The 463,334-nt window shown below is 40.8% G+C and overlaps 3 protein-coding genes, 1 long non-coding RNA gene and 1 pseudogene across 14 annotated transcripts; 2 read left to right on the forward strand and 3 right to left on the reverse strand.

Annotated features, from left to right (window-relative positions):
* Positions 1-19,394: 19,394 nt before the first annotated feature.
* ASXL2 (ASXL transcriptional regulator 2) lies at positions 19,395-150,573 on the forward strand. 4 transcript variants are annotated; one of them, XM_047068681.1, is made up of 13 exons: positions 19,395-19,708; positions 69,278-69,360; positions 79,569-79,571; positions 97,179-97,287; positions 101,028-101,178; positions 117,981-118,096; positions 123,315-123,444; positions 124,232-124,375; positions 131,918-132,081; positions 136,862-136,958; positions 139,515-139,620; positions 141,516-142,233; positions 144,900-150,573. In XM_047068681.1, exons 1-13 carry the CDS (start codon positions 19,652-19,654, stop codon positions 147,369-147,371), a joined length of 4,350 nt encoding a protein of 1,449 aa, XP_046924637.1. In that variant the 5' UTR covers positions 19,395-19,651; the 3' UTR covers positions 147,372-150,573. The 4 variants fall into 4 exon arrangements, with proteins under 4 accessions (XP_046924637.1, XP_046924638.1, XP_046924639.1 ...); XM_047068682.1 differs by lacking the exon at positions 79,569-79,571; XM_047068683.1 differs by lacking the exons at positions 19,395-19,708; positions 69,278-69,360; positions 79,569-79,571 and adding an exon at positions 87,520-87,797.
* Positions 150,574-192,150: 41,577 nt separating this feature from the next.
* Positions 192,151-192,625, reverse strand: LOC124503978 (40S ribosomal protein S11-like; annotated as a pseudogene).
* A 13,214-nt stretch (positions 192,626-205,839) lies between these two features.
* LOC124503979 (basic proline-rich protein-like) lies at positions 205,840-207,705 on the reverse strand. The gene is made up of 2 exons (XM_047069227.1): positions 207,694-207,705; positions 205,840-206,778 (listed from the first exon to the last, which is right to left on the reverse strand). The coding sequence occupies exons 1-2, from the start codon at positions 207,703-207,705 to the stop codon at positions 205,840-205,842; spliced, it is 951 nt and encodes a 316-aa protein (XP_046925183.1).
* DTNB (dystrobrevin beta) lies at positions 206,188-446,951 on the forward strand. Of its 8 annotated transcripts, XR_006960167.1 has the most exons (21): positions 206,188-206,339; positions 231,898-231,965; positions 241,392-241,472; positions 247,256-247,469; positions 262,632-262,717; positions 274,245-274,399; positions 285,414-285,519; positions 289,560-289,726; positions 329,229-329,353; positions 369,005-369,082; positions 385,493-385,582; positions 388,761-388,848; positions 402,847-402,932; positions 403,783-403,896; positions 408,559-408,655; positions 436,219-436,378; positions 437,210-437,299; positions 441,167-441,220; positions 444,691-444,725; positions 446,384-446,515; positions 446,632-446,951. XR_006960167.1 is itself a non-coding variant. In XM_047068473.1 (20 exons), exons 2-19 carry the CDS (start codon positions 231,899-231,901, stop codon positions 444,693-444,695), a joined length of 1,863 nt encoding a protein of 620 aa, XP_046924429.1. In that variant the 5' UTR covers positions 206,188-206,339; position 231,898; the 3' UTR covers positions 444,696-444,725; positions 446,632-446,951. The 8 variants fall into 8 exon arrangements, 6 of the variants coding, with proteins under 6 accessions (XP_046924429.1, XP_046924432.1, XP_046924431.1 ...); XM_047068473.1 differs by lacking the exon at positions 446,384-446,515; XR_006960169.1 differs by lacking the exon at positions 441,167-441,220 and having other exon boundaries at positions 206,189-206,339.
* On the reverse strand, positions 444,517-445,809 carry LOC124503433 (uncharacterized). The gene is made up of 2 exons (XR_006960170.1): positions 445,331-445,809; positions 444,517-444,682 (listed from the first exon to the last, which is right to left on the reverse strand). It is a non-coding gene; the product is annotated as an uncharacterized LOC124503433 (long non-coding RNA).
* Positions 446,952-463,334: the final 16,383 nt, after the last annotated feature.

Raw genomic sequence — 463,334 nt, forward strand, 5'->3', positions numbered from 1 at the left:
CTTGCTTGAGAACCAAGTGCTCTAATCCAGTACTTTCCCCAATTGGGAACCACACTGATGTTTTGAGTTACCTGGTGTCAGTGTCAACTCAGAGCTCTTGAATCGTCTGGATATTCTCTTTCTCCATTGTTCAGTTATTCTAGTAAGTGGCCATAAATCCACTTGTGGAAGGATTAATGGCATCACTACCATCTATACTTGTTGCAGCATTGTAGGGTCCTTCTTCAAGGGGACTTGGCATTCCCTTCAGTTCATGGCCTCTAGATCGAGAAACTGGGTGAGGGATTATGCTTTTCCACCATAGTGGCTGACCTCAACTTTCTACCCACTTGTATTAGTTTTATATTGCTGAATAACAAATTACCACAAACTTAGAAGCTTAGACCATACTCTATTTTATTCGCAGTTTCCATGGGTCAGCAATCTAGGCGTGGTTTAGCTAGGTCCACCACCTGAGGTCTCACAAGGCTGTAATCAAAATGTCAGATGGACTACGTTCCTTTCTGGACAGAGCTCCCTTCTGGAGTTTCTAGCATTCTTCCAAGATGAAATCGTTGTTGGAATTCAGGTTTTTGCAATTGTAACATAAAGGGGGTACTCTTAATACATGGCCCTCTCTCTTCCAGGCAAGTTCACCTTTTACAACTTCCTTCTTCAAGGCCAGCAGGAAGATTTCTCAGTGCAGTTGGCCAAGATGGTGCCTTTCATAACATAACCTAATTAAGGAAGTGACTGTCCCAATCACCTTTACCATACTCTCTTGGCTAGAAGTGAGGTATAGGTTCTTGAGAAGAAGGAATTATATGAGAATGTGACTAAGGGGGATAAGGGACTCACCCTAGGCAAAATGTGTCTCTTTCACATTCGTGCATGATCTTTTTTCTGTTATACAAGTTAAGCAATACCCTTATTGTCTGCCCATCTTTCTTATTTCTAGGTGCACCATAGTCTATTAGCCACTGTCCCTTAAATCCAGGATGATTTGTGACTTGCTTTGACCAATAAAAATGGCAAAAGTGATAGAGTACCCGTGACAGAGCCTAGACCTTGAGGTGCCTGGCAGCTTTTGCCTCTGCCCTCTTGAATGCTGAGACCTCCATGTAAGGAAGCTGGGCCAGTAAAGAAGAAGGGCCATGTGGAGGAATACCAAAGTGTTCCAAGCAAACGGCCAATGCCAATTGTGAGACATGTACCTGATGCCAGCTTGGATCTTTCAATTACAGTTGAACACAGCTATGTGAGTGAGCCCAGGCAGAAGCAGAAGAGGAATCGCTTGGCCCACCCACAGAATCATGAGAAATAACAAATTGTTGTGTTAAGCCACTGGTTTTGGAGTGCTTTGTTAAACAGCAATAGGTAAGTGAAATATGTATTTCTTTAAAAAAAATTTTTTTTAATGTTCATTTATTTTTGAGACAGAGACAGAGCGTGAGCAGGGGAGGGGCAGAGAGAGAGGGAGACACAGAATCCAAAGCAGCCTCCAGGCTCCGAGCTGTCAGCACAGAGCACAACGTGGGGCTGGAACCCACGAACTGTGAGATCATGACCTGAGCCGGAGTCGGACACTTAGCTGACTGAGCCACCCAGGTGCCCCTGAAATATGTATTTCTATATCAGCTCCATCAATAATTGTTTGATGGTTGCTCTGGGGACATTAAAACCCTGGCTTTTCTGGTCAAGCATGCTCCAGTGATTAGGGAAAACTCTCAGGCAGGAAGTCCTAGATGTTTGCCGGAAGGATCTGTCAGCATACACAGGAACTGACTGTTGGGCGGTTATGACAGAGACCAGTGCATTTGCTATGACATCAGAACATTTTGGCTCCAACTTGTAAATATTATGTGGAGTAGGGGTGGGAGGTGGAGGGGAGGAGGTTTCTTGGAGGAACCTTGGACATTGGAGTGGATGATGCCCCCTAGGGGAAAAGTTTCCAGAACATAGAGGTAGGGGCTGTGAAAAACTAAGATCGAGGACCTGACTTGTTCTTTTCAACTTCTCTGACTATGAGCCAGAGTTCTCACAGACTGAATGCCTAGAATCTCAGATTTTGCTAGCTCTCAGATTCCTCTCCATCGCACTTTTCCTCCTATTGGGAAGCCCACTTTCTATCCCTGGCTGGACTCATCACTAGCCTCCTACCAACCTGTGGTCATTCTCACCTCTCAGCCACCCCCCAGTCTCCCAGCCTCTGTCCTTGAAGTCCCCACCAATTCCATGTCCTGTCCTGTTCAAATCAAGTTCATTCAGGGGTGCCTGGCTGACTCCATTGGTAGAGCATACGACTCTCTGTCTTGGGGATATGAGTTCAAGCCCCACGTTGGGCATGGAGCCTCCGTTTTTTTAAAAGGGATTTGTCAGAAAAGATCTCATTGGTGAGATGAAATTATAGAAAATCTCAGGTGTGATGTTCTCCATTTCTGCCATTGCAGAAGAGATTATATTTAAAGTTGCAATAGATATGGCATGCTACACTACAGAGTTATTCCCAGGCATCAAATGTTGTGAATTAATATTTCAAAACATCTTGGAAAGTCACCAGAAGAAATCTTTCTTTTGTCTGAACATGCAGAAAGAGAAAGAGAAGCAAGTTTTGTGTATATACTAAAATTTTGTGCATATACTGTGTTCCTGTATTTGGAATATGAGGAAGTGATCCCACAAGAGACTGACAGGAGAAATTTACTTCCAGTTTATTAAGACCACAAGAGCAAAAAATCGCGGCATTTTGCACTGGGTGTGCAAAAACGTTCAGGTTTAAAACATCCAGATGCTAAAAAACTCCCTTTTGGTGGAAAACAGTCTTAAACCAAAGCCCAGAATACATAGCGTATCGTTTACCTCTCTGATAAATTACAGATGGTGGCAAAAATAGATGAGTTGGTTTAGTTTTCTTCATCTTAAGATTTTTCTCCCTTATAATAGCTAGTGAACATTTCTGAGCATCTACCATGTGTCAAAAACTTCCATTCACTTCATCTAATTCTCAGCGCAACATCCACTATGCCAACTAGTTCTAGTTGAAATTCATGACCACGCATCTCAAAAGGAGTCTCAATGCTGCCAAGCAACCCTACTACACTTCTCCAGTATGTTCTCTCCCCCATTCTCCCAAACAAGTATTCACACATTCCCCGGCTCTTCTCAAAGCTCTTACATCCTCCTCCACTTCCTCAGTCCTGCCTACCTCTCCCACCTCTCCCCAGCCCCTCTCCACCTCACTCCATTGTATATCTTCTTTATATTCCAAGGACACACCAAGCTTTCTTCCGCCTCAGGGCCTTTGAAATTCTCTTTCCCTCTCATTGGAATGCTCCACACCCGAATCTTCACGGGGCGCGTTTCTTCTTGTCTTTTTGTCCTCAGTCTCGGGCTCCAATGTCAAATTCTTCCTCTTCCAAAGATGCTGCAACTCCATCACTTCTTGCACATCAACTTGGTGGATTGTCTTCCGAGCATTTATCAACATCCAATACTGTCTTGTCTATTTATTTCTCTTCCGTCTTCACTTGAATGAAGCTACCCTGTGTGGTTTTCTTCTGTATTCTCAACATCCAAATCTGAGCGTGTCACGTAATAGGGACTCAAACGTGAATATTTATTGAGTAAATTATCTCGATTTTGGGGCAGATGAGGAAGCTGAAGATTAGAGAATCCTAGTCAATTGCTTAAGTTCACTTAGGTAGTAAATTACAATGATGAGACTTGAACCTAAATCTATTTAGGTCCAGGCTGTATCCCCATCTATGTAAAAAAAAAAAATCTCTTGCTAGGATGAACATTTAAAAATGAATTTGGCCTCTGAGGAGTATTTGTGAATGTGGACAGCATTTAAGATAACTTCAGAATGAATAGTCAGATTCCTCAGGCAGAAAACCAAGGAGATGCTAGGACATCTGGCTGGACAAAGCCCATGGTAACTAAGGAGCAGTGCAGTCTGGCTATTCCCAGCTTGTTCCTGGCTGGCCTCCAGTTCCTCTGCCTTCCTTCCTGCTTCCTGCGTCTCTTTGCCTCTGACCACCTGCAGTACAGCACAGTTTAAGTCAGGCTCTGGTTTTCCCTTCAAATGCTTGAAGTGAGCTAGTTCATGCCTGTCAATGGCATTGAGATCGGTGCTTTAGAGAACCTGGAATAAGATATCTTCCTCGGGGACCTGTCAACTCTAAATCTATGTTTGTATATCAGCCTTAATTCTTAGGAAGTTGCCTTTTTAGTTCTTTGCAGAAAACAGGAACCTTGTGTTGACACTGCATTGATCCTCAAAATGACTAATAAAAAGTGAAGGAGAGAAAATGAGGACTCTTTTGGTTGTTATTTTAACTAGCGTTCAGGGAAATCTTCATAAGCAGTTTACAGTCTCAAGGAATGCTGGATTTAAGGGATCATTCATTGGATTTTCTTCAGAAATCAAGATGATTTGATATTATGATATTTATTGAATATTTATCATACACCTGGCATTATTTTAAATTTTCTATGTGTACTTCTTTTATTTCTACAACACCTTATATTTTTAAAAAATTGTTTTTAATGTTTATTTATTTTTGAGAGAGAGAGAGAGAGAGAGAGAGAGCGCAAGCAGGGGAGGGGCAGAGGGAGGGAGACACAGAATCCGAAGCAGGCTCCAGGCTCTGAGTCTGGCTCTGAGGTATCAGCACAGAGCCAAGTGTGGGCCTCGAACTCACGAGCTGTGAGATCATGACCTGAGTGGAAGTCAGATGCTTAGCCGACCGAGCCACCTAGATACCCCCCACTTTATAAAATAGAAAACTATCAGTATTATGCACATTTTTCACATGAGGAAACTGAGGCCCAAAAAGATTTTGAAAATTTGCCCAAAGTCACACACTGTTATGGAGCGCCTGCATGGCTCAGTCTGTTAAGCCTCCGACTCTTGCTTTTTGGTTCAGGTTATGATCTCATGGTTTGTGAGTTTGAGCCCTGCATCAGGCTCTGCCCTGACAGTGCAGAGACTGCTTGGGATTCTCTCTTTCTCTGCCCCTTCCCTGCTTGTGCGCGCTCTCTCTCTCTCTCTCTCTCAAAATAAATAAACTTTAAAAAAATGTAAAAAACTAAAACTAAAAAATAAAGTCACACAGTATTGTGTGACAGAATCCCAATTCCTATTTTTGTGTTCATTTGTTTTTACTATGGATTTCTTTGGCAGTTTGTGGAAGCCTATAGACCCCTTCTCAGAATCTCTTTATTTATATTAAATTTTTTCCCATGCTTCTTTATTCATTTTTGAGACACAGAGACACGCACAAAGCACGAGTAGGGGAAGGGCAGAGAGAGAGGGAGACACAGAATCTGAAGCAGGCTGCAGGCACCGAGCTGTCAGCACAGAGCCGGCCATGGGACTCAAACTCATGGACAGTCAGATCATGACCTGAGCCAAAGTCAGACGCTTAACCCACTGAACCACCCAGGCACCCCTCAGAATCTCTTTGAATGTGTGAACAAAATCCATGGGATCACAGAGAAAAACATTTCTATTGAAATATAGTGATTAGCTTATTAGAAAAACAAACTTGTGTTATAGCGATACATGTGCTTCATTATTAATGCACCAAATAACAAGATCCGGTGCCAGGTCTAATAATATTGAAGTTGTGAAATTGTGATAAATGTAAAAATATTTCTAGATGTCTTAAGTGTAATGTAACCTGAAAATATCTGTGATTTCCGTTGGCGACCAAGTCATAACTTTAAGGTTAGTGAAAATAAACATAATTTTGTCTAAGCTAATGGACTCCTCCCCTGGACTGCAGGTTAGGAAATAATGTCCTGGAAGTGCTGCAAAACCCTCCCAACTGGTCTCCTTGCTTCTCATCTCATTTACTCTGCCCTGTCCACTCTTCACTGGTTGCCATTCCTTCTTGGAGCCTTGCTGGATACCCTCCCTTGTGCTAATATCCATAGGGTTCCTATTCCTCTATGCCATTTTAGGATCTTGTATATATGTTTATGATTGCATGTATAACAATGTATGGTATTTGTTCATAGGTCTTTCTTATTTTCAGATGAGCTATTTTGGAGTAAGGATTATGTCTTCTTTATTTATTCATTCATCTACTTATTTAAAAAAAAATTTTTTTTTTTTTAGTGTTTTGTTTATTTTTGAGACTGAGAGAGACAGAGCATGAGCAGGGGAGGGGCAGAGAGAGAGCAAAACATAGAATCTGAAGCAGGCTCCAGGCTCCGAGCTGTCAGCACGGAGCCCAACGCGGAGCTCGAACTCACAAACTGTGAGATCATGACCTGAGCCGAAGTCCGACGCCTAACTGACTGAGCCACCCAGGCGCCCCCATTCATCTACTTATTGATTCAACAAAAATGTATGGAGAACTTCCTATCACAAGGTGCTATTCTGGGCACTGCAAATATAATAAACATGACAGGCTCAGTTCCTGTTCTCACTGTTTTGCAGTCTTACACTCGTTTCTGGCCCTCAGTATTTGGCTCATGGCTGAAATACACTAAATTGACCTGTTTAATGGAATTGGATTGAGTATTTGAAGATCATATTACTAATTGGCAGAAATTGTCCCTGAAAGAAAAAAGGAAGGGGTGCCTGGGCTCAGTTGGTTAAGCTTCTGGCTCTTGATTTCAGCTAAGGTAATGATCTCATGGTTAGTGAGTTTGAGCCCTGCGTCAGGCTCCATGCTGACAGTGTGGAGCCTGCTTGGGATTCTCTCTCCCTCCTTCTGTCTCTTTTCCCCCTCCCCTGGTCTCTCTTTCTCTTTCTCTCAAAATAAATAAACTTGAAGAAGAAGAAGAAGAAGAAGAAGAAGAAGAAAGAAAGAAAAGAAAAAGAAATTGTCCCTAAAAAAATGTTTCTTGACAAGAAACATTTGTATCCTCATATATATTGCCAGGCATTTAGCAGACATTCAGTAGATTCCTTTCATCTAGGCTCTTGCTGGCCCTGTCACCAAGTAAGCTAAATCTTGCTGCATAATAGAGAAATGGGAACAGCTAGTTATTTTTTAAGTTTTGCAGGGGGGAAGAAGAGTTGAGAAGGTCACTTTTGCCCTTGTGAGAAGTAGGCTCACTGACCCAATCAAAGGAGGGATGCAGAGACTCGGAGCACAGGGAAGAGAGGCTTTAATCAACGTTCTTGCAAGAGTGGGTGATGGACAGGCACACTCGGGGCAGTTAACAGCAGACAATTTATCTTCTAGCATGCAAGTCCCTCCCCTGGTTCCTCATTGGCTGAGTGCTACAGAGGTTACAGCCTTACCCAGACACTACCTATGCCCTTGTAAGGCAAAAATAGTCTGATTGGAACAAATGCAAATTCCCTGAGGTATGGCAGAGATTTTTCAGTCCCTCCTCCCTTTGTTCTTTGGTGCATGCTCATTGCAAAGCCCTTGAAAATAAGCCCATGAAAATAAGTCCTTGAATTGGACAGGGGAAGAAGAACCAGGAAGTGAAGTGTCTAAAGGTTTGGGACTCCATTTTGTGGGGCGGGGATGGGGGGGCGGGGGGGGGGTGGAGGTCGTTCATATATATTTCCAATAAATTGTAAACCTGCTGTTAACTAGACAACACATACTTTATTTGGTAGTTTTGAGAATTAATCATCTCCCTTACTTCTCACAGCCCTCTTTTCTGTCCATGTAATATAGTATATATACTATATGCTACTATATATGTATATGTATATACTATATACTACTCTATACATATACTATATACATATAGTATACACACAGAAGTATGTAAAGTATATATACAGAGTATATATATACAGAAGTATATATCTATATCTATACTATACATATACTATACTATATATATATACACGCATATATATGTATATATACTTGTGGTATAATATAGAAGATACAATAGTTAGCATTTATGGATAGCGTCTAATGTACCAGGTACTATTCTAGGTTCTTTACACAGTATCTCCTCATTCAAACCTCACAATAATCCCTGTAGAGGGAACTGAGACTTAAAGAGTTCAAGAGGCTTGCCCAGCTCCTGATAGGTAGAATGTCCTCACGTGGGGAATTCCAGACCAGGGAGTGTGAGCCCAGCACCTCTTCCCCTGTGCAGCCACTGACCGATGTAGGGTCAGACGTGAGGACTTCCAATGGGCTCCACCTACAGCCTCCCTGCTGCTCATGACCTAACTTAAGGCAAGCATGCTTGAGATGGCAAACTGGTTAAGGCTGAAGTCTGAAGCAAAGGCAGAGCTAACGAGAGCTGAGCTAACAGCACGTGCATTCTTTGGCACATTCATACTATGCTGTTTATTTAATACTGCATTTTTATTACAATTGCTCAATCTTTTCCCCCCTGAAACTAATGTTGGTTCTACTATCTGCGAAGTTACAGGAAGAAGTCTCTTAAAAAGGAAATCCTCTTTGGACTGCCATTAGACAGAATTGGTTAAATTCTACCAAACTGGGGTACTTAAGTTAATTGTAATGCATTGTGATATAATGATAGAAATAATGTATGTGCATTATTTACCCAATTTACCAAACTGAAACACAAAGCAGAAATACAATGAGTACCTGAGTATCTTTTTAACATATGGATAGAAGTAACTTTAAAAAGATTTTTTCCTTCTCCAGTCAAAAGATAGCAGAGTGGCGAAATGGATAAAAAAGCAAAACCCATTATATGCTGCCTAGGAAAGACTCATTTTGGCTTTAGGGCACAAACAGATGGAAAGTGAAGGGATGGAAAGAGACATTGTGTGCAAATGGAAACCAAAAGAAAGCAGAGGTAAGCTATACTTATATTATCCAAAATAGACTTTAAACCAAAGTCGGTAACAAGAGACAAAGAGGGTCATTATATAATGGTAAAGTGATCAATTCATCAAGAGGCTGTAACGTTTGTAAATATTTGCGTACTCAACATAGAAGGACCTAAATATATAAAGCAAATATTAACAGATCTGAATGGAGAAATAGACAGCAATACAATAGTAGGAATTTCAATATCCCACTTTCAACAATGGATAGATCATCCAGGCAGAAAATCAATTAAGAAACATTGGACTTAAATGACCTGGTAGACCAGATGGACTTAACAGGCATTTACAGAACATTTCATCCAACAGCAGCAGAACACACACATTCTTCTCAAGAGCACATGGAACATTCTCCAGGATAGATCATATGTTAGGTCACAAAATGAGCTTCTTAATAAATTTAAGAAGCTTGAAATCTTATCATCTTTTCTGACCACAATGGTATGAAACTAGACATCAATTACAAGAAGAAAATTATAAACTTCACAAGTATGCAGAAATTAAACAGCATGCTCCTGAACAATCAATGGGTTAAAGAAATTAAAAGAGAAACAAACAAAAAAATCTGTGAAACAAATGAAAATGGAAATAAAATATATCAAGATTTATAGAATGCAGCAAGAACAGTTCTAGGAGGGAAGTTTATTTTTTTTATTAAAAATTTTTAATGTTTATTTTTGGGGGGGGAGGTACAGAGAGAGGGGGACAGAAGATATAAGCAGGCTCTGCACTGACCGCGGAGACCCCGATGGGGAGCTCAAACTCAGGAACTGTGAGATCATGACTTGAGCCAAAGGTCAGGATTAACCAACTGAGCCACCCGGGCACCCCAAGAGGGAAGTTTATAGCAATAAACTCCTGTATTAAGAACAAAGGAAAGCTCTCAAACAGAGAACCTAACTTTATACCCTAATTAACTAGGAAAAAAAGAACAAATGAAGCCCAAAGCTAGTAGAAAGAAGGAAATAACAAAGATCAGAGAAGGAATAAATGAAACAAAGACCAAAAAGACAATAGAAAAGATTAATGAAACCAAGAGATGGTTTTTAAGATAAAATAGTGGGTGGGACAGAAAAAAAAAGGATAAACAAATTAGACAAACCTTTAGTAGACTAACCAAGAAAAAGAGACAGGACTCAAATAAATTAAATTACAAATGAAAGAGGAGGCATTACCAAAGAAATTCAATACCAGAGAAATTCAAAGGTTCACAGGAGATTATTATGGACAAGTGTATGCCAACAAGTTGGAAAAACTAGAAGAAATGGATAAATTTATAAAAACATACAAACTTCCAAGATTGAATCATGAGGAAATAAAAATCTGAACAGACTGATTACTATCAAGGAGATTGAACCATTAAAAAAAACACCCAACAAAGGAAAGTCCAGGACTAGGTGGTTTCACTGGTGAAGTCTACCAAACATTTAAGAAAGAATTATTATTAATATTCTCAAGCTTTCAAATGGAAAGGGAGGAAACACTTCCAAACTTATTTTATGAGGCCAATATGACCCTGCTACTAAAGCAGACAAAGACACTACAAGAAAAGAAAATTATAGCCAATGTCCCTGGATGAAAAAATCCTCAACAAAAAATGAGCTAACCATAGAACAGATCAATGAAACCAGGAACTGCTTCTTTGAAAAGATCAACAAAATTGATAACCCTCTAGCCAGACTGATTAAGAGAGAGAGAGGCAGAGAGACAGGGACAGAGAGAGATAGAGAGAGAGAAAAACAGAGGGAGAGAGAGAGAGGACTCAAAAAATGATCAAACAGGGGTGCCTATGTGGCTCAGTTGGTTGAGTGTCCGACTTCAGCTCAGGTCATGATCTCATGGTTCCTAAACATTAAATTTTTTTTTCTAAAAATTAACAAACCAAATTCCACAGTACATTAAAAGGGTCATACACCATGGTTAATTGAGATTTATTCCAGGGGTGTTCAATATCTGCAAATTAATGTGATATGCCATATTAAAATGAAAAATAAAAATCATAAGATCATCTCAATAGATGCAGAAAAAGCACTGACAAAATTCAACATTTTTTCATGATAAAAATTGTCAACAAACTGTGTACAGAGAACATACCTCAACATAATAAAGACTGTATTTGACAAGCCCACAGCTAACATCATAGTCAATGGTGACAAGCCGAAATATTTTCCTCTAAGATCAGGAACAAGTCAAGGCTGCCCAGTATTTAAAAAAAAAACAACAAAACTTAGGGTGCCTGGGTCTCTCAATTGGTTAAGCATCCAACTTCAGCTCAGGTCATGATCTTGTGGATGAACCATTCGAGCCCCATGTCCTGACAGCTCAGAGCCTGGAGCCTGCCTCAGATTCTCTGTCTCCCTCTCTCTCTGCCGCTTCCCACCTTGTGCTCTGTCTCTCTCTTCCTTAAAAATGAGTAACATTATAACAATTTTAATTTAATTTAATTAATTAATTAATTTTTTTTTTTAGAGAGAGGAAGGGCTCAAGTGAGGGGCAGAGAAAGAGAGGGAGAGAGAGAAAGAAACCCAGAAGGGGCAGAGAGGGCAAGAGAGGGAGGGATAGAGAGAGAGAAAGAGAGAGAATCGGCACTCATCTGGGGCTGGTGTTTTTACCTGAAGCAGGGCTGGAGCTTACCCAAAGTGGGGCTTGTGCTCACCAACTGTGAGGTCATCACCCAAACCGAAGTCAGATGCTTAACAACTGAGCCACCCGGGTACCCCAATTTAATTTACTTTTTAAAAGTAATCTTTACACCCAACATGGGGCTCAAACTCAAGACCCTGAGGTTAAGAATTACATGCTCTACCATCTGAGCCAGCCAGGTACCCCAAGGATGCCCATGCTTCCCGCTTTTATTCAACATAGTACTGGAAGCTCTAGTCAGAGCAATTAGGAAGAAAAAGAAATAACAGGTAACCAAACTGGAAAGGAAGAGGTAAAATTGTCTCTATTTGCAGATGGTATGATATTATATGTGGAAAACCCTAAAGATCCCACCCCAAAACTGTTAGAACTAATAAACAAGTCAGTAAAGTTGTAGGATACGATAGAAAATCAATATGCAAAAATCAGTTGTATTTCTATACACTAATAATGATCTATCAGAAAGAGAAATTAAGAAAACAATACGATTTATAATAGCATCAAAAAGAATCAAATACTTAGGAATAAATCTAACCAAGGAGGTGAAAGATCTGAACACTGAAAATTACAAGACATTGATGAATGAAATTGAAGAAGACACAAATAAATGAAGATATTCTGTGCGCATGGATTGGAAAGATTAATATTGTTAAAACCTCCAGACTACCCAAAGCTATATACAGACTGAATACAATCTCTATAAAAATTCCAATGGCATTTTTCACAGAAATATGAAAAACAATTCTAAAATTTGTATGAAACCACAAAAGGCCCTAAATGGCCAAAGCAATCTTGACAAAGAAGAATAAAACTGGAGGCATCACACTTCCTGATTTCAATCTATATTACAAAGCCATAGTAATCAAAACAGTATGGCATTGGCATGAGAAACATAGATCAATGGAACCTCATAGAGAGCCCAGAAAAATACCCACATGTATATGGTCAACTAATTTATGACAAAGGAGCTCAGAATATATGCTGGGGAAAGGATAATTTCTTCAATAAATGGTGCTGGAATAACTGGATAGAAAGTGATCCTGGCATCAGACAGACTTAGCTCTACAATGAACCTGCTACCTGATGAGGAAGTTAAAGATTATGTAAACTATACTGCGTTCAGTGTCTAGGATTCTGCCCAATATATAATAGCATCATTGTCTACCTTGAAGTGACAATCAGATATCCAAGTCCTGTGAGTAAAGAGGTTGGGATAGTAGGATCCATAGGTACAATTGTGAAAATCTGAGCAACTGGTCATGGGAATTGCCAGTCTGGACTTTTTGCTTTATTTATTTATTTATTTATTTATTTATTTAAACGTTTTATTTATTTTTGAGACAGGGAGAGATAGAGCATGAACAGGGGAGGGTCAGAGAGAGGGAGACACAGAATCTGAAACTGGCTCCAGGCTCTGAGCTGTCAGCACAGAGCCCGACGCGGGGCTTGAACTCACGGACCGCGAGATCATGACCTGAGCCGAAGTCGGCCTCTTAACCGACTGAACCACCCAGGTGCCTCTTGACTTTTTGCTTTAATGGACAATCCTGTAAGCAAGGAGGTGAAAACAGAAAGACTCCTCCCTCATCCCATCCTGCTGAATGCCAAAAACTCTAATTTCTTGGCCAATAATGATTTCCTACAGATGTACAGAAACTAGTGGCATCAGGATGCCTGGGTGGTTCAGTTGGTTAAGATTCTGACTTTGGCTCAGGTCATGATCTTGTGGCTCATAGGTATGAGTCCTGTGTTGGGCTCTGTGCTGACAGCTCAGAGCCTGGAGCCTGCTCTGGATTCTGTCTCCCTCTCTCTCTCTGCCCCTCCCCCGCTCACACTCTGTCTCTCTCAAAAATAAATAAACATTAAAAAATATTAAAAACAACAACAACAACAAACAACTAGTGCCATCTTTCTTAATAATAAGATGTCCAGGGCACCTGGGTGGCTCACTTGGTTAAGCGTCCGACTCTTGGTTTCGCCTCAGGTCATGATCATGGGTTCATTAGTTCAAGCCTCAAGTCAGACTCCATGCTGTCAGCCCTCTCTCTCTGCCTTGCTCATATGCATCCTCTCTCTCTCAAAATAAATAAATAAACTTAGAAAAAAAGATTTCCAATAACAACTTCATGAAAAATAATTCTTTACAAAACTGCTTTAGTGATATTTTTGCCAATGCCTGCCTCATAAAAGATGTTGAAGATATCATCGCTACCCGAAAAGCCTGGCATGTGGCTCATGGCCATCATGATAGAAGCTGTGTTCCAACATGGGTGTCTTGGCAGATACTGCACATTTAGACTCTAGCATGATCAACAAGGAAATGTACCTACCTATTTTATCTATGTGTCTATTATCTATATCTACTATTTCTTTTTTCTTTCTTTTTTTAGAGAGAGAGAAAGAGCATGAGCAAGGGAGAGAGGTAGAAGGAGAGAGAGAGAATATTTTTTTTGAGAGAGTGAGCGCAATTAGGGGATGGGCAGAGAGAGAGAGAGAGAGAGAGAGAGAGAGAGAATCCCAAGCAGACTCTGCCATCAGAGGGGCTTGAGCCCACAAACCATGAGATCATGACCTGAAGTGAAATCAAGAGCCAGACACTCAGCCAACTGAGCCACCCAGGTGCCCTTAGAGATAGAGAATCTTAAGCAGGTCCCATGCTCAGCACAGAGCCTGATGTGGGGCTCGATCCCAGTCACTTCCTCACTGATGATGTCACTTTTATCATATACTAAGTTCTGTTTATTCTAAGGGCTGTTTCTAAATTAACTAATATGTCAGTTTTGGAATCAGTTTCCAAAGTTTTGGTTATTCTTTTTATTCATTCTAAAAGTTTTAATACCTGGTGGGGTAAATCTCCCTCATATTATTCTTTAAAAAAACAAACAAACTGTATTGGGGCATCTGGGTGGCTCAGTCAGTTGAGCGTGGACTCTTGATTTCCTCTTAGGTCATGATCCCAGGGTCATGGAGTCGAGCCCCATGTCCAACTCCATGCTCAATGTGGAGCCGGCTTCTCTCTCTCTCTCCGTCTGCTCTTCCCCCTTTTCCCCCCACCAAAAAAACCCTGTTTGTTTTTTTTTTTTTATAAAGAAGATATCCAATTTATTTTTTTAATGTTTATTTTTGAGAGAGAGAGAGAGTGTGCACGTGAATGAGGAAGGGCCAGAGAGAGAGAGGGAGACCTGGGATTAAAAGCACTTAGAAACCAATTTGACAATAAATTTCATATATTGAAAAAATAAAAAAATAAAAAATAAAAACACTTAGAATAGTAAGACTTTTTAAGAACGTGGTTTGCATATTTATTTGTTTAGAGTCTTAGTTTTCTCAGAAATTAGCTGTTTACATTATATAGATTATGAACATTGCAGACATTTCCACTGGACTTTAGTTCTAATTTAGGCTTGAGCGTATCAATATATGTGTCTATGTACACACACATATATGTATACACTTTTGTGTAGCTAATGAGAATAGAACTTTTAAAACTTTCTTATCAGTTTTTTACTGGTATATAAAACACTGGTTAATTTTTTTAAAGGATTTTATTTTTAAGTAATCTCCATATCCAATGTAGGGCTTGAATTTACAATCCTAAAATTAAGAGTTGAATTCTCTACTAACTGAGCCAGCTAGGTGCCCCAACACTGGTTAATTTTTTAAAATAATTGTTTAATTGTGGTAAAATATACATGAAATTTATCATTAAACATTTTTTTAAGTTTATTTATTTATTTTTTTTTATTTTTAAATTTTTTTTTTTTTCAACGTTTATTTAGTTTTGGGACAGAGAGAGACAGAGCATGAACGGGGGAGGGGCAGAGAGAGAGGGAGACACAGAATCGGAAACAGGCTCCAGGCTCTGAGCCATCAGCCCAGAGCCCGACGCGGGGCTCGAACTCACAGACCGCGAGATCGTGACCTGGCTGAAGTCGGACGCTTAACCGACTGCGCCACCCAGGCGCCCCTAAGTTTATTTATTTTTGACAGAGAGAGAGACACACACACATAGAACATGAGTGGGGGAGGGGCAGAGAGAGAGGGAGACACAGAATCCGAAGCAGGCTCCAAGCTCCAAGCTGTCAGCATAGAGCCCGATGCAGGGCTCAAACCCATGAACTGCGATATCATGACCTGAGCCAAAGTCGGACACTTAACTGACTGAGCCACCCAGGAGTCCCTGAAATTTATCATTTTAATCGTTTTTTTTTCATTTTAACCATTTTAAGAGTACAATTCAGTGACATTAAGTACATTAATATTGTTATACAACCATCACCACCAACCATCTCCAGAATTTATTCATTATCCCAAACTGAAACTCTGTAACCCATTAAGCCTGTTAATTTTTATAGAAGTATGTTTAATCAGGATTCCTGGGGCACCTGGGTGGTTCAGTCGGTTTGGTGTCTGACTTCAGCTCAGGTCATGATCTCACAGCTTGTGAGTTTGAGCCCCACATCAGGAGGCTCTGTGCTGACAGCTCAGAGCCTGCAGCCTGCTTCAGATTTTGTGTCTGCCTCCCACCCCCATTCTCTCTCTCTCTCTCAAGAATAAATAAACATTTAAAAAATCAGGATTCTTTTAAAGTTTTTTTTTTTTTAACATTTATTTATTTTTGAGACAGAGAGAGACAGAGCATGAACGGGGGAGGGTCAGAGAGAGAGGGAGACACAGAATCCTAAACAGGCTCCAGGCTCTGAGCTGTCAGCACAGAGCCCGACGCGGGGCTCGAACCCACGGACCGCGAGATCATGACCTGAGCCAAAGCCGGACGCTCAACCGACTGAGCCACCCAGGCGCCCCAAAAAATCAGGATTCTTAAATGAACTTTTTTATTGTAATCATAATTTGGATTTCACTGATACTCATGAAGTACATATTGGTTTTTTTTTTAATTTTTAACTTTTTTTAAAATTCATTTTTGAGAGACAGAGAGAGACACAGCATGAGTGGAGTAGGGGCAGAGAGAGGGAGACACAGAATCTGAAGTAGGCTCCAGGCTCTGAACTGTCAGCACAGAGCCAGATGTGGGGCCTGAACTCACGAACTGAGTGATCATGACCTGAGCCGAAGTCAGACACTCAACGGACTGAGCCACCCAGGTGCCCCTGCATATTGTTTTTATACATATATTGCTTAACTGAATTTCCTCTTTTGTGAATTGTCTGCTTATATGTATCTGCTTAACTGTACTTGTCTCCTGCTTCTATCTGAACACAGATTCTTCTCATCCTCAGTTGGTGCCTCTGCTGGTCCAGGTGGTTTACCTGGTGATATGACCCAGAGCCTTATGCCTGAAGGGTCATTAGCCCCCGATACCAATGCCCTTTATAGGCCATGGCTGATGTACTTTTCCATTTACAAAATTGGGTAAGAAAGCACCAAGGGATACTCAAGTGAATTACCTGGGTGCCCAACATCGTCCTTCCATCTTCCATTGTGTAACAGAATTCCAACTTCCTCTCGATGATTGGGATCAATCACCCCTGCCAACATGGTGACTTGTCTGGAGTGCCTGGCTGGCTCAGTTGGTGGAGCACGGGTCTCTTGATCTTGGCGTTATATGTTCTAGCAGCACGTTGGGTGCAGAGATTACTTAAAAATAAAATAAAATTAGGGGCGCCTGGGTGGCACAGTCGGTTAAGCGTCCGACTTCAGCCAGGTCATGATCTCACAGTCCGTGGGTTCGAGCCCCGCATCGGGCTCTGGGCTGATGGCCCAGAGCCTGGAGCCTGTTTCCGATTCTGTGTCTCCCTCTCTCTCTGCCCCTCCCCTGTTCATGCTCTGTCTCGCTCTGTCCCAAAAAAATAAAAAAAAAATAAAAAAAAAACGTTGAAAAAAATAAAATTAAATAAAAAAAAAAGATGGTGCCTTCTTGTCATGTCTGCTGGTCCCTTGTTACAAGGCATCTGAAATGCTCAGGCAGCAATTATAGCTTGAAGTTCAATGGGACTCCTGCTGTATCTATTGTTGGAAGCAGTCCCCTTTGGAAACCATGATTTCTGATTGAGTTGATAGGATGCACCAAGCAGGGTCATTCCTACCTTCACCCCTTCATTTCCAGACCCATATATTCTACCTACTGGGGACAAAGCACCATATATTGCTAACTGATTTAGAGTATATGAATGTGGTCTTCAGGATGGTGCCTAATCCTCACAAGATATTGTTTCAGAGCTGGTGTTTCAGTGTTCCTTCAATGAGCTGTTGCATTGCTTAACATCTAGGGATGGAGACTTCTTGAATGGACTACAAACCTAGGCTTTTTTTTTTTTTTTTTTTTTTTTAAGACTAAGTAATCTCTACATTCAACATGGGGCTGGAACACACAACCCGGAGATCAAGAATCACACACTCTATTGACTGAGCCAGCCAGGTGCCCCTAGACCTAGACTTTAGAGGAAGATGGTACATACCTTGAGTGCTATGGAGAGTGCTGAGTTACTAAACGGATTTGTGAAAATATGCCCAAATCAATTATGCTATTATGGAGCTGTTTGATCAATGTCTGAAGTTGAAATATAAGGAAGTATCTAGATGGCCTCTCAAACTCCCTATTAAGACTTTTTTTGGGGTGGCATTTGGGTTTCTCAGTCGGTTAAGCGTTTGACTTTGGTTCAGGTCATGATCTTACCGGTTCGTTGGTTTGGGCCCTGCATCAGGCTCTGTGCTGACAGCTCAGAGCCTGGACCCTTTTTCAGATTCTGTGTCTTCCTCTCTCTCTCTGCCCCCTCCCCACTCACACTGTCTTTCAAAGATAAAATAAACACTGAAAAAAAAACCCAAACATTTTTTTTTTTTTTGGTATAACAGCCCCTTTTGAAAAATTGAGAAAGTCATGAGTTCTTTTCTCAAACATGCACAATTACATTAAAATGCTGTTCACAATTTTAGGGGGTCCGTGGGGTTTTGAAACCTAACCATGGACTCCAAGTAAAGTATTGCTCTCACCTGTCTTTCCTCGCAAGAGGCAGCCCAACTCTCAGTCCTATTTTAGAATATAGTATAGGGCTAAGTTTACTAAACTAGATACAACTTCTGAAAGCAGATGGATTTGGGAGAACAGTAGGCGTTCCTGCATATTCTTTTTACCTTGCAAAGTATAAAAACATGCGATGGAAGATGCCACATTCTGGATTTTCCAGGAGGCTGTTTGGACCCTACAGATAATAATTTTTGACTACAGACAGCTGACTCATTCAGCAAATATTTACTGGGTGCCTGATATTTATAGGCACTGTGCAAGTGACTAAGGTCCCCAAGAAAGAAAAGACACCATTTGGGTCTTTGATGAGACTATTCACTTGAAAAAGTGTGAACGCAGTTACTGGTGGCCTTTAAGAAAGGGCTGAGGGGATCATCTTAAGTTTTAAAGGAATTCCTGGAGATGGAAAACCGGCTCTTGAGCTGGCACCTTGATTCTTGGTTTCCCCACAGCCTAGAATGGTGAGCTTGGCAGGTCGAACTCAACTTGCCTCATCTATCCAAACGGGTTAAATGAGCAGACAAAAATTGTTGCAAATCGTCACAAAGATAACCTTTGTAAACCTGTACATGCACTAATGAAAAAACACAAGCACGAGGCTTATTGAAAGCAATAGCTAGGAAAGTGGCCGCTTGGGGGAAAAGCACAGCTCTCCCAAGCCTCTACAGCCACCTAGGCGCCCGGCACGCGGTCAGAATCCGTTCAATAAGCCTTCCGGGACGGATCAAGTTCCGCTTCCGCAGGCAGATTTTCGCTGTAGGCGTGAGCACTGGACGCTCGACGCACTTTAGGGTCGGACCTCCCTCCCGCGCATGCTCCAAAGGATAGGCAGAGAGCGGAAGGGCGGGGGAGTGACGAGACGCAGCGGACCGTCGGCTCGTTTGTCCTGCAGCTCCGCGCGGGAGGCGGGGGCGCGCGCGCACGTTCGCGCGTCCGGCTGCGTACAGTAGTGACGGCCGCGCGGGAGCGGTCACGTGACCGCAGCGGCTGCCTGTACAGTAAGGACCCAATATGGCAGCGGCGGTAGCAGTGGCAACGGCAGCAGGAGGACCGGCCGCCCCATAGACCCCCGCCCCCCCCTCCGCGCACCACCCCCGCCGCTTCCTCTGCTTGGGTGCTCCTCGGACCTGACTTCCCCTTTCTCCCACTTTTCCCGGCACCGCGGGAAAAGCATCGCAGGGCAGAGCAGGCAGGGAGGGCGGCCGGAGCCCGGACACGGGAGCCTCCCAGTCAGTTCAAGACCCGACATGAGGGAAAAGGGCCGTAGGAAGAAGGGCAGGACCTGGGCGGAGGCCGCCAAGACGGTAAGGGGGAGGGAGTGAAGGGGAAGCCCGGGAGAATTTTGTTCCCTCGCCGCCTGCCGGTCGCAGGGGAAGGGAGGTCATTGGCCCAGCGACCCGGCTGAAGGGGGCACAAAACCGCGCGGAGAGGGCGGCGGTTAGTGTCGGGGTTGTGATCCCTGTGGGAATGGAGGCGCCCAGCGGAAGAGGGTCGCCGCGGGGCTGTGGCTTCTCCCTGCGTCTGCGACGAGTCCCCTTGGTGTTTTGAAGCTGCCTCTCGGGGTCACGTCGCTCTCACCTCCACACTGAGGTAGCCCCCGCCCCGGCATGGGGAAGTCTGTTGTGCTTGCACAGTAACCGGTTCTTCTCCCTTGTGCGGCTGAAGAGCCCCCATTGGATGCAGATAGGAGAAGGCTTGTGCGTGCACCCAGCCCCGGAAAGAAGAGAGGAGCGCTGGATCTTGGTAGAATTTACCCGCTATAGCAGACATGCCGCCTGACCCCGGGTCCCCTGCTCGTCTGGGCTCCCGGGTCCAACGTGAGGTCACGAGGCTCTTGTTTTTGTTTGCTGTTGAAGCTGAAAGTGCAGGAGGTGTTTAGAAACGAAGTAACAGGTGGGACTTGTAGAATTTTTTTTTTTTTTTCTGTTTCCGTAGAGACCTACTCTGAACAAGGCAGCAATGCATGGTGGGACGTGTAGTTTACCCGGCCTTGACTTTTCCGTAGCTAAAGTGATGGTGGCCTCACGAAGTTGTGATTAGTGGGTAAAATTGTCATTTCCCCCCACTTCTCCCCCCCCCCCCATTTTGTTATAACGAAATTTAGAGGTTTTAAAAAATGGGCAGTTTAGGAATGGTGAGACTTTTATTACGTTGTATGAAAAAAACGAAAAGCGTGCATGTATGTAGAAATAAAACGTTGGGAGATGGAGCAGAAAAGTTAGAGACGTAAAGCAGCATTTTAGTGTTGGAAAGTGAGAAAGTGGAGGCATTATCTTTAATGGTGAATCATGTCAATAATACTTGTATAATATGAAGACCCCTTCTAAATGAACCTTTATGTGATGTATGGTTTATTTTTTAAATGATTTTTTTTTCTGATTACGAAAGTAATAAATGTTCACTGTGGGAAAATTTGGAAAATTATAGAAACGTATAAAGAAGAAAATAAATCACATATCTCACCCCTCAGTTATATGTTAATGTTTTGTTACATTACCACCCATTCTTTTTTATTTCCCCAAATTTGGATTCTGTTGTTTATTCAATCTTGTGCATTGTTGTAAACCGTGTGTATTTGTTTTGTAAATTTTATGTGATAGGGGATTGATGAGTCTTAAGCTTGTATTTCTGTTTTAGTTGGAAATGTGAAAAAGTTAGTGAATAAATAAAGGCACATTTTATTTATTGAGTGTTTTCACTTAACAGTCTATCTTCATAATTGTGACTGTGCTGATAGTTTCCTTTAAAAGAGATAAAACTCTAGAAATAATTTTTTTGGTGGTGGGGAAATTGCTTCTTCACAGAAGACTGTTAGACTTTCTTCTACTTGATGAATACCTCAAGGCTTTTTCGTTTTATTGAAAGAAGGATGGCAAATTGTAATTATAGGTAAGCAGACCACAACCCTAATATATTAATTTATTTCAAGTCGTTAGAATCTTAAGAGTATTTTTTGCATTATGATCTCTTTGGATAAAATAGTCTAATCGTTGGGAGATTGTGACAAGTAGGAAAAGTTTGCATCTGCTGTTTAGATTTTCCTATAATAGGTTAATATATTTGCTCATTTATTTTTATTTATTTTTATTTTTTCAATTTTTAATTTAAATTCTAGTTAGTTATATTTGCTCATTTATAATAAACATTTCATGCCGTAGTTAGCTATGTTTAAAAGATGGAAAGCTAGTTTATAAGTAGAGTACTGAGTGAGTTCTTGAAGGGATCAGAATATTAGTGGTTTGGTATTTTTATTTGATTCTGACAAATGTAAAGCCTCAATCTAAGTTAAAATTAGAATGAGAGTGGTGACACTAAAACTTTTTTTTTACTAGCAGGCAAAATCTAAAAAGCACCCTGCTCTTTGGTTCATTTTATCATCTGTAAAATGAGGAATTAAACTAAACCTCTACATTCAGAAGATTTCCATTTGTAAGAAGGACTAGGTAGAAGTAAATGTAGGGGGAATAGACAAAAGTCAATCTTTAATATTTCAGAATAATGAGATCAGAAAATTAGTGTTTTGACAAACGGAAGTAACTTTGACCTAAATTAAGAAATGTTGCATATATTTGTAAGATCAAAACGACTAGGAGAAGTAAGTCTTAAGAAACTTATTTCAAAAAAAAGAAACATTTCATAGGCATTAGGGTCAAATGTTCTAGGAACAGTTTCAGCAAGGAAAGAATAAAATTACTTACGAAAACGAGCGCTATCTGCTTCTTTTTTCATTGTGTTCTTGGTACCTGCATTGTAGGGCTGTCCTGTTTTAGGGAGCACTATTGAAATGAGGTTGTATTTCTGACCAATAGTATAGCAACAAATAAATAAAATTAATTATATGTATATGTACATGTTTGATGTGAGGGTATGCATGGAGGTGAGAGCTACATGGATTGATGTAAGGTTGTTACAAACAGCCTGAAAAAGCAAGATAATATTCATAATTACTGTATAATAGTAAAATTATATCAAAAGGCTGATTAAATGTAGAACATACAGGGGCGCCTGGGTGGCGCAGTCGGTTAAGCGTCCGACTTCAGCCAGGTCACGATCTCGCGGTCCGTGAGTTCGAGCCCCGCGTCGGGCTCTGGGCTGATGGCTCAGAGCCTGGAGCCTGTTTCCGATTCTGTGTCTCCCTCTCTCTCTGCCCCTCCCCCGTTCATGCTCTGTCTCTCTCTGTCTCAAAAAAAAAAAAAAAATACATTAAAATGTAGAACATACAGACTAGTTCCAATAACTAGGGATAGCGGAGAGAGGGATGATGGAGTTGAGATTCTGTAGAACTTGAATGCTCATTCACTGTACTGGACTGTCTCCCTACTGATTTTCTATTTGCCCTATATAAATACACTAGTTATTAAAAAGCTTTACTTGAGTATTTAAAAAATTTTTTTTTAAGTTTATTTATTTTGAGAGAGAGAGAGTGCATGTGCAGAAGGGGAGAGAGAGAGAGAAAGAACTCCAAGCAGGCTCTGTACTGTCAGTGAAAGGAGCTGGATGTGGGGCTCGAACCCATGAATCCATGAGATCATGACCTGAACCAAAATCAAGACTTGGACATTTAACCCACTGAGCCACTTAGGCCCCCCCATTGTTACTCAAGTATTTTGTTAACAGTCTTGGATGTTTTTAATTTTAAGGGTAGCAGTGATGGTGATGAAATGATTGGGAATTAGATCTATAGTGTTTGGTTCGACTTGAATACAAAGATTTGTAGTAAGCAGAGATCTTGAGAACCATTGCACTGACTTTAGAACTGTGCTCAAAGTTAAGCTCATGCTTTAAAACACACACACACACACACACACACACACCAAAATGAACATTGTATCATCTAAATATTTAATGACATCCCTGAAGAATTTAGCTGTTTTTGCAACAGCAGAGCTTTGGAAATACTACAGTCTTGTTGATCCTGTTTTCTCTTTTGACTTTTCCCTTGTTACTCACCACAACCAGGGAAGCGTTAAAAGGGAAAAAATGTCCTAAAAGGACAAGTTAGTTGTGATTGTAGGTGGGAAGGACAGGGAGGCAACCTTAAGAGATTCTATACTAGAGGTACCTTTGGATATCTTGGGAGCAAAGTGGTCAGGGTACGTGAAGTGAAGTATGGGTGTTAGAGGTGAGCACAGACTGTCTTATATAGGTCTTTAGCATGTGATTTGTGGGCAGAAGATTTCCCTTAGTGATTAATGTTATTTTGAATGTACATAGGTTTTTATTTTTGACATTTGCTTGAAGTCATTTAACTTTAGGGAATAAGATGGAAGGTAGAAAAAAAATCTTTTCTTAAGTTAATTTATTTATTTTTTTGAGAGAGAGGGAGAGAGTGAGAATCCCAGGCAGGCTCTGTACTATCAGTGTGGAGCCTGATTTGGGGCTCGAATTCATGAATCGCGAGATCATGACCTGAGCAGAAACCTAGAGTTGGACACTTAACTGACTGAGCCACCCAGGCGTCCCTAGGACATTTGTAAAAAAGAAGTAATACTCAGAGGCTAAAAACTTTTGTGGAGGAAGTATAGAAAATGGAAAATAATTTAAAATATGATAAAAGTATATAATGAATAGAAAGATGTTTTCTAGAAAGATGTTTAGGAAAACTTCTTAACAAAATGTACTTTAGTAAAAATAGAAGTCTTAGAAATTTTCTGTACCCTTAATCTTTACCATGAGTAGTTTTTTTTTTTTTAAATTATGAATACAAGTACAGACTTAAAAGCCAAGCCTGGTTATATCCTTTTGGATATATATTGACCAGGCCAGAGTCCTTTTTAGTCTGTATTTGTATTGTATTGTAGTAGTATTAAAATCTCCAGGAAAGAGTGTGCATCTTGGAAAAAGATATTACATGTATTGTTTATAGACTGTTGGAGGTAAAACTGGGCAAAATCTTGGAATACATAGAAAATAGAATGAGAAAGCGTTGTAAGGGGCATGGATTAAAAATTGACAAACTGCTGTGATCCATAATTTTCAAAATACCAAGTGCACATTTATATTTATTATTTCAGCTTTATTGAGGTACAGTTGACATAAAATTGTAAGATATTTGATACATGTATGAAATTGCTATCTGCAAGTGTTTGTGCTGGGTGATTTGATGTAACACTCTTGACTGATGTTCCTTCTTGCCATAATATTAAAGTTCCCCTGTGTTTTGCTTCTTGAATTCTGTGTTATTTTCAGTTTGTCTTTCCTTCTGTCTTGTTTTTATGTGCCTGTCTTAAAAGCCCACAAACCTCCTAACAACTGAAAAAAAAAAAAAAAACAGACCTCTTTTGAGCACATAAGTTAAACATTTCTATGAAAGGTGCTGCTGCTACTGCATCTCCTAGAATTCTGACAGGAGCTGAGAAAATAGCATCACATTTGTAGAATTCCTTGCTATTTCCTCATCTGCAGACTCTTTTTTTCTTAAAAGGCTGTGCAGTTTCGCTGTCGGTGAAAGGGCATTTATGTTTTTACTATAAAAGCTGTTTGGAAGGAGGCCAGTGTGTGGAAGATACAACTGCAGGGAACTCATCAGTAGGGTTCAATACCTGCTATCTTTGTCCTTTTTACCAAAGACCTCTGAATGCCTCTCTAGTACTGTAGTCTTTCTTTCTATATTGCATAGAGACCAGCCTCATAGTTTATAGTAGTGTGCAATTTAGTAATTTTATTTTCATTTATTTTATTTATTTATTTTTCTTTTTAAAGATTTTGTTTTTCAGTAACTTTTACACCACCGTGGGGCTTGAACTCACAACCCTGACATCAAGAATTCCATGTTACATCCACTGAGCCAGCCAGGCGCCCCTTTAGTATTTTTAATACAGTTTGATTTATCCATCATGTTTTTAATGTTGTTTTAAAAGGTTATTGAATATACTAAATTTTATTATTTTTATTTAAAAAAAATTTTTTTAAAGGTTATTTATTTTGAGAGAGAAAAAACATGAGTTGGGGAGGGGCAGAGAGAGGGAGAGACAGAATCCCAAGCAGGCTCCAAGCCATCAGTTGAGAGCTCGATGTGGGACTGGAACTCATGAACAATGAGATCGTGAACAATGAGATCGTGACCTGAGCCTGAGCTGAGATCAAGAGTCAGACGCTTAACTGACTGATGACTGAGCCACCCAGGCACCCCTTTAGTATTTTTAGTACAGTTTGATTTCTCATGTTTTTAATGTTGTTTTAAAAGGTTATTGAATACACTAAATTTTAGAATTTATATATGACTTAAAAACACTGGTTTGGTTACTTTGAGTTTCTATTAAAGTTATATAGGCTCATTTATTTTTTTAAAATGTTTATTTTTGAGAGAGAGGGGGGGAGGAGCAGAGAGAGAGGGGGACAGAGGATTTGAAGCAGGCTCTGCTGACAGCAGACAGCCTGATGTGGGGCTCAGGGCTCATGAACCATGAGATCGTGACCTAAACCGAAGTCTGATGTTTACTGACTGAGCTACTGCCTAGGTGCCCCTAGGCTCATTCTTTAAAAAAAAAAAAAAAAAAAAAAGAGGAACAGAAAAGTGTAAAGAGTTAATCTTGGATGAGTCATTCTAATAAAAAGATTAAATGAAAGTCTGCATCCTGAAATATTGACGATATTTAGTTACCATACTGAAATTAACTACAGTTGATAGTTCAAATATAGCTTTCTGGACTTCTAACTCTGTATGTAGAGATAATACATAAATATGTATACCTATTTATATTTTATATACAGTTTTGCAACTTGTGAATATCATGGGTACCTTTTAATGTCTTATGTATCTGCCTCATTCCCTTAAATGTTTTAATATTCCACTGTTTTTATTTATTTATTAAACATTTTTTAATTTTTATTTTTTAGTATTTATTTTTGAGAGAGAGAGAGCAGGGGAGGGCAGAGAGGGGGGACGGAGTATCTGAAGTGGGCTCCATACTGACAGCACAGAGCCTGATGTGAGGCTCGAATTATGAACCGTGAGATCATGACCTGAGCTGAAGTCAGCCCCTTAACTGAGCCACCCAGGCACCTCGATATTCCATTGTTTTTAAATGTACCATCACTAAAAAAAAAAAAAAAAAATCAGTTATTTATTTTTTGACTTATAGGCCATTTATTTATTTTATTTTGTTTTTTAAGTAGGTTCCATACCCAATGTAGGACTTAAATTCATGATCCTGAGATCAAGGGTCACATGCCCCACCGACTGAGCCAGCCAGGCGCCCCGATGTATAGGCCATTTATAGGGTTTTTTTGTTTTTGGTTTTTTTTTTTGCTGTAACAACTAGTTCAATATGTACATGTGGGCATATGCACGTACATTGTTTGTGTGTCTGTGGATGCATGTGCATTTGTGTGAATAGAATGGTTAAGAGTTTGTAAACTTGAGTTTGTGCCAATTTATATTCCTCTCGAAAATGTTGAAGGTTACTGCCTTTTTCCTACTTTTTTCTAATCCAAGGAATATATCAATCTTTATTCTTTGCCACTTTGATATATTAAAAAAGCATTTCTTTTGTTCAGTGGAACTTGATGGAAATGTTCTCTATCTGTACTGTCCCAACACAGTAGCCACTTGTCATATGTGGCCATTTAGCACCTGAAATGTGGCTAGTGTGACTAAGGAACTGAATTTTGAATTTTATTTAATTTTAAGTTTAAATAGCCTTATTTGTGGGGGTGTCTGGTTGGCCCAGTCAGTAGAGCCTGTGACTCTTGATCTCAGGGTCCTGAGTTGGAGTCTCATGTTAGGTGTGGAGCCTATGTAGAAAACAAAACAAAACAAACCTCAGCAAATAGTCTCATTTGTTTAATGGCTACCATTATTGGACAGTGCAGGTATAAAGTAACTTCCTATACTTATTGACTATCTGTATGTTTTTCAGTAAACTTGGCTCTTTAGATCTTTTGCCTTTTTTTTTTTCCTGGTCCCTTTTTATACTAATTTTTTTTTTAAGTTTTATTTATTTAAGTAATCTGTACACCCAACATGGGGCTCGACCTCATGACCCCGAGAGGAAGAGCCAGCCAGGTGCCCCTGTACTAATTTCTAAGGTTGTTTTGTAGATTAAGGAAATAGTTTTTTGTCATTCATGTTGCAGATCTCTTTCTCATTTTTGTCTTTTGATTTGACTGATTTATCCTTTTTTTTTTTTTTTTTTTTTTTGCTGCCTGGACATTTTTTATTTTAATGTAAACAGTTTTATCAATCTCTACCTTTTATGCCTTTCTAGGTTTTGAGTCCTGTTAAAGAAGATTATTAAAGATTGTAAATAGAGTATAAATTTTAAAAAATGTTCAGCTTTGGGGCACCTGGGTGGCTCAGTTGATTAAGCACCTAATGTCGGCTGAGGTCATGATCTCATGACTCATGAGATTGACCCCTGCATCGGGCTCTGTGCTGACTGTTCAGTCTGGAGCCTGCTTCGGATTCTGTGTCTCCCTCTCTGTCTCTGCCCCTTCCCTGCTCACACTCTGTCTCTATCTCCTTCAAAAGGATATAAAAACTTAAAAAAAAAATGTTCAGCTTCAAAGACATATTTTTCCTAAATATATGTTTCATTGTGGACAAATAAGGGGAAATTCAGTTTTATATATCAGTAAGATTGTGTCCCTTGAAGGCAGAAACTTTTGTTTTTAAAGTTTTTCTTTTTTAAGTTTTTTTATTTTGAGAGAGAGAGAAAGAGAGGCAGACGGAGAGAGAGAATCCCAAGCAGGCTCTGCGCTGTCAGTACAGAGCTTGATGTGGGGCTTGAATCCACAAACCATGAGATCATGACCTGAGTCGAAATCAAGAGTAAGCCACTACTGAGCCACCCAGGTGCCTTGAAGGGCAGAGACTTTTAAATGTTTCTGTCTGCAGAGCTTAACTCACTTTTTTGCACATGAGTGCTGAATCTTTTTTTTCTTTACCTTTTTTTAAATTGGAGATAAAAATGAAGACACTGTTCTCTTGAGTGAGTGCAATTTATTTTTTTAATTTTTTATTAATGTTTATTTTGAGAGAGAGAGAGAGCAGGGGAAGGGCAGAGAGAGAGAGAGAGGAAGAGAGAGAATCCCAAGCAGGCTCTGTGAACTCAGCTTGGATCCCAATACGAGTCTTGAACTCACAAGCTCTGAGATCATGATCTGAGCAGAGATCAAGACTGACGTTTAACCGACCGAGCCACCCCATTTTGCTTTATGTTTTTGAATGAGAAAACTATTGTGAACATGTTCTTTCTTAGCAAATAAGCACAGAGATTTGAGACTATTCTAATGAAAAGCCCTTTAACCTCAGGGACCCCATTTGCCAGTTGTTTCCCAAGGTGAATGTGGAATCACACAGAGACTTCAACTAGCTGTGAACAGCTTTAAGAACTCACTGAAAATCCTTTTCCTGCTCCAGGAGATTCTGCACAAAATTCCACTCTTGACTTAGACATTAGGAACTGCCTATAGAGAGGGCCATGAGGCAAAGAGTGGCAGAGAGAGAGCCTCTAGGAGCTGAGTGACTCCTGGCCAAAAGTCAGCAAGGGAACTGAAAGGGACTTGAAACCTGCCAACAAATAAGCTTGGTAGTAGGCTTGGAAAAGAATCCCAAGCCTCAAATGAGTTCAGTGTCAGTCCCAGCTGACACTTTGATTTCAGCCTAATGAGACCCTGAGCAGAAGGCTCCATTAATCCATGCTCAGATTCCTGACAACGTAGAAGCTGAGATAAAATTATGTTGTTTTAACCTGTTTCATAATTAAACATAATCACAAAATAAATTTGTATTGTAGAGGCTGTTTAATAGCAAACAAGACTAATACTAAAATTTGGTGGAGAGGGAACATGGCAGGGTTGGTCTCAGAATATTTGGCCTGGGTATTGAGGGATGATTGATAAAACGTTAGGTGAATTCACATAGGTGAATATGGGTAAGGGCATTTTAAGCAGACGGAAGAGCTGAAAAGATGGAACACTGAAAAATGCAGGGGATGTTTGATGCATGGCTAATTCACCTTTGAGTACTGAATGGTGAAAGATCAGGCCAGAAGAGGTAGGTTGGGGCCAAAATGTGGATAGTTTAGAAGTTGGGCTGACAACTATTTTGATTTTAGGAACCGTATGGAGTTTTTATGCAGGAGATAGCATCACACCTGTGTTTGAGCAGTTTTGCTCATTTGAGGGATTTATTGTAAAGAGGTTATGAGGGTTACAGTATGGCTGTCTTGCATTAAAAGGGTGGGAGGGGGTATAAATTTTTTTCCATATCATTCAAATTTTTCTCATTTTATATCTATTCTACCTACACCGATCCCACTTACAGCTCTCCAGCAGAAGCCTTTAGACCTGCTGGTCTTCTGAAGTTTTCACACATACAGGAGGTTATTGAATGCTGTTTAACACAACAAAACCTTACCATTCTTGAAATGGAAAAAGAAAGCAAAACTCTTTCCCCAGTTATACTAGCTCATGTTGATTTTTCTTCTCTCTCTGAGTTCCTGTATGACTGTTCTTTCCATACCATTGTCCTCTGCACCACTGGTCTTCAGGTTTGTGCCAGTGGTAGAATCAATCAGGGCCATGTGTTGCACAACTCCAGAAGGAGCCAGTCATACTGTATTAAATGTGACTACTGCTCCTGGGAGTTGAACATCACAGTAGCTCTGGGTTGCATGTTGCTTCTTGTGAAAACACATTTAGTTATTTCTCATTAAAAATTAGACACATTTTTGGGACATCTGGGTGGCTCAGTCAGTTAGGCGTCCGACTTCAGCTCAGATCATGATCTCACGGTTCATTGCTTTGAGTCCCCTGTCAGGTTCTGTGCTGTCAGCTTAGAGCCTGGAGCCTGCTTTGGATTCTGTGTCTCCCTCTCTCTCTGTTCCTCTGCCACTCATGCTCTGTCTTCCTCTGACTCTCAAATAAATGTTAAAAAAGTAAAAAAAAATTAGAGACATTTTTGCCAGGGGAAAACCTATTACAAGTTTGTGATACAAAAGTCACACTTTGAGGGCAGATGTTGGAGGGGATAGAAGGACAACTTGCCTATTTTTTTTCATTTAGTCCTGGATTTGCTTCATATTTATTTCCCAAGTTTGTTTTCTAGCTGACAAGAGGTAGCAAATGGTAGAGATTTAATGGAAATGATTGTTAAACTAACTTTCTGTAGACCTCCCACCAGGAATTTGTATATTAATTCAAGGGGTTATAAAAGTCTGTGAAGATATTTATGTTTTATGCTTTTAATCTTAAAAGTTGTGTGAGCATGTTTGTGATTTAAATTGTGCCTTAAAACGCTATAATTTTTAAATGGCTTTAGTCTACTTTGTATCATTTTTAGATATTTTCTCAATCTGTATTTGGTCAACATTTTTGTCTTTTTTCTCATTAATGGTCTAGATGAGGGTTGACATTTTATAAATTTACTTCGATTTATTGTTTGTGAATCTTGGTTCTGAGTTAGGATTACTGTCTTACTTTTCACTTTATTGGGCTTAATTTATTATTGAAGAGTAATTGACATATAATATTGTATTACTTTCAGTTATACAACACAGTGATTCAGTGTTTACATACATTATGAAATATATATAATTTGTCACCATACAAAGTTTCTATAATATCATTGACTATATCCCCTATAATGTACATTATGTACCTGTGTCTTCTTTACCACTGGAAGGTTGTACCTCTTAATCCCCTTCACCTATTTGGTCCATCACCCAGTTCCCTCTCCTCTGGCAACCATCAGTTTGTTGTCTGTATCTATGGGTTTGTTTCTGTTTTGTTGGTTCATTTGTTTTGTTTTTTAGGTTCTACATATCAGGGAAATCATATGGTAATTGTCTTTGTCTATCTGACTTATCTCACTTAGCATAATATTGTCTAGGTCCATCCATGTTGAAATTTAAAATAGATATATTTTAGTTATAGTAATATGTAACATAGGTTTCTTTCGTTTTGCAAAAGTTTCATGAATTATTAGAAAAAAAGAAAGATCACTTATTCTGTCTGACACAATATAAACATTTTGGGATGTTTCCTTCTAGTCTTTGATACATTTTTTTCTTTTTGGTTGTAATTAGTCTCTCAGTTTCTAATCTGCTTTTTCTTTTTTCTTCACATTTATTTATTTTGAGAGAGCATGAACGGAGTGGGGGGGGTGCAGCGAGAGGTGGGGGGGACAGAGAATCCGAAGCAGGCTCCAGGTTCTGAGCTCTCAGCACAGAGCCTGTCACGGGGCTCGAACTCATGGACCTGAGCTGAAGTCGGATGCTTAACTGACTGAGCCAGCCAGGCACCCCTCTAATCTGCTTTTTCATGTTCAAAAATACTTTCATTTGTCATTTTCTGGGTTTGCTAATAATAACCCTTTTTTTTTTTTAATGGCTGAAGGGTATTTCATGAAGTGGTTATGTCTTAAATGCTCAATAGTATTACGAAAATTAGAAACCTAAAATGACCACTTTAATGCTGTAGTGACTGTCTTTTTATTTTCTACTTACACATACACTTGTTAGCTCATCTCAGTATTTTGATTTAGAAGTTATTATTTAAAAAATTACCATGCAGTAAAAATTGACCTTTTTGTTACACAAAACTACCACCACTGTAGTCAGGTGGAAGCCTGAATATCTTATATAGTGACCCTCTACTTGTCCCTGACCCTTGGCAACCACTGACATGTTCTTCATCACTAGTTTTGTCTTTCTGAGAATGTCATATAAATGGTGTCATATGGTGTATAACCTTTTGAGACTGGTTTCTTAAATTCACTTTAATGCCTTTGAGATTCATCTGTGTTGTGTATTAATAGTTAATTCCTTTTTATTGCTGAGTGGTATTTCATTGTACTAATGTATAATGGTTTATCCATTCACTGTTGAGGGATGTGTAGGTTGTTTTTATTTTTTTGGCAAATAAGAACGGAGCTGCAGTAAAAATTTGTGGGCAGAATGTTAAGTTTTCATTTCCCCAGGGCAAATACCCAGAAGTGGGATTGCTGTGTAATGAATAAGTGTGTGTTTACCTTTACAAGAAACTGGGAAACTTTTTCAGAGTGGCTGTATCCTTTTGTATTCCCACCAGCAATGTATTTGAAATAGAGTTGCTCTTCATCCTTGCTTGCTTTTAGTACTGTCAGCACTTTTTATTTTAGCCATTCTAATATGTGTGCAGTGGTAGATCATTGTGATTTTGATTTTCCTAATGGCTTATGTTGTTGAGCATCTTTTTTTTTTTTTTTAAATGCTCATTCATTTTTGAGAGCAAGAGAGTATGTTCGTGCACAAGCAGGGGAGGGGCAGAGAGGGGGGGACAGAGGATCTGAAGGGGACTTTGCGCTGACAGCAGAGAGCTGGATGTGGGGCTCGAACTCACCAGTCGTGTAAACAACTGAGCCACTCAAGTGCCCCTGAATTGTGTCTTTATTGGGGAAAGCCAGTATTACAATGGACTTCAGAGTTGGCACTGGAGCCTTTTTCTTGCCAAAGGTGGGCACAACATTGACAAAGCACTGGTTATATTGCATCTGCTGCTTGGCTTGGCCTGTCGTGGTCTTCTTTTTCTCCTGTTTGGCCACCTTGGGAGTCTGCTGTCTTATTTTTCCAGCACAGGCCGGGGAACCGTGGACTTTACCTTTAAGCATGGGGTGGGCTACTTCCAGGGTGGTCAGAGCCTTTACTGCACTGACCTAGGGTAGCTTCATTCTCTAAGGGTGTGCCTGCCAGGAGCACTACTTGATCTTCGGGAGCGATGCCCTCCAGCGAGGCTACATGAGTCTTGATCCGCGTCTGCAGTCTCCTGACTGGTCACCTGGAGGGTGTGTAGCTCCTGCGCACCGACAGAGCTGCATGTCAGTGACTGAACTGTGGCCACTGCAGCTGCTACTGAGATGATGGAGTCAAAAAAGAGGAAGGAGTAAGGTCATGGGTGTCCTCACCGCCTGTTGTGTGCCATGTCACCGTGTTGAGCATCTTTTTATGTGCTTCCTTTCCAAGCGTATATCCTCTTTGGTGAAGTGTCTGTTCAGGTCTTTTGCCCACTGTGTAACTGGGTTGTTTGTTGTTCTGCTGTTGAGAGTTGAGAATTCTCTATCCATCCTGGGTGTAAGCCCTTTGCTGGATATGTGATTTGCAGGTACTTTTTTTCTGATTACAGGAGAAAGTATTTAGTCTTTCATCGTTAAGTGTGTTAGCTGTAGTTTTTTTATAAGTACTTGTCAGGTTGACCAAGCTCCCTTTTATTTATAGTTTACTGAGAGTTTTTGTCACGAATGTATGTTGAATTTAGTTCGATGCTTTTTCTGAGTGAATTCCTAGGGTCATTTGCTTTTAAGTTTTAGACTGTTAATATGGTGGATGACATTGATTTTCAAATATTGAATTGACTTTGCATTCCTATGGGGAAAAAAATCTCACTTGGTTGTGGTGTATTATGCTTTTTAAACTTTTTTAGGGGGAGCCGCCTGGGGGTGGCTCTGTTGGTTGAGCATCCGACTTGGGCTTGGGTCGTGGTCACGGTTTGTGGGTTTGAGCCCCACATCAGGCTTGCTGCAGGTGGCACGGAGCCCGCTTTGGATCCTCCGTCCTCTTCCTCTGTGCCCCTCCCTGCTTGTGCTCTGTCTCTCTCAAAAATAAATAAAACGTTAAAAAAAATAAAAAAAAACTTTTTAAGCAGGCTCCACCCTCAATGTGAGGCTTGAGCTCATGACCTTGAAATCAAGAATCAGATGTCCCACTTACTGAGCCACCCAGGTGCCCCTGTGGGTTGTGTGTGTGTGTGTGTGTGTGTGTGTGTGTGTGTGTGTGTGTATTTTTTTTTTTTTTTTTAAGTTTATTTACCGAGGCGCCTGGGTGGCTCAGTCACTTAAGCATCCGACTCTTGATTTAAGCTTAGGTCATGATCTCATGGTTTGTGAGATCCTGCCCCACTGTGGGGCTCTGTGCTGATGGCATGGAGCCTGCTTAGGATTCTCTTTCTCTCTCTTTTTCCCTTCCCAGCTTGCTCTCTCTCAAAATAAATAAATAAACATTAAAAATATTTTAAAGTTTATTAATTTATTTTGAGAGAGAGGGTGAGCATGCACACATGCATGTGGAGGAGGGGCAGAGAGAGAGAGAGAAAATCCCAAGCAGGCTCAATTGCTGAAGTGTGGAGTCCAATGTGGGGCTCAATCTCACAAACTGAGATCATGATCTGAGCTGAAATCAAGAGTTGCTTGCTTAACCAACTGAGCCACCCAGGCACCCTATGCTTTTTATATATAGCTGGATTTGCTATTATTTTGTTGAGGACATTTACAGTTATGTTCATGAGAGACATTAATCTTTAGTTTTTAGTTGTCTTGTATCATCTGTCTCTGGGTTTTGGTATCAGGATAATGCTGGCCTTATAAAAATCAGTTGGAAAGTCTTCCTTATAGGTTCTGTTGTTGTTGTGGTTCTTCTTCTTCTCCTTCCTCCTCTTCCTCCCTCCCTCTTCCTCCTCCTTCTTCTTCCTTGTGTATTTGAGAGAGAGAGAGAGAGAGAGAGAGAGAGAGAGAGAATCCCTAGCAGGCTCAGCACTGTCAGCACAGAGCCTGACGTGGGGCTTGATCTCTTGAACCATGAGATCACAGCCTGAGCTGAAATCAAGATTTGGATGCTTAATTGACTCAGCCACCCAGGCACATCCCCCCCGCCCCATTCTGTTTCTTAAAGTTTAAAAAAAAAATTTATTTATTATTTTGAGAGAAAATGCGTGTATGTGCAAGCTGGGGAGGGGTAGAGAGAGAGAGAGGGAGAGAGAGAATCCTGAGCATGCTCTGTGCTCAGTCCCACAAGCAAAACTGTTATCATGACCTGAGCTGAACAAGAGTCCAGTGCTTAACTGAGCCCCCACAGGTGCCCCTAAAGATTTTATTTTTTTTTTTAATTTTTTTTTCAACGTTTTTTATTTATTTTTGGGACAGAGAGAGACAGAGCATGAATGGGTGAGGGGCAGAGAGAGAGGGAGACACAGAATCGGAAACAGGCTCCAGGCTCCGAGCCATCAGCCCAGAGCCTGACGCGGGGCTCGAACTCCCGGACCGCGAGATCGTGACCTGGCTGAAGTCGGACGCTTAACCGACTGCGCCACCCAGGCGCCCCAAGATTTTATTTTTAAGTGATCTCTACACCAAATGTGGGGCTCAAACTCACAACCGGGAGTTCAAGAGTTGCATGGTCCACCAACTGAGCCAGCCAGATGCCCCTCCCTGTTCTTTCATTTTCTTGATTTGTCCTTTGGCATACAAAAATTTAGAGTAAAGGGTTTTTATTCGATCACTAGATTATTTGTTTTTCTGTTTTCATGTTTACTTCCTCTTATTGATTTATTTGATGAGGTGGATAAGGTGGGATTTTTTTTTTGTTTGGTTTATTTTTCAGTTCTAAAATTTCCATTTAGTTCTTTTTGTATTAAAATTTTTTTTAATGTTTAGTTTTGAGAGAGACAGAGACAGAGACAGAGTGCGATTGGGAGAGGGGCAGAGAGAGAGCGAGAGAGGGAGACACAGAATCCAAAGCAGCTCCAGGCTCTGAGTCAGCACAGAGCCCAACGCGGGGCTCTAACTCACAGACTACGAGATCGTGACCTGAGCCGAAATCTGAGCAGATGTTGGGATGTTGGACGCTTAACCAACTGAGCCACCCAGGCGCCCTTCCATTTGGTTCTTTATATTCTACTTTATATCTTTCTCTTCCTTCAAGACTGTTTACCTTTACGGGCGCCTGGGTGTCTGACTTCAGCTCAGGTCATGATCTTGCAGTCCATGAGTTTGAGCCCCTCATTGGGCCCTGTGCTGCCTACTCAGAGCCTGGAGCCTGCTTCAGATTCTGTGTCTCCCTCTCTCTCTGCCCCTCCCCCACTGGCGCTCTGTCTCTCTCTCTCTCTCAAAAATGAATAAATGTTAAAAAAAAAAGTGTTTACCTTTACTTGGAGCATTTTTATAATAGTTGTTTTTAAGTCTTTACGAAGTATTTCCCATACCAGTGTTATCTTGTTGTTTCTGTGTTTTGATTTTCTTTTCCAAGCAAACTGAGGTTTTCCTGGGTTTTGGTATACCATGTAAATTTAAATTGTAATTGACACTCTGTATCTTGTTTAAATTACATGGAGAATGTTAATAGTTTTATTTTAGCAAACAGTTAGCTGAATTGTGTTTAGGCTTCAGGTTTTGACCAGCCTTCTGTGGGTTGTTGTTTCAATGTCAGTTAGGACTTCAAAGCCTTTTTAGTGCTATTTGGACTTTTCCTTTGTGTGAACCATCATACTATGTGGGATTTGGGTGGTGGTCTTCCCTTTGGGTTATGAAACTCTGGCCTGTGGGCCAGATCTAGTTCACTGCCTATTTTTATAAGTAAGATTTTATTGGAATACAGCCATGCCCATTTGTGTATATTTTTTGTGGCTGCTTTCATACTTTGGTGGTCACAGTTGAGCAGTTGCAACAGAGACTGGCCCACAAAACGTAAAATATTTACTGTTTGGTTCTTTATAGATAAGTTTGGCTGACCCCGATTTATCCCACAGTTCAATTCTCAAAGTCTGTCTATACTGTTTTAGTGTCCAGTCCATGTATGCATAGCTCAGGTGTTAGCTGAGGAGTTCATACACAATTTTAAGGGTCGCTTCCCTGAGTTCTTTTGTTGGCAGTCTTCCCAGTACTTTCTGATTTGGGGGGATTCCCATTTTTCATCTTTGGCCAGAAATGTCTTTATTTTACTCTGCATTTCCTACGACTGTATCTCCCTTGGGCTGAGCAGCCGGAGACGAGAGGGGAAAGAGCAATGGGGTTTTGCTTCATTCTTTTGGGATAGAATGATATGGAGGGGAAGGTTTTCGTCCTTTCAAAGTTTTAAGAAATAAAATGGAGAAATTCCTTCTTTGTTGCTGAGTATTAGGAGACTCCTACTCTAATGGAACTCTATGTACACTAATGCCCATATCCAGGTTTTGGGCTCTGTTGAATTCAGATTGAGAGGTACTGGAGGGGGAAATTTGCTAAACTCTGCCATTTGGTGGTATTTTGAATTCTGGTCTTCCCCAATCTGTGTGCTACCATTCACTTTGTTGGATTTGATTTGCTAATGTTTCGTTGAGGATTTTTGCACTTATGTTAATGAAAGATATTGATCTGTACTGTTTTGTTTTCTGTTTTTGTTTTTTTTTTTCTTCTGGTGTCTTTGTCTGGTTTTGATATTAGGGTATTGCAAGCCTCAGAATGAGGAAGTATTTCTTCTGCTCCTATCTTCTGGAAAAGATTGTACAGAATTGGTATAGTTTCTGCATTCAGTGTTTAGTAGAATTTGCCAGTGAACCTACGTTGGTCTGGTGCTTCCTGCTTTGGAAGGTTATTAGTTATTTATTCTATTTCTTTAAAAGATATAGGCCTAAGGGCACCTGGTGGCTCAGTCAGTTGAGCGTCAGACTCTTGGTGTGGGCTCAGGTCATAATCTCACTATTCATGGAATTGAGCACAGCATCGGGCTCTGTGCTGACAGCATGGAGCCTGCTTGGAATTTCTCTCTCTCTCTCTCTCTCTCTCTCTCTCTGCCTGCCTCCTGCTTGTGTGCTCACTCTCTCAAAAATAAATAAGTAAACATTAAAAAAAAATATACAGTCCTATTCAGATTGTCTGTTTCTTCTTGTTGAGTTTTGACAGATTGTATCTTTCAAGGAATTGATACGTTTCATCTAGGTTATCAAATTTATGGACATAGAGTTATTCATAATGTTTGTTTATTTTTAAGATTTTATTTTATTTATTTTTTAAATTTGAGGTTTTTTTTTTTTTTAAGTTTATTTTGAGAGAGACAGAGAGTGAGTGGGGGAGGGGCAGAGACAGAGACAGAATCCCAAGCAGGCTCTGTGCCTTCAGCACAGAGCCGGATGTGGGACTCTAACTCACAAACTGAGATCATGACCTGAGCAGAGAACAAGAGTCAGACTCTTAACCATCTGAGCCACCCAGGTACCCCAAGGGTTTATTTTATTTTATTTTTAATTTTTTAATGTTTGTTTATTTTTGAGAGAGAGAGAGAGAGAGCGAGAGAGAGAGAAAGAGAGAAAGAGAGAGTACAATGGGGGAGGGGCACAGAGAGAGGGAGACAACAGAATCTGAAGCAGGCCCCAGGCTCTGAGCTGCCAGTACAGAGCCTGACGCAGGGCTTGAACCCACGAACCACGAGATCGTGGCCTGAGCTGAAGTCAGATGCTCAACTGACTGAGCCACCCAGGCGCCCCTCCCAAGATTTTATTTTTAAGTAATCTCCACCCATCATGGAGCTCGAACAACCCCAAGAGCAAGAGTTGCAGGCCCTTACCAACAGAGCCAGCCAGGTGCCCCCATAATACTCTTTTATTCTTTTATTGTCCATGGGATGTGTAGTGATGCTCTCTCTTTCGCTTATGATACTAGTAATTTGTGTCTTTTTTCTTAGTCTTAGGTTTATTCATTTGTTGATTTTTCAGAGAACCACCTTTTAGTTGTATTGATTTTTCTCTGATTTCCAGTTTTCAGTTTCACAGATTATTGCTCTCATTTTTATTATCTCTTCTGTTTAGTTTGAATTTAATTTGCTCTTTTTCTAGTTTCCTAAGATAGAATCTTGGATTATTAATTTTATATTTTTTTCCTAATGTATGCATGTATGTGTTCAGTGCTATGAATTTCTAAGCACTGCTTTTCCTACGTCTTGAAATTTTGTTAACTTGTATTTTCATTTTCATTTTCATTTAGTTCATAGTATATTAAAATTTCTTTTGAGATTTTTTTTTTTCTTTAGCCAATGTATTAGTTATTTCATTTTAAAATGTTTATTTATTTGGTAGGGGTGAAGGGCAGGGAGAGTGGGAGAATACCGAACAGGCTCTGTGCTGTCAGCACAGAGCCTGATGTTGGGCTGGAACTCATGAACCATGAGATCATGAACTGAGGTCAATAGCTGGATGCTTAACTGACTGAGCCACCCGGGTGCCCCATAGTCTGTGTATTTAAAAGTGTGTTGTTTAATGTCCATGTACTTTGAGACTTTCTAGCCGTTTGTCTGTCTTTCTTTCTTTCTTTCTTTCTTTCTTTCTTTCTTTTTCTTTCTTTCTTCCCATAGTAAACAAAATACAATGAAAATTATGAAGTATTTAGAAATAAGTTGGATAAGAAATGTGCAGGATCTAGGTGAAGAAAACTATAAAATCCCTGAAAAGGATGAGAGAAACACTTGAAAAATGGAAGAGAGCCAGTTTTATGTGGATGGGAAGAATCAATATGATAAAATTTCAGTTCTTGTCAAGTACAGTTCTACTTTGGGAAACAAATCAAAAGTTCAACTGGGTTAGACTAACAATATTTTAAAAAATGTTTTATTTATTTTGAGAGAGAGACAGAGAGAGAGAATCCCAAGCAGGCTCCATGCTGTTAGTTCAGAGCCAGATGGAAGGCTTGATCTCATGAAGCATGAGATCATGACCTGAGCTAAATCAGGAGTTGGACACTTAACCAACTGAGCCACCCAGGCATCCCTAAGAATATTTTTAAAAAGAGAAGTGTAACCTTAAAAAAGAGGCATAACAACTTTTTTTTAATTTTTAAAAATTTATTTGTTGTTTAAAAAAAATTTTTTTTTGGTTTAGTTTTGAGAGAGAGAGACAGAGACAGAGAGACAGAGTGCCATCAGGGAAAGGGCAGAGAGAGAGGGAGACACAGAATCCAAAGCAGGCTCCAGGCTCTGAGCTGTCATCATAGAGCCTCACACAGGGCTCGAACTCCTGAACTGTGAGATCATGACCTGAGACAAAATCAGATGCTTAACCCTCTGAGCCATCCAGGTGCCCATAGGCATAGCATATTTCTAGATGTTAAAATGTATTGCAAAGATACAGTGATTAATGCAACATGGCACTGATTTGGGACTAGACAAGATTGGTAAATAGTACAGATGTGAAAATCCAGAGACAGTGACATATATTGAAGAATTCCGTATACAGGTAGTGTTGAGAAACCTAATAATCCTGGGAAAAAAATATATGTATCTCTGCTTCATATCACATACGGAAACAAATTATAGAAGGGTTGACATTTTTAATGTAAAAAGCGAAGCCATGAAACTAGATGTTAGAGAATTAATATTTGCTTTATAATGGGGAGGATGATGGGTATAGGCCTGGATAAATGTATATGTTTACAATACAAATAATAGATGTTCATGACAAAAATCCCAAATCTTTAAGGGTATAATAGACTTTTACATCTCCAACTCTTTTTCCAGAGGTAAACAGTGATAATGGCTTCTAAGATGTAAGGCCAGAAAATTTCTTTCCATATATGTAATCCTGCCCATTCCCACCCCTTTAAAGGGTAAGAAGTTAAACTATACTATATACAGTTCTGCAAGTGTCTGTACATCTGCTCATAGAGTGCTACATTGTTCTTTCCCCCCATAATATTTTATTATGAATAATTATAAATACAGCAAAGTTGAAAGTTTTACAGAAAATAACCACATATCTACCACCTAGAATCTGTCATTAACATTTCCTATCTTTCCATCTATCCACATTGCTCTTTTTAAAAAGTGGTGGTAAAATAATGTATAACATAAGGTTTGCTTAGAATATGCAGTTCAATAGTGTTAAATATATGCACATTGTTATGTGACGTATTTCTAAAACTTTCTCATCTTAGAAAACTGATATTCTGTACTCAGTAAACAATTCCCCATTTTTCCTCCCCACACAGTACCTGGCAGCTACCATTCTGTTTTACATTTCTATGAGTTTGACTATTCTAGATACCTTGTATAAGTGAAATCATACAATGTTTGTCATTTCATGATTTGCTTTTTTTAACTTGGTATATTGTACTCAAGCTTCCATCATCTTGTAGCATGTGCCAGAGTTTCCTTTTTAAGGCCAAATGGTATTCCATTGTATGTGTACATCATATTTTGTTTACTCATCTGTCAGTGGGCACTTCTGCCTTTTGGCTATTTGATAATACTGCTATGAACATGGTGTACACGTATCTCTTTGAGAGACCTTGGTTTTGATTCTTTTGGATATGTAACCAGGAGTGATACTGCTGCATTCGTATTATGATTCTATTTGTAATTTTTTTTAACGTTTTTATTTATTTATTTATTTATTTATTTATTTATTTATTTATTTATTTTTGGGACAGAGAGAGACAGAGCATGAACGGGGGAGGGGCAGAGAGAGAGGGAGACACAGAATCGGAAACAGGCTCCAGGCTCCGAGCCATCAGCCCAGAGCCTGATGTGGGGCTCGAACTCACGAACCGCGAGATCGTGACCTGGCTGAAGTCGGACGCTTAACCGACTGCGCCACCCAGGCGCCCCTCTATTTGTAATTTTTTGAGGAACCGCTATACTATTTTTTGTCAACAGTGTACAGGTTCCATTTTTTTCTACGTCCTTATCAACACTTGTCATTTTCTGTTTGTCTTGTTTGTTTTGTTTTGAAAGCAGCCATCCTAGTGGATATGATTGATATTGCATTGTAGTTTTGGTTTGCATTTTCCTAATGATTAGTGCCTTTCCCATATGTTCATCTTTTTTTCTTAAATTCCACCTGAGTGAAATCATACAGTGATTGTCTTTCTCTGACTGACTTATTTCCCTTAGCATGGCTTAGCATGATACACTGTAGCTCCATCCATCTTGTTGCAAATGGCAAGATTTCATTCTTTTTTATGGCTGAGTAATATTCCATTGTATGTATATACCAAAGCTTCTTTATGCATTCATCAGTCGATGGACACTTAAGGCTATTTCCATAATTTGTCTATTGTTGATAATTGTTGATAATGCTGCTATAAACATGTATCCCTTCAAATTAGTATTTTCGTATCCTTTATATAAATACCTAAATAGTGCAGTTGCTGGATCCTAGAGTAGTTCTATATTTAGCTTTTTGAGGAACCTCCATACTGTTTTCCAGAGTGGGTGTACCAGTTTACATTCCCATCAACAGTGTAAGAGGGTTCCCCTTTCTCCATCCTTGCCAACATCTATTGTTTCTTGTGTTGTTAATTTTAGCCATTCTGACAGATGTGAGGTGGTATCTCATTGTGATTTTGATTTGTATTTACCTGATGATGAGTGATGTTGAATATATTTTCATGTGTCTGTTAGCCATCTGGATGTCTTTGATTAAAAAAAAAATGCTTCACAAATATGTATGTCATAGGGGACATGCTAATTTTCACTGTATTCCAATTTTATTTTTTTAATTTTACTTTATTTTTTTTTACATTAAAAAATGTTCATTTTTTTTTTTTTTTTGAGAGAGAGAGAGCATGAGTGGGGGAAGGAGAGAGAAAAAGGGAGAAGGAGAATCCCAAGCAGGCTCTGTGTCATCAGTGCAGAGCCCGATGTGGAGGTAGAACTCCTGAACCATGAGATCGTGATCTGAGCCGAACTCAGTTAAGATGCTTAACTGACTGAGCCACCCAGATGCCCCTTGCTTGTATCATTCCAATTTTAGTACAGGTGCTGCTGAAGCAAACACTATTCTGAATATTAACTCTTTAACATATATGATTTATAAATATTTTCTCCAGTTCTGTAGGTCAGCTTTGCACTGTTGTGACTGTGTCCCTTGATGCATAGATTTTAAATTTTAATGTAGTTCATTTTGTCTCTTTTTACTTTTGTTGTCTATTATTTTAGTGTCCACATTGCTCTCTTTGATGGCATATTCTTCTGTTATTTGGTTAATTAGAAATCTATTTTCCTAATAACTTACTGGAATTTAGGCCATTCCAGTTTTACCATGTTATAAACATAGTTTAAGTAAATGTTGTATGTATTATTTGTGTTCTTGTAAGAATATAGCCATATAATTAATTTTTAAATTATAATTGGTGGGTCAGAGATGTACCCAATCAGGGCTGGAGAGTACCAAATTGTGCTTCAAAAGGGTTGTGCCATTTTACAGTAATGGATGACAATACCTGTTTCTCATATGCTGACAAATAATGGGCTTTTCATACCTTTTCATTTGCAAACTCAGTAGATGAAAAAAATCTGGTTTGATTTCAATTTCTGTATTTACGGTTGCATGACTGTGGTTGAACATCTTCTGATGTTTACTGACCACTTGTATTTGTTTCTCTAAACTACCTTTTTATATCCTTTGCCAGTTTTCTCTTTCTTCCTTTCTTTCTTTCTTTCTTTCTTTCTTTCTTTCTTTCTTTCTTTCGATTGCTGGTTTTTTTTCTCATTTATTTAAAAAAATTTAAGTTTATTTTGAGAGAGAGAGAGAGTGTGCACAAGCTGGGTAGGGGCAGAGAGAAGGAGAGACAGAATCCCAAGCAGGCTCCGCACCATCAGCGCAGAGCCCAATATGGGGCTTGAACTCACGAACCATTAGACCGTGACCTGAGCTGGAGGCTTAACCTACTGCACCACCCAGGCACCCCTTTCTCATTTATTTATAACAACTTTTTCTGTGTGTGATATATTTTCCTGGTTTTTATTTAGACTTTGTTTATGGGTTTGTGTGTGTACATGTGCATACATACGGTACCAAGTTTTTCATTTTTATGTAGTCACATTTGGTAATATTTCTCCTCCTGTTTCTCTGGTTTTGTGTCATTCTATGGAAAGCATACTTAACAAAAGCAGAATCCATAAAGGCAAAGATTTGACTGCATAATAATGAAAAAAAACCCAAACCCTTTTGTGGGTAAAAATAATACTTGCACATGATAGAAAATGTGGGGAGGGTTAAAAGGAAAAAAATCACCCACTGTCCTCACTACCCAGTGGCAACCACCATTAGTATTTCAGTCTAATTGATTTGCACTTTTCCCCCCCTCCTGACTTAGTCTTCTTTTGATTTGTGGAGAATCATTGGTATGTAACATGGTCACTGACCTTGAGGTAACACTGGACTTACTGTGGAGGAATGATGACTCTTATTTCTTTCATGAACTCTAGTGGTTCACTAGCCCTCCTGTCAGCTCCTAAGGGGTTAGAAGGGTGGAAGCAAGAGCAGGGAGTATTGGTATTAGAAGGTCATCATGGTGAGATTCAGAAATCTGCTCATATGAAAGTGACTGCAAATTGTGTTGTCTTTTCCTTCCTTATGTTGTGCAACTTTCCCCTTAATATTTAATAAAGCTCTCTTTTTACAGTGCCTCCAGTTGCTTTTTTTTTTCTTTTTGAAACTTTGCAAAGGCAGAAAAAGTATTTTGACTCACTTTTTTCATGGAGCTTTAAATAGAAATTGTACCTCTGGGGGTGCCTGGGGTGGCTTAATTGTTAGGCTTCGAGCTCTTGATTTATGCTTAGGTCATGATTTCACGGTTCATGGGAATGAGCTCCACGAGCTCCGTGTGCTGACAGCACAGAGCCCACCCACTTTGAATTCTCTCTCTCCCTCTTTGCCCCTCCCCCATGCTTGTACATCTCTCAAAATAAATAATAAAATAAAACAAACAAAAAAAAGGAAATTGTACTTCTGTGGGGCTGTTGTGGTGGTGGTGATATTAATCACAGAGGAAAACTCTTGAGTTTTCTTCTGAAAGAAAGGTGAAATTCAGTAAATCTAAATTGGAATTTCTTGCTCATCTGTCCTCTTCAGATTTTTTTCTAGTTCTCTTTTGATTAAAACCTTGACTATTTTGTCTCAGTGAATAAGTGCATTTCACTATGTGGAGACAAGAGTTAGAGACTAAAATAAGCAGGAATGATAAAAATATGTATACAATTAAATGCCAAAATTGCCCATTTTGAGTACCTAAAGTTGAGAAGGAAGGGTGTCATTGAGGATGTGAGTGACTTCATGAGTGAGGTGAGACTTTAACTTGGTTCTTTTGAACAAGGATATGGAAGTCCAGGTTGTGTTTGACATCTATAAAATTCTTCAGTCTTAAGACAATTGCCTTGTCTTAAGGCATTTGCTTTCACTGACTTTGGGAATATTTCATCATATAGTTCAGTAATTTACAAAGCTTAAAAAATATATAATTTTTTTTTCCTCCTCTACTAGGTTAAAAGCTTTTTGTGACTAGTAGGCTCTAATTATTGCCAGTGTATTTGCCATAATTAGCTTTACTGTTATGAACCCATGTGTATGGATTCAGAATAGATTTACCTATTTTAGGAGTTCTTAATCTTGATCTAGGGATGGGCTCTATGTCAGGATTGTTTTTGAAAATGGTAGAGGGCATTAAGGAAGACACTTGTTGGGATGAGCACTGGGTGTTGTATGTGAGCAATGAACCACAGGAATCTACCCCCAAAACCAAGAGCACACTTTACACACTATATGTTAGCCAATTTGACAATAAATTATATTTAAAAAAAAGGGGGGGCATTGTGAAGATATTCTTTCTCTCTCTCTCTCTCTCTCTTTCCCTCCCTTCCTTCCTCCCTCCCTTCCTCACTACCTCCCTATCTCTTTTGTTGGTCTTTTGGATGTTTGAAAGCTGTTAGCTTCAGTGTCCCATCATTCAAGTTTAAGTCAGTAGTTCCTGTGATTCTGCTCCTGCAGCCTTAGTTTGAGTCTTCTGTCCGTTTCTAAGTGAATTACTATGGCCAAGAGGTTGGAAAGTGCTTTTTTTCTTGCTTTATTGCTAGTGTTGGTTCCCACCATATGGATTGAGAATGGAGGAAGGAGGTGGGTCTCCAAAGGTGAATCAGGGCCTTTTAACCAGAGAAATGTTGAATGGTACATAAATGGTTAAAATCACAAATGTACCTTAAACTTCATGGGATCTAGTGACCCACAGAAACTAACCATAAACTTTTTTTTTTCCTCCTTAGAAGAGTTTTCATAGCTATCATCAGACTTTCAAAGGGATATGAGCCCCTAAAAAAGGTTAAATTTTCATATGGGTCTGGGAAGAAAAAGGCATTTTAAATGAGGAAAGATTCATTACCAAAGGTGTACGTGAGAATGATTTTTGAGACAGTGGAATTGGATTAACTTAAATCCAGTGAAGATAATATATTGAGGATGGTAGAGTATAAATTTGGATATTTTAGATGCCTTGTTATGTGATCGAACTATAGTTGACCCTTGAATAACATGGGTTAGGGGTGCTGATTCCCCGTGCAGTTGAAAATCTGAGTATTACTTTGGACTCCCCCAAAACTTAACTACGTATAGCCTACTACTGATGGAAGCCTTACCAATAAACCAACAGTTGATTAACACATATTTTGTATGTTACATGTATTACATACTGTGTTCTTATAATAATGTAAGCCAGAGAAAAGAAAACGTTAAGAAGATCATGAGAGAAAATACATCTACAGTACTCTGCTGTATGTATCCAAAAAAAGTCTGCATGTAAGTGGAGTTGTGTAGTTCGAACCCATGTTGTTCAAGCGTCTGCTGTATAGAAGGTGCTTAGATATTGTTGAAATCAATATGGTAAAAAAAAAAAAAAATTCAAGTAGTTTAAGAGAATAAGAGAAGTACTTTTATTTTTTTTTATTTTTTATTTAAAAAAAAATTTTTTTTTTTAACGTTTATTTATTTTTGAGACAGAGAGAGACAGAGCATGAATGGGGGAGGGTCAGAGAGAGAGTGAGACACAGAATCCGAAACAGGCTTCAGGCTCTGAACTGTCAGCACAGAGCCTGACGTGGGGCTCGAACTCCTGGACCGCGAGATCATGACCTGAGCCAAAGTCGGCCGCTTAACCGACTGAGCCACCCAGGCGCCCCAGAGAAGTACTTTTTAAAAATTTTTTTTTTTTCAACGTTTATTTATTTTTTGGGACAGAGAGAGACAGAGCATGAATGGGGGAGGGGCAGAGAGAGAGAGAGACACAGAATCGGAAACAGGCTCCAGGCTCTGAGCCATCAGCCCAGAGCCTGACGCGGGGCTCGAACTCACGGACCGCAAGATCGTGACCTGGCTGAAGTCGGACGCTTAACCGACTGAGCCACCCAGGCGCCCCTAGAGAAGTACTTTTAAAAATAATAAATTGCTTCCTTCTTTTCCATAATTATACCTTTCACTTACTTCTTTTCTCTGGATATTATAGTTGTGATTTCCCTGTTGGTCCAAGACTTTTTTTGGGGTTGAGATAAAAAACAGTTTTAAGGACTTATTTTATTTTTCATAATTTATGATTTTATTGCATTATAATCACAACAAAAAGAACATTTTATGGTTTTTGTAATTATTGAAGCTTCCTAATAGGCAATTTTTCTAACCATTTTACTAGTGATTGGGAGATAAAGTAGAAGTTTTTGGAGTTTGAAATTTGGTATATCTTTGAAATCAACCTTACTCATTTTATTATTCATATACTCTTATCTCTGTCTTGCAGTCATACATGAGAATTGTAGAGGAAAGATTGAGAGAGAGGGGCACCTTAACTCTAATTAGGATAGTGGTTGCTATACTAGCTTCATTTTTTTTTTAGTGTATGGCTTAGCTCACTTCATTTTTTTTTTTTTTCAACGCTTTTTTTTTTTTTTTTATTTATTTTTGGGACAGAGAGAGACAGAGCATGAACGGGGGAGGGGCAGAGAGAGAGGGAGACACAGAATCGGAAACAGGCTCCAGGCTCTGAGCCATCAGCCCAGAGCCTGACGCGGGGCTCGAACTCACGGACCGCGAGATCGTGACCTGGCTGAAGTCGGACGCTTTACCGACTGCGCCACCCAGGCGCCCCTCACTTCATTTTTTTTTAACTTATTTTTTCTCCCTTTTTTATTTGAGAGAGAGAGAGAGAGAGAGAACAATCGGGGGAGAGGAGCAGAGGGAGAGAGAGAGAAAGTCCTAAGCAGGCTCCACCCTCAGTGCGGAGCCTGATGTGGGGCTTGATCCCATAACCCTGGGATCACAATCAGAGCTGAAATCAAGAGTTGGACATTCAACTGACTGAGCCACCCAGGAACACCTAGCTTACTTCATTTTGTTGGAAATTTTTATCAGGGATGGTGACAACCCTGATAGAATTTAGAACCTACTTTTTATCTTAGACATAGAATCCTTTTACATAAATTCTTTTTTGATAGTAACACATTTGTACAGTGGTACTACCAGCATTGGTTTCCTATTCTGTTCCTTTTCCTTTGTTAGCTGGCTCATCTCTTTGAGGGACTCAGAGTAGGCCTTTGTTGATGACAAGTTTTGGACACTTAGCAGGAACAGTAGTTAAGGCTTATCAGTTTTCATGAGAGGAAGCCTCTATGCTGTTGGGCTTATAAATAACCTTCATCCCTGCCTCTATGACTTCCTCATTTGTGGGTTTGTTGCATATGTACAGAGTGGTTTAAGACAGTCTGGAGCATTTGTTCACCCTGGCAGTTGGTTTAGGATTTCTGGTAAGGTTGCTAACTTCCCTGGACTCGTGAGCTGCCTTGCTGCTATTTGGGCTTTCGTGGCTTTGGAGAAAGCCCTGAGGCAGAAAAGTGGAGAGACTCATGGACCCTTGGGATAGGCTACTCTCAGCATGAGGTGGGACACTGTCATTGTAAGTGGGAACTGTCCACAGCATATGTGGCTGAATTCCCCTTGGGCTGAGGGGATGTGATACAGGGCACCACCTGTTTCTGCTGTATACTATGCAAAAGATGGGAAACAGTTCCCAACTCTATCATTAGGAGATGGTTAAGTAAATAGTAGTATAATTATACAATGGAATATTATGCAACTATAAAAAGGAATAGTTGCTTTCTATATACACATAGGGTCCTTCAAGATACACTAACTAAAAAAGGTCATGTATTGAGTATTGTGTGTGACTTACTGCCTTTTGTGTGTAAAAGTGAAAGAAGATAAATATATTTGTGTTTGTTCATGATTGCTTTAATGTTAGGAGGCTACATAAGAAACTGAGTGTCTGAGTAAGAGATGGGGGGGTACATGAAGGGGTTGAAGGTGAGGCGGGGAAAGGAATGAAACTTTTTGCTGTATATTTTTTGTTTTCTTTAAATGTGGTATCTGTTCTTTTTTTTTCTTTTTTAAGTAAAACCACCCTGATGAAATAGTGAGTTTGAATATTCTTTTTTTTTTTTTTAAGTTTATGTTTTTATTTTGAGAGACAGAGAGATCACGCATGGGAGGGGCAGAGAGAGAGAGAGCATCCCAAGCAGGCTCTGCACCATCAGTACAGAGCCTAACATGGGGCTCAAACCCATGAAACTCGAGATCATGACCTGAGCTGAAATCAAGAGTCAGACGCTTAACCGACTGAGCCACCCACGCACTCCTGAATTTTATTTTCCATGTGGCTAAATAAACTAAAACTTATCATGGCTTTTCATGGCTCTTGTTTTGCCCTCAAATATTCCCATGCCTGGCAACTTGTCACTCAGTTCTCAGCTTAACTGTTGGGTAGTCACTGAGGCCTGATTACTCAGTGGATTTATCTCTTTTCCCATTCACTGTCAACCTTATTCTCCTGTTTTATTTTGTGTATTGCACTTACCACTATGTGAAGAAAAAAATTTTTTTCTTACACATTTGTTGTCTGTTTCTACCATTAGAATGCTAACTTGCCTAACAGCCGGGGCCTATTGTGTATTGCCTACCATCTCTTGGCATTCTTTTTTTATTTTTGTTTGATGGCTACAATTGATGCAGTATCTTTTTTCCTCCTAAGGATTTAATCCCCCCCCCCCCCCCCAGCTAAACAGAGAACTTGATCCTTTCTGTTTCTCACCCCTCTTTTCCTAACTTTTTCTGTTGGATATCCTTTCACTGCTTCTGTTATTTTGGTCATTTCAGGTATTAAGAAGACAGTATCTCAGATGTGAATAAGTGGAGTTTTATACAAACCGTAATTTCCACCCTAACCCATTTTCAAATTTGTTTTTTTCCTTAATTTGTGCTTACTCTTGAATTTCAGGGAGTGTGGCGTATTTTTCCAGTATTCCTTCATTTTGGTTTAATTCCTTTAAAAATCAATTTATTGAGGTATATGCCAGCTTTTTTGAGGTGTAATATTTATAACAATGCATACATCTTGAAAGTATAGCTGAATTCATTTTGACAAATGTATGCATCCATGTGACCACCACCCTAGTCAAAGTATAGAACATATCTATCTTTTCAAAAAGCTCCTTCGGGGTGCCTGGGTGGCTCAATCAGTGGAGTGTCTGACTCTTGATTTTGGCTCAAGTCATGAACCTAGGGTCGTGGGATTGAGCCCCGTGTTGGGCTCCTCGCTGAGCCTGGAGCCTGCTTGAGATTCTCTTTCTGCTCCTCCCCCACTCTTGTGCACATACATGCTCTCGCTTTAAAAAAAGAAAAAGTTCCTTCATTTTCCTTTGCAGATTTGACAAAGTTTCCTAGTCAGTGCATAAGTGTTCTTTTATTTTGTAGTTTCCTCTGTATTTGAAATACTGCATAATTTTTATAGGAATAATGAAATGTTCTTTACTTTTGCTTCCATATATATTTTTTTATGATGTTTATTTATTTTTGAGAGCGAGAAAGAGAGAGAGAGAGGGAGTGCAAGTGGGGTAGGAACAGAGAGAGAGGGAGACACAGAATCTGGAGCAGGCTCCAGGCTCTGAGCTGTCAGCACAGAGCCCGACACTGGCCTTGAACTCACAGACTGTGAGATCATGACCTGAGCCAAAGTTGGAAACTTAATCAACTGAGCCACCCAGGCGCCCCTCTGTAGTCCTTTACATCCTTTTAGTGTTTCTTCTCTCATAGTTGTCTGTCTCTCCTTTCTGCCATTCTTTCTCTACTCTAGTTGTGAACTGGGCTTGCTTTTTTTTTTTTTTTTTTTTTTTGAGAGAGAGAGCAAGAGAGCGAGTGTGATCTGGGGAGGGGGCAGAGGGAGAGAGAAAGAATTTTAAGCAGGCTCCATGCTCATTACAGAGCTGGACTCTGGGCTCAGTCCCACAGCCCTGGGATCATGACCTGAGCTGCAATCAAGAGTCAGATGCTCAACCCACTGAGCCATTCAGGGGTCCCAGGGCTTGTTTCTTATTCATCTTTGCAGTCCCAGGTTTTGGCACTTAGATAGTTAGTGATTGTGTGTTTACAGTGAGAATTAAATTTAGAAGTGGTATGGATGTGTAACTGATTGAGGGAGGCAGTATAGCATAATGCTTAGGAGCAAAGAGTCTTGTCCTCCATCACTTGCTGGCTGATGTGACCTTGGGCAAATTACTTATTTTTCCTGTGCCAAAGTTTTCACATCTGAAAAAAATGCCATATTAGCATCTACCTCGTAGGTTTATTGTAAAGATTAAATGAGCTAATTTATGTAAAGCACTTAAAACGGTACCTGGCACTTAAATTCTAGATAAGTATTAAATCTTCAGAATTTTGAGAGAATGAGCTTTTGGGAACTTTATTTTTTCTTTTTCTTTTTCTTTTTTCTTTTTTTTTGCTGAACTAGGGAGTGTACATAACATACAGACTTCTTGGATAATCAGATAAAAATAACCTAATGTAGAGCAGAATAACTTGATAGAGCTGTTCAGAACTGAGGGACTTTTAGGTAAAACTGTACTTGTGAGCTTGAGAAGCCAGCCCATATAGCTATCTGTAGCTATATGGGCCCATATATGTAGCTATATGTAGCCCATATAGCTATCTGGCTATCTGTAGCTGCCTCTTTGTATTAAAAAAATCTTTTTTATTAATGTTTATTTATTTTTGAGAGAGAGAGAGAGAGACAGAGCACAAGCAGGAGAGGGGAAGACAGAGAGGGAAGGGAGACAGAGAATCCAAAGCAGGCTCCAGGCTCCGAGCTGTCAGCACAGAGCCTGACGTGGGGCTCAGACCCACGAACTGTGAGATCATGACCTGAGGCGAAGTCAGATGCCCAACAGACTGAGCCACCCAGGCACCCCTGCCTCTTTGTGTTTAAATATTCTCATCTGCTTCTTACATTTAAGTTTCTGTCCCTGAATCTACAAACTTATTTGCATTTGCATTCACCTTTCATCCTTTCTTGTTTAAAAAAAAATTAATTTTTATGGAGCCAGTCTTACCGTCTGTGTTCCTGAATCCGCCAGTCAGCCCTCACGTTTTACACTTAGTATATGATAGGCACTAAGGATACTATATGAACAAAACAGAAGGCCTCAGCCCTTATGGAGCTTATGTACCAGTGGTTAAGACAGATGATTTAAAATGCAGTTATAATAAATACAGTATGATAAGAACTATGGGGGGTGTATATAGAATGCTGCTGTAGGAGCATATTGATTTTTGAAACCGTGAGAGGATGGAAATGTGCAAAGAGGTTAGAAATTAAGAGAATTCTGAAAGAGATCATTATTAAAATACTGTGGAGAATAAAAAGTCACTGGTGGAGAGGGTAGGAGGGAAACCAAGAGAGTCTGGTGTAACAGAGCTGAGCTGAGTGCATCTTAGGACAGAGTTAGTGATCAACAAATACTGCTAAGCAGCCAGGTAAGGTCCTTTTCTGTCTTTCCTTTTCAGATATTTGGCTCTATTAGTTATTCCTTCTAAATTGCATGTATTGTTACTTTCTGTTTAGCTTCTAAACTCACGTAATGTTTGCATAGTTAGTTAGGTGGGGATACTGCATCCTCTTGATTCATCTTGTTTCAAGTGTCAAATTATAAGTAGCACAAGTTTGGGTAATGAAGGATTTGTCAAACTTAATCTGAATAATCTATCTGTCTATTTGAGGTGGGGAGAATTGGATAGCTAGGGATGCTTCTCTTTCCTTTTATCCTGGTTCCGTGAAACTTGTTCAAGTCCATTTGACTACACAATTTTTCCTTGACTCCACATTTCCTTCACTGTTTTAGGAAGAGTTGTTTCAATTCCCTGTCACCACTTCTGGACCTCCCATTCAGTGCTAGGCCCTGTCAAGTTTGATTTCTTCTCTCTTGGTTAAGTGGAATCTGAACTTGTAAAACTAATTAAAGAGCTCTTTGTTGGGGCACCTGTGTGGCTCAGTCAGTTAACTGTCTGACTTCGGCTCAGGTCATGACCTCATGTTTCATGAGTTCGAGGCCTGTGTTGGGGTTTGTGCTGATAGCTCGGAGCCTGGAGACTGCTCTGGATTCTGTGTCTCCCTCTTTCTCCGCCCCTCCCCTGCTTGTGCACGCACGTGCTCTCTCTCTCTCTCTCTCTCTCTTTTTGTCTCTCTCAAAAATAAACATTAAAAAAAGGGTTCCTTGTTGCTAAATACAGGGGATTTTGAAGTTGTCTCAGTTTGTAGGCAGTTTTTGACATGATTGACCACTTCATCGTTCTTAGAATGTTTTGTCTTTTCTGAGGCACCATGTTCTTCTGATTTTCTTCTTAGTCCTCTAGCCACTCCTTACTTAATGGCTGGTTTTTCTTCTCTGACTCTTACACATTGGTATATTGGTTTTGTAGTATAGGCTTACGTCATTCTGCATATTTCCTGGGTGACCTTATTCATTACTATGACTTTAGTTACACTAATTGAAACTAATTAGTTAACACTAATTGAAGCTTAGTAAGTAAGCCATATAACACTGATTTAAATCTATAAAGATTATCATATTTTTATCTGCACATTTAAAAATTTTTTTTTTTTCAACGTTTTTTTTTTATTTATTTTGGGACAGAGAGAGACAGAGCATGAACGGGGGAGGGGCAGAGAGAGAGGGAGACACAGAATCGGAAACAGGCTCCAGGCTCCGAGCCATCAGCCCAGAGCCTGACGCGGGGCTCAAACTCACGGACCGCGAGATCGTGACCTGGCTGAAGTCGGACGCTTAACCGACTGCGCCACCCAGGCGCCCCTATCTGCACATTTTAAATGCAAGATAAAATCACCTAGATTATACAAAATTCAGGCTCTGCATATATGCATATCTGGAAGGAACTCATGAGTGCATCAATAATTGAAATGCTGTTGTTTATGCTAGAGTTAAACTTGAATCTTAGGGGCTGTCTAGATTTTTCTTGGTACTTAGAAAGTATAATTTTAATATCTTATTAGCTGGATGTGAGAATCTGCAAATAAAGAAATAGATGCTTTTTTATAAAATAGATGTTTTAATTTTTTAAAGTAGGCTCCATGCCCAGCATGGAGCCCAACATGGGGTTTGAACTCACGACCCTGAGGTTAAACATGATCTGAGACTTAAGAGTTGGGCACTTAACCGACTGAGCCACCCAGGCACCCAAGAAATAGATGTTTCAGGCACACTTTAAAATTTTTATTTTATCATGCTTTAATTCAGTGTGATGTTAATTTTAATTCTTCTGAGCAGAGGTGCCTGGCTGACTCAGTTGTAGAGCATGCAACTCTTGATCTTGGGGTCATGAGTTCAAGCCCCACATTAGGTGTAGAGCTTACAGTAAAATAAAAAATTCTCCTGAGAAGCTATTCTGATTGTCATAAAGTAGTTTCTACAAATTGTGTTTGTAGTTCCATGAACAATGCCAAAGGAATGCTATTTTGTTTGATAAACACTGCCCTCCTGTGGTTAAAGTAAGCTAAATGTTTTGTAAAACTACTATGGTCTTTCTGGTAAAATAATGTAATAGTAATACAATGTAGTAATAGTATTGTAATAGTAATGTATCTAGTGTATCTGCACATTTTTCTCTGTCTATGCATAATGCATATTTTCTTATTAAAAATTAAGTGAATTAAAAGTTAAATGTAAATGAAAAGTTGGAAAAATATTAAGCTATCTAAGGGAGGGAAGATATAAAATGTAGAAGTGCTAAAGAAAATCAAAAGAGGGGTGCTTAGGTGGTTCAGTTGGTTGAGTGTCCAACTCTTGATTTCGACTCAGGTCATGATCTCACAGTTCGTGTGTTTGAGCCCTGCATAAGGCTCCATGCTGATAGTGCACAGCATGCTTGGGATTGTTCCCCCCCCCCCCCCCCCCGTGCCCCTCCTGATGCATGTGGTCTCTGTCTCTCTAAACAAATGAATAAACATTGAAAACAAAAAGCTACCAGGAAAAAAAAAAAAGAAATAAAAAGAGAAGACCAGTTATAGTACATGAAGTTAATAAAAACCTCCATGTAAAAATAGCAGTAATGAAAAGATAAAGGATAAACTGGAAAAAATATTTGCAATAAATGTGACAGCAAAAGTTTTAGTATTCATTTTAAAGTTTTAATATATTGAATGTGAAAATAGAACTCATACAAATGGTATGTATACTAAGTAGACAGTGGTCATGAATAACCAGTTTACAAGTGAGGAAACAGTTATTAAATCACAGAAATATATTAATTTGTAATGATATTTCATAAAATGATATTCATAATATTCCTAATGATGCTTCAAACAAACAACCCAACTTCACTGGTTCCCTTTGGAGCATACTAGGAAAGTTGGGTAATTACTCTGAAAATTATTTTTTTTTAAAAGATTTTTTTTAACGTTTTTTATTTATTTTTGAGACAGAGAGAGACAGAGCATGAACGGGGGAGGGTCAGAGAGAGGGAGACACAGAATCTGAAACAGGCTCCAGGCTCTGAGCTGTCAGCACAGAGCCGGACGTGGGGCTCGAACTCACGGACCGCGAGATCATGACCTGAGCCAAAGTCGGCCGCTCAACCGACTGAGCCACCCAGGCGCCCCACTCTGAAAATTATTAAATAGGACACAATCAAACACTTACCCTTGTCTGTATGAATTCTCTGTCTTTCAGGTAACCAAAAAGTAGATGGAGGAAAACATTTCTTTTTGGAAGGATTTTAGCTAATGAATGAAGAAGGAATGATAGACTTATCACCATTTTTGGACACCTAAATAAAATAATGAGTCTAGGTAGTGATCATTATGGGTACTAAAACAATTAGGTAGGAATGCTTATGGGAAACTTTTTAATACTTTATAGTATAAAATAGCTTGTAGTTTAAAATATGAAACTCTATAGAAGTCATTTCAAAAAAAGAGACCACAGGTATTTTGTGTTCTGATGTGGTGTGATAGGAAGTCTCCAACACTGCCTATGAAGTGTTTTTGCTAAAATAAAATACAAATCTGAGCCAGTCTCTAGGTGTTAATTCTAATATTCAGGAAATATGAGGGACAGAGTACAATTAACAAAATACAGAAATGTGGGAAACTATAGCACAATCTACCCGGTGTCTTCAGTAAATAAATTGGAAGAAAAATGGAAGAAATCTATAGATTAGAAGAGAGTTTAAGACATGTGTTAACCAAATGTGATATGTTTGGGTCTTTGAATACTGATTTGAGCAATCTAACTGTTTAAAAAAGTTTGTTTTTTTCATGAAAAATGGGGATATCTAAATAATTTGGTATTACAGAATTGTAGTTATTTGTTGAGGCTTAAAATTTGTTTTTAATGTTTATTTTTGAGAGAGAGAGACAGGAGTGCAAGTGGGGGAGGGGCAGAAAGAAAGAAAGACACAGAATCTGAAGCAGGCTCCAGGCTCTGAGCTTGTCAGCACAGAGTCCAACGTGGGGCTCGAACCCATGAACCATGAGGTCATGACCTGAGCCGAAGTTGGATGATTAATGACTGAGCCTCCCAGGCGCCCCTAGGGTCAGAGAATCTTTCACAGGTTCTATGCTCAGTGCAAAGCTCTATGCCGGGCTTGGTCCTGAGACCCTGGGAGCAGGACCTAAGCTGAAGAGACAGACGCTCTACCAACTGAGCCACCCACGCACCTCAAGAAAAACATTTGTTTCTCCTCCAAACTAAGTGGTTTATGGCTCTAAGTATTGAGAAATCTAGCACAAATAATTTTCTAAATTTAAAATTAATTTTGAGTTCCTAATATTTAAAGGAACTAGTGATAAACTTTTTTTTTTTTAAAGGAAAGTAAACATCCCTTATGCAGTTGTAACTAACTGGTTTCTTCTATTTTATTTCATTAAAGACTAGTATATCTAGAAAATCTGGGAAGTCCTCACTAGAAAGGCGTATAAAAATTTTTAGGTCTTTTTTTTTTTTTAATAATTTAAAAAAATTTATTTTAGAGAGAGCGAAAGAGAGACAGAGCACAGACAGGGGAGGGACAGAGAGAGAAGGAGGCACAGAATCTGAAGAAGGCTCCAGGCTCTAAGCTGTCAGTACAGCGCTCCAGGTCTTTGATTTAAAAAAAAAAAAAAAAAAAAATTAATTAATTAATTTTGAGAGAAAGAGAGTGAGTTGGGGAGGGGCAGAGGGGGAGGGACAGAGAGGGAGGGGGAGAGAGAGAATCCCAAGCAGGCTCCATGCTCTCAGTGCAGAGCTAGATGTGGGGCCCGAACCCACAAACTGGGGAAATCATGACCTGAGCCGAAACCAAGGGTTGGACGCTTAATGGACGAACCACCCAGGCACCCCAACAGAATGAAATTTAATTGCCAGGGGGATGATTGTATCAGTTTCCTTAGAAATTCCTTCTAGTTTTTTTTAATTTTTTTTTTAACGTTTATTTATTTTTGAGACAGAGAGAGACAGAGCATGAGTGGGGATGGGGCAGAGAGAGAGGGAGACACAGAATCTGAAACAGGCTCCAGGCTCTGAGCGGTCAGCACAGAGCCCGACGCGGGGCTCGAACTCACGGACCGTGAGATCATGACCTGAGCCGAAGTCGGACGCTTAACCGACCAAGCCACCCAGGCGCCCCGAAATTCCTTCTAGTTTTTGATGAGAGCAAGCAATTGTACAGACTGTTTTTCTTTTATCAACTCCAGTGCTTTTCAGAATGGTTTACAAAAACCTCTACATTTTCCCACTTTTCCCAAGCAGAACTTGTAGCAACAGAGTTCCTCAGAGATTTCAGTGGCAGTATGTTTTCTTCTGGCAACCAAATGGATTGTTTGAGGCGAAGTTCTGTGTTGGAACTGAATCTGCCTGGAATAACAACTAAATATGGAATATCATTTATACCCTTAACAATGCTTTTAATGTAGTTTTCTGCTTTGGGTTAATCAGTTGTGTATTTTTACTCTTTTAACTTGTTGATGGAAATACATTTTGTTTAGGTAGACTTGGCAAAATCATTTAATGTTCTCCTTTCTTTTATGGAATAAAAGCAGTGTATTTGTAGTGTTCAACCAGGTCTCTTTTTGTGATGTAGTTGTTAAGTTGTGTGTGTGTGTGTGTGTGTGTGTGTGTGTGTGTGTGTGTGTGTAAGTAGGCTCTATGCTTAACGTGGGACTCGAACTCACAACTCTGAGACCCAAGACTGGGCCAGCTGAGTGCCTCTGTAGTTGTTAAATTTTGTAATTTATTTTTTATTTTTATATTTTTAAGTTTATTTATATTTGAGAGAGAGCATGAGCTGGGGAAAGGGGCAGAAAGGGAGAAAGAGAATCCCAAGCAAATTCTGTGCTGTCAGTGCAAAGCCTGACATGGGGCTCGATCCCACATGAGATCACAACCTGAGCCAAAGTCAAGAGTTGGATGCTTAACTGATTGAACCACCCAGTCACCCCTATAATTTTAGTTTTTAATTTGATTTTTATTATTTAAATCAAGTACCTTGTTGCCTTATGTCAGGGTCACCCAACAAAGGAAATATAAATGTTTAATGACGTGAAAAATCCAACCTCATTAGTAACTAAAATTTTAAAATTGTAGCATATGTATATTTAAAATAGTTACCAAAGAGTTTTATTTATTTTTTATTTTTTTATTTTTTTAATTTTTTTTTTTTCAACATTTATTTATTTTTGGGACAGAGAGAGACAGAGCATGAACGGGGGAGGGGCAGAGAGAGAGGGAGACACAGAATCAGAAACAGGCTCCAGGCTCTGAGCCATCAGCCCAGAGCCCGACGCGGGGCTCGAACTCACGGACTGCGAGATCGTGACCTGGCTGAAGTCGGACGCTTAACCGACTGCGCCACCCAGGCGCCCCCCAAAGAGTTTTAAAATGATATAAATGCCAGTTAATGGTGTAGTGAAACTCCCGTACATCTGGCGGATAGCAATTTGACTATATTAAAATAATTTTATTCAGCAGTTCCACTTGTTAGATTTTAAAAATAATCAGAAACACTTGGCATTTGTTATAGTAAAAAATAAACACAATAACACATTATTGAGAATTGCTATATCCCCAAGTTCTATTTTTTTTTTTCATGTTTGTTTATTTTTGAGATAGAGAGAGGGAGACAGGATCTGAAGCAGGCCCCACACTGTAAGTACAGAGCCTGGTGCACGGCTCAAACTCATGAAATGTGAGATCATGACCTGAGGGAAAGTCAAATGCTTAACCGACTGAGTCACCCCACTATCCCCAAGTTCTAAATGAAACTGCTCAAAATAAAATATTCTCTTTGATGCACATGGTCTTTCATAAGTTATAGATATTGTTCTTATTTTCATTTTACTGATGAATTTGAGGCTCAGAGATTGACTTTCCAAAGTCACAGAGCTCTAAATGATAGAATCAGAGATAAAATTAGGGTCTGTCTCATTCTTGGCATTTGTTGGTCCAGTGTGTAAGGATAATAATAATAGTGCTTCTTTAAGTGATTTAAAAATTTTTTTAATTTGTTTATTTTGAGAGAGACCGTGTGTGTACTGGCAGGGGAGGGGCAGAGACAGGGAGAGAGAATTCAAAGTTGACTTTGCAGAGCCCATTGTGGGGCTCCATCCCACAACCTGTGAGATCATGACCTGAGTTGAAACCAAGAGTCAGATGCTCTGAACCATCTGGGCACCCCTTTAAGTGATTCTAATATGCAACAATAGGAAATGGATTAAGTGATTTAGTGTTTATGTGTGTATAATATTCACTGGAGTATTATGCTGCTATGAAATATATCAATAAATGTCTCAAGATTTACAAAAAAGGGCTTCTAATAATATTAAAATAGTACAAACTGATATGTGCAGAGGAGATCTCAACTATGTAAAATGTTACTGAAAAACTCCTGGAAGGGGATATGCCAACATGTTAAGTCCTGTTCTGTCATGGCAGAAAGCCCTCTGTACATACAGTGAAATAAAACCTGTGTTTTTTGTTGTTGTTGTTATTCTGGATTTTCTAGAATGGAGATACCTGGCTGGCTCAGTCAGAAGAGCATGTGACTCTTGATCTTGGGGTTGTAATTTTGAGCCCCACATTGGGTGTAGAGATTACTAAAATAAATAAATGAATAAGTATTCTAGAATGAATATGCATTATCATTGGGGAAACCCTGTTACTTTACATATGGTATATCTGACTGTGTATAGATTTAACTCAGCACCTGGAATTAATTTCTTTGTGGAGTACCATGAATTTCACTGGAAGTTGGTAAAACACTCTTATTTAGCCTGATTAATACTAGAATTTGGGAAACACAGTTTTTAAAATATTAGGATCTCCCCAGGCCCCACCAGGATCTTGTTTTTCAGTTTTATGTACTTGCTCATTGCTAAAAACAAAGCCAGGGACCGACTTCTTAAGATATCAACTTACTTATAGACATATGTAGAGGCTGACATTTTCATTAAGCTAATTTTGTCATGTTTCAAAACACACATGTGAGAAAAAGGTCTCTATTGGATCTTTACAGTTGAACATCCTATTCCTGTCTTAATCAAAAGAGTAAGTGACATTTCTGTAATCCTGTTAGTTTTTTTGTTTTTGCCTCAAGAGGTAAGAACCTACCCACTATTCAGCAGAGGCAGTTTGTATCATTCCAAAGCATATTTTAGTTAACAAAATAAGTATTTCTTTTATCATTGAACTCTTTGTTTTGTTTTGTTTTGTTTTGTTTTTGAGAGAGCGAGAGAGAGAATGTGCACGAGCCGTAGAAGGGCAGAGGGAGAGAGAATCTTACGCAGGCTCTATGCCCAGCTTGGAACCCTGTGTGGGTCTCAATCCCACGACCTTGGGATCGTGATCTGAGCTGAAATCAAGAGCCAGACGCTCAACCGACTGAGCCACCTAGGCACCTCTGAACTCTTCACTTTGTATAAAGTGTTAATATTATCCTCTAGTTTGGGGAATTAAGAGTTTTGCCATCTAAGTTCAGGCTGTGCTTTGTAACTTCTCTGAGTCTTAACTTCCTGGTAAAATAGACATAACTAAACCTGTTTTCCTTCTTGGATTATTGTGAGGATCAAATGAAATAGAATGGCTATGTGATGTTTATAAACCATAAGGCAGTTATAAATATGTGTGAATTAAGGGAGAAATGTAAAAAAATTTTATGTATTATCTTGGCAGCACCATCTGAAGATAATCTTCATAGGAAGTTTTTTTGTGTGTGAATTCAGGTTTTATTGTTTTAATAGGTATATCAGTCTTTTGTGTTTTTATTTGACCATATTTTATGTGTATATCTCTATATAAAAACTCTTTTTGTGCCACATCAGTTGGTACAGACACTATGGTAAACAGTATGGATGTTCCTTAAAAAATAGAACTACCAGGGGCACCTGGATGGCTCAGTCGGTTGAGCGTCCGACTTCAGCTCAGGTCATGATCTCGCAGTTTGTGAGTTCGAGCCCCGCGTCGGGTTCTGTGCTGCTAGCTCAGAGCCTGGAACCTGTTTCAGATTCTGTGTCCCCATCTCTCTCTGCCCCTCCCCTGCTCATGCTCTGTCTCTCTCTGTCAAAAATAAATAAACATTAAAAAAAAAAATAGAACTACCAGCAATCCCACTTCTGGATATATATCCAAAGGAAATGAAATACTGTCTTAGAGAGGTATTTGCACCCCTGTGTTCATTGCAGCATTATTCACAGTAGCTGAGACATGGAAACAACTTAGGTGTCATACAGATGATCTGAAAAAAAAAAAAAATTACTGTGTGCAATGGAATACTATCCAGCCATAAAAAGAAGGAAGTCTGCCGTATATGACAAGGATGAACCTTGTGAGCTTTATGCTAAGTGAAGCAGATAGAGAAAGACAAATACTGCATGGTCCCATATGTGGAATCTAAAAAAAAGTTGATATCAGAGCACCTGGGTGGCTCAGTCAGTTAAGAATCTGACTCTTGGTTTTGGCTCAGATCATGAGTTTGAGCCCTGTGTCAGTCTCTATGCTGACCGTTTGGAGGCTGCTTGGGATTCTCTGCCTCCCTCTCTCTGTCCCAACCCTGCTTGTTCTCTCTTTCTGTCTGTCTCTCAAAAATGGACGGATAGGGGCGCCTGGGTGGCGCAGTCGGTTGAGCGTCCGACTTCAGCCAGGTCACGATCTCGCGGTCCGGGAGTTCGAGCCCCGCGTCAGGCTCTGGGCTGATGGCTCAGAGCCCGGAGCCTGTTTCTGATTCTGTGTCTCCCTCTCTCTGCCCCTCCCCCGTTCATGCTCTGTCTCTCTCTGTCCCCAAAATAAATAAACGTTGAAAAAAAAAATTAAAAAAAAAATGGACGGATAGATGGATAGATAGATTAAAAAAATTGATCTCAGAAACAGAGTAAGTTGTTGGTTTCTAGGCTTTGGGGGTGGGTAGGGGAAATGGAGAGATGTTGGTCAAAGGATACAAACTAGCAATTAGAAGAATAAATTCTGGTGATCTAATTAATGTACAGCATGGTGATTGTAGTAAACAATATTGTGTATTTTTTTGCCAAGGATATGGGACTCCTGCGTGGCTTAGTTGGTTGGACATCCAACTCTTTGGCTCAGGTCATGATCTCACGGTTGTGAGACTGAACCCTGCCATGGGCCCGGCACTGGGTATGGAGTTTCCTTAAGATTCTGTCTCTCTTTTATCCTCTGCCCATCCCTGGTGCTTGTCCATGCACGCATTTTCTCTTTAAAAAAGAAAAAACAAACAAAAGAAAAAGAAAAACTGAAATTTGCTACAAGTAGATCTTTTAATTGTTACCATGTGCACAAATAACTATGTGTTAGTTAACAAAGCTTAATGTAATCATTTAACTATATATAAGAATATCACATGACCATATTGTATACTTTAAACGTATACAAGGTTATTTGTCAATTATGTCTCACTAAAGCTGGGGAAAAATCAGACTAAGGGAATAAAGTGTGTCTGCATGTGCGTGTGTGTGTGTGTATTTGTGTGTGTGTGTGTGTGTGTGTGTGTGTGTGTGTGTGTGTAGGTGGTGGCGTTGCTTGTGAGTGTCTGAGTGTGTTTTAGAGTGGTCAGGATCTCTTTGAAGAAGTGAAGGGAGAGAGTTAAAGGGGAAAGCATTGCAGGAGGTGGGACAGATGCAAATGGCCCTGAGTTAGGAATGAATTTGTTATATTTGAAGAAGGGCAAGAAGGTAATGTAAGAAGAGTAAGATACAGGATTTCATGTAGAATTTTTTGAGCTCTATCAAGGAATTCAGATTTCAATTTTAGCTAATTAAAAGAAGTGTTAAAATCAGGAATAATGTAATTTAAGTTTTAAGGTCACTTGCTGTCCCGTGTCCCGTGGATAGATTGGTCAGTCATATTAGTTAGGCACAGACTTGGCTGTGTGTAACACTTCCTTAAATGGATTGGATGTGTATTTCTCTTTCATGCAGTGGTCTGGAGGCGTAGTCAGTAGTCTGCCATTCTTAGGGAATGGCCTTACCTGTATGGGTCAGGATGCCTTGTCACCTCCATTGTCAAAGCCTCCAGTAGAGAAAGGGCCAAAGTGGGACGTGCCCTGGCTTTTTGAAAATCTGGTTGTTGCTGTTATCACGTTCTGGTGTCTAGAACTTGAGTTCCATATCTAGTTTTGAGGGAGGCTTAGAGAGGAGGCCTCCATACCCAAGTCATGTTCCCTTTTCATTTATGGCTGTATAATATTCAGTGGTATAGATATGCCAGTTTCCTTGGTGTCCTGTTATTGGATTAGTAGCCTTTAAATTTTTTAGTGAGTAACATAATGAATATTTTCTTCTATCTCAGTAGTACTGGATTATGTGTACATATTCGTTTCATGGTGTTTACTTATTGCCATGTTTTTGCTGTCTAAATTAGCAAGGGAAAAACGTTAGAGAATATGAGTTTTATATTTGATTGTTAGTAAAGTCAAACGTTCTGGTTCTTTTATTTTTCATAAATTTTATTATGGGATATTGAATGTGTACACAAAAGTTGACAATAATATAATGAATATCTTTGTACCCATTGTGTAGCTCTTATAATTACCAACTTATAGCCAATCTTGCTATATTTAAGCCTCTGTCCTAATTTCCTCCTGTATAATTTTGAATCAAATTCCAGACATCATATAATTTCATCTGTAAATATTTCAATATGTAAATGCTTTTTCATATGATTGTTATCCTATTGTATTAGCTCTTTTATGAATTATTTGTCCATGTACATGGTGTATTTCTTTTTTCATTTTCAGTAATTGTATGTATTTTAATATATAGACAATAAATAAAGGCTCAGTTTTCTATATGGGCCTTAATTTGGACAAGGATAATAAGTGAAATTTTGGACATGCTAAGTTTGAGATGTTTCTGAAGCATCTAAGGTTGATGTTTAAAAGGTAGTTATGGGGGCGCCTGGGTGGCTCAGTCAGTTGAGTGACCGACTTCGGCTCAGGTCATGATCTCACGGTTTGTGAGTTCGAGCCCCCCATTGGGCTCTGTGCTGACAGCCCAGAGCCTGGAGCCTGCTTCTGATTCTGTGTCTCCCTCTCTCTCTGCCCCTCCCCCACTCATGCTCTGTCTTTCTCTGTCTCAGAAATAAATAAACATTAAAAAAAGATTAAAAAAATAAAAGGTAGTTATGTACAGACTGTGCTGCTTTTTCTTTTATCAAAATACGGGTGCTTGGTGAAGACTTGGGGATGGATGATGTTACTCAGGGAGAGTTGGTGGAATGAGCAGCAAAAGCTGCAGATTGATGCTTATAAATTATTTAAGGATGGGCATAGAAAAAGACATCTGTGAAGAAGACTAAGAAGAAGGGTTTTAGAAAAAAAGTCTAGAGAGAGCAATGTCTAAGAAAAGAACGGTTATTAACACTGTCAGATGTAGCAGAGAGATCAAGGAAGATGATAAATGGAGGTGTGTCTGTTGGATTTTATGCTTAAGCAAATGAGAAAATGGATGTAGACACAGGACACAGTGTGCTGTAGTGATGCAAGATAGACCTGAGTTTGAATTCTGGCTACCACTTACCCTTGCTGTCTTGTGTTTGGAAATCTACTTATTGAACCTTAGTTATCCCACTTTTTGAATGGGGATATTAATGTTTTCCTTTTAAAGTTGCTGTGAAATATAACAGAGAATGTATAGCACTTATTTGTATTTTCTTCATAGGTGGTAGTAGGTGATACCACATTGTGATACCTTAATGGCTGATCTCGGGTATCTGACTTTAATGATTTCTATTATACAAGTCCTGTATCTGTTATTATTGACTTGCTGTACTAAATAATATTCTTTTGGTAGTATAGTATAGAGAACTGGTTCAATTTTAGCTTTCATTGGCATCTTTTAATTGCCAAGAGTTCTTTATTTTTTTTTAATTTTATTAAAAAAATTTTTAAACATTCATTTTTAAGAGACAGAGTGTCAGCAGGGGAGGGGTGGAGAGAGAGGGAGACATAGAATCTGAAGTAGGCTCCAGGCTCTGAGCTGTCAGCACAGAACCTGATGCAGGGCTCAAACCCACGAACTGTGAGATCATGACCTGAGTTGAAGTCAGATACTTAACCTACTGAGCCACCCACGTGCCCCTAGTTCTTTATTTCTTTAACAGTGAGAATGGAAAATGATTTAGGTATAAGAGTTCTGCTTAAACTTTGGATCTAAAAAAAGAGGAAACCAGAATTGACTTCAAGGGAGTCATTTTATTTATTTATTTAAAAAATTTTAATTTATGTTTAATTTATTTATTTTTTTATTTATTTTTGAGACAGAGACAGAGCATGAACGGGGGAGGGTCAGAGAGAAGGAGACACAGAATCTGAAACAGGCTCCAGGCTCTGAGCTGTCAGCACAGAGCCCAATGCGGGGCTCGAACTCACGGACCATGAGATCATGACCTGAGCCGAAGTCGGCCGCTTAACCCACTGAGCCACCCAGGCGCCCCTAATTTATTTTTTAAAATAAATCATTTTAAACCTAGTGAGCTAGTGGCAGACACTTAGTTTTCCTTCATCTGGGAATGTTTAGATTTCCCCTTCATTCTTTTTTTTTTCCATTTTCAGCATTTATATGCATTTTTGAGAGACCGAGTGTGAGTGGGGAAGGGTCAGAGAGAGAGAGAGAGAGAGGCATGGAATCCAAAGTCGGCTCCAGGCTCTGAGCTGTTAGCAATATGGGACTTGAACCCAATATGGGACTTGAACTCACAGACTATGAGATCATGACCTGAGGTGAAGTCAGATGCTTAACTGACTGAGCCACCCAGGTACCCCCCTTGTTCCCATTTTTTAAAAAAGTCATGTCTATACTAATATGGGGCTTGAACTCATGACCCTGAGATCAAAAGTCAGATGCTCTACTGACTGAGCCAACCAGGTGCCCCCTTTCCCTTTTATTCTTAAGGGGCATTTTTGCTAGATAGGAATTTTGAATTGAGAGCCGTTTTCTTACAGTACTTTACAATGTTTTTTTCACTATTTCTACTTTCCATGGTTTCTGATGAGAAATGTACAGTCACTGGAATTGTTCTCCTAAATAAATGGTTGTTTTACCTGGGTTGCTTTCAAATTTATTTTGTTGTTTTAGCGTTCAGTATGGGTTTCTTTGAATTTATGTTGTTTGAGATTCATTGACCTTGCTGAAATTGTAAGTGTATATCTTTAACCAAATTTGGGGAGTTTTCTGCTACTGTTTCTTCAGATACGGTTTTTGCACTGTTTCTCATCTCGTTTTGGGATTCTGATAACATGAATGTTACATTTTGTGATTCTTTCCCATTAGCCCTGTTCATTTATTTTTTTCTACCATTTTTCTGTCTATTCATCAGATTGGATAATTTCTGTTGCTTTAGCTGCAAGTTCACTGACTCTTTTCTTCATTATCTCCATTCTGCAGTTGAGTGCCTCCAGGGAATTTTGGGTTTTATTTTGGTTATTGTATTTTTTAGTCCTAAAATTTTATTTTGTTTCACACAGTCATACACGCACGCACACACACACACACACACACACACACACACACACATCTTATTTCTCTGCTGACACTCTGTTTCTTTCAAGAATATTCTTGTCTGTTTCTTTCAAGAATATTCTTGTTGACTTTTTTTTTTTTTTTTAAGATTTTATTTTTGAGTAGTCTCTACACGCTGTGGATGGAGCTCCAGCTCACAACCCTGAGATCAAGAGTTGCATGCTCCACCGACTAAGCCAGCTAGGTGGCGCGCTTCCTGACTTTTTTTTTTTCTTTTAATGTTTATTTGTTTTTGAGAAAGAAAGTGTGTGAGCAGGGTAGGGGCAGAGAGAGAGGGAGACACAGAATCCAAAGCAGGCTCCAGACTCCAGGCTCCGAACTGTCAGCACAGGGCTGATGTGGGGCTCGAACCCAAGAACTGCAAGATCATGACCTGAGCCAAAGTTGGATGCTTAACCAACTGAGCCACCCAGACACCCCCCTCTTCCTGACTTGAAGCATGGTTGTAATAATTGCTTTAAAGTCTTTGATAATTCCAATGTCTTTGTCATCTTGGATTTATTGTGTGTAGGTTGTCTTTTCCCTCGTGAGTTCTTGAGAGTTTCCTAGTTGTTCAGTTGTCAAGTGATGTTGGATTGTATATAGACATTTTAATGTTATGTTATCATATTGTATGTCTTATTTAAATCCAATGGAGAGTAATTTTGCAGGTATTTAAAGCAGGTATTTATTTGACTTTGTTAGGTTCAGATCACAAGTTTCCACCCACCTTTTGTGCACTAAAATTCCAATATTTAGTTTTCAAAGCCTTTGCAGAGTTGTTCTGATCTGTTCTGCATGTGTACCACTTACTGGCTAATTTGGGAACCTGATAGTATGATTAGGGTCAGACACACACATGCATAGCTCTGGAGTGACCCCAGGAGTGTTTATGGAACTTTGTGGTATCATTTTCTTGGCTCCTTTGTCTTTGCAATAACTTTCTCCCTGATAACTTTCTGGCTCCTACAGACCCTTCTTCCTTGTCCTATGGCTGGACAGCTGAGGCTTTCTTTTCTCTGTTTTGCTGTATATTCCACAACTGCATCTGCCTTTGATGGCGAACAATAGGATGACAGAGAAAGAATATAAACCATGTGGATTCCGTTCACACCTAGGGGATTAGAAGGGTCCTGTTTTGTTGGAGTTTTCAGTCCCTGTTCAACCATTGCTGATATCACCACTGCCAAGGATGCTGTCTTGGCTTGTCTGGGGGCATAGGTCAAGAGAAAGGGGGGAAACCTTAGAAAACCTCCTCTCCCTAGGGGACCCCTTTACTGGTCCTCAGATCAAAAAAGAGAAGAATTCTCTTGAGAGCCATTTCTGCCTGCTGTTAGTGGACAGTTCTGAATTTGTACTGCCTTTGAGTTTAGACTGAGTGGTCCCAGAGCAAATAAAATCAGGAAACTCACTTAGGGGTTAGTAAAACTTCTAGTTGTGGTTTTGTACTCCAACCCGATTGCTACCTCAGATAGCTGCTTCATGCATTCCGTCCAGGTTTTTAGTCATATTCAGCAGGAGATAAACTATGCTTACTCCTTTTTTACCAGAACCAGGAAATTTTGTTACAACTGTATTGTTCATTTGTTTTGGTTAAGAATTTATTGAGCATTCATGCCATACTCAGCTTTGCTGGGAATGTAAAGATGATAATCTCAAACTACCTATAGTAGATCCACAGTTAGGCATGTGACATGGGGGTGGAGGCAGAAAGTACATAATTTTATACTAAACACTACTAATAAATAATTTAGTTATTAATCTGAATGTTTTTTGATCCATTTCTGTTTCAGGACTTGACATATTGTTTGTGACTAAGAGAGAAGAACCTGTTTATATTCCATTAATTTTCCATTTTTCTTATTGTCCCAAAATTAAAGGGATGAAAAGTCCCTGGATATGTATGTGCTGGATGAAATTAATACATAGTTATAAGAATAAGAACTATAATTATACACATAATTATAATAAGAACTTAAAATAAGAAATAATTTATTATTATATACTTGTTTCTCAGGTCTTAGAAAAATACCCCAATACACCCATGAGTCATAAAGAAATTCTTCAAGTTATCCAGAGAGAAGGACTAAAAGAAATCAGGTGAGTTACTTAAATATTATTAGTAATAATTATAATATTTGATTAGAGTATTTTGTAGTATATAGCAGTGTACTTTAGCCCTGAAGATTGATGATTTAGTAATAACTGCTTTGCTAATTTCTGATTTATTCAGTTGTCAGATCTCTGGAATTTTCAGTCATAGCACAGTTTTAAAACCACACGTATGTTTAAAAAAAATTCTTAGAATGTATCTGTTTCCATCCCATGCACTTTAATTCTTAGGAAGGCCTGGAGCCATCTTCAAACCTTCATCTATGAGTTCAGGCTTTTAATTTAATAAGCTTGGTCAGTAGCATGTAACAAGTATTCTCTAGTACAGGGAGAGTGCTAGAAATAGACAATCTAGGAAGAAATAACCTTGGCCAAAAAGAATAAAATGGAAAAGGTACATATAGAGCAGTATGTATTTCAAGTAATAGTTATATGTACAAATAAAACAGCTTGGGGTCAATTAATACAGGACCAAAGATAAAACACACTTTAATTTCTAAGAGCCTTCTATAACAATAGCACGTAATAGTCACTTCATCAACAAGACCTTCTGTCATCAAGAAATGTTAAAATTGGGGCAACTGGGTGGCTCAGTCAGTTAAGTGTCCGACGTTTGCTCAAGTCATGATCTTGCTGTTCACAAGCTCGAGCCCCACGTAGGGCTCTGTGCTGACAGCTCAGAGCCTGGAGCCTGCTTCTGATTCTGTGTCTCCCCTTCTCTGCCCCTCCCCCACTTGTTCTCTCTCTCTCTCTCTCTCTCTCTCTCAAAAATAAGTTAAAACATTAAAAAAATAAAGAAATGTTAAAGTTTTGTTCAACATACTTTGTATTGTTAACGTTGAAATCTGGGAGTCTACATGAGAGATATTTTCATTAAGATGGGAAAGGTTGGAGTGCTTTAAAACTGCTACTAGTTTTCTCAAGTGGGGGTGGTATTGTGTAAACACCCTTAGGCAAAGTGTTCAGAATTTATGGAGCTGTGTTTGATTGTCAAAGTGACTAGAAAGTACAGGAGCACGGTGGCATTTAACAGGTAACAAGATGCTAAATGTCTCACATTGTGCTGGATGGTCCTTCACACTGGAGAATTGTTCAGCTCAGATGCCAGAGTAATAATGAGCTATGGTAAAATATTTGTAAACGGACAGTAATACATGTTTTGATAAATAGCTGTTGTGTGTTCTAGATTGTAATTCTCATCTTCTTGAATATAAAATTCAGTTTTTTGCCCTTGTTTGCTAACAGAGCTCAAAAAATTTTGTTTGATTTGTGGCCAAACGTCAACAGGCTGGGATTAAAATAGGTTTGTGTTATGACTTTGAAGGAATGAAGTAAAATTAGTGTATTTCACTTTATGTAACATAAGTCCCTCAGAAATTGTGTGAACATTTAAACATTTTTGTAAATTAAAAAATTAGTCACTTAATTTATCAGTGATATAATTCTAAATTTTTATTTGAATTAGATAAGACTTATTAGATTAAAGCATAATGTCCATGTAATAACAGATCAATTTGTACAAAGCTACAGGAGCAAAAGGTAGTGATTTTTGTGGTTCTGCGGAACAAATTCTGCTAAGGTGTTCTAATATTTTTTTATAACACTACGGGGTTTTTATAGAATATGAATGGGCAAGAGATTTCATTTTTTTCCCCCTTAAAATTAGACTTTTGATGCACACCGGGGACATAGGCCAGGATATCTGGTGTGTAGAGAGTAAACTACCCTCAGTCCCTTAGGTCTCAGTGACAGGTGTAGGGTCATCTGGCTCCAATATACTAAAGCTCTGTGACTTTACACTTACTGTTATCATTTTTAGGAAGCAGGCAAGAATAGTAAATATGTGAAGAATAGTAAATAAATAAAAGAAGGGGAAAAAAAGAGATTTAGAAAAAAATAGCAAAATGGTAGAGTCAGCAAAAATAGCTTCTGGCTTCACTTCGTGATAACAATTTATAAGTAGCTGCTCTTGGTTAAACTACATTGTTGTGATGCAATTGTGTAACGACAAAGCAGTTCTTTCTAAGTCACCATTTTGTTCCATTTTGTTAACTCCATGGGACTTCTAGTTACTCTTACTACTTAGCATTATTTAACACAGTTGACTACGCCTTCCTTTTTGAAACTCTGTTACCTGAAGCGATTACAAACATTTCTCCTCTCCTCCTCCTTCCTTCTGTTTTTTTTCCTTTGCTCATTACCTTCTAACTTAAGTGCAATTTTGTCCAATCCCATAGCTTTATTTATTTATTTTTTAAAAAAAAAATTTTTTTTTTCCACGTTTATTTATTTTTGTGACAGAGAGAGACAGAGCATGAACGGGTGAGGGGCAGAGAGAGAGGGAGACACAGAATCGGAAACAGGCTCCAGGCTCTGAGCCATCAGCCCAGAGCCCGACGCGGGGCTCGAACTCACGGACCGTGAGATCGTGACCTGGCTGAAGTCGGACGCTTAACCGACTGCGCCACCCAGGCGCCCCTAATCCCATAGCTTTAAATATTATATGTTATCAATTCTCAAATATGTAGGGAAGCTCTTTCTTACTTCAGCCTTTGTATATGCTGACTTTTAAAAAAAATTTTTTTTTAACGTTTATTTATTTTTGGGACAGAAGGAGACAGAGCATGAACGGGGGAGGGGCAGAGAGAGAGGGAGACACAGAATGGGAAGCAGGCTCCAGGCTCTGAGCCATCAGCCCAGAGCCCGACGCGGGGCTCGAACTCACGGGCCACGAGATCGTGACCTGAGCTGAAGTCGGACGCTTAACCGACTGAGCCACCCAGGCGCCCCATATGCTGACTTTTTAACAAGGAATGTGCTTTTACCTCAGTTACCTCTTATTTTTTACGTGCCAGTTTGAATATATCTTTTTCAGAGCACTTTGGCTGACTTTACGAGTTAGAGCATATTTCCTTTTTTAGTGTATTATAGTGTTCTGTTTATTTCTTCATACCACCTAAAGTTTGAAGGCACATATTTTTGTGATCTTAAAAAAGTCATCAAGCTTCTCTATTGCTTACATTAAGGTAGCTCCATGAGGAGTGAAATTTGCTCTTTGTCCCCCTTCTCTTTTGTGTTTGGCATATGTCAGACATTGAAAACCTACTTGTTATATATGTGAAGTATTAGTAGTTGAGAGATCACATTCAGATGCAGTTATAGCTGATTCTCTTGCTGCAGTGATGTGTTAAATGATAGTCTTATAATCATTAAAGTTTTTAGATTACTGAATGAAATAGATAATATCTTTATTAAAGATGTGCTGCTTTTTACAGTTTAATTTTCATTCCTCAATCCATGGCTTTCAGTTCTTTTTTCCCTTTGTAGTTTTCCCCATCTTCCCCATTTTGAAGAAGCTCACTTAAGTTTGATTATTCCACATTCTATTGTTTTATTTTAAAATACATTAAAGTGGACACAGCCTAAATGTCCATTAAAAGATGAGTGGATAAATAAAACGTAGTATATAATTTCAGTGGAACATTATCAGCCTTAAGAAAGAATGGAATTCGGATACATACTACATGGATAAACCTTAAAAACATGCTAAGTGAAATAAGACACAGAAGGACAAATAGTGATGTGACGACAGGAAAAAAAAGGACAGATATTGTACAGTTCCATTTGTATGAGATACTTAGAACAGGCAGACTGATACAGAGACAGAAAGTAGAATAGAGGTTACCGGGGACTGAGAGTAGGGAAGAATAAAGAGTTATTGTTTAATTAGTATAAAATTTCTTTCTGGGATGATGAAAAAGTTATGGAAATGGACAGTGGTAATGGTTGCCCAGCATTGTGAATGTACTCCATGCCACTGGAATCTACACTTAAAAATCGTTCAGATGGGGGCACCTGGGTGGTTCAGTTGGTATAGTGTCCGACTTTTGATTTTGGCTCAGTTGTGATCTCACGGTTTGTGAGATTGAACCCCGCGTCGGGCTCCACTCTGGCAGTGTGGAGCCTGCTTAGGATTCTCTCTCTCCCTCTTTCTCTGCCCCCCTCCCCCCCAAAATAAATAAATAAACTTTAAAAAAAGGCTCAAATGGTAACTTGTATGTTACATATATTTTGTCACAAAAATAGTATTAAAAGGTAAGTGATTGGCTCCTGGCTGAGAAGGACAGAGGTACTGGTTCCTTTAAGAGCTTATGAGTTTTTTTTTTTTTTTTAAATTTTTTTTTTTTTTCAACGTTTATTTATTTTTGGGACAGAGACAGACAGAGCATGAACGGGGGAGGGTCAGAGAGAGAGGGAGACACAGAATCGGAAACAGGCTCCAGGCTCTGAGCCATCAGCCCAGAGCCCGACGCGGGGCTCGAACTCACGGACCGCGAGATCGTGACCTGGCTGAAGTCGGACGCCCAACCGACTGCGCCACCCAGGCGCCCCTAAGAGCTTATGAGTTTTTAAGAGGTTTTCTGCAGTCTTTGAGCTGTACAGTTTTATAAGTCTCAGGGTCTGGTCAACAGACAGAAGCTACATGGTAATTTGAACAGGGAAATTACTAAGTTAACTAGTTATTAATTTGTTAACCAGAAATTAACTATTAAAAGGGAGCAGCCAGTACCTGCAGGGCTGAGGCAGTGTGACCTAAGGAGACCCCTCCATGTCCCTAGGCTGTTATTCAGATCTTAATGGACAAGGTAGGGCTCTGGTCCCGTGGATGACAAAGTTCACTAGTGCTGTAGCCTGGGCTAGCACTTAGGAAACTCCCTACTGAGTATTAGAAGAACTTGTTGGAAAACCTCCTGCTGGGCACCTGTCCCACATTCACTGGGAGCCAGCTGAGGCTCCAGCAGAATTTTCTGGGAAGCCACCCACAGGCATTCTGCTGAACCTTGCTGAAGGTGGAGGGCCGTCAAGTGTCCTTCATGTTGCTGGGTGCTGCGTGTCGTAAGAGCAGGCAGGCAACAGTACAGTAAAACCAGAAAGAAAAGCGCCCTTTCATGCTGTAGTGTTCCTCCAGTGCACTATTGACAAACTTAACGTTGAGCCAACTGGCAGAGGAGAAGTGTTTATAGGGTCCAGCTCCACTACTACAGAGAGGACAAAGGAAGCTGGATTTGGAGCTAAAAGTCAATAAATTGATAACTAGCACAACAGCCTTCAGTAGTTTTTCAGTAGAATAACTGAAATCATTGTCTGGCCCCATATACCATTTTGTTTTACTTGATTTGTTTCCATCTTCACTCCAGCTAAACTGTATAGACAGCACATAGTATTTTTTAAAGAAATATTCTATCTGATAATCATTGACATGATTAGATTTACTCTACCATTTCACTATTTTCTGTTTTTCCTTATATTTTATTTTACTGTCCCCTCTCTGCTGCCTTCTTTTGCCAGTGTTATCTGGCTGGCTCAAGTCTCTCAAAAGGCCTAGTGAATATTTCTTAATCCAGGGGCAAAGACCAGACCTCTCTTTGGGTAAAGGTAAATTCTTTACTACATACTCCCATACAAATCAAATTAGACTTCCCAAATGTGCCAGCTTTCTTAATTTTTAATGTTTAAGGTAGTTGCTTTTTAAAAACTGACATATAATGAACATACCATAAAAGCATTTTAAAGCATATGGTTCAGTGGTTTATTACTTAATGTATTTGTACAGAACATTTCCATTATCCCCAAAAGAAACCCTTCAGTATTAGTTGTCATTCCTTTTCCTTGCCCCACCCTCAGTGCCCCAGCCTTAGGCAACCTCTAATATGCTTTCTCTGACCATGGATTTGCCAATTTTGGATATTTCATAAAATGGAATCACACAATATGTGGTCTTTTTTGACTGGCTCCTTTCATATAGTATAAAGATTTGAAGGTTCATTCATATTGTATTATTTATCAGTACTTTATTCCTTTATTGCTGAATAATATTCCATTGCATGCATATGCCACATTTTATTTACCCATTCATCAGTTGATGGGCATTGGGGTTATTTTCACTTTTTGGCTATTATGAATAGTACTACTGTGAACATCCATGTACAAATTTTTGTGTGGGAAGTTGCTTTCTGTATTTTTACAAGTTTTAGTTGCAACCAGCCAGAAAGAGAGAGAGGCTATTGTGGGTCTGCTCTCACCAAGTGTCACTCAATTTTAAATTTTTTTTTTTTTCAACGTTTATTTATTTTTGGGACAGAGAGAGACAGAGCATGAACAGGGGAGGGGCAGAGAGAGAGGAAGACACAGAATCGGAAACAGGCTCTAGGCTCCAAGCCATCAGCCCAGAGCCTGACACGGGGCTCGAACTCACGGACCGCGAGATCGTGACCTGGCTGAAGTCGGACGCTTAACCGACTGCGCCACCCAGGCGCCCCGTGTCTCACTCAATTTTTTTTTTTTAATTTTTTTTTTCAACGTTTATTTATTTTTGGGACAGAGAGAGACAGAGCATGAACGGGGGAGGGGCAGAGAGAGAGGGAGACACAGAATCGGAAACAGGCTCCAGGCTCTGAGCCATCAGCCCAGAGCCCGACGCGGGGCTCAAACTCACGGACCGCGAGATCGTGACCTGGCTGAAGTCGGACGCTTAACCGACTGCGCCACCCAGGCGCCCCGTGTCTCACTCAATTTTAAATCATGAAATTGGATTGAGCTTTAAATTTGTGGAGTTCATGGAAACATGAATTAATCCACAAATTTCAGTTCAAAATCATTGTGTTTTTCTTTGGCTTAGAATAGAATTCCAGATTTTGATGTAGCCTTTGTTTTTCAGTCATTTTAAAACTATAGGAAGGGGGTTTATCACAGATAGTCTAATATAGGCTACTTAACACAAATATTTTATGACTAGTGTTTGAAACCTCCATGTTGAGTAGTTCTGTAATGGGAGCCAGTTTTTTGTACCAAATGAGTAAGTGGATGTGAATAGAACACAGTAAACCAGTATGAATTTAACCAGTGGTTAAATGTTTAAGCATCACTCTGTCCAAACGTGTAGTCAGTTCTCAAAAGGAAATAATACACCTGCCTCAAACATTTGCATCTGATAATTACAAGATGATATGTAGTCTGAATTATGATTTAGATAAATATATATATTTAGATGAATGTAATTTATGAAGAATGGCCTGCAGCAGTAGGAGTTGAAAGGGTTAAGGAGACTAATAAAGGGGCTGCTTTAGTAGAGCAGGCAAACTATGGTGGTGTTTTGTTTGGATTTGGTAAGTAGTGCTGGGGAGAATAGATGGATTTAAGATACATATTTCAGGACTTGCTGACGGATTGGATGTGGAAGGTAAAAGGAAAGAGGAAATAAAAAATGATTTCTAGGCTTCCTGATTATATAGCTGCTATTTACTATAGAAAAAAACTGAAGAATGAACTGGACAAGTGAGGAGTTGTTAAAGGATTCACTGCGCATGTATTTGTGGATTCAAAAAAAAGTTGTGAACCTTACAAGGGGTGAGGATGTATTCAGGTGTAGGGCGTGGTTATAGTATAAATTTCAAGGTCGCAGCTAAAAGGTAACAGTGATCTGGAGCTATAGAGTAGGTGTCTATTTTCAGAGATTAATACCTAATACCTGTTTGGCACCTCATTGAGTAAAGAGTTCTGGTGTGTTATAGAATCCAAAAATGCATCCTTTCCTTTCATGATAATGTACTTTCACTTATGTTACAAGTCTCGGTTAATAAGATACTGAAGACAGTTACCTAAATATAAATTTTTACTTTTAGAAAATTGCAAATGGAAAGAAAAGCCTACATTCTCCAGCTAAATTATAAATTGTCCTCTCACCCTGGACTGTTTTGAACTCAATCTTAGGCATTTTATTACTTCAGCAATGCAGTATATATCCAACAGAGACGAACTCAAGAGACTGTGCAAATTGAGTATTTTGGCTTATCAGAAAAGCACACAACTAAACATAGACATTAAGTATGCAATACTGTTGGTGAAACATACACAGAATACTCCATAAGTCAAATGTTTGTGTGTGTTTTATACAATTCCCATGAATCCTTTACTGTTAATCACTCTTCACTACTACTTTCCTTAGTCTTGTACAACAGGTTTCTCCCCTTCATCAGTTGTGGCAGCCATTAATGTTTAAGTATAGGACTTCAAGCCTTCCTTCTAAATTAGCCATTGCTTTTAGTGCCTGCGCCCCCTCCCCCCCCCCCAGGTTTTCTTAACCTGCTTTGTTCATCCTTTAGCTGTATTACCTTGACTCTTCTTATATCTGCTATTAGAGAAAGAGAGCTTTTAGCAAAGAAGAGAAAAATAACTATTTTCTGAAACCCTTTTCTCTTACTACTATTTCTTTCCATTCATAAGTAGAAGAGGAAAGAGAAATTAGGAAGATTCTTGGTATTATGAATTTATCATCCACAGATTATTTTCTGAATTAGACCATTTATGAGTGGTCCCAAGGGTTCATGATATACAATAATTAATAATTTTGGTGAGTCATGAATTTGAATCTTGTACACCATAAAATTGATGTGGGAGAATAAGTTATGTAGCTAGTAAAAGAGTGTAGCCAACTACCTAGCTTTTAAATTATAATTTAAAAAATTGGATTTTTTTGCAAATGAAGTTTCTCTAGCTGTTTACAGCATGATGGCCCTGATTAACAGTACCCCCAGAAAGGTAATCCCTGTTGTATTCCTCACCCTTGCCTCCCTTTCCCAACCCCCTTTCCAAATCAGTCACATTATTTCAGTCACAAAATGTTATAGCTGGAATAGTTAATTGGGATATTACCGTTACATGTCAATTTATTATTGAAGAATTTAGGCCCATGGAGATTGGTCAGGGTCAGACAACTGGTTCTGTGAAGCTAGAAACCCAGGCTTACTGTTTCTGGTTTTGTTCTTATTAATATATCATACTGTCTGTATATCCCTAGTTCTTCCTACTCTTTTGATTAGTATATTTGCTCGATTTTTCAAATCAGTCTTGTATTATGTGCTGGTACATAATAACATTAGGATAGTTGCTATCTAACTGTAAATTTCTTTCTGGAAGAATTTGGAACAAAAACCTCAGCCATTATAATAACTTGACTTCTGAAAGGGCCACTACATTTTTAAAGATTTTACAGTAATGGAACATTTAAATCTTTATATTGTTGTTTTGTAGAACTCCCATTTGTTCCCTAACAAGGAGTTGATTTTTTGTTTTTTTAATGTCTCAGTCTTGTATCCCAAGCAAGCTCCTTTAGAGTTGGAATTGTAAAGAACCTGGGAACCATCTAACAAAGATCATGCTCAATAAACAATTGCTAGATTGAAATTTTACCTCTTTGGAGGAGTCCCAATTGCATCTAATTAGTATTAATACATTTACTTATGAACAAGATAATCTCTTTCACATGGTATTAAAATAATGTTTTAGCTTACCTCATACCAAAAACTAATCTGAGCACCTAATTTTTTCCCCATCTCTTCTTTTGTAAAATATGTAGCAAGGGTAATAAAGGCAACATTCTCTACTAGTTTTCAGCAGAAATCATTATCTCTGCAGAATAGATCATTGGACTGTTTGCCAAGCTGAATTGCCTTAAGGTGATATACTGGAAAGAACTCAGTTTAAGAATGAAGAATATTATTGATTAAATTGATACCATATTTATCTGAAGTTAGCTGATACCTTTGAATTCAGCCTGTGTTTTCTTTATCTGCCTGTTGCAGTCTGCTTTCAAGCACACAAACCTTGTAGGGATGTCAGAAAGCCTTAATAATGAAGAAACAAAAATCCCCAAATGCTTGCATATTAACAGAAAAGAGTATTCTTACCCATTGTTACTCAGCTTCACAGTAGTGGATTCATTATGGAAACTAATAAACCTTAGGGTCCATAGCTGATGGCTTTATGATGGCTCCTTGAAATTGAAATGCATGGGAAGAATATTAAAGAATACTCATTGTATCCACATTTGACTCAAAACTGCTTTAATAGTTTTAGTTTGTCACATAATTAAGGTATGCAGTTGTTATCTGAAATGGTTTAGACTATTTATCTGAGTTTAACTGTGCATGTCTAGACAATGTGATATTTTGGGCTAACTTGTAAATTCTAAAGAAGAAATGAATGTTCTATATAGCAAAGTGGGGGGAGGGTGCTAATTTGAAGAATTGTGGATATTGCTGGGAGGGGAAGGGAGAGTTTACTTTTTGGTTTTATTGTTAAAATTAAAAGCTTTTTTTTTCTTTCTTTCATTTTCTTGGGGTGCATTCCAACTCCAGAAGGTAAGAAGTATTACTTTATTCTAAGGAAGTATATATAATGATAAAGTACACTTTTACAAGTTTAATTGAACTCATCTTTGGATGTGTGATTTTTACTTATAAAACTAAACAATTAGTCCAGAAACTAAATAAGAGTAGAAGTACTATGTAAATATTTATTATATGTGACTTTTTTTTGTCCTTTTAGTCTGTAATCATTATTTGGTCATAATTTTAGAAACCAGTCTACATTTGGCTTTATTAAAATTATCATTTGACATATTAGCATTGGAATACCTAGTGTTCATGCTGACTAATAATAAAAATATTTCAGATTGGAATTGTGTGAGCTAACATTTGCTTTATGACCATAATATTGAAAATACATGTTTATGCTCTGACTGATATAGAGGGAATATTGGTAAGTCTTCTAAGAGAATGATACTTATTTAAAACCAGGCTAGAACAGGTTAAAATTCATAGTTTGGATCCTTTATTGAATTGGCTTTTTTTCTGTGTTGACATAGCATTAAACACACCTCTTCTAAAACAGTTTTTATGTTATAATTACTTATAATTATCTGTCTTAGCTATGAGACTCTAGAATAGGAACCACATCATTGTATTTTCATGTTACTTGGACTTCGTATGGCTTTTAGTTACAGCCAGATCTTTTTAACTGCAGCCAAATTTGCATTCTATTAAGTTCGTTTATAAGAATCTTCATTTTTTTAGTACCAGTTTATGGAGAAAACCTTAATTCGGTTCGTGCGAACAGTTAAAATTATTTAAAAAATTTAAAACTAGGTAAGGTGTTTTTGTTTTTTGTGGTGTGTGTGTGTGTGTGTGTGTGTGTGTGTGTGTGTGTTTTGAGGGGGCCTTATATTGATTAGGTTCTTTAGGTGCAAATAACAGGAACCAAATGTGAAGAACTGAAGCAAAATGGGATATATTTGAAGAATGTGGGGTAGCTCATAACCTCAAAGGAAAGAAACAAACCCTGAAATTAAGAGAACTAAGTTAACTTCAGAGATCAGGTAGCTAGAACTAATGGATGGGCTCATTAGGACTCTGTAGCTGGGATGAATTAGTCTGTGTCTCTTCTGTTCAGGGTTAACATACAAGGAAGAGTGAACCTGGCTGGTTCAGTGTCCAGGCATGGTGAGATCTTGATGGCCAGTCCTACAAGAGTGTTTCCAGTAGGGTAGGTCATACATAGTTCCCCAAAGCAAAGTGTACATTCTTTCCAGAAGAAGAGAGAATGTATTTAGCCAGGCAGAACCAACAGATGTCTACACATTGCTCACTGTAGAAAATTAGAGTAACAACAGGAAAATATAAGGTACAAGCAGTTGTAAGAAATCATCCTTTATACAGATTCTCCCAATGGTAACAGTGTGCAGCACCGTAGTACAGTATCAGCAACCAGAATATTGCTTTTGATACAGTCTACTTGATTTACTTGTACTCTTGTGTGTGTGTGTGTGTGTGTGTGCACATGTGGATGTGTATTTGACCCTGTGCGGTCTTACCACATGTATAGATACATGTATCTACCACCACAGTCAAAATACAAAACAGGTTTATCAACAAGAGGATCCCTTGTGTTGCCGATTTCATAGCCACACCTACCTCCCTAGTACCACCTCCATCCACGCCCCTCAGGCCAGCCACCACTAATGTGTTCTCCATTTCTGTAATTTTGTCATTTCAATAATTTGTATTAATGGAATTGTATGAAATATATAATATTTGGGATTGACTTTCTCAGTGTAATGCCCTGTAGATTCATCCAGGTTGTTGTCTGTGTCAGTATTTCGTTTTTTTTTATTGCTGAGTAGTATTCAGTGACATGGCTGTACAGTTTATTTAACTAGTCACTCATTGAAGGACATCTAAATTGTCTCCAGTGTTTCACCGTTACAAATAAAGCTTCTATGAAAAGTATACAAGTTTTTGTGTGAACATAAATTTTCCTTTCTCTGGTGTGAATGCCCACAAGTGCAGTTGCTGATGTTGTATGGTAAGTGCATATTTAGTTTTTTGTTGTTGCTGTTTAAAAAATTTTTTTTAATTCATTTTTGAGAGACAGAGTGAGTGGGGGAGGGGCAGAGAGAGAGGGAGACACAGAATCTGAAGCAGGCTCCAGGCTCTGAGCTGTCAGCACAGAGCCTGATGTTCCAACTCACAGGCTGCAAGATCATGACCTGAGCTGAAGTTGACACTTAACCAACGGAGCCACCCAGGTGCCCCTAGTTTTGTTTTTGTTTTTGTTTTTTTTAATGTTTATTTTTGAGAGAGAGCGAGCGCGAGAGTGTGCTAGCGGGGGAGGGGGGGCAGAGAGAGAGGAAGACAGAGGATCTGAAGCAGGCTCTGTGCTGACAGCAGACAGTACGATGTGAGGCTCAAACTCACAAACCGTGAGATCGTGACCTGAGCTGAAGTCAAGACACTTAACCGACTGAGTCACCCAGGTGTCCCATGCACGTTTAGTTTAAAGACACTTTCACATTGTTTCCCACAGTGATTGTACCATTTTACATTCCCACCAGCAACATTTGAGAGATCCAGTGTCTTTGAATTTGAAATGAATTTCTTATAAATAGCATATAGTTGGATTGTGGGGTTTTTAAGCCTTCTCTGCTAATCTTTGCCTTTTAATTTGTATATATACGTTATTTATGTTTAGGTTAATTATTAATAGAGTTTATGCCTGCCATTTTATTATTTGTTTTCTGTTTGTTTCTTCTGTTTCTTGTTCTTCTATTTTTCTTTTCTTACCTTCCCATGGATTATTTTAGGGTTCCATATTGGCTTATTTATAGTGCATTTCTTTGTATATCTGCCTAATTTTCTTAGTGTTTGCTCTGGGTATTAGAGTGTACAGTATGTGATTTATCATTCTGATGGTATGAACATTTTACCACTTTGAAGTGTGGAAGCTATTCCATTTAGGTTCTTATCACATGATGTTTTAATTTTTGTTTCAATCATCAAATATTAGATAAAACCTCATGAGAAGGTTAGTCTATTGTATGTATGCTTGCTTCTATTCTTCCTTCTTTCCTGGTGCTCTAGTATCCTTTCTTTTATCTTTCTGTTTAAAGAACTTCCTTTAGCCATTCTTGGAGAGTGGGTCTGCTAGCAATACATTTCTTTAGTTTTATTGTTTCTAGGACTGTCTTTATTTCTCCTTTGTTTATGAAGGACACTTCTTTAGATCTAGAATTCTTAAGGAATTTTTATAAAATCAACAGTTCATTTTGTTCAGCATTTGTAAGATGTGGTACTACGTCTTTCTGGTCTCTATGGTGTCAGATGAGAACTCTACTGTTGATTGAATTAGTATTTCCTACGGGTAATGTGTTGTTCCTCTCCGACAGCTTTCAGGACTTCTTTTTTGGATTTAGTATTCAGAAATTTAATTATGTGTCTTCATGTGCAGACTTCTTCAAGTTTATTTTATTTAGATTCATTGAGTTTCTTGAGTATTTATGTTTATTTTTCACCAAATAAGAGAAGTTTTTAGCCAGTAGTCCTTTGAATATTCTTTGTCTTTCTTTTCTTTCTGGGCTCATGGTATGAACTTTTTTATAACTTTAGTTTCTTTGCTATTTGTTATATTTTCATTTGTTTCAGTAAAGTTTCTTTTATAATTTTTTTTAAAGTTTATCTACTTTTGAGACAGAGAGAGAGAGAGACAGACAGACAGACAGAGTGGGGGGTTGGGGGGGAGGGCAGGGGCACAGAGAGAGGGAGATGCAGAATCCGAAGCAGGCTCCAGCCTCTGACTTGTCAGCACAGAGCCCGATGTGGGGCTCAAACTCACAGACTGTGAGATCATGACCCGAGCCAGAGTCAATGCTCAACTGACTGAGCCACCCAGCTACCCCTGTTTCAAGAAAAATTTTAAGTGCATATAGAAGCATCCTTGTCTTATAATTTCAACATCTGTCTTAGTGTTGGTGTCAGTTGATTGTCTTTTCTCATTTAGGTTGTGATTTTCTTGGTTTTTGGTATGATAAGTGATTATTGTATTTCGATCCTGGATATTTTTTTATTTTTATTTTTATTTTTATTTTTATTTTTATTTTTATTTTTTGGATCCTGGATGTTTTAGTTTTTATGTTAGGAGATGTTGGGTCCTATTAAATTCAAATCTTTTATTTAAGCGGGGATTCACACTGCTTGGGTTTACCATGTGAGTTCTAGACTCCCTTGGTGGACTGTGATTCAATAACAATTTAATTTTCACAGCCTTTGCTTTGCTGTTTGGGTCTTGTTGTTTTATTTGATGACAGAGGCTCCCAGTGATCTCTGCTGTTTTCTTCTGAGGGGGTAGAAGGAGTTTCCATAGGCCAGGCTGCCTGATGCCTCTAAATGTGGGATAAAGGAAGTCTCCAGCCTGTGGAGGCAGAGAGGCTTTCCAGGCCATGTGCTTATGATGGTTCTTTCTCTTGCTTGTGCCACTGGTCTGCTGAGCCTATCAGGGGAGAGAGCTAGTAGCCTTTGGCTGACCAGGACAAAGAGGCTTCCTGAACTGGGCTGCTGCTTCTGGTCTGATCACATTTGCAGATGCCGCCTTGCCTTGCCTTGCCTTGCCTTGCCTTGCCTTACCTTGCCTTGCCTTGCCTTTTTTAGTCTTTATTTTTGAAGTTTGAGGGAAGCTCATTTGCAGTCAAAACCATTTAATTGTATAAGGTTTACTATAACTCTTAAGTTACTTCTGTGAGTTGGAAAATGCTAGAAACTAGTAAGATTAATGAATCAACTGACTACTTCAAAATTCTGAATCTTGGGGTGCCTGCCTGGTTTAGTCAATAGATCATGTGATTCTGGGTCTTGGGGTCATGAGTTCAAGCCCCATGTTGAGGCTACTTAAAAAAAAAAAAGAATTCTGAATCTTGACGTAAGTGGCTATGCCAAGACTGAGAGTTCCTGTTCAAAAGCAGAAAATAATTGTAATAAATAGCTTTGGCTGTTTAGATGTATAAACTATATTGCTAAATGAACAAAAAATACCAAATATTGCAAAGATGCAAAATCACAACAGATTGTTTTTTGATACTTAAATCTGTTGAATTTTAATCTCTCTCCAGCTTATTCTTTCAGAACTATGTCCATAGCTTATAATGACAAGTATTCTATTCTTAGTTTCTGTTTTCTTCGCTAATACTTGTTTTACTCCAAATAGTATGTCCTTATACGCAGCCCTTCACACCTCTTTAGTTCAGAGACATGCTCTTTAGGAACTTGGCCTGGCCAGTTAAGACATGTCAGCATCCTGATCAGCTGAAATAAAAGCATTTGGTATTTTTTTATATGCAATAGTTACAGAGTGACCTTTCTTAGGAAGATTGTGTTTCTCTTAAAGTCTATGTTTTCTTTTTATTATGTTGTTTCTCGTAAGATTGAAAAGCAAGATGCTTTAGTTAATCAGTAGTGGAAATGGCCACCGGCTAAGATAGGAGTCAGGTACTTTATGCATATGATCTTTTAAATCTTTTTTTCTTTTTAAGTTTATTTATTTTCAGAGAGAGAGAACGAATGAGCGATGGTGAGCCGGGGGAGGGGCAGAGAGAAAGAGAGACTCCCAAGTAGGCTCTACACCATCAGTGCGGAGCCTGATGCGGGCTCACGAACTGTGAGATCATGACCTGAGCCAAAAATCAAGAGTTGGACGCTTAATTGACTGAGCCATCCAGGTGCCCCTGATCTATTTAATTTTAAACCCTCTGAAGTCTTTATTTCATAGATAAAGACATTGAAGCAGTAAGAAATTACATAGCTAGTTAGTGATAAAACTTGAATCCACATGTGTCTGACTCCAAAATGTAAGTGCTGCTTCTGCTGCCTCATTTTTTCTTTTGAGTAGGATCAGGAGATGGAGTAAGGCTCTTAAAGGAGTCTTTTTTTTTTTTTTTTAATGTTTATTTATTTTGAGAGAGAGCGAGTATGAGAGGGGGTGAGGCAGAGAGAGCGAATCCCACACAGGCTTCTCACTGTCAGCACAGAGCCAGATGTGGGGCTCAAACTCACATACGGTGAGTTCATGACCTAAGCCAAAGTCGGACGCTCAACCAACTGAGCTCAACCAGCTGAGCCACACAGGAGCCCCTACTTTAAATTTTGCTTTAACATTTATTCATTTTTTGAGAGACAGAGTGTGAGCACGGGAGGGGCATAGAGCGAGGGAGACACAGAATCCGAAGCAGACTCCAGGCTCTGAGCTGTCAGCACAGAGCCCGACACGGGGCTCGAACTCACGGGCTGCGAGATCATGACCTGAGCTGAAGCTTAACTGACTGAGCCACCCACATGCCCCTTTATTTACTTTAAAATAAAACAGAATCATTGGCTCTTTTTTTTGTTTGTTTGTTTTTTCCTCTGGTGAAATGGTTTTGCTTATATCTTACTGGTACTGGACAAACCATGCTTTTGAGAAAACAGTAGTAGGGGAAAAAGTCAAAAATGGAAAGATAAAGATGAGAGTGTAAACAGTATACAAAACACATTTTTCAGAGTCTGTGTTTATTTCTGTGACCTCCACCTCCATGCTAGTCCTAGATTACCCTCTTACTTGTTTTATGCCCTTTGGCTACTCTGCTAATCCAGACCTTTCATTTTGGGATCCCAAAAGGGCTTCTCCAAAAATGCCTGTTTAAAAATTTCCCTCTATACCCTTTCAGCTCTCCAGTGATCCTTTCCCATTTGTTTCATGGTGTGTTTGGGGAGGAAAATAGTTTGAAGAAACTAATTCATTAAAGTATGGATGAGTCACATGCTACTTTAAAAAACTTTAGTTTCCTTTTTATTTATATTTTATTTTATTAAAAATATTTTTTAATGTTTATTTATTTTTGAGACATAGCATGAACGGGGGAGGGGCAGAGAGAGAGGGAGACACAGAATCCGAAGCAGGCTCCAGGCTCTGAGCTTTCAGCACAGAGCCCGATGCGGGGCTTGAACTCACAGACTGTGAGATCATGACCTGAGGTTAAGTTGGAAGCTCAACTGACTGAGCCACCCGGGCGCCCCAATATTATTTCCTTTTTAAAAGTTAGATTCGTTGTTACCCAAATGAATTTCTCGTTGGAAGAATTGCTGGTAACATGACCAAGGGAGAGCAAACAAAAGACTTTAATGAAGGGTTTCTAAGAATACAAAAATTTCCAGTGACTTAAAAACCTACCAAGGTAATTTATTAATTTAGTGATTTCTAAACTCCCTGTTTTTCAACATAAGGGTTCTGCTGAGTTCCGTTTTGTTCTATGTGCTCTGTCAGGTAAGCATGCCATAAAAATAAGTTCATCCTTAGTTTTCAAGTTACTTAGGCTAAATTTTCAGTTCGTATGTGGATAATGATTACTGTGCATGTGCATCTGTGTCTGTATAGATATGTGCATAAGTGTATCAGTTGAGTGAAAGATTCTTATGTTTATTTTCTTTTTATATTTAAAATTAAGCTGAAATAGGGCCTTCAAGTATCTGGGGAACTAGATGACTCTACATATCTTTTAACCTTGAAAGTCTGAGTCTGTTATTTAATCCTATTGAAATTCAAGGGATTGAGCTTTGAAGGATAAATATAGAGTGTGTAATAGTTCCGTCAGAGATAAGGAAGCTGATTAATTGAGGCCTAGTTTTGACAAGCCTATTCTGTAGGAGGGAGTACAGAAAAATGAACAAGAGATTGAGATTAGAAATTAGGCTGGGTAAATTATTACAAGGGGAAATATCAGTAGGAATAAATAAATTAGACTGTTGAAGTCTGTGTTTTCTTTCTTTTTTTTTTTAAATGTTTATATATTTTTGAGAGAGAGCCAGCGAGTGAGCAAGCGCAAGTAGGGGAAGGGCAGAGAGAGAGAGGGACAGAGGATCCAAAGCTGGCCCTTGTTGACAGCAGAGAGCCTGATGCAAGGCTCCAACTCAGGAACTGCCAGATCATGACCTGAGCGAAAATCAAGACTCGATGCTTAACCGACTGAGCCACCTAGGCGCCCCTGCACTGGTGAAGTCTCTTAAAGCTCTTTATCAAAGGCTTGAAATGAGCATAATAAATACTGGAGGATATTGGAGAATTTTGAGGATGAATAGTAAAAGTTTATTCAATTTCTTTAAATTGGTTGCAGGAGGGGATGCCAGTGAGGAGAGAACCACAAATATGGGAAGGTATAGACTTTAGGATTTTATGAAGAGTCTTAAAGTACTGGAAGGACTGTCCTATGGAATAATGAAGAAATAATGGTAAACTTCTTCCCCCCACTACAACGATAAATTATTTCAAGGTCATTTTGGAAAATTCCCAGTACAGAAAATCACAAAGAGGAAAGAAAAGATTGTCCCAGATTTTTCCACTGTGATAGCCACTGATTTCCAGCATAAAATCAAGACTAAAAATGAAGTTATGGGAAGACACACTTGGCTAAGCTTGAGGAAGAATATAAATGATTGGAAATGCTTGAGGACATAGTTAGCCTCCACCACCTCAAATGCTTGTGCAAAAGATTGGACAATTACCTATTGATGTTTTCAGAGGAGCTCTAAGCATCTGTAGTAAATGGGCTAGATGACCTGTGAAGCTCCTTGTCAATCTGTGGATTTACCTGATTCTTTTTTTTTTTTTTAAATGTTTTATTTATACTTGAGAGAGAGAGAGAGACAGAGCATGAGCGGGGGAGGGGCAGAGTGAGAGAGGGACACAAAATCCAAAGCAGGCTTTAGGCTCTGAGCTGTCAGCACAGAGCCTGACATGGGGCTTAAACTCACAAGCTGTGAAATCATGACCTGAGCTGAAGTCGGACACTTTACTGAATGAGCCACTCAGGCCCCCCATTTTTAAAAAAATATTCATTTATTTTTAAGGGAGAGAGACAGAATGTGAGTGGTGGAGGGGCATAGAGAGAGGAAGACACAGAATCCAAAGCAGGCTCCAGGCTCTAAGCTATCAGCACAGAGCCTGATGTAGGTCTCAAACTCACGAACCACGAGACCATGACCTGAGCCAAAGTTGCATGCTTAACTGACTGAGCCACACAGGTGCCCCTGGATTTACCTGATTCTTATCTGTGGGTATTACATAAACTGAAAATAAGGTAAAGAATGAGTAAGAGTTGAGGATTTTATTTGACCTAGCAAGTCCACTTCTGGGTATACACATAAAAGAATTGAGGCAGAGACTTGAATACATATTTTTGTAGCAATACTCATAATAGCAATAGTCACAATAGGCAAAAGATAGAAACAGCCCAGATGTCCATTAATGAATGAATGGATGAACAAAATGTGGCATATACATTCAGTGGACTGGTATTCAGCCTTAAAAAAGAAGGAAATTCTGGAGCACCTGGGTGACTCAGGTAAGCATCCCACTCTTGATTTCGGCTCTGGTTATGATCTAATAGTTCGTGGGATCAAGCCTGAGTCAGGCTCTGTGCTGACAGCATGGAGCCTGCTTGGGATTCTCTCACTATCTCTCTCTCTGCCCCTCTTCCACTCTGCTGCGCATGCTCTCTTGCTCTCTCTCAAAATAAACAAGTAAATAAATAAATAAATAAACATTAAAAAAAAGGACATTCTGACATATGCTACAATATGGATGAAATTTGAAGACACTGTACGAAGTGAAATAAACTAGACCTAGGAGGAGAAATTCTGTGTGATTCCACTTACTGTTTATAGAGGCAAAAGATAGAAGGGTGGTTGCCAGGGGTTGGATATAGGGGAGAAATGGAGAGGTGTTTAATGGGCATAGGGTTTGAGTTTTGCAAGATAAGAGTTCTAGAAGTTGGTTGTGTAAGTGGTATGAATTTATTTAAGTGTAAGTGAAGTGCACACACACAGAAATGGTTGAGTTGGTAAATTTTATATATAGCTGTTTCTGATTGTGTTCAGTTCTTTTTTTTTTTAATGTAAATTTACTTATTTTGGGAGAGAGTATGCATGCATGCCAGCGGGGGAGGTGCAGAGAGAATCCCAAGCAGGCACAAAGCCTGTCAGCACAGAGCCTGACACAGGGCTCCATCTCCGTGAGACCATGACCTGGGCCAAAATTAGGAGTCAGACGCTTACCTGACTGAGTCACCCAGGTGCCCCTGATTGTGTTCAGTTCTTGTGCTGATAGCAAAATTGCAAATATGGTACATTATTTTACATTACTAAACATTTAAAATTTGCCAGCTTGCCTCGTCTCTCTGGTGGGAGGGAAATATCAGTTAATCATAAATTAAATGATCCTATAGTGTGTGTGCACGCACTAGGAAATGAAGACCTCATATTATCTGGCTCTGCTCAGTGCCAGTTCTGTTATTTATTTATTTACTTACTTATTTCATTAAAATGTAAGAATGTGTACTTATGGAAACTTCTGCTTCCTTTTTTATGTCACCAGCACTTACTACCTTGTGGTTACAGAATAGCTGCTTTGTAAATGTTGAATGAATGAGAAACCAGATTAAAACAACTTTACTGAAGGCACCTAGGTGGCTCAGTTGGTTAAGCATCCGACTCTTGTCATGAGTTCAAGCCCTGCACTGGGCACGTGCTGGGTGGGAAGCCTACTTAAAAGCAAAAACAAAACAACTTTATTGAGGTATGGTGTATGTAACATAAACTTCATCCATTTTAAGTGTACAGCTCAATGATTTTTAGTAAATTTACTGGGTTCGGCAACCATCAGCATAATGCAGTTTTAGAACGTTTCCATCTCACTGGCAAGATCCCTCATACACGTATACAGTTAATAGAAGTTCTCATTGCCAGGCATTAATCTACTTTTTGTCTGTAGATCATGTCTAGATATTTCATATAAATGGAATCGTGTGTGGTTTTTGAGATTAATCATATTGTAGCTTTTATAAGTACTTGATACTTTTGTATTGGTCCATATTGTTTTCATAGCTTTTCCCATACACAGTGCATGTTTTTAGCTTTTTATTTTATTTGACACATTAATTTCAGACTTTAAGAAAATTTGCAAAAGTGGTAGGAAGAATTTTAACTTTTACCAAAATTTCCCAGATGCTAGCATTTTATACTTTATCATTCTATCTATCTAATTTGTATTTCTGAAATGTCAGATTAAATTGTAGACTTAATGCTCTATTCACAATTAAACACTTCAGGGTGTGTTTTCTAAAGGAAAGTACATTCCTTTACATAACCACAATGTAACTCTCAAAATCAGGACACTAACTTTGATGTAATATTACAAGCTAACAAACGCAATGTATTCAGATTTGGTAATTCTTCCACTGATACCCTAATTCAGGATATCACACATTTGCATCTTTTTCATGTATCTTTATAGTCTCCTTTAACTGTGGAGCTGTTCTTTAATTTTTGTCTTTCACGATGTTGGCATTTTTATTTTTATTTATTTATTTATTTATTTGTTTATTTATTTATTTAAAAAAAAATTTTTTTTTTCAGCGTTTATTTATTTTTGGGACAGAGAGAGACAGAGCATGAACGGGGGAGGGGCAGAGAGAGAGGGAGACACAGAATCGGAAACAGGCTCCAGGCTCCGAGCCATCAGCCCAGGGCCCGACGCGGGGCACGAACCCACGGACCGCGAGATCGCGACCTGGCTGAAGTCGGACGCTTAACCGACTGCGCCACCCAGGCGCCCCGATGTTGGCATTTTTAAAGATCTCAGGCCAGCTGTTTTGTAGTCTGTCCCTCAATTTGGTTATGTCTAATGTTTTCTCACAATTAGATTTGTGTTGTGCTTGAGTAGGCTGGAGCAGAGGGTATGGGAAAATGATCATGGTCAGATTGTATTAATAATTCTGGACTTGGGAGACACCTGGGTGGCTCAGTCTGTTGCGCATCTGACTTTGGCTCAGGTCATGATCTCGCAGTTTGTGAGTTCAGGTCCCACATTGGGCCTGCTGCGGTCAGCCTGTCAGTGCAGTGCCTGTTTGGGATCCTCTGTCTCCCTCTTTCTGCCCCTCTCCCACTTGCATTCTTTCAAAAAAGATATATTAACAAAAATAATTCTGGACTTGACTCTAGGACATTGTGATATCGTGGATGAATTTTAAAGCCTAGGCGAGGTGGCATGATCATATTTGTTTTTAAAACTTTTACCCTGGCTTCAGAGTGGAGAATTGATGGGGGTGAAGATAAATTTACTGTCTCTTGAGATAGGGAACACTGGAATACTATGAGACTGGAGTGCAGGAGCAAGCCGTTAGGGTCATTACCACAGTTAGTGAATCTCTTCTCTGACATACACTTTATATATATTACCTATAATCTGTGCAGTCAAATTACAAAGTAGGTGGTATTACCCCCATTTTACAGAGGAGACAATGAAGATTAAGGGCATTTAAAGTGACTTGCCTGTGGTCATTCTCAGATCTGTATTCAGATGAGTGTGAATATATGTCTGGCTCTTTTTTGCCACATGGTGATGCCTCCTTTCATTAGTTTCTATATGTAATGTTTCACCTGAGCGGTGTAATTACAAACCTCAGGTCTTTCAGCCCTACTCAATACTGCTGAGTTACAACTCTTCCTGCAAAGAGAACTAAATAAGGCCATTGGCAGTATAACTGAAGTTACTTCTATTTTGGGGACTTGTGTATGAAACATCTTACTGTATTCCTTTACATGAGGTAGATTCAGCACAAAATTATAGCATGTGTTCCTTTCCCTCCTCCCCAACTCTACTTTCTTGAGCATGGGTAAGAAAAATTAGAAGCTGCATTGTCTCATGAATTATGTAATCTCTTGAGGCGTTCTTGCTTCAGGTGTCAGGACTTACCTCATACTGTACTTAAACTTGACTTTACGTTGGTATTGATCTTCTGAGTACCAGGGTTTTATCGCCCATTCACATGGAACCTATTTCTTTGAATTATTCAGTTCTTTTATTTAATTATATAATTCTGGAGTTATTTTCCTTGAAGATCTATTACTACCATCATGGGAAGTGTAGCCTTTTATACTTCTCTGCCATTGCTTCATTATCCATAAAAATAAACTCTGCCAGGATTTTCTGACTTTTTGTATTTTCCTGAAACCAAATCTAAGTTTTTGTTTTAATTAGTATAGTATTCTGTATATCTTGTGGGTTATTCAGAACTTCCCTATTTCCTTTAAAGGAAAATTATATCCAGATTTGCAAGGAAAATATTATGATGGTGTTTTTAAGACTTTTACCACATCTTTTCACCAGATGTGTATCATTTACTTTCATTTCTTGGGTTTTCCTTTAAGGAGTTTTTTTGGTTTGGGTTGTTTTGTTTCTGTTTTTGTGTTTTGGATTCTAGGTACTAGATCCTAGGTCACATTATTTGTTTCTTTCTCTGACTTAAAGTACTTTATTTTTTTTTTAAGATTTTATTTTTTTAAAGTGATCTCTACACCCAACGTGGGACTCAAACTCACAGTCCAGGGGTCAAGAATGCAAGTTCTACTGACTGAGCCAACCAGATGCCCTATTAATGTAGTTGTTACTGATTGATGTCTTGTTGGTTACTGTACTAATACATGGCCAACCATTTGCTTATTAATGAACTTTAAGCTATTTTCAGTGCTTTGACACTTTTAACAATGCTGGATATAATCCTCCTATATATGGCCGTAAGTCCTTGTGGCCTTATTTTCATAGGATGGATACAAGTGGGATTATTGGATCAGTGGGCCCTAATTTTTTTTTCATTTCAATGGAAATTTCCATGTTACTTCCCTAAGATAGAACTGAGAAGGGATGGGAAAGGTGGTAATTTTTAGCTCTGCCAACAATCTTGTAAGAGTACTCATTTGCCCATAACCTTATCAGCAATGGATTTTATCAGTTCATTTGATTTTTTGTTTTTTATTTTAAAGTAATTATAGACTCCCAGGAAACTGGGAAAGTAATCCCATGTATACCTCACCCAGCTTCCTCCAGTGGTAACATAGTGCAACATCAAAACCAGGAAATTGATGTTAGCACAGTACTGTTAACTAAGATGTGGATTCATTTGATTTCCAGTCTAATCAGCGGTATCTTGATTTAATTTTTTCCCCTTTGATCACTAAGAAGTTTGGGCTTCCTTTTAAGTGTTCTATAGGCCACTTACATACATGTTTTATGATCACTTATTCATATCCTTTATCCACTTAAAATTTTTTTTTTATTTATTTATTTTGAGAGAGAAAGAGAGAGCACAAGCTGGGGAGGGGCAGAGAAGAAGAGAGAATCCCAAGCAGGCTCCGCACCATCAGTGCAGAGCCCAATGTGGGGCTCGAACCTACAAACTGTACCTGAGCCGAGATCAAGAGTTGGATGCTTAACCGATGGCACCACTCAGGCTCCCTCTTTATCCACTTTTTTAAATTGGTTGTTTGTGTTTTCCTAAAAGCAGCTCTTGTAGGACTGTTCATTATTTTGTCTGCCATTTGTTTCACAGTTCTCCTTTCAGCTTCATATACTGTCTACAGTTTGGTTGATCTTATTTTTTTCCTTCATAGAGATGTTTATTTTTATTTAATCATTGTTTCTCTTTTGTGGTTTTTAGGTTTTTCTCTCTTATTTAGAAAGGTTTATCTATCTTGCAGTGATACACTATTTTCCTTTTAATAATCTCCTATTTTTTTACAGTTTGGCCTTTAATCCATTTGGAATGTTGTGCATATACTGTGAAAATTATTTTCCCCAGATGAATAACATGCTATGCCAGCACTACTTAACATAAACTATTTTATTTACAATTCTTTTGGTTGCTTTTGACTTAAAATCTCTGCAGTTCCAAAGGTAGGATCGGCTTAAGGCAAGGCTTGATAGAACTGCAAAAGTAACATTGCTAAAATTATTGCTGTTTTCCTTTTTTTTCTTTCGTCAATTCAGTGCCTTTTTGGGTGTTGTATTTTTCCCTATAATCCTTATCCAACCCTTCCTTTGTCTGTCCTATGTGTTGTTTACCCCAAATCCAGATACTTTCCTCATGGTCACATGATTGAAAGGTTTAGGCATTACTTCATCTTACTGCTAAGGGGAAGAGAAGGAGTTTCTTTTCTTAAATGCCCAAGTAAATAGCTCGTAGGATTGTTGTCCCTGATTAAGTCATGTGTCTGTTCCTGAATCTGTTACTATGGGGGTGGGGAATGGGGGTGCTTTTTCAACTGATTGGCTTTTTCAACCAGGAATCATGGTTTAACAGTTTGAATTTACACCTGTGATGCACAGGGGGTTGAATCTGTCTCAACCACATGTGTGAGAGTGGGAGAGGAATAATGTTTCATGGGAAATTTTAGGTATTGTCTTCAGAAGAGGGAATAGATAGATGCTAGGTAGTCAAACCACAGGTGACCATGTCATGAGCCTGTCTCCTTCCTACTACACAGATCATAAAGATAGGTACAGAATTGTACAGTTAACAAAAATCTCACTTTTTACATTTATTAGCTGTTTCTGTATTTTGTTTTAACAACAGTCTAGAGTGTTCATTTGCCTATTTATTTTGTCTTAGAAACATATTACTTCAATAATAATAGCATACAGTACATTTTAATATCTTTTTAAGTCTCCCATCATTTTTTGCCCAGAGATTTTTTTTTAAGTTTATTTATTTTTTTGAGAGAGAGAGTGAGAGAGAGCACGAGCACAAGTAGGGGAGGGTTAGAAAGAGAGGGAGAGAGAGAATTCCAAGCAGATTCTAGGCTGTCAATATAGAGCTCGACTTGGGGCCTAAGATCATGATATCACGACCTGAGCCAAAATCATGGTCGCTTAACTGACTGAGCCACCCGCCCAGGTACCCCCCCCCCCAGAAATTTCTTATATATTTATGTGATATAAACTTTGGAATTCTGACTAGAATTGAATTGTGTGTGTGTGTATGTGTGTGTGTGTGTGTGTGTGTGTGTGTGTTTTAAGTAGGCTCCAACGTGGAACTTTGTACTCACGACTCTGAGATAAGAGTTGTATATTTAACCAACTGAGTCACCCAGTTGCCCTGCAGTATGTGTGTTTTTAAGATGGAAGTTCCAAATTATGTAAATATAACTATGAAAATCAACCTGGAGAGTCTCAACACTTTCTTCAGGAAAAAAAAAAAAAATTTTTTTTTTTTTAATTTTCTTGGTTGCCCTCCATCTTCTTAACAGTTTTTGACCCTCAACACTTTCATAACTACCAGAAGACAGTGGGCCCATGGTCCTGCTCTCCCCCACAGACAACTCTTTAGGTATATCCAAGATACCTAGCAGCCTCTTCTATTGGGCTTATTTGGGTTTTTGAGTGGTACCAACAGAGAATTAAGAGAGAGAACAGCTGGAAATATACAAATAAGCTCAGGTATTAGGAGGAAAAAAACCTTTTTAAATTAAGGATGTCACACATCTATTATATTGCTATTTGTTAGATAAGTACAAAAAGATAGGAAAATGAAATGTGGTAACAGAAAGGAAAGTATTATATTTATATATTTTTTACAGATAATCTATTATATACCTAAAGCTCTAGAGGTTTGGTGAATGTATATTGAAATTAGTAAACATTTAACCAAGGTGCTACAAAGAAGATAAATGTTCTGAAAAAAAAAAAAATTTAAAAAAAAGAAGATAAATGTTCTAAAGCCTACTTTACCTCTTTAAGTGATCTTGTAATAGATCTAAGTACAAGAGACTATTGTATTTTATATATATACATATATATAGATATATATGGCATCACTGTGTCATACACTTGAAACTAATATGAGTAATATATGTCAATTATATCAATAAAAATGTAAAAAATAAATATGAGACCATATAAATGTGTTCTTTCACACCTCAGATTCAGTCTGTTGCATCAGTGTGCATGGAGATAGATATATATGTTTTTTATTAATATTGTTTGTTTGAATCTGTATTTGTGTCCCTCCCCCCCCCCCCCCCCCCCGTTTTACTTCTGGACATGTAAAGCTTGTGAAAACTTCTGCTAAATGAAGGAGAATCTTTTTTTTTTCCTTTTTTAATTTTTATTTATTTTTTTAATGTTTTATTTATTCTTGAGAGAGAGAGAGACAGACAGACAGACAGAGTGTGAGCAGGGAGGGGGCAGAGAGAGAAGGAGACACAGAATCCGAAGCAGGCTCCAGGCACCGAATTGTCAGCACAGAGCCTGACGCAGGGCTCGAACTCACGAACCGTGAGATCATGATCTGAGCCAAAGTTGGACCTTAACTGAGCCACCCAGGTGCTCCCTTTTTTCTTTCTTTCTTTCTTTCTTTCTTTCTTTCTTTCTTTCTTTCTTTCTTTCTTTCTCTCTCTCTCTCTCTCTCTCTCTCTTTCTTTCTTTTTAATTTTAGCTTTATGGAGGTATAAATTGACAAAATTGTAAGTGAATTACAATATTTGTAAAATATATTTGTAATAACTCCTGTGAGGTACATGTTCTCTTGCATGTTAGCTACTGCATCAGGATGAAGAAAATTAAAGAATTAATTTTTCTTTAGATACATGGGGATAAATTTTACATCCATTTCTCCGTGGCATCCTTTCTGTAGGTTGATATTATAGTTTATAAAATGTGTTTATGTGAAATGATGTTGATCAGTTAGTTTTATCTTAAGTCAGTGTCATGTAGGATACTCAGAGACAGAAACTAATCATTGTGTTCCTCTTGTTCTTTTTTTTATTTTTCCTTTGCAGTGGGACTTCCCCTCTTGCATGCCTGAATGCAATGTTGCACACAAACTCCCGAGGTGAAGAGGGCATCTTCTATAAGGTTCCAGGTAGAATGGGCGTATATACTTTGAAGGTAAATATTTTTGTTAGGACGTCACTTAAAAACTAAAATCGGGACGAGGTAATATGTTCAACTCTGTATCCTGCACAGTTTTTTTACTAATCTGTAACCATCTGTAGGTAGAGCAGAAAAGTGATTTTATTTTTTATTCTTTATTATAATGCTATCTTGAAAGGATGAACTGAAAATGACTTCCAGTGACTTTTTAAGGGACCTCACAACATTTGAATAATGAGTGTTATCTTGGAGCTACCGCCTTGATGCTTTATATTACTTTGTGATTTTATTCTTGTAGCCTGGATGCTTTATATTACTTTGTGACTTTACTCTCCATTAAATTCAGAGCTGCAGTTCTCCTTTTCTAATGGAGAAAAAGCCAAAGTTCTTGCTTAGTGTTGGCCAGGTAGGATAAGAACCGGAATATGGACCCAGATCTGACTGGATTCCTGACTGAGTCTTTGTTCTTTTTTATCCTAATAGTCTTGCTGATTTCTGATTCTGGCACTGAGGTCCCTTCAGTGACAAACAGGAAAACCAATTTAAAGGAGTTTGATTAAAACAGAGAGTTTACTATAGAACTATAAATTCTGAGGAAACTCAGCCTGGATCCAGGAGCTCAAATGATGTCATCGGGGATTGGTCTCTGTCCTTCTTTTGGCTTCATTCTCAGGCATGCTCTCTCCTATTGTACATGACTTCACTGTCCACCCCAAATCTGCAGGCTGTAAGTCTGGAGAGAAAAGAGCCTTGAGTCTGAAGTGGGAGCCCTCCAGTTAGTTTTGATTTGGTTTAATTGGTTTGGTTTGGCCCATGTGTCTATACTTGAATAATGAATGCACTGAGGCTTCTGATTGGCTGTACACAAGTTCATGATCACTCTCTCTCTTTTTTTTTTTTAATGTTTACTTATTTTTGAGAAAGTATGAACAAAGGAGGAGCAGAGAGAGAGGGGGACAGAGGATTTGAAGTAGACTCCGGGCTGATGCCCCAGACCACTTTTGATGTGAGGTTGAGGGTAAGCCCTCTGCCAGACGAATTCAGGAAAGGGGTTGTATGACAGAGGAAATTATCAGCAGGAGGAGAATTAATGCTTGGCATGCACTGACTGTTATCCATGTGTACGTGGGACTCTGTCCCCTCTTTTTAGCTTTGAGCTGTCGTCATCACTATGTTCAGTGGTTTTGTGTAGCCCACTAACATTAGAAAGTTCTAATTTACCTATAAAACCTCTTTTTTATACACTTTGTTAAACTTCTGTGATTAGGGACTCTACTCCCACAGGGAGCTTTTTGTGTTTCTTTTAAGTGTTAGTTGTTCTAGACCTTCCATATTGTTAATAACATTAATTAAATGCCTACTCTATGCTGAACACTGTGGAGGTCATAAAGAAGAAACTGGACGCTGATCTCTCGACTCTCACATAGTTATTAAAGCAATTGCATACTGACAAAATGTACTGTGATATAAAGTACTATACTATAAGGCCTCATGATCATGTAGAGAAATAAAGATTAATTTTGAATAAAAGGATCTAGAAAGCTTTTTTTGTTTTAACTTGTAAGATTTGAGGTAAACTTTTACAAATAAGTAATGGGAGGGGGGCCTTCCAAGGATAAGGAAATAGCTTAAGTAAAGGCACAGATAAAAAGATTCAGAATGGATTTGAAAATAGAGTAAATTAGACTGGTTACCATAATCTGTGTGTGGGTTAGTGTGGTAACGGGTTGGGGGTGGGGTTAACATGAGGTAAAGATCCAACGTTGGAGGCTTTTGAAGACCTGACTTAGCAGTTTGAGAGAGGAAAAAAAGAGAGATAGCTGAGGAGATGGCAGAGGTTTTTCAGGAAAATAGCATGATCAAATCTGTTAGGAAGATAATTCAAGTAGGATAGATTTAAGGGTAAAGCAGGGATTGTTTGCAAGAGATAATTGGCCTGAACCATGAGAGTGGTAAAAGAGATAGAGGCAAGGGACATTACAGAAATAAAATGTATACTATATGGAGTTGGTAATGATGAGGTGAAATGATTCTGAGATTTGGGGCGTGCACAGTTGACCAGCTGATCCTGAAAGGGTCACAAGTTTAAGTTTAAGAAGCATTATGTTTGTACTTAAAATACTTGTTGAACCTATGGGTCAGGAGGTCTGGCTGGCAACTAACTGTAAAAGTCCTGCATTCTGAAGGAAAGAATTCAAAAATATAGGGTGTGTATTTTAAGAAAGTATATAACATAAGAAATGACTTAGAAATGGCACTAGGATATAAACATAAGTGGGAAGTATCAGTTCCTTACTAGATCAGAGGTTATTATCTTGGCTGTAATGTTCTGAGTGCCAGTTGTAGGTAGGAGGGTTACATGTCAGAATTATTTTTTATCTGATTATAAAAATTAATTATGTGGGAAAATAAAAAAAATACATTGAGAGGAAAAAAGAACCATCCATAGTTTCATACCTTAGAAATAACATTAATATGTATGTTTATGTGTGTATATTTTTATATACTATATACATATATAGTAGTTAATATTTATTAAGCTCTTATTATATGCCAGGCACTATTCTAAGCATTTTACATTTAACTCATTTAATTTCTGAATAATCTTTTAAGGTAGGTACTATTATCCCCATGGTATAGACAGGTAAACTGAAGCATATGAGGTTAAGACTTTGGCCAAAGCTGCATAATTAGAAGATAAAGCCAGAATTCAAACCCAGAAAGTTTTTATTTCCAAGTTCTTGATCTTGCAGCATATACTGTTATATTTCTCATATACTGTGCTGACACAGGTTATCCTTTCTGATTAGCAATCTCACTATCCAACGTAGAAACCAAAGATTCTTATGAGTTTTTTTTTTTAATGTTTATTTATTTTTGACAGAGACAGAGACAGAATGTGAGTGGGTTAGGGGCAGAGAGAGAGGGAGACACAGAAGCAGAAGCAGGCTCCAGGCTCTGAGCTGTCAGCACAGAACCCGACGTGGGGCTTGAACTCACGAGCTGTGAGATCATGACATGAGCCGAAGTCAGATGCTCAACCGACTGAGCCACCCAGGCGCCCAAGTGTTTAAAAAAAATTATTCCTTTTGCGGTGCCTGGCTGGCTCAGTTGGTAGGGCATTCTGGTAGAGCACGTGATTCTTGATCTTGGGGTTGTAAGTTCGAGCCCCATGTTTTAAGATTACTTAAAAATACAAAAAAAAAATTTTAATTTCTTTTATATTTGACTCTTGCTACTTATTAACCAATATGTAGGAATCAGATTCAAATAATACAGTATCTGTTCCTAACCAGACTCAACTGAATTCATAATACATAATGGTACATACATGCAAATAATGTGTGTGTGTGTATATATATATATATATATGTATATATATATATATATATAGATGATGAATATATCTACCTTTTACAAAATTTTTATTATATACTTGTTTTATTCTGAACATTTCCTCATTTACTTGGACTTAATATATTTCCAGTTTTTGTCTAATTTGAGCCTCTGTATTATGCTTGCATATGATTGTCATGTATAATTTTTATCTTTGGATGTAGATGGAAACATTAGCTAAATTGACCCAAAGAAGAGAGATGACAGGAATTCAGAAAATATTGCTGGTTCTGCTACTGAATCCTATAATACTAAAAATTAATCAGCACAGTTAAGTTGCAAACAATGCATATCAGAAATTTAATTCCTATTTGCTGAAATGGTAATGATTAATCCTAATTGGATGCCTACATTTTCAGAAAGATGTGCCGGATGGGGTGAAAGAGCTATCAGAAGGTTCAGAAGAAAGCAGTGATGGTCAGTCAGATTCCCAGAGTTCTGAGAACAGCAGCAGCAGCAGTGATGGTGGCAGCAACAAGGAGGGAAAAAAGAGCAGGTGGAAAAGGAAAGGTAAATCCACCTGATCTCTCAATAAAGTACTGAATGCTATAGGACAAATGCCCTTGTTAGCTCCTCTTTTTTCAGACCCTAGGACAGTCCGTCTCTTTCCCTTTCCCTTTAGATCAGTACCGTCCAGTTGAATTTCTTGAAGTGATGGAAATGCCCTGTGTCTATGGAGGTCCAACCCAACATAGCCAGTAGCTACACGTGTCTATTGAGCCCTTCAAATATGGCAGTTTGGGAACTGAATTTTTATTCTTTTTTAACTTAAATAGCCACATGTGGCTAGTGGCTATCGGTTGGACAACATAGCTCTAGGTTTATTTATTTATTTATTTTTTATTTTTATTGTTTTCAATATATGAAATTTATTGTCAAATTGGTTTCCATATATAGCTCTAGGTTTTATCTGGATTTATTTTCAGTTCTTGGTCAGCCATAGCCTTTTTTTTTTTTTTTTTTTTTAAAGACTGTTCTAATTTTTTTTCTTGTCTTTTTAATCTTCTCTTCTAAAATTTGAGCATTTTTTGCTCTAACAGCTATATGCTTACTAGGAAAAGAATGCTTTTCATTTCTGCTAGCAAAGCCTAAATTTAGTCTGATGGTCTTTGCTCTTTCCTGCTTGGTGTCTGCTTCATAGCTTATCCAAAAAGCTTTTTTTAGGGAATCGTGTCTTTGTTGCTACAACTTACCTGAGATGGATTTTCCACTTAAGGATGCATTTTATTATCTATTCTTGCCGATTATCTGTAGCTTCTTGTCAGAGTCTTCTTAAAGAGGGCAAATTGTTTTCACCTCAGTATTCATAAATTCAGCTGTACATGCAGGGCAGATTTTAAGCCAAATCATGGTGGTTTCTTTACAAGGACTGATATAGGGATATTCCAGAACAAAATAGACATCCGAGAGTGTCCCTAGCTTGGATATCCTCTTAGGTTTGTGTTATAGGTCAGCTCTCTTTGGATCTAGAAACGAGAGTTATATATGTAGGAATCCTGGATTCATTAATTTTAGGTGCCTTTGGAACTATTGATGTGGAACTGTATGAGAAAAGCAGTCTGATTCATTACCATCACTGCATTCATGCATGTGCTACTCCTGGAGAGAACTGAGATGATTGGTGGCATCATTTGTGTCCTCTGGTAAAGCTACCACACATGCAATTTGGGCACATTTTGTAATCAGGATTTTAGCTTTAAGATCATAACCACTTAAGAGAGCAACCTAGACCTCAGATATTAGGAACAAATGGTATAAAGTCAAATAAAGCTAGTACCTGTGGTAATTATTCTTGTGTGTGTGTTTGTGTGTGTGTGTATACACACCCTGTCAGTAGTGAAAGGAGGTGTGGTCCATGGCTTTACATTCCTTAGATTCCACTAAGGATCTTTTTTTGGGAGGGTGTAGCCAAAAGTGGTAAGGGGTCTATATCTCCTGCTTGTCCCCGGTTTAAACTTTTAAGTTTGGAAATTGTTGTTCTAAGATTAGGAACCAAGCCAAGTCATTAAGCAAGAGAAACAGTTAGCAAGATTCATAATTTCTAGATATGGCTGGAAACAGAAATCAATTAACAACATTGGTCAGACTAGTGAATTTGGGAACAAAATCATGGTCTTGGAGGTCTCTCCTTTTCAATAGCCACATATGCAGCAGTAGCTGTTGTGAGTAGGGGCTGTTACATGTTTGGTAAAGCCTATCTCTAAGAAATTAAGAGGAGGGGTGCCTGGGTGGCTCAGTCGGTTGAGCGAACGACTTCGGCTCAGGTCACGATTTCACGGTCTGAGTTCGAGCCCCGCGTCGGGCTCTGTGCTGACAGCTAAGAGCCTGGAGCCTGTTTCAGATTCTGTGTCTCCCTCTCTCTGACCCTCCCCCGTTCATGCTCTGTCTCTCTCTGTCTCAACAATAAATAAACGTTAAAGAAATAGCAATAGAATCCCGTTGTTAATGGGTTAATAGATCTAAAATAGCATAACCTTGTGCTATACTTGGCATAGTAATAGAAGATATTTAACAGGGAAGTAGTAGCAAATTCAGAATTGTGATCTAAATAAATTGTTATTGAACTGCCTTTGTATTCATTGCTTTTCTAGAAATTATCACATTATTGAGTATTTATCCTCAGTTTACGTTAAGATGAGATGTTCTGTAAAGCTCTTTTCTCATTATAGGAAGTTCAGTAAACTAAGAGTAGAATGGGCTAAATGGTGTTTGGAAGATAAAGATAAGAGGGGCGCATGATGTCATGTGGAATTCATGTTTACTCTTTGCTGAGCTACCAGTAACGAAGAATGATTTCATTTCTCATAGAAAGTGCTTCTCTCATTCATGGGTTGTACATATGGCATATGGCTTAGATAGGTAAATTTTTAGGTGTATATTATATAATCCGGGAATGTTTTTGTGGTCCAGTGCAAATGAAAGTGGAAAACTTGTAGTTAGCAGTGCTAGTAGCAACATGCAGCCGAGCAGTTTTAAATCAGTTACAGTTATTAATAAAGGGAAAGCAAAGTAATTGTGCCTATTCCGTTTTCTTATTTAGGGCTGTTACTCTCAATCTGACATCATTTTATTTCAAATGCATTGTAAGACAGGAAGAACATTGAGATAGTATCAAAACCCACTTCCTTTTATGTACAAAAATAAAGAGCTCTGACAGCAGAACTGGTACTTCTAGTTGAAAATCGATAGAACCTTTCTTGATAATAGGTATACCTTTCAGCCAAATAGGCACAGAGAACAGAACTTTGAAATTCAGTCCAATATTAAAACTAGTTTATTGATTTCCATGTAAAGTGGAAGAACTTAGAAGTTCATAGCTTTGGTTCCTAATTGTCAGACAGGAAACCATGTTCAGAGAAGAGCTTTATGGGATTCCATGCCAAGGTAAGGCGGAGTAAATCTAGAAAAAAATGATTAGAGTCAACTTTTTTTGTTGCTTTTTTTTTTTATAGGATCATAGCTAAGTGAAGTTTCTGTCTTTTCCCCCAAATAAAATACAAATATTGCAGCATGAAGCAAATATAGAAGTATTATTTTTATCTTCTGATAGAAAAAAGTTTTGTTAAATTTTGGCCTGCTTTTAAAATGTCTTAAAAGAAAAATTAATTATGTAAGATATACCTTTTGACTTACAAGGAATTACAAATTCTTTCCAGGGGCATGATCTAATGTTAATTTTATCGCTTATGCAGAGGTATTTTAAATCAGAAATTTGACAAATACTATGTTTGGAGTTATTTAAAATACCAAAGACCTGCCTGCCCTATAACATCATTTATACATGTAAGTTTACTAAATGAGGATGATTATTTATAGAAATGTCTTCTTTAAAAATTAGTACACTGTGGAGAAAAACTCCTTTGGGCAAAGTTAACTTATGTGGAGAGAGAGAGCTTTGAGAGAGATGTTCTCTTTCTTCTCTGGTGTGGTTGGTGGCTGAGTCAGAGGTTTTAGCTCTGTCATATATTAAGGATGGCTCCACTGTTAGGACTTGGTAGGTAGGGTACCCAGGTATCCTCTCCATCTTTGATTAGGGGATTGTTCGAATATTAATTGTAGCCACACCCTGCCAAGTTTGAAGGAGACTGCACTTGGAGTAGGAAGAGGGTACGTAAAAAACTAAAAGTCTGTTAGCTTCTAGAAATGAAACTACTCAAAAGAAAACTATTGTGAAAAAAGAACTCTCACTTAAGAGAAGGATTACTGTTGATGAAAATTAAAACAGTTTGGATACTTCAGTTGTTATCAGTCTTTCAGCTGTTAATCCTTCAATTGTAGGAAGCTAAGCTTCACTTGTAATGTTACTGCTTCATTATTTCTGATAGTATTTCTTAAAAAAAAATTTTTTTTTTGTCATGTATTTATTTTTGACAGACAGAGACAGAGCATGAGTGGGGGAGGGGCAGAGAGAGAAGGAAACACAGAATCCAAAGCAGGCTCCAGGCTCTGAGCTGTCAGCACGGAGCCTGACACGGGGCTCGAACCCATGAACCATGAGATCATGACCTGAACTGAAGTCGGATGATTAATGACTGAGCCACCCAGGCACCTCTCTGATAGTATTTCTGATAACTTCAGAGGGACCCATCAAATATCTTCAGGAAAAAAGAAAATAGGGTCTATTTGCTAAGGCCTCTCATTCAGAGGCATCTAGCATGGATAGTCTGTATCCTTTTGATCTTGTTCAGTGTAATCATCCATTGAAATGGAAAATTCTCAATGGTGTAATATATCTGAAAAGTAGTACTTTGTGAACACGTACTCAGTGGGTAGTACCAGTTATCCAACAATCTGAAACTACTTGAGTAAACTATGTAAAACTGGCTTTAATGAGCCTCAAGTTCTGAAATTTATTTTAAATAGTTTTCTGAAAACAATCTTAAGCTTAAAAACTCATTTCTCTACTAGTTTGCTGGGTTTTAAAAATCAAATAGTAAGTAACTGCTGATCTTTTTATCAGAATTTGTTAATATTGTATCTATGTGTTTATATGAAAGCAAACATTTTTGTTTCTAATCAGATACTGAATATGTTCTCTAAATACGAGTGCTTTTAAGCTGTTCAGCAGTCCACATTGGAGTACCAATAGGTCAGGATATACTTGGGAAGTATTCTTTAGGCCATTAGTTGATTTATAAAACGAAAGAATTATCTCTATTTAAAATGCTTGCCACACTCATTCATTCTCCAGTACATATGTATTATTTGCCAGGTATTTGGGAAACCAATTTGAATAAGGTGTGGGCCCTATCCATAGCTAGAAGGATAGAAAAAGAAGCAATTAGCAAATTAGTTTAATAAGTAACAAGTGTTTATATGTGTCATGTTATGGCAGCATTAGAGAAGGGAATAGTTAACTTTACCTGGGTTACTACGGCTTGTGTAAGCTATAGGATAATTTTTTTAATGTCTATTTTGAGACAGAGAGAGAGAGAGAGCATGAGCAGGAGAGGGTCAGAGAGAGAGAGAGAGGAAGAGAGAGAATCCCAAGCAGGCTCTGCAGCTGTAAGTGCAGAGCCCAACCAGGGGCTCAGAGTCACAAACCATGAGATCATGACTTAAGCTGAAACCAAGAGTCAGATGCTTAACCTGCTGAGCCACCCAGGCACCCCGAGAATAATATACTTCCTTCCATTGGGGGTATAACCTCTGAGGAATACAGGATATATTATGAAAAAAGAAACATATATAAAGGCAAGAAAGTAGCAGCATGTGTACAGTGTTTTCAGGAAGCCATATGATGAAGTAAAGTTTGGGTGGAAAAGGGGATTTGTGGAAAGAAAGTACGGGAAAGAAGTAGGGATCAGACTTAATATTTAGTGCTAGTCTCCATTATTTATAGGGTATTGGTGTGCATAAAGTAATGTTTTTTTTTAATTTTTTTTAACGTTTTTATTTATTTTTGAGACAGGCAGAGACAGAGTGTGAACAGGGAGGGTCAGAGAGAGGGAGACACAGAATCTGCAACAGGCTCCAGGCTCTGAGCTGTCAGCACAGAGCTCGACGCGGGGCTCGAACTCCCGGACCGCGAGATCATGACCTGAGCTGAAGTCGGCCGCCTAACCGACTGAGCCACCCAGGTGCCCCTAAAGTAATGTTTTTTAGTGTTACTTTTGAGAGAGAGTACAAGCAGGGAGGGGCAGAGAGAGGGGGACAGAGGATCAGAAGAAGGTTCTGTGCTGACAACAGAGAGCCTGATGCAGTGTTCCAACCTGCGAAACAAGATCATGACCTGAGCTGTAGCCCGACGCTTAACTGATTGAGCAACCAGCGAGCCCCATAAAGTAATTTACTAGGAGGATTAAGAAATGTGGTATTCTGGATCAGAGAATAACAACCCTGCTGACTCTTTCAAATGTTTGTAGCCACATACCAAGAGGAACGAAATTTTTGTTTATAGTCCATTTGCTGTTGGTCTCATCCTTTTGTCCATTTAAGATCTGAGTTAATATACTAGCTTTTTAAAAAATTTTTTTATTTCTGTTTTTAATAAAGTTTGTTTTTGAACGAGAGAAGGAGAGTGCGTGCACATGCATGAACATGCATGTGAGTGAGAGAGAGGGGCAGAGAGCGAGAGGGGAGAGAGAATCCCAAGCTCCTTGCTGACAGTGCCAGAGCCCAGTTGCGGGTCAATCCCACGAACCGTGCGACTTGATCTGAAGACAAGAAAGAGTTGGACACTTAACCAACTGAGCCACCCAGGTGCCACTTAGTTTTTCTGTTTTATTATTTTTTTCTTTCAAGTTTTTATTTAAATCGCAGTTAGTTAAATATACTAGCTTTGATTTGTTTTTTCTACTTACTAGTGTTTATTGTGATGTCTCTTCCTATTGGATGGGGTCCTCCAAATGTGGGGCAATAGGCATTGAAACAATTCACCTGAGGCAGAACCTAGGCGATAGGCGTTTATTGAACACACTGCAAGGGAGCAGCAGACAGGACCCTAGAGGAGAGGCTGTCTGACTTGAGGCAGTGGTTGGGGGCTGTTTTTAAAGGGGGGAAGGTGAGGAGGTATGGGGATGTATGGAATTTTCCCTTTTTTGGTAACTGCCTGGTTGTAAGTACCCCTTGGTCAGTTAGTGCCTGTGGATGTTTGGAGATGGGTTGCCTGATGTCTGTATTCAGCCAAGGGGTTGCCTTGCTCTGCATTCATTGCTCAAGTCTGTTTCCTAAAAGCGGCCTTTACATTTACATTAGTTCAATTCATTTCTGTTCACTGGTATATAGGTTAAAAGAATTTATTTCCATTTTACTGTTGAAAATCATTTGTTTTGAGTAGATTTCCTTAATTCAGGATGAGATTAATTGGTGACATTAGTTGGTTTTATTTGAAGTTAAAAGTATAACTGGTAGTACAGAAGTGTGAGGGATTATTTTTCTCTAAGTGCCACTTTGTAAGATTAGGATTATAAACATGTCTCGGGCCTTGTGGGACCTTTGGGCCAACACACTGGTGTCCCAGCACTTAATCAGTAGGGATCTATGAAACCCGGAAAACGTTGGAAAAAACATAACAGAGGTTTGCTTTCCCACTGCTTGGTTTGTGAACTGAAAAATCGTATGCGCAAGCACACATACTATCTACCAAGAAATAAATGTAATTCGTTTTTTTAAAAAGATTATAAGCAGGGGCTTGATGAAGTTAAAATGCAGCCTTAATGTTTATTTTTCAAACAGTGTCTTATTCTTAATATGTTCATCTTGTAGGATATAGCCCTAGGAAATCTTGGTTCCTTATTTTGTGACTGTGGGCACTATTCCCAAGCCCTTCCTGTACACCCCCTACCCTGCATCCTCCCCTCCTCAGCTAGCTGGTTTATTCTCAAACTTTTCATCACAAAGGACCATTCTCTCCCCCCTCCTCTGTCCTTTGTGTACTGATACCTATGTAAAATACATAAAAAATGGCCCAGCAGTGTCAGATTTCTATGAAAGTGTCTAAATGCGTATTCTCACTGTTGTTATTTCTCTTGTAGCAGACCTGTATTTGAACGGCAATGGTTTAGCTGGACCACATTTAAACAGCAGTGGTTTAAATGATTTGTCAACCTTAGAAACTGTTGGGGATGCTGTATTTCTTTAACAAGCCCTTGTTTTGAAATGAGAGTGGAAAATAACTGCACCTCCATAAGTAAATAATTAACTATAATGATCCTTCACTAGCACTGCAGAGGCATTATGCCATCTCTAGCCACTGCGCACAAACTTCTGCCCCTTGTGTCAGTATAGATTAGTTTTACCTGTTTTAAAATTTTTGATTATATATATCCAAAAAAGTGCAGATATTGTAAGTATACAGCTTGTTGAATTTTCACAAATGGGACAGCACCATGAACCAGTATTCAGATCAAAGAACAAAATAGCGTCAGCACCCCAGTGGCCCTCTCTGTGCTCTTGTAAGATTTCATCCAAATTCTTGTGTATCTTATTTATATTCCTTAAAAAAATTTTTTTTATTTTTAAATATTTTCATTAAAATTTTTTTCTCTTTCATGTTTACTTATTTTGCGGGGGGAGTAGGGACAGAGAGAGAGAGAGAGAGAGAGAGAGAGGGAGAGAGAGAATCCCAAGCAAGCTCCTTGCTGTCAGCACAGAGCCCAACATGGAGCTCGATCTCATGAACTGTGAGATGATCTGAGCTGATACTGAGTCAGACGCTTAACCGACTTAGCCACCCAGGTGCCCCTATTCATCAGATGCTTAAAACTGAAGAGTATTCTATTTTATAAATATTTCCCAGTACCTCAATTTATTTATCGATTCTACCATTGATGAACATCAGGTTATTTCTAGTTTTTGCTTATTTTATTAACTTTATTGTGAATGCTTTTGTGTATGTCTCCCCACCCCCCCCCACCCCCATTTCTTTTGGTATATACTTGGGAGCAGAGTTAAGTGTAGTGTGTATTACCAGACAGTTTTCCAAAGTGCTTGTACCAATTTATAGTCATACCAGTAATGTATGAGAGTTCAACTAATATTTCACATGCTCACCAACCGTCAGTCTTTTACATTTTAGACTTTGGTTACTGTGTAATAGTGTCCCTTATGGTTTTAAATTCTATTTTCATCATGGCCAACAGAATTGGACTCCTTTTCATTAGTAATCATTTGGATGGCCTCCTTTGTGCAATGCCTTTTCCAGTGTTTTCAATTTTTCATGGGTCATCTTTTCCTTAGTTCTTCATATATTACCTAATTGAATGTATATCTTATAAGTAACTTCTCCTTTGTGGCCTTTTTTATTTTCTGAAAACTTTATTTTGATGAATACAGTTTCTTAATTTTAATATCATCCAGTACATCCCTAAGAAGATTGACTCTCCCACTGACACGAAGATAGTTTCTTCTGGTCCATAAAACATGTCTTAACAGATGTAAAGGAATGGGAATGATATAATGTCTGCTCTCAGACCGCAGTGAAATTAAACTAAGAGTCAGTAATAGAGGGACACCTGGCTGGCCCAGTTGGAGGAGCATGCAACTCTTGATCCTCAGGGTTGTGAGTTTGAACCCCAGTGGGATATAGAGATTACTTAAATAAATACAAAAACTTTTAAGAAAAAAGAAAAGAAACAGAAACAACACATTTTTGAATAACACATGGGTCAAAGAAGAAAAGAGAAATTTTTTAATGTTTTGAACTGAATGAGAATGAAAACACAATGTATCAAAAGTCATGGTATGCAGTGAAGAAAGCGGGGGTTAGAGGGAAATTTAGTTTAGAAAAGAAGAAAGATCTCAAATTAGTAATCTGTGCCTCTACTTTAAGAGTGCAGAAAAAGAAGAGCAAATAAAATCTAAATTAAATCTAAGCAGAAGAAAAGAAATACTAAGAATTAGAGCAGAAATCAATGAAATTGAAAGCAGAATATTAGTAGAAAAGAATCAATGAAACCAAGAGCTGATTCTTTGAAAAGATCAATAAAGCTAAGAAAGCTAATTATGAATATCAGACATGAGAGGCCATCATTAAAGATCCCATGGACTTAAAAGGATAATAAAGGAATACTATGAACAGTTTTTCTTATTTTTACTCTGAACAGTTTTATGCCCACAGATTTGATAACCTAGATGAAATCGATCAGTTCCTTGAAAGACACAATCTGTCAAAACTCCCACAAGAAGAAATAGACTGTCTGAACAGGCCTGTGCCTGTTGAAGAAATTGAGTCAGTAATTACTTACCTTCCAGAACAAAAAAGACCAGGCTCACTTTGATTCCCTAATGAATTCTACCAAACATTTAAGGAAGAAATTATACCAATTCTGTATGATCTCTTGCAGAGGATAGAGGCAGGGGGAATACTTCCTAACTCATTCTGTGAGTCCAGCATTACACTAATACCAAAACTAGACATGAGAAGAAAACTACAGACCAATGTCTCTAATGAACATGGATGCAAAAATCGTCAACAGAATATTTAGCAAATTGAATCCAATGATTTATAAAAGGAATTATACATCACTACCAGATAGAATTTATCCTAAGTGTACAAGGCTGGTTTAACATTCAGAAATCAGTTAATGTAGGGCCATCTGGGTGAGTTACAGCCAAAGTAGTTACCAGGAAACAAATCAGGGCATTGAATACCTCTTATCAATAAATAAAAATAATATACATACAACCAAGAAAGCTAGAAAAAAGAAGAACAAAGTAAAGCAATAAAAAGCTCAACAAAATTAAAATGGAATTTACTGAATTTGAGAGGGGGGACAATGATAGAAACAGTTTCAAAATAAATGAATAAAAGAGACCAGCTTCACTGACCTTTAAAAAGAGAAAAGATATACATATACAAATTCAGATTGAAGTAAATACCAAAACAAAAGTTTTAAACCACAAGACTTTTTCACAAGCTTTAAGAACTCAGATGAAGTGAGATGATTTTGTAGGAAAACAGGATGCATAAAAATTGAACCCAGTAGAGATAGAAAATCTAAACAATAAAGTTTCATGCAAAAAGGGATATAGAAGAGCTCCCCTTCAAAAGAACACATACTTGAACAGAAATTCATTGTTCACAGACTATGTTTAAAGATCAAACAATCCCAATGTTTTTAAAACTATTCCAGTACAGGAAAAAAGGTCGTCCAGATTCTTTTTCGAAGTAAAATTTTAAAACTTTCCACAAAGTACAAAGCTGTCTTGTGAACGTTGAGGGAAGATCTTAAAGGTTAACCTACAGAATCCAGCCATATGTTAAAAAAAATTATATATCCTGGGGCGCCAGCGTGGCTCAGTCAGTTAAGCGTTGACTCTTGGTTTTGGCTCGGGTTGTGGTCTCATGATCTGTGGGTTCAAATCCTGCACACACACGCTGGCTGTGTGTGCATGCTCTCTCTCTCAAAGTAAATAAATAAACTTAAAAAAATTATATATCCTTAAAAAATGGGGTTTTAGGTTGTAAGTATGATTCATTACTGGGAAATCCATTATACTTTATCATATTAATACAGCTAATATGGAAAATCTTATCTCTGTACTTGCTGAAAAGGCCTTTGTGTAAATTCAGTACTCAATAAAATTGAGAATTGGTGGATACTATTTTAACATAATAACTTAGTCAAAAAAAACAGCATCTTAATGGGGAAACACCAGTGGCTTGCCCTTAGGTTAGAACAAGTCAAGAACAAGGTGCCCAGTATCTCAGTTCTTATATTCCAACACAAGTAAGCAAGAGAAAGCCGTTGGAACAGTGAGCAACAAAAAAAGGGGAAAGCTGCTTCTGTGTGTAGATGACACATACAATTATGAATCTGACAAAAGAATCCGTGGAGATAAAGTCTGATAGAGAAGGGAATTTAGATTTTTTTTTTTTTCAACGTTTTTTATTTATTTTTGGGACAGAGAGAGACAGAGCATGAACGGGGGAGGGGCAGAGAGAGAGGGAGACACAGAATCGGAAACAAGCTCCAGGCTCTGAGCCATCAGCCCAGAGCCCGACGCGGGGCTCGAACTCACGGACCGCGAGATCGTGACCTGGCTGAAGTCGGACGCTTAACCGACTGCACCACCCAGGCGCCCCAAAGAGAAGGGAATTTAGAGCTGTATTTTCCAAAACGACGAAAATGGATTCATTTTTCACACCATACTCCATGAGAAGTTTCAAACAAACGAGAGATACAATGTAAAACATGAAACCAAGTACTAAAAGGAGAAAAACATGGGTGAGCTCCTTTTAAAACCTGAGAATAATAAAACTTTTTAAAGTGTTTCTGGAAGCATATATTTTTATCCGTTGACTTAGCAAACTCACCTCTAAGAATCAATCCTCAGACACTGTCGACAATACAAAATAGCATAGCTTAAGACTAATGCTTCTCAATCACATAGATTTTATTATGACACAGATTCCTGGGCCCCACCTTCCAAGTTTCTGATTCAGTAGATCTAGACTGGGATCTAGTAATTTGCATTTCCAACAGATGTTTTGCTACTGATGGTGTTTTTCTTGGTACAATACCTTAAAGAACCACTGATTAAGACATTGTAGTAATAAGAGCAAAAGACAAGAAAGAATGGACATACTCACCAAAGTCTGGTTGAAGGAATTATGGTACATCTGTACAGTGGAATTCGGTGTAGCTATTAAAAAAGGAATGTGGCAGATCTCTGTATTCTCTTCTAGAATGTTCCACAGGATATATTAGTTAAGTTAAAAAAAATCAAGATTTTGAACAGCTTACAGTGCAGATTTTTTTTTTGCTTAAAAAAAAGAGTAAAAGTATTAAAATATATACACTATGTTTTTGCCAAAACAAAAATACAAGCAAACAAAAATGGAAGGATAGTTAATACAAACCATTTCCTAAAAGGGAAGAGAAGTAATAAAGTAGTGTAGATAGGGGAGGGAGCTAGGCTTATATGGAAGTAACTTGTTTTATTGCTTTACATAATTAAAACAAGTTTTTAAAGTGTACTTTCTAGAAATATGAAACAAAGCAAACTGAAGTATATGTCAAATTTCTGGCATAATGACATACGTAAGTTGTTTGGGATCTATCTTAGGTGTAGGAGTCCAGACACAAAGACATCTTAAACCATATTTGAGTAGTCTTGTTTTCAGTAATTATATTGGTACAGTTTCTTTGCAACTAGATGTATATTAGAAAAACATTAATAATTACAGTACTGTTATTAGGAACCAGGGTTATCAGGGAAGAAGGGAAGTGATAGAAGTATAAAATCAGAAAAGTTAAGTGACAGTCCTGTAATATAAAATTAAAATTTGTTATCTGTGCATGAATTTTTCTCCTTCTAAAAAAAAAAGACTTTCGGGGCGCTTGGGTGGCTCGATTGGTTAAGTGCCCAACTTCGGCTCAGGTCATGATCTCATGGCTCCTGAGTTTAAGCCCTGTGGGCTTTGTGCTGCCAGCTCAGAGCCTGGAGCCTGCTTCAGATTCTCTGTCTCCCTCTCTCTCTGCCCCTCCTCCACTTGTACTCTGTCTCTCTCTATCAAAACTAAACAAACATTAAAAAAATTAAAAAAAAAAAAAAAGACCTTTCTTGTTCTCACCATTAAAGTCCTAGAACCAGTGGTAACCCTGTAGCAAGTGAGTACCCCCTTCGGTGCAGCACATGGTCTTTTTATACTATTTCCTATTTGAAAGATATCAGTGGTCCTTGGAGAAGTGGCTGATCCAAGTTGGGGGAAAAAAAATGCAAGGTTGCCTCGGACTCTTTCTTGTTAGATAGCAAGGAGAAGCAGTTGGTTACTGCTGAGGCCATGTCCTAAAGATGGTTTACAACTTACAGGCTCTCACACTAACTCAAAAGGGGACAATCTGAGTGCCAAATTTGCAATGATTGTTTTTGATTTAAACATCTCAAATGTATAAACATCTATGGATTGACAATGACACTTTAAAATCATTTTACATACTGTTACTTTTCTGAGATTGCTATAACAAATTAGCACAAACTAGGTGCCTTGAAACATTTATTTTCTCACAGTTCTGGAGAATGGAAGTCTGAAATCAGGTATCAGCAGGGCCACATTCCCCACAGAGGCTCTAGGGGAGAACTCTGTTTTTTGTATTTTTTTAGCTTCTACTGGTTGCTGACTTACTTGCCTTGTGGCCACATCACTCCAATCTCTGCCTGTCTTCACATCGCCTTCTTTTCTGTCTGTCCTCTGTGTCATTGGATTTAGGACACTGAGATAATCCAGGATGATCTCATCTCAAGATCCTTAACTTAATTCCATCTGCCAAGACTCTTTTTCCAAATAATGTGACATTCACAGATTCTGGGGATTATGACATAGCTTTTTTGGTGGCCACCATTCAGCTCACAACAAATACCCACTCATTCTGAAAACAATACTAGTTTGCAGGGCGCCTAGGTGGCTCAGTCTGTGAAGCGTCCCTTGGTTTCAGCTCATGTCATGGTCTCACAGTTTGTGGGTTCGAGCCCCACACTGGACTCTGTGCTGACACACTGGGATTCTCTCTCTCTGCCCCTCCCCGGCTTGTGCACACACACACTTTCTTGTCTCTCTCAAAATAAAAATAAAAATAAAAAAATGAAACTATGCTCAGTTTGGATCTTAGCTATGCCCCTTACTGTCTGAGTCCTTTGGCAAACTAATTACATTTCCTGATATGTAAAATTTAGCTAACCTCACAATATACAGAAGAATGTGTATATTTACATTTTTGCATAAATATATGTCCTTAAAAATCTTTTCATATTTTTTCTTTGTGTGGAAAAAGGTCAGCAAGGATGCCAACCCAAATACACTACTTAGTTATCTCTGAGGGGAGAATTGGAGGAGTTTGGGTGGGAATAGAAAGCGGACTTGGACCCACCTTAAAGGGTAGTTCAGTGAAATCCTGTTCACATGAACCCAGCACACTATTAGATACACACAAGATACTTACTTTTGGTTCTTATTAATAAACTTGTGTGTGAAAACAGTGTAGCCACTAAAATGCAATCTGAGAGGGAAGTTTCTCAGCATGTGTTTAAATCTTGTTTGTTGTTTGTAGTTCTGAGCCTTAAATATATGAAAGGACAGTTTCATAGACGTTATGAGACCGGTACTTGGCATAAGTCAAATCTGGGAGATACTCCTTACTTGGTGGGTCCTGAAGTTTTCGTGATTTATTTTGGCTGGCTTTGAGACGTGTTTATGGTTTCATTTGTTAGAAAGGGCTTTTGCCTTAAGGGGGAACAGTCCAAACAGTTTGCCGTGGTAATACGGATAGCTTTTATTGTTCCTTTTTTCAGGCTGCAAAGTGGAATTCTTATGTTCTCTAAGGGAATTATTTTGTTTTCTGTTTATTTTTAGGCAGTATTTGAGGTAGGTAAGGAAATGCGTATTTTCAGATTTCTGCAAACCATTGACGAGAAAGTGAGCATAGTCAAATATTAATAGTGTTTAACTTTATTTTCATTATGTCCCTTTAAAAACATCAGTTTAAATGAAAAAGATAGGCAATAACAAGTGTTGACAAACATTAGAACCCTCATACATTCCTGTGGAATTATAAAAATGGTATAGCCGTTTTGGAAAACATTTTGACAGTTCCTCAAAAGTTAACCATAGACTTGCTGTAAGACCCAGCAACGCCACTTTAAGATATGAACCCAGGAGAATTGAAAACATCTGTCCAACATGAAATTGTGCTGATGAGTGTTCTTCACATCATCGTTCAGAATGGCCAAAGACGTAAATGACCCAAGTGATCATCAGCTAATGAATAAACAAAATGCAGTGTGTGCGTACAATGGCATATTATTTGGTGATAAAAAGGAAGTATTGATCCATGCTCTGACATGGATGAAACTTCAAAACATGCTAAGTGAAAAAAACAGTCATGAAAGAGCACATATTGTTTGATTCCATTTATATGGAATGTCTAGAATAGGCAAGTGCATAGGGACAGAAAGTAGATTACTGACCTCCTGGGATTAGAGGCATAGTTAGGGGAAACAGGGGTGACAGCTAACCAGTATGGGGCTTTATCTCAGTAAAGCTGTTATTTTTTAAAATTGGTCCGCATAAGTAGACTGAGGATGTGGTTTCTTTTTGCTGCTCAGTTATCTCAAGAACTACCCAATTTTATTCTTGTATGATAGATTACAGTGAGCTTTTTTAAGCATCACACTTACTGTATGTCAGTTCTTTCCCATATATAAACCCTGTCATAAGGGTGGAATGCAAAGCCAATACCAAGTCTGACAAGTCAACCTTCTTAGTATTATCTGCTCTTGTCCTCTTGAAGTGTTACCTATTGTGTATTCCTTTGTTAGGACATCTAAGAATCCATGGAAATGCTATTTTCCAAACCTTGTGTATTCCAATGAGTCATGCTTCTGCACTTTTATATCAGGTAGCTACCTACCAACATACTTTATATGGTATCTTAAAGCTCTTTAGCCATAGCTAAATGAGATGCCATTTTGCTATCCAGGCCTTTATAGTCCAGCTGCCATGGAAAGGAGAAGGTGTCAGTAAGCACACACTCTGTCAACACTATTCCAGAGTCATTACCAGCAGCAGCAATTATTATTTTATTATTAAAGGGTCTGAATCAGCAATTTCGTCATCTCTCGCCGTGAGCTGCATGCACTGCTGAACTTTACGGAACCTAAAACTGTAATTGCTATTTATTAGAAGAGGACAGGCTCTTGAAGGGGAAACCCTCATTCACATAAGACTGATGTTTGGCTCAGCTCTGATGGGGTATAAAACAAGTAGTGATGAGTAGAGAGGGGTTATACCCTGTGCAAACGTCCATTGCTACCATTAGAGGTATCCTACAACCCTCTCACACTGACTGGTGGGCCTGAAACTATTGATTTAAGAGATGAAGGAATATAAGAATTAAAGCTGTTCTAGAGTTTTTGAGGTGGAATGGCCTTATTGCCTTCATTTTAAAATAGGGAAAACTGGACCCTTTCTGTCAGCCCAGGGCCCTTCCACCGTATCATGTTGTCATCAGATTTACCTTAAGACACACATACTGTACAACAGGCTCTAGAATCTTTTCTCAGTTTTATCTAATTTGATGACTCATGGTTTATATTCTTCCTGCTTCAATCAATCTATTGAAAAATAAAAAAATGAAAAGTAGTGAATACTAACACCCATCCCTTCCCCGTCCTATCATCCTTCACTAGAGCTTTCTGAGGAAATAAACTGAAAAGGGAGGCTGTTGCAGTAGAACTCCAAAAAGAAGATCCTTCCCAAAAGTGTTTGGTCACAGTTCTTAATACAGGTAGCAGCATATGATTGGGGAAGGAATGGTGCTTGATAGCAACTCTGATAACCACCTTTTTTATTGTCATTTCCCCCCAACTAGTATCGTCTAGACTGTCACAACCATCCTCTCCCCAGTCAGGCTGCCCATCACCTACCATTCCAGCAGGTAAAGTCATTTCTCCATCACAGAAGCACAGCAAGAAGGCACTAAAACAGGTAATCATGCTAGTCTGTGTTTAACAGAAGTATTATGTTCTTGATTAAAAATGCATGATTCTGGAAGTCATTGACAATTTCTTGAAAGGACATTAGGTCCTTTTAAGGAAAAATTTCATGTAGTTTCCCAATCTGGATTTAGTAATATATGTACCTCTGTGTTGTAGGTTTGTGGTAGATAGTCTTTTTATCACGTTTAAAAAGCTCTTCATTTGTGGGGCACTGGCAGGCTCAGTGGTTGAGTGTCTGACTCTTGATTTTGGCTCAGGTCATGATCTCACAGTTTGTGAGATTGAGTCCCTCATTGGGCTCTGTGCTGACGGTGCAGAGCCTACTTGGGATTCTCTCCCTCTCCTTCTCTCTTCCTGCCCCTCCCTGGATCTCTCTCAAATAAATAAATAAACATTTAAATAAAAAAAAAAAAGCTCTTCATATGTTCCTAACTTCCTGAGAAGCTTTTGTTTGTGTGCATGTTTGTTTGTTTTAATGTTAATTTTTGAGAGAGACAGTGTGAGTGGGGAAGAGGCAGAGAGAGAAGGAGACACAGAATCTGAGCAGGCTCTAGGCTCTGAGCTGTCAGCACAGAGCCCAACGAAGGTGAGATCATGACCTGAGACACTCAACTGACTGAGTCACCCAGGAGCCCCTGTTTGTTTTAAATTATGAATAGGTGTTGAATTTTTTAGGTTTGTTTTCTTCATCATTTATTGAGATGATCAGGTAGCTTTTCTCTTTAAATCTATTGAAACACAGAATTCCATGGCTAGATTTTCTAATGTTAACATATACTTAGCTTTCTGGAGTAAACTCTACATGTTGTTACCTGTTTTTGAATACGTTATAGAATTTTCTTTTTTAAGATTTTTGTTGTTTTCTTGTACAGTTTTGGACTCAGGATGGTTCTAATATAATAAAGTAAGTTGGGTAGCTCTCTATATTTTTCTAGATTTTTGGAAAACAATTGTAGAAATTATCTTTTTCTTGGAAATTTTTTAAATCTCACCTTTTAAAATTGTTCTAGCATTTCAGTTTCATCTATTTTTAGTGGTCTCATTTGATTCCTGCTTTTTGAACTAATTTTAGAAAAAGGGTTTTTTTGGAAATTTCTCTTAAAAATGGTCCATTTTACTTGATATTATTTTTATTTTTCATTATTTTTTAAGTTTGCTTAATTTGAGAGCAAGAAAGAGCATGTGGGTGCCTGCGCTTGAGCAGGGGAAGGGGCGGAGAGAGAGAATCCCTGTGAGATCATGACCTGAGCCAAAATCGAAAGTCAGAGGCTCAAGCAGTCCACTGAGCTAGCCAGGGTCCCCTCACTTGATTTTTAAAAATACGTATTTATCTGTGGGGCAGTTGGCTGGCTCAGTCAGTAGAGCATGCGACTCTTGATCTTGGGATTGTAAATTTGAGCCCCATGTTGGGTATAGATAAAATCTTTAAAGAAAATTGTTTAAAGTTGTGTGTAGCGTTCTTTTATGTGTCCTTTTTGTTCCTCAGTGTTGTTCGTTAATCATGTATCTTTTTTCCCAGTGCTCCTTAGCCATCCGTCTATTTTGTTGGGCTGTTCAAAGACCTAGCTTTCAATTTTTTAAATGCAAAATGATCTATAAATACAAACTCACTAGTAATTAATGGAACCTTAACAGACTACTTTTATCCTCAGATTGGTATACACAAGAACTTAATTTGTAATATCAGGCATTGGCAGGTATGTAGAAAAATGTCTAATGGCAGTTTGACGGTGGAATATAAATTATTGTAGAAAGAAATTTTGTGATGTCTGTTAAAATTTTATTTTATTTTTAAAGTTTATTTCTTTATTTTGAGAAAGAGAAACATAGAGCATGAGCAGGGGAGTGGCAGAGAGAGAAGGAGAGAGAGAATCCCAAGCAGGCTCCTCACTGACAGTGCAGCCATGAGGTCATGACCTGAGCCACAGTAGAGTTGGATGCTTAACTGACTGAGCCATCCAGGCGCCCCTGTCTATTAAAATTTTAAGAGCACATATCCCATGACTAAGCATTTGAACATTTTGGAACTTAGGTTAGGAAAATACAAATAAATACACATATCAATTACACACACACACAAATATTTGTGTTAAAGTTTGTAATAGCAAAAACTTGCAAGTAGCCTAATATATATCAGTTAGGGAATTCCTTATGTAAATGATGGCATATCTATATGCTGGACAATTATGCAAGATTAAATGTTGGTAATATGGTTGTTTTATATATATAGACATGGAAGCATCACAACACTATAATGTTGAATCACTGAAGTTATATTACAACATGTAGAGCATGATGCCATTGATAAAAAAAAATACATATCTGCAAAACAATATTATATTTTTAGTAGAAATACACTCATAATGTCAATGTTAAAAAAAAGGTCAATATGGAAAAATAAATTGATGTTTGTAGTTATCTCTGAAGATTAGGGACAAGACTGAGTGATGGTCAAGGGAGTTTAGCTTTATGTGTGAATTAAATGGTAAAGATCGTAATCATGTATTATCTATATAATTGAAATTTTAAAAATTATGTAGATCTTAAAGTATTTAAAGCAAAAGTGCTTTTTTATTAAGAGTTTCAGAAATTCAATAACATTAATTGCTGTCTGCCTGGATAATAAATACACTATTTTATTTTGTATAAAAATACAAAATAGCACTTGTATTTTCATAAATACTTTGGAGGATTTTAAGAAGTATAAGATGGGGCGCCTGGGTGGCTCAGTCAGTTGAGCGTCTGACTTCCGGCTCAGGTCATGATCTCGCGGTGTGTGGGTTCGAGCCCCACGTCGGGCTCTGTGCTGATAGCTCGGAGCCTGGAGCCTGCTTCAGATTCTGTGTCTCCCTCTCTCTGCTCTTACCCTGCTCGCGCTCTCTCTCTCTCTCTCAAAAATAAATAAACATTTCAAAAAAAAAAAAGAAGTATAAGATGCTTTTTTCCACAGGAAAAGGCAAGTATTTTCCTTAACCTTGTTAGATAATCCACAACATGTTTACTACTCCTGTATTATTACACTCCTATAATCCCAAGGGTCAAATGTATTGGAAGAATTCCAGTATGGGAAATTATGTAAATAAGGTTGGTGGGATGTAAAGTAAGGCCTTGCCTTCAGTGTATGTTTTGTATGGTATTAGATGAGGAAAAAATTAGTTCAACATAAGTTATCCTTTATGACAATGAAGGGTTGTTTTTGCTGTTTGGTTTTTAATTTTTTTTATGTTTATTTATTTTTGAGAGAGAGACAGACAGACAGAACATGAGTGGGGACAAAGGCAGAGAGAGAGGGAGACATAAAATCTGAAGCAGGCTCCAGGCTGTGAGCTGTTGGCACACAGCCTGACTCGGGGCTCAAACCGTGAGATCATGACCTGAGCCAAAGTCGGACAGTTAACCGACTGAGCCACTCAGGCAACCCCCGTTTTTTAATTTTAAAATAGAATTAGGAACACTGTTTGTAAACTACTGAGGGAGAAAAAGAACTGAGTACACTTCCTAAATAGAGAGGCTATAAGTTACTCTGTTTCCATCATGTGTCTGAATTTATATGATGACAGTAGGAATAGATGAGATCAAATGGTTGTATTAAATTTTGCACTAGCCTAGAATGATCTAGATATTGTGAATGACCAGAACAGACTCTAGTGGCTGCCACCCAGGAAGTATATAAACATTTTCTGTTCTGATTGCAGAGAATGAGAGATAAGCTAATCAGAAAATGCCAACTTTTTTTTTTAAGTTTATTTATTTGTTTTGAGAGAGACAGAAACAGCATGAGTGGGGGGAGGGGCAGAGAGAGAGGGACACAGAGAATCCAAAGCAGGCTCTGGGCTGCCAGCCTGGATGGAGCTCATGTGGGGCTTGAACCCCCAAAACCATGAGATCATGACCTGAGCCAATGTTTTTTGCACATTATGCGCCTGCTTGCCTGCTGTAATGTTGTAGGTGAATGTAAGCCAGATACCTGACTCACTCAGTTACTGTTTGCCCTTGACAGCTTAGTCAAGATCAGTTGTTGTATAGCAGGGATGAGTGTAAATGTTGAACCGGAAGGAGAAAACCATATTGTGGAGGGAATGGGAACCAACCGGCCAGTTATTCCACACTTTTCTGCATGATGCTCTGAAGGTTGAAGCTTAAACTGGCAGTTTAGTAAGGTCATAGATTTCCAGCCTTTTCTTGAAATGTATCTTTACTTTCTTAGTTTCTCTTTTTTTTAACCTTGAGTTAAAAAGTTGCCTTCATATATTTTCATGACTAAAATCTGAGAAGTTAACTGTCTTTTTATTCATTATTTAACTAGTTGAGTGTAGTGTATTCTAGAAACAAGCTAGAAACGTTATAGAAATAAAAATAATTCTGAAATAGCCAGGAGGAACCACACTGTTCTTAGAACCAGTATTTTCTGGGGTCGCCTGGGTGGCTCAGTGGGTTAAGCCTCTGACTTCGCCTCAGGTTGTGATCTCGCAGTTTGTGGGTTTGAGCCCCGTGTCCAGCTCTGTGCTGACAGCTCGGAGCCTGGAGCCTGCTTCGGATTCTGTGTCTCCGTTTCTCTGTCCCTACCTTGCTCACACTCTTTCTCTCTCTCAAAAATAAACCAACATTAAAAAAAATTAAACAAAACTTTTCTAACCTTTATTCCCTTCTGTATATTGCATTGCTGTAAATTGCAGAGGATTTGGTCATTGGGCCAAATCTTACTGCTCTTACAGTCGATCAGAATAAGTAGTTATTTACAACCTTTTGTCCAAATGTATCACCTCTGAAATATACATAAGCTAAATGTTTACGTTTGTACGTAGAATTAATGCAAGTGGGATTGTACATAGAATTAATGCAAGTGGGAATCTTTTTGGTGGAGGGTTTAGAATTTGTTTCCAGAAATGATTGAAAACCTCTAATTTGCTGCTGCAAATATGGAAAGTCCATGGCTTACTGGTGATTTTTAGGTTCTAAAAATGTTCATGACTAATTCTCACATTTATCTAAAGGAGTTAATACTGCCAAAAAAATACTCAGACTCTTAAAGTATCATTCAGGCCTTGTGTTTAACTGGTTTAATTTAGGTTTTGTTTACTTTGATAGCTTTCAAAGAAATTGAATGATCAGCATGCTCCTCACCACTTAAAAAGCAGTCGTTTACTTTTTGCTATTACTAAAAACTGATTTGTTTTTGTTGCTCATAGCCAGTTTTCTTTTTATAGGCTCTAAAACAGCAACAGCAGAAGAAGCAGCAGCAACAGCAATGCAGGCCAAGCATGTCCATCTCCTGCAACCAGGCTCTCTCCCTGAAGACTGTCAAAGCAACCAGTGACTCTGTATCTGCCAGGCCTGGTAGGCAGATTTGGGCATCTTTTCAGTGGAAGTTCTTTTTCCCGTATTTTTGTGTTGTTTTTCCACGTTTGGATACCATATCATTTATTTTTAAATTGCTGTATTTATGTACATAGTCTGTTACTGCCAAATCACCAATATAAATCCTTTCAGGGTAAATGGGAAAATTTATACAAAATCATTGTGCAGTTACGAAAAAATACATCAATGAGATTTGCATGTTAGAATGAGATCAATGACTGACTTCCAAGATGTCTAACCTAATAATATTTGGAAGCTTCTAATCTGTGATCTTAAAAAGCTGATATTGCCAAGACACTCAGACCAAACTTCACCCATTTTCTCCTTTAATGATAAAATGTCTTCCTAAGAATATAGGCTACCTTTGAATTTCCATTGGATATAAAAACAGGCCTTTGGATTTTTGTTGTTGTTTGGTTTTGTTTTTCCTCTAAACTGGGTTAGATACAGACTTTGTATTTTATTACACAATTCATTTTGATGCTAGCTGATTATATGGGCCTGCCAAATTTAAACTGTGTCTTGCAGAGCTTTGTATTTTAGTTAGAAAGGAAATTTACCACCAGAAGCAAATAATGTGCTTCCTTCCAGAAGGGAGTTTATTTTATTTTTTTAACTCTGAATTTGCAGACTCAAAACGCATGTGCAAGGTCACACTGCCTCATGTTTGAGGCAGTTTTAGTTAGTGTTGAATGATTTAATTGTTTGATTGATTTCTGTCTGTAACCTCAGTGTCACCAGTCTTTGATATATTTTTTTCTCTTAGCAATGTGGGAAGGAAAGCCATCTGATGGCCAGTCAAGCAGCCCTCAGAACTCAAATTCTAGCTTTTCTTGTTCAGTTCAAGTGGAAAATCCCTTGCTAGGCTTGGGGAAGAAGTCATTCCAGAGGTCTGACAGGCTCCACACAAGTAAGTTGATTTACAAAGACGGTTCTGCATCTTAATTTGTCAACTGTGTGTTTGAAATTCAGCAGCTGTTTTGTGGTTTAGCTCTTTTTCTGACAATAGGTTGCTTTGTCCAGCATTATTAAGTGTCTTACTTCTGTGTACAGAAAGATAGAAGGACTTATAATTAAACACAGAAAACTGACCCTTTTTTCCTGCTCCCTTTGAAATCCCACTAAGATGAGAATATGGAAATGCAAAAGATTAAATCCATAAGGGTGATGAAAACAAGGAGACAACAGATGGGCAGGCAGTGTCAACAAATTTTGAAAGATGAAAACTGGATGGAGTTTTTCACAGAGCTGAGCAACAGATGCCAATAATAAGCAAGCCAGTTAAGTCTGCAGAACACCAGACAGGTTCCAGAATAGGAGATAACCATGTGTCATAATGGAGAAGGGTGAATGAAGCCTAGGGTTGAAAAGAAGACCTTTTGTGAAAGTTAGTAAGAAGCAGATTGATGCTTCACCCAAGCAGGAGACAGGAGATTTGTTTTGAGGTGAAATGAAACCATACAGACTTCAAATTCAAAGATACCACTCATGGCTAAGGGCAGATAATGAGGCAGTGTACTGAAATCAGGGGAATAAAGAAAAATACAAATACCAATAGTGATCCTTCTGCTTGGCTCCCAGAATGCTAGTAGGAAAGCATATTTCTGCCACCACTATTTCCTTCCTTCCAGCCCCACCTGTGTTCCAGCAGGAGATGGATGGGTTGATACCTAAAGAAATTGAATAGCCTTAGAAGAAAATCTGCAGCCAAATTTATAGATTGCAGTCTAAAAAGAAGCCATCTTGATCACAGTTCTGTGGAGCTCATCAGTCTATAAGACCTACCTACCTATGTACCCAAAATTTCCGGTTGACCTTTTTTCAAATTAAAAAAAAAAAAAATGTTTTAATGTTTATTTATTTGTGTGTGTGTGCGTGAGAGAGTGAGAGAGAGAGAGAGAGACAGAGAGACAGAGAGCGAGAGAGCACAAGCAGGGGAGGGACAGAGGGAGAGGGAGACACAGAATCTGAAGCAGGCTCCAGGCTCCGAGCTGTCAGCACAGAGCCTGATGCAGGACCTGAGCCAAAGTAAGATCCTCAACTAGTTGAGCCACCCATGTGCCCCAGGCCTTTTAAAAAAAAAAAAAAAAAAAAAAGTTTATTTGTTTACTTGTGAGAGAGAGACAGAGAGAGAATGTGTGCACCCAAGTTGGGGAGGAACAAAGAGAGAGAAAGACAGAATGGAAGCAGGCTATAGGCTCCAAGCTATCATTGCAGAATCCAACCTGGGGCTCGAACTCATGAACCCATGAGATCATGGCTTGAGCCAAAGTCAGATATTTAACTAACTGATTGAGCCACCCAGGAGCCCCTCCAGTCAGGCTTTTTTTTTTTTTTTTTTTTCCAATTGTGATTGTTCACAATCACCTTTGAAGACATCTATCATGAGACACAGAATCTGAAATACAGATACAGAAGAAACAGACAATTCAGGAAAATTTAAAACAAGCAACTTTAAAAACTATAATATCCACAGAAAGAAATAAAAAATGATATTGCATCCATGAAAGAATAGACTACTATTTTAAAAACCAGAAAATAAAGAGTTCTCGGTTTTAAGTAATAATGTAGCTTAAATAAAAAATTATGATGGAAATACTAAAAGGTAAAGAAATTTCTCAAACATAGGGCAAAAGAGAGATTCAAAAGGAGAGAGAATGTAAGAAAATTGGAATACCAATCTAGAATGTCTAATGTCTAAAATAGTATGACCATCAGAGGAGCACTTGGGTGGTTCAGTCTGTTAAACGTTGGATTCTTGATTTCGTCTTAGGTCATGATCTCACAGTCATGAGATCAAACCCTGCATCAGCTCTGCACTGGGTGTGGAGCCTGCTTAAGATTCTCTCTTTCCCTCTGCCCCTCTCCCTTCCTCTTTGTCTCTCTCTCAAAAAGAAAAAAATAAAACATTTTTAGGTTTGCCTGGGTGGCTCATTCAGTTAAACATCTAGGTCTTCAGCTGGGTCATGATCTCATGGTTTGTGAGTTCAGAGCTTGGAGCCTACTTCAGATTCTGTGTGTGTGTTTGTCTCTCTCTCTTTCTTCTGCTCGCATGCTCATGCTCTGTCTCTCTCTCCTTCAAAAATAAACATTAAAAAAAATTTAATAAAATAGTAGGACCATCAGAAAGAACAAAAATTGAACGGGGAGTAAGATAAAAGAAAAATAATATAAGAAAATTCCAGAAACAAAAAAAAAAGGAAAAAATTCCAGAGAATTGAAAGTCAGAGATTCCAGAGTAAAAGTACACAATTGGTGTCAAGAAACATGAATAAAAAGAAACCCATTCCAAGGCACATTCTTTTGAAATTTCAAAGCATCCAGGATAATGAGAAGATTCCAAAAAAGCCTCCAGAGAGAAAGAAAACACTTCGTGTACAAAGATGTAGGAATTGGGATGGTGAACATCTCAGAAGCATAATAGAAGCTAAAAGATAGTGTGGCAATGGTGATAAAATTGGAAGAAGTCATTGTATACCTACTTCTATGTTCCAGACCCACACACTTCCCTTAAGTGTGAGAACAGAATTAATAATATTTCAGACAGCTTCTTTGGGTTTTTGTTGTTGTTTGATTTTACAGATTATTTATCAAAATAAGTAAGAATTCCTGAATTCCAGAGGTACCTGGCTGGCTCAGTCGGTAGAGTACTCGACTCTTAATCTCGGGTTTGTGAGTTCAAGCCCCACATTGGGTGTAGAGATTATTTAAAAATAATAAAATCTTTAAAAAGAGAAAAGGGAGAAGAAAGAATTCTTGAAATCCAACACTTGCCTTTCTGGGATTGGTTTAAATTTTAATTATGGTGTTTTTGGAAAATTGTGCTACAATATGGATACCTAGAGACATTTCCAGTCCCATAGGAGCTGTGGCTCAGGTGTCCAGGCACCTGCAGAGAGCAGAACCAATCTAATTTGTTTTTGCTCCCCAAGAAGATGCTTAGAAGTGAGGTGTAAGGCAGGCAGGGGAAATAATTTGAAGATTACCAGGCACAGTATAAGCGATGAAATTAAGAGCCGAGTCAGTAAGTTGCTTGAGGTGCCCGCTTCTTTGCCGTCCAGCAACCAGACAACTTCTTTGTAAAAATCAGGTTTGATTCTGGGTGGATTGTAAAATCGTGCATTTTTCTTTAGAAGCAGTATCTGCCGTGAACTGAGCATACCCTTTGATCATCAATTCCACTGCCAAGGATTCAAAACATTCATTAATTAAATAACTACTTATAGAAGGTATACTAATATGCCAAACACAAGTTCCTAGTGATGTGGTGATGAACAAAGTTCCTTCCTTATGGAGACTATATTCTACTTAAATGCAGTCAAAGTCACAATTTTAGTATCTTCATTCAACTGCAGTAGAAATGTAAATGTAAAAAATTGAGAAATTATGGACTGCAAATTTCTGGCTTGCATACTAACAAACTAGGAAAAATTAACCATAAAAAAAAGAAAGCATGGTGTATCTAACTTTCACCTCATGGCCAAGGAGTAAATGCAGGTTCATCTCCTCTCATGCAAATAAGCATTAATGGAAATAATATGGGAATTTTTACAATACATGCCACAATGAGTATTTTTTAAATCTATGGAAGAAGTACATTTTGTGTAAAATATAAATGATAAAACTAAATTAGATAATTTACACAAAACTTTTTTAGTTAATATTGGTATAGTTTGTTGTAACTTCATTAAAATTAATGGTATATATTTTTATATCCCAGATTCAATCAGAAAAATAAAGATAGCTGAGATATCAAGTATAATACGATAGAATGTGGCAACCTAAACTGAAGGAAAAAACAAACAAACCAAGGTCAACTTTTGACTTTTAAGAGGACATGAAGTTTAAATTCTAAAAATGAGCCAGTTTGGGGCGCCTGGGTGGCGCAGTCGGTTGGGCGTCCGACTTCAGCCAGGTCACGATCTCGCACTCCGTGAGTTCGAGCCCCGCGTCGGGCTCTGGGCTGATGGCTCAGAGCCTGGAGCCTGTTTCCGGTTCTGTGTCTCCCTCTCTCTCTGCCCCTCCCCCGTTCATGCTCTGTCTCTCTCTGTCCCAAAAAAATAAATAAACGTTGAAAAAAAAAAAAAAATTTATAAAAATGAGCCAGTTTGTCTGAGGCACATAAAAATATCCATGGGCACTATTTGATCAATAACAGAACAGACTAATTTGTAACTCCTAAGTCTTAAGGAGTTAGGTTAAAATCAATGGGGTGCCTGGCTGGCTCTGCCGGTAATACATGCAACTCTTGATCTTGCGGTCATGAGTTCAAGTCCCATATTCGGCGTAGAGCTTACTTAAAAAAAAAAAATTCAAGTTTTAACTCCAGTTTGACTCAGATGTGAAGGTACAAAATGAATGCAAAAATAATGAAAACTGTTCAAGGAATGCTGGCACTCTCATTTCATCGGTCACACGGGGAAGCAATAGTAGGATGTTGCTCTCAGTCCCTGGGGCCATTGCAACATTGTTTATGCAAACCAAATAATGATCACCTCTGTGATCCTCAGTGGGTGCCTAATTAAGTTAGTCATAGTATGTATGTTGGAATATGGTGCAGCTTTTTAAAAAGAGTTTTGTAGGTGATAGTTTGGAAAGATGTTTAAGATATTCTGTGAAAGAAAAGACTAAATATAATTTGTATGTATATTGTGATTTCATTTCAAATTAAAAATGTCATTTTTGGGGTGCCTGGTGGCTCAGTCCGTTAAGCATCCTACTCCTGATTTCGGCGCAAGTCATGGTCTAACGGTTCATGGAATTGAGCCCCTCGTTGGACTCTGCACTGACAGCACAGAGCCTAATTGGGATTCTCTCTCTCCTTCCTTCTCTGCCTCTCCCCTATATGTGTGCTTGTGTGCACACTCGCTCGCTTGCTCTCTCTCTCGCTCTCAAAATAAATAAACTTAAAAAAATATAAAAATATAAATAAAATGTCCCTTTTGGTAGAAAGCTGGGAATGTAGAAGCCTTTACTTTTCATTTATATATTTTGGTACTATTTTAATTTGGGGGATATTTACCTTTATCTCTCAAATTCTGTTTTTAATATCATCCAATTTGAAGTTTTAAAATTTTTTACTGTGATTTCTTCTCTGTCCCAGGAATTATCTTGAAGTTTTAAAATTTTTCTTAAGGGTGCCTGGGTGACTCACTTGGCTAAGTCTCAGCTCGGATCATGATCTCACAGTGCGTGAGATCAAACCCCACTTCAGGCTCTGTGCTGACAGCATGGAATCTGCTTGGGATTCTCCCTCTCTCTCCTTCTGCACCTCTCCCCTGCTCATGCGCGCGCTCTCTCTCTCTCTCTCTCTCTCTCTCTCTCTCTCTCAAAGTAAATAAACAAACTTAAAAATTTTTTATTTTCTTAAAATACATAGGGATTTGCGGGCACCTGGCTGACGCAGCGAGTAGAGCATGTGAATCTTGATCTCAGGGTCATGGGTTTAAGCCCCACACTGGGCATAGAGATTACTTAAAAATGAAGTCTTTAAAATACAAATATATAGGGATTTTTATGTTCCTGTTATGAACTTTTAACTTAAATACCTAGTAATCAGAGATCATGCACTGTATGATACCTGTGCCTCTACACTATACTGATAAATAACAGACTCTGGAGCCATGATGCCTAGGTTCAAATTCCTTCACTCTAATCAGTGGTACAATTTTGGGCAACTTACTTGCCATTTTGGACCTCACTTTCTTCTTCTGTGAAATGTATAATAATAGTTTCCTACTTCATAGGGTTACATGAAAAATAAATGAGCTAACACATGTCTATGTTTAGAGTAGTGCCTGGCACTTACGAAGCCTTACAGAAGTGTTTACAGCTGCTATTATTGGTCATTGTAGTTATGATTACTACTAATATTATTTGAAATTCACTGATACCTGATTGTGCTCATTCCTGATGATTTTATCCCCATCTTTACAATCACATTCTTTATTTTTTAAATCCTTTTATATAGCGCTATTTTGTATTCTATCTGTGACAGTCGCATTAATAGCAGTACTTTTAGGTCTAAACCTTTTATTTTTGGTTTCTGTTGATTCTCTGTCATAGTGGAGTGTCTGTTGGTTTGTCAGGGTAGTCTGTGTGAGATAACGCTGGATCTTAATTTGTAGGAATCCTATGGGCCTAACTCCGCTTAAGAGAGATTACTTCTGGGGGCACCTGGGTCACTCAGTCGATTGAGCGTCTGACTTTGACTCTGGTCATGATCTCGTGACTTGTGTGTTCGAGCCCCGCATTGGACTCTGTGCTGGCAGCACACAGCCTGGAGCCTGCTTCGAGATTCTGTGTCTCCCTCTCTCTCTGCCCCTCCCCTGCTCTCTCTCTTTCTCGCTCTCTCTCTCTCTCTCTCTCTCAAAAATAAAAACATTAAAAAAACATTAAAAAAAATAGATTACTTTTGTTTCTGCTTCATCCAGGAGCAGACGTTATGCACATTCAGGGTTGTGTAGCTTTGTGCATATGTTTCTAAATGTAGAATTTCTGAGTCTTATATTCCTGTGCACATTAAAATTTTGCTATATATTATCAAATTTTCTTCTAATAAAATTGTACTCATTTGGGCCCCATCAGCAGTATTTGAAGGTGGTCTTAGCTTTTTCTTTGTGTAATCTCATCACTGTATTGCAGTATTTGCCATTTTGATAGACAAAAACTGTTCATTGGTTTTACTGGAATTTTTAAAATATTAATATCGTAGCGTCTGTTTATGGTTAGTCACCTGTGAATTGCCTGTAATCCCCTGTGCTCATTTTTCTCAAGGTGATTATCTTTTTCATTTTGATTTATAGATGCATTAAAATTTTTTTTTAATACCTAGCAACCTATTTATTTATTTAAAGTAAGTTCTAGGCTCAGTGTGGGGCTTGAACTCATGACCCTCAGATCAAAAGTTGCACGCTGTGCAGACCAAGTCAGCCAGGTACCCCATATCAATTCACTTTTAATATGGAGAATCACAAAAGTTTTGTCATGGCTTGCAAATATTTTTGTCAAGTTAGTCTTTTGTTTATGATATTTTTTGCCATTTACATTTGAAACTTTTTTTGTACTGAAATCTGTCAGTCTTTTGAAAGAATATGACCTTCTGATTGTGACCAAGTTTCTTGAAACCACTAATCTATTCAGTCATAACATTTTTAGGTAATGAAAATTGATGAAAGAATTCCCATGGAAAGGGAAGAAGGATCCCAATATGATTTATTATATAGATTTGAATTTTTCTGGATTTTTTTTGATCATTTTGCATATGTGCCACACCTTGCTTTTTGTTAGTCTTGGAAGAAAATTTCTAAATACCGTAAGTGTTCCCTTCTTCACAGCGTGATATTTAAAGTAGTTACAACTGTCATTTTTTTGCACTACAGAGCAAACTGTACTCTAGATAGAAACAGGAACGTAAAGGAGGCCTAAATGATTCTTTCCCCTATTTTTATAGGGCAAATGAAAAGGACTAAATGTGCTGAAATTGATGTTGAGACACCAGACTCCATTCTGGTTAACACAAATCTACGAGCACTGATCAACAAACACACCTTTTCAGTCCTTCCTGGAGATTGCCAGCAGCGACTGCTTTTACTCCTTCCAGAGGTGGATCGTCAGGTGCGTTATTTTCAAGCATAAGCAGTTTTCAAAAACCCTTCTGAGGCTTTCTTCACTCATCCCCTTTAGAACTCCTTAAGACTTTTTAAATAGCTTTTTATGTATGCTCGTAAAGAAGTGGTGTCAAAGCTACTGAACAAGAAATAAGAATATTTTTATGGAAGTGTTCTTAAGAATTTTGCCCTGTAAGTCTTACAAAGGAAAAAATCTCATCAGAATGTCAAAATTGTGGAATAAAATTTGTGTAGCTATCATACTCGGTAGGCATTCATTGAACACAGTTCAGGAAGAAGAGTTGTCTTATTTCGGACATTAAATAGGGGTTCTTGAATGGATTTTTTGAAAGGGGTAAGAGTGTTAATTATTTTCATTATTTTGTTAGATTTTTAAGAAACAAACATTTATTGTTTTCATAATAAAGAACTTTAAGGGGCACCTGGATGGCTCCGTGAGTTAAGTGTCCGACTTGGTTTCAGCTCAGGTCACGATCTCACGGTTTGTGGGTTCGAGCCCCTCGTTGGGCTCCGTGCTGGCAGTGCAGAGCCTGCTTTGGATTCTCTCTCTCTCTCCCTCTCTGTCTCTGACTCTCCCGCACTGTTTCTCTCTGAAAAAATAAGTAAACTTAAAATATTATATATATATGAAGAATTTTAAAAGCCCAGTAATTATGTTATAGTCTTAAAAGAGATGACTAGAAGAAATATCAAATTTGAGAAGAGTCTAGGAAGAGACCAGGGAGATTTAGGTCAGGAATTAGGTAACGATCAGAGACTTAGGCTTTCATCAGAGAAAGAGTTACTTGCAAGTAACCCCCCCCCCCCATGTCTAATTATGTTTCCTCCTCTATAATAGGACCGTTTTGATTTTCTAAGATTTATTCAATTCTGAGGGTTTTTAAATTCTGAGTTTTTGTTTTTTTAATTCATTATTTCCAAGCACATACTGTGTTCTAAGTAATCTGATAGGCCCTCTCCCATTTTTCCTAATCATTATAAAAACAAGATGAGAAAGAAGGGTTTTCCCTAGTTCACAATAAAAAAACTAAATATATCCCTCTAGTTTATAGTAAGAGATTAAAGGAGAGTAAGTAAGCTACACACATTATCCTAGCTAATTGACTATAATGTCAAAACAAAATATTTCTATTTTTGAAAATTCTGAAAATCATCTTTCTATTCAACTGCATTGATACCACTTTCAGTCACCTTGTGCTATGAGTCAGCACATGTGCAAGCAGGTCAGATTCTATTTTCAAGGAGACCAAGTAATTCAGGTGCTGGTAGTAACCAGCAATAGGGACAAAGAAGTAAGTAAGCTGATCGTCCCCAGCTCCTGCCTTCCCCACCTTAACACTTCTTGGAGAAAGTACAGTGTTTGGGATGCCTAGTTTTTGGTTCGAACAAGTTAGGAGGCCTACATTTCTGCAAAGTTTTTAGAGAATTTCTCAATAAGGATTGTTCTCATCTTTATTTTACAGACTTAAGTTATTAGGTTGGGAATAATAAGATGGGACCTAACTGAGGGCCCATCTCTAGAACTCTAGTGCAGGTTCCTTAGAATGGTCTTTTGACTAATGGTCCTTATCCTGTCTCAGAAGGAGGACTGCCACATACAGTTTTAGAATTAAAAGGTATCTTGAACGTTATCTATTCATCTTCCTATAGAGTGCAATCCTGTGGGGAATTCTTTTTTCTTTTTTAATGTTTTTTTTTTGTTTTGTTTTGTTTTGTTTTTTTTTTGAGAGAGAGACAGCATAAGCAGGGAAGGGACAGAGGACCTGAGGCAGGCTCCATGATGACAATAGCAAGCCCGATGTGGGGCTTGACCTCACAAACTGTGAGATCATGACCTCAGCCAAAGTTAAATGCTCAACCAACTGAGCCACCCAGGTGCCCTTGTGGGGAATTCTTATTGGGGCATTAGTTGGACTTATTTGATTACAGTGGGAACACACAGTAATTTGAGAAATAATGTCCTTATCTATAGAAGTATGGAACTCAAATTAACTTCACTGTCAGATGCAGTTTGGAGTGTTTATAGAATTCTGGGTATTAGTAGGATGAAACATTGAAAACAACATTTCTGTATATGGAATGCCCAGCCACAAAGTAGAAAAACATTATTTAAACCAGAGGAAAGAATATAGGAGGGGACTGGAGCACTCTTTAGGTATATTTGAAGGTCTGTCAAATGAAAGAGGTAAACTTTTTTGTGTTTCCAGAAAGCAAATGTGGAGTTAAAATAACATTTTTCTTTTAACAGTTGGAGCTGTTAAAATGGAGTGACCTGTGATGGAGTAACTTGCTCATCACTGAGCTATTCAAGCAGAGGTTGGCTGACCTCTTAGAGTTCTTATAAGAGTTCTTATAGGGGAGACTATTAGTTCTTATAGGGAAGACTGTTAACCCCCTGCCAGCTCCCTAGAGTACAGATCAGCAGTCAGCAAACTGTAGCCCATTGGCCAATTTCAGCCCACAACCTGCTTTTGTAAATAAAGTTTTATCGGCACATAGCCACTTAACATTAGTTTACGTATTGTTTGTAGCTGCGATCATGCGGCAAGGCAGAGTTACGTACTTGCAACAGAGGCCCTATGGCGTTGCAAAGCCTAAAATATTTGCGGTCTCTCCTTTAACAGAAAAAAGTTCACCAATTTCTGCTCTAGAGCTAGGGGAACTTAATATGGGCCCAGGTAGGTGTAGAAAGTGAGTTTCTCAATCTGTAGGGTGTCCAAATAGTTATAAATTTTCTTCAAAAAATTGTTTTTGACCACATTTAAAGTTTTAATCTATCTAGAATTTTTTTTGTATTGCTCAGAAATTGGGATTCACCTTTATTTTCCACTGAATAACAGATAGCCATTTGTTCCTCCACCACGTATTTAATGTAACGATTTTTTTGTCACGGATTGAGATACCATCTTTGTTATATATTTTATTCAGTTGTATGCAATATGTGTTTACATGCACACCTTCCTCTTCCACTCATTTCTTTATTCCTTTTAACGCTAGTAATAATAGTTTTGATTATAGTGGCTTTGTGTGTGGTATGTTTAATAATTGGAAAGGCGATTTTTCTCTTATTTTTTTCCATATGTACTTCAAAATCATTTTGTTAATGCAAAATCTACAAGGAATTCTTATTGAAATATAGATATTAACTTTGGGGAGAATGGCAATTTTATTAAGTTTTTCTGTCCAGATTTTTCATATCTTGTGTTTTATGTCCTTAAATAAGATTTTATGGTTCTAAACCAAGATAGGAAATCCAAAATCTCTAATATAAAGAACCTTAAAACCTTTTGGGAAGACATCACAAATCAAGCCAGTAGATTGATTGAGGGAAATATTTTTAATATATGTTCTAGTTTTACTAAGAGTACTATGTAAAAGATTCTCACAAGTTAATAATAAAAATAAGCAGCCTCATAGAAAAATGAGCAAATGGTAAGAATTTCACAAGATGGCAAATCTAAATATTTTTTTTAATTTTCTTTAAAAAATTTTTTTTAATGTTTATTTTTGAAGGGGAGACAGAGAGAGAGAGAGAGAGAGAGAGTGAGAGTGGGGAAGGGGCAGGGAGAGAGGGACATACAGAATCCAAAGCAGGCTCTAGGCTCCAAGCTGTCAGCAGACACCGATGTGGGGCATGAAATCATGAACTGCAAGATCATGACCTGAGCCGAAGTTGGACACTTAACCGACTGAGCCACCCAGGCGCCCCGCAAATCTAAATATTAATAAACATGCAAAAAGGTGAATAAAATTCCAGTAGTCAAGGTAAAGGAAATTACCATTTCAAACCCATTAGAGTGGCCAAAAAGAAAATAGTCTGGTTAACATCTGTTGTTCATAGGATAAGCATATATTTCTGATAGAAATATGAATTGTAGCCTTTTTGGAAAATAGTCTAACAATACCTGCTTACACACACAATATTGCTTTGCTTTTAGAACTTACTCCACAGAAATAGAAGCACTGGTATGTTCATCTTTACCAGAATGCTAATTGCAGCTTGGTTCATTATGGGAAAACATTGGAAACAAGGTGTATGTTTATGATTAAGAAACTGGTAAATGGGGGCACCTGGGTGGCTCAGTTGGTTAAGCATCCAGCTCCTTGATTTCAACTCAGGTCATGATCTCTCAGTTCATAAGTTCAAGCCTTGTATAGGGCTCTGCGCTGACAGTGCAGAACCTGCTCGGAATTCTCTGTCTCCCTCTCTCTCTGCCCCTCCCAGGCGCTCACTCTCTCTCTGTCTCTCTCTTAAAAGCAAAGCTAAAAACAAGAAACTGGGTAAATGAAATGAGGTGCATACATACAATGAAAAAATATGCAGCTATTATAAAGGCTAACATTGTGCCTGTTGACTTGGAGAGACTTCCATAGTGTATTACGTGAGAAAAATTAGATTCAGAGGAGTGTGTGTAGATTGGTCACAGTTTTACAAAACAAATAATAAACCTCTCAAGAAAAGAACTTCTTAGATGTATATGTATTTGTTTGCAGATGATTCTTTGAGTAGAATAAATGGGAAATGGAATTGAGAGTAGAGGAAGAAGGGAGGAGAGGTAATCAGGAAAGAAATTTATTAGAAAAAAGTGATACATGATAAAACAGGAGTATCCGTAATAGGCAGTATGGTATGATCTAGTCATGTTTCTATAAAATTAAATATATATGTATAAATGTGTATACATTCTTCTCTAAAATAAAGTCAAATTCCACAAGATACATTTGGCTTTCACTGTTAGCTTTTCTTGGCTTGTTCTTTGACCCAGGTTGGTCCAGATGGTCTGATGAAGTTAAATGGCTCAGCCCTTAACAATGAGTTCTTCACTTCAGCAGCCCAAGGCTGGAAGGAACGACTCTCAGAAGGTAAGTGTTCTACCCTGCATGCTTCCTAGGTTGTATATGCACTTGGAGCCACTGTGAGGGCATATTGGCACCTCTCCGCCTCGATGAGTTTTTGAGCAATTTTGGTAGGCAAAGGACAGGATGTTTCCATGGGCTAGAGGTAGCTATCCTGTGTGAAACACTACACTGACCTTTATCCGGAGCCTGTGTAACCAGGTTTTAGCTCCAGATGGAGTCTAGCAATGTTTCTTCAAGAGTTCACAGTCACCTGGGAAACTAAAAAAAAAAAAAAAAAACAACAAAAAAACAAAAAAAAAAAAACAGATTTTTAGGCCCTAGTCCTAAAGATTCTGACTTAGTGATTCTAGGTTAAAATGAGATTTTACTAAGCTCCTTAATAAGTGGAGTGTAAAATTAGAGTTACAGTGCTGTATTATGTTTGTTTTTCAGTTACACATGGAATACAAACCAGCACTTGAAAAGTCATAATGAATTTATGCCAAGGCATAGCTTAAAACAAGTGTGAGAAACTTTAAAATAAATAAATTTATGGGGCACCTGGGTGGCTCAGTCAGTTAAGCCTCCAACTTTGGCTCAGGTCACGATCTCACAGTTCATGGGTTTGAGCCCCGCGTCAGGCTCCGGGCTGATGGCTCAGAGCCTGGAGCCTGTTTCAGATTCTGTGTCTCCCTCTCTCTCTCTCTGTTCCTCCCCTGCTCTCACTCTGTCTCTCTCTCTCAAAAATAAAATAAACGTAAAAAAAAAAAGATTAAAAGTAAATACATTTGTAAGGAGAGCAATTAGGAATGCTATTCATCTGACTTTTTGTCAGATCTCTAGCATTTAGGGTTAACTGACAAGCTAATATCTACATTCACTGCAGTTGTTGACATTTTCCCTCCTCTTGTTTTTGTTCTTTTTGGAGGCAAATTCTGTCCTTTTTTTTTTTTAAATGGTTAATTTTTTGTGTGTGTTTATTTATTTCTGAGAGAGAGAAGGGGTTAGGGGGCCAGGGGACTGAAGTGGGTTCTGTGCTGACAGCAGACAGTCCAATGAGGGGCTCAGGCTCCCGAAGCGTGATATAAATTATGACCTGAGCCAAAGTTGGACGCTCAACCAACTGAGCCACCCCATTTTCCCTAGGGGGCAAATTCTGTGTAGAAAGGCTCTCTCACTGATTACTTTTTTTTCTGAAAGAGCTAAAATGATAAAAGCACTATAAAACATATATATTATCATTACCTTTAAGAATAATGTGGTAGGGGCACCTGGGTGGTTCAATGGGTTAAGCATCCAACTCTTGAACTCAGTTCAGGCCTTGATCTCAGGGTCGTGAGTTCAAGCCCCAGTTGTGAGTTCATGCCGGGCATGAAGCCTACTTAAAAAAAAAAAAAAAAAAAAAAGAATTTGGTAAAGGGCTTATACCCTGCCCAACCGCTAGTTTTTTGAAGTAGATGTTAACGATAGTGATACCTTGATTAGTATTGGTGTTAACTATTATTAGCAGTGTTAACTGCATAGGAGCAGTCACTGCTATACCTAGAGTCATGTGAGCAGCAAAAACTTTGTACACGTGTGAACAGAATGCAGTACTTTCTGTTCCTCATTCTGTCATGCACAGTGGACTCAACAAAAAAGTAGTTCTCCATTGGATTCCGGCAGACAGATTCCTCTTTTCCTACTTATATGACCAGGACTGTGTCCTCAGACACTTTCCCTTTCCGTTTTCTTACCCCCAAGAGACCTTCAACTTCACGTCTACCATTGCTACCTCTTACTCCTTGGTGTCCTGGGTGGTAGAATATAACAGAGAGCAATGTTTCCAAGCCGCAGCTTGAAGGTGGCCTACCCAGCACATCGGACGGTTCTCTGCTGATGGAGTGGGAGGACTGAAGGCGGCTGGTAGTATGTGCACGTAACTGTCATGTTCCGAGCAGCTGGGTGTTTGACATGTTGAATGCCTCCTCGCCAAGGCGCTAGAGTGGCACAATTTCTGGGACAGCTAGAAAACTGGCAACTCCTAAATAGCTCCCTCTCTTTTTACTGGAGCCTCAAATGCCTCTGAGCGGGGCCATAGCTGTTCATTATGCAGTAGGAGATAAAGGGCATAAAATACAAGTCGCCTCAGAGAAACAGAGCTTTAAAATAATAAAATACTCAGTGGCATTATTTACTGAAAACATATGATGAGAGTCATATCAAATTTCCAGTGGAAATTAAACATTCAAGGTTAGTGATAAAGGAAATCTGTAGAGAAATGATGTTTGGTGTTGGAGGGAGGTGCTACAAGGAAAGCCCAGAGAAAAGGCACAAGTGGCCCAGCTGAGACCGAAAACTGCATGGAGTGGTGCACAAGTATTTTTATTTCACCTGATGGCATTTAGCTGCTCCCTTCCAGTGAGGAATTTTGAGAAATTTCTGTTAGAATTCTGGGAAATTTCTATTATTTTCACATGATGGTATTTTGACTCCTGCACGAGTCTTTTGTAATCTGCAAAGTTAAAAAATGGAAACACCATATTTCTATTGAGTATCCTTTTTAAAAATTTTATCTTATTTTATTTTGGTACATTATAGGTGAGTTTACACCTGAGATGCAGGTGAGAATTCGACAAGAGATTGAGAAGGAGAAAAAAGTAGAGCCATGGAAAGAACAATTCTTTGAAAGCTACTATGGTCAGAGGTAATATCAAGACAGGTTCCATAAACAAAATGTTCATTCCTACATATATGTCACACAGTGTTTCATCTTACTACCTTTCTAGAAAATCTGGTCCTCAATTTCCTTCTATTTTTTTCACCAATTCTATTTTAGGAAGAATTATTTTCTTTTTATGAGTCATGGGTGCCCAGAATTGGATTACTTGACTCTTAACACATTACTATTGTGGGTGGGATGGTTTTATTTAAAAAAAAAAAAAAAAAAAAAGTGTTATCTTGAATTAGAGTCCCTTTCTTTGAATAGGGTGAATAGTTCTTCCAGTGACTTTATAAGTTAAGAGAATACTGAAATCCTGTACATCTTTTCTAGTAGTTAATTATCATCCCACAAGATGATAATTTATCCAGAATCACTGAGGAATCCCATAATATGGATCATTATGCCCAGTGCATCATTAAACAGTTTCTTCTCTGTATAAGGCCCTCTGGGAGATATTCATAGCTGAATCAAGATACAAACCCTGTTCTCAAGGATATGTTGTCTAAAAAAAATTTTTTTTTTCCTAACAAAAAGTCCAAATAAAATTTTAAAGGGGACATTTAAATAGATGGCAGTGGAGCTGTATTGTTCGAAGTAGAATTGAACATCCAGATTCTATTGCTTTGGCTCCCTTCTTTCCTTCTGCATACCTAATGGCAGTCCTTAAGAACACTCATACCCACAGTTTGAGAACTAATGGCTCTTTTCCTTATCTCCAAGTAGTTCATTGATCCCCTTTATGGTCACTTAGGAAGTAATTCCTCCTGAGATTCAGAGTCTCACTTATTGGGGCGCCTGGCTGGTTCAGGTATTAGGGCATGCAACTCGTGATCTTGGGGTTGTGAGTTCAAGCCCCACGTTGGGTATAGAGATTACTTAAAATCTTTAAAAAAAAAAAAAAGAAAAGAAAAAGAGTTTCACGTATTGATATTTCTCCACTCTTGGTATGAGCTCTGAGCCCTCCCTCCTTAGGCAGATAGAGCATTGTAGCAATTCTTGGGTTTTTCTGTTTTTAGCTCTTATTTTTTGCCAGCTTTTATAGAACTGTTTTTTGGTATTGTATAGTTTTGTTGTTAGCCATTGTGCAGTCCTGATTGAAGTCACCAAAGAGGGTGCCTTGCTTTTGCCTGTTTAAACAATATTCTAAAACATTAGGAGGAGTCTCTAGTGACTCCTACTGAGTAGCTTAGCTCTAGGCCACACTATGGAAGTCCCATCAGTTCACTCCTGGGATAGCTCAGAGGCATTGGTCTCGGAATTATAGAACTATACTAAATGAAGTTTAAACAGGCTTTCCAGAAACTCCCAAGTTCTAATTTTCAATGCTTGGCGAGCGTTGACAGCCAACTCCTGTCTCCTCAGGGGCCCTTAGATTTCTTGGGCCAGCCTTTCTCAGGTGCTGCAGAGCAGAGTTGATCAGGGTGCATGGGTCTTGGCCTTTTTTCACTTCCCTTGTGAGTAGTCTGTGATGCTTTCTTCTAGACAAGGTAGCCCCTCTTACATGCAAAAGTAATGATAATAATTAACATTATTGAGCTTTAATATGTGCTAGGTACTGTTCTAAGTACTTTACATGCATTAACTTAATAACACCAATAGTATCAAGTGATGAATCTCAGTATATAACTGAAGAAAGTGAGGTACAGAAGACTAGTGACTTACTCAATGTCACATGGATCTTATCAGAGCCAGGATTTGCATCGAGGCACTCGAACTCCAGAGCTTCACTAATGATGATAATAGTGAAGATAACATGTGAGGAATACCTCCTGTGTGTCAGGGTTCCTTCTAGGCATTGCCATATACTATTATCTCATAATGCTTTCAATAACACGAGCCATTTCTCAACTAGAATATTTTTTTCTTCCACCTTTTAGTTCTGGCCTGAGCCTTGAGGATTCAAAGAAATTAACAGCCTCGCCCAGTGATCTCAAAGTAAAGAAAACCCCAGCAGAGCAACCAAAATCCATGCTTCCTTCAGAGGCCTCACCTGCCAGTACAGTCCCAGTGATTCCCCAGTTAGAGTCTAAAGAAGAAGTGGCACAAGCACCATCCCCAGTAAGGAAGGAAGAGCATGAAAGCCAAGATCTGGTGCCGCCGAACTCGAAGCCCACAGAGCCCCTACTGTCCTCAGCAAGCAATACCCAAGAGCTTGGCGGCACTGTTCCCATCAAGTGCCCTAAGGATGATGAGCTCTTGGAGCAGAAGCCAGTTGCCTCTGTTGAACAGGAGTCTGAGAAAGAGAATCATCTCACTACAGTTTCTAATTACAACAAAGATGAAAGCCAAGGAGCTTTAGTTACGTCCCCAAACAAACCTAAGAGTCCTGGGGTGGATAAGCCAGGAATGAAGCCCATAGTGGAAACAGGTCCACAGGAGACCAGTATGAAAGAACCTCCATCAGCTCTGACCGATCACAGCCCAGAGAGCCTTAAGAGGAAATCTTGTCTCCTCCAAGAAGAGGCCCCTGTGAGCTGGGAGAAAAGGCCACGTGTCACTGAGAATCGCCAGCACCAGCAGCCATTTCACGTCTCGCCACAGCCCTTTCTCAGTAGAGCAGACAGGATCCAGGTGCGAAAAGTACCGCCTCTCAAGGTAAGTCAGTGGGAAGAATTGAGTTTCTGGTCATACTTATTAAATTTCAAGTCATTTGTGTTATTTCTTAATGCAGAAGCAGTTGTATATATTTGATAAGCATGTAACTGTGGTCTTACACAAATAAAAGTATTAATAAACAGGCATTTAGAACTCCATTCCTACAGATCTTTTAGTTTTTGAGTAAGTAAGGTACCTGCATATCTAATGTAGACTACGTCCGTCCACCCACCCACCCCTGCTGGCTACTCTTATATCTTAAAATAGTTACCGATAGTATTCTGTCTCATGTGGCAGAATAAGAAATATGATAAGAGAAGGAAGTCATCGATGTGATTAAAAGATCTGTCTTTGGGGCACCTGGGTCGCTCAGTTGGCTAAGCATCTGACTCTTGGTTTTGGCTCAGGTCATGATCTCATTGTTCATGGGTTTGAGCCCCGTGTCTGGCTCTGCACTGATAGCGTGAAGCCTGCTTGACATTCTCTTTCTCTTCCCCCCCCCCTCTCTCTGTGCTCCTCCCTTGCCCTCTCTCCCTCTCTCCCTCTCTCTCTCCAAATAAATAAATACACTTAAAAAAAAAAAAAAAGATCTTTGTAGCGAGAGCGATGATATTTAAGTGTACCTTGGCCCTTTTCTTACTGCCATAACTAATTTGATGTTCTGTGGCTCTAGAACTACCTTTAGTTCCACCTTTTTTTTTTTTTTTAAGTTTATTTACTTATTTTGAGAAAGACAGAGATAGTGTGAGTGGGGGAAAGGCAGATAGAGGGGGAGACAGAATCCCAAGCAGGCTTCACACTGTCAGCACAGAGCCCGACATGGGGCTTGAACTCAAGGAACCTTGAGATTGTGACCTCAGCCAAAGTTGGACGCTCAACAGACTGAGCCACCCAGGTGCCCCATCTTTTTAAAGGAAACGTTTGTGGCTGCCTTGAGTCACTGCTGGTTTCTTGAGAGAAGGTTTCTTCTTAGTAAGGTGGAATAGCCTTGCTAAGCTCTGCTGCTTAGGATATGTCATTAACTTCCATGTTAGTGTTATATTGCTGCGTATCAAATCTTTCACATTCGGAAAGCAGTATCGCTAAGATACTATATAAAGACTGCTTTTAACCAATAGTGAGCCCTTTAAAGCCCAAACACATTTTTTACTTCTGATATAAAGGTTTAGTAATACTTGGCCTTGTGCTTAATATCAGTTTGTAATCCATTTATTCATTTGATAAATAGTATCTACATTTTTATTAATGGTATTTATTAATACTATTGTGTCTACTATGAACCCAGGCACTGGGTATTATTCATTCATATTAGGATATAAAGAGAAAAATAATCCACATAGAAATACTCCCCCCCCACCCTTTTAATTTAACTTAGTTGAACCAAAGTTGTTCCTTCAGGAAATATCCCTTAGAAACTTTCATTTGCTAGTACTTGACCCATTTCATTTACTACGTGATTTCCCTCTCATTTTGCCTACTACTAATTGTATGACATTCTTCATGACTTCTTAAAAAATTTTTTTAACATTTATTTATTTTTGAGAGACAGAGCATGAGCATGGGAGGGGCAGAGAAAGGAGGAGACACTTTAAGATTTATACACTTGCAAATCTCACCCTTTTAAAAAAATTTTTTGAGACTTTTCTACCATGAATGCTTTGCCAGAGAGTGTGATTTTTATGAAAATCACTTTTACTATTCTTACAGTACCGTGGCTTGATTCTTTTTTTTTTTTTTTTTAATTAAATGCCCTAGAACATCTGTAATAGTTATTTGTTCCTTTAAACTCTAGCAGCTACTAGGAGGGGCCAGACTTTGATGCATTCTAATGAACTCTGATAGCTTCTGAAGTATAGTTTCAAATATGAGTCAGATTCCTTTCAGATACAATATTTCATGATATGAAAATCAGTGGTTTCAAACCTGATAAAAGCATTTTTCCCTAGGGTTCTAATTTGTAAATTTTGGGATAAGACTCAGAGCGCATATAGTTTTAAAAAGCTCCCCAAGTAAGTTTAAAAAGCTCCCCAAGTAACTATTAAGCCAGCCAGGGAGGAGAATGACTATAGCAAACATATATATTATGTGCATCCTTCCTCATGGGATGGGCAGAGTGGGGTGTGTCTGTGGATTACACACTGTCTCTGTCTTCCAGTGCTATCTAGAAGCCTCTGTCATTGAGATAATTCAGCCTATATGCTTAAGTGTGCATGGGTGTATGTGTGTAGAGCAGAAGAGAGCAAGAATTTTTCCTTGGACCTTGGAAGGAGAGCTAGGAAGACAAAGACAGTGGTATGCTTCTCACACACACACTTTTGAAAGCGCAAATACCGTAGAAAGGTCTGTATCGTAAATAATAAGCAGTTGTGAGTAGTGATGCCATTAGGAGGGAGTTGTGTTGGGAAAAGCGGTATGGGGATTTGGGGTGGACAGGATGTCGGGGGAGGAGAGACTTTGGCACCACTCTAAGAGGTGGAAGGACCCTGGAGACGAAATCATGTTGCTGTCTCCGCAGTCTGGTCTCTTGGCCATGGACCTGCCACCATTGCCACTGGTGTTGTGCAGTGTTTACCCTACTGGGAAAATTCAAGTGTTGATGAAGTTCTGTTACTCTTGTAAGTGAAAACTAAGTTCTGGCGTTTTCTTTTTCTCCCTCCTTTTTTCAGATACCTGTCTCCAGAATCTCCCCCATGCCTTTTCCTACATCGCAGGTCTCTCCCAGGGCTCGTTTTCCAGTCTCCATCACTAGTCCTAACAGAACAGGAGCCAGAACTCTTGCAGACATCAAAGCAAAAGCCCAGCTGGTCAAAGCACAGAGGGCAGCAGCCGCCGCCGCCGCCGCCGCTGCCGCCGCCGCCTCGGTTGGAGGGACCATTCCAGGACCTGGCCCGGGGGGTGGACAAGGTCCAGGAGAGGGTGGTGAAAGGAAGCCTGCTAGAGGAGGGAGTCCAGACTCAGACAGAGCCCGTGAACCCGGAAAGGGCCCCGCACTGGAATTGGCAGGAACTGGAAGCAGGGGAGGTACGAGAGAGCTTTTACCCTGTGTTCCAGAGACTCAGCCCCAGTCTGAGACCAAGACCCCAGACCAGGCTCAGCCTCATAGTGTCTCTGGAGCACAACTACAGCAAACCCCCTCAGTGCCTCCAACACCTGCCATCAGTGGAGCACGCACAAGTGTCCCATCACCAGCCCACACTCACGCATCCCCACCAGCTGTAGGGAAACTGAGTAATGAAAAACTGAATCCCACCAGGGCAACAGCCACAGTGGCCTCTCTTACCCACCCACAAGGGCCCAACGATTGCAGACAGGAGAAAGCGCCTTCTGCTCCGACAGATTCTGCTCTCCTCTCTGGTGCTTCGCCTGTTCGTTTTGCAGCTGACGGCACAGTTGAGCCCAGAGTAGGTTCTAGTAAGAATATACCAGACCCTTCAGCCTCAGCAGAGACAACTGCTAGTATGTCAGTGGATATGACTCCCTCTCCTTTAACATCTTTATTAACAGCAGCCACTTTAGAAAAGCTTCCTGTACCCCAGGTCAGTGTGACTGTAGCACCTACCGGATCAGCTCCGTCCTCGAGCACTTTGCCAGTAGCTTCTAGCCTTAAAATTCCAGGAACTTCTTCAAATATGAATGGACCCATTTCAAGGCCAAGCTCTAGTATCCCTGCGAATAATCCTTTGGTCACTCAGCTGCTTCAGGGCAAAGATGTTCCCATGGAGCAAATTCTGCCCAAACCTCTCACCAAAGTTGAAATGAAAACTGTTCCACTGACCACAAGAGAGGAGCCGGGGGTAGGAGCCCTCACAGGCACCAACGCAACAGAGATCAGTAGAGAGGAAGTTAGTGAGAGGCAGTCTCGCCCAGCTCTACAGCCGCTGGGTAAAACCTTGCAAAATAAGCAGCTCCCCCAGGTTCCAAGATCCCTCCAACTCTTGACAGGTAAGGATCTGAGGGACTCTAGCATTGACACACACCAATACCAGGAAGGACTAAGTAAAGCCACTCAAGATCAGATCCTTCAGACTCTCATCCAGAGGGTTCGGAGGCAGAATGTTCTCCCGTTTGTGCAGCCCTCCCAGTTCAGCTTCACTCACTCAGGTTTCCAGTTAGAGGATATCTCCACAAGCCAGAGGTTCATGTTGGGTTTTGCTGGCAGAAGGACATCAAAGCCTGCAATGGCAGGTCACTACTTACTTAACATTTCCACCTATGGCCGGGGTTCAGAGAGCTTTAGGAGGACCCATTCTGTAAACCCTGAAGACCGTTTTTGTCTAAGTAGCCCCACTGAGGCCTTGAAAGTGGGATATACAGACTGTAAAAATGCAACAGGAGATAGTAGCAGCGGCAAAGAAGAAGATACTGATGAGGAAAGTACTGGTGATGAGCAAGAACCCATCATGGTGAAGGAGGAGCCCCAGGCTTCCCAGGGTTCTGGCAAGTGTGAAGCAAGTTCAGGACCTCACAGTAGAGAGACCCCATCCACCAATGATTGTTTAGCAAAAAAGAATGTGAAGGCGGAGACACCAGTGCATGAGCAAACCACTTTAAGCAAGGAGAATTACCTGTTCCCTAGAGGCCAAACATTTGATGAAAAAACCCTAGCCCGAGATTTTATTCAGGCAGCACAGAAACAAATAGCTCATGCAGTGAGAGGGAAGACGATGCGTAGCAGCCCTGAGCTTTTCAGTTCTGCTCTCCCTCTGACTGCAGACAGTCCCACCCATCAGCCTCTCCTCCTTCCACCACTGCAAACCCCAAAGCTATATGGAAGCCCCACACAGATTGGGCCAAGCTACAGAGGCATGATCAATGTCTCCACCTCGTCTGACATGGACCCTAACTCTGCTGTACCGGGGATGCCTGACTGTAGCCAAGTATCTAGCAACGTAGGTGATGTCATGTCCTTTTCAGTGACTGTCACTACTATCCCTGCTAGCCAAGCTATGAATCCCAGCAGCCATGGCCAGACCATTCCTGTTCAGGCCTTTCCTGAAGAGAACAGCATAGAGGACACACCTTCGAAATGTTACTGCCGATTGAAAGCCATGATCATGTGCAAGGGGTGTGGAGCGTTCTGCCACGATGATTGCATCGGCCCCTCTAAACTTTGTGTCTCCTGCCTTGTCGTTCGGTAACGAGACTAGAAAGAGAACATGCTGTAAAGGAGGCAGGAAGGGAAGGGTTGACGAGATGTGTTTTTTGCATCCTTTGGGAATCACAGAAATAAATAAGGAGGTTTCAGTTGTCTTGAGAGACAAATGTTACTTAATCAGGAATACAGAGTGCAGATCTTACATTTTAGAGGAAGAGCACCTTGTATAGTAAGTCTAGGTCAAGCAAGACTTTGTGAATTTGTGACAAGTTTGCACTTACAAAATCATGTAAATATGTCACATTTTGTTTTAACGTTTTTCCAGCTGTTTAGGTAATGATGTATTACTTTAAATTCAGATTTATGTTCTGCTTCATGTGACTCTGAGAAAACTTTAATGCCATGCATGGTTACAGGAAGCTGTCTCTTTTCTGTCCTTTCCTAAGTGGCCAGGAAAAGGAAGGAGTTGAAGGGATGGTCTGGAGAAATGACCATTCAAGCTGATTATGTCATGACAGTCTGACTGCAGGCTTTACATGGATTATTCAGCCTTTGCAGAATCTGGAGTCAGGGTTTGCTCAGTCCCTTTATCTTAGACAGGAAGAACCTTCTTAAGTTCAAATTTTTGATAAGATGTTAATTTCACAGGTAGTATTTCAGACTCCAGAAGCTCTTGACCTGGTTCTTGGCTTCCACAAACCCGTGCTGTTGCCAAGCTCTCTGCTTGCAGTTTGTGGATCCCTGCCCTCAAGTCCCACTACCCTGCCCTGAGACTGTGAATGTGGCCCATAAAGGGGATGCCTCTCCGGGCCCCTGCTGTTACTGTCGCCTGTGCAGGGCAGCAGTTCCGGCAATAACATCCAAGTACTTTGTCAGTCATGGAGCTTACAAACAGGTAGGAAATACTAGGACAAAAGTAACAAATAATATTAATGATGGGGTGATTTGAACTATGTGTTTTGTTGGGCAAAGGAGTAAAAGTGCAGAAATTGTTAAACTGAACATACAGAACTTTGGAAAACGGTTTTAACACTAGAAACAAGGTAGTCTTTTCCTCTTCTTGCCCAACCTGTTCCCTGATGTTCTGTAGTCCTGCTGTCGCTGCAGGAAGAAAAGCCCTTGGCTGTCACATTTGCCCGTTCTGTTAAGCCTGTTTGGACCTCCCAGGCATCTGAGGAGTATGGAAGAACCTTGTTCTATATGACTCTGAACACAGTGTGCACGCATACAGTAAAAGTTAGACACTTTTCCTGTTTGAGAAAACCTGTCCTCTATTTTGGATTACTGGTATCTATGCACTAGAGATTTCTAATGTAAAGGGGCCTCAGTAAATGGCTAAGGGAACATCTAGAAAGGAGAAATTAGCTTCACAGTTTTGTTGTTTTTGTTGACTTTTTTTGTTTCCTTTTTTATTCTTTTAAATCTTGTCTCTAATGACTGAAGAGTTTTTGAGTACATATATTTAGGTCGTGGTTAAAGAACATTAGAATAAATCTACAGTTTATCAGAATTTGGTATCGAAGAATTGGGTGTTGTCAATGTGCATCTTTTGCATATTGATTTTAAGTTTCCTAATTTCAAGTGTATAAAGTAAAAATATTATTGCAACCTAGTACACTTGTGGTTGTACTTAGTATTCAGGATGTGATATTTACCATATGCAGAACAGTGTAAACTTATTAAGTCACATTCCAGATTAGGAGAAAGTAGACAGTAACACTCTTCCCCATTCTGTTACCCATTCCCCTCCTTGCCCCATAATATACATGCTTGTAATACTTTTGAACCCCATAAGAAACTTACTGCTACACTATTCTTCAGTTTTTGTTTTTGTTAATTTTTTGCGACCCAAGGCAAATACAAGATTAATATCTGTGTTCCAGTTTCAGCTGAGACAATAGGATGCCCTCCTAACTTCCCGTTTTCTTCGTGGCTTAAAAATATGAAGGCTGCAAGGATACAGGGGTAAGGATTAAGTTCTCCAGCCAAGATCCAGTAGGAAACAGAAACCATGCTTCTGTTCCCCAGACTGTCAGTACCCTGGACAGTCCAAGGGGGGGAGTTCAAAGCACCTATTGCTGGGTTAGACTCCCCATACTTAGCTTCTTCACTCCCCGTGTCCGTGCCAGGACCGAAGGCGGTCTGTGCGCTGGAAGTGCCTGAGTGATTCAGAACGGACCCCATGCTGAACGTTAATTACCAGTTTGGATTGATCAACGTGAGTTTTCTTCTTTGCGCCTTTGCTGTCATAGAAAGTCTCTCTTCCATGGTTCTCCTAATCTGAGGTTGGACAGACTAACCAGGAAAGGAGGAAACGTATCAGGGATTTTCAAGTCCACTTGGAGAGCAGACCGTATTGTGCCTCTTCATCTTGACCAGGCTCTTGCAGATAGGCCCTAAGCATTATGATTCCCCAGATTCTCCTAACAAATAATACTCAGCTAATGAAATATTTGCATTTACAAGTGTCCCTAAAACAGAATTTGTCGTCTAGGTACACTGCCTCAATCTTGACAAAATGAGAGAATAGATTCTCTTGGGTTGGTAGTAAATTAAATACAGTCCATTTGTCAGTTCGTTTCAAAACAGTGGTTTCAGGTAGAAAGTCATTTTAAGAGCTGAACAGAAAAGCAAGAGCAACAATCCAACCGTATTACAATCTGACTCTTTTGAAAATGAAGCAGTAGGAACAAGAAAGATCTTTGTGTTGTTAAGAGCATGGGACTCCAGTACCTTTGAAGCAGTTTTTATCTTAGGTTTTCAGAGTTGCTTTACCTTTCAGTTCAATCTGAAAGGTTGTGGATAAGTGCTAAGCTTATTTTTGTGGTATGTAGTTGCACTATTTCCAGTGACTAGTCAGGCATTGTGCCTGATGCTTATACCTCCAGGGTATGCTTCTCAGCCTTCAGATACCTTCCTTTGTAGGTCACCTTGGGGAGAGAGCATTAACAATAATCATCTCAGTCTTACTTAATGAATGTTCTGAGTTGTCTAGTAGAGAAGGCTCCCTGAATCTTAAAAAAAAATTTCCATGAAAATTCTCCAGCCTGTTAAACAAAATAAAGCCAAATAACCTGGAGTGTTTGCCCTACTATTCCTTAAACCCTGTGCTCAAGATATTGAAACTATATGTGATGTCCCATGTAACATTTCTAAGAATAAGATCTGGCAAATGGGACGTTTTTCTTGGGGTAGGGGAAGCATACTAGCATGGGCTGGGAAGGCACCCAGATGTATGTGTTTTAGGAATTCTCTCAGATTTAAATAAATAGCCAAAGGAAGACCTCGTTGCCTTCTGGGTGAAGGTGTAAATTCACATGTATTAATAACTTGACAGTGACCATCCTAATTGCTTATTAATTGCCTTTCTCTACCTTAGAGTCCTTAAAGAACTGTTCGGTGAAATGATTTGTTATAATGAGGGGGTCTTCTCTGGTCAATACACCACTATTTATTTCTAGAACTCACTGTCCGTGAGCAGCGCCAGGGTTTTCTCTGTGACCTAGAGGTTTCACTTTCACAGCAAGGAGGGAAAAGTTCCCATTGCATTATAACAACGTGCTAAGTAAAAAACTTGGCCAGTGGTAGCTTTCAGCTCAATTTGTAGAATAGTCCAAAGAGACTCTGAGAAACATGATGATAGGCAGGGATCTTTCCTGCCATGTTTCAGTACCTACATACCTATTGAAAGGGAACAATAGGTGAAACATTTCCTAAAGTTGAAGTAAGAGCTTCATAGATTCTTGGTTACTTTATTTTTTTTAATGCTTTACATTTGATACAACTATTAAAGATCAATTTTAAAAATAGCTTTCCAGTAATATATTTTAAGTAATATATATTTTAATATCTATGTAAAAAAGTGACAGTGGAAGACTTTGAATTTCTCATATATGGTATGTTTAATGTAGGACCTCACTGTTAAGGCACAAATTATTACAAAGGAAGTTACTCTAAAGACACTCAGATTATTTCCGAGAAATGCAATAAGGGGAATAGTTTTGAAGTTTATTTTTTATTTTAAAAGAAAATCAACTTATTTACCACAAGCTATTTTTTTTCCTTCTGGCTTATAAGGTTTGTACAGACTGGTTTGGTAAATGCTAAACTTTTGTGTCTTTTGCCTTTTTAAAGGAATTGTTAACATTGGAATTGAGGGTATGTACAGAGAAGTTGGTGTCAACACCATTTAAAAAGTCATATTTTTTCACAAATATAGAAAAATCATTTTACATAAGAATTTTAAGTATTTGCAATAAATATATGTATATAGATTGTATGTATTCATATATTCTTATTTTTCATTTTATTATTAAGTAAAAGATAATTAAAGTGAAAATAAAAACCTTGGAGTTTTTGGTGAATCTTGAGGTCTGACATCCATCTGAGAGCGGTGTGGGTAAGGGCCCTCAGCTGTTGCCTTATATTATCATTGGAAGATTACCACAGATTGTATAGAGGAGTGAAATGAGGAATTTGGTGATAAACATATCAGGGTAGCGTATTTCTTTCAGAATTCTAGTAAAAATGTTAAATTCACCTTATCTGTCTGTCTCTGTTTTCACCCTTGAACTGTTCTGTCTCTTAACCACCTGGTGTTCCTGGGAATGTTCAAAACAGACAAACACAAAAACATGGTGTGCCCACTGTTTGCTTCTGTAACAAAGAACGGTAAGAAAATATCTCAGGGGGAAAATAGGTTTTTCTTTCTCAACAATGGTTAATGATTCATTAGCAAACATTTGCTGCCATCACCTTACAAGCAGTAGGACTATGTGAAGAAATAATCTCGTGAAGGTAATTGAAAACTTTTTTTCTGTTTCCCAGTTCTTCTCTAAGAAGTGAATTTCCTAAGCAGTTCTGTATCCTTCCTGATTTATCTGGAGAGGGAGTTTCCTAACCAGTTTTAGGTCCTTGCTGGTTGATCTTGAGAGCTAGAAGAGCTAGGAGAACTTGGGTTTTGAACTGCCCAGTGTCGGGAAGGGTAACTATGCAAATACGGAATGAGCCAAATATTAGGAGAGCTTAACTGCCCATGGTCCCATACCTACAGATAGTCTGCAATCCTGTTCAAGAGAATTTTGTGGTTGCAAATACTTGGTTTTAGGATACGATTGAAGGAGCAAAATGATACCTAGATAGTCTTTGGAAATAAAGGAATCTAGCCCATTCTTTAAAAATGAATAATTTATAGATTTATATTTTGGAAATTAATAAGGATATGTAGAATGCTTTTTAAAAGACAGCCTTATTATTTTTCAAAAATTGACATTTCAAACATTGGCGTTGCCCAAAGACATTGAATATCGTTTACCCATCCAAGAGAACAGCACTGTAAATCTTTGCTGAAAATGCGCTTTTTTCTAAAGGAAATTTCTGAAGTCTCAGGGAATATCTGCATCCTCATAATTCCCATATAATAAATAGGAGTGAAGGTGAGATATTAAGTGTGTTTACACCAGCCCATTATGGCCTTTTACAAAGCCATCCCCCCATTTCCAGTAGATATAATTACTTAAATGGGCCTCCTACCTCACCGAAAGTAAAATTCATATTCAGGTAATGACATAGGAGCCTAAATGTATAGTTGATCTGCAGTTGAGTGAGAAAGCAATATACCAGAACACAACTTCAGCTTGAATCCCCAACTGTCCTTTATTTACATCACAACCTTAGAAACCTGTGTTCATTGCTTTTGACACTACTTGACCGTAAAGTGGTCTTTAGAAATAAGATTTTGCATACTGTTTCTAGCTGTTTTTGTATACAAATCATGTTACTCATTCACATATTTCTTGGAGCTCCTACTATGTGCTAAGCACTACTGAAGTTCTGGTTATACAAGGGTAAACAAAAGCAGCCATGTAAATTGCAAAAGGTCTTCCTAAAGTAGTAGTAGCCATACAGCGTGTGTCTAGTTAAGGGCTCAAGGAGTAAATATGTGCTACATATTTCCCAAGACATAATGGAAATTTAAGTGTAAATGAATTACAGAGGTGAAGCATTTGAGGCACTGAGCGAAACAGTGGCGAGACCTGAAGAAAGAAAAGAAAGGCATTGCCCCCTAGGTGAAATAACAGTGTGGAAGTGAAGAGCCATGTTAATAAAATTTACATTTCCTGAAAACAATCATTGGAAGATGTAGAATTCTTAATAGAAACGTCAAGAAATTTCTTAGTAACATCTTAGTTGAAGAGAGAATCCCTTTCAATTAATTCTGGTCAGTGCATCAGGAAAGATGCTATCTGTTATTCTCAGCTAACCCTTTCTAATAACAATTAGGTAAATAATGCAGCCTTCCTGTCACTGATGTTAAAACACAAAGGAAGCTAAAGGGAATTAAAACTAAATCTTGATTTTCGTCTTGTAGTCTGGTGAGAAGGAAATGTATCCCTTTATTTTATATTGTTAAAAATGTTGTATCCGTGCTTTTTCTCCAAAATGGATAAAATTAGTGTTTTAAAGTTTTTTATTATAATATTGTAGAACTGGCTTTCCCCTCCCCACCCCCATCTCTAAGTCACAGAACTTGAGTTATAAGAAACTTCAGCAGGATTCTAGACCTAAAATTTTTAGCGGCCCAAATTCCCAATTCTTACTTTGAGACTGTCTGGTGTTTAAAAAAAAAAAAGTTTTTAAAGGATAAATCATTGTGTTTTGTTAGTGCTTATTCTTGAAATTTCCTTACCATTTATCTTTAACCTGAATTGCTGGATTTGCAACTCAAATTCTGTATGCCAAAATAATCCAGATTCACCTTTCGGTCAAGAAGGTATTTGGTGTATTCCACTGTGAAATGTCTCAGCTTTGTCCAAGAAGCAGGAGGGTGGGTATCCTATATTTTCACAGTATTTGGTGACCTTAAACAAAAGATTTGGTTTCTTTTATAGAGACTTTATAAACTAAAGAATTTCTATACCTCCATGGAGCTTTCAGTCTTAACCTATAAAGGGCATCCTTGGAAAGACTTCCTTAAACTGGGAGGAGGGACTGAGCCTTGAATGGAGAGCCAGAGACGATCAGCTGGGCAGATGGGCTGTGACCACACAGTGGACTCCCCTGAAGAATAACTTCAAACTCAATGTCCCTGGTTCTCCAAACTCAAAGAGGCTAAAGGGAAATAAAAAACCTACTGATTTCCATCGTGACCGCAAAACCCAGAGAATGCCTAGGGGAGAAGAAAGATAAACCCAAGATTGGGTTTAAAATAGGTTTAAGTAAACTTGGGGTTATTCTTAACTTTTTTACAAAATGATTTTTTTTTGTTTTTAAGGTTTTGGTTTCACATAATGTTACATTGCCATGATTGGAACATGGCATTTGATTCGAGACATTTTGTAGGCTAAGTAATGGTTTTCTATTGAATCATCTAGTGGCAACTTTTGCTACTGATCAGGATTTAGGTCTATACACCTGTCTGTTAGATGACACAGATGTTGCTCATAAACACTGTTAAGCCAACTGGAGTCAACATTGAATTTTACTAACTTTAATCATGGATCCTCTTTTTAAGTAGTTAAAATTCAGATTAGTCCAATAAGAAAGCAATGCATTAAATGATATCAAAATATTTGAAGATACTTTAGAACTATTTTGCACACAGCCTATTTCCTTTCTATGGAAAGTGTGGTACAAAAAAATGTTACTTTCTTGGGTCAGTTCTTTCTAAGAGTCAGTGTCTGATGTTTTCAGATACCTAGAGCTTGGACATGATGGAGTTGGACTTTGAACCCCAAGTAAGCAATTCTCATTTTAGGATTTCAGGCAATAGCAATTTGAAGACTCTGGTGACCTCAGCTGAACCTATATGTAATCACTTACCGCAAACTTTAAATTAATGAAACTCTTCCAGAGTCTCATATTTTGGTGTCCTCTTTGTTGCATAAGGAGATAGGTACTGGGCTGGGAAAGACCTGACAATTTGCTCTTTGATAATAAACTACTGATTGAAGGCCAAGTTCTTACTGAATTCACAAAATATGTAGAATCCATGAGTACATGACAAATGAAACTCTAGAAATTAAAAACTTTTAGCCGTAAGTGCTATGACCTACTTTTTTAAAAAACCCATCTTAGTTCTGTGATTGCATCACACCTTAAGACTTTCACCAGCACCAAGAGAAATCCGAATGGAAGAAATGACCTTCTGTTGGTCTTGTTCACTTTAAAACTTTGTGCACATAGGCCTTAGCACTTTGACAGATAAAACTCTGTCTTTTAGCTCCCTCTCACTATCGTCTTTATTCCTCTCACTTTTAGACTGTTCCTTTCATTGGTTGTATAAAACTACCTTCTTCAGAATTGAATGTATAATGTTTCTGCACATGGGCAAATTGTATTTTATCTTAACGACTCATTTAAGTTGAATAAAGGCATACAGTTTTACTTTAGTGACTGTGCCTTTTCTTTTCCAAAAAACCCCAATACCATGTTGAATGACTCACCTGTTGCTCCTTTTCCTGCACCTGATTGCGCAATTTTCCCTGGATGCTGGCTAATTTGGGGAACTACAGAAAGTGCCAGTCTCCAGGCAACACTTGAAGGGTGTTAAAGAACTGAACGTGAGCCAGAGAGAATGTGTGGTGCATTTCAAAAATAAAAAGGAAACCTGTACTACAAAGCCACAGTAATCAAATAGTGTGGAAATACCTTGAAGACAGACATACAGACCAATGAAGTAGAATAGAGAGCCCAGAAATAAACCGTTACATATATGATGGAGTGATTTTTGACAAGACCAGTCAATGAAAAAAGGGCAGTCTTTTCTTTTTTTTTTAATTTTTTTTTTCAACGTTTATTTATTTTTGGGACAGAGAGAGACAGAGCATGAATGGGGGAGGGGCAGAGAGAGAGGGAGACACAGAATCGGAAACAGGCTCCAGGCTCCGAGCCATCAGCCCAGAGCCCGACGCGGGGCTCGAACTCACGGAGCGCGAGATCGTGACCTGGCTGAAGTCGGACACTTAACCGACTGCGCCACCCAGGCGCCCCAAGGGCAGTCTTTTCTATAAATGTTTTTGGGAAACTTGATACCTACATGCAAGAGAATAAAATTGGACCCTTACCCTAAGTCTTATACAAAAATTAACTCAACATCAATATAAGACCTAAAAGCTAAAAACATAAAACCCTCAGAAGAAGAGAAAGCTTTATAATCCGATTTGACATTGATTTCTGGGATATGGAAAAAGCATAGGCAACAAAAGATAAATTGGATTTCATTAAAAATGAGGGGCGCCTGGGTGGCGCAGTCGGTTAAGCGTCCGACTTCAGCCAGGTCACGATCTCGCGGTCCGTGAGTTCGAGCCCCGCGTCGGGCTCTGGGCTGATGGCTCGGAGCCTGGAGCCTGTTTCCGATTCTGTGCCTCCCTCTCTCTCTGCCCCTCCCCCGTTCATGCTCTGTCTCTCTCTGTCCCAAAAATAAATAAACGTTGAAAAAAAAAAAATTTAAAAAAAAAAAAAATGAAAAACTTGTGCATCAAAGGACATTATTCACAGTGAAAAGGCAATCCACAGAATGGGAGAAAATATTTGTAAATCATATATCTAATAAAAAACCAATATTCAGAACATGTAAGGAACTACAACTGGCCAATTAAATGAGTAAAGGACTGGAATAGACACATATAGCGAAGATATACACAGATGGCCAATAAGCACATGAAAGATGATCAACATCACTAATCACCAGAAAAATGCAAACCAAACCATGATAAGATTTCATATCCGTTAGGATAACTATTATAAAAAAAAGAGAGTGCTTGGCTGGTTCAGTTGGTAGTGTGTGCAACTCTTGATATCAGGGTCATAAGTTCAAGTCCCACGTTGGGAGTAGAGTTTACTTTGTATAGCAGTGTGTGTGTGTGTGTGTGTGTGTGTGTGTATACCAGCAAGAAAATAACAGTGTTGGCAAGGATGTAGAGAAGCTGGAACCCTTGTGTGTTGCTGGTGGAAATGTGAAATGGCTCTACTGCTGTGGAAAACAGTATGGCAATTCCTCAAAAAATTAAATGGAAGTACCATATGATCCAGCAATTTCACTTCTGGCTATATACCCCAACAAAATGAAAACAGAGACTTAGATAATTGCACACCAATGTTCATAGCAACATTATTTATAATAGCTAAAAAGTGAAACAATCCAAATGTCCATCAATAAATGGATAAACAAAATGTGATATTCTTGGAATATTATTCAGCCTTAAAAAGGCTCTCTCTCTCTCTCTCAAAAAGGAATGAAATTCTGACACCTGCTACAACACGGATGAACCTTGAAGACATTATGCTGAGTGAAATAAGCCAAACACAAAAGGCCAAATATATGATTCCACTTATATAAGGTGTCGAGAGTAGTCAAATTCATAGAGAAATTAGAATGGTGGTTGCCAATGACTTGGAGCAACAGGGATTGGGAGTTTGTGTTTAAAGTTCTGGAGATGGACAGTAGTGTGGTTGCAACATCCTGTACTTAACGCTACAGCACTGCACACTTACAAATGGCTAAATTGGTGAATGTTATGTATATTTTACCACAAATTCTTCAAAAAGAGACTCAGTGGATAAAGAAAATAAAACTTGTGTGACATTTTCTTTTCTGAGCAACCTGAGAAGATTAATTTAAAAATAGCTTTGTTGGGATGCCTGGCTGGCTCAGTCAGTGGAGCCCGCAACTTGATTTCAAGGTTGTGAGTTTGTGCCCTACGTTGGGTGTGGAGCCTACTTAAGGAAAAAAGAAAAGAAAAGAAAGTAAATGTGGTTTTGTTTAAGGAAATGAAGAATCTATGGTCCACCTGTGGAATTAAGAAAAACCCTGTAGCACTAGAGAAACTAGTAATGATGTTAGAAGAATTGATGTGTCCTTGAGAGAAGCAAAGGTCTTGCAGTTCACTCTGTGCATACTCAGAAAAATGTCCTTGACCTAAGAAATGACAGCTGAGAATGGAACCAAATTCAACATTTTAGTACAGCCAAGAACCAAGACTCTAGCATCAAAGCTGAAGATTACCAGAATGTTACAGGAATTGGTGGCAACAAGGGTGAGTCTCTTTTGAAAATAAGCAAACCATTAACCATCCTTCTGCCTGGTATTAAGCAATTCTAGTGAAGAGTAGAATTCTTATAATGGACATCTTTGCTGATCTCAGATAATTCATATGGAAATCAAAGGACAAATAGCCTAACCAAATTTGAAGGTGAAAAACAAAGTTGGAAGACAAATATTACCTGACTTAAAAACATTTATAAAGCTGGTTGGGATTCTTTCTCTCTCTCTCTCTCTCTCTCTGCCCCTCCCCCCATCAAAATAAATAAACATTAAAAAAATAATAAAATATTTAAAAAATGCATATTACTGAGAACAGCCAACCTGAAAAGTTTGCATACTGTGTGATTCCAACTATGTGACATTCTGGAAAAGGCAAAACAATGGAGACAATAAAAAGATCAGTGGTCAAGGGCAGAGAGAGATGAATAGGTGGAGCAGAGAGGATTTTTATAGCAGTGAAGTCATTCTGTAGGATACTATAATGGTAGATACATGTCCTTACACATTTGTTAAAACCCATAGAAGTTACAACATTAATGCAAACTATGGACTTTGGGTGGTAATGATGTGTCAGTGTAGATTTATTGATTTAAAAAAATGTACCACTCTGGTATAGGGTGCTGATAATTGGGGATGTGTGGAAGCAGAGGGTATATGTTAACTCTCTGTCCTTTCCCTTCAGTTTTGCTGTGAACCTAAAGCTGCTCTTAAAAGTCTATTATAAAATACATGAGTCAAAAACTAATAGAACTGAAAGGAGAGAGAAATCTATCATTGTAGTTAAAGATTTCAATATTTCTCTCTCAATAGAGCAAGTATACAGAAAAATAAGTAAACATATGGAAGACATAAACACCTTTATCAACCAATTTGATGTAATTGACATTTATGGTACACTTCCTCAGCAGCAGAATACACATTTTTTTTCAAAAGTACGCAGAATATAGGCTATATTTATGGGCTGTAAAACAAGCCTCAGTATATAGTCAGACTGATTCAAGTCACACAAAGTATGTTCTCTGACTATAATGGAATTAAAATAGAAATCCATTAGGAGAAAGATATCTGAAAAGTCTTCAAATATTTGGAAACCAGATAGCATATCCCACATGGGTCAAAGAAATCAATCAAAATTAGAAAGTAGTTTGAACCGAATAGAAATTAAACAACATATCAGAATTGTTGGGATGCTACTAAAGCAGTACTTAGGGGGAAATTCATAGTACTCAACATTTTAAAAAAGAATAAAGTTATCAAATTATTGACAACAGCCTCCATGTTAAGACATTAGACAAAGAATAACAAATTAAACCTAAAATAAGCAAAAGAAATGAAAATGTTTCTATTAAACAATTTTTTTAACGTTTATTTATTTTGAAAGAGAGAGAGAGAGAGAGAGCGCTCAAGACAGGGAGGGGCAGAGAGAGAGGGAGACAGAATCCCAAGCAGGCTCTGTGCTGCCCATGGGGCTCAACATGGAGCTCAAAGTAGGGTTTGAAGTGAGACTTGAAGTGGGGCTCAAACTCAAGAACCATGAGATCATGACCTGCGCTGAAACCAAGAGTCAGATGCTTAACCTACTGAGCCACCCACACACCCTTAAAGATTTTACTTTTAAGCAATCTCTGCACCCAATATGGGACTCAAACTGACAACCCTGAGATCAAGAGTTGCTTGCTCTTCTGACTGAGCTAGCCAGGCACCCCTCCATAATACGCATTTAAGTTTCCTCATGTCTTTGCATGGCTTGATAGCTCATTTCTTATAGCTCTGAATAATATTCTATTGTCTGGATAGACCACAGTTTATTTTGTCCATTTCCCTACTGAAGGGCATTTTGGTTGCTTCCAAGTTTTGGCAATTATGAAAAAGCTGTTATTAACATCACTGTGCAAGTTTTTATGTGGATATAAGTTTTCAGCTCATTTGGGTAAACAGCAAGAAGCATGACCACTGGATTGTGTGGTAACAGTATGTTTAGTTTTGTAGAAATTGTCAAACTGTCTTCCAAAGTGGCTGTACCATTTTGCATTCCCATCACCAATGAGTGAGAGTCCCTGTTGCCTCTCATCCTTGCCAGCATTCAGTGTTGTTAGTGTTTTTTGATTTTTAATGATTCTAATAAGTGTGTAGCAGTGGGGGGCCTGGGTGGCTCAGTTGGTTGAGTGTCCGACTTTGGCTCAGGTCATGACCTCATGGTTCATTAGTTTGAGCCCTGAGTCAGGCTCTGTGCCAGCAGCTCAGAGCCTGGATCCTGCTTCGGATTCTGTGTCTCCCTCTCTCTCTGTCCCTCCCCTGCTCATGTTCTCTCTCTCTCTCTCTCTCTCTCTCTCTCTCTCTCTCTGTCAAAAATAAATAAACGTTAAAAAAAAAGTATCTCACTTTTTAAAATATAATTTATTGTCAATTTGGCTAACATACAGTATATACAGTGTGCTCTTGGTTTTGGGGGTAGATTCTCATTCATCTCTTATGCCCAACACCCAGTGCTCATCCCAATCTCGTTTTAATTTGCATGTCCTTTATGACATACGACATTGAGCATCGTTTCATATGCTTATTTGCCATTTGTATGTCTCCTTTGGTGAGGTGTCTGTAAAGCCCTTTGCCCATTTCTTAATCAGATTGTTAATTTTCTAATTGTTAAGAGTTCTTTGTATATTTCAGGGTGCTTGGGTGTCTCAGTCGGTTAAGCATCTGACTCTGAATTTCAGCTCAGGTGTTAACCTCACAGTTCCTGAGTTGGAGCCCTGCGTCTCTCTCTGCCCCTCCCCTGCTCATGCTCTCTCTCTCTCTCCCTCTCTCTCTAAATAAATAAACTTAAAAAAAAAAGTTCTTTATATATTTTGGATAACATTCCTTTGTCAAATATGTCTTTTGCAAATATTTTCTCCCAGTTGTGGCTTGTCTCATCATTCTCTTGACAGTGTCTTTTACAGAACAGAAGTTTTTAATTTTAATTAAGTCCAGATAATAATAATTATTATTTCTTTCATGGATTGTGTCTTTGGTGTTTTATCTAAAAAAGTTGTCATCATACACAAAGTCACCTAGACTTTATCCTATGTCATTTTCTAGGAGTTTTATAGTTTTGTGTTTTACATTTAAGCCTATGATTCATTCTATTTTTATTTTTTTAAGTTTGTTTACTTTGAGAGAGAGAGAGGGAGAAAGAATCCCACGCAGGTTCTGTGATGTGAGCACGGAGCCCGATGCAGGGCTCAAGCTCATGAAAGGTGAGGTCATGATCTCAGCTGAAACCAATAGTCGGATGGATGCTAAACTGACTGAGCCACCCAGCAACCCAAGCCTATGATTCATTTTAAATCATGATCCCTGAGTGCCTGTCATTTTAGTATGTGTGACAAAATGGGGAGTTTACACATAAAATACTTCTGCATACTGAAGAACAGTAGTTATTTTGAGAAAAATCATTGGTGTAGTTATTTGAGTGATGAGCTGATCTACCTGCTTTTTTCATGTTTAAGAAATGAGTGAAGGTGGGGCACCTGGGTGGCTCAGTCAGTTAAGTGTCCAACTTTGGCTTGAGTCATGATCTCACAGCTCCTGAGTTTGAGTCCCACATTGGCTCTGTGCTGATAGCTCAGTACTTGGAGCCTGTGGATTGTGTCTCCCTCTCTCTCTGCCCCTTCCCCACTCACCTCTGTCTCTCTGTCTCTCTTTCTCTCTCTCTCATAAATAAATAAAAGTTTTAAAAAAATTACTATTTAAAAAAAGAAATGAATGAAGGTGGTCAAAGGGAAAAAAAGGAAGAAAAATCATTTATGAATATGACAGAAAAACTATGGTTATTCAGATTTGGGAATTTTCTTGAAAATGAACAAATTGAACCTGTCACTTAAGAAAAATAAGTGTATTAGGGTGCCTGACTGGCTCAGTCAGTGGAGAATGCAACTCTTGATTGGGGTCCTGAGTTTAAGCCCCACATTGGGCATAGAGCTTACTTAAAAAAATAATTGAGGGGTGCCTGGGTGGCTCAGTTGGTTAAGTGTCTGAATTCGACTCAGGTCTTGATCTCACAGCTCATGAGTTCAAGTCCTGCATCAGGCTCTGTGCTGACAGCATGGAGCCTGCTTGGGATTTTGTATTGCTCTCTGCCCCTCTCCTGATTTCTCTCTTTCTTTCAAAATAAAAAAAATAAACTTAAAGAAAAATCTAAAAAATTAAAAATATAATTGATGATATTTGTTGACAATGATAAAATTTGAGCTTTTGAGTGAAAGAATTTTGGAAAAAGTATATCTGCCACCATGAGCTTGACAGCTTCCCAAAACTTAAAGACTTCTAAAAAAACCAAAAATACTAAGCTAGCTAGCTAAATATAAATAGACATAGATATATTTGACACTGTATAGTGATATGTGTCAACATTTATAATATCTACATAACCCAGTGAAACAATACTTCACAAATGACAATGATGTCACAAAATTATGAATGGGTAAATGATCCATTCAAAGTGCAAAATAGATCCATAAACTTTAGTGTAATAGAGAATAAAAAGTTTACTGATAATGTAGTTTTATTTATTTATTTTTAAGCAATCTGTATACTCAACGTGGGGCTCAAACTCACAACCCCAAGATTAAGAGTCACATGTTCTACTGACTGAACCAGCCCAGCACCCCAATAATGTGGTTTTAGATTCTCCATTGCAACTAACCATTACAAAACTACCACTTGTTGACTTTTGATGTAGTATCAAAGTAGGATATCCACAGTTATCTAAATTTTATTTAGATACTTCTCTTATCCTTCATGAGGCTGGATTGTTCACGTTCTTCAACCACAACAATTTTTCATGACGAATTTAATGCAGGATCAAATAAAAGAATCCAGCTTTCTATTAACCTTGACATTAAAGACATTGGCAAAAAATATATATATAAAGTAATGCCATTCTTCTCACTACATCTTTTTTCTTTTCTTTTTTTAGAGGGGCAACCAGAAGTTTCTTTTATTTTAATTTTTTTTTTTTAATTTACATCCAAATTAGTTAGCATATAGTGCAACAATGATTTCAGGAGTAGATTCCTTAGTGCCCCTTACCCATTTAGCCTATCACCACCCCCCCCCACAAACCCTCCAGTAACCCTCAGTTCTCCATGTTTATGAGTCTCTTCTGTTTTGTCCCTCTCACTGTTTTTATATTATTTTTGTTTCATCTTCTCACTACATTTAAAAATTTTTTGGAAAATAGTAATTTTGTACAAAAAGTATATTAACATCAATGAATTTATCTTTTAAAAAGTTATTATGTTTTTAGTTTTGTAATGTTTATTTTTGAGAGAGAGAGAGAGGGAGATACAGAGTGTGAGTTGGGGAGGGGCAGAGTGAGAGGGAGATACAGAATCTGAACCAGGCTCCAGGCTGTGAGCTATCAGCACAGAGCCCAATGCAGGGCTCGAACCCACAAACTGCAAGATCATAACCTGAGCTGAAGTCAGATGCTTAACTGGCTGAGCCTCCAAGATGCCCCTAAAACATTAATATGTTAAGCATTTCTTAATTTTATTTTCTAATATAGTAAATCCTTATAGCAATATATATTAAAGCTCTTTGGGGTCCTCAGTAATATGTAAGAATGTCAAGGGATCTTGAAACCAAAGAATTTGAAAACCTCACCCCAGAGAAACAGGCTCAGTAGATACTTGGTCTGCCTTCCAAAGATCAAAGAGTTTGAGAAGTCTGTTCTTTTTTTCTTTTTTAATTTTTTTTTTCAATGTTTATTTATTTTTGGGACAGAGAGAGACAGAGCATGAACGGGGGAGGGGCAGAGAGAGAGGGAGACACAGAATCGGAAACAGACTCCAGGCTCTGAGCCATCAGCCCAGAGCCTGACGTGGGGCTCGAACTCACAGACCGTGAGATCGTGACCTGGCTGAAGTCGGACGCTTAACCGACTGCGCCACCCAGGCGCCCCTGAGAAGTCTGTTCTATAACACTCTCCATTATAGTGGACCCATGAACCACATGGGTTTGAACTGCACGAGTACATTTAGATGCTGATTTTTTACAGTACTGTAACAGAATTTTCTGTTCTTTGTGATTTTCTTAACATTTTTTTCTCTAGCTTACTTTATTATAAGAATACAGTATCTAATACATACAGTATGCAAAATATATGTTAATTGACTATGATGTTGGTAAGGTTTTCGGTCAACAGTAGGCAATTAAGATTTGGGGAATCAAAAGTTAAACGTGAATTTTTGACGGGGAGGGCAGTCAGTGCCCCTAATACTCCCCATTTCCTGCTTCAAGGGTCAGCTGTATATAGTTGGTATCTTAGGAGGCTGATGCCAGGCCCACCTACATTAGGCACCTCCCTCAACCATTGCTAACCAATCCAAAGCCAAAGTTTGTCTGAGAGAGGTAATCCGTATCCTCACACTCAGTGGGGAATCAGGACACCAGTGTTGATATTCTTAACCAACTGAGCCACTCAGGTGCCCCTCCAGTCTTGATATTCTTAACCTCTCCCATACTACCTAGTGTTTCGCTACTGTGCAGTTTTGACACTCAGGTGAGGCAAGATGAGACCCTGCCTTTCTGTTTCTCATTCCCAGTTCGTTCCCACTCTGGTGGAAGGATTTCCTCCTCCACATGTGGCAGGAATCTGTGCTCTCTGTGCCTTATTCTATGGTCACTTCTCTAAAAGGCATTGTTTCTTTTTATGTAGAAAACCTAGTTTAGAATTTCTGAGAAATACCTCTTTATTTTTCAAAAAATTCTGGCTTTCAAGACTATTGTCTCACTGTGAACTTTTAAAAAGTCTAACTTGAAGTGCAAAGCCGAGCCATAATTTCTTTGTTTTAGCCAGAGTTCATCTTTCTCTTCCCTCGGGCAATAAGCTTCAGTCTCATTGTCTGAGGTTGGCAGGATGGGTGGGGGTGGGGGGGTTGGGGGGAGAGGATGAGCTACCTGGAAGGGAAAGTACATTATTACCCAATAATTATGGATTGCAGGTGCTCATTAGGTTGAAGAAAAAGTTCAAAACACTGAGATCCAGGGTATCGAGTACAGCAAATCTGTGTGTGTATTGGAATAGGAGATTTACCACCAGGTGAGTTGGAGAAAAAACTCCATAGATTTCAAATGTCTTTCTCAGCTCTGCATATGTACATGTATGTTGAATCATAGAGAATTCTTTAGATGCAATTTTAAAGTTCTCTTCTTTTACTTTCAAGAACTGAGGAAATAGGACAGATGGAAAAGCAAGGGGAAGGAAGTGTTTTTGAAGCGCCATCAAGAGAAGGAAGAGTTCAGTAAGTGGTCTGACTTCAAATTATATTTCATTTGATGTCAAATTATATTAAATTATCAAATTTAAAACGGTACAGCTGAAGGGATAAACAAAGGCGTACCAGTATTATGTACTGCTTTCAGTGTACTTGGGAATGAAAAAAGTATTCACCTCTCCTCAATTTATTTGCAAAATGTATATTTAGACAACTAAATATACAGTTATCTCTAGTGTTTGTTGAGTCAATACTTCTCTAGTTTAAAATTTTAATTGTAAATAGTATTATTAGCAATCAAATATTTACTGAGCACCAACCATGAGTTGAGGATTGGGATGCTGTGGTCCTGGAGGGGAAGAAGGGTGAGAAGATGATGGCACGCTTACTTCATAAGTAGGACAGAGCCTCCCATGTCAGTGTTCAGTGGGCACTGGCCCTTTGTGAAGGGGGAAATCCAGGCACTTCTACTACTTACGGCGACACACCTACATTTGTATCACACACCTACAGTTTATGAAGTGCTTTACAAAACATAACACATTTCATCCTCACTACTCTCCTGTTAGGTAGAGATTATCATGCTTATGTAACATGTGAAAATCTGAGGCTTTGAGGGGATAAAAGTCCTCAGTCACACAGCTAGTCGGTAGCAGAGTTGGAGCGGAACCCCATTTCCTGAATCCTGGACCCAAGCCCACCGCTGCCTCCCTTCTGAGAAAGGGAGGGCAGGCCCCACCATGACCGTGGCCGCCTGCTTGATTTTGCTCCTTTTCTGGCATTATGATCTCCTGGAGGAATCCCAGGCTCCTCCAGGGGAAAGAAGCTCTACAATTAGACTAAATATAGTCTGGGAGAGGCCGCATCTCATTGGGACTAATTATCCCATCACCCGTCAGAAGAACAAAGAGTGAAGACTTTTCAGGCCTCATCATTTCCATTCCTCTCCCTGGCTTGGGCTTTCATGGGATGGGCCTGGAGACAAATGTGAACAGAAGAGACATGCTGGTGGATTGAGGAATGTCTGGGCTGCCCAGGAAGTACTTCCCTTTCTAGCATAGTGCTGGCATTTAGAACTGGAAGGAAGCTGGCCTGATGAGAGATCTCTTGCTCCTGGAAATGCCTGGATGGGAGACGTGGGACAAGGAATGGCCCTCAGGACAGTGCAACTTGACAGGCAGTCACATCATATATTGATAACCTACCTTGCAAAGTCCTCCTGTTCTTCCATCTAGCAAACGTTTACTGAGCACATGTGTGAGGCATGTGGGGAGTTTGTTAAATATCATGCTGTAAGGAAACCCGAAGAAACCCTCACTGAGTCCCTAAGAGGTGAATTCAAAACCAAAGTTAGAAAAACTCAAGGGGAGAAAGATACTTTGGTCAAGACATGTGCTTGTACCAGTAAGCTTTGGGGTTCAGTGTCATTACTGAAGACTAATATGTCAAGGGCAAGTTTAAGCCATGAAATACAGTCTCAGGAAGCTTTTGCTAAATTCTTGTTTACATCAAGGAGGTACCATAGCACACCTAGCACCAGCCAGTAACACAAATGTTTAAAGTGAGGAATGATGCTTCATAGAACACACAATTCTGTTAGCCACAAGCATTACAAATAATTCTTATCAATTTGTCACTGGCTGTCATGGATGGCTGTGTGATAGAGGCATAACATCTGCAAGTAAGCCCAGATAAATTGTTTTATCAAAGAATCTGTAACAGCACATCTGTGACAAGTTCCAAGTAAAACACTGCATTGGAAAAAATGGTCGGCACGTTTCAGATCACATGTTTGCACGTTATAAAATCAAATCTCATTTCTTAGAAAAGGTACGTAGCTTGTTCAGCGTATGGGACATGAAATACAGAGTTCAAAGGGTTCACATCATAGTTTGAATCATCATCTAACCAGAGGAGTGGGGACATGCGTGGTACTCACTCGTGGCTATTCAGGCTTCATCAATAACAGTACTGATAATCCGCTAGGATAAGGTGAATGGAAATGGCAAGACAGTCTTGCATTTCATGTGTGCATCCTTCTTCCCTTCCCGATGCATATGCTGTTTCAACACAGGATTCTGCTGCAGAGCCCAGCTGTGAACGAGTCAGGAGCTCCCACCTGTACCCGAAAACCGGAGGAGAGGGAAGTAGGCTAGAACCCAACACAGTGCTTCCGGAAAGCACTTCAGAAGGCAAAGGAGCAAGCTGAGGTGAGGATCTAGGGCTTTTTTTTTTTTTTTTCAATATATGAAGTTTATTGTCAAATTGGTTTCCATACAACACCCAGTGCTCATCCCAAAAGGTGCCCTCCTCAATACCCATCACCCACCCTCCCCTCCCTCCCACCCCCCATCAACCCTCAGTTTGTTCTCAGTTTTTAAGTCTCTTATGCTTTGGCTCTCTTCCACTCTAACCTCTTTTTTTTTTTTCCTTCCCCTCCCCCATGGGTTCCTGTTAAGTTTCTCAGGATCCACATAAGAGTGAAACCATATGGTATCTGTCTTTCTCTGTATGGCTTATTTCACTTAGCATCACACTCTCCAGTTCCATCCACGTTGCTACAAAGGGCCACATTTCGTTCTTTCTCATTGCCACGTAGTACTCCATTGTGTATATAAACCACAATTTCTTTATCCATTCATCAGTTGATGGGATCTAGGGCTTTTTGAAGCTGAGAAGGTTAAGATTGGCCATCTCCATTCTTCCTGGGCTTGTTAACCCCTTAGTTCTTTGGTTTTTCTCCTCTCTCTCTCTCTCTCTCTGTCTCTGTGTGTGTGTGTGTGTGTGTGACCCACTCTTGCTCTCGCTCCTTCCTTCATCTCTCCCTCTCCTTCTGGCTTCCTGTTATTTTGCCTCACTCTTCCTTATCCTCTGCTTTGTCCAGAATTGTATTGCTTTGCTGCACAGATATGAGAAAACTACCAGATCAAAAACCAGTCACTCTAGAAGTCTGGGCTGCCTTAAAGACCAAATTGGATTAAGTATGCCCAGACAAGCTTTTAAAACACTTTGAAAAAGAAAGAAAGCCAAATGAACTGAAAAGTTGGGTTCAGTGCCCTTGAGGTAATTTGGATAATTTGCATATCTTGGTGGGGTGTTCTAAGGGTAGAAAAGACAAGGCCTTTTCCAGGAATATTTGTTTGAAAACTTAATTATTTTATTTTTATTTTAGAGAGAGTGTGTGCACAGGATCAGGGGAGAGGGGCAGAGGGAGAGAGAGAGAGAGAGGGAGAGAGAATCCCAAGCTGGCTCCATGCAGACGTGGGCCTCAGTCCCACGATCCTGAGACCATGACCTGAGCTGAAACTAAGAGTCGATGCTCAACCAACTGAGCCACCCGGGTGCCCCAGAAAACTCATTTCTGTAAGAGAATCAGTCAAATATAACACACAGAATATAGTTATAGTGCTGAGTGCCCTGTAAACAGATTCCCGGGTCCATTCTTTCTGTGCCTGAGAGGCTTATGCTTCTGGATTGAAAAACCCTAAGAACCTTCTCTAACACGGGCAAGTGTCATAGAGCCTGGAACAGAAGGGCTAGTTTTTCTAAGACTTGGAAGGATGAAATGTGTTTCTCTCCCTTTATGGCCCAAAATAACTGATCGTGGACTAAGCAGGTCCCCTCTAGACCCTGGTTTCTCAACATTGGCATATTGAAGTTTCGGGTCAGCTAGTCTGTGCTGGGGGGTGTCCTGTGCATTGTAGCTCAGCAACCCTGACCTCCACCCACTACGTGCCAGTAGCACGCCCCTCACCCCCAGGTTATGACAACAAACATCAAAAAATGGCTTCAGACTTTGCCAGATGTCCCCTGGGCACAAAACTGACCCCTGTTGAGAACCACTCCTTTAGGGAGGAGGATGGAATATTCTGTTCCAAAATATACATATAAGATATTAACTTTTAAAAAATGTTTAGGAAAAGAGGATATTTTAGAAGAAATATGATAATACCTTCATAGCTTCCAAGGCATGGCTCCAAGCTGTTATTTCTGCTAAATTATAAGCTTTCAAGGGCAAGAACAATATGCGTTTTTCTTATTTATTGCCATAGTCCTAGGATCCGGTATAGTGCCGGGACATAGTAGGTGTTTAATAAGCATTTGGGGGATGAATGCATGATTTATTGAGCAAATGCCGCATGCCAAGCACTCTGGCATGTTCACAACAACACTAATGGGATAGGCGTTAAAGTAAAACTCTATAATAGAGCAAATTCAGGTGTCGCATAATTGTTTTTCTCCTGGGTCCTGACCTTACCCCAGGCTCTTCTTTCAAACGGATGAGCTACAGTTCTTCCGACCTGCCCCTGTGGGAAGGGCCACAACTCCCTCCGGGGAAATGGGGAGGCAGAGAGTGAGTCTCTGTGTCTTCAGTGTTCTCCCAGCCAAATTTCCCTGGGTCCAAAAGACACTCTGGGCGCCAGCTGATGAGGACATTCCTGAAATTATTGCTCCTGTCCTGGGAACTTTAGCCAGACAGCCGCAGGACCCATCTCTGTCCCCATCAATATTTAAACCAGAGTAAACAGTACTCAGATGGCACCAAACCACGGCTGAGACTGGAAAGGACTTAGCTCATGTCGCCAGGACCCCGGAATCCAAGTATTTCATTACTTTCTCGGAATTGTGCCCTTGCATTTTACAAGCTTGACCTCTTTGTGACCTACTCGTCACCTTCTGGTGGGGTTTTACCGTATCATCCCTATGGTATGTGTGAGGAAACTGAGGCCCTGAGAGATTCAAATCACAAAGCTGCTGTGTGGTGACCCGAGATTCAGACCCGGCAAGGTTGGGCTGCCAGACAAGACGGAGCAGTGAGCACGTACGCTTCCCCAGTGGAGCTGGCGATGGCCGTTTCTGCGTCCCATGTGTTCCCATTCCCTGCATGGTATGGGGTGGTGGGTCCTGTTGTCTATCGTGCGAGCTCAGGAGAGACAGATGGACGAGACCTGGCTGAGAGCCAATGGCCTCTGAGCCATGCCAGGCTGGAGTGCGGCAGACATACCAGGATGAACAGCAGGCAGGACCAGGCTGGCCTGGCAACAACAGGCAGAGACAAAAATGCAGCGGCCACTGAGGGGAGGAGCAAGGTGAGGCAGAGCCCAGCTGAGGAGCTTGCTTGGCACTTCTGCCGCAGGCCGGACCGCGACGTGGACCCCTGCATCCGAAAATGGGGGAGCAGGATGCCTGCTGTTAGATAAACCAGGAGTCTTGGCAGCTGCCCTGCTAGGGAGCGTGACTGTTAATTACACGCACATACAGTTGTTCGCGGGGAGGAAGCTAGTGTTCTTTACACAGATCCTCTTATTTTTTAGGGCTCTTCCATTCTTTTTTTTTTTTTTTAAGTTTATTTATTTATTTTGAGAGAGAGAGAGAGAGCACAAGCAGGGGAAAGGCAGACAGAGAGGGAGAGAGAGAATCCCCAGCAAATTCCTCACTGTCAGTGCAGAGCCTCACGTGGGGCTCGAACTCACGAGAGATCATGATCTGAGCCGAAACCAAGAGTCTGTTGCTTAGCAGACGGAGCTACCCAGGCGCCCCTAGAGCTCTCCGATTCTTTAAAAGGTGTTATGCTTGAGGCAGTTGTGTGGTCATCCGTCAGGCCGTGGATGTGCATCGCTGAGTGGTGCCAGATACTACAGACCAGGAGCCTGGCTGGTTAGAGAAGCAAGCACACCACCGTTTCTAGCACAGATGGCTGAAGCCACGATGCTTTATTTAGGGGGAGCCATGGGACACATGACTCCATCTTCCTTGACTGGGAACCGCACTGCAGGGGGGAAGCCAGGTCTGCTCTGGGAGATGGAGATGGAACAAAACAGGGAAATAGACCTGAAACACTGTCCAAATGAGAAGGTGGTCCCAGCTGTGAGCCAAGCAGGGTAGGTGCTTCCTGGAGAAGAAAGCAGGTCTGCTTGGCATGAAGAGACCAGAGTGGCAGATGGGGTGATGCCATGGGATGGAGCTCACTGTCTCTCCCCTGCCCCCAAAGGTGGGGCTGCTGTGTGACAGCTGCACGGGCCTGACAGGACATCACTCTGGGCTCTCACAACCTTCACATCGTAATGTGCTCTCTTACTTCTGCAGGGGATATGATGTATGAGCAATTGTATGTAGTACATCCCATTCCTTCATGGTGTGAACTCATGTCATGTATTACTGTTAAAATTATTTCCTATTATTTCATTAATCCAATTCTGTTGATGCAGGGGAACTCAAATGCTAGGTCTTTCATTCTCATGTATCCTTTAATGCGTGGAAAGTTAGCAGTACACATATATTTTCAAATGTATTCAGGGGTGCCTGGGTGGCTCAGTCGTTTAACGTCTGACTCTTGATTTCAGCTCAGGTCATGATCCCAGGGTTGTGGGATTGAGCCCCGTGTCCGGCTCTATGCTGGGCGGGGAGCCTGTTTGGGATTCTCTTTCTCCCTCTCCGTCTGCCCCTCTCCTACTCATTCTCTCTCTGTCTCTCTCAAAAAAATAGTGTGAACCCTAAATGTATGCATGCTTGTTTTCAGCAGAGGCACTTAGCTCTGAAGCTGTTATGTTTCCCTTGGGCTGGTTTGAGTCCTACAATTATTTCCCAGCACTGTTAAATTACATATGCCATCAGAGAGTCCACTGTGTCCTTGATTTGCTATAATGGTTAAGGAGGTGAGAAGTGTCAGGTAAGGGCTTTGTGGACAGGCAGGATTTTGTAATGGTGAAGTCTCACCTTCAGCGGGTTGTAACAGGTTGACTAATGGGCCCCTGAGATGTCCACACCCTAATCCATGGAAGTGGTGTTGCTTTACGTGACAGACAAAAGGGCAGTAGGACTCTGCAAGTGTGATTAAGTTCAGGAGCTTGAGCTGGGAAAATGCTTCTGGATTATCTGGGTGGGCCCGATGCAATCCCAAGAGTCCTTGGAAGAGGGAGGTACGGGATCCAATGGGTAGAACACGATAGGATGATGGAAGCAGAGGGAAAAAGACAATGTGATGTGGGCCAAGGACTGAAGGTAGCCTCTAAAAGTTGGAAAGGCAATGAATCCTCTTTGAGAGCCTCCAGAAGAAAACAGCCGTGCAGACCTTGATCTTAGCCCTGTAGAACTCATTTTAGACATCTAACCCCTTGAACTAAATAATGATTATAAAATCATTTTGTGTTGTTTTAAGCCACCAAAGTTTTATACTTTGTTATAGCAGCAATAGGAAACTGATGCATGAATGTTTTCATCTCAACCCCACGACAGGAAAATGTATGAATCCTTCTTCTGGTTCCACCTCTTCCATCTGGTTGTAGAGCAGGACTCGATTTGGAAAGAAGGAGGGAATAATGCAGCTGTGTAGGGAAGGAAGGTCACATAAGAGCAGGCATCTGATCTCCTTTTTCTCTAACTGCTAAGTAACATCACATCCTCTGCATCCTGCCTTGCTTTGAAGTCTCTCCTCAGGAAACATGAAAGGGAGCCCCCCCCACCCCATGCCTCTGTGCCTCCAGCTGAGAGGTGCTGCATCGATCTGGAAAGACCAGATTGATCCGGAAAGACCAATCTAAACTAGTCCTGATATTGATTTCCTCGCAGCCAATTGAGGAATCTATAAGGAATAAATGAGCAAAGGAATATACACAAGGAATTCAATTAGTCACCAAGCACTTACTGAGCACTTTGGATTTGCCAAGAACTGCACTGATACCAGGGAGCCAAAGATAATGAAGCATAGTCCCTGACCTTGAGGAAAGGCAGATGTGTACACAATGAATTATAAAACCATACATAAAATTCTGTAGTAGAAGGATCAAACTTGCCTAGGAAGACGGGGCACAGGGTCTAATCCCGATTAGCGGATTAGAGATAACTCCATTCGGGAAATATCTGATCTGGGCTTTGAAGGCTGTACAGGAATTTCACAGAGAAGAAGAAATCCGTGTTCCAGGCAGAGGAGAAAAGTCATGAAAACACATTATTTAGCAGCCTGCAGTCCTGCATCACCCTTCCCTCTTCTTTACTGTTACAAGCCCCTCATGTGGCTCCGCTAACAAAATAGCAGTTTCATGGAGAAAGAACGTAGGTAGGAGTCGTGTACAAAGGACCACAGAGACCAGAAATTGGCAATGCGGGGGTGGGGGGTGGGGACAGTTTCCTTCCACACAGAATTACTGGCCTCACATTAGTTGCCACGCAGCCTCCTCTTGGTTCTTTTGGCTCCTCCAAATCCGACACCTTGTCTTAGTCCCTATTCACACACAACCCACGGGGGGTGGAACATTTCACTCTTTATACCTCCGTGGAGCCCACTAAATCACTGTTCAGAAATGCATTTTAAAAACTATGAGCACAAGAAATTTTACAGAAAGAACAGAATTTGGTAAAAGTGTATTTTGCATGTAGCATTTCAACTTCTCTGGCTCTTGTCAGAAAAAGTACCAGTGTTAAAAACTAACAAAGTTAGAAAGCTCACTTATCAAAGTGAGATCCCTATCTTCCCACAGACACTAAGAGACAGGAGCTCTGACTTCAGGTGTTGGCTGGAACAAACAGCATATTCCTTGGGCAGCCTTGAGAGTTCTTAGGCAGGCACCTTAGGTGGGGCCTCTGGTCATCCCTAGGATGTGGCCTCGAGATGTTAGTGTGTTTGTTTGAGACTATGTTAGTGTGTTTGTTTGAGAGTTTCTAGGCCAAGGTTGAGGCCTGGTTGAGAACAGGCTCAGAGGAGCCTGGCTGGAGTTTGGTCAAGGAGAGAATGTCACCACTCAGATGCTTGGCCTTGTACCTGATGACCTTCCAGGGCTTGTCCCTGTCTTCGAGACACTTGGGTCTAGTTGTTATTCTTGGGATCCCAAAGATAAACTTCTCAATAAAGCTTCCTAGTCTCCCAATACATTTTCCTTTATTTAAGCTAACTGGCTGGAGCCCACCCTCAACAGGAAGCAATCCTTAACCAACACAGATCACATTACCTACGTCAACACAGCCCCACACTTGTCATTTTTAAAGGTTAAATGGTCATTCCTTTTTGTTAATTTACCTTAGTTTGTTTTACAATGACTTAAGTCAATTCTAGTTTTTTGTTTTTTTTTTATGTTTGTTTTTTATTTATTTTGAGAGAGACAGAGAGCAAGCGAGCAGGGGAGGGGCAGAGAGAGAGAGAGGGAGAGAGAGGCTCCCAAGCAGGCTCTGCACTGCCAGCGCAGAGCCAGATACAGGGATTGATCTCATAAACTGTGAGATCATGACCTGAGCTAAAATCAAGAGTTGGATGCTTAACCAACTGAGCCACCCAAGCACCTCCATTTCTAGTTTATATATGCATATGTATTTTATTATTGTATTATTTTTTAATTTTTTATTTTTTTTTAAATTTACATCCAAATTAGTTAGCATCTAGTGCAACAATGATTTCAGGAGTAGGTTCCTTGATGCCCCTGACCCATTTAGCCCATCCCCCCTCCCACCACCCCTCCAGGAACCCTCAGTTTGTTCTCCATATTTATGAGTCTCTTCTGTGTTGTCCCCCTCCCTGTTTTTATATTATTTTGCTTTCCTTCCCTTGTGTTCATCTGTTTTGTCTCTTAAAGTCCTCATATGAGTTAAGTCCTATGGTTTTTGTCTTTCTCTGACTATCCTGTTTTTTTTTTAATGTTATTGCTAGAGCTACCATGAACCTATGTTAAGAGTTACTTTTTCCTCCTGCCATAAAGTCAACAGGTGTACGGACTTTTGAGCTCCTGTCAGGCTGCCACCAGTTTCCTCTCCAGCTAGATTGCCACCAGCCCCGTTCCAGGGCGTCTGTTCTCCCACAGCCCCATCTAAACAGAGTTTCATTTTTATGGAGTTTGGTTTCTGTAATGGTACCTTGGAATTGTTTCATTAATATTTTAAAAATTCCTGCTGAGGTTCTGTGAGGATTAAATTTGGTAATATGCAGAGACACCCTAGCACAGAGCCTGGCAGGTAGGAAGCTATTAATACTGCTATTCACAGTTATTGAGTACAAAAACGAAGTATTGACTTTATATATTCGTGTTTTTTCTTACGTATTTGGGTTGAGGGTTGTTTCTCTTCTTATCTACACAGGCATACCTTCTCTGTGTGCTGCCTCCTGGCTCAGGCCTCAGGCCACTTCTCTTTTCTCGACTCACTCAATAGTGATTTCATTCCGTCCCATGTCCTTACTACTCTCCAAATGCTGGCAATGGGCATTTGCCTCTCTAGCCCAGACCCCTCTCCTGTTCTCCACACACATCTAACCACCTGCTCAATGTCTCTGCTTAGACGTGGCATCTCACACTTAGTAACTTCCAAAAGCTGAGCCCCTGCTCCCCACCAAAGCTCTTCCTCCCATGGCCCTTTTCCATCTCAGTGAATGGCAACCAAACCATTCGTGTGCTCGAGTTAAAAACTTTTGAGTTTTCCTTGACTCTTTTTTTTTTTCTCTCACTCATTCTCCACATCCCTGGCCTCCAAATCCTTTGGCCATTCTCTTCAAAATATATCCAGAATCCAGCAACTTGTCGCTACCCTGGCCAAGACACCACCGTCTCTCACCTGGAAAAATCAGTCTTCCTACTTGTACACTCATGCACCCCCAGGATCTCAGCTTTGACCTTGGCTCTCCTCCCGCTATGGTCCTGCCTTCATGGTGAATGTACAATGGATGAAGGGGACACTGCTTAGAGTGACGAACCATTTGCAGAAGCTCTCCAGCAGGCTTCCCCTCACTTGGTCATCCCTAAACCAGTCATCAGCAAGAGGATCACTGCACTGACCTGGACTAATCAGGATCACCCCTGAGCAGTGCTGGGGACAGGGTTATCTTTTATGACAAGTAGATCCCTGAATAGCAGTGGGGCTCTGTTTGTTGAGGAAGAAATGGGGAACAGATATTGAGTAAATACCCAAACAGAGTCTGTCACAACGTGGGAGGTCAGAGAGTCGATAAGAGAATCCACTTACTTTTCTGAGCTGCTTAGTGTGGGTGGCCCTGGTTCCCCAGGCCTTGGCCATATATAGAGCATCAGAGGTCTGCTCCTAACCAAAGAGGGGATAGGGATGTGGCAGGGAACTTGGGTGTATTTCTGCCAACAGTAGGTTCCCACCTTTCTTGGGGGGTCCTTTAATTCAGGTCGATGGAAGAAGGTATATAATAGTGTTAGTATCCTCGGACTGTGTGACAAATTGCCACACACTTGGGCTTAAAACAACAGAAATTTATCCTCGCTCAGTTCTAGAGCCTGGGAGTCAGAAATCAGGGTGTTAGCAGGGCCAGGCTCTCCCAAGGCTCTAGGAGAAAAATCGGCACTGTCAGGGCAGAGCCCGATGCAGGGCTCAAACTCACGAACCCGCGAGATCGTGACCTTAGCCGAAGTCAGATGCTTAATGGACCGAGCCCCAGGTACCTCCAAATAAGGTCAACTTTTAAGGTCTAGGGGTTAAGACTTCAACAAATCTTTCTGAGGAACATGGGTGAACCCATAAAACTTATATTTAGAGTATTAATTAGAACCTAATTTTTCTTCACTTCTTCCTTTCTGATCTGAATGCCCTTTCTTTTATTTTGTTGCCTGGTTAGAACCTCCAGGCATTTATAAATTTCCCTCTATGTACTGTACTAGCTGCAGCCCATAAATTTTAGTATGTTGTACTAAAGTTTCTTTAGAAACTATTGTGTGTTAAGCCTTGACTTGAATTTGCTTTATCAGTATTAGTAACTGAAATTTCAAAGATAAGGATGTATAAAATACATTCCTCACATTTATGTATGTGTGTATTTAAAAAATTTTTTAATGTTTATTTATTAATTTATTTGAGAGAGAGAGAGCGAGAGAGAGAGAGAGAGAGAGAGAGAGACCACCAGCAGGGAAGGGGCAGAGAGAGAGGGAGACACAGAATCCAAAGCAGGCTCCAGGCTCTGAGCTGTCAGCACAGAGCCTGACGTAGGGCTCGAACTCATGGGCTGTGAGATCATGACCTGAGCCGAAGTCTACTGCTTAACCTATCGAGCCACCCAGGTGCCCCCTGTATGTATGTATTTATTTATTGAATGTTCCTTACTTTTCAAGAGTAAGAGTTGTTTACTGAAAAGTTTAGTAAACTAGTAGCCATGAACTGAGAGTTATATTGTTTATAGAGAGAGCGTAAAGACGTTGTGTATTAACGTCCTCTCTTTTCTTTTGGTTGTTCATGCCTGGATTATGTCTTTCCCATTGGTGCTAACAGGGCCAAAGCTTGATCCCACTGCATGCGTCCTGTCAGCACCCAGATTATAGATCCTGAGCTTAGGGGGAAGCAGCCACAACAGACCATGTAATCTTAAGACTACATATGAAATTTGCATTTTTCATTTCAGTGACCACTCTTTTAAGTTTTATCTGCAAGTCAGCAACTTTTTGGCTTCTTACTCATCTTCATTTTGCAGAACCATTTTTAAGACTCATGGGTAGAATTAACTCAATGATAGAGGGTTTATATTCTTTTTTTTTTTTTTTGTCAGTTTATTTGTTTATTTTGAGAGAAAGAGGGAGAGAAAGTGCAATTGGGGGAAGGGCAGAGAGAGAAGGAGACAGAGAATCCCAAGCAGGCTCCACACGGTCAGTGCAGAGCCTGATGCTGGGTTTGAACTCACGACCTGGCATCATGACCTGAGCCAAAGTCAGATGCTTAACCCACAGAGCCACCCAGGCACCCCTAGTATTTATATTCTCCAGCTTCCTAGGGATCGGAAGAGCCAAAGGCCGAAAAGGGAAGCTTCACAACGGCATCGTATCTTCCATCGTTTCCCTTGGAAAAAGATGCTTTTCTTCACCTTCCCCCAGCTTTCTTCTCCACAGCACCCAACATCTCTGTGGAGCTAATGCTCTTCCAGGTCACAGGCATTCCCCTGTGTACCCCACGCGGGCTCCCTGCCTCCAGCCAAGTCCTCTGAATCTCTAATTACATCCCGGGAACCAACATTCTCCTCTGCCCTCTCTCCCCAAGGAAAGATGTCTCTGCTGTCTCACTGAGCTCCCTGCGGGGAAACTGACTCTCAGGTGAGTGTTTCTCTGACTGCGTTTCCTGGCATAGCAACACCACTTCATGCGAGTTCACCCGGGAGTGACCAGCCCCTGGCGTTTCCACCAGGAGGACTTATAGAGTGTTATCACAGCTCCCCTCACCTCACAGGCTGTGAAAGGAGGTTCGCATTTTCAGCCCCGCTTCTCCTTTCATCTACGAACAAGCAGAGAGTGGAAATCTGCCACTGGGAGTAGACCTTGGGATGGGGCCTGAATGTACTCATGGGAGAGCTCAACCAGAATTAGTCCAAATAAGAAGTCAGACTGTCAGCGCTTCCCACCACCCTGCCCAGGGTCATCTGCCCCCTGCGGTGGGCAGAGCTTCTCCCAGACTGCTGCTTGAACAGCTGCTAAGGGGCTGGTCTCCCTCACCTACCCCTGCAGGAGACCATTAGCAAGCTGCTGGGAGCTGGGGCTCCGGTTGCTGAGAACAGGCTGGGCTCAGAGCTGCCAGCCAGCCCATCGATCATGGATTTCACCGGGATGCTTTCTGACCTTTCAAGGTTAGTGAAGACTCAGCAGTCACATACCGTTCTGTGATTAAATGTCTCAATCCTGAGCACGGTCTATTATTTTGCAATTCAGAGAAGAAAAGGGACAGTACTTAGTAGCAAGGTGGTTTTTAGTGACAGCAACACGATGACACGGTTTAAAAGGTTTTAAGGAAACAAAGATGGTTACAACTCTCACAAGTTCTATTTTTTGCATATTGTTTCGTTTTTTATATTTGTGTAGCTATGCTGATATTTTCTGCACTTAATAGCACATATTTTTTGTTGAAGTATAGTTGACACGCAACGTTACGTTAGTTTCAGGTATACAACGTGGTGATTTGACATCTCTATACGTTATTCAGGCTCATCACAAGGGTAACTACCATCTGTCACCATGCAACACCATTACTACGTCATTGACTAAATTCCCTATGCTGTACCTTTCACCCACGTGACTTATTCACTCCGTAACTGGAAACTTGTATCTCCCACTCCCCTTCACCCGTTTTGCCCATCCTCCTCACCGCCCCCCCCCCCCCGCCGCCCCTCTGGCAACTACCAGTTTGTTCTATTTATGGGTCTGTTTCTGCTCTTTTTTTTATTCCTGCTTTTCTTCCCATCTGTTTGTTTAGTTGTTTCATTAAGCATTTTTTTAATGTTTATTTATTTTTGAGAAAGAGAGAGAGCACAAATGGGGGAGGAGCAGAGAGAGAGGGAGACACAGAGTCTGAAGCAGGCTCCAGGCTCTAACCTCGAACCCACGAGCCGTGAGATCGTGACCTGAGGTGAAGTCGGATGCTTAACCGACTGAGCCATCCAGGTGCCCCTAGTTGTTTTGTTTCTTAGATTCCACCTTTAAGTGTAATTGTGTGGCATTTGTCTTTCTCTGATGTATTTCACTTAGCATAACACCCATTAGGTCCATCTATGTTGGTAAGATCTCATTCTTTTTTTTTTTTCTCATTCATTTTTTTTTTTTATGAAATTTATTGACATATTGGTTTCCATACAACACCCAGTGCTCATCCCAAAAGGTGCCCTCCTCAATACCCATCACCCACCCGCCCCTCCCTCCCACCCCCCTCTCATTCATTTTTATGGCTAATATTCCATTGTATATATACACTGCCTCTTCTTTTTCCATTCATCTATTGATACGCTTAGGTTGCTTCCATATCTTGGCTGATGTAAGTAATGCTGCAAATGGGGGTGCACATCTTTTCAAATTAATGTTTTTGTTTTCTTTGGGTAAATGTCCAGTAGTGGCATTATTGGATCATATGGTGTTTCTATTTTTAACTTTTTGAGGAACTTCCATATTGTTTTCCACAGTGGCTGCACCAGTTTATATTCCCACCAACAGTGCATGAAGGTTCTTTTTAAAGATTGGATTATTGGGGCGCCTGGGTGGCGCAGTCGGTTAAGCGTCCGACTTCAGCCAGGTCACGATCTCGCGGTCCGTGAGTTCGAGCCCCGCGTCGGGCTCTGGGCTGATGGCTCAGAGCCTGGAGCCTGTTTCTGATTCTGTGTCTCCCTCTCTCTCTGCCCCTCCCCCGTTCATGCTCTGTCTCTCTCTGTCCCAAAAATAAATAAACGTTGAAAAAAAAATTAAAAAAAAAAAAAAAGATTGGATTATTTGTTTTTCTGATGTTGAGTTGTGTAAATTCTTTATATATTTTGGATATTAACCCCTTATTGGACATATCATTGCAAATATCTTCTCCCATTTCATAGGTTGCCTTTTAGTTTTGTTGATTGTTCTCTTTGCTGTGCAAAAGCTTTTTATTTTGGTGTAGTCCCAATAGTTTGTTTTTGCTTTTGTCTCCCTTACCTGAGGAGACATAGCTAGAAAAATGTTGCTAAGGTCAATATCCGAGAGATTAGTGCCTATGGTTTCTTAATAACACATACTATTTAATTAGTATTTCCCTACGTTTCTAAACAATCTTTATAGTAGTTTCAAAGACTGCCTAATCCATTGAATTGATTGCATCACAGATGACGTATCACCTCCTTACTCGTTGCATGTATAGGTTTTTGCAGAGGTCATGTAATTGAAGAAGGTGCCTGAGAATGCAGTACTCATTAGTGGGGTGGGAAGGGGGACCACGGTGAAGGTGCTGGTACCCACTGCCACATGAAGGCAATGGGTACCTTGGGGTGGGCTTGTAACAGTACAGAAACAAACCATTCACCTATATTTTGCGCGAGACTAGCCCTGGTTCTATGTACATCAACTCACGCTTCATCTTAAAAACAAAAAACAAAACACAAAACACAAACCAAATATCTTATGTAAGAAAAAAAATGTTGAGGCATGTGTCGTTTTTAGTATTGCAGGAATCACATGGTATCCCATCAAGGTCCAAAAGCCAGAGCCCACTGGTCAGCACGTGGTAGAACTTCTGTTAGGTTCCAGGACTAGCATGGCTGCTGCTGGGCTTTGTGGAGTGGGTAGTGTACAGACTTCCTGCTCCTCCCATCCTTTATCCCATAGCTATGGCCCCTGGGCCCTGCCCAACTGCCTGGGAACATCCCACTGCTGGTCCAGGGAGAGCTGATTAGCCTTAGGCATAGACATAGGAATCGCCTGGGGGAGGGGTACTGAAAGTAGAGATTTTTAGCACAGCCCCCCCCATCCCCCCTCCCCATGGTCCAGAGATCTGGGACGGGGCCTAGGAGTTAGCATTTTGACAAGTATGCTGATTACCCTGATACAATGAGCAACTGTGAGACACACAACCTCCGGACATAGCTTAGGACTTGTAGTCAAGGCTACTTTCTGGCTGGAAGGTGCTCCTGATGCTATCACTGGGTCCCCACCAATGTACCCTGGCCACTTCTTGGGGAACGGGGCTTCTGTGTGACTGCCCCATGCCTCCCAGATTCTGGCTGGGCCCAAGTACTGGTTCATGGACCACCATGACCCTGGCCACTTTGCATCCTTATACTGCCTGGCTGTCGGAGAACTCACCAGGTGGCTACTTGGAGTGACACCCACCAACCTGCAACCTGCACGCTCTCCTATCTTGTCAACGTCTCCCCACCCTGTACTCTATGGGCCTTCTCTCACCTGCTACCAGGCCCACCCCAGGAGCCATGTCCTCCCCACCCTCCAAACACATCTTATCTCCAGTCGTACTTCTCCTCAGCCAGCCCGTCCGCCTGTGAAAACATTGCTCTCCAGTCAGAACGTAGACAGACATCCCAGGAGCTCTTATGGATGCCTTGTTTGGCAGCTACTCAGTCTCCTTCCAGCTCCCATGTTTTCAGCCTTTCTGAAAAACAACACGTGTGTCTCACAGTCATTTGGGTCCTTCATGAATCATCTCCAAAACAACACCCTTTCCCAACCTCCACTGTGCCCTAGTCCGTACTCTGATCTAGGACGTTATGATATCTCTGGGCTCAAGAAGTCCTCTCAACCATCAGCTCTTTCACATTTACAAACGGATGAACATGAGGCCAAATATGGATAGTTACTGTTGGAGTCAGTCAGTCAAACCAAATAAATGTGATATATGTAATGGGGCCTCCTAATTATCCTGCTTTATAGTATTTAATCATGAATAATAGTAAGCAGTAAACTCTAGTTACAGTGCTGTATTGCTGATGACTCAGATATGCATTTGTAAATTAGACTGGACCTCTGATTCATCAACCAATAAAGTATGAACGTGTACTTCGTTGCATGTGCCTGCAATGGGCTTCTTTCACCACTAGAAGGCAAAGGTGCAGTTGTTTCTGCCTCTTTGTTTTTCTGGTAGCTTAAAGCTCTGTGGGAAGGTGCCAGAGAGGCCGAGGGTTCCTAGGCTCCTGAAGTCCAGAAGAGGGTGGAGGCAGGGGGGCCACTGAGGTGGGAAAAGGAGGAAATCGACATTTACTGAGAGTTCACTGCGCACTAGACTCTGCGTTGGTCATTCATGCATACGTTTATCGTTTAGTCCTTTCAGCCACTCAATTTACAGATGAGGAAACAGAATCAGGGGGACAGAATGACCTGCCCAAGCTAACAGAGCCAACTCTAGTGGGAGCACAGATTCAAACAGAAGCCTGTCTTGGTTCCAAAGCCTGTGTGCTTTGACCCACAAATAATACCAGAAAGGGAAGGCTAGGGTGCCCCTTCACAACTGGGCTTTATTTTTAGGACTGACCTGTTCTTATCACCTGTGCTCAAACCACAGCTGTCTGTGAACTTCCTGCTTCACACAGCTGTGTGTGCATTTGCCTCCAGAAATGGTGCCTTGGAAGCCTGGAATGGCTCCTTTCTTTCCTGAAACTGAAATAATCAAGTATCCTTCTAGGGTCAGGCCTTGAATCCTAAAAGACCGACCGGACATCCTAGCTTAGGGCTCTAGAAATGGGTGTGAGCGGCTGCCATCAGTCCTGCCCAGGCAAGGGTGCTGGCACCCGGGCCTCCTTGTTCTGACCTTCCGCACGTCCAGTGCTACCGATTTTGGTCAAAGTTGTATTGATCTACTTTTGTTCAGTTATGTGTATCGTTTTGAAGAATACACCATGAACAGTTCTACTCCTGGGTACATGCACAGAAGAAATGAAAACAGGGACTACAGATATCTGTACCCCAGAGTTCACAGTGGTGTTATTCACAGGAGCCCAGTGGTGGAGTCAGCCCATGTGTCCACTCACTGATGAATGGGTAGACAAAATGTGTACACATACAATGGAATATTATTCGGCCGTAAAAAGGACAGAAATCGTAGCATAGGCTATAACATGGATGAACCTTGAAGACATTATGCTAAGTGAAAGAAGCCGGTCACAAAAAAGATAAACCTCATATGGTTTCCCCAGTAGGAGGCACATAGAGTAATCAAATTCAGAGAGACAGAAAGTAGAACAGTGGTTATCAGGAGCTGGGATGGAGGGGAAAATGGAAGAGTGGTGTTTAATGGGTACAGATGGTTTCAGTTGGGGATGATGGAAAAGTTCTGGAAGTGGGTGGTGGTGATGATTGCACAAGGATGTAAATTATTTAATACCACAGAACGGTACCTCGTAAAATGGCTAAAATGGAAAATTTAATGTCATGTACAATTTACTATAATTTTTAAAATTGTGCCGAATATTTCACTGAAAATCTCAGTCAAAAGCTGTTGGTGTCCTGTCCCTTAAAGGAGCCTTGTTTCCCACCAATCGCAGCCAAAGGTGTGCATCCCAGGGCATAAAGGAAGGCCCTGTTGTCTGGTTTGGCAAATAGGGGACCCCAGAGAAGGTTGACCCCCTGTACCATGCCCTTGAACGCTCTTGAGATGCCCTCACGTCCCAGCCTCCCGTCAGACTGTGCCAGCGCCCAACCTGGATAATGACCATCCCAGGCTGTTTCTGCTGCAGCCGTGGCCTTGCTGGAGGAAAGCCATGTGCCAGCCAGCTGTACTTGCGATTCAGGCTCTAACTCAGTGGGGACCTCCCTGTTGCTCAGAAATCCCATGTTTTCCAGCTCAAGTGCTATCAGTAGCTCATTCTCCACCATGACTCTTCCAAATTCTTTCTTTCATTAAGCTCTAAGTTTTTCAACATCCCCACAAAGCCTGCAGCAAGATCTCTCACTTTTCTCTGTCACTGACTTTATGTTCTTCTCCATCTTATCTCCTCCCTTTCTGTTTTGCTTGGAGCTGATGCCCCAGGAGGATGAGGGCCTTCCGTGGCCTGCTAGTTCCCTATTATAACTCAGCATCAATGATTTTAGATATTGCGTTTTTTTTTAATTTTTAATGTTTATTTTTGAGAGAGAGAGAGACACACACACACACCAACAGAATGAGCGGGCAAGGGGCAGAGAGAGAGGGAGACACAGAATCCAAAGCAGGTTCCAGGCTCCGAGCTGTCGGCACAGAGCCTGACACGGGGCTGGAACTCACGAACCACGAGATCATGACCTGAGCTGAAGTCGGATGCTTAACTGACTGAGCCACCCAGGCGCCCCTGGATATTGTGGTTCTGAGTAAGGTTTGCCTGAAGGAAGTTTCTGTCATTAAAAAAAACAAACAAAAAACAACTGTCTTTAAACAGCACTGACTTGGAGGACCAAGTACTTGTTTTCTGCTACAGCTGACTTCACCACTGCCCCGTCCCCTCTTCTCCAGGGCAGTGAGGCTCCGTTGCCCTTTTTCACCATCTCTTACCTACAAACATGTTCAAAGGTATACACCCTAAAACCCATTTTCCCTTGACCCTGAACCCCCTTCAGCTTGCCACCCAGCCCTCCTCTCCTTACTGCCAAACGTAATGAAAAAGTTAAGAAAGCCTGTCCCCGTTTTGTGACCGTGCTCTCAGCTTCTCATAGCCTGGCTTCTGCCCGCCCGAAACTCTTCTTCTGAGACCACTGCCCCTGCCTTGCCCTGCACAGGACAGTTGCCACTTTCCATCCAAGCCTCGGGACCGTGCTCTCCTCTGCGCCCTCAGTTCCGCCACTTTTCCTGTCATTTGCTTCCTCTCCTCTGATGTCAACAGATCGTGCAGTGAGTTTCTGCCTTCAGCCCTCTTGTCGGACACTTCTGCCTTTGTAGCTACAGCCTTTGAATGGCTGGCTCTCCCGCGAAGTCCTGCCTGGTCGCTCAAGCCTCTGGCTGGACTGGGCCACTTGCACCGAACTCACTGCTTCCCAAGCTAACCCTTCGCTTTCACCTCCTCATCCAGCCCATTTCCTGTCCCCATTGCCAGCATGCCCAGGGCTCTGTCTCAGGGGGCTTTAGCCCCGGAATCATCTACGACTCCTTCCGCCCACCCGACACCAGTCAATCACCAAACCCTATCAGTTCTGCCCCTGTGACCTTCCTCCCATCTTTTCCTTTCTGCTCACTTGCAGACACCCCCGCTGTATCAAGCTCTCTTGGCTCCTCCCTAGCCAGGCCACTCCTTCCTGTCTTCCCCACTCTGTCTCCAAGGTCCTGTCACTGTGCCTTATTCTTTTTTCTCTCTTTTTATTTTATTTTTTTCCTCAAAGAATTATTTATTTATTTTTAACTTCTTTTTTTTTCAATATATGAAATTTATTGTCAAATTGGTTTCCATACAACACCCAGTGCTCATCCCAAAAGGTGCCCTCCTCAATACCCATCACCCACCCTCCCCTCTCTCCCACCCCCCATCGACCCTCAGTTTGTATTTCTCTCTTTTTAAAAACTATTTATTTTGAGTGAGTGAGAGAGAGAGAGAGAGAGAGAGAGAGAGAATCCCGAGCAGCCTCCACGCTGTCAGCACAGAACCTGACGTGGGGCTTGATCCCATGAATGTGAGATCATGACCTGAGCCGAAATCAAGAGTCTGATGCTTAACTGACTGAGCCACCCAGGCGCCCTGGTGCCTTATTTGAAAGCACAGCCCGGCAGACCACTGGAGCTATGAACCCTTCCTTCCTGGCTCCACTCCCCCTTCCCACCAAATCTCTCCCTGCCCTCGCTCTGCATGCTCTGGACCAGCCTCACCAGACCGCTCACTGCTGCCCAAGTGCACCAGGGGCTTCCCCACCTCTGCCATCTGGCTTCCACCGGCTCCGCAGCCTGAAACACCTCCCCAGGGGTCATCTCCGACAAAACCCGTCCTTTAAGGGCCAGGCAAGTGATCCTTCTGGCCGGACATGGTGTCTTCCTCCTCCTGACTTTGGTAGCACTGGTTCCCCCACTTTTAAGTGTTCTGCCTTGTGGGATAATCCTCTCTGTCTCTCTGTGTCTGTGTCTCTCTCTCTCTTCTCCCCCTCCCCCACCCCGTGCTGGGATGCCAGCTCCTTGCAGCAGAAACCCTGTCTTAGTCATCTTTGTGTCCTCTTCAGCGTCTTATGCAAAGTAGATGCTCAAAACTACTGGTTAGTTTGAATGAAGAAGATGATCTTAACTTCAGATGGGGGTGGGGGGGGTGAGGCGATGTCACTTCTGTCAGTGCCTCTCTCTGGCTTCCACCAACAAAACACTTGGTCAGGTCACCTCTCGGGCAGTGCCGTTTCCTTGTTCTCTGGTCTCCTGCCACAACCATCTTGGCACAACGTGGGGCACCTCAGGGTCTACTCACCGTGGCCTTGTTATACTTTCTTCCTTTGATGGAGTTACAGAGAGTCTAAATTACCCTTTGCTAGCTTGCCCCTCTTCCTGGTCAGCCCCTCTGCGTCCCTGGTGGGTCTCCTGGACGCTATCAGGAGGGGCCTGTGCCTCTGTCAGGGCTCCTGCGGCATGGAAGGCCCCAGGCCACTCCCAGAGCACACGTGGTGGGCTTTCTCTTGTTCCCACAGGAACACCCGGTTACTCACCAGGGTGAAGAGCAGGGACAATGAAGTTTTTTTTTTTTTTTAATTTTTTTTTTTTCAACGTTTATTTATTTTTGGGACAGAGAGAGACAGAGCATGAACGGGGGAGGGGCAGAGAGAGAGGGAGACACAGAATCGGAAACAGGCTCCAGGCTCCGAGCCATCAGCCCAGAGCCTGACGCGGGGCTCGAACTCACGGACCGCGAGATCGTGACCTGGCTGAAGTCGGACGCTCAACCGACTGCGCCACCCAGGCGCCCCGACAATGAAGTTTTAAAAAACTTTACTATAAAGGCAGCATATAAGGAAGAAGAAAAACCTTCACTATGATCTCAGCTCTTTTATACAACGATTTTCATGTTTGCATGTTTCTTTCTGGCAGGGTCCATTTTTATACAGCTCCGGAAATAATATATATATATATATATATATATATATATATATATCATATTCCCCTAATTAGGGAATCCTGAACACTTCCCTGTGATTCTACACCTTTCAGAATATTTCTTGTAATGGCTATATAATATTGCCCAGGCAATAATTTATCTTTTTATTGCATATTCAGATTGGTGCTGAATTTTTTTTTTTTGACATTGGTGGTGATGCATATAGCTTTTATTGTATGTTTAATTATTTCCTTGGGATAAATTCCCAAGGATGGGATGACAAAGTCAAAGAACAAACATTTTTATGACTCTTGATTCTTATTCCCATTTGCATTCCAAAAGTGTTGTACTGACTTACAGAGAATAGTATTTCAGTGCTACCAGAGTCCATTTTGTTGCTAATGCCTACTCAGATTCAACAAATATTTGGCTGCTTACTATGTGGGAGGCACTTACATATTTATTTATGCATTAAAATATCTTCCTAGGACCTTATATAGGCTTTCAGAGTTGGCGGACACCTGCTCATTTTACAAATGAAGACACGAAACCCAGAGAAATTATGTACAGTGTTCAGCATTGCATGGTCTGAAAACAATAGCACATATACAGTAAGCCTTGAGTGTCTGGCCTTTGAGCCCCGGACACTGCCCCCGGCCTTTGAGCCACGTCCAGCTGGTGCAGTGTGGGTGTTTGTTTCTTTCCCATTAATGCAGCCGAGAAGTGACAGCGCGTTGTCCTCTGGCCACCGCCAACCCGGACAATCTCCTGTATGGCATATGTTTGGTCAATAGAAGTGGGAAAGCTCCAGACCTCTAAGACCCCCACAGCTAAGCCAAGACCTCTGATGAGTAATGGAAGACTTATTTTCCAAAAAGGGGGACTTCTTTACCCCTTCTGGGTGTAATTCCCACAGACTGTGGCATATTAAGCATGAAGCGGCCTGTAATTCCCTGTCCTCCCCCTTCCCCCATGCCTACGCTTACCCCCATGCCTCCTACCTTGCGGTGCCAGGGATAACCTTTCTGTGGCCTTCTATGCGCTCACTCTTTCTTCTTTTTTTTTTTTTTAACGTTTATTTTTTTTATTTTTTTTTATTTTTGGGACAGAGAGAGACAGAGCATGAACGGGGGAGGGGCAGAGAGAGAGGGAGACACAGAATCGGAAACAGGCTCCAGGCTCCGAACCATCAGCCCAGAGCCTGACACGGGGCTCGAACTCACGGACCGCGAGATCGTGACCTGACTGAAGTCGGACGCTTAACCGACTGCGCCACCCAGGCGCCCCTATGAGCTCACTCTTTCATCTTTAAGTACCAGCTCTTCCAAGAAGGCTTTTTTAAATCTTCCCGTGAGTCAGTTATCTATTGCCGCCTAACAAAACCATCCTGAAACTTTTTACTCAAACTAGCAATGATGTAGAATTTCCCATGATTCTGTGGATTGACTGAGTAGTTCCTCTGCTGGTTTCACCTGAACATACTCATTCAACATAGGGTAGGAAGGGCTGGAGGGGCTGATGGTCAAGATGTCTGGCAGTTGTTGGCTCACACCTGGGGCACCTCAGTTCCCCTTCATGTGGTCTCTCCTCCTCCAGTAAGCCGATGGTCTTCCTTACATGGCATCTCAGGGCGATGTTCTAACGTGCAAGTGCCCGTCAAGCCTCTGGTGCATCATTGTCCCACTGGCCAAAGCAAATCCCAAGGCCGCACTGAAAGTCTATGGGGGAGGGAGACACACACAGCGGGGATACTGGGAGATACCTAGTGGGTATACTGGGAGGCATGGTTAAGAGGACCACTCCTCTAACAAATGGCTCACATCCCTTGCACGTGGGATACCCTCACTCTTCCCGGTGCCCACACGCCTCATCCAATCAGGGGCCCAGGCTCACCGAGGAGGGCCTCCGGATCCAATCAGATTCCGGTTTGTGCAAGGCTCCTTGCTTGCAGCTCCTCCCTGGGTCCCCTTGGGTCAAGGACGGTGAACTAAAAAGAGAATCATCTCCTCGCCTCACATCTCACAGTGGTGAGAGAGGGCCTGACGACCTTGGTAAACACTCAGGTCCCAGGAGGGAGTGGAGGGAGACACACAGTGACTGGGCAATTCTGAACCGAGCAGGATCCGTGTTGTCGAGGCTCTCTACTTTGGAGGGAAGGTTGCTCGTGCGCCAGGGCCCTGCTAGCTCGCTGGGAGTGATTCCTCAGTCGATTGTTCTCTGTGCCTCTTAGCTCCGGAGATACTCTTCCGGGTCTGTAAGAACTGTGTCTGCAGCTGAGTAGCTCTTTCTGCCCTTAGATCGTGTGGAGCTGAGGGGGGAGGGAGGCTTTTTTCACTTTGAACTCTCCCTGTCCGAGGACTCCCCTAAAACGATGTTGGCTTTTTTTTTTTTTTAATCTGTCAGAGAAGAGTCTACTTTGTTAGACAAAAGCCATTCCCACAATTATTTTAGAGATGGTCCTCCCTCCACTTTGGGCAGCATGTCAGAGAGCCACAGGGCAAATGACCTCAAGATTCTTAGAAGCTCCTTTTCCAGAGAGAGCTACTAGCACCACCTTATATCTTTCTGAGGTCTTAACAAAGAGTCACAGCCTCAAACTTGATTTGATCTTTACCCTGAAGCCATCCATGTCTTCCTTGGAGACTCCTGTGGGTTAGAGAGACTAGAAATATGAAACACTTGACTCTGGTAGCCAGCACACCCCACACCTCCCGTCTTCCTTCTAAATTCTGCTGGGATGCTGAACAGTTCCTCCTTGCTGTCCCTTATGGCAAAAGCTGCTAAAAAAGACAATTTACGCTTTTAACATTCTGCCTGGCAATTCCCCAAGTCCGAATCATAAGCTTATTAGGCCAGTTTTCTACCTTCTAAATTCCTGCTGGGGCCGTTTCGCTGCTAGAAGACACAGGTGCCGCCTTTCCCCTCCTGCAGTAGATTTCCCCCCAAAACCTCCTGCCCCCCCCCAGCCTTCCTTTGCCACACAATCCAAAGCCAATACTACATGTTTCATATTTTTGTTAAGGTGCTAATTCCTTCCAGATACCAGTTTCTGTACACTATCTATTGGTGCGAAACAAATCACTCCAAACTTTGAGTCTTAATTATTATTCCTCTCATCTTCAGGGGTCAACTGGGAGGCTCCTTTGTTGGTGTCACTAGGGCCCCTCACGTGGCTGCACTTAAACTGTAAGATCAACCGGACTGGAATGTCCTAGATGGCCTCACTCCACATCTGGCAGTAGGAGCTAATCAACAGTGAGACTGTCTCCGTTTTCCTCCCTGTGGCCTCTTCGTAGGCTAGACTGGCTTCCTTACATTATGGTCACAGGGCAGTGTTTCAAGAGAGCAAGTCCTACTGTGCAAGTATTTCCCAAGCCTCTGCTTCTGTCATGTGTGCCATTTGTCCCAACACAAAAGGGCACGTGCACCACGAGGCATGACCCATTGGGGACCATCACTGTTACAGTCTACTTTACCATGCCTCTAGACTGAATGGGTCTTCTCCTTTGGGCTCTCCTAGTGCTTTGAACCTCTACTAAAATGCACTTGAGGGGCACCTGGGTGGCTCAGTCGGTTAAGTGTCTGACTCTGGCTCAGGTCACGATCTCGCAGATGGTAGGTTCTAAACCTGTGTTGGGCTCTGTGCTGACAGCTCAGAATCTTGAACATGCTTTGGATTCTGTGTCTCCCTCTCTCTCTGCCCCTTCACTGCTTGCGTGCCTGCTCTCTCTCTCTCTCAAAAATAAAATAAACATTAAAAAAATTTTTTTTAATACACTATGGCACCTGGGTGGCTCAGTCAGTTAAGCAACCAACTCTTGATTTTGGCTCAGGTTTGTGGGTTCAAGCCTCGCATTGGGCTTTGACAACGTGGAGCTTGAATGGAATTCTCTCTCACCTCCTTCTCTGCCCCTCCCCCACTCACGCTCTCACGCTCTCTCTCAAAAATAAATAAATAGGGGCACCTGGGTGGCTCAGTTGGTTAAGCGTCTAACTTTGGCTCAGGTGATGATCTCACAGTTCCTGAGTTTGAGAGCCTGCTCATGGAGCCTGCTTCGGATCCTCTGTGTCCCTCTCTCTGCCCCTCCCCTGCTTGCACTCTCTCTTTTTCTCTCTCAAGAGTAAAATAAACATTTAAATATAAATAAATGAAATATAAAAAAAGAAATGCATTTCTTCAAAAAAATAATAAAAATAAATGCACTTAATTAACATAGTCTCTCTTTAAAGTCAGCATTTCTGTTTAATTCACTGCCATCTGTAAGCTTTTTTTTTTTTTTTTTTTTTTTTTTTGACTGGGAAAATTATTTTCTTTGGTGTGGGCAGGCGTCTAGTCTCACAACTTCCAGAGTTGCTTCTTGATGCCAGTGGCCTTGGTGACCTTGAGCACATTGCAGCACACAGTCTTGCTTGAGAGCTGGCACTCACCCACTGTGATAATGTCGCCAACATGGATGTCTCTGAAGCAAAGGGACGGGTGCATGGATATGTTCTTGTGGTGTTTCTTGAAGCGGTTGTACTTTGGGATGCAGTGGAGGTAGTCTCAGTGGATGAAAATGGTCCTCTGTATCTTCATCGTGGCCACCACACCAGACAGAATCTGCCCTCAGATGGAGACATTACCAGTAAAGGGGCATTTCTTGTCACGATAGGTGTCCTCAGTGGCCTCCGTGGGCATCTCAAAAGCCCAGACTGTTTTTGTAGTATTGTGGAAACTTCTCCTTGCCAATTTCTCTAAGCAGGATCCTCTTCTTATTTTGAAAGATGGTCAGCTGCTTTTGGTAGGCACGCTCAGTCTGAATGTCCACCATCCTCCCAGCCACCTGAGGAAGGGTCTGTAAGCTTCTTTAAGCAGATAATTTCCAGGTCTGTTTTCTATCCCACCTTCTATTTCATAGGCTCATATACAGTATGTGCTCATTAAATATTAGCTGTTAGTGAGAAAGCCCTAGAAACACAGTGCAGGGCATTGTAATTTGTGTAATGTTGGCATGTTTTTCTTCTTTGAGGTTTCTCACCAAACACCAAACATAGGTTCTCAACTTCCTCAGGTACATGACTTTTCCAGATTTCTGAAGAGCCGTGAAAGGATGCTGACTGGTGAGAATGTTTAAGATATGGTAGTCTACATATAGAATACAGTCTCATCCATCATAATCACATGTAACACCGGCATCCCGGCCAGGTACAGACCCTCTGAGGTCCAACCCAAACCCAAGGCCTACATCTCATCTCTCATAGCCACAGCTCTTTTGTGTCTGACCATGAGTCCTGGGTTTTGGGGAACTTGAAATCTAGTTGAGGAAGCATAATGGGTGCATATGAAACAACCGAAACTACTTACTTAATCAACATGTCAACAAATGTAAAAATCAATACACTACAACCGGGCCTGGTGGGGTAGGAGATACAACACAGACATGGTCAGAATGCAGTGAAGTTAGTTGTAAGACAGCCATCTCCTTGGAGAAGGTGAAGTTTGAGTTAGATCTAGAAACAGGGTATGGACAGATATTGATGGAGACAGTAAAGGATGATGTAAGTGGTATTAGCATCTATGAAGGGACGGAGTCCAGTGAATGAGGTAGGAAATTAACAATGTGCGGAAGGGAGTACGTAGATCTGGAGGTGGGGAACAAAAAAAGATTGGGGAAATAAGTGGGGTGATAGACATGCCTTTAAAAGCCTCAGCAAATGACACTGAAGGTCATGTGGGTACCTGAGATTGTGGGTGAAGTTTGTTTCTGGAAGTTTCCTCACTCTACAGTGGTTTTCCATGCAGGGCATTAAAGAGCGAGTACTGCATATCTAAGGGAGAAATGGAGGAGGTGGGAGGCTGTCCTGCCAAGGGGGAGCCCAGAGCCCCGGGTGGCAGTGCCGGGCAGTTGCCAACACGGAGTGTGGGACTTGGCCCTCCTTGCATTCCATGTGGTTTGCTATAGCTGTTGTGGCCCCTCCAGTTCCAAAGGGTGACTTTTTTTTTTTTTTTTCCTTTCTGCAATTTGGGCTCTTTGCTCGGGCATCTTTGCAAACGATGGAGACTTTGTGATGTGAGGAAAAGGAAGAACTTTCCTGGTATACAGTTGTCCTAACCAATCCTGGAAGCACCCTTAATATGACCTGAACTGAAGCCACAGAAGCCCCTGAGTAGGCCCAGAGAAGCACTCAATAGTGGTGATCCAAGCCCTAGAAGGAGTCGCTATGGGGAACAGGAAGAGGTGGAGGCTGCCACGGGCTGAGCGCTGAAATGCTGAGACGAGGAACGTAATTGTGCCGACGTGGAGCAGAAGGGGGCTAACCGCAAGATGAGGAAACTGGTAAATGTGGAGAAGCAAAAAAGAGATGGGACAGCTCAGCACTGGTGACAAGAAAGCACGTTCCTGTTCCTGGGGCTTGCTGGGCTCATGCATCCTTCTCTCTGGTTCTAGAGAGGAGCACAGAGGCAGTGCCTACAAGAGGAAGGGGCACGCATAGCTCTCTTCTCTGTCCTCCCTCACGTGACAGCAGGGACCTGAAAAACTTATCTTCCAATGTCCAAGGCGGTCTGGTGACATTCAGGAAGGTGAAGCAGCTCGGCACGCCTGCCCCTGTCGCCCGTGTGGGGACAACCCGGGGTTGCACGCAGGCACGTGCGGGCACTGGGGAGCCGGCAGAGCCGCCTTGCTTCTTCCGCTGAGCTCATCCCCAAATGCCCTTTGCCCTCTTCGTACAATCAGAACCTCTTCAAATAACTAACTTTAACTTTAATGGAGAAGCGCGGTGGTTCTCCACTTTGGCTGCACACTCGATCACTTGCAGGCACTTTAAAAAAAAATGCAGTTCGTCTAGGATGGGTCCGAGATGTAGGGGCTTTTTCCAAAAGCATACCAGGTGGGTGGTACATTGAGAACAGCTGGATTTGCTAATCTTGAGCCACCTTAGACAGTTCGGTCAACATGGAATTTGTTGATCTTTGGAGGTGTCTGAAAACACCACAAAAAGAATTAGCCTTTGGGAAACCAGGAAAACCTAAGAGATACCCTCCCTTGGAGACTGTGGCCCCTTGGTTGCCTTCCTGGGGAAATTCTCGAGGTTCTCTAGTGTGCCGTGTGAGCTCTGGCATCCTGAGCTTCGGCCTCCTGAGCTTCCCTCTGTAGGGCAGGATGGGAGTTCTTCGCGTGATCATCGGCACACAGAAAATACCCTGGCGGCTCAGTGTAGCTGTCTCTTCATCCCGGCACCATCCTGGACAGTTTTGTTGAAGAACACGATTGCTGTCCGTAATGTAAATCTTACAAAGTCCCTTTTTTATTTTTGTTTTTTAAGTTTACTTATTTTGAGAGAGAGTGAGTGAGCAAGGGAGTGGGGGAGAGGCAGAGAGAGAGAGGAAGAGAGAGAATCCCAAGCAGGCTCTGAGCTGTCAGCACACACAGCTCGCCACGGGGCTCTCATTCATGAACCGTGAAATCATGACCTGGGCCGAAATCAAGAGTCTGACGCTTAACCGCCTGAGCCACCCAGGCACCCCAGAAAGTTTCATTCAGAAAGGTTTTCCATGCAATTTGTCACAGACTCAGACCTCACGTGATACTATGGAGAGTGAGAACACCCCTGTCTTAGCACCGCCCTCTTCCTGGCCATCCCGTCCCCAGCCAGCCTCCCAGTTGGTCTTCTGTGCCGTCTTCATTTCACGTTTGGACAAGACCGAGAACCAATGATTCAGCCTCTGGGGGGAAGGATTTCCACATTGTTACCCACTGTGCAAAACAGCCTTTCCCTTTTATCTCTTCCAAATTTGCCTCTTTCAACCACCATCAGCCAGCCCTACCTGCCGGGATTACAAGATTTGGTGACCACATCTGACCCGACTGTGCACACCTTTGGCATGTCGCATCTAAGTCCTCATCCTCCCCCGAAGGCCAGAGTTTGGTTTTTGCTTGTCATCATGTAAGGAACACTCTTTCTGCTTGTCATTTTAATTACTCTCTATTGAACCCTTTCCAGTCCTTTCACATCGTCCGTGAGTGCCAGAGAACAGAATGACACTCATTATGGCGTGAATTTACTATAATTTGATACAAGGATGGGATTGTGATATTTTGTTTCCAGTATTCTTATCTGCATGTTATTAGGGATTTTTTGGTGGGGATTGAAAGGCAGGGCTGTGGATTCAGAACTTCAAGAAATGGTTTTCAGGTTCATTAAATTATTTTCCTTGAGCTGTGATTATCTTCTTGTTGCCCACACTGACTCAGCTGGCAGGCGTCTGGCCTGCCACGCAGCTCGCTAACATCCTTCTGTAGCTTTACTTCCACTGCTGTCAGCTCACTACCTGGCCAAACTTGGTGTCACAAACGACCTTGGAGATTCCACTGCGTACCTCTCCCTCGGATCATTTATAACCGTGGAAATTAAGACTTGGATGTTCAAGCTGCCGAATGAAAATGAGACAGGTTCTAGGAGAGATTTTGAAAACTATTTTTTCCTGTTCTCAAAAAAGTGCATGCTCATTTAACAGTTTGAAAATATAAACAAATACAGAGAAAATTAAAATCACTCCTAATCCCCCCCACCCCGCCCCGAGATAATCTCTGCTAATATTTTGGTTTCTGTTCTTCCCATCTTTTCTTCAGGAAGGACAACACACACACACACACACACACACACACACACACACCCCTACAAACTTTTTCCCTCTTTTTTTTTTTTTTAAACACAAACACTGAGAAACAAAACATTATGAGTAATTGGCAATAACTGTAATTTACTACTGCAATTAACTACCTGATGCTCTCCCAGCCTTCCTCCCACAGGGTAACTATTTTCTCCTAGTCTGGGTTTATTTATTCCCTTGCTTTATAAAAGTGATTTTATAAATTGTGGATTTAAAAAGTGAATTCATAAATTGTTTGGGTTTGCTTGATTTTAAGCTTTATAAAAATGGTATCATGCTGTAATCATACGTCTCTTGCTTTTTTCACTCAAAAGCACATTGGGTCACTTTATCCAAGCTGTTCTGTGTAGATACAATTCTTTCACTGTGGCTGTTGCTTAATATTTCCATTGTGGAGATACCCACAATTTATGCATTCATTCTTCTCTTGCTGGTCACTTGGATTATTAGTCTTTTGCCATACTGAGCAGCGCTTGTACATGTCTCTTGGAAAATGTGTCAAGAAGTCTTTGGGGTGAAATCATTGGCTACAAAGCATGCAAAAATTTCAGCTTCATGAAGCATTGCCAAACTAGCTGCACCAATTTACATTCCCGGGAATCAGTGCATAAGAGCTTCCAACGGATCAACCTCCTGTCCAACATTTGGAATCATCATCATAATTTTTTTCTTAATGTTTATTTATTTTTGAGAGAGAGAGAGAGAGTGAGAGCGAGAGGAGAGAGCAACCTGGGGAGGGGCAGACAGAGAGGGACAGAGGATCTGAAGTGGGCTCTGTGCAGTGAGCCTGATGCAGGACTTGAACTCAAGAACTGCAAAATCATGACCTGAGCCAAAGTCAGACGCTCAACCGACTGAGCCACCCAGGCACCCCTGGGAACTGTCAGACTTTACAACTTCTGCCTCTCTAGTGGGTTTATAATATTGTAGTATTAATTTGCATTTTCCTGAATACTAAAGAACTTGAGGATCTTTTCATACATACACTTGCCATATGTGTTTGCCCTTCTGTAAAATGTCTGCTCATATTTTTGACCCTTTTCCTCTTGGGTTGTTTGTCTCTCACACATATTGTTAAGCAAAATTTGAATCATACTACATATACCATTTTGTACTTTTCCATGACATGAAACATTCTTTTACACTGTTATTTTAATGACTGTGGCACCTTCTATTTCATGGCTATCTTGTGATTTAATCAAAGTCTTGTACCTGTATATATTTTTTCAATTTTATTTTTTAGAAATAGCTCTGGTAAGATATTCTAATGCATAGATTTAATTATACATCACTAAATATTTTTATTAAAAAAGTTTCAAGGATTTGGATTTCTGGGTCAAAGGATATCAACGTTAAAAAAAATGATATATATTTCCAAATCCCTTTCCAGAAAGGTTGATTAACTTATATTCTCCAAAAAACTCTTTAACACTGGATATTAAATATCAAATATTTTGCTAATTTAATTTGTAAATTTAGCAATAAAGGTAATATTTTTAAATGTTTATTGGCCACTGTGTTTCGTCTTTTCCTGGTATTCTTTCCCCAGCTTATGGTTTGCATTCAACCAGAGGTATATCTAAGTACTATATACAAATTATTTGGTTTACTTCCTTCTCCCTCTTCATGTGGTTACGTCATTCATTTGACACCCAGTTGGGTTTATTTGTTTCTGTTTGCATCTAGTTACAGGTTTAAAATTTTTTCTTATGCTTGCTGATTTAATTTAATTTAGTTTGTTATTATTTTTTAAACTTTATCTAATTAATCTCTATACCCCACATGGGGCTTGAACTCATGACCCTGAGATCAAGAGTCGCATGATCTCCTGACTGAGCCAGCCAGGTGCCCCTTAATTTTATTTTTGAACATATATAAATAACATAAACATGCATCCAGAAGGCAAAACTACCCCAAAAGATACCCTCAAAACTGTCCCTCCCTCTGTTATCCTTTCTACCTGTTTCCTCACCCAATTTTTTACAGGCAAACAATTTCATTGTTTTCTGATTTATTGTTCTTATGATGATCTTTTACTAAAAGAAGCAAATCCATTTTATTTTATTTCTTGTCTTTATTACACAAAATGTAACATACTAGAGATTTGCTTTTGCACCTTGCTTTAAAAAATTTTTTTTAATGTTTATTTATTTTTGAGAGAGAGAGAGAGAGAGAGCATGAGCTGGGGAGGAGCAGAGAGAGAGGGAGACACAGAATCTGAAGCAGGTCCAGGCTCTGAGCTGTCAGCACAGAGCCCGACGCGGGGCTCAAACCCACGAACCACAAGATCATGATCTGTGCTGAAGCTGGACACTTTACTGACTGAGCCACCCAGGCACCCCTTAATAATACACCCTGGAAATTATTATAAATCAGCTCATAAAGATATTCCTCACTCCTTTTTATTGCTTCCTAGGAATCGACTGTAAGTATCATGGTTTCTTCAATCGGTCTTCTCTGTTTGGGCACTTAGGTAGCTTCCAATATTCTACAAATACAAATAATGGTACAGTGAAGAAGGGACATATGTAAGCACGCATATTATTTCTGGAGATATCTTTAGGGTAAGTTCCTAGAAGTTGGAGTGCTAGGTTGAAAGGTAAATGCACAAACCGTTCATTAGATATTGGCAAATGCCCCATTCAGAGGGGTTATACTATTTCCCCTTCTCTGTAGTGGTATTTGTCTTCCCATAACCTCACCAACAGAGCGTGTCTCTATATGGCTGTACGGTCATCCCAACATCATGTTAAAAAGTCCTTCTTTGCCTCAGCCATTTGACTGCTTATCGTATACTAGATTTCCTAGGTGGTTGTACTGACTTCTGTACCTTCTATTCTGCTACATTGGTCTGCCTATTCATTTGCCAGAACCACATTATTTTCGTTCAAGACGCCCCACAGTAAGTTTTGATATTTGTCATCTCTCATATCTCATTTCAGTGTTTTACTAGTGATTTTTGAGTGTTTATTTTTCCATAAAAGCGTTGGCATCAATTTGTCTAGCTACAGAAAACAAGAAAAAAGCTTGCTTCTATTTTGGGGGAATCATATTAACTTTATAAATGAACATAAGGAGAACTGTCATCTTAACGATGTTGAGCTATTTTAACCGAAACCAAGGGATGTCTCTTTCGAGTATACTTTTGTGTCTTTTGGGATTGTTTTTATAGTTTTCTTTTTTCAAAGAGCCTGATTTGTTGAGACATAATTCACATACCTTTCAATTCGTCTATTTAAAGTGTACATACAATTCAGTGGTTTTAGTATAATCACAGGTTTGTGTGCCCATCGCCGCAATCATTTTAGAACATTTTCATCAACTCATAAAGTAACCCCATAGCTGTTAGCAGTCCTTCCCCAATCCCTCCAACCCCTCCAGCCTCCTGGCATCCACCAACCTGCTTTCTGTCTCTGTCAGTTTGTTTCGTCTGGACACTCCATATCAATAGAATCATATACTATACTGTCTTCTGTGACTGGCCTCTTTCACTTGGCATAATGTTTTCAAGGTTCTTCCATGTTATAACATACACTCTGTTCTTTTTTATTGCGAAATACAATTCCACTGAATGGATGGATGTACCACATTTTGTTTACCCATTCATCAGGTGATGGAGTTTGGGGTTGTTTTAACTTTTTGGCCATAATGAGTAAGACTATGAACATTTGTGTATAGGTTGTTGTGTGGGCATTTATTTTCAAGTCTCTTGGGGTATATATGTACCTAGAGGTAGAATTGTTAGGTCATATAACTTCATGTGTAATATTTTCAGGACTGCCAAGCTATTTTCTGAAAGAGCTGCACCATTTTCCTTCCTACCAGTTATGTATCAAGGTTCCAATTTCTTCACATCCTCACCAACTCTTGTTATTATCTGCGATTGTGATGGGAGCCATTACAACTGGGTTATTCAACTGGGTTAACCCTTCAACTGGGTTATTTGTGTTATGATTATGTTCGTTCATGTATTCTGGATATAAGTCCCTCAGCTTGTATGTTATTTGGAAATATTTACTCCTATTCTGTAGACTGTATTTGCATTTTTTTATGGTGTCCTCTGATGCACAAAAGTATTTAATTTTGATAAAGCCAAATTTATCTGCTTTTTCTTTTGTCATTTGTGCTTGTGGGGTGTGTCTAAGGAGGCCAAGGTAATGAAGATTTACACCTATGTTTTCTTCTAAGGGTTTTATAGTTTTAACCTTTACATTTAGGTTGTTGAAGTCTTTTTTTTTCTATTAAAAATATATTTTTTAATGTTTTTTTTTGAGAGACAGAGAGACAGAGCATGAACAGGGGAGGGTCAGAGAGAGGGAGACACAGAATCTGAAGCAGGTTCCAGGCTCCAAGCTGTCAGTCCAGAGCCCAATGCGGGGCTCAAACTTGCAGACTGTGAGATCATGACCTGAGCTGAAGTCGGACGCTTAACCAACTGAGCCACCCAGATGCCCCAAGGTGGTTGAAGTCTTGATCAGTACTGCAGAATGTGACTGTATTTGAAGATAGGGTCTTTAAAGAGATAATTAAATTAAAATGAGGTTGGTGGGCCCTACTTCACGGTGACTGGTATCCTTAGGACAGACACTCATAGTACAGAGCGAAGACCATGTGAAGACACAGGGAGGTGACGGCTATCAACGAGCTGAGGAAAGAGGCCTCAGAAGAAACCAACCCTTGTGGTACTATGATATTGGACTTTAAACCTCCAGAACTGTGAGGAAATAAATTTCTATTCCTTAGGCCAATCTGTGGTATTTTGTTACGGTAGTTCTAGCAGATTAATACAAAATCCTACTTGGTTGTGATATATTATTTTTTTAATTATGAAAACATTTTTAAAATGTGTATTATTTTTGAGAGAGAGAGAGAGCGAGTGAGCACAAGCAGGGGAGGGGCAGAGAGAGGAGGAGACACAGAATCTGAAGCAGGCTCCAGGCTCTGAGCTGTCAGCACAGAGTCTGATGCGGGGCTTGAACTCGTGAACCGCGAGATCATGACCTGAGCTGAAGTTGGACGCTTAACTGAGCCACACAGGGGCTCAATTATTTTTTTAATTTTATTTTCTAAAGTTTATTTTGACAGAGAGAGCATGAGCAGGGGAGGGGCGGAGAGAGAATCCCAAGCAGCCTCTGAACTGTCTGTGTGGAGCCTCATGTGGGGCTCAAACCCACAAACTGTGTGGGCTGAAATCAAGAGTCTTAACTGACAGAGCCACCCAGGTGCCCCTTATTTTCTTAAATCATATGGGTCTTGCACTTTTTCGAGAGAAATAACTTTCTTTTCTTTTCTATTTTTAAAGTAGGCTTCACGCCCAACCCTGAGCCCAACACCAAGCCCAACGTGGGGCTTGAACTCACAACCCTGAGATCAAGACCTGAGCCGAGAGCAAGAGCTGGACGCTTAACCAACTGAGCCACCCGGGTGCCCCAAGAGAAATAACTTTCTCTATTTCTTTTCTTCTGGTACAGGACTGGCAAACTGCAACACATGGGTCAAATCAAGCTGGCTGCCCATTTTTGTAACTCCAATTTATTTGTGGGCATAGCTACACTCACTTATTTGCACATATCTATGGAGGCTTTTGTGCTACAATGGCAGAGTTGAATATTACACCTGCAAACCCCAAATGTTTGCTAATCTGGTGCTTTAAAAAAATTTGCTGACCCTGCTTTAGTAAATACCTAGGATGGGCTTATGTGCATATTATTCCTTGAATTCTTGCATTTTAAAAACAGGTTTTTTTTTTTTCCTATAGAGTTCAGTGCCTGAAAAACAGCGTGGATGGGTGGATACAAAATCCTTAGCTTGCATCTTTTTTCCTTGCGTTTTTAGAAAATACTGAAAATGCTGCATCACTATTGCCTTGCTTTGCCCTTGAAAAGTCTAATGCCAAATATTTTGGTCACCAGGTTCCATAACAGACTATCTACCCTGAAACGTAATGGCTTAAAGTGAGAACTGTTTTGATTATAATCTCACAATCTTTGGGGTCAGGAATTTGGGCGGGGGTTGGCTGGATGATTCTTCTGTTCCACATGGCTTCCCCTGGGGTCACTCAGTGGTATTCAGCTGATGGCTGAACTGATATAGAGCATTCATGATGACTTCACTCATATCAGCTAGGATCAGCTGGCCTCCTTCCGTCTCTGTGCCGTCTCAGAACCTCTCCACGGGGAGTTAGATGGTATATATTGTGGCCCAGGGCTTCAAGAGCAAGGGCTTTCAAAGACCCAGGTGGATTCTTCAAGACAAGACCTAGGCTTGGAATATACATCACATCTCATATACATCACACATTCTATTGGCCAGACAATTCACGTGGGCCAGCCTGGATCAAAAGAAGTGACAAAGAATTTGCAGACATCTTGAATGTACTGCGTCCTAATTTCCTTACCCTTTTAAGTAATTTGAACTTTTTGCATGGAGGCTTTGAAAGTTATTAGAGTTTATTTGAGGAATGTCTACACCCAGCATGGGGCTTGAACTCATGACCCCCGAGATCAAGAGTTGCATGTTCCTCCAACTGAGCCAGCCAGGCACCCCCAAAATTATTATTTTTGTCTAACAGTTTGAAGAGTCTAGCTCTCAGAATTGGTCATTCTGTGATGATTTCCCCAAGTACATGGCAGCCCTTTCATTATGTACGTTTACGTTTTCTGATTTCCAGAAAGTTTCATTCTATGTGGAACTTTAGCTACACATTGAACGGTCTTTGCTTGGACTCAAATGCCATTCCAAATGGAGAGAGAAATAAGCACAGAGGTATGGAGGCAAGGGAAAGTAGGAACATTCCAGGAGTTTGGATGCAGGGTGTGTAGGAAGCGACAAAAGACGCAGTGAGGAGATAGATGAGGGCCAGAGAAATGGAAGGTCTTGTGTGCCATGCTGAGCAGCGACATATATAGGCAGCATACTTTTTTTTCAAGATTTTTATTTATTTTTGGGACAGAGAGAGACAGAGCATGAATGGGGGAGGGGCAGAGAGAGAGGGAGACACAGAATCGGAAACAGGCTCCAGGCTCTGAGCCATCAGCCCAGAGCCCTACGCGGGGCTCGAACTCCCGGACCGCGAGATCGTGACCTGAGCTGAAGTCGGACGCTTAACCGACTGCGCCACCCAAGCGCCCCTATAGGCAGCATACTTTTGAAAGTGTTTTCTGACACGCGGTATGGAATATGGAATGGAAGGAACCAGACTACAAGAGAGGGACAAGAGCAAAGGCTATTGCATTAGTCCAGTGAGAGGCTTAGCTACGAGGGACAGATTCTAGAGTTATTTATGAGGAGAATCAACAGGATTGTTGAGTGTGGTGGGGACGGGAAGGAAGGAATCAAGGATGACTCCCAGGTTTCTGGACTGGGCAGCTGAGCGACAGTAATGCTGAACGGCTTTAGACGTGCAGAACTTGGGATGTCTGTAGGACATCTAAGTGGGGAAGTCCAGTAGGCTTCTGTGTCTCTGGAACTCAGATGAGTGGGCAGAGTCAGATAATGCTCGGGGAGTTGCTGGTAAACATGGCCAATGAAGAGTGAATGGAATGAGTTAAGGAGAATGGGCAGGGTGAACTGAAAGCTGAACACAGAACCCTGGAGACAGAGGAGTGTTCAGAGGAGTTAGGAGGTAGTCATGCCACGAAGTCCAAGGTAGTTTCAAAAAGACTGGAGTGCTCTGTGTTGTCAAATGCCACCAAGAACTCACTACCTGACTCAAAACTGGCCTGTGGCATTTAGGATTAAGCAAGACCTAAATGACTGAGAGCAGCACCGTGATGTGGTGGGGACAGAAGTCACATAGCCATGGGTTGAGAAGGGGGAGGCTGCCGTGTTGGCAGAGTAGAAGTGCAAACTACTTTTAAGGCGTTTGTGAAGGCAAATACAGAAAGGGAGCAAGTGGTAACCAGAAGACAGTCCAGAGTGACAGAGGGGTTTCTTTTTCTTGAGGACAGGAAAAGCTTGAACATGACAGATGGTGAAGGAAAAAGGTAAGAGTCGATAATTTTGGGAGTGAGAGAGGGAGCGTGATCGAAATATGTTTGAAAGGAGTTTTCTGAGGATGTGGGAGGTGATGAGGTACAGAACCGTGATGGAGAGATGCTAATACAAGTGTATTTAAAGAAGTTAATTCCCAGAATGCTTTATTATAGTCTAGCTCACATACTGATATTACCTAGGTTTCGATCAATACGGCAAATATAGCAGACAGTATTGACATATTTATTTTACATCATTTACACGTCTTTTCTCCGAAGGGTAGGATCAATGTTTTACCCTTTCAAAGCCTCCCACGTAGTTGGTGCTCAATAAGTGGTAAATGAATAAATAAGACGTCTCTTGCCTGTATTCTGAGTATCTTAGCATATTCAGAACACAGTCAAGATCCTGAATACAAATGAAAAAGTCTTCTAAGCATGAAAAATAGTCCTAAAATTCATGTGTGAAAGGTGATGTCCTTTTTTTTGAGGAGCCTGTTTACCCTTACTTAACAAAGTTAGTTACCAGCATTTCCTTCACCAGAGGAGTTTAAAAATAGGAAAATGTGAGGAGGAGGAAGAGGATGTTCTAAAGGCAGGCAGGCAGGCATGCAGGCAGACAGCAGCAGGAGGTGGTACGATCTGCCTTACCATAAGGTGCCAAAAAGCAGTGAAAAACCAGACGTTAAAGCATACTGGCTTGGGGGCTCTTGGCTTAGGGACTTACATCATGGGCTCACATATCAGTAGCCCTTGAAGGACACTGCTGTTTTGAGCCTTGAGAAAGGCTCATCATCGAGAAAAATGATCCTTTGAACCATCAAAAAAAAAAAAAAAAGTTTAGCTGTTTCTAATTTCGAATCATCTATGTTTGGAAAGGGTTCTATCAAAAATGGATAATACTAAAACACAAAAGCTGATGCTGAGATGGTAAACTTGGGTAGCCCTCTGTTCCTTTGCCTAAGCTGTTTACCTAGCCTTGGATGCACTCCTTTTTTTCTCTTAGGACGTCTTTCTTTTTCTTCCTTCCAGACTGAACACAAACGCCACCTCTCCCTGGAGCCCCTCCACGCGGTTCCAGCGGAAGTAATCTCTTCCTCCTCTGCCCTCCCACAGCATCTCCCTGTGGCTTTGCTTTGCATGGGTCACCAGACCTGGTTGTTTACACGGCTGCTTTTGCACTAAATTATGCGCACCTCGAGACCGGGGGCCGTGACCGTGACCGTGACCGTGACGGTGCACCTACACAGCACCTGGTACAGCGCTAGGCACGGAGTCGGTGCTCAGTCAACGCTTGCTGAGTTGAATTAATTTGGAAAAACCACTCAGGGCAAGATCTTTGGCTCGAGGCGCGGATGAATGATTCATGGGGTGGTTCTTTGCATTCTTTACCTTATAGTCACGTCGTGCCGAGTATCCAGCTGCCCCGCACATACCTGTGGAATTGAAACGCACCTCGGCCGCCCGCCGCCAGTGTGAGCGACCAGCCCGAAGGGGGCAGGTTTCCCTCGCAGGTCTGCGAGCCGCCTGGCGAGCTGGGGGGGACGGGTCCCGCTCGGCCGCAGGGGGCGGGGTTCGAAGGGAACTCGGCCCGCTCGCCCGCCCCCTCCTCGGCGCGGCGGAAGCCCCGCCCCCGGCCGCGCGCTCGCGCAGGCGGCGCGTGCCCGCCCCCCGCCCTGCGCCCTCGCGCCCTCGCGCCCTCGCGCCGGGGGCGGGCTTGCTGCGCGTGCCGGGCGGGGAAACGGCGCGAGCCGGGCGCCTGAGAACGTTCGCCGCGGGGGCGGCTCCGGGGCCTGAGCGGGCGCAGCCGCCACCTCAGCCGCCGGGGCCGGGCCGGAGGAGGCGGAGGAGGCTGCGGCCGCCCGAGACCCTCTCGACGTCCCCAGCTCCGGCCGGGAAGTGAGTGAGGTGGGGGGGGTTTGCGGCGGCGGCCGCGGGCTGCGGGAGAGGAGCGCGGTGCTGGAGCCTCGCGCCCGCGAGGAGCGGGAAGGAGCCCTCGCAGCGCCCGGACCTCAGGAGCCTGCGGGGGTGCAGGGCCGGGAGCGGCGGGGACGGGGGCTCCGGGAGTCGGGGCCCCTGCACCGCGCGCGCTGCGAGGGGAGACGGTGCCGCGCGCCCGGCCCCGGAGGGGCGAGCGGAGGGGATGGAGCGGAGTCCCGGGCCGGGGAGGGGTCTTCGGGGTCCGGAGCGCACGGTGGCCGCAGGGCGCTGGGGCCGGGGTGCGGGCGCCGGGTTGATGCTCCTGGAGCCCGGCTCGCCGGGAGGGGGGCTCTGCGTTAGGTGCTGTGAGGGGCGAAGGAGGCAGGTCCTGGCAGAGGGCAGGTGAGGCAGTTAGGCCCTGGCAGAGGGAAGGGAATTAATATCAGATCACTCCCAAACACTGTTCGCCGAGGCGCCTAACAGTGAACCTGTGCACCGAGGTCACCTTTGAAAGGAAGGTGTCCTGAGAGGAGGCAGGATGCAGCTAACAAATGCTTGCTGTTAAATTCCTGTGCCAGGCCTTGGGATTAGGAAGACCTTCCAGCGTTCCAAGTAAACGTTTATTGATCAGCTACCTTGGGTAGAGAACCATGGTCAGCACTGAGGCCACAAAATAGCGTAAAACCCAACCGTAATTTGCTATTTAGGTGCTGACAATGTGGTAGTGAAGGTATGCGTATAAAATACAAAGTAGCATGAATTTTGTCTCATACTTCATTCACTTTAGGTCTTTTTTTTTTTTTTTTTTTTTTTGGTCTTTTCCCAGTGTTGGGGAATTGGAGCCGTAAATGGCTTGGTTTGGGGATAAAGCAGAAGAGTCAGAGGAGCTTGTGGGAGAAATTTGGGAGAGTTTGAAGGCAGTCCTGCCTAACATTTAAAGGGGGGAGAAAGGAAGAAGACATTTGGAAATTTCCTACTAAGCTCCGTGACTATCACTGCTATAGCCTCAATGGCAAGAACACTGCCTGGCCCACGCAGTCAGACAAAAAGTATCCATTGCATGAATGAACGAACCAAACAAGGTTTTGCTGTATTTTACACGGAGCACACTATTAATTACGTTGGTGTTAGGGATGGCTGATGGACTTCCTCTCTTCCTGAAATAATTCCTTTTTTTTTTTTTTGGCGGGGAGGGCGAGGGGAGTCATGTAAGGTAACCCAGGTTCCTAGGTCTGGGTATTTAAAGCCATGGCTAAGGTGATGGAGTCGTGATTTCTTGTGGCCACACTGCCACTTTCACATCTTTATTGCATGTTGTCCAGCAGGAGCTTACTCCGTGGGTCATTGCTTCAAATCATCCAATTCTGGCCCTTTTGTTCTATCACTTAAGGAAGAAGAAGAGTACTTTTATCTAGGGAACAGTCCCCCCCCCCCCCCCCTTTTATCCTGGTCTTTGGATTTTCTTTCTGTAGGAAGAGCGTGTATCTCTTGTAAGGACTGCAATTCTACCTGTTCTCTGCTGAGGTTGGATTTCTGGGCTCTCCAGCTCCCGGCTGCTGTTTCAGTGCCCCGGGTTGTAGTGCCTGTTGGGTTACTTTGTGTGCCAAATTAAAACTTGACCTTTTATGAGTTCTGTGAGGATTTTTATCATACGTAAGTGGAATTACCTTTGAAGAGGGTTATATAGTCAAAGTTATGCTGGCAAGGTTTTTGAGCGTCCACTATGCATGAGAGGCAAGTTTTCTACTTAGAAAATTAGACTCAGAACCAATAGAATGCCAAGTTACCATTTATTTTATGTCTCTAATAGAAATCTTTCAGGGCCTTCGTTTCTGTATATAAAAAACGAGTCATATTAATCCACATTTGGTCTTGTGCTGTAAGCTTTGAAGAACTAAGTTAATTTCTCTTCAGTTTTAGGACTGTGTACTTCAGAATGCATCCGACAGGAGTCCATCTGTTCTTGTTCTGGGGTGCCCCCTGCCCCTGTAATTTTTGGTACCTTATTCCAGGTTCTCCCAATGACATTGTATTTTATCTGTATATTTAATTTATATTTCTTTTAAAATTAATTTTATTAATGTATAGTTGACATATAATAAAATGCACAAATGTCTGTGTACAGTTGGATGAGTTTTGAAAAATGTATATACTCTGTAACCACTACCCCAGTCAGGATATAGAAATTTACATCACCCCAGAAAATTCCCTCATGCTGATTTACAGTCCACCCCCTCTCATTTTATTTACCTCTAATTACACAGCCATCAGGGCTCTAGAGTCTAGTTGTGCAGGATGTACATTGCCCAGCTTTAGGGGGTGCTGTTTATATCAGAGTCCCTGCACATGGGACTTCCTGGGGTTGTCTCATGCACAGTCTGTGTGGCTGTGTACTGCAGCTCTGCGAATGGCTTATGAATGCACGTTTTCTTATAAAAAACTCAAATAGTACAGACAGAATAAATGCCCCCTTGGCCCACTCCCTTTTCTGCTGAAATTGCTGTTGCCAGTTGTAGAAGGATCAGTGGTCCTTCTAGGCCTTTTCATTTTCATCTATACACACACACACAGTATAGGTAATACAGAAATAAAGCAGTTTCCTTCTGCCCCTAAGTTATTGACATGATACTGTACACATTGTTCTGCAACTTTTTTTTTTCCCCTAACAAAATGTCTAAGATCTTTCCATGTTGGAACATAGGGATCTACCTGATTTTTCTTGACTACTCTATGATCTCTTATGCAGTATGTGTATTATACTGTAGTTTATTTAATCATCTCCTCATTAAAGGCCATTTAAGCTCTTTGCTATTTCAGACATTGCTGCAGTGAATGAAAGAAGTAGATTTGCTAGGTTGGGGGGGGTACACATTTTAAATTTTAATTGAGGGAGAATTAACTGTAGAACTGGTGGATCTGGTTCATTTTTTAAAAATTTTTTTTAACGTTTATTTATTTTTGAGACAGAGAGAGACAGAGCATGAACGGGGGAGGGTCAGAGAGAGGGAGACACAGAATCTGAAACAGGCTCCAGGCTCTGAGCTGTAAGCACAGAGCCCGACGCGGGGCTCGAACTCACGGACCACGAGATCATGACCTGAACCGAAGTCGGCCGCTTAACCCACTGAGCCACCCAGGCGCCCCTCTGGTTAATTTTTTTTAACTACTAGGTAACGTTCAGTTGTGGACTTAAATCACCTTTTTCATTCTTCCTTCAATGAGGAACAGACAGTTGGGTTACTTTGGATACTAATTATGTGATGGCTATATGTGTTGCAAATGCATCCTGCTAGTCTGAGGCTAGCCTTTTCCCTTTGTTAGTGTCTTTGTATACAAGTTTAAAATGTTAATGTTACATTTGTGAAAAAATTACCCTTAAATTAAAAAACGTTGTGTGTGTCTGGCTTAAGTAAATTTTCTCTACCCTGCGGTATGAATTATAGATTTCTATATTTTCTTCTAAAATTAAAAAAAAGTTTTGCTTTCCATGGGGAATTTCTATGTGGTATAATGAAGAGATGATTTTTTTTTTAATTGGGATAACCAGTTTTTCAGTATCTTTCCTCATTTTTTAAATTGTAAAATATACGTGACATAAAATTTACATTTTAACCATTTGTAAGTGAGCAATTGTGGCTCTAAGTACATTCACATTGTTGTGTAACCACCACCACTGTGCATTCCCAGAACTTTTTCACCTTCCCCACCTGAAAGTCTGTACCCACTAAACACGAACTCCTCATTCTCACCTCCTTCCAGCTCCTGACAACCACCATTCTACTCCCTGTCCCTGTGAATTTGCCTACTGCAGGTACCTCATGTGAGTGAAATCATACAACACTTGTCCTTTTGTGTCTGGCTTATTTCACTTAGCGTAATGTCTTCAGAGTTCATTTATATTATAGCATGTCTCAGGATTTTGTTCCTTTTTATTAAAAAAAATTTTTTTTTTTTTTTAGAGAGAGAGCACAAGCTGGGGAGAAGGGCAGAGGGAGAGAGAGAGAATCTTAAGCAGGCTCCACACTCAGCATGGAGCCCGACTTGGGGCTCCACCCCACCACCTTGGTATCATGACCGGAGTCGAAATCAAGGGCCGGACGCTCAGCCTACTGAGCCACCTAGGTGGCCCCTGGATTTCTTTCCTTTTAAAGGCTAAATACTCTTCCATTGTATGTATGTACCACATTTATTTATTCGTTCATCTAACAGTGGACACTTGGGTTGTTTCTACCTTTTGGCTACTGTGAATAATGCTGTTATAAACAGGGTGTGCAAATAAATATCTGTTCAGGTCCCTGTTTTTGGTTCATTTGTGTGTGTATCTAGAAGTGGGATTGTCCATGATATTTTTAAAAAGTTACATACATAACTGAATATGACCAATGTGGGTAGATAGTGCACAGTATATACCTCTTCATCTTTACAGTTCCCCCTATTATTAACATCTTGTATGAGTGTGGTATATTTGTTACAACTGACGCATCAATGCTGATACATTATTATTAATTTAAGTTCATAGTATATCTATATTGGGCTTCTCTTTGTGTCCTTTGTGTTTTGTGGATTTTGCAAATGCAAAACGTCATGCATCATTAATGTCATTACATGACATTTCATGTAGTGTCATTGCAGTATCATCAGAATAACTTCATTGCCCTAAAATCCCCTGTGTTCCAGCTATTCATTCCTCCCTCCCTCCTCCTGAGCTCCTGATAGCTACTGATTATTTTACCCTGTCCATAGTTTTGCCTTTTCCAGAATGCCATACAGTTGGAAAGCCTACAGTATTGTAGTCTTTCAGATTGCTCTCTTTCACTTCGCAATATGCATTTAAGGTTCCTTCCTGTCTTTTCTTGGCTTGATAGCTCATTTCTTTTTATCACTGTATAATATTCCATTATATGAAAGTACTAGTTTGTTTATCCACTCACCTATTGAAGGACATCTTGGTTACTTCCAGTTTGGGGCAGTTATGAATAAAATGTCTATAAATATCCATGTTTGGGTTTTTGCTTGGACATAGATTTTCAACTCTTTCGAGTAATATGTAGGAGCATTTTTGCTGGATTGTGTGGTAAGAGTATGTTTAGCCATACAAGAAACTGCCTAACTGTTTTCCAAAGTGGCTGTACAATTTTGCATTCCTGGTAATTAAGGAAATTTATATCCTAGCACCCTAAATGTACTTAAAAAATAAGTCTTTGTCAGACTGTTCTCTAAACTTCATCTGGAATGAATTCATATTCTTAAAACATTTTTTTTAACATTTATTTATTTTGAGACAGAGAGAGAGCATGAACAGGGGAGGGTCAGAGGAAGAGGGAGACACAGAATCTAAAACAGGCTCCAGGCTCTGAGCTGTCAGCACAGGGCCCGACATGGGACTCGAACCCACGGACCGCGAGATCATGACCTGAGCTGAAGTCAGACGCTTAACCGACTGAGCCACCCAGGCGCCCCTGGAATGAATTCATATTCTAATTGTTGCTTTTGTTGGCTGTGTTTCTTAGCATTATATTTCTTTATGTCTTTTGAAGTTTTGATTTACAGACTCATTCAAGTGGGAGTGCTTTTGATTGTGTTTTCCTTATTTCTGTGCTCACCCTTCTCTGTGCGGTGATATTTCAGGCGCTTTTATTGCCTTTTTGGACCATAGTCAAGAAATCAGATATGATGATGGTGGGTCAGGGGTCCTACTCTTTGAGATAATTGGGGCTATTTCAGATCTGTTCACAGAGTCTGTGAATGTCTCGGTTCAGTTCCTGGTCGTGAGGCTGTGTTTTTATCTTCCCACTTGTCTAGGCCTAGAGCAGTATACACACTCTAGCTCTAGGCAGAGACTGGCAGCAGTACATTGTAGCTTCTTTTCAGCTCCAGCCTCATCCTTGGCTTGAAGCCGTGAGTCTGGCTCAGCTGTCATGTCTCCTGTTTCTCCACCTCCTTCACTTTGTGTTACTGTTGCCCTGCAGAAGATGTGCACCTGCTTCTGGACTCCGAGTCCAGTGAGCCTGTAGCTTCAGTCCTGCTCACAATTTTGTGTGTCTGTTTTGTTTCTGATCCACATGGGGTTTTACCTTGTTTTTGAGCATGTTCAAGTCATTTAAAAATACATTTAACAAATATTTTATCTATTGCTGTGCGTTTGGAGTGGAGGGGATGCATCAGGGTTGTTTACTTGCTGGGTTACTTTGATTACAAGCCTGAATTGACCAGGCTTCTTTGTAAAGTTCATGCCATTTTGTTGTCTGCGTTATTGCAATGCCCAGACCCTCCAGTATAGAAGTTGAATAATAGTGATGATAATGAGCATTTTTATCTTTTTCCTTGATGAGAATGCTTCCAGTGTTTCACTATTAGATATACTTACTGAAGGTTTCTGGTAGATTTCTTTTGTCAATTTATGGAAGTTTTCATCTGTTCTTGGTTTGTATTTTTATTGGGTGTTGAATTTTATCAAGGGCATTTTTTTTGGTATTTGTTGAAATTATCATTCTTTTCTCTTTAATATGTTAAGAGTAGGAGAGATATTTCTGAGTTGTAGGTAACTGAGAGAAACAGGTATATTGTACATGGTTTATTTGATAATGCATTTTTAACAAAAAGCGTATCTTTATAAAACCCCATTTTGATCTTGAATTTTTGTGTATTAACACTATAAATAAGCTAAAACAAGACTGAAATGTTGTGATGAAAAAGTCTAGGCTAAATATTCTTGTAACTAAGCATTCTATAGTGAAATAGTGCACAGTTAAAGAATTTTTTTTTGGTAACTTAATGGGATTCAACAAAGACTTTTTCAGCTCCTAACAATTCCAACTTCTTCCTGGCTTCTATTTGTAGGCTCTTTATTCCCTCCTTTTAACTTTTCTCTCTGCCTGCTCTGTCTCTTCTTGCCAGAGAGAGACCTTCTGCCAGGAATAATATTATTTATTTTGAGGCTACAGTGTATCAAGTGATTTTCATAGATAAGGACTACTCTTTAATCTTTATAACTTTGGAAGCTAGATATGGTATCTCCAGTATATGGGTGAGGAAATTGAGCTCAGAGAAGTTAAAACTTGTTTAGGGCCACACAGCTAATTAGAAACCCAGGTAGTATTTGAACCCAGGGCAGACTTCAAAGCCCATGTTGTTTCTACAATACTGTCCTTAAATAGCATGTTTGATGTTCTGGTTCAACTTGAGTTTTGTGTTTTGGCTTACCCACATGATTCCTGAGCATGGTGATAGGACCGCTTTGTGTCTCCAATATGATTTCCTTGAGAGACTTTTTCGTTAGTCAGGTACTTCCTTGCTTTTTCCCAGTCTGATGTTTTGTATCTTCTGGAGAGATTTCTTATAATGATTAAATCTTTCTTAACAAACAAATATAGATATAGATATATACTATACTATATACATATATAGTATACTATAGGTACTATAGATATATACGATACTATATATATATAGTATACTATAGTATATATACTATATATATATATACAGTATACTATATATATACTATATATATATAGTATACTGTATATATATAGTATCATGGTTAAGTATGTGGGCTCTGGAGTAACTATTTTGGTTGGACCTTGAGTTTATTTTCCTTTAACTTTGTGAACATTATGAAACATTGACCTTCAGAGGTACAGAAAATAAAAATAGTGAATACCTGGGGCGCCTGGGTGGCTCAGTCAGTTGAGCGTCCAACTTCAGCTCAGGTCATGATCTCACAGTTTGTGGGTTCGAGCCCCGCGCTGGGCTCTGTGCTGACAGCTCAGAGCCTGGAGCCTGCTTCAGATTCTGTATCTCTCTATCTCTCTCTTCCCCATCCCTGCTCGCATTCTGTCTCTTTCTCAAAAATAAACATTAAAAAAAAATTAAAAAAAATAGTGAATACCTGTGTTCATACTAGTGAATACCATACTAACTAAGAAACCAGGCTCCTTTTAAGGTTGAACCCTCACAGAACTCCTTCCCAATTGTGTTTTCCTCCCCTTTTGAAGAAACTACTGTTCTGAATTTGATGCTTTCCATTCCTGTACATATTTTTATACTTTTATTATATATGTAAATAGCCCTGAAATGTATAATATTATTTTGCATTTAAAAAACTTTATATTGGTGGCTACATTTTATACTAATGTAGAAAGATGGTATAATGGACCAAGAGTTGGGGGTTCTGGGCTTTCTTTATTGTGAAGCATAACTGTAACCTGGGACAAGACATTTATTTGGATGCTCAAAGTAGGGGGTCTGGGTTAGGTCAGTCATTTCTAAGCTCTCCCATTCTCATTCGCCATTGCTTTGCTTTGGTTTTTGTAGCTCGTAATGATACTACAGATATATTAACTGATATTAAAGATATGAGAACTCAGAAAAGGAATTGCTAATGTCTAGGATTAACAAAAAAATTTTTTTTAATGTTTATTTACTTTTGAGAGAGAGAGAGAGAGAGAGAGAGAGGGACACAGAGTGTGAGTGGGGGAGGGGCAGAGAGAGACAGAGACACAGAATCTGAAACAGGCTCCAGGCTCTGAGCTGTCAGCACAGAGCCGGACGCAGGGCTCAAACCCATGAACCTCGAGATCATGACCTGAGCCGAAGTTGGACATTCAACCAACTGAGCCACCCAGGTGCTCCATAGGATTTTGATGTGAAGGTTGAAAATTGCTATTTATTTATTTATTTATTTATTATTTTAAAAATATTTTATTTATTTTTAAAGTAATTTTTAAAAGTGTTTTATTTATTTTGAGACAGAGAGATAGCATGAGCAAGGGGAGGGGCAGAGAGAGAGGGAGAGAGAGACTCTCAAGCAGGCTCCACTCTGTCAGTCTAGAGCCTCACATGGGGCTCAGTCTTACCAACCCTGAGATCATGACCTGAGCTGAAACCAGGAGTTGGTTGCTTCACCGACTGAGCCACACAGGTGCCCCTAAGATTTTATTTTTAAGTAATTTCCACACCCAACATGGGGCTTGGGCACACAGCTCCCAAGATCAAGAGTCAACACTCCACCAACCGAGCCAGACAGGTGCCCCTGCACACTGCTATTTAATTGGTTTTATTTTCTTTTCATTAGTTCCAGACTCATTTGAAAAAGTCATTGTTTTTTTTTTTTTTTTTTAAGTTTATTTTGAGAGAGAGAGAGAGAGTGTGTGTGTGCACATGCGTGCATGCGTGGGAGGATCAGAGAGGGAGGGAGGGAGAGAGAATCCCAAGCAGGCTCCGCACTGTCAGCACAGAGCCCTGTGCAGGGCTGGAACTCACCAGCTGTGAGCTCACGACCTGAGCCAAAATTAAGAGTCAGAATCTTAACTGACTGAGCCACCCAGGAGCCCCCAAAAAGTCATTCTTAATATCTTTCTTTTAAAAAAAAGTCTCTGGGGACAAGCTTAACTATAGCAATAACTAACAAGGATATATTTTTTGAAATGTGACTATGAAAACTAGAGCTTTGCATGTCATTTCAAGAGTGTACCTTTTATTTACTGTTCATATGCTTTTATTATTTCCTTATTAGATAAGTAGTTTAGTATCTTTGCTTAGAACTAAAATTTCCTCTTATTAACTAAGCAGCCTTTGGCAGGTTTTAGGTAAAACTAGGAGGTTTGTGTCGAGCACACTAGAGGCACCTGTTTCTCCTTTCTGTGGCTTACTTTCTATTACATTCTTTCTCTGATTCTTTGGGCACATTGCATTTCTACTTCTTTATCTCTTTCACTTTTTTTAAAAACCTTTTCTTTATTCCAAATTTAGTGTTGCAAGTGATTGATAGCAAAGTGTTTACTCTTCTTCCAAGTCTGTGTTTTTATCCTTTATTTTTTTAAGTTTATTTTATTTCATTTTTTCAGTAAACTCTGCACCCAGAATAGGGGCTTGAACTCACAACTCTGCGACTAAGAGTCACATGTTCTTCTGACTGAGCCAGCCAGGCACCCCAATATTTTTATACCTTAATAAATGAGAAAAATTGTTAATTAGGAAGGAGTCTTGCCTGTAGAATTCTAATTTAGACATGACCCAGGAGGGTAGTTACATGATAACATCAATATTAATGATAATAATAATAATAAGTAGGTAACATTTATTAGGCTCTTATTTTGTGCTAGGCATTGGGCTAAATTCTTTACATAATTTATTAATAGTTTCCATAACCCAGTGAGGCTATTATATTAGCTATTCAGAGCTCTTGGTAGTAGTGGAGGGCAGTTTTGAATGTTTTTTATTGGAATCTAGAGAACTTTTTTAGATTTGTAAAAATGCAAATCTTAGGGTTTCACAACATTTACGTCCCCTGACATTTTTTTTTTTTTTAAATCTGAAAGAGAAGAGAAAAGAAGAAGTGTTAGAGGAAAGATAGTTGAGAATTTTCCCGAAATAAATAAGGAAGTTCTCTTTCAGGGAAGTTTGACTAGTATAACTAGTCAGGTACTAATTAGTGATAATCTCCATTATCTTGGACCTCTTAAATAAATGGGCATCCAGAGAAAAACTGACAGGAGTTTTGCTGGGAGACAGTGAATTTGCACAAGAAGTTTTGATACCTGGATGCTTTGGAGTAACTGACAGCTGGAAGGGTTAAGACATTAACAAAAAGATTCAAGGGAAATGAAGAATATTTAACACTTGGGTGTAGTACAGAGACATTCTGGAAATGTTTCTAGAGCCTGCTCTCTTTCCTTTAATCTTTACTGTGGGAATTACTTAACTTCTCCTGCAGACTTTGTCCAACTCTGAAGCATATTGCTGCCTAGATAGGACTAGAACCAGGACAAGAATCCAGACGTTTCGTTACACTAGCCTCCAAACCCCATTTAACTGTGACGTGAGGTCTGATCTAGCACCCCAGTTTGTGGACCTGTTTTCCTCACTCCTGGAATCCTTCTGTCGTCCCTGTAGGGGGCGATGTGGCACAGCCGAAAGAGAATAGGCTTTCGAGTCCGATGGGTTGTCTGCTTCCACCAATGACTAACTTTGTAACCTTAGGCCAAGTTAACTAACTACATAGGCTCTAAATGTCCTTATCTAATTCTGCACCTGTATTACTCACTTGCTTCTCAAATCTAGCGTAGTCCCATTTTCTCATTGTTGGTTTTTGTTTTTGTTTTTGTTTTTCTAAAGAGCAGTGGTTTCCAGAGTGGGAGGCATGCAAAATGATCCCCTAGGTAGGGTATAACAAAATATGGGCTTACTAATATTTCATCCGTAGGTCGACACTTTACTCCATCTGTATGCCTGGTGATATACATCAGGTATGGTAAGCAAAGTAACCTGAGAGGGGGATAGTGGGGACCAGAAAGCCTGGAGGGGCCCATTGTGTGAGCCTCCTTATTTGTTGGCTTACATTCTGTTCGGACATATTACAGTTCATCTCTGCCTGGATTAGTGGTCTTTCAGATTATATCTTATTTCAATGAAATGAACCTTGCTAAATAGACAAAGGGCTTAAAAAGGTTTCTGCAAAGAGTTGTAGATTGAAGTTTCAGACTCAACTGGAGATTGAAGTACTAACGTGAGGACACATGAACAACAAGAAAAAAGCAGAGCTGATACTTGATATTATGAGCTTGTCAGTCTGATGCAGAGTACAAAACAATAATGATCTAAGTGGAATGAAGAGGAATCAGTAAAAGAAATTTGTTAAATACTATTTGATATATGGGTTTATATGCACTGTTGAGTGTAGTGTGTCTTAAGATAGTATGAGGCTAATGTTATCAGGTGAGATATTTTAAAGCTAAGCATTTGGTATATGAAGACAAACTGTGCTTTTTCAGTAATGATTACAGTCATGAGCTAACTAATCTAGTACATTAAAAATTATTAAGTTAGTGATATATTTTTAGGAGATTCTTCAGAGATTTCTTACTTTAGGAGTAAAAGACAAAAAGCCATAAACCTTTGCTCTTCCTGTTTTGGTAAAAGTGGCTTAAATACTATATAGACAAATCAATAACTTTAGTTTGGTGACAAAATAGAATGCATCCTTTGTTGGGATACTCACGGAAGACATTGCTGAAGATTGAAATAATAAATATTATATCAAATTATGGAGTTTGCAGGAGTTCTTGTACATTTGGATAAAAGTACAGAACTATGGTATTTGTTATGCTCCTCTTTTAAAAAAATGTTTATGAATTTATTTTTGAGAGACAGAGCATGAGCGGGGAAGGGGCAGAGAGAGAAGGAGACAGAGAATCCCAAGCAGGCTCTGTGCTCTCAGCACAGAGCCTGACACAGGGCTCGAAGTCACAGACTCTGAGATCATGACCTGAACCAAAACCAAGAGTCGGTCGCTTAACCGAATGAGCCACCCAGGCGCCCCTAGTACATTCCTTTTTAATAATAAGATATATGGAGTCCTGCCTACCCTGTCACCACCCCCCAACCACTAAAGAAAAGATTTACTAGAGAATACATTCAAAGTAAATGACTTAACATTTTATTATAAAATAGGACGTATAAAGTGTAAAGAATGATACAGTGTACCCAGAATCCAGTCTGATAAATAAAACATAGCTACATAGAGTTGGAGTCCTTCTGCACTCACATCGTTTTGCTTCCATCCCCAGAGAATTTGTGATGAATTTGGTGATGCATGCTTCATGTGTACTTGGAAAGAACGTGTATTGTGCCATTATCGGGTAGAACGTTCGATAAGTATCAATTAGACTAGTTGGCTGATGGTGGTGTTTGGTCCTTCTATATTCATCTTGACTTTCTACTTGTATTGATCATAGAGAAATACTGAAGTCTCAAAGTGGAAGTGTGGATTTGTCAATTTCTCCTTTTAGTTCTATCAATTTTTGCTTAGTATATTTTGAGGCACTGTGGTTAGGTACGTAGACATTTAGGATTGTTCTGTCTTTTCAGAGAATTCTTTATGTTACAGGCCCAACAAAACAATGCACAATGTTATAGATATTATTTCCTGCAATAGTTTTTTTTTTTGCAAGATTTTATTTTTAAGTAATCTCTACATCCAACATGGGGCTTTAAACTTAGAACCCCGAGACCAAGAGTTGCATGCTCCACCGACCGAGTCAGCCAGGCATGCCTATGCAATTGCTTTTCAAATCAGTTAAGAGAATAAAGGAAAAGAAACAAGTAATTGTTCTTTTATTTTTTTAATTTTTAATGTTTATTTTTGAGAGAGAGAGACAGAGCACGAGTTGGGGAGGGGCAGAGGGAGAGGGAGACATAGAATCCGAAGCAGGCTCCAGGCCCGAGCTGTCAGCACAGAGCCCGATGCGGGGCCCAAACCCATGAACCGCAAGATCATGACCCAATCCAAAGTCAGACGCCTAACCAACCAAGCCACTCAGGTGCCCCAGTAATTGTTCTGTCTTTAAAAAAATTTTTTTGAACAGTTTTAGATTTACTGAAAAACAGTAATAGGGAGTACCCATACGTACCCCATGCCTGTTCCTTCTCTTATTAACATCTTACATTAGTGCCGTTTGTTTGTTACAATCAATGGACCGATGATGTTCTGTTATTATTAACTAAAATCTGTATTTTATTTAGGTTCCTTACTGTTTCCTCATGGCCTTTTTCTGTTCCAGAATCCCATCCAGGATACCACATGATAATTAGTTGTCGTGTCTCCTTAGACTTCCCTTGGCTTTGTCAGTTTCTCAGACTTCTCTCTTTCCCTCTAAAAAATTTATTTATTTATTTATTTATTTAAAGTAAGCTCTATACCCAGTGTGGGGCTTGAACTCACAATCCCAAGATCAAGAGTCATATGCTCCACCGACTGAGATAGCTGGGTACCCCTGTTTCTCAGACTTTTCTCATCAAATTTTTTATGAAACTTGACAAACTTGAGGAGTACTGGTTAGGTATTTAGTATATTTTCCCTCAATTGAGATTTGCCTGATGCTTTTCCTCATGATTATACTGGGTTTAAAGGTTTTGGGAAGGAAGACCACAGAAGAAAAATGCCATTTTCATCACAGCATATGAAAGGTACATTCTGTCAACATGATTGGTCACTGTTGGCTTCAGTCACCTGATTGACAGTTGTGTCTGTCAGGTGTCTTCACTGCCAAGGTGTCCCTCCCTCCTTCCCTCTGTTCTTCTTTGGAAGGCAGTCACTGTGTGCAGCTTACACTTAAGGAGTGGGGAGTTATGCTCCACTTTCTTTAGGGCAGAGTATCTATGTAAATAATTTGGAATTCTGTGTAGGATATTTGTTGATTCTTTATTAATTCATTCACTCATTTATATCAGTATCAACTTAAGGATATTTAATGCTATTTAATTTTGTTGCTGAAATTTCTAACTTTGGCCATTGGGAGCTTACAGTTGGCTTCTGTGTCTCTTTGATACGCCCCTGTCATGTAGTGTTTTCCCTCCCAGAACTTTCTTTCAAGATGCTCTAGGGCTCATGTTGTGTATTTCCTGCCTCAGCCATTTCTCCAAGGAGCCCTGGTTCCTTTTATTGGAGAGTGGTATTATATACCAAAAATTGAGCACTAGGTGTTGTCATTGCTATTGGGATATTGTTGTTTCTAGGCTTCTCAGTTGACAGAGCAAGGACGTATATCTGTGTATACTAACCCCTGTATGTACACGGATCTACAAATGCTTCTATGTGTAGCTATCTGTATCTATATTAAACTAACATGAACTTGTACTAATGTTTCCAATTGTAATCCATTACCACATGGATCTTGCTAGCTTCTCATCTTGCTTCTCTGTAACCTCACTCTCCACCATCTGCCATCCATTAACTTAGGTGTTCAGTTGCAGTGCCCATGCATACTCGTATCAGAATCGTTAACTTATAACCCGTGAGAAACTAGAGTACGGTACTTACGTGTGTTTTGCTTTGTCTTTAGTCTTACAGACTCCATTTATTTCCAGAGTTACTTAGGTCACTACTTTCCCCCTCACCCTCTTCAGTGAGGTTGTGTCATACATTTGTAACAGTAAGATTTTTTTTGTCACATTCTGCATTTCATCCTGAGATCCTCTGACATTACAAGGATTTAAAAAAATTGACGTACATTAAGGTTCGCTCTGAAATTTCTGTCGGTTTTGACAAATGTTTAGTGTCATTTACACGAGACCTGTATCCTGTGAAAGTTTCTCCACCCTAAAACGTCCCCTGTGCTTCACCTGTTCATCCCTTTTGCCTCCCCGCCCCCCTCCGAAATCTCTGGTAACCACTGATTGTCTTAACATTTGTACAGTTTTGTTTTTCTGGAAGGTCCTGAGATTGGAATCATATGGTGTTTAGCCATTTCAGACTGGCTCTTTTCACTTAACAGTATGTATTTAAGCTTCCTCTGTGTCTTTTCATGGCTTGATAGCTCATTTCTTATTGCTGAACCACATTCCATTTATGAAAGTGCCACAGTGTGTTTATCTGTTCACCCATTTAAGGACATCTTGGTTGCTTTTCATTATTTGGCAATTCTGAATAAGCTGGGTGTAATCATTTGGGTGCAGGTTTTGTGTGGATAGAAGTTTTCAACTCAGTTGGGTAAATACTGAGTTGTACAATTTCTGGAATGCATGGTAAGGCTGTACAGTTGGCTTTGTAGAGACTTCCAGGCCGTCTGCTAGTGTGGCTGTGTGTGTGTTACTGCCAGCAGTGGGCGAGGGTGCGGGTTGCTCTGCGTTCTGGTCAGCATTTGGTGTGGTCATTTTTGTTCAATTTCAGCCATTCAGTAGTATCTCGTTGTGTTTTAATTTGTGATTTCCTAATGATAAATGATATTGAATGTCTTATATGCTTATTTATCATCTGTATGTCTTCTGTGAGGTATCTGCTCAGATCTTTTGATCATTTTTTTTTAATTGGGCTGCTTTCTTAAAAAAAATTTTTTTTTACATTTATTTATTTTTGAGAGACAGAGAGAGGCAGAGCATGAGCAGGGGAGGGGGAGAGAGAGACACACACACAAAATCTGAAGCAGGCTCCAGGCTCCAAGCTGTTTGTCAGCACAGAGCCCAATGCGGGGCTTGAACTCACAAACTGTGAGACCATGACCTGAGCCAAAGTCGGACGCTCAACCGACTGAGCCACCCAGGCGTAATTGGGCTGTTTTCTTACTGTTGAGTTTTAAGAACTCTTTTTTGCACTTGGGATGCAAGTCCTTCATCAGAAGTGCTTTGGAAGCATTTCTTTCACATTAGGGCTTGTCTTTTCATTATCTGAGCAGTATCTCTTGCAGAATGGTTAATTCTGGTAAGATCTAACTGAACAGTTTTTTCTTTCATGGATTGTGTTTTGGGGTTTTGTATCTAAAAACTCATTTGTTTTGTTGGCTTTGGGCTTAGGACATTAAATAGCCTCTTCTATGGGCTTACAGTTTCAACCCTTTTTAGATTGAAGAAACTTTGCATACATTCTCATAGCTAGGACTGTAGTCTTTTTTTTTTTTTTAACATTTTATAGGCTAAGGCTGTGTTTGGTTCTTTTTTTTAATTATTAATTTTGCTTCAAAGACATTTATTGTTGCATTGTTTAAAGTAGTAGATAACTGAAAATAATTGTCAATAATCAAGGCTCAGATAAATTTTTGAGGAGTATTTGACAGCTTGGAAAGATGCTCAGATATATTGTTATATTCCTCCCCCCAGCTTTATTGAAGTGTAATTGACAAATAAAATTTTATATATTTAAAGTGTACAACCTGATAATTTGATATATATGTGTACCTTGTGAGATGATTTCCACACACAATCATGTGTGATAGAAAACACATCTATCATCTCACAGTTACCTTTTTTTGTGGTAGTTTAAGATCTACTCTTTTACCAAATTTCAAATATACAGTACACTACAGTATTATCAACTGCACTTACCATTGTGTACGTTTGGTCCCCAGATTGTTCATCTAATAACTGAAAGTTTGTATCCTTTGATTACTATCTTCCCATTTCCCCTACGTCCTAGCTGCTGGAAACCACCATTCCACTCTGCTTCTGTGGTGAATTTGACTTTTTTTTGTATTACTAGATTCCACATATGAGTGAGATCATGGTATTTGTTTTTCTTTGCCTGGCTTGGTGCACTTTGTGCACTGATTTTTTTAAATTGGGTAGGGTGAAACTCCTGAGTAGGGTGATTAGGGTCCACTGAAGATGAAACATGTTGGCATAAATATACCTAGTGGATTTCTCTGACCACAGGATGAGATACAGGAAGATGTGGGTGCAGAGTCTGAGATCATGGTATCATAGAATTTTATTTGTGCATTCACATGGACAAAGATTTTGGCAGTCGAAATGGGAAAAAGGGGTGGATATGAGATATCATGAGGAAGGAAATGGCAGGGTTTGAAATCAGAGTTAGTATGTGAAGGGAATAATACAGAGGTGTTGGTTATCTCTCGATTATGAGGCTAAGAAAAGGCAAAGTGCCAGGAGTGTGAGTGGAAGGAAGTTAAAGCGATGTGCTTACATTCATGTAAGTGTTGATTTTCAAGGTTATGTCAGGAGCACAAGGACATACAATCAGGTATGGCAGTAGGATTAGATATTTGTTCATTGTGGAACTGTTAAAATCAGAATTAGAGAGCTTCAGTTATTAGTATCCATGGATCAGTGGATGGACTTACCTATCAGTAAGGCTTAGGGAAATCATTTATAATAATCTTAGTTTATATGTACCCGATACATTTGGATTTTATGTAATCTGAATTGTTGTTGGCCTGGTTAAAGTGAAAAGACTTACTGTTTTAAATGGTTTGAGTTCCCCCAGAAGCTGCCTCAGACAAGGATTTGAGTGCAAGTATTTTATTTTGAAGATTATCCCAGGAAATACCAGTAGGGGACCATGAAGCGAGATAGGGAAGGGAAGTTTTGCAAGTAAAGGATTTGTTATCAAGCAAGTTACAGCTGCAAGTAACTATCTGGAGCTTTCCCACTGGAGAACTCTAGGAGCCAGTATAAAACGTCCTCAGAATTATCCCTCTTGAGGGGGCGAGGTAGGTGGAATATCTACAGTCACTGGTTAGGACTGTTTCCAGAAGGTGGTAAGTCTGTAATATTTCAAGGTTGGCATGCAGGGAATAAAATGGACTTCAGAGGTCAGAGGAGGCCATCAATTTGTTGTTTGTGTTGTTTTGTTTTTGAAGCAGATGCTGTCTGCTTCAAAGAGATATGGGGAAGGGTATGGATATGCCTCTTTATACTCTGCCTTGTGGTTCTAGCATCTCCAATTCATTTCCTATAGGTCATCAATCGCTCTCACTCCGAGGCTTAAATGAGCCAATCTAGCAGTACATTAGGACTGGGTCCAGCTGTCCTTTTTGGAGCATTAAATCCAGTGTCATGGGGGAGTGCGCCTATATAACAGTTTCCTCACCAACCTTATACTTGGTCCCCAAGTTCAGCTCTCAAAATCCATTCCCAGGTATGTTCTCCCAGGTTCCACCAGTACATATTATCAGGTCCAGTAGCTGTTTTGGTGAATCACCTCTTCACCTTTGGTGGATCATCCAAAGCAAGGACAGTGCCTCCCTGTTCCCATGATGCCAAGACTTGACCCTAGTTGTTAGCCTAGAATCAGTGAATCAGTGAAGCCTAGAATCAGTGAAGGGACAGATCCTGAGAAGTGTCAGCATCTTTTGAGGCATGTATCTCAGATGAGGCCTTCCATGGTCTTCAGGCAGAGGAGACTGCCATCTTGTAGCAAGGGCAAGGGAGCCACTTCTTCCGGCCCAGAGGGTTCAGGAGAATCTTGACTGGAGTGTCAATTCAATATTTTTAATAATTTACCTCCTTTCATAATCAGAATTTGGGCCTGCTTTTTAGCACAATCTGCCTTCTAGTTGTAGAGGCTGAGGGTTCCTTAAAATGCTGCTGTGGGGTCTTTGGGCTGTCTTACCATACTTTGAGTTGATACCTATATGATTTAGCCCTTGATGTTTTCTTTCTTCTGTGCATCAATGCTACTGAGCAGAAACTCAGCCAATTTCATTGTCTTTAAGATTCTTGATACCCCTATATCTCTCAGATGCTAAAGCTATTGCATAACCTAGTCATCTTTTACCTGTATCTCTTCCCAGCCCCACCACATCAAGAATCTTAGTAATATTGATGCAACAGCTCGCCAGGGGTTCTCAACAAGCCACTTACTACCAGCACTGGGAACCTTGTTGTCTGGTTGGCAAGTGATCCACTTACAGAATACAGAAGGACCTGTTATACCAGGATCAAATTGGTCTTGTTTGAGTTACCCTAGAAGCAAATGCTGATATAAAGACTCAAGTGCAAGTATTTTTTGTTTGTTTTGTTTTTTGTTGTTGTTTTTTGTTTTTTTTTTTTAGGTGATCTTAGAAGATACCAACAGAGTGGAGAAGTCAGAGAAGAGAAAGCAGCTAGTAAAGGGTTTCCTATCAGGCATTGTGAGTCAGCAAACTTAATTCCAAAGAGGAACTTAGGAAGCCAGTGGAAAACATTGTTTTTTGATGCGTAAAGGAGCTGGAGTGTTTATATATTAACTTCCATCAGTGAGAGGGCTCCTCCAGGAATGTTAATTCCCTGGGACTTCTGGACTGCCCTGCAAATGTCAAAGCAGTCTTCAATGGCCAGAAAAACCCTCAGGCAAAGAAATGCAGATGTTGGCAACTGGAAGCTGATCAGTTCTACATGAAAGTAGTAGTATAGGTGAAGGAGTAAAGGCAGGATATCAACAGGGTCTTCTACACTCTTGAGTCAACAAATAATGTCAACGTCATGGTTAATGTTGAGTAACAACCTCTTCTTGCACATTGGCTTGGTTTTGAGAGTTTTTTCATATACTTTTATATATAATCCTGTGTCTGAAATGTGATTAGCTTGTCTTTTCATTTCTTACCAGTTTCTTACATAGAACAAAAGTGTTTAATTTTGGTGATGTTCAATTTGTCTTTTTTTTTTTTTTTTTTCGGCTTGTGCGTTTAGTGTGATGTACTAGACCATGAAGACTTTATCCTCTGTTTTCTTCTAAAAGTTTTATACTTTTATATTTTACATTTATTTTCCATTTAGAATTATTTTTTGTGTATGGTGTGGGGTATAGGTCAAGGTTCATCATTTTGGCATATAGATAAGCAGTGTATTGAACACCAAGTTTGTCCTTCATTGAATTTCTTTTGCACTTAAAAAAAAAAAAATCAAATGGCCTTTCTAGTACTGTGTTGTCTTGATTTCTGTGGCTTTATAGTAATTCTTAAAATTTGGGAGTGTAATCCTGCAACTTTTTTCTTTCTTTTCAAAATTGTCTTGTCCAATCCTTTTGCCTAGTCATATAAAATTTAGAATTGTCTATGTTTATAAAAACTTCTGCTGGGATTTTGATTAGACTGTCTGGTTAGATGGTATGTCTTTCTGTTTGTTTAGGTCTTTAAAAAATTTCTTGCATCACTCTTTTGAGTTCTAGTATACAGATCCTTTACTATACATATTTTGTTAGTGTATACCTAAGCATCTTATTTTTTGTTAGAGATATCGTAAATGCTGTTTTCAAAGTATTCAATATCTAGTTGTGCAGTGCTAGTAATCAGAACTGTGGTTGATTTTTGTGTTTTGATCTTGTGTCCTGCAACAGTGTTAGACTCACTTTTTAGTTCTGGGACCTTTTTTTGTATATTCCTTTGGAATTTCTACAAAGATAATCATGTTGTCTGCAAGTAGGGATAATTTTATTTCTTCCTTTCCAATCTGTTTGCCTTTTATTTCTTATCACTAGCTAAGACATCCTGTATAGTGTTTAATGGAAGTGGTAAGAATGGGCATCCTTGTCTTGGTCCCAATCTTAGGAGGAAAGCATTTAGTTTTCTACCATTAAGTGTGACTTTGGCTATAAGTTTTCTCTAGATGCCCTGTAGGTAGAGAGAGGTTTTATTTCTAGTTTGAGTAGAGTTTATCACCAGGAATGGACATTGTATTTTGTGAAATGCTCTTTCTGCATCTGATATAAACATGTGTTTTTTTTTCCTTTAGATTGTTAATATGTTGGATTATGTTGATTAGTTTTCAAATGTTGAACTGGTCTTGCATTCCTGGGATAAACTCCTGTTGCTTCCAAGGTTTTTATATATTGCTTGATTCAATTTATAATACTTTGTGGAGGATTTTGCTTGTTGATGAGGGTTTTTGTGTCTGTGTTCATGAGAGATATTTATTTTTTGTATTGTCTTTGTCTATTTTGGGTATCAGGATATTGCTGGCTTTTTAAGATGAATCAAAAGATGTTCTTTTGTATTTTCTGGTAGCAATTGTGTGAAATTGGTGTTATTTCTTTTAACATCTTTTCTATTGCTATTCCTTCATTTGCAATATTTTGTAATTATTTTCCCCTCCTTTCTGAAGAACTTTCTTTAGCAGTTATTTTAGAGCATGTCTGCTGGCTACAAATTCTCTTAGCTTTCTTTAATTTCTGAAGGATAATCTTCCCTCAATATAGAATTCTGGGTCGATGGTGTTTTTTTTTCCCCAGCACTTTAAAAGCCTTGGTCTACCATCTGCGGACTTCCATAGTTTCTGATGAGAAATCTGTAGTAATTCATATCATTGTTCCTCTCAAACAGGAGCTGGCAGACTGTGGTCTGTGGGCGGACTATTTTCTAAATAAAATTTTAACAAAGCCACACCCTCTTGTCTACATATTGTCTATGGCTACTTTCACACTGCAGTAGCAATGGTGAGTAGTTGTAACAGAGACCACATGGCCTGCAAACCTAAAATATTTATGGTTTGGCCCTTCAAGAAAAAAGTGGCTGATCCCTGCCCTATGGGTAAAATGTTTTTGTTTTTTTTTTTAAGTTTTAAAAAAAATTTTTTTTTAATGTTTATTGATTTTTGAGAGAGAGAGTTCGAACAGGGGAGGGGCAGAGAGAGAGGCAGACACAGAATCCAAAGCAGGCTCCAGGCTCTGAGCAGTTGGCACAGAGGCCAACACGGGGCTCAAACTCACAGACTGAGATCATGACCTGAGCTGAAGTCAGACGCTTAACCGACTGAGCCACTCGGGCCCCCTTTTTTTTTAAGTTTTTTAAAAAAAGTTTATTCATTTATTTTGAGAGAGAGAGAGATCTGTGGGATCATGACCTGAGCCCAAACCAAGAATTGAACACTTAACTGACTGAGCCACCCAGGGGCCCCAGTAAAATTTTCTTTTACTCTTCTTTCAATAATTTTTCTTTTTAATTTTATTTTTTATTTTTTAAAATTTACATCCAAATTAGTTAGCATATAGTGCAACAATGATTTCAGGAATAGATTCCTTAGTGCCCCTTATCCATTTAGCCCCACCACCCCTCCAGTAACCCTCAGTTTGTTCTCCATATTTATGAGTCTCTTCTGTTTTGTCCCCCTCCCTGTTTTTATATTATTTTTGTTTCCCTTCCTTTATGCTCATCTGTTTTATCTCTTAAAGTCCTCCTATGAGTGAAGTCATATGATTTTTGTCTTTCTCTGACTAATTTCACTTAGCATAACACCCTCCAGTTCCATCCACGTAGTTGCTAATGGCAAGATTTCATTCATTTTGAGTGCTGAGTAATACTCTATTGTATATATATACCACATCATCTTTATCCGTTCATCCATCAATGGACATTTGGGCTGTTTCCATACTTTGGCTATTGTCGATAGTGCTGCCATAAACATGGGGGTGCATGTGTCCCTTTGAAACAGCACACCTGTATCCCATGGATAAATGCCTAGTAGTGCAATTGCTGGGTCGTAGAGTAGTTCTAGTTTTAGTTTTTTGAGGAACCTCCATATTATTTTCCAGAGTGGCTGCACCAGCTTGCATTCCCAAAGAATTTTTCTTTGTCATGACCTCAGTTTGTGGGATCAAGCCCTGTGTTGGGCTGTGTGCTGGCAACTCAGAGCCTGCTTGAGATTCTCTCTCCCCCTCTCTGCTCCTCTCCTGCTCACGTATATATGTGTGCATGCTCTCTCAAAAATAAATAAACTTAAACACTTTTTTAAAAAGAATTTGTCTTTTAGCAATTTGATTATGATGTGATCATTATAATGAGTTTCTTTGACTTTAACTTGTTTGCTTAGTTTCTTGAATTTGTAGGTATGTCTTTCACTGAACTTGCTAAGTTTTCAGCTATTATGTCTTCATGTATTGTTGAGCACCGTATCACCACACTGTTTTTCTCCTTCTGGGATTCTGAGTACATGAGGAATGTTGGATCTTTTGTTTTTGTCCACCAAGTTCCTGAGGCTTTATTCCTTTTTTTTTTTTTTTAAGAAATCTCTCTCTCTCTCTTTCTGATGTTCAGATTGGATAATTTCTGTTTGATGTATCTTAAAGTTTACAGACTCTTTCCTTTGTCTTCATTCTACTGTTGAGTTCATCCAGTGAGCACCTCCTCTCCCCCAGTGAGTTTATATTTCAGTTCTAACATTTCCATTTGGTTCCTTTCCTATCTTTTGTTTCTCTACTGACACGTAAGATTTTAACTGACGTTTCTGGGGCGCCTGGGTGGCTCGGTTGAGCATCTGACTTTGGCTCAGGTCATGATCTCACGGATTGTGAGTTGGAGCCCCACGTCGGGCTTTGTGCTGACAGCTCAGAGCCTGGAGCCTACTTCTGAGTCTGTGTCCCTCTCTTGCTCTGGCCTTCTCCCACTTTCTGTCTCTGTCTCTCTCAAGAATAAATAAAACATTAAAAAAAAAAAGATTTTAACTCATGTTTCAAGAGTGTATGTGATTGCCAATTGGAGCATTTTTATAATCACTGCTTTAAAGTCTGTCAGGTTACTACCAACTGCGTCATTTCGTCAGTGGCATCTGTTGATTGTTTTTCCCCTTGTGAGTTAAGATTGTCTTGGTTGTTTGTTTGCCAAATAGTTTTGTATTGTTTCCCGGACATACTGAACATTATATTGTTAGACTTTGGGTCTTCTTTAAATTTTATAGAGAATGTTGGTATTTTTATGTTAGCATTGTAGTTTGGTGGACATCCAGATGATCCAGATATATTTATATTAATTCTTCCAAGATTAACTTGGAAACAAAGATACAATTTAGAAGATTGTCATGAAGAATTTAGAGATCTCCAGGAATTCTTATACCCAACTTTGAAAAAAAGTGATGTAGAGAAATAGCAAAAGTAGAAAAAGGATTTAATAAATGAGATGTGTTATAAAGGATATTATGATATTCTCTTTTAATCTGTGTTTAGCATTTAAGATTTGTTATTACGTCTTCACAGGCCAAGATTGAGGAAGAGGCAGTAAACTTTTAAGTAACTTTCTTTCTTAGTAATTACAGGCTATGGGTATCAACTTCTGTTTTTTTACTGTAGGACTTAGATTTCATTTAATTTTTGCTGTTTCTAGTTGCTTTTTCTTTTCGTTTAAAATTCTGTTCTCTTGGGGGTAAATTGTTAAGTAACCAACATGTGTGTTGAAGAGTACTTTGTAACATATCAATGATCTAAAATGGTCAGTCTTAATTATCAAAACATTAGTTGTAGGATGTTAAGGATTGCATTTACATTTTAAATTTTCTTTAGGATACTATTTATAATTATACTTTGCTGGGCACCTTGTCTTAATGGATATGTAATTTGTGTAGCCATCATTTAATTTGTGATTCTAACATATTTGAGAGTATGTTATGTAAATAACAGCTTAATTTTGCTTAAGGAAATTGTTAGGCTTACGCTCTTTGTCTAGATATTTTTTCTTCACAGAATAAGGCAAAATGCAGCGGAAATTATCCGAGATTTTGCATCACTAGGGTCTGTGCAATACGCTGTTGGTTTTTTTTAGCTTTTTAGGTGTAGAGATTTGGTAATATGCATCTAAAAGCAACAGTTATGTAAGAAGTTTAGTGAAAGGGTTAGGATTTCATCTACCACTTCTGTTTGTGTGCCCTCAAGCAAGTTAGTGTTCTTTGCAGACTGTTTCCTAATTTATAAAATGGGTATAATAAAAATGATAACCAGTATCTAGGGTTGTTGGAAGGATTAAATGAGGTAATGCATGGAAAGAGTTTTAACAGAGTGACAGCCTATGTCTGTCAACCTAAACTATTATCATGTGATAAAAACTTACCTTTAGGAGCTCTTTGAGTTTGGGGATAAATACCTTTTTGTTTAATATTGTTTAATATAAAATAGAATATTTTATTTATATCTTTTATGTATAAGCTAATAACTTCTTATGTTCTTTATTTTAGTTTTTCATTATAATTATTTGCTAAGTTATACTTAGTAACATGTTTATCTTTGTAAAACAGTAGGGATATGGGAAACTGTCTCAGCTAATCCAGGACTCTGCAGAGAAAATAATCAAGGTTAGAAATAAGACATAGCTCCATATTTTCAGCACAGGAAGCAAATGTATGTGCTCATTTAATTATTAACTTTGTAATTATTTTAGAAGCTGTCAGATAAATAAAAGGACAGTTATTTGTCTTTTTCTGTATCAGGCTTCCACTTTGTTTTTACTGATGCTGTCTTAAATGTGCACATACAACTTGGTTTTTGGGACCTCTTCATAATAGAATGATAAGCTCTTGGTTGAACTGTCAAATTACAGTGGTCTATTGTATCTTTTTTTGTCTCTAGGATGATTGAGGAAAGTGGGAACAAGCGGAAGACCATGGCAGAGAAGAGGCAGCTGTTCATAGAAATGCGTGAGTCTTGAGTGCTTCTGGAGCCCTTGTTTGTATGTGTGGGGATGCCTTTTTTTTTTTTTTTTTTCCTGATCAAGTCACATCTTTAATCCTTAGCACATTCCAAGCTTTAGAAAAGGGAAAAAAGGGAGTTGAAGAATCATGGAGTTGAAGGACCTCAAGTCAGAGCATATATTGTAATTGAGTTGACTTGAATTGCTTTCTTTCTTTCTTTTTTTACATATTTATTTATTTAAATATCTACAGCCAACATGGGGCTTGACCTCATAAACCCGAGATCAGGAGTTGCATGTTCTTCTGACTGAGCTGGCCAGGTGCCCTGACTTGAATTACTTTCTTAAGTAAGATCATGAATGCTAAGGCAGAAATGTTACCTAGCATATCTATGAGTTTAGGGCACACCAGTCAGTTTATTTATTTATTTATTTTTAAGATTTTATTTTTAGGTAATCTCTATACCCAAGCTGGGGCTCAAACTCATGACCCTGAGATAAGAGTCACATGCTCTACTGACTGAGCCAGCCAGGTGTCCCAAGGCACACCAGTCAGTTTAGACCTCTTGTTGTAACTCCATTGTTACCATGAGCTTGCAGGTGGTGATAAATAATTAATACATTATATAAATTAAGTTACACTGGATACAGATTCAGAGGCATAGAGGACTAAGTGTTAAAACTTAGAGCTGTAGGAATAATTAAAAGTACAAACGTATAGTTTGGTATATTACTTTACGGTACGGTTTTAAATCTTGTTAAAAAATTATATTCTTCTATAAAACTCAAAGAGAAAGGTGGCCGAGAGAAGTGGGTCATTTCCCAGTATTTGAATGATTAGTTTGGTCTCCAATTACTTGTCTATGTGACCTTGACTTGTGCATTCATACTTGGTGGACCACAAATTCCTTTGCCATGAAATAGGGTTATTGGTCTGTACCAGTGTTCATGATTGCTTTTAAAAGCATTGTACTCTTTTTAAAAAATGAGATCTTACAAGGACCCTCAACACGAGAGTGTCATAGAATTGGTACTGCTTGGTTGAAGAGGGGAGGCAGGAGCCCTGCCTGAGATAGCCCCTGAGATACTTGTAGAATTCTAGAATTCTGCATATCCCAGAGTAAAAATCAGTAGATAAAGTCTCAGAAGCCTCTTTCAACAAGCAAGATATTTTATTTTTTTTAAATTTTTTTTTCAACATTTTTTATTTATTTTTGGGACAGAGAGAGACAGAGCATGAACGGGGGAGGGGCAGAGAGAGAGGGAGACACAGAATCGGAAACAGGCTCCAGGCTCCGAGCCATCAGCCCAGAGCCTGACGCGGGGCTCGAACTCACGGACCGCGAGATCGTGACCTGGCTGAAGTCGGACGCTTAACCGACTGCGCCACCCAGGCGCCCCGACAAGCAAGATATTTTAAATCTTTAGAGTCTTAGTAACGGGAGGCAGAGTTTGACTTAACTGAGATCTATGTTGTCCTGTCAAGCATAAGCTAGAGAAGTATTGAAGATGTCAGAGAAGAAATTTGTGGCATTGGGTGGGCAGTCAGTCCGGGCGATCTTTAACGAGTTCTGTAGTTCTGAGTCTCTAATTGCTAGTCATCCAAGGCAGACACCCTGCAGTCACTTCCCTCCACCTCACCTTCCACCTCCAAAGAAATCACAAAGTGCTGCTGAGTTTTACCTCTTAAGGGACTCCTGAATTTCTCATGCCTTAGTGGCTTTAAATCCAGGCTCTGCTGTGAGACTATCCGTGTTTGGATCTCGGCTCCCTCATTTTCTGGCTGTATAATCTTAGGTGAGTTACTTAATCTCTGTGCTGCTACACTTGTCTTGTCCATAAAATGGGAGTAGTATCTATTTCATAGAATTATTGTCAAGATTAAATGAGATAACGTCAGGCCTTTAACACGGACACAGAATAGTAGGTATTTAATGTGATTAGCTGTGTTTAATATTTTTATCATTGTTACTTTTCTGAACTAAAAGCAATCTGTTTCGGATCCCTTCTTCCAGTGTCAACCCCTTCCAATCTGTGATCTGTGATGCTGCCAGTTGAACTGCAAAAATCTGTGTTACTTCCTTCATAAATCCCTTCAGTTGCTCCTCATCGCTTTCCCAAGAAAGTCCAAGCTCCTGGGCATGCCCGGCAAGGCTCTCCTGGCCTCTTTTTCCCTCTGTTCATAGGTTCCCGGTTTCCATCATACACCATGGGTGTCACTGCCCGGTCATACTGAATTGGCTTTTCCCACATCGATCATATGTTTGATGTCTCTGTGCTTTTGCTCATGCTGTTCGGCTCACCTTCATCTGACTCGTTGTTCCTGTTTGCTGTTCAAGGCTCAGCATAGGGGTCATCTTTTCTATTTAATTTTTAACACATTTATTGAGGATCTATTATGTTCCAGGAATTGTTCTAAGTGCTAGGGTTAAGGTGAGAACAAAACGTAGTGCCTGACTATCCTCATATTGCTTACACTTTGGCAAGGGGGAAACAGACAAAATAAGGAATCCAAAGAAATAAACGATGATTCCTGATATTAAGAAGTACCTACCTGGGAGTGAGGGGGATGCCTGGGTAGCTCAGTTGGTTAAGCATCTGACTTTGGCTCAGGTTATGAGTTTGAGTTCTGCATTGGGTGAGCTCAAGCCCCACTTCGGGTTAGCTCTGGTTCTCTCTCTTTCCCTCTTTCTCTGCCCCTTGTGGGATTCTCTCTCCTCTCCCTCTCTCTCTCTCTCTCTCTCTCTCTCTCTCTCTGCTCCTCACTCACTTGCGCCCTCTCTCTCTCTCAAAAAAAAAAAAAAAAAAGAAGAAGAAGTGGGGAGGGTGGGGGGTGGTGCCTTGGTGACTTGGTTGAGTGTCTGACTTTGGCTCAGGTCATGATCTCGCAATTTGTGGTGTTGAGCCCCACGTTGGGCTCTCTGCTGTCTTTGCAAGCCTGCTTTGGATCCTCTGTCCTCCCTTTTTCTGCCCTCCCCACTCACATGCACTCTCTCTCAAAAATAAATAAACATTAAAAAAATAAAAAAGAAGTGCCTGGGGTGGCTTCAGGAAACAAACATGGGCATGTGAGAGAGTACAGTGACGGTCGATATTTGGAATAGAAATTGGGTGTTCTGTGAAGAACTGGGTTTACTGCTTAGTGAATATTATTCTGATACATGAGCCCTGGATAAATTACTATTCTCTGTAACAAACTCAAGGATTTGGACAGTTTGGGAGATGTTTGGTATGGCTTCTTGTCTCTCCTGTTTTTTCATGTGAAGAGTTGCATTGGTGGCAGTCATATCTGGCCTACTCTCTCATTTCCTACTCCCCCCAAATCTCCAGCATTATTCCCTTCTATGGATGCAGAAATCATCTTTTGCCAGCCTTATCATACAGTTATACCCTCTAGGTTTTGGGTTGATTTCATGTCAAGTTTGAATCCAGTGATCTTTCTCCACTCTTTTATTACTCTCAATGGGTAATTAATAGATTTTTACTTAAAAGAGACTTAAAAAATTTTTTAATGTTTATTTTTGAGAGACAGAGAAAGCATGAGCAGGGGAGGTCAGAGAGAAAGGGAGACACAGAATCTGAAACAGGCTCCAGGCTCTGAGCTGTCAGCACAGAGCCTGACACAGGGTTCGAACCCAAACAACCACGAGATCATGACCTAAGCTGAAGTCGGACGCTTAACTGACTGAGCCACCCAGGCACCCCGAGACTTCACTTTTTTTGAGCAGTTTTAGGTTCACAGTAAAATTAAGAGGTGGGCACAGAGAGTTCCCATCTATTCCCTGTCTCGACACATGTACAGCCTCCCGCATTATCGACATCCCCCACGAGAGGGTACATTCATTAAAACTGATGGGCCTGTGTTGACAAATTGTAAAACCCAAAGTTCATAGTTTACATGAGGGTCCATTCTGGATGTTGTACATTCTATGGGATTATATTATTTTTAAACGAAGACAGTTTTAATTCTTGTTTTTGAAATTCTTATACCTCTTCTTTATTACCTACCTACTCATTAGGACCTCTGATATAAGAACAGGAAGAACAGGACGGATAGCAGCCACCCTTGTCTTGTTTCATACTTTAATGGGGATACATGTAGTATTTCACTGTTAAAATGATATTTGTTGCAGGTTTTGTACCCTTTATCAGGTTAAGGAACTACTTCTAGGTTCTAATTTACCGAGAGTTATTACTATTATTTTCTTTATTCTATATATTTATTTATTATTTCTTTAAATTATGAACGAGTATCGAATTTTATCAGATGTTTTCTGCTTCTCTTGAGATGAATGTATTTCTCCTTTATTCTGTAAATATAGTGCTAGGGCTAGCTATCTTTTCCTTTCAGGGTCAGAAAGTGAGTATTTTAGGATATGGAGGCCATATAATGAGTTCTCTGTTACAGCGACTGAACTCTGCTGTTATAGCATGAAAGCAGTCATAATAGTTTAATAATTTAGATAGGTTGTATTTTTTTTATGTTGTGTGGCTTTATTATTATACCATTGTTATATTTTTCTATAATCTTCTTAAGCTTTTCTGTTTTTTTTTTAAGCTTTTCTGTTTTTAGACCGTATATTTAAATTCCAAACTATGAAGGGCAGTGAAATTAGTTTATTCTTTCTTGGTTTAATATTTTCTCTTGTAGACTAAGCACTATGAGAATTAGGATCACATCTCTTCATCCCAGTAGGCCCGGTAGCTCAATAAATATTTATTAAAAGAAGACCGGAATAAATTACATAGAAGGAATTTGGTAGTTTACAATTCTTACATGGTATAAAACTACTAAGAAAAAGGTGATAAGTTAAAACTGTAGTTTGCAACTCTGGAGGTAAAGTGAAAGCTCTCTAGGTCAGGTGATAAAATGCTGGCGTCAGGCCTCCCTCCAGTCTCAGAGACTGTGATTTTGTTTTTTTCTTTTCCCGAATTTTGTCAGTTTTATTGGTCTTTTCAAGGAACTTTTTTGGCTTTTGTCGGTCCTCTCCATGTATTTTGTTTCTTCCTCATTATTTTGTTCTCTTGTGTTTATTATTTTCTTCCTTCTACTTTAGGCAATTCTGTTGTTCCTTTTTCCAACTGCTTATTTTAACACTTTTTTCTTTCTTATATAAGCACTTAAGAACTTCTTTCCTGTGATTTTCTATTTTTGTGCTCCATGTGTTCCAATATATGCCATTTTCATGATCACTTCTCTGTGCTTTCTTATTTCTGTTAGGAATTATTTAGAGTACTCTTTTAAAAAAATTTGCAAATAAATGACTTTGAATTAAAAAAAATACTTAGCTGAATTGGGATATGGATCAGGGAATGAGAGACGTTCTAGAATCTTTGAATTTGGCGATCTTTTTTGTTACATGTTTTTGTAAATATTCCATGAGTGCTTGAAAATAATGTGTATGATTTCTGCATTATTTAGATCAAACTTGTTACATGTTTTATTCATATCTCTTTTGTCCTTATGGATTTGACTCCTTAGTTACTAAAAGACGTTAAAAATCTCTGCTTTGATCATAGATTTAAAATTTTTTCCCCTTAGTTCTCTCAGTAGTTTGAAGCTTTTGTTTGTAGATGCGCATGCATTAAAATGTTACGTCTACCTGGGAGATCAAATATTTTGTCATTATGTAGTTACCCTCTTTTTCTAGTAATGTGTTTTGCTGTGAAGTCTATTTTGTTGTTATTAATATGGCTGCACCAGTTTTTTTCTTTGGTTAGAATGCTTTGTATAGTATCTTTTCAAAACTTTCTGTAGCCTTATGTTTTGTGTGTATCTCCTGGAAACAGCATAAGCTAAGCTATTTAACAACTACCCTTGTGACCGACAGTCTTTGCTTTTTCACTGAAGAATTTATTCTGTTTAATTTTTTTTATGAATACAGATAGATTTCATTTTTTCATCCATCTTGCTTTGTGCTTCAAATGTGTCCTTTCTTTTTTCTTTTTTTCTTCCTTTCTTGCCTTCCTTAGATGAATTGAACTTCCTTCCTTCCATTCTACTTTTCCCTCTTCTTGGTTGTGAGTTTCCGTATTCTTTTCCTGTTCTTTTTGTGGCTACCCTAGAAATTCTAATGTCAATTAAAATGAAGTTCAGAGCTTGATATTTATAACTTTGTTCAAAGTAATACTGGAATATAATGTTTTAGAGTATTTCCTTTATGAAAGATACACCACTTTTAGTATTAACTTTTTTTTTTAATTTTTAAAAATTTTTGATTTTCTGTTTTTAGAGAGAGGAAAAGAGCAAGTAGGGGAGAGGGGCAGAGGAAGGGAGAGAGAGAGAGAGAGAGAGAAGAGAGAGAGAGAATCTTAAGCAGGCTTCATGCTCAGCACAGAGCTTGATGCAGGGCTTGATCCCACGATCCTGGGATCATGACCTGAGCTGAAATCAAGAATTGGATGCTCAACCCACTGAGCCACCCATGTGCCTCAGCATTATCTTTTTTAATGCCACAAGTTAGACTTTATAATTCTTTTGTATGATCAGTTTTTCTTTTGTCTCATCTATTTGACTATCACTTTCTTTGCTTGCTTTTAAAATTTCAGTATAGGTGTGCCTGGGTGGCTCACTCAATTGAGCATCTGACTCTTGGTTTCAGCACAGGTCATGATCCTAGGGTTGTGGGATTGTGCCCTACAATGGGCTTCACGCTGGGTGTGGAGTCTGCTTAGGATTCTCTCTCTCCTTTTCTGCCTTTATCCCCCATGCACACATGCTTTCTCTCTCTCTCTCTCTCTCTCTCTCTCTCTCTCTCAAATTAAAAAAATAAATAAATAAAATTTAAATCTAAATCTAGGTGGAGCCAGCCATGTGTCTCTACCATTTCCCTTTGTGGTATCGTTTTTCTTTCTTTCTTTTTTTTTTTTTTTAGTTCACCCCCTGAGAAGTCACCACTCTGTGGTCTGTACCTTCCTCTCTGCTGGGACCTCTGGCTTCATCTCTGGTCCCTAGGGTTTCTAATTGTACTGCCGGAAAAAAAAAAAATAAGGAAGTCATTTATGTTTATATTTGTTACTTATTCAGACTCACTCTCTTGAAAAGTTTTTTTTGTAAGTTTTCGGACAATTCAGAAATGTTGCTATACTTATATTTATTCAGTTTGTAATCTCTTCTCTCCTTTCTCCTTCTCTTCTCATCTCATCAGTTAGAGGCCTTTCTAACAAAATACACTTACCTCCTTGCACCTCCCATGGTCTGCCGAGCACCTCCAGCAAATCCTATGGCTCCCTCGAACATGGTTTGGAATCCTGTGATCTATCTGAAGAAGGCTAAATGTATCAGCATGTTTACCTGGAGAAAGGAGTTGGCTTTCCCACTACTTTTATCATCTCTCTTTATCAGCTTTTCCAAAATTGTATAGTTTGTCTGATACTTTGACTTTACTTGGTATATTTTTGGGAGGAAGCAGATCAGTCTTTTATACCAGTGACATAGAACTTCCTAATTTTCAGTTATTTATCCATTCACCAAATATTTCAGGAACTAGTCTTAGTATGTCCTACTTTTGGGCATATAATAGTGAACAACACAACAATTAAATGGTTTCTGTCTTCATCAAACTTACTTTCCTGGAAATGGACATAAGGAACGATAGGGCAGTAGGAGCCATGACTGGGGCAGCTCGGTGGAGGGTGGGGAGGTGGGTCCAGGAAAAGATCTGGGAGGAAGTGATATCTAGGCTGAGTCGGTTCAGTGATGTGATGAAGAAGGGGCTGGAGCAGTAAGTAGCACTTACAAAGGCTCAGATGAGAGGGTTTGGCATGTTTGGGTAATTATATGTAGCCCATACTGATTGGGCTTGGGTGTGAGGTGGAATTTAAGAGTTGCATGAGCCAGACCTTTTAGTTGAGTTGGATAGTTAGGTTTCCCAAACCTAGCTTGATTGTAGGACTCTCTAGACTGAAGATTCCAGGTTCCCCAGGAGACTCTGATACAAGCAGATACAATGAAACTCACCCATTTGATTTTTTGCTTTCCTTGGGATTTGGTTATACAATAGAGATTGATATCCTGTTCTCATGAATGAAGAGAGCCATAATAAAGAAAGAAGAGTTAATCCTTTCTTATCCTTTCCCTCTACGTTTTGGCTACTCAGTATTTCTAGATTGTCTCCTATCTATCCAGGAGCTTCACCGGGCTCTCCACCTGTGGCTAGAGTTTTGCCTGTGTGTTTAGTTAGGACTTTTTGTACCATTTCTTGATAAGCTTGATATGTACTGTCTGACATATTAGTATTAAAGGGACATTTAGTGTATTTCTTATAATGAAGTATTCTCAAAATGAATGATAATGAAATGAACAGTAATCTCTTCTAGTTCAGAATACTCAAAGGGATAATCATTTTAGCTTCTTCACTGGGGACTTTCTATTCTATTTTTTATGTGCTAAACTACCATATTTTCTGATCAGGAAATCAATATGACGTTTACATAAGGGACATTTTTAAAAAGTGAAGGCTATTCTTAGAGCAGTATATGAGGGTTTTCCTTATAGATATCTGGCAAGAGGACTGCTTCAGAAGAAGGTAAATGTATCAGAAGTTTGAGAACCTGGATGGTTGAATGTTGGTACAATAAGATTTTAATAAAGTTCTAAAGTTACTGATTATATCTTGACTTGTAGAAATTATTTTGGGATTCAGACTGCTGTTAGATTTTAAAAATGATATGGCCAGGGATCCCTAGAATGTCTGAATCCTGTGCCATCCCACTGTTACTTCCTTTTTCCACTGGGTTTAGAGGGATATATTTTCACAGCGTAAAAAAAAATGGCAAAGGAAAACAGTGATAATTAATTCTTGACTAGCACCTTGAACTTAAGAGTAGAGATTTCTGGCAAACTGGGCTGGAGCTTATGGAGTTTCCCATTTCCCTCAACCAGTTCGCTTTGGACTTGTGTGATACTTGCTCTATTGCATTTTGCAGTACCTAAATCTGACTCTAACTGCACTGGAGAGAGAACCTGAAAGAGAGTGAGTTATATACCCCATGTGCTGACTTTTTTGTACGGTTACTTCTCCAGTGGTAAACATGGTGTACAGTCTGATTGATCAGATTAGTAATCTTTCTGTTTGGTTAGTTGGGGATGGAACTTTCCTTTCCCAGCTTCTCACATTAGTTTCCCTAGTGTTTCTCATATAAGTGGTATCGAAGGAAAGATTCACTCTAGTTATGAGTGTTCTCCCTCCGAGTTTTGTTAGGCTGGCAGACAGGATAATATAGGCAGAACTGCTGTCATGGTGCTGGGCATGGAGTGGGCATGAAGAAAGTGTGCCTGACCCTTCCTTACCCCTTTTGTTTTCTCAGAAGAAAAGCCTAGTTGCCATGTTATATATAGCCTGTGCCCATGCTGTGGAATAGAGTCACTTCCCAGTATTTAGAAATTAACTGGTAAGTCCAGTTGAACGTATGTTGTTTGCCCTTTTTTCAGGTGCTCAGAATTTTGATGTCATACGACTATCAACTTACAGAACAGCTTGCAAATTACGATTTGTACAAAAGCGATGCAACCGTAAGTCATTTTCACTAATTTCTGCGATAGCTGGATAGTGCTCTCAATAATATAAATAAAAGGTTTTAGTATCTTTTGGTCCTCCTGTAATGTTAATTGAATTATTTTTGTCTTGAATGTTTATTAAAATGTAAGCTTTCTCATGGAAAGGACTTGTCCCTCAAAATGTTTACTAAATTCAATAATGTAATTGGTTTCGATGCTGGCATAGTATTAATGTTCTTTAAGTGGGAGAATTGCTTTCTCCTTCTCACCTCTTTAATCAGCTTCTGGAAGAAAAGAAAAACAGTATTTTGATAGAGGTGTGATAAATTAATTTTCTTGATTAAAATGAATTCAACATGAATCAGCCTTTTCTATAAGTAATCACCTCACAATTGCTACTTATAAAATAAGTAAATAAAAAATATATATGTGTATGTACGGATACATAGATATACACACATGGATATAGAATCTTTCTTAATTTCCATGAAGATTAACTTATGACAGAATTATTTCACTTTTCTTGTTTGTGTGTATTAATGAAAAACTGTTTTGTGTAATGGAAAGAACGTTGGCTTTGGAACTGGAAAAACCTTAGTTTAGTCCTGGTTTTGGCATTTACTATAAACACATGATGTTGGGTAAGTCACTTTACATCTAAATACTTCTACCCTACTTGAAGCGTTACTTAAAAGTCCTAGTATGAAATTCTCTCTAGGGAGTTTACCATGCCATCTTAAACTGAAGTCTCTGATTTCTCAAAGCATTGTTTTTCAAATTATGGGTTTTGACCCACTAATGGTTCATGAAATCATTCTGATGGGCTGCAGCCAGATTTTAATGCACATAATAGAGAAAAAAAGAGAAAGAAAAGAAATCAGAACACGAATTATATGGTAAGACAAAGTATTTTGTGAAACTTTTGTTTTTTATATATTTAGACGTGTGTGTGTGTGTGTGTTAAATATATTTCTGTGGGTTGTGGTAAAAAAGTTTGAAAATCACTATCAGAGCAACTACCGTTTTAATAATTCTTCCTGTAATTATTTTTGGGAAATGGTAGTGTATGTGTGCAGTGTTGAGAGTCTGAAAACAGACTAGTGGCATTAGTAATGTACAGTAAAAAGATGCATTGTTCTAGAAGCTTTATTTTGTCACATATGATTTTTTTCACATGTGAGCTAGGGAGAGAGAGAGAGAGAGAGGGAGGGAGGGAGGGAGGGAGAGGGAGAGAAACTTAAGCAAGCTCCATGCTCAGTGTGGAGCCTGATGTGGGGCTCAGTCTCACGACCCTGGGAACATGACCTGAGCTGAAATCAAGAGTCAGACACTCAGGGCACCTGGGTGGCTCATATGGGCTCAGGTTGTGACCTCATGGTTAGTGGGATTGAGCCCTGTGTTGGGCTCTGTGCTGACAGCACAGAACCTGCTTGGGATACTCTCTCTCTGCCCCTCCCCTGCTTGTACTCTCTCTCAAAATGAATAAACATTAAAAAAAAAAAAATGAAGAGTCAGACACTTAAGCAACCAAGCCACCCAGGCATCCCTCACATATGATTCTTTAATCAACCTGAAAAATTTTTTTTCTGTGGGTGTATAGTTTAAGTAGGAGTAAAATTTCAGTTTTATCCATATGTATGTTCAATTGTCCCTTACATGGTTTATTGAAAAAACTATCCTTTTTTCTTCACTGCCTTCAAATCTTCTCTTCATACTCATTAGGAGAAATGTATAATTGTTCAGGGGCGCCTGGGTGGCTCAGTCGGTTGAGCATCCGACTTCGGCTCAGGTCGTGATCTCACGGTTTGTGAGTTCAAGCCCCGCGTCAGGCTCTGTGCTGACGGCTCAGAGCCTGGAGCCTGTTCTGGAGATTCTGTGTCTCCCTCTCTCTCTGCCCCTCCCCTACTTGTGCTCCGTTTCTGTCTCTCAAAAATCAATAAACATTAAAAAAAACAAAAAAAAAGAATGTTCATAGCAGTTTCCGCATATGCTTTTAGACTCATGTGTTCCACTGGTCTATTTGTCTATCCTACCAGTAACTGCTATTATAACTTTATAATAAGTCTTAATATCAGAGCAAGTCTTCCTACTTTGTTTTGTTTTTCTTTTTTTTTTTTTTCAAATTTTTTTTTTTAACGTTTATTTATTATTGAGAGACAGAGAGAGAAGAACATGAGCAGGGTAGGGGCAGAGAGAGGAGGAGACACAGAATCTGAAGCAGGCTCCAGGCTCTGAGCTGTCAGCACAGAGCCCGACGTGGCGCTCAAACTCACAAACCATAAGATCGTGACCTGAGCCGAAGTCAGACGCTCAACCGAATGAGCCACCCAGGCTCCCCTGTTCTGTTTTTCTTTTTAATATTGGGACAGTTTTGGTCTTTTTATATTTATTTTCATATAAATTTTAGAATCTAATTAACAATTTCTGCTAAAAAGAAACAATAAAACAACACTGCTGGGATTTTTTTCCATCTTTACTTTTTTTTTTTTTTAGTTTATTTATTTTGAGAGAGAGATAATGTGAGTGGGGAAGGAGTAAAGAGAGGGAGGGAGAGAGAAAGAGAGAGAGAGACAGACAGACAGAGAGAGAATCGCAAGTAGGCTCCATGCTGCCAGCACAGAGCCCGATGTGGGGCTTGAACCTGTGAACCCCATGAGATCATGACCTGAGCTGAAACTGAGTTGGACACTTAACTGACTGAGCCACCCAGGTTCCCCTCTTGATTTTTTTTTAGTTATAATTTACATATAGTAAAATTTATCCTATTTTAATGTATAGCCCTGTGGCATTTTGTTGGGACTGCACTGAATCTATAGATTAAGTTGGGGAGAATCAACATATTTCTAATATTGACATTTCCTCCAATGAACATGGTATGTTCCTCCATTTATTTAGCTCTTTAATTTCTGCCAGTTAAATTATAATTTTTTTTTTTTTTTGTGGAGATGTTTGCACTTCCTCCATTGGATTTATTCCTAAATTTTTGATGATTTATGATACTATTATAAATAGTATATAAAATTTAATTTTCTTTTTCTTTCTTTTTTATTTTATTTTATTAAAAAAGTTTTTTTTGGGGGGCGCCTGGGTGGCTTGGTTGGTTAAGCTCCAGCTTCAGCTCAGGTCATGATCTCACAGTCCATGAGTTCGAGCCCCGCGTTGGGCTCTGTGCTGACAGCTCGGAGCCTGGATCCTGTTTCCGATTCTGTGTCTCCCTCTCTCTCTGCCCCTCCCCTGTTCATGCTCTGTCTCTCTCTGTCTCAAAAATAAATAAATGTTAAAAAAAATTTTTTTTAAATAAAACAGTTTTTTTTTAATGTTTATTCATTTGTGAGAGATGGAGAGAGACAGAGCATGAGCGGGGGAGGGGCAGAGAGAGAGGAAGACACAGAATCTGAAGCAGGCTCCAGGCTCTGAGCGTCAGCACAGAGCCTGATGCGGGGCTCAGACCCATGGACCATGAGATCATGACCCAAGCTGAAGTCAATCGCTCAACTGACTGAGCCACCCAGGCGCCCCTTGTTTTATTTTTTTAAATGAGAGAGAGAAAGAGAGAGAGAGAGAGAGAACTGGAGGAGGGGCAGAGGGAGAAAGAGAATCCTAAGCAGGCTCCATACCCAGCACAGATCCTGGCACTGGGCTCAGTCTCACAACTGTGAGATCATGACCTGAGCCAAAATCAGGAGTTGGATGTTGGATGCTTAACTGACTGAGCCATCCAGGCACCCCTAAAATTTCATTTTCTGTTACTAATAGAAATACAGTGACTTTTATATCTTGACTTGTATCTAGCAATCATTCCAGACTCAAATATCAGTTTTAGTAATTTATCTGGAGAAACTTTGATAGTCTATGTGTAGAATTTTGTCATTTCTGAATAATGACAGTTAAATTTCATCATTTCTGAAACTTACATGGATAATTACTGCTTATTTATTTTGGTTTAGGACCCAAAATACAATAGAGATGATGATAGTTGGCATTTCCTTTTTTTTTAATTGAAGTGTAGTTGCTACACAATGTTACATTTATTTCACATACACAACACAGTGATTCTACAACTCTGTATGTTACAATATGCTCACCGCAAGTGTAGCTGCCATCTGTCACCATACGGTGCTATTACGGTACCATTGACTATATTCCCTATGCTGTGCTTTTTATTCCCATGACTTACTCATTCCATAACTAGAAGCCTGTTATCTCCCACTCCTCTTCACCCATTTTGTCCATCCCCCCACCCTCTTTCCTTTGGCAAGGATTAGTTTGTTCTCTGTATTTATGGGCCTGTTCTGTTTTTTGTTTGTCCATTTGTTTTTTACATTCCACGTATAAGTGAAATCATATGGTATTTGTGTTTTTCTGTCTGACTTATTTCACTTAGCATAATACCCTCTAGGTCCATCCATGTTGCAAGTGGTAAGATCCCATTCTTTTTCATGGCCGAGTAATATTCCACTCTCTATGCCACATCCTTTTTATTTATTCATCTATTGGTGGACACTTAGGTTGCAACCATATATTGGCTAGTGTAAATAATGATACAATGAACATAGAGGTGCATATATATTTTCAAATTAGTGTCTTTGTTTTCTTTGGGCAAATACCCAGTAGTAGAATTACTGGATCATATAGTATTTTAATTTTTAATTTTTTGAGGAACCTCCATACTGTTTTCCACAGTGGCCATACCAATTTACATTTGATGGTGAGCCTTCCTTATCTTATTCACATATCAGAGGAAAAGCTTTCAACATTTTACTTTTAAGTAATATGTTTGCTTCAGTTTTCTGTAAATACCCTTAATCAGAATAAGGACATCCCCTAGTATTGTGTTTCTTCATTTCTGAACATAAAGTTTATTTGAAAAGTGTTTTTTTTTTTTTGATGATTTCTGACAATCTCATTTTGATCAAAGAACATGGTTGATATTACTTGAATCCTTTGAAATTTGCCTAGATTAGCTTTATAACTCAGGATAAGCTCAATTTTCAGACAGGTGGTTTGCGCTCTTGAAAATAAAGCATATTCTCTAATCACTAGGGGCAGTAATTCATATAGTGCCCTTTATGCCTACTCTTAATTGTCTACATCCGCACTTATGCTTTTGTATGTTTCCTCTATCACTTACTAAGGGAAATGTGTTAATTTCTCCCACTAAGCTTGTGAAATTTGTCTCCTTGAGGTTCTGTTAAATTTTACAATATATACTTTTGATGCTATTGTAGGGGAGGCAAAACTTTACCCTCTTAGGGTCTCTGGTTGGGCCTGAGAATTAAATGGACATAGACAGATTGGCAGTTTTGCACGCAGAGTTTTCCTGTACCTGGGAGCTCCCACAGGAAAATGAAGAACTGAAGGGGTGAGGAGGCATCAATGCTGATACACTAGGGAGGAAGGAGTAGCAGTTGTGGAACAGTAACTAAAATATATGGGGAGACTCAAGGAAGATAAGGGTTATTTTAACAAAGTCTATGCAGATTTCTCTTGGATTCAGTTCACTGTCTCTGGGGATAAGAATGTTTCTTTCCCTTTGGAATAAGGAGGGCATCTTTCACTTGGGAGTTTATTTCCTGCTTTCAGGAAAAAAAGAGGAGTTTAACATGACCTTCTTGGCACCTGCTGTTTTTCAAGTGTCTTTAGCTCAAAATAATCCTTATGCCAAAGTGGCATGTTTTGGGGTCCTATTCTGCCTCCTTTCACTATTCTATTAGATATAAATAAATGAAAAGTTCTTAGATCTTTCTGGTGAAATAAAACTTTTAAATTGTTGGCAATTTATTTTCTTTGTGTTTCAGTCCATCTTGTTGATATCTGGAACATGATTGAAGCCTTCCGAGACAATGGCCTTAATACACTGGACCATACCACTGAGATCAGCGTGTCCCGCCTCGAAACTGTCATCTCCTCTGTCTACTACCAGCTGAACAAGCGCCTTCCTTCTACTCACCAAATCAGTGTGGAGCAGTCGATCAGCCTCCTCCTCAACTTTATGATTGCTGCATATGACAGGCTAGTACCTTACATGTTTACTTCATTTTAAGAATGTTTGTCTCTTAGTCATCCTTCTTCCAGAGTGTCTTGATGAGTTGTCAACTTGGAATCACAGTTAAAAGGGAAATTACTCCATATGAGTTCCTTCTAAAGACTGGTTAAATGTCAGAGTGACTTACTATCACATATTAAACTCCATAAAATTATGGAGAATCACAACACTGAGACATAGTGTTTGGTAAAATTGTAAGTACCTTAGTATAGCTGTTCTCTATCCAGAGAAGTATAGCTAAGTTGTGAATTTGATTATGAGGCTTTCTATTTGACCTTGAAGCTAACCTTTCTTTACTCTGGAATAGTAAATGCCCCTTGACTCTAGTCTTGTTTTCTTCTCTTTATGTTTAGGATGCTGTTTTAATTTTTTTCAGTGCAGAACATTATCTTATACACCTTATAACACTAGAAGAAAACTATTTAAATGTACTACAAATTAAAACAAATAATTTGCTATATTTATATTCATAGAGAAGTTGGTATTATAAAAAGCAAAAAAGAAATCATAAATGATGGAAGCATAGAATTTAATGTTTATATTCCGGGAACCAAGACTTCAGATTTTTGATTTCTGCTATACTGACAACCGTCCACTTTGGATGGGTTAATTCTTTCTGCTTCATTTTTTTCTCCCTGTAGACCTACTTTGAGTTGATACATTTGTAAAATGCTTTTATTTATTATACTTCATAATATTGAAGATTCTGTGCCTTGATAAAACTCTGCAGGTGACAAAGTCAAGTCACAACATAGGCACTCACTAAATTTATAACATTTTTATAAGATGTTATCAAATTAAATATTGTGTCCATTTAATAGAAAATTATTTTAGGAAATTTGAATTTTTAAAACAAGAGTACACATGAGACATAAGTCCCAGAATTTGAATGCCATTTTTTTAGTAATTAGATTAGTGAATCCATAAGGTTAATTTTATATTGTCCAAGGAATGACTCTTTGGATACAAAGACCTTAGTAAAAATGTTATTCTGTGGTGAATAAGCAGCACTTCTCATGACACTAACTCAGTGAGTAAATCAGTTCAGGGTTGCACAATACAAATTAATTCAAGAAACAATTTTTTTTTATACAAAATGAGAAATAAAAGTCATCTTACTTTTAAAAAATGACAAAGCAGAAATTATATAAACTTTGATTCTATAACCATATCAAATAAGTTAAGTACTATGGCTAAGGAAGGAAGAAGGCAGAGCAAAGAGACAGCAAAAGAGAGAACAGGAATACCCAACTTAGGAGCAGAAGGTGCAGAGGTTCTGGGACATATTCAGAGATGGCTAGACACATCCAGAGGGAGACAACGGAAAACAGTAAGCAAACAGTAAATCATATGAAGACAATCCATAGAAGGGCATGCTACAGAGAACTAGGAAAAACAAAAAAAGATGAGTAAGTTAAGAAGAGGAAGGACTGTAGTATGTCAGTGGTGAATTTGGTAATTCTCACATCATATCCTATTTAAAACTTTGGCCATAGGCATCAATAAATCCTTATATCACTGCTAACCTTGAAATCTTGAGTGTGTGTGTGCGCGTGCACGCGTGTGCGCCTGTGTATACATATGTATATATATGTACATACATAACGTACATATGTATGTATATGTATATATGATAACATCTTGTTTCACTCTCTGGTAATTTGAGATTGGCTTTCACATACTGGAAAAATGAAAGGATCTGGTTATTGGAATTTTATTTTTGAAAATCGTAGCATTTTGTGAAATATTTCAAATATTAGTCTCTGTATTGATTGGCCTCTTTATTACTTAGGCTGGAGAGTGCCTTTGATATGTAGAGTATGTAGTTTTTTATTTTTTTAAGTACGCTTCACACTCAGCGTGGAGCCCAACGTGAAGCTTGATCTCCCGACCCTGAGATCAAGACCTGAGCTGAGATCAAGAGATGGATGCTTAACCCACTGAGCCCCCCTGGCACTCCTCTAGTTCTTTATTTTAATTAATATTTTCAGGATTTCATATTTTATAATTCCTAAGTTAAAATTTGAAGCACTAATTTGATTATTCTTAAATTCCCTTACCTCTGAATTTACAGTCAAATTTTGGCCAGCGTGTTTTGTTACAATTAAAATACATTGTAAGGCTGTAAAACAATAGTAAGAAACAAATAGGATCCAGACTTTGTTCCTCAAGTGTGTATCTTATTAGGAATTATTTTCTTTTTCTGCTGAGGATTTACAATATCTTATATTTGACAACTAAAACACAGAGAACAATGTTGTAAACATCTGTGTGTAGGACATTAGTAAAAGCTATGAGGAATAGCCAAAACACTTGGGTAGCCTCATTTTTTTCCTTATCAGGTCTTTAGTATAATAATATTGGTGGTAGTCATCTGGTCTGGTCTGAAGGTACAGCAGGCGATGCTGAGGGACAAGAACTCTTCCTTACTCTTCTTCAGTTGAGCCAGTTCCATTATGTAGGGCTTGTGATTTGCAAACTCCCTTTCCATCACCAAAGTCTGTGTTAGGTCGGCATCTTTAGTTGTAAGCAGTAGGAAGCCCACTGACGCGTGTGCTTTTGTAGCAGTGGGCGAATAGGCTCACATCACCAAGGAGCCCAGAGGCCCAGAGGCAGGCCAGCCCTCTGTCTTCTTGCATCAGAGCTCTCGCTTCCATTTTTCTCTTCGTAGTGGTTGTGGTTTTGCCCTCCTCTTGTATCAGCTTCATCCTTTTGCTACATCAAAAAATACCTGCTGTCAGCTACTACATGCTTCCTGTTTCAAGTCTAGGTAGCGGGAGAGAGCTGGTTTCTTTCAACACCAAACAAAAGTATATGAGCCTCCCTCCAGAAATGTGCATTTGGGCCATGCATGTGTAGATGTGATGCTTTTTAGCTCAAACAGATCAGGATTTGTGTCTCTGGAGTAGAGTGGTTAAATTCTTCCCCTCATTACATGATGCCTCACAGTGGTGGGGGGTGTGGTTGGACTAGCTATGAAGGAGATGGCTACGTGTCAACCCGAAACTGCTCACTGAGCATCATAAACTTGTGGCTCCCTTTCTTGTTAAACGGCCCCGTTCTCCACCCAGCTCCTTAAATCTGAAACCTGAGAATCACTTACACCCTTCCTTCTTCTCCACTCCCATTTCCATGCCAGTTACCAAGGCCTGTCATTTCCACATCTGTTTAAAAAAAAATTTTTTTTTTAATTTTACATTTATTGATTTTTGAGAGACAGGGTGAGACAGAGCATGAGCTGGGGAGAGGGAGAGAGAGAACGAGACACAGAATCCGAAGCAGGCTCCAGGCTCTGAGCAAGTGTTCAGACGGAGCCTGATGTGGGGCTCGAACCCACGAACTGTGAGATCATGACCTGAGCTGAAGTCGAATGCTCAACCGACTGAGCCACCCAGGTGCCCCCATTTCTACATCTTGACTCGCTCAGATCTGTGTGCATCTCTCTGGCCCTACTACCACCCAGCCTGTCACCGTCATCTTCTGCCTGGACTGCTTCCGTGGCTTCTAACTGATCTTTTTACACGTGCTTTCTTCCCTCATTCGTTCTTAGAGGTAATAAACATCATGAGCCCTACTATCTAACCCAGGAACTTGAACATTAGCAATAACTTAGGTTTATCTCTCCTGTCCCATCCCACTGACCTGCACATAACTAAAGTGAATCCGATTCTGATTTTGCGTTACTGTGTTCTTCTTAACAGTTTTTTCCCCACGTATATAGGCATAAACACAGTGTTGTTTAATTTTAATTATTTTTACTAATTGTAAAAAAGAAATTCATGCTGTCTGGCTGTCTGTACTATTACCTCATTTACTTTTTTCATTCATTTCATGTTTTTTTTTTTTTTAACTTTTTTTATTTTTGAGACAGAGACAGAGCATGAACGGGGGAGGGTCAGAGAGAGGGAGACACAGAATCGGCAGCAGGTTCCAGGCTCTGAGCCTTCAGCACAGAGACTGACGCGGGGCTTGAACTCACGGACTGCAAGATCATGATGTGAGCCGAAGTTGGCTGCCTAACCGACTGAGCCCCCAGGCGCCCCCAAGTGCCCCCATTCAGTAATATATTGTAACACCTCATTCATGTTGCATGTAGCCATAGTTCAGTTATTCTCGCTGTTGTACAACGTTCTGTTGTAATACTGTACAACAGTATTACAGTAATACTGTCGTTTTCTCCAGGTTCTTGCTGCGGGAAACAGCACTGCCTGGAGCGTCCTGGCTCATGCGTACAAGTGTTCTAGACTGCTCTCTTGGTCCTAAACTGAGGAATGGAATTGCCAATTCGGGGTGGGGGGGAGGTGCGGTACATGAAATTCAGCTTTAGAGGATAGTATCAAATTATTTTAACAAATTATACCAGTGCATAAGAGATCCTTTCAATCCACATTCTTTCTGAAAGTTTTAGAATTGTCAGACTTTAGTTTTTGCTAAGTGATACCTCATTGTCTTGATTTGCATTTTCTTGATTACCAAGCATGTCTTCATGGGTTTCCTAACCAAATATATTACTTCTGTGAAACGCCTCTTCATGTCTTTTGCCTGTTGTTCTAGCGTGTTGTTTTTTCTTTTTGTACTGATTATAGGGGCTCCTCATAGACTCTCGATGACAGTTTTTTCTTGGTTATATGTGTTGCACATATGTTCTCTCCATTTACTTTTCATAGGATATCTTTCTCTTCAAATGTTTTTAATGAAAAATTTCAAATATTTACAAACATAGAAAGAATATTATAATAAATCTCAAGCTATCTATCACTCAGCTTCAGTAATTACCAGCACATCCCCAAACTTACCTCATCTGTATCCTCAGGATCTTCACCTCCACCCTCCCTCTTTTCATGCCTTCTTTGAAGCAGATCTCAAGTATCATTATTTCATATGTAAATATTCCAGTGCCTACATTCTAATGTGTTGCAGTACCATTTCCCCTCAGCTTTGCTCCAAGAAATACTACTGCTTAGAATGGAATGAAATTACACCTTAAATGGAACAAACCTATAAAAAAATCATACATCTAATGAAACTAGGTTTGGATAAAATCTTCAAAATACTACATCAGTATTGAACATATTAATGAAAGGTCAGAGTTATTGTTTACCATCTAAAAGAGCAGTATAGGGGCGCCTGGGTGGCGCAGTTGGTTAAGCGTCCGACTTCAGCCAGGTCACGATCTCGCGGTCCGTGAGTTCGAGCCCCGCGTCAGGCTCTGGGCTGATGGCTCAGAGCCTGGAGCCTGTTTCCGATTCTGTGTCTCCCTCTCTCTCTGCCCCTCCCCCGTTCATGCTCTGTCTCTCTCTGTCCCAAAAATAAATAAACGTTGAAAAAAAAAAATTTAAAAAAATAAATAAATAAAAGAGCAGTATAAAACACTCTTGCTACTTTGAACAATCTAAAGATTTCTTTAGTGTCATGAGTTTTATGTATCTAATTTTGATGGGTAAATATGGAAAAAGTTGCTGTGTAGTTTGGAAATATGGCTAAGAACTGTTTTAAAGTCTTGCTCTGACAATTTGGACATATTTAAAAGTTTCCATGGTTTCCTCTTAATACTGAATGCTAAAAACAAAACAATATAAAGAAACAAAGCAAAAACAAACTCTTTCATTCTAAATAAAGCAGTTGTATTCCTTAAATTTTGAATATGCCCAGCTAGCGTATTATGGAATGGACGTTGCTGAAAAAGATAACATTAGGTTACAGTCTTCCTCATTTGTGATTTTTAAGCAAAACTATCATATCCTGGGAGGCATAAATACTTGATATATTTATGTGCAGTATTTACTGTTATCTCTGCTTGTTGTCAGATGGATTCAGGATGGCAAGAAAAAATACAGCCAAATACAAGTGGAAGAGAACTAGGACTGAGTGGGAAGAGTTTGAGGTTCACAGAAGCAGCACATTTAACTCTTGCAAGGATGTGAGCATAACTCCTTTAGGAAATTTCCGGGGGTTGGTGGAGAATGAGGTAGGGATTTGGGGTGTTTTAAAAAGGTGAAATCCTCAGCGGAAACCTTGTGTGAAATGGAGAGAAACAGCTGCTCTGGTGGACCAGGAGGAGGACAGCCCACCTGCCTGCCCTGCGTCCCCCACGCTGCCTGGTGGGTGTCTTGATGGTGTCACCAGAACTGGTTCACTGAGTCACAGTCTGAGTACTTGGTGCCAGGATTATTCAGGGAGCAGAAATGAGTGAACTTGAAGTTCACTTACTCTTCCCATCACTTACTCATTATTTTGTAGCTTTTCTTTCAAGAGAAGTCATGCATTCATGTTAATTTTCAAAGAATCTTCTTGATTCCAGGATATGCAGATCTGAAAAGGGTTTGACCATTAGCTAATATTTCAGAAAAACAATTTTTTGCTAATTATTTTGGCCTTATCTTACTGTTTCCTTTTTATGTGTTTATTTTTGTATTGTTGTTTTTTTTAATGTTTATTATTAAAAATTTTTTTTAAATATTTGTTTATTTTTGAGAGAGAGAGAGAGAGACAGAGCACGAGCGGGGAAGGGGCAGAGAGAGAGGGCGACACAGAATCTGAAGCAGGCTCCAGGCTCTGAGCTGTCAGCACAGAGCCTGATGTGGGGCTTGAACTCAAGAACCGTGAGATCATGACCTGAGCCGAAATTGGACAATTAACCGGTTAACTGATTGAGCCACCCAGGGGCCCCCTAAATGTTTATTTATTCTTGAGAGAGAGAGAGAGAGAGTGAGAGCATGAGCAGGGGAGGAGCAGAGTGAGAGAGGGGGGCAGAGGATCTGAAGCAGGCTCTGCATGCTGACAGCAGTGAGCCTGATGTGGGGCTAGAACCCACAAACTGTGAGATCATAACCTGAGCCAAAGTTGGATGCTTAACCAACTGAGCCACCCAGGTGCCCCTATTTTTTGTTTTTGTTTTTAAGAAAAGGCAAGAAAGGGCATGCTTCTTCTGAGTGTGTTACTTTTTCCTTGCCTTTGTTTCTCTGAAAGTGAGGAGAGAGGTAGTAACAGAGAGATCTCTAGTCCATTCGGTACCTCCAAATTAATCTGATTAAGACACCTTTTTCACCTCAAGAACCTTCCAAAACTCCCTGTGGTTTTTGAACGAGATTCGTACTCCTCACTTCTAATGGTATCAGTCCTTGATTCCCTGTACATACCAAGCTCTAAGTAAACTACTTGAGGCACTTCTCAATTTTTCCAATATGATATACTCCCATTTCTCTCCAAGCATACTTACCCCAACCCCTACCCCACCCCGCTCAAGTTTTTATATACTCTGTAGCCTTCCTTTTTACCACCAACCCCACTTTTATCCCTTTGATGACCTATGCTATTTGTCTGTGTTATTATTTTGACCTTAAGTTATACAATGCTCTAAACTGCTTCGTAAATGTACAAATAAGGTTGAAAGCCCTTGAGAGCAGAGATTCTACCTTATACTTCTTTGATTACTTGATAAACACAATGCTAAATTCTTAATAAATATTTGTAAGGTTGAAATGAAAATTAGGCATTCTGATTGTGATAAAACTGAATAATATTCTAAGTTGATTTTACTTGATTAAGCCATTTGACATTTGCCAAATGGATTCTTGATTTGCAGGTGATTATTGCATAATCCATTCACTGTGAAGTTTTGTAAATTAAGATTAATTGGAAAAATATGAGTTTTTGAAAATCAACAAGAAATGTTCTTTTACTTTTAGCTGCATGTGGTAATTGGACTAGTAGCAGTGTTTGTAAAGTAGAAGTCTATTTTTATGTGAGAAGTACTAATTTATGGTTGGCAGCAGCCACAATTGTTTGTTAAAGATGTAGAAACAGCTTGTTTCTTAAGTAAAAAATGCCCCCTGTAGTCTTGTTTTCAAAAGTATTAATTTGCATAGCAAGTTCTTCTTAGCGCAAAGCTATAAACACGATCCAGATTAGGTTAGTTTAAATATTTTTTTAAAAATAGGTAGAATTTGAGACTTTGCTGAACTGAAATGAGCAAGCTCTCAACGAAAGGGCACAGGTGAGGACGGCGAGGCTTCTGAAGGTGCCTGCATGTTAAAACATAGCAGTGTTTATTCAGGGTGACTCACTGTCTGCTTAGCTTGGCACGGAGCTCATCGTGGTGTTTTCTCAGTATTGGATAATAAGAACTCTTTTTAGAAGTCATGTGCATGGTTTATTGTCAGACCATAAAATGATAGGTCTGTAGCAGTGAATCATGCAGGGAAGTCTGAGAAAGAGAGGCATGATGTTTCTTACCGAGGGAGGGTGCTCCCTGGAGAGACTCTGGGTGGGGTTAAAATAACAAGTTTCCTTACTCCCATCATCCTCAACAAACACTACCTGTTTGCCCTTTCATTTTAGTATCTTTATGCAGGGGTTAATATTTACTGTTACTTATTTTTTTTAATAATTTTTTCACATTTATTGAGCCACCCAGGCACCCCTACTGTTACTTATTAAGTATTCACCTACTAACTCTGAAGCTGTCATAGGTCAGATTTTCAGTTGAACCACATTTTTTTGTGATAAAGCCGAATCCTATTCGAAGACAACGGATTCTGGGGTGAACTTGGATTTTACCTCGGAAGGACTGAGAACATAGGTGTTGGGGAGGTTGTGTGTGCCACGACCAAGGGCAGCTAACCCTTGAGTTTTAAATGGAACTTGACTTGTATACAGATTAAATTCAGGTGTCTGCTGGGAAGGATTGAGACTGAGTTTTTCCAAGAAGAAAGAATCAATTAGATAAAGGACATAATCACAGGGTGTTAGGCTGCTAAGTGGCTGCAGCTCCTCTCTGCTGCCTCTAATTCTAGGCAAGAATGCAGGGGCGCTAAGGCAACACTAGAGAACACAGTGACAGTGACACTTTCCCTTTGCTTTGTTTGGGGGCAGCTGCAGGAAGTTTTAGTTAGGCTTAAAGTAGACTGAGGAATCCAGTGCCAAGAAAAGCATTCAGAGCAAAGGAGTAAATGCTGACGTTTGGCCTACTAAGCAAACAGTTGAGAGGTGGGGGAACTAAGATTCTTTCTGTTTGAAGAGAAAAATGTAAATAACGTGATTTCAGCAAGAATTCTGAGTATACCCTTTTACTAATTTTATTAAGTGATTATTTCTGTATGCTAAATTATACTTAGATTTTACATCAGTATCTTTAGTAAGTATTTAAAGTATCCTTAAATACACCATTTCTTAATTTGTTTATATCAGTATTTACTTTTGAAAGGTGAATAAACCTTTTGATGGTTGAAACCGTGAGCCTAAAACTGTAAGCATTGTAAGTGGGAAGGTTAGTTCGTAATTCAGACCTGAACCCACTGCCCCATTTTCAGGATACACGATTATATATTTATAAACAGATTCTTAAACATGTTCAGTAAGCGTCATGCCTAAATCTCTCTGTCTGTAGGTCCTCATGATCCTTAATCTCAGATACCGCTCCTTTCTCCTTACTTAAAACACCCCCCACCTTGCTTATACGTTCCCTTTATCCTCTTGAGTTACACATTGACATGTACGTGGATTTCCCCTCACCCTCAATAAAGCATGCGATGTTACGCGCACACATATTAGCATACCCCAAAAGGGCATGCAGGCAGAAAGGGGAGAAGATTCACGGTGCAATGGGTGGGAGATTATGTGTGGATATTGCTGTGTGGCTGTACGAATAGGAAAATGGTTGGAAAGTAGATCTGAGAGATGACGAATTAAGGGACCACACGTTACTGATAATAGTTGTGGGGTGACACACACACACTGTCCTGTTAATACGTCTGATCAGAGGTCAGTCATTGAGATTAGTAACAATCTTTTTTTTTTTTTTTAATTTTTTTTTTCAACGTTTATTTTTGGGACAGAGAGAGACAGAGCATGAACGGGGGAGGGGCAGAGAGAGAGGGAGACACAGAATCAGAAACAGGCTCCAGGCTCTGAGCCATCAGCCCAGAGCCTGACGCAGGGCTCGAACTCACGGACCGCGAGATCGTGACCTGGCTGAAGTCGGACGCTTAACCGACTGCGCCACCCAGGCACCCCGAGATTAGTAATAATCTTTTAATGAGTGGAGGGGTGGCTCAGTCGGGTAAGTGTCCATCTTCAGCTCAGGTCATGATCTTGGGGTTCATGGGTTTGTGCTCCATGTCGGGCTCTGTGCTGACAGCTCAGAGCCTGGAGCCTGCTTTGAGATTCTGTGTCTCCCTCTCTCTCTGCCCCTCCCCTGCTCATGCTGTGTCTCTCCCTCTCTCAAAAATAAACATAAAAAAAAATTATAAAAAATAACGAGTGGAAAAGGATACAAGTGCTGATCTAAGTCAGTTGAGAAGGATGTTGTTATCCTGTATTTGAATATAAGACTTTCTGAATTTGGAACTAATATCTGCATTAAAGCTGAGTAAAGAATATTTGAATAAGGGATATGAAGTATTTTAAATATTAGTATTTTAAATATTAGCTTCTAAAGCATTCTGAAGATTTTTAAGAAAAAAGTGTTAAGTGCTCTTATGATAATTTTTAGAAGTAAAGGTGTCATAGTACCCATTAAGACCTGCCATATGGCATTTATTGCTGGGTACTGTACGTTAAATCTTCCTTGAGTAACAGAGTTGAGTTTGACCTGGCTCTCTTGTCAGCATGCCGGGCTCTGCTGCACTCTTCTGTTTGCATAAATGGCATCAGTTTCTTCTTTGCATCAGGAATAGATATCCTTTTTTCTCTTTGAAGGAAGAACATGAGATTTGGAGCCAGAAAGAGTTATACAATCACAATATGATTAATTCTCTTTAATCTTTCATTATGTCCTTTGATTTTATCATTACCTGCAAAACAAAAGCTGAAGTCTTAGTATTGCCTTCAAAGTTCTGTGTTGGTAGTTTTCAGCTCAGGATGCATATTAAAATAACACGAAAAACTTTTTAAAAATATCAAGAACAGGGTAGGGTTTTGGCATCTGGATTTTTGTGTCCACATTCATGAGGGATACTGATTTGTTTTCTTTTGTTGTAATAGATTATTGTGTTTTTGGTATCAAAATAGTACTGGTCTCATAAAAGAATTGGGAAGCGTTTACTCCTTTTTTGTTCCCTCAAAGAGCGTAGAAATGCAATTATTTCTTCTTTAAATGTTTAGAATTCACCAGTATAGCTCTCTGCATGAGGAGCTTTCTTACTTGGAAAGCTTAAAAATACAGATTTAGTTTCTGTGATAGATACGGGCCTATTGAGGTTATCTGTTTCCTCAGCGTGAGCTTTTATACTTGGTGTTCTTCGAGGAGTGGTTTGTGTCTGTCTGGTTCATTTAAGTTGTTGAATTTATGGACACAATGTCTTTATATTTTCTTATTTCTATCATGTTTATAGAAGCCTTAGTTGATAACCCTTCTTTCATTCTTGATATTGGTATTACCAATATCTTTCTTTTTTTCTTAGACTGGCTAGAGGTTTGTCAATATTACTGATTTATTCAAAGAACCAGCTTTTGGTTTTATTCATTTTTCTCTATTTTTCTGTTTTTTAATTTCACTGATTCCTGCTCTTATGCATATTTTTTTTCTTTTGCTTGTTTTGGGTTTAATTTGCTGTTCTTTTTCTAGTGTCTTAAGATTATTGACTTGAGAACTGTCTTTTCTAATATAAGCATGTTTAATACTTACAAAGTGGAAAGTGCCCATACACTCATGCTTTCCTTTGGCTGCCTTCTTTCCACCCTGGACGCAACCATTGTTATTTTTTCAATATCCTTTCACAGAATGCTACATAGTATTCTAGCAATTATTTTCTTCCATGCTTTGCTTTTTTTTTTTTTTAACTTAGTAATCTATCCTGGATATAACTCTTTATCTTTCACATATTCTTTTTTATTCTTTTTTATGATAGCATAAATAGCCAGTCTTTTATTAATGGGCATTTAAGAATAGGGCCTGGGTGGCTCAGTCGTTTGAGCGACCGACTTTGGCTCAGGTCATGGTCTCGCGGTTTGTAGATTTGAGCCCTGCGTCGGGCTCTGTGCTGACAGCTCAGAGCCTGGAGCCTGCTTTGGACTCTGTGTCTCCCTCTCTCTCTGCCCCTCCCCTGCTCATGCTGTGTCTTTCTCTGTCTCAGAAATAAATAAACTTAAAAATTAAGAATAGGGCCTGGGTCTTGGTATTTTTAACATTTTTATTCTTTTTATGCATTTCATTATGAAAAATTTTATGCATACAGTTTATATGTTTTAAGTGTCTTTTAACTTCTAGGTTTCCCTTCATCATTTTCTGCCTTAAACCATTAGCCTTGTCCAGTAATGGTAACTGTCGCTTTCCCAGGATTCATTTATTTTAAACAGTTTATACTGAGAATTAGAAAATGCCTGCAGAAGGATACCTAAAACAGAGTACAGTGTAATGAATCATTGTAAAGCAGATGTCCCATGTAGGTACTATGGAGGCCAAGGAGTCGAGGACTGTCAGCACCTGGAAAGCCTTTCGTGTGGTCCTCTTGTGTCTCCCCTTCCCTTCTCCCACAGGTAATCAGTATCCTGATTTTTATGGAAATCTCTTCTAAGATTAATTTTTACTTTCCCCTGGATACTCTCACTTCATGAAATCTGTATCTGCCAACAACGGTTTGAGCAAGTTTACCTTAAACAATGTCATTAGCTGTGTAGCGAGGCTCCGTCTACTGTTGATGAGCCCTGCCGCTTCATTCTTGCTCGCTGGCCATCAGGCATGCCTGCTCCCACTCTGGACTTCAGGAATGTTTTCTTTTGTTGCTTCATCTTTCTGGGCCACTTCACTTCAGGATACAAACTGCATCCAGTGGAGTTCTTAGTTGTAAGCAATAGAAACCATCTCTGGGGGCACCTGGGTGGCTCAGTTGGTTGAGCATCCGACTTCAGTTCAGGTCATGATCTCACGGTTCGTCAGTTCAAGCCCTGCATTGTGCTCTCTGCTGTCAGCATGGAGCCCTCTTCGGATCCTCTGTTCCTTTCTCTCTCTGTCTGTCCTCCACTCGCCGTCTGTCTGTCTGTCTGTCTGTCTCTCTCTCAATGAATAAACTTTAAAAAAAAAGAAACTGTCTCTGGCTAATTTATTAAAAGGGTATGTGTGACCCACAGACTTTCCAAGAAGGCTGGGAAAGTGGGCCTGATGACCACACCACCAAGAACAGATCTCAAAATTGTCACAAAAGCGCTCTAATGAAGACACCACTGCCACCTCTCTGGGGCACTGATATCGTTGCTTGAACCCCACATACCACTGACGCTGGGCCGTGGGCCTGCCACAGGTGTCTGTGTCTCTGCCCACTCAGGGAGCTGGAGGTAACTGCTAGTGCAGCCATGCTTGCTGGTGGGGTCTTTGGAGTTCCTCCTTCTACAAGCTAATGCTTTTCTGTTTGGTCTAGAGCGGGTGCGTCTTACTGGCAGAGCTTGTGGCATGTGGCCGTGTCTTAGTTTTGGAGAAAGATGGGAAAGCAAGTGGGTGAGGTTTTCTTTGTTTCTTTCTTCACACTTGGGTCGTAGGACACGTATTTGTCTCATAATATAAGGCATGCTTAAAGGTAGACTTGGCATTTAGGTGGTTGGTGACCAAAAAGAAATGTCCACTGTAGAAGTTCTGTATTGGTTTTAGAAATCCATTCCTCTTAGTAGCTGATGTTCTTTGTAGCTACTCGTGTGGTTTGTACAGTGCAGGGGGTGTTTGACACAGGCATATTCCTTATATTACCAGGTGCCATATAAGATGTGGAGCGGTGCCTGTATTTCTGGAGAACTTTTATTTTAAAAACCCCATCCCAGGGAAGCCTGGGTGGCTCAGTCAGTTAAGTGTCGAACTCTTGGTTTTGGCTCAGGTTGTGATCTCATGGTTAGTGAGATCGAGCCCTGCATTGGGCTCCGTGTGCTGACAGTGTGGAGCCTGCTTAGGATTCTCTCTCTCCCTCTCTCTGCCCCTCCCCTGCTTATTCATTTTCTCTCTCTCTCTCTCTCTCTCTCTCTCTCAATAAGTAAAAAAACTTAAAAAAAATAAAAACCCCATCCTAATTTTAGTTAATTACAAGGATTCTGGCTTTATCTTATGAATAAACTTACAGAGATGTAATAGTCGGAAGTCATACTGTAACAAGCATTAGTATTTCCTGGAGATCTTTTCACTGAGAACTTTCTGGCTTATAAACCATTTGCCTTTTTTTCAAGTGCGATCTTACTGTATAAAAGTTTTGGAAAATGGAAGGCACCCTGTTAGGACCATAAGCACTTGCTTTTCAAAACCAAGGTGATATAGTTCTCATCACTGCAGAGGTATTTAGAGGTATTTTACTGTGAAACTTTGTAAGCGCAAGCTTTATAAAATGAACACAAAAGCCCATTGTTAGTTTACAAGTGATGACTTTAAAAACCTGCTAGTGAGGTTTTCATCTGCTGTGAAACCAGGGAATAGTTGGATGGAGGGAGCAGTGGCCAGGTTGGGTCAGAGGGGCTTGCGGACACTGTCTTGTCTCTGCAGGTGGTGTGTGGCATTATTTTAGATAATTCATGTATGTTTGACATTTCATCTCCAGTTACTAAAAAAGAGTTAATATTACTATCCCTTCCCCTTCAGTTTTCTCACAGCAGTGGTATGGGAAGATCTGAGACAGATACGATCAAGCTTCTTAGAATAAACACATTGTAACGTAAGGTTGTCATAGTAAGAACAAAGATGAATGTACTATAAAACCTTTATAGCAGTGTGCACCCTGTGGGTTTACTACATAACAATAAACTGTTGTTATCGTGCTAGAAGGGACACATTTCTGAATTATTCAAACCAGGTGGTGCCTCAGTTTTGAATACTAAAAACAACTCAATTGTGGATTCAATGGGCTAAATTGATAGGAAATTTATTTCTGGTTCATCCATTTGGCCTCTGTCTACATAGCCAGCAGAAAATTCTTTACAGAATGTTTATAAAGCTCATTTCCAAATAATTCAGGTTAGTTTTAGCACTCTTTACCTAACATGCATGAGGCCTTAGTTCTACAAAGGAAAAACAATCCAAGGTTTCTAAAAATTCAAGGTAATAATTGTAGAATATAATGGTAAGGGTGAATGTACTGGTTGCTTGATATTTAGTGATACATTTGATTAATGCTTTTGTGGTCCAGATAGCAACTGTTCTAATATAATTTATTTTGCAGTGAGGGCCGAGGCAAGTTGACCGTATTTTCAGTTAAAGCTATGTTAGCAACGATGTGTGGTGGAAAAATGCTGGACAAATTGAGATGTAAGTACTTTCATATTATTTGAAAGATTTTATTTTCAAATTAGGACCTTTAAACAGTTTTAAATGAATGTTGTCAGAATTTTGGATGATGCTGTAATGAACTTTTTTGTGTTTTTACTAGATCATTCCCTTTGTAACAACTGGGAACTGGCTCAGAATATGTCAGTTATGCCACCTACTGTTGAGATGGACAAATTGGTTGAATTAATTTGTTTAGTTTTTTGTTTTTTGTTTTTTTTTTGTTTTTTTTTTTTTTTAGAATAAAGTAACAAAACTGAAGAGATTCAGAACAGGAACATGGACCTTAAAAAAGTCTTTTAAAAATGTTTCCTATGTTATTAAAAATTTTGCTTGCAGATGATTATGCTGATTGCTTTTAGTTAGAAAAGAAATTTGATTATTTTTACCAGGTTTGGTTAAGATTAGCCCTTTAAAAAATAAGCTTATTCTTCATCAGAGGGTATTTGCTATGATTAAGCTTTTCCTTAGTACCTTAGACTGCAGCTCAGTTATTTAGAAATTTATAGTCTTTTTTTTTTTTTTTAGTTATTGTTGCTAAGTCTTTTCTTACTGTTGGCCATTTTGTCATTTTACTGTTCCCTAAGTATACTGTAGGATTAAGTGACATCAAAGGAAGTGACATTCACAGTAATTTAATTTTGCTGCTTATGGTTTTCACTTATTCATTCATTAGATAGTTACTAACTGCCTGAGATATGCCAAACATCGTGCTAAGTGCTTTACATATATTTTCTCGCTGAATGTTTAAAATTTCTTTGAGCAGCAGGTGGTATTTTCTCCATTTTACAGACAAGTTAACTAAGGGGGTAAAGCTGGGATTTCAACTCAGGCTGCTGAGCTTCTAGCCCTGCTCTAAGCTACTTTGTTGTCCTCCGTATACTAATGCTGTGATGGGCGATGCACATACGATGCAGTACAAGGAGCAAAGTGCCATACTACACGTAAGGAGCTCTGGCAGGTTTCAGGGAGGTGAGATTGAAGCTGTGGGTTTTGATGAAGTGTTGAGATACCCTGTGAATTGCTTTGTTGAAGAAACTCGGTCATTTGTCCAGTAGCATTTCTCATGGACTGGATTTTGATGATTGCATCCCTATGATATTCCTTTGCGTCCTACATTTTTTGTTTTAATTAAAAGCCATAAATTCTTGGTTGGATTTAAACACAAGCTTTTGGGCAAGGTGACTTGATAGGTACCTTTGTCTTCTGTGCTTTTTCTTACATGTTACCATGGCATTGAAAGTTGGAAAGCTGGATGGCTCACTAGATATAGATATCAATATTCTAAAGAAAGGTCTTACATAGTATGTTTGGTCAGCTGTTAACATGGTTTATCTTCATTTCAAAATCAGCGGCAATGTAAACCAAAATTTCAGTAGTAAAACTTCTAGTTTCATTAAATACTCTTCTATGTATTTTTCACATGGTGTCTCAAAATATTACTATTTGTGGCTGAAATTTCTTCATATTTTTTAATTCTAGCATGGTGTTTTTCTGAGACGGATAATACAATACAGATGAGATTATATTTCATTCAAACATAAAGGAAAAGAAAGTTGGAATTTTATCTTTCTCTTATTTTTTAAAGTTTATTAATATATTTTGAGAGAGAGAGAGAGCATGAGCAAGGGAGGGGCAGAGAGGGAGGGAGAGAGAGGACCCCAAGCAGGCTCCATGCTGTCAGCACGGAGCCCAACTTGGGGCTGGAACTCACAAACTGTGAGATCATGACCTGAGCCAAAATCAGGAGTCAGACGCTCACCTGATTGAGCCACCCAGAAGCCCGAGGAATTTTATGTCTTTTTTAATGACGATGATACCAGGTAAAGAATATACATTGCCGTCTTTATTAGTACTGGAGAAAGTGGCTGAAAATAGAAAATACATGATATAACTGCAGATTGTAGATGACTCTGGAGTCTTTCAGTTTCTGTGGTTAAGTCAGCTATATTTACATAGAACTGGAACGTGGCACATAGTAAATGCCAAAACTTTGCCAAATATCAATTGTTGCTGGAGTACTAAAATAACTGCAATTCCCTGTTGTAACTGCTAGTGAAAAAGTGCAAATTTTAGTATGATGTGAAATGTGGAAGGGATCCAGGTAATGGCAGGTTTTTCATTTGTTTTTAGGTGGCTTTCAGATTTCTTAGAGGAACACAAGTGATCATTATTTACACGGCACAAAAGTACACATGCTCAGGCCAATGTGACTTGTCACTGTATTCAGAATGCCAGATCATTGCACATCAGATATGGATTGATGAGATACCAGCCCACGCTAGGTCACTAATTACCATATTTGTGTTATGCAGATAGGTCTAAAATATGGTTTCCTTATCTTCATGTTCAAAATTATAGTTTCTTTACCATCTGTAGTTCTGTTTCATTATTTTTATTGTACTATAATTATCTTCACTTGAAAATGAGATGTTTAACATAAGTAAAACATTTCAGGTATTAAAGTCTGTCTCCACTTCTTAATTTTAATCATTCAGAGTGGAAACCACATTTATGTGGTCTGTCACTCTTGTTTTAAACAGAGCTCACTGGTTATAATTTACATATTTTTCATAACTCGGAGATGTCATCGTCTGATGCATTTGGGGCTAATTGTGAGGCTCTGGGTTGTTTATCCCTTCTGATGTTTTCAGACAACTTTGCTTTCTCAAGTTCTTGAGCTTTTTGTTGGTGGTGGTGGTGTGTGTGTGTGTGTGTCCCTTTTATCACTGGTAAACATGATAGGATTATCAGAGTACCAGTCTCTAGAAATCTTTCTTTGCTTCCGATTTACTTAAAAAAATTTTTTTTTAATGTTTATTTGTTTTCGGGAGAGACAGAGTGTGAGTGGGGAAGGGGCAGAGAAAGAGGGAGACACAGAATCCCAAGCCAGCTCCAGGCTCTGAGCTGGCAGCACAGAGCCCAATGCCGGGCTCAAACTCACAAACTGTGAGATCATGACCTGAGCTGAAGTTGGAAGCTTAACCAACTGAGCCACCCAGGTGCCCTGCTTCTGATTTACTTTTAATATGGAGAAAACATAAGCAAACTTCTGAGCATTCTGTTTAAGGTATGAATGTAAGTGATGACTCCTGTATTATGAGAGAAGTACTGGAGCTTTTGTAGTGTGATTGGCAGTTTGTCTGCTGTGAGAATCCTTTTCTCCTTGGTTTTCCAAGTCTCAGCTATGTCCTGCTTCATTGAGAAGGCTGAATAACAGCTTAGGTAAAAGTGAGCTGTAACACTATATTGTAATATCCAATGATATTTGACTATTCACTTTCCTTCTGTTTGTTCCATTGACCTTTGTTCTCAGTTTCTCCATCTTCCTCCCATTAACTGCACTTTCTGTTTGTTACCTCTGTTAATGTTCCTTTTATTTATTTATTTTAAATGTTTATTATTTATTTTGAGAGAGAGAGCACATAGGAGTGCACGTAAGAGGTGGGAGGGGCAGAGAGAGAGAATCCCAAGCAGGCTCTGCACTGTCCGCGCGGAGCCCTACGTGTGGCTTGATCTCACAAACCTTGAGATCATTACCTGAGCCAAAATCCCAGAGTTGGACGTTTAACCGACTGAGCCACCCAGGTGCCAAATGTTAATGTTCTTTTTAAATTCAGTTTTCTAGGGGCGCCTGGGTGGCTCAGTCGGTTAGGTACCCGACTTCGGCTCAGGTCATGATCTCACGGTCCGTGAGTTCGAGCCCCGTGTCGGGCTCTGTGCTGACAGCTCGGAGCCTGGAGCCTGCTTCAGAGTCTGTGTCTCCCTCTCTCTCTGACCCTCCCCCACTCATGCTCTGTCTCTCTCTGTCTCAAAAAAATAAATAAACATTAAAAAAAAATTAAAAAAAATAAAAAAATAAATTCAGTTTTCTAATTTATGGAATACACCTTAGTGTTTCTACTTTTCTTCCTTTTATTTTGATCTTTCTGCTTTTTCCCTTTTGTTTTAGATTTTTTTTCCTATAATTTTCTCTCCTCCCTTTTTTGTTTGATATATTTTTTGTTTTTTTTATTTTAGTTTCAAGATAGCATTTAGAACAACTTAAACAATACTTGTACTTTTAGCTTGAAATATTTCTTGATTGGTTTTTTCAAATCTCTCTTAAGAGAGTTTCTGTCTCCAGGTAATGTTCATTTATAGAAATAGTTCACTGTTATGGCCATTAGGGACTGTATCCTAGATTCACAGTTAACTGGGATCACATTCTAAATACCAGTGATTTATAATCAGAATACAGACTTTAATTATAAGCCTGATCAAAACTTAGTAATGTCAGAAACCCTAAAAATAACTCAGAGAACAAAACTTACAGACTGTAAAGCCTATTATTTATGAAATCATACTTGTCATTTAATTTATGGGATTTATTTACTTTGTCTAATTCTGCTGTTTGTTTTCTAGGAAATTTAGTCTCTTATTCAGACCTCATCTGTCTTGCATTAAAAGATAGGAGCAGATAATTTGGGGCTCCTGGGTGGCTCAGTCAGTGGAAGGTCCGACCCAGGATATTAGCTCAGGTCGTGATCTCACGGTTTGTGAGCCTGTGTTGAGCTCTGTGCTGACGGTGCGGAACCCGCTTGGATTGTCTCTTTCCCTCTCTCTCTGCTCCTCCCCCACTCATACTTTCTCTCTCTCTCTCAAAATAAATAAACATTAAAAAAAAGATAGGAGCAGATGATTCATGTAATTTATATTTAAATTCTTTAAAAACCTGCCACTCCCATTTTGAATGACAGCCTAACAGAATGTATCAGGGAGGCTGTGAAAATATCCACATCCGTTGACTCAGTCTGTTTCTTGAGTTTACCCTGAGGAATTAGTCAAGAGTGTGCCCTAAGTTTTATGTATATTTGTTATGACATTTTTTTATAATATGTGAAAACTTGAAACAGTTTTAGTGTCCAAAGCACAGAACCCAGTTACAGTCTGGGATACTTACATGATTGAATATAATGTCCTCAAATATGTGTTTCAGATCAAAATGCATAAATGTAATATAGTTTTAGGCAAAAATTTATTATGCACATAGAAAAAGAAATAATATGCCAAAATGATAACAAGCATTTTTTCTGTGTTACAGCATAAAAATGCTTTTGTAATAAGAATAATTTATATTACTTTTGGTTTTGCGTGTTTCTGATATACCGCACTTTGAGTAGTCAGAGAAAAAATGGCCTGAGTGCTGATTATGCCCAGAACTGACAGTTCTCACCAACATTTCAGTTGCTTGCTTCCTTCATATTTTACTAACAGCCTGTAGAGGGGCCATCCTTTGCAGTTCTAATGAAACAGATTCACTTGTTTAAAATTTAGCTTCCTCTGCAATAGTCTTTTAACTGCCTGTCACTGCATAGTTATCCTGGCTGGTTTCTATTAACCATCCTTTCTCATCATTAGATGGAAATGACAGTTTAATTTGAATGAATGATGCCCACATTTGCATTTCTCATATAACCAAAATGTTCTAGAACTGGAAGCAAGTAAGAGATAAATCCTAAATCAATGTTTTGTCAAAAGGGAGGCCTAGAGGGGTGCCTGGGTGGCTCAGTTGGTTGAGCGTCCAACTTTGGCTCAGGTCATAATCTCGCGGCTCTGTGAGAGTTCAAGCCCCGCGTCGGGCTCTGTGCTGACAGCTCAGAGCCTGGAGCCTGCTTCTGCATCTGTGTCTCCCTCTCTCTCTACCCCTAACCCACTAGCATTCTGTCTCTGTCTCTCTCAAAAATAAATAAACATTAAAAAAAAAATTTTTTTTTTTAAAGGGAGGCCTAGAGACTTGTCTGAGGTAGTTCCTGGCTGAGTCAGCACTAGAGGTCCAAGGCATTCAGACTCCATCCTCTAGCCTCACTCTGACTTAATGAATGCTATAGGACTGTTCATGAGTTTGGGAATAAAATATTCATTTGGATTTGGTTACATACAGGTATTTATAAATATACAGATGTGTATACATGTTTTTGTGGGTTAGATTACTCAATTGGTAGAAAGATGACAGGTGGTGAGAATCATTTGCCAGGGAAAGCTAACATATGAAAGAAAGTGGCATTCTGTTTATAGACTTGACTCTTTATTGTAAACAACCCTATCATCTTGCAGAAGTGTATGATTGGTTATATGGGGAGAAAAAGAGTGGATAGATGCAATGAGTAAAACCAGGGTCGTTATCACCAGAATAAAAGGTTGAAACAGATGTGATGATGGTAGAATAGTAGAATTATTTTGCCATTACACAAAAGACAGAATTTTTTTTTAATTAATTTATGTATTTTTCAGAGAGCGTGCACGTGTGAGAGAGAGCATGGAAGGGGCAAAGAGAGAGGGAGAGTGAGAGAATCCTAAGCAGGTCCTGCGCGATCAGTCCGGAGCCTGATGTGTGGGGTTCAGACTCACCAACTGTGAGATCATGACCTGAGCTGAAATCAGGAGTCAGCTATTTAACTGACTGAGCCACTCAGGCAGCCCCAGAATATTTTTTAAAGTGTGTATACATATACATTTAGGGACTTGATTGTGGGTTTTTCACAAGGGAGAAAGCCTACATTTTAATCTGGAAACATCTAATGGGGAATTAGCATAGCTTTTTTCAGAGGTATATAAATAGAAAAAGAATTACTGGGGAAATTAACCAGTGTTCTGGGAAGTAATTTAGTCCCTTAATGCCAAAGGGTTGAGGGCTTTAATTAGAGGACTAGTTTAATTTTTTATTAAATTTTATTGTCTCTTCTTTTTTTTAATGTTTATTTATTTATTTTGACAGAGAGAGGGAGAGAGAGCATGCCTGAGCATGCAAGTCGGGGAGGGGCAGAGAGAGGGAATCCCAAACAGGCTCTGTGCTTAGAGCACAGAGCCCAGTGTGGGACTTGATGTCACCAATGATGAGATCATGATCTGAGCCAAAATTGAAATCAGACCCTTAACTGACTAAGCCACCCAGGCGCCCCGCTCTTACTTACTACTTTGGTGAGATCTTTGTATTTGTGTATAGTAAATCACAGTAACTTCACTCATTGTTATGCTTCATTTAAGATTAAAAAAAATTTGCAGTACTTTTTTACTGTTTTTCTTACAGATCAAAGAAGCCTAATCTTTAAAAAAAAAAAACTTTGTAAATCAATAACTCAAGCAATAATAAATTAACTTCACTGTGCCTTCAATTTGGGGGTCTGGCAGTATTTCTCTTATTAAATCAAACAAAGAAACATGTTCTGGTTCTCTTATAGTTGTAACACGGCCCTATTAAGTGATAATTTCTTTTTTAGTGAATTTTTAAAAAATTTACTCTGAATATATTATAGGACATAGTAACTAAGTATAATAGAAAATAATACTTTTTTGAGGGTAAGGTTGGTCATTTTATTGTCAGTTATTTCCTTTGTTACTCTGAATGAGTTAGGTATAGATGTGTCAGTGCAAGTATATACACAGATGTTTTTGTAACTGTGAAGCTGTAGATACGTGTATTTATGTGCTGGGCAGCTAAAGTTTCTGGTCTTGGATATTTCCACCATTTAGTTAGCGGGTAGAACTTAATAACTTGCTAATTTATCAGTTATTGAATACCTTGAGTGGCAACAGAAAACTTAACCAACAGCGGCTTCAACACATGGGGATGTATTTTTCTCATGTAAAATTAAGTCCAAAGGCAGGTAGGTCAAAGTTGGTACCATGAGTTAAGGATGTCATCAAAGACTCAGGTCCCATCCTCTCGTCCTGCCCTGCCATATGGCTTTCCTCCTTACGTTCATAACATGACCACTGCATGCCAGGCCGCACGTTCTCATTCGAAGCAGAGAGAAGAAAGAAGTGCCTCTCTCAGGAAAGCAGAAGCCTTCCCAGAAATCCACTTTAGAGTTACCTTGTACAAGAGAGACCGGGAAGTCGTTTTTCAAGTGGAGCACATTGCCATTCTCATCACCGTCAGGGTTCAGTTGGGGAGCAAGCAGGGGAAGGTAGATACTGAGTAGTAGGCACGTTGCCACATCCCATATTGACCCTGTTTTCGTTCAGATTTAATGAATGATTATTTTCCTCATAAGACTAGCACCCAGCTATTTAAAAATGAAGTTAGGGGTGCCTGGGTGGCTCAGTTGGTTGGGCGTCTGACTTCAGCTCAGGTCATGATCTTGCAGTCCATGAGTTTGAGCCCGGCGACGGGCTCTGTGCTGACAGCTCAGGGTCTGGAGCCTGCTTCGGATTCTGTGTCTCCCTCTGTCTCTGCCCCTCCCCTGCTTGTGCTCTGTCTCTCTCTCGCATTCTCTCTCTCTCTCAAAAATAAATAAACATGAAAAAAAAATCTTTAAAAAAATAAAATAAATACATAATAAATAAATAAAAATGAAGTTACTATGGTCTCCCCTCCTTCAAAGGGCATCAGTTTTTCACATAATTGGCAACATCTTCAAAGCTCTGTATCTGCAGTCCTGAGCTGTGGCCCAGTACTCCGGTTCTAACTACCTGCAGGATGGTTCTGCCTGGACATTTGCTGATTGGTTCAAATACACTTATGTGCAAAGATAAATATTTGTATCTTCAGGGTTTTTTTTTGTTGTGTTTTGTTTTTTAGTCAGGATTGTCATTTTCCCAAACTGGAAACTTAGAATAATAACCCTAACTTCTTAAATTCCTTTATTCCCTAATCCAGTTTGCCATCAGCAGGGGTTTCCTGCATTGAAATGTCTTGGAGGTGACCCCCCCCCCCCCCCCCGGCCTTACTGTCACTACTGAAGTTCACACACTCGCTACCTCATTTGTGCCTCCTCCACAAGGTTTTGTAGCTGATTTCCCCAGTCCTGTTCTTCCTTTTTTATCCATTCTGCTGGTCACTAACAGTCTCATTTTACAGAAACTTAGCTTTCTAAATATCTTTTCCCTTCTTAAGAGTTTTTAAACCAAATTCAAAGTGATTTCCTCTTTCAAAGTTTTCTTTCATGCCAGATACGTTTCTTATTCTGTCTTTATTTCCCTTTATGTCTCAATCTAAATTGTCTCTCACTGAAGAATGTAGTACACTGTTTCAGTACACTGTTTCCTGCTTTACCTCCCCCCCCCAAAAAAAAGATAACAAATTCCTGCCATAGACACTTGCCTCCTCTTCTCTGGTTGTGTCCCCCAGCCCCCACCTCCAACCTCTTTTGACCTCATCATTCTATACCTTTCAAGGCCTAGCTTCTAATTCCTTTCTTTTAGAACTTCCCTGACAGTTACTGCCTATGTGTTTTGTAACTATTCTAAACTACATTTTGAAGAAGTGTGGTGTGATGGAGTCAGGGAAGTATAACTTTAAAGTGTAACTTTAAATCTTGACTTAGCTACTTACCAACTTCTTAACCCTAAGCAACTTAACCTTTCTAAGCTAGTTTCCTTATCTATAAAATTTAAATAATTATGTGTACACACATACACCTTTTTGTGAGAGTAAAATGAGGTATTGTTTAGTAATGTATAAGGTACTTAGTATTAGGGATTGTTGCTTGAAAACAAAAACCCAGGATAATAGTGTCTTAAACAAAGCTGAAGTTTATTTTTTTCTTACTTAAAAGAAGTCCAGGGTTAGGTAGTCCAAGGCTGATGTGGTATTTCATCTGGGACCCAGGCTTTCTCTACCTTTGTTTTCTACCATTCGAGTGCATGACTTCTGTAACAAAATCACAATTACCACATAGTCCAAGGTGGCTGTTGGAGCTCCAGCCATCATAACTACATTTCAGATAGCAAAAGGAGGAAGAGGATAAGGAAAGAAGGACCTGATTTCCAGCTTAGTCAGCTTTCTTTAACCAACCTTCCTGGAAGTCCCTCATAACCCTTCTGCTTATAGTCTCATTGGCTACCACTTAGTCACATGACCATGACTTGCTAAAAGGAAGGCTGTAAGTTTTAATCTCCTAGTGGGGTGCATTGCTATACAAAATAAAATTAGTGTTCTATTACTAGTAGAAACGAGGATAATTAATTTTGGGTGGCTACAGGCAGCCTCAGCCATGGTTACAACCTGTTGTGGTGCTTGACAAATAGGCTTAACAGGCATCTTTATGTCTCTGTTCTTTCTGTTCCACTTAGTGTCAATTTAACACTTAATTCTTCTTTGCTTCATATGTATCTTTTTTTTTTTTTCCAGCTACACTGAAAGTTTCTTGGGGGATAAAGACCCCCATCATACTTCTTTGTTTGTTTCATAACACCTAGCAGAATGCTTGGCACTTGGGCCACATAGAAGGAACTTAATATTTGTTTGTTAATTAATTGATTTTATCTTCCACTAGGATTGTAGTTCTTTTAGCCTCTCATTGAATCTCCCCACCCGCCATGAGTATTTAATACTTTTTCTCCAGCTACAAACTAACAGCTATTTAGAGAGCATATATTGTAGATTTTCATTCCTTTGATACTTTTTCTTGTTTTTTAATGTTAATGTTTTTTAAAAGTTACTCTGTGGAGTTGATAATTTAACATTTTATCTTTCTTTAGTTAATATATTTCAAATGTATTTTTTTTTCTACACCTAGTGCTTCAGGATAAATACCTCGAATTAAACCTGAAGAATAATGCATATATAACATATATCAATTACATATATATCTGTTCTATACTTATTAATTATGTATAGAATCTGACTTTTTAAAATGCCACACTTGGCAGGGCCTCAGGAAACGATTTTTCTGTGCATGTTTAACTCACCCATTTGTTTATAAGGAAGCTCAATACTTTGAAAAAAAGCTTAGGTCACATTTCTCTGACACATTGATTTTGAGCTGCTGGTGATTTTTCTTTTTCTCCCCGACTATGGATGAGAAGAGAGGAAGAACTAACTGGAGAGAGAAGACTCTCTCTAAGAAGATAAAGAAATAGTATTACTAGAAATTTCTTTCCCATCTGCTTGAGTCAGACTTTATGGTAAAAATAAGATCTTATAGTATCAAAGTATCTTGGGGTAGAAGAATTTATAGGAGTTCTTTTTATTCTACTTTGGAACTCACTGAATGGAATATTTTAAACATGTTTTATGCTTCCTTCAAATTTATTCCTTCACAGGAATACATTACATTAGTAGCATATGAATATATAAATATAATACAGTTTCATACCCCCAAATCAATATGCCAATATATTCATAAACCCAAGCATGTATATGTCTTATATAAACACATACATAAATGCTAAGAGATAAAGGTATGTTGCTACAAATTCTTCTTGGAACAAAGTTTGTTATAAATAAAATAAAAAGTATATATCATTCAGTTATGTACACTCAAAAAGAGGAGGTAGGTAGACATACATGAATGGTTATTGGGTTTAATATTTAGGTAGATATTAAGTGGGTGGGAGAGAGGGCTGGGCAGTAAAGGAACTATACAATGTTAATAAGAAGGAGAACACATATTAACTAAAAATCATAATAGCTTTATGGTACTTTTTAATGGTACTTTTTGACCAGTATACAAATAACATAGAGTCATTTATAAAAAGTTTATATTTCTTTCTAGTTTGACTTTATTTGGTTTTGTTCTCATAGATGTTTTCTCCCAGATGTCAGATTCCAATGGCTTAATGATATTTAGCAAGTTTGACCAGTTTCTGAAGGAAGTTCTGAAGCTCCCAACAGCTGTCTTTGAAGGGCCATCTTTTGGTTACACAGAGCACTCAGTCCGCACCTGTTTTCCACAGCAGGTAAGGACAGTTTTGTAGAATCTAGGACTAGAAGAGCACTCATCCATCCCTCCGCCCTTTATTAGATTTCACCAGATTGCTTCTAGTCTAGGGACATAAAGCCTTGAGTAGAGGAGGGAAAAGAGCTTTAAGTGGGAGGGGTGTGAAAAAGAGGGCAGACAAAAAATTCACCTACGAATTCTGGTTTGGGGGAGAGGGGAGTCTTTTCTGGAAAATGGTAACATATGTAAAATTTTAAATTACCAACATTTTAAAGAAAAATGTTGAAGATGAAGTGTTTATATTATTGCTACTGGACATATATTACTTGCCTGAATGAGTTCTTTCAACTGTGAAATAGAAGAATTTTGGCGTAAAACTCTATACAATACTGGGCCATTGTTTTCTCAGCACCAAAGACAAGGAATGCTACACAACTCTCAGCTGCCAGCTCAAAATCTCTCGAGGGTACACTCTCGTTTTCATGTGAAGAAACGATAGACTGGGTTTCCTCTTTATTTGTGAGTGTCCTTGTGTGATCCTGCCCTAGAGATTGTATGTGTGAATTCCTGAGATCTTAACTGTGTCTCAGGGGTCTCAGAGCAGAGTGGATGCTGGCAGTGGCTCCATTTGTGCAGATAGACATGAGATAAAAGGAGCTTCATGCTAAGCTTAGAAAGTTCTGGAAAGGGGGGAATTACTGAAAAATCTGTGTTAAAACTAATGAGTAAAAGATTAATGGAAGTAGGATATTGACATAGTCTGAAAGTATCTCCTCATAAGATGTTTACTTTTTATTTAAAAATTTTATTTATTTGAGAGAGAGAGAGAGAGAGTGTGCATGCATGTGTGCTCAAGCAGGAGAGGGGCAGAGAGAAGGATCCCAAGCAGGCTCTGTGCTGTCAGTGCAGAACCCGACGTGGGGCTCAATCCCATGAACTGCAAGATCATGGCCTGAGCCGAAATTAAGGATTGGATGCTCAACTGACTGAGCCCCACCCTAAGATGTTTATTAATTATGAAAGGAAATGTAGTAACATTAGAAAGTTACTGTGTTACAATAGAGAAACCTGTCAGATTGACATTAACCGAGTGATCAAAGTCCCTATCACCGGCGAAGGGACAGACTGATATCCTTGCCTCCTGAGCGGATGCACCAAGATGTACCCAGTATCACTGTTGTGGTACTTGGGCCAGAAAAGCACAGCCTGAGTCTCCTCTTCCTTTTTTTTTTTCCCATTTTTTTATGTTTGGTTTTATTTTTTACAGTTTTATTGAGATGTAATTCACATATAACATTGTAAAAGCTTAAGATGTACAACATAATGATTTGAGATTTGTATATCTTGCAAAACATTTATCACAATAAGTTTATTAACATCTGGCCTGAGTCTCATCTTGAGGAACCATCTGACAAACCCAACTGAAGATAGTTCTACAAAATAACTGGCCTATACACTTTAAGAATGTCCATGTCATGAAAGACAAAAAAAAAAAAAAAAAAAAAAAAAACCCAAAAAAACAAAAACCTGTTCCAGGTTACAGGAATCTAAAGAGATAAGAAAAACCCAATACAGTTTATGATCCAGGGTTTCCTTTTTGTTATAAAGGACATTGTTGGGACAATTGAAAAAATCTGAATACGTTTTGTAGACTAGATAGTAGTATTTTGTTATTAAATGTTAATTTCCTGATTTTGATATTTGTATTAAATTATGTGAGAAAATAACCTTGTTTTTAAGAAATATAGGTATTTAATTTAAGGGTAAAGGGGCATCTCTTCTGCAGTGTTAACATTTGAGAAATCTTGGTAAATGGGGAATTTTTTTGTAATCTTATGATCTTTCTAGAAGTCTGAAATTATTTAAAAATAAAAAGTTAACACATAAAAACAACAAATCTAAAAGTTTGAGAATTGAAAGAACATCGTAAACCAGATCCTCCTGATCTGTGATACTTTGATTCACAAAAGAAGCAAAAACAAACACACACATACCTTTTTTTTTCTTTTACATTTAAAGTTAAGAATTCATATTTATTTGAACTCACATTTTCAAACACTATTTTGTAATTTGTTTAGAGATTACTCATTAGCTTTAGCACCGAAAGTGGCACCCATAATACTGGTGAGTTATTTTTAGTAAGTTCTGAGGAGATGTTCTTCCAAATTTGTACATACTTTGGCTTATTGTTTTTGTGGAAATTTGCCTCTACGCATACTTTATCTCTTTCTCAGTATAAATGACAATATCAGCTTTTAGCATAGTAAAGATAGCTCTATGCTTCATTTTATTCTAGTATAGTTTGCATTTGCCCCATAAATATGCATTTCTAAATGAGATGAGGCTTTCCATACATATGCTGGTACAGGAATGTCCTTCAGGTATTAAAATGCCCTGAAGCGATGTGAGGATGAGTGTGATAAAGAAACTACAAACATTTTCCATTGATTTTAATTTATTTTTTAAGTAGGCTTCACGTCCATTGTGGAGCCCACTGTGGGGCTTGAACTCACAGCTGTGAGAACTGAGTTGAGATCAAGAGCCAGATGTTCAACTGACTGACACAGGGGCCCTGTCCAGACAGTTTTCACTTAGAATTCCTCTCAGTGCTACTGCTTTAGTAGTACCATTACATTAAACGGTTGCCCCCACAGTACTCTGGGGAAATCATATCTGATGTACGTGTGGCTTTTCACACAAGATACTTCCTGGAGGTCAGGCTAAAACTTGATCAAGTCCTGGAATGCTACTGTTAAGTAAAGTGTGTCAGAATGAATAGGGAAGGGAATTTATACAAAGAAGTGTCTGTGAAGAGTAACATCTGACCAGTGGATGGCAGTTAGGTGGGGTTTTAAACCTAAAGTAACCTTTGATCTGATTGTAACGTGAGGACTATAATGAGAATCTAGTACTGGAATGACAGTTTAAAATGTTGAAGAATGTACAGAAATTTCCAGCTGTTAATCCTAGTAGTGCTATCTAGGATTCTCCAGATCACCTATGCCTTTATTGTGAGGCTTTTGAACTTACAGCTTGGCTGTTGCTTCTTATCTGCCTCTGATTCCTATAAAAAAACTCAGTCTGTGCTTTGGTATGTGCCAAATTTGAAAAAGTCAGAGCAGCATCTCAGGCTAGAGGAAACTTGAGCTTTCCTTGGTCTGTAAAGATGGCCCAAAAAAGGACCCTCAAAAGAAAAAGAAACTACTGGTAGAATGACCAAAAATATGAGACTTTGGACAGAGGTTCATGCAGCAAGAGTTAAGTCCAATGAGTTTTGGGTTTCTTTTTGAAAATGGGCTTTTCCCGTATGGTTTATTTTCCTACCTATGTGTTTTTTAACACGAGTTAACTTACCCACCATCAGATAGCGAGAGAACAGGGTCAGAGTAAAGTGGAAATTGCTCTGTTGACTCACGTGCAGTTTTCCCAGCATATTAATGTTCTGAGCTGAGCAAACAAGTGATCACAATGAAAGAGAATGTAGGACTGTTTTAAGAAAGAAGTGGAAAACCTGCAGAAGTACCTTTCTCTGGTGAAAGAAGCGGCTGGTTTGCAGGATTCATGAACTGCTTCACTTTCTGTAGTATTATGGGGTGAAACTGTGGATGCACAAGAAAGACGTGTGAAGACACTGTTTTTAGGACCCCTCACACCTGTGCTACAAAAATTGATTGATGGAGTTAGCTATTCCCTGGAGCCCGTATTTAGTTTTGATAAAATTGATCTGTGTTACAAGTTGTATGCCCTTATTATAAAGAAGGGAAAAAATGTCTCAGGACTTAGGACTGAAAGGTATCATCTGATAGTGACCTTGTTGGCAGTGCCTGTGAGAGATTTAATTGTGCTATTAGTGTTGCTATTGTTTTGTTCTCTGTTTACAAGGTGGCATCTGTTTTTAGGTTTGTGCCAACCCTGTTTTTTCTCACATACCTTATTTTTAAATCCACGGCTTTGCAGTATGCAGCTTTTCAGTGATGTCTGCATTGCATTACAGGAGAAATTCTTGAATTTTTCAAATGATGTGAAGAGAATTACATGTTTCTTTATTTTAATATAGCTTGAATTCTTTTTTAAAAAATAATTTTGCCTGCTTTTCACAAACAGACCCCAAAAAAGATGTTGGACTTAACATAGTTTTAAAAACACAACAAATATTAAAGGCATTTATAAGCTAATTCAGCAGAACACATCCACTGGAATAGCTAAAATTCAGACTGACAACTAATGTTGGTGAAGATTTGGAGCGACTAGAACTCTCATATGAGCCACTTTGGAAGATGCTCTGGTGGTTTCCTATAAACCTCAATATCAAAGATTCTTTTATCAGTTTCATAAGCATCTGAGGTGTCCGTAATAAACCACTGGAGTGAAGTTAATTCAAGAAATAGTATGCCTGGAATTTGCTTCAAAATATTCCAGACTGAAGGAATGGTGAAGGCATAAATTAAAATTAGTCATTATTGAGAATTGTTGAAGCTGGGTAACAAGCATATTATACTATTCTCTCTACTTTGGTATATTTTAAAATTTTTAGAAAAAATCTAGCTGTTTATTTGTGCTAATGATTATTGTCTGTATAAAGCACAGTGTTAACATAGCACCTCAAGGCTAATATTTTGGTGGGTAGGCCAGGTGTATTGATTTTTCATTGTTTGTAAACTAACAAACTGACTTTAGAGACTTAAAAGTTATTAAAAAACAAGCAGTGAATATGTTAAATCTCTCCCCAATTTTTCTAAACTTCAGAGTTTAAGGATGAGTTCTGTTTCTCCTTAAAAAGATGATTGCTATTTGTTGTGCTATTTATTTTTTAGGTTCATATTGACTTTAGTTTGAAGTGTTCAGTCCATCCTGCAGAGGATCTTAAACTTGATGTCCGTCTTTTTTGGAAGACTGAATGATTAGGGGAGAGAGGGAGATGGGAAGGGAGCGGTGCTCTTTCACTGGGTGTTGCGGGACTCTCCGTGATTCACGGGGAGGCGGGCAGTGGGTAGAGATGGGATTACATTATCACCAGTGGATTTTTCAGAACAGCAACAGTATTTCTTGTGCCTGGAGATGTCCTCTGGCTATACTTTGATCCACATATCCTCTTCTGCTACATGCCAAAATGACTTTTCTCCCCACGCCATCTTTGAAGTGAGACATTTTCTGGATGTTCTGACTTTGTTTTCCTGGACGTTGTATAAAGTTTGGTAAGAATTACCTGGTGCGTGTATATGTGTATTTCATAGGAATTCCAATTAAGCAGATTTTACAATCTCCATCAGCAGTCCCTCATTACCAAGATAATCTAATTGGTAATTGGGTAATTACCATGTTTCATTGATTTGAAGACACTCTTTCACACCTTACCATCTCTGATATCCAGGTACCTCATACAGACAATAATATCTTACAATTGCACTTGGCCAGTAGTTATGATGGGTTGTGTTTTCTTGCACATGTGTGAACTTGGTCAGAGCTGTTCCTGTTGTCACTTCAGCTGAATTATGTCCACATTTGGTCCTGCGTGTGCTGTCATTTCAAATGATATTAGCTCTCACTGAAATGCCAATAACCCCTGACCTTCTTTCTCTCCAACAGAAGCCCTCATATTTCATATCCCAGATAAAATAGCCCTTCTTCTTTGATGCTCTGAATCTTTCACTGTAGGATTAATTGTTCCTCTTCTGCATTCCCATGGCATGTTATATCTAGTTCACTTATGCCCTGAAGGGATACACCTTGATCTCCTTCAACTTTATATACCCGTGACTAACAGTGTCTGGAAAATGATTGATGCTTACTAGAGATTTGTTGGATTAAATGATTTAAATCAAATATGGCATGAGAAAGTGTCTTGGTTTGAATTCTAACTGAAAGCTTAAATCTCATGGATGTATCTGAAACCTTGTTGTTGTTTTCATTGATATTTTTATTCTGTGATTTTCTCAAATGAAACAGTCTTTGCAGTGAGGAAAATATAGTATTTCAGAAGTACTGAAGTTTTCCCCATTTTTTAACCATAATAAATAAAATCATCTCTAACAAAGAGCACAGCAGGGGTGCCTGGGTAGCTCAGTCCGTTGAGCGTCCAACTTTGGCTCAGGTCATGATCTCACAGTTTGTGAGTTCAAGCCCCACATTGGGCTAGCTGCTTGTCAGCACAGAGCCTGCTTCAGATCCTCTGTCCACCCCCCCCCCCCCGCCCTTCTCTGTCCCTCCCCTGCTTGTGCTCTTTCTTTGTCTCCCAAAAATAAACATTAAAAAAGGAGCACAGCAGCATGATATTGTTATGTCATTACAAAGTACTTTAATTTTTCAAGTTCAAAATAAATTTGTGATATGGTCAAATTCAGTGTCTAATAATAATCAAAAGGCTGACCCATAGCACTGGTCCTATAACCAGTTAATTTATGTTTGTCCTGGTCAGACAAAATATTTTTAACTCTACACAAAAGTTTGTTTAAAAATATTTTAATCTAGAAGACTTTAAAAACATTTTTAAAAATGTTTCAGGTTTGTTAACCGTATGTCATTCATGGTTTTACTGATTACCAAGTAAGTCAGAGCAATGAATAAGAAATACTTACCTGTTGGGGAACGTGGATGGCTCAGTTGGTAGAGCATGTGACTCCTGATCTCGGGGTTGTAAGTTCAAGCCCCACATTGGGTATAGAGATTAAAAATAAAAGTCTTTAAAAAAAAAAAAAACAAAACTTACCTTTGCCCATAAGGAAATAGGAGGTTTTAATGGAAATGATGAGGCTGGAAATTGTACCTGTGATGACCCAATGCTAAACTAATTTACTTGTTTTCTCATGTTGTTTTAGTGATACTGGATTTCTTATTTTTAAGGGGTGGTCTCTACCCCCTTTTAAAACAGGGAAAATGTAGTCATGGGTAGAGGGAAGGAGGTGAGAATGGCTCTAGGGTAATAATTGTCAGTATTGAGGATTAGAATAACAAAGGGCAGGAAGGTAGGTGACAAAAAGAAATGCTTACTTCCAGGGAAAAATATATATGAGTACACACAAGGATAGAAACAGCCTCAGTGTTTTATAGAGGAAGGCAGAGATAAATCATGGCATCTCAGCTCAGTGGATCAGGCAGCTGTTAAAATGATTAGAAATGAAGACCTTGTAGCAAAACAATTAGTATTTAAAAAAAAGTTAAGTGAAAAAACATTATATATTTTTATCTACCCTATGTACATAATTACATAGAATCATATGTACATTTACAGGGAAATATAGGAAAATGAGAATTGTGGGAAGCAGTTTTTGTAATTTTGTTGTAGTTTTTGTTATAAATACTGTGCTATAAAAATAGAGAAAAATGCGGGGCACCTGGGTGGCTCAGTCGGTTGAGCGTCTGACTTCGGCTCTCACAGCTTGTGGGTTCGAGCCCCACGTCGGGCTCTGTGCTGACAGCTGAGAGCCTGGAGCCTGCTTCGGATTCTGTGTCTCCCTCTCTCTCTGCCCCTAACCCACTCGCATTCTGTCTCTGTCTCTCTCAAAAATAAATAAACATTTAAAAAAAAAAAGTTTTTTTTTTTAATAGGGAAAAATGCAAAGAATGTGTTCAACTCAAGGATGAAAAACAAAACAAAAAAGGAGAAAAAAGTGCTAACTGGTCATTTACACAGTTATTTACTAAGTCATGGAATTTTTGACCTGAGAAGTCTAGCTCAGCAGTTCTCAAACTTTTTGGTCTCAGGACCTCTTTACAATAAAAATTATTGAGGACCCCAAAGAGCTTTTGTTCATGTGAGTTATTTCTATTAATAGTTCTATACTAGAAATTAAAATTGAGAAATTAAAGATATTGTCGTGTAAAAATAACAATGAGAAGTCTGTTAAATCTTAAATGTTTTTATGAAAAAAAGCTATATATTTGAAAACATTTTTATGAAAAAAAAGCTATATATCCCAAAACAAAAAAATTTAACAAGAATGCCATGGTTCTACATTTTTGCAAATCATTTTAATATTTGGCTCAGTTGAAGATAGCTGGATTGTCCTATCTGCTTATCCTTTCAATCTGTTGTGATACGTTGTTTTAGTTAAAGTGTAGAAAGAAATCTGGCCTCGCGTGGTGAGGAGTTGGGAAAGGGAGGAGTGCTTTAGTAGCTTTTTCAGATGGTTGTGAATCTGCCGCCTTGCCTCTGGAATGCCCACTGTTTGCCTATAAGAGAATGAGATTGAAAAGGGCAAATAATGTCTGAGAATTCTATGAAAATAGCCCCAGCCTCAGGGACTCATTGAAAATGTTTTAGGAACCAACAAGGCAGCTTCTGAACACACTTGAGAACTACTGCTCTACCCTTTGATAGGTGACAAAACTGAAACCAGAAGGGTAAGCGATTTTCCCCAAATCACATGGTTTATTGAAGACACTACTGGGACACAGTTCTGGTTTCATTCCTCATGATTTTGGAGGACTTCACATTACAGTATGACCTTGGAACAACTTTTGTAAGCTGACCCTGAGCATTTTTATCAGGGTCTAATGAGATGTCATATATAATTGTTCCTTTTCATCTCGAAGATTAAAAAAGAAGCCTCCATGATAGGTGAGTCAAAACTTTTTAGAGAAAGTAGCATTAGAATTACAGGTAGACTTGTAAAAGTTAATTTTAATATTAGATATAAAATAACAAATTAGATATAAAATATATAGAAATATTAATTAAAACATACATTTAAGTTTTGGTTGCTACCTCTTGCTAGCTAAAAAACACTTCTTAGTATCTTCTTTCTCAGTAATGTTACGGGGACACTTTTCATTTTTTTGTTGCTTTGTTACAGTTATGTGCATATCCATAGGAAGAGGCATTTTCTATATCTGGACCTCCATTCAAATGTTTGGTGACTTTCTGGTTTTCTTTTTCATGTTGTTCTCTCATTCCTCCGAGATTCCACCGAGGTGTCAGAAACGTTAGGGACTTGGATGCCTGAGATGGAAAACACTTTGGAAAACTTTATTTAGCCTAATTGAGTAGATATTTTTCAAATTTCACCCACGCACGGGTATCTATAAAGGGCCTTTGTATGGTAGGTTCTTACTATTATCACCCTCATTCAGCCCTCTTGCTCGCCCCTTCCCTCCCTCAAGTCAGTGTTGGCCTCCAGCCTCTGTCCTGAATCTGAGGCTTTCCTTCCTATTTCTTCATCTTTTTTGAGTTTTATTGCAAAAGCCTTTCTTGCTCTGCATCTACTTTATCCTCCCTTTTCTGTTCCCTACTTACCAGTTTCTTTTTTTTTTTTAAGATTATTCTTAATAAGAATTGTCTCCAATTTACATACAGTGAAATCAAGATTCTCATAGTTGGCAAACAGATACACAGAAGTGAGTCTGTAGTCTCCTGTTTGCATGATGGAACCATCACTGCAAAGGTGTCACGGTGGATCAGATACAAATGCTGGAGGCCGCCATCCTCCTGACTAACCACCCCGGTGCCTTCACTTGTTGCTTCCAGTTTGAGGTGAACGGATTAGTGGTAAAAATCACTTGTTTTATAATGTACTGGCAGAATCTTTGAGTCGGCTCTAACCAATTTTGTCCTTTTTTTTTCCTTCCTGAAATAAAGTATTTTAAAGTTTTATGGGGAAACACTCCATTTCATATACCCTGTTTTTCACCTCAAGAAAAGGTGGTGGGACTGAGAACGTAGTTACTTGGGAGAGTGAGATGAGATTCTGGGTGCCTTTTTGTGTCCACATGCTCCAGTCCTCATTCCCTCCCCCTGCCTTTGAATGGTGGGACCAGGGCTTGTTAGAAAAGCACTACTTGCTGGGCCTGTATCTCCTGCTCTCCTGTGTTCACCCTTTTGTCTCTGCCCTTCTTTAGGAATAAAGTTGGAAGTGGGGGCCTCCATGTCCAGGTTGTAATCATAGAGCTCTCCCATCTAGTTGTAAGACATTCCTCTTTCCTCCTTTTTTCTTTCCTTTTTTGGAGCAGGAAAGGTGCTTTGTGGGTTAGAGGAAATAAGGAAAATTCATTAATTTGAAAATTTTTGATAATCTATTCTATCTATATCTCATGGCTCTATTTTTTCTAAACTGTTTTCTGATTTTTTTGTATCCAGTGGAATGTAATTATACCGGTGTTTCACATACAGTGGAAGCTTTGTATGTATTTGTTTAAAAGAGAGAAATAAAGATGAAACAGAAAAATGCAGTCTAGCTGGGGAGATGATGTAATGGGGGGGTGATGGACATTGGATGTTTAGGCTCTAATTTCGTCCAATTCTTCCCTTTAGTTTTCTTTCTTTCTTTCTGTACAAGAAAGTTGTTAAATGATGTTTAAGAGTGTTTGCCCCTCACTGCAGTATTTATTTAGTGATAACACACCAATGTTATGAAATGCTGGAGATACGGTAAACAATAAATGGAGTAGTTCTGCTTTCACTGATTTTTTTAATGTTTATTTATTGTTTTATTTTGAGAGAGAGAGAGCGAGCGAGAGCAAGCATGGGAGAGGAGCAGAAAGAGAGGTAGAGAGAATCCCGAGCAGGCTCCACACTGTCAGTGGGGAGCCTGACTTGGGGCTTGATTCCATGAACGGTGAGATTATGACCTGAGCCAAAATCAAGAGTCGGGCACTTAACCACCTGAGCCACCCAGGCGTCCCTCACTGATGTTGTTTTATAATAAGGTGTGGGATGTCTGTCTCCCCCACTGGTTAATAATAGTAGTTTGAAGGACAGCTGAGTTCCTGTGCTGGCTTTGTGTCCTATTTGAGTAGGACCTTCACAAGTCATATAAACGCTTCTTTATTTTCTCATCTGTAATATGAAGTTAGTCATAATACCTAACCTATTTACCTGGTACAGTTGTTTTAAGACTCAAAATAATGTGTGTGGAAATGCATGTGACTATTGTAGTGACATACAGTATGTTGCATTGTCTCTCGTAATGTAAAATATTGTATTTTGCTATGGACTTTCACAAGGAATTCATTACAACTTGGTTGGGAGGATTCTAGATCAACGTAATTTTGGAATTCATTAATAATATAAAGTATGTTTGCTCTTCTTCTCTTTACAGAAAAAGATCATGCTAAATATGTTTTTAGACACAATGATGGCCGATCCTCCCCCCCAGTGCCTTGTCTGGCTACCTCTCATGCATAGGCTTGCCCATGTTGAGAATGGTAAGTGGAACTTTTATCATTCAGTTTCTTGTGCTATAGGAAATACACGAGCTGATAGTATTTTGTAATGTCCTTAGCTATTACCATTGAAAATTATAATTGACATTTGTTGTCACTCTGTCATTTGGATTTGTGATTTTAGCTTTCAAAAGAGGGATATTTCTTTCTTTTTTTAAATTACAAGTTCATTTATTTTTTTAATGCTTATTTTACTCTTGAGAGAGAAAGAGAGAGAGACAGACAGAGCATGAATGGGGAGGGGCAGAGCGAGAGGGAGACACAGAATCTGAAGCAGGCTCCAGGCTCTGAGCTGTCAGCACAGAGTCCGATGCGGGGCTCGAACCCACGAACTGTGAGGTCAGACACAGGTGAAGTCAGACACTTACCCTACTGAACCACCCAGGCGCCTCGATGGATATTTATTTCTTAAAGAAAAGTAAGGGAAGGGGACTTACTACTTAGGGAACCAAGAAATAGTAATATCAAACTTTGTGGTTCACACTCTTGGCTTTTCCCCCTGAGATTTCAGGTGATTGTTTTCTACTTGAACCGACCTGATTTACCTATGCCTTCCTTTTTTCCTTTAATTTATAAAATTCATAGTTCTAAAAAATTGCATATATGCAGTATCACCCACTAAAATTATAATGCTTTTAGAGTAGTTTCAAGGAGAATAGCTAAGGTAGGATTTGGTACTTCATACATCTTTACTTCTTCTTTTACTATTTTACCTTGAATTACTCTTGGTATCTTTTCCAGGAATTTGACTAAATCTGTTTTGCTTAAAATGACAGTTATCTCTTAGTAACTTCTTAATTTTTTCTTCTGCTGTTATCCATTTATCTCATTGTTTAGGTTGTCTGAGTTTGTTAAAGGAAAGGCTGAAGTTTTTTGTGTAACCTCCCTCCTTCCTCTCCGGGCCTTTGCCTGTATCTTATTCCGCCAAAGAGAACCAGTAACAAGTGAAAGGAGCTAAAAAGCAGAGCCCTTTTTCCCTTTGTAAGAACGAAATACACTTCCATACTCTTTTTATCTTCTCTCTGTCCCATCCATATCTTCTGTTTTTAAACCTCTCAGCCTTTTGCCCCACTGTGGCTTTAGTTCACAGGTACCTTAGATTCAGGATTATTTTCTTAAAGGTCTAGAATCTCTTGACTAAACTAAAACAGTTAAATAATTTTTTAACAAGATTTTTGGATAGAGATTTATACTGTTAAATTATTACAGTATTATTAGTTCTTTTGGAGGCAATACTTTTAACCTGAAGTGTTTTAGTACTTTTATATTCAATTTGTTTTCATGAAATCATTTTGTATTTGCTATGCCAAGTAGAAAGAATCTCTTTTGTTCTGATTTTTTTGTTATCATTGTGAACATTTTACTGTTACTTTGTGTATAGTGTATTACTTGTTGATTACATTCTTATGAGGTTAGTGATATTTTCCTCAGCGACAGAGAAATAGTATGAACTCATTGCAATATCTTAAAAATAAAACATGTTATCTATCATGGTAACATTTATCTACATATCTTAATTTTTATGGCTGGAAGTAAATTCTAAAATTATGGTATTTCTATATATTTCTATATGGTATTTTTGTTGTTGTTTGGGCTTTTTCTATGGAGTTCATCGCTGGAATCATATTGAAGTTAATAAGGACAGATATCTATTTGCTTAAGCAGAAGTTGCACTTTTTTTATTGAAAAATCCGAGCATATAATATATAAGAAGATACAACATGATGTATTCTTTCAAAAAGAATACTTTTACCAAAACTTGATCTTATTTATAATTGACCCAGTACATAGGTGATCCTTTCCTTATTCTGGCTCTCCTTTCCATCTGGTCAGCCCCTTATACTATCTAATGTAAGTGTTGGCTCTTGACTGGTGTAGAAGAAAAGAAAAATCACATAGACATGCATATTCATCCAAGATTATCAGAATATACTTGATAATTTAATATTAATATACCTATATTTAATATGTATATATTTTTAATTTTTTTGAATGTTTATTTTTGAGAGAGAGAGAGAGAGAGAGACAGAGCATGAGTGGGGGAGAGTCAGAGAGAGGGTGACACAGAATCTGAAGCAGGTTCCAGGCTCTGAGCTGTCAGCACAGAGCCCGATGTAGGGCTCAAACTCATGAGCCATGAGATCATGACCTGAGCTGAAGTCGGACGCTCAACCGACTGAGCCACCCAGGTGCCCCTATATATTATTTAATATTAACTGAAAGTTATATAGAATTATAAATTCTGATATGCTGATGTTGACTGTGTTGATATTAGCTCCAGACTGATTTGAGAGTAGTGTTCTTTGGTGGAACTTTACTAGATTGTATAGTTTTAATTTGGAGCACAGAGTCTTATCAGCACTTTCATTATTCCTTAGAAATATCTTGACGACAAAATGCTTGAATTTCTTAGAGGAATTATGTCCTTTGGAGTTCTTATTCCTGATTTTACTTTTTATAGTCTTTAATGATCTTGTTACATTGTTTTCTTCACCAAGTGCTCCTTTTTTTTCCCCCTGAGTCTTGATGTACATTTTTGGAAACAGAACCCAAAATCCTTATTTTATTTTTTTGAGAGAGAGAGAGAGGGTGCAAGTGAGCGAGGGGTAGAGAGAGAGGGAGAGAGATGTGGGGCTCACTCGAAGTGGGGCTCTAGCTCACCTGATGTGGGGTTCAAGCTTACCTGAAGTAGGGCTTGAACTCACGAACTGTGAGATCACGAACTGTGAGATCGTGTCAGATGCATAACCGACTGAGCCACCCAGGCGCCCCCCAAAACCCTTATTATTGAAATAAGATTGGATTTGTATACATATTGCTAGAAAGAGTTATTTAAATGAAGATTTGAATACTATATGCTCTTTTCCTATTGACTTCCATTTCTTGTGTTCAGAATTGAATTGCCAGAGGGAACAATTATGTTACCAACACTTAAAAGAATAAACAACTGTCTTTAATATACAGTTATGCATTGCCCACTTCCCACTCAGTGAACTGGATGTTCAGGCTGTAAGAGAATCCCAGCAATCTCTATGAATCCTGACTGCTACCTGGCAGGTTTGCATAAGGTGACATGCTGTATGAACGGAGAAAAGGGTGACAGGTCCCTAAGATTCCCTTCCTCCAAATCCCCGCTGCTTTGTTGGTCTAGAGTACTTTATTTTACTGTTTTGCTACTTAGAACTCTTACCTAAAACTAACATGGTAATATGTCTAGCCTTACTTTTTTTACCAGTAACCACAAACTTGTGCCCAGGCATGTTGTAGCATTTAGTTCAGCCAACATTTGAAGGCCTTCAGTTGAAGGTACTGTGTAAAATACCATTTTCAGGTAATAGACACCCATAGTATATCATTCCAGGTGTTATTAGCAAAGAAACAAATGTCTGTACAGCTGACAATGATAAATCTCTTTAAAAAGCAATGGGTTTGAAAAATAAATTTTAGACTGAAAGTTTCTCTTCTTATATATTTATCTGAATTTGAGAAGCATGAGTCTCGTTTTAAAGAAATTGGTTATTTTCTAAGGTGAATTGGAAGGTAATATTCTTCTCTTTAATGTTTATTTATTTATTTTGAGAGAGAGCCAGCAAGCATGCGTGCACATGCAACACATGAGCAGGGGAGGGGCAGAGAGGGAGGGAGACAGTCTCAGCAGGTTCCATGCTCAGAGTGGAGCCCGACAGGGGGCTAAATGTCACCGCCAGGAGGTCACGGACTGAGCCTGTATCAAGAGTTAGAGGCTTAACCTATTAAGCCACCGGGCACCCCTGGAATGTAATATTGTAACTTGAAAAACTTTTCTCATTTATTGTTTTCCCCCCTTATTCTAGTAAATGGCGGCTCAGTTAACTAGGAGACGCTTCAGAGTTTTCAGTGTTAGTGTTGTTTTCACTTTTGCTTTTTTGCATCAGGTGTGGTTTTCCAGTGTATTGACTTGACTCTCCGAGTGAAAGTAAGATAACTTGCTTCTCCTCCTCTCCCGCCCCTTCTCCCCTGCCCTGCTGTCTGCCTGCCACAAGTCTTCCACCCCGTGGAGTGCTCCTATTGCCGGTGTGAGAGTATGATGGGCTTCCGGTACCGATGCCAGCAGTGCCACAACTACCAGCTCTGCCAAAACTGCTTTTGGCGTGGCCACGCCAGCGGCCCTCACAGCAACCAACACCAGATGAAGGAGCACTCCTCCTGGGTAACTGCTTCGTGTGTCAGTCCGGGTCCCCCGCTGTTCATCTTTCATCGCCAACAGCACCAGGAGGGTTTCCCGATAGGTCCCTGGCAAAGAGGGACGTGGTGCAGTCAGATCTAGGTGCCAACACTTGGGATGGGTTGCGAGCGTGTTGCGCTTCATCACCTGATTTTAAAAGCAGAATCTTTAAAGTTTCAGGAGCTGGAGGTATTATTACAGTTGAAATGGAAAAGTAAGCGAGAAGTGTCTTCTTATTTTAAAACTGTGCAAAGGGTATTCTCCCAAAGCTTCCTCTCTGAGCTTTACGTGGGATTGAAAGTTCTTTTTTTTAAAGCATATTTTCTTCACGTCTGTAGGGCTTAAATGGGGTAAAGAAAGCTGCATGAAATAAAGGGGTTAATTTTTGTCTCTCTGAAGTTGGGGAAATATTGTATTTTACAGTTGCCAATTTTTTTTAACGTTTATTAATTTTTGAGACAGAGAGAGACAGAGCATGAAGGGGGGAGGGGCAGAGAGAGAAGGAGACACAGAATCGGAAGCAGGCTCCAGGCTCTGAGCCATCAGCCCAGAGCCCGACGTGGGGCCCGAACTCATGGACCGCGAGATCGTGACCTGAGCTGAAGTCGGACGCTTAACCGACTGCGCCACCCAGGCGCCCCAAAAGTAGTCTTTTAAGTAACAGTATTTGGGTGGAGGTTGATGTGTGATTTTCCTATAGTGTTTACAAATCATGCAACAAGCTTAGCATCAATCATTTTTCTTCCCGTCTCTCGATTTATCTTCAGAGTCTTAAAAATGCCATATATTTTTTTTTTTTAATTTTTTTTTCAACGTTTATTTATTTTTCGGACAGAGAGAGACAGAGCATGAACGGGGGAAGGGCAGAGAGAGAGGGAGACACAGAATCGGAAACAGGCTCCAGGCTCTGAGCCATCAGCCCAGAGCCTGACGCGGGGCTCGAACTCACGGACCGCGAGATCGTGACCTGGCTGAAGTCGGACGCTTAACCGGCTGCGCCACCCAGGCGCCCGCCATATATTTTTTTAATGTTTATTTTCGAGAGAGAGAGAGAGAGAGAGAGAGAGAGAGAGAGAGAGAGAGGGGGGTGGGGAACAGGGAAGGGCAGAGAAAGAGGAGGACTGTTCACTGACTGCAGAGAGCCCGATGTGGGACTTGAACTCACGAACCATGAGATTATGACCTGAGCCGAAGTCAGGTGCTCAACCGACTGAGCCACCCAGGCAACCCCCACAAAATGCCGTACTTTTATTTCCAAAAAGTTGTTTTAAAAACTTTTCCCTCTGGTTTTCATTTGTTGGTTGGTTGGTTTGCTAAAGGGTAGAACATATAGAGGGTCCTAAGTGTAATTCAGGATTTAGGTTCTTACCCTTGGTCATCCTACTGGACTTTAAGTATTTAGAAAGCTTCAATAATCAGGATTTTTTTTTCTTTCCCTTTTTTCTAATTAGTCTTTTTAAAACTCAACCAAGAACAAAAAGAAGGTAAGTTCATATCAGGGATTAGTTAAAAAAAAAAAAAAAGAACAACTTTCAATCCATGTGTGCACTTTACTTCCTACATCTCTGACATGTTAGAGGTAGTTTTTTGTTTTTTGTTTTTTTTTTTTTTTTATCAGATAGGTTTTTAGTTACACTTAACCATAAAATTTGTGTTAAACTGAACATCCTATCTGGGGTTTTGTTGTGTTGTAAATTCTAATCCTGTTTTTGGTTGAGGAGTGATTATTTAAAAATTTTTTAAACAAGCAAAGGAAAAAAATACAACGTAGTAGTCTCTTCCCTTTTTCATTGAATAGAGATAATTTATAGATTTCTAAGTTGTTGCTTTTCCCTTTCTTAAAGTACAAGTGTCCCTTGGTGGTAAATGATTTGTTAATGTTTTTCCCACTGTTTTTTTGTTTAGAGTCTAACTCTCAGCACTGAGATAGCTCTTTGCTCTGTTACCTTTTGTAATGATTGGATTCATTGAGATGTTTCTTTTGACAATTCTCATCTACATGTTGGGCTAGAGAATGAGGAGCTTGGGGTGCCTGGGTAGCTCAGCCAGTTAGGCGTCCAACTTCGGCTCAGGTCATGATCTTGCGGTTTGTGGGTTGAGCCCCACATCGGGCTCTGTGCTGACAGCTCAGAGCCTGGAGCCTGCTTCAGATTCTGTGTCTCCCTCTCTCTCTCTGCCCCTCCCCCGCTCACACTCACTCTGTCTTTCTCCCCTTCAAAATAAATAAACGTTAAAAAAATTAAAAAAACAGAGAGAGAATGAGGAACTTGTTCATCTTAATTTGAACTTGCTCATTTAGCTAATTTATAACCCTTTTAGAAATGGGAATTTTACATTTTTTTAAAATATAAGTGACTGAATATTGCTTTATGATTTACAAAGCAGGTTTTCCTGTGCTTTATTTCATTGAGCAAAAGCATACATAAAGTACAGAAATCACAGTGAATTTTTGTGCTTCTGCTTGATTCTCATAACACTCTTGTGTAGTAAGTCATATCCCCATTTGTTGTTATTTTTATTTCAGCTTTGTTGTTTTTTAAATTTTATTTATTTTTGTTATAGTGACTTAAGATTTCAAGAAAAGTCATGAACAATACGCATGCATCATTTTGAAGTTGCTATCTGTTTTGAATTTTGATGAGTATGTGCATTATGTGTGATTGATGCATCTTGGTAACGTTTTTTAGCAGTGTGTGTGTGTGTGTGTGTGTGTGTGTGTGTGTGTGACTTGTTTTCAGGATTAGAACTCTGTATGTATAATACCCTTGCTCTTTGAGGAAGATCTGAATGAATTTTGAGACTGATGTGGGTAAAGAAGTTTCCACTAACAAAAAGATGTGTAATCTCTTTAATAGTCATTTCTTTGACATTTGCCCACTGTGTTTATACGAGTATTTGAATAACTATTTCTCTGTGTTCACAAGGGATAAATTTAGTGTACGTTTAACAAGTTTGTATATGAATTTGCATTGTAGATTTGATAGGTGTTATATTGGTGCTTGGAAGTTTATTTTGATTTTTCCAAAAGTTTGTTTAATATTTTGTCTAAGTAACTATGCAGTGTAATTCATTATTCTGTCAGGCATCAATCCATTCATTTGACTTTACTTTAGAAAAAAATGCTATATGGTGATTCATTCTGTGCATTCATTATTCATTCAAAAGATATTATTTGAACTCATGCTGTGCGTACCAGGCACTATTACAGGCATATATGAGATACATCTACGAACACAACCGGACAAAGATTCCTGCTCAGTGGGGCTTGAATTTTAAGGGGTGTGAAAGAGACCATGAGGGCTCACTGACATTGCTCTTTTCCCATTTTTGCTTGGCATGCATCTAGACTACATTTCTCAGCTTCCCTGTATCTAAGAAAAACCATGTAAATACCAGTTAGCAGTGGAATGTGAACAGAGTGATATGTGTCTTCCCAGAATAAGACCATTAATAGCCGAGGGCCTTTTCTGTCCTCTCTACCACAGCTTAGGGGAGAGAACTTCATTAGGACCCAGAGGAAGATGAAACCATAAATGAAAGGAAACTGGGTCCTTGAATGATGGGTGGAGAAGAATATCCTGCTACCCTGCTTGACTTTGATCAAGAGAGCTAGGAGCAAGAGAGAAACCTTGTGTTAAGCTACTGAGGTTTTAATGTTGGCTATAGTAGCTGGTTCTGGAAGTAAGTTCTATTACAGCAAAACCTTGAGATTTGTGTTGTTGGCTTAGCAGTCAGGTAGCCCTGATAAGGACACCGATGTTGGAGGTGGGAAGGACAGAAATGTATGTTATGCAGTGGTGACCAGTGGCTAAATTTGTCATCCATAATAACTTAGAAGGTCCACTTCTTGCCACCTGAGCTCTGGGTCAAATGTTGGAAAGGACTGAAGTGCGAGTGTGTGTTGACTGTCTTTTGTTAGGTCTTACACGAAAGAGATGAGCTTAAGAAAGAATTGTCTAGTTTTCAAGCAAAAAATGAAAGGGAATAGAGAAAGTTCTGACAGTTGGAGCAGTGACAGGAAAAACAGATTGCTTGTAGACCCTAGAGAGCAATAGGTAAGAGTTGAGAAAGGCTTTGAGCCACAAAGGCCTAGTGAACCTTCTCAGTCAAAGAAAGATGACAGTCCTATGGCAAAGATCGGATCAGGGCATGAGTTCTCATTCTTGGCTGTTCATCAGAATTACCTTGCTCTCACTTACATAGCTTCTGATTTAATGGGTCAAAGGTACATGAAACCTAGATAAGACAGTTTTTAAAAGTTCCCTCAAGTGATTGCATCGTGCAGCCAACGTTGGAAACTGCTGACCTGTTGTTTCATCTGGACTCCAGGTGGCTTCTGTTAGTTCAAAGCGAGAGGAATGGAGGCAAAGACATAAATCAGCCTTAAGAATTATGTCCAGGAAAGGACTTTGTGTGCGGTTACTGGCACATGGAACTGACTGGAAACAAATAGATCAAAAGCCTACTAAGTTTTTGAGGGAATTATATATTGGCAAAGGAACTAGGAGCCTGCACTTAACAAGCCCGACTGTTCGAACTGTAAGACTACTTTCTAACGACCCAGAACTTGCTCTGGAAAGAGGTGGTCTGTGAAGGCTGTACGGCCTCTAGGAAGGGCATGCCATAGCCCACTTTGCCAAGGAGGATATTAGATAAGGAAGAACCTTGTGCTTGTGCTCCTCCATTGTGTGTTGGGCCTGGGGAGGGTGGGTGTGGATCATCTGCCTGATCCGTTCATAGGGTCCATCATTTGGAGCTACGCATGATCCTGATGAAGAAGACTGTGATAGACCCAGACGTCCTGGACTTGTCTTTAGATGCACTGACTGAGTGGCACTTCACATTTTCTTTTTGGAGAGGTTTGAGTGTGTTTTGTTTGTAGGAAAAGGGAGGAAACATATTTTGTGATCAGAAGTACTTAATCTATATCCATGTTTTGCTTTTCTTCCTGGACCTGTACCTGGATGATCTAGCCCGTCATCCTTGCAGCCTGACACGGCCATATGACTAGTTCTGACCAGTGGGATTTGTTTGCAGGTGATCTGTGTTACTTCTGGGTCAGGGCTGTTTAAAGCAGATGTGTCTCATCTTCTCTTTACCCTTCCCACTCCCACTAGACATTGGCCACATGGGATGATCTTCGAAGAAAGTAATAGTGGCAGAAGCCCTTGCATGAAAGGGAGCTGGGTACCTAGTAGATGGATCAGAGCCCCTCTGCCAATTTACACTAGACTTGCACATGAACAAGAAATCAAAAAGCAGAATCCAGAGTATAGGGTCATAGAGGCCTTGTTGAGAAAGTGAGATTTGAACAGAGTCTTTGGTGTATGATAGTAGACATCTGGGGAAGAGGAGGCATTTTCAGCATGAATCCTGTGAGTAGGAGTGTGTTTCTGAGTTCAGGGAACAGCAGAGAAGCTTATGTGGCCAGAGTGGAGTGAACAGGAGGAGGTCTATAGGAAAGGAGGACAGCTCACAAGGGCCTTTCTGACCATAATAAGGATGTTGGCCTTAACTCTAGTGGAATGAGGAGTCTTTATTTTTTTTACGGGAGAGAGAGAGAGAGAGAGAGAGAGAGAGAGAGAGAGAGAACGAATGAATATGAGTAGGGTAGGGGCAGAAAGAGAGGGAGTGAGAGAATCCCAAGCAGGCTCCACCTTCAACACAGAGCCTGACTCAGGATCCTGGGATCCTGAGACCATGACTAGAGCCAAATTGAAGAGTCAGGTGCTCTGGGCATCCAGGTAGCTCGGTCAGTTAAGCATCCAACTCTTGATATCAGCTCAGGTCATGACCTCACAGTTGGTGAGATCAAGCCCTGTGTTGGGCTTTATGCTGACGGCACAGACATTGCTGGGATTCTTTCTCTCCCCCTCTCAGTGCCTGCCTCTCTCTCTCTCTCTCTCTCTGTCTGTCTCTCTCTCTCTCTCTCTCTCTCTCTCAAAATAAATAAATACTAAAAAAGAATAGTTGGACGCTCAACCAGCTGAGCCACCCACTTACCCCAGAATGTGAGTCTATAGGGTTTTGAGTAGAGGAATGGCATGGCTTGATGTATCTTTTAAAATGATCAGTCTGGATAGCATGTAAAGAGTAAAGTGGGAGGAAAAGATAGAAGCAGAAAGAGCATTTCAGGAGAGATGATTGCAATAATCAAAACAAGATATGGTAGGATGGTAGCAGTAGAGGTGGTGACAAGGGTAGAACTAGAATTTACTTTCTGAATCTGCCTAATGGGTTGGATGTGGCTTGTGAGAAGACAGGAGTGAAGATTTTGTCCTAAACAGCTAGAAGGATGGAATTGTCATCAGCTGAGATGAGACAGCTGTGGATGGAGTACATGTAGAGGTTAGGATTGAGAGTTCACTCTGGGAATTCAGTTCAGTTGGATTTAAGTTGCTTACTAGACATGGGGAGTTGTTGGATAGGCCATTGCATATGAGTCTAAACATAAAGAAGTCTGAGATAGAGATGTCAGCTTGGGGGTCATTGGCAAGTGGTTGATATGTAAAGCCATGCAACTGAACAGTAGCACCAAGGGAGTGGAGATTGAGGCGAGAAGAAAGAAGAGAAGAGGAATGAGAACTGCCCTCAGGGCTCATCATTAAGAGATCTTGGAGAAGAGGAGGAACCTGTGAACAGTGACACAAGGTGAAAGCCAGGAGAGGGTGGTGTTCTGGACTATGCGTGAAGGGTGTTTTGAGGAGGAGGGATTGATCCTCTGTGTCCAGTGCTGTGACAGTCAAGGGAGAAGATTGAGAAGTGGCCCCTCATCTAACAATGTAGAGGTGGTCTTGCAAGAACAGTTTCTGTGGAGTGGTGGGGACAAAACCCGACGCAAGTGGGTGCAAGAGGGAGAGGGGAGAGAGATGGAGACAGAGAGTATAGACAACTGTCAATGAATATCTGTTTCTAACCTTTCTTTCTTTTCTTCCTTTTCTTTCTTTCTTTCTTTCTTTCTTTCTTTCTTTCTTTCTTTTTCTTTCTTTCCTTCCTTCCTTCCTTCCTTCCTTCTCGTTTCTTCCTTTCTTTTCCTTTCTTTTTTCTTTTCTTTTTCCTTTCCTTTTCCTTTCTTTTCCTTTTCCTTTTCCTTTCCTTTCCTTTCCTTTCCTTTCCTTTCCTTTCCTTTCCTTTCCTTTCCTTTCCTTTTTTCTCTTCTCTTCTCTTCTCTTCTCTTCTCTTCTCTTCTCTTCTCTTCTCTTCTCTTCTCTTCTCTTCTCTTTTGAGAGAAAGCGCAAGCAGGAGAGAGGGGCAGGGGAAATCCCAAGCAGGCTCCATGCTCAGCGCAGAGCACAATGCCGGGCTTGATCCCCTAACTCTGGGATCATGACCTGAGCTGAAATCAAGAGTTGGATGCTTAACTGACAGAGCCCCCCAGGTGCCCCCTAAGACTTTTTTTCTAATAGCAGTTCTTGGCAGGATATTAGGAGACTCAATTAATCCCACTTCACTTTTCCCCACTCACAATTGCAGCCGGGAGTTGGGCACATGGCAGTCTGTTTGAGAAGGTGGTTTTAACTGTGAGGAAATAATGGACTGCCAGTAGCCCCTGAACTGAATATAAGCCAACCCAAGGTGGGCCTTCCCAGCACGCAGCGGAGCCTAGAGGCTCATGGCTCTGGGAGCAGAGAAGCATGTTTGCTTTCTGTAGAGCTTGCAGATACCAGCAAACAGGGGAGGGAACGAGGCTGAGCTAGCATGTTCATTCCTTCTCTAGAACCAACCAGTCTGGTCCGAGGAGCGAGGGGCAGAGAGTGACCACCTGCTGGGGTCCTCCAGAGAAGGTCCTCCACATGGAAACAAGACAGTGGGCCATGGAATCAGCATGGATTTTTATATTCCAGTTTGCAAGGATATAGTCATCATCTTCTCTTGGTCTTGGGTCATATTTCAAGTAACCTTGCCATTAGGAGGCCTGCACGTACAGTATTTCAGTTGCTACAAAATAAGCCACTCCCAAACTGGTCACATAAAACAACCATTTTTTTTTTAACGTCTTATTATTTATTTTTGACACAATGCGAGAGACAGAGTGCAAGCAGCGGAGGGGCAGACAGAGGGAGACACAGAATCCGAAGCGGGCTCCAGTCTCGGAGCTGTCAGCACAGAGCCCGACGCAGGGCTTGAATTCACGAACCGTGAGATCATGACCTGAGCCGAAATCGGACGCTTAACCGACTGAGCCACTCAGACGCTCCCAAAAAACAACCATTTTATTTCACCCACGGGTTTGGTGTCAGGAGTTTGAATAGGGCAGGGGGGCTGGGTTGTCCCTGCTCCATGACCTCTGAGGTCTCTGCTGGATGACTGAAGTACCAGTGGGGTGGGTGCTTCTTCACTCGCTTGGCCAGTGTCTGCCCTGGGATGGTTAGAAGGCTGGACTCAGCCACACTGTAGACTGGAGCCACCTGTGTGGCCTCTGAACGTGGCCTCTGCTTTCTGCAGCATGGTGGCGGTGTTTTCAGAGACAGCATCCCCTGAGGGAGCATCTGGAGAACCAAGTGTTCCAAGAGGACTAGGGGAAACCCGTCAGGCCTTTTCTGCCTGAGCTGTGGAAGTCACGCAGCCACATTCTGCCAACTTCTGTTGGTTGCAGTGTCAAGGCACTAGGGCCAGTCCAGCTCAGGGGAGGGAGAGGATGCTGGTTGCAGTGGTGGGGGTAAAGTCCCATCACAAGGAGCATGTGTGGTGTGGTGAGTGGGACGGTGCAGTTACGTTTGGAGATAATTTCCTGGCCTATAGTTAATGCTCAGTAAGGATCTGTTAAATGGGTGAATGAAAGGACACCCAGCCGTGCATCCAAGTCTGCCACACAGGAGGAAAGCCTTACGACCTGAACAAGCATTTCTGTTTAAATGGTTAATTCAGCCATAGAGACTACCCTATTTTTCTATGAAGTTATGCTTTTTATTTATTTTATTTATTTTTTTATTTTTTTTTAAAAATTTTTTTTTCAACGTTTTTTATTTATTTTTGGGACAGAGAGAGACAGAGCATGAACGGGGGAGGGGCAGAGAGAGAGGGAGACACAGAATCGGAAACAGGCTCCAGGCTCCGAGCCATCAGCCCAGAGCCTGACGCGGGGCTCGAACTCACGGACCGTGAGATCGTGACCTGGCTGAAGTCGGACGCTTAACCGACTGCGCCACCCAGGCGCCCCGAAGTTATGCTTTTTAAAAGAGCACTTTGTTAAAACAACGATGCATAATGTTTACTGGGACTTTTATTCCCTTATTTAAATGATTCAGATTTGGAGAAAGATTCTTTTAAACTATTTCAAATATAGTGCTGTTGTTTTTAATCCCTGTTTAATGATCTTAACCCTGACCTTCATTTTCCTTAGTTGGGGCATCCATGCTTTTCTGTTTTACTTTATGCATCCTTCCCTCCCTCTTTTCCTCCCCCTCTTCCTCTTCCTCTATCTCTCATCTCTCTCTTTCAGTTACTGTGAAATATGTACAACATAAAATTTACATTTTATCTCTTTTTAGGTGTCCACTTCACTGGCATTCAGCACATTCATATTATTGTGCAACCATCACCACCATCTGTCTGGAACTTTTCCATTTTCCCAAAGAGAAACTCTTAACCCTTTCTAGATATATGAGGAGGGCTAGAAAGAAGCCATTTCCTGACCTTCCCTGTGCTTTACATTCAGATCTCTGCTTACCCTGGTCTTCACTTTACCAAGAGGTATTTGACTGATTTCCACTTGGCAGGAAGTGTGTGTGTGTGTGTGTGTTTATACAAAATACACTTGTAGCACAGCTACCATTTGTTAGCTGAGTGCCTCAGTAGAGGCAGTTACGTAATATGGAATATGTGGAAGTTTCGTCTTTCTTCCCAGCAGAGGGCAGACTCCACCTCTGAACAAAGTTACTTCTCTTGTTCTTCAAAAATCTATAAATGAGGAAGTACTTGGATTTGTTTAGCAATCTGTTAATATTATTGCATCTTTTTAAAAAATAAATATTAACAGGCAACACACGTGTCTAGGATACTTGTTTGGGCATTAGTGATATTAAATAATTTACCTTACTGACTCAGAACATATTCTGTTGTCAGAGACCAAGACCTCTGTCAGGTATTTAATTCTCATGTGACTAGTGCACCTCTCCTCACATCTCTTGAATTCTGAGAGAATATGCATTCAGTGAGAAGAAGGTATGCCGTGCCTCTTGGTACACTTCTGCCCAGTTCCAAATAGTCACATCATAATTAAATAACTTCTTTGTACAGAGTGTAAAACTAGGCAGGAGGATTTAAAAATTTTTTAAATTAATTTTTAAAATTCAAGTGCAGTTAACATACAGTGTTGTATTAGTTTCAGGTGTACAATATAGTGAGTCAACAACTTTATACCTCACTCAGTGATCATCTTAAGTGTCCTCTTAATCCCCTTCACCTATTTTACCCCTCTCCTCACCCACCTCCCCTTGGGTAACCACCAGTTTGTTGTCCAGAGTTAAGAGTCTGTTGTTTTGTTTGTCTCTTTTTTCCCCCCTTTGTTCATTTGTTTTGTTTCTTAAATTCCATGTATGAGTGACATCATATAGTATTTCTTTCTCTGACTTATTTCACATAGCATTATGCTGTCTAGATCCATCCATGTTTTTGCCAATGGTGTTCTTTATTCTTCATTCTTTATTATGGCTGAGTAATATTTCATTGTATCTATATACCACATATTCTTTATCCATTCATCTGTTGATAGGCACTTGGGTTGCTTCCAAAATTTGACTATTGTAAATAATGGTGCAATAAATATAGGGATGTGTGTTATCTTTTTCAGTTAGTGTTTTTGTTTTCTTTGGGTAAATACCTGGTAGTGGAATTTTTGGATCATATAATAGTTCTATGTTTAATTTGTTGTGCAGCGTCCATGCTGGTTTCCACAGTGGTTGCACCAGCTCATCTCCCACCAGCAGTGCATGAAAGTTCCTTTTTAGAAGAATTGGTTTTTTCAAAGGCATAGGGCAATATCCCCACTTGTGGCAAGTTATAACATGAGGTAAGGCAAATACATGAAGACATTCCGAACAAAATCTGTAAATGAGGCATTTAGCCCAACGTCCCACAGTCCTCAGAGGAGCTGCTGAAACCGTGTCCACCATAGCTCCCACCTCGTGTTCATGAGTCGCTATCACCATTGAAGCTGTCTGGCCTTGCTCTTTTGCATGGCACTGCCATTCCCATCGTGATCTGTTGGTGATTCATTGCCCACCCTCCCCCGCATCCTTCTTACAGTTCTCCACATCTCAAGAACCTTTAGAACTGCTGCTCCTGGGGCGCCTGGGTGGCTCAGTTGGTCAGGTGTCTGACTGGATCTCAGCTCAGGTCATGGTCTCACAGTCATGAGATCGAGCTCCAAGTTGGGCTCCATGCTGGGCGTGGAGCCTCCTTGGGATTCTCTTTCTCTCCCTCTGCCCTTCCCCTGTTTGCTCGCTCTCTCTCTCTCTCTCTCTCTCTCTCTCAAAAAACAAAAACCAAAAAAACCCCTGCTGTAATCAGCAAGCTGCCCTCACTTTTACTGCTTCTTGAAACTTTTCTTTCACCCCCGTCTTAATTGAGGTTGACTGTCCTCTAGAACGTCCCCTTCTCCTGCATCCCTTCAGGTGGTAGCTATTTATTCTCCCACATCTGTGAGTTTTAAGGGGTTGGGAAGTGAAATTATTGTTAGGGTGGCTATATTATTTATCATATAAAGCAGACTTACTTGAGAGTGAAAGGGGCACTATTCTTTATGCAGGGACGACATGCATAGGCTGGGATTTCCTGGGTAAACAGTTTATGGACACTGTTTTGGTGTCCTGTTACTGCATAACAAATAACACAAAGTTAGCAGCTTAAAGCAGAAATTTGTTATTTTAGTTTCTGTATGTCAGGAGTCCAGGCAATGATATGACTAGATTCTCTAGGTCTTCCTGGGCTGAATTCAAGGTGTCAGCTCAGGCTGTGGTTATCATCAGTACTGGGAGGTCCTCATGCCAGCTCACTGGTTGTTGGCAGAACTCATTTTGTTGCAGATATGGTATCGAGGTCCCCATTTTCCTGCTAGTTTCCAGCCAGGGGTGACTCTCCTCAGAGGCCACCTGCAGTTCCTTGCCATGTGGCCCCATATGCAGCTTACAGAACGGACATTTGCTTTCTTCCAAGCCTACTGGAGCACATATCCCCGACTTTCTCTTCTGAAGCTAGCCAGAAAAAATGCTCCTTTTAAAGGGCTCACCTGATTGGATCAAACCCATCAGGGTAATGTCCCTGTAACGTAGTCAAAGGAGTGATAGTTCATCATACTCACAGGTTCCAATGATGCTCAAAGGGGAGAGGTTTGATGAGGACAAGGGTTGCTGAGAGTCACCTTAGAATTCTGCATATCCTACTACTCATCCTGGTTATTTTCTTCCTTGCTTTCCACCTTCCACTTCTAGCCCATCACACCCTGAATCTCTTGGATCAAACAACAACAAGAACTGCCTTGAAGCTCATGCCATTTTAACTCCAGCCCCCTTCTTCTTTCCTGACTGCAGTTAGCCCCTGACTTTCTGGTCATTTTCCTTCACCCCTGTATGGATTGGTACCAGAATTATGGTCACCTCTTGGTTGGTTTCAGTATCTGTATAGTCAGATCTTTTAAGACCCTGGCCACACAGTTTCTTGACTTCCCCAACTCTGTCTTCTCCTCCACTGAGCCTCAGACCTCCACTCCCTCACTTACACCTGGACCCTTTTGCCAACTCCACCTGCTCTACTTGAAAACCACTGATTTAGACACCCCATTCTGTGCCGGTACCCGTTGTCGTTCCAGCTGACTTGTTCATCATCTCTCCCTAAGACCGTCCCTCATGTCTTCCAACCTCTGTTCCATTGACCTGTCTGCTTTCGTTCAGTCCTCTCATTTTTCTTTTCTCCTTACCATTTTAGATACAGCGCTTCCTTCCTGTACCATAAACTCCATTGTCCGGTGATTTTTTGTCCATATCTCTGTCAACTAAATGCATGGATGACTTAAATCTGTCTGCTTTCTCCTAAGTACTTCTGGAGAAAGCCATACAAAAGGGCTGACTAGTATTAGCATAAATTCATGATCCCCAACTTTGTATTGATTCTCAGTAGTGCAGTCCTATTACATTGCTCTGATCACCTTGCTTTCCATTCTTGGCAATAGTCAATTGAAGTTGTGTAGGAATAAAAAACTCCATTTGTTACAAACCATCTACCCCCACTCTTCCCTCTCTTTCAAAGGATGACCTCCTTTCTTACCACACAGAGAAAACAAAAGCCAGTAGACAGGAACTCCCATAACGAATTCTTTTTAGGTACCTGCTGCATAGCAGACGTACAGTGAAAACTATGAAACATCATTGAAAGTAATTAAAGAAGACCTAAGTAAATAGAAAAGCCTACACATTTATAGATCAAAAGGCTCAATATTGTTAAGATGACAGTACTCCCTAAATTTATCTACAGATTCAATGCGATTTCCATGAAAATCTCAGCTGCATCTTTACATAACCCTATAAGCTGATCCTAAATGCATATGGATATGCAAGGGGCCCAAAATAGCCAAAGCAATCTTGAAAAAGAAGAACACAGTTGGAGGACTCAATACTTCCGGACTCCAAAACCTATATTATCAGTAAAACAGTAATCAAGACAGTGTAGTACTTGCATGAGGGTAGATGTATAGATTAATGAAATAGGGTTGACAGTCCAAAAATAAACTCTTACATTTGTTGTCAATAGATTTTCAATAAGGGTGATAAGACCATTCAGGAGGGGAAAAATAGGCTTTTCAAAATATGGTGCTGGGACAATTGGATATCCACATGCAAAAGAATGAAACCAGACTCCTACCCTTATACCATATAAAAAATTAACTAAAAATGGATTAGAGACCTAAATGTAAGAGCTACAAACAGGAAACTCTTAGAACAAAACACAGGCATAGATTTTCACGACCTTGGGATATGCTGCACCTTCTGGATGTGACACTAAAAGTACAAGCAACAGAAGAAAAATAGATAAATTGGACTTCATTGAAATGACAAAGTTGCTGCTTCAAAGGATACCAGCAAGAAAGTAAAAAGACAATTCACTGAAAAGGAGCAAATACTTGCAAATCACTTACCTGATAAGGGACTTGTATCCAGAATTATAAAGAACTCTTCGGACTCAACAAAACCACCAAATAACCCAATTTAAACATGGGTATAGGGAAAGTAGAGTGGTGGATACCAGGAGCTGGGGGTGGGGGAAAGAAAGAAGGAGAGTCATGTAATCAGTTTCAGCTTTGCAAGATGAACAAGTTCTGGAGACGTGTTTCACAACAGTGTGAATATACTTAACACTACTGAAGTGAGATGGCCAATTTTCTGTCATGTGTTTTTGTAATGAAAAAAAAAAGTAAGGTAACTTTGGGGGGGAAATGGGTAAAAGGTCTGAATAGACATTTCTCCAAAGAAGATATACAAACGGCCAATAAACCCGTGAAAAGATGCTCAACCTCGTTAAGTCATTAGGGAAATATCTAATCAAACCCACCATGACATGCCACTTCATATCCACTACAATGGTTAAAATAAGAAAAAACTGACAATAACTAGTGTTAATGAGGGTGTGAAGAAACAGGAACCCCGGTACACTGCTGGTGGGAATGAAAAATTTTTCCACTGTGGAAAACAGTTTGGTAGTTCCCCAGAATGTTTGTTTGTTTTAAAATTTTTTAATGTTTATTTTTGAGAGAGACAGAGTGTAAGTGGGGGTGGGGGGAAGGCAGAGATGGGGAGACACAGAATCTGAAGCAGGCTCCAGGCTCTGAGCTGTCAACACAGAGCCTGATGCTGCAGGGCTCGAACTCAGACCGCGAGATCAAAATCACAGACCTGAGGCAAAATCCGACGCTTAACCTATTGAGCCACCCAGGTGTCCCTTTCAGAATGTTAAACAGAGTTATGATGTGGTCCAACACTCCTAGGTGAAAATTGTCCTTTGGGAGAAAATACATGTCCACACATACACTTGTATATGAGTGTTCATAGCAACATTATTCAGAATAGCTAAAAAGTGGAGATAATCCAAATATTGGTCAATTGACAAACGGATAAAAAATGTATGTCAATATAATGAAATATTATTAGACAATAAAAATAAATGAAGTACTGATACATGCTAAAACATAGATGAACCTTGAAACTATGCCAGGTGAAAGAAGACAGATACAAAATGTCACATATTGTAGGATTCTATTTATCTGAAATTTATCTGGATCGGCAAATGCAAAGAGACAGAGAAGTGGTTGCCAAGGGCTGAGGAAAGGGAGGAATGGGGGTTGACTGCCAATGAGTATTGGATTTCTTTTTTGGGGTGAAGAAGATGTTCTGAAATGACATATTAATTATGGTGGTATAACTCTTTTGGTATACTAGAAACCACTGAATTGTAATATTAAAAGGGTGAACTTTATGGTATGTAAATTATATCTCAAAAAAGCTGTTATTTTTTTTTTTTTTAACCTGGTCAGGGAAAGCCTTTTTGAAGAGATGACATTTAAACTGAGATTGGAATGACTAACTTGAGGTTGGTGGTTATAAATCCAAAGTCAGACCAGTCAGCATAGTTGTGTATTTACTTTCCCAGTAAAGTGTAGAGGGTAAAGGAGCAGAGTGGATAAAGTTGGGGTTTCGACAGAGAGTCTGACAAAGGAGGAGCTGGCAAGAGGGGTTGGAGAGTATGCAAAGAAATGAATATAATAACGGGCCATGGAGTGTAGGTTGGTTAAAGGAGAAATGAGGCCATGAGGTTAGATAAGGAACAATGTGAAGGTGGTAGGCTCAGTGGAGTAGTGGACCTGGTGGCGTTGAAGTTCTGTTGAAGGAGTGAGCTAGACAGAAGTTTGTAGGAGAATGAAGCGCTTGAAATTGAGATTTTAGGTGACGTACGGTAATTGGCTATAAGATGTGCCAGGATGTGACTCTGAGGCTGGTGGCCGATGTGGAGTGAGGGGAAGGTTGTTGAAGGTGAGTTACAGGAATCCCAGTGTATAAGTTTCCTATAGCTGCCAGAACACATTATTATACACCTGGTAGCTTAAAGCAGGAGTTTATTCTGTCATAGTTCTGGACACCACAGATTTGAAATCAAGATGTCAGCAGGGCCACACTCTCTCTGCAGACTCTAGGGAAGGATCCATTTGTATTAGAGTTCTTCAGAGAAACAGAACTTATATATATATATATATTTATCTGTAAAGATTTATTATAAGGAATTGGTTTATGCAATTATGGAGGCTGACAAGTCTCAGGATGTGCATGATGAGTCAGCAAGCTGGAGACCCAGGAGACCTGATGGTGTAGAGCCAGTGTGGGTCTGAAGTCCTGGAAACCAGTAGAACTGATAATGTAGGTCCTGTCTGGGTTTGAAGGCTGGCAGCCTCCAGACCCAGATAGAGCAGATGTTGTGATTCAAGTCTGAAGGCAGGAAAAAGCCAGTGTCCTAGTTCAAAGACTGGCCAGAGCAATACTCTCTTATTCGGGTGAGGGCCAGCCTTTTTTTCTGTTCAGCTCTTCAAACTGATTGGATGAAGCCCACTTATAGCAGGGAGGGGAGTATATGTTAATCCCATCTAAAAACACCCTCACAGGAAGACTCAAAATGACGTCTGACCAAATATCTAGGCTCCCGGTAGCCCAGCAAGTTGACATCAAACTAACCATCACACCATTCTTTGTCCTTCTCACTTTTGGTGGCTTTTCTTGATTTGTGGCTGCATCACCGCAGTCACAGCCTCATTGGTCACATTTCCTCTTCTTCTTTCTCTTTTCCTTTGTGTGTCTATTTTATGAGGATACAGGTAAATGCATACGGGCCAACCGGATAATCCAGGATAAACTCTTTGGTCACGAGATCCTTAACTTAATTGCATTTTGCCATAGGAGGTAGCATTCACTCTTTAGCCATATAGAGTAACATTCTCAGGTTCCAGAGATCAGGGTGTTGGACATATCCTTCGGGGGCCACCATTCAACCCCCTATAACTAGCATATGGGAAGGGTCAATTCTATGTGGATGTTGGAATCAACAAGAATTATGGCAGCCGTAATGTTGGACTCCACTACAGAGGGATGTTTGATGCTTTGGTCCGATGACGTGACATTCAAAATTGGGGTTTTAAGGAAAAGAGAAAATGATCTGGGAGTGGCAGTGAGATTCTAGGAGCACATATCCACAGCTGGAGATCCAGCAGTTTGAGGGTGTGAGAGAGAAAGCAGGTGCATCTTGAATGGCTGTGAAGGGGGGGAGGGTTGGTTGGGTGGGGGGGAGTTGAGCCCTCAGGGAAAGCCAGGTTTCCTCCCAGGGCAAGAAGGTGAAGTAAGACTCAGAGAAGAGGATTCTTTGCCAGAGAAGGGATTTGGGGGATGGGGACTATGAAGACAAGTAGAAGGATTTGAGAGTGAGGATTAGTGAGATGGGGTCATGTAAGGGTATTGCAGAGCCTTATAGGAATGAGAATCTAAGTGGGAGTCTTGGATTTCTTGTGGAACAAGCATGGTGTGATAACCTTATGACAAAGGTTGTGCTGGAATCAGCCCCAGATAGTGTCCAAGGCAGACCGTGGTGCTGTCGCTCTGAGTGTTAGTTGGGAGAAGCCTTGCCAGGCATGTGCAGAGCTCTGGGTGCCTATCTTTCCTCCTGTCCCTGTGGTATGAAGGTCTGGGGAGAAGGGCCCTGAAGTTCTCCTGACTGATGGCTCAGCTGACTGCTTCACTGAACAAGCTCCCTCTGGAATTGTGGACTTTCTGGTGCCAGCTGAGAGATAGAAGGAATAGGCTGGAGATATCCTGACAGCATTTATCAACATTTTCAATAGGTTGATCGGGATGTTTAAAATATTGCTTTTTTCAGCATCTGAACATCGCCCCCACTCTACTATGATATTTGGATGCACTATTTATTCTTAAATCCATTTACAGCTGCAAAAGTGCTGAGTTTGAAAGCAGAATATTTGAAATGGACCCAGCTGTTTAAAAAGATGGATGCTTATCAAAGAAAGGATTGGTGTATAGTTTATGAACAATAAGGCACTTTTTTTCCAACCAGCCTGAATATTCTTAGAGCAAAGAGATGATAGGGTGGTTTTCCATCTGTAGAGAAATGAATGACTTAACCCGAATGGCTTCTTCAAATGAGCGGTCTCCTCTTGGTGGTCATGACTTCCCACAGCCCTTTGTCCAGCTTTAGATCATTCCTGATTCTGACAGCTGGCCACCAGAGCGGAACTGGAGAATGTATACCCTACTTCCATGTGTGGAGAGAATTACAGAGATCCATGTGATCCAGCAATGTGAATTGCCTGTTTCTACGTGAACTCACATATATCAGGAATTGTCGTCTGGTGCTTTCTGAGATCTGTTGGTGCAGATTTAGGGGAGAACTTTTTCTGCAAAGAAGTTTAATACATGTGTATTGTATATTCCTCACATTCTCTGTCCCCTTAATGACTACAGAGTATTCAATTATGGAATGTTCATGTGTTATTGATTAAACCTTTGATTACCTCTGATAAACCAGATATGTGTTCCCTGGCATTCTCTCCTGAACTGTGTTTTCTTCTCTTTCAGTGCCCTCCCTCTGAATTTTTCACACAGTTCTAGGTTTTTAAATGATCCCCCTGGACATGGATAGATTCCTGCAGTTCTTAATTTCAGCCCAGTCTTCTTAACTCCTATGTTCAGTGGTCTAATAGACGTTTCCATCTTGAAGCCTTACTGACTTTTCTCTCAATACATGTTTCTAATAATGTTTCAGTCAGTTTGCTTCCACTTCTAAGTAGACAACTGTGTCACTTATAGGAAACTAACTTAGTAATTTTCCAATCGTTACAACTTTAAAAAACAAAAACAAACAAAAAAACCTCTGCCTTCTTAGGAACTTCTAGAGTAGCGGTTGCCCAAATTTGCCTGAAAAGACTGCTGGGCAGCTTATTAAATACACAAAGTACCAAGCCCCTACCCCTAGGTCTGGGTTGAGGCAAAAGAATCTGCTTTGTTTTGTTTTATTTTTAAAACGAGTACCCCAGGATTTTTTTTTTTTAATCTTCAGGCAAGTTTGAGAAGCTATTTTAGAGCAGTGTTAATAGTGGTGGTGGTGGTGGTGGTCTTCGGTCCTGACTTTGGCATGTCTGCACCATGGATGGTGTTAATTGACTCCTGCCTCGACTTGTGGCGGTATTTGTGAAAGTCTCTGCAGGTATTGGGTGACCAGGTGTAGTCATACAGGTGGTGATCTAAGCCAGGCAAAGAGCTCTCTGCCCTGGTAATCCTTCAATAAACATTTCTAGTACCTGTTACATTCCAGGCTCCGGACAGCGCTGCTGTGCACAGAAGCACATGGCAGGTCTTCTGGGTTCTTTCGCCCCATGCTTTCTGCCCTCCAGCCTCTCTTTCCTGGGGCCCTGACTGCCTGTCAGTCTACTTCCATAGTACTCGGTGCTCTGCTTCTTTTTGTTTTAGCTGACTAGACCCTTTGTTTGCTGAAACCTGAAGTATTGGTCACATTTTCTATTTTGCCATGCAACCTGTCACTGCTTTTGAGCCAGAGAACTGTCCGCTCAGTCTATACTAGAAGCAACTTGTAAATCAAATGATCGATAACACACTGAAGTTCTGTCTTACGGAGTAATGTTTGAAAGCTTTTACGAGTATCTTTGGTCTGGGACTTTTATTTATCATTTTCACTCGCAGGCAGCACTCTATCAGTATTAAACTACTTGCAGGTGCTTTTCCACCGTGTTTTCTTACCTTTCTTTGAATCTGTTGTTCTAGCTGCCCCTTTCCTCCTCTCCTCCCCCTCTTCCTTGCCACCTTCTGTAGAGCCTCTACAATTCAGCTTAGCTGCTGCCTCTTTTCCTGGTTTCCCAGGCTGATTTCTGTATCTGTTTGTGCTCTGCTGTGGTACACTGAACACCTCTTTCAAAGCACTTACCACCCCACTGTAAGTATCTGTTCATTTGTCTGTACGTTCCATTATATCGTAAGTCCTCAGGATGTCATTAGTCTCTATACCTTAGTGTTTATTAAAGAACTTTCTAGGGGCTCCTGGGTGTCTCAGTCAGTTGAGCGTCCAACTTCGGCTCAGGTCATGATCTCGCAGTCTGTGAGTTTGAGCCCCGCGTTGGGCTCTGTGCTGACAGCTCAGAGCCTGGAGCCTCCTTCGGATTCTGTGTCTCCCTCTCTCTCTGCCCCTCCCCCACTCATGCTCTGTCTTTCTTTCTCTCTCTCTCTCTCTGTCAAAAATAAATTTTAAAAAAATAAGAAAAAAAAGAACTTTCTAAAAGTTGGCCTTCCCCACTTGTTCCAGTTTTTAAACTACTTTAGGTCATGGACATGTTCATTTTATGCCCACCTGACTCTTTAGAGATTGATAACATCCAGTTCTGGTAGCAATGTGGAGAAGAGGACTCTAGAAGATTCTTGGCAGGAGTGTGAATGGATACATTTGAAAAATAAGATTTTTAAATGAATACAACCTTTGACCCAACAATTCCCCATCTAGGAATTCTTCCATAAAAACATTTGCACCAAATGTATTAGGATATCTGTATGAGGCCCATCCCCACCCCCCAAAAAGGAAATGGCCAAAATATCCAATAGTAGCAAAATGGTTAAATTTTGTTATGATATATAATAACTATACCTATGAAATTCTGTATATGCAGTCAAAATAAGTGAAATAGATTTTTGTGTACAGATATGGAAACAAGTCTGTAATACATACCCATTCTCCTTCCTCCTCAGAGGTAACCTCTACTGTGATTTTGGTGTTTAGTATTTCCATTCATATTTTTGTATTTTTTTGTTATACATATGTATGTGACTATTAAAATATATAGCATTCTTTCATATGTATATATATATTTTTTACATTAAAAAAATTTTTTTTCAACGTTTTATTTATTTTTGGGACAGAGAGAGACAGAGCATGAACGGGGGAGGGGCAGAGAGAGAGGGAGACACAGAATCGGAAACAGGCTCCAGGCTCTGAGCCATCAGCCCAGAGCCTGACGCGGGGCTCGAACTCACGGACCGCGAGATCGTGACCTGGCTGAAGTCGGACGCTTAACCGACTGCGCCACCCAGGCGCGCCCCTAAAAATTTTTTTTAATTTTTATTTTTTATTTTTTAAAATTTACATCCAAATTAGTTAGCATATAGTGAAACAATGATTTCAAGACTAGATTCCTTAATGCCCCTTACCCATTTAGCCCATCCCCCCTCCTACCACCCCTCCAGTAACCCTCAGTTTGTTCTCCATATTTATGAATCTCTTCTGTTTTGCCCCTCCCTGTTTTTATATTATTTTTGTTTCCCTTCCCTTATGTTCATCTGTTTTGTCTCTTAAAGTCCTCCTATGAGTGAAGTCATAAGATTTTTGTCTTTCTCTGACTAATTTCACTTAGCATAATACCCTCCAGTTCCATCCACGTAGTTGCAAATGGCAAGATTTCATTCTTTTTGATTGCCGAGTAATACCCCATTGTATATATATACCACATCTTCTTTATCCATTCATCCATCAGTAGACATTTGGGCTCTTTCCATACTTTGGCTATTGTTGATAGTGCTGCCGTAAACATGGGGGTGCATGTGTCCCTTCAAAACAGCACACCTGTATCCCGTGGATAAATGCCTAGTAGTGCAATTGCTGCGTTGTAGGGTAGTTCTAGTTTTAGTTTTTTGAGGAACCTCCATATTATTTTCCAGAGTAGCTGCACCAGCTTGCATTCCCACCAACAGTGCAAAAGAGATCCTCTTTCTCCTCATCCTCGCCAACATCTGTTGTTGCCTGAGTTGTTAATATTAGCCATTCTGACAGGTGTAAGGTGGTATCTCATTGTGGTTTTGATTTGTATTTCCTTGATGATGAGTGATATTGAGCATTTTTTCATGTGTCGGTTGGCCATCTGGATGTCTTCTTTGGAGAAGTGTCTATTCATGTCTTTTGCCCATTTCTTCACTGGATTATTTATTTTTTTGGGTGTTGAGTTTGATAAGTTCTTTGTAGATTTTGGATACTAACCCTTTATCTGGTATGTCATTTGCAAATATCTTCTCCCATTCTGTCGGTTGCCTTTTAGTTTTGCTGATTGTTTCCTTCTCTGTGCAGAAGCTTTTTATTTTGATGAGGTCCCAGTAGTTCATTTTTGTTTTTGTTTCCCTTGCCTCTGGAGACATGTTGAGTAAGAAGTTGCTGTGGCCAAGGTCAAAGAGGTTTTTGCCTGTTTTCTCCTTGAGGATTTTGATGGCTTCCTGTCTTACATTGAGGTCTTTCATCCATTTTGAGTTTATTTTTGCATATGGTGTAAGAAAGTGGTCCAGGTTCATTCTTCTGCATGTTGCTGTCCAGTTTTCCCAGCACCACTTGCTGAAGAGACTGTCTTTATTCCATTGGATATTCTTTCCTTCTTTGTCTTGGCCATACGTTTGTGGGTCCATTTCTGGGTTCTCTATTCTGTTTCATTGATCTCGAGTGTCTGTTCTTGTGCCAGTACCATACTGTAGTATGATTACAGCTTTGTAGTATAGCTTGATGATTACAGCTTTGTAGTATAGCTTGAAGTCTGGGATTGTGATGCCTCCTGCTTTGGTTTTCTTTTTCAAGATTGCTTTGGTTATCCAGGGTCTTCTCTGGTTCCATACAGATTTTAGGATTATTTGTTCTAGCTCTGTGAAGAATGCTGGTGTTACTTTGATAGGGATTGCATTGAATATGTAGATTGCTTTGGGTAGTATCGACTCTTTCTAATATTTTTTTTTTTAATTTTTTTTTTCAACGTTTTTTATTTATTTTTGGGACAGAGAGAGACAGAGCATGAACGGGTGAGGGGCAGAGAGAGAGGGAGACACAGAATCGGAAACAGGCTCCAGGCTCTGAGCCATCAGCCCAGAGCCTGACGCGGGGCTCGAACTCACAGACCGCGAGATCGTGACCTGGCTGAAGTCGGACGCTTAACCGACTGCGCCACCCAGGCGCCCCTCTAATATTTTTAAACTTATCAAAATAATATCACAGTGCATATATTTTTCTGCAGCTTCCTTTTTACCCACATTGTTTTTTAAATGATCTCTATGTTGTAGTTCTTGTCATTGCCATATAAGATTATTAATTCTGTTAATATACCACATTTTACCCTCCTATTGACTGACCATGCAACTTGTTTCTAATTTTCTACTTTTCCAAACAAAGCTTTAATGGATTTTCTGGTGCAGGTCGTCCTGTGTGGTGTGGAACTTCTCTTGGGTGTGTTTTTAGGGGTGGGATCCCTGATTTGGGGCACTGTGCACCCTCAGTTTTACTAGATATTGCAAAATTGCTTTCTGAGGTGGCTTTACCTCTGTGTACTCCCACCAGCAGTGTATGAGCCTTACTGTTTATCCACATCTTCATTTATAAGGAATATATTCGTTTTAATTCTCTTATAGAGCAACAAAACTCTTAACAAATTGTTTGAAGAGGAAGGGAATATGAACTGCCAGTTAGAGCTACAGAGAAGGAAGATTCTATCCGTGGTATCAAACTGATGTTTTATAGGACAGTCCACACTCAGCATCACATTTTTCACTGCTGTGCAGACTGTGAAGGGGGCCACCTCCCACACAAATACAATGCTTTCCACTCAGGTCAGCTTGATATGGCAACTCAGTTGGGAGCAAGGCGTGGTGTTGAACTGTGTTTTTGTCTATACGCATTCACAACTTTTTCAGTTTTAATTTACTTGCGTTTAATGTAGCACTCGTTTGTGCTTCAAGTGCCACTGTCACCCAGTGTGTGTAGAACCATAAATACTGTGTTGGCGATCATGGCATCCCTAGGTGGTCGGTCTGTTGATACTGACTTCCCACAGGTCTGTCTTCTTTTTCTCCTGAAAGAGGGGCTGAAGCTGTTCGCTGCTCAGTCCAAGGTACTGCTGTTCTTTGGTAGGTACTGCTTCCTACTCCATCTCTTGGTGGACCAGCTGGAATAGCAGTGGTTCCTTTTTTGTGGGTTAAGAGGTTGTTGTAACTTACAAGCATGTTTCAGAAGCCATATGCCAACTAATTACATTTTATTTTACCTAACCACACTTTCATAACTGTCAGAGAGCTAATACTCTTACATCTTGGAAGAGTAACAAAAATTACATGGATTACATTTCTCTCATACATTAATCAATTAAAATTATAGCTTTACAAATTAAGTTAAACTGGAGCTTAGCAATTCGAGTTTTTTACTTTCTGAAGTAGTTATTCTGAAGACCAAAAGTAATAATATATCACAAGAGATATTATAAAATTTTCAAAATAAATTTTTATTAATTTTAACTTAAAAAAAGAAGTGGGCATTCTGTTTCAAGGCAGTGGACTGAGGTCCTGCTGTAGCCGTTCCTTCTTGTCCCAGCTACTTAGAAATGATACATTGGAATTTTAAAAATAATCTGCAAGTACACTAGAGGGAGTAAAAAAAAAAAAAAAAAAGAAGGAAAACCCGTGGCAGGCCCTAGACTGTGAAGAATCCCCATGAAAAGCACAAGGGATGTATTTGCAAAAGAAAACCTTGTTCCAAAACAAGGTCAGGAAAGTATTGCTGCTCAAGATAGGAATAGCATCTAGAAGAATAGTGTCTATTTCGACTTGGAAGCAGTTGTTACAGGGAGCTGTGAAGGGCTCAGCACAATGACAGAGTGACCCCAGTACCATTGCATGGTGATGGAGGTGTCTCAGGCAGGTGTAGTGTATATAGGAACTGGGGTTGGAGAGACAGGGCTGAGTTCTAGGTGCTTGATGAATTCCAGAATAAGAAGCTCCCATGCTCTGAAGACTAGATACAAAGTCTTTCCATGAGGTGGTACCTCCTGTGCCCCTGCCACTCTCACTGAAGACACGTCTTCCTTCTGAGTAGGTAGTGCACACAGATAGACTGTCTGAACAGAGCCTTGACAACAAAGATGAGCACTTTGCTAGAAATCACCAAAAACCAGAGGAACACAACCTTGCAGAGGAGATAACAGAAGAATTTATCTCAGACATAGAATTAATAGAATAAATAGAACAGATCTTATAATATGTATAGTTGAAAGCTTTGGAGAGAGGTGATCCGTTACTTTATCTACCAAACACAATTAAGTATTGATCCGGGAAATTACAATTTTGATTGTCAAAATAAGATTCATTACATGGGCTAATTGACAGTGTTTCCAGCTAAAGAGCAAATTTGTGAGGGAAACTAGAGCAGAGAAATGTTCCTAAGCACATTGCAAAAGGATAAAGTAATAGAAAAAAACAGTTAAGACGTGGAGGATAAATGGAAGATTGCCATTTAATAAGAATCCCAGAAAGAGGCTGAGGAGAATGCAGACAGACTATATTTAAAGAAGTAATAGATCTAGTTTTGAGATGATTGACCAAACACTACTTCTTCCTTCTTCTGCACCAAACCCATAGAAATGATAAAACTTTAAGTTAGATGAATAAATTCCCTTTAAAGATTGAAAAGAAAAGGAAGGGTGCCTGGGTGGCTCAGTCAGTAAAGCGGTTAAGTGTCTGGCTCTTGATTTCAGCTCAGGTCCTGATCTCGCGGTTTGTGAGATTGAGCCCCGCGTCAGGCTCTGCACTGACAGCGGGGAGCCCGCTTGGAATTCTCCCTCTCCTGCTCTCTCTGCCCTTTCCCAGCTTGCACGTGCATGCTCTCTCTCTCTTTCAAATAAATAAGTAAAAACTTAAAAAAAAAAAAAAAAAGAAAAAGAATGTTCCAGACCTGAAGCCATAAGACATCTTTAAGCAGAGAAGGTATACATTAAATGAGAAGTTGCAGAAATGAGCTGCTCCCACTGCCTGTTTGAGGTCATCACTACTGCCGGGACCCCGAAGCTGATCTGCCTACTTTGTCAGAACAGATTTCGCATGAGATCCTCTGGCCGGAAGGCCACTGCTGGCTAAGATGGCAGCTGAACAGTCCCTGTGGGAGATGTTTGCCTGGCCAAGAACCACGAAACACCAGAAGAAGCCTAGCACTGTGAAGTAAAAATAGGAGAACAACACGTTAGGAAGCAGAACAATGAGAAAGAAACTTTAAAAATAGGTCAATTTAATTTTCCTAGAGGACCAAGGATAGACTTCCATGCTTCCAAGAAACAGAGGTTATGAAATGGCCAACAGTAATTAAAATGAAAAATATGGTTGTTGAACAAGCTCATTGGATAGGTTATAGCAAACTGGATATAACTGTGAACAAATTAGTGGACTAAAATAGGGTGAGAAATTCTCTCAAAACTCAGCATCAAGAGATAAGAGTTTGAAACAAAGGTTGAGGCATTTAGGACCATGTAGAAGTTACAATATTTATCTAATAGGAGTTGCAAGAACTGAAAAAGTGCAAGCCCTTAAGTGTAAAGAGCCTACTACATGTCAAGAAGAATATATTTTAAAAGGAACAACACAAGACAACACCTATATACATCCCGGTGATAATGAAGAAGAGAAATTCCAAAGAGATACCAGAGAGAAAAGACTGATGGTCTACAAAAGAATGAGAATCCAGATAATATTAGATTTAATCTCTGGTTTTAAGAAAACAGTAGCACAGTGTCTTAAAGATGCTGAGAGAAAATAAATCAGAACCTAAATTCTGTTTCTGCCCACACTATCTTTCAACAGTGAGGGCACTCATAATAACATTTTTAGACTTGAAGGACTTTGACAGCCCTTTGCTGAAAGAACTAATTTAAAGATAGATACACTGCAGTAAGAAAAAAACAAAAAATGAACCAAGAAGGTAGCAATAGGATAAAAGAGAAAAGAAGAAACAGAGAAAGCAGGAAAACAATGTTAAATCTGAGTAAACATTGGTTGTAAAAGAGAAGATGACTTTTAGCAAGTTGTAACTTTAATCAGCAAAGATAGCAACATGGAATTTGTGCTTAGGTGGAGTGAAAAGGAAATAAAAGCATGCATAGGATTGCAGGAGGAGGATGATAAAATGTAATCAACTCTATAAGAAAATATGTGCATTAAAAATGTAAGGGCAGCTACTAGAATTCGATATAAAATCTAGACCCTTAGAAGGGAACAAAACGTAAGAGACTTAAATATGGAGAACAAACGGAGGGTTGCTGGAGGGGTTGTGGGAGAGGGGTATGGGCTGAATGGGTAAGGGGCATTAAGGAATCTACCCCTGAAATCATTGTTGTACCATATGCTAACTAACTTGGAGGTAAATTAAAAAAATAAATTAAATAAAAATTTTAAATCAAAAGAAAAAAAGAATAAATCAGTCATTCAAAGCAAAAAGAAAAAAAAAATCTAGACCCTTAAAACTATTAGAAGAAAAACTGTAACACACACAAACTGGAACAATCCAAAAGGAGACGTGAAAGTAGAAAAAAAGAAGACCGTGGTAAATACAAAGCACAAAATAAGTTGCTATGAATAAATTTAAACATACATATCAATAATTACAATAAATGAAAATGAATTAAACTCACCTACTTAAGAGGTAAAAACTCAGATTTAACAAAACAACAACAACAACAAAAAGCACACAGTATACTGTTTTAGGCAAGGATTCAAAAGTTGACAATAAAAGGACAAAAAAGGCAGTATAAAATATTAATATGAGACAAAACAAGGCAAACAACATTGGAAGGGACAAAATGGGAGTTCAAAATGCTACCAAAAGGTATAATTTACAAGAGTTGCTCTCAGTTGTGAGCCTATTTGTCTTGCTTTTAATAACTGCATGTCTATTTATGTATGTGTATAAATATATACATTTTGAAATTATTGTGGAGCCTTTCTCCATGGTGTCCCTCATTCTGCACTTGTGACCTTCAGTCTGTTCTAAGTATAGCAGTCACAACGATCCTATGAGACACCTCACATCCTTGCCCGTTCCACACACTCCTCCGGCTTCCCACCTCATTTGGGGTGAAGGCCCTACACCACCCAAGCTCTGCTGCCTCCTCTCTCCTCTTTGCTCCGCTCCCAGCACACTGTACTTCTTGCCATTCCTCCCGCTGACTCTGCTTGTGAAGCTTTTTCCTTCCAGTGTCCCCATGCCCCAGCCCCTCCTCTCCTTCTGGCCTTGCGTCAGAGTGGAGCATTCCCCGACCCCAGTGCAGTAAAAGTAGAAATCAACAACAGAAAGAAGAAATAACCTGTATACACATCTGGAGTTCTAAACTTGTGGGGTAAAGATAATGGATAATCAAAATTATCAAAATTAAATGACTGGAAAGCACATGTCTAAGCCTACGTCCTTAAATAATACACAAAGGAAGAATTATTATACCCTTAAGTATATAATTTAGCAAAAAATTATAGAAAATAAACAAAATGAGATTTCAACTCTGAAACTGAAAAAGTACAACTAATAAACCTAAAAAATATGACTAAAAGAACTTTATGCTGATGAATCAGAAGACCTAAATGAAACGGACAATTTTCTAGGAAAACAGATACTAACAAATTTAGTATAAAAGGTAGAAAATCTGAATAGGTTACAAACCAGTCATAAATATTGGAATGAGAATCACAGATCTACACACTAAAGAAAGCCTCAAGCTCAGACTGTTTTACAGGTGTTGTTCTCTCAAATCTTCAAGAAATCGATAATTTTCATTTTATACCTGCTATGGTGGAGCACAAGAAAATACTGGAACCCATCTAACCAATTTTACTAGGCCAGCATAACTTCCATCTACAAATAGGCACCAGAAAACACCAGAAAAGAAAACAATAAGCCATCCTTACTTAAGAATATAGATGCCCAAGGGGCATCTGAGTGGCTCAGTCGGTTGAGCTTCTGAATTCAGTTAAGGTCATGATCTCACAGTTCATGAGGTCGAACCCCGTGTGTGGCTCACTGCTGTCAGCACAGAGCCTGCTTCAGATCCTCTGTCCTCCCTGCCCCCGACCCCTCCCCTGCTCATGCTCTCTGTCTCAAAAATAAATAAATATGTTTTAAAAAGAATATAGATGCCCAAATCCTACATAAAAAAAATTAGTAGTGGCACCTGAAAGGCTCAGTTGGTTGAGCTTCCAACTCTTGTTTTTGGCTCAGGTCATGATCCCAGGGTCATGGGATCAAGACCCCCATTGGGCTCTGCACTGAACATGGAGCCTGCTTAGGATTCTCTTCTCTTCCTCTGTCCCTCTGCCCCTCTTCCCCACTTGTGTGTTCTCTCTCTCTCTAAAAAAAAAAAAAAAGTAATTTGATGCATGATGAGTAGCATTTATCTTGGAAGCACAAGAATAATTCAACTTCTGAAGTTCTGTCTGTTGCTCCAACTTAAAACTGCTGGCTTCAGCAACATGGTAGACTGAGCTAACTGTAGTCTCCCATCCCCAGTGACAGATAAGCATGTTGGATTAAATGTAACGACAACAAAACTAAAATGCAGAATTGAACTTGAATAAAAGAGAAATATCTGGCTATCAAAAATTAAACCCCAAATTGTGGTGACCCAAGGGGTTTCAGACTGGATACTGGATTTAGGCCAGTGGTTGGGGTTTCATGCCCCCATGGCATGGGAAATCTAACTTGGATCCATTCAAGATGAATAGAACTGATATTTTTGTAAAGGCTGGCACTTTAGAAGAGCAGCCTCCTTGAAAAAGAGGGACTAAAAATACTCCAGTGGCTGGAGAAGGTACAAATGGGACTCCCATACAAAAAGCAGTCTCTGCTAAAAGTGAACTCATTATTAAAAATTGCAAACTGAGTTATGAAATTATCACCAAGAGAAAAATAGGAGTTTTAGTGTGCCAACAACTTTAGAAAATTCTACATTTAAAAAGATAAAGAAGTACATTTAGGAAGAGTGACATTTTAGAACAGAACAAGCCAATATGAAAAAGAACTAAGTTGAGCTTCTAGAAATAAAAATATTAAGGTTCATTAGAGGTTAAATGGCAGAGTAGAGACAGCTACAGCAAAAATTAAGAAATGGGAAACAGATCTGAAGAAATTAACCAGGATACAGAATATTGAACACAGATACGGGGAAATGGAAAATGTGAAAGGCAATTAAAGGATAGAGCAAGAAGATCAACTTAGAATTCTGTACTTAACTGATCTATTCAAGAGCAAAGAAGAAAAAAGATCTATTTTTGCAAAGATTCTTAGTGGCTTTGCCCCCATAGACCATTGCTGAAGGAACAATAAAGTATATACTTTTGGGAAAAAATAGATTGAAGCAATAAGGAGGAAATGGGATACAAGAAGAGTTGGTAAATGTGGGTAAATGTAAATAAGCATCAGTGTAAAATAATAATAATAATCAACTAATTTTGGTGGGCTTGACATAAGATGCAGCTAGAGAACTAATCAACGATGACACGAATGTGGCTGAGGCATGAGTAGAGGGAAAGGATTTTAAGTTAACAGAGTGAGAGTACAGATGCTAATTAAGATTGTGGTAAGTGTTCATGTTAAAATAGTTAGTGGAGGTTCCTGGCTTGTCTGAGGATTTAATAGGCTTATGTTTCTGCTTGGATCCCCTCCGTGGTGGCTTGGAGCTCAGGATGATGGACTCAGAGAGAGTAATTTGAAGCGAACATGACAGAAATGGCCTCCGAGGCACCAATCCTGAGCTTTTTCCATTAGGCTGTTGTGCTCCCAAGTGTCAGGGCCTGTCAGCATGTGCCCTGAGCTGAGCTGAAGCCTGTGCTGTGCAAGCAATTAGCTTGAGGCTGATTGAAAATACCATCATCTGAGCTCAACAGCAGCAACAAAAATTGGGGGGGTGTCTTAGTGCCTGGTCCACAGTTATCTGAGGAAAGCAAGTTTTAGCCCTGGTGCAGGAGCATACAGGGCAGCAGTAACAGCGCAAGGCACTTCTCCCTCCCTAACTTGGAGTCTGCTTCTCAGTTGGAAACTCTGTGTCTCCATCCCTCAGCCAGGCTTCTCCTTCACGACCTCCATGCTGGTGCTTGGTGTCCCCAGTCTGTTGCTGACTGCTTGCAAGAAGAATGTCTCACTGTCCGGGGCCATCCCTCCTAATCTCTATGTGTTCTTTTCTCTGAGTGATTTTACCTGTTGAGAGGCTGTGTTATACTGTGAAAAGAATCAGACATGCCTAGTTTATATGAGCTTTAGTTTCTACACCTATAAAATTGAGACTGTTAACACCTAATTCATAAGACTGTTGGGAGGGTTAAATGAGCCTTACTTTGTGTGCAAAGCACCGTCAGGAACTTGACCCTACATTCTTTTTTTTAAATTTTTTAAAATTATTTTATTTTTGAGAGAGACATAGTGCAAGCTGGGGAGGGGCAGAGAGAGAGGAAGACACAGAATCTGAAGCACATTCCAGGCTCCAAGCTGTTAGTCCAGAGCCCGACACAGGGCTCAAACTCATGAACTGCGAGGTCATGGCCTGAGCCAAAGTTGGATGCTTAACTGACTGAGCCACTCAGACGCCCCGACATTACATTCTTAATAACCATTGCTTCTAGTTCAGGAAAAAAAACAAATAACAAAAAGCAACCACTAAAAAAGTGGACTCAAAGAGTATAATTGCCAGAAAAGGAAAACAAAATGAGAAAAAGAAAAAAACCTAAAAAGTAAGAAAAGATAAAGATGTAGGGAAAATAATGACATAAATAATAAACCAAGTGATATAATAAGGTATAGAAATAAGTAAAAGTATATTAGTAATCAGCAAATTAAATTTTCCAGATAAAAAGCAGCAGTTGTCAAATAGATATTTAAAAATTTTTTTTTTACATTTATTTATTTTTGAGAGACAGAGACAGAGCACAAGTGGGGGAGGGGCAGAGAGAAGGAGACACAGAATCCAAAGCAGGCTCCAGGCTCTGAGTTGTCAGCACAGAGCCCGACGAGGGGCTCGAACTCACAAACTGTGAGATCATGACCTGAGCCAAAGTCGGACGCTTAACCGACTAAGCCACCCAGGTGCCCCTTGTCAAATAGATACTTAAAAAAAAAAATTTTTTTTTAAGTTTATTTTGAGAGGAGAGAGAGAGAGAGTACGTGCATGCACAAGTAGGGGAAGGGCAGAGAGAAGGAGAGACAGAATCCCAAGCAGGCTCCAGGCCATCAGTGCAGAACCTGATGTGGGGCTCGAACTCAAAAACTGTGAGATCACGACCTGAACCAAGAGCCAAGATCAAGAGTCAGATGCTTAACTGACTGAGCCACCCAGGCGCCATTTGATAATAATCAAATGGTTATTATTATTTTTCTGTTTGAATTCATGCTGCTTATAAGAAACAGTAAACAAACAAACAGAAAGGTTGAATGTTAAGGATAAAAAAAGACATACCACGCAAAGTACCAACCAAGAGAAATTTAGTGAAACTATATTAATTTCAGAAAACAGATTTCAGGGCAAAAATTTTTACCAGAGAGGCTAAAATGGTACATTTTACACTATGCTTGATCACAATAAAGTTGTTTTTTGTTTTTTGTTTTTTTAACCAGAGCTAGATTGCCAAAGGTAAAGGATGCAGTTAACAATTCTCCACATGGGGCACGTGGGTGGCTCAGTTGGTTAAGCGTCCGACTTCGGCTCAGGTCATGATCTCACCATCTGTGGGTTTGAGCCCACATCAGGCTCTGTGCTGACAGCTCAGAGCCTGGAGCCTGCTTCGGATTCTGTATCCCCTCCACTCCTCTTTGGCCCTCCCCCACTCGTGCTCTGCCTTGCTCTGTCTCTCAAAAATAAATAAGTGTTAAAATTAAAAAGTTCTCCACAAATACACCTTTACTAATGTAGCTGTAAAATACATAAATAATAGAGGCACAATAAGAAGTTGAAAAATATGTTGTTAAAATGGGTAATTTTAACACACGTCCCTCAACAACTGTTAGAATCATTAGACAAAACACAGACCATAGGAAGTTTGAGTGTATCCATTAATTACACATTTTTTTCAAACACAAAAAAAATTGACCACATTAAGGAAGCCTCAAAAGAATTAGTATCACAGACTATATTCTGTGACTATAGTACATTTGACTTAAGAATCAGTAACGGAAAGATGACAAGAAAACTGGTACGTTGGTTTCTGAAAACTTAGTTGAAATGAACAAATTCCTAACACAATCCTTCTTACCAAAACTGGTTCAAAATGGAATAAAAACCCCAAATAGTGGTATAATCATTAAAGAATTTGAATTAGTAGCATAAAATCTTTACAAAGTAAACAACCAGGCCCAAATGACTTGACATGAGTTTCAACAAGCACTCAAAGAAAAGATGAATTCCAATATTATGTAACATTTCCCAGATTCCAGAAAAAATAATGAGCATTCCAGTTTCATTCTTGAGGCCAGAAGAACCTTGATACCAAAACCTCACAGGACAGCAAGAAAGGAAACTTATAAGATGTTTTCATGAACAGAAATAAAAGCCTAAACAAAATACTATGAAACTGATTCCAGCAGTGTGTACAAAAGATACTACAGCCTGATCACCCTGGTTTTATTCCAGCAATTAGAGATAAATTATTATTACGACCAAATTCATAGATTGATGGATTAAGTCCATATAATCATCTCAAAAGACTTATAGAGGACATTTAATAATACCCAATATCCATTGATAATTTAAATACACACACACACACACACACACACACACGTATACACACACACCCGAAAACAGTTTCAAAACAAAAAACCTTAGCAACCTAGAAATAGAAGGAACTTCCTTAACCTAATATAGGATATTTATAAAAACTGATAGTATCTATTATTTTTACTGGTGAAATGTTGAAATTATTTAAGATTGAAAACAAAACAAAGAGGCTTGCCATCACTGCTTCTGTTCAGCATTTTATCGGTAGTCCCATGCCGCATAATAAACAAGGAAAAGATGTTTGAATTGAAAGGAAACCAAATTGCCATTATTTGATGATGACTGTCAGTGTAGGAAGCCTGAAAGAATCTCCAGATAAATCAGTAGAACTAAAAACTTCTTTGTATCAAAGGACATAAACACAACATAATGAAAAGGCAAATGATGGAATGGGAGAAAATATTTGCAAATTGTATATCTGATTAGGGGTTCATATCCAGAATTTATAGAACTCCTGTAACTCAGCAACAAAAAACAAGCAACTCAATTGAAAAATAGGCTAAGGACTTGAATGGACATTTCTCAAAGATGATATAAAAATGGGTAGCAAGTGGCAGACAACCTCTCCTTTGCTGTCCAGCTTGCTGCTTCCTTGTGATGTATTCAATAAAACTTTTATTTCCTTAAAAAAATAAGTGGCTGGGGCACCTGGGTGGCTCAGCTGGTTAAGCGTCCGACTTCTCGGCTCGGGTCATGATCTCACAGTTTGTGAGTTCAAACCCTGCGTCAGGCTCTGTGCTGGCAGCTCAGAGCCTGGAGCCTGCTTCAGATTCTCTCTCTGCCCCTCTCCTGCTCATGCTCTGTCTCTCTCTGTCTCTCAAAAATAAATAAACTTTAAAAAAATAAATAAATGGCTAACAAGCATATGAAAAGATATATGACATCACTAATCATTAGGGAATTGCAAATCAAAACCACAATAAAATATTCCTCACATATATTAGGATGGTTAGTATTTAAAAAGAAGTGTTGGTGAGCGTGTAAGGAAATTGGGACCCACCTTTGGTGGAATGTAAAATGATGCAGCCACTATGGAAACCAGCATGAAGGTTCCTTAAAAAATTAAAAATAGAATTACCAATGATTCTACTTGTGGGTATATACCAAAAGAAAGCATAGTCTTGAGATACTTGTACACCCATGTTCGTAACAGCATTATTTACAATAGCTGAAACTTGGAAGCAACTCATGTGTCCATTGATGGATGAATGGGTATACAAAATGCAGTATATATGATGGAATATTTTTCAGCCTTGACAATGGGAGAAATTCTGATACATGCTCCAACATGGATGAACCTTGAAGACATTATTCTAAGTATCTGAAGCCAGTCACAAAAAGGCAAATACTGTAGGATTCCACTTATATGAGGTTATCTATAGTAATAGATAGATAGTAGAGAGTTCATAGGACCAAAAAGAAGACTGGTGATTGCCAGGGGCTCAGGGCAGGGGGAAATGAGGGGTTGTTTAATGAGTATAGAGTTTCAGATTGGCAGAATGAAAAAATTTTGGAGATTGTTTGCACAACCATGTGAATGTACTTTACTGGTAAACTGTACACTTTAAAATGGTTAATGTGGTGGGAAGCCTGGATGGCTCAGTTGGTTACACATCCAACTCTTGATTTCAGCTTAGGTCCTGATCCCGGGGTTGTAGGATCGAGCCTCTTGTCAGGCTCCATGCTGAGCGTAGAGCCTAGTTAAGATTCTTTGTTCCTCTCTCTCTCTTTTCCCCTCCTCCCTCCCCTGCTCTCACACTCTCTCTCTAAAATTAAAACCAAACCAAACAAAAACTTCCTAAAAAAATATGACTGTTAGTCAAAAACAAGTGAAGTAGGAGTTATTTGCAAGATCTAACTTCCATAGGTCTTCCACAAAAAAATATAAACAACTCTTACAAATCCATAAGAGAAAGGCAACCCTATGTAACACTACACCAAAGACAGGAGTAGGCATTTCACAGAGGAAGAAACCAACTGGCTTGTAAATATTGGAAAAGATGCTCAATCTTTTTGGCAGTCAGGGTTGCAAATTAAAATCATTTATCACCCATTAGATTGGCGAATGTTAAAATGTCTGACAATAACAAGGGTTAGCCAGAACGTGGAGATTTAGGAAGTCTCTCACACAGCTGATGGGAATGGAAATTAGTGTAACCACTATGTAAAAACAAGTGGCGAGTGCCTAGTAAAATTGAATGTGTATAACTCGATCCAGTAATTGCACTCTGATAAACTCTTACACATGGCTACCAGGAGACTTAGACAAGAAAGCTTATGGCAACACTGTGAGAGGGAAAAAATGGAAACAACCCAAGTGTTTATTAGCAGTGGAATGGATTATGATATAATTAAGCAATGACAGTCAGTTGGTGAAAAAATGAATGTGACATGTATCAATAGGGATGATTTGTAATGTCATTTTAAGCGAGAGCAGCAAGTTGTAGAAAAATATATCTATGTAAGTCTATATAGGTTTTAAACGTATTAAATCATGTATTTATGCATAATCACCAAAGTAGTAAAATCAAGGACATGATTAATACAAAATCCAGAATACAGGTTACCAGCAGAGGAGCAAGTGAGGTGGGAGGGGGCTCTTAGCCTAAGATCCCACAGCAAGGCTTCAAAGTGACAACCATATTTCGGTTTCTCAGGCACACTAGTGGGTAGGTGGGTATTTATTTTATAACTTTTTAAACTGCACATACACATTTTATACACTCTGATATAGACTTCTTTAATTGTACCCTGTAGTATTTTGAAGAAATGGTAGGAAATGTTTTGAAATTGACTAATGTGGATTAAGGTATCGAAAACGGACGAAGTTTGAAAATCATCACCTCAGAGTGTTTAGAAGAGGTTTACTTTTTTAGGTTAAGGCTTCTCCATGTATTTATCAGTTTTAGAGTCCAAGTGAGGGGAAAGGTACAGAGACAGAAAGTGGCATCTCTTGCAGAGTATTTTACACCAGGTGTGGAAGACACAAGTCCCTGCGCCTCGCCTGCCTTTCTTCCTTCCTCACTCCCTTCTTCACCTCTATAAATATTTGGTGACTGACTGCCAAGTCCTGGGCATTGTCCTACAGGTCCGGGAGCCTGAGAGGTAATGTCCCTATCTTGGTGCTTAAAGCCGTTTTTGGATTCATGCTTACAGGCTTTATTAATCTTAGCCTCCTAAACTAACTAGATAGCAAAATTCACTTCAGGTCCATATCATAATTTATCTTTGTAAGGAAGTCATTTATTTACATATTTAGACAACCTAACTGAATGCATGTCTTTAAAATTTTCGGAGTAAGGGCGCCAGGCTGGCTCAGTCAGTAGAGCATGCAACTCTTGATCTCAGGGTCGTGAGTTCAAGCCCTACGTTGGGTGTGGAGCTTACTTAAAATAATAAACAAATAAATAACATTTTCAGAGTAATATATCCTCTTTGGTTCGGTCCTAGCCCTTAGTTAATATTGTAATTCCTGAATATGTATATTTATTCTCAGTCTTTTTCCCTTTCCATACATGTCAAAACTCATGATATGTTCTAATCATTTAGAATTGACTTTGATGTATTAATTTTACCTCCCTATCTATATTTTTGAGACTCAAAGTTGGATCTGATCTTAAGCCTTGACTTTAAAGCAGTATTTTCAAATGAATTACAAGCACACTACTAGAGATTATTAGGTGGTACAGAGGGAGCCATTTTTTATTTTAATAGTTAGTGGTTATTTTAATGTTCATTATAAAATATACATGTGAAACCTGTGATTTCATGGTTGTTTTTGCTCAGGATGCAGCTAAAGCAGTCTATATGATAATCCATCTCACAGACTACACGAATTAATGGCCCATGGGGTTCTCAGACAGCAAAATATCATGAAATTAATACATGGATCACAGATGTAGTGTTTAGTTGTAAAGGTGAATTAAGGTATTCTCTGATGTCCTCTCTCTCCTACTTGTGTTGTAACTCAAGAAATAAGTTTATATGGTTTGATCAGGAAAAAGCAGTCTAGAAAATTCATCTAGGCCAGTTGTTCAAATAACATATTCCATTATGGAACAGATCCTGGAACTATACACATGATTAACATGTAGATCCTACCTTTCAGGAGCACCAGTTTCACAGAAATAGGCACATGAATTAAAAAGTGCATGATAGCATCGTTAGCATAACAGTGGAAATTTGTGCACAGTAAGTGGGTAGCTTGGAAAGGTGGTCTCTGGCTTATGAAACTGTGAGAAAAGTCTGCCCGGAGCAAGACTTGCAAGCAGTCTTGAGAGATGAGCAGAAAATTTACAGAAAAATAGACTGGCAAAAGGTGATCTCAGAAAGGCACACGCCAAGGTACAGAGACCTAAGAGAACACGGTGTTTGGGGCTAACTGAGCAGCTTGTCATTTATGCTAGTGTGAGGAGAGGCGGGAGCCAGGTAGGAAAGCTTTTATGTGGAATGTGATGGTGGGTACTTAGATCTTACTCTATAAGTGATTAGGAGTCTTTGAAAGATGTTAAACAGAGAAGTGACGTGAGGTCTGGGGACAGTGTAGAAGTCAGAGGGGAGGATCAAGTCACATTTCAACCTGTTGGGCAAAGGGGAAATGGAGAGCACTTAGGGGGGATTTTCAGGTTTTTGCTTTGTTTAGCTTCATACGCTTTTTAGGAAATACTACATTTAGGCTTTGCTCAGAATTTAATGTGTTGAAGGGGTTAGTGGTAGGTGATTTGGAGCCAATATATGAAGTTTCTGAAGAAATTGGTATTATTTAGTCCGTGTTATAAACAAGGTGTTAATTAACTTTCCCTTCATAGTCTTAAAGGCAAAGAGTTTTGCTTATTTTGTGTTAAATACGTGCAAGTAGCATATAAAAAGTTAAGTGGAGATGTGATATCGATAAGGCACATGGCTGCAAACAAGTTCTGTTTTTCAATTGGAGTGCTACATATGGTAATATGTTGCAGAGGGAGTAGAATGAAATATTTACACCTTTTTGCAGTTAACATCCTGCCAAGAAAATTTCAGACAAATGTGTTATTTAAAGGGAATTGGGTGGGCAATAAAATCAATATATGAAGAGCTTCCTTTATATATGAGTTTCCAATGTGAATGTTCTGAATAATTTAATTGTGGCATATTGTTTACTAGTGTGTATATTTACTGATACATCTTAGACTTGATAGTCTTTGGATTTGGTGTGTGTGGTTCTACCTTACAGAGAAATGTATTAGTATGCCAACTTATTCTTGTACCTTCCGCATATCTGAATTTACAGTCACGGGTCTGATGCTGACTGCCTGTCTATGTGAGGGCACTCATCTGTGTCTGTATACATAGCCAGACCCTTAGCACCAAATGTTCTGCCTCACGTTTATTTTGGGAATATTCTCTTAATAGGCATGTTTTGGGATGTGACTTCGTCAGCTAATTTGCTAACATTCAAAAGCCACGAGCTCTCAGCATTATCTTAGCCTTTTAGTATTTTAGTCCACCAAAAATTTCTGACTCTGATTGGGAAATTAACTGTAACATCTTACCAAAAATGATCCAGAAGCATCAGAAGAGAGAGTTCATGCAAAGGGCACAGAGAGATGTTCAAAAGGAAAGTTAACGTTAACTTTATAGTCTGACTGCATGGTAGAAATGAGGGAGTAAGTATAGAAATGAAGGACCACAAATGACCTTGGGACAACTGTAGGTCCCATTCTGTAAGGCCCGGTAAGGTTGATTATAATGCAACTTAGCTTGTATTTAAAAGATATTTTCTTTAGTTCTTGTCACCAAGTTCTTTGGAAATTCCTTTTCATTATTTTGAAGATTTAATTTCTTATTTCCTTATTTTCTACTTTGACACAGAAATCCCCTGCAAAGAAGCTGAGCCATGCAATTAGTAAATCTTTGGGGTGTGTACCCACCAGAGAACCCCCACATCCTGTTTTTCCTGAGCAACCAGAGAAACCACTTGACCTTGCAAATATAGTGTAAGTATACACCTGGATATGGGTATGGATTATACTGAAATGGAGACCTTGCTGAATTCTTTTGGATCACAGCCAACTTACCTAACATGAACATTTAACCTTCTGGTTTTTACTTTACTTTTGGGGAGCTTAAGACTTCAAGATTTTGGGGCTCCTGGGTGGCTCAGTCGGTTGAGTGTCCGACTTCGGCTCAGGTCATGATCTCACAGCTCGTGAGTTTGAGCCCCGCGTTGGGCTCTGTGCTGGCAGCTCAGAGCCTGGAGCCTGTTTCAGATTCTGTATCTCCCTCTCTCTTTCCCCCTCCCCTGCTCATGCTCTGTCTCTCTCTGTCTCAAAAATAAATAAACGTTAAAATTAAAAAAAAAAAAAATTAAAAAAAAAAGACTTAAAGGTTTCATTTATTTAAATCACCATAAATATTTACATGGAAGCATATAGCTCCTGAGCCCTGAAGTCTAAGTGATAATGATCACAAACAGAAACGTTAATTAATATATTGAAGAGTAATTATTGAACTGGTTTTAGCAAGGTTACCTTTTGTTGTTAGCGTGTTCTTCCTTAAATCAGCGGTAGTGATAATTTCTTCTCTATGGCTGTAATGCCCACAGAGGTGTTTAAAACTGGTTCAGACAACATGGAAATGAAATTCAACTTAATTTGTTGGTTTTTTTAGTTTTATTTTTTGTATTGAGAGAAAATTAGGAAACACAAGATTGTATTCTGTAAATAAAACTGGTGTTTTATTTTTACTTTCTTTGAATATTCATGCTAAATGAAAGAAAGCCAGACAGGATCAAAAAAGAGAAGTAGAGAAAGAGGAAGAGTAAGGAAGAGGAGAAACAATGAAACTTTAAGATTCAGCCTCTAAACTGGTTTCTTCACTTTGAATTAAATGGTGATGTTATGTGTCCTCCTGGATAAAGTCAGTAGGCTTTTGATCATTAGTCTTTCTTGGGTGTCGAGAAGTTTTTCTGTTGGAATAGACATCTGTTTTCTTTAACCTCCTTAAAAAAGCAGTTAGGGTTCTTGATCTTTTATTTTCTTTCTCATTCAATAATCTGAAAAACTTCTTTTAAAATGATACATACCTATAGATTAAAAATTTTAGAATACAGAAGAGCATAAAATGAAATGCAGCACATTCTCCCACACTTCGTTGTGTGTTGTCTGGCTTTTAGATTTGCTGGCGGATACCTCGATATCTCTGATGTATTCAGAGCCCCATTTTTTGACTTCCCAATTTTGGACACTGTTGAATTCCTTCTGTTGTGTAAGGAACCAGTCTCACTTGTAACTCTACGTATCAACCCATCCCAGTTTCTCATAATTATATTACCATTTTTAAAGTTGATTACCTGTTATTTTATTTTACTTTTACCTTTGTAATTTTAAATACTAATCCTAAACCTCTATATCTTGTAACTTCTTTTGACTTGCACTGTGTGAACTGAGGAAATTAGTACCTTCTCTCTACTTCTCCCTTTTTGCCTCCTGACTTCTGTCATCTATCTTTTGTGTTGTCAATGCTGATATTTCTGTTCTCTTCAGTGACCATAGCTAAGTCTTCTGAGATTCATTAAGGGTCAAATCTAAAAGTTGAAAACCCGACAGCAGCACTTACAGTTCATGTTCATTGCAGACTCAGTGCGCTTCGGTTCTGTGAACTCTTCCTCATGGTGCCGGCGCCCCCGTCCCTGTGCAGGTACCTCCCGTCAGGGTGCAGGGGGGTCGTCTCCCGTACACACCACTGATTGCTCAAAATCAGGCCTGTTGACTTTATAACTGGATTGACTTTCTTGTACTGTTTTTTTGCTCGTCTTTTGGTTTCTTCTTCTTGCTGGGAAAAAAATAGATACTTTTGTTTCCCACTGTGTTCCATAGTGAATTTTACCTATTGCTTGTAATCCACTTTTTGATTAAACTTTTCAACCTTTCCCCTTTTTGGTTAGTGTTTGTTACATTTTTTGATTAAAAAAAAATTTCTTTTGCTCCTCCAGTATTGTAGTGGTTTTCTCATTCTCTCTCTCTCTCTCTCTCTCTCGCTCTCTCTCTCTCTTAGTTTTGAAGATGTCCCTTTCACTAATGTTTTTAGTTTATGTAGAATGGACTTTTGTGGTATAGAATATCCAGTTCTCTTTCTCTCTCTCTCTTTGCATTTGAATAATAACTTGTGTCAGGGCAATTTATTGGGTGATCAGTCATTTCTCCACTGACCTACATTGCCACGGTTGTCATAAATGAAGTGTCCAAATGTGCATGGTCTGGTTTTGGACTCTCCTGTTCCTTTGGTCAAATTGTCCATCCTTATACCAACATCATGCTATCTTAATTACTATAAGGAATTAAGTAATTCTTTTTAGAATGTCTTGTATATTTTTTTGCCCTTTGCTCTTTCATATAAATTGTATTGACAGTTTATTGAGTCCCTCATAAAATTTTGTTGGGATTTTGACCTGAGATTCATGAAATCTAAAAATCAAATAGAGGAGAATTGACATCTTTATAGTATTAAGTCTTCCATGTCATGAATTTGTTATATCTTTGCATTTATTTAAATATCATTTTGTGCTGAGGTATCTGGGTGGCTCAGTGGGTTAAGCATCCAACTCCTGATTTCAGCTCAGGTCATGGTCTCATGGTTGTTAGATCAAGCACCACATCGGGCTTTCTCCCTCTCTCTCTGCCCCCTCCCCACTTGCCCACTCATTTTCTCTCTCTCTCTCTCTCAAAATAAATATTAAAAAAGTAAATATTAGTTTGTGCCTTTCATTAAAACTTCATAGTTTTCCCCAGAAAGTTATTATATATGATAGATTAATTCTTAGGTACTTAAAAAAACCTTTTTTATGTTTATTGTTTTTGAGAGAGAGACAGAGTACGAGCAGGGGAGGGGCAGAGAGAGAGGGAGACGGAATCCGAAGCAGCCTCCAGGCTCTGAGCTGTCAGCACAAAGCCCGATGCAGAGCTCGAACTCACAAACTTTGAGATCATGACCTGAGCCAAAGTCGGACACTTAACCGACTGAGCCACACAGGCACCCTGATTCTTTGGTACTTTTAAAAATTCTTCTGTATATTTGTTGCTGTTGCAAATGGTGTCCTTTTTTCTACAGGTTTTTTTGAGATATAATTTACATATGATAAAGGTACCCACTTCAAGTGTACAATTGAATGAGTTTTGTCAAATGTATACACAGTCATGCAAATGGTATCTTTATTGAATTATGTTTCTTAACAGTGTGTTACTGGTATGTGGAAATGCAAATTGTTTCTGTATTTGAATCCACTATCTAGTCATCTTGCCCAATTTGCTTATTAATTTTAGTAATTTGCACTCAGATTTTTTTGGATTTTCTAAAATAATTATATCACCTGCAAATAATGATAGTTTTATTTCTTCCCTCCCATTCCTTGTACTTTTATTTTTATTTTTTTAATCTTTATTTATTTTTGAGAGAAAGAGAGAGAGGCAGTGGGAGCGGGGGAAAAACAGAGGGAGAGAGGGAGACACAGAATCTGAAGCAGGCTCCAGGCTCCGAACCGTCAGCACAGAGCCCAACACAGAGCTTGAACTCACGAACCGCAAGTTCATGACCTGAGCCGAAGTCGGACACTTAACCGACTGAGCCACCCAGGCACCCCTCACTCCTTGTGCTTTTAAATATTAATCATCTGGTTTTTTTCTTTTGGTCTTCTTAAGTTGGCTAGAGCCTCCAGTGCAATATTAAAGCAGTTTTTTTTTTTTTTTTAACATTTATTTATTATAGAGAGACAGAGCATAGGAGGGGCAGAGAGGAAGGGAGACACAGAATCCGAAACAGGCTCCTGGCTCTGAGTTGTCAGCACAGAGCCTGAAGCGGGGCTCCAACTCACAAACCGTGAGATCATGACCTGAGCCAAAGCCAGACGCTTAACCGACTGAGCCACCCAGGCACCCCTCCAGTGCAATATTAAATAAAAGTGGTTTAGTAGGCATTCTTGTATCGTTGCTGATCCCAAAGAGATGGCTTTCAGCATTTATTCGTATGTTATTTGATGTAGGTTTTATAGAAGAAATTGTTTATCAGGTAAAAGAGATTCTCTTGTATGCCTAGTTTGCTAAGAGTGCTTTTTTTGTGGGGGGGGGGTCATGAATGAATGTTATCAAAGGTTTTTCTGCATTGACATGATCATATGAGTTTCTTTATTAATGTAGTGAATTACATTGTTTTTTAAACAACCATATATTCCTGAAATAAATACAAGTTGACTCTTCTTTTAATATATTGCTAGATTTCATTTGCTAATATTTTATTTAGACTTTGCCTATGTTTAGGAGTTCCAATTGTCCTGTAATTTCCCGGGGTTTTTTTGTTTGTTTATTGTTGTTTTGTTTTATTTTTAGGACAAAGTTTTCCCAGTGCGCTATCTTCAAAAAGCTGAAGAGCATTCTCTCTTTTTATATTTTTTGGAAGAGCTTTTCTAAAATTGAAATTATGTACTTGCTCCTTCAATATTTGGTACAACTCACCAGTGATGCTATCTCTGCCAAAAGCCTTAGTGGGAAAATTTTTAACTGTGAATTCCATTTTTAAAAGCAATTATAAGACTTCATTTTTTATTTCTTTTTGAGTCACTCTAGAACATTTTATATTTGTAGGAATTTGTCAATTTCATTTGCATTTTCAAAGTTATTGGGACAAAATTCGTGACGTTTTATCTACAGTATGTGCGCTAATGTCCCCTTTTTCATTCCTACTCTCACATAATTATAGTTTTTCTCTCTTTTTTTTTCCCTCCTGAACAAATCTTGCCATAGGTTTGTCCCATCTAGTGGGCTTTAAGAGGACCAACTTTTGGTGTTGACGATTCTCTTATTGTATGCATTGTATTTTTGAATATTATTTGTTTCTACTCTTTATTATCTCCTTTGTTACAATTTCTTCGGGTTTATCTTGCTACTCTTTTTTTTAACTTCTTTAAAGATACGGTTAGCGTATTCATTTCAGGTTTTCCCCCTCCTTATATAAGCATTTAAGGCTGTGAATTTCTCTAAGTAGTCCCTGAGTAGTGTCCAAGTTTTCTTATGTAATTTTTTTTTATTGTTCTTTGAAAAGTATACTTTCCTAATTTCCAAACATGTGAGGATTGTCTAGTTTCCTTTTTGTTATTAATTTTTAGTTTAATTTAATTTTGGTCTAAAAAGCGGTCTGCACTGTTCAGTTCTTTCAAATTTGTTGAGACAGGCTTATATGTAGTATATGATCCAGTTTTTATTATACTCTTAGTAAGCATGAAAACATTTATTCTATGCTTGTTTGGGTTTAGAGCTCATAGTGAATGAATGTACATCAGGTCAGGTTTGTTAATCATGTTGCTCATATCTTCAAAACTATACATATTTCACTAGGAAGTTGAAAATTTGTTCTTACCTAGTAACTATTTATTCCTAATAATTCTGTATGTTCTCAAGTCTATTTTATCCGCTACACCTCTTTTAATATCTTCTGCTATATTTGCATAGCATAACTTTCCGCACCTTTATACATTCAACCTTTCTGTGTCCTTAGGTGTTCCGCATGCTTCTTGTAAATTAAGAGCTGGATTAAAAAATGTCATCTGACAACCTGTCTTAACTGGCGAGTTTTTTCCATTTAAATTTATTATTATAATATTATTATTATTATAGTTAGTCATTATAAGTAAAATTGGCTTTCATTATTACAGTTAAAAGTATTACACCATGGTAATTGGATTTTTTTCTCCTCTCTTATTTTGTGCTATTTGTAATATTTAAAAAATTCCCCTTTATTTGCATATCTCACTCTGGTCACCCTTTCCCCAGGAGTAATCATTCTAATTAGAATGCTCATTGTATATCTTTCTCCCAGTACATGTTCTTGAAAACTACGTAGTGTTTTGTACGTCCTTTTAAAAAATTTATGTAAAGTGGCCCTATGCAGATTATACCTATTCGTTCTCCCTGTGATGGACATTCAGTTGCCTCCACGTAAAATGCTGCGGTAAAGACCTCAGATGTTTTTTCCCAGTGGAACAGGGTAAGACTTTCTTTAAACCTAGGGTACAGTTATTGGGTCAAAGGTTGTGTGTATCCTGACCAGAGGAAGTGTGTTGGGGAATCCAGTAGTTTAGTGTGTTCTTTCAGTTAATCTCTCGCATCTGAATTCAGGCCCCACATGGCCATCTCTACCTGGTGTGCCTGGGTTCAGAGACTTTCTGGTCAGTTTCACTAGAGAATAACCTCTAGCTGTTTTACCAGGCCTAGAAAAAAGTAGTCATTTGGTTGTGTGGTATTGGGGACTGGGGTGCTCTGCTTTGAGGGGGACCTTAAACCAAACCTCTAATTTTTAATGCAGCCACTCTCCCTTCTTTCAGAGGCACCTGGCATCTCTAATTATTGAACGTTCCTGGTCTTCTGTGGCTCAGGAGAACGTTCACCTCAGGTTTCTTCTCTCTATATTAAAAAAGCCCTCCTCGGGGCGCCTGGGTGGCTCAGTCGGTTAAGCGGCCGACTTCGGCTCAGGTCATGATCTCGCGGTCCGCGAGTTCGAGCCCCGCGTCGGGCTCTGTGCTGACAGCTCAGAGCCTGGAGCCTGTTTCAGATTCTGTGTCTCCCTCTCTCTGACCCTCCCCCGTTCATGCTCTGTCTCTCTCTGTCTCAAAAATAAATAAACGTTAAAAAAAAAAATTAAAAAAAAAAAGCCTTCCTCATCTCTGGTTTCTGTTAGAAACTTAAGTATGAATTCAGTTTAGGACTGAGGGCTAAGAATCTGAACCTTTAATATTTCTTATTGATTCTTATCATTTTATTATGTTTACCTCGGATCCTTTTTTTAAAAATTTTTAATGTTTATTTATTTTTGAGAGAGAGAGAGAGAGAGAGTGTGTGAGTGGGAGAGGGGCAGAGAGAAAAGGAGACACAGAATCCGAAGCAGGCTCCAGGTTCGAGCTGTCAGCACAGAGCCCAACGCAGGGCTAGAACTCGCAACGCGTAAGATCATGACCTGAGCTGAAGTTGGACACTTAACCCACTGAGCCCCCCAGGCGCCCCAGATCTTTCTTGTTGTTGTTGTTATTAAGACTTTATAGATAAAGTTGTGGTTTCCTGTGTTTTTCCTAATCCCATTACCCTTTCTCTCTCCCATAGAGTAGCCCCTAACATTTATTTGGTATTTATCACTCTATACATATTCTTACACTTTTACCAGATGTTCATGCATCCATAAAATAGCATTATAAAACTTTATATAAGTGGTTATGTTCTACATATCCTTTTGTATGTTTATTTATTAAATAGTATGTTTTTGAGATTTATTGAGAATCTCAAATGACATTCCACCGAATGACTATACAATAAATAATCCATTCTCCTGTTGACAGACATTGAGGTTGTTCCTAGTTTTTCACCACAATCTACAGTACTGGTGTGAGCATTCTTATACAGAGAATTTCTCTAAGGTATGAGTGGAACCACAGGGTCCTAAGATACGAATATCACATAATCAGGATAGATTAGGTGATCATGCAGTGGAAAATTAACCCTCAAATCTCATAGTTTAATGCATGGATGTTTATTTGTCACTCACACGAAGTCCCATGTGGATGGGAAGGACTCTAGAGCAGCTGAACTATGGACAGTGGCTAATGGTTTAGGCTGCTTCAATTTTTGGCTCCACTATCTTAACATGAGGCCTTATTGATCCCTGCAGCAGGGAAAGGAGCTTATCGGGAACTCATACCCATCTTCCTGTGCTTTGGTTCAGAAGTGACACATGTGGGGTGCCTAGGTGACTCAGTTGGTTAAGTGTCTGACTTCAGCTCAGGTCATGATCTCACGGTTTGTGAGTTTGAGCCCCACATCAGGCTATGTGCTGTCAGCACGGAGCCCACTTCTGATCCTTTTCCCCCCTCTCTCTGCCCCTCACATGCTCACTCTCTCTCAAAGATAAATAAACATTAAAAAAAAAGGGGAGGGGTGCACCTGGGTGGCTCAGTTGGTTAAGTGTCCAGCTTCGGCCCAGGTCATGATCTCACAGTCTGTGAGTTCAAGCCTCTCATCGGGCTCTGTGCTGTCAGCTCAGAGCCTGGAGCCTGCTTTGAATTCTGTGTCTCCCTCTCTCTCTGCCCCTCCCCCACTCATGCACGTGCACACGGTCTCTCTCTCTCTCTCTCTCTCTCTCAAAAATAAAAAAAAACATTAAAAAAAATTTTTTTTAATAAATAAAAAATAAAAGACGGGACATGCTAGAAAGTCTAACCTTATCAAGATGGATCTTAGTGTAGAGAATAATGTTTCTTACTAAACTTTTTAAAGATCAAATTTGTTATTTTTGTTTGTTTGTTTCTGGCTTCCATTTCATATTTTACATTAATGTGCTCCTCTCAAAATTAAAAGAATATCTGTGTCTATAAAAAAATTCTTATTTCTGGATTTTTTTTCTTTTTTTGTTGTTGTCAGATAAAAGATAAGAATTTAAGGGTTTTCTAGGGCACCTGAGTGGCTCAGTTGGTTAAGCATATGCCTCTTGATTTCAGCTCAGGTCATGATCTCACAATTGGTGGGATTGAGCCCCACATCAGGCTTCATGCTCATGACAAGGAGCCTGCTTGAGATGCTTTGTCTCTCTCTCTCTCTCTCTCTCTCTCTGCCCCTCTCTCTCTTTCTGTCCCTCTGTGTCTTAAAATAAATAAACTTCAAAAAAAATAATTTAAGGGTTTTTCTTTCCCAAAATGGATAGCCATTAGTCCCAACTCCATTATTTTCCTGATTTGTTGCAGTTTTAATTTTGCTTTTCTTTTAGCAACTGATACTCACCTTAACACCCTGAGAAATAATATAAATCACATCTGTGTCTATATTTGTAAAATAATTCTCTAGCAAGATGCCTTTACCTTATGGCTTGTCTTTATCTTACTGGCACGTTAAGAAAAGCTTTTGTGAAGAATAACATTTTTGCTGAAGCCTAAAAGATGAATGGGGATTAGCCATGTTGGAGGTCAGTGGAGGAACATTCACAGCAGAGGGGGAACAGTAGGACAGAAGAGAGGGAAAGGCTGCAGAGGTGGGCAGAATCCAGCTGAGATTTTGGACGTGATACTAAATTGGAGAGTTTTAGGTAGGACAGAGATATATTTGCATTTTGCATTTGTAAAAGTCACTGCCTGCATGGAAATAGGAGAGTAGGACAAGAGTGAAAAAGAAGAGGCCAGCTAGGAGGTTTTTTTCATAGGCCAGATGAGAGATGATGGTGGTTTGGATTCTCATGGTGATAGTGAGAAAAGTTTGTGAACACATAAAGAATTTAAGGTTTTACTATTATTGGACACCTAGAAATAAAATTAAAACCCCAATGGAAATGTGGGACAGGAATTGAAGTTAAGTATGAGATAAAGTATATTTTAATGTTAATTGCTTACATTTCATGTTAGATGTAGAGATTTATCCAGATCCTCATAAATTCAGGACTCGATTGTTGTTGATATTTGTTGAGCACACATAGTATTCCAAGCCCTTTGCTCACCTTTCCTATATACATCATTTCATTTAACTCCTATAGCAACCTTTGCAGTATAAGTATCATTAACCATTAATGGGTCAGGAAATGGTATTGGTGAGTTTCAATGACCTGTCTAAGATCACACAGCTCAAAATGATGGAGTTGGGACTGGAGTCCACACCCAGCCTCTTTCCATCACACCTCACTTTCCTAACAGGCAGACCCAGTAAGAAATTTTTACCCTGGAAACATACAGTCATCAGACCATTGTTTGAGCCCTACGGTTAGTTTTAGAGTGAAGAGAGAACATTGAATAGCTGTATGTTGGTTGACTGAAAAATAGAAGGGAGGCAGTGTGGTATGATAGAAGAAAAACTAGATTAAAAATGGAGACATCAGGTGCACCTGGGTGGCTCAGTCAGTTGAGTGTCTGACTTTGGCTCAGGTCATGATCTCATGGTTCGTGGGTTCGAGCCCCATGTCAAGCTTTGTACTGGCAGTGCAAAGCCTGCTTCAGATTCTGTGTCTCCCTCTCTCTGCCCCTCCCCACTCACTCGTGCACTTGCCTTCGCTCTCTTTCAAAGATAAACATTAAAGAAAACATAGAGATATCAGTTTGCTTTACTGTAAAGTGGTAATAGTAATAATTATCTCAGGATATTGTTTAAGGTTAATGTCTTTGAAAGTACTTCTAAGAGGTTAGGATGCTGTAATACTGTATTCTAAACTTTTAAAGTCTTTTCCTCAGAATTAAGTAAATCATATCACAAAAATGTAAATAAACTCCAGAAAAGCTGGGACTTTGTCTGATGCTTCGCTGAGTTCCCAATGCCTAGAATAGTGCCTGGTGCGTAGTCAGCACTTCAAATGCATTGAATGAATGAATGACACTAAAATGATTTATCTAAACAGATACCTCCCTCACCCCCTCCCCTCTTTATGTTTGTTTCTTCAGAAAATAGTACAGGTCACGTACCTACAGTAAGTCTCCACTAGATGTCAGGCATATTTCCTTGATTGGCTTATTGTGGGTTTTTTTTTTTTCCTGGAGTTGAAAATATTAAGTAAACAAGGTTTTTCAAATAAACCTCAAACAAAACCAGTTCACTTATCATCCGTACTCTAGCAACTTTTCTTACTTGTAAGTCTCTCAGAGAAATTAGGTATTTCCTTTGGCCAAAACATCTTTATAAAACTTCTGATTCTTGATGTCTGATAGACTTTCTGCTAGCCTAATTCAAGCAATTTGCTGTTGCTTAAGATCTAATTATCTAAACACACAGTCCTTATACCTAATTTCTTTAATTAGCGGTTAATCACTATTACATTGCAGTTTATGGTTATTTATTTCTGAGAGAAAGCAAAACTTCCTGGTGTTGTCTTAGTGTATGTATTCCTCTGAATTTCGTCAGGGAAGAGCATGACCAGTGTCCCACTGGACACACCTGTGACTGATGTGTTCTCTTAAACAGGGATTGGCAAGCTACAGCCTGCAGATTAGACTTAATCTTAATAGGTTAGACTTAACCTATTGGCTGTCTTTGTGTGGCCCATGATCTAACAGTGGTTTTTATATTTTTAAATAACTGGAGAGAGAAAAAATAATATTTTGTGAAATAAATAGAAAAGTAACATCATGTGGAAATTATATGAAATTCAAATTACATTGTCCATAAATAAGTTTTTTGGGACAGTCCACACTTACTCCTTTACACATAGTCTTTGTCTGCTTTTGGGCTGCAGTGGCAAAATTGAATCTTTGTAACTAAGGTTGAATGACCCTCAAAACCTAAAATATTGTACAGCCTAGGAAATATAGTCGGTGGTACCTGTAATAGCAATGTGTGGTGACAGATGGTAGCTACATAGTGATGGGCATAGCATAACATACAGACCTGTCCAGTCACTATGCCATATACGTGAAACTGACCGACTGAGCCACCCAGGCACCCCGCAGTCTTTTTCAATTAAAAAAAAATGAGGTGCCAGGGTGGCTCAATCACTTGAGCGTCCACCTCTTGATTTTGGCTCAGACCTTGATCTCATGGTTTGTGGGATCGAACCTCGTGTTGGGCTCTGCGCCACCAGTGTGGAGCCTGCTTGAGATTCTCTCTCTCCCTCTCTCTGTTCCTCTCCTGCTCACATGTGCATGCACACATTCTCTCTCTCTCAAAATAAAAATAAATAAACTTAAAATAAAAAATGAGAATATTTATTATCTGGCTCCTCATAAAAAAAGTTTGCCAGCCCCTACTCTGAAGGAAGGGTTGGTAAAAACTGCAAATTTAGAGTACTTTTTGCTTATTGGTATTTTGTTCTTCTGAATGCTCATCATCATCTTTGATGGTCCAGGTTGTTTTTTCAGCCCAAGGATTAAGGTTAATTGATAACTTCTTCTGTTGAAGCTCTTGGATAATGTTTGTTACCTAGAAACCAGACTGCCTTATTGTTTCTTGCTGCTTATGCAAATATAAATATTAGCCTATTTGAACTGAGCCAACTAGTTTTCTCTACACTTAGCATCAAAAGAGAATTAACCTAGATAATAAAAAAAGTTATTTAAATTGTAATTAAAAACTTTAATATGGTTCTATTTTGTTCAATTTTAACTGCCCTTCTATTTAATACTTAGACTGTCTACGCATTATTTTGATTTGATCAAAACATATCCTCTTTTATTTCAACTTCATAGGTTTTTTATAACTTTAGACAATTATGCTTGAAACATCTCATCCTTACAGTATTTGTGAACTTATTAGCATAATATGATAATTCTGCCTGCTTTGTTCTTATTCATGACTTTAAGTAAATCAGTAGAAATTTGTGAGACCAGGAATAATGTAAGACCATTTATTAAAACCCTATGAAATTTGTAAGACTCTGAAAAAACATGTCTAACTACTTGTTTATGTTATTTAGATATTAAGGCACATTTTTGTGATGCTTTTATTTTTTTATTTTTAAATTATTTATTTTTGAGAGAGAGACAGAACGCGAGGAGGGGAGGGGCAGAGAGAGACAGAGACAGAATCCAAAGCAGGCTCCACGCTCCAAGCTCTCAGCACAGAGCCCAACGCGGGGCTCCAACTCACAAACCATGAGATCATGACCTGAGCTGAAGTCAGACGCTTAACTGACTGAGCCACCCAAATGTCCCATGATGCTTCTTTTAAAATGATGGATAAATCTGGATTTGGAGATGGCTTTTGTGACAAGGATGCTTCTGGGTAATTGTCCTGTGCCAAACTCAGTGCCTCATTGTTTGCAACTTTTTTTATACACTAAATTTGGGTGTTTTCAAAGAGAGTTATTAACTGGCTTTAACTGTATTCCCAAACAAAGTGTGGGGTGCAGTAGACTTTATAGTACTGATTTGTTGGTCTGGATTGAAATCACTGTCCTCCACAACTATTTACTGAATGTGTACTGTGACTGGGGCTCTGTGCTTGGTGCTGAGGGTAGTCTTATTTGAGAAAACTGACAAGATGATACTTTTCTCTTAGATCATTGGATGAGTCTGATGTTCTAGTCACTTGAAGGGAGTATCACATTCATTCTGGGTGTCTTGGTCTTTTGAGATTGAACCTATTGGGAAGGTTATAATTTTGAGCTGTTTCCAGCAGGTTAAGTATTATAATTTGACTCTTAGATCATAGCTCATCCGATACTAATTCTGTCTTGCATTTTGCTGTAGTGATTTTGAAAAACCTAGGCAATGGTGACATAATCTGCTCACCAGTGGGCCATCAGACACCTTATATTTCAGGTCTATCTAATTTAATCTTTGGAGAAAAGAAAAGCTGCTTTTCATTCTCCTGTTCATGTAGCCCGGAATGTGAAAGCTCTTACGGTTCTTAAGGTAAGCTCTTAGCATCATCTGACACTAATTCTGTCTTAACGTTTGCTGGGATGATTTTGAAAACCTAGCACCTGAGGAATACAAGATTCTCTCAGAGCTTTGAGCCTCTCTTCACCCTGGTTTGGGTGTTCTTTGCTTGGCTCCATTTCAGGAGGATGGTCCAGGGGATTATTCGCTTCTGGGGTTGGGGCTACTTGCTAGCCCTGGAAGTATATCCTTCCAAAAAGAAAGATGGAGCATAGAGAGCACTGATACCAAGGGTCATGTGTCATGTTAGGTAGTCCTAGAAATAGGATAAGATTTTTGCCTGAACTTCAGTGTGGAGCTGTAAACACGAAGCCACACATGTGAGTATATGTGTACCTATCTGTGTGTGTGTGAGCATGATGGGCAGGTGAACAGCAAATGTGATAACTGATTATGATGCAGTAAGGAGAAATAATTATTTAATGTAACAAACCTCAGGGTTTAATCCTAGGAGGGTAACTATTTACAAGTGGCTGTGACTTTGGTCTGCTGAGTTTCACCTCCCCGCCTTGGGATTTTCCTCACTCTGTTTACCACTACCTGTGCTTAACACAAGCTGTGCTTCTAAACTCTAAATTTAACATGGTCGAAACATCATCCCTTGTTGTTGTTTTTTTTCTCTCTTCATTGTGGTAAATACACATAACATAAAATTTACCATCTTAACCATTAAGCGTGCAGTAGTGTTAAGTATATTTATATTGTTGTGAAACAGATCTCTAGAACTTATACAACTTGCAAATCTGAAACGGCACATCTATTAAACATCAACTTTTTGTAGTAAAAAAACTACAAGCCTGTGGTAACCCCCATTCTACTTTCTGTTTCTATGAATTTGAGTACTTTAGATACCTCATCTAAGTAGAAGCATGTATTTTTTTTTCTTTTTGCGACTTTCTTATTTCACTTAGCATAATGTCCTCAGGGTTCATCCATGTTGTAACATGTTTCAGGATTTCCTGTTGTTGTTTTTTTTTAAGGCTGAATAATATTCTGTTGTATGTGTATATACCACATTTTGTTTGTTCATTCCCCAGCGGACGTTTGGTTTGCTCCCACCTTTTGACTGTTCTGAATGATGCTCCTCTGAAGATGGGTGTACAAAGAACTCTGTGAGACTCTGCTTTCAATTCCTTGAGACATATACCTGGAGATGGGACTGCTGGATGTTACAGTAGTTCTATGTTTAGTTTTTGAGGAACCTCCATAGTGTTTTCCATTGCAGTTGTACCATTTTACATTCCTACCAACAATGTGCAAGGGTTCCAGTTTCTCTACAAACTCACCAACGCTTGTTTTCTATTTTTTATTGTTTTCATTTTATTGAATTAGTCACCCTAATGGGTGTGAGGTAATATCTCATTGTCATTTTGATTTGTCTTTTATTTTTTTAACAGTTTTACTGAGGTACAATTTACGTACCATAAAATTCACCCACTGTGACAATTAAATAACTCCTAGTAAATTTATATAATTTTGCAACTGTCACCATCATTCAGCTTTAGAGCACTTCTGCCATCCAAAAAAGTTTCCTGGTACCGATTTTTGGTTAATCCCAGCTCCTACCAGTAGCCCCAACACAACCGCTGATACACTTCTTATTTCTATAGCTTTGTCTTTTCTAGCAATTTCATATAAATAGAATAATGTGTGGTCTTTTGTTTCTGGCTTTTTCATTTAGCATAATATTTTTGAGGCTTATCCATGTTGCATCCAATATCAATTGTTCATTCCTTTTCAATGCTGAAAATATGCCATTGTATGAATATACCACATTTTATTTATTCCTCAGCAGTTGATGGACATTTGGCTCATTTCCAGGTGTTGCTTGTCTATGAATAATGCTGCTATGAACATTTGCATCTTTGTGCGGACATAATGTTTTCATTTCTCTTGGGTGGATACCTAGGAGTAGAATTTCTGGGTCATGCAGAGTAAGTGTATATTTCATTTTTTAAGAAACTGCCAAACTGTTTTTGAAAGTGACTGTACCGTGTTGCATGCCTGCCGGCAATACATGAGAGTCCCAGGTTCCTCACATTCTCACCAGCGCTTCGTACGCTGTCACAGTTTGGATTGTAGCCATCCTACTTAGTGAGTAGTGGTATCTAATTGTGGTTTTCATTTGCATTTCTCCAGTGACTAATGATGTTGAGTACCTTTTCGTGTACTTACAAGCTACTCATGTGTCTTCTTTGATATGATGGTCTATTTAAGATCTTTTGCCCATTTAAATAGTCTTGTTTTTGAGTAGTTTTAGATTTACAGAAATGTAAAGATAGAACAGGGAGTTCCCGTTTACCCTGCACTCGGTTTCCCCCGTTGTTAACATTTTACAGGTGAACCAATATTGGTATCAGTATTACCTGAACTCTATTCTTTATTAAAACTTCATTCATTTTGCTCCCAATGTCTGTTTTCAGTTGCAGTTCCCATCCAGGATGTCACATTCCATTTATTCATCATGTATCCTTAGGGTCCTCTGAGCCGGGACACTTTCTTTCACCCACTCTATAACTGGGTTGTTTATCTTACTGAGTTTTTAAGAGTTCTTCATATATTCTTGTCGTAAGTTCTTTATCAAATATATGATTTGAAAATAATTTTTTCCAGTCTGTGTCTTATCTTTATATTTCCTTAATGATCTTTTGAAGCAAAATTTTAATTTTGAGGAAGCCCAATTTGTTTCTCTTTTTTTGTTTTAAGGATTATGCTTTTGATGTTACATCTAAGAAATCTTTGCCTGACCCAAGGTCACATAAGTTTTCTCCTATGTGTTCACTTAAAAGTTTTATATTTTTAACCCTTACATTTTAGTCTGTCTATAATCCATTTTTGTGTTACTTTTGAACTAATTATGATTGCTAAAAAAAAATCCTTGAAAAGTAATCATTCTTAATATTGGAGAAATCTGCTTTTATTTGAGCTTTATTGCTTCCCAAGCCAAACCTAGAGTATAACTATAAGGTAATTTCATGTAGACATTGAGCCTCAAAATTATATATTTCATCGAATGGAATTTCTTTTTTTAAGTTTATTTATTTATTTATTTATTTATTTATTTATTTAGTAATCTCTATATCCAGCGTGGGGCTCAAACTCACAACCCCAAGATCAAGAGTCATATGCTCTTTTGACTGAGTCAGCCAGGCACCCCTCAAGTGGAATTTCTCAATAGAATATGTATACTGTGATCTGGTTGCAATTTAGAATAATCTGAATATTTCTTGACACCTTTATAGGTCTTTATATTGCCCACTTTTGATTAGTAAGTACCTGAGTTTAGCAGCTACTAAATTAGCCCTTTTCATTTTTCTTAAACCTCAAATCTATCTACATGTTTCTAACAAATTAATCTTCTTGAGTTACTGCCTTTATCATATTACTTCCCTATTTAAAAGTCTGCAAAACTCCACTGCCTGTGGAATTAAGGGGCACTCCTCATGTTGGAATTCAAGGCCCTGTGTAATCAGGACCCACCTTACTCTTTGAATCTTATCTTCTGCTAAATTTATGCAATATGAAGCCTGTGCTTCAGCCAAACTTGCCTCCTTCTTATCCTTTAAAACTTTGTATCTCTTTCTGCCTCTCTGAGCAGGCTCATGAACTTTCCAGGCCAACTGCCCCCTTTCCTCAATGCCCTTCTTTGCCTCTTTCAGACTTTTCCACTTTTGTATATCCATGAGCCAAGCTTAAATTCTGCTTTATCCATGAAACCTTTGAATCCTAGAAACAGCTAACTCATATGGATCTCTTCTTTCCTTCCCTAAATTCCTTTAGCTTTTGTTGGTTTATCAGTCATTTGAACACCAAAAGTGCTGTTCTTTTCTCTAAGGACTTTTTGATTCTGTATCAGGCCTGGATTCCTTAAAGTTGTAAGCACGTGCTTTGCATCTTCATTTTCTTAAGGGCTCTGATCGAATGTCCTTTGTGTCTGCTATGTTCCAGGTGTTTGTGGGACTAAACTGTACTGACTTGTATGCTTCTTGAGTATGAAGCACAATTGTAAATTCTCATTGAATTAGGTTAAGTTTGGCAAGTTACTTGTAGTCATTCTCTTCAGGGTCACATTTTGGGACCTGGCTTGTTTATTGGTTATGACTTTGCAGACCTTACTGAAGCTTTGGAAAGCACAAGAAAAGGCTGCTTAGATTGTAAAACTCTGTATTTTTTATGAGCTTTTGGAGAGGTTTTATTATACTATTCAGAATAATCCTAGAGGTCAAGATAAGGTCAAAATAAGGCATCTTCTCCTTTGGTAAAGTAACCTTTCTCTTTTGTCTTACTTATTTTTTCCCTTTTGGATAATGCTAATGGATCATCTTCAGGGTAAAACTGGGTATTTTATCTTCAAGCATGAATTTCAGGAACGATTCTGTTGAATAGTATTGAATGGTCTTCCTCCTTGGTTTTTCACTTTTTTAATGGAATTCATTTTGGAATTTAAGTGACTTCTTCTTTCTCTTTAGTCATTTCTTCCCAGCTGTCACCACCTCATGTTTAATTCTCTGTAAGTCCAGCTGTTATTTTTCACTCATGTCCTGTGTCCAGTTTGTCACCAGAAAAACATTCTTGTTAACAGCTTCTCCATAGAATTTCTTGAGATGAATATTTAACATCTTCATTTTAAGAAATTGATTAATTTGCCATTGATATCATCTCTGTGAACCTCAGACCTTTTGAGAGCTTAAAAGTCTAGAAGTGGTGTAACATGGAGGGGTAAAAATGTTGCTGACAGATTGACACTGAGTATGAGAGAAAGAGAGAAGTCAATTTGGCCTGAACAACTGGAAAAATAGAGATCGGATACCTAGAGGTGAAACAAGTTTGGGTAGAATGGGAGCTCCATTTGGGTTTTTTTGATACCCAAATAGAGATGTAGGCAGTTTATATATGTCTGGAGGGTGTTCATGTGTATAAAGTTTGGAAGTATAAATTTGGAAATTGACAATTTGGAGGTAATGTTTAGATAGAGAGGAGAAGCGGCGCCTGGGTAGCTGAATCGGTTAAGCTCGGGTCAACTTCAGCTCAGGTCGTGATCTTGCAGTTCGTGGGTTCAATCCCCGCATTGGACTCTGTGCTGACAGTGCGGAGCCTGCTTGGGATTCTCTCTCTCCTTGTCTTTCTCTGTCCCTCCCCTGCTCATGCGTGCTCCCTCTCTCTCAAAATAAATAAATAACCTTAAAAAAAAAAGAGAAGAGAAAGCATGTAAGAATCAGATCCTGTTACTAGTTTCTTTATTAGATGATCATTCAGTTAATTTATTTTTTAAAATTCTTTTTTCCTAATATGCAGAGTTAAGGCAATTTTTTATTTTTTTATTTTTATTGTTTTGAAGTTTATTTATTTATAAACTACACCCATTGTGGGGCTTGAACTCATGATCCCAAAATCAAGAGTCACATGCTCTTCTGACTGAGCCAGCCTGGTGTCCCTAAGGGGATATTTAAATTTCCAAACACATGAGACTTTTAGGGGTATTCCTTGATGCTTTCTGATATTATTGAATTTTGGTCAGAGGTGGTATTCTGTGTGATATAGATTCTTTGGTAGAGTTGAGATTTCTTTTAGGGTTAAGTATGTGAACAGTTTTTTCCAAACATCTTGTGTTTGTTTTAAAAGATTCTCAGATTATTGAGTGCAGTGTTCCCGGTATTCCCATTAGATCAAGTTTATTAATTATGTGTGTAAAAAAGATTAAATTTAATCTTAAAAATAAAAAATGCATTAAGTGTCTATAGATGGAAATGCCAGCTGGCTGAATATTATGGGAGAAGCTTTTGGTACATTTTCCATTAAAAGCATTAGATACAGAGGAATTGTTTCTTAGCAATTTGGACAGAAATGACCATGATGTACTCTGGAGAACTGTGTGATGACTCAGAGAACCTTTAGTGATGACGAAGACACAGATATCAAAGATGCATTCAAAGAGTTTGGATGAAATTGAGTCATAAAAGTGAAACAAAATTCTGTTTCTAAATTATTGTGTCCTTAAATGTTAAGTAGTGGCAGAAGGAAGGAGAGAAATGGGATAAATAGAAGTGCAAGTAGCAACAAGCTTTTGATATATTTTTTCTCTTTTAAAAATAGGGGAAGGCGATCTTTCCCAAGAAAGGATCTCCAAAAACTAACTTGAACATGTAAACCTTTAAATGAATCAAGTCAAATGGCTTCCTGGTGTGGATACAGTGGGAGTAAGTTACAAATGGGAAAGTACTGGTGGATCTAAAAATTTAACATCTTCAAAATGAAAAACACCCTAGACTCCAACTAACACGTGCTCCTGTCCACGGGAGCTGAGCTTCTGATGATTGCATCCGTCTGTCATTTTCCCCAACCTTTGTTATGGTGGCAGAGGAGAAATAGTGACAGTGAAGACCTTGGGCGAGGGAGCTGTACCAATGCCATTGTCAGCTGTACTGACAGACAAAACAGAGGCATGGGGTGTGGAGCCCATAGCAGTGAGAGCTATCACTTAGGTAATAATTAAAAGACCTTCACGATCTGTTGCTCAGTCCTTGCAGTGTTTAGGTTTAGAAACTTTTTCAAAGCCAAATAATGTCATATATTAGGGATTTTTCTGTAACTAGAGAATAATGGGTTATTTATGAATATCTCTGAACCTTTGAACATACTAGTACAAGTTGAAATTGGGAGATACGTATCCTGCAATTTTGTTCTTTTGAAAGATTGTCTTGGCTATTTTATTCTTCTCTTATTTCTATATGAACTAAGGATCAACTTGTCTAGTTGTATAAAAAAGGCAGCTGTGATTTTTTGACAGGGATTGCAATGAATCTGTAGATCAATTTGGGGACTGTTACATCTTCCAGTCCATGTACGCGGAATGGCTTTCCTTTATTTTTTTAGACCTTCTTTAATTTCCTTCAATGATATCTTATAGTTTTCAGTGTACAACAAGTCTTCCCCTTCTTTGATTAAATTTATTCCTGAGTATTTTGTTCTTTTTGATGCTGTTGTAAATGAAATTGTTTTCTTAATTTCGTTCTTAGATTATCCATTGCTAGTTGATAGAAATGCGACTGATTTTTTGTATTGACCTTTTGTCATGTGGCATTGTTGAACTTATTAGCTCTAATAGTTTTGGGGGGTTTTATTTGTTTTTTGTTGGATTCTTTTTTTTTTTTTTTTTTTTTAGCCCCACCCCTGTTTGGGGAGTTCTTTAGAGTTTTCTATATATGGGATCATGTCATCTGCAAATAGAGATAGTTTTACTTCTTCCTTTACAATTTGGATACATTTTCTTTTTCTTGCCTAATTGTTGTGGCATACCCTCATTATGGAATGATAATTTGGCTGGATTTAAAATCTAGCCAAAAGATGTTTTCCCTTCATTCTTTGAAGGTATCATTCCTCTGTTATCTTGTAACCAGTTTTGATGATAACAATCTGATTCTCCTTCCTTTCTGTTGAATCTCTCATATTTTACGAGTAACATTAGTTTCCTTTATAACATTAGTGCTATAGTTTTTACTATAATTAAAAAAAATTTTTTTAACGTTATTTTTTTTGAGAGAGAATAAGAGAGAGAGAGCACACGTACAAGTACGGGAGGGGCAGAGAAAGAGGGGGACACAGAATCTGAAGCAGGCTCCAGGCTCTGAGCTGTCAACACAGAGCCTGACGTGGAGCTCGAACCCAGCAGCCATGAGATCATGACCTCAGCTGAAGTTGGACACTTAACCAACTGAGCCACCCTGGCGCCCCTACTATAATTTATTTTTTTATTTTTATTTTTTATTTATAATAGTTTTACTATATAATCTATCTGGCTATGAGCTCCTTTTTTTAAAAGTTTATTTCTATTTGTTTTATTACTCAAAGGATTCTTATTCTCTAAAGGCTCATATCTTTCATCAGTTCTGAAAAATTCTCAGCCATTATCTGTTTCAGATACAATTGCCTCTTCATTCTCTTTGGTCTTTCTGGAACTCTGACATAGAGAGTTTAAAACTGAATTTCGCTCTCATGTTTCTTAACTTTTAAAGAAAATGTACGATCTGCCTTCCATTGGATTCAGTATTATATTAATCCTGTGTTCGGAGTGTTTTTTTTTTAATTTCAATAATTATGATTTTCATTTTTAAAATCTCTAATTTGTTTCTTTTCAAAACATTTTATGGATGTGGGGTACCTGGGTGGCTCAGTCAGTTGAGCGTCTGACTGTGGCTCAGGTCCTGATCTCATGGTTTGCAGGATTGAGCCCCACATTGGGGCTCTGCACTAACAGTGCAGAGCCTGCTTGGGATTCTCTCTCTCTCTCTCTCTCTCTCTCTCTCTCTCTCTCTCTCCCCGCCCTTCCCCCACTCACATGCACGCACGCTCTCTCTCTCTCTCAAAATAAATAAACTTAAAAAAAGAGAACATTTTATGGATGCTATTCTATGCCTTAGGTGCCTGAGGATATTAAATATATTAATTTTAAAGACTTTTATAGATGCTCTGTTTTCTCTGTTTCTTTGGAGGGAGGGTGAGTTGAGGGTTTGTTCTTCCAGCTTCCTCAAAGGAGGCAGCAGTCCTTGTGTGGGGGTCATGGAAGCTTTGCACAACCCTTGCTCACCACAGTGGCTTCTTGTTTATTTTCTTCCTTGGGGGATACTTCTTTTTTTAGATTTAAAGAGTTTCCTTTTTTTGCTTTGCTTCTAGCTATGTATACATCAATTTATTTTTATATCTTCAAATCATTTTTCTTTGGTGCAGGAGGGTAAGCTCTCTGCATGTGCTCAACCTGCCACCTTGAACCTGAAGTCTCTCCACTACTTCTTTAGCTGATTTATAATTCACTGTCACAGCACTGTCTTCAAAGGTCTCTGTGTGGCCTTTCCAGCAGAGACTTTGATACACATTTAATGAATGGTGTGTGGTTCTTTATTCCCCTTGCAAACTCCCTAATGTATTAGGGCATTTCAAATTACTTTTAGATTCTTTTGGCCCAGAAATTAAATACCAAGACTGCTTTAACAGGCATCCCTGGCCTGATGTGTTTTGTCCATATGAGAGGGAAGTGCTGCTGTTTTCATGTACTCAAGTACACCCCTGAGCACACTGTTTCATCATCATTAGGCCTCCTGCTCAAGTGTTCTCACCATCCCAAATGGCCTGACCATTAGCTATCCTTTGAATACATATTCTCAATTTGAAATTCAGGTGAGGAGGTGCCTGAGTGGCTCAGTCAGTTAAGTGTCTGACTCTTGATTTCAGCTCAAGTCATGATCTCACAGTTTGTGGGATTGAGCCTCACGTTGGACTCCCAACAGCATAGAGCCTACGTGGGATTCTCATTCTCTCTCTCTCTCTCTCTCTCTCTCTCTCTGCCTCTCCCCCTCTTGTGCTATCTCTCCCACTCTCAAAATAAATAAATAAAAAATAAAATTCAAGTGAGCCCTGCACCAGTTTGCACTTTTAGGTTTAGCTAATCCATTGTTTCAAGTAGATTAGAATTATAAGTAGAATCATAAAATGTCATTATTGAACCAGTATTTGTTGAGCACCCACTATATGCCAGCCGTAGTGTTAGGTGTGTGGTGTGAACCCAAGGGTGCAGTCAACTCTGTGGGCCCCGTTCTCAGGAAGTTGACAGCCTCTTAAGTGAGACCAATCAAGAAGTCAACGCGAATCACATATAATTGCAAACCGTGATAAGTCCTATAAAGGAAAAGAACAGGCTACTATGCATGAGCATAGCAGAGACTTCTCATTTAAATTGTGTAGTAAGGAGAGGAGTTTTTAAACTTTTTTAAAAAGCAGCAGTGGAATATTTTGTTTATATGACATTTTATGTGGAGCGGAGTGGAGCTGCTTTTATGGAAATGAGGTTGAGATCTGATCCTCTTGCCCTCCTTCATGGTGACTGAAGCACCTCATGGAATCCTTTGGTGCCCAGGGAGCATATGTGGAAGCCACTGTTCTAGAACCAGCTCCCTTCATTTCACAGACCAGTTAGCTGAGGCACAAAGGGCTTCATTGTCCAGAGTCATGTAGGTCACTCAGTCTGCTTAGTGCCGGAATCAGAACAAGAACCCACCTCTCCCAAACATGCATTCTTTTGACTCCCCCCCGCCTTTCTTCCCCCTTCATGTGTTTTTATTATAAAATTAAGGTATTTCGATCTCTGTTGTGCTGTGGTTCTTTTTTTCCCCCGAAATTAATTTTAACCCATTGCTGTTCACATTGCCCTTCACATTCTGTGTTCTGCTCCCCCTTGTCTGTCCTCAGTGTTTGTAACCGTGAGAGAGATTATCTCACTGCTATTTTGTTTTTATTTTATTTCTTTTTTTTTTTTTAATTTTTTTTTCAACGTTTATTTATTTTGGGACAGAGAGAGACAGAGCATGAACGGGGGAGGGGCAGAGAGAGAGGGAGACACAGAATCGGAAACAGGCTCCAGGCTCTGAGCCATCAGCCCAGAGCCTGACGCGGGGCTCGAACTCACGGACCACGAGATCGTGACCTGGCTGAAGTCGGATGCTTAACCGACTGCGCCACCCAGGCGCCCCATATTTTATTTCTGATATATCATCTAAATCACCTCTTTCATTTTCTGCCAAGAATTCAAACACATACATCCGTTTTATTTTTCAGGTTTTTAAAATCGGTATCAAAGTGTTTATATTAACCAGTTAGCTGTCTGATGTGTCTTGTTGTCTTTTCTTGCCTCTTCGCGCATCTTAGCAAATGATAGAATTTTTGCTAGGCACTTAGGTTTTTAGTCTGGGTTTCATTTTGACTTTCCTGTTTTTAGTGTAGTACTTGTATATCTTTTACCATTTTGTTTTGTTTTTGTTTTACTGTGGCAGAGAAGTCAGGGCCTATGTGACATTTTTGCTCAGACTCTTAGGAAGTATAAGGAAGTGGTAAAATAAGACGGACTGGGAGACTGAGGCTGTAGTGTCTGGGCAGTGACTGCAGAAAGGAAGGTGTTTGTCCTCATTTGGGAGACTGGTAGGGAATCAGTGATTTGAAGCAGAATGGCACGTGAGAACTGTTCTTAGAAAAGCAATTTTAGCCATGGGAGACCAGATGAGTAACAATCAAAAGTTCTGTGGACACCAGCGGACTACCAGAAAGCCCTTACGATGTTATTGACGTTGGGCTGGCCAGCTACGGCAGTGTGGGGGTGCTGATGGAGGTGGAGACCGGGGCCAGACAGATGTAAGGGCTACTGAGGAGATGAAAGAGATAGGAGGGCACAGGATGACTCAGAGTGTCAGGGACGTCCTCATCCTGGGAGTGCCCTGTTGGAGGTGTCCCTGAAAGCCCATTCGGCAGCTCACACTGCACAGCCCTTCTCAGCTGCCCTCTGATGAGCTGCCCTTCTGAAGCCAGGAGCTCTTCACATCCAAGGGGTAGGTAGACACCATCGTCTATTTTTTTCACTCTGCCACCGTTCCCATTAACTCCTCCTCAACAAAACGAGACACCAAGCCTTCCTAACTCTCCCTTCCTCCCAATCCTACCTACCCAGCTTGCTTGGCAGGTACAGTACCACAGGCTGCTTTCCTGTCAAGCAGTTGGCCATTAGGAGAGGAGGTGGGGGATGCTCCTTAATGGCCCCATCAGAATGGAATTGCCGACTGGATTAATTGGGTCAGTAATTTGCAGCGGAACTTGGATTCTCTTGCAAGAGGTGTGTTTCATGTTTCCGCTTCCAAGGAGTGGTACCTACTCTGTGTGTGACATCTGCCTTTCTGTCATTGGCTGCACCCGACTGCTTGATGGGCTTGCTGACGGATGCAGACGTGTGTTTGCTTTCTAATGAACTGTGCGCTCGTACCTCCTCTCCCCAAGATGCTCCGTGGGATACACTACCTTGTGGAGAAGATTCTTCGTCATGCGATTGTTCTGTTTCCTTAGAGACAACAGCAGTGTAATACACTAGATGTCAGATCCATAGAGAAAGAAGAGGCATTTGCTACAGAACGTGAAGGTTTGATAGCTTTTCCTTGCCTTTATGTTTTTGCTGCTTCAGCTGCTGGGCTGATGACGATTATGTTTATTTTTGGCAGGGTGCAAGGGCCTCTGGAACTTCCCAGGCATTTATTATAAAGGGAAAGCCCACTGTTATCTTTTCCTGTCTGCTTCGTTATAAAAATACCTGAGAATCAGCGTGTCTTCTCTAATAATGTATCTGTTTCCATTTTTGAACACAGATTTCAGTAACGATCATGTGAACAGTCAGGAAATGACAGTGTTGCACCATGCGTTGACTCTTCTGTGAACAGAAACTTGTTGAAGTTTTTAAGTTGCTGTCTTTTCTCATTTTTCTAGAAATACAGGAGTTAACATCTATATAAAGTATTGACAACTTCCTATCTAAGTTTAATTAATAAAGAGAACAAAGAGAGAGGGATTTAGTGTGGAAAGGTTTTTGAAATAAAATAATACATTTCTGTTGATTTAGTTATCTGTCTTATTAGGACCCTTCCCCTGCTTTTTAATATAATAACAATTAAACTGATCCGTAGTGCTAAATAATCTAATTCAATAATTCATTTTATAATTCTGTCCTTTTCCAGAGTAGAGCAGGATATCCAGGTTCCTCAGGGTCCCTCTAGCTGTCATCTGGTGGTGAAAGTTCTGTATAAGAATGTGTTTGTGGTAAACCTTTCCTTCCTGAGAAATATTTCATTATAAGTATTATACCACAAATGGCTATGATGAACTGCTAGAAACAGAAATTGAAGCATGTATATCTTATTCATAGGTCTTTATTACATTGATGAATTAGTCGCAATGTGTTTAGTTAGATTAGTAGTTGGTTTGGAAACTGAAATCTTTCCTCTTGCTTAATTAATTGTAAATGACCAATAATATCATGAGATGTACTTCCCTAGAAGTCAGAGAAACTTCATTGTAAACAAGTAATATCATATTTATACTATGTTTACAGTACCATATATTTTTTTTAACCTTATGGTTTTCCAAAAGGCAGTTTTGTTTGTTTTTTTATTTATTTGCTTTGGCAGATAATCATAGAATATAGTGGAGTAACAGAGATGGTTGGTCTGGTACATAGAAACAAAGAACAAAACATCACGCTACTCGAGGAGCATAAAAATGATCTCCATTTGTCATGACTGTTGTCAAGAGGCGGGGTGTTTTTTGAGAGAGTGATAGAATCATAGAGATAAAAGGGATCTTAGAATCTGTCCTTCTTCATATTTCACCAGAGCTATGGTGTGCCATTATTATAGATCATTGTAACTCTCATGTATTCTCTTCATCATAATGGAATAATTAGATAAACTGGTTTTCTTATTAGATCACATATTGTCTCAGTGTGGGGTCTGTGAATAGTTTTATAGACTACTAAATTTTGGAAGTTAGTGACGAAGAAGACAGAAATATATACTACCTTCATCCTAAAGTAGTGTTCATCTAGGCTGATCATCCCAGCAGAGATCCCACAGTGCCTGGACCCTAGACACTGACAGTTAACTTTGACTTTTGAAGAAAGTTAATCTTTAAATAAGTGAATATTTTTCATTGATTTGCCCTGCAACCTTTTTTTCCCCCCTGGGAATAATAACCTCTTTATAGAATTGGTCCTTTCTCAGACCTAGGTGTGCTGTTCCGAGAGAACTCCCAATCAAAGTATTGGGCCCTCTGTCTACCAGAGTGGGTAGATGACTTGAGGTGTTTTCTGGGAATTTCAAATTGGAATTAGGGGAAGAGGTTTTATTCTCCAGTGGTGAAGCTACAGTATTAGGCAGAAACTATTTCTTGTTAAGCATAAAAAGCCATGAGATCTGTATAGACTGTGACCCAAAATGAGATCTCAGCAAAGAGTCAATGTCCTAATGACGTTCCAGTGTCCTGGAAGCCAGCTGTACCCCCACCCTTCATGAAGTTGACTTATGAATTTGTGTTATCATTGGTTATCATTTGGTGATGATACTCAGGAAATACCCCTTTTTTTCCTAAGTTACTTCATGTTAGATTTGAAGCCAATGGTCCTGTTCTTCCCTGAGAGCTCTAATCTGAAATTTTCATTTGGGTAATATAGGAGTGCCTGCTACAGGATGGTGAGTCTGTAGATTTGAATTATTCAGTGAGTTCAGAACCAGAAAAAAAGTGGGTTCCAATTCTGGTTCTGCCACTTACTAACATGACCTGGAACATGTTAATTCTCTTCTTTGACCTTTATTTCCTTATTAGTAAAATAGAAATACCATGATGAGCAGTAGCAAGAATTCAGATAATGTATCTGAGGACCTAGCTCAATGCTAATGCAATGCTTGGACTCAACAAGTGTTAGTTCATTGACCCTTCCCTCTCCAACCTTCTCCAGTGTTCTAAAAGTGAAGAAATAAATGTAAACTATTTAGCAAATCTTCTAACTTCATAAGATTTTTCATTCTATTTTGTGGTGCCGGTCTTTAGTTAATTGTCGGAAATAATTAAGTTGTTGTCTTTGTTATAAATGATTTTACACATTTTTGGTTGTACACGATAATTGTCAAATCAGATTTGACTTAAGAATTACAGTACATTAAGCTGAAACCTAAATGCCTGTTGTTGCGACGACTGATGATTGTGAGGACTGACTGGTTTATAAACTTGTCAGCAGAGACAACCTTCAACTTCATTTTGTTTTTTGTTTTTTTCTCAAAGTGAACAGTGCTAGGCATGAATGAGCCATGGATTTTGGTGTGTTTCTCTATTGATAAAGTCCTTGTTTATTTATATGGAGTTTGTAGTGATCAGAAGGGCTTTGTGGTGATACTATAACTTCAGGAGCAATTTCTCTGGTAGGAGAAGTGAGAAAGTGTAACCTTGCCGAGTCTATGAAGAAGGACATTCCAGGTAGGTATCAAGGGGAAGACTTGAAAGCAGGGGCTGAGAATAATTTGCCTGAAAGATATGAAAGGCCTAAATAGTTTGATAGATTAAAGAATGAAGTAGTCTTCAAGGTAGGTTTTGAATCTGTCTTAAAGTATGGTGGAATCTGCTGCATAATCTTGAGGATGAAAATAGTATGATCAAAGTGAGTAGGGAAGAGCGGTTCAGAAGCAACACAGGGGTCTAGGATTGAAGGCAAATAGCTGGCTACAAAAATAGTTAACTAAAATCGTTAAGCACTTCATCTGTGAAGCATCGTTGTGGGCGATCATCAAGTAAATGAAAGCATACAGCATAATAAAATCTTTTTCCCTTTCACACTAACAGTAATAAGCAGAAACCAAAAAATCTGGTTAAGAAGTCCCCAAGCATGTGATTGGCAGGTAGCTGTCAAGGTAAAAGAGAATTGCAGGATCACGGTCTTAGCCTCTACAAACAGGAGAATATTCTGGGAAGAAGAGCAAGATAATGAGCAAATACTTTTAAAAGTCTAGGGTAGGGTTAAAAGTATCTCACTGTCTGGATGACTTCCTACAGAATAGGTTCTGTCAAAGGACCTACAGAAGTGACAGCACTTACAGGTGCCCAGGACCTCATTGTTCTCTCAGGCTTCAGTTGGCTTTGTTCTTGTGTCTCTTCATTCACACATAATTTTTAAGTAGCAGTTTTGCTTAAACAACAACATTATACTTTCACATCCTAGGTTAGAGAGTTCTACCCAAAAAGTATTTACCTCTGGATCTAGGTCAACTTAGAATACCAAAACAAGTAATTACACGCAGTGTTGGTCCTGAGCCCAGTCTTAAAATCTCTCTCTCTTTTTTAATCAGTCGTCTGGCTGATAGAATAGATAATTTGCTCATTAAACCTATGTATTTTGTTAGACTGAGATGAGGAATCCATAACACCTTTGAAATTAAGATTAGATTTTAAATTCATCTTAATAAATTAGGATCTGTTTTGAAGGATCTGTTTTGAAGGATCTAACTTACCCAGTTTTCCTTGGGGCAGCCTAGAGGTGGTGAAAGATGAGAGCTCTGCAGCCAGATGGTTTGAGTTCAGATAGGCATTCATGATACAGAGCTTTAAGGATGTGATAGGGGAAAGAGTAGAGCACCCCAAAACTACTCCAGGTGTATATTGTTTTACCTTCCTATAGAAACAACCTTTTAAGAACTTTGATCTAACACCTTGCTTTTGTTTATAATTTATAGACTAAACAGTCTTAAGTAAGCTTTTCTGAAAGTGCAGTAATCAAAGGTAGCAGAGACACTACACCATGGTTAAGAACAGACACAAGAGCAGTACCACCTTGGTTCAAATCCTCCTTCTGCCAGGATTTGGCTGTGACCTCAGTGTGCCTTAGTGTCTCCATCTGTAAAATAGCGTTAGTAATAGTATCTGTCTCATCGAAGGCTGTAAGGTTTAAGTGAGTGAACCCTTGGGAAATGTTTGAACTGAGTGTGACACATATTAGGCACTCAACAAGTGTTGCTGTTGTTGTTATTTAAGACACCCCATTCTGCTGATTCCATGACACAGTCACAGATGAAAACCTGCTGTGGCTGCAAGCAATACCAATATACTTACCCAGTATAACAGCTAATAATGTCATTATTTCATTCTCCAAGAATAGTTTCACCAAACCTGAATTTAACAGAAAGATTACTTCTTATACACTGCACTCCTCTGTATTCTGCATCATGGTGCTAACTTGTGACCAACAAATATTTCCCAGAAGCCTGCTCCATGTCTCATACTCTGCCAGGTACTTGAAATACAGTGATTAAAAAAAAAAATCACACAAATTTCTCACAGTCTGGTAGAGGAGATAATGTGCCCTGATCTAGTATGTTTTATTAACTTTCTTTTGGGGGATTGTGGTGGTGAGGGTGCTGAGGGGATGTACAATTTTGCATCTACTCAAATCATTTAAAGGTCTTTTGTCTACTCACAGTCCCTCAGTTAAACATCTTCCTTCAATTTACTTTCTTTATGATAACAAAAAATAGTATAGGCTCACTTTAGACAATTTGACTCGATGTTATAGCTTCTTCATTTTTTTTTTCTGCTTTATAATTTTTTTAACATTGAGCATCCTTTTCTCTGGAAATCAGGAAAAATTAAACCGGAGAATTTGGGGAAGTACAGGAAAGTATAAATAGAAGGAAAAAACTAGCCATAATTCGACTTCTCTTAACATTTTGACATATTTCCTTCAGTTACTTTGTTTACTTCTATTATTTAGCTGAGAACATGCTGTGTGTATATATAATTCTATTTACAGGGTTACTGTGAAGATAAAATGATATATTTACAGCTCTACACACAGTGTCTGATAGGTATACATCAAACATTCAATAATTGTTAGTATTACCGTAGTTATCATGGCCTTTTTTACCTCTTATGTGGTAAGCATTTAGAAAGTCTTCATAGGGGCGCCTGGATTGCTCAGTCGGTTGAGCATCCTACTCTTATGTCGGCTCAGGTCCTGATCTCAACCTGTCTGTGTTGGTGAGGCTTAGTGCTGACAGTGGGGAGCCTGCTTAAGATTCTTCTCTCTCTGCCCCTCCCCTAGCTTGCGTGCATACATGCTCTCTCTCTCTCTCTCTCAAATAAATGAACATTTAGAAAATCTTCATAAACATTGTACTTTATTTTTTAATTTTTAAATTTTGTTTAAATCCAAGGTCCTTAATATATGGTGTAATAATGATTTGAGGAGTAGAATTTAGTCATTCGTCACTTACATATAACACGCCGTGCTCATCCCAACAAGTGCTGTCTTTAATGCCTATCACCCATTTAGCTCATCCCCCCATCCAGCACCCCACCAGCACCCTCAGTTTGTTCTCTGTATTTAAGGGTCTCTTATGGTTTGTTTCCCTTTCTTTATCTTATTTTTCTTTCCCTTCCCCTATGTTCATTTATTTTGTTTCCTAAGTTCCACATATGAGTGAAGTCATGATATTTGTCTTTCTCTGATTTATTTCGCTTAGCATAATACACTCTAGTTCCATCCATGTTGTTGCAAATGGCAAGATTTCATTTTTGATCGCCAAATAATATTCCATTGTTTATATATACCACATCTTCTTTATCCATTTATCAGTCGATGGGCATTTGAGCTCTTTCCATACTTTGGCTATTGTCAATAGCACTGCTATAAACATTGGGGTGCTTGTGCCCCTTCAAATCAGCATTTTTGTATCCTTTGGATAAATACATGGTAGTTCAATTCCTGGGTTGTAGAGTAGTTCTAATTTTAATTTTTTGAGAAACTTCCATACTGTTTTCCAGAGTGGCTGCACCAGTTTGCATTCCCACCAGCAATGCAAAAAGGGTTCCTCTTTCTCCACATCCTCGCCAACATCTGTTGTTGCCTGAGTTGTTCGTGTTAGCCATTCTGACAGGTGTGAGGTGGTATCTCATTGTGGTTTTGATTTGTATTTCCCTGATGATGAGTGATGTTGAGCATCTTTTCATGTGTCTGTTGGCCATCTGGATGTCTTTGGAAAAGTGTTCTTGTCTTTTGCCCATTTCTTCACTGGATTATTTGTTTTTTGGGTGTTGATTTTGATATGTTCTTTATAAATTTTGGATACTAACCCTTTATCTGATACGTCGTTTGCAAATATCCTCTCCCATTCCATCAGTTGCTTTTTAGTTTTGCTAATTGTTTCCTTCACTGTGCATTTTATCTTGATGAGGTCCCAGTAGTTCGTTTTTGCTTTTGTTTCTCTTGCCTCTGGAGACATGTCAAGTAAGAAGTTGCTGCAGCCAAGGTCAAAGAGGTTGTTGCCTGTTTTCTCCTCTAGGACTTTGATGGCTTCCTGTCTTACATTTAGGTCTTTCATCCATTTAAAAAAAATTTTTTTAACATTTATTCATTTTTGAAAGACAGAGAGAGACAGAGTGCGAATGGGGAAGGGGCAGAGAGAGAGGGAGACACAGAATTTGAAGCAGGCTCCAGGCTCCAAACAGTCAGCAAGGAGCCCGACGCGGGGCTCGAACTCACAGACTGCAAGATCATGACCTGAGCCGAAGTCGGCCTCCCAACCGACTGAGCCACCCAGACGCCCCAGGTCTTTCATCCATTTTGAGTTTATTTTGTGCGTGGTGTAAGAAAGTGGTCCAGGTTCATTCCTCTGCATGGAGTTGTCCAGTATTCCGAACACCATTTGCTGAAGAGATTGTCTTTTTTCCATTGGATATTCTTTTCCTGCTTTGTCAAAAATTAGTTGGCCATACGTTTGTGGATCCATTTCTGGGTTCTCTATTCTGTTCCATTGATCTAAGTGTCTGTTTTTGTGCCACTACCATACTGTCTTGATGATTACAGCTTTGTAACACAGCTTGAAGTCTGGAATTGTGATGCCGCTAGCTTTGGTTTTCTTTTTCAGGGTTGCTTTGGCTATTCGGGGTCTTTTCTGGTTCCATACAAATGTTAGGATTGTTTGTTCTGTCTCTGTGAAGAATGCTGGTGTTATTTTGATAGGGATTGCAGTGAATATGTAGATTCCTTTGGGTAGTAGCAACATTTTAATAATACTTGTTTTCCAATCCATGAGCATGGAATGTTTTTCCATTTTTTTGTGTCTTCTTCAATTTCTTTCATAAGCTTTCTATAGTTTTCAGTGTATAGATTTTTCACCTCTTTTATTAGGTTTATTCCTATGTATGTTATGATTTTTGGTGCAATTGTAAATGGAATCAATTCCTTGATTTCTCTTTCTGCTGCTTCATTATTGGTGTATAGAAATGCAACCAATTTCTGTGCATTGATTTTATTCCCTGCGACTTTGCTGAATTCATGGATGAGTTCTAGGAGTTTTTTGGTGGAGTCTTTTGGGTTTTCCACATAGAGTATCATGTCATCTGTGAAGAGTGTAAGTTTGGCTTCCTCCTTGCTGATTTTGATGCCTTTTATTTCTTTGTGTTGTCTGATGGCTGAGGCTAGGACTTCCAACACTATGTTGAATAACAGTGGTGAGAGTGGACATCCTTGTCATGTTCCTGACCTTAGGAGGAAAGCTCTGTTTTTCCCCATTGAGGATGATATTAGCAATGGGTCTTTTGTATATGATTTTTATGATCTTGAGGTATGATCCTTCTATTCCTACTTTCTTGAGGGTTTTTAATTGAAAAAGGATGCTATATTTTGTCAAATGCTTTCTCTGCATCTGTTGAGAGGATCATATGGTTATTATCCTTTCTTTCATTGATGTGATGTATCACATTGATTGATTTGAGGATATTGAACCAGCCCTGCATCCCAGGAATAAATTCCACTTGATCATGGTGAATAGTTCTTCTAATTCTCTTGATTCTTTTAATAACTCTTGCTAGTATCTTGTTGAGAATCTTTGCATCTATGTTCATCAAGGAAATTGGTCTGTAGTTCTCCTTTATAGTGGGGTCTTTGTCTGGTTTTGGAATCAAGGTAATGCTGGCTTCATAGAATGAGTTTTATCTCAGATGGGATTGTGTTTCAAAACCCCACACTTCAGAGACCCCTGTGGCTTGGACCCCCGCCGACTCTCTGGGGGAGGATCTTGCTGAGCAATGGCCGGGTGCCAGCTTGCCCAGAAAATGTTCCTGCAATCTGACAGCAGCAGAAGTTCAGAGATTATGGCAAATCACAACACACAGCTAGCATGAGGTTTCATCACACTCTGGCATCTTTGTCCCAATACCAGCAAATGTGGCTGCTCTATGGGGTCCACTAGGACCTTTGCCTGTGGGAGGCCATATGACCTCTACCAAATGCACTCCCTGCAGGGGAACCGCTTCTCCCCGCATGGCACCCGTGTGACAGAGCCCGCTGTCTGCTCCTGGGGATTTGCCCTGGTTCCCCACCAGAGCACCACCAGGACTGAACTCCGGAACTTCAGACTCCGTGCTCCACTGTTTTTAGAATCCTGATGCTATTGAAAAACACTCCTTTCTTCCTGTCCGTGGTTTTGGGGAACAGATTTCTTGTTCAGTCACCTGCAGGTGTTTTTACTCTCTCTCTCTCTCTTTTTCTCTCCAGCTACTTTCGAGGGAGTGTTTTTCTTGCACTCTCCCAATACACCATACTCTCCCCCTTTCTCTGTCCTCTGTCTGCAAAAACAGCTCCCTATGCTCCACGGCTTTTCTCTCCCCCAGTTCACCTCTCCGCATTGGGTACCTGCCAAGTTCTTTGGCTCAAGTTATGCAGATTGTTGTGTTAATCCTCAGATCAATTTCCTAGGTGTGTAAAATGGTTTGGTGCTGATCTAGCTGCATTTCAGGGATGAGACAAGCTGAGGGTCTCCATGCTACCCCTCCATCTTAACTTGAAAGTCCATAAATGATTTTTAAAGGGGGTATGCATTAGGAAAAAAGTCCTTAGGGCGCCTGGGTGGCTCAGTCGGTTAAGTGTCTGACTTTGGCTCAGGTCATGATCTCATGGTTCGTGGATTTAAGCCCTGTGTCGGGCTTTGTGTTGACAGCTCAGAGCCTGGAGTCTGCTTCAGATTCTCTCTCTCTCTCTGCCCCTCCATTGCTTGTGTTCTCTCTCATTAAATAAATAAATAAATAAATAAATAAATAAATAAATAAAAACTTTTTTAAAGAAAAAACTCCTCTTTCTCCTCAAGATTCAGGTTCATTAAATTGAGGGTAGAGCTTGCATATCTTATTTTCAAAGCTTCTCAGATGATTTCTATGCATACCCTTGATTAAAGTTAGTGATTTATTCACAGCCTTTTTGGGTCACCTTTTCAAAGCCCATCTATAGGTACATCATCCTTTGGCTTAAAAGCTTTCCATGTTTCCCCCAATGCCATTCGTATAAATTCCAAACTTCTTAGCTTGTGGTAGAACAGGCTTCATTCACATCCTGGCCCTAATCTACTTTTCCAGAGGCATTTTCAGCTGTTCCCCTTCAAGTGCCTTTGAGTCCAGCCAAATAAGTTAAACCCACATATGCCATGTACTTTTGGGCTTCTGTGCCTTTTCCCATACCATTTCATCCATCCAGGGTACCCTTAACTTTTTTCTGTATCTGAGAAACTCCTCAGTGTTACTTCAGCCTCACTCCCATTGCCCCTCCTTTCCTCCAAGAGTAACTGCTCTTCTTTGACTCCTCAATTTTAGCTGCTTTCACTACTTTGCATTATGATGATCTGTTTACATACCTGTCTTCATCAATATGTAGTTAGGTTATTGGGATGAAGATAGCCTTACTTATCTTTTGTGAGTAGGTACCCAGGAAGAATGCTTCTTTCTTTTTGATTAAGATTTTAGGGGCGTCTGGGTGGCACAGTCGGTTAAGCGTCCGGCTTCAGCCAGGTCACGATCTCGCGGTCCGTGGATTCGAGCCCCGCGTCGGGCTCTGGGCTGATGGCTCGGAGCCTGGAGCCTGTTTCCGATTCTGTGTCTCCCTCTCTCTCTGCCCCTCCCCCGTTCATGCTCTGTCTCTCTCTGTCCCAAAAATAAATAAACGTTGAAAAAAAAAATTTTTTTTAAAAAAAAGATTTTAAAAATTCTCTCCATGTCTTCTTTTGTATCGACTGCTTCTGCCTAGCAGATTGCCTTCTGTCTGTATCATCCATCTATCTCCTCAAAAAATTGGCACGTCTTGGGGCGCCTGGGTGGCGCAGTCGGTTAAGCGTCCGACTTCAGCCAGGTCACGATCTCGCGGTCCGTGAGTTCGAGCCCCGCGTCGGGCTCTGGGCTGACGGCTCAGAGCCTGGAGCCTGTTTCCGATTCTGTGTCTCCCTCCCTCTCTGCCCCTCCCCCGTTCATGCTCTGTCTCTCTCTGTCCCAAAAAAATAAATAAACGTTGAAAAAAAAAAATTTAAAAAAAAAAAAAAAAAAAAAAAATTGGCACGTCTTATGAACAAAGAAGGAACCTCCCAAATTTGTATGAAGAGATGGTTGGTGGTCATTTGGGTATCAGGGAACTCATTAGTGTCTAAGGATGCCTTGTTGAGATCTTCATCAAAGGTAGATATAAAACATCTGGTGACATGTTCAAGGTATTCAACACGGTTTTGCATGTTAAAGAAGACCAACAAAGCTGATCTGATGAGTTGTGTCAATTCTGCCTTGTAAGTTTCTGAAACTGGTACTGTTAATGTCTACTTCACACCTGGAAGCATTTTTTCAGCTGTGTCCTACTGGACATATGAAAAAATTTTTTAAGCCAGAAGTCATTCTTGGTGTATCACATCTCCTAGGACCACATCGGAGTTGTTGGTTTTCACAGTGAATTGTGGGTCTAGTGGTAGATCCTAAGTAAAGACTCCCTTTATGTTTTCAAATTCCTCTTTCATCTTGGACTATGAACACGTAGTACCTATTTCTCTGGGGAAATGTGCTAGAAGTTCACAAAGGGTATGAAGTTTTGGGGGGAGTTAAGATTAGCTTCCAACTTACAATGTAGTCATTACTGTCTGGTTCTGAGTTTAGAGAAGAGGTTTTGATGTATGTGCTAAAAGATAATAATTGAGCATGGGGCCCTTTGTTTGTTGAGCATCGACTCTTGATTTTGGCTTGGGTCATGATCTCACAGTTTGTGGGATCAAACCCGGTTTGGGATTCTCTCTCTCCCTCTCCCTCTGTCCCTCCCATTTGCATTCTCTCTCTGTGTCAAAATAAATAAACATTAAAAGAATGATAATAATTGAGCATGCTATCTGCCAAGAGATAGAGATGATTGTTAACAAGTCTTGTGGCATCAGACCAAACAAAATACTACAAATCATGAAATTTTATCACATGGATCCATGTGTAAGAAATTTTTTTTTAATTTTTTCTATTGTCATTTTTCCTCTGAGAATGTCAGAAAGGAAATTGAATGTAGTAGTATCTTCAATATTGAAAAATACTAGGTATCTGTATTAGTTCTGAAAGCATGAACATGTCCTTATCTTATTTGGGAAATGGGTCACTAATAATAATATATTAAACGAGCAAAGCCCATTCTGTTTTCAGGACCAGAATGTTTCTGGTGCCCTCAAGGATGAAAAGCTGTGATGTTGGATTTGTTTCTTTCATAGGAATTGTCTCCTTGTTCCATTTGGACATTTAGTCCATTAGAACTAAAGTTAATCTCTGTTCATTTTTATTATTAGCCTAAAATGATTGATTGATTGATTGATTCATTGATTATAACTCAGCACAGCTACTTGGCATTAATAGGCTTGAAAGTGTGGGAGGCAATATTGGATATCTGCCTGGAAGATAGGTGGGGAAATATATAATGTGGAATTAAATTCTAGCCTAGAAAAGCATATTTCAGTTCTGAATGTCTTACTTTGCAACTTGTCACATAAAGGGAGGAATGTGTAATAAATAAACATAGTACTGTGGCTTAAAAGTCAAGAGACCTAAATCTGTTCCCTGCAAATTACTTTAACAATTTAATTACTTTAATAATAAATTAATCCTCTCTGTTAAGTGGAAAACCATTAAAAATATTTCCCAGGGTGCCTGGGTGGCTCATCGGTTGAGTGTCCAACTCTTGACTTTGGCTCAGGTCATAATCTCAGTTTGTGGGATCAAGCCGCATATTGGGCTCTGCACTGAGAGCACAGAGCCTGCTTGGGATTCTCTCTCTCCCTCTCTCTCCCTCTCTCTCTCTCTCTCTCTCTCTCTGCCCCACCATGTGCTTTCTCTTGCTCTCTCTCTCTCTCGCTCTCTGTCAAAAATAAATAAATAAACAAAATATTTCCCTACCCAGAAATAAAATTGGTTAAAAAAAAAAAAAGAGGAGTGTATAGATAGATACAGAGATAGGTAGGTAGGTAGTCCTTGGCTTAACCTGAAAATTTTCCCTTGCGTTTTTGAGTGTATTGTAAAACCTGCAAAACAGTAAAGGCTCTGGTCCCTTAATATTCACCAAGACTTGCTAAGTATAACCTCTACAAAATCACTTTACATAATTAACTCAGCACTTAAATATAAGGAGAAACCAGAAGCTAGTTCCCAAGCACCTAAATATGAAAGAAGGACTTCTTTGCTTCACTTTTGGCTTTGATGGACAAATTTCTCTGAAAAGTACTTCTTTCAACTTAGGAAAGCAAGTGAGAGATTTCCCAGGAGTAATATTTAGCAATAGTCATGTGGCTCCAATGCAAGACAGTAACCCTTTGTAGCTGAGCTTGGTGGGGAGGAAGAAGAGCAAAATCATAGATTCCTTTTGGTAAGTTTGGATTCATTCTTTTAAGACTTTCTCAAAAAGGAGCACTAGATCTTGAGTCCAGAAAACCAGTGCTACAGACGAGTTATCAAATGTACTTACCTTAAAATTTAAATTTAGATTATGTTATAAAAAAAAAAAGCATTCTAGGGGTACCCAGGTGGCTCAGTTGGTTAAGTGTCCAACTCTTGATCTCAGTTCAGGTCTTGATCTCAGGATTGTGAGTTCAAGCCCCACATTGGGATCCACAGTCTGCATGGAGCCTACTTAAAAAAAAAAAACAAAACATTCTGATTAGAGGATAAGTATAAAATATGGATTGATTGTTAAGATTCTAGTAAAGCATTAATAAAAGAATTTAGTACTTAACAGCCTGTTTTGGTAAAAAGTATGCAAACTAAATCCATCTTGTTCATCTGTGATCTTCCCTTTCTTGCCGATGACAAACGTGTGCTATGGCTATAGCATCTTTTGGCATCAGAGTCTCCCCATCACCTCCCAACTTGATCCTGTGTTTATGTTGGTCTATTTTGATGGGCTTTTTCCATCATTCTTTTCTGCCCTCCCCCTGTGCCCACCTGCCAGTTTCTTGACTCTGCTGTGCTGCCTTCCTGCCCATCTCTTCTTCCATCACGGGCCCATTTTTGACACATTGTCCTTCTTTCTGTTCCTGCTTTGTCTCACTCCCCTCCTCAGGCTTGCACTGTGCTGTCACCTGATTCAGGTATGCCCAGGAAACCTAATCCTTTCCACTGCCCTCATCATCATGTCTGTCCACCCAAATCTAAGGGAAGACAGTGAACTCTAACCAAATCAGGAACAACATGCAAGTTGCCATTGTGACCCTCATAATATACCACAAACGTCAAACACCTCGTAACCCTGGAAACACCTAAGATACAAAGATACTAATTAAGTAGCAGAACTCAGTCTCTTGTGCACTAAAACTACGGAACAAAATCCGGCGAAATTACATCCCTGTCAAGGTGTGTGTGTGACCAGTCACTCCTCTTGGTGCAGTGCAGCTCTGTGGTCCTTTGGCTTTGAGTGAAAGAACCCTTCTTGTTGAGTTTGCTTGGGCTGCACCTATCCATCTCCACCCTTCCTCCCTGTGAATCCTACTGTGCTTATCAGAAGCAATGATAGTTGGTTCCTTTGCCCCTATCACTCTTTCATTTGTTTCCCCGGTCCTATTGGTAATTATTAATATAATGTAAATGTCTTTCCTTTCAGTCCTCCTCGTCCTCTGGCCAACATGAACGACACCATGGTGAGCCACCTGTCCTCTGGGGTGCCCACCCCCACCAAGAGGTATGTAGGGTCTATGCCTCAGTCACTGCTCAGAGTTGGGTACGGGCCTGGCCGGGAAAGCAGAGATTCCACAGGGCAGAATTCTCCTCCTTTAACTGTCTTTTAAAATTATTTTGTGATTTTTTTTTTCTTCTTTTTTTCCCCACTAACTCGTAAATGTAGCACCAAAGGAGTCTGCTTGTGAGTGGTGCCTGAGGTGGAAACTCTTCATTTGTGACAAGCAGTGAACATAGTGTCAAAGCAGATTTGGCACTTTGGAAAGCCTCTTCTTTAACATTAAATAATATTTTGATGATCATGAATTTCAACAATTTTGCATTTGCATTCTTTAAATGTTGAAGATCGCGTCTGCTTCTTGATTAGACTGTGTGAACTGAATTAATCCCTGATAATTCTCCTAAATCAATGTGTATATGATTCATAAACATTTAGGTTGAAAAGCTTGGGTCTTTCTCTTAGTTTTACAGAGAGTCTCCTTTAGGGTCCTACAAGGAGCTAGAACTGTGTAGTCCTTTCTCTTCTTTATTTAATTTACTCTTCTCCAAAATTCTCTCAGGCAGGACTTAAAAGAACTCTATAAAATGGCTTACTTTCTGTTTGATTTAAGCTGTTCCATAATGAGAGTATTGCAGAAACTCCCTCAAGGGCACAGCCATTAAAGAATCCTTTCTAACAGTCATCACCCAAAAAAGAACAAAAAAACAAAGACATTCCAACCAACTCCCCAAGTTCTTCCTGAAGAAAAACTACTTTGTGCCATATGTACTGATTGCTTTGGATTAATTCAGCTATAGAAATGTCATCTGCTTAATAATACTGTGACTTAACATATAATATATGATACTTAAGATCAACTGTGTTTGTTTTCATTGGCTAAAACTCCTGGAGCACTCTTTCCCAAACTTGACTGCTGAGAAGATTCAAAAGAATCTCGTGGGTCGGTTATTAAAAATACAATTTTCTGGGACCACATCAGACCCAGTGGATCCTGAGATCTTGAGAAGTTACACCTCTAACAATAAGTATTCCAGGTGATTCTTATCATCAAGCAAGTTTGGGAAAGAGCCTTAGAAGGAAGCTATGGAGTAAACTGGAATAGAGGATTTAGGGATTAAATCAGAGTGACCTGATAATGTGTTGTCCACTAGGAAACTCAAGACGACCAGGTAAGAGTCCTTGCCTACAGCCTTGTTGAGACACTACCGCTTCTTCTTTTTTTTTTTTTTTTTCATGTTTATTTTTGAGAGAGACAGAGACAGAGCATGAGCAGGGGAGGGGCAGAGAGATTAGGAGACACAGAATCTGAAGCAGGCTCCAGGCTCCCAGCTATCAGCACAGAGTCTGCCACGGGGCTCGAACTCACAAACTGTGAGATCGTGACCTGAGCCACCCAGGCGCCCCCCCCTTACCGCTTCTTTTGAGCAGATTTAAGTGGTATTCTTGACTACAGCATAGACTTGAGCCTGACTGGCTGCCTTTAAGTCCTGGCTCTCACCTGACCTTGAACAAGATTTTTATCTTCTTTTTTTAAATATATAAAATGGGGACAATGATAGTGTCTACCTTGTGGGGTTATGCGAAAATTTAAGATATTGTTTTCACTATTTAAGAAGTAAACTGATGAGGGGTGCCTGGGTGGCTCAGTCAGTTAAGCATCTGACTTCGGCTCAGGTCATGATCTCACAGTTCTTGAGTTCAAGCCCCACATTGGGCTCTGTGCTGACAGCTCAGAGCCTGGAGTTGCTTGGGACTCTGTCTCCCTCTCTCTCTGCCCCTCCCCCGCTAGTGCTCTGTCTCTGTCTGTCTCAAAAAATAAACAAACATAAAAAAAAATTAAGAACTAAACTGATGAGAGAAGAGGTGGTGAAGAAACAATAACTTATAGATGACACTCTTTTTAGCAAAGTCTAGTAGACTTGGTCCTTCCTAGAGGTGGTTTTCACAGACTTTGTAGGTGTTGACCAGCAGAACAAAGGCAGCCAGAGCCCTTAGCAGGCCAGAAAGGAAGACTGAGCGCTATAATTTATGAAGAAGAGTAGTTGCCATATGGGAACAAGATGCTCCCATCCTAACAATTTAGTCCTTAGAATTTTAGATTTCATTTATATTCAGGATGAGATTATGATGTAACACGTGGGCATCAATTGCATAATCCGTAGATTTGGCTTTTTGTGGCCCAGGTTACCAAACCAATGTAAATTTCCAACTAGTATTCTATTTACTTCTTTAAGGATTCATCAGTTTTTCTTTTTTCCTCCAAATGTCATTAGACGTGTGTCTCCAGAGTCTGGTGAAAGCTAGGAACACAGCACATCATCCCAGTCGTACAGAACCTTTCTCTGCTGGGGCAGAGAATCCTCAAGGAGAATAAAGCTACTCTCCAGAATTAAGAAGTTTCCTTTAGGACTCAGCATATGACATAAATCACTGAATCAGACAAGAGCATGCACAGTAATAAAAATGCAGGAAAAATTTAAGAGCTACAGTTTCTGTAAGAGCTACAGTTTCTGCCTTTTCAGGAGGCAGTGCATATGAAAGTAGTGATAGCTCCAAGGGTCAAAAATACTATGTGAGTCCAAATAGAAGATGCTCACAAATGTAAGAGTGACTTTTTAAAGAAGAAAAACTTATCAATGGCAAAGATGCTGGCTGTCATGTGAGATGCTGTGAATTATGTTCCTGAGAGGGTCCACTGTAGGGAGTTGCTCTATATAATATTCTTCTAGTATTCCTATATTGAAATTTCTATAATTGGAAAGAAATTTCATCTTTGCTTTAGACTAAATAGTTCCTGGAAATTTGCTTTCTTTAAAAAAAACCAGAAGAGGGACGCCTAGGTGGCTCAGTCAGTTGAGCGTCTGACTTCAGCTCAGGTCATGATCTCACAGATAGTGAGTTTGAGCCTTGCGTTGGACTCTGTGCTGACAGCTCAGAGCCTGGAGCCTGCTTCGGATTCTGTGTCTCCCTCTCTCTCTGCCCCTTCCCCACTCATGCTCTGTCTCTCTCTCTCAAAAATAAATAAACATTAAAAAAATCAAAGTAAATAAAATAAAATAACGAGAACAATGTACTTAAAAACAAACAACAAAAAACTTTCAAAACTTTAAAACAGAGGCTTAAAGTCTCCCCCTTCTACTGGATTTCCTCCAAGGCTTGCTTCTGTCCCTCTTTTTCCCCAGGGTTCAGAATGTGAATGGTGGTATTAGTCTCTGGACTAAGGTACTGTATTATTTTATTTATTCATTCATTTTTATTTTGAGAGAGAGAGAGTGAGCGAGCCGGGGGGCGGGGCAAAGAGAAAGGGAGAGAGAGAATCCCAAGCAGACCCTGCGCTTCCAGCACAAAGCCTGACACGGGCCCAGACCCATGAACAATGAGATCATGACCTGAGCCGAAACCAAGAGTCGGATGCTTAACCAACTGAGCCACCCAGGCACCCACTATTGTACTGTTTTAAATCATAACATATATTCAGACCAATATCGAAAATTATGCCAATATTTTCTAATGTCTTCTAAAGCCTTAGCGTTATTTATGAATATTTAAACTTTTACAATTCTGTGGGCAGTTCATATAACTATGGCAGTAACAAAAACTTCCAATATGACACTTTTTGCTTTGTGCATTCAGTTGGTATATTAGTATTAACTCTTTTAACTTCGTGTATTAAAATTTAACTTAAAATGCACAAACCCAATTAAGCAAGATGAAAAGGTTGTAAATGAACTGCTCTATAGCATTGTGCTCGTAGTTAGTACCAGGTAGATCTTATGGTATGTGTTCTTACTATAGTTAAAAAAACAAAAAGGAAAACAAAAAGAGACAAACCCACAAAGACAAAGGCAAAAGCAGAAAGCAAAGGCAGAAGTGTCCACGGATCACAAAAGCAACTTAAAAGCCATCGGGATGTCTATCTGTGGCTTCTCCATCTCTTGGTTACTCACAGAATGCCATCTTCATTCCCTACTGCTGCGAAACACCTACTTCTTAATACCGCCGATGGCTTCAGACGCACAGCCACAGCATTGGCACTCAAGAAGTTATGCTTTTCCTCCCTTCGATTAGAAAACTCCAAGGAAGGGTTCTTAACTGTCCTGGATTGGATTACTGCCCACCCTTGTGTATGTGGTAGGCCACACCCATTAAACCTACATCATCAAAACAGAGGAGGGAGTGTGTCCCCAAAAGATGGTCATACTGTCAAGAACAGAAGAGAGAGATCGTGGGAAGGACAAATAACAGAGGCTGTTGGCAGACCACCGTTTTGCTACCGAGCACACAGATGTGTGCAAAAGTATATACATACCCACACCTTCTCATACAGGTTTCCTCTCCTAGGTTTTCCTTCCCATAATGTAGCATTCCACGTACAACTGCAAATGGGTGCATGCCTCTCCCAGGAGACTGTCCACGTGCTGTAACAGCCCTGGACCCTGGTTACATAGGTTATGTCCATTCACCCAGGTCAGGTCTAGGTGTGTTTTTCTATGACTCCTTAGCCCCTCCTGCCCTGAAGCAAATGATAAGTTGTAAGCACTTTGCACCCAGTCCACAAAGGTAGAGATCAGAAAGTAGGAGAATTGTAATTCGGACAGCGGGAAAAGGGAGGTGACGGAAAACATGGCATATTAAGCCACATCTGCTGTGTTTCCTTGTGAAACACCACCAAAATGACAGTGTTGGGATTATTTTGAGTAAAAACCCGCAAGAAGAAAGAAAAATGAAAGAGGAGACCATACCAACAAGAATTTGGAAGCAGCAAAGCAGGTGGGTGAGTGGAAAGAGATTTTACAGACCGGAGAAGATTACAGCATAAGTGGATGGGGAGAGGAGCCCAGAAGAAGGCCCGCTCCAGGAATTAGAAGGCAAAGGGAGGATGCAGAACGTTTAGCTGGTAGTCTGTACAGGAAGCGCTTCGAACCACAGACTATCCACATGACTGGGTAATTGTCCCTACCCCACTCTGCCAAAGAGTTGAGGTTTATATTTGGGGTTTTTGGAACAATACAGCCCCCACGAGATCCTAATTGTCTTCATTATCTCACCCTTGGTGGGCTGAAGCAACTGGCTTCCAGACAACCCATCTCCCTCCCTTCGTTCTGAAGACTTCGGGAAATCACTGCTCCATCCTGTTATTCTTCTCTGGTGCCTGGAACTCCAGCCATCAGGGGCACAAGATCGAAGCCCCACGATCCTTAAGATCACAGTTGAACCAGTTGCTTTTCTTAGTGGCCACGTAGCAAAGATAGATGTGTCCCCTCCCTGGGATGGAGTGTTGCTGCCATCCATTCCTCAACCCGACTCAGCTAGTTCCACTCAGTGTTACTCCCCACTTCTAGTATCAGTTTCTATTTTAGTCAGAACCCTTGGCTATAAGTGACAGAAGCTCAGTTTGGATGAGCTTAGGGAAAACAAGAAGATTTTTTTGTTTTTGTAGCCAAACTGGGGAAAGAAGAGCAGGGCTGTACGTGGCTGGGCCTCAGGGATGACCAGAGCCAGGGGGGCTATAACTCACTTAGGTGTTTCCCTGTCTCCCTCTGCTACCCTCATGCTCCTTGCTCCTCCCTGTTGTATGTCAGCTGATTCTTCCCTATAATAGTTACCTTTCACACAGCAGGGAATATATCCGTGAGACCTGTGTGTTCATATTTCATAACCTCAACCCTATAGCGATTGCCTTTCTCTTAGTTCCAACTTGGAAACTCCCAGTGAGAGTTCTTTTTGGTCCATCTTAGATCATGTTACCCATTCAGGGGTTTTCTGTTTGGTGGCCCTACCTAGATTACCACGGTTGAATGGGTAGGGGTCGGTTTTCCAAAGAAGGGGGTCTGCTGTCTGCGGAGAAGGTAAGGGTGCTGAAGAGACATTAGCTGTAGACTTCTTTTTTGGGTGATTTCTGAAAAAAAAATTGCATACCTAAGTAGATTATATCTCTCCCGCATTAGCATAGATTTGTTTCAGGAGGCCCTTTTTACCCCCCTACCACCTCATTTTTATTTTCCTCAAATATTAAACAGTGCTTTCTAGTCTGTTTGGTTTATAAAGATGTATTGTGTGCCACCATCTTTGGGTAGCAACACGTAGATATTAGAGCCACTAATTCTAAGAAGTTACCAATTACTAGGAATCATAAGTAAAGGCACGATTTTATCAAAAATTTTTAACTTAACACATACTTCACAAGAAGGAAAAGTATTTTTTAAAGGCCAGAAAGTGCCATATTCTATATTATTTCTGAGCTGAAGACACATGACCAAGTTAAGAGATGCGTTGCACTATAATAGTATTACAATGGCTTTCTGAGTGGGTGCCAAGGTAAAGGTTTTATCTTGTTATCTACAGAATACTGAAGAATGACAGAAGCCACAATCTGTTGTTTTTTAGACTGAGAACAACAGAAATATTGGCAAAATGAAGAAAGGAGGCAAACTGAAATTGGTCAAGCCAGAAATTATCCATTTGTGGACTCAGGCTATTGGTGCTCTTCCCTCCTGTGAAATGAGAGTGAGTTTGGTTGAAAAGCAAGAATTAATGAGGGTTTAAGCACGATCATGAAACAACTTAGCTTGCATGAATTCATGAGAATCTGAGACAACACAAGAATTACTTTTTTTCTCCAATCTATTTTTGAGAGACAGAAAAGCAGAGTAATTGAAAATTAACACATAATTTTATGTGACTGCAGGGTCCTCAGTGTTGGCAGATTTCCAAAGTCCATCTGATGGCCCAGGCAATCAGCCAGGTTTTAGCTGCCTCTGGGTTGGGATTAAATTCCATTTCCATTCAAGCATTTAAGGTAAACCCTTCAGCAGTTCTAACTCAGGTTAGTACAAACAGAAAACTTGAGTATTTCCAAGTCCATACTTTAAAGCTTAAGGTTGGAAAATTGAAGCTTACAGAAGCATAGTAACTCCTCTCCTTGCACTGAAGTAATAGTTACCTCCTCTCATTGGACTGAAGCTGGAGGTCCTCAACCTGAGCAAGAATTACATCCATTATGGACTGTCAGCAGAACAGAGGGGAAGAAGGAACAGGTCTGGGGAGAAAAACTGTGAGTTCAGCATTGCGTGTTCAGACTGAGATGCCTGAGGGATCCTGAGAGTGATCCACAGAGTGATCCAAACTCTGTGGAGTTTGGATGTGGGGGGCCAAGGAAGGGAATAGATGATTCTCCTCTAGGTTCCTTTCTGGCTTACGGTACTTATGGTCAAAACACAGGAGGAAGATTTGGGCAGGAAGATAGCAAGATTATGTTGAATTAGAAGTGCCTGTGGGACACAGAGGAACCAGACCATAGCATGAGTTCTTGTCATCCAGATTCTTCCAGCTACCTCACATTCACAGTAGCAAAGGGCAGGCACATACTCAGATCCAACAAATGTACAGAACCCACACACACACAATTTTACACATTTTTCACATTTGGAGGCTGTTAACTTGAGTATCTTGACCATATCTGCTCTTAAGAAGCTGACTCAATGCAGGGCACCTGGGTGGCTCGGTTGGTTAGCATCCAACTTTGGCTCAGGTCATGATCTCACTGTTGGTGAGTTCGAGCCCCACGTCAGGCTGTGTGCTGACAGCTCAGAGCCTGGAACCTGCTTCAGATTCTGTGTCTTCCTCTCTCTCTGCCCCTTCCCTGCTTGCTTGCACTCTCTCTCTCAAAAATAAATAAGCATTAAAAAAAAAAAAAAGCCGACTCCGTGCGGTATGCTGCTTTGTAGTGAAAGGGGTGTGCCAAAGGCTTGCACTTATAATGGAAATTCCTATAGCAATGCTGAAATTCCTATGGTGATCCAGTTTAACCATGGCTCTTCACTCACTCCTTCTAACATCAAACTATTACAATATTTTAACTTAGCCATAGTAAAGCAGATATTTAAAACAAATCAGTGCTGTGGTATAAATTCCTACTTTTTTCATGGATCTTACTAGGAAATCTCCAGTCTACTCCCCACCTCACCCCCAATCTAGTCCTTTCTTTGTTACCAGACATTTTACTGAAATGCAGATCTAACGATGTTACTCTCCTGGTTAAAACTTTCCAGTGGCTCTTTGTTTCTACAGCACTGTCCAATAGCATAGAAACCAGAATGGTAGCCATTACCCAAGTGTGGCTGTCAAGCACTTGAAATGTGACAGAGGAGTGAATTTTAACTTAATTTGAATTAATTTGAATGTAAACAGGTACATGTGGCTAGTGGCAACACAATTCTACAGGATTAGGCCCACATTCTTCAGTGTGGCTTTGGAGGCTGCTCCAAGGTGACGGTTGCTAGTCTCCCCAGCCCTACCTTATTTCATTCTTTTTATTTGGCTTCTACACTCAGAATTACTCAAATCATTTACAGTTCCCCAAGCAGGTTTCTGCACCTGCTCCTTCCTTTTTGTGCCTTCCCTTCCTTTTTCCTTTTATGTCCCTCTCTTTGTCATCTAATTCTTCCTTCTGAACTTAGCTTCAGCTCCTCCAGGAAGCCCTCCCTAATACCCTACAACTAGGTTAAGTGTTCTTCCTCTGTGATTCATAGCATGTTGTACATATCAGTGTATCATAATTACCTGTTTGTTCCATGCTTTTCTAGACTATACGTTCATTGAGAGTGAGGACTCACAAGGCTTTATCCAGAAACTTGCTCCTTTTCTTCAAGTCGTGCTGCTGTTTTGTATCTTAATCAGTACTTCTTCTGTTAGGAAAGGGGTTTTCTTCTTCAATTACTTCAAGCATGTGGCATCTTATTAACATTGCCTGCTTATTCCATTCAGGGCAGAGAAATAAAGGCCATGAGTTCTACTGAAGTATCTGGTTCTACTCCAGTACTGCATGATTCACTATAGCTGCCCCCACCCCTGGTCATCTGTAACTTTCCTCTCCAAGAGTGAGAAACCCGGCCCCCATCACCCACCATCCCTGTGCCTATTTGTTTAGCCCTGGTAGCATGGATAGTGGTTTCAGAACTGTTTATTTATTTCTTTAATAGATTACTGAGACATAATTCATTCACCATACAATCCATCCACATAAAGTGTACGATTCAGTGGGTTGGGGTATGCTTACAGAGTTGTGTGGCCATCACCACAATCAATTCTAGAACATTTTCATCACCCCCACTACTAAAAGATCACTCACTGTGGTGTGGAGAATCGACTGTAGTGGGCAAGAGTGGAAGAGGAGGGCAGTCAAGGGCTGTTGGGTGGCACTTGGTGAGACTTGCCAGATAGAAAGGATGGCAGCAGTGGGGGCAGTGAAGGGGGCTGGTTTCGGAGGGCAGCCAGTAGGGCTGATTAAGGAATTGGATGTGGGGCACGAGGAAATGAGAAGAAGAAACAAGAAGACTTCTGCTTTGAGCTCGGTGACTGGGTGAGTGGTGGTGCTGTTCCTTTCAACTCGTCAGCCTGGGAGAGTGGCAGGTGAGGAAGTGGGTGGAGAGAATGAGCTCTGTTTTGAACATGTTCAGTTTGGGATGCCTGTTAGGCAGCCAAGGGGAGATGCTGACTAGGCCCTCTAATACACAATCTTGGAGCTCCAGGGGGAGGTCAGAGCTGGAAATGTAAACTTGTGAGGATTACAGTAATACCTTTTGGTAAGATTATTCTGAGAATAAGCAAAAGAGCATATGTGAAAGTCTGTGATAAGGTCACAGGTACTCTGCTGATAATGACTACTACATTATCTTCTATAATCCTTCCTGTACTCTCTAAAGTCAGTAATACATGAGGTAGATTTTATATTATTATTTTACAGATGAGGGGACTGAATCTCTCTGTGGACAGATTGAAGCCCAAGTTCACGTAGCAAGCAGGTATCAGAGTATGGATTAAACCCAAGCCTGCCTCACTCCAGAGCCCATGCTCTCAGATGCTGTGCTCTCCTGCCTCCTGCCGAGCAATGAGTCCTGCTCCGGGGCTACAAACTGCCACTCCAGAAGCAGCCTCTGCTTCTGACCTTGTCCCACCACAACTTACCCTTCATCCCCACCCTCACCACTCACATCCCTTTCCCTTGTGTCCTGACCCCACAAGTGTGTCTCTTAATTTCTGCCAAAGCACCCTCTCTTGCTGCCACTGGAGCTTCTGCTGAAGCCATGAGACACTCTGCCTTAGATTCAAAGGCCCCCATCATCTTGGAGAGCAGGTGTCACCCTGGAGTGTGCATCTGGAGTACCTAGAAGCTTGTTTCAAATGCATAGAGCTGGGAGGGTGTCTTGGGAAGGAAAGTATGCTGCAGAGAGAGATGTGCTCATTTCGTTGTCACTCCTCTTTTTTAACTCTGGTTTATTCTACTCACCCTTGCTTTTGCTGATCTCCCTAACTGGACAACATTCTATTCTTATGTCTTCTTCTTCTTCCTTTTTGTTTTTTTTGTTTTGTTTTGTTTTGTTTTTTTCTGTTTTGTTCCTTAAGTAAGCTGTACACACAATGTGGGGCTCGAACTCACAACCCTGAGATCAAGAGTCACATGCTCTACTGACTGAGCCAACGAGGAACCCCTATTAAGTTTTCTTAGAGAAGAACAGTGTCCCTGTCATCTTAACACTTACTATATTAGCCATTTTACATTTATTTGTGTGATCATCTCTTTTTCTACTAGACTGTTAACATCAAGAGAGCAGCAGCCGTGTCTGGATCCTGCTTACTGTGGTATGTCTTCTTCTCCTGGCACGTTGCCTGACATCCAGTAGGTGCTCCAGACATTGACTCAAATGCCAAATTTCCATCAGAAATACTACTAGAACTATTGTATATTGTGCCGTGAAAATCACTTACTTTTATGGATGGAATTGACATGTGTCAGCCTAGAATAGAACAAATTATTATTATTATTATCATTATTACTATCGTTATTATCATTATCATTATTTTATGTATTTATCACTTGTGTGGGATTCCAAACTATTCCAAACTACTGACTTTGCTTTAGGAAAACAGATTTCTAAAGCAAAACCTACTTATAAGTTGGGGGTTGTATATAGATTTATATTTTATCAAAAGGAAAGAATTTAAAGGAAAAAAGTCTGGAAACACAGGTACACCTTTCAACGGAGTATGTATTATCACATGTATATCTAACATAATACCCATACCCTGACACAGAATTGTCAGAAAATATATGGACACTTAAGTGCCTTATTTACTGTAGATGGCTACTGATAATGCCTTTCATTTTGGTTTAGATTCCTCATTACCAAAGACACTAGTTCTGAATAGCAGTTTTCATGGAAAGTTAAAATGGAGTTTAGTTGGACTATTGCTTCTATAGTGAATGCCTACAATTTCTTTTCTGCCATTCCCTTTGGAACGCACCTTGGTCAGATTTTCACATCCTGTTCGCTGCCAAACCAGTTCTTTCAAGGAGACCAGTGACTTCCTCAGTGTTAAATTCACTGATGAATTCTCAGGACTTATCTTAATTGATCTATCCATGGCATTTGACATAGATGATCGCTCCCTTCTACTTGAAACGCTTTCTATACTTGCCTCCAGCTATTGTGCTCTTCTGCTTTTCCTCCTCTTCCTTCTTGGCCCCCTTTGCTAGTTATTCCATACCTCTTTGAACTCTAAATGCTAGTATGCCACAGGGAGCACTTCTCTTTTCTGTTTGGCCTCACTGTAGGTGATCCCATCCAGACTCACAGTTTTTAATACTGTCTACATACCAGTGACTTCTAACCTTATTTTTCCGGACCAGACCTTTTTTGCTGAGCTCTAACCTCATTATCTTCCTCCTCAGTGGTATCTTCACTTGGATCTAATGCATACCTTAGTTAGATGTCCCAAGCTGAGTTCTGTATCTTCCCAACCAAACCTACTTCTCTCAGGGTCTTCACCGGCTCAGTGAATGGCGGTCTCATTCCTGTAGTTGCTCGGTCAGAAGTCTTGATGCTTATTTCGTCAAAAATGTCAGATTATTAGATCAGCTTTATCCAAAAACACTGTCAGAATCTGTCCAAGATCTTGCTATTTCTTACACCTCTACAGCTACTGCTACTTTGCTGGCCACTCTTGTCTCTCATATGGAACGTTGCAGGAAGCTTCTAATTAGCTGCTGCCTCCCCATTCTCTGACACTTTATCTTCCATAGTGCAAATGATCTTATTAAAATATAAGTTCTTTCATACCCTACCTCTGCTCAAAACCCACCAATAACTTCTCATATCAGAGTAAAAGCTGAAACCCTTATGATGGCCTTATATAACACTGCTACTTTTCAATCTGTCTTAGAAAGAAGCACTTTTGTTTTGTTTTGTTTTAATTTTTAGTTTGAAGTAGACAAATACTTTACAAAAGTATGATACAAAATGAGTTACTATGGGAGAGAATTCCACGCTGGTCATGGTGAAGTAACTGCTATAAGATTAGCTCTTCCACTATAAACGTCTAGAAAACTATTCTGAATATAACACTGTTTTCAGAAATTAGACAGTAAGTAGGGCAGGACTCTTCTCCAAGGGAAAGGAAGTAAATGAGGAGAGCCCTATGATTTCCCAGGCTTTCTGCTGGGAGGCATTTACCAAACTCCAGTGCCAGAGACAAGCAGAGTAAGCCTTATTTGCTGAGAATAAGAAGACAGAGATTGGAGTTTAGGGAGGCTATAATTTGCCAAGTAGAATACCGGAGGGGAGGAAGCATTTAGAGAAATAGCTCCATAAATCTGCATACAGGTCTGTTAAGTCTTTGGCTGAAAACAAGCTGCTTGTGCATAGAATGAGATTTCACAGGACCACCAAAGAACAGCTACCTGGGAAAGAACAACTCAACTCCCAGGGATTTGAAAGTAGAACAGCTACTCAAGCTCAGGCCGTTGTTTGGGTTCCAATCAACCAGAATAGAGACATCATGGAACACTTGGAGCACCCCGGAAAGGCCACACCTTACGAGCAGGGTGAAAATAGCCCTAGATAAAAATTACCATAGATCTGCACTAATGAAGCTTTAACACAGGCCTCAAAAGGACCGAACTGTCCACAGGTAAATTAACTGACTACTAGAGTCTTTAGAAGAAGACAACAAAATTCAGACATTCAACAACATACTACTCACAATTTCCATCATCCAGTAAAAATTTAGAAGACATAGGAAGCAGCAGGAAGGTATGGCCTGTAACCAGAATTAAATTAGTCAATACAAACAGAGCCAGAAATAACAGGCATGATGCAGTGAGCAGACATGGACTTTAAAACACTCACAATAAATAGAAAAATGTAAAGGAAAATATTAACGTAATGAGAAAAATGAAAATAAAAAAGAACCAAGTGTAAACATATTGGAAGTTTCTGAATATATATTCTACTTCAATGACAAAGTTTTAAATTGAAAAATAGAACTTCTAAAGTTGAAAGGGATAGTACCTGAAATGAAAAATTCCATAGATGGACTTAACAGTAGATCAGAAATTATAGACAAAAAAAGTCCACTGAACTTAAAGACACAGCAATACAAACTATCTAAAATGAAACACAGAAGGGGCACCTGGGTGGCTCAGTTGGTTAAGCATCTGACTTCGTCTCAGGTCATGATCTTATGGTTCATGAGTTCGAGCCCCGCGTTGGGTGAGCTCAAGCCCTGCTTCTCTCTCTCTGCCCCTCGCTCACTTGTGCTCACTCTTGCTCTCTCTAAAATAAATAAATAATAAATTGAATGAAACACAGAAAAGTGGCTGAAAAATTAACAGAGCTTCTCAAGACCTACGCAACAATGTCAAGCAGTTTAAAAGAGGGAGGAGAGAAAAATTATTCCAGGAAATTTTTTTTCCAAATTTCCAAATAAATTTTTGCAAATTAAATGAAAATCATAAACCCATAGATAAAGAAGTTCGGCAAATTGTAATCAGGATAAACAGAGAAAACCATACCAAAGCACATCACAATCAAATTGCTGAAAACCAATGATAAAAAGATATTTAAAGCAGCTAGAGGAAAACAAAATGTTATATACAAGGGAACAAAGATAAGGTTTGTTTGTTTTTTAACTTTTTTTAAATATTTATTTTTGAGAGACAGAGTGAGACAGAGTGCAAGTGGGGGAAGGGCAGAGAGAGAGGGAGACAGAATCTGAAGCAGGCTCCAGGCTCCGAGCCGTAAGCACAGAGCCCGAAGCGGGGCTCGAACCCACGAATGGTGAGATCATAACCTGAGCCGAAGTCGGACACTCAGCCGGCTGAGCCACCCAGGTGCCCCCAAAGATAAGGTTTTTGAAGTGATTTCTCAAAAACAATGCACGCTAACAGAAAATTGAATGGCATCTGAAAGTAGTGAGAGAACCTGTTTTTATTTCTTCTAAAATACATAGATTTCCTAGCTTTATCCACTGAAAAGTTCTAGAAGCAGTAATGACACTCCAGGAATAAAGAGCACCCTAGTACCCTGACTGTGGTCTCTAAATACTCATTCCTAGTAACGGGAACCTGGAATCCTTGAAAGAATAGTTGATTCCAGATGTGGGACAGGACATGCACAAGACGAGACTGGGACATCATACTGTGCCAAGCAAGGAAGCTGATAATATCTAATGCATATATTAGATTAACACAGGAGCCTACTTATAGGGGGCTCCCACTGGCCAAAGACAGGATAATTTGAGCATCTAAAATATTATTATAATGGATTGAAGCAATCGGGTACATAAAAATCTATGAGATCATAATGATAAAAAAAAAAAAAAAACTCCTTGGTAATCATTGTAGGTTACTAGGGCCCTAACTCATTGTTCTGAAATTTGTTAAGTAATAAATGTCAACCATTTGTTTTACCTTTCTTGAATGAATGATATTTCATGATAAACAAATAAACTAATAAATGCAGAAAAGATGATAAAATTGGAAACTGGACGTTTGCAACCCCACAAGAACTAATGAATCTAGGAAAGACTCATTAGTAAATGCTAAAGCCAGTAGGTGAAAAATTGGTGGGGAACTTTACACTAGAGAGATTTGACCAATAACTTCTGAATTCACTGATCAATGTTTATATTCCATTATGTGCCCCTATTTGATTTATAAGTGCACCGTATTACCTATGACAGATTCTAGCCTCTTCTCAAAAATGAAACAAAAGCAAAAACATCAATCAAATATCCAGATACAGCCACAGGGAATAGAGAAACAAATTGAATGGCAACAAGGAAGCAATCAGTTAAATCCAGAATGTAGGATATGCTGTTTTCTTCACAAATGACATGAAAGAAACGAGGAAAAGGAAGATTAAAAACAAAAACATACAAACCAAATGCAAAGTGTGTGAACCTTGCTGGGATCTTGATTTTATTTTATTTTTTTAATTTTTTTTCAACGTTTTTATTTATTTTTGGGACAGAGAGAGACAGAGCATGAACGGGGGAGGGGCAGAGAGAGAGGGAGACACAGAATCGGAAACAGGCTCCAGGCTCCGAGCCATCAGCCCAGAGCCTGACGCGGGGCTCGAACTCACGGACCGCGAGATCGTGGCCTGGCTGAAGTCGGACGCTTAACCGACTGCGCCACCCAGGCGCCCCTGGGATCTTGATTTTAAATGTAAATGGATATTAAATTGGAAATTTTTAGATGGGTTGGATTAAAACTTTTTCTTAAATGTGTTTAGGTGTGATGATGGCATTATGGCTATATAAATTAAGTATTCCAAAATGAAATAATAAACTGGGATTTTCTCCAGCCACCCCTTTCAAGGCAAAAAGTTGAGGGATAGACTCAGCAAGTTGACAAAATGTTGATTTCTTTGAGGTTGGGTACGTGAAAAGTAGTCATTAGTTTATTTTGTGCACGTTTTAACATTTCTGGAGTAAAAAATGTTTAAAAACTCATGTGCAGGGTCCTACGGAACGTCTATAAAAGAGCCTCACTCAGAATGTATACAGTGTTTTACAATGAGAAACAACTCTGACAAGTTTGGTTTAAGTATCAGTTTTATGGGAGAAAATAGAATGATGCTAAAGGCAGTATCCTTATAAAAATAAAAAGGTTTAACTGGTATCATGAGGTGACACTGAAAATCTCTTAATGTGTAGACAAAAGCTGTAAAAGCATTAGAGGGCGTTTAGTGATGTTAAATAGACCCAGGCTGCCTGTTTTCCTGCCAGAGGGCATTCCCTAAAATGGTGCGTCCATCCCAGAGCCCAGAACCTGGGTAAGACTGGTGGGCAAGGCTCCTTGGCGACCCCTCCTTGGTTTCTTCTGCTCAAAGGCTAAAGTGTCAGTCAACCAAGGCTGTTTCCTGAGGGACTGCTTTTGTCCAAAGGATTTGTGAAATGTATTCTCTATGGTCTAACACCATATTCCATTATGCATTGTGTTTTTTTATTTTCCTTATCATGATTTTTTTTTCTATTTTTCTTTGAAGTTTGCCCATTTTAATCCATGTTCATTTCTCGCTCTATATGTGTCTGTGTCGTGCTTGCTGTCTTTGCCTCCATTGTTCCTAGGTTACAGTATAGCCAGGATATACCCAGTCACTTGGCCGATGAGCATGCGCTGATAGCCTCCTATGTGGCCCGTCTGCAACACTGTGCACGGTCAGTGGTAGCGCAGCAGCAGCAGGCGGGTAGCCAAGGGCTGATCAGAGGGAGGGAGAGCTATGTTACCTGGGGTTGCCAGCTGGAAAAAGCTCTGCATGTGGGGTTTTTCTTGAGAAGCTACCAGCTATGTTTGGCAGAGCTTAAATAATTGCTAAAGCATTAACTTCTGAAAGAGAAGGAGCCTTGCCAAGCCCGGGCACTTACCTAAACATATAGTCAGAAATGCTCTTATGAAGTGGAGTTCGCTTCCTTCGGCCCACACGTAAAGGCTGAGCAAATCTCAGACAGATGTGCAGTCTCAAGATGCACATGCACAGAGTTACCTGATGCCACGTCTCACTGTTCATTCTTGTCTAAATAATGACCCCTTTCTGTCGACATTCAGGGCTTAAGGTTGATCAACCCACAGATGTCTCACTTTGTCTCGTCTAAGGTGCCATCACCCTAGAACGTCTTTACGTGCTACATCTTCATCTCTGTCTCCCAGATCCATCATTGATTAACTGAACCAGTGGTTTTCAGCAGTGATATTGGATCATTGTCACCCCAGGGCCTTTTCCAAAACATATATCCCTCCTCATATTGTATATATTATAATAACTCCATGTACCCCTTTCTTTGACAACTGTGGTAGGGACTCACTGTTAATGTGAGAATATGCCTGGTTCCTCAGTGGGTTAGGATGGAAAAACATTTGATAACCACTAACTCTAGCAAAGTTAACCCTTTAAAAGGATTAATACCAATCTAAGTGCTGTTGCATTCAGGCAGACACAAAGCTACCTGTCCACTCTGTGCCCACACCTACCACCATTCTGCAAGGAGAATAGCAGGTAAAGTTTAAATCATATAAAGCCATCCCTCCACTTCACCTAGCAGCAAATAAGAGTCACTATGCCAAACGGATTCTTAATTTTAGAGAGGAAGCCATAATTTATTAACTGAGCACATAAGAGAGCTGGAGCCTTGCATTTTGATCTTAGTTTTGCACAGAACCTGCGATGGCTTCATGGGAAGGTCATTTGAGCTTGCTTTATTTCCTGCGATGACAAGAATAATTAATGTGAAATATATATCTTTGAAAAGGATTGTTTTTTATATTTCATACCATTTCCCGTAATTTTACCAGTGTGACTAAATAGCATTGATATGTTTAGGCATTTATCCCTAAAGTCTACTTCTTTACTTCCCAAGTATGTTTAATATAGGCCTATCCTATAGGAGGGGAGGGGAGGCCTGATAATTATGCATTGTATCACAAAGAGTGTCTCTTCATCCAACAGATGATTTCTGTACACTCTGTCTCAGCTCCTGGGATCTAGGAATAGAGGTGTCTCACCCCTGGCAGGACAGCTTACTTATTATCAATAAGGGCATTTGTGTAGGTGATTAAAAGTTTCCATGGTGAAAATAGGAGCAGAATGTTGGGCAGGGACTGCTACCTGATATTTCAGCCCAAAGAGATTTATGGTGGGTCTAGCTTAGGTCCTCAAGCCTCCTCGCTTAGGGATTAAGCTTCCTGCGCAAGAACTGCTGGCTGGGAGGCCTGGGGGAACATGAGGATTGGGTGAGTACTGTATCTCTTCTTGAACCTAGCTTCATGCTTCCTCAAAGAAGTCAGAAATTTCCTGGCTAATTCTGAAAATGAAAGTTAGCTCAAGCAGAAAAATAAGGAACCTTTCTAATTTTCCTCTTAATTTTCATTGACCTTAAAACCTCTGATCAGCATAAAGTTCTAGTTTCTGACTGGAAAGCATAGCCAAATAAAGCAACCGTGTCGTGCACACTTGTGTATAAATGACAAACAGAATTAACCTTCCTAGGGGGTGGAACATGATGGAGGAGAAAGGAGCTCTTTTGCACAGAGGGAAAAAATGAAGTGTTTGTTATATCCCTTGCCAAAACAAAGGGCATACACTTTAAGTCCCATTTCTTAGGCTGCCGCTCCCTCTATAATATTATCCACTTGTATTGTTAAATGTTCATTTTTGTTGTTTATTCAGAAGATAAAGGTAGTTCTCTTATTTCTAACAAACATCTTTAAGGCACAAATATTACAGTTCAGCCTTGACCTTGGGGCCTTGGCCCTAATGTATTAAAGCCAACTGATGCTAGCATGTTCTTATTACAAGATCATCTTTTCAGAGGATGATGAGACATGCTGGAGACTGATACTTGCATACCTGAAATTATCAAATATTCTAAAGTGGCACAGGCAGAAGACTTAAAGCACCTTAAAAAAAAAAAAATCCATCCTAGAAGAAAGACCAAGTTAATCTTAAAGAATTAGCCACAGAGATTGGAAATATAGAAAGGTGAAAACATCTAGGAAAAATACATAAATAAGGTCAGACACATCTCTATAGATTTAACATCACCCTTCCCAGATTCCCCTCAGTAATTATTACAAGATAATGTAATGGATAAATGACAGTTGATGTAACATGCTAAATTAAAGGAGTGAATTATTTCATAATCCAGTCCGAAGTTCATTGCATCACATATATACAGAGCTAGCTTCTTTCATCCAGGTGCAGCAGTATTTGATATCCCAACTAGGTAGGTCTTTCAGTTTTGGGGGTACCAGCACTCTTATGAAAGAGTAATGAAGTAAATTAATTTACTCTAAGATGAGGCTATAATGGTAACAAGCTTGGTAAAAGAAGAAAAAGGAGCGTTGAAAGGGAAGGTTTAATACCATGGATTCTTCTCTGACTTTAGCATATGTTGGACTTGCCCTTGCCTAGGCTTCTTACTTCTGTTCAGCCAGTGTTAAGTACTTTTCCTTAGCCCTGTTTTTCATGGTGCTTTAGTTCTCTCTTGGTCTTTTTAAATTCAAGACCTATGTGTAAAAGTCACAAGTTCTTCCAAAACATTTGATTAGAAATCCCTCTTTCAGATTTTGCAGATGGTCTGTCTTTTCTCAGACCTTGAATTAAAAAAGAAGTGCCCCTTCTGATGGTGTAGGAGCAGGGAGATAAGTGTGGCGTATGTGGCCTCATCATTTCTCTAAACCTCCTTTGTCTCAGAGGACCATTAGTATCTATGACCCAGGCTTCTGTTTCTTTTGCTACCATACTTGTTTACAAGCTTTCTCCCATCTGTTCTTTCTAAAAGAAAAACAAAGGTAGGGGATGTTTAATGCACACCTATTGAATTTTTGTCTCCTTGGTAGTGTCCTGGACAGTCCTAGCCGACTGGATGAGGAACACCGGCTTATAGCTCGCTATGCTGCCCGGCTGGCTGCAGAAGCAGGAAACATGGTAAGTAAATGGAAGGTCCTAGCAGAGTAGCAGAAATTAGCATTATTTTAATATGCAAATGGTAGAGGGATGGTAAACTTGAAATTTAGGAGAATAGATATAGGTACCTCAGGAACAAAAGGAGAGGCATGGGTTTAGGGAAGGGATTACAGTGACCTTTAGTTTTATCTATAATATCCTCCTTAAAAAATGAGTCAAGAAAAAAATCAAAGAGCTGGTTCTTTAAAAAGATTGAATCGGGGCACCTGGGTGGCTCAGTTGGTTAAGCGTCTGACTTCGGTTCAGATCATGATCTCACAGTTTGTGAGTTTGAGCCCCGCAAAAGGCTCTGGGCTGACAGCTCAGAGCCTGGAGACTGCTTCAGAGTCTGTGTCTTCCTCTCTCTCTTCCCCTCCCTCACTCATGCTCTGTCTCTCTCTCTCTCACAAAAATAAAAACATTAAAAAAGAGGATCAAATAAATTAATAACCCTCTAGAAATCCTGATGAAGAAAAAAGGAAAGAAAACACAAATTACCAGTATCACAAATGAAAGAAGGGACATTGCTACAGATCCTACAGGTATTTTAAGGATGATAAGGAAATATTATAAGCAGTTTTTGCCAATAAAGTTGGCAACCTAGATGAAATAGACAAATTCCATGAAAGACACAAGTTAGGGGTACCTGGCTGGCTCAGTTGGTAGAGCACGCAACTCTTGATCGTAGGGTTATGGGTACGAGCCTGATGTTGGGTGTAGACATTACTTAAAAATAAAATCTTAAAAAAAAAGGCAAATTAACAAAACTGACATAAGAATAAATAGAAAATCTAAATAGTCCTAAATCTGTTAAAGTGATTGAATTCATAATTAACTTCACACAAAGAAAACTCTAAGCTTAGAGGGCTTAACTATTGAATACTATCATGTATTTAAGGAAGAAATAATAACAATCTGACATAAATTTTCAATAGAGGAAGAAGAAACACTTTCCAAGTTTTATCAGGCCACTCTAACCTGATACCAAGACAAAAGAGGCCATTACAAGAAAAGAATATCAATAACCAAATTCTCTCATGAACATGAAAAAATCTTTAACAAAATATTAAAAAATTGAATCTAGCAATATATAAAAAGGATAATACACCATGATCAAGTGAGATTTATCCTAGGAGTGCAGATTTAACTAATACATAAAAATCAGACAATGTAATTTGCCAAGTTAGCAGTTTAAAAAAGAAAATTATAAGATCATTTCAGTAGGTGCAGAAAAAGTATTTAACAAAATGCACTGCCCTTTCTCTCTTCTTTTCTTTTCTTTTTTTTTCTTTTCTTTAATCTCGGTAAAGATTATTGACATTGAGAATTTTTTTAAAAAAGGAAATAGTTCTATAAAATGCCAATTATTACGGACATTAATTAAGAGTCACGAGTCATGAAAATATCTAAAGCCTTTCTCAACTTATTTATATTTTCATTCTTACTGCAGGTAGTGTGCTTGCTTTCATTTGTCCTATTTCCAAATAGAACAGGATTTTACTATTTTGGAAATTATTGAATAAGGCTTTGACCATTTTTTTTCTATGTTTTTATTGTTTATTCACTTTTTTCTATAATTTATTTATTTTTTATAATTTACATTCAAGTTAGTTAGCACATGGTGTAACAATGATTTCAAGAGTAGATTCCTTAAGCCCCTTACCCATTTAGCCCATCCCCCCTCCCACAACCCTTCCAGCAACCCTCTATTCTCTATATTTAAGAGTCTCTTATGTTTTGTCCCCTTCCCTATTTTTATATTATTTTTGCTTCCCTTCCCTTATATTCATCTGTTTTGTATATTAAAGTCCTCATATGAGTGAAGTCATATGATTATTTGTCTTTCTCTGACTGACTGATTTCGCTTAGCATAATACCCTCTAGTTCCATCCATGTAGTTGCAAATTGCACTGCCCATTTTCAGTATACTAGTAGTAGAAGAAACTTCTTAAATCTGCTAAAGAACACCTACAAGAAAATCTACAGCTAATATAATGAAAGGTTAAATTTTGGACTATTTCTCCTACCTAATATTGAGAACAAGACAAAGGTGTCCACTTTCACCACCTCTATTCAAAATTGCCCTGGAGGTCTTAGCCAGTACAATATGGAAGAAAAGGGAAAAAAAGGAAGAAAAGGGTGTGAATATTGGAAAGGAGGAAGTAAAGCTGTTATTATTTACAGATGACATGATGGTGTAGAGAATGTCCTAAGGAATCTACAAAAACACTGCTAAGACAGATACATGACTTTATAGCAGTGCTGCAAGATACAAAGTCAGTGTACCAAAATTGATTGTATTTCTATCTACCAGCAGTGAATAACTAGAAAACTAAATTTAGGAAAAACACCATTTACTATAACATTTAAAAACATCAAATACTTATGGATAAATTTCACGAAAGATGTTAAGCAATAAAATATTGCTGAGAGAAATTAAAGAAAACCTAAATAAGTGGAGAGGTATGCCATAAAATATTCAGATTTAATATTGTTAAGATGGCAAAATTTTCCAAATTAATCTACAGATTCAGTACCAGTCAGAACCTCAGTAGACTTTTTATAGAAATTGGCCAACTGATTTTAAAACATATTTGGAAACCAGAGGACTTAGAAGAACCAAAAGTCCTTAAAAAGAACAAAGTTGGTGGACTTAACCCTACTTGACATCAAGACTTACTATACAGCCACAGTAATCAAGAAAGTGTGGTATTGGCAAAAAGATAGACAAATGAGTCATCCATAAGATAAGCTTATATGTATAAGGTCAAATGACTTTTTTTGACAAGGCACAAAAGACATTTTGGGAAAGGAAAATCTTTCTAACAAGTGCTTCTGGAACAGCTGTATATCTATATGAAGTAAAGAATCTCAAACCATCCATAGAAACCAACTTGAAATGTATCATAAATTTAAACCTAAAAGCTAGAACCATAAAGCTACTAAAAGAAGGCTTAGAGAAATATCTTCATGACCTTGGAGCAGGCAAAGAATTCTTAGAGGGATCATGAACCATTAAAAAAAAAACAATTGAGGGGCGCCTGGGTGGCGCAGTCGGTTAAGCGTCCGACTTCAGCCAGGTCACGAACTCGCGGTCCGTGAGTTCGAGCCCCGCGTCAGGCTCTGGGCTGATGGCTCGGAGCCTGGAGCCTGTTTCCGATTCTGTGCCTCCCTCTCTCTCTGCCCCTCCCCCGTTCATGCTCTGTCTCTCTCTGTCCCAAAATAAATAAATAAAAAAAATAAATAAATAAAAAATAAATAAATAAAAAAAATAAAAAAAAACAATTGATAAACTGGACCTTTTTGAAAATAAAATCTTTTGCTCATCAAAAGATACTATCAAAAAAATAGACAAACCAAAACCTGGAAGAAAATATCTGCAACACATGTCTGATAAAGGGCATACTATGTAAAGAATTCCTGCACCTCAATAATAAGACAACTCCCAGTTTTTAAATGGCCTCAAGACTTGTCCAGACCCTTCACAGAAGAAGTTATACAGATGAGCAATAAGCACATAAGAAGGTGCTTGATATCATTAATCATCTGGAAAATGGCAATTAAAACCATATTGACCCACCAGAATGGCTAAAATGAAGAAGATTGACAACATCAAATGTTGGAGAGGATGTGGCACAAACAGAATTCTCGTACATCAGACACCAAAAGTGCGTACTGTTTGATTCCTTGTATATGAAATTCTAGAATAGGTAAAATTGATTTATAGTGATGGAAATCACATCAGGTACTGTTTCTGGGAACGAGGATATTGAAGAGAGATAAAGAAAATTTCTAGATTGATGGAAATGTTCTGCATTTTAATAGAGGTGTGGGTTACAAGTTACATGCACTTGTCAAAACTGATTGGATGGCGTATTTAAGATATGAGCATTATATCTCAGTTAAAAGAAAAAGGAACCAAGAATGGTGAATATGGAAGAGTTTGTATTGAAAAATGGCTAGCTACCCAGGGATCTGCCATATGTTTACTATAAATTTGAAGTAAGTTATAATAAAATGTTCCCTTTTTTCTTTCGTTTCAACCCTTTCCTTGAAGAGTTATATGCATATTAATATACATTTCCCCTTCCTTCTGCACACATATTCATCGTATTCATTTGGCAACTATTTATTACTTATTTTATTTACTATGATGAACAAATGATTCCTGCCCTCAGGGAACTAACAGTCTAGTGAGAGGGACAAACATTAAACAAATAATCACACTATTAACGTAACTACAAACAATTAGGTGCAGTGGAGGGAAAATAGAAGGAGCTATGAAAATGTATAGCAGGTCCCTGCTTTATACTGTATGGCTTCTGTGAGAAAGTGTTACTTGTGTTGAGATCTGAAAATAAGTAGAAGAGAATTCAGTTTCCTAGGAGCTAGAAAGAACTGAAACCCAAAGCAGCCCATGGGCTGCTGTTGCTCCCGCTCCAGCCCTGTGCTTGGATTTTAATTGTCTTGAGGTACAGTGGGCAAAGCCTTGTGCATATGCAAAGTGGAGAGTTGGAAATGAAGCTTTCACATTAAGCTAGGCCCCCAGAAGCACAACCCGGTGAAAGTATGATACAGAAGACGTCCATCTGCTGGCACAAAAATAGAATCGGAAAGCTTACGGGTCTCCTCCTGTAGGAGCAGAAGAGGTCTCCCCTAGGAATTCACAACCTTAGTCCTGTCTGTGTTCGTGTTGGGTGCATTTACATAACTTCATAGTTTGAGAAACACCCAGGTGAAATTTTAACATGAAATTAATCCTCTGGCATGGAAGAGAAGCAAAATATAAATCCTCTCCTAAGGTTAACGTTCACAGTTAAGGCCAAGCAGACATGAACTCCTGAGCATCTCTGTAAAGGAAGGAATCCAACTAGACATGAGAATCCCAACTAGACATGAACTCCTGAGCATCTCTGTAAAGTTAGACCCTCAGTGACTTTAGATATTAGAATTATTGGCTATAGAATAGCTGTTTAAAATTTCTTCAGACCTGAAAGAAGGAATTAAAAACGTAACAAAAGACTAAGAAGACCAGAGATGAAAACAAACCAAATAGAATATAAACATTTTTAAAAACTAAAGTTGTTGAAATGTAAAACTCAGTGGATGAGTTAAAGGTCAGATCAGACACAGCTGCACAGAGAATTAGTCTGCTAGAAAACATATGCAAGAAAGTTTCCCAGATGCAACACAGAAAGATGAAAAGTTTGAAACAAGGTTTTCAGACTTACAAGATAACCAACAGCCATCTGATTGGAATCCCCCTCCCCCAATCCCCCACCACTAAAAAAAGGAAAATAAAATTATTTTCTATTAGGTGAGAAAATATTTAAAGAATTAATGGCTGGGGCGCCTGGGTGGCTCAGTCGGTTAAGCGTCCGACTTCGGCTCAGGTCATGATCTCGCGGTCCGGGAGTTTGAGCCCCACATCGGGCCCTGTGCTGACAGCTCAGAGCCTGGAGCCTGTTTCAGATTCTGTGTCTCCCTCTCTCTGACCCTCCTCCGTTCATGCTCTGTCTCTCTCTGTCTCAAAAATCAATAAACGTTAAAAAAAATTAAAAAAAAAAAAAGAATTAATGGCTGAAGATTTTCCAAAATTGATTCATGACATGAATCCTCAGATTGAAACATAACAATGAGTTCCAAACTTGGTAAATAATTTTGCACCTAGATGTATCCTAGTGAAACTACAGAATACAAAGACAAGGTACTCAAAAAGCAACCAGAAAAGATAGATACCTGCAAAGAATTGATAGATTTCTCAACGCCAACAACAATTCAACAGTTTTTTTATAAACAAGAAAAACCCGCTTTCTTTAAAAATAACACTTCCAATCATATCCACTGCTGCTGATGTTTATGTTGAAACTTTTAAGAATTTTCTTTGTGAAAAAAGACAGTTGAATATCATTAATGTACTGAAAGTAACTAAACCTGTCAAAGGAAAAGGGGAAAGACTTTTTCTGGCAAGCATTGAGAAAGGCCCCAGTGAGATTCATGCTGAAAGAATAACACTGATAGCTAACATTTATTGACAGTTTACTATGTGCCAGTCATTATTCTAAGTGCTTTGCATATATTAGCTCATTCATTCTGCAAAACAATCTCATGAGAAAACTAAGCCTCAGAAAGGTAAGGAAACTACTCAAGGTGACGGTTGGTCAGTGGCAAGCTGGGACTGGGGTACTAGTCAATCAACTCCTGAGATTTAGCTACAGAAGGTTGTAGTTCGGGAGGAGCATTAAATCTGGAAGAAAGAGCAAGACAAATGGAAGAAGGATCTGAGGCTGAAACAACAGACTGTGTGAACATTAACCAGGTAAGGAACACCCAGTGTGTGCCAGGAGGGTGTTTCAACCTAGGTAAAGGCCCTGAGGTTGGAGGTTTCAGCACCGAAAAGATGTCTGTGAGGCTGGAGCCCAGAGAACAATACTTGGAGTGAAATTAGGCTGGACAGGCAGGCCAGATCTCTCAGGACCGTCTTCTACAAACACAGTATACTGATTTTAGAAATGTGTGCCAATTTATGTTTACTTCTTCATAGAGAAATAGTGCTTCCAGTGGAGAGTCTGGCTTTGTTTCTCCCCCGAAAAGTAATTTATTCCTTTAGATTTGTTTAGGCTTCGACATCTTTTCCTTGAGTATCTAGTATTAGGTCATATATCTGACTCCCAACATTACAACTCTAAAGGTTAGTGAAATGGAACAGAATGGAGGGCAGGTGGGGAGAAGTCTGAGGAAAAGAAAAGTTCCATTTAATTAGTTAAACCTTACATGTGTCCTCAGTCACAACCATTTAAGTTATTTTAGAAATTAATTAAATTTGTTGAGATAGCATTGTGGTTGAATGTTTAAAATTAAGTATATTTAATGCCATCATGTAGTCTTGTTGACTTTACATCGTACTTTAAAAATACTGTAAATAAAAGCTCCAAAGCCATTTGACCCTGAAAAGGAGGTCACGTTCTCCTTTCCTGCAAACAAGATAAGTCTGTTTACACCTGATAGTTTCTGATGCCACTTCTCTAATTCGTGTGAAAATGATAATTGTTAGAATGTCTTGAGTGGAAATACTGATAAGGTCCCTTTCATCTTCAGTTTATTTTCCAGTGTGTGGTTATCTTCTAAATATTGGGCCTCTCAGGAAGGATTCTTCTTGACTAGATTTCTGTTAAGAGGACCACTAATCTGCTAATCTCTTGCCGATACAAGTGCTTTGCATAAAATGGGTGTAGTGCTCAAAAGAATTTATTTATAGCCTGCCAGATAGGCTTTGTATTGACGTTTTACTTTTTTTTTTTTTTAAACCTTCTTTCACAAAAAAAGACCATTAAATCACTTAAGCAGCCAGCATGGCACCCTGTGGAGTACCTCAGTGTCAGAGCCATCCCTTCTCTTTTAGTTGACAACATGGCCACTGGAAACCTCTTCAGGCTGACCCTTGAACAAAGAAATTCTAGGTTGTTTAGATGAACCAGGAGAGCTCATTTGTTTTCCTGGAGTGCCTAAATTCCTTTAAAAAAAACAAACAAACAAAAAACTACAGTGTGTGGTAAATCATAGTAATAAGAGCAAATTCTTAAAATTTCATCACAAACATCAGCAACACTAGATGTAATCAGAGGAGAGTTTTTTGTTTCTTTATTTTTTAAGTTTTTTTCTTTATGAAAAATGTGAAATTCCTTATGGAAGACTTGGAAGAAATGTGAAAGGAAGGGGAAACATTTTGTTGTCATCCCACCCAACATGTTTTCAAGAAGCTTTTTTTTTCAGATAGCCCAGCCTTCACAGCCTTATCATCACATCGACTGCTCCAGGCATGCACCATTCCAGAAATATCCTTATGGCTTCTTGCAAGTAAAGATCAACAGTATCCATGTGGTGTTTTGCACACATTTAATGACTCAAAGCCCCTGTAGAATAGTAATTAATTGTCAAACGTGGGTACATGCTATAATCGTGTGAAGCATTTAAAACGTAGAGATCCTTGGCTTTGCTTCCAACCTACTGAATCAGAATCTCTGTGTTTAGAGCCCATTGATTTTTTTTTTTTTATTTAAAAAGGAAAAACAAAACTTTTTGTAAACAAAAATGTATAGCTAGCTAGGGAACCACTGCCCTAAAAGTCATTGGGTTTTTGAGAGGATTAGTAATCCACAGTCTTCTAGTTAGTCTAAGTGAGATTGGGGTGATGGGAGGGTGCCGCTGGAGTATGAAGAAATCATAGCTGATATCAGGCACATCTCTCTGGAACTCCTCCTGCCAAGCTCATACAGATGGGAAGCCGCCAGCCCTTTTTTAGGAGGCTTCAGAAATGCATGCTACCAGATTGCAGTTTGCTGACTGCATTGGCTTTCCTTGGTTTTTAAAAATTTGCCCAGGTTTACACAGAGGGATCTTGTTTTTACCCTGTATTTTTCAGATGTATTTCCATCTCATTAAAGATGATGGAGCTCTCTGAGATTACCTAAATCTAAGAGAATGCTAAGTGGTCCTCTTCACATCTCTTTCTGTAAATATTCCCATTTTACAGCTGAGAAAATAAAGGTGTAGGAAAATAAAATAAGTCAAGGTCTGCATAGTGAGTAAACAGCAAAATTTAGGATTCCTCACTAGCCTCTCTACTTCCATTCTTATCCCACTACAGTAATAAACTTTATTATAGAATACTTTTAGAGAAATTACCAAGCTACCACAGACTTATATAACCCATGCTGTTTTTCCTCTTATTAACATCTTAACACTAGCATGGCATGCTTATTGCAATTAATGAGCCAATATTGATGCATTATTATTACCTAAAGCCCATACTTTATTCAGATTGTTAGTTTTTGTTTTTTTTTTAAAACGCTTATTCATCTTTGAGAGACAGAGCATGAGCGGGGAAGGCGCAGAGAGAGTGAGATACAGAATCTGAAGCAGGCCCCAGGCTCTGAGCTGTCAGCACAGAGCCCGACGCGGGGCTCAAAACGAACCACGAGATCATGACCTGAGCCGAAGTCAGACGCTCAACCGACTGAGCCTCCCAGGCACCCCAGATTTTGTTAGTTTTTATCTAATGTCCCTTTTCTCTTTCAGAATTCCATCCAGGATAGCACATTACATTTAACTGTCATGTCTGTTAGGCTCCCCTTGGCTGTGACAGTTTCTCTAACTTTCCTTGTTTTTGATGACCTTAACAGTTTTGACGAGTACTAGTCAAATGCATTGTAGAATGTCCCTTATTTGGGATTAGTCTGATGTTTTTCTCATGATTAGACTCAAGTTATGGCTTTGGAGGAGGAGGAGAAAGAGGAGGTAAGTGCTGTTTTTCTTCCGTTGTACCTGGGGTACATAGCGTCAACATCATTTATCTATCACTGTTGATGTTGACCTTGATCACCTGGCTGAGGTAGTGTTTGTCAGGTTTCTCCAACATAAAGTTACTCTTCCCCTCTGTCTCCACACTGTCTCTTTGGAAAGAAGTCTCTGCGGACAGCCCACGCTAAAGGAGTGAGTGTTAAGCTCCACCTCCTTGAAGGCTGAGTATGTACCTACAGTATTTGGAATTGATTCTGTATTTCCTTGTTTAGAGCCCCACGGTGGCTTCATACTACATTCAGAATGAAATGGAAACTCTCCTCCAAGGCTAAAAGGCCCTTGGCGATCAGGGTCCCGGGGTCATCTCCTAGAGTCAGCCACCATTTTCACCAAAGCCCACGTCCACTCCATCAGTGCTGACCTAAACACACCCAGATGAAGCAGCTGCAGGCCTTGCTTGGCCTTTACCTAGCACACCCGTCCCTCAGATCATCACCCGGTTAGCTTCCCTGCTTCACTGAGTCTCAGAGAGCCTTTTCATAACCACCTTATTCAAAAAGAGTCTTCTGTCTCAGTTCACTCTGTTCTATGACCCTGTATTTCTTCATTTCATCTATCACTACTGATGGTATATACTGTCTTTGGTTCCTTATCTTTCTCTCCCAGCATAATGTAAGCTACCTGAAGGTGGGGCTGTATCTTATTCACTAATGCATCCTAGTTCCTAGCACATAGTAGGTGCTCAGGAAATATTCGTTGACTAAATGAATAAACTTGTTAATTTTTGAAAGAAATCATCTTTAGGTCTCTTGTGGTTAAAGTATTCCATGTCTTTGTGAACTAATAATTCCCTTTCTGTCTTGTTCCCTTCAGTATCCTAGAGGCATTTTAGGAAGAGAGACCTGGGTTTTTTTTTGTTTTTTTGTTTTTTTTTTCTTTTAAGGAGCACTGTGAAGTTTAAGATAGTAAATAAATACAGTCCCAAGTTTCTCTGTTATTTAATGTAACGTGACTGTGTTTCACATTTGATTGGGAACACTTACCACTGGGGGCTCTCCTTGTTGTCATCTCCAGGTGGAGAGGCTCTGAGCTCCAGCTGGAACTGCTGCCTCTGGATAGAAGTCTTTGACCCGCACTTCTTTGTACTTGAGTAACAATACTTCTTGGTGCCAAAGAATCTCTCCTGGTTAGGGACTGCTGATAATAACTCTTGATTCCTGTGTTAACCTCTTCTTTGAAAGAAGCCTCAGCCTTGCAATAACTCAAAACTGAAAAGATTCTTTAGAAATCTCCAATGAAATACTATGAGGTTTTTGTTTGTTTGCCATGATGAAGCCAATTCCTTTTGAGAGTCCGTTTCCTCATCCAAATTTTCCCCAATCTCACACTAATAAGGAGCCATTCGCTTCAACTCCAGTTTTCAAGAACTGGAAATCTGTTATTCACAGCAGATTTAGTCTCAGGCAAGCCACTTTTGTGAGGCTCAGCTCTGGCTCTCACAAGAGTATGAAAAGAATATAGAAAATTTGTTCAGTTGGCTGTTGGTCCACTCTAGAGGAAGAAACATCACCTTTTTTCCTTCTTTTAAGAAAAAAAATATTTGGTAAAAAAGCCTCCCACCCACATTTGCTATGCTGGTTTGCCCCTGTTTATTTAGGAAATGCCACATGAAAAGAACTATTTATTGCATCTTTAAGCTCTAGACAGGAAACAAGGTTTCTGCTTCACGGTAGGTCATGTTTTTGGGCAGAACCAAGAAGGTGCAGCGTGAAACATAGCCATCTCAGAGCCTTCATTTTGGGCTTCCGTTCTGGTTAATCAAAAAAAGGGAAACGTCATCTATTTATCCATTTTCCTAGTTTGTGTTGATTGGCTTTCATATTCTTAAAGGAGGCAACAAGGGTCAGAAATGTCAGTGGATATGCAAATCATAACCACAAACGATTTCGCCAGAGAAGATATGCAAATGGCCAGTAAGCACATGAAAGCATGCTCAATATATTAGTCATAGGGAAAATGCAAGTTGAATCCACAATGAGATACCACTTCACACCCACTAGGATGACTATGATCAAAAAGATGTACAATTACAAGTGTTGACAAGGGTATGGAAAAAATGGAACCCTCATACATTGCCAATGGGAATGTAAAATGGTGTAGCCACTTGGGAAAGCGGTTGCTGTATAACCCAGCAATTCCACTCCTAGATATATACCCAAGATAAATGAAAACCTATCAGTACACAACACGTGTCCACAAATGCTCATAATGACATTATTCAAAACAGCCAAAAAGTGGGAAGAACCCAAATGCCCATCAGCTGTTGAATAGATAAACAAAATGTAGTATATCCATGTAACAGAATATTATTCAGCTACAAAAAAGAAAGTATTGCTACATGCTACAACACAGAGGAACCCTGAAAACATTTTGTGGAGTGAAAGAAGCCAGACATAAAATATCATGATTCCATTTATATGAAATATCCAGAGTAGGCAAATCCATAGAAATAGAAAGTAGGTTAGCCGTTCTCAGGGTGTGAGTGTAGGGGGAATAGGGAATGACTGCTAATGGGTACGGGGGAGTTTTTTGAGGTGATGAAATGTTCTGGAATAAATGGTGGTAGTCTCACAAGCTTGTAAATATACTTAAGCCCACTGAATTGTACACTTTAAAAGGGTGGATTTCATGGTATGTAAATCATATCTCAAAAAACCCACAGTTAAATATTTCACATGCACTAGAATGGTTAAAACAACAAAAGAAAAAAGACAATGACAAATGTTGGCCAGGATGCGGAGAATTCAGAACCCTCATTCATTGTTGGTGGGATTCTAAAATGATACAGCTACTTTGGAAAACAGTTTCATAGTACCTCAAAATATTAAATACAGGGGGCGCCTGGGTGGCTCAATCGGTTGAGCGTCCAACTTCACCTCAGGTCATGATCTTGCGGTTTGTGAGTTTGAGCCCCACTTTGGGCTCTGCTGACAGCTCAGAGCCTGGAGCCTGCTTTGGATTCTGTGTCGCCTCCTCTCTCTGCCCCTCCCATGCTCATGCTCTGCCTCTCAATAATAAATAAACATTAAAAAAAATTTTTTTTAAATATGAAATACAGGGGCACTTGGGTGGCTCAGTCAGTTAAGCGTCTGACTTAGGCTCAGGTCATGATCTCACATTTTGTGGGTTCGAGCCCCACATCAGGCTCTGTGCTGACACCTCGGAGCCCGAAACCTGCTTCGGATTCTGTGTCTCCCCTCTCTCTGACTCTCTCCCACTGGCACTCTGCCTCTCTCTCTCTCTCAAAAATGAACAAACATTTTTAAAAAAAATTTTTTTTAATTTTTTTTTTAACGTTTATTTATTTTTGAGACAGAGAGAGACAGAGCATGAACGGGGGAGGGGCAGAGAGAGAGGGAGACACAGAATCGGAAACAGGCTCCAGGCTCCGAGCCATCAGCCCAGAGCCCGAAGCGGGGCTCGAACTCACGGACCGTGAGATCATGACCTGAGCCCAAGTTGGCTGCTTAACCAACTGAGCCACCCAGGCGCCCCTAAAAATTTTTTTTTGGATATTAAATACAGAATTATCAGATAACTCAGGAATTCCACTCCCAAGTATTTACTCAAGAGAAATAAAAACATATCAACACAATGACTTGTAAATGATCATTTTTAGCAACTTCATTTGTAACAGTCAAAAGCTGGCAACAGTGGAATACTATTCGGCAGTAAGGTGGAAGGAGCTCCTGATTCATCGAACAACAATGACAAACCTCAGGAACATCATGCTTAGTGGAAGCCAGAAACTAAAGACCACATGTTGTATGATTCCATATATATGAAGTTTCTAGAAAAGGCAAAACTGCAGACAGAAAGCACGTCAGTGGTTGCCTGTGGTTGGGGATGAGAGTGGCAATTGACTGCAAGCCAGCATGACGGATTTTTTGTGGTGATGGGAAATGTTCTAAAACTGGACTGTGGTGGTTGGTTGCACAACTGTTTAAATTTACTAAGCCTTGGGGCGCCTGGGTGGCTCAGTCAGTTAAGCAGCCGACTTCAGCTCAGGTCACGATCTTGCGGTCCGTGAGTTCGAGCCCCGCGTCGGGCTCTGGGCTGATGGCTCAGAGCCTGGAGCCTGCTTCCGATTCTGTGTCTCCCTCTCTCTCTGCCCCTCCCCCGTTCATGCTCTGTCTCTCTCTGTCTCAAAAATAAATAAAACGTTAAAAAAAAATTAAAAAATAAATAAATAAATTTACTAAGCCTCATTGAATGGTATACTTAAAATGGGTGGATTTTATGGTATGTAAATTGTACCTCCAAAATCTGCTTTATTTTTTAATGTTTATTTTTGAGAGTGAGAGACAGAGAGAGAGACAGAAACAGAGCATGAGTGGGGGAGAGGCAGAGAGAGAGGGAGACACAGAATCCAAAGCAGGCTCCAGGCTCTGAGCTGTCAGCACAGAGCCCGACGTGGGGCTCGAACTCACTATCTGTGAAATCATGACCTGAGCCAAAGTTGGACACTTAACCGACTGAGCCTCAGGTGCCCCCAAAATCTGTTTTAAAAAATCAGTAGTCTAAGTTTCTGGATATATTTTAATTACACACACACACACACACACACACACAGAAAAAAAAAAACAAAAAAAAAAACCCTTTGCTTTCTTCTCACTGTAGACCCGTCCTCCTACTGACTTGAGCTTTAACTTTGATGCCAACAAACAACAAAGACAGCTTATTGCAGAACTGGAAAACAAAAACAGGTAAGAATGCAGAGGCCAAGCCAGTTTCTGAAGTCCAAGACTGTCATGTGAGTATCTGATTCTCCTTTTCCTTGCAGACTAGTTGTATTTTGACCATGAAGGAGGATCCCACCTTAGTGAATATAGGCCAGACCAACTCATGGGAATGCCCCTACTCTGATTTGGAGATCTCTGCATGCTGTACATTCTGGTAGCCCAAAGCCCTGTTCCTGTGCCCTCATGGATTCTTTTTCCCTTGCCTTCTCCCACCTACCAGCTCCCCTCTCATGATTCCCTTTTCCACCCCACCCCTCTTTCACTTTATCCGGTCATCTTATCCTGGCCCACTGCGCTGTATGTGACTGTCTGCTCTCTCCCCACAAAGCCATTTAAAGTCACAGACACCAGATGGCACACCAGTATGCCCTGAATAGTAGAAACCGGGACAAGGAGATTAGATGTAAAGTAACAGGTTTTGGAAGAAGAAATGGCAGCTCTTATCACTCGGGGGCTCAAGAGGAAGAAGGGAGATGGGGGGAGTTAGCATAGGACCCACATTCAGAGATTGCAGGGAGTTCGTTTTTCCTTTCCCTAGAAAGAAAGAAAGAAAGTCTTCTAGTGGCTGTTTTCCTTTAGTGGAGATTTTTCAAATTCTTGAGAAGAGTGTTTATATGACTTTCTCTACCACAAAAGATTGTTTCATTGAGGAAATATGAAGTGTGGAAATATCAAGAAGGTGGCTATTCCACATCTCGGTCATTTGGAAGCAGTCAGAACAAGATTGGTGGAGGCTGTTCTAGAATAAAAAGACCTGACAGGAAAGAGCTGTGAAGCGCTGTGCAGCCAACTTTCTTTCATCTGGCCTCTCCAGGGAGATCCTGCAAGAGATTCAGCGTCTCCGTCTGGAGCATGAGCAGGCTTCCCAGCCCACCCCCGAGAAGGCCCAGCAGAACCCCACGTTGCTGGCTGAGCTGCGGCTGCTGAGGTAAGTAGGGATACTGCACCACTGTCTGCAAAGGATGGTCTGTGGTAGGAATTTACGTGTCGGGAAACAAAACGAGTAGGGTGGAATCTGTTTCTCAATACAACTAGTCCTGTTAGAGCAAACAGTTAAAACATTCCAGTCATCCTGTTACTGCTTCAGGTGTTTGGATTCTGAGAACTTCAGCCATCGTGGCAGAACCAGGTCAACACCAGTGTCCGGCTCCACGCCAGGCAGAGCAGTGTTTACACTTTTATGATCGCTTTAAGAAGACTGTGCTCCGATCCGTCTTCTTATTTTGTTAATTAGTCTGACTTTGAAGACCCTTGGCAGGAATAATGCTCCTCTGTCCTATGAGTATATTCTCCCGGTGCTTCACGGTCAGAGCAGGACTCTGTTGAAGGGGAAGGGTGCTTGTTACACAGGCACGTCTCTGAGATGCAAAACCACGTGGGAACCCCTTGCACCACCGCTGTGGAACCTTCCCACTTCGACATAGATATAAACGGCCTCGGGGCCCGGAGGCTCAGGGCTCAGGACCCGAATGCGGGCAGAGAGCTGCTTCAGCCCCCACTGAGATGCTATTTTGGAGCGAATGGAGAAGTCTGCCAGAAGAGCTTAACATGAGAGTGATCTGATCAAAGTTATTAGGCTCTTATTTCCTATCAGTCTTGAAAAGATGTGTGTGTACTCTTTGGTAAATGCAGACATTTTTTGGACGCTAAGTTAGTGACTGGCTTCTCACCAGACCTCTAGATGTCCAAAGAGTAGGTTGTAACATTTCTGTGTAGGTTGTAACATTTGACATTGCACAGTTGATTTTTAATGTGCCATCATCTGGGGTTCTGCATAGCCGAATATCCTTTTGTAATTCTTCCTTTGGCTTAGGTCATGTAGCTTCTCAACCATCATTTCTTCTCCTAGAGAATGGAGATGATTGTTTTTCTATAACTGTCTTTCTTTCTAGATTTATATCATCAATAAATAAGTCATAAAGAATTTAAACTGTGCAGATGAAAATCATTAGAGATACAGAGATTCCCATTCTTCTGAAAATTCATTTTAGTTCCTAAATTTAATTGGGCTTGAGGATTTGGTTCCTAGGCCCTCCGTTGCATGTCTGGGATGTTAGCAGCTTGTTGCTACTCTCCGAAGTCTGGGAGAGCATGTGCAGCTGACTCAGTCCCAGTGTTAACTCTGAACTCTCGGCATAAGATACAACTGTTTCCTTTTCCTCACCACAGCCCAGGCACAAGTAACTGTTTTATATCTAGCAAAGCAAAAAATGATTACACTCCAATCTTAACTGTTGCTGGAAGCGGGATCGCTAAAAGTCCTTAATTCAGCCGGAAGTGTCTGGAAAATGTCACAGATTTAGTAGGCAGAGGGCTGAGCCCAGGGATGTCATGTAGGCAGCAAGAAGCAAGAATTTACCCTAAATCTGAGGAGGGTCTAAATCTTGAAAAGTCCGGAAGTGTTTAATCTGAAAAGCAGCTTCTGTTATCACTAAAGAAAGAGAGACTATTTAGTAAGCGTGCAGGATCAATTGCTTATGCACACAGACAAAACATATTGGCTCTCCACTTCACACTATATACAGAACACACTACCAGATGGATTAAACATGGAGACAAAACTTTAAAACTTTTAGAAGAAAATGTGAGAGAATTTCTTTAGGATTTTGGAATAGAAAATAGTTTCTCAGAATCACCGTGAAAGAAGTTGGTAAATTCATCTATATTCATATTGAGAACTTTTGTTTATCAAAAGACACATAAAGGGCAAGATTCATGTCTACGTATCTGGCATCCTTCTGGTTTTGATCAATATATACGAATCCAGGAACTGCCAGGTACCCAGCTAGTGTAATAAAACAAGATAGAGAATTTCATTCTTGGGGTTAGTGGTTATGAATTCTGTCTTTCCCCCATGATTGTTATTTTTAATTTTTATTTTTTTTAAGTTTTTTAATTTATTTTTGAGACAGAGAGAGACAGAGCATGAAAGGGGGAGGGTCGCAGAGAGAGGGAGACACAGAATCTGAAACAGGCTCCAGGCTCTGAGCTGTCAGCACAGAGCCCAATGCGGGGCTTGAACTCACAGACCGCGAGATCGTGACCTGAGCTGAAGTCGGCCGCTTAACCGACTGAGCCACCCAGGCGCCCCATGACTGTTATTTTTCAATGGTATATTCATTTCAATAATATATATAACAACTGTGTAAGATGTGAAGCATAAAGATAAAATGAACACCCATGAACCCACACCTTTGTCATGTGTTGTTAAAACCATGTCGTGTGTGTAAGTGCCCCCAAGCCCATTTCCTTGCTTCCACGTTCCCCACAGAGCTCTCCTCTATCCAGAATTTGGTTTATCATTGTCTTGCTTTTTAAACAGTATCTATCATCAAATATATGTGTATTCCCACATAATAAAGTGTTTAGTTTTGCTTTTTGTTTTTTGCACTTTATAGAAATGTTGTTATATGCATAGAGTGGAACCTTTCCCCCCTTCAGTACTACGCTTTAGGGTCCTTCCATGTTGTTGCTGTAGCTACATATAGTTCCTTCATTTTCACCACATGGTGTAATTATTTGGTTGTGCATAGCACAGGGAAAGAGTACCGCATCCAGTCTTAGAAGTTCAGAGAAGAAAGGCTCTCTAGAAAATCGAATGAGTCGGTTTTTCTTTATTGAATTTATACCTGTGCTGGAAATTTAGGGAGTATGAAGACTAGAAAACAATGATTCCATCTTACAAATTTGTGATCTAGTTTTGGAAATAAACATAAAATAATTTTCTGGTCAGTTAACTAATATTATATAGTGTTAATAAATAGTATGGGCATTATGCTATAAGAAATCTAAGTATGAAAATATAGAGAGAGGCTAGAAGCAATTAGACCCATGGAGGTGGTGGAAGTTGAGCTAGACCATGGAAGGTAGGGTTGATTTGGATGGAGTCTGGGACAAAACATTTCAGGTTAGAAGTGGAGTTGGGGTTCAGCATGATCCCCCAAAGAAGTATGATACATTTCAGAGAAGGGAAAGAGTCTTAGAACTAAGAATTTGTTTCAGGCGTCCATTGAATTAATCTTTAGAGTGCCAGTGATAGGAGATAAAATTAGTTGAGGAATTGAGACCAGGTTCTGGAGAGCCTTAAGTGATAGGTGAGTGGAAATCCTTGGAGGATTTCAAACAATGATGGTGTTAACTTCACTAGATGTTAATTGAGTACATACTGGATGTGATATTCTCTTAATCATTCAATACATGCAAAGATGAGTAAGACTCATCCCCTGACCTCAAGGATTTTGCATCATGGTAGGTATGACAGCGATGCAAGGTAAAATAAATTAGGTGCCACAGGAGCACCAGTTGTTGTAGTGATTAATTAAGCAGGATCTGATACCTGCTGAAGTAATTAGGAGTAGCTTCCTGGGAAGAGTGACATTGAGTGGGACACTAAGGAGTGAATAATATTTGGAAGAAGTTGGGGAATTGCTGGGATTCGTAAAATGACAGGATCTGCTTAAGGAAAAGTGAACCATCAGCTGGACATCCAGACGTGGAAGGGAATAGAAGGTGAGGCACTAAGGATAGGCATGCAGGTGGGGTCTGGAGCAGCACTCTGATAGAAATGGAATGTGGGCCACACATGTAATTAAAACCTTTTCTAACAACCACAGTGAAAAACTAAAAGGAAATAGGTGCCATTAATTTTATCTTTCATACCCATGGTCTTATTTGATCCTTCAGATATTGCCATAGTTGTTTGTAATTAGTCCCATTTTAGTGAAGAGAAAATTGAGGCTCTTACAGGTTAGGTGACTTGTCCAAGGTTGCAATATTTAGAAAATGGTGGGCCTCAAGCCTCTTGATTTCTATTCCACTTCACCATAACAGATGAAATCAGGATTAATCAGGCTAAGAGACCATTGCACGTGTGAGGTAAGGCGTGCTTGGATAAAGTGAGAGACGGGAGAGAAAGACACATACGTTTCTAGGAAAGAGTTATCTAAGTCGGATGACTGAATATAGGGTATAAGCAGGAAAGTATCGAAGAGGACGGAGGTTTTCAGCCATGACAGCTAGAAGAAATGAGGAAAGAGAACCATTTGCGGACTAAAGTCTTAAGTTCGGTTTTGGACTTATTGAGCTAGAACTGACGCGAAACCTGGCCTCGGAGAAAAGTAAATTCTCTCAGACACAGAGCCACCCTGATGTTAGTCTCACTCTTGAGGCTGGCATCTGGTGCTGGAAGCATCAGCTACTGAACCCTGTTTCCCCTGAGCAATTTTCATACGTTTTCTCCACTATCAATTTAAGTTCGGACTCGTTTCATGTATCTTTCTAAAATTGACTTCCTGAGGAATTTTTAAAATCACTTTAACAATGACATTAATCATGCTTTGTTCTGTATATGGCCATGTGCATTTTCCAAAGCATTTTTACATACTATTCTCACAACAGGAAAGTGAGCAAAACAGATATTATCACCACTTTCTACATAAGGTATCAGAAGTTCAGTAACTTGCTCAGCATCGCAGACCCCAGTAAATAGCGGAATCGGGTCTGAAGCCCATTTCGCCTAGGCTTAGACCCTTCCTTGAGGGTCCCTTTGTCTTCAGAGCCTCATTCCGGATGGGCTTCTCCTCTCGGACAGGCAAAGGAAAGATGAACTGGAGCAGAGAATGTCGGCGCTGCAGGAGAGCAGGCGCGAGCTGATGGTTCAGCTGGAGGGACTGATGAAGCTGCTGAAGGTAAGAGAGAGCCCTGGCCGCTCCCCCACGCCCCCCCCCCCCACCCGCCTCCCTCCCACCGCTTGTTCCCCTTCACCTCCAGTTCAGCTGCTGCCGCCCCCCCAACCCCTGCCGTGCTGCCTGAACAGGGTGCCGCAAAAGGCTTAAATGGCGCTGCCCGTAAAGTTAGACACGACTCCATAAAGTCATCTAATTAGTGTAAAGCCTGATTATAAAAAATGAGTACCTGGAGTTAGCGTCATGTCCTTAAATAGTGGTAGGCAGGTGTATAAATAGGATATTAACTATATGTAAACAAATGTTTCTCAACTGTTTGAAGTTTCTTTTAAAACAAATTTTCAAATATTTCGCCTAAAGACTCAAGAAGGATTAAGAGTCCTATTTTAGTAAGTATTATCGTGGCAGACCAAGCTAATCAGACTAATTCTAATGAATAACTGTATTAGGAGGAACAAAAGAGCATCCCAGCTCTATGTTTGTTATCTTGGGGCTTGAATAAATTTGGAATGATTCAGATGTCACTGTCTTTGTTGACATATTACAACATGCGACAAATATATCGCAGCCCCTATACCCCAGAGGAGAGAAAGGCACATTTGGCACTTAAGTGTCCTCACCTGGACAGTTTGGCACTCCACAGAAATATCTACCCAGATACGTAGCAGCAAGACCAGAATACATTTGTTCCTGCTGTTAGTTCCTTTAGTCTCTGTGTCTGTGCTGAGAAACCACTGTATTTTGTGGTGCCACACCGAGTTCGCAGCCAGAGTGGAAATCACAAAGTGTGGATTACCTCAAAAGCCAGGCTGAGGGGAGTAGATTGAATCCTGTGGTAAGAGAGTCACTGACGGTTTGGGAAATAATAGTTTGGGAAAATATGTAGAGCGGATCAGAGAGGGAAGAAACTAAAGGAGAAATGGAGATAAATATAACTGTCTAGCCCAGTGATTGTGCTGCATCACAATCTGTGAGTGTGAGTGTGTGAGTGACAGGGGTCCAGACTAGCAGTGCGGCTCAAGGAAACATCAGCCTGGAGACTTTTCTTCAACTTCTCTATGCTAAACGAGTCCCTTCATAGTGAAGCAAGTGGTATTAGCAACTTGGGTAAATGTAGCGTTTGTGTTTTAAACTGACTTTTGGGGTGCCTGGGTGGCTCAGTCGGTTAAGCGTCCGACTTCGGCTCAGGTCATGATCTCACAGTTCGTGAGTTCGAGCCCCGCATCGGGCTCTGTGCTGACAGCTCAGAGCCTGGAGCCTGCTTTGAATTCTGTGTCTCCCTCTCTCTCTGCCCCTTCCCTGCTCATGCTCTGTCTCAAAAATAAATAAACATTAAAAAAAACAACAACTGACTTTTGACTTGCTCGAGACAATCGCTTCTTTTAGTCTTAAGCTGAATCTCTTTTTCTAGCTTTGGTCCTGGGTATTTGGGTTGTTTTGCATGGACGTGTTTCTACGTTAACCCTGTTAACGGAATTTCTCTTGAGAAGTATTTCGTGTCTAAATGGGTCTTGTTTAAAGAAAACCTGGCCCAGATCCCTCTAATAGTTGTCAAGTATCCAGCTAATCCAACCCAATCACCCACTCAAGATGGCAGAGAGGGACTTAAAGGCATTTGGCCGGTATAGCATCTGGAGCCATGTGGGGCTTTGAAAGTCCTGCCATTGTGGGGTAGTCCCCTGCAAGATGGGAGATAATAGGGGGTCCACTCATCCCTAGCCTGTGTCAGACTTGCTTGTAGTAAGTTGCTTTCAGACATTGCCCAAACATAGGTGGGAAGATACCCTAGGGTAATTTTTGTAAAAGGCAAAAGGTTTATGCAAACTGAAGGGAAGTCAGAATGCACTTCCCCCAAAGTCCCACGGTGTGCTTTCTCGTTAGCTGCGCCGCCCTCAGTGTCCGTTAGAGTTCCTGGTTCAGAGCCCTGTGAATATTATTGTGACCTGGTTCACTTCTGATGCTTGTATTCAAGGGCTGGGCAGAATGAGCTGAGGCCTGGAACTCTGATCCCAAACGCTGAGCTTCTTTGTATTTCTAGCTACTGTCTTACAGTTATAATTTCGTAAAATAAGCAGGATCCTTGTGCCCCATTTTGTAAAATCCCCTGCAGGCTTCTTAAATGCCTTATAATTTACTTACCTGATAGGCTGAGGCCATTCAGACTGGGGGGAAGAATTTGCAACACAGAGCAGGAATCTTGTCTTTGATTAGAATCTTTAGAATCAATCTTTACCCATTGATTAGAATTTACAGTTGAAAATTTCATGCCTCTCTAATGTCCAGCTTCCTAAAAAGATGACAGCACAATCCTAATTTGTGTATTATATGCACTCCCAGAAGGTCACCCGTAGGAATCATTGACTTCCATGAAAATTTCAAAGATGTTTTCCTACTATTAAGAAAATATATTCACTAACCCATAATAAAAATACGCTTTAGAATCCTAATTTTAATTTCAAAGGACTGTCCTGCCCTCGTTGATGTTCAATCTGCTAGCATTTAATTCTCTCATAAAACAGCTGTAAGCACTTAGTCAAATGGACAATGAAACCACATGGTCTGGGATACTCATAAATTAAAATACACTGCACAGTAAATTTCCATTTCACAGGGAGTTCTTTCTACTGCTTCAGTGAAATATTATGTACATTATCTATTTATCTGAAAAATGATAATTTAAAGAAAGATGTATATGAACTGTTCCCATTGTTTATTAATTTATTCAATAATAATCTTAAGTCTTTTTTTGTAAGAAGGCAGGGTAAAAATTAATCAGGCATTTATTTAACAAGAAAATATTGGTTCCTAACTGTCACATTTAGGTATTTGGCAGTAAGACCAAGGAGTACTAGGGACCTTCTTTCTTTCTTTTTTTTTTTTTTTAAGTTTATTTATTTTTGAGAGAGAGAGACAGAGTATGAGCAGGGGAAAGGCAGAGAGAGAGAGAGAGAGAGAGAGACAGAATCTGAAGCAAGCTCCAGGCTCTGAGCTGTCAGCACAGAGCCCAACGCAGGGCTCGAACTCACAAACTGTGAGATCATGACCTGAGCCAAAGTCGGACACTTAACTGACTGAACCACCCAGACACCCCTCAGGGACCTTCTTAATTGTATTTTTGGTTTTTTGGTGGCATGATGCAGACTGACACCCAGGTACCCATGGTCAGAAGGTATCTTTTTCTTACATTCCCCCCCTGATTAATGTGTATGGATAACCTCTGTCCCAAACTTATTTAAGCTGGAAGTGGTTGTATGTTGGTATTTTACTTTCTAAATCATGTCCCCAGTATTTTTCTGCCTCATTTTTCATTTTCCTAATATTGCTTTTGAAACAGAGTCACCAGGTGAATTCTGCAGTTTTGGATTTCAACCTCATTTGCAAATGAGGTTTAAAATATAAATTATCATGTAGATAACTGCAGTAGCTACGGTGTTACTTTGGCCACCTAGCCAGACATCCCCCATGTGGAAAAGTCTCACATGTTTTTAGGTGACATAAGCACTTTTGGATTTGTGGTTAAAGTATTATTATTCCCTTTAAATCAACCTTCGCTCCTGTGCCAGTTGCCATCAGTCAGTGTTTACTGACACGACTGACGGACTGAAAACAAAAACCTTATATCTAAGACCTCGTATCTGACCTGTTAAGTGTGTTGGCAGAGCCTTCAAGGCTTTATCTGAGTAACTTCTGTGAGTTTAAATTGTAAAACACCATCCTCAGTAACACGTTGTCAAAGCCCACCCTCTGCCAACCCCAGTGCACAGCAGAGGCCCCTACCTCCTGAAAAGGCTGCCCTGTCCACCATTCCCGTCCTAACCTGACATGTGTCTCCTGCAGATTATCATGATGTCATGTCCTGGGACAAACTATCCATAGCAGAGTTCCCAAATGTGCAAACGGGAAACATTGCTTCCTGAAATTTCCCTATTCTGTTGAGCCAAAGCACTGTTACCTTGCCTGGAGAAAACAGTAAAAATAGGGAGGTGTCTTGGAAACAGTCCTGAGAACTTTTGTCCTTGTCTTCTGACCTCAGCTGCAATTTCAGCCTGTCAGGATTGCCTCATCCCTCCCCCACCATCTCAGTGTCCATTTCAACACTTAGTGCCAGCAATAAACACACATTTTAAATGGTTTAATAACTCTTCCTATGGCTCTTTGCCCTGCCGAGTGAATGGAGAAAAGTATTCTGCCTTACAGGGAAGCCTGGCTAGGAAGGGAAAGCTCTTCCCAGCTGTGGAATTCTAAGCCCTTCTGACCAGAGCCACGTGCCAGATGTAAAAACTGAAAGATGCTAACTTCTTTTTCTTTTTTTTTTAATTTTTTTAAAGTAATCCCTGCACCCAAAGTGGGGCTTGAACTCACGACCTCAAGATCAGGAGTTGCATGCTTTACCAGCTGAGCCAGGCACCCTAAGATGCTAACTTCTTAAGGCTTACTGAGCTAACGCTCAGGGCCCTCTTTGCCTGGGCTCCTGTGAGTATAGGTTTGGTCAGGCATCTAGCAGCTGGCTCTGATTACGAAGAACATCTTCTTGTGCTCAGTTGGAGTCTCCGGAAGAGAGTTCTTGGTGCCTGTTTAATTTCTAGTCCATGTCTCTTCCTTGCAGGAATAAAATTATTTTTTTCCAATTTTTTTTACTTCCTCTTTCCTTTTTGTAACTGGTTGGATTTTCTGAAACCATTCTTACCATTGGCCCCAGATCTGCAGACCCTGTAAAAGCAGAAGCACCCGTCCGTCCCTAAGACTTCCTACACACATGTTCAGTAAAGACTGCCTGCACGGCTGGATCCGATTTAAATAGAACCATCGCAGCAGCTTTTAGATTTGCACACCCTGGGCAAAGAGCAGAGGCTCCCTGACCACAGTTACTCATGATGAGGCAGAGAAAGAAGAAGCAAAAAGGCCCATTAAAAGACAGAGTAGCTGAAGAGCAAAGGACCACGGAGAGACAGACTCAGAAGTGTTTCTCTCGTCTTTGCTGTGCTTCTTCCCGCGGCGCCCAGTGGTGCGTTGTGATAGCTGAGAGTTGGCAAGTACCCACTCTGCCCACCGTCACTGTGAGGCTCTAAAAGACAGAGACCACATCTTATCTTCAGGTTTCCAGGGCCTTATGCATAAGAAGTACTAAATGAACCTGTGTTGAATTAGTGGAAAAGTGAGGTCGAGAGTTCTTTTTGAAAAGCCTCTCAGGGCCCTGAAGCAGCTTCCAGTTTGTTGGAGGAATGGGGATGGGATGTAAGCGCATCCTTGGGACAAAACCACAAAAAAGCAGCCCCAAAGCAAGTGGAGAGGAGGGGACTAAGGAAGAGAGTCTGGTCAGGTGAAATTGCTAGTTTGGGGGAAGTTTTTAGGGCAGTGGCTCTCAAACCAGCAGGCATCAGAATCAGCTGAAAGGCTCTGAAACATGTTGCTGTGCCCCACCCACCCCAAGACTTTGGATTCAGGTAGTCTTGGCAGGCGCCCAAACTTTGCATCTCTGACGAGTTTCCAGGTGCTGCTGCTTTGCGAACCATTGGCCTAGAGGAAGGTAGCTAACACATAGGAATATTAGGAATGGGGAGATTGATTATTGGGCTTCTGGGTCCTAGTTGAGCTATTTCTTTCAGTCTACCCTAAACAGCTATGTGAGCTCGGGCGAGTCAGGCTCTCTAGGCCTTTTCTGTCCATAAATGAGGAAGTTGGATTAGATGGTTTCCCAGTTCTAGAGGCTAGCCCTGAATGAACTGGGTGGGACGGAGGCCTGCCATTCGCTCTGTGCAGCTGATGGTGCCCGATGACCGTCTGGGCCTTTAGTCTCTGAACCCGTGCACCTAGCCTGGTTTGCCTGATTCTTCCATCATTTCTTCCAGATGTTTTGTGGTGATGGCCATTAACCTCTCTCCTTTTTCCCTCTGCCTTTTTTTCCATCTTCAACACCTCTAGGAGGAAGAGCAAAAGCAGGCAGTAAGTGAACTTGGGAATTCTCCATCTGATTCTTGCTCCTTTTGCATGTTCTTCTTTTCCTCAGAGAACTGTTACATTCTTTCTCGTCTCCTCCCTGCACAAGTTCACCTCTGCAGAATTGGTTATGTGTAAAACCCTCAGCCGTTCGCTCCATAGTCGTGTAAAACGGCCTGAAAGTCCACGTCATGTTTACCTCATTAGCAGAGCATGTTCTTACTTGAAACCAGAGCTCGTTGAATTTTTGTTAAAGTACACATCTGTTGTGTTTATTTAACTATGCATGATTAGCCAGGCTACGATTGCCTTTCCCTGCTTTTGCATTCGCTGCTGCTTCATGTCTAGAGTGACTTTAATTGCTTGAAACAACTTTCGGGGTTGTGGGAGTGACCTCAGGTCTAAATACTACATCATGAATGATTGTGCATGGAAATGTACAGTTTTTCTGATGACTTCAAATGTCCTTCAGTCTCGAACAGGCTTCTGGATGCTCCAGCCCCAGGAGCCTTCTTAACAAAGTTACCAATGAAAGCTAAGTGACTGGTTATGCCCTAAGTGATTTCCTGTTCAGAGTCTGCTCCAGGGGGAGCTCTGGTTTTTGAGCTGCATGGCTGTTGCATGGTGTTTAGGGAAGGTTTATGTTTGTTTTTATTTTTCCGGACAGCCCTTAACCCACACAAGAAAATCAATTGAGGGCCTATCCTCAATAGTAACACCATATGTTTATATAACATAGTAAGGTTTTCAAAGCATACATTTTTTTATACAAGCTAAAGCTGATTTTTAACTTACCTCGGGGCTTTAATTTTAAAAGAGAGAAATATGAATGTTTAATTCAAAAAATTTACTTGTTTCTTTTTCAAAAAACAAAGTGATCCATGTTTTAGATTAAGAATAGGAATATACAGGGGCGCCTGTGTGGCTCAGTCAGTTAAGCGTCTGACTTCAGCTAAGGTCATGATCTCACAGTTAGTGACTTCGAGCCCTGCATCGGGCTCACTGCTGTCACTGCAGAGCCTGCTTTGGATTCCCTGCCCCCCCCCACTCCGCCCCTACTCCCCTTACTCCCTCTCTCTCTCTCTCTCAAAAATAAATAAATATTTAGAAAAAAAAGAATAGGAATACCCAACAGTATATTTATTATTTTCAGTTAGGAAGGCAATGAAATAACAGAGTGAAGAGGAAAAGAAAGGAAGGAAAAGATCAAATGGGGGAAGAGGCAAGAAAGGAGCAAGGGAGAGACAGACTGTCAGAAGGAAAGCGGATAGATTATAGGATTAAGATAGGTGATCAACCCAGAAATCTCAGTGGCTTTACTGTAACAGAAGTTTGTTTAGTGTTGTTTTTGCTTTGTTTGTTTGTTTGTTTCCTCATTGACACGTAGTTTATTGCTTTGATCTTATGGCACTTCCTCAGTAGGTGCATTCATATGGGCAAAGCAGGAGAAGACAGCATGGGAAGTCAAGCCCAGTCATTAAATGCATTAAATGTATGAGGAAGTGACACTCATGCTTCTCTTCCCCTCCATTTCATTGGCCAAAGCAAGTCATATGACCACACTTAACTTCAAGGGGGGCATAGACGTATAATCCTCCAGTTTGCTTAGAAGCCACAGAGACGCGGATGCTGGTAACGCCGACCACAAATAGGAGGATGGGTGCGCTTGTGTTGAGGGAAGGAAAGAGAACATCTCTCCTTCCTTCTCCGTTCTCCCGCTGTTTCCCTGACAGTCTCCTCTCCTTCGTGGTGCTCCAGGGCATCACCTCACCTGTAGCTGCCGACAGCCACTGTTCCCCTCCTTCTCTCCTCTCCTCTATACCTCAAAGATGCACGTTGCAGCTAAAACCACTTGCTGGGAACTTACTCCAACAATCTTCCCAGACTAGCATCTCCTCCCTCTGGGAATGTGCCGGCTCAGAGTGAAGAACCCTACACCTTACCTGAGAACTCTCTTTCCGAAGAGGGAGGGCTTTATGAGTATCTATTTTATTTATTTTTTTTTTCAACGTTTATTTATTTTGGGACAGAGAGAGACAAAGCATGAACGGGCGAGGGGCAGAGAGAGAGGGAGACACAGAATCGGAAACAGGCTCCAGGCTCTGAGCCATCAGCCCAGAGCCCGATGCGGGGCTCGAACTCACGGACCGCAAGATCGTGACCTGGCTGAAGTCGGACGCTTAACCGACTGCGCCACCCAGGCGCCCCATGAGTATCTATTTTAATGGTAGCAGTAGAGCTTCCAATAGACATTTCATTCTTAAAAAACATTATGGATTGCCATGTAATCCAAGAACGAGAAATTGCCACTGCTGATATGTTATTTCTCAGGTCGCTTTAAAGCTGACCTTGAGCAGACAGGGACTTAAATAACCTGTTTGCTTCAGTGACCTTTGAGTCTGTGTGAGATCATCATGCCCTTGAAGTCGGCAAAGTAAGAGGCTAGACCCAGACTGCTGAAGCTTGCCCCTAATGAACCACTTGTGTGTATGTCTTAGAAGTTCTCCATGGCCGTGGTCCTGAGTTCATGACCTTGTCTTCGTACTCTCTTAGGACCGTCCATGGCATAAATTGGTACAAATTGTTTTTTCCCCATCTTTCTCCACTATGATATAGGTAAGACATTCTGCTCTGTGGATATAGGTTTAAATATCCTCTGTTTACATCACAGGTTAAACTGGACCCACCCAAGGCTCAGTGCTGAGGCTCAAATTTGAAAGCTCAATAGCTTTATATAATTCAACATTTTAAACAAGGAGACACATAAAGCTTTAGAACTCGTGCTTCTGTTTTAGTCTGTCTCCTTACTGAGTGAGATACAAAAAGGTATTTAGCACAGAGCTAAGTTGTAACTTTTTCTTCCTTTCTGGGTTCTGGCTGGTATAGTTTAATTTCTTCCGCATCATAATGTGTTACCTATATGGGTGATAAAATAGTTGTGAGAGACTCCTACAATGAAGAATTTACTAGACACGCTTCCCAAAATTGGCTCTATAAATCCATTATAGAGAACTTTTCATGTAGTCGTCTTCTTGCTTCTTTCCTCTTTAGGGATTATTTTAGCTTTGGGGGGATTTGAGAGGAATAGGTAATGACTGTGACTTAACAGCTTTGGTGCTGTGGGTCCACCTTCAGCCTTCAGCCACTTCTCCAGGGCTTTGAGTGGCATCAGCACCTCAGCTGATAATTCTTCTGTCTTTCCTCTCTCCCTCCCTCCCTCCTTCGCTTCTCTTTTCTCAGATCCAAGAGTTATAATTAAGGGAAGAACTGCCTGGCTATTTCAGATAAGACTTCACTGAGTGACTCTTCAACCCACAATATACCCTACAGTTTAACAGGCTCAGGAATTAGATTGTATCAACTGAGTCAGGGTTAATCAGGCCCGTGATAATCATCAGACTGTAATTAAAGGACTTTGTCTGCCTTTTTCACTACTGCCATCCCCAGTCGCTAGCTAGTGCCTGCCACAGAACAGATACTCAATAAATAGTTGCTGAATGAAAACTAGTATTAACGAAATTCACAAGATTTCGAACTAAAAGTGGTGTGAATTTGTAAGTTTATTGATTATAAGGCACATAACTGCTTCGAGTACTTAGAGCAGTGACTTTGCTCAAGGTACTCCTGTTCCCTACCCATTCAGAAGACTAAATCATGGTTCAGAAACGCCCTTTATAAAAAGGAATCAGAAAAAGGAATTTCAGGGTCACCATTAATTATGATTAATGCTATTACCATTTCTGTCTAAAGAACAGATATTGAGTATGTAGAATAAAATAATCCTCTTTTTTTTAAATACGTATAATCTATAAAATGTGGGGTATATGTAGTTATTTGTATCACTTGAAAGTGTTTTGATAATTGCTTAGTAAAAACCTGGTGCCTGCAGCCTGGTTAGGGGATTCACCAGCATGTTACAGAGGAACTCACTAAGGTAACAACAGCCTGACGAGTAATACTGGTGATGGTATTTACTGCCATTGGTGCACTTGAGCTGTGGGCTACTCCGGTCCTAGTCTGGAGGGATTTCAGATGTCTAAATTCATGCTAGTTACATCTCAGTGTTCCATTTTTCCCAGTGACTCAACACACCATAAAATTGTACTGCTGGATTGCTAACACCAAATAAAATGAGCTATCCAAGGCAAGAGGTACGGTTTACTCATGAAAGATGTTGCCTGGAACATTTCTCTGAATTCTATTAGACATCACTACTTTTTATATACAGATCAACATCAGGCTTAAAGACTCTAACTTTAGATAGTAAGATATAAGAATAGAGGGCTCCCATGGGGTTGCCTTGATCCAAATTAGTAGTATGGTAATGGTCCAGAGGGTTAGATAGATGGGACTCTGAAAATTGTGTAATTAGAGGAATCTTGGGGATTCCACTAAGAGAGCATTGACACGCTTGGAACCTTTCCTTTTACTTCAGTAAGTTGGAATATCAAGTGGGATCTTGCCACATGCCCTTTCTGATTTCCAGAATCAGATGAATAACCCACTACAACTACACCAAAGAAAGCATGGTGTGAGCTGGTTCTTAAAAGCCTGCGTCTCTGATCTGGCTCCCCCAAATATACCTCAGAGGAAGGGTGCTCAATATTTAGTTAGCCACGGTTGACCCATGAGGGTTCTAACAAACTTCATGAATATTAACTTTGTAAATTTAAGAAAAAGTACTTTTTAAAAACCCTATACAACAACAAATAAAAGCCTCCTTTGTCCATTAAAGAGATTATTGGTGAACCCCTTGATGTGCTCATGGACCACTTCTCCTCTTGCTTCACTTAACCTTTAGATACAATCTCATTGGGAAGTGATTCAAATTCACATGCCTCTAAATCTTCTGGACTCTCTGACCCCACCATACTCTAAAATGGAAGGCTGAATCTACTTCTACCCCGAGGCAAAGAATTGCCATTCACTTATTTATTCAGCAGTGTCTTACTACATATGTTCGAGACAGTGAACTTGGCGTTTTGGAGGATAACAAGAGAAATCCTACAAAAATACCACCCTCAAATAGTATGAACATTATTTCATCATTGGCATCATGCCTTAAATACAGAAACACATGCCAGGTCAGTGGTATCCTGAGCTATAGGCACCACTGCTATCCCTCTAAGTTTGTGAACTCCACAGATGTCTTTTGGTAAACAGAGATCAGTGTGATGTACTGTGTGACTCTGCCATAGACCTTCAGCCTGGGTTCCAGTCCTAGTCTGTCTAGATGACCCCATGTGCTAACTGCACATAGATTGCCTTGTGAGTCTGTGAAGTGTACTCATTCACCAGTCCCGGCTCCTGTACTCACTATAGGAACCTGGTAGTTTGTTGCTTTGTTTTTCATTCAGTTTTTTCCCCAAAGGAGAAAATATTGTTACAGTATTAAAAATAAGATTTGTATTTCACTCCCCCAGAACTCCTTGAATACCTACAAGGAGTTTACAGTGTGAGGATATAGGGGGAAATCGCTTTGAGTCTCCACAGTATTTTTCATCACCCTCGTCAAGGACAAACTGAGAGGTTTCCTTCCCTGCTTTCCTATTTCCCTCCTGCACTACATTTCTGTCTTTCCCTCTCTTGGACAGAATGCATGCAACATATGAAAACTATCTTCCAAAGTCTCCAGGGAAATTCTCTACACACCAAGCTGGAGAAATTGTCCTTCCACTGGAACAACATTGAATTCCTGGGACACACTGTCTCACCCAGAATACTACAATCTGAGTCTCAGCAAAGCATCAGCAGAAAAGAATGAGTGAAAGGTGACTTTTTTAGGTTCTGAGCCTGAGGATCTAGGAAAATGATGGGAACACTGACTGAAGAAGTAAGAAGAGGAGATGATCTGGGTTAGGGAGGGGACTTTGACCTGTTTTTGAACATACTGAGTTCTGAAGATTAGGCAGGCACTCAGGCTTTTTGCCTGATCTACCATATATTTGGGGATATGCAGCTGGAACTTCAGTGGGAAAACATGGCTAGCATTGTAGATTTGGAAGTCTTCAACATAAAATTAGGGTTGAAACCATAAACATGAGGCTTAGGGAAAAACCATAGTAGAGAAAAAGAAGAAAGAGGAGGTGGGAGGGGTAGGATTGTGGGTTCTTGGTGAAAGCTCAGAAGCTTTCAAGAAGGAGAAAATTAATAAGACAATAGGATAAGGAAGCCCTTGGATTTGCCAATCAGGAAGTTACCAGCAACCCTGGAAAGAAAATTTTCAGTAGAGTAGTAGTGTAGATAGCTCTGAAAAATAGGCTTTGTTTTGTCCAGCCGCCACCCTGCTTTGGTTTCAGCCCAAAGAAGGAGAGGGAATTAAATCTTCAATCCTCCTTATTGAATTACATATGAATGGATTGCTCTTGTGATTCAAAGGTCCTTCTCATCAAAACCACTTTTCTGTCTAAACATGTCCATAGACTTTACAAACCTGTTTCCTCATCTGCAAATTTCAGCTTCACAGTCCTTTGATGCTTTCGTCACCTGTACCAGCCAGTATGTTGGGGAAAGGCTAAAGCCAGAAAGGGTCTATAGAAAACCAACTGGGTTCATTAGACTGGTGTCTCCTTTTGTGACTTTCAAATGCACTGGGCTTTTCTTTCAACACCCAGCTCCTTCCTCAGTGTTTCTTCATGCCAGCCTTCTACCTCCTCCTTTCCAGACAAAAGAAAGCATCCTAAGAAAATATCCGCTGCTTCCCTGAAGCCCCCTCCTTTGGTTTATCTCTCGGGCTTCCACAGGAGGAGAGGAATCCCTAGTGCTCTTCCTGGTAGACCTCACCCCAGCATCCTCTCTTGGCGTGGGATTGGATCTATGATCCTTCGCTTGGAGAGCATCTGTAGGCATTTCATCAAAGCCTGATCCTGCACCAATCTCTTGGGTCTTATAGCTGACCTTGGGCTGGTTCTGATGTTCCATATTAACAATAACGCAACAGTAGGGAGCCTTCTCTCCTAGAGTCCTTAACTGAAATGAACATCTGCTTAGTTTCAGCTACAAGAAGCATGTTATAAAAGGTACACTAGACTTTTTTGCACTCTTCTCCATTTGCTGCCAATCATAGTCTGGCAAGTAGAATTACTGTCATTTGGCATTACCGTATGGATGCCCCGATGCTTTAAAAGAAAGAGAAGGGGGAAGGGGAGAGAGGGAGGAAGGGAGGAGGGAGAGAAAAGGAGGAAGAGAGAGAAAGAGAAGAAAAGAAGAAAGAAAAAGTAGAAGCTTGTTTTATAAAATTAGAGGCAAAGAGAGAGACGGTTAACTGTAGCTAATGTGGTACCTTTAATAAGAAACCACACCAACTCACCACAGCTCTACCAGCTGGCTAACCGTAAATCCTTCAATACTTTTATTATTTTGTATTCTTATTAACTTAAATATATATGTAACATTCACTATTTACTCATTGCTTTCACATTTCCAATTTCAACTGCCGTATTTAACCAGCTCAGACCTGAGGAAACCAAGAGACAATCTAGGAGACTCTGAGGCCTGTAGCCGCCCCCCCCCCCCACCCCAGGACATCTTCCAAATGTGCAGAAGATACAAGAGTTTATTCTTGGGCCCCTTGAAGATCCTAACCTAACCCGAGGCTACTGGTGACCTGCCCTTCCTTCCACAGCAGCCTGCCACCTGGGAAAAGAAGATTCTGACTCACCTTCAGCCAGGTTTCTCATCCTCAGCATTGTGGAACTCTGGGCCACATAACTCTGGGGAGTCTGGGGGTGCTGATTTGTGCATTGTAGGGTGTTTAGCAGGACCCTTGACCTCTACCTGGTAAATTCTAGTGATAGCCCCCTCCCCAAGCCCTAGCAGGTGAAATTACCCCCAGCTGAGAAGCACTACCCTGAGCTCAGAGAACCTTGCTCTGCGATACAGCCTGAACCGCCGAGGCATTCTCAGAATCCCTGATTCTGAGGTTTACATGTGGACTCGATGGTGAACGATTCCCAGGCACCTTCCCTGCAAATCAGTCCTCTGGCCATGTTTCCTGTCAGCTCCCTGTCTGCACACTGTCTCAGGTTTCTGCTCATCCACGCACTTGTCAAGGTCCAGGCAAGTTTTTCTCCAAAAGCCTGCTTGTGTCTCTCTCCTTCCAGTTCCTACCACCTTTCTTCATTCCAGCCTCCATCATCTCTGTCACCTGGTCTGTTGGAAGAACCTCCACATAAGGGCTCCTTGTGCCCTATCTCTTCCTCCTCAGTCCCTCCTTCACGTTGCTCCAGAGCCAGAGTCCTAAATGCATGGCACTGGCCACGCCATTCTCTCCTCTGGAACCTTCCCCTAGCTCCCTGTGCCGCTGCCCCCAGCAGGGGTCAGTAGGCATTTTATTAAAGGGTTAGACAGTATGGGGCGCCTGGCTGACTCAGTGGGTAGAACATGTGGCTCTTGATCTTGGGGTCTTAAATTCAGGCCCCACACTGGGCATCGAGCTTACTTAAAATTAAAAACAAAAAAAAAATTTTAAAAAGGGTTAGACTGTAAATATTTTATGCTTTGTAAACCAAATCAGAGATATTATGTAGGTACTTATATAACCATTTAAAATGCAACCATTTCAAAATGTGAAAACCATTCTTAGCTCATGGACTGTAAAAAACAGGTGGTGAGCTGGATATGGCCATAGGCTGCCGTTTGCCATCTCCGGCCTAGTAAATAAACTAGGTGACTATTTATTTAAGGCTCGGATGATGGTAGGCCACACTGCTCTTTCCTACCACGTGTCTATGTGCTCCCTATATGCTAGCCCCCCCACACTGCTCCTTACCCCCCGCAGGCAGCCTCCCCTCCCAGGCCAGCTGCCTGTGTTCATGCCCTTTCCTCACCTGGATTGCCCTTCCCGAGCCTTTTCTGCCTATTGAAATTATAGCCCTCAAGATACTCTCAGATGCCACCTCTTCTGTGAAACCTTACCCTGTTCCAGAAGCTCAGAGTTACATTCTCTCGATTCTGTGCTTTTCCTTTGTGCCTCCACTAAGGCATGGATTTCACTCTCCTTTGTATGCTAATTGCATACATGCCTAACAACCCCAGGGGACCGTGAGCCTGCTAACAGTGGACACTTTGCCCCTTTGTGACCCCCAGCACCTTTCAAAGTAGAATAATGGCAGGTGGTCCTCTATTGAGCTGGTGTGTGAAGCATTTTATGTTCATCCACACCAGCCTGTAAAGATATTATCTCCATTTTGCATATGAAGAAACTGAGATGCAGAGAGGTTAAGTAAGTTACCCAGGTGCATGCTGCTAATAAATGGTAAAGCTGACATCCAAACTAGGTCTCCCTAACTGCAAAGCCTGGACTCTAACTGCTGCATTGTGCACAGCAGGGACTCAGCAAAGAATGGTGCTGTTGAATAAGGGTGCCATACCTCACCATATGAGTTTTGCATACCTATAAGTAGCCTTTAAATTTGACTCATTGGAGTTTCAAATATCCCTGATAGGTTCTGGCTTCTTGCCTGATCACCGATTGAGCTGTCTGAATAAGGACCATGCTCTCCTGGCAGTTTATTCTCTTTTTGTTTCTAATATGCAAGCTGAGTGTTTTGTATTCATTTTATAGGGATTTTCCCTTCAGTGAGGTCCCTGATCATTTCACCGAGAACTGGCTTTGAAATCCTACAATGAGAACTAAAGGAATACCATTCTCAAATAGAGTCGGACAGACTAGGAGAAACAAACAGAAAGAGGGTAATCTAGTCTTAGAATTTATGAGCTTCCCTATCTGAAAGTTTAAATTTCAACTTCTTTTGATCTTTGGGTTTATGGTGAGTTGTAGTAGGTTGTTCTTTGTCCCTGGAGCTTAGTATGCTTTCCTCCTCCTACTAAGAAAGATAGCTAGACAACTTGCCTCCCACCCCTCGAAGCCTTGAGGTAAGCTTTGTCTTCTGCAGTGTAATTGGACTTGAACAGGGACGGAATCGACCCACTGCCAGTACCGAGACCATAAACATCCAGCAGTCCCATGGGAGCTGTTTCCTGTCTTCTAGCAACTTACCCCATGAGCCACCACAGTGAACAGTGAGTGACAGGCTGTGTGTAAGCCCTGAGTTTCCTGAAGTGATGTGGGAACAAACGGGTGCCAGCCCTCTGCAGAGGGACTGCTGGCACACTTTTTGGTGCCCCATCCTATCCTTCCAACAGACCTACACAGTACGTAAATGTACGTTCATGGTATCTGTGGTGGAAAGAAAAGAGAGACATCGTAAAACTTGTCAGCTCTTCTCTCTGGTGTTTAGACGCAAAGTTTACCTTGAAAAGCTACACAGCACTTAAGTCACACAGCACCTTTGCTCAGATAGGAAGGTCTCCTGGCGTGCTCTTTCGCTGTTTCTAATTCACCCCAGAGGGAATCACAGCCTGTTTCTTTGCTCACTGCCATACGCTTGTCTCTCTCGTCTCCTCCACCTCGTTCTCTGCTGTCTGCTTGCTCCCATCCCTGGTGCTAACTGCTAGCGGTCTCAACTGTTGTCGTGTTAGGCACACAGGACGGGCATCGCGGCCTCCTGTCTCTCTCCTTTCAGCTGCACATTTGATGTGATGGCTGCACTTTCCGAGCAGAGCCACCCAACACCAGGTTGATATAGTATGTGGGGTTTGTTTTACCTTTTCTTGAAGGGAGAAAAATCTGCCCCAAGTCCATTCTTCAGGGGCGCCTGTGTGGGTCGGTCGGTTGAGCATCCAACTCTTGATTTCAGCTCAGGTCATGACGTCCAGGTCATGAGATTGAGCCCGGAATCAGGTTCCAAGCTGAGCACAGGGCCTGCTTGGGATTCTCTCTCTCTCTCAAAGTAAATAAATCGACATTAAAAAAAAAAAAAAAGTCCATTCTTTATACATCCCATTCCTCTATGCAGTCAGGGTTGCCTTATCTAAATTTCAGACTTGCAGCTCCTTTCTCCCAGGGTTGATTTTTGTGGATTTTGTTGTTGTTGCTGTTTTTCTGAGAGGGCCTCTGAAAATCAGCAGCAAAGAGGCCAGTTTGTTTAATTTAAATACACTGCAGCAAAATGAAGGTAATTGTCCACAAAGGCCATCTGCTCCCTGGCAGGTATCCACGAGTCAGAGAGACAGATGGAGGCTAAAACGCCTCCTTCTGGTACCATGATAACAGCTTAGCTCAGAGTTTCAGGTGGGTCTGTGTTTGTGCAGAGGATACAGTTATCAGGGCTCCATAGAGGGCAGTAACTCAAAATCAGGCTTTTTGCCACAAGCCGCTCCAGGCTCGATTACCTAACTGTAGCGTGTACCAAGGAGATAGGAAAAAATTCATACCTGTCCCATGAAGAAAAAGAAGGGGAGGAAACAGTATTTCTCGAGCCCCTCCTGTGTGCCAAGCACCATGCCGAGGATGCCTGAACACAGCTGAGTGTGGTGCAAATCACCCTTCTGCTAGGGACAGTGCCTTTCTCCCTTTGGGGCCGGCTCTCTCTGCCACAGCCTGTGAGCTCCTGTCTCTGCTCACAGTGTCCTCAGGTCACCTTCTCTGGCATACTGTGTACCTGCTTTGGCTCCAATATTAGATTTGTGTCATAGACAAGAGACGAAGTCATAATCACTGTACTCCTTTCGGGTCTCGACTGAAACATGGGTTCCTCCAGGCCTCAGCAACACCGTGCTATGCTTTGGTTTTCTCCTAGCCATATGAGGCCGTTAGAAGACCCGGGTACCATTCGTAGCCTTCCTACTGATTTATTTGGAACCTTGTGGCCGCTCTAGGCCTCAGTCTCTTCAAATATAAAATGAACGTTGGACTTGGGGTCATGAACATTCTGAAATTGTAAGCATAATCTCTGAGTCCTTTTCTTAGAATGTGATACCCAGTTTTCTCAGGTTTTTAGACTCTTTTGCTAATTTAGAAGAAGTGAAGAGCCAACAGACCAGAGAGCTTCTCAGAATGTATTTCTCGAGCTCTGTATTTCTAGCAGAATTGTTTCTAACTACAAGGGACCTCTGTATTCAGAGAACCTGAGTGACAGGGCATGTATTGTGTTCAGTCATTGGTGACTGGCCCGTGCTGCATTCAAGCCTTTGTTATAGGTCGTATTACAGCAAGATCCCACTGTCCTTGCATCAGGAAACCTTCAAACACCAAGTAGCGTATTGCAGACCTTCCCTAGCTTCCCCAGGCTAACTGCCCCTGTCCTGGCAGCTCAAACCCAGAGGCGCAAGATGGTTTTACACCCGCATCGGAGAGTTTATCCCCATCCCCTGGAGCCGCCTGACTAGTTCCTCCACCTTTCCTGATTTCTGTGTGATTCTCAGGTTCCCCATAACTTCAAGGTTCCAACTGCGATGCTGCCCCCAGCCTGCTCCTGTGACCATTTATTCTAGATTGGTTTGCAGTGACTGGAGTGCTTGGCAGTCTCTGTGGGGAGGTCCTGCCTGCCTGAATGTAAAGCCCATCTGCGCTTCTGAGACATGGTGAAATTTCACAATGCAGTGCCCCAGGCAGATTGTAGTGTATCTGTCTGGCCCAGACCTGTCGAGAGGGCAGAGAGTGAACAATCCCTACCCGGGATCATAGGTAACTGACAGCACGCCCAGAGTGCTGCGCTGCACTGCAAACAGGGTCTCGAACTCTGTGTGCTCTGCGCGCTCCAGCTTGTGGGCGTGTAACTAGAAGGGGCTTATTGAAATTCTGTGCGCCTTGAGCTAAAATCATCCTTGTTGCAGTCACCTGCTCCCTGCACCTCCATAGAGGCTCTGTGTGCATGAATCTAAACGGACAGCATCTCTGGTACTCACCGTACTGGTGAGAAGGGTATGTTCGGGGGCGCCTGGGTGGCTCAGTCGGTTAGGCATCCGACTTCAGCTCAGGTCATGATCTCACAGTTCGTGAGTTCGAGCCCCACGTCGGGCTCTGTGCTGACAGCTCAGAGCCTGGAGCCTGCTTCAGATTCTGTGTCTCCCTCTCTCTGACCCTCCCCTGCTCATGCTCTGTCTCTCTCTGTCTCAAAAATAAATAAAACGTTAAAAAAAAAAAAGAAAGGTATGTTCGGTATAGAACGTGCCGTTATCTGACCCTGAGATGGCTGCCGGGAACCCTCAGAAGATCCTTCACCGACGGCCTCTTTGTGACTGGAGCAAAGCCGTGATTATTTGACATCACTGAGATGACGTGACTTGGCCAAAAATAGAATCATAGAATTTTAAATCAGAAAAATACTTCAGAGATCATCTGCTTGATGCCACTCAGTTTACAAATGAGAAGACTGAGCCCCAGAAAAATTAAAAAGCAGGTGCTGTACGGTCAAAAGAAAACCCCAGGTCTCCCGACTTGCGGGCCATGCCCTTCCCACCGAATCACACCTCCTCTTTGTGTGTCTACCCCAGAGTGGTGGAGAGAGCTAGGATTCCATCTCAGAGCCTGCAACTTCCCCCTCCTCTTCTGAGTCTTTGAATTGGCAGCAAAGAATCGTCTCTAAGGCCCGTGATTATTGACAAAGCAAAGAGGTTGGGACTTCGGCATCAGGACAGGCTCATTTACTCAGGGACTTAGACACATTCTCTGATCGGGTAAAATGTTTTTTGATTATATATCCTTGCGTCTATTCTCATTCACAGTCCTCTTTCCCTGAGTCTCTGGGCTTGATCTCTCATGTTCCACAACCTTCCCTCCCATTCCTTCTCCATCAAATGTCCTTCAGATGGGACTGACCCAATAATGTATCAAGAAGAAAATCAACCTGAGAATATGAGTTACCTGTTGCTGTATCACAACTTACCCCAAAACCTAGTGGCTTTGTGGAATAAATATTTATTACTTCACAGCTTCTATGGGCCCGGAGTCCAGATGCTGGTCCTCACAAGCTGAGGGTCAGGGTCTCTCACAAGGGCTACAGGCATCTCAAGGCTCAACTACTCACATGTTGTTGGCAGGATTCTTCGTGGGCTGCCGGACTGAGGGCCTCAGTTCAAGCCAGCTGGTGGCTGGAAGCCGCCTCAGTTCCTTGTCACGTGAGCCTCTCCACAGGGTGGCTCACAAGATCGCAGCTGGCTTCATTAGACTGAACAAACAAGAGAGAGAAAGAGTGTATGGGCAAGACCTAAGTCACAGTCTTTTATAACCTGATCTCAGAAGTGACATCCCATTCTCCTGACTCAGTAGCAGCAGTCACTATGCCCAGACCACATTCAAGGAGAGGGGATTAAACAGGAGTGTGACAGCAGGGAGCAAGGTCATTGGGAGCCTTCGCAGAGGTCTGCCCACCAACCACATTTACTCATCTAGTTAAGTATGTCACACAAAGCTTTATTGATGACTGATAGATTTAGTGCTCCCTGGAGATTACTGCCTGCTCTGGCTCCATTCCCACTTTCCATTACTGAAGAAAAAGGGTCAGAAACTTGATATACCTCATTGTCATTTAACAAACATTTATTAAGCATTTACATGTGCTAAGCACAATGGTAAGGAAGATAAAATTTGAGAGGTGAGGTTAATGCTGTCAGAGTTCTGGGGAGCATGTCAGGAATCTGACCCTAGAGGAGGTGACCATGAAGCAAATGCCCTGAGGGGCAGCAGGAGCTAATCTGACCACACCGGGGGTGGAGAGCTTCTGACCAGAGGACGACAGGCAGAGAGGCCTGCAGGCAGGGGAGAGCAAGCCTTTCTGTAGATGCAGCACCTGTCGCCCATCCTGCTTCTTTATGTCTAAACCACCCAGTGGCAGCCGTGGGCATGCCTGCACACATGTGTACCTCCTCCAAGACCAACCCCAGTCTCTAGGCCTTCCTGAAGCCGTGGCCTCGGGCCTCGGGCCTGACTTGAAGTATGTGTGTATCGATTGGCTGTGGTTTGTGCCTCTCCCGGGGCAGTTGGGATTTACTGACCTACCAGGATGCCAAACTGGTGTTGCTCTGCTGGAGCCTGAATTCACACAGGGCTCTTGATGGTTCCATCCCAGCATCGTTGTAATCCAACGTGACCCTAAAGCCAAGGGCTGGTGCTTGAGATTCACTGGGGAGAATCGTGCCTTCCCAGCAGTCTTCATTTTTCTCTTTCTACTGCTCTGAACAAAGACAACTTCTGAAGCCTGTTTTTTATCTTCCTCGGAAGGCATGTCCTGGGCACTGATCCCAGGAAGAGGGCTTGATTATTTCCAAGCCGATGGTGGGCAATAGGTTTCATTTTCTGATCCTAGAGTTTTAGCCACATGTAGCTGGCCACCTCGTGCATCCCTTTTGCCTCATCTCCCATCATCATTTTCCTATTAAAATGCTTTCAGAGGTTCGGTTTCATGTTCTTAAAAAGCAGCCTAGTTGCTCATCTTGGGTTTTGCGACTCTGACATTCAGTCCTCAGGCAGCGGTGCCTGGCCCAGATCGCAGTGAGGGAGATTTAGGGAATACTTGTGTGCTTAATGCTGGTTCAGCCCTCTGCGGGGACGACAGACAACTGTCACACAGTGAAGTGCATTTGAATTTCACAAGCCACATAGATACGCAAAAAAGAAATCTTTAGCTGGATGGACTTCATCCCTCTTGAGTGCTTGCTGTCTGAGCTGGACAAAGTCTGGGCATCTCCAGGCAAACTCTGAAGCCAGTCATCCCAGATTCTGGCACCGAGATGGGTGCTGTGCCCTGGGGACTACGCTGAGTGCTGTGGCATCAGGGGAAGGGTGTCCGCGGCTCCAACTCCATGTGTGGTGACGCAGCCCGGTCCTTTGCTTGTGGCCAAGCCTGGTTCTTCTAGGCAGCACTCCTCACTCCCCGGCTGAGGCAGCCGAATTCATAGGCTCCCCCGGCAGCCAGGGTGCACACGTGATCTCTGTTAGGCTCTAACTCTTCCGTGACTGAGAGACCACTTCAGGCTCGTTGCCTCTGCAGCTGGGAAACCATGGGCTACAGGGGTGCATGGGGTCCTTCCTTGATGCTGTCCGAGCAACCCAGGCAGTGATCTTCCTTCCGTGCCCCTCAGCTCTTGGAAGCCCAAGAGAGGTTGGGGCTTGGCCCGGGTCCACCGCGTCTGCGATCTCCTGCATCCCACACTGTGCTGGCTCATAGGACTTCCCTGCAAGGGACACACCACTGTATCAGACTTCCTTGCTTTTCTGCACCCTCTCTTACCTCTCTCCCAGCTTCATTATCTCACTTGGATTGGGGCTGGAACTGCTGGATCTGGCTGTTCATAAGCACTTTCCAAACCAGAGTTAATTGTATACTTTATTATTTGTCCCCTCCCCCCCAAAAATGGCCAAAAGTCGGGATGATGGTAATTATAGGGTAAAAGACAGAGGTGATTCCCCAGGATACAGTGAGTAATATGTGATAATGATTTATATTAATACAATGATTAATGTGTTATCCAACCAAAACGGGATTCCTGAGATGTTTATAAACTAGTTGGGAAAAAAATATATATACCCTGAAAAAAAAACAAATGATAATACATGTTTCATGTACGCTGACAAAAATAAAATATTTCACAAGATAGAACATGTTTAATTGTCAGAGGAAAATTATTATAAAAGTTAAACAGCAAAAAATAGCAAAAAGAGATTTCATAGTATTTCCTTGAATGGATAAACCACATTCTGTTAATCTATTCACCAGTCAATGAACTTTTGGCTATTTCCTCTTTTGGCCTACCAGACCATAGCTACTGAACATTTGTGTCTGAGTTTTGGGTGGACATATGTTTGCGTTTCTCTTGGACACATACACAGCAGTCAGATTGCAGGGTTATATGGTAAGTTTATGTTTACCATTTTAAGAAACTGCTTACCTGTTTTCCAGAGTAGTGTACCATTTTATGGTCCCATCAGCAACATACAAGCGTTTCAGTTTTCTCATGTCCTTGTTCGTCTTTTTGATTGTAGCTCTTTCAGTAGGTAAGTGGTATCTCATTGTAATTTCAGTTCTCATTTCCCTATTGATTACTCATGTTGAGCATTTTTCGTGTGATTGTTGCCCATTTGTACATCTTCTTCAGTAGAATGTCTGTTCAAGTCTTTCCCTGTTTTGTAATTGGGTTGTTTGTTTTCTTATTATTCAGCTGTAAGAGTTCTTTCTATGTTCTGGACACAAGTTTCTTTTTTATTTTTTTAGTTTATTCTTGGTGTTTTTTTCCATTTCTGCTTTATTGATATACAGACTTGTAAGATTTTTTTTTTAATGTTTATTTTTGAGAGAGAGAGAGAGTGAGCACAGGGGAGGGGCAGAGATAGAGGGAGACATGGAATCCAAAGCAAGCTCCAGGCTCTGAGCTGTCAGCACAGAGCCCGACGTGGGGCTTGAACCCACGAACTGTGAGATCATGACCTGAGCCAAAGTCAGACACCCAACTGACTGAGCCACCTAGGCGCCCTGTCGTTTTCATTTTCTTTTAATTTTTTGAAGAACCTCTACTCTGTTTTCTCCAGTGGCTGTACCGATTTACATTCCCACCAATAGTACACAGGGGTTCCCTTTTTTCCATGTCTTCACCAGTACTTATCTCTTACCTTTTTGATAATCATCCTAACAAGTGTGAAGTGATACCTCATTGTGGTTTTGATTTGCATTTCCCTGGCTACCTTTTCATATACATATTGGCCATTTGTATGTCTTCTTTGGAAAAGTATTTGGTTCCTCAGTCCATTTTTTTAAATTATTTTTCTAAAAAAAAGTTCATTTATTTTGAGAGAGAGAAAGAGTGAAAGAACTTGAGTGTGAGCAGGGGAGGGGCAGCAAGAGTGGGAGAAAAAGAATCCCAAGCAGATTCCTCACTGTCGCCACGGAGCCCGACACAGTCTCGATCCCACCAACTGTGAGATCATGACCTGAGCCGAAATTGAGAACTGGACACTTAACCACCTAAAGCACCCAGGCACCCCTGCCTTAGTCCATTTTTTAATTAGATTGGGTTTTTAGTTTTGTTTTGTTTTGTTGCTGTTGGGTTGAATGAATTCGTTATATATTTTGGATATTAACTCCTTATCATATATATGATCTGTAAATATTTTGTCCCATTTAGTAAATTGCCTCTTCATTTTGTTTTGTTTTGTTGTTTTTTAAATTTTTAAACATTTATTTATTATTGAGAGACAGAGCATGAGTGGGGGAGGGGCAGAGAGGGAGGCACAGAATCTGAAGCAGGCTCCAGGCTCTGAGCTGTCAGCACAGAGCCCAACGTGGGGCTTGAACTCAAAAACCGCAAGATCATGACCTGAGCCAAAGTCGGACGCTTAACCAACTGAGCCACCCAGGTGCCCCGACCTCTTCATTTTGATGATGGTTTCCTTGCTGTATAGAACCTTTTTACTTTTGATGTGGTTCCACTTGTTTATTTTTGCTTTTGTTGCCTTTGCTTTTGGTGTCATATTCAAAAAAATCATTGCAAAGACCCACAAGTTCTTTATCAGATATAATCTGCAAATATGTTTTCCCAGTCTGTGACTTATCTTTTTTATTTTTTCTAGTGGTGTCTTTTTTATAATATTTTTATTGAGATAAAATTCACATACCATACAGTTCACCATTTTAAAGTCTATAATGCAGTGGTTTTTAATATATTCACAGAATTGTGCAACCATCACCCCAATTGACTTTAGAACAATTCATCACCCACTGAAAGGACCCCACATCCATTAGCACTCACTCCTCATTCCTCCCAAGTCCCCAGCCCCAGGCAGCCACCAATCTACTCTCTGTCCCTATGGGTTTGCCTGTTGTGGACATTTCATATAAAGCAATCAAACAATATTCTGTCTTTTGTAACTGGCTTATTTCACTAGCATAATATCTTCAGGGTTTGTCCACGTTGTAACATGTATCAGTACTTATTCCTTTGCTTGCCGAATCATATTCCATTGACCCTTGAACAATGGTGGGGGCCTTAGGGGTACTGACCTGCACAGTTAAATATCTGTGTATAACTTTTGACTCCCCCCAAACTTAATTACCAACAGCCTACTGTTGATCCATATGTTACCCATGACATAATCAGTTAACACATATTTTGTATGTTATATGTATATGTATTCTTACAAAAAGAGAGTTAGAGAAAAGAAAATGTCATGAAGAAAATCATAAAGAAAATACATTTATAATGCTGTGCTGTATTTATCAAAAAAAAATTGGGGTGCCTGGGTGGCTCAGTTGGTTAACATCCAAACTGTTGATATCAGCTCAGGTTATGATCTCATGGCTGTTGAGATCGAGCCCCACGTCAGGCTCTGTGCTGAGCATGGAGCCAACTTGGGATTCTCTCTGTCCCTCTCTCTTTCTCTCTGCTCCACACCCACTCAACATGTACTCTCTCTCTCAAAATTAAATATGGTTTTTTAAAAATCCACATATAAGTGGAGCCATGCAGATTAAACCCATATTGTTCAAGGGTCGGCTGCATTCCACATTTTATTTAAATCATTCATCCGTTGGTAGACCCTTGGATTGTTCCCACTTTGCAGCTCTTATGTATAATGCTGCCATGAATCCTTGTGTACAGATTTTTGTGCAGACCTGTGTTTTCATTCCTCTCAGGTATATACACGAGACGTGGAATTGCTGGGTCGCGTGGCACTCAGTGTTTAATCTTTTGAGGAACTGTCAGGCTCTTCTCTAAAGCAGCAGGAATGCACCATCTTCCGTTCTTGCCAGCAGCGTGCAAAGGTTCCAACTAAGCTGCATCCTTGTTAACACTTGTTATTGTCCACCTTGTTGATTGTAGCCATCCTAATGGATGTGAAGTGGTATTTCATTGTGGTTTTGATCTGCATCTCCCTAATGGTTTATCATGTTGAGCATCTTTTCAGGTGCTTATTGGACATTTGTATGTCTTCTTTGGAGAAGCATCTATTCAGGCCCTTCGCCCATTTTTAAATTAGGTTACTTGTCCTTTTGTTATTGAGTGTAAGTTTTCTTTCTGATTCTAGATAGAAACCCCTGATCTGATAGATGATTTGTAAAAATCTTCTCCCATTCTGTGAAGTGTCTTATTACCTTCTTAAAGGTGTCCTTTGAAAAAAGTTTTTAATTTTCATGAAATCCAATTTATCATTTTATTTTGTAGTTTATGTTTTAGGTGTCATATCTAAAAAGTCATTGCTTAACCTTTTCTTCTAAAAGTCTCCTGGGTTTCATGACCCATTTTGAATTAGTTTTGATATACAATGTGAGGTAAGGGTCTAAGTTCCTATCATTTGTATCATGGAAAGATCTCAGAAAGTATGCTAAGTGATAAAAGCAAATTGCAAAATGATATGCACAGTATGATACCATTGATGCAAAATTTTAAAGTATGAAATAGCATACATTATTCATAGTTATATAGGTACACATAGGAAAAAGAATTCACCCCAAAATCTTTGACGATTGTTGCCTCTGAAGGGATGAGAGGAGAGACTGGGACTGGACACTAATAGGTCTTCAGACTTCTCTGCGGCGTTTCTAAGTTGAAATGAATTTGACAAACTATGAACAGTTTGCAATGTGGGTGTTTATCATGTTATGCTTTTTAGCTTTCTGTATATTTTAAATTTCTCAAATTAAAATACACACACATACGCTCACACAAACCAAAGGGTTAGAGAACAGACTGTTTCTTTGTGGCGCCACTCGCACGCCGGCCGAAGCGCTGAGGTGAGGCTTTGTGCTCGGAGCCCGTTGGCGTGTTTGGGGCAGATTCTGTCGTGCGGGGTGTTTCTGAGCTAGATCCCCAAAAGATAAATCTCTTCATTTGAACTCATTTGCCCACTTTGGCTTCTATTTTCCCAGTTTTGCTTCCACAGAAAACCTGCCCCGTGTCACACCCAGTGTCCCTTGTTCTGAAGAGCAGCATCGGGGCCCAAATCTCAGTGAGCTTCCTTTAACTAGAATTTTTAAATGTGATCCCCTTGCTCCAAGCTTCCTCCGAAACTGTACCGGAGCCTTCACAGGGAAAGTTCGGCTTCCACCAGGTGTGTGTCCGTCCTCACCTGGTCCCCATGGAATGGCCCCGACAGCCTCACCGTGTGCTTTTGGCAAGTGCGGCGACCCGGCCCCTGGGAAGCAGCCTGCAGCGGAGCTGGGACACGCGCTCAGGAGCGTGGTCCCCTCGGGCTGGGAGTTCAGAGGTGCCGGGTGCCCGCCATTGCCCTGGGAGTGGAAGGGGCTCTTCCGGCATCTCCGTGAGCTGTGTTGGCCTGACACAAAGCTCTTCCGCTTCCCTTTGTGTTTTTCTACCATAAAATGGGCACAAGAACATACACCCTTTCTATTCATTCACAAGTTATTGTGAGGGTCAAGTGAGGTCATGTCCGTAAATGTGTTTGCAAACAAAAAAGAAAGATGTTTGTGTATCATTTTCCAGCTGTGTGGCCCCAGCCCCTCTCAGATCCTGGACCCAGCCACTCTGCTCAGGCTGTCTGCCTGCGAGGACCCCCTCTCCATGCTAGCCTCTGCTTTTCCTCCCACTTTTAGTCCAGTCTAATGGGATTCTCTCTCCTTCTCCCGCCCCCACCTTCCTTCCTTTTTTCCTTTTCTTCCTCTCTGCAGTCCTGGAGGCAGCCTGACTCCTTCCTTTCAAATGTGATCACGCAGTGCACTGGCCCACTGAACTGAGCTCTTTCGGCTGGCTTAGACTGACTGAGTAGAAGGACTTTCTCCTTCCTCAAAGAGGTAAGATACCTGAGGTAACACGTTTCATCTCTCTGATTCTCCCAGGCTCAGGCCACAGGATCACCACATACATCCCCCACTCACGGAGGCGGCCGCCCGATGCCCATGCCTGTCCGCTCAACGTCTGCTGGCTCCACCCCCACCCACTGTCCGCAAGACCCACTGAGCGGAGTCGGGGGAGACATGCAGGAGGCCTTTGCACAAGGTGAGATTTGGGAGCAGAGATCACTGGAGAGCTAGAGGGGTTTGGAAATGTGAATGAGATTCCTACTGAGATTTTTCCGGTTTCTTTTGTGGGCTTAGCTTTAAACGCTCAGATTTTCATATACAGTATAAATAAGTCAAGTGCTGGTCCCTTCTCATTTAGATGGGCTGGTCTCCCAACGGGAGGTCTACAGGCTTCGTAAATTTGTGAAGAGCAGGCCTCCGGGGCTTCTGTGCTTTTTTTTCCCCCCGGGTTACGGGAAGTGCCTTGTCCTTTGGGCTTTGCCTCCTCTGGAGGAATTGGGTGGTATCATTCCTGGAGTCATGCTTTGCCTGGAAACTCTTTAGAGCAACTAAGAGAAGGAAGAGTGGAGCTCTAAATAGGGCCTTGCTGAAGGCACACTCAGCACAGGATCACTACAACTGTCTGAGGGGCTAGCGACCAGCCGTGTCATATAGTTGGGGGAAGACGCCGTGGCTAAGGAAGTCCTGTCAGGGAGACAAAGTGCTGCCTGGTGGAGCTGGCAGAGAGTAAAGTCCTACATCAGGCCAACGAGCCTGGAATCTGACTCTCATTCTGGAATCCAACTCCCTTGATCGTGGCTGAGAAGCATGCCGCTGACAGGTTCCTACTCCTCAGGTGGAAAAGAAGAGGGAGGAGAAGGAGGACTTGGGTGCCTCGTGCCCCTGATGTGCCCGGGAGCGGGTGGAGATGCCCCATCTCCCCTAGGTGCCCTGCACCGCGTCTAGGGCCTGGCAGACTGAGGCGTGCGCTCGGCTCTTTCTCCACGCCCGCCCACCTGCCATCGCCGTCTGCTCTGACTGTCCTCAGGTACGAGGAGAAACCTCCGCAGTGACCTGCTGGTGGCCGCTGATTCCATCACCAACACCATGTCATCCCTGGTGAAGGAGCTCCACTCAGGTGAAGCCCAGAGCTCCTGCCCGGCCTCACGCGCCCCTTTCCATCCCCACGCCCTCCTCATGTCCTCGCCACGTGGTAAAACATCATCACGTAGCACACGCCACCTCAGTTCACCACTCAGCCTTTTTGCCTTCTAGGAACACACTGGACGTCTTGGCCCAGGGAGCCTCTCTGCCACACGTGATCACACAGAGACGCTGACACGTTATGTTTCTCTCAAGAATGCTCCTTGCAGGACAGACCCAATCCAGACTTTAAAGAAGTTCAGAGCCCCACGCACACAGTTAGCCCCTTCCCTGCTTCATTCGTCCTCCACCAGCTCTCCGTCCACAGCCTCTCTCCCCCCAGGGCTGCGCGACCGCCTCGTTCTGAGGCTTTCCTGGAAGACTGGAACTGAATCAGCCACAAAAGCTTCTGGACTTTCTCCCAGTTGCCTTTCTGCTCTCTCCTATTTGATTTGGTTTTGAAACCCTATTCTCTCCTTTTGTCCACGACTAGGCTCTGATTTCATGTGACATTTGTGACCTGAGTCTGTTGCTCCTTCGCTCCTCTGTCCAGTCTTCCCTGTGGCTCCTTCCTCAGTCTCTCCATCACTTAGCTATTTCACCGATTTTCCAGACACCCTTACCTCATTGTTCCTCTTACATAAAACCCATGAAAGAGAGAAATAATAAAAGGCCATTCCCCTATCGTCATATTTTCAAGACTCCCCATGACTCTCTTCATTTTATAACTGCCAGGTATTTACTAATCGGTTTAGAGTAATCAGATTCCCATGTTCCGTATTAAACACATAGGTTCCCTTCCTGAGCACTACATATGGCCCTCCTTTGTTCTTTTCACCTAATATAATGCTTTTGAATATGTTGAAGTCGCTTAACAAGGTTATTAAATAAAAATATAAAGCAGTGTTTCCATGGACTGTTCAAACACATCCACTGAAATCATCAGTCCAGGCTCTTAGGGAAGGGAAGCCTTGGGTATTTCTTCAGACCTTTGAAGGAGAAAGCATACACCTTTAGTGTTGTCATGGGTCTGGCCCATGGCTTCACTCTCAAATCTGCCTGATTCCACTTAGAAGAGAGAAGCGTATGGCCTAGGTTGGTTTTTTCAATGCAATTAAGATGCCAGTTCTCCCGTGGAGGGGGTGTGAAGGTGACAGAGTCTCCATTCTGGTCCCATTCCTCAATCCTCAGAAGCACTGCCCCCTCTTTATTGTATGATAAACACACATAAATACAAGAGGTGACTGCCTTTGACATGACTTCACGGGTGATTAGAGAGTCCCTTCCCTAATAGAACTTCCCACAGATGCCAGAAATCCCACTTTTTGAAAGAATTTCAGGCCATGGACGTTAATCACACTGTGCCTTGTGACTACTTACTAGGGTTTGGGCAAAATCAGTGGCTCATGAGCTCATCACACTAGATGAGTGGTAACCGGACACCATTAAACACACGGCACACAGAGACCAAACAGCTCCACAAAACTAACAGGTCACAGGGATACCCAGCAATCTCTTATGGTAGGAAAGGGTGGTTTTAACAAAATGATGTGATGTATTTGGAAGGCGCCTTAGAGAGCATGTCGTCTAGTCCCCTTCAGAAATGCAGTGAGTGATTATCAGAAGAGTGATTTGCTTGAAGTTGTGCATCTTGAAGGGGCAAAGCTGGTCCTAGAACTTAGGTCTGAAGAACCTGAAGCCAGGGCTCTTCCCACCACAGAGCCCTTCCGTCCACACGGGACAGGATGTCAGATTCACAGCCCCACGAGGGCCCCTTTCACTGACGCTGTTCCCTCCCAAGCCCTGAAGTCCACAGGTAGATGTGGACTAAGTCCACACATGACAGCACCTTTACAAAATGCAGAAACAGATTCCCTTTACATGCGAGCTGCCAGTTTCTCAGTGAATGGAAGAGGCTGGCCCAACACCCACACACGTTTACTGTCACCACCAAGGGTTTTGTTAGGATGAGGTGAAATGTTCAGATTGTCTCTACGTATTTTCCATACCATGTGAGCATACTGTTTATAGATGTAGCTTGTCCTCCTCATCTTTTTCAAAATACTTTCACAAATAGTAGAATCTAAAGGTTGGAAAACATCTTAGAAGTCATCTAATCCAGGTTGCTGCCCAATGTAAAAGTCCTGTTTGAATATTTCCAATGAGCTCATTCATGACCAGCTCTCATCATGAGGAAGTTCTTTCTTATCAGGGAGCCAAAATTTGCCTCTCTGTAAGCAGTTTATCCTCATTCCACCCTCTGAAGCCACCCAGAATAAGTTCAGTCCTTCCTACTCCTATTAATTTGACCTTTCAAGTGTTTGACGACAGGTAACATGGCTGTCCCTATGCCTTCTCTTTAGGTGGCTGTTCGATGTTCCTTCAGCCATTCTTTTTTTGAGAGAGAGAGAGAGAGAGAGAGAGAGAGAGAGAGAGAGAGAGCACAAGCAGGGGAGGGGCAGAGAGAGGGAAAGAGAGAATACCAGGCAGGCTCCGCGCTGTCAGCACAGAGCCCGACAAGGAGCTCGATCTCACAAAACGTGACCTCATATGACTTGAGCTGAAATGGAGAGACTGAAACGTAACAGACCGAGCCACCCAAGGCGCCCCTCTTTCAGCCATTCTTAATGTGACGTGGTTTTCACTTCACCATTTTGCTTGCCAACACTGGGATATGGTCGAGAGTTTCAAGGCCCCAATTCAAAATGAGCTCCCAGAGCTGAGAACACTCCTCCCTATCACAGGGGATGTGCTCCCTGCAGAGCCCAGCTCGCTGCTGGCTCTGTTCCTGGCTTCCCTGCTGACTGCGCTGGGGGTGACACCTCTTCTCCATGCCTGCTTTCGCTCAGGGAGGCTCCAGGGAAAGCAACCTTTGAGGACATTAGCTTTTAACACACAGCCACTTTGCTGTTCAGTCATTTTAAGTTTGTTATCAGCCGAAACTTCTAGTTTGGGGTGGTTTTTATATTTAAAAAAAAAAAATTTAAGTTTATTTATTTATTTTGAGAGAGACAGACAGTGTGAGTGGCAGAGGGGAAGGGAGAAAGGGAGAGAGAATCCCAAGCAGACACCATACTGTTTGCACAGAGCCTGACGTGGAGCTCGAACTCACCAAACTGGGAGAGCATGACCTGAGCAGAAACCAGGAGTCCGACTGAGCCACCCAGGCGCCCCCTTTTGGTGGTTTTTTCTTTTTTCTATTAAAAAAAAATTTTTTTTTAATGTTTTATTTTATTTTTGAGAGAGAGGCAGACAGAGCACAAGCGGGGGAGGGGTAGAGAAAGAGGGAGACAGAATCTGAAGCAGGCTTCAGGGTCCGAGCTGTCAGCACAGAGCCCAGCACAGGGCTTAATTAAACTCATGAACGAGAGATCATGACCTGAGCCAAAGTTGGAAGCTTAACCGACTGAGCCGCCCAGGCACCCCTGGTTGTTTTTTCTTAACAGAAGCCAGTGTTAATCTAGGTATTCTCCCACCATGAACTTTTATGGTTGTTTTCTTGAACCTGAATGCAAGGTATTAGATGTATCCCTAGTGGGTGTCGTCACCTTAGGGAAAGCGGGCATGGAGAAGAGGCAGCCACCCCCGACCTAGTCACCAGGGAAGCCAGCAACTGAACCAGCAGCAAGGTGAGTGACCTCAGCTGTGCTGCCCCTAAGGGCGTAGGGCTTATGGGTAAACAGCGCTAGGGTGCGCACCACGCAGGGCGCGTACTAGGTGAGCGTCAGCACCCGTGCAGGCCTGGGACCATGAGCCTTTAGCTAGGGCTTCGTCCCAAGCCTTCTGAGTTACCGCCTTCACCCTCCCTCTATGCTTGTGCTGTGCTGAAGGGTCATTGGCCTCCTTGGACTTGTTTTCACAGCAGAGGAAGGTGCAGAGGAAGAAGAAAAGAAGATGCAAAGTGGGAAAGAAAGAGGTAAAGGCAGCTCACAGGACCCCTAGTTTGAGTGGGAGGCAGAGCTGGACAGCCCCTGAGGGAAACTCCCCTCCCTTTTGTTTCTGCTTTCCTTCCTGCTGCCCCTTCCCCCAAAGCTTTCCAACCCCCACAGTTCCTTCTGCCTACTTTTCCCAACCGACCATCAAGGTTTGCCCTGGAGGTGGCGGTGTCAGGCGATCAAGAAAAGCCTCCTGATTTCCAGATACTGTGATAGATGGTTCGGATATAGGAAGTAGATACCAGCAGAGCACAGAACATGACCCTTTGCCTCCAGGAGTTTATAATCTAGTCAGAAAGGCAAGACAGAGATATGCAGAATAAATAGGAGATAAAATGAAGTAGCAGGAAAAGTTAATCATCAAACTTTGAGTGTGTGATTATAAATACAAGAAACATTTCTGAAAAGGAAGCGATTCTTGTGGGCAGAATAGCCAAGTGTTTTTCTGGCCTTGATGGAAGAATTAAAAGCAATAAAGGTATCAGCAAAGGACAGTAATGCCTTCCTCGTTTTCTTGTATAGAAAACTTGCTTAATAACTTGTTATGAACAAGGAGCTGTGCTAAATGATGTCCACGTATTATCTCATTTGACACTTAACAACCCTGTGAGACACATAACAGTGTCCCTATTTTACCACTGAGAAAATAGGCTCTCAGAAGTATAGATCACATAGCTGTAGTAAAGCAGCAGAGATTCAGTGTGAACTGGGTCCTTCTGACCCCACTTCACACACTTAATCTTCATGTGTCTGTGCCATGCTGAACAAAAAACATTTGGGAGTTATATGAGCTCTTATTTCGGTCCTATATTAATATGTCTATTTCTGGATTCCTCCAAAACATAAGCTCCACAAGGTAGAGATTTTGGTCTGTTTTGTTCAGGATGTATCCCCAGTGCCCAGAAGAGTGCCTGGCACATAGTGAGGTGTCAGTAAATTCTCACATACAAGGAAGTAAGCCAGGTGATGTACTAGAGAGTGCTTCATCAGGGACAGAGCGGGAGCGGCCCCGAGGAGGCTGGGCTCTGGAAGGTGCACCCGCTCTCTCTACCTCTGCTGAATGCTCTGCACTGAGCACACCCTTCCTGTTTGATTTCACAGGATTTGAGACAGGGCTCAGAGTGGTTCAATAACCTGCACAGATCATAGCTGGCAGAGCCGGGAATCAGCGCCCATGCGGCTGGTAGACGAGGCGAAGTGAGAAAAGTCGTAAGGAAGGGTGGGAAGAAGTGGAGTGGGGGCTGCAGGCAAAGAAGGTGGGAAGGTAAGGGAGGGGGGTGCCTGGGGGTAGGGTCTGCCGTGCTGCTTGCCACGGGGGCTCTCGGGGCAGGAGAGGCAGGCCTTCAGAGTTTGCCACCAGACTCTGAGACTGTCCAGGATCCTGGGAGGAGTGGAGAAGCAGAGTCCAGGTGCCACAGTCCTCTAGGGAGTCAGTGAGGCCTGCGAGGCAGTGGACGGCAACTGTGCGGGGTTGAAGACCACGGCATATTTGGCATGGCCGCCCAAATGTCAGAAGTCAAGGTCAGCTGTATTTGAGACATCTAGCAGTGCCACAGGGAATGGTAGAGAAGACCCTTTCCTTGCTGAGAGCAGACCAGGGGGAAGGCAGAAGGGTTGTTGTGCAAGAGATGAAGTGGGGAGGAGATGCACAGAGATAAGTTCACACTCCGTAAACACGTGCTCCAGTCACACGCATGCGCGCGCGCGCGCACACACACACACACACACACACACACACACACAACTCATCCAGATCCTAGCGTTCATGTGGAATGTTCTTGGCTGAAGACGTAACATCTGCTGCTTTGGCCTCTCTTCCCATTGACCCTCCCTTCCCAGTAGCTTTTCCCATGGCTTCTCCTCAGCCTCCCTGCATTGTGTGCAGCACACGGAGGGTGGCCCTGACCACTTGGGCCTTGCCATGACCATGGACTGCAGCCCTGGTCTTGGTTCAGGGCTGGGTGTGGGCTGCATCTCACACGTGGACAGGCATAGTTCCCCTTGCCTGGTGCCCCCTGCTCTCAGGGGCCTCTGTCTGCACCTGTGTTCTCTGCCAGCATCTCTCCTCTCTGCCCCTCTTGCTCTTAGTGTCTCCCCATCTCTCTTCCAGTGCACACACCAACGTTTCTGTCTGTCCCTGTGAGACCTTGTGGGAACACCTGAGTTTCCGTTGCTGTGGCTTTAGGTGCCATCCCAAGGAAAAGAGTGTTAAGAGCCAGGGTGAGACTTGAGTAGGGTTTTAAACAAATGTTTGACTCTTGGCATTGTGCATACAGGTCTCAGGATATGTCTTCTTAGCTGAACTGTGGCAGGTATGTGGGTGGAGGTACAAGCCAGGTATTTTTACAGATGGACCTTCCGATGGTCTGCCGTGGTCTAGACATGAGATTTTACTATAGACCAACATGGAGGTAACCGCAGTCACCGAGGCGTTGGAGAAGAGTGACTGTCAACCATAGAGAGAGAGGAGATGTGCTTCTTTGGGGTTGAGGTGATGCTGACCTAACATAAACACAATTTGGTCAGCACCCCACCAGGCAGGCATAGTCTGCTCAGTGCAAAAACCCTAAGAGTCAAATGGGCACTTTTGAAGAATTCGTGACCAAGCCAGACTTCACCAGCACGTTCGCCCCTATCTCAGCCCCCTCACTGCCTTACCCTGGATCTCTGGCTGGCTGCATTCTGGGGAATGCTTCTGCTCCCCTGGGGTGCCGCACTGACTTCACGTCCCCTCACTGCTCGCCTGGGGTGTTCAGAGTCCTTGTCGCCAGGACTACACAGATGAAACAGACAGACACGGTACTTCAGAGCCCGAAATTCATCTCGGCCACTCCAGGGCCTCATGTTATGCTCCTTTGTCCTTCAGAACTGCCTCTCCCAGAACCTGCCACCCATGGTGTTGGGAGCTGTAAATCCAGTTTGCTGGCTCAGAGTACGCTGGTGTATGTCCTGTAGGCTGACAGCAGCGGCCCTCTGTGGATTCTCAGGCTTTTGTGGGTGTAGTCAGTGTTCAAGATTTCAGGGGGAGCAGGAGTGATTGAGCATCCCCAAGCAGACACGCCTGCAGGCAGGAAACACCGCCAGTATCGAAATTTAATTCCTTCTCACCTTGGTCACTTTCAGAACCAGATGGGCTGCGCCCCCTGATATAATTGCTCCCTAGATTTAAGGTGGCTTCATTTCCATTTTAGTAGTAGTATTTTCCCTCTCCCGAGAGACACTTGTTTCTCCATGGTTGTTCTGCGTCCGTTGCAGGTGCTGGTTGTAGGTAGCGTGACTCTCCTGGCCCTTTTCATACTTGGTTGGGAAAAGCCAGCATAGGGGGCAGAAAGGGGAGAGTGAAGTCCAGAAGCCCGTGGGTGCATGGGCCGGTAGTCCCCGGGGAGAAGATGCAGGCTGGTGAGACACCCCAGGCGTGACTCCGTGTGTTGTTTGTGTCCGTGCTGCACAGGTTAGCAGAGGAGCCGGGACAGAGAGGAAGCGCGGGTGAGTACAGTGTTCTCTGCCCTCCCCACGGCCCCTTTCCCTTTGTACCCACGGTCTTCCTTTCCCTCCCCCCTTTCCTTGGTCTCACTTTCCAAGCCAGCCACCCTGAAGGGGAGAGATTCCAGTTAAAGTTTTTCTTAAAGAGCCCAGTTCACCTTTTCGCTTTGCCCCGGCCCCGCTATCATACCCTCTTGGCCCCTCTTCCGGGCTCTGGCCCATCTTGCTCTACGCTGGGTCTGGCCTGGGCCTCGGGCATCAGTTGGTATCACTGGTGTCTGGATGCAGCCGGCAGACCCAAGAGCTGCCGGCTGACACGGGCTCCGGGAGCCGGTGGCCAAGGCCGTCCCGGCCACCTCTGCCACCTTGCTGGTTGCCCACAACCACCGTCATTTCTCTCCCAGGGTCTGTGCCGGTGCCCCAGGGTTCTGACACCCAGAGCTCTGATCTGCCTTGGAACCTGGCCACAGACACGTATTTCCGTCCTCCAGGGTCACATCCACTCCAATAGAGCCAACCAAGCCATTTCCTGTGGTGCCTGCCAACCCGCACCCCCTCGTCCTAAAAAATTAATGAAAATACAGATTTCCCTCTGGGACAGTGCTCACTGCTTTAGGAGGTAGTCTTTCACGTCTTTCCATCTGAGGACCTTGACTCTTCTCTCCTCCCAGTTCCAAGACAGTGAGGCTCCGGGGCCTGCTTGCTAGAAAGAAGGGATGAAAATAATTGGACAACCAGTTTGTTCAGAACAGTTCTTTGGAAGATAGATGTCTTTGGTTTGGCCACGAGATGTCTCTTTATTTGTCAATCTTTCTTTCCCTCCCCTCCCTCACTTCTTGTGTTTAAAAGTTAGGCCGTCTTCCTCAGTTACAGATCTTCCAGGCAGAAAAGCCAGGGCTGCAGCCCCATGATCCCAAAAAAGGAACGTCTCCAGGCCTTTTCCTGCCGGCCCCACCCCCCACGTGCACCCGGCCCTTGAGGGGCTCTGTTCTGCCAGCGCTGCGGGACCTGCCGTCTGGGAGCCTGCACTGACTCAGGGATTGTGCAAGCCTCTATGGGAAGCACCCAAGCTGCAGAAGTTCTCCCGCTGCCCTGGAAATCTCAGGGCCTCCGGGGCTTGGGCAGGGTTTTACCTAAATTCACTGCACATTCAGGCAAGGCCCTTCCCAACAGCAGGCCTAGGCCGCTGCAGCCAACGAGGGAGTCAGGAGCTGACTTGCCCCTCGGGAGCTTGCCAGAGCCCCCCTCCCCGGGGGCACAGAGGAACTGGGGGATAAGGATAGGCACGCCAGAGCCATCTGGCCCCCCCTCTTCCTGCAGAGGAGGGAATGAAGAAGGCCCACGGCCTCTGGGAGCTCGGTGCCAGAACTAGAAGCGGAGCTGGGTCTCCGGACGCTGTCCTCAGACCTCAGATCGGGAGTTAGGAGAAACTCATCAGGAGTAGAGAGTCAAATGAAAAGCATAAAAACTCAGGTGGCTCAGTTTCACAGACCCTTAAGTTCTGCCCTCTTCCGGCCTGAATCTAAGGCTGTCGTCCCTGCCACCCAGTGTTTGTAAGCACCTCTCCAAGCTCAGTGCCCTTCTCCTCGGTCACAATCCTTCTTCCCAAAAAAGCACCACATTCCAAACCTCGCACTGTAAACCCCGTTCTTTCTTCCCAGAAACGTTTCCTGACCCTGTGACCCCAGCAGCAACTCCCAAAAAACTCTAGGTACCCCCCACAAAAGAGAAAGCCCCTTTCCCTAAAAAGGAGCACGAGTATTATCGACTCTTTGCATCTTCTGAGTTGAAAGGTAAGCATCCCGACGGCCCCATCCCAGGACATTGCCTTGCCCCAGCAGATGTTAGCAGCATTTGCTTGGAGACCCTCTGCAGCACCCGTGAGTAACAGCGTGTCTGTCCTGCACAGGCACAGGGGACATGCAGCAAGCTGGCGTTGACATGAGGAAGGCGAGATCTTCCCCCAGAGGCGCATTCCTGTCCATCTTTCGGCTGCACACCTGGACCAGGCTTGCAGGCTGCCAGACGTCACTACCTGGCAGGAAGAGGGGAGCCCAAGCCGGTGGGAAATGGGAGGGACTGCCTGATGCCGCTGCCGCCGGTGGGCCTCCCCCTTGCACAGTCCTGCATGAACTAGCATCTTCCTCATTCCCCTCGGGCCACGGTCTCATCTCTGCAACAGGAATTTACCGGGAGGTTGAAAAGAGAAAAGAAACAGCACGAATCTCCTGTGTGTGTGACCTGATGGAGTTCTTGCTGGCGTCTTGCCGGCACATCGCGTGCTCCCTGGGGTGGGGGCACAACTTTCCTCACCACCTTTGACCTTTAAAAACCAACAGGTTTTCTTCCCTGTGTCGTGCAAAGACAGCTTCAGGCTTTACTGAGTTTTACAGATATTCACACCCTGGCCACAGTGCTAAAAATAGCCTCCTTCCTTTCTCTCATACTGGTTAGCTAGGCTTCCGCCCCGGTTGGTGCCGCTCGCTGCTCAGCAGCCTAGGCGGCAAGGGGGAGCAGAGAGCAGCCCGGGAGAGGATTCTTTGCAGCAAAGCCCGCCGCCGGCCGGCCAGGGAGCGCTGACCGGTGACCACCAGAGGGAGCACTGGCCCCCGGGCGCTGTGCTCCCGCCACCTCCCCCTTCTCAGGGTTCCATTCTGCTCTGGCACACATGATAATCAATCCCAATTCCCGGTGATTTTCATTTATTTTTTTTCTGCTCCCTGGGCTCCAGGATGTTATTTTTAGTAGTGGAACGGCTATAAATATTTATAAAGGGCAGCGACTGGAATGAAGTGAGAGGCCCCACAGCTGGCTCTCTCATCCCCCCAACACACACGCCCCTGCGGACCCCGGCCCGCTGCCTGCGGAGCCAGTGGGCTCAGCCCGTAGCCACCCACAGAGGGAGTCACGTGGAAACCTCGTGAGGGCGCAGCCAGGGTGAAACGGGTGGGGTTGACTCTCCATCCTTCCCTCTCACTGTCCCCGCTTCCTCATTACTCCCACCCAGGAAGGAGGTCAAGGCTTATTCCGGGAGTGCTGTGCGCTGCTAGGCCCAGGGCCTCCATGTCATGAATACTACGTATGAGGGGCAGGTGCAGCCTGGATCGCTCCAGCTGTGTGAGAGCAGAGAGGAAATGGGAGCCTGCGGAGAGGCCCCACGCCCGTGGAGGGCTGGCCTTCCACAGCAGCTTCCGAGCGCTGCCTTGGCCCAGCCGTGACCAGCAGTGAGCCGAGGCCCCGGAGAGCCAACAGGGATTCTGGTAAAACAAAAGCACTGGTGAAAAGGTTCTCCCACACGCTCAGGAAACAGGGATCCAGCCTTGCCTGGAGGGCCAGATGGGGCAAGAATGAAAGTAACCATATGGAAAGTTCTGAGGGACACTCCGTGCCAACCAGTGGTGAGATTAGGTATGGGATGGGGGGCGGGGGTGGGGGGGCGGCAGGGCTACAACAAGGTCTCAGGGATGACTGTGTGCTCCCCCCACAATCCTGACTTCCCACACTTTGGACCCTGCCCCTGAGGACAGAGCAGGACCCCACTTCCCGATTCCTCACATGAACTGCTTGCTTCTTCCAGAGCAGAAGGAGCCAGAGAACAGATTAAAAGCACCAGTGGCTCCAAAACAGCCAAGGGCTAAGGTGCGCGTGGTGTATGGCAGTGTCCTCTGGGCCCCCTGTGTGTCCCTCCACACCTGGGAGGTTGCCCGGGCCCACAAGGCCCCCAGCCGCTGCTCGGCAGGTTCTTGCACCAAGGAGCAGCCTTAACGTCCTCAACCGCAGGAGAGGCTCTGGACTCCCAGCCTCTCACGTGTACTTGGAGGACGATAAAAAGGACTAGAGAGAGCCACGGCGATGAGCTCAGATGCCAGCATGACAGTGCATGGGGTGTTGGGTTTTATATAAACTCTGGTTGACAAGTGAGTTCTTTTGCAGCTAGAATATCCACCATTATCTAAGGCCCCTGAGGTGCCTCCTGACTTCTTGGCATGTGCTGTAGAATGCAGATCCGTATCAGGAGCTTGAAGCTGGTCCCTTTCCTCAACTCTGACCTGGAACACAGGTGTCACCCTAGGTAGGGGGCACTTCCTTCTTAATTGCTCTGTGACCATTTAGGAGTCTAATTTAACCTGAGTAGATGATCTTTTAAGAGAAGTGACGTATACTGTCAGCATCATAGGCTCCCTGGGCTGCTGTTTCCTAGCCGTGAAGACCCCTCGAGAGGTCCTAAATGCGTCCTGGGTCTTGAGGAAGCCGCAGGCCCACCAAGTGCAGATCCCAAAGTCCCAGCCGTGCTGAGGTTCCATTTATTTTCACAGCCCCCTCATCTGCTGCTTGCACTTTATCCACCGGCAGACTCCCCTTCTTTTGCGTTGCTTACTCCCTGCTCCTGCAGTCCGTGACGGCTTCAGAAAGGTACAGTTGCTATGGCAATGCCTAGAGCCATCTGAATTCCTGCTGCACCTTCTGGAAGAAAAGGCCTTATGAAGAACCATTCAGTGGATTCCAAAGCTAGCCAGCCTCCCTGGGCCTCTCCTCTGCCAGGGGCCAGACGCCTGTTGCAAACTGGAAGTGTGGGAGACAGGTAGCCCATTTTCCTTGGGATGAAACTCCCATAGCTGCAAGCCACACGCACCTCAACAGGCTCTCCACGTGTGGATCAGAAAACTAAGGCTTCCTACCTGGGGCTCTCAGGGAAGATACAAGACCAGTGGTTCTGAAACTTAGAATCCCCCGGAAGGCTTGTAATGTATGGATAGCTGGGTTCCACCCCCCAGTTTCTGATTCAGTAGCAGTTGTAACAAGCTCCTGGGTAGCATTGGTGCTGCTGGTCCAAAGACGACGTGGCGAGGACCACAGTACACATTTATGAGGAGAAAAGGTTCAGGAGCCATCGCCAGCAGGTGGAGAAAGGCCAGAGTCGGTGGTCTATTCTAAAGGAAGAAAAGGAGGGGCCTCGGCAGTCCCTTTTCTTGGTTAGGTGCCCTGGGGAGCATGTGCCAAGACCAGTGGTCTTAATTTTTTTGTTTTTTTGTTTTTTTTGTGGTCTCCAACAAGCAATTGGACCTGCCCCATAGACATGTTAAGAGAGGGCAGCATTACGAGACAGGCCATGAAGGCGTGGAAGAGCAGTATCCCAGATGCACAGTGACTGAGTGGGTCTTGCACGGTCTGGTCTTAGCAACGGGGGAGGCTGAGGGCCTGCCTGGCTCCAGAGGGAGTTGGGGGGAAGTGGCATAACAGTCCCCCGGCCCCCACAGCGGGGGCTTTTACACCCAGATGCTTTCCCCAGAATGCAAACACTGTATTCGATGTTAAACCGTATTCGGGGCCCAGCCGGGCTGCTTACTTCCAGCCTACCTGAAGCTCCGACTCCCATGAGCAGAATCCATTGCCCAAGAGGAAATGATTACCGGAGGGCCCAGGGTGAGGGCGGCAGGCCTGCCCAGTTATGAAGAGCAGATCCCAGGAGTTGCGATGCCTTCTCTGCACACTTAACCCTGCCTGGAAAACCAGGTCTGTGGGTGGTGTGCCGGTGTCTCTCCTGCCCGGGCATGGCTGCGAGCAGGTGGAGTGTGCCGGCACCATCTGCCCTCTGCCTCCTACTCCAAGCGGGGACGGCCAGGGCAGGGCCGCAGGGTAGAAGAAGTGGACATCGAATCCGTTTAGAAGTTCCAGGAAGCGATACCAGCTTCTCGGTTGTGTGAAGGTTTGGATGGGTGGTGAGCGCTTTCGTTTTTGAAAGTGGGTAATTCCCGAGGGAGGCCGTGAGGAGAACTGGGACTTGCTGGTGGTGGGAGGGCTCTTGAAAGGCAGGCACCAGAGAGCGTCTTGGTATTTCTGAAGTGAAGGGAGCCTAGCCCCGCTAAAGGTAGAGATTAAGAAGTGACACGTACGAGCGCCTGGCTGGCTCAGTCGGTAGAGCACGTGACTCTTGATCTCTTCGTGAGTTCAGGCCCCATGTTGGGTGTAGAGTTCACTAAAAAAAAAAAAAAAAAGTGGGGAGAGGACAGGTTAGCTTGATGTGGGACTGTCATTCATTCGAGAAGATACTTCGGAGCTCTGACGGTGTGCCGAGCCCCAGGCCCCCCTCTCCAGGCCTCAGTGAACATGGGGCCTTAGAGGTTAAGGTTGAAGCCTGGTCTGAATTCATAACTAGGGCGTGGGGGTGGGCTTGGGGGGGCTGCACTGCCTTCTGAAGCCTGTCAGACTGGGGACACACATGGGACAGCGCACCGGGGAAGGGAAACGGTCACTGCTCAGAGGGGTTCTGGACACAGGCCCAGGAGAGGAGACGAGGACGGATGCGTCTGGTAGAATTAGAGCCTGAATCCCCTGCAGAGTCCTCAACCAGAGGAACCTCTTAGGACGTCGGCCTGCAGCCATTGGCGCACCTCCCGGCCGGAGTTTGAAGGCCCGCGGCCTGTGGGAGGATGGTCGGCGGACTCGCTCCTCCCCACCCCACCCCAGTCCTGCTGAGGGGCACGGTGAGTCCTCAGTGCACCTGCACATACGTACAGTGGGGGCCTCTGGCTTTCGGGTTTTGGCCACAGGCGCTGCAGCTTTCCCCCCCTCAGGAGAGTGAACCCTCAGACGAAGCACATGATCTGGGGTGGGGTGCGGTGGGGTGGGAAATGTAGGGGGTACGTCTACACCAGCGGGTCTCAAGATCACCTGTTCACCGTGAGCTGCTCATTCAAGTCCCAGCTCCTGGGTCGTGCTGGCTCCACCATGGCCCGAACCCAGGACTCCTGTCACTTAGTCTTTCCCTCCCTCCTCCACCACAGCTGCCATCCTTGCCCACCAGGCGCCCATCCCCTACCAGCAAGAACTCTATCTGGAGTTGGACCCAAAGCCTCTGGCAGTCCTCCCCACCCACAGCTCCTCAGAATCCTGGGCCTGCTGGTCGGAGCCCCGGTCTTCCCGATCCCTCAGAAAGCCGGCCCTGGGGCTCCTCTTCCACAGAGCCTGATGGCCATCGGTGGCAATGGCTGATGTCTTATTCACCAGCGTGTGAATGGCCTGGGTGAGGCCTTGCCTGCCAAGTCTCCTTGGCCTTTGAGGTCTTGCCTCTGTGAAGCTCCCCTGATGGGGTTGGCCCTGTGGAAGAAGGTGTACGCACCTGGGGCTGCCGAGAAGGAGGGCACGCAGAGAGGAAGTAGAGAGCCAGGCAGGGCCGAGGAGCAGCTTGGGGACAGGGCGGGAGCCAGGTGCAGGTGTCAGGTGCCCAGGGGGTCAGCCTGAGCTTCCTTCCAGCTGGGTGAGCTTCCAGCCAGCCCAGCTCCTCGGAACCAGATTCGGACTGGACAACGGAGTGTGAGGAAGGAGGCTCTGGGCTTGGGGACCTCATTGGGTTCCCCGTCTTGCCATGACGGCTGGCCGGCATTCGTCCTATTTTGCTCGTTGCCTAGGCAACCACCTGGGTTCACCCTTTGCCACCCACCTACCCTGGGAGCCCACTCAGAGGAGGAGAACAAAGACAGGAATACAGAGAGCAGGGAAGAGTGAGGGACATGTGAAAGACCAGAGAGAGGAGAGTAAAGAGGAAGGAAGGGTGGGAAGAGGGGCAGAGCTCAGGTGGGAGGGGAGCTTTTCACCCTGGGGCGCAGGGGACAGGACTGCCGGTGGAGACAGGACGGGATTTGGGGAACAAACTCTCACTCCTGAGTCCCAGGCTTAGGGGATCTCATTCCTGTCCTGTTGCCACAACTCACCCCCACATTTTACCCTAATTAGTCCCCACTGGAAAGCGCTGCATACGCCTTCCTCTGGGATTCCTACCCCCAGCGTGGCCCTTGGCCCAGAAGTCAGAGGCCTTATCTCGCCTGCCCTCCCTCCTCTCCGAGTCCCACCCTGCCCCCAGCCCAGTTTATAGAGCTCAGTTGCAGCCTCCAAGGGGGTTGATGGAATTTCCCTGGGGGGTGTCTTGTTCAAGGAGTCTCTTATCTTCCTGCCTTCAGCCATCACTGGAGAGTGGAGGGGACTTAGATTGGGGTCATTGGGAGGCCTCTGCAGCCAGACTTTGCAAACTGGGGGTTTAAAGCCAGGGTGGAGTTGAGGAGGCCTTGTTTAACATTTCTGTTTACTGAGGCCCCTACCCTGACCTCCCACAGGCCACCTCACCTAACTGGTCTCTCCCTGCCCCCATTTTATGATGAGATTGGGTCTTTCTTCACCTGCATGTCCTTTCAAGCGGGGACAGCAACCTGGACAAGGTCACTCTCTGGCCATATTGTACACAGAGAGCTACCTTCAAAAAGGCTTAGTACACCCAGGCACACCCAACACAGGAACTCACTTCGAGCAGGGACCTGGAGGAACTCAGAAGTCACAGTCAGCCCTGAGGCCCCATGTCTGGAGAGGACTGTCCAGGCACCATGAAGAGATACGAGCAAAAAAAAAATGGAACTCTACCTTGAGAAACCAGCCAACAGAGCTGCTTGAAGACATCTAGGAGGGAGTTAATGAAGCAAAATACTGGAACAGGAAAAAAAAAAAAGAGAATTATGCACATAATCAATTGTCGAGTTTTAAGATGCATGAAGCGTCAGGCATCCTGATGTCACCGGGTGATGACAATCAGGCAGGTTTCTTAAAGCAGGCTTTGCTCTAAAGAGGAGTGAACAGAGTATGTTAGATGCCTACTGTGCGCCAGGTGTGTTCACACATGTGGCTCTATGTAGGGTCATCCACTCAACCACAGCTGTGATGTAGGCATCCTCAACGCAGAGAAACCGGGCTCAGAGTGGTCAAATAACTTGCCCAAGATCACAGGATCCTCTCTGTCTGCCTGACTGGGACTCAGCTCTCCTTCCCACCGTGTCAGACTGCTGAAATGGCAGAATTTCAGCACCATTTCAAGGAAGAGGAAGATTATTCCAAGGTGGGGGGAGGAGGAGCAGGGAGATGGTTCAGGGGAGGAAGTGAAGTGTTGAATCAGTTGACTTCGCTACAGCCTGGTTTGCCTGCTTTGAAAAACCACAATGAAGAAATAGTCACCCAGATTTCCTTATATATATAAGCAAGTATAGATATTTAATCTTAACCAAGATCGTATCTCTAATTCCTAATTTCACCTCCGCCTCTGGGTGTGCCTTTCTCCTATGCTCCCCAGTCTGTGCAAATCCAGCCTGTACGTGCCACAGACACTTGAGTTTGTCCGCCACCCCACCTCCCGCCCTGAGACCCATAAAGGCCCCATGAGACGAAGCCTAACAAGAAGAGAAGGTGGAAACGTTAGCGTGGACCAGCCCATATATGTCATGTACGTGTGCTGACACCGTTCCAAGCACAGGGACTTAATCCCCACCACGCCCCTTGAAAGCTACTAGCACCGTCGTCCCCAATCCACAGATGAGGCAGCTGAAACAAGGAAAGGGTTTTGCCCAGGGACACAGGGACAACCAGTGGTGGGGACTTGAATCCAGGCAAGCTGTCTCCGGAGGCATCTCCCAGCCACCATGTCTCTCTGGCTAACAGTGACTGAGCCAGATGTCGGTGCCTGGCGCTGCGATGTGCTTTCAACGTGTTACCTCACGCAGGAAACGAAGAGATAAAGACTCGGCTCTGGGTAAGCCGACTGGTCTTCCACTAAGGCCCACCCTGCATTGTGGGCACATCACTCACAGGGGCCAATATTAGCATCGGGGGCGCCCCAGCCTCCACCTGACTGCAGGGCAGGATTGGAGAGTTCTCCATCCACTGTCACATCTGGCCTTGACTAAAGAGACTTGCGGGGGAGGGGGTTCCACCAGCAGCCCCTGGGGATGGAAGCAGGGGGGAAGGCAGGCAGAAGCCCTGACAGAAGCAGTGGGACGGGAGGGTGGGAATCAATGGGAGTTTAGTAATTGGCCCCACCGAGACGCACTGGAAGGATGAGCCGGCCTTCCTTCCTTCAGTTAACATGCATCGTGGGAACTGGCTCCGCTGCTTAGGGTCACCCTGAACCTTAGGGCAGGGTGTTGAAAGACACCCCAAGAGAACACACTAATCCCTCTATGCCTCACTTTGTAGCCTGGTCTTAGGCTAAGTGAGCATTCACCACACCTACGCGGCCTAAGCCGCATCACAAAGCCTCCTCATTAACTGACAACGATGTTTCTATCTAATCACCAGGTTTCCCCAACCCTGGAAGGAGGGTCCCTTCCCCACCCTATTCACCCTAGCGGAGGGAGGTCTGTCTGGAGCTGTGTCATCCGGTGACTGACCGAACTGGTCTGGCCAATCACAGGAGATCCCCCTCCTCTCTGCTTCTCAATTGCTTGCAGAATCAGAGGAGTAAATAAGTACATGTTGCAGAGTTCTTCATTTGCCATCCCCACTTGGTCGTGTGTGTAAAATGTCTCTGTCCCCAAGGTGGGAGGGCATATATGTAAAAAGGCAAAAACACAAGGTGATGCTTGTTAATCACCAAACACAAGGTCCAGAAAAACGCCCCGGGGAATCAGGGAAGGCGGAGGAGTTCAACCACAGGTAAATCAAATGATAGGAAAAGACGAAATAACAGAAAACATCGTGTCTCTTATTACGTGAACTCATTCCTTCGCTTGCTCACTCAGCCTGTCCAAGGCTGCTTTTAGATAGAATTCCAGTGAGTTCTTTTACTGTTTCCTATGCTTATAGGGTCTTAAATATGCCTGGTCAGCTCCTTTAGTGTCTTCATTTTTTAAAAAACACATATTAAAAGCTATTTTTGAAGCAAAACCCTCCTCTTGGGATGAGACTTCCCATCACTGGCCCTTGCCTTTGAAGCCACACGTCCCCTGCTCTGAGCCAGCGTACCTCCTCCGAGGTCTCGCTCAGTCTGGAGGCCTGCGGGGTGGCCGTGTGCCTCATCTGTTTTCAATTAAACCCTCAAGCTGAAGCTGGGTACATGGCTTTAGCAAGTTGAGTTTCCAAAGGGTCAGTCTTATTTTGAACCAGCACGTCAAAACAAAATCAACTCAACCTAAAACACCTACAAAGCAAATAAATCCATCTGTTTGGAGATTTACTTTAAAAATGCTAGGGCAAAGCAAGGTGCAAAGGGCCCAGGCAGCTTCCAGGGAGGGGAGGGGGATCTGTTTCAGCTTCCCTAAAATAGGAGGCGAGGACTTGGCAGCCCAAACCAGGATGCTGGCCTCGGGTGGTTAAGACTAAGGCCTGGGGTGACTCCTGCCTCCTCCCCTCCTCGGGCCCAGGACTGGGGCAGGTGACCGAGAAAGCGCGCACTTCACCCGCTCTGGCCTTCCTCTGCCGATGCCAGGCCGGGAAGAGCATTACAAGGCCACGGGCATCAGAGGCTGGGAAGGGCAAGGCTCACTCCTCAGACCCACACCGGGCCGACGCCTCATGGGTGGGGTTAGCTGGTGACTCCACGGTGACACTGACGCTTGCTCCTGCCCCAGCCTCATTTGCCCGCTTGGCCCTTTGAGGATCATGACACCATAGAGGTCGGGTGCTCATCATCATTTGGACTGAGGAAATAGACACACTGCTTGCTGTTTGGGGTCTAAGGAGGGTGTAACAGAGAATGGCCCAAAGTCATTTGCTTTGGCCCGAGGGGTGTTTTTAAAACAATTTAATGGTTTGCAAATGGTGAAGCATCAGAAGATTTCACAGAAAAATCCAGATTTACAGCTTCTCTGGAAATGTTAGACTATCTGGCTATTCTGGTCCCACAAGTCCCCCCATGGCAACGATTCTGCTGAAGACCGCCAGACCTCCCCCCTCTCTCTCTCGACTGTGCCTGCGCATCCCAGGGCAGCTGTGCTGGGGGCTGCTGTGGGCATGGATCCTGCTGCGTGGTGGTGGCCTTGCACCCCCTGAAGCCCCAGCCAGAGAGCACCCACCCTCTGACCCCCACTCCCACCTCCCCATCATTCCCGAGCTGCAGCCTGGAAGGAGCCTCCCTCTGGCCCCACCGAGAACAGCCCTTTTAATAAGGGCCAAGGCAGCTGAATTTCTGGGGAGCAGAGACTTGTGGGAAAGCATCCACACCCACAGGTACGCCACCCCCTTTACCGTGCAGAGCCAGAGTTCTGGGACAGAAGGGTCAGAGAGGGGCCTCGCTGCTGAGTCAGAGACAGTCCCCTTTGCCGGGGTCAACTGCTCCCGGTGGCTGCTGTCACTGTGCCTTCAGCCACCATCACTCTGGGGGAACTCCGACAGCAAAAGCCCCACACCCCAAATCTATATGTGGACCACTGTTTTGCTCATCAGCGGCCGATGTAAAATTTGCATAGGTAAATGCCGAACTATGGTGTTCCTGGCAGACGTGACTTTGGGCCACCCCATGGTGATGGCAGGCCTGGTAGTGACTGTCCAGGGTGGCCCTGGCCTCTAAGCAGGAAAGGAGAGGTAGTTTTAGGGAAACAAACAACTGAGGAAGAATATGAGAGACGCTTCAATGTTGTCACAATCAGGAAGTCAGCGAGCACCCAGCCTAGACACTCACCTCCCTTGAAATATTTATGCTTTGTGTCTCCATTCATTGAACACATGTGACCTTGAACCTTGGAGCTTCTACCCCCAACCCCACTCTGAGTGGGGCAGAGGGAGAGAGAGAGAGAATCTTAAGCAGACTCCACACTCAGTGCGGGGCTCAATCCCACGATTCTGGGTTCATGACCTGAGCAGAAATCAAGAGTTGCACAGTCAACCGACTGAGCCACCCAGGCGCCTCTTACCTTGGAGCTTTTTAACATGTGCTCCCCTCGTCTTCCAGAATGGACTGTAGGCTCCCTGAGAGCAAAAGAAGACTTCTTCAAGTCTTCTCACAACAGGAAATACTACGTTCTCCAACATTCCCAGTGACGAAAATGAGTGCGTATGGTCAATTACCTAAAGCACAAATGATTTAATGAATATAGATGGATATAACGTAGTTACATTTCTGCCCCTCAGCCAACACCCATGGAATCCTAGGATAGTATCTGGACAAAGTTTACAAGTAGTATTGCTATTTGTTGCTTTTTATTAAAAAAAAAAAAAATCCATCTAGGGCGCCCGGGTGGCTCAGTCAGGTTGAACATCCGACTTCGGCTCAGGCCATGATCTTGCAGTTGGTGGGTTTGAACTCCGCATCGGGCTCTGTGCTGACAGCTCGGAGCCTGCAGCCTGCTTCAGATTCTGTGTCTCCCTCTCTTTCTGTCCCTCCCTCCCTCACACTCTCCCTCTCTCTCTCAAAAATAAATAAACGTTAAAAAATTAAAAATAAATGAAAAAAAATCCACCTGCTGTCACCTATCTTCCTGATTGTCCTCCTCCACCCGCTGCCACTCCCAGCCTGGAGCTAGATAGAGCGTTGAAGCCAGGTGTCCTCTCCTAAAGGAGCCTGGGGACCTCCTCAGGATTCCATAGGCGCTGACGCCTGCCCTGGGGGTGCGTCCTGGCCCACGTGAAGCAACGATTTGTTCTGTGGCAGTGGCCGCTGAGGATATTCCCACTTGGGAACACCCAGAGGGGGTAAAAACCTTCCCAGACACACCAATCAACTTGAGGCATGAGAGAAGGAGCTAGAAGACTAAGTGCTGAGAGCGTATTGGGTGCTGACTCTGAGCAAACAAATGGCCGATGTATGGTGACCCGGAGAGTGCACTGGCCTGGAAATGCAACTTAAATAGGAATCAAATTATTGTGTAGACTGTGCCTAACTAATATGGGCAAAAGACTGCTTTTCAGTGCAGTTAATGAATATGTGGTTTAAGATGATGCAGGGAAGCATCCGCCCATAGAAAAAACTCCGGGAGGCTAAAGGGGAGGGTGAGGACCACGTAGAGAGGAAGGGGGAGCCGGTGCTTGAACTATCTGGCATTCTCCCGCTGCCCAGGAAACACAGGCTGCCTGTGGACCCGGGCTTCCCACTGGTCATCTGGGGGCTCCCCCACCCTCGCTCTAACTCTCAGCTCTGGCATCCAGAGTGCCTCTGCCTGCACTCTGGCTGTTTATGCCCTCCAGCTGACCTGCCCATGGATGTGACCGGCCCAGCTCCTGGAGAAAGTCTGCTCCAACTCAGTTGGAAGCCATCCAGTCCTGTTGGGGCACCTCAGGCTCCCTGGGCTTCCCCCGTGACCTCCCCATCCCTTCGCCGCGCCCCGCCGCCACGCTTTTGTCAGATGAAAATGACACCTGGCTTCAGTTTATCCTTTTGAATCCTCTCTCTGTTCTCTCTCTGTGAGCCTGCCCCCTGCGTGTCCCTCACTAAGGCTCCTCCTTCTGCCCCATCTTTCCTCCCAAGCACCTTCACCGGCAAGGACCCCTGCCCTCTTCTCTGAGCTTGTGCCATGGTCTCTCAGAGGCCTGGGTGAGGTCCCGTTCCTCGGGGAACGTTCCTTGGGCTCCCCACCCCTGTCCTAGTCTTCTTGGGCAGCCGTAGGGTAGAGTGGAACAAACACGGGCTTTGGAGGGCAGCCATGCCTGCATTTGAATCCTCACGCAGCTCCTTTCTAGAGTGTGACCTCAGACAGGTCATGCCTTGTTCTCTGCGTCTATAAAATGAGGATCGTTCAGGGGCGCCTGGGTGGTGCAGTCAGTTGGGCGTCCGACTTCAGCCAGGTCACGATCTCGCGGTCCGTGAGTTCGAGCCCCGCGTTGGGCTCTGGGCTGATGGCTCAGAGCCTGGAGCCTGTTTCCGATTCTGTGTCTCCCTCTTTCTCTGCCCCTCCCCCGTTCATGCTCTGTCTCTGTCTGAAAAATAAATAAACGTTGAAAAAAAAATTAAAAAAAAAATGAGGATCGTTCCAACGTACATGGTTGCTATAAAGATTGGGGCACCTGGGTGGCTCAGCTGGTTAAGCATCGGACTTCGGCTCAGGTCACGATCTCTCAGTTCGTGGGTTCAAGCCCCTCATCAGGCTCTGTGCTGACAGCTCAGAGCCTGGAGCCTGCTTCAGATTTGGTGTCTCCCTCTCTCTCTACCCCTCCCCTGCTTGTGCTCTCTCTCTCTCTAAAATAAACATTTAAAAAATAAAAAAGATTAAAGGTCCGAATGGCACTCAGCACATAGCACCAATCCATAGCCTTTCCTTTCCTTCCTTCCTCTGACCCTAAGCGCACCACCCCCTCAACACTGCAGGTGCTGCCCCTTCGGAGCCTCGGCCTCGGGGCGGGCTCCTGAGCCATGCTTGGCGCTGGGTGGCCCCCAGTCACCCCCGTGATGCCTCCCAGGGCCAGCGAGAGCTGCGAGGGCTTGGGGACCAATTCATCCCCCTGCACAGACACGTGAGGGGCCACCGTCAGGTCCGAGCATGGGGTTCTGAGCGCCGAGCGGAACCTCTGCTCGTACCGCAGACTCCACCTCACAGGAGGAGCCACTTCTGGGCCGGGGGTTGCTCCAGGGGTGCAGGGAAGGGCCAGGACAGGACGGGAGCGCCACCTCACAGGCCGCACCGCCCGCCACCACGTACCTGCACACCCCTCTCTGGTGACGGCCTGCCCCCTCGGTTGGTGAGGCAGACTTTTCAAGCCTCTGAAACAGCAGAGTCTGCACCAGCCTTCTCTCAGGGCAAAGGGGCCTCTCAGAGCAATTTATCCTTCGTTGGAGGTACCCGCTCCGTACATTCTACGTTTAGGCTGAGGGAGGTTTCTCTACAGGCCCAGGAGAATCTGCTTCATTCATACATTTAACAGATATCTATAGGGCACCCACCTACTACGGACCAGACATATCCCAGGCCCTGGGGCTACAGCAGAGAAGGACCAGGTGCCTGCCCTGTGGAAGCTTATATTCCAGCGCGGGAGCCAGGCAGCAAATGGTCGTGTAACGTCAGCAGGTGGAAGTTGCTTGGGTGGGGGAAGGGAGGGGGGAAGTGTGGTGAAAGTTTAGAGACTACGGGGCGGGGAGGGCAGCGTGTGAACTTTTCAGTGTTCTCAGTCTCTGCCCCAATGCGCAGGAACCGGCACCTTTTTAGAGGAACAAAGAGAAAACACAAGTATACTTGGCAGGAAATTCCTCTGGTCGGTATCCAATTGTGAACCAATTCAAAAGAGTCCTGGCAGGTTATGACCCTCTGGGTCCTGTCCCACCATTGCCAGCCACCCAGGCCAGACTCTCCCGGCGACTAATCCGGCCTCAGACTAAAACCCTCCTGCCTCCTTTTTTCCTCCTTCTTCTCTCTGAAGTCCACGCTGTGTTCTGGACTCCAGGCCTTTGTTTCCCTGACAGGTGTCGTTTGTTTGCTTGTTTGTTTTGCCAGCCCTTCCTTGGCCACCTTCTCCAGGGACAAGGTTTATAGTCCCCCTGTCACATCCAATCCCAGAAGATAGCTTTCTAGCTGGAGCAAGAAAAGAATGTTCTGGAAGCTACATACTTTCCAGTGCTTTCCTCCACACCAACCAGACAAAAGCCCAGACTGGCCACCTTGGCTGCCAGAGAGTATCTACAAAACCACCTCAAATCTCCTTCTACTCCTCCCTGGCTTCCCCATCTTCACAAGGGAGCCCACCAGTGTTCTAGAACGAGATCAGTTACACTTCAGTTTCGTACTCTTTGGGTGAGTGGCTCTGTTGCCTGTACTCAGCACTATACTTCCTCAAATCTCCACACTTCTCTCTCAGAGCACCAGCCACTTCTCATTTATTGCCACAAAGGAGTTTTGTGTTTGTTAAAATTTGACATGGGTGTGCTTGCTAAATCATGTCTGTGAGCTCCTTGAGGGCAAGGCCCATGTCTGTTTTCCTCACGTTGACTCCGCAAAACCCCACCCAATGCCTGGCAGATCGTAAAAGCTTAACCAACAGCTGTCAAATGTGCAAATAAACTATACCCAAGATGCAATTATTATGTTGGTAACACACATACGACAGAGACTAAGGAAACAAAAAAGGTAAGTCTGAGTGGTAGATCCTAAACCTTAACTCCCTTATAAATAAGTGATGTATTTACATTTTTAAAAGTTTTTATTTATCTATTTTGAGAGAGGTAGAGTGGGAGAGGGGCAGAGAGAGGGAGAGAATGAATTCCAAGCTGACTCTGGGCACTGCCAGCGCAGAGCCCCACGAGGGGACTAGAACTTCCCAACTGTGAGATCATGACTTGAGCTTAAACCAAGAGTCGGAGGCTTAACCCACTGAGCCACCCAGGGACCTCATAAATGATGTATTTATTGTAAATAGGTGTGACCAAGGATTTTCCCTGATGTGCATATTTATGAGGTGTCTTGTAAGGGTATGAGAAATGGAAACTCAGTTTTAGTTGTAAAGAAAAAAACAAAACAAAACATGAAATACACACGCGCTTCCTCTCGCCCCTCCCTAAAACCTGCTCTGGACACGAAAAGAAAGCGAGACTGAACTCAACCAATCAGAAGTCAGCATTGCCGAGGCCCCTCCCCGCACATGGGTGACAGACAGCGGGCTCGGCGCCCAGCGCCACCTGGAGGTCGAGGAGTGCAAATGTGGCGCCTGCGGAGTGGGTTCTTTGCCCAGCCAGACCTGACCACGTCCCTGTGGCCCCTAGAGATGCTGGCCTCCGGTCCCCACGCCCACTCCGTCACACCCACCCCCAACCAGACTGCTAAGGGGTCGTTCAGGCAGGAACCTCTGAGGAGCTCCCGACAGCGCCGTTTATCTGATTTACTCCAGTGACATCCCACAGCTTTCCCCTACTTTGTTGCGAATTATCCCTGCTTGACCGGAAGAATGGATTTGGTGAGTCAAAGTGTCTCAGAAAAGTGATACAATAGTGGTTTTAAGTGCTTCCATAGCATCTCCTTTGGGCCCCACCTCCATTAAGCAGATGGATGTGGCGAGGGAGTGGCACCCTTTCCCTGGTCCCCGCCCCCAGCTAGTGGCCCAGAGAGCCCAGGGCTGGCCCTGCACCCTGACCTCCAGGTCCCCCTCTCTGATGGGCCTTGACTGTCAGCCCTGCTCTCCCTCACCAGGTCAGGGCACAGAACTTAAATAATCCTTAATCATTTCATATTTCCTTATTCCTCATTTGAAAGGAAGTCTGAGCAATACACCATCCAAGGACACTGAAGATTTGCTTGGCTCAAGGTGGATTTTCCCCTTGTGTCACTCAGCACAGCCCCTTGGGTGCTGCTTGCCCTCCTCTGCAGGAGAGGTTTGTTCTGGAAGGAGGGCTGCCCAACATCCGGGAAGTCCAGGTGCTCTCAGGACCCCCCTTCACTGCCCGCCCTCCCCAGATACGGGGAAGGGCAAGAGGGGACGAGTGTGGGGAAGAGGGACTTTTATTTTATTGAGTACCTGCTATGTGCCAGCTACCGTGTTAGATTTCTGGCCAAGACAGCGGCATCCTCACAAAAGCCCAAGAAGTTTGGTTTAAGAAATATATTTATCATTGGAATATCACATATTAATTTTATACAAAGAAGCATATCCCTTTAGGCTCTTCCTCTATCACCTAGCTCTACTTTTCTTGTCTGTGGCCAAAAAGAAAAAAAAAGGTGGGAGTCTATGGGCGTAGAATGGAGAGGCTAAGGTACACCACCAAAATCACCTGAGAAGGGACGTGAGGTCCTGTACCGGAGGGATTGTGTGAGGACTGGAAATGAGGTTCCAGGCCTTTCCCTGGTGGGCCAGGAGGAAGCTCAAGGTTTCTGAAGAAACTGGCTCTGGAAACTCCAAGATGACGTGCCCTGTCACGGGGGAGTGGACAGGGCAACTCCGGGCGCC

The sequence above is a fragment of the Lynx rufus genome, unplaced genomic scaffold (genome assembly GCF_022079265.1).
Source record: "Lynx rufus isolate CCGP_SWC_20201006 ecotype Redwood Valley unplaced genomic scaffold, mLynRuf1.p SCAF_8, whole genome shotgun sequence".
Taxonomy (NCBI): Eukaryota; Metazoa; Chordata; class Mammalia; order Carnivora; family Felidae; genus Lynx; species Lynx rufus.

Coding starts and splice junctions, on each gene's coding strand:
- ASXL2 (XM_047068681.1), top strand. CDS start 19,652: ATGAGGGAAAAGGGCCGTAGGAAGAAGGGCAGGACCTGGGCGGAGGCC. Junction 97,288..101,027: donor TGGGCGTATATACTTTGAAG/GTAAATATTTTT, acceptor CTACATTTTCAG/AAAGATGTGCCGGATGGGGT. Junction 124,376..131,917: donor GTCTGACAGGCTCCACACAA/GTAAGTTGATTT, acceptor CTATTTTTATAG/GGCAAATGAAAAGGACTAAA.
- DTNB (XM_047068473.1), top strand. CDS start 231,899: ATGATTGAGGAAAGTGGGAACAAGCGGAAGACCATGGCAGAGAAGAGG. Junction 388,849..402,846: donor CTGCAGAAGCAGGAAACATG/GTAAGTAAATGG, acceptor TTCTCACTGTAG/ACCCGTCCTCCTACTGACTT. Junction 437,300..441,166: donor GGTGAAGGAGCTCCACTCAG/GTGAAGCCCAGA, acceptor TTGTTTTCACAG/CAGAGGAAGGTGCAGAGGAA.